The sequence below is a fragment of the Schistocerca piceifrons genome, chromosome 1, assembly GCF_021461385.2.
Source record: "Schistocerca piceifrons isolate TAMUIC-IGC-003096 chromosome 1, iqSchPice1.1, whole genome shotgun sequence".
Taxonomy (NCBI): domain Eukaryota; kingdom Metazoa; phylum Arthropoda; class Insecta; order Orthoptera; family Acrididae; genus Schistocerca; species Schistocerca piceifrons.
The window spans coordinates 917,594,150-918,170,865 of NC_060138.1; the positions used below are offsets into that span (position 1 = coordinate 917,594,150).

Below are 576,716 nucleotides of genomic sequence, written 5' to 3' on the forward strand. Positions count from 1 at the left end.
ACTTTTGAAGTCTGTGGTTCACTCCTTTCACTTGACTCAGTTTTGGGGACAATGCTGCAAATTGTGAGCATCATTGAGACTCCATGCCTAAGGCTGTTCTTCTCAACCTTCTCTACCAGAGGATGGAATGACCCAAGAATGACCTCAGAGCCCATATAACAGGCACCGTTTGCTCCAACATGCACCACAATCTGCAGTTGCTTGCACACTGTTCCCTCAGTGGCAGCCAGAATAGCATCTTCAACATGTTGAATGAGCCCCCACCCATACACAGAGTGCACCTGGTGTCCTTTCCTGTCCCTTGCTGCCATTTCCCTAAGGGGCAACATCTTTGCCATAAGTTTGAACTGCCACCAATTAAGAGACCCCTACTCTTTTGTGTTTGCCTCCTCCTGACACCAGACAAAACAGATTTCCCAAAAACAGGTCACGTGATTCCCACTGACTCAATTTCAGTTTCAGTGAAAGACAGAAACTCAGACTTATTGGTTAGGGTGATTGGTACTACATCCTGAGTCCTCCATGGTCACCAGCCACCCTTTACAAGATGCCTAGATCTACCATTGACATGCCACTCGCAGTCAAGGGCTTGGGAAATGGCAGATCCTGTACTTTATGTAGAGGAGACAGGATCCACAGGAGAAAATAGTATTTGAGGTACCTCTGGTACAGGTATCACAGATACACGACTCTCGAGAGCTGTCCCAACACCAATTCACAGCAGCTGCCAATCGTTGGACAGAAGTCATGGCAATTTCCAGCTGCTTATGAATGTCAACCAACTCATTCCATGTTTGAAAACAGGATTCACAGTGGGGGGAACAGTTTGGCTGGTGCAAGGCTGTGAACAAAGGACTTTAAATTAAAGCTGCTGATTATCTTTTAATCTGTTGCTAAAAAGTAGCTAATTCCGTATAAGAATTGAAGAAGATACACAAAATGAGATTTCTATTAAGACAATGCAAAGTCTGTGGTAAAAATTACTACCTTCCTAAAACATTTTTATGTTATTATGCTATGATAGACATTTTCCTGCATTTGTCTGGGTCCTGTGGCAGTAATCAAAGATACCATATCAGCTATGGACCATCTGCATCCTTTCATGCTTGATGTGTTCCCTGACAATGATGTCATTTTCCAGCAGTACTAATGTACATGTCTTGAAGCCAGAATCAGCTGCAGTGGTTTGAGGAGCATGATAGTGAAATCATGTTAATGTCTTGGCCCCCAAATTCACCTGGTATGAACCTGATGCTGCCCATCTGGGTCGCTATTGAGTGTCATCAACACATACACAAATCAGGAGCCACTTATTTACGAGAATTACATGACTTGTGCATAGACACCTGGTGCCACATAAGCATAATAATGTATACTTTGGCTGAACCGTAAACCACAAACACTGATTTGCTATGAATTAAATTAAGCACCCAAGACACTTGTACTGCTAACTTACAAAAATATACACTGAAGTGCCAAAGAAACTGGTACAGGTATGCATATTCAAATACAGAGATATGTACACAGGCAGAATCTGGTGTTGCAGTCAGCAACACTTATATAAGACAACAAGTGTCTGGCACAGTTGTTAGATAGGTTACTGCTGCAACAATGGCACGTTATCAAGAATTAAGTGAGATTATCAAGATTTTAACACGGTGTTACAGTCGGCGCATGAGTGATGGGACACAGCATCTCCCAGGTAGCGATGAAGGGATTTTTCTGTATGACCATTTCATGAGTGTACCATGAATATCAGGAATTCTGTAAAACACCAAATTTCTGACTTCGCTGCAGCTGGAAAAAGATCCTGCAAGGATGAGACAAGTGATGACTGAAGAGAATCATTCAACATGAGAGAAGTGCAGTCCTTCTACAAATTGCTGCAGATTTCAATGCTGCACCATCGACAAGTGTCAGAGTATGAACCATTCAGCGAAACGTCATCGATATGGGCTTTTGGAGCCTAAGGCCCTTGATGACTGCAGGACACAAAGCTTAATGCCTTGCCAGGGCCCATCAACACTGACATTGTACTGTTGATGACTGAAAACATGTCGCCAGATTGGACCAGTCTCGATTCAAATTGAATCAAGCTTATGGATGTGTACGGATACAGAGACAATCTCAAGAATTGCATGGAACTTGCATGTCAGCAGAGAACTGGAGGCTCTGTAACAGTGTGGGGTGTGTGCAGTTGGAGTGATATGGGACCCTTGATATGTCTAGGTATGACTGTGACAGGTGACATGTTCAGAAGCATCCTATCTGATCACCTGCATCCATTCACATTCATGTCCATTGTGCATTCCAATGGACCTGGGCAATTCCAGCAGGACAATGCGACACCCCACACATCCAGAATTGCTACAGAATGACTCCAGGAATACTCTTCTGAGTTTCTGGGATACCTGGAAATACTGTTTGGAAGACACATGCATCTCCCTCCAATATTTAAACAGTTAAATATTATGCGTTTAGATTAACCAATTTGGAGATAGAAAATCACGGGAACAACTGAAATAGCGCATTGCTTCACTGCAATTTGCATTTATTGTAACACTTGATAACAGACCAAGAAAATGTCATGTGTTACACTTGACAGATAATAGCACTAGAACAATAATAAACACCTGATTCAGTTTTCTGCACTTCAGTTAAAGTTCAACAGGGGAACACACTTTAAGTTCTCCCATAAATATAAATATGTGCGTAGGTGCGTTAAAGAGCTGGTTATGAAACAGTCATTTATAACATTAAGGCAGGCACACTCCATGTAAAGAGAAAATAATTAGCAAGTTTAAACATTGACTAGAACATTAAAATGAATAACAGGAAAGTGCACTGTCCACAACACCTTGCGGTGACAGTTAACCTGTACAATATGACATTAAGTGCAGCTCAATAGTAATAAAAAATTTTAGATTCCACCCATATATATATATATCATTTTCGTAATCTGCCACCACAAAACCACTCCTTTTAATATACTACACGCAGTTTTTTCGAAATTTTCCCGAATTTATCCGTCCTTTAATGTGTTTTGGCGGCAACACAACCACCTAACCTTTATGCACATCGTTGTCTACCAACCCAAGTCCAACATAGCCCAGCTGTAACCAACACCTTTTCGCCTTTTTTCATTCTAGATCTCCAGTTACTTTCCGGTTTACCTTTATCTCTCCCCATATATTTTTATTTTCATTTTCATTTCACCTTATGCTACACTTTCCACCTTCTAATACTGCAACCCTTCCTTCCATCAGTCCCTATACCAGTTCCAAACTGAACAATCCATTGCCCTCACCCACCTAATCCTTCACCTACACATCAACTCAGCCAATGAACACACCCGTCAACTCCTATCCTTAATAAAAGTCCTTAATCTTTCCTCTCCCACATCCACACCGGCTGTTCAGAGCATCCTCCTACAGGCCAACCGTAAATCAGAACAGCATGCCACCCTCCACCTCAAAAAACTATCCAATCTCCTGGTTTCCCACCTCCGGAAAGGCAACTCACTCACCCTTCACAATCTTTCCAGCAAACCTCAACCTCCTCTCATTGCACACAAACCCAGTCTCTCCCATCTACTCAATCTCCCACTTCCAGCTCCACTCCCTCCAAAACCTCAAAATTCCGATCAACACGATCTGGAACCACAACACCCTAATTCAGTACTTAACCTTTCCTCCAAACCTCTCTCCCAATCCGAAACCTCTGTCCTATCCAAAGGCCTCACCTTCAGCCCCACTCCCAGATTCAACCAAACAGCCCTCGTCAAAGATTTACTGTCCTACACTCGTACTCTCTGCTGGAAATATCACTTTGCCACGAAGAAAAATGATCCTAATCCTACTCCTAATGATCCAACTCCCCAAGACACCATCCAAATTGAACCCTGCCTGGAACAGTTCCGTCCTCCGTCACAGCGGGACCCACCTCCTCTTCCTCAAAATCACCCTCTCCAAACCTTCCAGGAATTTCTGACTTCCAGCCTTGCATCTCAATCCTTCTTAAAAAACCTTAATCCTACACCCAACATCACCACTGCTGAAGCCCAGGCTATCCGTGATCTGAAGGCTGACCGATCCATCGTCATTCTTCCGGCGGACAAGGGTTCCACGACCGTGGTACTTGATCATTGGGAGTATGTGGCTGAGGGACTGCGTCAGCTTTCAGACAACACCACATACAAAGTTTGCCAAGGTAACCCCATTCCCGATGTCCAGGCGGAGCTTCAAGGAATCCTCAGAACCTTAGGCCCCCTGCAAAACCTTTCACCTGACTCCATCAACCTCCTGACCCCACCGACACCCCGCACCCCTACCTTCTACCTTCTTCCTAAAATCCACAAACCCAATCATCCCGGCCGCCCCATTGTAGCTGGTTACCAAGCCCCCACAGAACGTATCTCTGCCTACGTAGATCAACACCTTCAACCCATTACATGCAGTCTCCCATCCTTCATCAAAGACACCAACCACTTCCTTGAATGCCTGGAATCCTTACCCAATCTGTTACCCCCGGAAACCATCCTTGTAACCATTGATGCCACTTCCTTATACACAAATATTCCGCACGTCCAGGGCCTCGCTGCGATGGAGCATTTCCTTTCACGCCGATCACCTGCCACCCTACCTAAAACCTCTTTCCTCATTACCTTAGCCAGCTTCATCCTGACCCACAACTTCTTCACTTTTGAAGGCCAGACATACCAACAATTAAAGGGAACAGCCATGGGTACCAGGATGGCCCCCTCGTACGCCAACCTATTCATGGGTCGCTTAGAGGAAGCCTTCTTGGTTACCCAGGCCTGCCAACCCAAAGTTTGGTACAGATTTATTGATGACATCTTCATGATCTGGACTCACAGTGAAGAAGAACTCCAGAATTTCCTCTCCAACCTCAACTCCTTTGGTTCCATCAGATTCACCTGGTCCTACTCCAAATCCCATGCCACTTTCCTTGACGTTGACCTCCACCTGTCCAATGGCCAACTTCACACGTCCGTCCACATCAAACCCACCAACAAGCAACAGTACCTCCATTATGACAACTGCCACCCATTCCACATCTAACGGTCCCTTCCCTACAGCCTAGGTCTTCGTGGCAAACGAATCTGCTCCAGTCCGGAATCCCTGAACCATTACACCAACAACCTGGCAACAGCTTTCGCATCTCGCAACTACCCTCCCGACCTGGTACAGAAGCAAATAACCAGAGCCACTTCCTCATCCTCTCAAACCCAGAACCTCCCACAGAAGAACCACAAAAGTGCCCCACTTGTGACAGGATACTTTCCGGGACTGGATCAGATTCTGAATGTGGCTCTCCAGCAGGGATACGACTTCCTCAAATCCTGCCCTGAAATGAGATCCATCCTTCATGAAATCCTCCCCACTCCACCAAGAGTGTCTTTCCGCCGTCCACCTAACCTTCGTAACCTCTTAGTTCATCCCTATGAAATCCCCAAACCACCTTCTCTACCCTCTGGCTCCTACCCTTGTAACCGCCCCCGGTGTAAAACCTGTCCCATGCACCCTCCCACCACCACCTACTCCAGTCCTGTAACCAGGAAGGTGTACACGATCAAAGGAAGAGCCACGTGTGAAAGCACCCACGTGATCTACCAACTGACCTGCCTACACTGTGATGCATTCTATGTGGGAATGACCAGCAACAAACTGTCCATTCGCATGAATGGACACAGGCAGACAGTGTTTGTTGGTAATGAGGATCACCCTGTGGCTAAACATGCCTTGGTGCACGGCCAGCACATCTTGGCACAGTGTTACACCGTCCGGGTTATCTGGATACTTCCCACTAACACCAACGTATCCGAACTCCGGAGATGGGAACTTGCTCTTCAGTATATCCTCTCTTCCCGTTATCCACCAGGCCTCAATCTCCGCTAATTTCAAGTTGCCGCCACTCATACCTCACCTGTCATTCAACAACATCTTTGCCTCTGCACTTCTGCCTCGACTGACATCTCTGCCCAAACTCTTTGTCTTTAAATATGTCTGCTTGTGTCTGTATATGTGTGGATGGATATGTGTGTGTGTGCGCGAGTGTATACCCGTCCTTTTTTCCCCCTAAAGTAAGTCTTTCCGCTCCCGGGATTGGAATGACTCCTTACCCTCTCCCTTAAAACCCACATCCTTTCGTCTTTCCCTCTCCTTCCCTCTTTCCTGATGAGGCAACAGTTTGTTGCGAAAGCTTGAATTTTGTGTGTATGTTTGTGTTTGTTTGTGTGTCTATCGACCTGCCAGCGCTTTCGTTTGGTAAGTCACATCATCTTTGTTTTTAGATATATTTTTCCCACGTGGAATATTTCCCTCATAAGCACAATTAAAAACTGGTGGAAAAACAATAAATTGGAAATTGACAAATCTATACTCAAAGGAGCTGCACTCCACCTAAACACCCCAAAAATGGCAACTTAATGGCTACCTAGAGTAACAAATTAAGAATATCATACTTATAGATTGACTAGAATAAAGGAATCAGAATGAGATTTTCACTCTGCAGCGAAGTGTGCGCTGATATGAAACTGGTAGAGCTCTTGCCCATGAAAGGCAAAGGTCCCGAGTTCGAGTCTCGGTCCGACACACAGTTTTAATCTGCCAGGAAGTTTCCTATCAGCGCACACTCCACTGCAGAGTGAAAATCGCATTCTGGAAACATCCCCCAGGCTGTGGCTAAGCCATGTCTCTGCAATATCCATTCTTTCAGGAGTGCTAGTTCTGCAGGGTTCGCAGGAGAGCTTCTGTAAAGATGAGATACTGGCAGAAGTAAAGCTGTGAGGACGGGGCATGAGTCGTACTTGGTAGAGCACTTGCCCGCGAAAGGCAAAGATCCCGAGCTAGAGTCTCAGTCCGGCACACAGTTTTAATCTGTCAGGAAGTTTTAGAATAAAGGAATAAATAACACATACACGGCTTCTGATGGCCGACAAACTGTGTTGGGATATTGAGAAGTGATTAATTTAAAATAGCCACAACATATGCTAACCAGGTTAGTGGTGTATTTAAAGACAAGTATCGAGCAAGGACCCCGGTCAGAAGGTAACCAAAATTAGCATGATTCCCTTATACGGCAGACAGGCCAACACGTCCATTCATACCCCAGAATCAACTAGTGCAACATAAATAATTGACACATTTCAGATAATATCTTAAAACAACATACTTAAATACCTTTGTTTACCACAAGCCTTAATTAGTTAGCAGGTTAGGCTCTGTTATTGAAGCCATGCAAATGAAGTAGCAAGTTAAGGTCTACAATTCTACTTTGCCATTTAACACACGTCATGATGAGGAAAGGGAAGAATCCAGCTAATTAATTGAAAGTCACTACTTGGATCCAGTATTTGACGATGTGCTCAAAATCAACAGACAAAGGTGAGAGTCAAGTTTACACTCGCAAACAGCACACGCAGAACACGAGAGTATGATGAACATGAAATAAACTGTTCCTTGTTCAGTCATTTACACACCGACAAAACAAATAATCTTTGCCGAATTACTGTAGACGCTGGAATGCCCAGTTGCTTGCAAATAACGCAAAATAATGGCCGAAGTGTCTTACTTTAAGTCCAACGACATCCGTAGGATAGGAGTTTCAGTGGACAACCAGGCCTCATCCCCTTTGATCCATCTGTGACCAAGACAGTAACATTGGCTGCTATCATGGCCTTAATGATGCATCACACCTGACATCTACATGATATTAGGCAGGTGTATCAGTTTCTTTAGCTCTTCAGTGTAGTTTTGTAAGCTTCTGAAAATTATGAAATTCACCTATTTCTGACGTAATTGTACAATAAAAGTAGACAAAGATTGTTTTGAATGAGGATAGTCTTACTGTCCTCAAAAATTTTAAAAGGACACAATTTAGTTTAAGCTTACAATTGACATTAACAGTACTAGTTTCTTGTCGCACTCACGAAAGTTGGAAATTTCACAATATATCACAATACAAATGGGCGTTAATACAACTGATGAAAGATTACACAGAAGCCGCAACATGAACAGTAAAATACGTGAATCTAGAACTTTAAATTGACACACAATCTTGTACAGCGGCCTCACATGAGAGAAAATTCCTAAGTAAGAAGAACACTGCATCATAAGTTTACCTCAGTCAAAGTTGCTAAAATGTACAGCACCAGCAAAGCACATCTTCTGCCTGTTGCAGCTAACAATTTTCTCATTGGTCTTCTCTGTTTGAATTGCTAACATAAGTTGCTCTCATATTTTTCTTTGTATTAATTAGACTAATAATATTTATTTGAAAGATGGAATGTTTCGAATTAGTATTATCAGTAGTCTTTGTCCAGCCTTTGCTTTTTTAATGTTTTTGCAGCCTCTTTTAACAGTGAACATCAAGTTAAGATAAATGTTGCTAAAATGGTGATGCTATTTGGTCAGATGTCGTTGCTACAGTCTTAAATGCACATCACATGGTCAATAAAAGAACCTGTGTTTACTCTAAATCCACATTATGAAGTCCTATACCTTTTAAAGAAGAACTGCAATACAAAGCAAATCCTGGCATCAAATTATTCTCGTGGTCATCCATCATCCTGTTAGCAATGACCCAACAATCACTGATTACAATGATTCTCACCTCTGCTCCTGTAATTAAGATAATTCTGCTCTCTCTTCTTGCTAGTAATCAAATACTATTGACCTTTAACATTCAACTCAAGAGAAAGAGGAATTATTAAAGGGATTATAGAATTTTCTTGGTCTCATGAATTATTGTATCATTTTCTCAAGTTTTGTTAAAACTTTTCATCTTACTTTCAGGTGAAAGGATTTTATTTTATGAGTGCAATTTTTGCATTACGCCGTTTTCAGTTCTGTCAAATATTATGCTACAGTAACAATACCATTGACAAAATGTTGTAAAAGGGACATCTTTTGAATGGACAATGCAATGTGTGAGACCCCTATGTGGCAGATTGAGAATGTACTAATAACTTCTCCTCTGGTAATATATCCTGATTTTGAAAATGTTATCCTGTGGTGTGTCCAATTTTGCTGTAGGATATATTCTAAGTCAGGAATATAACACTGAGTGAGGTAGCACAGTGGTTAGCACACTGGACTCGTATTCGGGAGGATGACGGTTCAATCCCATGTCCGGCCATCCTGATTTAGGTTTTCCATGATTTCCCTAAATCACTTTAGACAAGTGCCGGGATGGTTCCTTTGAAAGGGCATGGCCGATCTCCTTCCCCACCCTTCCTTCATCCCAGCTTGTGCTCCATCTCTAATGACCTCGTTGTCAACGGGATGTTAAATGTTAATCTCCTTCTCCTCCTCCCTCAACAATAGAACAGCAAAACAAAACCAACTGGTTGTGTCTCTCACCAGCTTAATAAGGTGGAAATTAATCACAGTACCACATACAATGAGTTGCCTTGTTGTTTGGAGTTAATTACTGGAAATACTACCTAGATGGAAAAATTTCACAGTGGTTACTGTCCAAGCAGTCCTTCCAAGTCCGTTAAATTTAAAAGATCAAAGCAGTTGTTTGACACACTGGATGTTAAAATTAAGTGAATATCTTTACAATATACACCATAAACCCAGGAAATTGCACTAGAATGTGGATGTGTTGAACTGAAAAGCCTCATTTCCTTCTCATCTCATCCTGTATGTCTCTCCTGACCTTGGGTTCTGGAGACTTTTCTGGAGTCTTCCTATATTCTACACCTCATTAGACCTTTTCTTCACCCATCTTGTTCCCTTGCAATGCTTTTGTCAGGAGAATGAACCATTGGCTCCAAAAGCTTGCAAATTTAAATACTGATCACTGCCCACTGCAAGGTTGGATGCTTCCTGGTGACGTTGCGGCATGTGACACTGTAAGAAAAGTATGTAAGATGAGCAGATATAGATGAGGGATTACCCTAGTGAAGATACACACTGTAAATGGAGAAATCCAATTGGATAAGTGACTTTGCCAAAGGGCAGATTATTATTACGCAGATACTGTAATCGAGTACCTCAAAATGGTGAAGCTGATCAAATGCTCATATGCTACTGTCATGAGCTTCTATGGAAAATGGAAGAAGGGCGGTGAAATTACCACTAGGTGCTAAGTTGTTGGACATCCAGGAAGCTTCACAGAATGGTGTTTTGAGGTTTTCCTGCCCTGTAAAGTAGAATAGATGGCAATCTGTGGCACCTCTGGTGAGAGAGAACAATGCTGGTGGATGCACATGCATTTTGGAGCACATCATTCAGCACACATTGCTAAACAAGGGACTCTGCAGCAGATGACCTCTGCCTGTTCACATGTTGTCCCAATGACATCATCAACTGCAATTCCAATTGCCTCAGGATCATTCAGATTGGACTGTGTATCACTGGAAATGTGTTTGCTCACCAGATGAATCATGTCTTTGCTGTACCAGGTCAATGGTCATCGCCACAAATGCCGTCTTGCAGGTGAACACCTTCTCCAAATGTGCACTACACCATGGATGCAGGCTGTTCATACCAATATTATGCTATGATAGACATTCTCTAGCACTTGTCTGGGTCCTGTGGTAGCTATCACAGATAGCATGTCAGCTGCGGACCATCTGCATCCCTTCATATTTTGTGTGTTCCCTGTCAATGATATCATCTTTCAGCAGTACAACTGTACATGTCTTGAAGCCAGAATCAGCTGCAGTGGTTTGAGGAGCATGATAGTGAAATCATGTTAATGTCTTGGCCCCCAAATTCACCTGATATGAATCCGATGGTTCCCATCTGGGTCACTATTGAGTGCCATCACCATATACACAAATCAGGGTGGTAGAGCACTTGCCCGCAAGAGGCAAAGGTCCCGAGTTTGAGTCTCGGTCGGGCACACAGTTTTAATCTGCCAGGAAGTTTCTTATCAGCGCATACTCCGCTGCAGAGTGAAAATCTCATTCTGAAATCAGGGGTCAGTTATTTACAAGAATTACTTGACTTGTGCATAGACACCTGGCACCACATAGCTCCACAAATCCACCAATGAACTGTAGAATTGATGATACACAGAATCAGTGATGTATTGCGTTACAAAGGTGACACAACAAGATGTTAACCACGTGGTCATAATGTTTTTGCTCATCAAGTTTATTTGTGTTCTGCTGCCACCTGATGAGTAAATTTTTATGTATCCAGTTACATCATATTTTCAAAAATTGATTAATATTTTTGATATATTTAATAATTTTTGTATTAGTTCCATTATGTGCCAATGTGATTAACATTTGCCAAACAACACAAACAAATACACATTTCTACAAGTGCTTGTAAGACAGTAGAAGATCAGTGCTGATTCTTGGCCATTCTCTAGTCTTTTTATATCAAACTAAGTTTAATGTCACAATGTTAAATTATTAATAGAATTTTTTCAACAAAACAGATTCTATCATATTCATTCCATTTTTGTGATTTTCTCTGTCATGAATTTAGCCTCATTCATTTTAATATTTGAATTCTAGTGCAATTGAATTTTTAAAGGTTAAATAAATTTAAAATTGAAATGTTGGTTAGTGATGAAATAAGGCCCTTTCTAAAACCTATATTTTCATTATATGACGCACTGCAATTAGGGCAAGCCACCTGTTGAAAGGAGAATGTAATGATATGTAAACTTTTGCAAACTGTACGTGTCTCCACTTCTGCAGGAGGAGGAACATACTGTGCAGGTAACCACGTTTGAAAACAATCACAAACATTTTATTGCAAATATTTGATTGGAAACTTTTCTTCCTCTCTGGTCAAGAGTTGTAGTCCTCCCAAGGGTCTGCTGCCATGGCTTAAGCTCAGTTTCCAGCCTATTTTGCAAACCAAGCATACAGCCCACAGATGAGAAGTGATAAGGAAAGATGCTTTTTGAGAACATCACCTGCAGCCCCCAGCCAATGGGAAATTCAGGAGAATGGTTGTGCATGGCTCCAGTGGATAGGAGCAGAGTCAGTCCCTCAAAGGGACATGCTCTTCGTGAGCAGCTCCTGACCTGCCAACATGCCTTACCTTGCATCTACATAATCCACTTTAGCTGTAGTGGCCCCTTCAAACAGTTGGTTTCTTCCATAGATGCACCCATTTTCTGTATTCCTAACCATGAAACACAAACAGATCATTGTCTAACAAAATTCTCTGTTTTTACTCATCAATGTCCTGACTAGATGTTATTTCTTTAGCCTGACTGTTCCCGTCCTGAACAGTGAAAAGGCAATGTTGAGTGCTATTATTGTTACAAGAAAGGTCATTTTCTTGTAACAAGGCTGAGTGCAACAGAATATTCTTCAAGAGAAAGTCAAGAAACTAAACATCATGCTGTAATTGCAGAAATTAGAAGCTTTTTGGCTACTGCTTTTGGTCAAGTTTGGCTCACTGAGAGAGCTGCATCAAAAAACATGATTTCGCAAAAAGAATGGTTTTCAGTGTGTAAACCACTAGTGAAGTTCAAAGTTTCTGTCCAGATCAGAGATAATTCAATATTATATGCTGGAGATATTGGGTTAGCCAAGTTAATTGCACCAGTAAATTGTGCACGGGAACCTCATACATTGGAGGATACATTATATGTACGAGGTCTAAGGAAAAAGCCTGTTTTCAGTTGAAGTCACAGCCAGTAAAGGTTAAAAAAATCACATTTAATTGCAATAAGATTTTTTGTTGTTATGGTGATCCTCTGTCGGAAGACTGGTTTGATGCAGATTTCCATACTACTTGGTCCTGTGCAATCCTATTCATCTCTGAATAACTACTACAACCTACATCCTTCTGAATCTGCTTACCATAATCACTTCTTGGTCTCCCTCTACAATTTTTAGCCCTCCAAACTTCTTTTTATTATTAAATTGGTGATTCCTTGATGTCTCAGAATGTGCCCTATCAACCAATCCCTTTTTCTAGTCAGGTTGTGTGTGTGTGTGATAATTTTTTGCCCCCAGTGCTGTTCATAACCTCCTCATTAGTTACGTGATCTACCCACCTAATCTTCAGCATTCTTCTGTAGCACCGCATTTCAAAAGCTTCTATCGTCTTCTTGTATAAACTGTTTGTTGCCTATGTACCACTGCCATACTGCCATACAGGTACTTTTAGAAATGAGTTCCCAACACTTAAGTCTATGTTAGATCTTAATAAATTCCTTTCCTTCAAAATGCTTTTCTTGCCACTTCCAATCTACATTTTATATCCTCTGTACTTCAGCCATCATCAGTCATTTTGCTGCCCAAATAGCAGAACTTATCTGCTACTTTAAGTGTCTTGTTCCCTAACCTAATACCCTCAATATCACCTGATTTAATTCAGTTACGATCCATTACCCTTGTTCCCCTTGTTCTGCTTTTGCTGGTATTCATCTTAAGCCTTCTTTTTAAGACACTTCCCATTCTATTCAACTGTTCTCTCAAGTCCTTTGCTGTATCTGACAGAATTACAATGCCATTGGTAAACACCAAAGTTTTTATTTCATCTCTCTGGACTTTAATTCCTACTCCAAATTTTCTTTGGTTTCCTTTACTGCTTGCTCAGTGCACAGATTGAATAACATCAAAGGTAGACTACAACCCTGTCTCACACCCCTCTGAACCACTGCTCCCCTTTCACACCCCTTGACTCTTATAACTGCTGTCTGGTTTCTGTACAAAGTTTACCCCTGATACCTCCAGAATTTCAAAGAGGGTATTCCATTTGGCATTGTCAAAAGCTTTCTTGAAGTCTACAAATGATATAAATGTAGGTTTGCCTTTCATTAACCTATCTTCTAAGAGAAGTTGCAGGGTCATTATTGCCTCGCATGCTCCTACATTTCTCTGGAATCGAAACTGCTGTTCCCTGAAGTCGGCTTCTACCAGCTTTTCCATTCTTCTGTAAAGAATTTGTGTTAGTCTTTTGCAGCAATGACTTATTAAACTAATAGTTTGGTAATATTCACACTTGTCAGCACCTGTTTTCTTTGGAATTTGAATTCTTGTATTTTTGATGTCTGAGGGTATTTTACCTCTCTTATCCATTTTGCACACCAGATGTAAGAGTTTTGTCATGGCTGCCTCTCCCAAGGCTGTACAATCAGTTTTGGTGGACAGACCATTATCAGGTATCATCAGATATTTACGACAGCTTATGAGGTGATATCAAGTCAATATCATCAAACAATATAAACTCTATTATTTCTCCCTGTTGTCAAATAGTAATATAAATTACACCAACAATAGTAAAAATGTTACAACTATTTTGTTGTTTTTAAAGATTATTGTCCTTTATACAGATTTGTGTATTTTCTCAAATACGAAAGTGATGTTCCTTCTGTATTGACAGTTGCTGGAAAAGCAGGCAGCAAATAGGGTTAAAGTTATTATTAAGATGATTAAGGATGAAGTAATACTGCCCTCTCATGAAAAGAAGAGCACTGCAGACTCAGCATGAAGAAAAAGAAGAAGAAACATCATCCTGCCCTGTAGAAGAAGACCCATTGCTAATTATACCAGAGGAGAAAGCATTATCATCAGCAGAGAAGCTACCAGCAAACTGGGGAGAGGAGAAAAAGGTACACAAACACCTGAATAACCACAATTTTTTCGTACCTCCAACTGGGAAAAAAGGTGACATAAAACATTTAGACATAATTATTCACAGGTGGACGTTAATACACAAATGGGAATTAAATTGACTGGTATGATGCAACAGTACCAACACAGCTTTAGAACTATGGGAAATAAGCACAATGATTCAGACACAATAGCTTGTATCAATAAATCAGATATGTTAGTTATTACTGAGCACTAGTATCCTGAAGAAAAAATTCTCACTACACACCCATTACCAATAAACCTTTGCTCATCTTTTAGTAGGGAGATCAAGCCTGGTGATGGTGTTATAACATTTGCAAAAAGTTTCAGTAATTACTGTGGAATAAATAGTCCTTTAATTGTTGACAGTTTCATTAACTTTCTGTGATAAAATACAGATGGGAAAGGCAACATATTATACTTGAGGGTATATACGGACAGACCTCCATTTACAAGTACAAAATTTTTTCTAGCTAATCTCTATCTACTGCTTTAGAGGCAAGTAGTGAATACCCTGGGAAAAATGATTGGGTAAATATAATAATAACTGGTGACATCATTATTGACACACTATGCAATAATTCCACTGCAAGAAGATTACAGCTCTTATTGCATAAATTAAATTTAAATTTACTAATTAAGGAACCAACTAAAGAGACAGATGGCACCAGAATCTGTCTGGATAATACTTTCACTAACATGGATAACTACTTCTAAAAAAGCCTTCCTCATGTCTGCTATCTGCGACCATCATACCATTGAATTTCAATGTCTCTCTAATATATTCCCTCCACCTAGTAAAATAAAAAAATATATATCAAAAAGAACAATACATGATGAGAATGTCAGAAACCTCAACCACATGTTACGAAGTGCAGCATGGGCTGAAACAAACAATTACACTTATGACAGTTTTGCCAGTGACCTCTTCTACTATTCTGACATCACATGCCCCATAAAACCCCCAATAATAAAAAATAATAAAAATATGCAGAAAAGGACTTGGATAGATGACAAAGGTATACAAACAAGGAAAAAGTTAATACTGTTCCAGTGCAAAAATTAGAATAGCTGAGAGAATGTTAAGCTGAAAGGAGCATTCAGTAATATCATGGATATTATAAGGACTTGCCATTACACAAAAGAAGCAAAAATGTAGTTCATTCATTAAATATGGAAGCTAGCATTTGGAATTTTATAATAGATTCTGAGCTAGAAATGATAATTTTATTAATGACCTCATTATAAACTATACCGGTACTACAAGAGAATGACAATAGGATTATGCAAATATATTTAATGAATATTTCTCTTCTGTTGGTAAACAATAATAAATACAATAGGCAGTAATACAACTGTAAGGATAGTGCTTTCATGTACACCATTCCTCACCCCAACAGATAGTAATGGAAAAAAAGCATGGTAAAGACATCAGGAAACTCTAAGTCTGTGGGATATTATGGGCTAAATATGAATATCCTAAAATCTTGCATTGACAACATATCTTAACATCTTTCCACTGCAATTAATAACATTTTTTTGACACGTTCCATATCCTTGTGATTGACTCACTAACTGGATCTACGGAACAAGAAATAAATAAATAAATAAATAAATAAATATTAAAATCAGGAAGTTTTCCTGACCCATTGGAAATAGCTGAGGTAGCTCCAGTTTTCAAGGAAGGGGACCAATCGAAAACAATTCTCAAAGATCATAAAAAAGTCAATATATAGGGTGCAGCATGGTAACTTCTGTATTTGATAAAAAATTGTGAAGCAGAAGTTTTGGAGATAGCAATTTGATTCTCTTTTCTTTACACAGAGGTACCATACTTTTATTTAAAGCTATATTTCATTAGGTTTTGAAAATTATCTCTTGAAGGTGGCCTCCACTTTGCTCAACACATTTGGAGAATATAAATTGGAAGTTTTGGTCCCGTTTGTCCAGCATGTCTCTGTCTATGCTGGCAATAACAGCACAAAATATTGTCCCGCAGCTCACCTGTGGTCCATGGACGATTGGTACACTTAAAGTATCTAAGATAGCCACATAAGAAAAAGTCACAGGTGGCTAAATATGGAAAGTGTGCTGACCTCTGAAGATCACCTCTCAAACAGATGAAATGGTTGGGGAAGTATTCGTGCAAGAGAGTCATTGACATTCGTGCCGTGCGAGACATGCCGCTGTCCTGTTGGAACCAGGCATTCCCCACATCCATTTCTTCATGTTTGAGAAGAAAACACTCCTCAGTCATCCGCATATAATGCTCAGAAGTGACTACAATTGCCCTATCATTCATGGGCCAATAATGCCAATTTTGGATAATGCACACCAATCAGTCACATGTTCTGCATACAGGAGCTGCTCATGAAGCTTTCAGGAGTTTGTGCCACTCCAACATTTCACGTTTTGTTTATTCACACATCCAGACAAATGAAAATGTGCCTCTTCACATGAGGATATCAAGACAAGTTTTCGATCATGGCTTCATATGCATTTTTTCGTGAAATAAAATCGCGTGCATTAAGTGTGTGCACCACTGCCAGTTGGTATGAATGATTCTTCTCACTGTGCAAGCAGAAACTGCAAGAGCAGCTGCATGTTTCTGCGCAGATTGCAGGAGGGAATTCAAAATCACCAGCCATACTTTCTTAACTTTTTATGGTGTCCTGTTGGTTCTTGAATGTTCAAATGGCTCTGAGTACTATGGGACTTAACATCTGAGGTAATCAGTCCCCTATAACTTTGAACTACTTAAACCTAACCAACCTAAGGACATCACACACATCCATGCCCGAGGCAGGATTTGAACCTGCGACCGTAGCAGACATGCGGTTCCGGACTGAAGTGCCTAGAACCGCTTGGCCACCACAACCAGCGTTCTTGAAGGTCCTGATTTCTTTTCTGCACACAAGAAGTATCTACAAACATGTTCATCCACATCACAATCAATTTTCAGAAGCATGACTTGCAAGCATGATACTAAATTATTCCCTGGATGCACACTGGTTGCAATGAGTGAACAGCCATTGGAAAAGTAAGTCATCGTGGCAAATAGAAACTCCTCTCTCATCCACTGCATGATTGCTTCTAACCTAACCTAAAAAAAGTTATATCCCAACCTTTAGAATGCACTTACCCCATGCAACAATGAGAAAAGGCCATTGTGTTTTGTATGTTTCAAACCAGTAACTTCCTACACCACACCCTGTACAATAGAATTTTCAAGTTTTTATAAGCTTAATCTAATCTTTGAAAATCAGAGTGCTTACATCAAATTAAATCAAATGTGGCAGATGATTCCGTGATCTATAGAGTTGCTTCATAGATCTATAGAGTTAGTTGATAGCATTTTCCCTTAAGTTTAATAAACACAGCAGACACAGATAACAGAGACTGTAGGCATTGATAATATATTCTCCTTCACTGTTTACAACAGTCTGCAAATGCTAGTGTAACTTTGCAATTCTATGACTGTAGAAATCACTTGGTCTTGAGGCAAAGAATTCATCAAGCCATGTTCAGAGTGCAATTTCATCTGGAAAGGAAGTTCCTTGAAGGTTGTTTTATAGAGAGTGGAAAAGGTGAAAATCTGAGGATGCATGATCAGATAAATGAAGTGGGTACAGAATGACTTCCCAACCAACTCCTGTATAGTGTTTTCTGTCAGTCTAGCAGAATGTGGGTGGTCATTATCTGCATCTGCAAGATGTCTCAGTTGTTGACAATAAATGTCAGCAGTGGTGGTAACACTTGGGGAAGCAATTCATAGAACAATACACCACTGTTGTTCCACAACATGCAAAATATTATCTTTTGTGGATGCACGCAAGTCTTTATATGGGGAACTGCTGCTTTGTTTGGGCTCATCCATTCCTTTCTTTTCCTTATGTTATCATAAAGCCACCATTTATCGTCACCAATAATGATACAGGGTAGGAATGATCAGAGTTGTTCATGAGCCAATTGGTGACGAACAAGCAAAGATGCACATATGGCAACCCACAGATTTTTTTGATTTTGGCTTAGATGATTTTTGAACCCTCCACACTGCATACAGATGTCATATGAAGGTGGACTGATCACAGTTCATCACATTTGCCAGTTCTTGAGTACATTTACATGTATGCATTTAAATGATCCTCCTTAAAATGAGAAAATCATTTTCTTGCCATGCTCTGGAATTATCCACATATACAGTGTAAATGTTTCTGGCTGCCTCCATTGCTGTCAAACCTATACTGAGCTTAGACAGAAGAATATGTCATAAATGTTCAGATTTCTCCACTTGGAACTCTATTTTCTAGCATCCACAGTTCCACTCACTATCATTAAATGACAAAATAACAATTTCTAAACTCCAATAGCAACAATGAACTACAGATAAAAATGACAATTAATAAATAAACCCAAAACAATCAGAATAGCAACATGCATTACAAAAGTGCTGTGAACTTATGCACCAAACAAACTAATATAGAACCCTTTTGACTGTGTAAATATAACAACACTCCTAGAGAAATTATCAAACATTGGGATCAGTGGTATTGTTTACAATGTTATAAATTTGCAGATAACTAAGATAAAGCAATTTGTTTAAAAATGAAACTCCAGGTGGGAACAACAACAATGTAGGAAAAGACAGATTGCTACTTATGATAAAGAAGACACATTAAGTTGCAGACAGGCACAATTAAATGACACTTACATAAGGCATTCGACCAAAGCCTTCATCACTAAAAGAGACACACACACCATTCATACACACAAGCAAGTACACCTCATGCACACATGACTGGTAACTCCAGCATCTTGTGCCAGAATGCAACTTTCATGTGGGATGCAAGCAGCAGTCTGGAGGGGATGGGGAAGGGGAAAGAATAGTAGTGTATGGGTGGGGAGAGAGATGGACGCTGTCTAGTGGGGTGTGAAGTGACTAGAATGCCAACAGGCAGAGCATCAGGAGGATTTTGGGCAGGGACATGGGGAAAAAGGAGTAAAGAAGGAGAGGAATTGGGAGAGACAGGCAGATGCACTGGCAGAGGGTGGCAAATAAACAGGGTGGGAGATGAGAATGGGGAGGAGACGGCAGGACAGATGGGGTGGAAGTTGTTAGGTGGAGGGTGTGGGGACAGTATGTTACTGTAGGTTGAGGCCGGGATAATTACAGAAGTGGAGAGAATGTGTTGTAAGGATAACATCCATCTGCCCAGTTCAGAAAAGCTGAAAGTGGAGGGAAGGATACAGGTTGCCTGGGTAGTGAAGCAGCCATTAAAATTAAGTGTGTTATGTTCAGCTGCATGTTGTGCTACAGGGTGGTCTACATTGCTCTTGGCCTCAATTTGGCGGTGGCCATTTATCCTGGTGGATAGCTGGTTGGTAGTCATACCAATACAAAAATCCGTGCAATGATTGCAGCAGAGCTTGGAAATGACATGGCTGCTTTCACAGGTGGCCCAGTCCCTGAGGGGGTAGGATAAACCTGGGACAGGATGACAGGACTGGAATAGGGAAGTGCTGGGTGGGTGGATTTGGTAGGTTTTGGACCTGGGAAGACCCAGAATGGTGAGTGGCACACAAAGATCTAGCATTACCAATAAAAAAGATGTAGGGTACCCCAGGGCTTGGTACTAGGACCCTGTCTTTTCCCAATTATGTACATGGTATAAAGTACTACTCCCCATATTCAAAGATAATTTTTCTACTGCTTATATCTCTATTATGTGCGGACATAAATATTATGAACAATTAGCGATACTATGCAACTGTATTACAAATGAAATAATTCAGTGTTTCAATGAGTCATTATAGTGTCAGCACCAAGAAAGCCGCAGTAATGGATTTTAACCCCAGAAGTCAGGAAGCTTTTGAAATTCAATTGCGCATTGGAACTGATGTTGCCATTAAAGAAAGCTACATGAGATTCTTGGGAACAACAATACCATATACATCACTCTTGTCTGATTTAAATGCTCTGGAAATTTCCCTAATACGAATGATTCATTTATTATGTTTGTTAAGGGAGCTTGTATACCTGCATCACTTCAGCACACATGCTGCTACGTCATCTAAGCCTGTTTACTTATTAGTTTTTAGGAGTCATACAGGTTTATTGACTCCATGCTGGTTGTCATTGTACTTAGTGCATCATTATTTACAAATGTTATATTTGTTTTTGGCAATTTTTAATTTCTCTGCAGTATTTGAGAAATGCTCATTCACATAGTTGCTAGGTGGTGTGGATCATTTGCTACTTTATTTCCATCCCGTATAAGTATGCTCTTGTTTGTTTCTGTCTGTTTCCTATTTAATGACATCCCAGACTGCTTTGATTGTTTTCTCTATGTTGTATATTATTTTGTTATTAAATTACTTTTTGCAACAGTCAGCACTTTCTTATAAATCTTTTTGTACCTACGATAGGAAATTATGAACTTTGACTCATTATGACCTTTTTTTTTTTTTTTTTTTTTTTTTTTTTTTTTTTTTTTTTTTTTTTTTATGGAACTTGGATACTGGGAGGACATCTGATGCCTGCTGTTATCCATTTGTTTTTGTGAGATACTGATGTGGGTACATTTGGAAATGTGTTTTCAAAGTTCAGTGTAAATATTGTTGAGAATTTCAGTTGTGACACACATTTGCATTTGCATTGGTTTGCTAGTTCTCTTGAAAATCTTGTATTTTGATTTCTGATAAATGTCGTTAGTAGGCCGGCAGTTTAGAGATTTCTGCCATACCTGATTTTGCTGTTATTATGTGGCAGAAATGATCTGAGGGGACAAGATCTTTTACAGCTATACAACACTTCTCCCTGTCCACATTCGTGGCCCTAAGGTTGATTATTGAGGCAGTCATTATAGTAACCCTTGTTGTGGTATTGAACAACAGGGACATGCCAAAACCATAGAGGACATTTATGAGGATGCATACCAGATTCATTTATGATATTTGTGTTTAGGTTTATATCTCCACTCAAAATTATGGTGACTTTTGTAGCAGAGACTTTAATCTATAGGTTCTGTTAATTTGTTGAAAAAAGTGTCCACCTTACCAGTGGGTGATCACTACACATACAAAGTGATTAATTTCTTGTAGATGTCAAGATCTGTAATTCAGTAGCTATTATTTCAAAGTTTTGTCTTAACTTAATGTGGGAAGGTAATGTCTTGGAACCGTGTTCCTATTCTTGTATAAACACATCATTCGGGCCCCTTTGAAGAAGTGCTGCATTAAGGTTCTGTCCTTCACATGATGACAATACTACACATTGGATTTCTGTCTCTCTGCATCAGTAATCAGAGATACAAACTGCTTTGAAGTTCTAAGATTGGAGCTCAATTTCAAATTGCAGTACTTTATTTTTTTCTGAGAAGCCATGGACCTAAGCATTGGTTTGCTGTTATATGTATCCTAAAGTGTCTTAAAAATACAAGAAATGAAGGTTTTTAAATACAGCAGTGCAAGGGTTGCCCAGAAAGTAATGCACCACACTTTTTTTCTTCAACAATTCTTTATTGAACATTATGAAAGTTACACACATGAAATAATGGTGTTATATTTACACACCCTATTTGTCCATGTAACTTATATCCCATTCTATGGGTATCCTACAGTGTGAAACAAGTGAGTGTACGCCCTGTCGGTACCAATCCTTGCCCTGGTGGTGGAGCCAGTGCTTCATTGGCATTGGGATTGGGAATGGTGGCATTCCATTGACTGTTGTTTTGTTTCGGGCTTAAAATGATGAACCCAGGTTTCATCACCAGTCACAACCCAGGACAAGAAGGGGTCCTCCTCAGCTTCAAAGCATTGCAACAAATCAAGACAAACATTTTTTCTGTGCAATTTTTTAGACACCGCAAGACCCGTCTTGCACACCGTTTTGAATATCCAAGAGTGCAGATAATTGCATCCACACTTCCTTTGCTGATTGACAGATGCAGCGCCAATTGCTGAGTCATAATGCTTGTGTCCTTACAAATGACAACATCAGCTCCTGCAACACGTCAGGTGTGATAACCATGGGCGGTCTCCCCGACCGCTGCAAATCATGGAGCTCCGCCAAACCGCCTTCTGATGACCTCACCCTCCTTGCCCGGCAACTAATTGTACTTCTATTGACAGAAGATGCTCCATAGACTTTGCACAATTGTTTGTGAATATTCCCCACAGTTTCTTTCTCTGCAGTGAGAAATTCAATTACGACATGTTGCTTGTAAAATACATCACCTACAGATGCCATTTTGAAACTGTCCTGCAGCTACACTATCTGTCGGAAATGATGGAAACTTGGTGCACTCACTCAGGTGACTTCAAATAATGCATACATATCATTTTGCATTCGTAACATTGTTTTCAGCTGAGAAAAAAATTACTTTCTGGGCAACCGTGTTAGTAATCTTCATGAATATTCAGATTCTGCTTTTGCTGGAGGTAATAATACTCATCATTCAGCAATGGGCTATGTCTTCTGAACATCTCACAGGCAGAAATAAGTTGCTAGATGTATCAGAAAAGCAAAGTATGTTGCAGAATCTGATGGAGATACTGAAATGACCTAGCTTCATACATTCTTAAATGAACTTGGTGTCAACGTTGAGCAACCAATCAACTCTCTGTGGACAACTAGAATGCAATACAAGTAATGAGAAACAATGAACATCACAAAAGAAATAAACATATTTACATAAAGTTTCATTATGTTTGTGAGAAAATAAATGACGATTCCATTTTTGTTTCCTATGTTAGATCAAATCTATTGGCAGATATCTTAACAAAAGCACCTTCCAAATAAAAGTTTCAAACTTACTGCAAATCATTATCAGTTGTATCATTAAAGTCAACAAACAAACATGGGAGTGTTGTGTAGTATCGCTTGTTGTGCTGATTATCTTTGAATGTCTGTGTTAAGGCTGATAATGTTTTAGTGCCTCTCATGTATTTTTTTCTATGGCACTTCTGAATGACACATTGTCTTTTATTCTACTGCATATACTTTTCATTCTATACATTGGTAATTGCTAATGTTCTGTGTCCTGTTTTTCAGTGCCTTCATTTTATTAAAAAAATAAAACTTTTATATCTTGATGACAGTCTGTCTAAAAAGTTGGGCATTCCAAGTGCCCCTTTTTATTAAATAAAATCTTCTCTTAGTTTTGTATGATATTAGGATGCAGTTTGTAATGAAGAATTTAGTAGCAAATAATCTACCTTTTGAAACTTAAGACACAACCTGCTGGAGGCCTGTAAACTCTCAGTACTATAAGACAATGTGTTTTGTGACCGACTAATGTGGCACAGCATTTAAAAAGCTGTTCATCACAATATTTGTTATCCTGAATGGTCTGAGTCTTACTCAAATTTTTGTGTACACTTGGCCGGCCTCTTTATTTTGTCCCAATAAAAGCCAAAAGAACACACTGAAAGTCACTGATACTGCTTTTCTCAGAATGGATTCTCATGGCAATTAGCACTGGAAGTAGTTTCTTACCAGAAGCATTCAGATGCAAACCATGTTGTAATAAATAATTATTACCGCAAAATATACATGAATTGGTTTTTGATTTATTACTCAGTCTTATTTTATCATAATGAACTTTTCCTTCAGATGACTAGGTATTTGCTGTGAAACTTTTGAACAACTCAGATCTCATTGTTATTCTCAGTCAAGATGCTAATGCCATTGGCAAACTTATCTCTGTTGTCATCTAAAAACTTTGCAAGTCATTAATGTAAGCAATATTTAAAAAACAAAATCCAATGAGCCAGTGTCCAAACTATATAAGATAACTGAATAGATAAAAAATTTACTCACCAAGCGGCAGCAGAACACACACACAAAAGAAAGTTGTAATTAGGTAAGCTTTTGGAGCCATTGCTCCTTCTTCAGGCAGAAGGGTTGAAATGGAAGGAAGAGGGGTGAAGGAAAAGTACTGGAGAGGTTCTTGAAAAGGGGCAGATTTCAGGAAAGTCACCCACAATCACAGCTCAATGGAGACTTACCGGACAGGATGAGAAAGTCTGATTGTTGGGGACTGCAGTTGAGATTTGAAAACCTGAGAGCTTAAAGGTGGAAGACAGGGTAATATGCATGACAGAGATTACTGCTGTAACATCGTAAATGAGTTAATAAGTGTGAAAAGCTAAGTGCAGAGGTGGGATTGGGCAGTAAAAAATAGATGGTAAGATGATGAAAGATGTATAAAACTAAAACAGAGTTAAGAAAAGAGTAGTTTCTGTGATGAAACACTGAGACAGAAGAAATTAACGTAAATTAAGGCCAGGTGAGTGGCAATGACCAAAGACATGTTGTAGCACAAGTTCCCACATGCAAAGTTCTGAGAAACTGTTGTCTGGGGGAAGAATCCAGATGGTATGTGTGGTGAAACAGGCACCGAAGTTATGACTGTCATGTTGTAGAGCATGCTCTGCAACACAATATTGTGTGTTGCCAGTATATACCCTCTGCCTATTCCCATTCATCCTAATTGATAATTTGATGGTAGTCATGTTGATGTAAAAGCCCGAACAGTGTTTACATAAAGCTTGTAGATCACATATCATTTCACAGGTGGCTCTCCGTTTGATAGTATATGTTTTCCCAGTTACAGGGTTTGTATAGGTGGTGGTAGGAGAGTGCATAAGTCATAGGTGTAGGACCCACAGAGTAGGAATATGGGTGCAGAAGGAGCATAGTGTCTGACAAGAATATTGCGGTGATAGGGAGGGTGACGAAAAGCTATTCTAGGTGTGGTAGGCAAAATCTCATACAGAATGGATCTCTTTTCAGGGCATGACTTTTGGAAGTCATGGTCTTATTGGAGTAGCTGATTATTACATTCCAGACAAGGATAATACTGAGTGACCAGTGGTGTGCTCCAAAGTTATTTTTGGAGGGATCAGCAGTACCAAGATTGGATGTGATGGCCTCGGAAATCTGCTTTTGAGCTAGGCTGGTGGGATAATTTACAACAGTCTGCAAATGCTAGTGTAACTTTGCAATTCTATGACTGTAGAAATCACTTGGTCTTGAGGCAAAGAATTCATCAAGCCATGTTCAGAGTGCAATTTCATCTGGAAAGGAAGTTCCTTGAAGGTTGTTTTATAGAGAGTGGAAAAGGTGAAAATCTGAGGATGCATGATCAGATAAATGAAGTGGGTACAGAATGACTTCCCAACCAACTCCTGTATAGTGTTTTCTGTCAGTCTAGCAGAATGTGGGTGGTCATTATCTGCATCTGCAAGATGTCTCAGTTGTTGACAATAAATGTCAGCAGTGGTGGTAACACTTGGGGAAGCAATTCATAGAACAATACACCACTGTTGTTCCACAACATGCAAAATATTATCTTTTGTGGATGCACGCAAGTCTTTATATGGGGAACTGCTGCTTTGTTTGGGCTCATCCATTCCTTTCTTTTCCTTATGTTATCATAAAGCCACCATTTATCGTCACCAATAATGATACAGGGTAGGAATGATCAGAGTTGTTCATGAGCCAATTGGTGACGAACAAGCAAAGATGCACATATGGCAACCCACAGATTTTTTTGATTTTGGCTTAGATGATTTTTGAACCCTCCACACTGCATACAGATGTCATATGAAGGTGGACTGATCACAGTTCATCACATTTGCCAGTTCTTGAGTACATTTACATGTATGCATTTAAATGATCCTCCTTAAAATGAGAAAATCATTTTCTTGCCATGCTCTGGAATTATCCACATATACAGTGTAAATGTTTCTGGCTGCCTCCATTGCTGTCAACCCTATACTGAGCTTAGACAGAAGAATATGTCATAAATGTTCAGATTTCTCCACTTGGAACTCTATTTTCTAGCATCCACAGTTCCACTCACTATCATTAAATGACAAAATAACAATTTCTAAACTCCAATAGCAACAATGAACTACAGATAAAAATGACAATTAATAAATAAACCCAAAACAATCAGAATAGCAACATGCATTACAAAAGTGCTGTGAACTTATGCACCAAACAAACTAATATAGAACCCTTTTGACTGTGTAAATATAACAACACTCCTAGAGAAATTATCAAACATTGGGATCAGTGGTATTGTTTACAATGTTATAAATTTGCAGATAACTAAGATAAAGCAATTTGTTTAAAAATGAAACTCCAGGTGGGAACAACAACAATGTAGGAAAAGACAGATTGCTACTTATGATAAAGAAGACACATTAAGTTGCAGACAGGCACAATTAAATGACACTTACATAAGGCATTCGACCAAAGCCTTCATCACTAAAAGAGACACACACACCATTCATACACACAAGCAAGTACACCTCATGCACACATGACTGGTAACTCCAGCATCTTGTGCCAGAATGCAACTTTCATGTGGGATGCAAGCAGCAGTCTGGAGGGGATGGGGAAGGGGAAAGAATAGTAGTGTATGGGTGGGGAGAGAGATGGACGCTGTCTAGTGGGGTGTGAAGTGACTAGAATGCCAACAGGCAGAGCATCAGGAGGATTTTGGGCAGGGACATGGGGAAAAAGGAGTAAAGAAGGAGAGGAATTGGGAGAGACAGGCAGATGCACTGGCAGAGGGTGGCAAATAAACAGGGTGGGAGATGAGAATGGGGAGGAGACGGCAGGACAGATGGGGTGGAAGTTGTTAGGTGGAGGGTGTGGGGACAGTATGTTACTGTAGGTTGAGGCCGGGATAATTACAGAAGTGGAGAGAATGTGTTGTAAGGATAACATCCATCTGCCCAGTTCAGAAAAGCTGAAAGTGGAGGGAAGGATACAGGTTGCCTGGGTAGTGAAGCAGCCATTAAAATTAAGTGTGTTATGTTCAGCTGCATGTTGTGCTACAGGGTGGTCTACATTGCTCTTGGCCTCAATTTGGCGGTGGCCATTTATCCTGGTGGATAGCTGGTTGGTAGTCATACCAATACAAAAATCCGTGCAATGATTGCAGCAGAGCTTGGAAATGACATGGCTGCTTTCACAGGTGGCCCAGTCCCTGAGGGGGTAGGATAAACCTGGGACAGGATGACAGGACTGGAATAGGGAAGTGCTGGGTGGGTGGATTTGGTAGGTTTTGGACCTGGGAAGACCCAGAATGGTGAGTGGCACACAAAGATCTAGCATTACCAATAAAAAAGATGTAGGGTACCCCAGGGCTTGGTACTAGGACCCTGTCTTTTCCCAATTATGTACATGGTATAAAGTACTACTCCCCATATTCAAAGATAATTTTTCTACTGCTTATATCTCTATTATGTGCGGACATAAATATTATGAACAATTAGCGATACTATGCAACTGTATTACAAATGAAATAATTCAGTGTTTCAATGAGTCATTATAGTGTCAGCACCAAGAAAGCCGCAGTAATGGATTTTAACCCCAGAAGTCAGGAAGCTTTTGAAATTCAATTGCGCATTGGAACTGATGTTGCCATTAAAGAAAGCTACATGAGATTCTTGGGAACAACAATACCATATACATCACTCTTGTCTGATTTAAATGCTCTGGAAATTTCCCTAATACGAATGATTCATTTATTATGTTTGTTAAGGGAGCTTGTATACCTGCATCACTTCAGCACACATGCTGCTACGTCATCTAAGCCTGTTTACTTATTAGTTTTTAGGAGTCATACAGGTTTATTGACTCCATGCTGGTTGTCATTGTACTTAGTGCATCATTATTTACAAATGTTATATTTGTTTTTGGCAATTTTTAATTTCTCTGCAGTATTTGAGAAATGCTCATTCACATAGTTGCTAGGTGGTGTGGATCATTTGCTACTTTATTTCCATCCCGTATAAGTATGCTCTTGTTTGTTTCTGTCTGTTTCCTATTTAATGACATCCCAGACTGCTTTGATTGTTTTCTCTATGTTGTATATTATTTTGTTATTAAATTACTTTTTGCAACAGTCAGCACTTTCTTATAAATCTTTTTGTACCTACGATAGGAAATTATGAACTTTGACTCATTATGACTTTTTTTTTTTTTTTTTTTTTTTTTTTTTTTTTTTTTTTTTTATGGAACTTGGATACTGGGAGGACATCTGATGCCTGCTGTTATCCATTTGTTTTTGTGAGATACTGATGTGGGTACATTTGGAAATGTGTTTTCAAAGTTCAGTGTAAATATTGTTGAGAATTTCAGTTGTGACACACATTTGCATTTGCATTGGTTTGCTAGTTCTCTTGAAAATCTTGTATTTTGATTTCTGATAAATGTCGTTAGTAGGCCGGCAGTTTAGAGATTTCTGCCATACCTGATTTTGCTGTTATTATGTGGCAGAAATGATCTGAGGGGACAAGATCTTTTACAGCTATACAACACTTCTCCCTGTCCACATTCGTGGCCCTAAGGTTGATTATTGAGGCAGTCATTATAGTAACCCTTGTTGTGGTATTGAACAACAGGGACATGCCAAAACCATAGAGGACATTTATGAGGATGCATACCAGATTCATTTATGATATTTGTGTTTAGGTTTATATCTCCACTCAAAATTATGGTGACTTTTGTAGCAGAGACTTTAATCTATAGGTTCTGTTAATTTGTTGAAAAAAGTGTCCACCTTACCAGTGGGTGATCACTACACATACAAAGTGATTAATTTCTTGTAGATGTCAAGATCTGTAATTCAGTAGCTATTATTTCAAAGTTTTGTCTTAACTTAATGTGGGAAGGTAATGTCTTGGAACCGTGTTCCTATTCTTGTATAAACACATCATTCGGGCCCCTTTGAAGAAGTGCTGCATTAAGGTTCTGTCCTTCACATGATGACAATACTACACATTGGATTTCTGTCTCTCTGCATCAGTAATCAGAGATACAAACTGCTTTGAAGTTCTAAGATTGGAGCTCAATTTCAAATTGCAGTACTTTATTTTTTTCTGAGAAGCCATGGACCTAAGCATTGGTTTGCTGTTATATGTATCCTAAAGTGTCTTAAAAATACAAGAAATGAAGGTTTTTAAATACAGCAGTGCAAGGGTTGCCCAGAAAGTAATGCACCACACTTTTTTTCTTCAACAATTCTTTATTGAACATTATGAAAGTTACACACATGAAATAATGGTGTTATATTTACACACCCTATTTGTCCATGTAACTTATATCCCATTCTATGGGTATCCTACAGTGTGAAACAAGTGAGTGTACGCCCTGTCGGTACCAATCCTTGCCCTGGTGGTGGAGCCAGTGCTTCATTGGCATTGGGATTGGGAATGGTGGCATTCCATTGACTGTTGTTTTGTTTCGGGCTTAAAATGATGAACCCAGGTTTCATCACCAGTCACAACCCAGGACAAGAAGGGGTCCTCCTCAGCTTCAAAGCATTGCAACAAATCAAGACAAACATTTTTTCTGTGCAATTTTTTAGACACCGCAAGACCCGTCTTGCACACCGTTTTGAATATCCAAGAGTGCAGATAATTGCATCCACACTTCCTTTGCTGATTGACAGATGCAGCGCCAATTGCTGAGTCATAATGCTTGTGTCCTTACAAATGACAACATCAGCTCCTGCAACACGTCAGGTGTGATAACCATGGGCGGTCTCCCCGACCGCTGCAAATCATGGAGCTCCGCCAAACCGCCTTCTGATGACCTCACCCTCCTTGCCCGGCAACTAATTGTACTTCTATTGACAGAAGATGCTCCATAGACTTTGCACAATTGTTTGTGAATATTCCCCACAGTTTCTTTCTCTGCAGTGAGAAATTCAATTACGACATGTTGCTTGTAAAATACATCACCTACAGATGCCATTTTGAAACTGTCCTGCAGCTACACTATCTGTCGGAAATGATGGAAACTTGGTGCACTCACTCAGGTGACTTCAAATAATGCATACATATCATTTTGCATTCGTAACATTGTTTTCAGCTGAGAAAAAAATTACTTTCTGGGCAACCGTGTTAGTAATCTTCATGAATATTCAGATTCTGCTTTTGCTGGAGGTAATAATACTCATCATTCAGCAGTGGGCTATGTCTTCTGAACATCTCACAGGCAGAAATAAGTTGCTAGATGTATCAGAAAAGCAAAGTATGTTGCAGAATCTGATGGAGATACTGAAATGACCTAGCTTCATACATTCTTAAATGAACTTGGTGTCAACGTTGAGCAACCAATCAACTCTCTGTGGACAACTAGAATGCAATACAAGTAATGAGAAACAATGAACATCACAAAAGAAATAAACATATTTACATAAAGTTTCATTATGTTTGTGAGAAAATAAATGACGATTCCATTTTTGTTTCCTATGTTAGATCAAATCTATTGGCAGATATCTTAACAAAAGCACCTTCCAAATAAAAGTTTCAAACTTACTGCAAATCATTATCAGTTGTATCATTAAAGTCAACAAACAAACATGGGAGTGTTGTGTAGTATCGCTTGTTGTGCTGATTATCTTTGAATGTCTGTGTTAAGGCTGATAATGTTTTAGTGCCTCTCATGTATTTTTTTCTATGGCACTTCTGAATGACACATTGTCTTTTATTCTACTGCATATACTTTTCATTCTATACATTGGTAATTGCTAATGTTCTGTGTCCTGTTTTTCAGTGCCTTCATTTTATTAAAAAAATAAAACTTTTATATCTTGATGACAGTCTGTCTAAAAAGTTGGGCATTCCAAGTGCCCCTTTTTATTAAATAAAATCTTCTCTTAGTTTTGTATGATATTAGGATGCAGTTTGTAATGAAGAATTTAGTAGCAAATAATCTACCTTTTGAAACTTAAGACACAACCTGCTGGAGGCCTGTAAACTCTCAGTACTATAAGACAATGTGTTTTGTGACCGACTAATGTGGCACAGCATTTAAAAAGCTGTTCATCACAATATTTGTTATCCTGAATGGTCTGAGTCTTACTCAAATTTTTGTGTACACTTGGCCGGCCTCTTTATTTTGTCCCAATAAAAGCCAAAAGAACACACTGAAAGTCACTGATACTGCTTTTCTCAGAATGGATTCTCATGGCAATTAGCACTGGAAGTAGTTTCTTACCAGAAGCATTCAGATGCAAACCATGTTGTAATAAATAATTATTACCGCAAAATATACATGAATTGGTTTTTGATTTATTACTCAGTCTTATTTTATCATAATGAACTTTTCCTTCAGATGACTAGGTATTTGCTGTGAAACTTTTGAACAACTCAGATCTCATTGTTATTCTCAGTCAAGATGCTAATGCCATTGGCAAACTTATCTCTGTTGTCATCTAAAAACTTTGCAAGTCATTAATGTAAGCAATATTTAAAAAACAAAATCCAATGAGCCAGTGTCCAAACTATATAAGATAACTGAATAGATAAAAAATTTACTCACCAAGCGGCAGCAGAACACACACACAAAAGAAAGTTGTAATTAGGTAAGCTTTTGGAGCCATTGCTCCTTCTTCAGGCAGAAGGGTTGAAATGGAAGGAAGAGGGGTGAAGGAAAAGTACTGGAGAGGTTCTTGAAAAGGGGCAGATTTCAGGAAAGTCACCCACAATCACAGCTCAATGGAGACTTACCGGACAGGATGAGAAAGTCTGATTGTTGGGGACTGCAGTTGAGATTTGAAAACCTGAGAGCTTAAAGGTGGAAGACAGGGTAATATGCATGACAGAGATTACTGCTGTAACATCGTAAATGAGTTAATAAGTGTGAAAAGCTAAGTGCAGAGGTGGGATTGGGCAGTAAAAAATAGATGGTAAGATGATGAAAGATGTATAAAACTAAAACAGAGTTAAGAAAAGAGTAGTTTCTGTGATGAAACACTGAGACAGAAGAAATTAACGTAAATTAAGGCCAGGTGAGTGGCAATGACCAAAGACATGTTGTAGCACAAGTTCCCACATGCAAAGTTCTGAGAAACTGTTGTCTGGGGGAAGAATCCAGATGGTATGTGTGGTGAAACAGGCACCGAAGTTATGACTGTCATGTTGTAGAGCATGCTCTGCAACACAATATTGTGTGTTGCCAGTATATACCCTCTGCCTATTCCCATTCATCCTAATTGATAATTTGATGGTAGTCATGTTGATGTAAAAGCCCGAACAGTGTTTACATAAAGCTTGTAGATCACATATCATTTCACAGGTGGCTCTCCATTTGATAGTATATGTTTTCCCAGTTACAGGGTTTGTATAGGTGGTGGTAGGAGAGTGCATAAGTCATAGGTGTAGGACCCACAGAGTAGGAATATGGGTGCAGAAGGAGCATAGTGTCTGACAAGAATATTGCGGTGATAGGGAGGGTGACGAAAAGCTATTCTAGGTGTGGTAGGCAAAATCTCATACAGAATGGATCTCTTTTCAGGGCATGACTTTTGGAAGTCATGGTCTTATTGGAGTAGCTGATTATTACATTCCAGACAAGGATAATACTGAGTGACCAGTGGTGTGCTCCAAAGTTATTTTTGGAGGGATCAGCAGTACCAAGATTGGATGTGATGGCCTCGGAAATCTGCTTTTGAGCTAGGCTGGTGGGATAATTATGCCCAGTGAAGACTGGTGTGAGAATGGTGGTGTACCGCTGTGAAGAGGGTGCATTCGAACAAATACGTTTGCCTCAAATGCCAATGCTGTACGGGAGGGAACATTCGACATGGAAAGGATGGCAACTGATAAAATGTAAGTACTGTTGTTTGTTAGTATGCTTAATGTGGTCAGAAGTGTGTAGCTGGCCTTCAGTGAGGACAAGATCAATGTCAAGGAAAGTGGCAAGGGATTTGGAATAGGACCATGTGAAATTTAATTACATCTTTACCATGTGGGCTCATGGTAAGGGCTGACCTGTTAAAATTCCTGGAATCTCTGAATACCTTCTCCCAATTAAATGAAATTTAACTGGGAGAAGGTATTCACAGATGAAATTTAATTTCAGAGGTTCCAAAAATTCTAACAGGTCAGGCTCGCCACAAGTCCACGTGGTAAAGATGTAATTAAATTTCACATGGTCCTATTCCAAATCCCTTGGCACTTTCCTTTATGTTGATCGCATCCTCACTGAAGGCCAGGTACACACTTCTGTCCACATTAAGCATACTAACAGATAACAGTACTTACATTTCATCAGTTGTCATCCTTTCCAAGTCAAACTTTCCCTTCCATACTGCCTTGGCATTTGAGGCAAATGTAATTGTTTGGATGCACCCTCTTTACAGCAATACATCACCATTCTCACCTCAGCCTTCACTGGCTGTAATTATCCAACCAGCCTAGTTCTCAAAAGCAGATTTCCTGGGCCATCACATCCAATCCTGGTACTGATGATCCCTCCAAAAAACAACTTTGGCGCACATCACTGGTCACTCAGTATTATCCTGGTCTGGAATGTATTAATCAGCTACTTCAACAACATCACGACTTCCTAAAGTCATGGCCTGAAATGAGATTTTGCCCACCACACCTGGAATAGCTTTTCGTCACCCTCCCAATCTCTGCAATATTCTTGCCACACCCTATGCTCCTTCTGCACCCTTCTCCCTACTCTATGGCTCCTACACCTGTGACTTATGCACCATCCTACCACCACCCATACCAGCCCTGTAACTGGGAAAACATATACTATCAAAGGGGGAGCCCCCTGTGAAATGAGACGTCATATACCAGCTTTATGTAAACACATTCGGGCTTGTACATCGGCATGACTACCACCAAATTATCAATTAGGATGAATGGGCATAGGCACAGTATGACTACCACCAAATTACCAATTAGGATGGATGGGCATAGGCAGAGGTTATATACTGCCAACACACAATATTGTGCCGCAGAGCATGCTCTACAACATGACAGTCATAACCTCGGTGCCTGTTTCACCACACACACACCATCTGGATTCTTCTCCCAGACAACAGTTTCTCAGAACTTTGTGTGTGGGAACTTGTGCTACAACATGACCCTGGTTCTTGCCACTCACCTGACCATAATTTACGTTAATTTCTTCTGTCTCAGCATTTATTCACAGTAACTACTCTTTTCTTCACTCTGTTTTAGTTTTATACATCTTTCATTGTCTTACCCATCTATTTTTCACTGCCCCCTACCATCTCTGCATTTAGCTTTTCACTCTTACTGACTCATTTACAATGTTTCAGCAATAATCTCTGTCATACATATTACCCTGTCTTCCACCTTTAAGCTCTCAGGTTTTCAAATCTTGTCTGATGCAGTCCCCAACAATCAGTGTTTCCTTCTCAACCCATCCGGTAAGTCCTCTGCAAGCTTGCCTAATTATAAGTGTCTTTTGTGTGTGTGCGCTGCCGCCACTTGGTGAATAGATTCTTTATCTATCCAGTTAAATTATTTTGTCAAATATTGATTGTTTTTGTTGTTGAATTATATGACACACTTAAGTATCCTTCATTTGAATTATCTATTACACCACTGTCCATTTTTATTACAGCACCTGACTGCATGCAATGCTTTAGATAAGTGGTGAGTAAGCATCCAGGGGTATATCCATGATGTCACAGAATGTATTAAGATTAAGAATAAGAACACAGACAGGGTAACATAAGATGGCTGTTAGTTTTTTTATGTTATTAAGAATTTTGTTAATGACACTATTCTGATTTTTTCTTTAAAGTATCTGACACAATTGCAAACCTATGAGAGATATAAAAAGCATGGGCCATAAATCTTATGATAAGAAATACTAAAATATTTTGGAATGAATGTGCTGAGATGGAAAGTCTGATAGTTGACATGCTTGTCTCACTTTTCATGGGTGTTCTTACAGGTAAGTATTTTGGCCTGTTGGGAACTCATTTTATTGATTTGCTGCAATGATATTACATCACACTGGTTCTTTTTGTGTATTATTGTAATGGTTTAAACAATATTGCACCTTAGTTGGATATTTAATTATCTGTTTTCTTCAATTTTATAAATATTAATTTAGTTATCTCGTACTCAAACTGGTTGGTCAGCACAACTACTTTAACAGAATTTGTGATCAATCATTTAGTATAATGTTTGAGTCAATTTGATATACAGATACATAAGATATTCATTTAGGTTAATCACTGTTTCCCTCAATTTTGTTTGTGAGTAACTGAATTCATAAAGAAAACATATTTCTGTTGAAAAGGTATTTATTATTAAAAACTTAATTGCACTGCTATCTTATAATACAATTTCATCACATACATAAGAAAATGTAATAACGGCACAGTTTAGTAACAAGAGCCATGTAGCTAAAATTGATGACAAATAATTCCACCAATATTGCTGCCATTAAGCACCAACAGGAAAAAGTAGGTTAACAAACTTTGTAGTTATGGCAACATGTTCTTTACAACTTCATTTCTATATGTAATCAAACCAGAATATCTGCTTATAGGAAGCAGAAAAATGTGAATAATTTAGTGGACAGATCTAGCAGTACACTGTTCAGCATGTTAGATGGCCCAAAGAAAGAAAGAAAGATATGATCCTTACTACAGTGCCAGTATATTTTTTTAGAATTATCTTCCCAAAAGGTGATTTTACATCAAGGGGTAAACTGACAAAACTGTCCAACATGTTCTAGTCCAGGAACTGTGTACATATCACCTAATGTCATGCCTAGGATGGTGTACTCAAATGACAAGAAACCCTCATCATCAAACTGTAGAATGAGGATAGTCATCAAATGCAAACATAATTAATGTCAATTAACATTCATGGCATACATATTAATACACACACTAAAAAGCTATTTTTAATGCCAAAATTAGAATAATTTTGTACAAATTTAAATTTGTGTACAACTTGATTGCTCTACAAATCGTTCAAGTATTCCAAAAAGAAAGTATGAGAATGGTTACTTAAGATTATACTATATAATCTCTTCAATATACCATTCTTAGAGACTTAAATCAAACTGATTAACTTATTACATTTTCATTAAAACAATAAATAACAGTTACTAACCCAGTGTCTTAAATTCATCTAAGACATCCAAGTTTGTACTTCCACTTAATAATATAAGACTGGTATGTTCTTAGAACAAACCATTTAGTACAGGGCATTGCCCATTACAGTTTACATAGCTCAACAAATTTCCAATAATACTCATGTAATTCAAGATGTGCCATTTATTTCTCTTTGTTTATTTCCTTGATTTTACAGCTGTTCATCCTGTCATGAGGCTAAATGTTTATGAAAGTCTGCCAGTTATGGGTGAACACAGAATATGGCCTCACTGGTCAGAAATTTTTTCTCTTAAAATAGAAATTACTGAGGAAAGTATTTTGTACTTTTGAAATTCTAAGAGTTAATGAGCTGTGTCAATGGCTGAATGGCACTTAATTAGGAGAATTTTTAAAAATCTTCACAAACACACATTTTTGTACACAAGACTCATCAACTACTGCAAAACTTGACATTTGCTCATTTTTTTCTTATATTGCAGAATGACATATACATATATAAAAATGTCTGTTGCGTACTATACAAGTCTTTTTCTTTCCAATGACTAAATAGAATATGTACAAATTTTAATAGTATATTTTCTGTGAACAAGCATTCACAATGCAGCAGGACTTGTCACACGTTCAGTATAATTAATATAAGTCTGAACTTATTATATTCCACAAATATTTATCACAAAATAAGTCAATGGGAAAAGGCTTTAACAAATTTTCTTAAAAAAGTAAATGTTGTGTTTAATTTTTCTTCAAATGAAATCATTGCAGTTCAAAAGGAATATTATTCAATTCCCAATAAAATAATTGCCAATTACACAATACAGTCAAATATCTTTAACACATTTTTAAATTTACAGGCACTTATTGAATCAGATTACTTCTGTCTATAAATGATGATGAATGATCTTATTGTGCACAACAATGTTGTCAAGCTGTGGCCATAACATCTTACTGACAAAACAGATATTACATTCTTACGTTTCTTCATAGATTTCATTATCAATGCGGCTGTTCTTCACTCCTGTCTTTCCAGTCCATGGGTAAACCTCAGGGCAAGCCTGGCAGGTACGCATGTATCTAACTCCAGATTTATGCCACAAGTTGCACACCTTTGGGTTGTTGCATTTCTTGGGTCTATCCTGTAACAAATACTTGCTCATTAGTCTTCATATATTCAAGCAGTTGTTAAATAAAATTAACCAGCCAATAACAAACACTAATAGTGTGAACTTAATGAAGAAAAGTGACAAAATGGAGTTGGAATAACAATCATACTTCCAAAAGTATGGATGTTCATTGTTCAATTAATGATAACGTGTAACAGACTACACTCATTATTAAGCTCTTGGACAACATGTTAATTCCTTGGAAGCTTAAGATCAAAGAGAAAACACTGAAGAGTATTACACTCCTTCCCTTTGCAGGACTACAATACCTTATTTTCTCTGAAGTTTCTGACAAAGAAATGCCATGCTCTTAAAAATGGAATTAGGTAACATTTTATATCTTGCAGCAGTGAGTCACTCTCTTAATATAAATGAAAAACAAAATTTAATACTTGAGCTTTCAGAATATTTCCAGTAGTTCCTTAGCAAGGAAAAGTAGATGAAGAAAAAAACAGGAAAGGGCAATGAAATGTGTCCATGGCAAGCAGGGAGGGACTCATCACTCACTGGGTCAGTGGAGAGGAAAAGCAGGTGGAAGTGAACATTGGCTAACATTGTACAGCACTCATCATGAGCTGCAAATAAGCAATGGCTGAAGACCCAGGACTGAAAAGAACGAGAAAAATTAAAGTGATGCAAATAAAAAAATAGGAAAATTAGGATACTGAATAAATGGATGAAAAGCAAAAGAAAAAAGTGATCAAATAGTCCACAGGTGTAATGTTGGTTAATAGTGTCCAGCAGGCACAATATTTTGACAATCTGACTTGTCACCATTGGTCAGGTGCACTGATGAACTGGCCTCCTGGGACCACATGGCCAGCTTATATCCCCCCTTCCTCCCACCCTGTGAGCTGTTCTGTGAACAGTGTGCACCCTAGGGCACATGTCGGTGCCCAAGGAGGTTACCGTGTTGCTGACTGTGGCCGACGATGCTCAGCAGGGCACCTGTGAAGTGGTAACATGGGTGTAGTTACTTTGTTCACCCTCACTGTCAGAAAATTGTGTATGCTGAGTGTCTTCTTAATCACACCCAGTGCTGGTTTCCAAGCTGTGCTGATGCTATAGCCAAAGCGCCAGTTAATGAGATCGCCTCTGGTGTGTATTCCAAAAGCCTCTCTAATGACATTGTTCCAATACTTGGAACTTTGCACTAAAATACTGATAATGTTCATATTCCATTGCATGGGTCTCAAACAAACAGTGCTCTGTGACAACTGACTGATTATGATGCATCAGTCAAGTGTGCCACTAGTTTTCTTCGCAGTGACCTTTGACAGCATGCACTGTTTGTCCAATATATTTCTTGCCACACTGGTACAAGGACAGGAAAAGGGCAGATGACATCCGGTCTGTGACGAAGGTTAATGACATCTTAGAGAGAGTAGGTTCCTTGAAATGGCAGTGGGCTGGCCACGTTGCAAGAAGAAAAGACAACAGATGGACAAAGCTAATACTGGAGTGGAGTCCGAGAGAGCACTGGAGGCCTAGAGGAAGACCACCAGACAGATGGGACAAAGACATCAAGAAGATCGCTGGTGACACCTGGCAGAGAACTGCCCAAGACCGTCCCACTTGGAGAAGACTGCTGAAAGCCTACCTGAATCCACAACTCGAAGAGGCCACATCATCTAATGATTGAATTGGCTGATGATGCTGATGATGACACTGGTACAAAATATGGTAAACACCAGCCTTCTGTAAACCGAGGTCATCTTTGACTCAATAATGACTATGTATTATTGGGCGGGCAAAAGACAGTTCTTACTTGGTGCTTTTGCAGTATGACCTGACAGTGCACAAGTTTATGGTAAAAAGGCAGTGGCTGCCACTTTCTCTGTTACTTCATCTGTCTCCAAAGCACTGTAGTGGAGGGGTGCAGAGTGTGGCTAATCTGTCATTCTGTGAACTATTTCTTTGAAAAACAGTTCTGAGGAATACTCTCTACATCTGATATTGTGCATGCCCTTTATACTAGTGTTTTTAGTACTCCATTCCATGTTTTTAGTACTCCATTCCTCTGCACAGGTTGATGGCAGCTATCTGGTGCAACACGGATCAGTGTGTATTTTTTTTCCAATACACACAATAGCCCTGGGTGCCATCAGCTCTTTTCTTGACATGGCTTTGGTCTCCATACCAAATTTAATGTTGTGATGAATGAAGTTCAGATGTATGAGGAAGCCATGGCATTTGTCCCTTCCACGAGGTCAGATGAATGTGTAATCAGCTTAATGGAAAAAGCAAGTAGGTTTCCATTTGGATGACTTCAGGGTTCCTTGAAGTGCTCCATACACAAATTCACAATCATCGTGACTCCCTCTGTCAGTTCATAGCATTTTCCATTAAACAGAAAATACTTGGAAAAGTTGGTAGTCTTATCATCAAATATCTGACCAATGAGTTCAAGTGATTCACACAGAGGAAACCAGGTGGAAAGCCAGTTCATTCATTTTGGCAGGAAAGAGGAGCAGACTGAATGAAATGGATATATTCCAGCATTAAGTTTAACACTACTCAGTAGCCTGGATTAAGGGATACACATTACAATAGGGGGAGAAGCAAACCAAACAGCGGCTGAGATGTGGAAGAGAGCAAATTTAGAAATTGAGGAATAGAGGAAAACCTGAGAAGCAATTTGAAAATTGAGTAATGGGGGATACAGAGGCTGGAATAAAACAATAGGTGAAACTAAAATGTTTGTCAACTAAGAATGGTGGTGGGAGAACAGTAAGCACTGAAACTTGTATAATTCTGTGACGTGCCTGTGCTGAGAAAAGGAAGAATCCAGATCGCCTTCCTGGCTAAGCAGGACCAAGTCCACAGCTTTTGTGTCCAGTGCATGCTCTGCAACTGAATACTGTTTGTTACTAGAAATAGTCTTTGTTTATATCCTTGATCTATATAGCAGCTTACTGATCATGCATCACAGGAAGATGAATCATAGTGGCACATCAGCTGATATGTAACATGATGTTAACACCAGCTATGGAGATGTAGTACATGAATACAAAAAATTGCAGTTACAAGGGTGGCAGACCATTTGGAGAGCAAATTGCTTAAGAAGGGCAAAAGTTTGGCCAAGATTTTAAGGAGTACAGGAGTGATGAAAAGTTCTTTTTGGTGGTGTATGGGGGAGTAGTGTGTAAAATATGCTTAATTTAATAGTATGTCTTCAGAATATCAAGGCTTTGTCAGAAATGCTGGTTAACATGCTCCAAGTTAAGGTAGTATTGTTTCACAAACGGCACTCCTTAAGGATACTTGTTTACACAAGTTTCATTATAGACAGGCCAGTTTATAACAGCTGAATCATCTTTTTAATGTATATCTTGATTCATTCCACTTTCTTTGTTGTTAATCTACATGATAGAATCTACAAAGTATGATGAATGAACAGGGTTTACTCAATCAAAATCACTAGTTTTGGAGTTGCTTAAGGTAGCAGTTTTAAGCTAATTCTGAATCAGAACCAGACAAGAAGTAATGGTTGTGCTTTGCATTTTTACACTGAAGAAGTACATAAACAGATACTTGAACAGTGACTGCAACAACAGGAAGGAAGAAAGTTTTTCGTGTCATAAGAATGATAACTTTAATAGTGCAAGTATAGTCTTTGTTCTTTGGGTTGCTATATACTGCAATATGGATCTGACAATTGGTGAAAAGAACATCAACACAGAGAAAGGTGACATCAAACTCCAAAAAGGTTACTGAATCTTATCAATTAAGAAGTTCTGATAAATTCCGAAGCAGAATTACATCATGGGTCAAGATGAGGAAAGTGTCTTGAATGTAACTGAATCAGAAGTATGGATGAGTGCTCAGGAAATTCAAAAATCAATCCAAAGTGACATATAAAGTGACTGATAAAAAAGAGAGCCATTCTGTTTACTGCTGGGGACTGATGAAGTCTCGGGTCTGCTTAGAGGAAGGCACTGCCTGAGGAAATTTTTAGCAATAGCTATATCATATATGCAGAAAATTTTGATATACAGGGGAATAGATAAGTGATCTCTAGCAAGGCGTATGAGTGGGAATTAAGGGACACAGATTCTGGATGACCCCATTAATGAATAATAAGTGCAAAAACAAAAAGAATCTTACAATCAATACACCTCAGATAATAACCAAGGTAGAAATATGTTCAATGACAAATCAAAAAGTTTTTTGTGATGAATTTGTTCTATTAAATGTTCTTGGAGCACTTCTCACATTAATTATTTATGACACACTCAGCTTTTGACAATATGCAACAGTTAGAAAAACATTTTACTGTTGAAGAAGTAATGGAATCACAGAGAAGGTCTGTACCTGATGTAACTGTGTCCACTGTGACTAGATATTGCATTGGCACCAATGATGAAATGTCACTCACAGCATCTTTGTTTCCACCACACTGTATAGTAGAGGGCAGACTACCGTGCAAACTCTCAGTACTAATTGCCCACTTCCACACATTGCTGAGTGTGAATCCCATGCAACTAATAAAGTTCTAATTTTCACGATCTCTTTGATAACTGTGTAATCCCTGTCTTCTCAAACACAATTTTGTGCTTGTTCATACGACTGTCTTCCACAACAGCAGATTTTTTTAATTTCTGTACTTGATATGCAATCGGTGTTTGGTACAGCACTGGGAAATGGTTTGAACAGACCATCCCAAGTAGTTACTGCCACAATCACAGGAAATACTGTAAACAACTAGGACTCTGAAATCATGACTATATCCTTTACAGGGCACATCGTCTCTTGGATTTTCCTAGGCAGTCAAAAGACAGTTTTAGTTCCACATCTGTTTAAGATTCACTCTATTTTATTCAATGTTGTTCCACGAGACAGAAGGAACATCATGGATTTTTTTCTCCCAGCCCCAGTATTTTATTGGACATTGAAATGATACAGGCAATCGGTACATACCCCAGAGCCAGCCATCTTGTTCTTTGCACCACACTTGTTGCCCAAACATGACTACAATTTGATGTTTGTACCAACAAAAACAGTACTTTAAAGCAACCAAAAATTACAGACCTTCACACTTCCCGAGGCAGGTACATCAAGTTTATAACAGTGGTGTTAGCCATACTTTGTGTCAATCTTAACGAGTAGGTGTTTTGGCTGACAAGTAACCTTCTCTGTCATATTTCCGACCACAGTTGAACTTATAATTTCTTGTGTTTAAAATGATTTAGCTTGGTGCTGAAGGTAAATTGACTGCTGGTTTTTACATATCAGCGTTTCTCTAGTTCTCTAGTATTAATGTAGTACAGGTGTGTTACTGAAGAGGTATTTTAAAATTTTCAGAAATGCCACTTTGTCGTGGATGTTGATATAAGCCAGACAACCTCTGCTATATCAGTGGGAAGTTCACCTTTGTCAGAAATAGGAAGAAAATTTCAACAGGCATAAAGAAAGCATATAAACATTACTTTGGAGTAGAGATAGGAGACCAAGATAAAGAATGGGCACCACATTTCTGTTGAGATACATGTTACTGCAAACTAATTCAGTGGTGGAAAGGTAAAGAGAATGTGGCGTTGTTCGCTGTGCCCATGGTGTGGAGAGAGCCCAAGCACCACGTTACTGACTGTTATTTCTGTCTAACAAAAATTCAGCATTGTACAAACAAAAAATCAAAGAGGTACATAGTTTACCCAGATCTGCCTTCAGTGAGAATGCCAGTGCAGCATTCTGACAGCCTTCCAGTACCTTCAAGAACTCCAGGTCAAATTCAGAGTGACAGTGAACTAAGTAGTACTGAAGAAATCACAGATGATGATCCTTTATATCACTGCACAAGTGAGTCATCATCACATTTGTTAACACAAGCAGATTTAAATGATTTAGTACGTGATCTAGGACTAAGTAAACAAAAGGTGCAGCTGCTTGGTTCAAGACTCCACCAAAGTCCTAAAATCAGTGTGTTCAGGCACAGAGAACATGCCTTTATTTCCTATTTTGCTACTGACAGAGCACTGACATTTTGCAATAATGTTGCTGGCCTAATGAAAGTGCTGAACTTCACCTATATTTCACAGGAGTGGAGACTTTTCATAGATGTGTCAAAGACAAGTCTCAAGGGTGTTTTGCTCCATAACGGAAATAAAATACTCTCTGTTCCACTAGCTTACGCCAGCTTAACCAAAGAGAATTGCGAATTCATACAAATGATGCTAAATTCATTACAATACAACAAATACAAATGGAAAATATGTGCAGATTTCAAAGTAATTGCTATAGTACTGGGAATGCAATGAGGCTACACAAAGTATGCCTGTTTTCTTTGTAAGTGGGAGAGTCAAGACAGAAATTCTCACTACAAGAAAAAGAAATGGCCTAGGCAGAGATGGAAAGTGAGCGAAAAGAATGTACAACATGGAAGTCTGGTAACTCCTGAAGATATACTACTTCCACCACTTCACATCAAACTTTGCCTAATGAAACAATTCATAAAGGCCATGGATCCAACAGGCAGTGGGTTTGCATATCTAACTACCAGATTCCTCCGTCTTTCAGCTGCAAAAATAAAGGAAGGTGTATTCGTGGGCCCACAAATCAAGGAGCTGCAGAAAGATGCAAATTTTGAAGCATGTTTAACTAACAAAGAAACGACAGCATGGGACTGTTTCAAGATGGTGTCAGAAAACTTCCTCAGAAGAAGAAGAGCTACTAACTACAAAGCAATGGTGGACGACATGATCAAAGCATATCAAGATCTGGGGTGCAATATGTCTTTGAAGGTACATATGATGGACTCTCATTTGGATTACTTCAGAGAGAGTTGTAGTGACATATCGGATGAACATGGCAAAAGATTCCATAAAGACAGTTCTACCATAGAAATACATACCTTCTATGTTAGCAGATTATTGCTAGAATATCATTTGAGAGAAGAAAGATTCACAATACAAGGGAAAAAAGTGATGTGCATTACAATACAATGGCTCATTTTTTTGTCAATTTTCTGTAATTTCTTGTGTCAAATAAATGCTACACAGCATATACACAAAGATTACAGTCATAAAAACATGAATTTGTTTATTGAATTTCACCTCATGTTTGCTGCACCATATCAGAAACCGAGCAGAGAAATAAAATTGCGATTGCTCTTAAACTATCCCTGACAGGAAAAAACTAAAAACAGTTTGAATTCAGCACTCGAAGTACAACTAGGATTACAAAGAATTTTTTTTTCAGAAAGAGAAAAAAAGTTTTTTTGTAGAATAGTGTTATCTACATTATTTATCAAAACGCATAAAGATTTGTCCTGTAACAATAGAAAACATGCATGGCTCATTGAATGGCAGTCCTGATTTTATTTACATGTTAAGGTATATTGGATAATCACTATAGTTCAGTCTTTGTACCAAACGTAAAATGCATCTTACAGAAACCAAAAACCGCCTACATTATTCATAAAGAAATGTGAGCAGTTCCCTATAACATTACAAAAATGGCTCACTTATTGGCACTACTGATCTAATTTACAGTTTAAGACACAGCAGTTGACAACTATAGTTTGGTATTAGTACCAATGTGAAATAGCACTGTAAAGAAATCAAAAATTGTATTATTTCTCAGAATATGAAGAGATGTTGTCATTACTGGTGTAATTTACGGGTCAAGGTACACGTGATACCAAAAACAAACTTTAGTTTCATCTTTGTGCTGAGCTGGGGCAAGGGACAATGGAACCTCAGACTAAGTGCCACAACGTTATTTCCAAGACTAATTGCCTTATTATTAGTTAAAAACTTGAGTTAGTTTGACTAAAACTGAGGCATCACCTGCCAGAGTTTGATGATTAGGTGGCATAGTATGAGGTGATCAGAGCAAAAGTAAAATTACCGATTGCTCTTGGCTGGAAGTAGTGTTATATAGCATTTACACAAGCACTGTGTCCTGTGTTTTAGGGATTCCAATACTGGGCAAGCTGGCTCTGATCACTGGATATGTTATACCATGATCATTGAACTCTGACAGGAGGTACATGAAAACCCACTGTTACACTTTTCAAGAGACTTGAAAAAAATGGTGTAAAATTCAGAAAATAATGTTTTAAGTAATAAAAGTTATGTATAGGATACCCCCTTACATCTGTGCACTTTGTGTATCATAGATATACATAACAGACATCAAAGTACTTGTCAGGAACTTGTTTATTTTCTAATAATGATTTGTTATCTAATAAAAACAGTAGATGTAACTGGAACTGGTAACTGTCTAGGAAGTACAAACATTTGACTTAATTTCATACATCATAATCAGTGTTTTTGGAAAGCCTACAACAGTCATTCATCACATAAATAATGAACCACTGCACCAGTTATGTAGTTTTTCATGGCTAGCATGACACATTTTGAGAATTTATTCTTGTTGTCAAAGCAAATATTTACATATGTATTTTGTGCGATGTTTGTGTATGTGATATTTTGCATATCTTACACAGTAACTGTCTTTTTGAGGTTATCAGGTACTATGCCTCCTCAGATATGTAGGAAACCACATGCATGCAAACTATCACTCACATTAAATTGTTTGTGAAAGATCGCAAAAAATACTTTGTAAATATTTGAACTTGGCAATGAGAATAAATTTTCAAAACACATCTTGCTAAGCATGAAAAAATATGTAACTGGTCCTGTGTTTAAACCAAAAACATTTGAGTAACACAAAGTGACCGAAGGTGACAATTAGCGCTACAAATGGCCAAACAATGAAACACGCTAAATATGGTTTGAATAATGCAAAGGTTTCGAGATGATCACAACAATTATGAAGCTGGTCATGCACAGTACAGGCAGTGTGGAAATGGTTGTGATTGGTGTTGATACCTTTAATTGAACAAACCTAGGTACTTCCATCAGCCACCACACCAAGTAACACTTCACAGCAGGAGGAGATAAAGTACGAATTATTCTGATTTGTATCCATTTACTGGTTCAGATCTGCTGAGTAAAATGCCCTGGTGTCAAGAAACTCCACCAAGTAATGTCTGTAAACACTACTTGATGGCCAACATCATTTCACATCATTTACATCAGTTCTTTTCTCCACAAACATATTTTCATAAAGCATAAATGGTGAGAAAATTGTAAGTTTGTTGATGCAAAATTGGGTGCAAATTAATATTAATGGAAACAATAAAAAAATGTCATAAATGGTGGGAAAACGTTAATTCTGGGTACATAAAAGTGGAGTTATACTTTATTGGTTTTAGCTGAACAGAGATGAGTTTTTGTGAATACTAAAAGGCAATTTATATGTGAAAATAACACAGTGGCACTTAATTTGGTGTCAGTTGTGCCTTGCGTAAAGTGAGTACAGAGATCAAACTACAGGCATTGCAAAGTGTACCTTAACCTGTAAGTTCGATCAGTAGTTGGCAGTAAGTGAGCCATGTGTGTTTTTTACTGTTACAGAACAAATCTTTAAACATTCTGATAAATAATACATGCAATTTTTGGTTTCTTTAACGCGCTTTTTTACTTTGATACAAAGATGGAATGCAATCATCAGGAAGTGTTCATTAACCTGCAAGTAGATCAGTAATGCCAAAAAATGAGTAATTAGAGAACAAATCTTTATGCATTTTGATAAATAATACAGATGTAGTATTGTTTCTCTGAAGTGCCTTTTTAAATTCGTACAAAGGCTTGTGTCTAATTAGCAAACTGAGGGACACTTGGACTGACCCACTGAGACAGACCACAAGCAACTAGTAGTTTTTGAAACAAAGATATTAATCTGAGTATTAAAAATGGAAAATAATCAGAAAAAAGTGAAGGAATAGTGCTACTTTGAAACAGAAATTACAGAGTGTGGACAAACATTGATATTAAGTCATGTGGATCAGTCTTCTCTCTTTCAAAATATTTTTCTACTAATGTCTAATGACAGCAATTGGAAATACTACTCTGCCACATAAAAGATCTATCAAGAGCAATACTGACAATACATTACAACATATTTTAGCCACACTGCTTATAAGTATTTCTGATTTGCTTATTTAATATCTTTGAGACTTGGTCAGCTCCAGAAAGACTTACTGCGTAGTTACACTGGAACGGTGGGAAGTTCTTGATCTCTGAAAGTGGTGTAGGTTGTCGTACCCACTGTATGGCTTGCCAGTTTGTCACCAGCCAGACATCATCCATTGCAACTATTGTGTCAAGGAATGCTTCGAAACCTTCCTTGTGATGAGGCTGTGTGAACCATGCTGCATGATAGAATAATCCAAATGGTGCCCTACAAAATATCAATTTAATATGAGCATTTTGTTATAAATGATCTCCAAACAAAGCATTGTGACACTGGTTTGCTGACTACATCATACATATACTATTTTTGTTGTAGCTTAAATATCTTACATTGTATCAAATACACTATATTTTGCATTAAAATTTGGTTCCAGAGACAAAAATGGTATGCATGAATTTTTATGAACTATCTGAATAACTTGGAAAATAATTTTTTGTGATACATCACTGCAGAAAAGGTATCGAAAGACTTTGAAGAGTAATAGCCATTGTAAATACATTTCAACATCTATTGTCATTACTTACACCATGATTTACATTTACATCACATACTAAGATCTACAGCCCCTGGTGGTGTAAAAAATTGAGCTCCTAAATCAATGCAATCAAAAGATATGGCTATTTATGTCTTACATTCATTTGCTGTCCGACTGTTTGTCTTTCCATCTGTTAAGATACTTTTTTCTGAGGAACGAGTGGACATATCAAGTTTAAATTTATGTCACACACTAACGGTATGGTTTATCGTACCTCAGTAGTGTAAAATGTTAAACGTATAAGTCAATGCAGTCAAAAGATTGCCAATTGTCACATATTTTGATACTTGCAAATTCACTTGTTAAAACCTATAGGGTACTATACCTATAGTCCTGTTGGCCTCAAATCATGAAATTTGTAAAGAAGCAATGTTTTACAGTACAAGTAATGGAAAAAATTCAGAACATTGTTAACTTTTAATCATATAACACAAAAAAATATTTCTTTTGTCAATTGTTATCCAAATCAAAAATTAAAATTAAAACATTCTTGGAAGTCCTGGAACTGATATGTTGTCAGTATCATTGTTGACAGCAGACAAAAATTGTCATGATTCTTTGTGGCTGGTTGCTGTCCTAACACCATTAACATTTGTCTAAAAATCTCTAGCCTAAAAAAGAATTACCTGAAGAACTACATGAAACATGATGTGTTTGATGATAAGTTCAGAACATACTGTAAGTCTTATTGTACTGTCAACAAAAAGAATTCAGCAAGCAAAAATTATATAATGATAAATTAATAAAAAAAATCATATAATGATAAATTAATAACAGAATCCAAAAATAAAAATAAAGGCCTTTGGAAAGTTATGAAAATGGAACATGGTACAAACAAAGCTTTGAAACTGAATCTAAATGATGAGTCAACATAAAACCTAATAAAGAACTGCCATAGAGCCAGTACTCAACACCCAAGAATTGCGGGGAATACATTGTAGAGTCATTAACTCTTATAATTAATGCATCCTTTAATAATGGACTTTTCCCAGGCCTCCTAAGGGTTGCTAAGTTACACCACTCTGCAAGATGGGACCAGGATATCATGTAGCTAATTACAGGCCAGTAGCACAACTCAGCACATTTTCAAAAATATTTGAGAAACTGTTTTACAACAGATTAGAAAGTTTTATTAACAGATTCGCTTTAATATCAGAGCAGCAGCATGGATTTAGAAAAGTTAAAACAACAACCACAGCAGTGTATGAATATTTCACACAACCTTAAAATCATTAGATAACAAAGAAATTACTACCGGTATTTTTTTTTATTTCTCTAAAGCTTTTGACATTATTGACCACACCATAATCCTTAGAAAGTTAGCTAATAAAGGTGTGAGAAGAACTGCAAACCAATGGTTAGAATCATCTCTATCAAACAGAGTGCAAAAAGTTGATATGAAATTTGAAAAAAAGAATACTAATGTCCATCAGTGAACTGTGCACTCCTCTGAGAAAATGCCTGTTAGCTATGGTGTACCACAAGGCTTAATCCTGGGACCCATACTGTTTCTGATACATATTGATGAACATCATTCCAACCCTTCAGTAGCATGGATGTGTGGGTAGGATCATTTTATCCAAGATGGTGCTCCTCTGCACATTGCACAACCAGTGAAGTGGCTGCTGCAGAGACATTTCAGAAAAGCCAAAATTATCACCCATCATTTCCTTACAACCTAGCCGTCCAGATCACCAGATCTTAATCTGTGTGACTTCTGGCTGTGGGGCTTTCTGGAAGATGTCATGTTCAGTGCTCCAATTACAAACATAGATGAACTGATGGCACACATTGCGCAACGCATTCTGGATGTAACCCCAAAGGCACTGTTGTGGCACATGCTGTTTCTCGATTTCAACTTGTGGCAGGAAACAGTGCACACCGTATTTTGAACATATCTTGCGCCTGTCTCATGACAATTAGAAACTGATGTCATTTTGCTTTTCCTGAAATTCTTGGCCTCAGAACACTTAGAAACTGATTTTTCTCATCCATTGTGGTACAACCTTGCAAAACTAACAGTGCCACAACTGTTGACTGCCAAACTTGCTTAGTTCATGCACATTGGACAGTACAGGTGGTGTAATGTACAACACTAACAGACATAGTCTTATTCATTTGTCATTTGTAGCTGACACCATTTACATTGAGATGCTTACAGCAGCATCTGTTACTAAAATTTTTGTTAAATATTTTTCCATAATGTTTCCCCTCGTGTCAATACTATGCTGTTTAAATTTTACATCATTCCGAGCAATGGTCCTCTTTCTACATCAATTTGAAATTGGACCTTTAATTATGGACACTCTGCAGTTTATTCCTCAAATCTGACATGACTGAACTTCCAACATCAAATTCATCATAAAGGTAGTTAAATAGTTTGGCATCTTGAGATCTTCTGTGCTTTCTTAGATCTTGTTTGAAGGTACACTACTATAATCTTTTTCAATGTCAAAAAATGTTATCACAATATTCTTTCCATGTTGCTGGTACTTTTCAGTCAGTATTCTTATCACAAAGATAAGATCCATAGTGCTGTAATTCTTCTTGAACCCATGTAGCTCCTTCTCGAGAAGAGGCACCACTATTTTCCTAAGTCTCATTTTTTTTTTCAGTAACTTTAGAGTATATGTGATAGTGTGACGCCCCTGTAGCTATTGATCATTCTTATGTTCAAACTTCATCCTCTGCCTGATTCTCTTTTTTTATTTATGCTCTCCCATATTTTCATTGGCCAATCCTTCACATCCACTGAATGACATCTGTCGCTGAATGAAATCTTTCTTATTCTTAGTATCCTGTGTCTACCTTTCCTCTTGCCAAAGATGTTTACCTTTTTTCTGTCTTCATGGATTATTTAGAGCATACTATACAAAAACAACTAAGTCTAAAGAGTCAGTGAACAATGTTTCCAGTGCCACTGGCTGGATTTACAATTTTGAATGTTTTCTTTTATCTTTGTAATTCCAATTTACAGTTTAAATAAGGACAAATATTTGCTTGGAATAATTTCATACCAATGGATGATTCAGTTGACGAAAGCCTGCCTCTATCTAAAAATCAACATACAGCATAAATTACGCAATGATTTCTTATGACACAAATATCTGTCAGGACATAAAAAAACAACACAGAAAAGTTGGGAACACAATACCTGTTAGTTGTATAATGTCTCTCAAAATTTTTTATGAGCATTTTATAGACACCATCAGCAGTTGGAGGGTTGCTGCATGCATCACCCATAGAACATCGTCCACCGTTGAGATCCTGCCACATTACCATGGGGACTTCCCAGACACCTGTGAACAATCAGATGTTTGTTTATTCACTTCTCTTTTTGAGAGATACTCTGTGACAATGGCATGGACACTATGTAGAGGGAGAGAGAAGAGCAAACGTGCTAGCAAAGGTACATTCTGTAGAATGAAGCAGGTGAAGAAATCCAAAAGGTCTCTTTTTCTAACTCCATATTCTATAGGACAAAGATGGATCAAAAATGATTTTGGTCTCAAAGTCAGCTTTTCCATCACCATTACCATTACTAAAATTTCAACATAATATCACATGTTTTACTGGACATTAATTAAGGCAAATATTTCCAAAAACAATATCACAGATGAATTATGGTATCACTTACCAGGATAAGATCGTGTTGGACAAGGTGGAATCATACAGTCATGGAATATCTTGTAATCAAGAGTGTAAGGCCAACTGGGTGGGCGGTTTTCATACACAGGCATTGAAGAATCGTATGTGAAGTTTAAGTCATAGAGCATCTTGAACATTTTGTTACCACCAATCTGGAAAGGTGTAAAACAGTTTTAAGCATTTAAATAGATAACTACTCAAAAAATAGGAAATATTATCCTTATTCCACATTGATTATTGTGACAATGTGTATTTCATAATGTGATATGAACAGTACTTTTGCAGACAATTTGATCCATTAACATTATTTTCACTGCAAAATAAGGGTCTGCCAGAAATATGACTAGTCAGTTACCTCTTAAGCCAATCTCAGTGGTCTGTATACATGTGTGACACATTTGAAATCAGACCGTGTGATTTTTAGAAATTTGCTTTACTATGGACAGTGTTTGAGAAAAAAAGGATTGACAGTCTACGGCAACTGAATCACAAGAAACTGGAGAATGACTGAAAGACATAAATTTAAAAAAATGCTGCCACATCTTTTGGCTTTCAAAGGTCTCTTCTTTGGGAAAAAGGGAAAATAGCAACAAATTCAAATCCATTTTTTGCTCACGATACATAATTTCAAGCGCATGGGCAATGTCAACAAAATATTATTACAGCATGCTGTTTCCATGAAAGCTGGTCAGCTGTGTATAAAACCAAAAATTTACCTCTCAAACTGGTCTTTGATAGAATCTCATCATTCACAATATTTTGTCTACTTGGATCACTCAGTTTAAAGTGAATAATACTTGTGTTTTGTATGTTAACTTTTCAGATGTCTCATTTAGGGTGAGCTTTTGCCTTTCAAATTAAGTTTTGAACCTCTTCAATAAGACTGGGCTCAGTGTCTGCACAACAGGCCTGGGCTTTTTCATCAGCATACACAGTTATCAGATTCTTATTATTGAAAGAACTTGGTAAATCATTTTTATAAAATATGAACAGGAATGTACCTAAAATGGAGCCCCAAGGCACAGCAAAGTCTATATTCCTTATTCTTTACCATCTCCACTACAGTACTTTTGCATTGTCATGTATAATTTCTGTACACCATTATCAACCTCTGAAACACTTTTCCAGTGAATGTATGAGCTTTCCAGGGACACCACCCATTGCAATTTTTGATAACAGTGCACCATGATATACTCTGCTGAAAACTTTGGAGAAGTTTTCAAGAGCTCCTGCCACCTGGGTCTTTTAATTTATTTTTCCAAATACATAATGGACAATCTGTTGATGAAACACTAAATGAATGATCAGCTGACATCTGTGACTCTCAACACATCTGCTGTTACTGTGGTGAGAACGAATTTCTAATTCTTTACAAACAGAATAAATATGAAAGAATACCACACAGGAAAAAGTAGCGTAAAGTTCTGTAATTGCAAATGAATAAAATAATATCTAACCTGAGCATAGTGGTTATGATAAAAATCACCACATAAAATGGAAAAATATGTGCAACTACAGCATGGCGGCATTGCTCATTGCATCTCTCTCTCTGGTCAAGCTGATCTTGAGTCATAGCTCAGATCATGGAAACAAGTTTCACTATATGATCTGTTTGCCAAAGAAGAAATTGTTTCTCCTAGGAATACAGAACAGACAAGAGGGGAAAAAACAGGTGTAAATGCAGTGAAGTAGAAGAAGAATTCATTTTGTGTATTGGATCTGAGTTGCTCTTCCAGGATCATACAACAGCACACACAATTTTTGTTATGATGATTATTAGCTGTGGTAATGTTGGCTTCAGGCATACGTTAACTTCACCTTCATCTTTGAACTTCTTAAACTGAATTCTCAAATTTTCCATCTAGAACCTTTGCTGGCTGTAACCACTTAGACCAAACACTATACTGCAAGTACAGTTCCCTCCGTGTTCAACAATAATGCATGACACTCATTGTCAGAGGCTGGTTCCGAAGTTTAACCAGAATATTCAGATAACTCATCAGAAGAATAATGGGAACAAGGCAGTGGAACCCAACCATTTTATGATTACTTACACAATATTAAGAAAAGGACATCTGAAGCCTGCTCTAATGAATGAAGGAAAACTCCAGAACAATTAGAAAAACTCCTGTCCAAATAATTTTGTGTTACGGAGGCTGTACATATCATATCAGAATAAGAATGTGATATTAGAAAATGCTCTCATAAGATAATCAGTTGACACAGGCATACTGATTATGAACATGGAATGAGGTGAAGCTCAAAGACTGTGAAGCTACACACACTACCCAATACATCAATGAAGGTGAAGATGCAAGAAAAAAAGCTACAACCTTACAAATCCCATTACCCAGACACTTTTTCACTAACTATGTGAACAAATGTTTGTGACTCTATGACTCACTTTGACCTGGAATAGCTGTTAAAAAAGTGAGTAAACTGTTATCAAACTGAGAGCAGTACAATACCATCCAGTTGATATTGTATACTATAAATATGAGGACTGTAAATAAATCCTGAGAGACCCAAGAAAATACCTGCAGATGGTTGTTTCCTAAAGTTATACAAAGGTTTCCTTGAAGTTAATATGGTAAAATCAGATCAATTACAAAATTTTTTAGTAGTTCTCCCTAATCACCATCATTGCTTTTCTGACAGGAGTTGCTTATGAATGTGAGAGCAATGTCAGCTTTTATTACTACTTGAATTTTAAAAATCAAGAACATTACAAAGGTAGTAAATCACACAATACACTTTAACAAACAAATCTCATGTAAATAGCATAAATAATAAATAGGGGTAGTGAAGCAGTAGGTGTAATAATGAATTGAAAAATAGGAATTTGAGTAAGCTTCTATGAACAGCATAATGAACACATTATTATAGCCAAGACAGATATGAAGTCAACGCTAACCATGATAAATACATTTATATGCCAATTAGCTGCCCAGATGAGAAGAGACTGAAAGAACATGTTATGACATAAAAGAAATTATGCAGATAGCTAGGAACATGGAAGCTTAATAGTGTTAATGGACTGGAATTCAATAGTAGTAAAATGGAGAGAAGAAAAAGTAATAGGAGAACATGAGCTAAGGGGAAAGGAGTGAAAAAGGAAGCCTCATGGCAGAGTTTTGCACAAAGCATAATTTAATCATCACTGACACTTGGTCAGCCATACAAGATGGCTGGATGCATGGAAAAAATCTGCAGACACTGAATTGTTCCAGATTGATTAAACAATGGTAGGATAAAGATTTCAAAAACAGATTTCAAACTGTAAGACATTCCCATAGCCAGAGATGGACTCTGATCATAATTTATTGATTATGAACTGCAGGTTAAAACTGAAGAAATTATACAAAGGTAGGAAATTAAGGGGATGGGACCTGGATGAGTTGAAAGAACCAATGATTATAATAGAGTAATGAACATAGCAGGAGATGAATAATAGATAATCTTTAGAGGTGAAATAGTGTACGACACAGAGGATCATGCAGAGAAAGAACAAAGCCCAGTGGAAATACTTTTACAGTGCACAATATATTGAACATAACTGACAAAAAATGAAAATGAAGTAGGCAAAAGGGAATAGAGATGTCTAAAACATTAAACAGACAGGAAGTGCAAAATGACAATGCAGTGCTCAACCTATGATTTATCATAGAAAAAAGGTTGAAGAAATGACAGTGGTGACTGGACTATATTCCTTGAAATTCTAAAGACAGCAGGAATAAAATACAGGGAGTGAAAGGTTATTTACAACTTGTATTGCAACTTGACTGCAGTTATAAGAGTCAAAGGACATGAAAACGTAACCATAGTTGAGAAGGGATGGGGCTGTAGCCTATCCCCAACACTATTTAATCTGTACAATGAGCAAGCAGTAAAGGAAACTAAGGAGAAATCTGGAAAGGGAATTATAGTTCAGGATGAAGAGATAAAAACTTTGAGGTTTGCTGATGTCTTTGTAATTCTGTCAGAGATGGTAAAGGATTTTGAAGAGCAGTTGAATGAAATGGACAGTGTCTTGAAAAGTGATAAGATGAACACCAACAAAAGTAAAACAAGGGCAATGGAATGTAGTTGTATTAAATCAGGCAATGCTGAAGGAATTAGACTAAGGAATTAGATAATAAAAGTAGTAAATGAGTTGTGCTTTTTGGGCAGCAAAACAACTGATGATGGACAAAGGAGAGAGGATATAAAATGTAGACTGGCAATGGCAAGAAAGGTATTCCAGAAAAAGATGAGTTTTTTAACATCTGACATAAACATAAGTGCTAGAGAGTCTTTTCCAAAGATTTATCTGGAGTGTAGCCTTATACGTAAGTGAAACATGGGCAATAGGCAGTTCAGACAAGAAGATTTTGAAATGCGGTGCTACAGAAGAATGCTGAATATTAGATGGGTAAACTGAATAACTAATGTAACTAATGAGAAATATTGAATTGATTTGGATAAAAAAAAAAAAAAAAAAGATTCGTGACACAGCTTAACTAAGAGAAAGGATAAGCCGATAAGACAAATCCTGAAGCATCAAGGAATACTCATTTTGGTAACAGAGGTAATTTGAGGTGGGGGTTGGGGGGGGGGGGGGGTAAAAATTCTATAGGGAGACTAGACATGAATACAGTAAGTACGTTCAATTGGATGTAGGTTCTAGTAGTTATTCAGAGAAGAAAAGGCTTAACAGGATGGACTAGCATGGAGAGATGCATCACATCAATCTCTGGATTGAAGACAACAACAAAAAACAATAACATTTTGTTGCAAGTGCATCTGCCATAATCAGGCCATTTGAAGAATGTTTTATTGTTTTGATGTAAACAAAAACTTAATTCTAGTGCTAAAGTGAAAATTTTGTATCTCTTTGAAATGTTTCTCACATTTAAGACAATTTTTTGTCTCTCCTGTAAAAGTCATGTATTGCTACTGATGTGGTATTGTTTTTTCTTGGACGATTGCAGTTGGTTGGTGAAAGCAAACATTGTTCTAAAGCTAGAACTGGAAGGGATATAAGATGCAAGATAGAAGTTGGATCTAATGCTTATGTTCTGGTTCATTTCCTCTGCCTTGTCTCTCCACACCATAAATTTGGAGCAGTTTCTTCTCCTCATTAATACATATACCTCTACCCTTATTGTTCCATTTCCTATACATTTTGTTCACCTAATAACAAGACTTTTTAATGTCCACTACATTAGAGAGATAATTTATTTTCTTTGTGTTTGTCAGTAATAGATGATAATTTAATCTGCTGTTAACAGTGGGATTATTAGAGACAGAGCAATAGCCCTCATGAGTAAGGGCTGACACTGAGTTGTGGAACATGCCCTAGAAACTGATCAAAGATTTAAGGAAATTGTAGAAACTCAAAAAAAGATGGCTGGGCAATTTTCTATAGAAAAGAGGAAGTTAGTTGCAGTAGCCTCATATTTCCTTCACATCATGAGGTAAGCTCAGTAAAGGAGGTTGGATTATTTGAGAAAGAGTTTTGATTTGCTCTAAAGATTTAGTCAAACTTGTTGGCCTTGCGGTTACAATTTATTTTTCTCTCCATGCCACATTCCAACTGTGACGTAGATTCTGTATCTTTCCTAACCTTGTTTTCTGATAACTTAATCTTTTTTCTGATACTTGTAGGTTATCTAAAATCCATTCTTTAGCATACTTGCTTGTTTCCTCACATAGGTCATAAATATGTGCACATACATATAGAAGTCAAAGTGCAGAGAAAGCTGTTTCAGTGATATTAGCTTTGAATTCAGTGGTTGATATCGAAAAGTAAGCATGTCATCTTTGCCATGGGCAGATCCTCAAGAATAGCTGTAATTGAAGTGATTAGCAAGAAATACAGAAGGTGAATTGTATGGAACTATTGTGGTAGTGTTCACATCTACGTGGCAGCCAATGTGGATTGCAGTGCTGTATATATATGTGTTATCAGAGTGGCATGTGATGATTAGTATTTCATTGTGTCCTGCATAAATATCAATAGTCATTAGTTTGTGAGTCTGAGATGTGACAGCCTCATATGTATGTTTAAAAAGAATACATTTTTCTGTATTAACATTCACCGCTAACTTTGACCACAGTAGAACCTCAATTCACTTCAGGATTGGCGTGCAGCCCTGGGATACTCCTGAAATATCACCCTTTCTCTGATGATCTCCCTCGTCCATTAGCCACAGTCACGCACTAACTGTAGGTTGCTCCCTGCTTTTTATCCTGATTTCTCCCATTTTTGTTGTAAATTAATTCAGTTTCTGTTGCTGTAAAGTATGTACTACTTAACAACCAGTAATAGAGTACAGATCAGATTTTTTACTGAATGAGAAGATTATTTATTCTGAACGACAGATTATTTATTCACTTACTGCAAGGAATGGTGCCCGCATGCCTCTGACATCTTCAAGTCTCACACCTCCATACTGTGCTAGGATCTCACGCTGACCACCAATTTCCTTCGACCACTTTTTCTGAGAGAACTGTTCACCAAAACTGTGCCTGGTGAAATAATAAAGACTGTAGTTAACACCATAAGTTTAAAAATATAACAAAATCAATTCATTAATTACACTTTTGTGAAGCTGCATGAACTGCTTCTCAGATGAATCACAATGATAGTAAGTTTAATGATACTGAAATCAGAAGTATGCAGATGGTAAATGGAAGAAAAACTGAAAATGTTGTTCTGTAGAAAGCTCAGTTATTTCCAGGGTTTACAGTGAAAAACTTTACAAATGAAATTTGTGTATGTTTCTTTTCAATTGTACTGCACAAGCTAACTAGCGGTTTTCAAATCACTGCTTGTTTTGTATTCATTTCACTGAGATTAGTTGCCCCCTTAAGATGCTGGAAAAATTATAAAAATCTCAAAACATGGACCATTTCTTGAACTAAAACATTACTGTATATGTGTATTTATTAGTTTCTCCATGATTGGATAGCACTTCTGCTCCACAAATGTGCACTGAATTAATAAATACCCACTGTACTTGTTAAACTGTTCTTTATTTTAGTCCACAACTAGTTTTTGCTTGAAATGGCTTGAAATACTGAAGCAATATTCTAATGGATATTGTGCTGTGGAGAAGCAACATCAAACATTTTAGGAAATCGAATAGATATTGATTAATTTAGTACATTCATCTGGTTATTTGTGTTTGAGGCAAGAAGCAAGATAGCAAAACAAGTGCAACTCATTTGATATTTACAACAAAATCACACAAACATTTTGAAGAATGGTCAGTGAGCTCTGATGAATGATAATATTTAATCCAGTGTCAGTTCTACTGATATTTATCTGATCTAGAGCAATTTTGTTCCTTCACATCTGGCTTTCTCAATCAGTTTGTCAAAATTCCTAAAATTTTAGCATGCATCATTTTCTTAATGTATGGGCAATTCAAATTCAAAATATTTATGCTATTTATGTGGCATTCACTGAAGCAACAGAATCTCTATTTTTATATTTATCATGTAAAAATATTACGTCTCATGGACAATTTATCTGTTTGGATCTCCTGGCACAATCTACACAACTATCATGTATCAATTTGCATGGCATTCTTATGAAATACAATCAGTTTCTGGTTAAACCAAAGGGTTTGGTTTTTAGTCATTCATTAGAATGTTGCTGTTCCAAAACTTTAATTTATTTAATTGCTTTGACTTACACTTAGCTTTATTGTTAACATCTTTGATTATGATTCCTTTAGTAGTTTCATTTTATGTTCTGTAAAATTCTATGTAATGTATATTATCTTCTTATTCTGAAATGAGTCCCACAAACAAACTACCCATAAAGCACTCAGAAAACCCTTAACCCAACTTCTACAAAAGCATGTAATTTATGAAAGTGGACAATTTGCATCTTGTTGACAGATACCCACTGAAAATCACATTTCAGATTTTTCAGTTGTTCATTACCACAGGACCCTGATGAAAATTTTAGGTAAGAAAGCCAGATGAAAATAAAAAGAAGTGAAATTAACTTTTGAGTATACTTTCAGCAATAATGTGTATAGAATCGTTAAAGTACTACCTGGAGGAATGGCTGATGTTGGATTATGATTACCCATGATAATCCGTTCCAGTTGATGCCATCACACTACTATGCATCTAATATAACAGGATAAAATACTTGCTGGGGGAGAGGGGGGGGGGGCACACAATTAATGAGTTCTCATGTTGTACAAGCCTTATCTGGTATCAAACATCACTGTCAAACTGTCATACATTGTTTAGATACTGCTGATCCTGTGAATTGAGATGTAAAAATGCACTGCCACATGTTTCCTAGGATCTGAACCATACACTGCACTACATGTAATGGATCTCTCTTAGACTGCTTGTTTTCATGATATTTTGTTGATTAAAAAATTATGAGAGTGATTCAAATGAAAAACTTAAAAGTGCAATAAAAGTCCTAAAACTGTACTATCAATATGGCACATGCCAGGAGTTATCCTTGTATTTTGACAAATGACCAAAAGTTGGCAGCTGTTGTTGCATCACAGGGAGGGAAGCTGCTTCAGTGTAAAGACGGCCATGCTACTGTCGGCTTGTACTGTGTTGGAGCAGTTATTTGTGATGTGGTTTTTGAGCAGTGAAGTTATTGAGCCTGTGAAAATGCACTGCAGGATGAAAGACAGTGCTGTGATTCATTTGTGTTCCTGTAGCAAGTGTACAAGTGGTGCAGAATTAAAAAGAGATGTATCACATGTGGAATATACCTTATATCCAAGCCATGTAATGTTGAACAAAAACACTGACACAGTGATAGAGGGCTTTTGTAGGAAAACAGACATTACTGTAAACAAAATAGCCACTATTTTGGATATTAGTGTTGGTTCACCACATAATATTGTCCACAACATGCTGTGATTCAAGAAAGAGACTGTAAGATGGATTCTAAGTCAGTTTGTTGAATTGACAGATTGTCACTCTGATACCCGTGAGGAATTTTGGGACTGTTACCAGGTCAAAGGTAATGGATTTCTGGATAGAACTGTTGCAGGAGATGAAACCTGGGTGCATTAACACCTCCGTGAAGTGAAAAAAAACCATTGGCAGGAAAAGTCTTACTCATTCTCTTTAGGGATGCAACAGGGGCAATTTTTTTAGCACTGTGTGTGTCACATCAGTCAACAGTTGAAGTGACAGATTGTCATGTTGAAGCCTGTGAGGAACCTTTGTGTCATCAGTCAACAGTTGAAGTGACAGATTGTCATGTTGAAGCCTGTGAGGAACCTTTGTGTCATTTCTAAGCTGAAGGCAATGGTTTATGGACAGAATTGTTGCAGGAGATGAATCCTGTCTGTACTAACACCAACCTGAATTGAAAATACTGAGCAATAAATTGTACTAACACTATTCAAAACCTAAAAATTCTACATCAATCATTGGTAGGAAAAGTCATACTCACTCTCTTTTGGGATGTAAAAGATGTAATTTTGGAGTGTTACATGAAAAGGGGATGAACAGTGACCAGTAATTCATACAGTGAAGAGTAATTTGGATTTCAGATGTTTTGTTGCAACACAACACTGCTCATTCCTATACTACCCATTCAGCTGTAGCAATAATACGGGATATGAAATCTGAATGTCTATCACAGCAACCTTAAGCACCAAACTTCACTCTGAGTGATTTTTATGTGTTCAGATAGGTCAAAGAAGTGCCGGTAGGAGAAGCGATGAAGAGGAAAAACTGTGGTGCACAAGTGGATGAATTCACAACCAAAATTAATCTTCACATGAGATATTCATCTACATCCAAAGTGATGGAATACATGCATAACACATCATGGGAACTATGATATAAAAAAATGATATATCTGTAACTTTTAATTTTCCTGTATTAGCTCATTTGTATTATAATAAATATTTAAGGTTTTCATTTCAAATGCTCTCATATAAAATACAGTTAATAAGATAGTGGATCCACACTGTCTTTCAGGTACAATTAACTGTGGATTTAGTCTGAAACAAAAATTCTGCAGTACCACAAAAACTCACCAAATGCCTCTTTAATTTTATGCTAATCCACTAATACAAAAGATACAGCCATAAAGATACTGCCAGATAGGAGAATGCAACAGAAATATAGAAAATACTTGAAACAAACTACTTCTTGTGCAACATGTTCATTCAGCGAAATCTGTCTTCCTCTTTATTGGATCAATATTTTTTAGCCTTGGTATCTTCCACTTCACATTTTCTCAAATCATGGTTACCTACATCAGCAGTATACATCTAATGTTGTTCTTATAAATAAAAATTAGAATAGGCATCTACTCTCTTGTAGCTCATTATATCTGAATAGCTGTCTTCCCTAGCTCTGTATACTCCTCTGATGTCTCCATCACAATTACATGTCTAAATTGTATAACAGATTTGAATTCCTTAATTCTGCAGTGAACAAAGAAATGTCCAGTCACAAACAATTCATTTAATGATTTTTACATGCCAACGTGGCATACAATTTTGTAATTCGCGCCGTATGTGGTGCTGCTTTGTATTCTGGTCAGAGATTTTAAGTACATGGCTCCTTTTGGAAAAGATTTTAAAAAGTTCTCCTATTGTTTTGTTTTCTTTTAATACTAATGTTGCTGTTCACTTTGAATGATTTTTATGTGCCAACATGGCATACGACTTTGTAATATGTGGTGCTGCTGTGTATTACTGGTCAGCAATTTTAAGTATTTCATTCTTTTTGGTAAAGATTTTAAAAAGTATTAATTTTATTGTGGAATTGTATGGTTATTGTAAGAATTGTTATGTTCTTGAGAGCTGGAGAACATTTTCATAAATAAAAAAATTTCCTATATCCTGATAAGGCACCCCCTTTCTGAGGTTTCCTTACAACAGTGGAATGATTAAACTGCCAGATATCTGTATGCACTGTAAATGTTCACTGCACATTTTTGACATCTTCCGAAAGGTCATTTTTTACTTTGTTATGTAAGTTTAAACCAATACAACTATATTACACATCAGTGTAAATTTGGTTTTCTGCATTGTAGGATGATTTGAAAATGGGTCTCAGCCTGAAACTAGTCATTGAATGAATAAAAAGTAAAAAATTTGCAACTTGGACTGGATTTTCATTCTAGTGATTAACAAAAGTTGCTGACCCAAACTACTCCAGCATGCTGGAAATTCATAAATTCATGTATGGTTTTGCTAATAGATATAATTCTGTGTAATATGGGTTATGCTTGTTTTACTATCTTGCTTTTTGCTGTAAGTTAACAAACTCTATCTTCCTTCTATGTTAATATAATGAAAAGGATAGATTATGTATTTTATTACTTAAAATCATATTACTTGAGCTTAGTTTAAGTTAATTCACAGAGAAATACAGAATTACATTTAAAATAATGCCTTTAGCTCTTTAGTGAAGAATACCCTTCATGGACATATAGTAGAGAAAATGTAAATTAGAGTTGTAATTTTCAGTTGTAGTAAAAAATAGAAATGTTACAAAGTTGTTAATAACAGGTATGACATATATGATTTTTTTCAGTACATAAAACATGCAAATGAAGAGCACAACACATAATAAATTTACACTGAAAAATTCTGAAAGGCATTAGACCCATCTGCAAACAGAATACATGATGTTTTGATATAATTTGAGTGCCTTCAGACTTGATTTACTATGCTTTTTGAATATTTTCACTCATCCAGGGGTCTGATAAGATTGTATAAGTTTGCTTACTTTCTTGACAATTTAACAGGTATTAATATTGTGTTATTTAGGTTTATTTAAATTTCATTATTGCTATTTACGTTTTAAATGGCCAGTTCTTGGGCATATCACAGATTATTCATTTCTATATATACACTCCTGGAAATGGAAAAAAGAACACATTGACACTGGTGTGTCAGACCCACCATACTTGCTCCGGACACTGCGAGAGGGCTGTACAAGCAATGCTCACACGCACGGCACAGTGGACACACCAGGAACCGCGGTGTTGGCCGTCGAATGGCGCTAGCTGCGCAGCATTTGTGCACCGCCGCCGTCAGTGTCAGCCAGTTTGCCGTGGCATACGGAGCTCCATCGCAGTCTTTAACACTGGTAGCATGCCGCGACAGCGTGGACGTGAACCGTATGTGCAGTTGACGGACTTTGAGCGAGGGCGTATAGTGGGCATGCGGGAGGCCGGGTGGACGTACCGCCGAATTGCTCAACACGTGGGGCGTGAGGTCTCCACAGTACATCGATGTTGTCGCCAGTGGTCGGCGGAAGGTGCACATGCCCGTCGACGTGGGACCGGACCGCAGCGACGCACGGATGCACGCCAAGACCGTAGGATCCTACACAGTGCCGTAGGGGACCGCACCGCCACTTCCCAGCAAATTAGGGACACTGTTGCTCCTGGGGTATCGGCGAGGACCATTCGCAACCGTCTCCATGAAGCTGGGCTATGGTCCCGCACACCGTTAGGCCGTCTTCCGCTCACGCCCCAACATCGTGCAGCCCGCCTCCAGTGGTGTCGCGACAGGCGTGAATGGAGGGACGAATGGAGACGTGTCGTCTTCAGCGATGAGAGTCGCTTCTGCCTTGGTGCCAATGATGGTCGTATACGTGTTTGGCGCCGTGCAGGTGAGCGCCACAATCAGGACTGCATACGACCGAGGCACACAGGGCCAACACCCGGCATCATGGTGTGGGGAGTGATCTCCCACACTGGCCGAACACCACTGGTGATCGTGGAGGGGACACTGAATAGTGCACGGTACATCCAAACCATCATCGAACCCATCGTTATACCATTCCTAGACCGGCAAGGGAACTGACTGTTCCAACAGGACAATGCACGTCCGCATGCATCCCGTGCCACCCAACGTGCTCTAGAAGGTGTATGTCAACTACCCTGGCCAGCAAGATCTCCGGATCTGTCCCCCATTGAGCATGTTTGGGACTGGATGAAGCGTCGTCTCACGCGGTCTGCACGTCCAGCACGAACGCTGGTCCAACTGAGGCGCCAGGTGGAAATGGCATGGCAAGCCGTTCCACAGGACTACATCCAGCATCTCTACGATCGTCTCCATGGGAGAATAGCAGCCTGCATTGCTGCGAAAGGTGGATATACACTGTACTAGTGCCGACATTGTGCATGCTCTGTTGCCTGTGTCTATGTGCCTGTGGTTCCGTCAGTGTGATCATGTGATGTATCTGACCCCAGGAATGTGTCAATAAAGTTTCCCCTTCCTGGGACAATGAATTCACGGTGTTCTTATTTCAATTTCCAGGAGTGTATGTATAGAGTGAGCAAAATAAAAGTGGTCTGGAAAATATTTATAAGACTGATGCAGAACTGACCTTTGCTAATGAATTCACCAATCAGTGCTGTCATATGGCTGTACGTACACAACTCCTGCATGCTCTGTCCTGAATACTTTGCCATGTCATTACATTTGAGTGAGTGAGAGGAGTGTATGTGTTTAGTGACAAGTTGAATGCAACTGCAAATGGTGCTCATGATAAAACAGGTGTGTTCATTGTTGAGTGTTATGTGGTGAAGTGTAATTCATGGGTGACATGTGCAGAACTGTTTTTCCAAGAGTTTAAGACTGGAAGTCTTTAGGCAAATGTAACAATTAGTGGCCAAATTACATGAAATGGACTGTATGGTGAATGAAAACAGTGGCCACTTCCAGCACCTTCTTTGATGTTCATATTTTCAGACCAGTTTTATTCTGCCCACCCTGAATATATAAAGAAAAAAGACATAAGCTGCATTAAAAAAACAACAGTAGTGTTATACATACAAATTAAGCCCATACCCATGCTATGTACAGCTCAAGAATGAATTTTATTGGTCATCTTTGACTTACGAGATGGAATGTGATGCAATTTCATGACCTGAGGCATACAAGTTCTGCACATGGCTATAGTCAGTCCATTCATGGGAAACATAAAAGGTAGCTGCTATAGGGCAGCCATTTGGATTCTTCCTGCCCTTCTCAAACAGGTCACTGTACAGTCCCTTGTTCAAATCATTCGCAGAGTCGTCGAATGTTAGAAGCACAATTTGTGGGACTTGCTCCACTGGCAGATCTCCTGTTTTTGTATTGCAGATGGGATTTTCAGAGATTGGTTCAGGTTAAAGGTTTTGAGGTGATGGGAAAGTGGGTGCCAAAGGACAAGAAAGTTTATGCAAGTGTGTTTTGTTTTAATTTTTTGTAAAGGAAAAGCGCCCATTTTAAGTTAAAAGAAATTTAAAGACATTTCAAAATTCAGTTTTGATTTTTTTTAAATTTGTCATTGGAATACAATATTTGTGATTAAGCAAAATAGGGAAGTCCCAAGCAATAGAGTTTATATTTTGGGTGTTAATAATTATGCGCCACGTCAGAAGTTGATATTTCAATAAAGTAAAAGATTGGACAGTGGAAGGAACAAAAGAAAGGGTGGAGGGATTTAAAAAAAAAAGAAAAGAAAAAAGACCTCTGTTAGTTACATAATAGCAGAAACAGCAGAAAAGAATGAAGAATGAAGCAGACACATAGTGCTCCATCAGCAGCAGCGACAGCCTGAACAGCACCTGCATTTATGAGATACTATTTGACTTCATATCAATGTGCATAATTAGATACTGTATATTAATCAGTAATGACAGAATTTTTGTTGACAAGGCAATCTGAAAACACCTCTGAGATATCTTCCTTTTGTACTGTTTAATTTAAATTACAAGACTGCATAATGCTATAAGCATTTATATTTGAGATTGAAAGGTCTATCAGAAACCAAAGAATCTGTATACACCATTAATGATATATGTTAAGAAGTATATCAACCAGGTCTGATATTATTTCTGTATTGTTTTTATGCATCTATTTCTATGAATATATGTCTGTTTCATAATTGCTGTTCCAGTTGCCCAGTGTTCAAACACATCAGATATTTTGTTGTTTTACTCCAACTTGGGGATCGCTTGGTAGGACATATTCTGAGGCATCAAGGGATCACCAATTTAGTATTGGAAGGAAGTGTGGAGGGTAAAAATCGTAGAGGGAGACCAAGAGATGAATACACTAAACAGATTCAGAAGGATGTAGTTGCATTAGGTATTGGGAGATGATGTAGCTTGCACAGGATAGAGTAGCATGGAGAGCTGCATCAAACCAGTCTCTGGACTGAAGACCACAACAACAAACTCCAACACATCTTTGATGAAGTTTTAAGATTTAATACTATTTCAGTTTCTCTTGGTTTGTGTTACTAATCTAACTCATCAATGATGGTTCATTTTTCCTAAGATTTTGTTAAACTGAGCAACAGAAGTTGTGTATTCTCATTCCTGAAAATCTGTCCATATAGTTGTCAGGCAAATTTTCTCTCATGTTGTGACAAATATTTGCAATTTCGTTTTTGCAATGTGTAGATGGAGTTCACACAGTCAACTACTGCTCATCACATGTTTCGTGTGATGCTCTGTATCAACAAAAGGCATTGGATTGTTTCCCATTACAAATAAATATATATATATATATATATATATATATATATATATATATTTTTTTAAGTGGAATTTTACATTTTTATTCAATGCAGTGGTCCCAAATAATTTTCTATTAGTATGATATTTGTTTTATTAAAATGTATTAAAAGGCCCAGTATAAAATGAAGAATAACCAGATTCCAGTAGTGATACCAGCACTGCTGCTTGGTGGTAGCAGTCTGTGCGGATCAGGGCAGCATGGAAGTTGCTGCTGCAGTACTGGGTGTTCTTCACATTTTACTGTCCTTGTTGATACATATCAACAAAACAAATATCACACTACAATAAGTTTAGTCTATCTATCATTTATTATCTGTTATTTATCTAATTCTATTAATTTTACTTTAAAAATCATTTTCTTTGTATTGGGAAACAAACCAATGTTTCCTGTTGACACAGAGTGTCACGTGAAAGCCTTTATGAGGGGCATTTGTTTTGGTTGGCTCCACCTACCCAGTCCAAATATCTACCAAAACACCAGAGAAAATATGGCTGATGGTATGTACATACAGTGCTTTAGATGGAATAAAATATTTATGAGAACTCACTTCTGTCTTTCAATTGTGTTCTCTACTATCTGTCAGTGCAATCTGCAGGTCCTCCAACAAAAATAGAGTTAACACTTGTGCTGCTACTGTCGCTCTAGTGTAGCTGTAGGTTATAGTCATGAGAAAGCAGGTGTTTCCTTGCACTCAATGAATTTCATGATATTTCTGGAAATGCCATTCCACCCATTCCCACTGACTGAAGCACCGTCTGATGTTTTGTGATATTTCTTGCTAAGTGGTGATATTTTTGTTACCACATTTGAGTGTCTCTAGTCAGACATTTACTTGGCAATTCTATCTTCTGTAATAAAGGAACTCTAGCACCAGAAACAAAACAGTATTCTAACACTGTCAAAATATTGATATTCAATTATTTTCATCATGGCAGCAACAACAGCAACCATTACAAAAATGTCTCGAATGAAAAACAGCCCACAGTTGCACTAAATTATGTTTATTTTAAACCTTGACCATGGTTTCTGCTATAATAATATAGCCTTCTTCAGAAGTCCTAAAAAAATGATTGAAATAACATCTAGACCAGTGACACAATCTACACATAATCTTCAAAATTAGGTAAGTGATAACATATTACTTACATACACACAATTAAATGAAAAATGTCTTAGCCCAGTGGCTGCGTCAAGACCAGTAAAATAACTTCAACAGACATAAGCCTATTTCGAACATAATTAAAATTACATATGGCACCGTATGTCCTCCACCACTACCACTGTTATACTAGGTGTACAGTTGTCAAATGTGCTACACCCTGCGCACCATAGGTGGCGCTCACCACAGTGAGATACATCACACCGTTTATCAGACAACTAGTCAATATGTACAACAATAAATTAATAAACAAGCCTACAAGTGCAACTGATGGACCGTATGCTATTAATACAAATGTCCAACAGATGAAATACTAAAACTTCCTGACAGATTAAAACAGTGTGCCCAACCAAGACTTGAACTCGGGACCTTTGCCTTTCGCGGGCAAGTGCTCTACCATATGAGCTACCGAAGCACGACTCACGCCCGGTCCTCACAGCTTTACTTCTGCCAGTATCTTGTCTCCTACCTTCCAAACTTTACAGAAGCTCTCCTGCGAAGCTTGCAGGCTAAGCCTTGTCTCCGCAGTATCCTTTCTTTCAGGAGTGCTAGTTCTCCAAGGTTCACAGGCTAAGCCATGTCTCCGCAGTATCCTTTCTTTCAGGAGTGCTAGTTCTCCAAGGTTTGCAGGAGAGCTTCTGTAAAGTTTGGAAGGTAGGAGAGGAGATACTGGCAGAAGTAAAGCTGTGAGGACCGGGCGTGAGTCGTGCTTCGGTAGCTCAGATGGTAGAGCACTTGCCTGTGAAAGGCAAAGGTCCCGAGTTCGAGTCTCGGTTGGGCACACAGTTTTAATCTGTCAGGAAGTTTCATATCAGCGCACACTCCGCTGCAGAGTGAAAATCTCATTCTGGAAACATCCCCCAGGCTGTGGCTAAGCCATGTCTCCGCAGTACCCTTTCTTTCAGGAGTGCTAGTTCTGGAAGGTTCGCATGAGAGCTTCTGTAAAGTTTGGAAGGTAAGAGACGAGATACTGGCAGAAGTAAAGCTGTGAGGACTGGGCGTGAGTCGTGCTTCGGTAGCTCAGATGGTAGAGCACTTGCCCGCGAAAGGCAAAGGTCCCGAGTTCGAGTCTCGGTCGGGCACACAGTTTTAAGCTGTCAGGAAGTTTCATATCAGCGCACACTCCGCTGCAGAGTGAAAATCTCATTCTAGATGAAATACTGTTGCGTATGATCATTAGATTGGTAGAGCATTAACAGTTTTATATAACAAAGTTTGTCGTATCACTATTTGATGTATGATTCAGACACGAGACACTCATATGCAAATATAACTTCGGCTTACATTATACGCTCTAATAGCTTATAGGGCTAATTTTATCAGCCGACCATAGTTGTTGTGCATAGCCACGCTAGCAATTATTGACATTATTTCTATGACTAGCCCCTAGTGCATAAGTGTGGTAACATAGTACAAGATGACAAAGGGCACATTAACATATCTGTCTCAACATAAATCACTGTTAACATAAAAGCAGCCCATGTAGGCTTGTTTATTAGTTTATTGCCATACATATTGACAAGTTGCCTGATAAACGGTGTGAGATGTATCTCACTGTGGTGAGCGCCACCTATGGTGTACAGGGTGCAGCACATTTGACAACCATGCACCCAGTATAACAGTGGTAGTGGCGATGGACATACGGTGTCATATGTAATTTTACTTATGTTCGAAACAGGCTTATGTCAGTTGAAGTTATTTTATTGGTCTTGACACAGTCGCTGGGCTAAGACATTTTTCATTTAATTGTGTGTATGTAAGTAATATGTTATCACTTACCCAATTTTTAAGTTTATGTGTAGATTGTATCATTGGTCTAGATGTTAGTTTGATCATTTTTAGGACTTCTGAAGAAGGCTATATTATAATAGCAGAAACCATGGTCAAGGTTTAAAATAAACATAATTTAGTGCAACTGTGGGCTGTTTAATATTAAACTTTGATTAATGATAGATCAAAGCATAATAAAGACATACAGAGACAGGAATTTGAGACTGCAAGTTCAGCCACTATGTTGATTTCACTTTGTTGTACACAGCAAAATGTGGAAGTCATGTCAAGGTTGTTATAACTTCCCTCTGGTCAGCTCCTTCTACAAGCCTGAAGAGCTGTACTCGTGTGTGTGTGTGTGTGTGTGTGTGTGTGTGTGTGTGTGTGTGTGTGTGTGTGTGCGCGCGCGCGCACTTGTGCATGGGTGCAGACACATGTGAGGAATTTGGGACTCTATGCACTCTCGGAATAGATATAAGTTCAATATTTGTTACATATTTATGTGCCTGTCTACTTCTCAGTGATTCTTTTATGCAGTTGGAGGCCTCCTTTTTTCATAGAATTATTTTTATTTTCATATTCTCCCCAGGAGTTATGTTATGATAGTGGCTTTGTTTTCAGATCTGTCTGTGAACTCCACAATGTTTCTACATTTTCCCCACATTAATTTTTCTTTGGGCTTAATGAACAGCTTTCTGGCAGTAAGAACATAAAAAATAACTTCGATGTTTTATTTTTCTGCCAACCTGTACTAAAATCAGCTTGACTAAATTTTAAATATGACATGCTTATGTGTTCAAGTAAAGCTCTAGTATGAATACAAAATTTTTATTGGTTGTCCTTTAAGAAGACTTGCTCTTGTTTGCTTGCTAGGTATAGTGTGACTTATATCCTCATAAATATCATTATGAATCAAACTTTACTTTTGTGATCGTTATGTTCCAGTTTAAAGAAGGTGAAATCTTACTCATCAATGGATTTAGAATTCCACTTCACATTTACAAAAAAATGCATTTTTTACAGATGAGGTCGCAATACAGACATTCTCAGAATATGCACTGTTGTATGAAGTCAAATGTATCTAGAACAAGAAAAGCAAAATATTCACAACATAGGACTTACGATACTGAATGTGTTGCTATTTCATGACCAGCAGCATATAGATCTTGGACTTGACCATAGTCAGTCCATTCATGAGACACATAAAATGTTGCAGCAATATCACAGCCATTTGGATTCCTGCGTCCTTTCTCAAATAGGTCTCTGTACAAATTCTTGTTCAGATCGTTGACAGCATCGTCAAATGTAAGCAGCACAAGTTGAGGCACTTCTTCGGGGCGTAGGTCGCCTGATTCAGTCCATACATTCTCTGTTTAGATACTACATATCTTAATTAGCAACTGTTTTTATTTTCAGTAATATAGATGAGCTAAACAACATTGACATGTGGAATTGTAAAAACTATGGACTTTTTCTTACATTCTGCAGGAAGTAAGTTAGTAATTATTTCCTTTCATTTTACTTGTGTGTTGGGTGAATATAGCTCACAAAATCCTGTTTTGCAGAAATTTATGGCACAACATGACTAAAAGAAATAATAAGTTGGTAAGAGATATCCACAGAATCCACAGATAGTTAAATTGGTAATAGAGGGATGTGTGGGAATGAAAATGGTAAAGGAGGATATGGGCTTGACTGTAAGTTATGAGGTACAAGTTGATGTAAACTGTAGAAGTTATGCAGGGATTAGTGACTCACACAGGGGAAACTAGTGTGGAGAACCACATCAAACCAGTCTTAGGACTGAAGACCGCAACAACATACAAGAATAAGTATTCTTACAATTATAATTGGAGTTATTATTATTGTAATTGTTGTAATTATTGTAGCATCATCAGTATATGAAATAAACTTTCAAAGTAGCAACAGAAACATTTTAGTACATTCATATGCTCAATAGCCATGGGGTCAAGAAAGAAGCATTTAACTGGATGAAGATACCATCACAAGTTGCTGTCTTAAAATGTTACACTGCATAATTTGTGACAACTAATTTGCTTTCTATCTGTGTTTTTCTTGCATGATTCCTCTATCAGAAGATTATTTCTACTAATGATATCTGGTCTTATATCATTACAACTTCTCCTTTGAAATTGTGTGCCCATGCATTCTGTGTTAATTACAAGAAAATATAATTATTTTAATGTTCTGGCACTTAACTAATTGTCGTTTGCCTCCTTTCTTCACAATACAATGTTTTTAATTCTGAATTACAATCACTTAATTTTTTACACTCTTTTAAATCTTCTTTGTTTATGATCGAACACAAGACACATGCACAGCCAAACAGTCATGCCAGTAGTCAAGCAGAATATGGCTACAGCTTCTGCTCCTTATCCATAAGGTACTACTTAATTGCCCATGAGGCTTTTCCAGATCTTTGCTTTACATGAAACGTTACTGGATAATGTCAAATCTTCTTTAAATATGTTATTGATACTGTGTTTCACTGCAAAATATCAAATGTAAGTTTTTCCATTCTGTTTAATGTTTGTGCCCTTTTTGGATACAAAATCTGCTTTTTTGTTACTATCTAACAAGGGGAGTGTCTGATATGTGTCTCACCAGTTCTGATCAAATTTTGCTCTATATTAAAATGGAGAGACATGTGTTTCATTTTTTGCTGAGAAAAGCCATAGTTTTTGAAAGAAAATCAAAGTTTAATGTTTGTGCCCTTCTTGGCTATCTTCTGTGCTGGTGACTGCTGATATTGCTGCTCTGGAATCACAAAATGTGTCTGCTTTGTCGAATGTGAGTAGGTAGTTGTTTATCTGACTCATTGCAATGTTGTTGGCTTCTTCACCTTCAAAATTTTAGTGATGTGAACCTGCAGTTGGATACAGACGATTTTGCTGTATATTCCTACGCCAACATTTCCTACCTTTGCCATTAATGAACCATCTGTGTGAATGTGGAGCAATTAATCTTCAAGTTATTTCAGATTTATTGTTCCCAGTGCTCTATAGCTGTGAATTCAGTTCCTGTTTTTAGTGGTTGAAAAGAAGTCACAGACTCCTTATTGAACTTCACTAACTTTAGATGAATGTCAGTTGGTGACAAAATACGCCAACAAAAGATTTTATGATGATCTGATTGAAATATACACAACATGATTACCTTAAAAAGTTGTATATATTAAAGTGTTCACCATATCAGTTTTGCCACTGACTAAAATTAAAGCAGCAACATATATACACTGAAGAGCCAAAGAAACTAGTACACCTACCTAATATCGTGTAGGGCCCCTGTGAGCACACAGAAGTCCCGCAACATGTTGAGGCATGGACTCGACTAATGTCTGAAGTAGTGCTTGAGGAATTGAAACCCTGAATCCTGCAGGGCTGTCCATAAATCAATACGATTATGAGGGAATGGAGATTTCTCCTGAACAGCACATTGCAAAGCATCCCAGATATGCTCAATAATGTTCATGTCTGGGGAGTTTGGTGACCAGTGGAAGTGTTTAAACTCAGAAGAGTGTTCCTAGAGCTACTCTGTAACAATTCTGGATGTGTGGGGTGTCACATTGTCCTGCTGGAGTTGCTCAAGCCCATCCGGAACGCACAATTGACATGAATTGATGCAAGTGATCAGACAGGATGCTTACATACATATCACCTGTCAGAGTCACATGTAAATGTATCAGGGGTCCCATATCACTCCAACTGCACACGCCCTGCACCATTACGAAGCTTCCAACAGCTTCAATAGTCACCTGCTGATGTGCAGGGTCTGTGGATTCATGAGGTTGTCTCCATGCCCGTTCACGTCCATCCACTAGATACAATTTTAAACGAGACTCGTCCGACCAGGCAACATCTTTCCAGTCATCAACAGACCATTGTCAGTGTTGACGGGCCCAGGAGGGGCATAAAGCTTTGTGTCATGCAGTCATCAAGGGTAAATGTGTGGTCCTTTGGCTCCAAAAGCCCATATCGATGATATTTCATTGAATGGTTTGCTCACTGACATTTGATGGCAGCACTGAAATCTGCAGCAATTTGCAGAAGGATTGCACTTCTGTCACACTGAAAAATTCTCTTCAAGTGTCTTTGGTCCCATTCTTGCAGGATCTTTTCCCAGTCACAATGATGTCAGAGATTTGATGTTTTACTGGATTCCTGATATTCATGGTACACTCGTGAAATGGTCATACAGGAAAATTCCCACTTCATTGCTACCTCGGAGGTGCTGTGTCCCATCACTTGTGCACCGACTATAATACCACATTCAAACTCACTTAAATCTTGATAACCTGCCATTGTAGTAGCAGTAATTGATCTAACAACTGTGTCAGACACTTGTCTTACAGAGGCATTGCCAACCACTGCACCATATTCTGCCTGTTTACATGTCTCTGTATTTGCATATGTCTGCCTATGCCAGTTTCTTTGGCACTTCAGTGTAAAAGTAACATTGCCGTTTTTATGTGAGGCAAACAAATTTTGACCGTGGTCTCACATGCAGTGAAAATGGTCTGCAAAATACATAACTATCTAACTAACCCTCAAACTTTGTTACATTTTTATATAGCTCATTCACAATACTTTCTAGAAATATTACACTCAATAAGAAAACAAGATTAAAATGAATATAATCAATATATGTTTCTTCAAAATCATGTCTCCGTATGGGAAGTGTGAATGCCCTGTTCCAGTTGGTTTTTAGCTGGCTCATGGATGTCGAGAACAGTGTATCATCTTATGTGAAACATCACAACAACAAAAAACATAGTTCTAAAATTATTTAAAAGTTATACAAATTTTATTTCAGTGCCATGTCTTTAAACATACCTGGTATATCCTTACCACCACAGAAGCAATCAGGTAACAAACACACATCCTTACGGCATTTTGCAGCAGTCTTATCAACCTGTGGCTGGGGATAGACTGGTGCAGGCCTAAAAGAAGAATGAAACATAATTATTTTCTCAAAGTACTGGACAAGTAAAATGTAGAGGAAAGTACTTATTGTGAACAACACTCCAAAAATCTTCAGAGGGCCAAAACATACACTTGTTTACAACTCATAATTTGTGTAGACATTAGGTTACTCTAATATGAAATACAATTAAATAAACACCGATTAATTATCACAGTCACAGCTCCCAATTCTACATCCTTCTCTTCCACATCAAATCCTAAAGTTTTTATTTCCTGACTGATTTATTTGTACTTTTATTCTGGTAATATGTTTTATGTACATTTTCTGCTTTCAAAATTAAAATTTTCATTTACAGTATAATTTTGTTAGATAACTGTTCAAAATGTCATACTCTACAGTGAGTAATATTATAATGTTGAAATTTAGTTACTTACTTAGTTTAACAGTTGTTACAGTGTCTAAATGAGAATAAAGTACATGTAAATATAATGACCTGTCAAAAAATCTGAAAAGGTCTTATACATAAGTGAAAATAAAGAAATATAAACAGTATGGAAAGTTCTGGCAGAATGTACATAATTTAGGAATAGAGATAACAGCTCACTAAATAGTAGTGGATAGGTGGCTGATGGTTCAGGGGGTTTGGAGTGGGTGTAGTACAGTGACAGGCTAGGATATTGTGTAGATTTGGTGGGCAGTGGAATATCATTTTACAAGGGGTGGGAAGGATTATGATTAGAATGTTCCTCGTTTGTTTATATGAGGGTTACACACAAAGCAATGCACCTAATTTTTTTTCTTCAACAATTTTTTATTGAACATAATGAGAATTAGATGCACGAAAGAATGGTGTTATATCTACACACCCTAATATTCCCCGTAACCTCCATCCCATTCTATGGCCTTCCTCCAGCACGAAACAAGGGCATGTAATCTGTGTTGGTAGCAATCCTTTTTCTGGTGGCGGAGCCAGTGTTTCACTGTGTGAATCACCTCATCATCATCCTCAAAATATCTTCCACAAATGGCATCCTTCAATGGCCCAAACGATTCGAAGCAGTAACTTTCAATTTTTTCTTCTGTGGGGACTGGGAATGGTGGCATTCCATCAACTATCGTTTTGTTTCGGGCTTAAAATGGTGAACCCAGGTTTCATCACTAGTCACAATCTAAGACAAGGAGGCGTCACCCTCAGCTTCAAAATGTTGCAACAAATCAAGACAAACAGTTTTTCTGTGCAATTTGTGATCCACCGTAAGACACCACAGGACCCATCTTGCACACAGTTTTGAATATCCAAGAGTGCAGATAATTGCATTCACACTTCCTTTGCTGATTGAGAGATGCAGCGCCACTTGCTGAGTCATAATGTGTCTGTCCTCACAAATGATAACAATAGCTCCTGCAACACGTCAGGTGTGACAACTGTGGATCGTCTCCCCAACTCCTGCAAATCGTGGAGCTCTGCCGAACCAGCTTTTGATGACCTCACCCTCCATGCCCAGTGACTAAGTACACTTCTGCTGACAACAGATGCTCCATAGACTTTGCACAAGTGTTTGCAAATATTCTCCACAGTTTCCTTCTCTGCTGTGAGAAATTCAATGACAGCAAGTTGCTTGTAACGTACATCATCTACAGATGTCATTTTGAAACCGTCCTGCAGCTATGCTACCTGTCGGAAGTGACGAAACTTGGCACGCTTACTCAGGAGACTTCAAATATATACATACATAACATTTCCCATTTGTAGCCCTCTTTTGGTTGAGGAAAATAATGATGCATTACTTTCTGGACAAACCTCATAGAATACTTACACTCTCTCACAATACTGTTGTCCAGACTGCCCACTATAAACACATTGTTATTCTTTGTGAAATCTTGGCAATTTCGACCAGTATCCTTTCTCATCTGACCCGACCAGCACAGTAGTAATTTTTATACTAAATCTTACTCCTCTCTAGCATGAAAACTACATATAAACAAAACTAGTTTTTGTTTACTGACTTTTATATTCTCTTGCTTTCTGAATACTTACTGAAAGTTGTTGCATGCTGTCTACACTAACATCTACCTGATCCTCATCTATTTCTAGCTAAGACACACTTCCAACCAATATTCCACATTTATTACCAAACTGTCTGAAAAGTCCTACTTGTTCCTTCTTTTACAATCTGCAAAGGTATCTTGTACTGTGTTTTTGTGTATTTGGTATTATTAGCTATATCAAAGTGCCATAATTTTTTTACAACTTACAGACTAGTATTGAGAACCTTACATTTATTAGTTTCATTACACCTTCATCACCTCCTGAAAGACTGGTACGAAGAAAGATAAAAGAACTCAACATTGTCACTTGAAAGAAAACATGTTTTCATAGGACATTGTCTATAAGTGTCAATTTGTCTCTCTTCTGCAGATGCAACTAACAGAAAAGATATCAAAATCATATACTGCATAAAACTGAATGTTTTAATTTTTCACATTGCTTTATTTTGAATGAAATAATGAGCTGGAAACGATACATATCAACAATATATCATTTAATATTTTCATATTTTCTTCAAGTTATTAGAGAGAATTAACAAAAATGATGGGACATCAAACAGTCAGGTCCAAACAAAATCTGTTTCATAAGACTATGATTTGACATATACCTGTGATTGTTTCTGTAGCTTTCTTATATCTCTTGCAGCATGAGTACTTAAGGTGTCCAGATTCACTATTCAAGTTAGAACCACAATATGTTAATTTATCTACATAAAACTGAAATTATTTTATACTTAAAAGTTAGTAATTACCTGCTCGGAGGGTACTTATAAATGTCAACAAATTCTTGAGCTTTTGACACAAATGCTGTTGATGGTTTTAAGGTTGGTCGTGTCCTGAAAATGAAGAAAAAGTTGTGTTATAATATTTTTTTCAGTTTTGACAGAAAAAATATATTGCATGTGTACCAGTGAAAAAATAATAGAAATCAATTGTCTTTATGCAACATTTCACAGCCACTGAATGAGTACATAAACCAGTTGAGGGAGAAACAATGAGCTCCATTTAGTTACAATATTGTTAGTATGGTTCTTTATACCCCAGAGAGAAACACAACTTACTACAAGCATATTTTGAATTATTAGAAAATTTTTAATATAGAAACCTTAGTCACTGGCTGAAATTAAAAATCATTAATTCTATACTGTAAATGAGTAACATAGCATTTTTGATGTTGCATATGGGAATGGAATGAAACTAATCTACACTACTGGCTATTAAAATTGCTACACCACGAAGATGACGTGCTACAGATGCGAAATTTAACCAACAGGAAGAAGATGCTTTTCAGAGCATTCACACAAGGTTGGCGCTGGTGGCGACACCTACAACGTGCTGACATGAGGAAAGTTTCCAACCGATTTCTCATACACAAACAGCAGTTGACCGGCGTTGCCTAATGAAACGTTGTTGTGATGCCTCGTGTAAGGAGGAGAAATGCGTACCATTACATTTCCGACTTTGATAAAGGTTGGATTGTAGCCTATTGCGATTGTGGTTTATCGTATCTCGACATTGCTGCTCGCATTGGTCGAGATCCAACAACTGTTAGCAGAATATGGAATCAGTGGATTCAGGAGGGTAATACGGAATGCCGTGCTGGATCCCAACGGCCTCGTATCACTAGCAGTCGAGATGACAGGCATCTTATCCGCATGGCTCTAACGGATCGTGCAGCCACATCTCAATCCCTGACTCAACAGATGGGGATGTTTGCAAGACAACAATCTGCATGAACAGTTTGACGACGTTTGCAGCAGCATTGGACTATCAACTCGGAGACCATAGCTGCGGTTACCCTTGACGCTGAATAACAGACAGGAGTGCCTGCGATGGTGTACTCAATGATGAACCTGGGTGCACGAATGGCAAAACATCATTTTTTCGGATGAATCCAGGTTCTGTTTACAGCATCATGATGGTCGCATCCGTGTTTGGTGACATCGCGGTGAACGCACATTGGAGGCATGTATTCGTCACCGCCACACTGGCGTATCACCTGGCATGATGGTATGGGGTGCCATTGGTTACATGTATCTGTCACCTCTTGTTTGCATTGATGGCACTTTGAACAGTGGACATTACATTTCAGATGTGTTACGACCCGTGGCTCTACCCGTCATTCGATCCCTGCGAAACCCTACATTTCAGGAGGATAATGCATGACCGCATGTTGCAGGTCCTGTACGGGCTTTTCTGGATACAGAAAATGTTTGACTACTGCCCTGGCCAGCACATTCTCCAGATATCTCACCAATTGAAAACGTCTGGTCAATGGTGGCTGAGCAGCTGGCTTGTCACAATACACCAGTCACTACTCTTGATGAACTGTGGTATTGTGTTGAAGCTGCATGGGCAGCTGAACCTGTACACACCATCCAAGCTCTGTTTGACTCAATGCCCAGGCGTATCAAGGCTGTTATTACAGCCAGAGGTGGTTGTTCTGGGTGCTGATTGCTCAGGATCTATGCACCCAAACTGCTTTATCTACAACTTACTTTATCTACACTGAGCATATGAGGTCATTCCATTTCGTACCCCATATGAGCTGACTCATTCCAATTGTGACTCATTGATACTGAAGTTATAGAACACATTTCTGTATATTGTGAATTGCATTATTTTACATTTATGGGCAATGAGAGCAATCAATCTTTGAGTCACTTTGAAATCTTACCAAGATCTGGCTGCATATTGCTGCAGCTTTTTTCTCATAGTAACTTAATACCAGGTGTTAGGAAATTCCCATTAAAAATTTCTAGGACTTGTAGAGGGGAGTGAGTAGATAATACTTTGAATTGGAACCCATGTCTGGAAACATACTGTTTCCGTACTACAGTCATTTGAAATCATGTTGGTAAGTCAACTACTTTTGCAAGCAAATGATTAGGTTAGGAATGATGCAGTATGTCACTTGTTTTACACTTCCAATCACTGGTTATAGCAATCTACAGAATTCCTGGATGTGCGGTAACAAAAGTGTTTTTAGCCAAATTCGAATGCCTCCTGGAAAAACTCCAGAAAGAAAGAAAGAAAAAAGTTGTTATAGCAGCAGACTTCAACTTAAATGTCTTAGTTGAAAGCAATGATTCCACAAAATTTTGTGACTTGATTCAGAAATCTGGTTTCAAGCAATGATTCCACAAAATTTTGTGACTTGATTCAGAAATCTGGTTTCAAGCTAAATTTTTCTGAAGGCACTAGGGAAAACAGCAGATCAGTGACCTGTATTGATAATATTATTACTAACTACAAATTTGACAGTGGAAATAAGCACAAATATTGCTTAGACTTGGGTATTTCAGATCACTCAGCTCTGTTTATTGAGCTCCCAAAAGCAAATAACCTAAAGCCTCCTGAAGTGTGTATAAAAAGGGATCTCAGCAAAAGTAAAATGGATTTATTTCGCAGTAAATTAAGTATAATAAGCTGGCCTGTAGACTACAATAGTTCAAGCTCGATAAACTATGACAAATTCTTAAATTGCTTCTTAGAGGTATTTAATGAATCATTTCCTCATAGATAAAAGCAAAAGAAAGTTAATGGTAAACTCAAATGGATTACAACAGGAATAAAAATCTCTAGTGCCAGAAAGAGAGAGCTCCACAATGAGTTAAAATCAAACAGAAATCCGGATTTTGTTATTTATGTCAAACAGTATAAAGCTGTATTTAGGAAAGTTGTAGTGGCAGCTAAAAAAATGGCAAATAATAAATTGATACGAGAACACAGAAATAAGACAAAAGCAGTGTGGTCAGTTGTTCAGTCTTAACTAGGAGCCAAAGTAAAAATTCATGAGATTTTGAAAATTAGACATGAAAATGAAATTATAGTAAACCCTGTTCAGATGTCAAGTTGTTTCAATGAATTCTTCCTAAATGTAGTAAGATCGGATGTGGATATGACATTCTATCGAGGCATCACAAATTTGGAAAACAGCCAGAACACATCTTTTAAACAATTTGAAAAAATCACCCAAAGGGATGTGGAAAAGGAAATATTGTCTCTAAAAAACAAAACCTCACATGGGTGGGATGAAATAACAACATCTGTAATCAAGTATGTGTACGATATTATTTCCCAACCACTGTCAACTGATAAATCAATCTTTTGAACAGGGGTGCTTTCCAGAGGTATTGAAATGTGGTGAGATCAAACCTCTATTCAAGAAAGGATTGACAGAAGATATGGGGAATTACTGCCCTATCTCTCTCTAGCCGGTCTTCTCTAAAGTGTTTGAAAAGATTGCAGCAAAACAATTCAATAACTTTCTTACTGTAAATGATATAATTTTTAAAAACCAGTTCGGATTCCAACAGGGTAAAAGCACTGTGAATGCTATAAATGAGTTTATCCAAAAAATATGCTCCATGTTAGATAAAAGTAGAAAGGTCACAGGTATATTCTGAGATCTGACTAAAGCTTTTGATTCAGTGAATCATGCAGTACTCCTCCACAAATTAGAGATGTATGGAATCAGAGACACTACTTTAAAATGGTTTAGCTCTTACCTATCAGGTAGGAAACAAGAGTAATTTTAACTTCAAATGGAACCAATTATTCATCAGACTGGAGAACAGTTCCCCAAGGAGTCCCACAAGGTTCGATACTGGGTCCCTATGTGTTTCTTTTTTACGTAAATGACCTACCACTTGCTATTGATGTTCATTCAGTCTTATTTGCTGATGATACATCAGTTCTAATTGAAAATGAGGTATCTGAAAATATTCCAGAAAAAGCCAAAAATACTTTAGAAAAACTTGAATCTTGGTTCTATCAAAATGGACTAAAACTAAATGTAACTAAAACCAAAATGATGCAATTTGAAGCTAAATCAGTAGAAAGGAGTGAAAGAAAGATAACTTGCAATGATCAGGATATCACAGAAGCAAAACACGTGAAGTTCTTAGGCCTAAATCTTGACAAAAATTTAAATTGGAAGGTACACATAGATTACTCAGCAAATAAACTGAACAACTTAGCATTTGCAATGTGTATTTTGTCAGGTGCCACAAATATGGATACCAGAAAGATAGTTTATCACTGCTACTTTGAGTCAGTTATTCGCTGTGGCATAATCTGGGGAAATTCAGCAAATGTCACTAGGCTCCTAGTATTACAAAATAAAGTAATTAGAAACATGTGTGTTGCAAAAAAACGGGAATCCTGTCAACCACTGTTAAAAAATTTAAAAATACTATCTATCCCCTCACTTTACATATATGAGATGGTGGTGTTCCTATGTAGAAATCAACATACACTAGACACTTTCCGGTTTGGCCACAACTACAGCACTCACCACAGAGATAACTTCAAACTTCCAACACATCGTTTAAAATTTTATGCCCAAACGCCAGAGTATATGGGGTTAAAAATTTTCAATAAAATAAAAGGCAGTAATATATTTAAAATGGAGATTGGTTCACTGAAAAGATTGCTCTTTATTCTTCTGGTGGAAAAGTGTTATTATTCTGTCGATGAATTCATTGAGGACAGCTTCACAATCTGAACACAGGGATTGTATTACATGTATTATTTTATGTACATGTGTAGCTATAACTTAGAAATGTAAAATATAATGTAAACTTCTGTATTTCTCTTAAAAAAGTGAAAAAAGTTTCTTTTGTAAACCTTGACATGTCTCCTGTACATCAAATCAAATGATTTGAAAATTGTATGTAATGAGATGAATAAACCACATATCACAATAGCCAGAGAAATGGCTTGTGTACTCGTTAACAGGTTCTCTTCAACTTGATGCAGTATAGCCTCTTCCATTTTGGATGTGGTGCATCTGCTAGGAACACCACAGTCAAGCCTTCTGACAGTGAAGATATCCTTTCTCGAAGCTATTGTGTAATAGTAGTGAAATGGGTATGCAACAGACTCAGACGTTGTGGAGAATGATCTTGATACAGGTGACGACAGTTCGTCAATTGCTATGAGCTTCGCCATTCAGCAGCATCTTGTTGGTGCATTCTCTAAACATGTACTTTACTACGTTGATCTGACACTCACAGACATGTGAATGAGGCTCGAATCAGGTCAGAGAGGTAGGATGGACATCAGATTACACCAGCCGATCCAATGTAATCTCCTTCCACCATGACTACCCCACTGCAAATCTACTTAGCAATCATGTTTTCAATTGTCTGCAGTGTGGAAACGGTATGCCATTGCATGGGGTGTATGGGGTGGCAACAGGAAGGGCATCCGGGCACCCTTTGACACTAACATAATCAAATCCAAAGTAACAAGGCTGATCCCGCGTTGAAGTGGGACAGGGGCCCAAAGAAAATGATGATGACTGTCCTCTACAAGTCCTCGAAGTTTGAAACTAGAATTTCTGAACACACTGTATAGATAAATGCATCATCTGCAAAAAGTTTGAGGTTACTACTGATACAATCCAACAGATCATTAACATACATCATCAACTGGAATGCCCCCAACACACTTCCCCAGAGCAAACCTGAAGTTACTTTTATGTCTATGTGTAATTCTCCATCTGAGCTAACATGCTGGGTCCTCCTTATCGAGAAATCATCAGTCCCGTCACCAATTTGATTTGATACCACACGATCATACTTTCACTAACAAATGTTGTGTGGTACTGAGTCAAATATGAAGCCAAAAATAATATATCTATGTGACTGCCTTGTTCCATGACTTTCAGAATATCATGCGAGATAAGCACAAGTTGGGATTCACATAACTGAAGTTTTCAAAACCCATGCCGGTTGGCACGATAGAGGTCATTTACTTCGAGATACTGCATTATACTACAATGTCCTAATATTTGGCTGGTGATTGACTGTATTTGAGCCTGCAGCTGTTCTTGCCTTTTTACTTTGACAAACACTATGATAAAATAGTTTACTGTAGTAATAAATGGATCACACTCTTCATCCGTATTCTGTGCATCTGGATTTTCAGTCAAATATTCTCTACTTAACACTGCTGTAAAATGTCCATGTGATCCATAAAAGCAGAACACACTTAAATCATCTGATGTTACACTAACAACTTCAAGGATGGGCTTTGGTGAGTTTTAGTTCTTTACTGTTTAGTTTGGGGAGAAACTTCCTGGCAGAATAAAACTGTGTGCTGGACTGAGATTCAAACTCAGGACCTTTGCCTTTCACGGGTGAGTGCTCTACCAACTGAGCTACCCAAGCACGACTCACGACCTGTCCTCACAGCTTTAATTCCATCAGTAGCTCATCTCCTACTTTCCAAACTTCACAGAAGCTCTTCTGCGAACCTTGCAGAACTAGCACTCCTGGAAGAAAGGATATTGCAGAGACATGGCTTAGCCGCAGCCTGGGCATGTTTCCATAATGAGATTTTCACTCTGCAGCAGAGTGTGCACTGACATGAAACTTCCTGGCACATAAAAACTGTGTGCCGAGAGCACTTGCCTGCAAAAGGCAAAGGTCCTGAGTTCAATTCTCAGTCCTGCTCACAGTTTTAATCTGACAGGAAGTTTCATATCAGCACACACTCCCTGCAGAGTAAAAATCTCATTCTGTACACATCCCCCAGGCTGTGGCTAAGCCATGTCTTCGCAGTATCCTTTCTTTCAGGAGTGCTGGTTCTGCAAGGTTTGCAAAAGAGCTTCTCTGTAGTTTGGAAGATAGGAGATGAGGTACTGGCGGAATTAAAGCTGTGAGGACAGGTTGTGAGTCGTGCTTGGGTAGCTCAGTTGGTAGAGCACTTGCCCACGAAGGCAAAGCTGCAGAGTTCGAGTTTCTGCCCGGCACACAGTTTTAATCTGCCAGTATGTTTCATATCAGTGCACACTCCTCTGCAGAGTGAAAATCTCATTCTAGTCTGGGGAGGTTCTCCTTTAATTTTAAGGCATACATAAATTCCACCAATTTTATGTTTGAGTCTACCAAACTAACTAGATCAGTTATACCCCTTTATTGTCAGATTACCTTTTTCAGTTTCACCTAGACCATATTCATAACACATAATATTTCTATTTGTTCACTATTTCATTTAAGAGTAAGTCTAATGCATGTTTGGTTATCACTGTTAGCATTCAACCACTATTCTTATACACATATATTAACAACGCGTTTCAAGAGACAATGCTCTCATCATCAGGTTGTAAAGTCTGTGTCATGAAATTAAACGGACTAAAAAGACAAAATACCATCACAAACAGTCGGGAAGTCCATATAGTAAAACAGAATTAAAAGTATATTGGACTGTGAGTCCTCGTCTTACATTGAAGTTGTTGACTTAAGTTGATGGCCGTCCCATAGCTACCAAGTATGCTGTCGCACTGTGCCGGCTCGGGAGCTGTTGTGGATTGATGTGCCTAGGTGTTGTGGCGTGGTTACAGCCATGTGCTTGACAGTAACGCTATGCTATTGGGCACTTTATTTCCTTATTGCATTGGTCTGTATCATTAGCCTCTAGCAACTCCGTCAGTGACATGCTACCAATTTAAAGTCGCATACCTACCCTAAAATAATTCTAAAAACCCACTAAAAAATCTCATTTCTTTAAAATTATCTTGTGCATTTAGAATATTGCTTCGTTTCTTTTCATGGATAGCTATTTCAAATTCCTCTAGTAAATCAAGTTTCCTCCCTTTCTTTTCTACATGCAATATTTCCACGTTATCTTCTATGCTATTAAGGGGATGGCCTGTTTCATATAAATGGTTCGCAACAGCTGATTTGTCATAATTTCCTAACCTGAACGCATCTTTATGTTCTTTATACCAGATCGCGAATGATCTTCCTGTCTGCCCTATATATTTTGCATCACAAGTTCTGCACTGAATCTTATAAACTCCCGATCTTTCAAACTTATTTCTCTTCTCGCCAGTATCGTGCTTAAGGCTATACCTCACTAGGTTATTAGTCTGAAAAGCTATTTTAACATCGTATGGCTTAAAAATATTTGCTATCTTTTGTGAGACTGTTCCGTAGTATGGCATCGTGATAATTTTCTATTTCTCTCCATCAGGTTTTTTTCTTTTTGCGCTTATTACTTTTCCGTAACAGTTTTTTAACCATACCTATTCTGTAACCGTTATTCATCGCTATTTTCTTAACAGTATTAATTTCAGTCTCCCTATCTTTTTCGCTCATAGGTATATGGACTGCCCTATGCACGAGACTACGGAAAACAGCTTCTTTATAAGCCTGCGGATGGCATGAATCATTCGTGATCATGGCATCAGTCGTAGTTTGTTTTCTATAAATGGAGACACATGTTTGTTGCCCTGCTTTTTTATATTCAGGTCCAGGAACTGTAAACAATTGTCAGTTTCATACTCCATGGTAAATTCTATTTTATTATGTGCATCGTTGAACTTTTTTACTATTTCCTCAATGTCCTCACGGGAACCATCGACAAGTAACAGAGTGTCGTCAATATAACGTTTGTAATAAACAATTTTATTCATAATGTTATTGTCAGAATTTAGAACTTTATCTTCAAGGTCGTTGATAAAAATGTCCGCCATTGTTCCTGAAATACTGGACCCCATGGCTAACCCATCGTCCTGAATATAAAATTTTGTTATTAAACATAAAATAATTAAAACTTGTAGTGAACTGTAGGAGTTCAATAAATTCAATTGTCTCTTGCGTTGAAATTTTACCGTATTTAAGGAAATTTCTCTTAATGATTTCTATAGTTTCGTTAACCGGAGCACTGGAGTATAAGTTCTTAACATCCAACGAAACCAAACGGGAAGTGTCAGTGACTGGCGTATCTTTAATTTCACCTATCATGGTCATACTACCACACACCGAATAGTTATTTTTATACACGTAAGTCTTTTTCAGAATTTGGTTCAACAATTTCGTTATTTTATATGCTGGACTATTTCGACCGTTAACGATCGGACGAACCGGATGCAGATATTTATGTATCTTCACTTGTGATCTTAATTTGGGGGCCGTTGGATTCATGATAACACATTTTCTTTTTTCGGCTTCTGTTAACGGTCGAAATAGTCCAGCATATAAAATAATGAAATTGTTGAACCAAACTCTGAAAAAGACTTACGTGTGTAAAAATAACTATTAGGTGCATGGTAGTATCACCATGATAGGTGAAATTAAAGATACGCCAGTCACTGACACTTCCCGTTTGGTTTCGTTGGATGTTAAGAACTTATACTCCAGTGCTCCGGTTAACGAAACTATAGAAATCATTAAGAGAAATTTCCTTAAATACGGTAAAATTTCAACGCAAGAGACAATTGAATTTATTGAACTCCTACAGTTGACTACAAGTTTTAATTATTTTATGTTTAATAACAAAATTTTATATTCAGGACGATGGGTTAGCCATGGGGTCCAGTATTTCAGGAACAATGGCGGACATTTTTATCAACGACCTTGAAGATAAAGTTCTAAATTCTGACAATAACATTATGAATAAAATTGTTTATTACAAACGTTATATTGACGACACTCTGTTACTTGTCGATGGTTCCCGTGAGGACATTGAGGAAATAGTAAAAAAGTTCAACGATGCACATAATAAAATAGAATTTACCGTGGAGTATGAAACTGACAATTCTTTACAGTTCCTGGACCTGAATATAAAAAAGCAGGGCAACAAACATGCATTCTCCGTTTATAGAAAACAAACTACGACTGATGCCATGATCCCGAATGATTCATGCCATCCGCAGGCTTATAAAGAAGCTGCTTTCCATAGTCTCGTGCATAGGGCAGTCAATATACCTATGAGCGAAAAAGATAGGGAGACTGAAATTAATACCGTTAAGAGAATAGCAATGAATAATGGTTACAGAATAGATATGGTTAAAAAACTGTTACGGAAAAGTAATAAGCGCAAAAAGAAAAAACCTGATGGAAAGAAAGAGAAAATTATCACGATGCCATACTACGGAACAGTCTCACAAAAGATAGCAAATATTTTTAAGCCATACGATGTTAAAATAGCTTTTCAGACTAATAACCTAGTGAGGTATAGCCTTAAGCACGATATTGGCGAGAAGAGAAATAAGTTTGAAAGATCGGGAGTTTATAAGATTCAGTGCAGAACTTGTGATGCAAAATATACAGGGCAGACAGGAAGATCATTCGTGATCCGGTATAAAGAACATAAAGATGCGTTCAGGTTAGGAAATTATGACAAATCAGCTGTTGTGAACCATATATATGAAACAGGCCATCCCCTTAATAGCATAGAAGATAACGTGGAAATATTGCATGTAGAAAAGAAAGGGAGGAAACTTGATTTACTAGAGGAATTCGAGATAGCTATCCATGAAAAGAAACGAAGCAATATTCTAAATGCACAAGATAATTTTAAAGAAATGAGATTTTTTAGTGGGTTTTTAGAATTATTTTAGGGTAGGTATGCGACTTTAAGTTGGTAGCATGTCACTGACGGAGTTGCTAGAGGCTAATGATACAGACTAATGCAATAAGGAAATAAGTCGCTCAATAGCATAGCGTTACTGTCAAGCACATGGCTGTAACCACGCCACAACACCTAGGCACGTCTGTCCACAACAGCTCCCGAGCCGGCACAGTGCGACAGCATACTTGGTAGCTATGGGACGGCCATCGACTTGTGTCAACAACTTCAATGTAAGACGAGGACCCACAGTCCAATATGCTTTTAATTCTGTTTTACTATATGGACTTCCCGACTGTTTGTGATGGTATTTTGTCTTTTTAGTCCGTTTAATTTCATGACATAGACTTTACAACCTGATGATGAGAGCATTGTCTCTTGAAATGCATTGTTAATATATGTGTATAAGAATCGCGGTTGAATGCTAACAGTGATAACCAGTATAACGACAACTGCTACCTCGACTCCATAATGGATTATATTAATGCATGTTTATTATTACCAATATTCCGATGCAGTACTTTTTTGTGATTTTCTTTTAGCTGACTTCTTTATTATATATTGTATTCTAAAAACTTGTTATGCAGTTCTTCCTTGTTTGGATTGTGCTTGTATACTGAGGTGACAAAAGTCATAGGGTACCTCCTACTATTGTGTCACACCTCGTTTTGCCCAGCATAGTGCAGCAACTCAAAATGATATGGATTCAACAAGTTGTCGGAAGCCCCTGCAGAAATACTGAGCCATGCTGCATATACAGCTGCCTATAATTGCAAAAGTGTTGCTGGTATACGAGTTTGTACATGAATTTACCCCTCGATTATGTTACATTGGGATTCATGTCAGGTCATCTGGGTGGCCACATCATTCACTCGATCTGTCCAGAATGATCTTGAAATCAGTTGCGAACAACTGTGACGTGGTGACATGGTGTACTGTCATCCATAAAAATTCCATCACTGTGTGGGAATAAAAAGTCCATGAATGGCTGCAAATGGCCTCTAAGTTTCCAAACATAACCATTTCCCATCAACAGTTGGTTCAGTTGGAGCAGAGAACCCAGTCTACTCCATGGAGCTACCACCAACTTGTACAGCACCTTGCTGATAACTTGGACCCATGGCTTCATTCTCGAACCCCATGATCAGCTCTTACCAACTGAAATTGGGACTAATCTGGCCAGGCCATGATTTTCCAGTCATCTAGGGTCCAACCGATATGGTCACGAGCCCATAAGAGGTTCTGCACGCAATGTCATGCTGTTAGAAAAGGCACTTGTGTTGGTCATCTAGTGTCATAGCCCATTAATGCCAAATTTCACCACACAGTTCTCATGGATACATTCGTTGCACATCCCACATTGATTTCTGCAGTTATTTCATGCAGTGTTGCTTGTCTGTTAACACTGACAACTCTACACAAATGCCAGTGCTCTTGATTAAGTGAAGGCCATCAGCCACTGCATTATATGTGGCGAGAGGTAATATGTGAAACCTGATATTCTTGGCAAACTCTTGATACTGTGCATATCAGAATATTGAAATCCCTAATGATTTCTGAAATGGAATGTCCCATGTGTCTAGCTCCAACTACCATTTCCCATTCAAAGTCTGTTAATTCCCATTGTGCGGCCATAATGACGTTGGAAACCTCTTCACTTCAATCACCTGAGTACAAACGACAGCTCTGCCAATGCACTGTCCTTTTATACCTTGCATGCATGATAATACCACCATATGTATATACAGGGCTATTACAAATGATTCAAGCGATTTCATAAATTCACTGTAGCTCCATTCATTGACATATGGTCACGACACACTACAGATACGTAGAAAAACTCATAAAGTTTTGTTCGGCTGAAGCTGCACTTCAGGTTTCTGCCGCCAGAGCGCTCGAGAGCGCAGTGAGACAAAATGGCGACAGGAGCTGAGAAAGCGTATGTTGTGCTTGAAATGCACTCACATCAGTCAGTCATAACAGTGCAACGACACTTTACGACGAAGTTCAACAAAGATCCACCAACTGCTAACTGAGGGAAGAAACGGTTGAACGTGTGCGGGCAAGTTTCACGTGTAGCCCGTGGAAGTCGACGAATAAAGCAAGCAGGGAGCTAAACGTACCACAGCCGACGGTTTGGAAAATCTTACGGAAAAGGCTAAAGCAGAAGCCTTACTGTTTACAATTGCTACAAGCCCTGACACCCGATGACAAAGTCAAATGCTTTGAATTTTCGGTGCGGTTGCAACAGCTCATGGAAGAGGATGCGTTCAGTGTGAAACTTGTTTTCAGTGATGGAGCAACATTTTTTCTTAATGGTGAAGTGAACAGACACAATGTGCGAATCTGGGCGGTAGAGAATCCTCACGCATTCGTGCAGCAAATTCGCAATTCACCAAAAGTTAACGTGTTTTGTGCAATCTCATGGTTTAAAGTTTACGGCCCCTTTTTCTTCTGCGAAAAAAATGTTACAGGACACATGTATCTGGACATGCTGGAAAATTGGCTCATGCCACAACTGGAGACCGACAGTGCCGACTTCATCTTTCAACAGGATGGTACTCCACCGCACTTCCATCATGATGTTCGGCATTTCTTAAACAGGAGATTGGAAAACCGATGGATCGGTCGTGGTGGAGATCATGATCAGCAATTCATGTCATGGCCTCCACACTCTCCCGACTTAACCCCATGCGATTTCTTTCTGTGGGGTTATGTGAAAGATCCAGTGTTTAAACCTCCTCTACCAAGAAACATGCGAGAACTGCGAGCTCGCATCAACGATGCTTTCGAACTCATTGATGGGGACATGCTGCGCCGGGTGTGGGAGGAACTTGATTATCGGCTTGATGTCTGCCGAACTACAGGGGCACATATCGAACATTTGTGAATGCCTAAAAAAACTTTTTGAGTTTTTGTATGTGTGTACAAAGCATTGTGAAAATATCTCAAATAATAAAGTTATTGTAGAGCTGTGAAATCGCTTCAATCATTTGTAATAGCCCTGTATGCATATCACCATCCCATGACTTTATCACCTCAGTGTATTTGGCTTTATTTTCTGATGGGAATCTGATTGCTAATCTCCATCTGGCCATATTTCCTTTGATTTTTAAGATTTTGCAGACATCAGTAAACATACTGCCGAAAGTTAAAGATCTCAACTATTTAAATATGGACTGTCCTTTCGAAGATAGTTTTCACTTGGAAATTTGTTTGTCGACACACACTGACCAAAACTTTATCACATTGTTCTCTCATGGCATGGATTATCTAACATATATATTAATCACTTAATGGTCTTCTTTGTATGACAAGAAAATGAGAGCGGTCAAAGATGTTTGTATATAGTTATCTTCATTAAAGGTGGGCCTCTCTCATCCTGGGGCCTGAGTGATCTACCCTTCCCTTTTAATCTTCCACATCCTATCCTTCTTTTATATGTTTCTCTAGAATGTACTCCACATTTCACCTTCTGTCCACCAATTCGGTTTTATAATTTACATAAATGTGACCTAGGATACAATGCATGAAACACTCTGTCACAACTGTCAAGTCTCTATATAAAGTGGAATGCCAACATAAATCTCGCCAAGGGGGAGGAAGATGCCAGACTAATGTTTATCCTAAGAAAGTACAATTCACCCTCAAAAGACACCATTTATGAATTCCTTGTTTGACTGATTCTTGAATATTGGTTGTTACTCTGAGACATTTGCCATGATGGCTTGACTGAAAACACAGTGAAGATATAAAAATACTTTATCACTAATTACTTCCTCCAAGATACATGTTGCTCATAGCAGTAAAATTAGAGAAATTTGGGCTTTTACAAAGGGATACAGACAATTGTTTTTCAGGTGTTACTTGCACAAATTGAATTCTTAAGGCCATTATGTGGTTTAACAGAGTATGAATGTAGATGTAGACATAGAATCCAGTTCTTAGAGTTAAGTTTGATAGCGATGCTGGTGGACTGAAAGGAGAATGGGTGGATTAATGAATCTTGTTCTCTACTGAGTGCAGGGGCTTGTTTGTGTAGGCATGAAAAGTAGGGTCAGATGCTGGAGTAGGGCCTAAAGCTATGACTGGGTTGACAGTTGGAAGGGAAGTGACTTCTGCTATCATCCTATCTCAATTGTATTTTCATAGTTTCTTTATGCTACTATCGAAGGTTAAATAGCACCTATTTTGGTTACAATATGACACATAAAACAAATATAAAAAAAATTAAGTAACTATTAATATCAGACATTACCTGACAGAAGCAGGAGTTCCTCGGTTAACAGTATCTGTACCAGAATTGGACACATATGGACTGCTACCACGATTCCTGTTGACAGTTGGAGTCCTGTCATACATGCAAGTCTGTATCAGTGTCAAGCATCTTTCACAATAAAGACTCATTTTTTACAAATCTAAAAACATGTGTACAGAGTTATTTGGAACTGGACTAATGAGTGATGTTGATTCTGCATGGTACCATGTGACCTGTAAATTCAGTGACCTTATTTCCACTTAGTATAATTCTATTTACAAAATTATTCTTAAAATTCCTGCTAAAGCATCGCATCGTATACGACAACATTTATGTTCAGGTGAAAAACATAAGGGCACTGGATTACATTGAGGCTCATCACCTTTGACAAAGATATGATATCTAGAAATGAAATGTAAAAGATATGATATAAGTGAAGTTAAGAGTCAATAAGTCCAGCTGCTAGTAATTCTCAAATATTTTAACTTCACAGTCATTTCCAGTTGTCAGATAATCAAAATTCTACATGTGTGTTGCATGCATGAGTATATGAGTGCACATTAACAAGCTCCATCTTAATTACATATTACAGTACATATAAAAATGTTCATCCCAATACCTCCCACTCCACTTTCCATCTATTTTATGGTGTACTTCGCTTGCTTCAGAGGATACACTGTAGCTAATCTTTGAAAGATTTTTCAGTGTAGCAATTGACAGATTTGCATATCTTATTTAGAAAAATATTATATGTCATATTGTAGTCTCCTTTTGAAAATCAATTCATTTGCCAAGAGCACTATGTTAACACAGTTACTGCATTACTAGTTTCAGCAACATGTATTGCCATCCTCAGATCTATGAAAAGAAAATATATTGAGGTCAAGGCTGACGGTCATATAAAAAACATAGTAGGGTATAGACAACATCTCATGACAAAAACTACACACCCATAAAACTAGGCAGTAGTAGTTACATCATACAAGGCTTACACCACTCTGTCATATGACTATGCTGTAGAACAATAACCCTCACAAAATTCTGGTCATATGGATGGATACAATTGAAATTCAATACATAATAATGAAGTTTGGCATTACAATGGCTTGCCAGGTGTGCTATCATAAAATTCGTACAACTTCGAGTACAAATGGCACAAAGAAGACACACATGCTACACAAAGGATAGTAATACACATTGACTGTGACAAAGTTAGTGACGACTGGATCTGGAGTGTAACAGAAGCTAGTCTGGGAAATACTACCAGATGGCCGTCTGCACTGTATGATGTCAATTACAACTAGTGTAACAGGATCACACCTTTGTTTAACATGGGAACTAGCTGAAGGAATGCAACATTAAAGTAATATACACCAAGTAATCAAAACAGCAAAGTTTACACATCTTGTTTATAAAAGAAACAGCATCCTGTAAGTTGTCATGAATGGCTACCTTTGCCATCAGATAAAAATTGGAAGCATTTCATGATGTAATGATGAAATAATATGTTACAAAAATTAACAAAATTTATGCCATACAATATATCTAATAGGATTAATTTAAAGGAAAGCTATACTGTCAACATTTACGGAATTATGAAGTGGGATCTGACCTTATTGGTCAATTTTGCTGCAAGCAAAGGATGACAGTTAACAATTATTAATATGAAATTGTAAAACTAGCCTCTACACAATGTAGGATAGCAATATAAAATACAGTTCATACATAAAACATTTTTTATAAAAACGTGTACCCGTATTAAGCTATATATAAAATACACCATCTATTTTTTTTTTAATTTTCATCTTTACATCAATGTGCCTTCACTGTATCAGTGAAACTGCAGTTGGTTTATAACCTTCAGAACAGCAATTAGCCTAATGAAAAACACTATAACCATTAGACACCATTTCTGAGAATGCATAGGACTATTTATAAGGGATGGTAATGTAAGTTAGACTTATTAGCTGACTATGCAATGTAACTGCAATGATACCTCATTTTCACATCCTGAATCAGTCAGCATGAGCATCAAAACACTTATTTTATATTTAATATTCATTTTTTATCTGTAATGTACTTGTGGTTTTATGAATTATGTGTATACCAGTATCCTGAGTTATAAGTCTTCTGTTATTCTTACCGTCAAAAGTTCTACGACCTATGCAACATAAGAATCTCTTATTGATACTAAAGCATAATATACATCAGAAGATCACCTTCATATAGCATGTTAATGGTTTGATTAAATCGGAGTTATGCTCCTTAGGTCAGTATCTAGGTCACACATCAAATCCCGAGAGCATACTAATGGTAATCCTAAATGTCTATGACAATGGAGAACATTGGTTTTGTACTTTAAGGAACCTGTTATTGTCATCCATAAAATAGTGTTGACTTTCTAAGTAACATGGAAATAATAATAAACAGTACAAAACTGTATGTGCAGCTTAGTAATTTTACACTGGTTCATGTTTTTATAAAAATTATTTTATACATGAATGGTAATTTATATTGCTATCCTAAATTGTGGGGAGGGGGGTGCTTGGTTTACAATTCTATTACATAACTGATAACTGTCATCTTCACGTGCAGGAAAACCGATCAATAAGGTAAGATCTCACTTCACAATTCTGTAAATGTTGACTGTGTTGCTTTCCCCTAGAACTAATTCTGTAACATTTATCATATGACATAAATTTTTTAATGTATGTAATATATAATGTCACTGTTATGTCAATGAAATGCTTCCAATTTTTTTCCAAGGCAATTTACAGCATGATGTTTCTTTTATATACAATTTGCGTAAACTCTGGCATTATGATTACTTGCTATACACTGCTCTGATGTTATATTCCTTCTGTTAATTTCAGTCTTAAACAAAAAAGTGATCACACTACATTCAGTGCAGACCGCCATCTGGCAGTACCTCTGAGCACTAACTTCCATTATATTCCAAATCCAATCATGACATTATATCATGAAGTGGCAAGAAGTGGCATGTCTGTCTTGTTCATGCCACTCATACTGCAAGTTCTACATACTTTATGATAGCACACCTGGAATATCATTGTAATGACTCAATTTTTTTGTGGTACATTTTATTTAAAATTTTACTTATTAGAGATATTCATTATTACACGTTGACATTGAATTGTAACCATCCATATGAGCAGAATTTTATGAGAGTCATTATTTTACAGCTTATCATATAGTCCTCATATGACAGAGTGTTGTAAGCATTGTATGATGTAACTATCACTGTCCAGTTTAATGGATATGTAATTTTTGTCACTGAGCTGTTGTGTATAGCCTACAACATATTTTTATAATAGAGGGAAACATTTCACGTGGGAAAAATATATCTCAAAACAAAGATTCTGTAACTTACCAAACGAAAGCGTTGGTATGTTGATAGAAACAATAACAAACACAAACACACACACAAATTTCAAGCTTTCGCAACCCACGGTTGCTTCATCAGGAAAGAGGGAAGGAGAGGGAAAGAGGAAAGGATGTGGGTTTTAAGGGAAAGGATAAGGAGTCATCCCAATCCCGGGAGTGGAAAGACTTACCTTGGGGGGAAAAAGGGACAGGTATACACTCGCGCGCACACACACACATATCCATCCGCACATAACAGACACAAGCAGACATTGTCATTCGTGTGTCTTTGTAGATCGCTGACTGTTGTATGTGTAAAAATAATGGATCTTCTTTCTGACAATAAATGTGCATTAACTAAATTTTAAACCCAACAGAATTGTCTTTATTATCTAAAATTGTTCTGAGTGCCTATCACTGGACATGAAAAAGAAGCAACTGAAGCAATATAAGTTAGTAATCTTACAATATAGAGAAGGGTAAGGTTATCAACAATGCAGTTGTACTTCCAGAATCCATGCTGATTCAGATTCATTTTCAGATTCTTTATTCATCATGCAGCATTATTACATGCAACAGACTTCATCAGTTCACTTAACTTATTAATTTTATAAAATACATTTTTACATATTTAAAGTGATCAATGAGCTGGCTTGATTATAGCACCAAGGTGGTATAGGTAAAACTGTGACATGTAATATGTAACAGCTGGTCTTTTCTTGGATTAAGGGAAGGAATCAAAGTAGCTTCTTTCTGTGAATCAGGGAACTGCCCTGTGTCTCTGTTTTGGTTAAAAAGTTCAAGGACTGTTATCTTAAATTCTTGGTAAAGTGCTGCAACTTGCCAGAATAGATTTTTCTGAGACTTAGAGCCATGTGATGTGCTACAGAAAATGCCCAATTCAGCTCCAAGAAAGAGAAAGGATTGTTATATACTACATCATGTTGTACAGAAGTCTTAACTGCCCCTGTCACCAATCACTCGGTAGCAACAGAAAGCTAGATCCTGGCTGACTTTGATAGTGATAGGAGTGAAATGCTACTCCTTGATCCGTGCGCAATACTCTCTTGCTGGTAAGGGGAGTCCTTTGCTTTACTGCAGCATTAATAGTACATTTCCCATCTTGCTAAAAATTGTCCTACTGGCTTCCCATACATCTGTCAGCCTAGGGGAATGGTTTATAGAATTCAGACAATGTTGCCGCAGTATTTTTTCATTCTCCTTACTTACACAATGGTGTTTAGCCCTTGTCACCCAAAATGCTGCAGTTCTCATTTAACAGCCTACACTTGAACCTCCACAGAGCTGTTCACCTGTTCCTATTTCAGAACAGCACTTTTCATTCCTAAGGGGCAGGTAGTCCTCGCAGCTGTCCTGAAGACTTGGGCATAGATCCACCAGCAGCATGGTGGATCATCTTAGTGACATAATCCTTCCAAACCTGAGAGTTGGTTATGTAGCATCCAGTCTGCCTTGCTGAGAACCCACTTTAGCAGCTTTATTTTGGGCACTGCTCAGCCTGGTAGAGATCAGAGAAAGAACCTTTAGCAGTACTCAAATGTGTTCTTTGCCCCCCCCCCCCCTCCTCTTGCCCAACACACAGACATTCAGAAGGCACAGACTTCTATGAACAGGATGCTTTCGATAATTTGACCCTGGGGACAGGTAGTAGTGGAACCCCATAGCATCTGGTGCATATCAAAGCCCCATGTAGAGGGAATGTGCAGAGGTGCTGTGTTTCAAAGTTGTGCAGAGTCTCATTGTTTAGAGCTTCATTATGAATCAGACAGCAACTACTTATCATCACTCGAGTCAGCACATGAATGACAGCAGCAACTGTTTGTAAGTTGTAAGTTGACATAAAGCACAGTTTGGTCCACAATGCTGTGCTTAAAAGACTGCACCACAGTATAACTCGAGCTATGATTTTCTTGACACATGAGGCACCTGTTGCTCGAAAACTGGACTAATTTCATATGAGTATAATGCACAGACGTCTCACTACCTGTCCTTTGACAGATGCTGCTGTCTGTTGTCAGTTTCTAGAATTATTTTGAATGAAATATTAGCTAACATAACATCTGCAGTCATGACCGGCTCAGCCAATATGTGATCACATTTATGTACTTTCCTGCATGTATTTGTTAATAAATTTCTATTATTTCACATCTGTGATCACAAACTTGTAGGTCCTCAGACTAACAGTTAGGTCAGCAATGACCACCTTCAGATCTTCTTTAATAACCATTCAATGGCTGATGAAATCAGAGTGTGCTAGTTTGTGACCATAGATACGAAATAAAAGAAATTTATTCTCCTTTTTTGGGTCACTCTTTCATCTGTGACCATTTCAGAACTTGTATTTGTTAAATTTCACAGTTTTCTGTAAGTTTGCTATAAGTATGTCACATTTGTTGAGCGTCCAAGAAATTTTGGAAGCTCAGGAGGAAGAAGTTGTTCCGTAACTCACCTTGGATCTTTTTTTTTTTTTTTTTTTTTTTTTTTTTTTTTTTTTTTTTTTTTTTTTTTTTTTTTTTTTTTTTGAAAGAATAATTATACATTCTGTTTAAAATTTGTTATCTGTCAAAGAACTGAAGTAAATATGAAAAATACTGACAAAGCTTGGCTTTTTTTAGCATGTATTAATCTTGAAGATACATCAGTCACACATGCTTGAGTAACACTTTAAATAACACTGGTTTTCAAGGTTGGACATTCTTCTAAGTGGCTGGTCTACAGGGTGTTAGAGAGGAGATTTGAGTTATAGTAATCATCATTCATAAAGGGTATTGCACCTTTACCTGTCTACCTACTGGGATCATCTTGTTTTGGAGATTATAAAACTTTGTGGAGGGGTGTCATAATTTAAAATAGGTCCCTTGAAGGCAAAGAGACAGTTATCTTTCTCATGCTAAGTGTTTTATTCCGTTTCATGAGTTCTGAACCTATTCATGTTCTACGGGAGTATAGGAGCCATTTCAGCAGTTAAGGTTTTTCTTTTCCTTTTTTCCTCTTCTATGCTGGTGAACTTATAGCAGTTGGAGGTTTGGATGAGAGCTTGTAGATTCCCTTATAAATACTTTGAATTCCATATTCTGATGACAAAATATCATATGACATTTTAGTAAGAATCAAGTCAGCACAATCTGACGATTTCAGTTCAGTTCTTCTGATTCTGTGACTTTTCTTGTTGGGTTTTGGGGTTTAAACTAATAGATGATCTATTTGATACACTTTGGCTTGTTTTTCTGCATGGAAGATGTGATAATCTTTGGTTTACTGCTATCTCAGTCTTTTGCAGATAACCTGATAGGCACAAATGAATTTACCACAACTGTTTGCAGATGGGAATACTAGCAAGTACAGATGCTAGTTGCAGCTTACACCGTTGTGGTTTGGGTAGGGCACTCCCTAGTCTCTACTAACATTTTAGTCATAGTTGAAAATTACACTACAAATATTATTGGTTTTGTAGCCTAATAGGCTATTTCTCTCATGACGTACAGAATTCACTGTGTAGCCTTGATTTCCTTGATTACTCTTCTTCTAAGAATGTTGAGTATTTGAGAATCAAGAGAGCATGATTCCCACTGCAATTTATGTAAAACAGTAGTGATGATCACAGTGCCCCAAGTTCATGTGCTGCTGTACCACATTTGCCACAAATAGCCTGGTCTTTGTCGTGTACCCAAATTGTGTTGGCATTTATAATGCCTCATTGAGTCGGGAAAAAGATCTCACCTTAAAACAAGTAAATCCAGATCTGGTGTATGCAGTAAGACTGGCTTGTTAAAGGTGAGAATAAATATAGCTGGTGTCTCAAGCTCACTAGTTACTTGCTTCATTATGTTTCAAACAACATCATCTTCTCTTCATTCATCCTGCACTCCTTTGTATCCATCACTGTTAGGTCTCTGCATGACACAACTTCATTCTTATTCAAATTCGGCATTGTGGATTTCTATAGACACTGGATACTTGCCAAGCAGTTTTGCCTTTTGTAACTGAGTGGCTTGCAAAGAAGTAGTTGTTCCTACACAAAGTGTTCCATTTCTCAGACACTTCACAAATTTAAGAGTTCCTGTAATATACTGCAATGCTTTTTAAGTATCAAAATATGAAATCTTTTCAAGAGATCTCCCTCTTCAGAAAAACATTCTGCTGCAATTCATTGGTTTCTTAAATGCTGACACTCTTGGAGGGCTATCCTCAGAAGATCTTTTGATTGGCTGGGTGTTACAAATGGCATATCCATCTGGTTTGGAGTGCATTTATTTGGATAATTCGCCATGGTATTCTCATAAGCAGTAGGAAAATAATAGTAAGTTCAGACAGATGCTGCTTGCCTGGGTAAGCTTTATAGGACTAACGTGCAGCAAGTTTCCCTGACTACTGTTCCACTTTCTCACTCCCTTTGACCCACAATTTTCCACTGCCACAATACAAGGTGGTTGCTGAAGCATGAATAAAGCTTGTGGTTACAGATGGCTGGTGGTGCCCAACAACTTAGTAATCGTTGGTCTTGCCCATCTCATAGATAGCTAAGGGAGACTGAGCTCTTAAAGGTGTTGAGGTGATAGACATTTGCCATGACCCTGGAGGCACATGTGGCTTATCAAGTGTCATGAATGTGACAACAATTACCGTCAACTCCTCCCCCCCACCCCTCCTCAATTACACTCAAGAAAATAATTTCTTGCAGAAGATGTTTCAAAATGGACATCTCTGACACAAAAACAGAAAAGGTTTTAGAATATATTTATAGTTACAAAAACTTTGTTATGTTGCTACTAGCTTTGGTTTTGGTCTATACATGGACAATCTTCTGGAATTCACCAAGAAATTCGTTACAGCATTTTGCTTTCAATGTGTTACATATAGTTTCCTCAACATTAAGTTAAATTAGCAAGCATCAGTGTTGTTATTACATATTGCTAACAGACTTTTGCTATCTGGATGCATCTGTAACTTAATTGCAAATGGTAGCAAATGTTTCTTGTAAGACCTACCTCAGTTATTCTTAATATGCTCACATTGGAAACATGGTGAAAACTCTGGTCCTGTGTAGATAAAAAACGTATTTACTGCCTTTTCTTCCCCTGCTACTTGCAATGGTAGTTCATTGCTTTAAGGGGATCAAGGATCCGTTTACTTTGAAGCTTCCTTCTTTCTTGTTAAAACTACTGTTGTATTTGTCTACCTATATGGCTTCACTGGACAAACAGGTGTGATAGCACTTTCCACAGTGAGAACCTGCAATGTTGCAAATTTTATTATGTGGTTGGCCTCACACAGTGCATGCTCCACCATGGCAGATTACTCTATCTGTGCTAACCTACAACACTGTTTTTGTTTTGTGACCCTGGTACTGACAGATCATCCAGTCATCCCAACACAAGCTTTATCACATGTAAACAGAATGAGAATATTCTTGACATCGAAAATAGACCTCTTTTCTCATTCTCTCGTCTGAGACTTTCTTTGATCCTCTTGGACAGTTTGTGGTGGATGCTGTGAGAGAATGGCAACATAATAAAATTCACCAACACCAAATTGCTTACATAGAAAATGGCTATCACACCTGTTTGTTCAGAGGAAGCCATAGAAATTCTCAAACTGGACAATAAGTAGTGTGATAATTGAAACCAACAGCTGTATTGTAATCCAACATTATTTATTCAAAATATGCTACCAGTTTTGATGTCAAAGAGTGTCATCTTCAGCTGTTGGTTTCAGTTACCATTACTGAAGTACTTCATGTCTGGATGATGTTGCACTGTCCTCAATGGATTACCAAGAAGACCACTGTGGGTAGCAAGTGGAGAATCACAGTGGTAATGACTAGAGGAAGTCCTCTGACATTGGCATGGAGGCATATCTTATTTTTGGTCATGGGGCTGACTCCAGTATGCCACCAGCAGTGGACAGTGAACCACTGACAATACCAGCCTCTCAGGACAGCAAAACATCAAGAAAATGGTTAAAAAAACATTCGCCAAAGATGTTGACTAAAGCCAACAGGTAATACATCAACTATTGTTTACAATTATTTGAATAGAGGCATACTGCACTTCAGATCTCATCAATGGTTGTACATTTCTTCTGATTCTATACAGCCACATGTAAATTATTGATTTCAAGTATTTGTTGATTTGAATCTTCCTGGTGGACTGAAATTGTGTAGCAGACTGAGACTTGAACTCGACACCTTTGCTTTTCATGGGCAAGTGCTCCGCTCACTGAGCCATTAAAGCACAACTCACGACCCATCCTCACAGCCCCATTGCCACCAGTACCTCATCTTCTACCTTCAAAACAATGACACAAGGAAGGAGATGAGGTAGAGGTGGAAGTGGGGCTGTGAGGATAAGTCATGAGTTGTGCTTGGGTATCTCACTTGGTAGAGCACTTGTCTGTGAAAGGCAAAGGTCCTATAGTTCGAGTCTCGGTCTGGCACACAGTTTTAATCTGCCAGGAAGTTTCCTATCAGTGAACACTCTGTCCCACAGTGAAAAATTAATTCTGGTATTTGTTGACCATATGAAACTTTTCAAAATTTTTAACAGTCAAATATGAACCTCATATGTAACTTAATGTAATGGATTATGATGGTGTTGCAATTCTTTTTGTGAGTTGTATAATATTTGAACACATCTTTTTGTGCTGTTAAGCATGGAATATATAAACACCCTACAAATTATTAATTATGGCAGATATTTCCTGTTCATAAATGAGAAGGAAGATATTCTGACAGTTCTCTTGCTATGAAAATCAATATCATCAACTCACTTCAAACTGACTAAAAAGTACAAATGGATGAGTCTATAAATTATATGATTAATGGAAAATCTCATATAAAGATGTGAAACAAATACTAACAAAGAGATAGAGGGGCTGGCCAGTACTTACCTCAGCTCAGTACAGCCGATAGATACACATAAAACAGAACTGAAAATTTACGTTCCTAGCTTTCGGAACAAATGTTCCTTCATCGGGGAGGAGAGAGGGGAAAGAAAGGGAAGAAGGGAAAGGAGATTCAGTTACTCACAACCCAGGTTATGAAGCAACAGGGAAAAGAAAATAGGGAGGGTAGCAAGGATGGAGGCATGGTTGTCAGAGGGAAGCCAACATCTTTGGCTTCCCTCTGACAACCATGCCTCCATCCTTGCTACCCTCCCTATTTTCCTTTCCCTGTTGCTTCATAACCTGGGTTGTGAGTAACTGAATCTCCTTTCCCTTCTTCCCTTTCTTTCCCCTCTCTCCTCCCCGATGAAGGAACATTTGTTCCGAAAGCTAGGAACGTAAATTTTCAGTTCTGTTTTATGTGTATCTATCGACTGTACTGAGCTGAGGTAAGTACTGGCCAGCCCCTCTATCTCTTTGTTAGTATCTATAAATTATATGTCTAATACAGGATCAATATTAATTACATTTTTATAGTTCACAGGACAGTGGATTACCACTTAATGATTTCTGTTTCTTACATAACTAAGCAATTAATTCTGAATATATGGTAACTGTTAGTTCCAAAAAGGCAAGCAATTAAAATAAACACAGACAGGGTGTATCAGTGTACCCTACAATACATTAAGTAACATGCTTAAACAGAAGGTGTTATTTTCAAAATAAGATAACAAGCACTGAATTATAGCACATGCAAATGCAGAACTACTGTAACTGAATGGATGCATGAAAGCTGTAAACATCTTCATTTTTCAGTTTTATGTGTTATCCAGAAAAAAGATGTGAATGCATTACACATCAAAAATACTCTTTTGAGGTTAAAAAAAAAACCTAGACTCAAGCAACCATTAACAATAGGCTACAATCTGAATGCAACAATATAACTAGTAAACATTATCCTGAATATAACTTTCACTTTGCAGTAGGGAGTATGCCCCAAGTGAAGTTTTTTTGATAAATAAAAACTGTGTAGTTGACTGGGACACATACCTCTAGCTATTGACAGCCACAGAAAAACAAAAATGCTTTGTTCATTACCAAGTCTGATACATAGTTTTAATCTGTCAGGGAGATTCAAAACAGGAAGCATATGTAAGATGATGGAAAGGCACCCATTCACCTACAGATGACTGACATGTGACACATAGAAACATGCAACAGGAAACAGCATTTACACTAACTTTCCAGCTCTTGCTCTTTCTCTGGTAGAAGTACACATATTCAGACACACAACCACACAACCACCCATATGCACACACAGCTGTGACCGCTGCGAGACTGACTGTTGATGATTGATAAGGTCATTGCACAACATGATGAAAAGAGTTGTAAGAGCAGAGCATATGATATGTAGAGAGACAGAGAGTTGGGGGAAGATATGGAGGTGAGGAAAGCAGAGGAAGGCGGATATGAGGACAGAGGCAGTGAGCAAAGAGAAAAAGGGAGAAGGATGGAAAATGGGGGAAAAGAAGGGGAGAGGAGGGGAGGGGGGGGGGGAGGGAGAAAGAGGATGAGGAGATAGGAAGGGAGTGTGTGTGTGTGTGTGTGTGTGTGTGTGTGTGTGTGTGTGTGTGTGTGTGTGAGAGAGAGAGAGAGAGAGAGAGAGAGAGAGAGAGAGAGAGAGACAGAGAGAGAGAGAGTGTACACAATCTGGACTGGGAAGGAGTGGTGTGAACAGAAGAGAGAAGGGAAAAGGTATGGTGAGGAAGAGGGAAACAGGTTATGGAGGTTTAGGTGATGGGGATTGTGAGAGTTCAGGATAGGGCAGGGAGAAATTCGCACTTGCGTAGTTCAGAGAAAGTGTTGGTGGAAGTGTGTATTCAAATGACTCACATAGTGGAGCAGTGTATTGTGGCGTGCAGCATGTTTGGCAACTGGATTGTCAAGTTTGTGGTTTGCCACTGCTTGGTGATGATCATCCATGTGAGTAGACAGTTAGTCATTTGTCATGCTCACCGATAAGGGGCAGTCAAATAAAAAACTGAACACCAGCCATAACAAACAGTCTGTGCAACAGAGGGCCTCACTGTAGTTACATTTTGATACTGTGGTAGGGGAATGTTATGGTGCCACGTCAGAGGTGCACACAGTTGTTGGGTTACGACCTTGATTGTCAGGAGATGGTCTCGTTTGTTCATTCAGCAGTCTACATGGAGGCAAGCAAAAATGAGCAGAGAGGTGGTGTTCATTTTCTGGTGGCTGAGGGTGCTGGAGTACACAAAATTCATCATTGCATGTCTGCTGTGTACAGTGACCACTGTCTGTCCCTGATGTGTGTGCATGACTGACAGAGGAAATTCCAGGGAGGGCACGCATCAGTACAAGAAGATCTGTACCCACCACAAGCCTATTGAGCCATTACCCCGGGTATGATGGGTGTAGATTGATGACCTTATCTGGGGAGGCTGGTGAATCACAGAGGGTGAACTTCATGTTCAACCCAGCCTTAGCCACGGCTCTATCCATGCCATCTCCAAAGACCACTTGCCCTACTGCAAAATTTGTATGAAGTGGGTGCAGTATCACCTGATGGGCAGACAAACAAAGATGGATGGACAAACAAGGACAGAATGGCATCAAGACTGAGTCATCTGCTGTGGCACCATGAGGAAGTGCATGCACCTCTATGCCATATTGTGACATGGTATGAAACATGGTGCCACCATTTTGAGTCTCAGAGCAAATAGCAAAGCTAACAGTGGAAGCATCTCATATCTTTTCCACCATAGAAATCCAAGTTTTGGTAAGGTCATGATGGCCTTCTTCTTCAATTGCAGGGGCAGTCTGATAGTTTGAGTTACTCAAGCACAGAGCTACAGTCAATGGGCAGCACTGTGAAGACATATTGCAGAAACTGATGTGCCTTAAAAAAACAAAAAAAATAAAAATAAATAAATAAATAAATAAATAATAATGCCGTTGGATGGAATTATCCTCTTACATGGTAAAACATGCCCCCACACTGCCAGTTGGATGAAGATTACACTTCAGCAATTTGGTTAGGGAACATTGCAGCATCCTCTTCAGAGCCTGGATCTTTCACATGTAATTTTCATATCTTTGGCAACCTGAAGACAGACATGTGTAGACGTCTCTTTCAGTCGGATGAGGAGGTGTCAGAGTGGGTGCATTCATGGATCCGTAAGTGACTGGCCACATTCTATGAAACAGAAATTGATTGTTTCCCAGTGGGATAAATATCCTAATGCATGTGGTGATTACTTTTGAAATCCACTGTCCTGTTGTGGTGGATGTTTGGTTTTCATTAGACTGCCCCTCATAGAACGCTGCACAGTAATTGCAGCATAGCTGGTATATAATATGGCTACTTTCACACAAGGCCCTTCTTTTTATAGGGTAGGAAATGCCTGTGATAGGAGCTGGTGGGTGGGTGTATGGGACCGGTCTCGCACCTGAGTCAACCACAAGGGAATCATGGAAGGTGCATGATGGGAAGTTGGATTGGAATAGGGCTGGATAAGGATATTCTGTAGGTTTGGTGGGTGACAGTGCACAGCTCTGGGTGATGTGGGTTGGATTTTGGGTAGACTGTCCCTCACCCCAGGGCACGATGAGAAATAGACAAAGCCCTGTGGAGGATGTGGTTGAGGTTTTTGAGGCCAGGATGATACTGCATGGTCATAGGATTGCTGGCTGATGGCTGGTTAACAGGTTTACTAGTGTCACAGGAGAAAATGGCATAGATATTTGTTTATGGACAAGCTCTGGTAAGGTTTTTGGTATATTTCAACAACTTCTGCTTTCCACTGCAGATGCAACATCCATGGGAGGTGGGGCTGTAAGGAAGAGACTTTTTGACAGTGAACAGGTGACAGCTATCAAAGTGTTGGTGGTTGGTGCACCTGATATGAACAGATGTATTTATGGACTCATCTAAGAAGTAGAGATCGACATGTAGGAAGGAGGCTCATTGAGCTGAGAAGGATGAGGTGAAGCAGATTTTGCAGTAGGTGTTGAGGTTATGGAGGAAAGAACAAAGGTTGGCCCCGCCATGAGTCCACATCCTGAAAATGTCATCAGTGAATCTGAACCAGACAAGGGGTTTTAGATGTTGACTAGATAGAAAGGATTCCTCCAGATGGTTCATAAATAAGTTGACATAGGGTTGCGCTGTGCGAGTACTCATGGTGGTACCAGGAATCTGTTTATAGTTTTGGCCTTCAAAAGAGAGATAATTGCGGTAAAGGATGTAGTTGGCTAGGAGGATTAGGAGAGAGGTGGTGGATTTTATATCAGAAGGACATTGGGAAAGGTAGTGTTCCATGGCTGCAGGGCCATGGGCATGGAGGATGTTGGTGTATAAGGATGTTGCATCCTGAGTGCCCAACAAGGGGTCTGGTGGTAACAGAACAGGTACTGTGGAAAGAAAGTGAGCAATGTCTTGAAGGCGTCAATCCCAAAAAGCAGAGGTTCATTCCATCGGATCATTGTACCCTGCCACAATGGGACAACCTGTAAGGAGACCTGTGAGGTTGGGTTTGTGGATTTTTGGGAGTAGGTAAAAGGTAGGAATGCTTGGGGAGGAGGGGGGGGGGGGGGGGGGGAGCTGATTGCTGCAGAGGTATCAGAAAATTGGCGGGGTCCCTCAGCCACAAAGTCATTATGGTTCATGACCACTGTGGTGAGTCTTTACCTGCAAGAAGGATGATATGATCTGGATTCAAGTTACTGACATCTGTGTTCCATAAGAGTGATGTTAGACTCACTGAGGACAGGTTTAGCAAAGGAAAGTGAGGCCAGGTTAGAAGTAAAGAATTCCTGAAAGGTTACTGGGAAGGAGTGGGTTGAAGGAGAGGATGATCACAGTTGGAGGGAGGTTGGAATTGCTTTAAACAAGGTCCTGTGGTGGGTTTTGGTTAGCTGTTGTCAATGGATTGTGTGGCGAAAAAATGTTTCTATTGTGGGGAATGAGTACAGAAGAGAAGATCCTTTGTAAGTCTCATCAGAGACAAGGGTATCATCAGGAGTGCCCCAGGGAAGTGGGATACAACTGCTCTTATTGTCTATATAAGTAAATAATCTGACAAAGAGGGTGACACTGTGGTGTATGGGAAGGTAGGACACAAGAGGACTGTAGGAGGACACAGGAGGACTTAGCAAAATTTCTAGTTAGTCTGATGGGTGGTAGCTTGCTTCAAGTGCAGAAAAATGTAAGTTAATGCAGATGAGTAGGAAAACAGTCCCATAATGTTCATGTACATCATTAGTAGTGGTCTGCTTGACACAGTCGTGTCACTTAAATATCTGAGTGTAATTGGAATTCCTGAGGAAAGGTGACTTTCTTCTTGTGAGACAATACTGACAAGATTTAGAGAATTGGCATTAGAAACTGACTGCAGAATGATTCTGCTGCCTCCACTGTACATTTCGTGCAATGACCATGGAGAAAAAAGAAACTAGCACTCACATGGAGTTATATCGACAGTTATTTTCCCCCTGCTCCATTTGCGAGTAGAACAGGAAATGGCTAGTAGGCTAGTAGTGGTACCGTATGGTGGTGAGCATGAACATGCTAGAGCAGCACTGTTTCAAAGCCAAGAAATGTTTAATCAGTTTCACATGCCTCTCTAACACTTAGCAATTCTTTTGTTTGATTACAGTAGAGAAGTAGAGATCTGTACTTAAATATGTGCACATTATTTGCCATCATATTGGGCATGAATAAGGAAAGATGTCTCTAGGAAAGATTTACACACAGTGCTTATGTGTTGTGCAAGAAATCAGAAGGGAAATAATCAACATTCAAACTGGTAATATGTGTGGGTTACATAGTATAATGAAGGCTTGGAAGAAATTGAAAGGGGCAGTCAGGTTTTTTCCATCAAGTACCAAAAGTGAAGTCATAAAAATAAATTGTGCGAGCAGCGAATCAATATTCTTGAAAATATGTCTCCTGTAGCATTAGACCACTTTCATCATTTTACCAATCTTCAAAGGCTTCTGCAAGTCAGAAATGACAAGGCTCTTCATGTAGCATGTCATAGCCACTTGAATTGCCTCATTTCCTGAAATGATGCCACTTTAATGCTCCTTTCAATCAAAGAGAACAAAAAGAAATAATGTGCGGCAAATCTAGATTTTAATGTGGTTGGTGCTACATCGTCAAATTGTTTTGGTCAGTGACACCCTCACATTAAACTACACATAACTGGTCCCATTGTCATGAGTGAGCCTCTATGTATTCTCCATCACCTTGGATGTTGAAGATCCTAAACTACAAAAATTCTGCACTCTTGCTTATAATTTAGTATTTATTGTTTGTCCACGAAGCATAATCTCCTTGTGGACCACAACTTTTGTGCCAAAGGAGAATGCTTCCATTCTTGCATTTTTTGGTAAGAACTCTGCGAACATCTGTATTTTGAACCATTTTTATTAAAGCACTATTGGTTTTTTGGCTTATAGCCACATCATCAGGTGCAGCATATCTAAATAACAAGGAATAAACAGTGACAGTGCCTGAACCCCTATGCAGCAAAGTAATGCCAAAGCCTTAAACATCTAATCAAGAGAATAGATAAAAATGCAAGTGTACCTCCAAATACTGAAACATGGTAATTCCAACATGGTGGAGCCCAACTATTTATTCACTGACTATTCTCCCATGGACATTATGGTTTTAATCATTAAGTCACGCCTTCTACATTCTGTGCCATATTGTTTACCATGTTTTAATGTTTGTAAGTACATGTGTGTTTTTATTTATTCTCAAAATTTGGTGGGTATGGCTCTGATATTACTTAAATGTATAGGGGTTCAATCACTATCACTGTTAATTTCTTGTTGTTTAGAAAGCCACAAAACCAGTAGTGTCTTAGTCAAACTGTCTCAAAATACAATTTTTTGTGGTGCTCCTGCCAAAAATTTGTACTGCCACAGATGTGGATGGCCTGGTCATAGAATCATTTGCTTTTGCTCTCGATTTACACAAGTGACCCTATTTTTGTCAAAAAGGAGCGCTTATATGCCACTCAGACTTTGGATTATGCTAAACAAGCAAGCCATGTTTTGTCATAGTTATCGCTCTGCCCAAAAGATTTGGATCAATCCCAAAACATTACAGTAGTTAATTACAAATTGCCACAACATGCTCCTTCTGTTTTGCTGACAAAACCTTCAGTATTAAATTTGTCTGCAGCTGCTGCATTTGTGAATCAACAGATAGAACTAAAAGATATTTGGCTTTTACTAAATTTAATTCCATAGCTATCGAACAAACACCTAGCATGTGGTTAAAGTTAAAAAATTCTTGCATTTTGGCAACATTTCCATTTGTTTGTTGATGTCGGTGTCCAATACATTGCTCATCTTTGATGTCTTTCTAGACAGCTTTAAATTTTGTATGCAGCTCTAAAACAAACACTATAGGGATAACTTCATCCTGTATAAAGTTCACATATCATTGTCGACAGCAGATTTATTCAGTTTAGTACAAAGTATTACAGCACAATACAACTCAGTGATTTGCTGTGCAAGCATTGAACACACTTTCACTTCAGTTATGATCTAAAGACTCCAAAAGATCTAAGGCACCTGGAATGGATCTCCTAAGACATGTTACATGTCTCACTACCTATCGTGCCCATACAGAGCATCCCCATCTCTTCCAACTGGCAGAGAAAAAAAACAGTTCTGATACTTATTGGACACATCACATACAGTAGATGAAAGTGCAAGATGACAGGAACAGGCAAGACCACTATATTGTGAATGGAAGAGATGAAAACAGTCAATGAAGACTGCTGTGTTCCTTACAAAATTATGTTTTGAAAGGTAAATGTGTGAGAGGAAAAAGGAATTATTACATGTGTCATGTTTTAATTTGTAAGTCAGCATCACTTAAATCATTTGCAGTCAATGACACTGATTTTTATTACTGAAGTAACTCTTCATTTGTTTTTCCATCAGTGACCAAATCCTATTGGAGACACTGCCAACCAAAAAACTCTGAAAGGTACAGAAAACTGAAGAGTAAACTTGACGAATAACCATACACAATGTAGGGAATAGCAGAATTATCTGAACTATCTTTTTGCACACTGAAAACTACACAGAATAAATGATGTAATTAACTTAACCCAAAATCAGAAAAAAATATACTCTTCCTAAACAAATTTTAAAAGATACTGCAACTAAGCGAGACAGAGTGCACCATTACCTGAGATACTACGTTAGTGTCTTAGTACTGAGCTGTAAATTTAGTACTGGAAAGGTCCTACAGAGGATGTTATTGACTTTGATAATTTACAATTGTTGCAGTCTGCTTACTTCTTTGAACTTAATGGTTTGTTGCACCTGGGAAAATGGACAATTTCAAACAGTAGTCTATCATAACAGAGCACTTCAATGAATTTGCCAATATAAATAACTATATTTCATAACTTCTGCACTTAAAAAAATTCGATCACTGATAAAGGAGTACAGCACATGATAAAGAACTATTTTGGAAATTACCGCAGTCTGGCATTATGATAAGCACACCCTCAAAAGATTCTCAGCAATGTGGTAGAGGGGAACAGAGGAACTGACAGAATTTAAATGAAATTGTTTATTACTGATTACTTTTAAGCTGCTACCAACTGCAGCTGGCAAGTCAATTAATGATTTCAAACTCAGTTACTCAAAACCTGACAGCAGTCATTAACACTTTGGCAACCAGGCCTGAGCATAACTCAGGCCACAAAGATGTGCTCTGATGACCATGCCCAAGTATAGCTGAGGCTGCAATTTTCTTGGTGTGCAAGCCACCCATCGCTTGAAAACTGGGCTCATTTTGTATGAGAGCAATGAATGGATGTCTTCCTATCTGTCCCTCGACAGGTACGGCCTTTTGTTGTCAATTTCTAGAATAATTTTGAAAGAAAGAGATATGGACTTAAGAACTGTTGTCATGACTGACTGAGCAAATGTGTGCCCACATTGTCATGAGTTTTGTGCATGTATTCATTAGGTTTTGCTGTATCCCATAATCCTTCCATAAATATGTCAGTTATGTTGAGTGACCAAGAAATTTTGGAAACTCAGGGGAAAGAATTCACTGAACCTGGATCAGTGGGAGAAATATGCGAGTCAGAACAGTCTGAAGAAGAGCCATATTCGGGTATGCTGCAATCTGCTACAAATACTGCTGCTGTAATTACAATTTAGTTCTGTTTTACTTATATTAATCTCTTTTTCTTTTACTCAAGAATCTCATGACAAAACAGCATGCAACACAGGACGGGATTCCAAGATTTGGTTTGAGAAGTGAGACAATTTACTGGCAAAATAAGCAGGAAAGGAACAAAGTAGTATTGCCTTCGTTACAACATACCTCCCTGCATGCCAGGATACTTCAGACTTTTCCATACAAAAGCCAATTTCATATGAAATTGCTCTAGAACTTGAATCCATGTGTCACATATGATTTTGTTGATGTAGACACACTACACACAGTAATCTCTACTGCCTGAATTTGACAGTGACCAGAAAACAATCATTATTTCCCTACGTAATTTAATGTCTTCCAACTGTGCAACTCCCATCAACCACCTTGCCAAGAGCATTGTCAGTGTGTATATACAGTGCATTTTATAAAACAAAGTAAGGTTGGTTTGAACACCAAAGTGTTTTAGTTGGCATGGCCTTGTATTTTTCAGCTAAATATTAAATGAAAAATAAAATTACTAAAGGCATAGTACACAGGATATGTTTAAAAGGCTGTACTTGGGATGACAGCCAGATGTAAAATATACAACTGAATGAAATTTTCATTGTTACTGGTTCTCTCTCTCTCTTTTTTTTTTTCAAGGTGCCAAAAAAAAATGTGGAAGATCAACAGCTTATTATAAATCAATGACTGAATTTTGAAGGTCTAGGAGGGTTGGGAAGAGGAGGAAACTTTAAAATCACAGTATTAGGATGCATTACTCTTCTTTAAACCATCTCTCCTCAGTTATATGGTTGGGATAGATATTTGCTGACAGTATCCACCATATGTATAACTTTTTCTTTCCAGGTATGTTATCTACATCCTGAAAATTGCGTGCATAATTTCTTTGCAGCCAGCATTGTTTCTTTTTTAATTCAGAGTTGTAGTTGATCCATCTCTTGCTTTGCAGTATTTGCCATCATCTTGCATTTTTTTCCTCAAACTCACTTTCCCTTTAGCTTCACATTTCGATCAATGTCGTTACATGTAGGTTCTAGTCCAATCGCAACTGTATTTGCCTGTATGGTTTTGCTGTTAATTCCAATTATGAAGTTAGCAATTGTTTCATGAAACACTGAACATGAAAATTTTTGAATACATAGTTGTCCACAGAGATAAATGGACATTCATTGAGTCATGAATAGAACTGTTACCAACAGTATGTCAGGGTTACAGATTTGTCAGTCACTGAGGATAAAGTTTTATTTCTGCTGCTATATAATCATAGGGAAGAGAAATAGAAGTTTGAGCCTAAATATTTTCTGAGAGATTCAGTTATATCACTTCACATTGGTTCTATCATTTCAGATTACAGCTGAGAGCAGTAATATAGAGTCTCAGCATCTTTCTAAGAACAGTGTACATAAGTAGAGATATAACTGAAGGAAACAGAAAGATGCACAATGCAAAATACACAAGTAGAAATTTAGCAAAGCTGAAAAAGCACAGTTACTTCACATGCATGGAGAATAGAAGCATCTACAGGTGACATAGCAATTAAGCTACTGATATTCTTGATAAAGTTGGAAATTAGTGTGTCTTGCTCACTGTGAGCATACATTAAAGCAAGTAACAAGACAAAATATGTCAAAAAGTAATAAAGACAGAGCACAGAAGAAAGAAACAAATAACTCAATAATGTCATTAAAAAGCATTTAGTATAAATATTTTCATGACAGATGTGTAGAAGATGGTTTTTCCCTTGAACAATAGCTGTAGTTGCATTCTCCTACTGTGTCCTGGCAACTGACACTTCATGCCAAACAGTGTGTGAACAAACCCTCTGCAGCAGTCTCAAGCACATGTATTTTTGTCTACTTTGCCCAGCATGTGGACAATGTACAAAAGCCCATAAAATGCAGCCATTCAATGCATTATTTTAGGGTATTACCTTGAAGGTGTAGGGGTGGTCTGACTTTCTGGGGAAGCAGTTGTTGGTCTAATTCTGCTGACCAAGTAGAAAAAGAAACTATTAATATCATGTCCCACTGTTTAAAATAAACTAAAGTTAAGATTCACAGTGTGATACTTTTGATGGTCAAATTAAAATACATATTTTATTCATTTTATGAACATAGATTTTTGTTCACTAAAACCATTATTTATTGTTTCTGTATCCAAGAAACTTCAAACCAAGATAGCTTGAATGTATATTATTTTGTGAAATTACTTGAAACTAATGTTTATCTTGTAATGATTTGAGTTGCACTATAATGGATATTACAACCTACTATGTTCTCAATTAAAACATTTTGAGGTGTCCGTACCTCACTTGCTGTTTCTCGATGCATCCTGTATTTTTATTGGAATCAACATCATCAGAACACTGAGCCTGTTTTGCTGAGCCGCTACCTCTGGACCTTGATCTACTCGTCGTTGAAGGTTCGGATTGAACAATAGAGTTACGGGAGAGGGATTTGGATGGAAAATCTGGGTCTGCAATTTCATCATCATCATTCTGAGTATCATCCATACTGGAAATCAAACGGGCAGGCTGGAAGGATTCAGCAACAACCTTCTGGCTTCGGGGTGTAATAACTGCCTCCACATCAGGACTAGCCTCTGATTTTAATAGCGGTCCTCGACGATTCTCCGAGCTCCCTTGTCGGAAACCTTCAATACTTGTTAATTCAGGATTCTTTGCAGAGCTGCGAGAGCCTTGTGATGTATCAGATGACTCATAATATTTAACTGGTGCTCGTCTTCCACTTGAGGTTTGTTGCTTCTGAGGTACTGCCCTCGAGACAGGAAGACTTGCTGTCTCTGAAAATCTAGATTTTACACCTGGGCTATCAGGTACCGGTGAAGTTCGCCGAGAACTCGCCTGTCCACGACTTGGCGATTTTTGATCTTCAGAAAGGGTGTCCTCAAGAGATGTGGAGGTTCTAGGCGTAGATCTTATAGGTGATCGTCTTCCTTCAGATTCTGTGTTAGATCCCCTAGCCTGAAACTGCTGCTGCCTTGTGGATGCAGTGGGTGGACGGGAAGAGGATCGGGGTGTATCAAAAGCTAGTGAAGAAAGGTTCAGTGAGCCATCAAGCTCCTCAGTTTTGTCATTCTGACTGGGGCCTGCCCGAGCTGTGGCAGCATTTTCTCCTCTACCTCTGCTCTGAGGTCTGCACAAGGAAAGAAAAGAGAGACATTCTAAGCATGAACTATTTAACATTTGTATTCTGAAAATGATTAGAAACAAACAAATTTCTGAATGTTATTATTTCATTTGTTGCTATTAACTGATGCTTGATCTCCACTTTCACCCTACCACTAGCTAGCCAAAATTTTAAAACTCCAGTGCAAGAGCTTCTACACTGGTAAACACCAATGAAAATGCTACGTTTTCTGCTTGGAAACATCTATATATACCATTAAAAATCTGTTGTACAAATCAAAGAAATACGTGAAGGAAAAAAAAAAAGTGGAGCACCCAGAGGACGTGGTTGGACATCAATATAACTTTGTACACGCACACACCACTGGTGAGTATGTAAATGGTCAGAGTTGCAATTCCCTGTGGCTGATAGAACAGACACCAAAGTGCATTATCATTGTTCATGTTTAGTGTTGTTATCAGGCCTGACAATGTATATTAGGAGGTGTGAACATTGTCAGATATTCAGTGATCACTGTGAAGGTCATGGAGACGTCACATATTCGTGTGAGGCTGTGTTATCAGCACCAGGAAGAGTTTGAAACTGATGTCATTTTGAGTCTACATTTTGTCATTTTGAGTTTACATTTGGCTGGCTGGCTGAATCGTGCAATATCCAGATTTACGGGGTATTTTTATGTAACAATGGCTCAGTGTTGGACTGCATGGAAACATGAGGACAGACATACCTGTAGTCAAGGTTATAATCAACCCTGAATGACAACCACGGGGGTGGATCACCATACTGTGCACCAAGCACATCATATCCCCTTGACAGCTGCACCAGCCATCTGAGAACAAGTAATGGACTTCCTGCAACATTCTGCAGTTAACACCACAACACAAATGGCTTTGTTTGGAGTGGTTCTGTGACTGTAAAACACAGACTGCTGATGAATGGTGCTGGAATGTGTTCATCAAGGACTTGTAGCTCTGCACTGCCCTGGATGACAATCACCAGCAAGTACGACAGAAATCTGAGGAGAGTCCCATTATTTCAATGTTTTAAAGAGGCTCCCTAATGTTAATCCTGGTTTCTTGGTGTGAGAAGCCATCAGGTATAATTCAGGTCATGGCAGACAGTCACTGAGGGTACTCTGATGGCACAACAGTGCTTCACAAGCATACTGTATCTTCATACAACAGCACTATGATGCCATTTTTCAACACAACATTGCCTGTCCACACATGCCAGTATATCAAAGACCAGTTAGAACAGTTGTGGGCCAGTTTGCCTCAGGAGAGGACAAAATGGCTTCATGACGTCTTTCACAACAGAACCAACGCATGCATCCGGGCCAGAGGGAGTGCAAAGTCAGGCTGATAAGTGGGCTCACACTATCAAGCATTTTGTAAATTTAACTTGATTTTGTAATCATTGTAATAACATCGTATACCCTCTCAAACTGTGAAGTTTCATTTTGTTTCCACCTCCCTTTCTGGGTGATTCACTTTTTTTTTCAGCAGTCAGTACATTACTGTGGTTTGTTCATCAGTATTCATAAACAGTGTCAGACTGGTTAAACTATCCAGACTGTATAGAAAAGAAAAAATAATTTGATACTGAGACTGGTGAAAACTTTGATTTCAGGCAACTACCTGAAAACAGGCAACAGAATTCCAAGAAAAAAACTTGGAAAATGTTATCAAAAGACTGCAAGCCACAGAGATGAACTAATTTACAGAAGAAATGCACTTTATACTGCAATGTAATGCATGTAGGTCTACAGTTCTGGTACTTTGATGAGTTTATCATTTTAATAACATATGTGGCAGCTGTATCTGCATATCATTTGATGCAGGTAGTCCTGTAATCACTAGAGCCCACAAAAATTAAACTTCATTCTTGCTGAATTAAAAGAGTACAAAGCATTATAGTACAGGTTGTCATTAAACAAATAATATAATTAAACAAGAAGAAGAAGCATTGGTTAAAAACTGAATGATGCAATATATGATGAAACAAAGATTACTACACAAAACTTCAACAATTATTTACAAAATTTATGATAAGCCTATTGAGAAGTATTCTGTGAATAGCTTTTCTGTGAGTAAGTCTTGATGTCCTACCTTGATGGTGTCCTCGATGGCTCCCTGTATTGTTCATCAGAAAGCTGAAAATAAGTGTTATTATTTACACAAAAATGTTTTCCAGATACAAAGTAATATGGATGTTCATATATTCAATATAAAAAATATAAATATGAATTAATATAATGTTCAAGCAAATGTAGAGGAAATGGAGTAGAGCCAACAGGCTATTTGATATACAAAAACAGGAGTCCTGGTTCATAAACATTCTCTTAACAGCTGTGCATATATGTATTTGACAATTTTCTTATTCTAATCAATAAATACGAATATAAAATATGCACAAAAATAATAAATTATAATTACTAGTTTGAGCAAGCTGGTACAATGGTACAGGATCGCCGCTTAAAAAAAAAAAAAAAAAAAAAAAGTTTACTATTTGTGGCTTATGAGATTGAGAAATAGCCAAGCCTGTACCTCAGTGAGTGCAGGACAGTACTTAAAAGCAACAATCAGACTAACCTATGTACCTAGGTGATGTTCATTAATACAATGAATGGAAACGACATAAAACCAAATGGGAAACGACATAAAACCAAAGACATGCTGATTCAATTTGAGTATGTCCCATAACCCTCTTTCATAACCAAATGTGCTGTGGGCTAATATACATGGGGAAGTCAACAATAAAATTTAAATGTGTCCTTTATTCAAAGAGACCAGCAGGAAATATAAATGAAAATATTAAACATATTATATTTGTTCTGTTTCTGCCTGCTGTCAGATTCTGTGGGATTTAGAATATCATATGGATTAGAATCAAATACAGGTAATGCAGGAGTAAGCCTAATAATGAATAAGAAAACAGGATTGCAGGCAAACTTTTAAGAACATCATGACATTGTAGTCACGATAGACACAAAGCCAACACCTAAAACAATAATACAAGTTTATATGCCATTTAACTCTGCAGGTGATGAAGAAACTGAAAGAATGTACAATAACATATAAGACATTATTCAGACAATTTAAGAGAGATGAAACTTTAATTGTGATGGAGAACTGGAATTTGATGGTAGGAAAAGGAAAGGGAGGAAAAGTAGGAGAACATTGACAAGGAGAAAGGAATGAAAAAAAGTTGCCTGGTAGAATTTTGCATGGAGCATAATTTACTCATGGTTAGCACTTGGTGTAAGGTTCATGAACGCAGGTCGTATCTATGAAAGAGGCATGGGGACACAGAAGGTTTCAGAGTGATTACATAATGGCAGGACAGAAGTTTTGAAACGAGATTTTAAAATGCAAAAAAATTCCAGGGGCAGATGTGGACTCTGACCATTATTTATTGGTTATAAACTGGAGATCACAACTGAAGAGATTGCAAAATTATAATAAACTGACAAGATGGTGACTGGACAAACTGAAACAACCACAGGCAGTTGAGAGTTTCAGAAGCAGCATTAAGCAATGATAGGCTGAAACACAAGAAAGAAATACAACAGAAGACAAACAAGTACCTTTGAAAGATGAATTAGGTGAAATATTGAAGGCCACAGAGAATCAAATAGACAAAAGATGAATCCCAGAAGAACTCACAAGATGATGCATGAGATATTGAGTCTAACTGACGAATAGGGAAAATCTAAGAGGATAGCAAATGTTGCAGGCGAAAGGGAATACAGATGTCGAAAAAATGAGATTGACAGGAAGTGCTAAAAAGATAAGCAAATATGTCAGATGAGAAATAAAAGGATATAGATGCATGCATAACTATGGGAAATATACAGAGTGTCCAGTGAAGAAGTCCCCAGTTTCAAAACTAAACATCTCAAAAACTACGGTTAATAGACAAGTGTAACAAAAGGTATGTTTACAGTGTGTGAATTTTATACGGAAGTTTCAAAATAGTTTGGAAAGCTGCTAACATATAGCGCTGTACACTGTGTAACTCATACAGTATCAGCATGCATAACACATCACAATCTTTTCAAAATGACCACTACTCACAGTACAAAGATGGTGCAAATGAACAATGAAAATTCCCATCACACCTTGTAGTGTCTCAATGGAAATGGATTCAGATGTCACACACGTCAGTGATTCAGGCTCATCCACTGTGGTGAGATGGCCTAATAGGCAAGTGTCTTTCAGTGTGCCCCACAAAAAGTAGTCACAAGGAGTCATATCAGGTGAATATGGAGGCCAGCTCATCCCTGCACCAGTTAATTTGCAATAATACATTGCACTGATTCTATTCTCCAAGTACTCATCAAGAAAGTGAAACACCTGTTTGGTGTGATGTAGTCCAGCACCATCCTGCATTAACCATTGGTGTCTAGTTGATCCGTTATATGGTGACAAATTGTTCCAAAATTGCAAAGTAACATTCACTGGCAATCATTTCTCACACGAAAAAAGGGCCAGTCATGCCTCTGTTGCATACTGCAGCCCAAACAGTAGCTTTGAGTGACTACAGTGCTTTTGCTTCACACAAATGGGGATTTTTGGAACCACAAAATTGCCAGTTTTGTTTATTCATGACTCATTCAAGTGGAAGTGTGCTTTACCTGTGTAACAGATGCATCCAACATCAAATCCTTCATTTTCAATCAATGTGAGAATGTGGTTCATTAAGTCAGTTCTGCACTGCACAGCTCATACATGTGGCTTTGGATTTTGAGTACAAACATGTGCAGGCTCTGTCTCAGTATTTTCTGCATGCTGAAATGCTTCAAACCAGTCTTTGCTGCAATTCTTCAGATGGGTTTCCTTGGATTTTGCTGAATAATTCCAGAAACCATGGTGAGATTTTCATGAGTACCTACAGTTTGCCTGGGATCATCATTCCCTGCTACACTATCAGTTACACTATCTGCTGGAGTTTAGTAAAGAGTTTCCAAATGGTTTTCACATCAGGTCCTTTCAGAACATTAAATGTGTTTGAAAATTGCACCTTGTTGCTGAACGATTGTGTTCTAACCAGTGGTATTCCAGTACCAGAAAAACATGTTATTCAATGAAATAAATGCTTTCAATCTCTACCTTCAGTTCACTAACTTCCTTTCACATTTCAACAGGGGAACACATTGCTATGAGCTAGATTATATTATGTTAGATTAGATTAATACTTGTTCCATAGATCATGAATACGACACTTCGTAATGATGTGGAACGTGTCAGGTTAATAAAAGATGTCTGTACAAGATATTACATTACACAAAATATTGCATGACACTAATGTTTAAGTTGGTTTTTTCTCCCCCTCCCTTAATTTATATCTAAAAATTCAGCCAATGAGTAGAAGGAGTTGTCACACGAAAAAATGGCCAGTCATGCCTCTGTTGCATACTGCAGCCCAAACAGTAGCTTTGGGTGACTACAGTATCAGTACTACATACTATTATTACAGCACCATCTGTCAGCAGCTTTCCAAACTATTTTAAAACTTCTGCATAACTTCTGTATAAAGTTTTTAGAGTATTCACAATAAATGTACAGCTTTTGAGGGGTTTCATTTGAAATCAAGGACTCCTTCACTGTATATACCATCTATAGGAAAATTAAAGAAATCTTTAGAGAAATGATAAGCAGTTGTATGAATATCAAGAGCTCAGATGGCAAACCACTTTTATACAAAGAAGAGAAAGATGAAAGGTGGAAGGAACATACAGAGGGGCAATTGCAAGAGGAACAAACTTGAAAACAATACAACAGAAGGAAAAGAGGAAGTAAATGGAGATGAGTTAGGAGATATGATATTGTGATAAGAATGTGACACAGCACTGAAAGAACAATGTTAAAATAAGGCCCCTGGGACACACAATATTTGCTCAGAATTATTGAGGTCCTTGGAAGTGCCAGCCATGACAAAACTATTTCACCTGATGCACAATAAAAAGCAGACTGGTGAAATATCCTCAGACTTAAAGAAGAATGTAATGATTCCAAATCCAAAGAACCCAGGTGCCGAAAGGTGTATATGCCACCAAACCTTTAGTTTCATAACTTATAGTTACAAAATACTCAACAAATTATTTGCAGAAGACTGAAAAAACTAGTAGAAGAGAGGAAGATCAACTTGGATTTGGGAAAAATGTAGGAACACACAGGGTAATACCAATCCTACAACTCATCTCAGCAGAAAGACCAAAGAAAGGCAAATCTATGTTTATAGCTTTTGTGGATCTAGAGAAAGCTTTTGACAATGTACGTTGGATTACATTCTTTGAAATTCTGATGGTAGCAAGGATAAACAACAGGGAGCTGAAGGTTATTTATAGGTTGTAAAGAAACTAGATTGCAGTTACAGAAGTCACTGGACATGAAAGGGGAGCAACAGTTGAGAAGGGGGTGAAACTGATTTGTAGTCTATCCTTGCAGTTATTCAATCTTTACGTGGAGCAAGTAGTAAAAGAAAACAAGGAGAGACATATTTGGAGAAGGCATTAAAGTTCTGGAAGAAGAAATAAAAGCTTTTAGGTTTGCTGTGCTGATGAGAGCGTAATTCTCAGAGGCGGCAAAGGACTTACAAGAACAGTTAAAAGGAACAGATAGTGTCTTGAAAAAGAAGTTACAAGATGAACATCAACAAAAGTAAAACAAGGTCAATGGAATGTAGTTGAATTAAATGACCCAGTGCTGAATGAATTAGATTAGGAAATGAGACACTAAAAATAGTAAGTGAGGTTTGGATAGTAAAATAACAATGATGGACGGAGAAGAAAGGATATAAAATGCAGACTGTTTGCAGCATGATAATTATTTTTAAAATAGAGGGATAAACATCTAATAAAAATTTAATTGTTTGTAAGTCTTTGCTGGAGGAATTTGTCTGGAGTGTAGCCTTGTATTAAGGGGAAATGTGGATGATAAGTGATTCAGACATGAAGAGAATAGAGGCTTTTGAAACATGGTGCTAGAGAAGAATGCTGGAGTTTACTACGGCAGACTCAGTAACTAACAGGGATGTACTGAATCAAAATGGAGACTATCTTACAGACTTCTGCAAAGCTTTTGACTTGAAACTCATGTCCATGCACTCTGCAAGATATCTACATAAAAGGACCACTTGGAAATCACCAAATCAAAAGTGATTATATTGCAGTTTCCACTAAAAAATATTTCTGAAATCCAGAACTTTAGAATTGGGAAAGTAGTTTTAGATGCAGGTCATTACTTAATGCAAATCAAAGCAAAATCCCGGACGAATAGATGCGGACCTAACAGCAAGTGGTTTCCAAGGGTAGATGCAGAATATCTGACAGTCTCCTACAAGACATGCATGTACAAGTTCCAAGAGGCTGGTCTGACCTATGCCAAACACTAAAAACATCAGCTCTGAAATTAGGAAAAATTCCATGAAAATATAAACATAGACAGTATGGCACAAACTCTGACAAAATGATAGAGGCCAGAATCAAAGTTTGGAATCAAAGGAACAGATATAGAACTTCTGAAAGACAGGAGTCTTTCCTAAAGACTTTAGAAATGACCTACAATATGATCTGCAAAGAAAAATGAGATTACAAAAAGAACAGGCTTAAAGAAACAGAAGAAGACTTCCTCAAAAACAACACCAGTGCTTCTATAAGATGATCTATTGAGTGACTGGAACATTATAGGTGAATACTAAAGAGAACTGCAAAGTATTGGCTAACTACTTTGAAGAATTACAAGAATTACTCAACTGTGATGCACCAAAAGAAAGATTTCCCTTTCAACCCCTATGCCAAATCCAGATTCAGAACCCCCACACCATAAAAAAAAAACAGCAGATATCATGACTGTTTAAAAACAACAAAGCCCCAGTGAAGGACAGCATTACTACTGAAATGTGGAAGTTAAGAAAAGGTGAGCTTTTAAAGATAATACACACATGTTTAACAAAGATCTGGGAAACTGAAACGATTCCCCAGAACTGTAAATCTGCATAAGGAAGATGAAAAGGTAGACCTGAACAACTAAGAGGCAAGTCTCTCTTTCCACTCACATACAACACTCTTTCAAAGGCTTCCTTAAAACGTTTGGAACAATAGGCTCACGACCTGATTGATGACTGCTGAGCAGGATTCAGAAAGGGTCGATCATGTGCTGAACAGATATGGAACCTGATGATGATATTAAGGATCCATCAGAAAACAAGCAGAATTCTCACCCTTATTGAGTGTAAGGTGGCCTATGACTCTATCAATGGACATCATTTTTGACACTCTAAGTGAGCTTCGAGTGCACAGTCAGACCAGAGAATTAATCTGCCAAATTCTTAAAATACAACAACTAAAGTAAAAATCCTCAGTGAAGTCTCTGAGTCTTTAGAGACATGTACAAATCTCATTCTGAAAGATAAATAGCTTTTGTCACATGACATTTGAAGTGTATATACTGGAATCATGAAGCCATATTCTGTACTAAAAATATACCCAGAACCATAGCTGTGACACTGAATAAATATTTAGAAATAAACTTTTGCCTTATTCACTCACTGAAAGAAAAAACATATTCTTACTTTTTGCATCTGTTGAAATTGTATACAAAATAAGAACTTGAAAATTTAAACACGTGGTTTTCTCACAGTGTCGTGAAAGACTCCTTGAAAAATTCCTTACTAGGAGTGAAAGTGTTATTTCTGTAACAAAACACTAAAGGTATCATTAATTTTAATATCCAAGCAAATACTTGTTAATACAAACCTGTGTGTTGTAGGAATCTGAATAATCTTGTTGCTGTTGCTGTTGCTGTGGCTGCTGTTGTTGAGTGTAAACGTCTTGTGAACTGTAACTAGGTTGAACGTAGCTGTTGGTTCTCTGAGGTGCTGTCGGTTGAGGTGCTGTTTTATACGTATTTTGGTTGCCCCTGTATGGCTGTTGCTGGTTGTTTTGGCTTCCAGTGTACTGCCCATAATCTTTTTGAAAAAAATTGTAATGCAATTACTAATTACACTATTATAACAAACTATATTAACAAAGATGTATTTTGTATTTGCTAGAAATTTCACCAAACAGAAAATTTAGCTCTACAAAGAATTACAGTGATGTTTGTTATTGTACATCTAGACAACTAGATAATATCACTGTTGTAAACATGTTCTATGAACTGCAGTAACTGTTCAGCAGTTGTTACACCAACAAATGAATGCATTTTATAAGAGGTATGATCAAAAAGTAACGGCATTTTTTAATTTCACTGGCTTTATACACCCAATTTTCAAAACTTTTTTTTCTTGTAGGTACACCTATTACTGCTGTCTGTTTGCATTTTCAGCTGTTTTGAATATTTAGTTTATTGTTGACAATCAAAAAGGTTATACATGTTTTTGAGTGCTCAGCAAATTTTTACTTACAAAATATATGGGTAAAAGAATTTGCATTAAATTTTGCTTGAAAAAAATGGAATAAATTGCAACACCACATTCAAAATGTTGACTGTGGGTTTTGGTGAATCTAATATGAGTAAGACAAGAGTTTATGAATGGCATAAACGTTTCAAAGAGTGTCCAGAAGACATTGAAGACAACAACCACCCTGGGAACCCTTGCACATCAATTACTGGTGACAATGAGCAGGAAGTAAAGAAAATTGTTCTGAAAAATTGCCAAATCACCATCAGAGAGATTGCTGATGATGTTGGCATACTTTTTGGCTCACGCTAAGCAATTTGTTGGATGCCTGGACACGAAACATGTAGCAGCAAAGTTTGTTCAGAAATTATTGAATTTTGACCAAAAACAACATTTCACAGACATTGCTCAGGAACTGCTGAATGAAGTCGACAACAATCCAAAACTTCTAAAGAAGGTTAGAACACGTGACAGAACATGGGTATACATGTATGTTGTTGAAAGCAAGGCCCAATCATTCCAATGAAAACAGTCTGAAGAGCAGAGACCGAAATACTTCTCACTGTATTCTTCAATTACAATGGGACAGTGCTTCATGAATTTTTGCCTTATGGTCAGTAAAGAATACTACATGGAAGTTATGGATCATTTGCATGAGCAATCCAAAGAAAACGATCACGATTGTGGCAAAACCACTCATCGAAATTGCATCATGATACTGATCCCACACACACACATCAATGCTTCTTCGTGATTTCTTGGCAAAAAAAAAAAAAAAAAAAAAAAAAAAAAAAAAAAAAAAAAACACCTGTCATGTCGTCTCAGCCACCATATTCGACAGACATGGCCCCCTGCGACTTCTCTCTATTCCTGAGGCTGGAGAGAACAGTGAAAGGATGTCATTTTACCACCACTGACGATGTAAACATGGAATCGCTGAAGGAGCTGAATACCATAATGAAAAGTGAGATTCAGAAGTGCTTCCAAGAATGGAAAAAGCATTTACACAAGTGCATTATACCTGTGGGGGATTACTTTGAAGGGTCCAAAGTTGATGTTGATGATGAATAAATGAAGATAATTTAAGAAAAACAAAAATTCCTGTTACCTTCTGATCACACCTCATATGTCATCTAAGGTAGTAGAGGATAAATAACATTTAATACACATGCACTCTAAAGTTTGTTACTCATACTGAAATTTTATTGTTGTTGTGATTATTACTTTTTTATTTCTATTGACAGATATTTACAAGCTATGTACTGCCTTGTTCCATATCCAGGCAGCTTGCTTATACATAATCACAGCTGCCAACAATGAGAAGAGGCAAATATGGTGCAGGGTCTCCAGAAAACTCTGAAAACTGGTAGTCTGGTTTAGGTCTTAAAATGTTATATTTCAGGTACTTTCTGACCCCAAATAAAGATTATTTTCCAGGATTAAAAACTATTGTAAATGAAAAAAATCAGGTTAAGTGCAAGAGGCTAAAAATTAGTTTAATAACAAAGGGTGCTTTAGAAACATTTCTATAATTTTCAAATACTGCACAATCAATAAACACATATCTCAAAAATTATTAATGAAAATAAAATAAAAAACTGAAACAAAACCCATTTCCATTGTTAAAGGACAGGCCTGTCTTCAGTGTTTTAAACAAAACTATTTACAACCCTTCCTTGTCCACAGCCTCTTCCTGAATTTGTGTAAACTTGCCTAATACAGAATCTGGATTTTCACTGGTGCTTGAAGGTAATTCTCTTTTGAGCGACAATCTTATTGCACCTGGTCAGAAAAACCACAACAGCTTACAGATAATTACCTTGAACCTTAAGATGTCATTCAGTTCGAAAGCAGTTATATTTCTGTTCATTACGGTGATACATGCAGACTGAAAATTTTTTGTGATGACTCAGCATAACCTCTCTTAGTAACCTATGGTGACAAAATCATTTGTAGACGGTATTACTATGTTCTCAGGAAGGAAATTGTTACTAACTATAAAACATATTAATAGCATATGATTAGCAAAATGTAAACTGTAGCTTTTCCGATTTTTTTAAATCATCATATTTTAAAATTTTTATTTCCGTAATTTTTTAGTACCTCTCAAATTAAAATGATAAATCCATAACATTTATTGTCAATCTGTAGTAATTGGCAGCCATGCATAATGATTCATGAAATATGTACAATATAAATAAATTAAATAAAAATGTCAGACCCATACTTCTATTTAACACTACACTCTTCCCTATTGTACGCTGACACAGATACATGTCTGGTTCAGATACTTTTCACAGCAGACTGGTGTAAATGGAAAACAATCAGAAGACATGATGAAATGTTCTGCCAGTTTAAAACTGCGCACCAAAAACGATCCAAACCTGAACCTTTGTTTTTATAGGCAATGCTCTCAATAGCTGAACCATCTAGGCAGTCTCACTGTAGCTTCAATCTGTCAGTATCTCTCTCCTATATTCCTAACTCCTGTGGGGGCTTTTCTAAATGCCCTTTTGCCTCACTCTTGGAGGGTAAGGATATAGTGGAGTATGCTGTAGACATAGTGTAACCATGAAGAGTATGGTTCTAGTAAAAATTCTTCAGAAAACCTGTTTACAAACAAGACAATAAAGCAAAACTGTAAAATAAGCCTTATTAATTAGTTCTAAAATTATATATTTTGGAACATGGAGACACATGGCCCTGGCAGTCCTATTTAACATAGGTCTGAAATGCCCTCAAGCTTCTTTCAGTATAAAATCTGTATAAAAATGCAAAAGAATAGTAACATATCATTCCCCAACACTAAATAACACCCCAAAAGTGTTTGCAAATAATTGTCAAAATGTGTAGGAGCAGATGTGATAGTTCCTTAAATTCAGTAATATAGAAACTCTGTGAGTGTATGTGTGAGTGAGAGAGAAAGAGAAAGAAAGAGAGAGAGAGAGAGAGAGAGAGAGAGAGAGAGAGAGAGAGAGAGAACATGACATGACATGCATGTGCCAAACTTACCAATGTCTCGATAAAGTTCAACATCTTCATCATAGTTGTTATAATAAGGATCATACTGAGCAGCTGTGTCATATTGCTGTGAGCTATTATAGATGGTTGGATTTGTAGGAACTGCAGATTGTGGCTGTGGCTGGTAACTATTGCTGGGTTCCACCCTGTCACATATAAACATTATACGATTTAGTCTGATTATAGCTGCAGAGAAATATGGTGTCGATTCAGATGCTTCACTGCTACAAGCACAGAAATTTAAATTGGTTCAGGAGTGAGATCATATAAAAGGTCTCTTGCAGTACTGTAATACCATGCCAATAATTTCATAATACTCAAAATCACACCAAGTCTTCTCAAAGAAGATTATATCCTTCACATTTATTCCTTGTTCTAGACACAGAAGACAATGGTAAAACACCATCCAAGTGCACAATTAAGGTATGCCTTGTTTTAGCTTTTAAATTTCCAAGAATTATTTAATTTTTGGGTGTTACATGAACAACGCACAGAGGATAATGTATGTAAGCCTGAACAGAAAAGAATTGTGGAACCAACACAGATATTTGGTTCTTAAGCTGGACACCACTAATTTAGTACAGTTCCTATAAACCTAATAAAACACTCACACACACACACAATAACACTCTCTAAGTAGTCTAATAGAACACAAATAATGGATTTGGCCTTTATCTGTCATTAACTTGTTAACTGTTGACCTACAAGATATACCTGAATCCAAAACTCTGCCTCTCAATGTCTACCATATCCTACTGGCACCAGCCCAGTTATTGTTTAGGCATAAAACAGTCCTATTTCTGATTTTTGATTACTGAAACTGTCTTCCTTATAAAAGTTGTAAATACCTTTGATCCTCATAAATAATCAGTATTTACCCTGCCAGAAAATGTCACCAGGAAATATTGAATTTTCTTGTTAGTAATCCCCCTACACTCTTCATGTTCTTATGGAGCCTAAAAACTATTTGCTTTTTATGTGAACTCGTTTTGAGGACTGTTATCAACTATCTCATTTACTATATTAACGTTTTGGCCCTGTTGGGCTGCTGTATTGGCACAAAGTAGCCATGAAGGTGTACTTCCATGTACACGTGTTTGTTAATTCTGAAGAATGACATAATCCAAAATCTCAGCAATAATTCCACTGTAGGTTATGGGGCAATCAACCACACAGCATTTCAACTATATGCTGAATGTTTATCTTGACTCCTTCCATACCTGTTGCAGTAAGTATTACAAACTAAACATGATTTCACACTGTATCATACCTGAATGATTTAAAAATCTAGAACATACTACTATGAAAATATTTTGATGCTCTGAAAGCAAACAATCATTTAAATGGCAGTGCTGCCATAAAAGTCTAGCAGTAAAACGCACACATTTCTCATCCAAGAAAGAATGTTTGAACTGAGGTTTTAAATGTTTCTAATGATGTGCATGTTGCTAAATCTGGCAAAAATGTTCAACACAGACTCAATCCATTATGAATATATTATCCTGTTTGCTGTTTTCTGTGTGTCTGGTGGTTTTACTGTCAATCCACAGTAGCACATAGTTTTACCATCTGTCCGAAATAGCATGATTGCTGAAAGAGGTTCTGCAATGTGCTACTCCACATGAACAAGTAACAATTTGTACTTTTGCTTATTTATACCTATCTGAATATGCACTGCAGCCAAGATATAGAGGTTCTGTTATCAGTTTTTACATAGCTTTTGTCACAGAACATCAAAAGACATCACAGTGGATGCAAGAAAAGTAAGAGCAGTTATGTGACAATTTCTTTTTCAAAGACTTACAGTGGATCACTGTTACATGGGATGCATGCTTTCTTAGCAAATTCCATGGATGAAATCCTCTCAGGATATCAGCCAAGTGGCAGTGTCATCTTTTAGCAATGTTTCAACAAGGCGCTCACTTGTCATCTTCACCTAAAGATGACAAGTAGGGGACTTGTTGCAACACTGCTTCAAGACAACACTGCGACACAATTGATATCCCGAGAAGATTTCATCAATGGATTGGAATTTTTGCAATGTTTTGTGGAGATTATACTGTATTTGAAGACTCAGGTAGTTTCAATGGCAAATTCAGTTTTGAATCTGTTTCCATTGTGAAATCTATCTTTTAAGCCAAAGAAGAGAATATTGTTGTAACTCAGTAACTACAGGAATATTTGTCTATTTTGGATTTCACACTCTTTGACAGTGGAGCAAATAGCTCATCATGTCTCTTGGAGCAATGAAATGCTTAATTTTTTTTTTTTTTTTTTTTTTTTTTTTTTTTTTTTTTTTTTTTTAAAAAAAAAGTAGCACTTTTATGAAACTGTTAATGGCAATGAAACCTGGATTTATAATTTTGAAGTAGAATTTTTATGCAGAAAAGAGCTTGTTTCAAGTTCTGCAGACTTCATATTTGCTTGTTCATTATGATTTCTCTCCCACACATAGCCAAAAAATTGTTGTGAATACTTAGCTGCTGTTCACTGAAATGTCATTTCTAAGTTTCTCAAAGATGCTGAATGATGCAAACAAAGACAAAATGGTAGGTGAGTGATTTTTGAGAATGAAACATGCAATGAATGTAGCATGTATCATTTTGAAAGAGTAAAAAAATGATCATTCTACACTAAGTAAGCTTTCGGCCAAAAAGGCCTTCATCAAAATTAGACAAAACACACACACACACACACACACACACACATTCTCACGCAGTTGTGTTTGCATGAGTGTATTGTCTAATTACAATGAAAGCTTACTTGTTAGACAGTCTTTTTGTTGTGACTATCTATGACTCAGTAGCCTACTATATGGTGAGCAGCACTCTATCCTTTTCATAATATTGTGATTATTCTAGCCGGCATTTTCCATTGTTTGATTTGACCATCCTACATGATTTTCTTCAGTCCTAACATAAAATTTACCGCTTACAAGTGTTAACTTACCTTATTGTGAACAGCATTTTAGAACAGGCAAAGAAAATCATTGTTTTTAAGACTTACTGATAATATTAAGTACTTAACGGTATCATTCACTGTGTTATGAAATATCTACTTAGAGAGGTACTACAGTCTGTTATGTCAGTCCTCAATCAGTTTTCTAAAGTATTTAACATTTTTAATGTAACCCAATACTCTGCAATGCAATGACATGAAATAGAGTAAGTTTTTACCTGATAGTGTTTTCATTTCCATATTCATCCTTGATCAGCTGACTCCTTGCTGGAAGTGGTCTGTTATATGTTTCTTCGATGTCACTGTCAGAGTCTTTAGGCCTTTTAATAATTCTTGATTGCTCAGCTGTTTCTTTATGTGATGGTCTTTGGCTGTATGGATTTACAGTCAATGATGGTCGAGGTAAGGTAGGCGAGTAGTCAGTATTATTCAGACTGTCATTTGGAAGTGAAGTACTTGTAGGTCTCCTGCTTCTCAGTCTTGTTAATTGGTTTGCAGAAGGTCTCCTTGCAACAGCATGAGTCTTTGAAGTTGTCTGTAGCAACTGAGCACTGGGAATTGTGGTATCAGTGGTTAGGACAGGATAACCAGTGTAGATAGTAGGTGATGTTCTGTTAGAAGAAGACTGTAAATTCAGAGAGACAGGATGCCTTCTATTTTGCCTACCTATTACATTAATTTTATTATTTTCTTGAATATCTGAGATATTGGTGTCGGAAATGTGGGTATGATTTGGATTTCTGGGTAAATAATTAACAACATTTCCTTTAAATGTTGCTTTAATGGTTTCATCATTGTCACTGCTCTCAGTGAAGTCCACTTTCAGTGCAGCTGTGTCAACATATTTCACTGGTATTTCTTTGTTGATGTAACCTGGAGCATTAGTGTCAATGGGTACAGGATGCTGTGCAGATATTTTACCTTCGTTAACCCCTTGCCATTCAGAATCCTGTGTATAAAAATTCTGTCCCTGTTTTAGTAGTTTCCTGTCTGGTGTTGTGTGATGCTTTTGTTCTGTTTCTGTGGGTTCTGAAGATGTGTGACTGCCTCCTTGAAAATAATTCCCTTGCAGATTGTCAGAGTTCTGTCTGTTTGGCAATTTTCTTTTGTTAGATTTTGTTCTTATGGTTGTCGTTTCACTACCATGATTGTATGTATTGTCATATCCTGCTATTGTTGTTTCGTACCTTTCCTCCTGTGCTGCATAATCAGTATACGGCCTCTCCTTATCAGAAGCAGAATGTGTTCTAGAGCTAGTGGTATAATAAGAATCTTCACTGGTTTGTGCATGTTCTTTGACAGTCTGTGGGATTTTTTGAATATTTTTATGAGTTGTGTGATCATAGGTTTGACTGCCTTTGTAATTATTGTACTGCTGAGCAGTAACTGCTTTTCCCTTATCATCAACAGGAGATGTTGGTTCCTCAGCTAACTTGTACTGCCATTCTTTACCCCTTAAAGAAGTAGGTGCTTCAGTCACATGAGTCTTCTGTGTCACTTGATGATTATTTGGTATTCTCACAGTTCCACGCTGTTTAGCCGGTTGCTGCAGTGGTACTGCTGGTAACTTCTTTTGTAAGTCTTGTTGAACATACACTCTCTGCCTCCCTCTGCTCCTATTGATTTTGTGGGTAGCAACTGGAACTGTTTCAGTTTTAGATTTATCAACAGAAGACTGAGAATATTTTGCAGTTTCCTCACTGAAAGATGGTTCTGCATTTCCAGAACCAGAGTCGGTACTTTTCTGTGTTATATCATCCTCTTCCTCTTCAACTGCTGTTCCTTCTTCACTTGTCTCAAGTTCTCCATTATTTTCTAGTTCTGAATCATTCAATTTAGTATTCTTTGTGTTAGTTTCATTTAACTTTTTCTGATTTGGAATCTCACCTCTTAATTTCTCTATGTATGTGTCAAAGTCAAAATTTATGTCAGCAAATGGATTCTCTATGTGGCTAAACTTATTAACACCTTCAAAGAAATCTGGTGGAGGTTGAAAAAAATGATTCTCATCATCCTTTTCATTGACATAATCTTCATCATAGTCTCTCTCATTTTGGTCAGGGTACAGCTTTCCTCCAGATGATTTGTTAGGTCTTTGTCTGGGTTCTGGACTCAGTTGAGTAGCATGATGTTTATTTTGTTGTGTTGCTGTCGCTCTTAGAAGTTTTGCATTTGAATCTTGGGTGTGGCTGTCATAAGCAGACAGTGTGCTCCCAATATTTGGTATTTTCCTTTGTAAATATTCCACTCTTGATGGAATTTCCTTGTGTTTCACATGGTTTTGGGCAATTTGGCCATTTGTATTTCTCTCTTCTGGTGAGTGATGCTTAGTAGACACGTGGGAATAAATGTTAGGCTCATAATAATTTCTAATCCCATCTGTGACACTGGGCTCACTATAGTATGTGATACCATGTTGTTCAAGAGTTGCAGGCACTTTTGCCTGATGCCTTATAGATTCTTGTACAGAAGCAGTAGGGAAGCTAATTTGAATCTGTGAGGCTCCTTGTCTCATTTTTGTCAGTTTTGAAGAACTCTCTGTTAATGCATCTGCATTTCTTGTAGTATCAGGTTCATCAGCCACTCTGAAAAGTGGTTTCCCATTCTCATTATATGGAAGTTCATGCATAGATGTAAGTGGTCTCAGTACCTTAAAGTTGCTTTGTTCTCCATTTCTATTTGCAGAATTTGCATTAACATGCACAGGTGGGTTTACTGGGAAATGATTTTGGTTCTGTACATTAAACTGTTGAGAAGCAGAGGGAGCAGATTGGAAATATGAACCACCAAGATTAAAAAACGAATAATTTTCATCACCAAGTGGTGTGTAGTATATTATACCAGGCAGGTTCTGAGCATATGTTGCTTGGCTACTGTTTCCAAAGGAGACAAAATATTTTGATGGTGTAAGCGCAGTACTGACAGGAGATGACCCTTTCTGGAAAGCTTTGTTGCTACTTGGGACATTAACCCTTGTCTGAGGAGTTGTAAACAATGAGTGTGGACTAAGGGGATGAAAAGTTTTTGCATTATGTGTAGACTGCAAAGATTCTTGGGTTGGCCTCAATTCTAATGACTGAAAATTACGCACAACATCAGGATTAGGAATAGGCCGAAATCCTGAAGAAGAAACTGACTCTGATGGACTGCTACTAAATGACTGTGCTGGGGGCAGCCTGCCAACTGGTGGGGGTTGAGGGGCTGACCAGAAGGGTAGACGCTGGCTCTGGGGTGCAATCTGCTGTGGAAACCTGTGTCACCAATAAGGAAATAAATCAATAGTCAGTTTTCCAAATTTTCACATACTGACTAAGTGCTTGTGCAAAAGTAATAGTTTTTGTGAATTTCATTACATAAATTACTCTTTCCAATAGTTAATTATATGTCGAGTATCTGTGAAAATTGCATATTTGTTTGAAGTATGTACATTATTTACAAACCGTACACGCAGGCTTTTGAAAAATGACAATGAATGAAAATGCTGACATTAATCATGAATCTGTGAGTGAAATTTATGAGTCATTGATTTGAATTCTATCAAGTAAATGATTTTACATCTTTTCCTCTCCCAAAGCAGGGACATTCACATTTATGCAGAAAGTTTGGACTCTATTCTGGAGGAATCATAATGATTACAATATAAGCAGTTTACTGACCTACAGGAAGCTATACAGCCATTAAGTCACCAGAAAACCTATATAAAGCCATGCACAGATTGAACTTAATTACTTATGTACTTCATTTTAACAATAAATCTAACAAGCAGATTCAGTGCTGCGCTGTACAAAAGGATGAAATTGCCCCGGGCATCTTAAGGTCCATATTGAACTTGACAGAGGATGAAAGATACCAAACAGCCAGCAGAGGCTTAGATAAAGGCCAGATACTATAGTGGGAAGGGTAGGAGAAATATGTCCAGTCAGAAGAGTGAGTGTATTACCTGAGATGTATCTGCCGCTTCGCCCTCCTTTGAGGTGTCTCAAAGGTCAGGTAGTTGTCTTGAGTCAGCAGGTCAGAACTAATTTGTTGAAAATGAGCAATCAAAATTACTTACGTGAACTGCAGATAAATATTTATAAAGCTTTATGGTATATATTTTTATGAAATAGTAATAAATGGGCATAATTAGTTTAGTTGTACTAAAATATTTCATCTAAAATGATAAGTTAGAGTTGGCATCCAAAACTGTGATAAGAGTTACAACCACCATGAATTAACAAAACTGAAATGGGGTAATGGAGACTTTTAATCACTAGCATAAAAAAGTGAAGTCATTTCATTCATGTTAGTATCCAAATTGCAGTTAAAACATTTCTTCTTTAGGGCCATAAGGATAATATATATCTGATAATGACATGATTATTAGAATAGAGGCAAAAATGTTGAGCATGTTTAGACTGATGTGACATCCATATTACATCATTAGTGGACTGACTTATAACTGTCACTATTTTAATAAGGTAGTAAATCATGTAATATATTGAAAATAAAATGTTAATCATGGTGTGACAGTAGTTTGACAGATCCACTGTTATGATGCTACATAGTGTTGTAAGAGTTGAACTGTCAAACTACTGTCACACCATAATTACCATTTTATTTTCAATATATTACATCATTTACCACCTTATTAAAACAGTGACAGTTATATGACAGTTCACTAATGACGTAATATGGATGACACATCAGTCTAGACATACTTAACAATGGTGATAAATGCCACAACAGTCTGTCATAAATAAAGATTTGTTATTACAAGCAGCTATTTTGGTGCATCTATTCTATCAATTAAAATATCTTTGTTTTCTTTGAATAATTACATAAGGGATAATAATCAGATTTATGTTGCAGCAGCAGTTTCTTGGCTAATACACTATGAATAAGAGCAAGTTTTCATACAACAAGGGAAAGATTTTTAACTTAATGTCAGAAAGTATCCATCACATAATCCTTAAATAAGGTATCACTGGTATGAAGATACTTGCTTCACCAATAGGTCTTGGAAGCTTATTGTTTCTGAATTAAATAGCCTCCACCTTCCTTTCTATATCATAATCTTGTATATGTAGTCATTGTACAAGATAATTTATTAGGGTACATTTCTGTTTTGGTTTGCAACTATTAATCGAATTTGCTACCATTATTAATTCAGATATTCTGAGGAAGAATAAAAAAGGTAAAGAAACCTAATGAATAAAAAATATAACAAATGAACTATACTCTCAAAATATTTTGGGTTTTCAGCACAAAAATAACCACAGTTTGAATATCTACATTGGCACGCACCACGATAGTGTCAAACTTCATGGAAATTTTATGGGAAGACTTAGAATAAACACTATAAACAGAAAATCTACCAGAAGTTAAGCAATGTTTATATCTCTTTAGTTATGTTTCATTGTTAATATTACTTTTAATACAACTACCAACGACATTTACTGAGGAGATAAAAGAGGACAGAATTAATGAAACACTACTGTAAATCATTAATCAGCAATGAATGAAATTTCTGAATATCACCAACAAAATGGCAGGAAGAGCCAAAAACTGAAGCAAGAACTCCAAAAAGAATTGCATATCCTACTCATACTATAGTCTGAAACTGTACTTCCACAGTCACAAGCTAGTTTCACTTGATAGATGGCTTTCTGTTTACCACCCACATGGACTTTCCTGTTTTGGGTGTTGTATGTGTTTAGACACAGTAAGATGGATACTGGCCCATAATCACCATCTTCATTCATTTAGAGAAATTCATGGACAGTTTTGATCATACATTTCTCAAGCTACCAGTATCTTCCACAGGTCTTTGCTGTTAACTTTATTCCCAATATTCCTGCAGTTCCCTCAGTACAAATATGCTTCTTTTGCATGCAATTATGACCTTTGTATTAAATTAGACATGAAAAAAATCTTACTTTTTTCATTTGATTTTACTAGTACAAGGAGGACCTACCATTGACAAGGTGGAATCCCAACAATATTATAAGTTTTAAACATAAAGCCCCATTAGAAGCAAAATGTTGTTAAATCCCAGTTTTTATGGAGTGCATCTGATAACTATTTAGCACGATACTGTTCATTTTTATGAAGTTGGAGTATAGGACCACAGCAAATATTCTCCTAGATAATAACCACCGTAACAATATTTTTGTATACATTAGCAGCAGTTACACTGTCTATTATACCTCAGTACCTTCCTGGGTGGTACAGACTGATAATAGTGCTCTACAGGCTGTACAAAGCTGTTTTTCCATATTTTTTGTCCAAGTTGTTACCATGAGTAAATCTTGAAGAAAAGAACTCAAACTGTAACATTTACTTTGGATAATTGGAGCCATTAAAACTGGAATGCACAAGGGTCAAACAGTTAGTTCTCATACCATTGATCTTAGAAACAAATGAGTCACTGAGCTCTCAGTAGTGTAAAATATGAAATTCTTTGAAATTTAATTTCTTTCCATTTTTCTTCAAGCCAAATGTATAATAACTTACATTTTTCAGTGAGGAATGGGTGAAGAAGTAATTATGATGGCACATATATGATGAGAGTCTATTAACTGTCGTGGTATCCCCATGTTCACACAACATAGCAATTTTGGTGTGTTTTGGATCAAAGTTTGAATTTTCAACCATGTTTCTGACAGTATTACAAACACAAATATCTAAACTGGTTGGAAATATTTATAAGATTAATCATATTCTCTGCCATAACAATATTTCAAGTTATTGGGTTCCATATTCGACTTAAAAAAAGGATATTTTATTACATTACAAACTTGTAAGGCCAGATCAGTGTACATTCAAACAGAGAGTGGTGGAATACCCCATTCTTTGAAGTATTTATTTGCAACTGTAAATGCTGAACATACTTAAATAACATGTAAAACATACCTGTATTGTGCTGGCTGCACCTGCTGTTGTGTTCCAAATGATATAACTGCAATTTTATCCCCAGAGGATGCCCTCCCAGTTGGTGCCTAAAGGAATTGTAAACAGAAGAACTTCTTAGTTTATCTAAGTTATATTAGTTTCAGTATATCTTTGTTTTCAATGCAAATGTTGTTAGAGACTGGGGGTGTACAAAATAAAAAAAAAAAAAAACAACAAGCAAGATATATTTTCATTATATTGTGTCAACAACATTAGGAAAAGTGTGCTTGCTTGTGTGAATCAATGTTTGTGTGTGTGTTTCCTGTTTTGAAGAAGGCTTAGGCTGAAAGCTAAACGTGTAACAGTCTTTTCATTACGTCTGTCTGCCACTCAATGTGTCATCTTTATGGTGAGTAGCAATTTATTTTTTTTCTTATATTGTTGATATCCCAACCTGAAATTTCCATTGTTTAACTGGAAAGGTAATTTGTTGAAAAGTAGGCTGCCCATATTTTTCTCCCCATTCTGACTTCTGCCTGATATTCGCCTCACCAAATGAATGTTCATATTTGTTGTAAACAAATCAAGTTGGCTTCTTTTTTCACACACACACACACACACACACACACACACACACACACACATGTGCTCCATATGTGAATGGAATGGGGAAGATCTAATAACTCGTACAATGCAGAGTTCTGCAATAAAATTTAATTACATTTTTGGAAGTAATATGTAAAAGTGTGAATCTAAGAAGAACTAATGGGAATTTTGGGTCAAATGCAGAGATTAGAGTAAATAGATGTGAAAAGTATACAAAAAGTTTGTGTAACAAGGAAGAAGTGACCAGCAATGTCATAGAAGGAAAGAGAGAATTTGATATGGAAGAAGTGAGTGAGTCAATATGAAACCCAGCTCCTGCAGAACTCTGAATGGGATGCTTTCAGGTAAGTTAGTAGGAGTTGAAGAGATACTTTTGTAGTTACTACTTCCAGTGAGAGATAAAGAAAGTGCAGTGCTGATGCCAAAAAGGCAATTCCAACCAGGTGTTAAGTAACCAGAATGTTAGGAATTTGAGAATGCCAAGAAAATCTTTGATGATATAAGACAGAATAAAATATTAAAAATAATAAAAATAGCTGGGATTCAGTACAATGGCAGCTGCAGAGCCTAAAATTGACAGAAAGCAAAGGGGGATCAGAAATTAATTTGTCCATTCATTCACACATCATTGCAAAGGAGAGTCTTCAGGGACATGGGACAAGGTTAGTTACATATTAACTGGCGGAACTGCTGTTACAGGTTACTTTTGCAAAATGTAGGAACAGCTCATAACAACTAATGATAATATTCTTAGAGTAAAAGTTATGGAATTTACTTCCAGTTTACTTTATTGCTATAAAGATGCTACTTTGTGGGATAAAAAGAAAAAAACTGCTGTTCCTTTTCCATTACTCCGCTCCTCTATTTATCAAATATTTTAAACTAAATATATATCTAATTTTACACATAAATATGAGCTGTCTACATAATGGTAAAGTTAAAGGCTGTTTAATGTGAACATTAATGTTGTATGGAATTTACATCTCTCAAACCCCAAAAATCTGATAAATTACAGAAGGCATGACTAGCCTTTTTGTTGTGCCTGTCTGTGACTAAACTTCTCCCCTATACAATGAGCAGCAATTTATTCTTTTCATAATACTGTACTGTCATTATTCTATTCTGGATTTTCCAATGTTTAATAAATTACTCTTTTACTTTAGTTTTGAGTAGTTGGGAATTTCCAGTTTTCTGCCTCATGTATTGTGGTAAGCTATTACAGTGTCTTGCACTAGAATATATAGTCCTTTCCTGAATCTTAGACAGGGATGAACAGGCTTTATGGAAATTATATGTACTTCCAAGCTGTTTTGAATTTCACACTCTTATCATTAGCCATGAAAAATATTGGGGAATAAACGTATTGGTACATTAGTGTAAGAATTCTGAGGAGGGATACACACGATATTCTGTTGTCAACAGTACATTATATTCTCACTGTACACTTCTGTGTAACAAATACTTTTTTACTTTGGCTTCACTGCTCCAGAAGATTGTGCATAGGGCAGAACTGAGAGAAAGTATCAATGTATGCCAATAATCCCATCTGCAAGTCAACACTGTGAGAGAGACTTAAATGTGCAAAGCATGCAAAACTGAGCTTATGCTTTAATTTTTCCACATTTTGGTGGCACCACAATTTTTTACCATTGGGATGCTTAGAAATTTCACAGATTTTTTGTTCACTGTGTACCTGTTGTCCTCTTTTTCTAGTATGTGTGAGACATGTTTACTTTTTTGAAAATGTGTAAGATCAGTTTTGTAAAATTTAAAAGGTAAGCTGTTTTCTGTGGACCAGTTGTATGCTTGTCTCACTATTCACCTGACTGTCACACTTGTGTCATATGCAGAATCCTCCAATATCTTAGGTACCGGTAAATCATTTATGCAGCTCAAGAACAGCGGTGGTCAAATCACTAAACCTTGTGAGATTCCGTATTTAATATTTCCCTGGATTTAAAATTTCTTTTATTAATGTGGTAGCATTTACTAATGTGTTTCTCTATTTTCAGTTGTTAAGATATCTATGAATGTAAAGTGAATATTTTTAATGCAATAACATTTTCATTTCCATAGCTGATGTTATAAGATGGTATCCAAAAGTTACCAGCTTTTGAATTTTTGGTCCAAATAATTACTACTACATTGAAATTTCCTGAATCAGTGTGGCATCTCGCTGCAAGCTAAGTGATTTGGTTAGTTGTTAGTGAGCATATTTCCATTGTTATGTTTCCATTAGTTTGCAGTTTTGTGATGGTTGACCTAAAAAAGCAGCAGGTCTGTGTACAGTTTTGTTTTAAACTCGGTAAATCCACTGCAGAAATGCTCCATATGTTGCAGTAAGGTTTAGGGGCAATGATTTAGGTCTGACACAGACATACAAGTGTTATAAGCATTTACAAACAGACTAGCATGTATCTTTCTATGTATATCTGTTCAACTTATGTGATATCAAATGATGTTATATTATGTTATGTCTAACACATTTTGTAGGAATAGCCTTGGATTTATTGATTGTCTGTAGTGGTATGAGAATCTCATCTTTCTTATGTAACAGAATTTTTATGTTTTGATGAAAAACTTCAGATACATTTTGGTTTTTGTACTTAATGCCAAGATAGTATTTTTTTGTTCCTCTAATTCTTGCAATTGGTGAATTTGTGAATAATGAAAGACAAGTTCATGGTAGAATGTGTTAGAGTTAAGTCTGCATCTTAATATTGCTGGTACTGCTGAATAGCTTGTATGTTGCAGATACACTGAAAGGAATGAAAGAATAGTTCTGAACATTGGATAGATGTAATTCTAATGGTTGCCACTATTAAATGGATTACTCCTGCTTAAAGAATGAAAGACTTTCAGGAAATGTTGTATGGAAAAAATGCAAATAGGCCTATAACAATTAAGGAAAGTAGCAGAAAAGAGATAAAAGATGAAATTGCAACACCAAGAAGGAGTTGTGTGGCATAAACAGAAGTTGGTAGGTGTACTTCTACAACTGAAAGATGATATCTATTCAAATTCTGCACCACAATGAGGATGTAAATCAAGTTTGCTTTAAAGAAATGCTGTAATGGTCATAAGCATTAGTTAACTCTGAGGACCGTGATGAGCTTATGTTAGTCAAGAATGACTTTAAGCAGACAAATATCACATTATCAACACCTCAGTGAGTTTGAATGAGGATGTGTAATAGGACTACGAGAAGCTAGATGTTCCTCTTGCGATACTGCAGAAAGACTTCGCAGGCATGCAGCCACTGTACATGATTGCTGGAAGTGGTGGTCATGAGAATGTATGGCAACACGAAGACAGAGCTCCGGACTGCCACGTGGCATTACTGAAAGGGAAGACCAGTGTGTTCGGCATATGGCTCTGGTGCAGCAGCAATACGAGCAGCAGTTAGCACCATGGTGACACAACAAATTGTTACAAATTGGTTACTTCAAGGACAGCTCTGAGCCAGATGCCCTGAACTGTGCATTCCACTAGTCCTAAATGACCGACATTTGCAACTTCAGTGATGTCAAGCAAGAGATCATTGAAAGGCAGGGTGGAGCTCTGTTTTGTTTTCTGATGAAGGTTGGTTCTGTCTTGGTGGCAGTGATGGCCATGTGTCGTTTAGGAGGAGGCCAGCTGAGGGCCTGTAAAGATCCTGTCAGTGTGCTAGACACACTGGACGTCCAGCCAGAGATGTGGTCTGGGGTGTGATTTTGTACAACAGCAGAAGCCCTCTCGTGGTTATTCCATGCATCCTGACTGCAAATCTGTATGTCAATCTGGTGATTCTACCTGCCGTGCTGCCATTCATGAACAGCATTCCAAGGGAGGGGGGAAGAGGGGCTTCCAACAGGATAACGCTTGCCCACATACCACTGTTGTAACCCAACATGCTCTACAGAGTGTCAACATGTTGCCTTGGCCTGCTCGATTGCCAGGTTTGTCCCCAGTCAAGTACATACAGGACATCATAGGATGACAACTCAAGTGTCGTCTACAGACAGCATTAAACATCCCAGTATTGATTGACCAAATGCAACTGACTTGGAACTCCATCAAACAAACTGACATCCAACACCTGTATAACACAACGCATGCACATTTGCATGCCTCCATTCAACATTCTGGCAGTGACACTGGTTTTTAATGTACCAGCATCTCGCATTTGCAATGGCTTATGTTGCACCCACATTAACTTGTGATCTTGCACTGTTAATCACTTAAATACGTTACCTAGACAAATGTATTCCTGAAATTTCATTACTCTACATTATTTATTTTTTGGTGTTGTGATTTTTTTTTGACAGTCTATTTGCTGAACACCAAAACTGTTCTTAACATACGGCTATGTCTAGAATCATAATTATTCTACTAAAGAAGTAAAAAACAAGAGGAAAATAGGAACAGGGTTGATAAGGAGAAATATCCTTTTCCCATGAAATGGAAACTAATGGTATACAAAAACTGGCCTAAAATTGAGAGTAAATTTTTCTCAACATTATTTTTCAATAATTTCTTCTGAAGCACAGCATTGTTTGCCAGTGACCATGACATATAACACAAAAGAAAATTAATGAAATTACAAATGCAGCTGAAGTGATTGTAACACTCATATAATAGCAAATGAAACATAGAAAGTCACCACCAATCACCATAATGATCATCACCGTCATTATCAGCAGTTTGATATCCATTGCCGTGTGAAGGTATCCTCAAGACCTCTTCATGAATTTCAGTCTTTAGCTACATGCATCAGTCGTTGCTTCTGCATGTTTTCTTATGCCATTACCCATAGGGAAAGTGCCCGCTCAGAAAACCCTGAACGTAACTGATGAATATATTCAAAAAGATAACTACTATTTTTTCAAAGTTAAGATAATGATCAAACAATAGAAAGTCCAGGATGGAATGTAGCAATTATTATGAAACAATTATTATGTGGAGCTTCACACACACACACGCACACACACACACACACACACACACACACACACACACACACACACACACACACAGAGTTCTCTCTCTCTCTCTCTCTCTCTCTCTCTCTCTCTCTGTGTGTGTGTGTGTGTGTGTGTGTGTGTGTGTGTGTTGTCTGTTTTTGACAAAGGCCTTGTTGGCTGAGTAATTTCTTATGGTAATGTTCATGTTGCATAGTTATTATTTCATTCTACAATCACATCCTTTGCTGCCCATGCTTCAAGTTCACAGAGGGCAATAGCAAGATAAATAGTTGGCTTTACACCATGACTTACTGGTATGACATTGTTGACTGGTTGGTGACGTAATCCATCCCTGTCCCTTTGTACTTGTCCTAAGGTAGATGGCTGACCCCTGTACACTCTCTGCTGTCTATCAATCTCAACTTCTTCGGCTGGGCCTACATCTTCTGCATATAGCTGGTGCTGTGAAAAATATGTGCAAGTATTTTGCAAATGCTCTATTTATAAGACTTTAAAAACAAGTACAAAAATGATAATATTTTTTTTATATCTCAGTTGGCTTACTCAAGTTTACTTTCCTCTTATCAGAAGCACAAGTTATACACATTGAAATTTTTATTGTAGGAAATGATACACGACAAACCAATAAACAAACTAAGCTTCTTTTCAGAAGTAAAAATATAACTGTTCTCAATATGAATAATCCAAAATACTTATATTTTTCCACTATTTCTGATTAGTCTAGCAGATGGCAATCAAAAGCATGTACAAATGTTACTAGTCACTAAAAACATTTAAACATCTTTCTCAAATTATCGCTGTAAAATTCACTAATAAACTGGTCAAGACTGGTAATTTCAAAGGCATATAATAGTTTTGTCTATGATATGTTTGTCAGTCAACGTATTAGTGAAATATGATGAATACATTTTCCCCCCATAGCGACACTTTGTTATATGGTGCGACAATTTATTATTTCCCATAACTAGTTTCAGCCTGAGACCGTTCCTAAGTGGTAAATACAAAATGAGCATGTGTTACACGAATATTAACAATATAATGTCTGTGACACGGAAATTCATTATCACCAATGTGCATTTGCAGCTATGAAAAAACTGAAGTTGTTTACCATGTAGTGGCAGAAGATCCAAAGAGCCACTGTAATAAACAAAATTCCACCTTACGCCTGATGTATATGCAGAAATGTAAACCACACTTCATGTTTTGCACCTGGTATAAACAAGGCTTTTCTAATCCATACTTCATTATGATACCATGTGTTGAATAGAGTTTTGTGTGTAATTACATGTGTAATAAGGTGAAGCTAATACACATCACTGTGTCAACAATGAACCACAAACAATGCCAAAGAAATGACATTTAAAACTTTCCCAGCATATAGAGTATTCCATGAATGCCTGGATGTCAGCAACTTCCTGTCACCATAGTTCAGCTCAAGATCTTTAGGACATGTTCAAATGTACACTGGCAGAAGTATAGCGTTTGGCAAAACAGACTAGCTGGACTGGAGGAGACAAGTACGTTCCTGTTGCTCTGTGATACACTCCTGATAATGCATGTGGTTCAATACATAATTTCACTGCTCCTGATTAGTCTGAAAGAGAGCAATCAAAAGCTAGCACAAAAACATTTTGTTGTGCTCGTCTGCAACTCGGCATCTCCGCTATATGGTGAGTAGCAATCTGTCCTTTTCATAATACTGTCATTATTCCATCTTGGATTTTCCATTGTAAAGTACCAGAAGCATACTCATCTCCTCCAAGCTAGCACATCTGCTGTTACTGAACAGTGTATTTCTACTGGTCATTTAATGGACTATAATAGAACAAAAATTGATGCTCATACTTGAGCTTTTGGGACTATGTCATTAAGCAATCAGTGACAACACAACTGTTTGAGGACCTTTAACAATGGAAAGTTCAGGATGGAATGTAACAATATAATGAAAAGGAAAGTTGCCACTCACCATATAGTGGAGATGCTGAGTCGCAGATAGGCAAAACAAAAAGACTCATAAATGAAGCTTTCGGCCATTAAGGGCTTCATCAACAATAGACACACACACACACACACACACACACACACACACACACACACACACGACTGCAGTCTCAGGCAAGTGAAACCACACTGTGCGTGTGTGTCTACATCTATTGTTGACGAAGGCCTTAATGGCTGGTTGCTTTATTTGTGACAATCTTTTTGTTCTGCCTCTCTGCAACTCAGCATCTTCACTATATGGTGAGTAGCAACTTTCCTTTCATAATATTGTTTGAGGAACTCATCGGCTGAGACATTGGTCTACATCTGGTTGCTGAAAAGAATCCTGTAATTGATAATCCTTGTGCTTTGTGTAGCCAACATGCTGTTGCAATTTTGCAGAACAAAGGAAATCAATTTGACATCGATAAAGTGAATTTCTTCCATACAAGGTGCTAGGAGCAATGTACATTCTTGCAGTAGAGATGCATGCGCTCAAGTACAAGACTTAAGAATACACCATGCTTGTGCCAGTGGGGTTTTTAATACTGGAGCTAGATATACATTTGCCAGTATACACCTGAAGATGGCCAGGACTGCACCAATATACTGTGGCAGAAAGTAGGTGACACATGACAGTTCTCCCAAAATTTAGTAGAACTAAGTCAAAGAAGGTTAAGTCACCCTAAAAATAAAATCATAAGAATCGAGATAAAATCAGCTTTGTCAATCAAGGCTAGAAGCAAGGTGGCTACTGGAGGTTTATTCATCATTTTCCGCAACATGCTATTCAGTAGCACTAACGTAATTTGGAGACCACTTATGGTGTTCATACAAAACATCAAAGTGAAGTAAAAACAAAGATTATTCTGGAATTGCTGAGGTCAATGCTAGTAATAATGTATCCCCCTTTCTCTGCCCACATGAGGAAAAAAGATGAAAGAAATATCCATCAAAGCAGGAAAAATATTTTCATAGATTCAAGTTCTTAACAATTTGAAAAGACTATCATAGATATGTTAAAGGAAAGGATATGGAAGCATGAGTAGTGAGATTAAATTTCATTTAAAACAGGAAAACCAAGACAATAAGTTATCTGAACATATAATGATTTTATGACACTGTTCTACACTACATTACATTGACATTAAATAAAACAAACAGAGAATTTTTAAAAAGAAAAACATATTTAATCCTATGATCAAATCTAAGATTCTTTTAATACCTTAACAATTTCTTCTTGTTGTTGGCGTTGTTGCTCCTGTTGTCCTCTAGAGATGGCAACTGGAGCCCTGCATCAAAATACAAATGTCACTTATAACAAGAATTTTGAAAGTTTTATTACTGCAAAAATATGTTTAATAACTGAGGAGCAACTACCGTAACTCTCTGAAGCAGATCCATAAAGATCATTCTCCCCTGTAGTGAAAACTGGCATATACAGCAACAGCAAGAGAAGTACTGTGAAATTTTGAGTTGCAAAAATTAGACGAATGATCCAGAGGAATGATGCAACAGTGATTTCTCAGATTACATTCAATTTCTGATGTGTACTTCAGTATCTTTTCTGTTCCAAGATTGTAATTATTTACTATCCAAGTTGACATCTATTACGTATATCCTTATCCTTCAGTATCATAATAATTGTTTTAGTCTGCATGGTATTTCAAGGAGTGCTTCTTCTGAGATTCACAAATGAAATGCACAGGAGAGCTTCTGTACAGTTTGGAAAGTAGGAGACGAGGTACTGGCAGAAGTAAAGCTGTGAGGACGGGGCGTGAGTCGTGCTTGGGTAGCTCAGATGGTAGAGCACTTGCCCGCAAAAGGCAAAGGTCCCGAGTTCAAGTCTCGGTCTGGCACACAGTTTTAATCTGCCAGGAAATTTCATATCAGTGCACACTCTGCTGCAGAGTGAAAATCTCAGTCTGGAAACATCCCCAAGGCTGTGGCTAAGCCATGTCTCCGCAATATCCTTTCTTTCAGAAGTGCTAGTTCTGCAAGGTTCGCAGGAGAGCTTCTGTAGAGTTTGGAAAGTAGGAGACAAGGTACTGGCAGAAGTAAAGCTGTGAAGACGGGGCATGAGTCGTGCTTGGGTAGCTCAGATGGTAGAGCACTTGCCCGTGAAAGGCAAAGGTCCCGAGTTTGACTCTCGGTCCGGCACACAGTTTTAATCTGCCAGGAAGTTTCAAAGTGCAGCATTTTTAAATAACGTGTGGAGTAATTTCATTTTCATATATTATGTGGCTTGGAAGTTTCATTTTCTTCAGTCTTCACTTCTGGGCTTGTTATATCTACTTTGCAGCTTCAAGATAATTTGTCTTATCTAATTTTGGAATATATTTGATAGTGCTAGGGAAGATGATATTTGTGCAGCTTTTTTTATAAAAGTTTACAGTGAATCTGAATACCGACAGCAACCAGAAAACAATAGAGAGATACTGCGTTCTCAAATCAACAATATTTAAAATAAAATTAAAAAACCACTATCTTGCTATTTTGCAACAAGATTGTGTTTCCTTCCCTGTTTTTATTGCCACGTTCTGCCTAGCACCTACAATGTAGTCAGTTAATATAACATTTAAAATTTCTTGCCACTAACACAGATCATTAAACAAGAACAAGAAAAGAGGTATTAAGTGGGATAACGAATGTGCAAAAAAACATATCACATTTGAAGATCCAGCTGTAGCACAGAATTATGTTTCCCACCAATTATTCAATACACATCACATGCATTACAAGTAGACATTTTAGAGTAATGCTGCAACAGTGGAAATTCCAGATTTGAACACACACACACACAAACGCGTGCATGGACACGCGCGTGCCCACACATACACACACACACACACACACACACACACACACACACACGCACACTATTTAAATGATACAAATACAAAAGCAAAACATCAGACTCATAATTTTTACTTTCATTGCTTTTATGTACTTCTCCAGAGAGAATAATAGTGCAAGTTACAGATTTTCTTACAAGAAGCTATCTTACATCTTTCCAATGAATGCATTTATTCATTCGTTGTGTTCTGTAGAATAACTTCAAGGATGTGGACTGACTGCCAATCTATTCAGCTCTATGTACTTATAGCATCCAGTATAATGGGAATGTGACTACACTTTGTGTGATTCATAAAACACATTGCACTTATGTACAGACTCTACTAGGGGCATTTGGATATGATGTACAACTTCAAGGTTATACAAATATCATTAAAACTATTTACGATGTACTGATTATGAGTATAGTACACCAGGCAGATGCTAGATGACAGCTGTGAACACCGTGTATAGTGACAGGACGGCACTTATTTGTTGTTAAACAGAGAAAACTAGGGTCAAGATGGAAGGTGACTATCAAGGATAAAAATAGACTGCAAGATTTTTGTGAAATTCATAAATGTTTAACTGTGAAGTATGGTCAAGAAGCTCCTACATAAAAGACTATTTAAAACTGGTTCACTAGTTGAAGGGAATCTGCATGCAAGTACGTGAGCACTGGTCATCTGTCACCATCACTGTCTCCATGAAACATTGAGTTTGTCTCAACAGTGGGCTGTACTATGATACCCCTATATGAGTTAAAAGCAAAATTCAGCAAAGAAGGCAGGGAAAGTAGTTGAATGAAGTGCTCCTCCAGGGCAACAATGCACAGCCCCACACCAACAATGCCATAACTGGAAAGTTGACATCACTAGGGTTCACTGTTGTGCCAAACCAGAATATTTACTCGGTCTTGCGCCACTTGATTATACTTTATTTGATAACATGATGGATAGGCTGTGAGCTAAGACCTCCAGACAAAAGTCCAGAAGTAGGTGCATAGTACCCACATATAATGGTGATGCAATAATGAAGTTGCCAAGAAGGTGACAGCAGTGCACTGATGACAGTGGGGAGTAGACTGAGAGGTCCCATGTATATTGACTCATTTTCATTGATACACAAGGTTCAAAAAACTGCTACCGTAAATCATTTCTGAATGCTCATCATTTTTAAAATTAAAGTAATTAAAAAAAGAAATAAAAAACTTATCACTACAGTATCAAGCAGTAATGCACAGCAGCTGACAGCGAAAGATGCTAACAGAAGGTATACCTGGAGGGCGGCAGTGCAGATGGAGTGGTCTGTCGCGTCCGTGGGTCCGTCACTCGCACGGTACTGACAGTAGCACCCTCCCCAGCACCACAGCCGACGTTGCGCGGCCAGTCACATGTCTGCAGCTCGTGACTGTTCACGACAATACCGTATTTCAGAATGTCATAAAATAAGCAAATGATACTTACATCGTACCAAAAATAACTTGTTTATTTATTGATTGGTGACGACTTTGTGAAATCCGATCTATTGTGAGGCACCCAACAATTATCTACAATGGGAAAAAAGGGACCAGATGATTTGCCTGGGAAAAGTATTTTTGTTTACCTTTACAATTTAAGTTTTTTTATAAAGTCGTTAATTGATTTGACTAATTTAATGTTGTCCTCCATGTTCTTCTACCTTGGATTAATAATTTCACATCTAGAAACATACTGCACCAAAAATTATACTACCTGCTTTACAAATTCTAATCTTTCCATTTCCATCAACTTTTTAACTCTATTGTTTACTCTGATACCAAGCTAATTATTAGTGAATACTGTGCACATTCTTTGACATCAATTTGCTTTTGTTTGATCCAATTTCCTTCTATCCTGCTATTAACTATCCAAACATATTTAATAGAAAATACACGTAGAAATAAATGCTAAAAGAATTTCATCAGCCCACACACCCTTCCATCAGAGTGTAGCAGCTAGTGCAGTGAATAAACATATAGGTGCACTATTCTTACAGCCAGATCCTTTTAGAGGATCAATACTACAGAAAATTAATATAATTTTCATTATGGCTCTGAGCACTATGGGACTCAACTGCTGAGGTCATTAGTCCCCTAGAACTTAGAACTAGTTAAACCTAACTAACCTAAGGACATCACACACATCCATGCCCGAGGCAGGATTCGAACCTGCGACCGTAGCGGTCTCGCGGTTCCAGACTGCAGCGCCAGAACCGCGCGGCCACTTCGGCCGACAATTTTCATTATAAGAAAAAGGAAATCGAATACTAACCAAATATAGTATGTTAACTGGGCTCACTATAAAAATATGTTTCAAAAGTTATGAATCCCCATGTGTAAGTACACCCAAAAACCCACATTCTATATTTCTCTCCTTGATCATCAAACGTGAACTGAACAGAAGTTGTAGAAAAAACATATTTTCCATGTGGAAATGAAATTATTTAAAATTCACTTAATTCCTTTTTACACTGCTTTTTGACACATAATTTATGAAAGGCGTTCCAGTTGAAAAGAAATGAGAACAGATTACCGCCAAATCTGCACACTTCAAGCACAATTTTATGAACAAAGAGTACAATGCAATGTTGACAAGTGAAATGGTCTATTTCAAACTTGGTACATGGTCGCTTTGCATGTCCAGAATAGGTCACAACCTTTATTAGCCTTTCAGTATGCTTTCCATGCCGTTGAGTTTGTCAGTGAAAGTTTTAGATTTATATAAATACATTTACACAAAAATACATACTTTAACAAGTACTTATCATTACATATAAATATATCTAAAAACAAAGAAGATGTGACTTACCAAATGAAAGCACTGGCAGGTCGATAGACACACAAACAAACACAAACATACACACAAAAATCTAGCAGATGTCCATCTCTGCCCAAACTCTTTGCCTTTACAAATGTCTACCTGTCCTTTTTTCCCCCTAAGGTAAGTCTTTCCACTCCCGGGATTGGAATGACTCCTTACCCTCTCCCTTAAAACCCACATCCTTTCGTCTTTCCCTCTCCTTCCCTCTTTCCTGATGAAGCAACCGTTGGTTGCGAAAGCTAGAATTTTGTGTGTATGTTTGTGTTTGTTTGTGTGTCTATCGACCTGCCAGTGCTTTCGTTTGGTAAGTCACATCTTCTTTGTTTTTAGATATATTTTTCCCACGTGGAATGCTTCCCTCTATTATATTCAATGCTCTATTATTTTTGACATGATTGGCACATTTGATATAGACTTGTAATTATCTAGTAGATGTGTGTCTCTGTCTCCCTTTCTGTATTGCAAATGTAACTATAATTTTAAGGCATTCCAGTAAACCAGCATCATCAAGATTTCCACTGCAAAGATGTTTTTTACTACTAGAGGTACAGTATTTACTTATGTATTATGTATTTGCTTATTTTTAAGTCGGGAAGATATCTCCTTGGGGAAAATTGTGCCCTACTGGATAAAGTGAAGAAGATATTGCAAAACAAGGATTAAAGTTACATGTGAGTATTGACTTTTAATTACATATTGAACTACAATGTTGTTGGCCTCTAGTTATATTCTTAGTAAATGTCAATAAATGCTCAATTTTTCCAGAAGAATATCCAAGAAAAAGCAAAATAAATCAATGTTACACTTATGTGAGATGCATGAGTTCAGCTAATGGCAACTGAAGATAAAATTTCTGTTTATAATTCAGAAACACAGGACATTGTGAATGTCTGAAAGGCTTCTTACCAAATTGACTTATACTTAAGACCACAATGGAGACATGAAGCCTAACACATATATACCCAAACAATGACTGTCACTAAATATAGTTCTGCCAATCTTGTAGAATATACTCCTGCCAATCTTGTACTTCACTTCCATCTTTATTTATTTATAAACCAGCTTGTGATGCACCTCCATATGGAACAGATCCAAGTAGGTCCTACATATTTAGTTTGTGGATAAATAACAGGAGGAGTGTGACAAATGCTCATGAAAGGTGCAAAATTGCCAGCAGCCACTGCACCATGGCAATCTGTTTGTTTCATTTCAAAGCAGGCTTATTTATCAAAAATGTAAGAAGATGCATGAGTGAGGAAGCAAACAATGCCCAGTAAGTGCACAGGGAGAGGATCAGAGTGGGAGAAACATCTTTACCTCAGGAGTGACTCCAAATCTGAGCCAGAGGAGTGGCAATTCATAATTGGGTTTTGTGATTTAATAGCTTTGAGATTTAATGGCAAAAAGTTTCGGATGCAGTTGCTTGTAATCAGTCTCCATTACATGCGCCACCTTTCTTCAGATTGATTCTAAATTGATAAGTCTGACCATGTGGTGGTGCAGAATGCAAGTTTGGTTTGTGAAGTTTCTTTCCAGGAGGAGGGGATGCAGTGGTGTTGATGCAGCTGCCCTATCAGCAGTGCATGCAGTACTTGTATGAAGTAACGAAACTTGACATTTTCACATTTAATAATGTCATTAGATGTTACAAATTATTTATCAGGAGCAGCTTCAATGATGTTGTTAATTGCTTTCCACAGTTCACTCAGTGTTCTAACACAGTTTCTCCCAGGAAGTATAGCTATCACATGATCAAACATTTTGTGCAATCAAGCTCAACATCACAACATGAGATTCACAGTCTACTATAACAGGTATTGTTACAAAAAGTTAACTGTAAGTTGGGTGACTGCCAGAGGGGGTAACAGGGAGCAAAGCAAGCAAGGCCAGTCCCCACATAGAGTGCAGAGTGTAATGGAACTTGTAAATGACCCTATTTCCACCACAACTGGAATACACAATACACACAAATAATCAGAGTTCCTGCTACACACAAATACTCAGAGTACTTGATACACGGGGACGACCAAACTACCAAGTACACAAAAGTACCTCAGAAATTGTATAAACTTTGGTTTTCTTTGGTATGATTAAATAAATTATTGAAAATTATTTCACTGAGGCACAAACTTACTACAACACATAATAACAAAATACATAAAAATGTGAAAAGTTCTGTTCTCTTCAACTATGAGAGAAAGATTTGAATTGATTCAAATTTGTCATTATTACAACTTAAATAAATATTAACTACAATTTGAATAGCTTCTGCAGTGTAAATGTCATAAAATATTACTGACTTATAAATTTTATTTGTCAATGTAATCAATCGATATGTACTTGTAGCACCTTCGAACTGCAATGCAACATGAGCATCACTAGTCACATTGTATCCGAGTTAATTTTCACGCACATTTCTCTCGATCAGAAGTCTGAACTCTGTTCTGGTCTGTAGTAAGAAGTATCACATTCTTGTTTTACTTGTGAATTATGATTGGAAATATACAGGTGGGGCTTTTAATCCAAATACACTCCTGGAAATGGAAAAAAGAACACATTGACACCGGTGTGTCAGACCCACCATACTTGCTCCGAACACTGCGAGAGGGCTGTACAAGCAATGATCACACGCACGGCACAGCGGACACACCAGGAACCGTGGTGTTGGCCGTCGAATGGCGCTAGCTGCGCAGCATTTGTGCACCGCCGCCGTCAGTGTCAGCCAGTTTGCCGTGGCATACGGAGCTCCATCGCAGTCTTTAACACTGGTAGCATGCCGCGACAGCGTGGATGTGAATCATATGTGGAGTTGACGGACTTTGAGCGAGGGCGTATAGTGGGCATGCGGGAGGCCGGGTGGACGTACCGCCGAATTGCTCAACACGTGGGGCGTGAGGTCTCCACAGTACATCGATGTTGTCGCCAGTGGTCGGTGGAAGGTGCACGTGCCCGTCGACCTGGGACCGGACCGCAGCGACGCACGGATGCACGCCAAGACCGTAGGATCCTACGCAGTGCCGTAGGGGACCGCACCGCCACTTCCCAGCAAATTAGGGACACTGTTGCTCCTGGGGTATCGGCGAGGACCATTCGCAACCGTCTCCATGAAGCTGGGCTACGGTCCCGCACACCGTTAGGCCGTCTTCCGCTCACGCCCCAACATCGTGCAGCCCGCCTCCAGTGGTGTCGCGACAGGCGTGAATGGACGGATGAATGGAGACGTGTCGTCTTCAGCGATGAGAGTCGCTTCTGCCTTGGTGCCAATTATGGTCGTATGCGTGTTTGGCGCCGTGCAGGTGAGCGCCACAATCAGGACTGCATACGACCGAGCCACACAGGGCCAACACCCGGCATCATGGTGTGGGGAGCGATCTCCTACACTGGCCGTACACCACTGGTGATCGTCGAGGGGACACTGAATAGTGCATGGTACATCCAAACCGTCATCGAACCCATCGTTCTACCATTCCTAGACTGGCAAGGGAACTTGCTGTTCCAACAGGACAATGCACGTCCACATGTATCCCGTCCCACCCAACGTGCTCTAGAAGGTGTACGTCAACTACCCTGGCCAGCAAGATCTCCGGATCTGTCCCCCATTGAGCATGTTTGGGACTGGATGAAGCGTCGTCTCACGCGGTCTGCACGTCCAGCACGAACGCTGGTCCAACTGAGGCGCCAGGTGGAAATGGCATGGCAAGTCGTTCCACAGGACTACATCCAGCATCTCTACGATCGTCTCCATGGGAGAATAGCAGCCTGCATTGCTGCGAAAGGTGGATATACACTGTACTAGTGCCGACATTGTGCATGCTCTGTTGCCTGTGTCTATGTGCCTGTGGTTCTGTCAGTGTGATCATGTGATGTATCTGACCCCAGGAATGTGTCAATAAAGTTTCCCCTTCCTGGGACAATGAATTCACGGTGTTCTTATTTCAATTTCCAGGAGTGTATTAACATTCAGCACAGGAGGTAAACCTGTTTATCCTACTACAACCAACCATAAGGAATTATATCTCTTAAGCCATCGAGCCTACTTGAAGAAGAAACTACTATGTAATATGACATAAAAGTTAAGTTGATATTAACAGACTCAAGAGTTATTATCCCACTGCTACTTAAACACTAATGTTCCCCCATTTGTGCTCCAGAGGCAGTGTTGACTGAAACCATGAATGGATACTACCATCCAAAGCCAACCACTTCACACATTGAAGAGCCAAAGAAACTGGTACGCCTGCCTAATATCTTGTAGTGCCGCCGCGAATGCGCAGAAGTGCCGCAACACGACCTGGCATGGACTCGACTAATGTCTGAAGTAGTGCTGGAGGCAATTGACACCATGAGCCCTGCAGGGCTATCCATAAATCCGTAAGAGTACAAGGGGGGTTGAGATCTCTTCTCAATAGTACGTTGTAAGGTATCCCAGATATGCTCAATAATGCTCATTGCTGGGGAGTTTGGTGGACAGCAGAAATGTTTAAACTCAGAAGATTGTTCCTGGAGCCACTCTGTGTGGCCGTGTGGGGTGTCGTATTGTTCTGCTGGAACTGCCCAAGTCCGTCGGAATGCAAAATGGGCAGGAATGGATGCAGGTGATCAGACAGGATGCTTATGTGCATGTCACTAGTCAGAGACGTATCTAGACTTATCAAGGGTTCCATAACACTCCAACTGCACACACCCCACACCATTACAGAGTTTCCACCAGCTTGAACAGTCCCCTGCTGACATACAAGGTAAATGGATTCACGAGGTTTTCTCCACAGCCATGCACACCCATCAGCTCGATACAAAATGAAACGACACTCGTCCAACCAGGCAACATGTACCCAGTCGTCAACAGTGCAATGTCGGTGCTGACGGGCTCAGGCAAGGCGTAAAGCTTTGTGTCGCCGATTCTTTTCAGTCGTCGCTGGTCTCATTCTTGCAGGACCTTTTTCCTGCCACAGAGATGTCGGAGATTTGATGTTTTACCGTATTTCTGATATTCACAGTACACTCGTGAAATGGTCGTAAGGGAAGCCGACCGCAGCATCATATTCTGCCCGTTTACACATCTCTGTATTTGAATACGCATGCCTATACCAGTTTCTTTGGCGTTTCAGTGTGTCTGGGGAGCCAATCGGCCAGATTATTATCAACAAGGGTATCAACACTCTCTCATAAAAAAAAAAAAAAAAAAAAAAAAAAAAAACATGTCTAGTGTGGCTGCCATCTGGTGGTAGAACAAGTGCAAGAGTTGGGCAACACGATTCTTTTTCCCGATTCGATTCCTACGATTCAATCTCACATTGCGAATCGATTACTACGATTCGTTCACGATTCATTCTAGTCTTCGATGGCACGATGCTTACGGAATGCAAAAAGTTCTACATCTTACTCACAGATGGCAGGACATGTCTAAAATTGTCAATGGGGTTAGAATCAAACTGTGTCATGATAAGATATGCCACAAATAGTTTATTTATGAGTAAACATGCAAATGACGTTGCAAGTGTGATTCTCGATTTATACGTGTAACGCCTGAATTGTTGAAAGGTCACGTTTGATTTGATTGCATCTATTGTTTTATTTCAGCATGCCAGAAAAGAGGAGTCGATTTGTGCGGAAGGTGGTGCAGAATTACGTGGTATGCCAGTTTGGTTGTGTGGCTTGAACGTATTTAGCTACAGGCGTCTGTTTTATAGTAACAAAATCTAGCAGTGAGGCAGACATGGTTTGCCTCATATGATCCTAGGTTTTCCTGTGCTAAATGTCTTTCCAAGTCCACATCACCCTTGTAATTCATAACGCAGCTGACAGCCCTCCCACACAGCAAATTTAGCTTAACTTTCATTTCTTCTAAATACAAAGCATAGGTATTTTGCTTTTTATTTGTCTGAGAACTTGCCGCTGTCACTGCTATTTACATAAGAAGACGACATACTTCTCAACAATAGGATTCAATCGTATACCGCTACATTACTTCACTAACATTTAATATGAATTTGAACTCGAATTTTAAAGACGGTATTACACGGCGATCCGTCAAGAAAGGTATTGGTTAGAGAGCCTACATTCGCTCTGTAATATTGGTCTAGTGCGACAGCCATTTAGTGGCGGCACTGGTTGAACTAACAGAATTAGCAAATTAGCAGTGAAGTAATGTCGCTGTATACGAATGTATCCCACACTTTAGAAGTATGTCATCTTCTCACATAAACAATAGTGGCAGAAGCTAGTTCTCAGACAAATTAAAAGCAAAATACCTTTGCTTTGTATTTCGACGAAACAAAAGTTAAGCTACATTTGCAGTGTGTGAGGGCTGACAGTTGCTTTATTGTGAAATATAAGGTGCTGTGGAATTGGAAAGAGCACAGAAAAACGTAGGATGATATGAATCCGCCCTTGTGCACTATATAGGGATAGTAAATGGGAAATGCCTTTACGCTCGTTCCCGTCAGCCACCGCCAAATGTCAGCTTGGTTTTCACGAGTAATATTACGGCCCACGAACTTCGTTTGTTCGTTCCGAGCTTCCTTTGTTCACACGCATCCTCCACTTGACTGCCACCTGGCGGTCGTAATCATTCGGCACGATTCGGCATGATTCGGTAGTTGCCATCGAAGCATAGCGTACTAAGAATTGATGAATCGTTGGAACTTGGAATCGTCACGACTCGGAAACACGCAATCGTTCTTACGATTCTTTTGAACGACGATTCATCCGTATCACGATTCGATTCTTACGACTCTTTATTTAGAGTCGTTCAAATGAACGACTCATTCACGAATCACCACAACTCTTAAGTGCAACTATGAGAATCACCAGACCAGACACATTATCGGCATGTGGAAGTAGACAGCAGTTCTAAACGGCTCTGTAAAAATTCCAATTTGTTTGTCATATTTGTTCTTTGCATTTGAAATATTTGTCAAACAACCAGGCAGATGTATCAATCAAGATCGTCAAATTTAATATCATTTCTGAAGCAGCTGTCACGCTGTGCATACCATGGCACGAAGTATTTTGACACAAGTGCGAATGACTACCAATGCAGCAAAGCATTTCTTGCTTTGGCTTTAGCACTGTTTATAAAAAAATAAAAAGTAAACAAGACACTGATTCATGAAACAGTTGAAACCGAGAGATTATTATACCCAAATTTGTTAAAGAAAAAATTACACTCAGAACCTGACGATTATGTCAAATTTCTCTGAGTCGAGAGTCAGACTTACAGTAACCTGTTAAAATTATTTCGCACTCACGTTGAAAAGAAGACACAGTTCCTTGACATTGTATCCCTGTTCCTCAGAGATTATCGATAAAGCGGCCCTTACACGTTCAATAATATTGTGAAACTATCAGTATATTGACCGCCTGAGGGCGCCTATTGACGTATTTTCAATACTAGAAGTACTGAAGAGCAGTACTAATGGACCTCAAATTATTCTCAGTATTATCAATACATACTGAACGTGTGAGGTCAAGCATAGATGGGTTGATAATATTCTCCATTCAGATGTTGACAGAGATTCAGGAACCAGCTACATGGCGTTAGTGTGCACTGCTAATTCTTCAATATACCGCCGTGTTCTCAGATTTAGTTTTTAAGCAGTCTTTTTATCTACAAATATTTTAATAAGCCTGTGCAAGGATAATCATTGTGTATACTGCTTTAGGATGATTAACGAAGGATTCCCTACGACACTGCTTATTTCATTAATTTGAAAATATAGTATGGATTGGAGTATTACATGGCAATTTGGAAAAAACGCTTCCAGTTAGAAAAATACGTCATACATCTGCAATGGCTAGTAAGAGATCTGCGAAATATACGTAAATTTCACCAAATTATAGCAAAGCATAAAAAACTTTTACGTTAATTGCCTGAACAGGTCCTTGCCAGGTAGATATAATTGCTTCACAGGTTTCCACAGAATTTTACGAACTGCGCTAGCCGATATTACAGAACTAAACTTCGGGCACTAGAATGACCTGCCTGTCGTCAGAAATCTCTTAAGTTACTCCCAATCTCTGGTCGACTGCGATTGCCTCTCTTAAGTAGTTTGCTTCTCTATTCTATCTTGTATCAACGCTAATACTTGACGTACGATGCAGGGCTCATCGGTAAACAATTTATGAAATCTTTCGTGTCCATGGTTCTGACTTCAGTCATTAAATTAACATGTGAGCAGTCGCTTCTTTTTTTCCAAGTATTCTGACTCATTTCGTCTTTTTCGTTGTTTTCTGTTGTCTCAAAGCTGTAACTAATATAACCGCAGCACAAGCTTTCTTTTGTATGTTCGACATCTTACCATTGTAATATCTCATTGTCAACTGACAATTTTTGTCAATGTTATTGATAGCGTGAGGTTGCTTCAATATATTGAAGGGTTGACAAACTAGAATTGTCAATAAATACTATATGTGTGCAGGCCCTTTATCTTTGGGATATCTAGCAACGGAGAACGTGTGAAGCAAAGAATGAGGTATTAAAAGACTATATTAATTAGTTGCACTATGTGTCTGTGGTTGCACTCCGGGCGTGCATAGACTTTTGATTTTCTTCTGTACGTCTCGCTGTGTAATATTTGGATGGGAAAGTTGCAAGACTTCTACCATTTCGGTAACGGACTGTGATCTTTGTTTCTGTCGCTGTAATCCTTTGATTTCAATATACACAGGTCGGCCGAAGTGGCCGAGCGGATCTAGGTGCTACAGTCTGGAACTGCGCGACCGCTACGGTCGTAGGTTCGAATCCTGCCTCGGGCATGGATGTGTGTGATGTCCTTAGGTTAGTTAGGTTTAAGTAGTTCTAAGTTCTAGGGGACTGATGACCTCAGAAGTTAGTGCTCGGAGCCATTTGAACCATTTCAATATACACAAATGCGGAAACCGATGATACAAGAGATAAACAACAACAAAAATAAACACCAGTATTCGCACGGTCTCTCATATTCAAAGTCGGGCAAGCAACTGATCTTTTTTGAAAAACACAAGTGTACACTGTCAAACTTGTTTTTCACATAGGCGGTCAATCAAAGTTTCTCTCAAACACTTCAGTTACACTGTACGTTTCATAAACACGCCAAACAAAGCAGCTCACACTCAAATGATTTGCCAAACACGATATGTTTGACAAATTGTTTGAACGTTCGAAGGATCCATACATGGTCAAACTTGTTTGTAAGATTTGCTCTTTCCTATCCACGGGCTTGTCAAACGAATCTATACATTTAAAATGGACACAAACAATCTCGACCGCAAACGGTTTGACGGTAACCAGTTTCGGTCAGTTTTTGACCACCCTCAGACCATCACACCATGATGGTAGGTGGTGGCAGATTGTAGCGGGTGTTGTAGCTCCATCCACTGCCAGTGCCTACCATCTGAGGACGGCCAAAAATTGATTGAAACCGGTTACCATCAAAATAGATGTTTTCGTCGTCGAGACTGTTTGCGCCCATTCTTAAAGTGCTTCTTGCCAGACCACTGCGCTCCACGAGATATGTTCTCAAAGATTACTCAAAAATGAAAATGTGCCAACAATTTTATCAATTTAACTTCTGAAAAAGACGCAGTTAGTGTTGTGAAGTATTTACACACTTAATTGGGATGGTTCAAATGGCTCTGAGCACTATGGGACTTAACACCCGAGGTCATCAGGGACTTAACATCTGAGGTCATCAGTCCCCTAGACTTGGAACTACTTAAACCTAACTAACCTAAGGACATCACACACCCATGCCTCAGGCAGGATTCGAACCTGCGACCGTAGCGATCGCGCGGTTCCAGACTGTAGCGCCTAGAACCGCTCGGCCACCGCAGCCAGCTGGTATCCATCACTCGAACATAATACGGCTGTATTTTTCTGGCCAGCCAATTGTTTTTCATTACAAATGAACAACTTTTGTTTCTGAACGACAACTTTTTGACACGTACGAAGATTTTATGGCCCTAAACACAAAATTCCACCTCTTCAAGCTGGCAACACTGATAACAATAATGGTTTAAAGGAACAGGTAGATTTAAGATACTTGGGGATAAGCTGCCGAAATGGTATACTGGGGATTTTTCTTATCTACTATGGGGGGATTTGGAAATCTCAATCTGGAAATGCTGGGTTCTGTGGATGTATACCTTAAGGCCCTCGTAAACGATTACACTTGTTTGTCAAATTCGCTCTTATCCAGCCACAAATTTGTCAAACAAGCCTGTACATATACCGTACCATAAAGTTTGTCAAACGAACCTCATATTTAAAGCAGATGCTGTTTGTGCATGCCGTGTCTTGAGAATTGTGGGAATGGCCACAAATTCAAATAAAACATTTCTAGCATTGACTTTGGCACTGTGTTTAAAGAAGAAGAAGTAGAAGAAGAAGAAGAAGAAGAAGAAGAAGAAAGAAACAGGATAGTGGCGCGGGAAATGAATGAAAATGAGAGAGAAATATACACATGAAAATCTGCTCAAGGAAATGTTACATACAGAAACTGACAATGAAACTTTTAATAACTGGTTAGAGTTATTTCGCCCTCACTCTGAAAAAGAAGACACAAGTATGCGAATATTTATTCTCTTTTGCTTGATCCTCAAAAGACAGTTTATTAAAATACTACAACGTGGAAACATATCTATCTGCAAATGGAACAGGAAGGGAAACGACTAGTAGTGGTACAAGTTACCCTCTGCCACGCACCGTACGGTGTCTTGCAGATAGAGTTATCGTCCGTCTCGTTATATCGGAACTATCACCGTTAAAGACCGTCGCCGATGCAAGCACCTTCTAGATCTAGCGCCATCATTCGAGAAAATACCAGACTTCTCCAGTAGTACGAGGCTGGAACTACATTATGTGATCAAAAGTATCCGAACACCCCAAAAACATATGTTTTTTATATTAGGTGCATTGTGCTGCCACCTACTGCCAGGTACTCCATATCAGCGACCTCAGTACTCATTAGACTTCTTGAGAGAGCAGAAGGGGGCGCTTCGCAGAACACACTGACTTCGAACGTGGGCAAGTGGTTGGGTGTCACTTGTGTCATACGTCTGTACGCGAGATTTCCACACTCCTAAACATCCCTAGGTCCACTGTTTTCGATGCGTTAGTTAAGAGAAAACATGAAGGGACACGTACAGCGCAAAAGCGTACAGGCCGACCTCGTCTGTTGACTGACAGGGACCGCCGACAGTTGAAGAGGATCGTAATGTGTAACAGGCAGACATCTATCCAGACCATCACAAGGAATTCCAAACTGCAGCAGGATCCATTGCAAGTACTATGACAGTTAGGCGGAAGGTGAGAAAACTATGATTTCATTGTCGAGCGGTTGCTCGTTTAAGCCACACATCACGCCGGTAAATGCCAAACGAGGCCTTGCTTGGTGTAAGGAGCGTTAACATTGGACAACAGAACAGTGGAAAACGTTGTGTGCAGTGACGAATCACGGTACACAATGTGACGATCCGATGGCAGGGTGTGGGTATGGCGAATGCGCGGTGAACGTCATATGCCAGCGTGTGTATTGCCAAGAGTAAAATTCTGAGGCGATGGCCTTGTGGTGTGGTCGTATTTTTCATGGAGAGGGCTTGCACCCCTTGTTGTTTTGCGTGGCACTATCACAGGACAAGTCTACGTTGATGTTTTAACCACCTTCTTGCTTCCCACTGCTGAAGAGCAATGCAGGGATGGCGACTGCATCTTTTAACACGATCGAGCACCTGTTCATAATTCACAGTCTGTGGCGGAGTGGTCACACGACAATAACATCCCTGTAATGGACTGGCCTGCATAGAGTCCTATAGCACACCTTTGAGATGTTTTGGAACGCCGACCTTGTGCCAGGCCTCACCGACCGACATCGATGCCGCTCCTCAGTGCAGCACTCTGTGAAGAATGGGCTGCCATCCGCCAAGAAACCGTCCAGCAACTGATTGTATGTATGCCTGCGAGAGTGGAAGCTGTCATCAAGGCTAAGGGTGGGCCAACACCATATTGAATTTCAGCATTACCGATAGAGGACGCAACGAACTTGTAAGTCATTTTCAGCCACGTGTCCGGATACTTTTGATCACGTAGTGTATTTAAGCAGAGCCACGCGGAAGAATGGGGCAGTTTCCATTTGAATAGCGATTGATAAGACGAGTCTTTCGAAACGTAATACAATCAACGACAGCAAGTTGGTAATGTTTGAAGTGTTTACTGCGGATATACACGGCATGAAGTGTACAGCGACGTGCACTTCGATGACTAAACGTGTTAGCCGGCCAGGGTGGCCGAGCGGTTCTAGGCGCTACAGTCTGGAACCGCGCGACCGCTACGGTCGCAGGTTCGAATCCTGCCTCGGGCATGGATGTGTGTGATGTCATTAGGTTAGTTACGTTTAAGTAGTTCTTAGTTCTAGGGACTGATGACCTCAGAAGTTAAGTCCCACAGTGCTCAGAGCCATTATTGACTAAACGTGTTATTGTCGACTGTTTACCCTCTAATAAACTTATATTATCATAGTTTACGAAAATGCCTTAGGATGGAAAGAGAAAATGCCAACTTCCGGAAGGCTGCACAAAAGAGTGGTCTTCTGTCAAGAAAGGACGTACGGATCAAGAAGCATTGTGTAAGATTTGTAGCTGTTTCGTCTCAGTAACTCACGGAGGTAAGGCAGATGTGAGGCATCACATCTCTACGAAGAATCATACAAACAGATTAGAGATAGCATCGACACCAAGAACTATTTCTACATTCATGATTACCAAAGCTACAGAGATTGTTAAAAATATTTTAGCACTACACTCCGTTTCATTTTACGGCATAGGCACCGATGCATCGAACTACAAAGCTGAAAATGTGTTTCCTTTAGTTGTTCAGTACTTCACTGAAACGGTCGGAACGCAACAGAAGCTGTTGAATTTTGATTCGTTGAATAAGGAAACATCGGAGACAATTGCAAAGTTTTGTCTAGACACTTTAAGACTACTCCATTAGATAAATTAATTGCTTTTTGTGGAGACAATACCAACTTCGGAGGTCTTCACCGTTGCGGCCAGCGGAACATATTTCACCAAATTAAGGAACTAGGAAAAAATGCAGAATGAATTGATGTCCTGCCCATATTCTCCACATTACTGTATCAAGCGCTGATGGAGTTTTAACTGTCGACATTGAAATGATCGTCATAAAATATTTAATTATTCTTCAACATATACGAAAGGGCAGAGATGCTGAAAAAGTTCTACTTATACGTTGATGTCAGTCATCAGATTCTTCGGCCTCACTTAAAAAAAAATAAAAATAAAAAAAAAATAAAAAAAAATTGCTGTCGTTAATGTCTGCAGTTGAGAAAATTCTTAAGCTTTGGATTCCACTGAAACGATTTTTTGACGTCGAAGAAAGCCCACCTAAAATAATTTCGGGTTTTTTTCAGTAGTCCGATCAGCGAAATTTACATCATGTTTCTGCAGTCAAACTTGGCTCTGTTTCAAAAACAAAAATATGAAAAGCGTGGAGAAGAATAAAAACTCGATAACTGAAATAAGAAATATATTAATCGACATGAATGAAAGGAAGACTTGACAATTTTATTAGCATGCAAATCATGGTGAATCTGAACAAATTTAAGAACGAGAACCCTAACCAAGAAATAATTAATTTGATTTCGAAATTTGAGGGACGGACAATGGCTTTCTATACCACAGCATTTGATTACTTAGAGAAATGGGCTACTTCTTGTAAAAAATATCAAATATTTGATAGGATTATGCTATCTAAAACACCAGATTGGGTGATGATTGAAAACACTATTAAATACCTGACTAAAAATAGTGTGAAGATTTCAGGCGACAATTGTTTCCATGTATCTGACGAGCTTTTTAGAAAGTATGCGTGAGTCGGAAGAATGGAAGTCTAAACACTCCGTGGGAGGAGGGTGGATTTACTTACTTAACCCTTAACTACTATGGTCATTCACAGGAACACAATTACTGTAGAGGGGTCTCACAGACCACATTTTTCTATTTTATGTATCAAACCAAAATTTTGCTGAATTATATAGTTTCTTGACTTCCAGTCATTCTTTACACTTCTTAGAGGTGGCTTTTGTAGAAATTTGATTTTTTTAAACACTGCGGTATTTTAAACACTTCGACAATTAAAACAAAGCGAAATCTGGAGTATATTTTTATTTTATGGGTTACGAAAATTACAGCAAATAGTTAGCTCTCTACTCACAGACGGATTTTCATCAGAGAGATTATATTATAAACTGGCAATATAACTAGGTGGAAAAATCCGACATGACTTACGATAAATTGTGTGCGAAGTCAGCTTTCAGTTTACGACTCACTTTGCAATGTTGAGCGAATATTTCAGTCCATAAGTCTATGAATGGAGAAGCTTTGCCACCATTTTACTTCTAAAATTACAAGTAAAAACTAAATACTTGTTCTCATGTGCCACTGAATCACACTTTAATCAATTTCCACCTGCAAACACTACACTCAGACCTTCCTGGAACACTCCAAACAAATCGGAACACCACGCTGTTGACATGGATACCTTGGTTTCCTCTTCAGATGAGGAGGGCAAAAGGTGCACGTTTTTCGATTTTCGAATTCTTCTTTCGGTGTCTGAGGCTCATCTTGCAAGTGAAGACATCTGTCTCACATAACACACGTTGCACTTAAGACCCAGCTTTCCACGCCATGGAGAAACAGTAGCATGCAATAAAAACGCGGCACGCAAAACACTATGGTACGTCTGTGAGACCTCTCAAGGCTAATAATTACCAAAAATTTCATAGAGTGGCTGAGATACTAGTTACAGCGCTCCTAGCGGCAACCAACGCTAACTCGGCCGCCATGTTCTCCTTAGTCAAAACATTAGGAAAGCGTTACTGTTGCCTGTGTTGGAAGTGTGTCAGCTGTTGTGATATTACAGCAATATTTAACTTTTCTAGTTGACTTTTTTGTTACAAAATATAAAGTCAACATGCCTGCAGTGTGTTCAGCGTTCAACAGCACAAATCGCGGCGATAAAACAACAAATATTTCATATTATAAGTAAGTATATTAGTACCGAAATACGACACACATTTTTTAATGTTTATTAAAGAGTCATTTGCATTGGAACTGTAATTATGCTTAAGACAAATGCAGGAAGTAATTTATTTATCGTTGATTACAGATTTCCTTTAAAAGATAAGGAAATTACAAAAAGATGGGTTATAAATATGAAGCGAGAAAACTGGTTTCCTACTACAGCCAGTTACCTCTGTTCAGCTCATTTTGAAGAGAAATATATGTACCACACAAATGTCCAGAGACGCCTTTTGTCAAAACCAGTACCTACTATCTTTAACTTTCCACCACATTTACAAAAGCAAGATAAAGTATTACGACCACAACCCAGAAAGCGATCTTTCGACAATTTGCAAGATAGTGCTATTACAGTGACATCATCAGCACAAAGTAAGTCAATAATTTAATTTTACTCCGTGTTCTTATTACTTTGAATTACATACTTTCGATTATAATCTTATGGTGTAACTCTGTTATAAACTTATGATGTAACTACATTCTTTCAGTGCCTGTCGGACCCACATCTGTTTCTGCTGACCACAATTACTGTCTACCAAGCCCTAAGAAGTTGAAAACACAATATAACAGAGTACAAGCAGAGAACGTGCGATTAAAGAAGCGGATAAAGCAAATGAAGCAACTTAGTGTACCACACGAAAGAAGAATAGTGCAGTTACAGACTTTAGTTGCTGGTTTGAGAAGAAGGCTATGTAGTTCAGTTTCTGATATGTTAAACAGTGAACATGTAGTTGGTTTGTTGAAGGAGCTATTGGAACTTCAGTGCAGTGCTAAAGTATGCCATTATTCTCAGCAAATAAGGAAATTTGCCCTGACCCTACACTTTTATTCTGCCAAGGCATACAGCTACTTACGAAAATTTGTGAAATTACCCCACCCAAGAACGCTTCGACTTTGTTATTGAATTACTATGCTTGTGTTAACTACTTCACATATTTCAAATAAATTCTCGTTCACAGTGTACTGGTTTTTGAGGCTTTGACTGTTTACTTTGAAATAGCGACAAAAATATCGCATTTCTGCGCCCGTTACTGTTTCTAATAGTTAACCACAGCATGTTTAGAAGTTTCACCGTAATATTCTGGTGGTACCTGCTCTAATTGCATTAATTTATGGGCAACAAGTAACGTTATAGTGGATGGACAGACTTATTTGAGTTGTCTTGTAGTGTTATCTACATCGAAAAGTTTAGCCATATTTCGACAAAAACATCCGTTTTTGCTGTCAGTGTACACTGAAATCACTGCTGTCTATTGCTTGTTTTAGAAAAAATAAAGCTAGTATGGGCTATTTCAAGTAAGTCAAACGCAGTTACAAGGGGGCGGGACACAACAGACGAATGCCTTGACTAAAGAAAACATGGCGGCCAGAACTTCAATTTGCTTCAAACATGGCGGATCTATAGCCACTCTATGAAATTTTAACTCGTTGATAATTACGAAACAAAGAGTAGGCCGGTATTACACTATCAAATTTCTTTGTTAAAGATTTGATCAAGGATGTGATCAAATATTCCGTCAAATATATATGACAAAGATCTTTGACGTAGCGCTAGAAGGGGTATTAGGGCCTGTCCACACGCAACGATCTGTCTGCGCACATCACATCTGCGCAGACAGATCGTTGCGTGTGGACAGAAGATTTGCACCAACCTGAGGTGTGTGCAAACCTGGAAGTTGGAGTTGGAAGTTTGAGCGAAACCTCTCAAATCTGTGGGTTCAAACCACATCTGCGCAGACAAGTTGGAGAGTGTAGACAGGAGATCGCCGCAAATCTGGCGCGAAACAGCTGTTTGCTCAGTCTAGTGTTTGTATTTGTGCGCGCAGGGCATTAAAATTTGTAAGTGAATTCATTGAAATATATAGAAACCACCCACGTTTGTGGAAGATTAAAGTAAAGAATATAGTGACCGAGACAAAAAGAGAGCAGCATACAATGCTCTAATTGAAAAATTGCGGGTATCATTTCACTCAACTCTTGTTTAGATATTGCAGTTGAAAATTCCAAATCCTTGTACCGTAGCTCCTTCCTGTTGCTAGGAATCTTAATGTTACCGCCAGACGTTCATGAGGAGAAATTGCACTTCTCTATACAAGTATTTTTTCTTATAATATGAGGGTTGGTTCAAATGGCTCTGAGCACTATGGGACTCAACTGCTGAGGTCATTAGTCCCCTAGAACTTAGAACTAGTTAAACCTAACTAACCTAAGCACATCACAAACATCCATGCCCGAGGCAGGATTCGAACCTGCGACCGTAGCGGTCTTGCGGTTCCAGACTGCAGCGCCTTTAACCGCACGGCCACTTCGGCCGGCTTATAATATGAGGGGTTACAAGCTTTAAGTATAAGTTTCGACATCCATCCCAAAATAATTTCGCCAGTCGTTAGGTTCGCCCTGCAACTCTCGCGGTAAATTTACGTGAGAAAACTGCTTTCGCTTTAGCAGCCACTGTCTACACCATTTTGACCGCTTTCTCTGTTTCCTGCGGTTGGTCTGAATGTTTTTTTGCAACACTAGTTGTGAACACAGACCACAACAGAACTTCCTCCATTTATATATTTCAAAATAACTGAATTAAATTTTTGACGTTTACGGGGAGTGTAGTCGCTTGCCACTGATATTTCTTTTGTACACCGACAGATGGCGGGCGAGTAATAGATTGGGGTTTGTGTCGTGTGAACACACCACATTTGCAGCGATCTTTTGCATGTGCAGATGTCTGCGCAGACAGATCGTTGCGTGTGGACCGGGCTTTACACTGTCATCAAATTTTTCGTCAAAGTTCAAGATGGCTGACAACAACTTGTTATTAACCGCAGCAGTTGCACGTACCGCAATTGCATCGCGTGCACATGCGGAAAAGAAGTGGGGGAAAAAAAGGAACCATACATACAAGGTTGACAGTCTTAAATTCCTGGGATTACAACTTGATAACAAATTTAGTTGGGAGGAGCACACCACAGAACTGCAGAAACGCCTTAACAAATCTGTATTTGCAATTCGAGTGTTAGCAGACATAGGCAACATAAAAATGAAAAAGCTTACATACTTTCATTCCATAATGTCATACTGTATAATATTTTGGGGTAAATCTTAAAGTGAAACAAAAGTTTTCAGAGTCCAAAAGCGTGTAATACGTATTATTTGTGGAGTAAATTCACGGACGTCCTGCAGAAACCTCTTCAAAGAACTGGATATACTAACTACTGCCTCTCAGTATATTTACTCCTTAATGAAATTTGTCCTAAATAATATATCTCTTTTTCCAACAAACAACTCAGTTCATACTTACAATACCAGGAACAAAAATGATCTGCACAAGGACTTCAAAGCACTTACTTTAGTTCAAAAAAGGGTCCACTACTCAGGAACACTCATCTTAAATAATTTGCCAGCAAACATAAAAAATTTAGTTACAAATAAAGATCAGTTTAAAAGAAACCTGAAAGACTTACTACTGGCCAACTCCTTCTACTACATTGACGAAATTTTTAATAGAAACAAATGATGTATTTATTCATACTATAAGTATTGTTATTTCAGCTTAAAAAAATTGACATGTTCCACATCCACGAGGATCTCCTCAGCACGGATCTATGGAACGAAAAACTAATCTAATCTGTGTGAAGCCGTGGGTTTTTACGACGACACGATAAAAGCATTCAACAAAACTTGTTAGGTGGACTTACAGTGGAAGACGTCAAGTTGTACATCAATTACTTAAGAATGGATGAGCATACACTTCTGTATGTGCTCTGTGAGGTGTATCCTCATATCACAAAGCACAATATTCACTTAAGAACTGCTACATCTTCAGAAGACAGGCTCACTGTAACACTCCGATTCCTTGCTACAGAAGTGGGTATGTTAGGTTAGGTCAGGTCAGGTCTCCAATCTTCTTAATCTATTTTTGTATTCAGGGTGCCTCACGTTGTAAAGTGCCTCATCAGCTTCATACATCTCTATTAATTTTGTAGTTGTCGGCACACACCAATTGTATTTACCAGCAGTGTTTATAAAAATACTACAGACGACAGAATGCAGCGATGCTAGCGTTCCATGTGGTAACATGTCACATTGCAGTGAACAGAAGACAGGCGATTTCTTTGATCAAATCTACAGCGAGGTCCTAGATTTGATCAAATATTGGACGACATTTGACAAAGTCCCTATTACATCATCAAATATCTTTGACAAAGATATTGGACAAAGAAATTTCATAGTGTAATACCGGCCGTAGCAACAATGCAAGAATGCTGGCACGTGTAGCTTGACAGCCAATAGGAAGGTACATGGAAGAGTCCATTTGGCTTTGCAGGGTTGTGAGAAATATCTCGACAGAAAAATTAGTAGCGGTCTGAGAGACGGTCGATAGTAGTTAAGGGTTAAGGAAACCGAAAATCCTCAACGCAAATGCAAACTGCTAAAATGATGCGAGTATTTGGGGAAAGAGTATTTTTACTGATATCGGCCCAGCGGACTAATGAAAGAAATAGACTCCTAGCAAGCATTGTGGAGTCAATCTTGCAGTGCATTTAACTACAAGTTGACTTGTACGGAGTTTTACGAATACGTAAAAGGGAAAAAAGACGTGAAAAAGGTGGTGCACCAACTATTTCTTCTGCAACAAGTTCAATGTAACTGCATTATAAACGACGTAGTAAACTCTGACAAATTGTTTGATAGTTTACGGGAGAGTTTAGGTTACACTTTTTCTTTAAACCACAGAACCCAACAATTACGAAAAGTTCAACAAATATGTATAGTACGTTTCCCAGTTTCTGAATCTTCCTCACTGGTAGCAAAACATGAGACACAGAATGCACATTTACGTGGATTAATGCCATATTCACTAACATGCCTTCCAACACTCTGTATAATTCTACAAAATTATTGGTCACTTGAACTAATGATTCAGTACAACTTGCAGTGTTGGACACTATATTGTTACAACTGCTTTCTGTATCCAAGCGTTTCAAATATTCCAAAATAACTGCCATCGCTAGTACCATCTAGCTGACAAATCTTGAACTACTGCAGAAAAAAAACAGTAACGTTTATATGAGAAGTAGAAGAAAATTAATTATTAACATATCGCATTCACTGAGATTCCAGTCTAGAAATATGTACATATAAACGGCATCGTCTTGGTGACATGGCTATCATGTTCTGCTGACAATCACTAACGCACCTAGCTAGTCTAAATCTCTTTGTGCCTAGTGCCTACGTACCTGTACATGAGGCCACCTGTGCAGGATTCGACTAGAGCGCCGCCAAACACGCAGACGTAGTACTGCGTGCAGTCGGTAGGGTGGGGGTAATAACCAAACTCCTCCGGGCAGTCGAAGTCGGCGGCCGCGTTCGACGCAGAAGACGATGGCGCCCCGCTGGCCAGCCGGCTGCCGCGCCGCTGCGCCGACACCTCGCCTGCAACGCACGTCACGCCCTGTTCGGTAACGATTCTGGCACATTTTTGGTAGAAACAGGCTAATAACCTAAAAAAGTAGCAGCCTCCTTCAGGAACAGAACTATACAAGAAAGTGTTCAAGTTGATTACAGAAACATCTGAAACAGAACATTTCATTTATTAGCCTCAAAGTTGCACATACTGCGCGGTATTACTCAACAGCTAGGAGAGGTCGCTAGAGCTTGTGGGGATACCTTTTGGCGCAGACCACATTAACCGTCCAACACACGCCCACTTTCCACGCTGACAATAACACTGCTGACGTTTTGTCGTTACGACTCCGTTAATCGTGTTGCGCATGCGCACGGAACACTTTCCACTTACCATTGTCCCTCGCCATACTTTGACTGTATCTCAAGGCGAGAACGTAGTAAATGACTGTAATCTTAATGATGAATTTCGTTCTTCACAAATTAAAATTCCTTTTGGGTTACCTTGAGACCACGAGAAGTAACTTAGCGATAGGACTTTCCCTGCCGTCATTATGGGTGTGTTCGTTGTTTGCAACCTTCTCTCCGTTATTATGGTAAGTTACTCTCACTACTTTCTGGAAGACTTGCATCTCGATTATTTAGTTCGTTATTCGCATGTTCCATGGAACACACTCGCGACCTTTCGCTATGATAGAGAGGAAAAAGTTAGCTTAAGACAAATAAAATACCGTTTTGCCATTGGTCAACATTTTACGTTTTACATTTGCAAATTTTATGCGAATCACCGAAATCTGCCGATAGTGTGAAAATAAATGACTGTGACAATAATGCAGCCAAGGTGGAAAATTGAATTGTCTTTCAGTATTATTTAGGTTCAGCAAATAATCGTTGAAATCCTTCAACGGAATGAGAGTTCAGCAATTGCAAACAAATGAAGACCACAACGCTATGTCATCTGAGAGAGAAGAGACGCGACGACCCGAAAACAACGTTTTTATTAGCTACTAGATTTAAAGATTTCTGCGTTATAAAACAAGCCTCCCACGGCAAAGTTTTCGTAGCAACAATTATTGAGGAACAGTGTTAATCGTAAAATGGCAGCAGTCCCCTATAAAACGCACGAATTTAGTCTCTCACAGCTAAGATTCTAACTGAGGGACGATGGCTTCCCTTATTTTCTGCATATTACCATCCCCGAACTTCCATCTGACAGGACTAGGGCACACTTATACAGAATATAATGTGCAGAGGCTTCAATGTAAAAAAAAAATATAGATTTGTGTAAGATCTTATGGGACCAAACTGCTTAGGTCATCGGTCCCTAAGCTTACACACTACTTAAACTAAATTATGCTATGGACAACAAACACACCCATGCCTGAGGGAGGACTCGAACCTCCGACGGGGGGGAGCCGCGCGGAGCGTGACATGGCGCCTAGACCGCGCGGCAGGCTTCAATGTTCACACCGCATGCTGAGGTGATAATAGTCACGGGATAGCGATATGCACATATACATTGATATATTATCACGTACACACCGCATACTGAGGAAATAATAGTCACGGTATAGCGATATGCACATATACATTGATATATTATCGCGTACACAAGGTGTAAAATGGCACTATACTGAAGGAGCTGTCTTTTGCACTCAGATGATTCGTGTGAAAAAGTTTCCGACGTCATTATGGCCGCACGACGGGAATCAACCGAATTTGAACGCGGGATAGTAGTTGGAGCTAAACGCCTAGCGCATTTCATTTAAGATATCGTTAGGGAATTCACCATCCCATGATCCACAGTGTCAAGAGCGTGCCAAGAATATCAAGTGTCGGGCATTACCTCCTACCACGGCCTTCACCTAACGACCGAGAACAGCGGCGTTTACGTTGAATTGTCAGTGCTAACAGGCAAGCAACACTGCCTGCAATAGTCGCAGAAATCAAGGTGGGACGTGTGCGTTACGACAGTGCAGTGAGATTGGCGTTAATGGGCTACACAGTACACGACCGATGCGAGTGCCTACAGCGTCTGCAGCGCCTCTCCTGTGCTCGTGACCGTATCGGTTAAATCCTCGACGACTGGAAAATCCTGGCCTTGACAGATGAGTCTCGGTCTCAGCTGGAACGAGCTGATGGCAGGGTTCGAGTGTGGCGCAGATCCCACGAAGCAGTGGAAGACAAACTGAGACACCATTGGAAGAATATAATCATTTTTACCGAACACCGGAAAATCGACATTAATGACAAATCTGTTCCTCCAGTCTGCGGCTGTAGATGTTAGGGGGGTATTGTATAGTATTGGTATGTTAACCGGTGACCTAGAAACGACGGAGAGGCTCCGTCCCCGCCGCAGCCGCAGTGGTCCACAACCCCATGACGACTACCGCAGTCCTCCTCAGCCCTACATCTACATCTACATTTCTACTCCGCAAGCCACCCAACGGTGTGCGGCGGAGGGCACTTTACCTGCCATTGTCATTACCTCTCTTTCCTGTTCCAGTCGCGTATGGTTCGAGGGAAGAACGACTGCCAGAAAGCCTCCGTGCGCGCTCGAATCTCTCTAATTTTACATTCGTGATCTCCTCGGGAGGTATAAGTAGGGGGAAGCAATATATTCGATACCTCATCCAGAAACGCACCCTCTCGAAACCTGGACAACAAGCTACACCGCGATGCAGAGCGCCTCTCTTGCAGAGTCTGCCACTTGAGTTTGCTAAACATCTCCGTAACGCTATCACGCTTACCAAATAACCCTGTGACGAAACGCGCCGCTCTTCTTTGGATCTTCTCTATCTCCTCTGCCAACCCGACCTGGTACGGATTCCTCACTGATGAGCAATACTCAAGTGTAGGTCAAAAGAGTGTTTTGTAAGCCACCTCCTTTGTTGATGGACTATATTTTCTAAGTACTCTCCCAATGGATCTCAACCTGGCACCCGCCTTACCAACAATTAATTTTATATGATCATTCCACTTCAAATCGTTCCGTACGCATACTCTCAGATATTTTACAGAAGTAACTGCTACCAGTGTTTGTTCCGCTATCATATAATAATACAATAAACTATCCTTCTTTCTATGTATTCGCAATACATTACATTTGTCTATGTTAAGGGTCAGTTATCACTCCCTGCGCCAAGTGCCTATCCGCTGCAGATCTTCCTGCATTTCGCTGCAATTTTCTAATGCTGCAACTTCTCTGTATACTACAGCATCATCCGTGAAAAGCAACATGGAACTTCCGACACTATCTGTCTCCTCCGTCGCCCCACCCACATTCGCGGAGGCAGGTGGAAAGCCACCTGAAAACCATCCACAGACTGGCCGACTCACCGGACCTCGACACAAGTCCGCCGGGCGGATTCGTGCCGGGGACTAGACGCTCTTTCCCAATCCAGAAAGCCGTGCGTCAGACCGCACAGCTAACCGAGCGGGTGTGTTAGGGGGGTAGTCTGGAAGAATTAACTATTACCTCGAAACACAGGCAGCACATTAGGAAAAAAAGCCGCCAATGGGTTTGCTTCAAGTCGTGAAGCACGGAAAAAAAAGGAAGGGTTGCTTATTGGAGGAAGTAGTGGGTCTCTAGTCTCGTATCGGGAAAGTGAAGTCTCGGAAGTTGGTGTGGGTATCTCCGCGACGCGCGATAGCTTTCTTGCAGCATCTCTCACTGAGATACTGGCTGAGCCAGCCAATGACGTCCTTAACTAGAATGAATAAACTCGTCGCGAATGGCGCAGTTGTTTTCTGTATCGCCTAAATTTAGCTTGGAAAGTGCTCCACATCGAAGAACTGGTCGAAATTTGTAAATGACTTTTTCTCAAGATTCTTTCCGATAAATCTTGTCGGCTACCTGCGTTCCGCACAGAGATGTTAGTGGGGGCATTCCATCTTAAATCTTTACATGTACCTTGAGATTCTAACCAATCGTCAAAATCGAGAGTTTTCGTCTATTCATGCGTAGATAAAAGCTGTGGAAAAAGGGAGTAAGTTATATTCAGAAACGACGTACACATCGACGTCAAAAGAAATGTTCCATCTGACAACCGCGAGAGCTGAGTCTGATATCTCGCTTTTGAAGACATCTCTCCGTTCCGCCAGCCGACAGGACGATGGCCTGTCCAGTGATTCCCGTCCTGGGTCGGGGTAAACGGCCTGGCCGTGTTAATGAACTTGCGCGGGGCAGTGCGCCGCGGTACGCAAATGCGTCCCGCGCCTTACAAGGAGCTGGCCCCAGTCTGATCGGAGGCCGCGTCTTCTGCGGTATCCGGACGCAGCCGTCCCCACACTGGTGAAGGTGATTGACTTATAGTCTCCATATGTTTCCGCTAACTACACATGTTGGTAACTGATACCTCATTCAAACAAGAAACAGTAACAGTCTACACTGCTGGATATTAAAACTACAGCTCTAAAAAGAATAGCATGTAACTAAATTTGTGCGTATACAATAAAGTACAAAGAACACACGATTAAGTTTGTAAAAGATTTGGAGATCTGCAGGACGTGAAATTTAGTGCACGGAACTGTCGCCTCTGGCAGCAATAATGGTTCTGGAGCCCAGACTTTCTTGTCTCAACTTATTACTCGAGACAAATGAGTCTACTGCGGAACCCCTGACATTTTGTTCCTTTGCTGAGCGTCGTCTGTCTCGAATGGTCATTTTCGTTCGCAGGTCAGCGCCAAAGTTGCTTGTGTTGTGAGAGCTATCTGCTGTGCAATTTGGCACCTGAACTGTGAAAGATTATGAGGGACTATCCTTATTACGAAAAAATCGGAATATGGTAACAAAAAATGTAGGAACAAGCAATGATAATAGAGGTTATTCATGAACAACGCAAAATTCCTAGTGGATGTTCTTGTCACAGATCGTTCGATAAAATCTCCACGTTCCTGAGAACTGAAACAATAGAAAAAATGTCGTCTAAACATTTCAAAACCTATACATTTATTTCCACGAGAAAATATATACTTTCAAACACATCACACAATGTCTAGAACGCAGTGAATAGCGCCTTTTGCTTAATCATTCGTATCTCTTCGCTAACGAGGAGAACACGAAGTGCCACAATCCGATTTCCCAGAACTTCGCTCAATGGAAGAGGGGTAAAAATAAGAGAAATGTGTCTCTGCTTAGCCGTAGATATTCGTCCGTTTCTGAGAAAACGAGGGTCAAAGTCTTGGAGGTGCTTTATATCCCTCTTGAGCGAGTTATTAGTTTAACAGAAGTGGTGGCTCAGTGGCTAGCGTCGCGGATTCACACTTCCGCGCCCCGTAGTCAAAATTCAATTATTATTTATATTTATCATTTACCTATTGATGTCCGTAGAAGATAACTACACGAATATTTTCCAATGTGAATTGAACTAACGTTGTCCTTATTCGTCTATTAATTGTATGTGCGGTGAATGAATTTAAAAAGAAAATGAATGGAAAAAATATTTGAAATTGTTTTTGGTGAAATTCCTGTAATGTATCTTGATTCATATTCAACTGCAAGCTCCAGTTTTCGGAAAATTGATCTCTTTTTCTTGGTCTGTCGCGAAATTATTTCCAATGCGTGAACTCTTCAGCAGTGTTAACGACGTTTCTTTCCCGAGCGAGATTCATACGAAGAAACTTCGCTGTGGCAAACCTGACTTCGCGCAATGGTTGTGGTGTTGGGAATTTCTATGTTTCGAATGTTTCTACGAACAGTAAAATCCAAGGGAATGCACCAAATTTGCATGAAGAACAAACATAAGAATAAAATATAAGGATTAAGAATTGATATAAGCATGAGATAAGAGAATATGAGAATTTAAGAAGATTGTAAACCTGAAAATACCATACACACATATAGTACAGTAAATGAAGGGCACTTACTGTGAAACCCAGTTGTAATTTTGCAATTAATATAACGTCCTTGTATCCCCTGACTTAATAAGAAACATTCGTTTAGTAACTTTCTATGGTTACGAGTAGTTGAAAGAAGAAAAGAAGAAAAAAAACAACAACCAGGTTTCTAACACAGGACGCTAAACTGAATAGCCGCTACAATAGCGGGCTACCAAGTTCCGAAAAAATAAACCGTAGTCACAACAGATCACCGTCGACGTCGGATTCCGACAGGTACTGGTAGTATTGCCTTCTTCTTACTTGAGACATAACACAGCCTTCTAGCAAACAGTCAACGTTAAAATGAGATTTCTGAATGAGAAACGAGCTGGGTAATCTTTTATTATATGCAGGATGTAGGTGACGTTACTCTTACCTACTTCGCGTGATCTCTCCAATCATTTACACATCCAAGCACTTGACAAACTGACAGTTGTTGCGTACCATGATTTTGCTGTTGTAGTGGCCAGCAGCGTACGTTTAACCCGGCATTTGTTTAAGGTTCGATATCAGCGAAGACACTAGAAATGAAACGTCGCGTAACGTGGGCGTGAGAACGTAAAGGATCGATACGTGACATATCTGAACGGAACATCCTGACGTGTCCGGAATTATTGTGGAAAATTTAAATCAGGATGGTAACACAGATGTTAAAACTGGCCTCAAGGCCACAGTCTACATCTATACACCGCAAACCACCGTATCGTGTCTGACAGAGGCTACGCCTGGTACAATCTCTTTTTACTGTTACATTCGCGAGCGACGCTCGAGAAAAGGACAGCCGATGAGTCTTCCAAGGAGTTATACTTGATCTAATTTCCTAGCCTTGGTATTTTGCGAGACGTATGTGGGAAAGATCTTTGCCTAACTCTTTTTGGAACGTGTGTTGTCGAGATGTCAACAGCGAACCTCTTCATAATGTCTCTCTTGTGGTATCTGCCACTGGAGTTTGTTGAGTACCGGTATCTCCGTAATGCTGCACTTACTAATCAGTCCTACGACGAGAGGCGCTGTTCTTCGTTGGATCTTCCTTATCTCTTCTATTATTCCTAGCTGCTAAAGATCCCAGAGAGATGAGAAATACTCAAGAATCGAACAAGTTAATTTGCAAGCCACTTTAATAAGATCTCTGTTTGTAGAATCCTTGGTTTGAGTTTAAAACGACATTGTAACTTGCAAATATTTAAAAATGTTTCATAACATTTTCTTCAGGGTGGTCGCTTGGAACGGCCCTGTTCCGCGGAAAAGGATTTATACACCGGACCACAAACACCAAAATGGGATCGACGACGCAGAGCTTAATCCACAAAAGAGCTATCGTCCAAGGAAGCTAATTTATATTTCCCATAATAATTTATTTCAGATGAATGCTGTAATCTATTTACTTATTGGGATCATTATTTTCTCGGACTTGTCCAGCTGGCTTCATTAGACTTCAGCAGGGTACTGAACCCCAAAAGATAAGCAAGAGAAGTAAACCGAGCCGAACAGCGATAGATGGATACTATGAACTCCTACTATACTCTCGAAAATGGCGCTGTCCTTGTGGATATGCGGTAGCTTCGATAGATGATTCCTAACTGGGAATTGTTGAATCCTGGAGGGGCTGTTTAACAAACCAGTGAAATAGCCACACTAGGATGCAGAGTAAGGTATGGGGAGCCTCTAGAACTCACTTCGTGCTTTGCGAGTTCTGCTTCACAGTACTTGTTCTCACGCTCTGGAGAACGTAACGCGATAGTGTCCTTGTCAGGCTGGGTCTCATTACCAAGCACCGGAGGTGGTGGGAATGGGCCGCATCTGACCTCTGACCTCGTGGCGGCCTTCGCCGACCGACTAGCGGGAACCGCTAACGGCAAATGTTCTCTTCTGAGCTTCAGACGTCAATGCCACGTCGTTAAAGCCGTGAACGCCTCACCACTTGTTCTCTGTTCTAGAGACACGTTTAGCTTAACCACAGGATGTTTCTAACAACCATTACATTCACGTACATCAGTCGCACAATCATTCAAAGACAGCATGAATTCGATAATACGATAGTAGTAGGGAGTGAGTAATTTGTCCAATATCAACTAGGAAAATTACTTTTCCGTTACAAGCTACTGTTTACTAGAGTAAACCGTTTTGCAAAATAATACTGAACCTATTATCAGACAACTGCCTCGACTAATTAGTCAGACAGACCAAACTACTGGGAAATGTTGTAGACCTCCTCGTTACAGACCCTAATTTTTTGAGTGTCACGGAAGAACCAAGGATTGGCGGTCATGGTGTATCACAGCGATGATGCTCACCAAAGCCAAAAAGTTCATGTGTTTGTTTCATAGAACTGAAATACAACTTCTAATATCCGACTTGAAAGACAAAGCGAGAACATTCCAGTTTTATCCGAGAATGAGAAACTGAAAGCACTAATAAAACGATAAATGGATCTTCAGACAATATGGAAGAATACACTGCTTTAAAGTAGAGTTATTAAATTTTTCAGTCTGAAGACGACGGAGGGATCATAGCGATGCTGACTTACCGATGTATTACCTTTGTGCAGTGGTACTGAAGATGCATATCGTTATCACTAGGTTCACTGACTTGCTAATGCCGACTTTCGAAACCAAAGGTGTTGACTCTTTATCCGTTAGGCCTTTGTTGCTTGGGTGACACCGAGTGAACTTTGCTGGAAAAACCCTTGGCCATAATGGCATCCAGACATACTAATCATTCAGAAGCAGATCAAATAAAGGTATCTTTTGTATGATTCTACTAGATGGTGACATGTTTAAACAGTTAAGACTGTACAGCATCAGTCGATACTTATCTTTCTCTGTCTGGTTTTCATACGTAATTTTGAGTAGAAAGGTGGGCTTGGAAATCTACGCTGACGGGAAAAAAATCGCAGCGTCGAGAAGGAGTTGTGCGACATAAACGAAAGTTGATAGGCGTGTTTCTACATCTGAAAGATGAATGCTATTCAGATTTCGCGCCAGTCGCATAACAGTGGCGCTAGTAGCCACGAGGAGAAAAAAAAATCAGGTTTGCCTTAAATAGACGCTGTACGGGCGTGAGCGTTAGTTACCTTTGACAATGGACATGGTGAGCTGATGTTAGTTAAGAAAGCCTGTAAGGCTACAAAGACGCCCTTATCAATACTCACTGAATTTGAACGACGTCATGTAATAGGGCTGCGAAAGCCGGATGTTTTGCGATATTACACAAAGACTTAGCAGGAGCGTAGCCACTGCACGTGATTGCTGGCAGCGGTAGTCACGAGAATACACAGTCGAAGAAGACTGGACTCGTGCCACTACCGAGAGGGCAGACGGCCTATGGTTCTGCCGCATCGTGTTACATCTGCTGCAACAATCTGAACAGCAGTTGGCACCACAGTGACACAATGGTTCAGACGCCCAATAGCGCGCATTCCACTGACCCGAACCTCTGCTATTTGCGATTTCAGTGGTGTGAGTTGAGAGGTCGTTGGATGGCAGAGTGGAGGTCTGTTGTGTTTTCTGATGAAAGCTGGTCCTACCTCGGTGCCAGTGGTGGCCGTGTGTTGGTTAGAAGGAGGCAGCCGGGGGCCTGCAATCAACATGTCTCCGTGCTAGACACGCTGGAGTTATGGTCTGCGATACGATTTCGTATGACAGCAGGAGCACTCTCGTGGTTATGCCACGCACATTGACTGCAAATTTGTACTTCAGTGTGGTGATTCGACCTGTTGTGTTGCCATTCATGAACAGCATTCCACGGAGTGTTGTCTAACAAGGGATACAAACTTTAAGGTAACACATGCTGTTCCATAATATCTTTTCAAAAAAATGGTTCAAATGGCTCAAATGGGACTTTACATCTGAGGTCGTCAGTTCCCTAGACTTAGACCTACTTAAACCTAACTAACCTAAGGACATCACACTCATCCATGCCCGAGGCAGGATTCGAACCTGCGACCGTAGCAGCAGCGCGGTTCCGGACGGAAGCGGCTAGAACTGCTCGGCTACAGCGGCCGGCTAATATCTTTTCTGCTGCAATAGTAATTCTAGGTGCCATATTAACGCTGCAAGAATTTCGTTTCTGAAACGAAAATTCGATGGCAACACCGTCTTTTCACTTACAGCTTTCATTGTCTACCAGGACGTTGCTGCTAACCAGATCTTTTTACTTGTGGCCGCTTTTAAAGTCCATCGTTCAGCCTCTCTCCTCAGGTCCGTGTGAAGGGACGTTGTTCCCAAGGTATATGAAAGGTTGTTGCTACGTCTCGTTGCAAGTGCCTGATGCTGTATCGTCGCGGAGGAATTGACTAAGACGTGTGGACGGAGTGGAATGTTGAAATAAGGCACCATTATTCGTCGTTGCACAAGGCAACGTTCTGGCTTTCGCCCAGCGACGCGTGACGGGTTGACCCGGGAGGGTAAGACCGTCCCAGTGAAAGCGCCTTCGGCCATGCACTAAATGCCCACAGTCTCTCTTACTCGTACATCAATAGCAACACCGTAACTCTTATCTCTCCGACAGTTTGACTCGGAGACATTCGAAAATGCTAGCACGTAACATTTGAGGTGAAGTGTAGTTAATGCCATTGTTGTATTCAGGGCGACGCGCTATTTAACCGTTCTTTATTCACATCGATATTCAGATGGAGATTGCAAAAAGTTTAGTGAAAGCCACCGAATGTTTACGCCAAGTCACACGGCCTTGATGTAGCTACACATTTGCTATACATTTAAAGTGCACGTAATGTAGTGGAAATATAAGAAGTCTTAGGAATATGACTGAAAGAAAAATGAAATGATCGTATGGCATTGTTGGCCGGGAGGCCCCATGCGGGGTTTTTCGGCCGCCGTATCACAAGTTCCTTTAGTTGACGCCACTGCGGCGACTTGCGAGTCAACGACGTTGATGAAATGAAGATGACTGACACACAACACCCAGTCATCACGAGGCAGAGAAAATCCCCGATCCCGCCGGGAATCGAACCCGAGCCCCCCTGCTCGGGAAGTGAGAACGCTACCGCGGCACCACGAGCTGCGGACGGAATATGACTATAACCGGTAAACGAAGAACTTTTTTATGATGCTATTGGAGGATTCCTGTCGCGCAGTATGTACACGACTCCTAGTAACGAATGGCGAAATGAACGCCATCTTCTTGTGAGACGATTCTAATGAAGGGCGTGGATGAACGAAGAATAAGGCATCTATATGACGCTCAGAGATCAAAATTAATACTTGTAGAGCACCACAAGCGTGCGAGGTATGACGCCGAGATCCATCTGTGCCGGTAATCGCAGGTGAGTTGGAGAAAATACGAGGGTGAGTCAAATGAAAACATTAAATATTTTTTAAATATTATTTATCGCGCATAAGTGGTACAAAGCTGTATCACTTTTCAACATAATCTCTCCCACGCTCAATGCAAGTCCTCCAGCGCTTACTAAGTGCATAAATTCCTTCAGAAAAAAATTCTTTTGGTAGTCCGCGCAACCACTCATTCACCGCGTGGCGTACCTCTTCATCAGAACGGAACTCTTTCCTCCCATTGCGTCTTTGTGTGGTCCAAACATATGGAAATCACTTGGGGCAAGGACTGGTGAGTATGGTGGATGAGGAGGTGGTTGGTGGAAGTGAACCCAGGTTTCGTCCCCAGTAACGATTCTTTCAAGGAACCCATCACCTTCTCATTCAAAGCGCCGAAGTTCTTCACAAGCATCAACACGTCGTTCTCTCATTTCTGGAGTTAGCTGCCGTGGCACCCATCTTGCAGACACTTTGTGTAACTGGAGCACATCAAGCACAAGGTGGTGTGCTGACCCGTGACTAATATGTAAACATGCTGCAATCTCATTCAGTCTCACTCGGCGGTTTTCCTTCACTACGGCTTCAACTGCTGCAATGTTCTGTGGATTCACAACTCCCTGTGCCTGGCCTAGACGAGCATCTTCCAATGCAGTCACACCATTTGCGAACTTCCTACTCCATTCGTAGACCTGCTGCTGTGACAAACATGCATCACCGTACTGAACCTTCAATCGTCGATGAATTTCAATAGGTTTCATACCTTCACTACGCAAAAACCGAATAACAGAACGCTGTTCTTCCCTGGTACAAGTCGCTAGTGGGGCGGCCATCTTTATACTGATACTGCGACGGTATGTCTGCATCTGCACTACGCTACCACCTACAGGCCATTCTGCACGCTGTTTGTAGCAGTCTTACCAACTTACAGGATAACGGCGAGATATTTCGCTTTGTTATTACAAATTTAAGGATTTCATTTGACTCACCCTCGTAGCGCCCACCTGCTGTGGTATTATCTTCAGCAACAAAAACAGTCTTCTAGGAATCGATGCAACAAGTCTTTAAGGGGATAAATGATATTTTATCTAATTCTCCGGAATAGGTCGTTCAAATTCCTTGACAGACATAAGGCCAGGGTAATAAAACTCCATGATGTTGAAACCAAAGTTCTGGTTGCTGGCCAAGAGGATGAGCAGTTCGACTGGCAAACAATAGTAGCTAAACGTGCATCGCATGAGAGGAGATATGGTATGGGAGCCACGGGAGCGGGTCTGAGAGGATCGGTCCAGGAGAGGCGAGGCTAGGCGGGTGTGGCCACGGGAGGCGGCCCACGCGCCACGGATCCGGCTGTCCCGGGTTCAAGGCCCCTTCTGCCCATCAAGGACGTCTCAGCCCTTCCTACCCACGCCACCAGCTCTAATTCGATTGCTCTCCGCCAGGGCGTTTTCCTGTCGCGAGAGTCGCTTGGCTACGACAAAGACACTGTAACGTATCTATTTTGTATGCAGTTTAGGTCCTCCGCACGTACCCTGCTGGCTATAAAAATTGTCACCGTACCTATATAACGTAGTATAAAAAATACGTGATTACCATTGTAGGTGCTTTGGGAATATACAGCTTGCGGTGTTTGGTTTGTTGTAACAAATAATGGCAATAAGCCGGCCGAGGATCGAGTCGAACAGAGCTTAGATGACAGATACCGGTAAAGCATTCATTGCTGTTTCAACTCTATGGCAGTGTTCGTCAATCATAGTGGCTGGAAAGTACTGGCGTCATAGCCTTTTGGCAAACAGTGACCAGAAGTGAGAGATGGATGAGAGATGTGGCTGCTGACCGGGACAACGGTCGAATACTCTCTGCACCGAGATTGCGCAGCAAGAGCAGCACGAGACTTGTTTTTTCTTTTTCAAAGATAACGGTACATAGACCTCACCAAGGAAAGAAACGCCTTTTGTTCAAGTTATACATCTACATCTACATTTATACTCCGCAAGCCACCCAGCGGTGTGTGGCGGAGGGCACTTTACGTGCCACTGTCATTACCTCCCTTTCCTGTACCAGTCGCGTATGGTTCGCGGGAAGAACGACTGCCGGAAAGCCTCCGTGCGCGCTCGAATCTCTCTAATTTTACATTCGTGATCTCCTCGGGAGGTATAAGTAGGGGGCCGGACGTGGTGGCCGAGCGGTTCTAGGCGCTACAGTCTGGAACCGCGCGACCGTTACGGTCGCAGGTTCGAATCCTGCCTCGGGCATGGATGTGTGTGATGTCCTTAGGTTGGTTAGGTTTAAGTAGTTCTAAGTTTTAGGGGACTGATGACCTTAGAAGTTAAGTCCCATAGTGCTTAGAGCCATTTGAACCATTTTTTATAAGTAGGGGGAAGCAATATATTCGATACCTCATCCAGAAACGCACCCTCTCGAAACCTGGACAGCAAGCTACACCGTGATGCAGAGCGCCTCTCTTACAGAGTCTGCCACTTGAGTTTGCTAAACATCTCCGTAACGCTATCACGCTTACCAGATAACCCTGTAACGAAACGCGCCGCTCTTCTTTGGATCTTCTCTATCTCCTCTGCCAACCCGACCTGGTACGGATCCCACATTGAAGAGCAATACTTAAGTATAGGTGGAACGAGTGTTTTGCAAGCCACCTCCTTTGTTGATGGACTACCTTTTCTGAGGACTCTCCCAATGAATCTTAACCTGGCACCCGCCTTACCAACAATTAATTTTATATGATCATTCCACTTCAAATCGTTCCGCACGCATACTCCCAGATATTTTACAGAAGTAACTGCTACCAGTGTTTGTTCCGCTATCATATAATCGTACAATAAATGATCCTTATTTCTATGTATTCGCAATACATTACATTTGTCTATGTAAAGGATCAGTTGCCACTCCCTGCACCAAGTGCCTATCCGCTGCAGATCTTCCTGCATTTCGCTACAATTTTCTAATGCTGCAACTTCTCTGTATACTACAGCATCATCCGCGAAAATCCGCGTGGAACTTCCGACACTATCTACTAGGTCATTTATATATATTGTGAAAAGCAATGGTCCCATAACACTCCCCTGTGGCACGCCAGAGGTTACTTTAACGTCTGTAGACGTCTCTCCATTGAGAACAACATGCTGTGTTCTGTTTGCTAAAAACTCTTCAATCCAGCCACACAGCTGGTCTGATATTCCGTAGGCTCTTACTTTGTTTATCAGGTGACAGTGCGGAACTGTATCGAACGCCTTCCGGAAATCAAGGAAAATGGCATCCACCTGGGAGCCCGTATCTAATATTTTCTGGGTCTCATGAACAAATAAAGCGAGTTGGGTCTCACACGATCGCCTTTTCCGGAATCCATGTTGATTCCTACAAAGTAGATTCTGGGTTCCAGTAATGACATGATACGTCAGCAAAAAACATGTTCTAAAATTCTCCAACAGATCGATGTCAGAGATATAGGCCTATAGTTTTGCGCATCTGCTCGACGACCCTTCTTGAAAACTGGAACTACCTGTGCTCTTTTCCAATCATCTAGAGACTTGCGGTACACGGCTGTTAGAAGGGGGGCAAGTTCTTTCGCGTACTCTGTGTAGAATCGAATTGGTATCCCGTCAGGTCCAGTGGACTTTCCTCTGTTGAGTGATTTCAGTTGCTTTTCTATTCCTTTGACACTTATTTCGATGTGCAGAGGTGATAGTGTGATGTACCTACTGGCGCCCTGATCTATCAGGACAGATCTTGGGTCTGTATGCCGAAGATAAATGCAATCTGGAAACATTCGTTCTCCTCAATGTCTCCAAACACGCATATCCACACCGTGAGACTATTCAGAAAGGGGACTCGACTGAAAAGGCGAGGCGGTACGAATCCAGTGTCGCAGTGCTGGCGGGCCCCTCTCTCTTATCACGCGAAGCAAACTGCAACAATGGTCGTCGGTGTGACAATCCGTGGAGCTCCGTAGCACGTGTAGATACTTATTCTGGTTCAAGGTACGATCCTGCACAGCATGGCGAACAATATGTCTGTCTTACCGAACGTTGGCTGCATTGTGTTGTTGGGGTCCCGCAGGCCGATGAGCGGTTCCATATTCGCACGACAGTCAGAATACTTACCAACGTCAGCAGCAGTATCGATAGCTTCGAACTCCGACACATGCTGGTAGACGTACCTCCCTCTGACGAGAGCCGTAACGAGATTTTCTCGCAAAGAACAAACATTCAGATTAATTGTCTATCCTTTTTATGCAGGGATTCGAATAACTGTTTCTATGCTAAATACGTTTCTTTTTACATTTCCTCTACTCATCTGCCTCAATGTTGTCGAATCATCCAATAAAACATGTTTTGGTGCATTTTTAACCATCAGATGTTAGTTTTAAAAACCTATATGGCTATAGTTTTCCGTTATGGACCATCTTGGAGAATCATCATCTTCATGGACCACATCAGGGGAGCGATGGATCATCTTCACAGGATGTCTGCCGACACAGAAACTGAAGACTTATAATGTACACAAAAATAACATAACGTTTTAAGAATGTAAGTATAATATTCGTAGATGAAAGACAATCGTCTATAGCGTGCCACCAGAGATGGTAATGTCAGTAATACGTCTCCTGGGGGTAACAGAGTAACTTTTAAAAGTTACTGTTAAAAGTTATGCTATTACCGCCAGAAGATGCATTACAGATGTTACCATTTCCGATGGTACGTTGTAGATGGTTGTATTTGCTTGTTTCATGTATATGTTCCTCCTTGCTTTTTCGTTCCTGTGACATTAATCACTGTAAAGCGTGTTCCTTACTGTTTTAAGTGCTATATTTAACTATTGATTGTGGATTGTCATTATGACAGCTTTGAGGTATTATCAACGAAAAGGAACATAAAATATGCTCTTACTTACGAATGTTATACTTTCATTTTGCCACGTTATATTAGTTTTGTTTACGTTATACGTCTTCACTTTCGCTTTTGACAGACGTCCTCCGAATGTGGTCCATGACTGAAACATGCAGGCGTATATGTTTTTAAAATAAACAGCTGATGATTAAAATGCATTTTTTCAACCATTCAGTAAAACGTTCTTTAATTTCTTCATAGTTTCCAGACTGAGTTCCGCCTAGGAAATTTTTCAGCCTGGAGAAATGAGAATCTCTCGGTTGTAGATTCAAATTTAAGGCGGGTCTTCCAGGATTTTTTAAAAATAGTGCTTGCCTCATGTAATAGAAGGCGAACTAGCTCTGAAAACAATGAAAATTGGTTCAGTAGCCAATAACAAACCTTGTTTGGTGTTTTGGATAGTATGTCGAAGCTGTTTAAGACGCTGACAGCAGCCATTTTCGATTTTGTCTCTCTTTCTTGCACAGAATTTACAGAAAGGACAGTTTTTTGGTTTCCAAAACTCTGCTCGCGTTCCCTGTGCCTCTTGTCTTTCTTGTTTCTATTTTGATGGCGGTCAGACATGATGACATTCTATAGAATGGTTACCGTCTTCAAGTATCTGTTATGAAATGCACTGCCATCGCGAACAGAGTGATGCGGAAGTATGCGCAGTCTTCTCTGTCAGGTCTGCACAGCCCGCCAGTTTAAGCCACTGCGCTTAGTACTTGTCGTCCAATGAGTAAGGGGCAGGAAATTAGGCGCCGCCCCTGTTCTCCAACCAGCGATGGAGGGCAGCGCGCGAGACTGCGGTATGCCTGCGGGGCTTGCGACGTCCTCATTACCAAGTACAATATTAACGGCGGCGTCCCTGTGACACATATCTCGTCGTCGTGCGCCGCGTGACGCAACGCGAGTAGCAGCTGCCGGTGTCCGGGGCGCGGCTGCCACACCAGTTCCGCCACTGTTCCGTAACAGCCCCCACTTCATTACAAACAAATGGTCTATTTTGAGCTCTGTACGGTGGAGCGAGATTCAGCACTTCTGCACTTCTTCAGAAGGAGCAAAGTTCTAATACACACTAGAAGGTCTTGATCTATATTTTCTGCGTTTCCTCATGCTAAGTGAAGTGGATGACAGGGTAGTTCATTCGAAAATGTCACATTCGATTCGTTATACACAGCCAAATTACATTAGAGTGACACCGCCTATGTTCGATGTCAACATGCAATAAACACTCACAGACGTCCTCCGAATGTGGTCCATGACTGAAACATGCAGGCGTATATGTTTTTAAAATAAACAGCTGATGATTAAAATGCATTTTTTCAACCATTCAGTAAAACGTTCTTTAATTTCTTCATAGTTTCCAGACTGAGTTCCGCCTAGGAAATTTTTCAGCCTGGAGAAATGAGAATCTCTCGGTTGTAGATTCAAATTTAAGGCGGGTCTTCCAGGATTTTTTAAAAATAGTGCTTGCCTCATGTAATAGAAGGCGAACTAGCTCTGAAAACAATGAAAATTGGTTCAGTAGCCAATAACAAACCTTGTTTGGTGTTTTGGATAGTATGTCGAAGCTGTTTAAGACGCTGACAGCAGCCATTTTCGATTTTGTCTCTCTTTCTTGCACAGAATTTACAGAAAGGACAGTTTTTTGGTTTCCAAAACTCTGCTCGCGTTCCCTGTGCCTCTTGTCTTTCTTGTTTCTATTTTGATGGCGGTCAGACATGATGACATTCTATAGAATGGTTACCGTCTTCAAGTATCTGTTATGAAATGCACTGCCATCGCGAACAGAGTGATGCGGAAGTATGCGCAGTCTTCTCTGTCAGGTCTGCACAGCCCGCCAGTTTAAGCCACTGCGCTTAGTACTTGTCGTCCAATGAGTAAGGGGCAGGAAATTAGGCGCCGCCCCTGTTCTCCAACCAGCGATGGAGGGCAGCGCGCGAGACTGCGGTATGCCTGCGGGGCTTGCGACGTCCTCATTACCAAGTACAATATTAACGGCGGCGTCCCTGTGACACATATCTCGTCGTCGTGCGCCGCGTGACGCAACGCGAGTAGCAGCTGCCGGTGTCCGGGGCGCGGCTGCCACACCAGTTCCGCCACTGTTCCGTAACAGCCCCCACTTCATTACAAACAAATGGTCTATTTTGAGCTCTGTACGGTGGAGCGAGATTCAGCACTTCTGCACTTCTTCAGAAGGAGCAAAGTTCTAATACACACTAGAAGGTCTTGATCTATATTTTCTGCGTTTCCTCATGCTAAGTGAAGTGGATGACAGGGTAGTTCATTCGAAAATGTCACATTCGATTCGTTATACACGGCCAAATTACATTAGAGTGACACCGCCTATGTTCGATGTCAACATGCAATAAACACTCACAGACGGCAGGTGGCAGCAGTATACACTACTGGCCATTAAAATTGCTACACCCCCAAGATGACGTGCTACAGACGCGAAATTTAACCGACAGGAAGAAGATGCTGTGATATGTAAATGATTAGCTTTCAAGAGCATTCACACAAGGTTGGTACCGGTAGCGACACCTACAACGTGCTGACATGGGGAAAGTTTCCAACCGATTTCTCATACACAAACAGCAGTTGACCGGCGTTGCCTGGTGAAACGTTGTTGTGATGCCTCGTGTAAGGAGGAGAAATGCGCACCATCACCTTTCCGACTTTGATGTAGCTCGGATTGTAGCCTATCGCGAATGCGGTTTACCGTATCGCGACATTGCTGCTCGCATTGGTCGAGATCCAGTGACTGTTAGCAGAATATGGAATCGGTGGGTTCAGGAGGGTAATGCGGAACGCCGTGCTAGATCCCAACGGCCTCGTATCACTAGCAGTCGAGATAACAGGCATCTTATCCGCATGGCACTAACGGATCGTGCAGCCACGTCTCGATCCCTGAGTCAACAGATGGGGACGTTTGCAAGACAACAACCATCTGCACGAACAGTTCGACGACGTTTGCAGGAGCATGGACTATCAGCTCGGAGACCATGGCTGCGGTTACCCTTAACACTGCATCACAGACAGGAGCGCCTGCGATGGTGTACTCAATGACGAACCTGGGTGCACGAGTCGCAAAATGTAATTTTTTCGGATGAATCCAGGTTCCGTTTACAGCATCATGATGGTCGCATCCGTGTTTGGCGACATCGCGGTGAACGCACATTGGAAGCGTGTATTCGTCATCGCCATACTGGCGTATCACCCGGCGTGATGGTATGAGGTGCAATTGGTTACACTTCTCGGTCACCTCTCGTTCGCATTGACGACACTTTGAACAGTGGACGTTACATTTCAGATGAGTTACGACCCGTGGCTCTACCCTTCTTTCGATCCTTGCGAAACCCTACATTTCAGCAGGATAATGCACGACCGCATGTTGCAGGTCCTGTACAGGCCCTTCTGGATACAGAAAATGTTTGACTGCTGCCCTGGCCAGCACATTCTCCAGATATCTCACCAATTGAAAACGTCTGGTCAATGGTGGCCGAGCAACTGGCTCGTCACAATACGCCCGTCACTACTCTTGATGAACTGTGGTATCTTGTTGAAGCTGAATGTTTAGCTGTACCTGTACACGCCATTCATGCTCTGCTTGACTCAATGCCCAGGCGTGTCAAGGCCGTTATTACGGCCAGAGTTGGTTGTTCTGGGTACTGATATCCCAGGATCTATGCACCCAAATTACGTGAAAATGTAATCACATGTCAGTTCTAGTATAATATATTTGTCCATTGTATATCCGTTTATCATCTCCATTTCTTCTTGGTGTAACAATTTTAATGGCCAGTAGTGTATTATATTCCAAAAGACAAGGGTGGAAGCGTTTCCGAAACGGACCGGAGTCGAGACCACTGGCCGTACTTGACAGGGGTAACTGACGGCTGCAGAGATGTGTACAGGCGAGTGGACTTGCATCTGTTGAGCAACTGACAGTCCAGGCGAACCGCGGAGGCACCAACGGTGTCTCCTCATCGACCCTTCAGCGAACTTTGCTGCATAAGCGCCTCAGTAGCAGGTGCTTGTTTCATGCACCCATGCTGACCGGTGTTTACCGGCGACGAAGGCTGGAATTTGCACACCAGTATCGTAGCTGGACGTCCGCCGAGCGGCGAGAGGTGGTCTTTTCATATGACAGATGGCCATTGGCGTACACGGCGTGAAACGCCTGAAAGCAGACATCGTGCAACAATCGTCGGAAGGATCCAGGCCGCTGAAGGGGGCATTATGGTCTGGGGAGTGTTTTCGTGGCATTCCTGGGAGATCTCGTCACTCTGGAAGTCACAATGGATCGACACAAGTATGCATCTGTCTTTCGAGGCCATGCACACACTCACATGCAGTTTGTTTTCCCTCAGCACGATGGCATGTGCCAGCAGGACAATGCAACGTGTCACAAAGTTCGCAGTGCGTGGTTCGAAGAGCACCAGGATGAGTTTGGCGTACTCTCCAGGCCACGAAACTTCCCGATTGAAACCCTATCGAGGTTCTATGAGACTACCTCCATCGGTCTCTTCGCGCCATTGATCCTCAACCGGGAAACCACCTAGCGCAGTTGGCCACAGCACTGAAGTCGGCATGACTCCACATCCATGTCACACCTTCCACAACCGCAGTAACACTCTCTTCCTGCAAGCCTCGCAGGTGGTTATTCAGGTTTTTGATAGGCTATGACATTACTGTGACTGGTCAGCACCGTATTCATCTGTGTAGTTGTAAACATTAGACACTAATACTTCCTGACAACTGAGTAAGTCCCATTTGTTCGGAATGGATAGAGTAAGGTACATGGGACGAAATCTGTCTCCAATCGGCCCTGAGAATCCATCAGCGCAGTTAATAAACTCAGTAGCAGCCTGGAAGTTGGCGTTTGTACGAAAGACTCAGTCTGAAATTACACTGAACATTTCGAGAGAAATGTTTCTTCGACCTCGTCTCGGAATCTCTGTGCATTCGCCTGAAGTACCGGTCGCAGTCGTGGCCAGAATGCACGCAATCTTAGAGATATACGCTGCGCAACACAAATTGCGCCTCGTGTTGCTCCACAGATTCACTTCAGAAACGTTTTTAGGGAGACAAGGATAATCCTCAAAGTTGCTACACTGCTACAGTCGAAATAAGTATTCCCACCTCGCTTTGACTCGCAAGTGAAGTTTTTACCCTTCAGCAAGCCAACTACTTTCAGAAGACCCTCGGATTCGACCACTAGATTGGAAAACGAACGCCTCCAACAGTCATTAGCAACCCCCGCTGGTAATCTCCCCATAAACGAAATAGGATAACAGTTTAAGATTCATAAAGGAAAAGGATGCAGACAAAAATATCGCACTTCAAATTTCCATTGGAACTAACGGAATTACTTTCTTCTTTTAGATCTCATGGCAGTTGTATGGAATTTGCAAAATATAGGCAATACGTGTACACTAAGGCATCGATGTCTTGAACCTCGTTCCAATACCGCCTTCGGAATACGGCTGAAGTCAATAAGAGACTCTCAACAAACGGTGCGGCCTTGTCTTGAGCCCAGTGACCGCAAGAGCGAGTGGTGTTTTTGCCGGACGGCTCAAGCAGTCCAGAGCGTTTCACGCCTCAGAGCTACACCGCTTTTGTCGCCCTTCTGGTGGAGGCTTTTTTTCGAGTTTCCATTAGAAAGCGTGCTCTATAGACAGCGCTTGTGGAATTGACAAATCCAAGAGGCAGTTGCCAACACCAACATCCCCTCAGTTTCTCCCGTCAGACCGGCGATTGCAATTACATCGCTCCATGAACAGCGCAGTTCTTCCAAACGACATTGGTACGTAGCTAAATTGCGAATCAGGCGTAGTCTCCTCACTGTTGTTGTGGGTAAAGGAAACGAGCGAGGAGAAGAAGTGGTTAAGGCACTGAACGTCTATATGCATCGGCTGGAGTTTACGTACCATGTCTAGCTATATTACATACCATGTCTAACTATACAGATATGATTTTCTCTAGTTTTCCTAAATCACATAACACAAATTGCGAGATGGTATGCTAAATGGGATATGACGGATTTCCTTCCCTGCAGTTGTCGAGGTCAGTAATGGCCACGCCATCATCTTCCTTCCTTTTACTACAAAGTAAGTTCAGATACCGAATAAATGTTTGTTTTAAGATTTGGCGTAGGAAAAAGTGAGCGGACAACTTTTCATTTTAAGAGTTCAATATACTTGACGTATGTTTATATATTTAGTATTTGCAAATCGAGTTGTGCTAAGAAAACACTGAGGTTATACTGAGATCGCGTGAGACATTACCATGGAGTGCAGTGTCAAGAAAGAGAAGGAAGTAGGTCTGAGATAATAGTATGAGGTACATTGATACAAAATCACACACGCTGGCAGTCTGAGTCTCAGAACGAGGTGATTGCCAAAAGAAGTTGAAAGTAGATTTCTTATTAGCGAACAACTTTTGTTTCGAATAGCAATGGTTCAAAGCATTTAGAAATTTAATCTGAGCCCTTTCGGGGTAGGCAAAAAAGTTATGGTAAAGCAAAATATATCAATACTCACCTTCGAAACAATTATATTTCGGTGTCATTACAATTATATAGCTAACATCCCTTGTTAAGTGAACATCGGACTACACGTCTGTAGCTGCAGTGTAAATTTGGACTTTAAAACACAAGGAAAGTAAAAGGTTCAAAATGGTTCAAATGGCTCTGAGCACTATGGGACTTAACATCTGAGGTCATCAGTCCCCTAGAACTTAGAACTACTTCAACCTAACTAACCTAAGGACATCACACACATCCATGCCCGAGGCAGGATTCGAACCTGCGACCGGTGCGGTCGCGCGGCGAAAGTAAAAGGAAAAAAACGTTCAATCAACACTCGACCTCTCTTGAACTATACAAGAAAAAAATAAAATGAAGTAATTATGAAATTTCCTTTCATGATTACTCATCGACCCGGAAGCGATAGTTATGAAACTCTTTAGGTCAATTTTAAAAATAATATTGCAACAGCCGTTATTTTTACACCTTCTTATTTAGGCTACCAGTTTCGGCTCCACAACAAAGTAATCTTCAGGCCATGTAGCATGAACGACAAACAGCACCCAGTCGCATACGTATATAACAATGAGCCTATATTTGCGCCTGGTTTCCATTGAAGACTTCATGAACGAAATGAGTGAAGAGATAATCAAATGGTGGCTTTGCAGATAGTAAATGAGGTACCGCTAATAGTAAATTTCGCGTAATTTTAGAATCAGAAAAGTACTTATTCCAGTTTTCCAAGAAACTCTTTGCAGATCGAGTGTCTATCACAGCTAATAGTCAAATGGACACAAAACAATAAACTGATGAACATGCTGATGCCTTTATTTTTCTAAATGAGTTGAAAATAGGTTGTGCAAGTTATCTAGATACAAGTGCATACTGAAACAATCTACATACTCTCTGTGTTTCGTTACAAGCTATAACCGAAAGACGCTATCTTGTTGATTTTATCACAAACGCATTCTGCTACAACTCTCAGTATTTAATAATAAAAATGATCGCAATACCAAACTTATTTAGACGAGAAATGTTGTAATGTTTCAACTCGTTGTCGATAGGGTACCGAACGCTGGTAGTGAAGACATGTACGCCATACAAGGAAATGTTGCAGAAAGAGAACCAATGGAAAGTTTTCGAACAACAAGAAGTTGTGACCGTTATTCACTACGAGACCGCCGTGACAGTGCCGCGTCCGTGACTTGCTTTTTACTGGGGGGTCCACCTTGGCTTAACTGGACCGGTTCTATGGAGTGGCCTCCACTGTTCATTGCCTGATCATCCTCGCCAACGGCAGAGTACGTCCTTGCCAAGGAATGTAGAACGAAGGCAGCTACAATATTTCTCCCAACTTTCAATAACTGTTCTTGAACTTTTATGCACCACTAACATTCCTATTCCGTTCACCGACATAGAAATTGATCGGTGCTTCGAAAATGATTCTTATAACAAGAGAGTTTTCGCAGATGGTCTGGATTCCGATTATGAAGCACGAGTAATAAGGAGCATGAGACCCCGTATTCAGATTTCGTAATCCAATTCAAGGAAGTGTCAAGAAATAATTAGGATTGTGAATGATAAATATCTAGCGCTACAGGACGACATTTTTATAGCGACAATCACCTTTATACGTGGTGAACCCGAACTTCACAGACAAAATTGCGGAAGTTGGTCAGAGATATTTTCTATGTACTTTGGTATCAGTTGCCCATGGTCTTCGGTGGCACGTTCCAGAGTAATTGCATTTCGTTTGTTTTCTTATCCCATTTGTCTTCGTATGTGTATTATTCTGTAAATACCCACATAGTGGTGCAAATATCAACGGAATTCGTTATGTGTGTTATTTGGAAACACATGTGCTCAATTCACTCACGGTATTTGCGGTTGACAACAAGAAGGCCCAGTTTACTCTTCTCCCTCAAACCTATACGCAGTGCTACTCGGTCATGTTTTTCCGGCAGTATTAATTGGACGTTAGCGGTGAAAGACAGCAGTAAGAATCAAAAGTTGGCCGATATACACCTCGTGTGTGAATTCACTGAAGAACGGCACAATGAGGCTCTGCCGAGCTGTTTCCGCAGTGCAGTGCCGGTAACGACACCACAGTACTTTTGCATCTGTGGGTTGTTGCATTATCTGTGTTTTACTTCGTACGATTTGTTGCTGTATTACGGATTCATTTGATACCGTGAAGGTATTTTTTCAGGAACCAAGGCAACCTGGATAACAAATCGTATAAATAATTATTACTCTGTAATGGAGTTGCGCTCTGCCATTACTACGGTTCAGTAGCTACAATACATAAATGACGAAGCAAACAGTAGCATTTCCGTTAGTATTGGTAGCACTGGCAGGGAAGAAACATAGATGAATGTGTGAGAGATAAGCTGGGAGCCGACGGCTTCTCTTTGTTTTGTTTTGTTTCTTTTTGTCTGTTTTGCACATAATTACATAGAACAGCACTTCATCCAGTGTTAATCCATTGTATATTTTATATCGTTACAGAATATAAATTGCATTTTACAAGTAATACAAATTTGTTGATCACGTAACTTCTCCGCTTTTATGTAACCAAAGGAGTTACTTTTGATGCAAGTACGGTTTACACGCATAGAAAATTATTGTTGTTATTTGTTACTTAATACAAGGTTCTTCATCATGATCAAAGACAAGAGTTTCCTGCTAGTACTGATAAGTGAGAAAGTTGTTTATGATTAGCAGAAACATATTTATATGAATTCCGCGAAGTATTAAAGTGATGTTTGTTATATTTTTGGTTTGCAGTTTTTTATTTTCACTTTTTTGTTGAGGAAATTGGGTTTTCTAGCGCTATGTGACAAATCTGTATTGTTTTCTTTATTTTTGCTACAACATCCCTCTGTTTCACGTTACAAATGAACAATTTGCAAATAAAACCTGAGTTAAACATGGACAATTTAAATTTTGCTATTTATACTGTTTATTTTTAAGTAAGAGTGGGAGGATAACAATGTAGAATAAAAATGTTCCGTAGGTTACCAAGCCCTTTCTATAGCTTCATTCATTTTGTAGACAGTTTACCACCTCCATTTTTTAGGGGAACGTAGTTATACACTGATCATATAGCCTACGTAAGGAAAGCGATCGTTACGAGGTTGCGCCTGATAGGTATGCAACACACCAAAATTGTAGGTAATGTGGGTACGACTTTAAATGACCAAAGCTACTAAGAAAAATATCGTAATCGCTACTTATGATAGTCTATGGTAGCCTATGATAGTTTTACAACTCTACTCTGCAGCGACCCCTCGGAGACCATGAGCTCCTGACACCAAAATACGCAGAAAATGTCCCTAAACAATATCTGAAATTTTGTCAGTGGAGTTCGGATTCCCCTGTACTAGCTTTACACTGGTATACTTTACTTTTGTCCGTCTTTAACATCACGGTCTACTACCGTACTGCCTTGTTAGAGAACATGTGAAAATATGAGAATCAGGACCCTAAAAATGCTAAAAAGTCGATCTGTGGTGGCACATACGGGAGAAATATGCAAAATTAAGCAATGTGATACGTCTCTGCGCGCGGTTGTGTGTGTGTGTGTGTGTGTGTGTGTGTGTGTGTGTGTGTCAGAAAGAGTGTGGTGAAGGGACGAAATTATTGTGAATATATACTGTAAACGATAATGGTAATGTTACATTATGTGAGACGGGTGTATGGTTGTCAAATGAATGCAAAACAAGTAGTAGCTCAGCTCATCGTATTGTTGTTCCCGAAGGACACTGCTATCTAAGCGCCAGTCTCTGTACAGTATTATAGACGTCAACCATCTGAGACATGCGAGAATGGGGAACATGGAGGTTCACAGAGCTGGTGTTGTGGTGCATATGGCTGAAGTAGGGTCAACTTGTGTGGGCTTGTCGGAAGCGTTTTGGAAAGCGGCAGTGACTGCGATTACTCTTGGCGGCGGGGGAGGGCGAGGGGGCGGGGGTGGGTTTCGCAAGAGGCGCGCCTCGGCCCAGTTCGTGACTCCGCGGCGCCGCAGCCGGCGTTTCTTGCATAACGCCCTTCAGCTGGCTGCCGGCTGCCGCGACACAGCAGCCGCTGGAGCTGGAGCTGCCGCCACAGACAGCAGTCGGTGCATTCTGCGTTCTGTAACGGCAAGGAAACTCTTCGATGACGAGGGACAGAGGCTGACGATCCTACATGTTGTAACATATCCACTCATGATTGTGAAGACCGTAACAAGCAGGTACAATGACCAGAAGGAATTCAGACTCGGCGGTATGTAAGATACCGTACCAGCAGTAATGGCTGAGGCTGCGGGGATACCACATGTAGCAGGATGCGGCAGTGTCTTCTCTTGTGTGACCGGAATGACCAATTTTACGACCTTGAAGAGCCGTAAAACGTAGTTTAATCAATGAAGAAAGTGTCTGAATGCCTCAAAGAAAGCCATATGAATATATGTATCTGAATGACGCTGAAACAACTGCCTACGGCAAACAAGATCGACATAGTGCAATATTTCGCCTTGTGCGTGACGGTAAGTTAACCGGGACAGTGATGCGTGTTTGTCACTAGTGGATAGAAGACGTACGAAGGGATGAACGGAGACCTGTAACACACAGTTGACCCATATTTTTTTTGCGTGGCGGTAATGGATATACAACTCGGTTCACTTCGTTAGCTCGACTCTGGAACGAGTGTGGCTCTGTCTATAACCGCAGTTTGGCAGCCCACGTGCAAAATGCAGTATCGCCTCGGTCATAATGAGAGCACTTTGAACACCAATCGCTGTATCAGGGGGAGGGTGGGGGGTCGTATGTTGCCCGGCCTTCAGGCAAGTCTACTTCCAACACTTGGTGCAGACTTAATCATGTGAGGACTAACCAAGGCAGGTTAAGGCCATTCACGACAAATGGGCCGTGCGTTTCTAGGCGCTACAGTCTGGAACCGCGTGACCGCTACGGTCTCAGGTTCGAATCCTGCCTCGGGCATGGATGTGTGTGATGTCCTTAGGTTAGTTAGGTTTAAGTAGTTCTAAGTTCTAGGGGACTGATGACCACAGATGTTAAGTCTCATTGTGCTCAGAGCCATTTGAACCATTTGAACAAATGGAAACTCACTGATGACCCACGATGCGACTCTGGTGCAGAAGTACAAACAATCCCTCACCTGATCTTCGTATGTCCTGCGAGGAGGTTTGAAGGAGAAGGGAGGGATATCATGCATGCTACTCCACATGCTGTTCAGTAAGTGACCTGCTTAGATGTGGACTTGTAATAGCTGCAGTGGCTGTCTCCCTAATCTTTCGCATATTTTTGTTTGCAATGAATCATTTAAAAATATTTGAAATTCGTTTATTACATTAATTAATAGTATGTATGCAATTTTACTCTGTAGAAGCCATACGCTAATAAATAAATAAAAGCATGACTACGTCGAGACGCATATCATCGTGAATGAGAAGGTCTTACTGGAGAATGATACATACTTCTGCTACCCTGTTCTGTACCTGCGTCCACTACATTATCAATCAAAATGACTGGAATACTTTTGGACAGCAGCTTACTCCTCACTATCCTCAAATGGCCGCTATTGATTTTCTGTGGACCCGCAACGGCGTAGGGAACACATCCAGACCTAATTCGATTCCATGTCTCGAGGCATAAAGGTTCTAATTACTATATTCTCAAACTCAGAGAACAAGGAAAGTTACGAAAAATTAATACGAGTAAATTGTTTATAGTGATTTCCGTAATCTGTAGGATAAAGTTCATTGAGTCTCATGCGCCTTTTTCGTGACATAAATCGCACAAATATCAGCATTAATTTGAAAGACTTAGCCGTTTTGCTGTGTTGTTGAATATTAATATTATGAAATGTAGCTGTATGTGAGAGCAAGCTATTTTCATTTAATTAAGATACCAACCAGCCGTAATGGTTTTCTCTATTATTCAAACCAAAGTTTCGAACCGGAAAAGACCTTCATCAGGTAGCAGAACATGTTTTGTACGAATCGCTTCCACGTTCTATTGTTTGTTGCTCATATCGACGATAATAAGTTTCATTTCTAGACACTAAAGCCACTACGGCAGTCTGTTGAACAGACAGGAAACAAAAGTGTTACGTTTGTCTATACCTTCCAAGTAGTGACGCCAGACTTACGGTACCTATTTGCAGCTTGAGACTGGATCTGAACGTGTCGGTGGACTCCTGCTAACCTGTCGGCGCCTGGGGCAAAGGAAGTCCACATATCACTGTGATAAGATCATAGCTTTGAATCGTCCATTTAACAGACCGCTTCCTGTTCAGCGAAGGAGATAATATATGCGAGAGGCTAACGTTTAGCATACTTTTGTGTATCAGCCACGGCTCTGTCGCCGCCGGGAACGGGAAGGAAAGGTACAACGATCGGCCAGCCGGAGCCTTGACACGCCCTCCGCCGAAGGACACATCTGCGGTGTCTGCGGGCTGCTCCAGTCCGCGCTGGAACCGCTGGAGAAACACAAGACGTCACCAAAGACACTTGGGCAAACAGTATGGTAATGCAGGAAGTCTCGTGTTGCCAAGGGCACACAGTATCTGCAGTCCTCTATGTTTTTAGAAAAATTATTCCAGCATTCTCCACGGCAAGGCCACGAGCAAAAGGGATAAATAATCTCTGACTACAAAACTCACTAGCTTCTTTCGTGACAGCCTTTGCGGAGCTACGGCTGTCGTTGATCTCAGCACTTTTGCTTATGTTTAACAAAGCAAAACCGACCTAGGTGGCGCACTGTTGTAGGCAATGCAATCGCATTCGGGAGGAGGAGGAGATTAGTGTTTAATGTCCCGTCGACAACGAGGTCATTAGAGACGGAGCGCAAGCTCGGGTGAGGGAAGGATGGGGAAGGAAATCTGCCGTGCTCTTTCAAAGGATCCATCCCGGCATTTGCCAATCGCATTCGGCAGGAATGGGGTTCACATCCCCGTCTGCTCATCTTGATTAACGTTTCCGTGAGTTGCTTAATGAAAATACCACGTTGGTGCCTTTGATAAGGTCACGACCGACTTTCTGCCCTATCTTCTTCAGTTAGGTTGTCTGCTGGTCATAAATCCTAATCTTTCTTTCTTCACAGTGAAAGACACTTAATATGGTTTGTGGTGCTATACAAATGTCTTGTACGAGGAAAGAAATGACTAATCGTAACCAAACTACAAATTTCTTATGAAAAATGGACCAAGATAGTAGAACGAAAAAAAAGGAAAAACTTTGACGAACTGTTAACGAAGTATTTAGCAGCTAGATATAGAGGGTTACAGTTCACTTTATCTGTCGAAAATTCACTTATTTAGAGATTGTATTAGATATCCTACTAGACAATCACTGGTCTACATTAATTTTGAACGTCTCTACTTTTCTTTAAAAAAAAGGTTAGACATATCAACATTCTTCTCATCAGATGTTAACACAGATGCAGAGGATCGGGGAAGAACAGACCTTAATCTTGCTGCAGCAACAGTTCCATTTAAAAGTGGGTGTAACACGGCCCACAGTTCTAAGTACGTTTCAAGTATCATTATGAAATGACTATTGACACGTATCTCTGATCGTTACGAATATGTAACGCAGTTGTCTTTATCAAACGATATTTATCCCGAGGAAAGAACAACAGAAATTTTATATAAGAGGTTTACGGCATAGAGTTGGGCTGTTGCTTTTATACAGTTGGCGCCGCAGATCTTTGAATGGCAGCGAATTCTGTCACTCAGGCTGTAATGTTCATTAAGAGCAGTTGTTGGTCACATCACACACAGAGGTTTTTTTATTATCTTTTATTTAGGTGTGCCAATATGTGCATACATCTCTGAAACTGATCTAACTTCAGTTTAGTTGTTTGAACAGCATTTCTTCATAGCGCAGCTATTTCCCATATTGAGTGTACCGAACGTTCGTAAACCGTCACGAAAGGTAGGATATCGTGTTTGTTCACTGCTGTCTCCTCGTCTGCGGCACCTCGCTGTTGGATGACATTGTTGCCGTTATTTTACTTTCGCACTACTGTGATCCCGTTTCGTGTCAGTAACGTCATGTATTTTTTATACAGGTCCACTATTGTGTGCTGTAGCAACTATGCATAACAGTTACTCATTACTTTTGTCGCCAATATTACCATTGAATTTGTAAGTACAAATACTAGTCCGTCTTCAGGTGACTTCAACTTCTGTTCTTTCAGAATATACACTGAGGTGACAAACATCATGGGATTCCTCCTAATATCATGTCGGACATCCTTTCCGACCGCCGAAGTGCATCAACTCGATGTGGCATGGACTCAACAAGTCGCTGGAGGTCCCATTCAGAAATATCGAGCCATGCTGCCTCTATAGCCGTCCCCAGCTGCGAAAGTGTTGCCGGTGCAGGATTTTGTCCACGAACTGACTTCTCGATTATGTCCCATAAATGTTCGCTGGGATTTGTGTCGGGCGATCTGGGTGGCCGGATCGTTCGCTCTATTTGTCCAGTCTGTCCTTCAACCAATTCGCGACCAATTGTGGCCCATGTGACATGGCGCATTGTCATCCATAAAAATTCCAGCGTTGTTTGGGAAGTCTATGAGTGGCTTCAAACGGTCTCCAAGTACTCAAACATAACCATTTCAAGTCAATGATCGGTTCAGTTGATCCAGAGGACCAAGTCGATTCCATGAAAACACAGCCAACACTAGTACAGATCCACTTGGGACCATGGCTTAGTGAGGTTTGCGCCACACTCGAACCATGCCATCAGCTCTTAGCAGCTGAAATCGGAACCCTTCTGACCAGGCCACTGCTTTCCAATCATCTACGGTCCAACTGTTATCGTCACGAGCACAGGAGAGGCGCTGTAGGCGATGTCGTGTTGTTAGCAAAGGCATTCGCATCGGTCGTCTGCTGTCATAGCCCAATAACGCCAAATTTCGCCGGATGTCCTAAAGGATTCGTTTGTCGTACGTACTACAATGAAGTGTGAGGTTATTTCAAGCACTGTTGCTTGTGTGCTAGCTCTGCTCTCGGTCGTTAAGTGAAGGCCATAGGCCGCTCTGTTGTCCGTGGTGAGAGGTAATTTGGTATTCTCAGCACAGGCTTGACACTGTGGATCTCGGAATATTGAATTCACTAACGATTTCCGGATTGGAATGTCCCATGCATCTTGCTCCATCTACCATTCCGGGTTCGAAGTCTGTTAATTCCAATTGTGCGGCCGTAATCACGTTGGAAATTTTGTCACATGGATCACCTGAGTACAAATGACGGATCCGCCAATGCACTGCCCTTTTATACCTTGTGTATACGATACTATCGTCATCTGCATATGAACATATCACTGCCCCATGAGTTTTGTCACCTCAGTGTACTTAAAATGGGACAGACATGGTATTATTACAACTTGTCATTAACGACGTTCTTATCAGTTTTTAAAGTAAACTCTTGAAAATTGCTTTATAAGCAGAAACTTGTTGTGTCTATGAAATGACCAAGAAGTGGTCTTTATATATATATATATATATATATATATATATATATATATATATATATATATATATAGGGTGAGTCACCTAACATTACCGCTGGATGTATTTCGTAAACCACGTCAAATACTGACGAATCGATTCCACAGACCGAACGTGAGGAGAGGGGCTAGTGTAATTGGTTAATACAAACCATAAAAAAATGCACGGAAGTATGTTTCTTAACACAAACCTACGTTTTTTTAAATGGAACCCCGTTAGTTTTGTTAGCACATCTGAACATATAAACAAATACCTAATCAGTGCCGTTTGTTGCATTGTTAAATGTTAATTACATCCGGAGATATTGTAACCTAAAGTTGACGCTTGAGTAACACTCCTCCGCTTTCGATCGTGTGTATCGGAGAGCACCGAATTACGTAGGGATCCGAAGGGAACGGTGATGGACCTTAGGTACAGAAGAGACTGGAACAGCACATTACGTCCACATGCTAACACCTTTTTATTGGTGTTTTTCACTGACGCACATGTAGCTTACCATGAGGGGTAAGGTACACGTACACACGTGGTTTCCGTTTTCAATTACGGAGTGGAATAGAGTGTGTCCCGACATGTCAGGCCAATAGATGTTCAATGTGGTGGCCATCATTTGCTGCACACAATTGCAATCTCTGGCGTAATGAATGTCGTACACGCCGCAGTACATCTGGTGTAATGTCGCCGCAGGCTGCCAAAATACGTTGTTTCATATCCTCTGGGGTTGTAGGCACATCACGGTACACATTCTCCTTTAACGTACCCCACAAAAAGAAGTCCAGAGGTGTAAGATCAGGAGAACGGGCTGGCCAATTTATGCGTCCTCCACGTCCTATGAAACGCCCGTCGAACATCCTGTCAAGGGTCAGCCTAGTGTTAATTGAGGAATGTGCAGGTGCACCATCATGCTGATACCACATACGTCGATGCGTTTCCAGTGGGACACACTCTATTCCACTTCGTAATTGAAAGCGGAAACCACGTGTGTACGTTTACCTCACCCCTCATGGTAATGTACATGTGCGTCAGTGAAAAACACCAATAAAAAGGTGTTAGCATGTGGACGTAATGTGCTGTTCCAGTCTCTTCTGTACCTAAGGTCCATCACCGTTCCCTTTGGATCCCTACGTAATTCGGTGCTCTCCGATATACACGATCGAACAGCGGAGGAGTGGTACTCAAGCGTCAAATTTAGGTTACAATATCTCCGGATGTAATTAACATTTAACAATGCAACAAACGGCGCTGATTAGGTATTTGTTTATATTTTCAGATGTGCTAACAAAACTAACGGGGTTCCATTTAAAAAAACGTAGGTTTGTGTTAAGAAACATACTTCCGTGCATTTTTTTATGGTTTGTATTAACCAATTACACTAGCCCCTCTCCTCACGTTCGGTCTGTGGAATCGATTCGTCAGTATTTGATGTGGTTTACGAAATATATCCAGCGGTAACGTTAGGTGACTCACCCTGTATGTATATACATACATACATATATATATATATATATATATATATATATATATATATAGTGTCATAGGCCCTCAATTGCTCCTGAACTATATTAACGGCATAGGAGACAATCTGAGTAGCTGTCTTAGATTGTTTGCAGATGATGCTGTCATTTACCGTCTTGTAAGTCATCCCAGGAAGATCCGTACCTAAAGACTGGAAAATTGCTCAAGTCACACCAATACCCAAAATGGGAAGTAGGAGTAATCCGCTGAATTACAGGCCTATATCACTAACGTCGATTTGCAGTAGGGTTTTAGAACATATGCTGTATTCGAACATTGTGGAGTACCTCGAAGAAAAGGATTTATTGACTTATAGTCAGCACGGATTCAGAAAATACCGTTCTTGTGAAACACAACTAGCTCTTTAAACTCATGAAGTAACAAGTGCTATCGACAGGGGATGTCGAATTGATTCCATATTTTTAGATTCGAGAAGGCTTTCGACACCGTTCCTCACAAGCGTCTTCTAATCAAACTGCGTGCCTACGGAGCATCGCCTCACTTCTGTGACTGGATTCGTGATTTCCCGTCGGAAAGGTCACAGTTCGTAGTACTAGACGGAAAGTCATCGAGTAAAACAGAAGTAATATCCGGCGTTCCCCAAGGAAGTGCCATAGGCCCTCTATTGCTCCTGAACTATATTAACGACATAGGAGACAATCTAAGTAGCCGTCTTAGATTGTTTGCAGATGATGCTGTCATTTACCGTCTTGTAAAGTCATCAGATGATCAAAACGACTTGCAAAATGATTTAGATAAGATATCTGTATGGTGCGAAAAGTGGCAATTGACCTTGAATAAAGAAAAGTGCGAAGTTAATCACATAAGTACTAAAATAAATCACTAAATTTCGATTACGCGATAAGTCTCACAAATCTGAGGGCTTTAAATTCAACCAAATACTTAGGGACTACAATTACAAATAACCTAAATTGGCCGGCCGGAGTGGCCGAGCGGTTCTAGGCGCTACAGTCTGGACCCGCGAGACCGCTACGGTCGCAGGTAGAATCCTGCCTCGGGCATGGATGTGTGTGCTGTCTTTAGGTTAGTTAGGTTTAAGTAGTTCTAAGTTCTAGAGGACTGATGACCTCAGAAGTTAAGTCCCATAGTGGTCAGAGCCATTTGAACCATTTAACCTAAATTGGAACGATCACATAGATAATATTGTGGGTAGAGCAAACCAAAGACTGCGATTTATTGGGAGAACACTTAGAAGGTGCAACAGGTGTACCAAAGAGACTGCTTACACTACGCTTGTCCGCGCTATTCTGGAGTACTTCTGTGCGGTGTGGGTTCCGCATCAGGTGGGATTGACGGATGACATCGAAAAAGTACAAAGAAGGGCAGCTCGTTTTGTATTATCGCGAAATAGGGGAGATAGTGTCACAGACATGATACGTGAATTGGAGTGGCAATCATTAAAGCAAAGGCGTTTTTCGTTGCGATGAGATCTTTTCATGAAATTTCAATCACCAGTTTTCTCCTCCGATTGCGGAAACATTCTGTTGGCACGCACCTACGTAGGGAGAAATGATCATCACGATAAAATAAGAGAAATCAGGGCTCGCACCGAAAAATTTAAGTGCTCATTTTTCCCGCGTGCCGTTCGAGAGTGGAACGGTAGAGAGACAGCATGAAGGTGGTTCATTGAACCCTCTGCCAGGCACTTTATTGTGAATATCAGAGTAATCACGTAGATGTAGATGTCGATTTCAATAGCTGCAGCAGACGACTCCACGGAACATTTTCGCTGGACACTGCATGCAGGTTGACGACAAACACGTTACAGGATTGCATTCTTGCAGCGTGTTGCGCTGCTAACGAGCCGTAACGCATGTCGCAGGCTGCGAGCTCGCCCTGCCTGTTTGGGTGGAACGGGGAGAGACGCGGCAGCGGGCAGGTCCGGACCGCGACCTGCTGGTGTCGCAAGTCGGCCCAGATCTGGACCCGCGCAACGCGTCTGGGCCGCAAACGCCGGCGCAGTACGCAACCAGCGGACCACCAAGCGAGGCCAACATTCTCGGCGAAAAGTAAACAAATTTGCGATAGGAATAACATCCCCTGCAGTCAGAAGTCACTGCACTGTATGACGTACTTGAACCAAGGGAGTGTACCTTGATACCGTTGACTTAAGGGACCGACCATATCATTCATTTTCGTTTGTCACATTTACTCAACCTCAATTGCTGTTATACTGTGTCGTATTGAGCCTGCGTGATTTTTTATCTATTATTTAAGAACCCTTCCGTTTCTTCTTGGCAGAACAATTTCATATTTAAGGTTTTTCTTTATTTCTAACTAGTCTTCGGCTTATTGGGCCATCTCAGGAGACACTAGCGTTCGCAAGGGATACTAGTTCTTAGGCAAACAAACATTATAAACAAAGGTACAATCCACTTGCACGGAATGTTGTGCACCGAACTTCTTTTTTAACGTTGTAACTTACACTTTACGCAATGCTGGCTGGAGTGGCCGAGCGGTTCTAGGCGCTACAGTCTGGAACCGCACGACCGCTACGGTCGCAAGTTCGAATCCTGCCTCCGGCACGGATGTGTGTGATGTCCTTAGGTTGGTTAGGTTTAAGTAGTTCTAAGTTCTAGGGGACTGATGACCTCAGAAGTTAAGTCCCATAGTGCTCAGAGCCATTTGAACCATTTGAACTTTACGCAATGGACAAAATTAAACACAATAAATAGTCAAACTACACAATATTAGAATTTTACGTGTTATAGGGTTACAACGCTAAAGTTTGCGAGGTCGTAAGATTGGTTGAGAAACCGTCAAACTGAACACTCTTCAGGCCGGCCTGAGTGGCCGAGCGGTTCTAGGCGCTACAGTCTGGAACCGCGCAGATTTGAATCCTGCCTCGGGCAGGGATGTGTGTGATGTCCTTAGGTTAGTTAGGTTTAAGTAGTTCTAAGTTCTAGGGAACTGATGACCTCAGAAGTTAAGTCCCATAGCGCTCAGAGCCATTTGAACCATTTTTTGAACACTCTTCATTTACTTTGTGCATCAAAGACGTTTTTTAACATTGTAAATTACACTTTACGTAGTGGACACTATTAATATAAACAATTAAAATACACAACATTAAAGTATTACAGGTTACGTATACAGTTATGATGCTATAGTTCGTGAGGCCTGTTACTGGTTGAGAACTCTTAGCGTTCGCGTAAGATTACAGAGGCGCTATGAACGCATAACTTTCAACTCTCTGCCGTCTTTCTGTTCTGTTCGCTGACTGATAGAAATTATAAAAGAACATTACGGCCATTTTTAAGCTCCATCTTGTCTTGTTCTTCTCCTTGCCCGATGATAGTAAAAAGGTACTTGTATTGTTTTAAAAGAAATAGCTGAGATACTTAATTCAAATTCGCAGATTGTAGTTTTTTCGAAATACGCTTAATGGCAGTTGTAAATGAGAGTATACTTTTTTTGTATTGCTCACTTGTATGAGCTTTTCTAAGCATTTCTCTCATAGAGTCCAGCATATACGTGTATCGAAAAACAACGACAGAAATGACAGGAAGGTTATGGAGTGGGAACAGAATTCGGACTGAGAAGATATTAATCATAACCGGCGCTGATGACATTGCTATCCAGTGAAAGCGAGGAAGAATTACAGGAACTATTGAACTGAATGAAGAGTTTAATGACTACACACAATGGACTGCGAGTAAAACTTCAGAAAGACGAAAATAGTGAGCAGTGGCAGAAATCAGATTGGCGATTAACTTAGCATGAAAATTGAGAACCACGTAATAGAAGGGTGGGGGGAATTCTGTTACCTTGGAAGCAAATTAACGCATGATAGATGAAGCAAGGAGAATATTTGGCTTAGCATATGTCCGCGGTTAGCCCGAACATTCCTGGTTTTTTAGTGATGTCCGGGATAGTGTCCGTGGCTGCAAAAATGTCTGCGGTTTGAGAATTTTATGACCAGCAAGGACACTTTTTTATAAATTTTAGAGCCATTTGTCCGACATTGCTTTTTTAAACATTTTTTACGGCTGTCCGTCTCCCAGCCGGCCTTGGAGCAACCGCTGACGCCGATGGGAAGGCGTGGCTACTGGCTCCGCCACAGTCAGTCATTTGGCAACGGAATAGGGAGAATGCGTTCATATTGTTTTCGTGTGTGAAGTAACTCCTCTACATGTCTCTGACAGCTTTATCTCTATTCGTTTTGTTTCTCATCGTTTAGCAGTGGACAAAAGAAAGTGCGCGTTTAATGCCAGTCTGCAACAGGAAACAAATTTTTGAAAGTGTCTAATGAGAGTTAAGAATGAACTTGTTTAATCCACAATGTATGCGGAGAACTTTCTGTTGAACATAAAGAAAAAGGTTCTATTAAAGGGGTGAAATTTTGGAAATTCGTGGGAAGATCCTATGGGACCGAACTCCTGATGTCATCGGTCCCTAAGCTTACACACTGCTTAATCTAACTTAAACTAACGCTAAGGACAATACACGCACCGATGCCCGTGGTAAGAATAGAACCTCCGACGGAGGGAGCCGCGCCATACGGCTACCCCGCGCGACAAAGGGGTGAAATCAGGTGAACATAGGAGTACTATTAATGCTACTGCTTCATCAAACATAAAGGAATTTTAAGATAAAGTATGGGAATAAAATTGGTCTGGAGCGTGCTGTTAAAGAGGCTACGTTTCATGGCAGATTGCTAGATACGAATTCAGTTTCAAAACACGAGACTGCATACATGGTTAAAAAGTTATGTGACACTAAATTTTCATTTGCTTGAATTAAAATCTAAGCTGTTATTGCTAACGTTACTTAGCCATTTGCATTTTATATTGTATTTCGTTCTTTAAAAACATTAATTATGTAACAGTACCGACGGATAGCTCAAACAGAAGCGAAGTAAAAGTTGTTCCGATTGGTTTAAGAAATTTCAGTCTGGAGGGGCGAATTCAAGTTAAACTTTTCATTTCTGACAAAATGTCAGATGGAACTGCCCAGATTTTGACTCAGTATCGTTTGCTGTCTGTAAAAAAATGCAAAATGAAAGAAAAGTTTGTTTGTTACACTGCCGATAAGAGCTCTGGGGAACATTTAGGTCTGCAGGAAGGGATATACTTTCAGTAAGTTCAGTTAAACAGATGCTAAATGTTACAATTAATTTAGAACTTTCTTGTTGTGAATTTTATGATGTAATTAAAACAAAAAACATTTCTGAAAATAGTCACGTCTGTTGAAAAATACGACTGAATGATTAAAGTATGTCTCAATAAATTGTTGAGATTTTTGAGTAATTTCAAAAAATGTGTCCTTAGTTGGATCCAAAAAATATAGTAATATGTCCTGAATTGGATCCAGAAATACACTGACGGAAAAAAAATCGCAACATCACCAAATAGTTAAAGTAAAGTAATCATATTTCTGGAATAGATTTGTCTAGGTAACATCATTAAGTAATTAACACTGCAAGATCACATAGAAATGTAAGCGGGAGATAAGCCATTGCAAATGAGACAATGCTGGTGCGTTAATAACCGATGTAACCACCAGGATGTTGACTGAAAGTAGGCCGATATGCATGCATTGTATTGTGCAGGTGCCGGATGTCAGTTTGTGCGGTGGAGTTTCATGGCAGTTGCCCTTGGTTGGACAGTACAGGGGTGGATAATGCTTGTCGTGGATGACGCTGGAGTTGTCGTCTGATTATGTCCCATGTATACTCGATTGGAGACAGATCTGGTGAATGAGCAGGCCAAGGCGACATGTCGACATTCAGTAGAGCATGATGGGTTACAACAGCGGTTTGTGGCCAGCCGGGGTGGCCGAGCGGTTCTAGACGCTACAGTCTGGAACCGCGCAATCGCTACGGTCGCAGGATCGAATCCTGCCTCGGGCATGGATGTGTGTGATGTCCTTAGTTAGGTTAGGTTTAAGTAGTTCTAAGTTCTAGGGGACTGATGACCTCAGACGTTAACTCCCATAGTGCTCAGAGCCATTTGAACCATTTTGAATCCTCATAGTGGGGCTCCCAACACCACTCTCACGCGACTTGCGTGATATCTGAATAGACATCATCTTTCAGATGCAGAAACATGCCTACCAACTTTCTTTTATGTTGCACATCTCCTTCTTGGTGTTGCAATTTCTTTTCGGGCAGCGTATATGGTAGGCCCGACCTGTCTCAAACATAGGCCTTAATCTGAGAAAGGTATTTCTGGTAAGGTATGTCTGGAGTGTGGTATTGTATGGACTTGATTCAAAGAGTGTGAGAAAATTGGAAAATTAAGTGGACAGGTAAAATAAAAAATGATGTGGTCCTCGCATAGGAATTCTGAGTAGAAAGAAGGGACTGGATTGTAGAAGATGTGTTGTGGGGAAGGCGAGCCAAAGGTTGCGTTTCATTGGCAGGACACTTAGAAGATGCAACAAGTCCACTAAAGAGACAGCTTACACTACACTCGTTCGTCCTCTGTTAGAATACCACTGCGCGGTGTGGGATCCTTAGCAGGTGGGACTGACGGAGGACATCGAAAGGGTGCAAAAAAGGGCAGCTCGTTTTGTATTATCACGTAATAGGGGAGAGAGTGTGGCAGATATGATACGCTAGTTGGGATGGAAGTCATTAAATCAAAGACGTTTTTCGTTGCGGCGAGATCTATTTACGAAATTTCAGTCAGCAACTTTGTCTTCCGAATGCAAAAATATTTTGTTGAGTCCAACCTACATAGGTAGGAATGATCATCAAAATAAAATAAGAGAAATCAGAGCTCGAACAGAAAGGTTTAGGTGTTCGTCTTTCCTGCGCGCTGTTCGGGAGTGGAATGGTAGAGAGATAGTATGATTGTGGTTCGATGAACCCTCTGCCAAGCACTTAAATGTGAATTGCAGAGTAATCATGTAGATGTAGATGTAGATGTAGATGTAGAAGACATCTGGGGCTAATTTCCATGGTACCAGAAGGAGCCGTGACGGGTGAAAAGTGTAGAGGAAGACGGAGACTACAATATATTCTACAAACTGTCTAGATCCTTGGATATAGGTGTTACTCTGGGTTGAAAAGATTGGCACTGGAGAGAAAGTCGTGAAGAACCACGTCAAACCAGTCAGAAGACTGATGATACGTTCATCCCCCACCCCCCACCCCCCCCAAAAAAAAGAAAAAATTTTTTTTATTCGTCGTCTTCATTTGTATACCAATGATAGCACTTAATGAAACCAGTAACTGCCACCACTATAAATGCTAAACGGTAAAAGAGGCAGCCACTATCTTTCGAATCTCTGTTCTGTATAATTTCGTAGTGTAGAAACTGCAACTTAACAGGAAGTAGCCCAGGCGTCAAAGATAATGCGTGATTATGATCTGGTCGGACACGTGTTTAAATGCATGTTGCCTGGGTGTAGGCGTTCTAATTGTCGACCGTGATGTGTCTCGTGGAAAGAACTGGCGCAACCGAAAGTCGCCGAACCGGTGTGTGGCCGATTTACTGGTCCGCTCCACATATCGCTACAGGGATCAGTTCGAAGGGAGCAGGGTTACATAAGCCTCTCACCAGTATTGCTTCTGTGTTTACAGGTTAAGTCTGGAGAAACGAAAGGAGGACAGATGCTGCGCCGTTTAAGTTATCGAGTAGTAGTCATCGGTAATGGGAAATTAGGCAGTAGCAGTTTCGGTAAAGGGTAATACTGCTGCGATATGTGACAGAAACAAAACCTCACGTTCTGCACTCTACATGAAGTCTTAAGAAATGGTCAGAATATCAACTTCCCGTCGTTTACTACTACCGTTAACTTGTGCAAATGGCAGTTCTATAAAGTATCATAAAGTGTTTCTCAATGTGTATTTTGTTTATCATTATTGAAAGCTGTTGACACGCTGTAAACGTCTTTCTGTTCTGACCGCTGTTTCCGATGTTCAGTGTACTAGTGTGGCATACAAGGCCCCTATGTTGCATTTTTAGTTTTGGCTTCTGGATGAGAAGTATATTTGAAAATTATTTTTAAAATATCTGCTGTGTGGCAAAGGGGTGACATCAGCATGACAGGCAACGTACTAATCATCTCTTATAAACTATCTTAATGGAAAGTATCACAACAAAGTCGAAACAATACCCCTGGAGTAGACGAACCTCGTCGGAATTACTGATAGCCTTGGGAAAACCAGCTAGCCATGCCAAAAATTATAATTGGTGTGCAAGACGTATGAGACAGGCGAAATACCCTTACAGTTTAAGAATAAGTAATAATTCCAATTATACAGAAAGAAGGTGCTGACAAGTGTCAATAATACCGAAATACCAATTTAATAAGTCATGCTTGCAAAATACTAACACGAATTATTTACAGAAGAATGGAAAAAGTGGTAGAAGCCGACTCCGGGAAAGACCAGTTTGGTTTCCGGAGAAATGCAGGAACGCGTGAGGCAATACTGACCCTACGACTTCTCTTAGAAGACGAGGAAGATAGGTTAAGGAAAGACATATGTCTATAGCATTTGTAGACTTAGAGAAAGATTTTGACTGTTTTGATTCTGCGACTTCTCTTAAGAGAGAGAGAAGATATGTTAAGGAAAGACATACGTCTATAGCATTTGTAGACTTAGAGAGAGCTTTTGTGTGGACTGGAATACTGTCTTTGAAATTCTGGAGGTGGGAGCGAAAGGCTATTTACAGGTTGTACAGTAATCAGGCGGCAGTTATAACAATCGAGGGGCATGAAAGGATAACACAGTGTTGTAGCCTATACCTTATGTTATTCAATATGCACATTGAGAAAGCAGTAAAGGAAACCAAAGAAAAATCTGGAGTAGGAATTAAAGTTCAAGAAGAAGAAATAAAAACTTTGTTGTTTGCCGATGCCATTGTAATAGTATCAGAGACAGCATAGAACTTCGAAGAGCCGTTGAACGGTATGGACGGCGTCTTGAAATGATATTAGATGGATATAAACAAAAGCGAAACAAGGATAATGGAATGTAGTCAAATTAAATCAGGTGATACTGAGGGAATTAGAAAGCGTGTCCGAAGAAGAATGATTTTTTAACATCGAATCTAAGTTTTCAGTGTTAGGAACTCTTTTCCGACGGTATTTGTCTGGAGTGTTGTCATGTATGTAAGTGAAACATGGACGATAAACAGTTTAGACTAGAAGATAATACAGCTTTTGAAATGTGGTGCTACAGAAAAATGCTGAAGATTAGATGGATAGATCGCGTAACTAATGAAGAGGAACTCAAGTGGCGAGTCGAGAAATTTGTGGCATAAGAACTGGGGAGTCAAGAAATTTGTGGTACAACTTGGTTGAAGGGATCAGTCGATAGCGCACGTTCTGAGACAGTAAGTGATCACCAATTTAGAATTGGAGGGAAGTATATGTGTGTGTGTGTGAGTGGGGGGGGGGGGGGGGAGGGGGTCAGAGGGTCAAACCACTAGATTAATAAATAGATTCAGAAGGATGCAGGTCGCAGTCGTTATTTGGAGATGGAGAGGCTTGAACGGGATAGAGTAGCATGGAGAAGTGCGTCAAACCAGTCTTCGCACTGAAGACCACAGCAGCAACATCAACAAACAATCACAGAGCTTTATTACCGTATGTGCCATAACGCTCACATCAGTGTTAGGTACGCGACTAGAATAAGAATCGATACTAGACAATCTTTACCCACGGCCATTAGAATGAGAGAATGTGATTCCTTTTTCTGAAACAATACATCTTCCTTCGAGAGCTTAAAATAACCTACACAGCGTTGCGGTTGGGTTGACGTATTGTCTGTCTTGTGATTTAAAGCTAATTTCAGCATTGTTCCGTTTTCCAAAAAATCAAAAATGGTTCAAATGGCTCTGAGCACTATGGGACTTAACATCTGTGGTCATCAGTCCCCTAGATCTTAGAGCTACTTAAACCTAACTAACCTAAGGACATCACACACATCCATGCCCAAAGCAGGATTCGAACCTGCGACCGTAGCGGTCACGCGGTTCCAGACTGAAGCGCCTAGAACCGCACGGCCACACCGGCCGGCTCCAAAAAATCAATGAGAGAAATCCTCAACAAGCGAAAGAAGTTCACTTTTTGTCAGAAATAATTCAAACGACCGCAGTACTTTTTCTGGTTCTATTTGAGCTCCTTTTTGGTCCTTTTCGGATTGGGCTTATCTTAAAGTCTTATCTTTTGCTGCCGACTACCGTGGCCTGACGAACTTCAGATCAAAGAGATATGCATTATTCCCTTGGGTCATTCACCTTCAGCTTCCGGAACACTGAACAAGTAAATCTTTTTATGTGTGGCCGCTGTTCTCTCTGACATTTCTAATGATTCCACAGTCGTATACATACATGACGAAATTGAAGTTCAGAAATTAGCCGCATATGGGCAATGAAACAAATTCATGGCGATAAGTGAAAATTTGTGCCCGACTGGGACTCGATCCCGGATTTCCCCCTTTACGTGAGCAGTCGCGTCAACAACTTTGGCTGTCGGGATATGCTTCCCGTTCAACCCAAATTTCCAACTTGTCGCACACTACAGACATAGTGCCCCTGTCCATTAACCTCATTGCTGGCAGCCTCTGTCCGAAAGAACAGAAACGATATTCACTGAAGAGCCAAAGAAACTGGTACACCTGCCTAATATCGTGCAGGTTCCCCGCGAGCACGCAGAAGTACCTCACACAACGTGGCATGGACTACACTAATGTCTGAAGTAGTGCTGGAAGGTACTGACACCATGAATCCGGCACGGCTGTCCATAAATCCGTAAGAGTACGAGGGGGTGGAGGTCTCTTCTGAACAGCACGTTGCAAGGCACTCCAGGTAGGCTCAATAGTGTTCATGTCTGGGGAGTTTCCTGGACTGCGGAAGTGTTCAAACTCAGAAGATAGTTCCTGGAGCCTCTTTGTAGCTATTCTGGGCGTGTGTGGTGTCACATTGTCCAGCTGGAATTGCCCAAGTCCGACGGAATGCACAATGGACATGAATGGATGCATGTGATCTGACAGAATGCTTACGTGCGTCTCACTTGTCAGAGTCGTATGTAGATGTATCAGGTGTCCCATATTACTCCAACTGCACACGTCCCACATCATCACAGTGCCTCCACCACCTTGAACAGTCCCCTGCTGACATGCAAGGTCCATGGATTGATGAGGTTGTCTCCATATCCGTATACGTCCATCCGCTCGATACTATTTGAAGCGAGACTCATTCGACCAGGCAACATGTATCCAGTCATAAATTGTCCAATATCGGATCTAGGCGAGGCGCAAAGCTTTGTGTCGTGCAGTCGTCAAGGGTACACGATTGGACCTTCGGCTCCGAAGGCCCATACCGATGATGTTTCGTTGAATGATTCGCACGTTGACACGTGTTGATGGCCCAGAATTGAAATCTGCAGCAATTTGCGGAATGGTTGCACTTCCGTCACGTTGAACGATTCTCTTCAGTCGACGTTGGTCCCGTTCTTGCAAGATGTTTTTTCAGCCGCAGCGATGTCGGAGATTTGACGTTTCAACGGATTCCTTATATTCGGGTACACTCGTAAAATTGCCGCACGGAAAAATTCCCACTTCATCGCTACTTCGGAGTTACAATGTCCCATTGCTCGTCCGCCGACTGTAACACCACTTTCAAACTCACTTAACTCTTGATAACCAGCCATTGTAACAACAGTAACCGATCTAACAACTGCGCCAGAAACTTGTTGTCTTATATAGGTTTTGCCGATCGCAGAGCCGTATTCTACCTGTTTACATATCTCCGTATTTGAATACGCATGCCTATACCACTTCCTCTGGCGCTTCAGTGTTAATAGATGTGCCTTTAGTCAATTAATGATCATTTATTGGAGATGCACTCTCCTTCCGAGCTCTTGCAGGAATCGGCTTAAATGACGAAGTCCACGTTCGAGTTCCATCCGTCAGAAATTTTCACTTGAATGTCCGATTGTGACTAAGGTTGGAATTTCAATTTCGTCAAGTAAATCTTATTCGTTGTAAATGCTTGGTACAACTTTCTCCTCCAAAGTTGTACCTGGCACTACATAATTCCACCAATAAATTAAGAAAAAAAACTGTACATTCGCTCTATTCAGATTCACATCGAATGCTAATCGGCCGTGCAAGTACGAGAGATATGGCGTATCATGTTAACAAAAATGGCTCTGAGCACAATGGGACTTAACAGCTGTGGTCATCAGTCCCCTAGAACTTAGAACTACTTAAACCTAACTAACCTAAGGACATCACACACATCCATGCCCGAGGCAGGATTCGAACCTGCGACCGTAGCAGTCGCGCGGTTCCAGACTGCGCGCCTAGAACCGCGAGACCACCGCGGCCGGCTTATCATGTTAACATCTATCCGACAACGTCGTTATTGGAATCAAAGTGAAACAGTGAAATCACCAGTAACAGCGTCAGATATTTTGCGGAAATGAAGAGCAGCTTTCTCCAGCCTCGACACTCGGGCGCCATCAGCGATTTCATGCGTGGCGGCGCGCGCTGTTCGCTGCTCGGCCACGATTGCTCGGCCGCTAGCGAGCGGTCGCCGCTCTTCGCCCGCCGCCATAAAACGAGCCAACCGGTCTGCTCTCATTTAAATAGACGCAGGGCATCAGTGCGGCTTTCTCCTCTGGTGGTGCTGCGAGGCGTCGATGAGTAAACTAATGAAAATACACATTTTCGGTTCAACTGCCAAACAGATTAACTACCTAGCAGCTAACGCCGGGATTTTTTGTGAAGTGCGTTGCCAGAGATGATAATTTACTAACGATGCAGACGCAAATGTGTCGACCATTTTCTCGACAGACTATCTGTCACACAACTGTATTAACGGCGGAATGGAACTATTAACCCCCCCCCCCCCCCCCCCGATCCCCTCCTTCCAGATCTATCCCATTACCCCATTACCATCGAAAGTTGAACATATTAGGAGAAATGGTTACGAAAGATGTGTATGTCATGAGAAATATCAATCTGTTTGGTATATTCGACAGTTTATTTGGGATCTTTACCACTTTAAGCATCTTTGCATGTCGAACATGTGAGTGATACGTATTCTTTGGCTACCAGAGGTTGTACTCGTATTATTGCGTAGAACTCGGGCGAGTGAGGGTGTCGGAAACTATTGTCGCCCAGAGAGGGAGGGAGAACTACATCATGGCAGAGTGGGGGAGCTCGGATGGTAGAGGTATCGCACAGAAAGAAAATTTGAGATTCTCCCTGATGTGATTCTAGATAGAAAATGATTTTGACGTGGTTTTATATGGAGACAACATTTCTGGAAGAAAGTAACATGTATCAAGTTTTGTTTGCTGCGAGCGCTGATCGCGAAATATGGTAGTATAAGGATTTCACTGGGCCTAACAATATCGACGCGCTGGTTTCCAGGGTGAATTATCAGTCATGTGTTCGGTATTCTAATTAGTTTTCTCCCACCATTGTTTGTTACAAGTATCTATTAGGAACACTACAAATGTAGGTTGTGGACAGTTGGGAATGTGGGTCTCACGGGAAGCGAGCAAGGGATAAGTCCCTGCAGTCGCGCTGTCCTCTGGGCCCTCGGTCGCTCAGATGGATAGAGCGTTTGCTATGTACGCAGGAGATCCCGGATTCGAGTCCTGGTCGGGGCACACATTTTCAGCTGTCCCCATTGATGTATATCAGCACCTGTCGGCAGCTAAGGGTTTCGATTTAATTACCATTATATCAATGGAGCAAGTTGAAAATTTGTGCCGTATTGGGATTCAGATTTGAGTCTCCTACTGAGTAGGCAGATGTGCTGACCACTGCATCATATGGACGCAGTGAGCACCGCAACTTGCACGGGCGCCTTCTGTCAGACCCAAACTGTCAACTTATAGTGCACACTACAAGACTTCGAGCTTAGTGTGCATCTGCGCTGAAGGGGTCATTGGCCGTCATAGCCTTAATTATGTATGTGGTGTTCTTCTTACGGACATGTCCGAAATAACACACAGCATTTTGATCCTGCACCCACTGTGAATCCAGATCCAAAGGAGTTAAAGACATTAGCTGCCAGTGGGCATTAATTTATATCAATGTGGCAAGTTGGAAGTTTGTCCCGGATCGGGATTCGAGCCCATATGTCCTGGTTATTAAGCAGGTGCGCTGATCACTACACCATCCGGACGCTGAAGTCATCACAACTGCACAGACTACCGTAGCACACCTGCCCTCTCCCCCCCCCCCCCTTTCACACCAAAATCCTCGACTTATACCATACACAAATTTTCAACTTGCCCCATTGACATAAATCAATGCTCACTGGCAACAAATATCGTTAATTCCTTTGCGTCTTGATTCATAGTGGCTGCATAATCAAAATGGCGTCTGTTGTTCCTGACAAGTCGAAAGAATAGACACCATATATAGAATCGGAATTATTGCCCTCAGGTTACTTTACACGATAAATATCAAATTTATATCTTGGCTTGTTATCTCGGCATGATAGTGAACGTATTTCTTATCATTAAAAAATGACGTGATTATTGCTCGTTTCCTTATTGAAGAAACACCTGTGGGAAGGAAAGGTGGAACTGTTGGTTTCCGTTGGTGGCATGTTTTGTGAGTTGACACTGCCAGTATCTTCGCAAAAACGAATGCTGGTCATCTGCTTTACTTGCCCAAGCCAGGTAGCTTCAGGAAGCAACATTTCGCCGTGTTCTGTTGAGACTGTTGGCCGTAAACCGTCGACGTAACAGCCAAGACTGCTGCCAAGTTGTATTTTATGGCGCGGCAGCGGAAAACGGCAGTGGAACGGTTTGTAACGTAAAAACTCGCACGGAGATCGTAGCTGTCTGCCACTACCGACTGTGTAGAGTTATAAGAAATCCATTCCAAGCTGGTTACCTAGCTGTGTTATACCTCATGCTTACGCTGTTGAAAAAAATCGCATCGCAGTACTCACTGACACCATTAGAAGATAGAAAAAAATAATGAATAACGTACCACAGGACAGGATCATAATTACATTACATACGAGGGGCGTTCAGCACATTTTCTCGGCCAGTTTCGGTTGAAAAAACGAGAAATTTGTTGTGGTTCATCGTGGAATATTCACGTTTCTACCTCTATAGTTTCATGAAGTTCCGCTAGGAGGCAGCGCTATACATATCGTTCACGGAGGTGCCTTGCAAGCAGAGTGCTGTCACTGAGTTCCCTTTGGCGGAAAACCAGAACGTCGCAAATAGTCATAGGCGCATGAAGAATGTCTACGGAGACCTGGCAGTGAACAAAAGTGCGGGTCTTCCGTCATAACAGCAACAAGGTCGCACAAATCTGTCCGATTTCCCGTGTGCCAGCCAGCCCGTCGCACATCAGCTGTGCTCCCCTCAGGATATTAAAGAAACGACTTCAACGTGTTCGTCGCCACAAAAATGCAAACGAACTTGTCCTTCTCCACGTAACGCAAGGCCTCACACAAGTCTGCTCACCGAAGAGGAGTTCACAAGACTTCATTGGACTGTTCTTCCTCATCCATCCTGCAGTCCGCATCTTGTGCCTTCCGACTTCCTTTGTTTGGTCCAATGGCGGATGCACTCCGCGGGAAGCAGTAGGTGGATGACGCGAGGGTTACTAATGCAGAAGCCGCTGGCTCCTACGCCGACCAGTAGAGCGACACCATGTGAGCATACAGGCCCTCCCAGTAAGGTGGCGTAAGGCCGTCACAGTGAACGGAAATAACTTTGAAAATAGGGTTTCGTAGGCAAAAGAGTGGTAAATAATACCGTGTACTGGAATCCTGAATAAAGCCAAGCTGCATTCAGAAAAAAAGAGTGTTGCATTACTTATTGAATGATCCTCGTAATTATAGGTATGATCCTTGTTGGAAGAAAAATTGTAGTACACATCTTTACAACAGATTACAAATTTTGTCAAAGTGAGTGGGAACATTGTGCGGAATCCGAATTTAGTTTGCTGAGTACGTCAACCACATATTTCCTGTGACGAACAATTTGGATTTGAATGACTTTCAGTTCCACTTTCAGCAAAAACCGTTACAGTAGCACAACTCAATAAATATAACAGCATTATAGCCTGTATGTACGCATTAATCTTTCAGTGCTCAAATCTTACGACTATTTCCTTCTTGAGCTAATAAATAAGTGGTCACAGTTTTCTTTTTTCTCTGTTAATCTCTCTGTTTGTTCGAAAATGAGGCTGTAATGTCATGCTCATCTATTACTCTTCAGTTTTTCTTCCATCAATGGTAATGCCTGCACAGGAAGAATATAATAACAGTTTTAAGAATATACAGTCATAATCTCGCTGTCGTGGATTCTACCAAGCGAGATGGTACAGCGGTCAACACACTGGACTCATACTTAGGGAGGAGTGGTGTCCAAATCCACTTTGGCCACCATGCTTCAGGTTTTTCGTTATCATTTCGGGAAAATTTCAGAATGAATCCTTAAGGATACAGGGCACTTATAAACGGTGGAAAAATCGATTTTTTATGGCTTTATTAAATTTTATTTTTCCTGTTACATTGATATATACATTATAGGGTTTCGAATAAAAAAATTACCTTTATATACCAAATTTGGTAACAGTGCTGGTTTCTAGCGTCTGTAAATGATTATCTTTGCTGGTATTTACTTTTGTTTCGCTGAAGCAGTTTGTTCACATGTTACTGAATGTTTGTTGCCCAAGTGTTCAGATATTTGTGGAAGTACATATGCTTTAGTGTGCAATAAATACGAAATATGCCACGCATCAAGAAATTCAGGAAGAGGAAATTCCATAGTAACCAGTTCAGAAACAAAGCAAGCCAGACTGTATCTGTTCTTCAGGGCAAAAACTCCCACATGGCACGCCTCCTGGTGATTCAAATTTTTGTGATAACAATGACTATGTTTGTAGTGGATTTGTTGTTGTTGATGTGGGCATGTTATCTTCTTTGATATAGGAAGTGGTGAAATTTAAACAATGTGATGGCGTAGGCTGTCTGGAAATAACTGAACAACAAAGTAGCAGGAAGGGTTTGTGTTGCTACCAAGTCTTCGAATGAAGCACTTGTGAAACGGTTTGAATTTACGGACCCCACGGGTCTATGGCACAGTCTGACATTATCGTTTTATTTTGAGAGATGCATATGGGGCCTGAAGATGGCATAGTGGAATGCCGAAATTGACTGTCGTCAAAATAAAATAAAATAACATCTTAGTTACACGGCTGTTGGAGAATTTGATTGATACTGACAATTTTGCTCTCGTCGTCGCCGTACTTGTTTCCTTCATCTTCGCCATCTTTACTGGAGACACTGAGACCGATTTCTGGCACAGCCTCGACTTCATATCGATAGAGGTCTCCTACTCCTTCACCTTCATTAGAATTTTTCAGTCCTTGAAGCGTAAGTTTACTGATAGAAATAATAGCAATAAAAAGATCCGAAAATCAGTTACATCGTAAACTGGATATTTTAAGAGAATGTAATAGTCAGGTTAAACTGGAGACAAAAGAACCGGTACATCTGAAAACCAATTGTTTTAGTTAGAAGCGCCACTCCTAATCTATACGTCTTGCGATGATTTACTTGGCAGAGGATGACACGGCGGTCGTTCGGACACGGTTGACCCATCTAGGGTCAGGACGCAGAATTTCTCTAAATCCAGAAACGCTATAAACGTAGGTTTGCTTTTATTCGACCTATCTCTCGAAGTCGTAAGCATCATAAGCAACGAATTTGGAAGGAACACCTCAGAACTGAGCAACCGTCAGAAGTAAGTAGACGGGTGAAGACTGGAGAGGTCGGCAGGGTTTCCCGGGCCGTGGCTTTTCTGGTTAGCGGCCAGAATGGCGCGTGTGTCACGTGAGCGCAAGTCGGTCGCGCTTGCAGGCGGGCGGCGAAAGCCCTCGGGCGGCGCCGCGTCTTGTTGCGTAACCTAGCGTGGCGCAGCGTAGCGGCCGCCGGTGAAAGTCGCGTTCTGGCTCTGGCGAAAGTGACCGCCCCGGCCGGCCCCTGGCCTCACGCTATACAGCGACGCCGCATTTTGGCAAGGGTGCGCCTGCCGTGCCGTCTCACCCGCTTATCGGGACCTGTTCGTGCTACTGGCTTGGTACGATCCTCGTTTGGCTGGGCGCCTTTTTCCTCGCGTAGGCACGGAGTTAGTGGATTCTGTCTAGTTACGGTACGGATCCCACATTTTTTACTTGCCCCCTCTGCGATCGTTGCAAGTCGGCTGACTTCGTGCCGCTCCGGATTGTTTACGCTCGTTTCCAGCCTTAGCCCTGTAACAATACAGTAGTACTGGTCGTAAGTAAAATCTATGAAGGCTACAAATAATTCAATATCTTCTCTTGCTGACAGTACGGGCTATGTAACTGATGATGATAAACAGAAGACCGAAATTCTAAACCTAGCTTTCAAAAACTAGTTTACGATAGAGGACTGCAGCACCATTCTCTCTATCGAACAAAGGAAAGGATAGCTGACATAGTGTTTAGTGTATCTGGGATTGTAAAACAGTTAAGATCCTTAGACGCCAGAAAGGCATCTGGCCCACACGGTATCCCCGTAAGATTTTATGTTGAATATGCTACAAATATAGCTCCATTCTTATCCATCTTCTATCAAAGATCATTGGAACGGCGGAAAGTTACACGGGACCTGAAGAAGGCACGGGTCCTAGCAATCTATACAAAGGGTAGAAAATCGGATGCACATAATTACCGCCCAATTTCACTGACATCGATTTGTTGTAGAATCATGGAACGTATTTTGTGTTCAGACATAATGACCTTTCTAGACGCTGAGAAGCTCATTTGCAGAAATCAACACGGCTTTAGGAAACAGCGGTCATGCGAGACACAGATGGCCCTCTTTGTGCATGATATAAAACAGGCTCTAGATACCGGCTCCCAGGTTGATGCTATATTTCTCGACTTTCGAAAGGCGTTCGACTCAGTTCCGCACTGTCGCTTGCTATAAAAAGTGCGCGCTTACGGTCTATCCAATGACATATGCGGTTGGGTAGAAAGTTTTCTAACAGACAGAGAGCAGTATGTCGTCCTGAACGGGGTAACTTCAACAGAAACAAGAGTAACTTCAGGCGTGCCCCAGGGCAGCGTAATAGGTCCTCTGCTTTTTGCGATTCACATAAACGATCTGATTGATGGTATTGACAGCGGCCTTAGACTGTTTGCCGATAATGCTGTAGTCTACAGGAAAGTAGTATCACACGAAAGTTGTGAACAAAATCAATGAGGATTTGCAGAAAATAAATGCGGGGTGTAATGACTGGCAGTTATCTCTCAATATTAGTAAGTGTAACCTACTGCGTATAACAAGGCGAAAATCCCCATTAATGTATGAGTACAAAATAAACGATCAGTCTTTGGAAGCGGCAACATCAGTCAAGTATCTTGGTGTGACTATTCGAAATGATCTCAAATGGGATGAACAGATTACACAAGTAACGGGAAAGGCGAACTCTAGATTGCGGTTTATTGGTAGAATCCTGAAGCGATGCAGTCCTTCAACAAAGGAAATAGCTTACAATACGTTAGTTCGTCCAGTCTTATTGTTCGTCTGTATGGGACCCTTACCAGTTGGGTCTGATTGAAGAGATTTAGAAGGTCCAAAGAAGAGCGGCAAGATTCGTGACTGGTACATTTAGCCATCGTGACTGCGTTACAAATCTGATAGAAAGTTTGAAGTGCGACACACTTGCAGATATACGACGCGCTAAACAGAAGGGGCTGCTCACTAAATTCCGAAATCCAATCTTTACCGAGGATGTAGAGCATATATCATTACCACCAACTTTCAAATCGCGTAATGATAATCATTCATTCAAAGATAAGGGAAATAAGAGCTCGTACTGAGGCGTTCAGACACTCGTTTTTCCTCCCGCGATCCGCGAGTGGAACAGGGGGGGGGGGGGGGGGAATATGACTTTGGCGCGAATTGTGCCCTCCGCCACACACCGCTTGGTGGCTAGCAGAGTATACACGTAGATGTAGATGTAGAAATCAGTATAAAGGCATGGATATTTGTTGGAAAAAGATTGTCGGTTGGAATAGTTGTGCACCGAGTATATCGATCATATTCCCATACGGGTGCGTGTACACGATGCACAAATGCAGTCAAATGGTATCGCATTTGATGTCAGTAGTACAATATAAACCATTACATCAACGACTCAGGTGTTTGTGGGTGGGACTCGGTATAAAGGTAGTCGGCTCTGCGTGATGTTAGAGAGTGCGTTCAAATGGTTCAAATGGCTCTGAGCACTATGCGACTTAACTTCTGAGGTCATCAGTCGCCTAGAACTTAGAACTAATTAAACCTAACTAACCTAAGGACATCACACACATCCATGCCCGAGGCAGGATTCGAACCTACGACCGTAGCGTTCACGCGGTTCCAGACTGAAGCGCCTTTAACCGCACGGCCACACCGGCCGGCAGAGAGTGCGTAAGTGTCTTCACTGCAGATAGGAAAAAGACACCGTTAGTGACAGTGCGTGTTGTATACATAAATGGCAGCAGTGACAATTCCAGGCAGAAAACAATTATCATGTGATGAAAATGCCAAAAATCGGGTGCATAGAAGGAAATGAGACACTCTAATCGTCAAATCGCCAAGAGGTTCAACATCACACAGAGCCGACTACCTTTATACCGTGTTCACGCTATGTTCACAACGACTACTTATAGAAGTGGAAATCAGTATAGAGGCACGGTTCCTACGAAAATAGTGGTACAATGTCTGAAACATACATGTAGCTAACTCATGATGAAACTATCAGATACATGTAAGACATAAACAGTCATGACAGAATTACATAGTTACTTTCATAACACGAGTAAGAAAATAAGGCGTTTTCATTTCCTGGATGGAAACTGGTATGAAGGCACTCACTATCCTGTCGTGTTATTGATGCACTCGAGTGCAGCGATTGAGTATTTCGTTAGATTGGACCCGCGATATAGGCAGAATGGAAAATATGGACAAAGTAGAAAATTATCCGAGACATCGAAACGGTCACTTTTGCGTAATGGACCGTTATTTTTCTCAGCTACTTGCTGGTTTACAGTTGCCAGTAACTGCCAGACATATACGACAAATTTTCTCAAGTGACAAACATCTTTCATTTAAGAAACGACTGCACGAACCTACTCTAAAATCAAACATAAATATGCTAGATTGGAGTTTGCTGAAAATACATATGTCGTGGATTTCATAATGGTACCAAGTGATCTTCAGTGATGACGAGATGTCTAATTTAGATGGGCCGGATGGATTTCAGTGTTATTAGCATGATCTCAGAAAAGAGCAGAAGGTAAGAATGAGCAGAAATTATGGTGGTGGAAGTGTTATGATTTGGGCACCCTTCTGCGCTGAAGGTAAATAACACATTTCACACATTGCTTGGCTGAACACTAGAACGTACTCTTAACAAGTACACAGAGGTGCCAGGACAGAGATGATTAGACTTTATGAGGACCTAGGGGGCGAAGTCTGAAGTTTCAATAATATAATGCACCTGTTCATGTTTTTGCTACAACCAAAAATTGGTTTTAAGATAAAAATATCGATGTCTTGCCCTGTCCTGCACTTAGCCCGGATTTGAACCTCGTGGAAAACCTTTAGGGAATACCTGCAAGGCGTGTTTATCCGAAGGCAACTTGAGCCCGTATGTGAACTGAAAAGAGGAATACGAGAAGAGTGGGTGACATTTTAAGTGCAAGAACTATAAATCCCAACAAAACCCATGCCGAAGAGAAGTTTTGAGATAATTAGGAAGGATGGAAGTTGGACAAAGTAATACCGTTGCAATAACACAAAATACGTTCATACGTTTCCATCCAGAAAATAAAAACGCCTTATTTTGTAACTCGTGTTATGAAAGTAACTATGTAATTCTGTCATGACTGTTTATGTCTTACATGTATCCGATAGTTTCATCATAAGTTAGATACATGTATGTTTCAGACATTGTACCATTATTTTCGTAGGAACCATGCCTCTATACTGATTTCCACTACTATAAATAGTCGTTGTGAACATGGTGTTGAGGCACGTGCCGTGTTGTGCGTAGTGATCGTTAATATCATTTACAAAACTGAGTGAATAGGCTGCACCTGGTCCTTTTAGCAACTCGCCGTAAGCTTTTGTGTCACTTGGGCGACGCATTAATCCTAATGTTCGTGTCTTTTAAACGCTAGATGCACTGCTCTGAAAAAAGGAAGCGGGGCTTGTCTCAGCAATCAGTGTGCCACAAGACAATCGCAAGCTTCCGCTCCCAGTACCCTTCGCTCAGGAGTAAAGTAAAAGTGTGAGAACAGTGCTTCCAACCTAAGAGTTCGACAGCACTTGCGTAGATTTCCAGTCTCCTTGTGATGTGACAAGAGGACGACGGTTGAAATCCTTGTCCTGTCAACCTGATTTAGTTTTCCGTGATTTTCCTAAATTACTTTAGGCGAATGCCAGGAAGGTTCCTTTGAAAGGGCACGGCCAATATCCATCCCCATCCTTCCTTAATCCGAGTTTGTGCTCCGTCTCTGATAACCTCGATGTCGAAAATAAGTTACGCACTGATCTCCCTCCTCTTGCTGTTTTAGAGCGATACTGGCTCACCACGAAATCTGCGTTGTAGCGACAGACTAAAGTGTAGCATTGGCCAGAGATCTGGTTAGCCAACGGATGAGAAGACCAACTGAAAGTTACGGTATCAGATTGATCTGTATACAGGATGATTCAGCTGCTCTTATCTATGAGTTTTACGCAACCCACTACGCCTTCAAATATCACGTGCGTGACTTTCATATTTTCTCGCTTGCTACACCCACCAGACCATTAGTCATACACTAGAGACTAGACTATTAGTCGTACACAAAAAATGAATCGAACCATTTCGTAGGAAATATAACGTAGTTCGATTTTGCACCGGGATACGTCTCCGCTAGAGGCCGTATTTCTCTACTAACTATTCAAGAAAAACGTACGAAAGTGACCTTCAAACTCGTTTTTCCTGCAAAAGTAGATAACAATGGCCTCTAGCGAAAACGTGTCCCGTTACAAAATTTAACTACATTAAATTCCCACGAAAAGGTCCTGTTCATCTTTTCTATAGGACTAATACTTTTGCGCGTAGCGAGCGAGAGAATATTGAAATCTCGTGTGTGATTTTTGAAGACATTGCAGGATGCATAAAACCTATAGTTAGGGGCAGCTAAATCACCGTGTATATCGTACATCAACTACAATTTTGATAACATGATGCCAAACTTGTCGAACTGCAACGAATTCGAGTTTGAAAAAAAAAAAATAAAGAAGGAAGACTGAGATACCATTATTGACAGAATTATCAATCCTCTTCAGCCTTTAACAAAGTGCAGTCAACGCGTGCAAAAGTAGGGTACCGTCAGCATAACGGCATTACTAACATCTGAATGTTCCGCGGTCAGACCTATTGTACAAAGCGCTCCCCACCGACTGTTGTGACATCCACTGCAATTTCGCCACTAAACATTGTACTCGGAATGGTACTACTCTTCCACCGTTAAACTTGTCTTCCCAAAACCATGGCCGTCACAGGCAGCTCCTAAATTCACTCTTGAAAGTCATTACGACCATTTACAGTCCTTATGCTTTGGAGCTACCTGGAATCGAACCCAATTATTCACATGCACGCTCAGCGCTCAGCTACTCAGGCTCAGTTGTTAGCATTAAGTTTTCGGAACAGCTCAGTGACCGTCTGAGATGAATATAAACGACATGGTCGTGTATTACTGTCAGTTCTGGTGTGACAGCCATCATCTACACGGACATCAGATTGCCCTCGGCGCTAGTTTAGGCAGATCGAAACTGCTTCAGATTTTTTACACCAAACATTTCTTCTACTCAAGTTCTCAAAATATGTTTTCTGTAGTTTTAGTGGGAAATTCACTCGGGGAACACATAAGCTACTAAAATAAATTTTTACAGCCTGTGACGTTTAGGATTAGTGGCTGACGGAATTCCAAGTATAACATTAGTTCTCATTTACGACAGTACTGTTTTAGAAAATTACAGTGTTAGTTAGCAGGAAACGAGTGGACTAAATGTTCCAACGAATGTAGCCACAAAACGTTTAGTTTGCAAATATCTCATTTCGCCCACTTTTCTTCACCATTTCTTCAACGCATTCCCATCCTCCGTCAGACGTATGACCTATGTACTTCATTATACGCTGATAGTTAAACGATATTGTCAGTTAAGCCACAAAAGGAACAATTCGTCATGAAACAGAGAGTATCACTCTTAACACTAAGTTTCTCAATACCGAGTAAGACGGTGCAGCAAATAATTAGCACTGAACTGTTATTCGAGCGTTGTTCCCGCAGATAGATTAAGGCCAAAACCTTGGTGGTTCTTGTGAAAGTGGTCTAACCGGATACCTTTCCTATCCTGGTCCCCTCCTAAATTAGCTGCACCCCTCGCCGAGGGGACGTTAATCCTAACTTCCGTAACTAGATTTATTTTATCCTAGAGGTAATAATTTTTTTTGCTAGAATGTTTGGGTTGCAACATTGACTGATTCATAACTTTTTACTCTTTCTTGGAGCACAGTATATCTGAATTTCTGGAACGAGACAATGCTGGTGAAGATAGTGTCAACACCAAATTGCAGTCTTTACATTAAGGCTTGTCAGAAGCGTTGATAAGTTTTTCTTTTTTTCTTGTTTACCATTTCGTCTCTCGTGAAACCCAAAAACAGTATGTTTTGATAATCAGGTATGAGCGAATTAGTCGGTTGAACTGTGTTTAAAAATGCATTCGATTGCTGTTGAAGTTTATAGGGAAACTGCGGAAAACTTGTACTCTGTTAAAGAAAATAGTTTTAAGACTGAAAAACAATTTTTTCATTAGTGTCAGAACTAATTATGTATACATATTCTGTAAACTGACTCGTTGCACATAATTTCGATAAAAAAAGTCTTTCAAACGGTATATGGAGTAAGTAACTAACTTGAATCAGGTGGAATGTAACTGAGAGATGAATGCTGTAGCTTCCATTAGTAGTCCAAAGTAATCGTCTCCCTGCCTCGGTCTCTTTGTGGTCTTCAGCCATTAAATCGCAGTCAGGGAATCACCTGCAGGCACCGTTTTATTCCGCCAAAGAAATGTCCTACAATGAATCACGCTTCTTGCTTTTAGAATTTCAAGATCCACATTTCATACTAACAATTCGGTAAGAACACATGTTCTGCTGTAAGTCGATCTGTATGGTTAGAAATGAAGAACACACTTCGTACGCCGCGATCGTAGTGTAGACAGCTTTATTATTCCGCGATTCTGGTTTCAACACTCTTACGCTGCATCATCTGATATAAGGGTAAAACATGAAGACAGTGAGTGGGGAGGAGGATAACAATTAATTTCACTCATTATATAAAATACAAAATTCCATGTATCTTATAGAACTTGTTGTAAAATTGTCATTCAAATCATAAAAGGCACTCCACATGTATACGTGGCTTGTTAAAAAGCCAGTTGATAAAAATCACAGTTAATAACATGTACTCGTACCATGTCTAGATACAGGCCGCGAACATGACTCTATCCAGGCTTGCTGCACAGCACTACGCTGCCGGAAGAGTGTTAACATAGCGGCGGCAGACTCGCTGCAGAGTTCCCTATCTCGCAGCTGGATGGCGTGTGTTGTACAAATCACATGCCGTGGTTACAAGTGTACGCCCCTCCCCTCCCCCCCCCCCCCCCCCCCTATTCGTGGATGGTAGTGTACGGGACCTCTCCAGGTCTAGCCGGTTTAGCTTTCGCGCTCGCACCAGAACAGTTTCCTTTTTACGTCACGGTGCTTCTTTTATTAAAGATATCGGTTATTTTTTTAAATTTCTATTTACTGTTGTTTACTCTGTTTCAATAAGCACGTAGTATGTAATTACTACAGACTTAATACGGAGCACAAGCTCTTGGTAATTGGCGGGGGGCATTCTTAATTGTCATATCGGGCACTTTTAAAAATCCATCTTTGGTTCTGGTGCACCGCTATTCATCGCTTGTAACTACAGTATGTGATCATGTAGCTTGTACGACACACGCCATCAAGCAGCAAGATAGATAACTTAGTAGCGGGTCTGCTGCCTCTATGTTAACACTCTGCCGGCAACGTAGTGCTGTGCGACAAGTTTGGGAGAGACATCTTCGCCGCCAATATGCATGGATGGTACGAGGGTTTTATCAACTGTGTGCATTTTATCAACTGAATTTTTGTCATGATATGTATACGTGTGGAGTGTATTTTATGGCCGGCCGCTGTGGCCGAGCGGTTCTAGACGCTTCAGTCTGGATCCGCGCTGCTGCTACGGTCGCAGGTTCGAATCCTGCCTCGGGCATGGATATGTGTGATGTCCTTAGGTTGGTTAGGTTTAAGTAGTTCTAAGTCCAGGTGACTGATGACCACAGAAGTCCCATAGTGCTCTGAGCCGGTTTGTATTTTATACTTTGACTTCATGTAATGTAACATGGCAAGTTCATAACAAGTGCCACACGGTACGTGGAATTCTGTGTTTTACATAATCTGTTATATTGTGTTTTATGCAATCTCCCCGCCCCCTCATTATCTTCATGTTTTCCACTTATATCAGATGATGGCACGTAAGACAGTTGAAACCAGTCATCGTGGAACAATAAAAGAGTATACACTGTGATCGCAGTGTACGAAGTGTGTTCTTCATTTCGAATCATACTAGCAGTGGTTGGGAAGGGAGTGAGACAGGGTTGTAGCCTCTCTCCGATGTTATTCACTCTGTGTATTGTGCAAGCAGTAAAGTAATCAAAAGAAAAATTTGAAGTAGGAATTAAAATCCATGGAGAAGAAATAAAAACTTTGAGGTTCGCCGATGACATTGTAATTCTGTCAGAGACAGCAAAGGACCTGGAAGAGCAGCTGAACGGAATGGACATGGTCTTGAAAGGAGGATATAAGATGAACATCAACAAAAGCAAAACGAGAATAATGGAGTGTAGTCGAATTAAATCAGGTGATGCTTCGGGAATTAGATTAGGAAATGAGACGCTTAAAGCAGTAAATGAGTATTGCTATTTGGGGAGCAGTCCCCTAGAACTGAGAACTACTTAAACCTAACTAACCTAAGGACATCACACAACACCCAGTCATCACGAGGCAGAGAAAATCCCTGACCCCGCCGGGAATCGAACCCGGGAACCCGGGCGCGGGAAGCGAGAACGCTACCGCGCGACCACGAGCTGCGGACGCAAAATAACTGATGATGGTCGAAGTAGAGAGGATATAAAATGTAGACTGGCAATGGCAAGGAAAGCATTTCTGAAGAAGAGAAATTTGTTAACATCGAGTATAGATTTAAGTGTCAGGAAGTCGTTTCTGAAAGTATTTGTATGGAGTGTAGCCATGGTTGGAAGTGAAACATGGACGATAAATAGTTTGGACAAGAAGAGAATAGAACCTTTCGAAATGTGGTGCTACAGAAGAATGTTGAAGATTAGATGGGTAGATCACATAACTAATGAGGAGGTACTGAATAGAATTGGGGAGAAGAGGAGTTTGCGGCACAACTTGACAAGAAGAAGGGATCGGTTGGTAGGACATGTTCTGAGGCATCAAGGGATCACCAATTTAGTATTGGAGGGCAGTGTGGAGGGTAAAAATCGCAGAGGGAGACCAAGAGATGAATACACTAAGCAAATTCAGAAGGATGTAGGTTGCAGTAGGTACTGGGAGATGAAGAAGCTTGCACAGGATAGAGTAGCATGGAGAGCTGCATCAAACCAGTCTCTGGACTGAAGACCACAACAACAACTAGCAAGGTTCGCCCTGATGAAGAATTTGTCCTCCGCCTTTTGGCGCTGTGAGTCGCTACAAGTGGGCTGTGACATTTGGCCCGGACCTGGCGCACGCCGCCGCCGCAGCCGCCGCCCCGCCTGTTGGCCGGGCCCCAGCAGCCGCTGCCGCTGCCGCTGCCGCCGCCACACACCGGTTCCGGCTGCCGGCTAACTCCGAGCCCCGTCGTGGCCTCGGCGGGGCGTGCGCCATTCCCGGTAATCGCCAGCGCCTCAGCCAGCTCGTTCAGTAACTTTCTTACGGCACAGGAAAGTGGCAAACGGCACACGCCACGGGGACACAGTTCGTTCTTTCTCGGCCACAGCCAGCTTACACTAATTTACGTAAGCAATCTTCATATTGCGAGTAATACCGTACTACTTTTGATAGCATACTGTGAGGGAAGTTCGTTATCTTTAGAAACATTTGCCAAAAGACAATGTAATTTCCACGAAAAGATGAAATACACACTGTAAGACAAAACAAAACGAATCACCATGAAGTAATTAATCGAATGAGACGGAAATCGCTAGATGTGATGTGTGTTCATGTACAAACCACCACATGATTGTAATTTGAGAAAAATTGAATGATGTATTCAAAATAAAGAGCTTCACAAATTGAGCAAGTCAGTAACGCGATTGCCCACCTCTGGCCCTTGTAACATTGCGTATGTCCTATATAGTCGGATCTACTTTGCGTCACGTGAGTGTAGGGGAGTCGAAACCAGTAGTGACCCATGACGTCATATCAACTTGAGATTTTTTTTTATACATGTAATTCATTTCTAAATTTTATTGATTATTTATTGAGTAAAGAATTTAGTATGTACAACATTTAATAGGTAATGAGTTTTAATGAGATAGATATAAATATGTTTTGACATAGCAAATAACCTTGTTGCATTATGCATGATATGTTTTCTCTTCGTAAGAACAAAAAACTTCCCTCCGTGTTGCTCGAGTACGCGATCAAGTAGTCGTCGAGTGCGGATCTTCTGTAACTTTCATGAATGGGCATAGAATTGTTAATTTACAACCCGGAGTTGATTTAAAAATTATTCTAGGGAACCGCTGTCCGACTTTGGTGCAAACAAATCGTGCGCGAATACTCAAATATCGACGAGGAGTTTAAGATAGGCGGCTGGATATCGGCCGTTATCGTCGCATATGTGATTCAATAACATTAACCGCAATTTACGGACATTAGCTTGATAATAACTATCAAAGACTTATATGAGCAGCATAGTAATCGTCTTGATGCTTAAAGCAAGCGAGAAGCGATTTACTGTCGGGATACGACAAATATTAATCATTGAATAATCAGCTTGTTGATGCGTTGCGTAGCAACTCATAAACGGACAGTGATAGAATTACTGAAACGATCTTTTAAGTATCAATGACCACTACGCACACTTCAGAAACTAATTACTCTAACTGTGAGTGACTTCTGGATTGGATGAGTTTTTTTATTTCAGCTAATTGGTATTAATAAACTTCTTTCGAGGTTGAAACTTCATCAATGCTGTCGCGCTCATTCAGTTTAGAAGAATGATAGATAGTACTAGCTACGCTACTGTTTATTGTTTTAAAAGAAAAGAGAGCACATACCTGTTTTTCTTTTGAGAAAAGTTGGTATTTCTGTCATCAGTCTTCACAAATCAGAGGCATAAGTGGCGCTCCCTTACAGCACTATGATATCGTGAACCATCACAAACGTGCGCCCCTTTCTCACTACATTTCTGCAATGAAAACCCTGAGATATAGCCGCGGTACGAAGAGGAATAAAGATCAGCGAAAGAAACGGAGCAAAAAGAGACGGGGAGGTCACACCCTTTTGAAAGCAGTTATTCGACTTGCGGTTGATAGATAGAGGTTTCGGATGTCCTCCTGAGGAGTATCGTGCCAAATTCTGTCCAAATGGCGCGACAGATCGTCAAAATCCCGAACTCGTTGGAGGGTCGTGCCCATAATGCTCCAATTATTCTCAACTGGAATGAGATCCGGCGACGTTGCTGGCCAAGGTAGGGTTTAGCAAGAAGGAAGACAAGCAGTAGAAACTTTACCCGTGTGCAGGTGGCCATTATCTTGCTGAGATGCAAGCCCAGGACGGCTTGTCATGTAGGGTAACAAAACGGAGCATAGAATACCGTCGACATACCGCTGTGCTGTAAAGGTGCTGCAGATGACAACCAAGTGGGTCCTACTATGAAAAGAAATGGCACGGCATACCATCACTCGTAGTTATCGGGACGTATGGGGGGGCCACAGTTAGGTTGATATCGCACCGCTGTCCAGGGTGGTCATTGGGGCTCAGTCCGAACTTGGACTCGTCACTGAAGACATTTCTATTTCATTCAATGTCATTACAGGCCGAATTTCTCCGACAACAGTGCAAACGGGTTTGTTGGTGTACAGAGGTCAATGGCAGTCTGCGCTAGGGGCGCCGTGAGTTCGGCCCCCTTTCCGTGAGCCACCTTTTAATGGTCTTTGTGCTCTCAGAAAAACTAGTTGCATGTCAGATCGATGACAGTGATGAATTCGGGGCTCTGCGTGAGCCTCTGACGATTGCTCGGTCCTCATGCTCTCTTGTCCCTCTAGGTCGACTCTCTCTAGGTCGACCGCTTGCTTCTTGACTGTGTTCGGCTATGATTCACCCATTCCTGCCAATATCGTCGAATAATGGCATTGCTCCTTTTCAAAATATTGGCCGATTCGTCGATTACTCCAACCGGATTCTTTGAGTCCAACTACACATCCTTTCTAAAATGCTGACATCTGCGTGTGTTGTTCACGCACCTGTCTGCGAGGAATAGTTATTGTCAAAATGAATGTACGGAGTGACTTTATGGCCTGAAGTCGACATGCTCTCTGTTTACTATCCCTGACAGTTGTTCAGGGGGTAATAGCACGCTACAACGTCACACATTCATCTGTCGGCCGCTAAAGTTTACAGTTTTGCATTTTTCATCGATACCTGTATGCATTTCGATTTGTGATCGATTTGCATAACTCGTTCGTGGTGCGTAGTCTTGTTGTGCCTTAGATTAAAAAAATGGGAATACTCATTATTTCAAGGAGCTTCAGAAATCAGTCAGAGTCTTAAATACGCGCGTGAAAGGTTGCAGACCCAATATTTACCAAAGAAGCGCCACAAAAAATGTGCATTCGAGGATCTGTATCTAAGAGGACTATTTTTTTTTTTCAACCTGCGACTGGTGACGGAATAATCTCTCACGAGGTTGCAGGATGGACATCTAGTTTTGAAAACTTGCAAAAGAGTAGCAACGACAGAAACAAGAAAAGTTGTAAGAGCACAGCGCAAGAAATGCTGGGACATAACTATCTGGAAAGTAAGTAGGCCTCAGCAACATCAATATGAAATTTATTTATTGTAAGCGAAGAACTGTTTTTTGCACAAAGCAGTTTTGCTTCATCAAAAATCAGTCTGTAACAACAAGTGATAGAAGTATGTACCTGGAACGAAGCGTCATTTGGAGGAGATTCTTATTCAGAGGTGTTAGCTAAGTAAAGCAGTGTTAGGCAGAAGGATCTAAAAAGTAAGTGGACGGCTGAATAAAGGAAAAAGTATTAAAAAGAAAGATTAGTTTACCAAAAATTGTACACTAAGAAAAAAACAATGTTAAGAAGTCGCTAAGGAGAACCAGGCTATTCACAACAGAAGGCGAAAACTGAAGGAAAGGGAAAGAGTGAAACAATAAGCACACATCGTCGGACGTATCGGGTATAGCAGTAATTGTACAAGATAGACATCCGGGAACATAATAGACAAGGCAAAAGACTATTCACTACAGCACGTAAACGGACGTATCGGGTATAGCAGTAATTGTACAAGATAGACATCCGGGAACATCATAGACAAGGCAAAAGACTATTCACTACAGCACGTTAACGAAGCGTATTAACATAATAAAACATGATGTCAATGTTTCGAAAATGTGTTCTTCGGGTCCACTCCTGTTATGTTGTTGGTATTTGGTTAGACATCTATACATCTATTAATTTGTTCGTTACATTTCCGATTATGCCGTGCAAATGCCTCATTTTAAAATGCTACATTTTAATATGTGACTCGTAATAAATAAGTTCCTATAATTTAACAAACATTTACTTCTGAAGAGACTGCATCAACCTTCAACAAACTTAGTGCCGATGTGTGGTGATAGATCTGGGATTTGTAAGTACAGTAGTTCCTGGAAGACACCAGTTATTCCTTAAAGGCTTTGACGCAGAGATAGTACTGGAATCGCTGAAGGTATTCACTTAAAGAGAAGTTAGTTTCAGATAGGCAGGTAGAGAAGTCATAGATGGAGATGTGCACGTGGATGAGCGTCTCTCTCTCTCTCTCTCTCTCTCTCTCTCTCTCTCTCTCTCACACACACACACACACACACACACACACACACACACTTTGTGTACGAAAGAAATATCAGAGCTATAGTAATGAACTCACTTGAAAGAAGATGACCTTTGCCTGGCATCCAGATAATGATGCTATCAATCATTCTTACGATGAAGATCACCAGACATATTCAGGGAACACGTTACATAATTAACTAGTATTTCAGAGTAAATGTCGATGACTCAGGTTACATTAATCGCACAGGAAGCACGTGAGATCTTGGTTGTTTAAATAATGGCATTTACATTTGAAGCAAACGCCAACTAAAATTACTATTCATTTTTATTTTGAGTGCTGCTCAACTGTGACTGCAACCTTCAATTACGTTTTTCGATCGTAAATTACTCGTATGTCTCATTACAAAGCGAGATGTAATTTACTCAACGTATCTAGCGCTATAGCGTGTGATACGGTCCTGTAACTATGTCACAGATTTCATTCAAGTGTAAAGTTTTAATAATAGTTCCATTAAAGAACTGTCAAAGTCTTTTCTTTAGTACATCGACTAACTCCCATTACAGCTTTTCATGATGTCAGGCCCGCTAAAGGTATCATCCCATGTTCCTTTGCCGTTCCCATATTTCTCCATGTAAATACTCGTCGTGTGGTTAGCTTAGGAAAGTCATTGATAGAACTAATTGAATGTCTTTGAGATATATGGATATATGATGTGTACCAGAAATTCTACTTGTAAGACTTCCTCGATTTTCACAGGAGAGAGACACTTTACTCGCCGTACTTCTAACGATCATAGTCTACTTTCCCTTTCTTTAAAATTTCTGTCACTGTCATTTCAACCTTATCTCCTCTGGTATATTTACTCGTATTCATTTGTCACTAACGTGGCTGCAAGAGTGTTTATCTTTTTGATTTGTTATTATTATTACTATTATTATTCGTGGTATGATTGTAGCTATAGTTATAACTATTTCTGTGTTAAGCGCAGAATTTAACAATCTCAAATATGTATGAGAAAAGGAGGTGGGATAAAATACATTTGTAGCGTTTGATATATGTTGTTCCTGGTCAGAGGTAAAGTTTGATCTGCTGGCCAAACTAACCAAAACGATAAAAAAAAAGTAGAATGAGTTGCATAAAACCAGAAGAAGGATAGTGAATATTTCGGACTTCTGTATAATGGGTCTCGGAAAGTAACAATTCCCCAAGTGCTGTGTGCTTTGGGAGTTTCAGTGCAGTGCAGCGAACAAGGGCACCGCATCCTAAAGGTTCCAGCGCAGATCCGAGAGTAGCTGCAGTTACAATGCAAAAATTGGTATAAACGAGATTTTCAGACACTTCTTACGCATTCCGTGCTCATTCTCTACTCGCAGACACCCGTAGCCCATTACTGCTAATATCAAGGAGAAAGTGTTTTTCCTTATGCAATGCTATCAAACGCGCTTGATGCAATGCCTTCTGTAATCCGCCACTGGAGACATCAAGGCAGGTTAACAAGGAATTACGGTAAGTTGTCTCACTTCGTTTCAAAATCCGCCTTTAATCTTTATTTCGTACTTCATTCAAAGGATAATGTTCCGCGTTTGCACTGCACAATTTGAAATGGCTCAGGCGAGGCAAATGGCTCCGTCTTTAGGCACTTTGCAAGGATGCAGAACAACTTTACATCGCCAACAAAGGTCATTTTCATGAATCAACAAATCTAAATGCATCTCAACTGACTAGCATAATAAAGGTTGGTATTGCATGTAAGTTCAAGTGTTTGAATTCTATTATGGTCCTCCAACTACAGATTTTCCCTGGTATTCTTAAACGTTTGGAGGCGGTAAACGGATTTTTGGCTATTGAAACGTGATAGATGTCAAAGTATTTGTGACGTCAGAGTAAATACCAATATCAAATTTGAACTAGGCCGAAATGGGGATCACAAACAGGATATATATGAAATCGTTAGAATAACTTCTCAACAAATGGTCTTTGCATTTTTTGACATACAATTGGTTTTAAAAAATGGTGATTTTATGATTATTTATTATATTTAACTGATGAACTACACTTCCCCAGAAATTGGTGTAAAAATTAACTTAATTTGAGCGCTCTTAGGAGACACTACGAGTCACTATTGATATCAGGATTCAACTGACTTCTGTGTTCACTATAAAGGTACCGCAGTATATAGGTTTTCTCTAAAAAGACTACGTTTAATATTATTCTCTAATAACGTGCAACATTGTAATTTTTCAACTAGCATACCACATAAATTGCAACACTCGCATTAATTCGCGAACCAGTTGATGTTCTCTTGCATTTTTGCGTATTGTTTTTGGCATGAGGTGAACAGTCATGAAAGAGTAAACATTAAAAGGAGATACCTTAGACAAAAACTTAGGTACCTATCTCAATATGATTTCTGTTCTTCCAGGTGTAACGGGTCAAATAACTAAATTTTATCAGTGAAATACTTTTTGGGAAACCGAGTCATGATCGCAACAAAAACACCTCTCAGAGTTGTAGGACGGGCTTAAGTGATCATTCATGTCAGCTTTGATGTTATTAAATAAACCAACTGTGCCACATTTCCACTTGTATATTTCTGTTCAAGTTAAAATGGCTCCCTGAAAAATGATATGTTTTTAGGTATATCTCTATTGCTCAGGACAGAGATCTACAAGGATAAGAAAAATACTATCCGCATCCAAAAATCCCCTATCACCCACAAGATCCTTATTTATATCCGCAAGTCTTTTATCCGCATCCACAGGTATTAAAATGTTGTAAACCGCTTTAATCGCTTTAGTGAGCCGGAGCTCTACCGGTAGACCTGCGCTTGGCTGGAATTTTCGACTAATGAAGTCGGACCTTGTAATTAAAATTCCGTTGATAAGAACATATAAGCCTATTATGACCACATTTAATACTGTATAGCTTCTCATATTCTTAATAGGTTCCATAATATTATTTATTCGAATATGCGAATTTTTCAGCGGATATTTCCGTACCATTGGGATATCAAATGAAGTATGGTTTGGCGCCCCATACAGCGGACTGTGAGGCTCAAAATGACTCTGAGCACTATGGGACTTAACATCTGTGGTCATCAGTCCCCTAGAACTTAGAACTACTTAAACCTAACTAACCTAAGGACATTACACACATCCATGCCCGAGGCAGGATTCGAACCTGCGACCGTAGCGGTCACGCGGTTCCAAACTGAAGCGCCTAGAACCGCACAGCCACACCGGCCGGCTGACTGTGAGGTATTTGCAGTGCAGTTGGTTTATCAAATGTACATTAATTCGCCATAATATTAATTATATTAACATGCCACATTATCAATGTAATAAACATTGCACTACGTAGTTTTAAATATATTTATCAAAACATGTCGAGAGATTCACTTATTTTATACCATGCATTATTTACGATGTATGTGAAACACGACATGGATCGGACGTTCCAAAGGATTGCGCGTTCTATACTACAATTGTAGCCAGTTTGTGCAGCTTTCAGTAACAGCTCAGAGCTCAGAAGACAAACGTTAATACTAACAGGTTGTTACTGGTATTTCGGAAAAAGAACTTTTGTAAGAATAGCATGTTGCCATCTTTAGCTGCTGCAGGTAGAATCATCCCGAGGACAGTCTGCATTCCATCCAATATACTAGCACTCTATCCTGTATTGGTGATAATACTGACTTAAAACAATAATAATCACTTCTTTTCTTTTTCTGGTGCTTTTGTCCCGTAACTAAGCAGGATCGGCACGGTCATTAACGAGTTTGGCACGGTTAAGTCACGGGGTGGCCGAATGCCCATCCTGTCTCTGCCCCATTACTCTCCTGGACGGAATGTGTTTACCCACTTTAGCAGTCTGCATGTGGTGTTATTCACGTTAAAGTGTGGGAAAGTTTTCTAAATGTTTGCTAATTGCGTAACTGAGGTGGAAATTGGGTACCAGCCTGGTATTCACCTAGTGAGCTGTGGAAAACCACCTGAAAACCATATCCTGGCTGACTGGCCCACAGACCCTCCTCGTTAATCCGCCAGCCAAATTCGATCGGGGAGCGGCGCATGTCCCAGGCCCGGAAGCAGTGCTTAACACGCAAGGCTAGCCGGGCGAGTGATAGTTGTAACTATCGATAATATGTAAATATTGAAATAATTCTAATTTTTAAGCACGAAGCCTTATGATTGCGAATATTCGCAGATACACCGGCCGATATCTGTGTCGGTGTGGCCTTTTGTCTGCAAAGCAATTTCTGGTGCGGATATCGACATGTGCTGCCAGCGTCCTGACCGGCGCGGGCGAGGAGCCGCGGACCGCTAGAATGTGCGCCAGTGCGGACGTCTGCGCATGCGCCGGCCGCCGGCCGGTATTCCCGTTGTGCAGCGTCACGCCAAGGCCGGCGGGCTCCCGACCTTGGTCGCCGGCTCTGCCGCCCACTGACCTTTCGGCGGCCGCTGATCGCCGCACTCTTCCGCACCTCTCCACTCTCCCCACCGCTCCACTGTGCTCTGATCTGCCAGCCGTCCTCGTAATTCCTCGCTCCTCCAAGATGACGTACTTTGGATACCACCGTATTTAAATGTCGTGTTCCCAACGCACATGTCGCACTTCGAGTTGAGGACTACCTTAAAATTACAATATTCGATAAAAAACACCTCTCAGAATTCACTACCTAACAAGCTTTGCCAATCGAGCACAGTCCCCGCATCCGTCCCCACAGCTATAAATTTTGGAACACATATTATGTTCGAGTGTAATGACTTTTCTGGAGACTAGAAATCTACTCTGTAGGAATCAGCATGGGTTTCGAAAAAGACGATCGTGTGAAACTCAGCTCACACTATCCGTCCACGAGACTCAGAGGGCCATAGACACGGGTTCCCAGGTAGATGCCGTGTTTCTTGACTTCCGCAAGGCGTTCGATACAGTTCCCTACAGTCGTTTGATGAACAAAGTAAGAGCATATGGACTATCAGACCAATTGTGTGATTGGTTTGAAGAGGTCCTAGATAACAGAACGCAACATGTCATTCTCAATGGAGAGAAGTCTTCCGAAGTAAGAGTGATTTCAGGTGTGCCGCAGGGGAGTGTCGTAGGACCGTTGCTATTCACAATATACATAAGTGACCTTGTGGATAACATCGAAGTCACTGAGGCTTTTTGCGGATGATGCTGTAGTATATCGAGAGGTTGTAACAATGGAAAATTGTACTGAAATGCAGGAGGATCTGCAACGAACTGACGCATGATGGAAGGAATGACAATTGAATCTCAATGTAGACAAGTGCAATGTGCTGCGAAGACATAGAAAGAAAGATCCTTTATCATTTAGCTACAATATAGCAGGTTAGCAACTGGAAGCAGTTGATTCCATAAATTATCTGGGAGTACGCATTAGGAGTGATTTAAAATGGAATGATCATATAAAGTTGATCGTCGGTAAAGCAGATGCCAGACTGAGATTCATTGGAAGAATCCTAAGGAAATGCAATCCGAAAACAAAGGAAGTAGGTTACAGTACACTTGTTTGCCCACTGCTTGAATATTGCTCAGCAGTGTGGGATCCGTACCAGATAGGGTTGGTAGAAGAGATAGAGAAGATCCAACGGAGAGCAGCGCGCTTCGTTACAGGATCATTTAGTAATCGCAAAAGCGTTACGGAGATGATAGATAGACTCCAGTGGAAGACTCTGCAAGAGAGACGCTCAGTAGCTCGGAACGGGCTTTTGTTGAAGTTTCGAGAACATACCTTCACCGAGGAGTCAAGCAGTACATTGCTCCCTCCTACGTATATCTCGCGGAGAGCCCATGAGAATAAAATCAGAGAGATTAGAGCCCACACAGAGGCATACCGACAATCTTTCTTTCCACGAACAATACGAGACTGGAATAGAAGGGAGAACCGATAGAGGTACTCAAAGTACCCTCCGCCACACACCGTCAGGTGGCTTGCGAAGTATGGATGTAGATGTAGATGTAGAACTAAGGCTATAGGAGAGAAACGGCTTGTCAACAGCAGCTCAGAAAGCGATGCAGGAGAAATTCTGAGGCTTTTTTAAGACAAAACAGAGCAACTGGCTGAGTATAGAGTGGACGATTGTGTCGATATTGGAGGTCCGGTCGAGACTCCAGTTTTAATCTGTCAAAAAGGTGCGCAACTACCTGCACTGTTCTAAAGTTTGAAAGATATATCCCACATAAATTACTGTCACTTGTAACTAAAGCTGATATTTCAGTTAAATCTTCAGTTCGATGAAACAATATAGTTGCCATGATTTTTGAGTTAATATAGATGTACAAAGCAGCCACTTATCTGTCTTTCTATTCAGCCAGTGTCCTGTATGTGGATAGTACTGCCTGTGAAATTGTTTGGATCTAAGTGTTTTCTGGAGCCACTAATTCTACGTGGCTCCGAACGCCTAGATGCCAGAGCAGTAATCATGTTCGCTTTTAACTGTCTGAATGTCTGTCTGTTAGGTAGGCTCAGGGAAGATTACGCACGCGGTAGTGTAAGGAATACTAACATATCACGGTAGCCTCGGACTGCCAGATGTTTCTTTATGGCAGTTTCTCACATGTAGCTTTTGTTGCAGAGATCATCATCGTCAAGGAAGACTATGATACTAAGGGAAAATGGCGGCTGAACTCTTGCCATTTGTCGAGTAATAACTCCAAAATACATTTTGTGTTTGTATACTATCCTAACCAAAGTACGGTGAATATTACAGAACGTGCTCTGGGCACAACTAGCACGCTACTGGCTGGGTCAGGGGCCCACTGCATCTTCAGGGCAACGGTTCAGTCTTATGTTACCGAGAACCAAGTATCCACCATCAGGATATCAACAAATTGTGGTGGTACCTGTGGTAATCACTACCACCAAACAGTGGCTGTAAACTTCAAATCGTTCCCTTTCCTCTGCTTGCTACTTGTATTAATTTTTAACAAGAGGAATTTCAAACTACATCATTTTCGCTTGCTCGATAGTGTCTGATTGGGATACCATGATAACTTCACCCTTGTAATACTTCGTCGACAGTCTATAACGCTTGCTTTCTACGATTTATTGAATGAACAAACTCTAAAAAATTCTGGCTTTCAGTAAATGACTAGCTCAGAAACACATCAACTTAGTCTTTGATTCGATATAGCGTCTTGTAAAACTGTTGATTTCATTCACGGTAGCTTCAAAAATATTCTGTTTGGGGAAGTAATTTCGTCCGCTTAATCAACGTTGAACATTTACTTACGCCATCTTAGTCATATGATATCAGTTTCATGCACACATTATGATTCTTTCGGAATACCATTTTTTTTTTGTCAGGCAGTATGATGTAGTAACAAAAATTTCTACGTCCGACAACTGTGAAATATGTGTTCCTGCCACTGAATCTTGTTTTGTTTTGCAGAATACGATTTAGCGCGAGCTGTGTTCAGGAACAAAATCTAGCACAATTCGTTTCGCCTGTACACTAAAGACAGTGATGGCTGTAAAAATGATTGTTGCCGGGTTTACTTTATTTGGTTGGTTTGTATGCGCGCTTGTGTGTGTGTGTGTGTGTGTGTATGTGTGTGTGTGTGTGTGCGTGTGTGTGATCATTCTTTGTCCGGAATGGCTTCCAGTAGTAGGTGGATGGTCGACCTATAGTTTAAACGCGGCGTCTCACAGACGCTAGTCACCTGGGCTATGCCGCATTCTAGTCTTACATTACATAAGGGGCAATCAAAAGTCTGTTAAGTGTTCGAGCGATGTGAAAATATACTGTAATGCAGAGGCAAAGCATGAGGACTGAGTGTTGTTGATCTTAACAATGATTCGTATTGCCTCACCTATTCACCTCCCTAATTCGATCAAATTACATTTTCTACCCAAAATTTTAGCAAATACTGCCCTTTTTTGGCAGTGACATATTATCAGTCAATGTTAACATTTGGAAAAAAATCTTATTTAAGCGAGTAAATTTTGCGATGTCCGTTTTAATGCCTCAAAGCTGTACGCAGTTGGACTAGTAGATAATCAATCGGTAAACGGTGACAATAAAAGATCCGTAAGATCCAGGGTGTAACGAAGTATATACTATGCCTTTTACAGGTACGCGACTTAGGTGAAGAGCTCTGTAACCATTTCTTTTCCTTTTAAGTTTGTACGATGGTGGATATAGATATTCCAAGAGACATAGAAGTAGTATTTATGCAGTTACGTTAAACACTTGTATCTGCAATGAGTGGACAAAATTTATAAGACCATCACTTAAGAAGGACCACGTCACTGAAAGCTGTCTTACTAATCCGTGTACGTTACCGCTACTGGTAGAAGTTAGTTGCAGGTAGGTAGGTACAGTACGTAGTAACTATGCAGCTGCCAGTGTGTACCAGTGACGACATTGCGCACAGTTGCTGAAACCATACAGCTAGCTGCGGGGTGGGGCATGCACCTTCAACGACGCTGGCCAGCACTGCTGGTTACAGCGGGAACGTGAACTGGATGCGAGGATGGGCACACTCGCTGTTACCATGACAACATCTGCTTGCAGCAGCGCTTGACGTTTCGAACTTAGGATTGCAACGTTTGCAGCAGGTTGAGCTTCTGTGTGCCAAGCGTCACGCTCGAGACGGCATAAACACCATCTCTCTGTCTTCATATCCTACAATCAGATCATAGCTCTTAATGTAAGTTTCTACTGTAGGAGATGCGCTTTATGTATCATGAAAGAACCAATCAAAGATTGTATGAAATACAGAGTCCGCAAGAAAAATGTATACACTCTTTGTCAGGCTCTACCGAGATGTCGATATTGTCGTTCGATTTGAGTTACGAGTGTGTTGTAGTATGATCTTTGGCTCAACAGATCTTAGTACTTTCATCACGGTACTGAGAAAACAAGATAGCTGGAGCATGCTTGACATTCGAGCAACGATAATGTATTGTGAAGTGATTTTTCAATTTTGATAATGCCATTGAAGTGCAATGTCAGTGGAGGTGGGAGTTTTAAACAGAACAGCCAATCCACATAATAATTAAACGCATCACTGACAAATTCGAATTGCTTGGAACGATTTGTGATATTCACAAAGGAAGATCAGGAAGATCAAGTCCTGCTTCGTCGGCTCTCGTGTTGGAAACGTTTGTTAATTCTCCACACAAGTCTACTTCGCAATGTGCACGTGAAGTGGGGGTTAGCAGAACAGTTGTACGAGGAATTATGAAAGCTACAAAGTGGAAAGTTTATATTCCACTATTACAGCACGTGATTAATGATGACGATCCTGATCACCGAATGGAATTTTGCAAATAATAACTGATGACGAACAATTTGTGACGAAGGTAGTGTGGAGTGACGAAGCACAATTTAAATTTAATGGAACTGTGAAACGGCATAACAGCGTGTACTGGGAACCGGAAAATTCGCATGGTTATGTGGATAAATAGGTCAATCTACCAGGGGTTCATGTATGGTGTGGACTATCATCTAGGGGCTTAGTAGGACCCTTTCTCTTTGATGCTACTGTCACTGGAGAAGTGTATCTGGAAATGTTACGCACATCAATTTTGCCAGGTATACGTCAGTTTTATGGAGCTGATGAAAAGGCCGTCTACTAACAGGACGGGTGCCACCACACTACCACCTAGCCGTACGAGCTTTCGTGGATGACAAGTTTCAGGGGCATTGGGTTGGACGAAGAGGGCCCATTGAGTTCCTTTCACGGTCGCCAGATCTAACACCTATGGGCATTTACTTGTGGGGGAACTGTGAAAGATAACGTCTATCGACGTAAGCCATGTACGCTGGAGGAACCTCGTCAGGAGGTTACTGCGACATGTGCAGCGATCTCCACTGTAACATTGACTGACGTAGTTGCGGCGACCGCTCGTCGTTATGTTATGCCGCCACCGGTGAACATTTAAAGTAACCATGTGCTAAACTGAAGGTTGTACAACATGTGTGATCAATTATAACATGTAAAATAAACACATAAGTAACACTTTTCGTTCCTTAAAGTGTGTATACATTTTTCTGGAGGACTCTGTATGTTCGTCAGTTTTGTTTCTGTTGCTGCGCGGGGTAGCCGCTCGGTCTAGGGCACCGTGCCACGGTTTGCGCGGCTCGCCCGTCCGAGGTTCGAGTCCTCCCTCTGGCATGTGTGTGTGTGTATTGTTCTTACAGTAACTTAGTTTAAGTTAGATTAAGTAGTGTGTAAGCCTACGGTCCGATGACCTCAGCAGTTTGATCCCACTGGAACTTACCACAAATTTCCAAATTTTCCTAATGTTGTTTCTGTTATACTCATTTATTCTTTGCTTCTTCATCATGAAACCACGTACAGGTTATTTTAGTAACTATATAATGTATAGAATGTCAATAATAGATAAAACTAAAACGGCAATTGAGCTAAAAACTTTGGTCAACTCCTTAATGAAGCAGATAGTGGAGTTTTGATGCAGTTCAAAATTCATTACTCACCGTAAATGCCATGAATATTATAGACGCCAAGTATACCAGCTACAACATCCACAGTCGAATCCAGAAACTTGCTTTTCGCGGGCTACACTCTTACTGGCTGAGCTATTCAGGCACAATCGAAGATCCTGTTCTTCTTTATTTTAAACTTGCCTTTGAATAAGCTCCAAGGCCTATGTAAAACTGCAAAGGATGCCACACACTTGTCGCTATGTCGGTAAGTAGAAAACAGCCTAACTAGGATCCCGATAGTGATGTTAGGAACAAATACAGAATATAGAAGGCGATGTGTCTGAGACTAAGAATCAAAGAATACCAGGTTAGTGGTAAGGTTCTGATAGTGAAACTGTGCCTCCAGTATTGTAATGGATAAGGACTGTAATGAGTAAAGATCTGACTTCTCCCTACCACTCTCAGACGCGTTTCGTCAGTGTGTCGAGACAACCCCAGCAGCTCGCTGCGGTCGTTTGGCCAACGCGTGGGAGTTTCTCAAGACGGCCCTGACTAGCAGCCAAGTGACTTGCGCAGAAGTCGGCGACACGCCGTTGCATTCGCGAGTACGAGACTAAAATCTCTGAACGACAACTCAACAGACTACGGATGTGTAGTTCCGACGAAGACACTAGATACACAATAATAGGAACCTGTCGAGAATCCCCCACTAGAAACCTGTTCCTACAACAAGCACAATTTTCGAAACCGCAGTTTCATATAATCTTTCATTTCAGCTGTGGGGCACAAAAAGAAACCTCAGTCGACGATTTCATTGAAAACTTTTGTTCCTGATACAACTTAACAAAGGAGCCTCGGGAGAGAAGTAGAGGATGGGGGGAATTCAACAGGGAAGGAAGGAAGATTAAGATTTTATTTCCGTCGAGAGTCGGAGTAATAAGTTCAAATTGGAAAATGATGAACAGGAAAAATAGCGGAACCTTTCAGAGAAGCAATCCAGAAATTCTCTTGTAATGATTTAATGAGACCATGGAAAACCTACATTGGGCTACAAGAATAAACATTCGAAAGCCACTCCAACTAAAACGACCTTAGTGTCTCTAAAACAGCGTCGTCTCAGTCGCTGTCAATTTAGAGACGTAGGAGTTTTTGTTCCACCATTGTGTCGAAGGTAACCTACAGCGGGAAACATTTTTGTTTTCGTGAACCCTTTTCCATAATGAACGGGCATCTATGAAAGCACTCCTACTCCGCTCGTTCAAAAGGTCATTAAAGTGTTACATAACATTACGTGACAAGAACGCGATCTACTTTTACTGGAAGCCGTAACTTCCTTCGAAGGACATTTATAGGCCTGGACGACACATTCTTTCTTTTTTTTTGTCCCTTTCCAGAGAGCATACACAGTATTTTACTCCAGCTGCTGACCTTGCGCCAACTTCTGGAGCGGCCTCCAGAAAAATACCTGCTGGATACGCGCTAATTTTAGCCGCTGTTCGGACAGCGACTGCTAGCCGGCCGTCCTTGGCGTGGTCGTTTCTTTGACGCAGTTCCCGCAACGCCTTGAGACGATCGTGTGAATTCCTGTGGGATTCTGTTTCACCAAAACAGAGCCGATTTTAGCAGTTGTTAGGGCACTCCATATTCTAGAAAGATCCAGTAGCCTTACAGTAACGCTGTTTAGATTTTGGACGTCGTTAGTATATATGGGCATGTGGCAGGTTCGCTTTTAAACTCGTCCTCCAATTCATATAATGCTCTATCTGCAGTGACCTGCGCGTCGACGACACGTTTGAGTGTAACAGTATTTTATTTCATTCCGTGTGATAACTGAAGACACAGTAAAGGAGTTACAGAGAAATTAAACTTCAGTCACATTACTACATACCGAGTTGTTGCTTCGAAAAATATCGATTTCCGTGACGTCAAAAACTTCCACAAGTTACGAAACTATCCACGAATACGTAAAAATTGCGTAAGTGAAATCAGATTTGATTGAACGCACAATGACCGAGTTAGACAGCAGAAAATGTGTTCCTTTCATGACCCAGTGCTGAGCAATATTCATACAACATTCATCCCTATCTCAAAAAAACCGAATGTTGGTCTTCAAGGAAACGTGTAGACGTACGAGAATGTCCTGATTTACCTGATCTGTAACCTATGTTACTGGAATTCAATGGATCAAATGAATCGGACAGAATAACCTTGGGTTCTTTCGATTGAACCTTTTGTGTTCATCGTGAAGTAATTGTACGTGGAGGTCGTTCATTATCGTTACGTCTACTTACCTATTTACATCCATACTCCGCAAGCCATTGTGAAGTGCGTGGCAAGAAGATATTTCACATTGTACCTGTTACTAGGGCTTCCTCCCCTTTCATTTGCGTATGGAACGCGGGAATGTTGGTTTCTTAAATACCTCTGTGAGCACAGTAATTGGTCTATTCCTGCCTTCCCGGAAACTGCGAGAGCTATGCTAAGGGGATTGTGTTATATTCTTAGATTCCTCGCGTAGTGCTGGTTTTTGAAACTTTATAAGGAGACTTTAGCAGGAGAATTAGAATCTGTCTTCAAGGAGTTAGCAATTCAGTTTTTTCATCATCTCCACAACGCTCTCTGTTGGGTCAACCAAACGTGTGGCCATACGTGCTATCTTCTTTCAATGTCCCATGACAGTCCTATTTGATATGGACACTCGAGCAGTGTTCTAGAATGGGTCGCATGAGTATTTTATCAGCAATCTCGTTTATACTAGTGACTTCACTTTCCCAGTATCCTACCAATGAAAAGGATTATGCCACTTGCATTTCTTACCACCGAACCTATGTAATAATTCCATTTCATATCCTTAAAATTTTTACACCTCAGCGTTTTTATGAGTTGACTAATTCGAGTTGTGACTTTGAAGTCACTGGATACTACGTTATTTTCGTACTCTAAAGTGCTCAATTTTATATTTACGGAAATTTAAAGGTAGTTGCCAGTTTCTGAACTACTTTGAAATCTTATCAGGACCTGACTGGATCTTTTCGGAGCATTTTCCAGACAGTATTTCATCATAGATAATTACATCACCAGTGAAAAATCTGGCTTACTTTGTCGCACTTAGGGGGAGTCCGAATTTAGTTATGGCCTTTGGGCAAAGAAAATTGCTGGCCGCTAAGTTTTATCTTAGGAGCGATAAAAAAGTTCCGTTTGAGGGTGTTGTTGCAGGGTTGTGCAACCCAGGGTGACTCCGATGCCGGTATATAAGCACCGACTTTTAGGCAAGGGTTTATCATGGCCTTCAAAGGGAGACTTTTTTAATCGCCTCTTATAAACAACATTTTGATCGCCTCTTATAAGTTTCAGGGTTTTTTTCTTGAAGCGATTGTTGATAATTTACAAGTATAATTTGTGTAAACAGAAGGTAGTGGATGAGGTATAAAGAAAAGGTAGCGGATGGTGAGGGTTGTCGGGATGAACGCTGTCACCTAACAGGAAGCATTCAGTAAGTGTAAGAGGACCAGAGTGTTTGAAGAAAACCTCATTCACAAGCGGAAAACCGCAGGAAACAGCCCACAGCTGGTTGGAAATCTTGACGCCGCCCGCGATACAACTTGCTGTCGGTGCCTTTCTCTGTGTCATAAGATCCAGACAGATACGTGTAGCGGACGCCGGGCGTCGGGCGCCTACTGGTAGGCATTGCGCAAACTGCAGGGCGTTGGCGCTGCGCGGGCAGCCGGCCGGGCTCCCACAGGCGTTGCGTAAGCGGCCGCCGGTCCCATTCCCTGCCACTGCGAGCTGGACCGTAGCGTACTGTGGCACTGCTTTGCTCAGTAGTGCGTGGTATATATATGCTGTGTCAAGATTAATGAACGGAGATTTTGTAAAGTCTTAAGTTGACATACGCATTACGAGTGATTCCAAGATCTACATTTACATCTACATTTATACTCCGCAAGCCACCCAACGGTGTGTGGCGGAGGGCACTTTACGTGCCACTGTCATTACCTCCCTTCCCTGTTCCACTCGCGTATGGTTCGCGGGAAGAACGACTGCCGGAAAGCCTCCGTGCGCCCTCGAATCTCTCTTATTTTACATTTGTGATCTCCTCGGGAGGTATAAGTAGGGGGAAGCAATATGTTCGATACCTCATCCAGAAACGCACCCTCTCGAAACCTGGACAGCAAGCTACACCGCGATGCAGAGCACCTCTCTTGCAGAGCCTGCCACTTGAGTTTGCTAAACATCTCCGTAACGCTATCACTCTTACCAAATAACCTTGTGACGAAACGCGCCGCTCTTCTTTGGATCTTCTCTATCTGCTCTGTCAACCAGACTTGGTACGGATCCCACACTGATGAGCAATACTCAAGTATAGGCCGAACAAGTGTTTTGTAAGCCACCTCCTTTGTTGATGGACTACATTTTCTAATGAATCTCATCCTGGCACCCGCCTTACCAACAATAAAATTTTATATGATCATTCAACTTCAAATCGTTCCGTATGCATAGTCCCAGATATTTTATAGAAGTAACTGCTACCAGTGTTTGTTCCGCTATCATATAATCATACAATAAAGGATCCTTCTTTCTATGTATTCGCATGTATTCGCAATACGTTACATTTGTCTATGTTAAGGGTCACTTACCACTCCCTGCACCAAGTGCCTATCCGCTGCAGATCTTCCTGCATTTCGCTGCAATTTTCTAATGGTGCAACTTCTCTGTATACTACAGCATCATCCACGAAAAATCGCATGGATCTTCGGACACTATCTACTCGGTCATTTATACACTCCTGGAAATGGAAAAAAGAACACATTGACACCGGTGTGTCAGACCCACCATACTTGCTCCGAACACTGCGAGAGGGCTGTACAAGCAATGATCACACGCACGGCACAGCGGACACACCAGGAACCGCGGCGTTGGCCGTCGAATGGCGGTAGCTGCGCAGCATTTGTGCACCGCCGCCGTCAGTGTCAGCCAGTTTGCCGTGGCATACGGAGCTCCATCGCAGTCTTTAACACTGGTAGCATGCCGCGACAGCGTGGACGTGAACCGTATGTGCAGTTGACGGACTTTGAGCGAGGGCGTATAGTGGGCATGCGGGAGGCCGGGTGGACGTACCGCCGAATTGCTCAACACGTGGGGCGTGAGGTCTCCACAGTACATCGATGTTGTCGCCAGTGGTCGGCGGAAGGTGCACGTGCCCGTCGACCTGGGACCGGACCGCAGCGACGCACGGATGCACGCCAAGACCGTAGGATCCTACGCAGTGCCGTAGGGGACCGCACCGCCACTTCCCAGCAAATTAGGGACACTGTTGCTCCTGGGGTATCGGCGAGGACCATTCGCAACCGTCTCCATGAAGCTGGCCTACGGTCCCGCACACCGTTAGGCCGTCTTCCGCTCACGCCCCAACATCGTGCAGCCCGCCTCCAGTGGTGTCGCGACAGGCGTGAATGGAGGCACGAATGGAGACGTGTCGTCTTCAGCGATGAGAGTCGCTTCTGCCTTGGTGCCAATGATGGTCGTATGCGTGTTTGGCGCCGTGCAGGTGAGCGCCACAATCAGGACTGCATACGACCTAGGCACACAGGGCCAACATCCGGAATCATGGTGTGGGGAGCGATCTCCTACACTGGCCGTACACCACTGGTGATCGTCGAGGGGATACTGAATAGTGCACGGTACATCCAAACCGTCATCGAACCCATCGTTCTACCATTCCTAGACCGGCAAGGGAACTTGCTGTTCCAACAGGACAATGCACGTCCGCATGTATCCCGTGCCACCCAACGTGCTCTAGAAGGTGTAAGTCAACTACCCTGGCCAGCAAGATCGCCGGATCTGTCCCCCATTGAGCATGTTTGGGACTGGATGAAGCGTCGTCTCACGCGGTCTGCACGTTCAGCACGAACGCTGGTCCAACTGAGGCGCCAGGTGGAAATGGCATGGCAAGCCGTTCCACAGGACTACATCCAGTATCTCTACGATCGTCTCCATGGGAGAATAGCAGCCTGCATTGCTGCGAAAGGTGGATATACACTGTACTAGTGCCGACATTGTGCATGCTCTGTTGCCTGTGTCTATGTGCCTGTGGTTCTGTCAGTGTGATCATGTGATGTATCTGACCCCAGGAATGTGTCAACAAAGTTTCCCCTTTCTGGGACAATGAATTCACGGTGTTCTTATTTCTATTTCCAGGAGTGTATATATTGTGAAAAGCAATGGTCTCATAACACTCTCCTGTGGTACGCCAGAGGTTACTTTAACGTCTGTAGACGTCTCTCCATTGATAACAACATGCTGTGTTCTGTTTGGTAAAAACTCTTCAATCCAGCCACACACCTCGTCTGATATTCCGTAGGCTCTTACTTTGTTTATCAGGCGACAGTGCGGAACTGTATCGAACGTCTTCCAGAAGTAAAGGAAAATGGCATCTACCTGGGAGCCTGTATCTAATGTTTTCTGGGTCTCATGAACAAAGAAAGCGAGTTGGGTCTCACACGATCGCTGTTTCCGGAATCCATGTTGGTTCCTACAGAGTAGTTTCTGGGTTTCCAGAAATGACATGATACGCGAGATCTGGGGGTAAGGATGATAGAGAGCAAGATAAATAGGGCTAGATGTTGTCCATAACATTGTAAATTTTCAGGTAATTTAATTTGTTTCAATCGACCTGGAACTTCAATTACCTTTATTTGTGAAGCGTTACTGACGCATTATGGATCAGCACTCTGTGCTACAGCGGGAAACAGACGGAGTTTAGAAATTTGGAAACGAAAACAGCCCACTCTGGAGCGGTTTCTGAAAAACAGCTGTTTGGAGCTATCATTAACAGCAATGGTGTTAGTGGTAATAAAGTAACCGCTAACTGTTTGGTGACTTAATTCAGAAAAATGCTACTCTCAACTGCAGCCCGTGTAGACACAAGGGGATGTGTGTGTCTGAGCTACTGTGTACTTTGTGCTACAAATTAGGCATTTAAAAGATGTGCAAGCAATGCCTCCCATGTACTCAGTTACCATCTGAAGCCTAGCAGTTAATCGAGGGTGCGATCAATAACATGCCACAGAAAGGACAGGTCATGTTTGTGACCAATCAACAATACAGCCGCAGATGATTTAATGGACAGGATGAGCTGCACACCTGTATCGTGCTGCAGAAGGCGAGTTATTAAGTTAGTGTCATGTTCCATGATTCATTTGTACGAATAATCATAATGATGTGAAAAGACTTATTTTACATTCACATTACACATTCATATGTTAGTATGGCTATATGCCATAACACAGTGTTTAACATTTTTTTACAGTTTTTAATGCAACTGAGAGTTGGTAACTGCTATACAACACCTTTCCTACTGTATAAAAATAGAAATTATTTTATGGAATAGGATTAGCTGTGAAGGAGAATTTTAAAATTTAATTTTGCTATCTGTCAGAGATTTCCTATTATTGGGTAAGTGATCAAAAACTTTTGTGGCAGTATTGTGCACCCCTTTTCGTGCTAAGGATAACCTTAATGTGGAATCTTGAATGTCATTTTTTTCGTTCGGTATTGCAATTCTGTACAGGATTGTCGCTTTTGAACTGTATTGGATTAATTACAACAAACTTCAAGTGAGGCAGTATTCAAAATGCTTAACTCCTTAAACGGATGTCTATTAGATGAGGGCGGGTGAGCACAGCACATTCGTGAGTACTGAACACTTTCTTTCTTAAATATGAGTTATCTCAGAACACTATCGCTTATACCATTATTGAATGAAAATAAGAAAAATGTGTCAACTTACTGATTTGTCTCCGCCAAAGAATTGCAGTGATTCGAAGTGCAAACGTGGCTGAATTAAAGTGTTTCAAGAGTTCCACAATGTGTGTTTCCAACTTAAATTTTCATGGAGGGACTCGATCCATTATAAGTACATTCCATTCCGTGGCACCCACGGTGCATTCCATAAGTACACCGATTAAATGTTTTGCTCTTAATTTCGGTGGACAATTTGGCAATGCTATGAGTTTTAAACAGTTAGATCTCGGAAGTATTGAAAATATTTACCATTCAGAATGGCCCGCACTGTCATCTGTTAAAGCTAGTGGTTGTTCTACTGGAACTTCCTGTGCATTGAGCGGTCTACATTCACGTACCCTAAACACCATTTTCTAAGTATATTTTGAGAACGCTTGGGAAGAGAGTAATTCGACTCTACAATGTAATTATCTTTTCTTGGCAGTACGGATTGTGCAGTTTGAATTTGAAAAACAGAAGCAAAAATACCAGGGTTGGAACTTTAATAGTGGCAAATGTTTATTTACAACTTATATAAAATAGAGAAATGTTTCAAAGTTTTACCGTCCTTCAGAGTAGTCACCAGAATTGTGTATATCCAGTTGTCAGTGATATGGAACTCGTGGGATAGCTTTAGCAGCGCCAGTTGTGTTGATAGTTCGAGAGGAGCGGTCTATTTCCCGAATCTCTGTAACAGTTCTGAAATGAATGCCAAGAAGTCCTTCCTTCATCTTGGGAATCAAGTTGAAATCACAAGGGCTTAAGTCCTGGGACTGTGGTGGATTGCAGGCTGTGTTCCAAAAATGAACAACTTAGAGAAAGAAGCGGTGACGCTTTCTGCAGGATCCACCCATCATTTTGTAGGACAATGCCCGGTCTCGTGTGGCACCAACTTGCGACTGATTTGGTCGGTCAATGGGGCTTGATTCCTGCGATGAAGGAACCACTTCATGACATTCGTTTCAGAACTGTTACAGAGATTCGTCAGGCAGTAGACCGCTCCACTCCATGTATCAACACATCTGGCTCTGCTAAATGTGTCCTACGACTTCCACATTGCTGGAAAAGGGGTTATACACAATGCTGGTGACTACTCTCAAGGACAGGAAAACTTTGAAGCATGTGTCTGCTTTGTGTAAGTTGTAAATAAATATTTGCCACTATTAAAGTTCCAACCATCGTATATCAATCTTTTGTTTATTTTCTTTATACAATCGTCTGTTAAATTAATAATAAATTCGCAGAAACTTTTAGAAAACATGATGGTGAAAAATACATTTGAGAAAGATGTATACGAACTGGCAACCTTTTAGCTCATAATTCGCTGCTCTATACAGTGGAGTTGACAGATGTTAAATGAGTGGGTGTCTTTCATCTCAGTGTCTGATATTCAATTATAACAAATCGTACCAAATACGACAGCCGGCCGGAGTGGCCGAGCGGTTCTAGATGCTACAGTCTGGAACCGCGCGACCGTAGTGGCGGCAGATTCGAATCCTGCCTCGGGCATGGATGTGTGTGAAGTCCTTCGGTTAGTTAGGTTTGAGTAGTTCTAAGTTCTAGGGGACTGATGACCTCAGAAGTTAAGTTCCATAGTGCTCAGAGCCATTTGAACCAAACACGACACATTTTTGATAATCTTCAATGTGCCAGTGCCTTGAAAATGCATTCTGTCATAGCACACAAGTTATAATACAAGTACGAAGTATGAAAAGTCGTCAACCAGCGATACATCATTTCTCGTCATTTTATTACAATTAATCGTGCCTAAAATGGCACGTCTTCGGGGATTCTCAGTTTTCCAGTGCTTTGAAACAGCTTATACACTCCTGGAAATTGAAATAAGAACACCGTGAATTCATTGTCCCAGGAAGGGGAAACTTTATTGACACAATTCTGGGGTCAGATACATCACATGATCACACTGACAGAACCACAGGCACATAGACACAGGCAACAGAGCATGCACAATGCCGGCACTAGTACAGTATATATCCACCTTTCGCAGCAGTGCAGGCTGCTATTCTCCCATGGAGACGATCGTAGAGATGCTGGATGTAGTCCTGTGGAACGGCTTGCCATGCCATTTCCACCTGGCGCCTCAGTTGGACCAGCGTACGTGCTGGACGTGCAGACCGCGTGAGACGACGCTTCATCCAGTCTCAAACATGCTCAATGGGGGACAGATCCGGAGATCTTGCTGGCCAGGGTAGTTGACTTACACCTTCTAGAGCACGTTGGGTGGCACGGGATACATGCGGACGTGCATTGTCCTGTTGGAACAGCAAGTTCCCTTGCCGGTCTAGGAATGGTAGAACGATGGGTTCGATGACGGTTTGGATGTACCGTGCACTATTCAGTGTCCCCTCGACGATCACCAGTGGAGTACGGCCAGTGTAGGAGATCGCTCCCCACACCACGATGCCGGGTGTTGGCCCTGTGTGCCGCGGTCGTATGCAGCCCTGATTGTGGCGCTCACCTGCACGGCGCCAAACACGCATACGACCATCATTGGCACCAAGGCAGAAGCGACTCTCATCGCTGAAGACGACACGTCTCCATTCGTCCCTCCATTCACGCCTGTCGCGACACCACTGGAGGCGGGCTGCACGATGTTGGAGCGTGAGCGGAAGACGGCCTAACGGTGTGCGGGACCATAGCCCAGCTTCATGGAGACGGTTGCGAATGGTCCTCGCCGATACCCCAGGAGCAACAGTGTCCCTAATTTGCTGGGAAGTGGCGGTGCGGTCCCCTACGGCACTGCGTAGGATCCTACGGTCTTGGCGTGCATCCGTGCGTCGCTGCGGTCCGGTCCCAGGTCGACAGGCACGTGCACCTTCCGCCGACCACTGGCGACAACATCGATGTACTGTGGAGACCTCACGCCCCACGTGTTGAGCAATTCGGCAGTACGTCCACCCGGCCTCCCGCATGCCCACTATACGCCCTCGCTCAAAGTCCGTCAACTGCACATACGGTTCACGTCCACACTGTCGCGGCATGCTACCAGTGTTAAAGACTGCGATGGAGCTCCGCATGCCACGGCAAACTGGCTGACACTGACGGCGGCGGTGCACAAATGCTGCGCAGCTAGCGCCATTCGACGGCCAACACCGCGGTTCCTGGTGTGTCCGCTGTGCCGTGCGTGTGATCATTGCTTGTTCAGCCCTCTCGCAGTGTCCGGAGCAAGTATGGTGGGTCTGACACACCGGTGTCAATGTGTTCTTTTTTCCATTTCCAGGAGTGTATTTATAGCACATAAGTTATACCGTAAAAAGCACCAAACGTTGTAATCTAGTCAACTAGTATGGAAAAATCTGATTGTGACGTAGAAATCGATCTCATTAGCGACAGTCCTTTCCATGCTCCAAAACACTTCCTCTTCTGATCCTGTCTTTCACTCTCGGAAATGTTCCGCATCGTGGAATTCCAATTTATGACATCACAAAACTTGTACAGCTCAACGTCCACTTTCACTTTCATGTGCTGTAAGAAGACGGCTCTAGCTGAACACAGATTGAAAATTTAACGAACGTCGTGTAATTGTGACTCATTTTACGCGACACGCTTTCGAAGACGACTGCGCATTCTAGTCTAGGGCTCTTCGGCGACGCTTTCTCGCTGCTGCTGCGACACAGCGGCTTTGTCATTCAGAAGAGGCCCAGCGCGTTGCGGCCGCTCTTGCGTATTCTCTCGCGGCACACAGGCGCAAGAACGCTGTATGCGCATCTCCGCCGTCGCGGCAGAGAATAGTCGGTGACCCGCGGGCCATGCGAAAGGGGCGCCAGCAGATGGCGCACAGACGTGTGCCTGTCTGCCGACACCGGCTAAGCAGGCTTTCACGCGTCTATCATTCAGCCGCGGGGTGTCCCGAGGAGTCCCTTGAGTAACGAGCGACACGCTTCTTTCTACATCGCTGACACTTGTTCATCCGTCTTCGGGGGAGACTCAACACGTTCTGATAGCCTGTCGGGCCACAGACCGCGTCATTACAAGCTCTTGGGTTTGCAGCATCCGAAGTCACGAAAACATTTTCAAATACTCAGAGGTAATATTTCGCGTTCTTTCGTGGATTAGAATTGCACAAGTCTTTTTTTTCTCTTTTTTTTTTTTTTTTTTTTTTTTTTTTTAGCTATGTCCAGACTCTATACACGTGGAATTTGTTTTTGACTTATAAAGTCTCACGATCTTCACTCAAAGGTCTTTGAGACCTCTGAGACCGCATAGTCTTCAATCTATTAGGCGTTCTGGTGTATTCAGAAAGATTCAACCACTTTCGAGCCATTTTTATTCCTACACAAAACAAAATCAAAATGTTATGAATCGGCATCCAAATCACAAAGCAAACCCAGTAAATTCGTTTTTCCTAGCAAATATTATAAATACAGCCTATCGAAAGAAGCAAAGCAGTGTCGCTAAGTTTTTAAACCACAAAACTAAATCATTAAATCCCTGTAGCCAAGTAAATTCGCTGTTGGTTTGTACCCGTAAAGATAAAATGGCGGCGCGTAATTCTGTCACTGACGAAACTTTTGAAAATACATGTCACTGTGTTAAAAAAAACTAGCAAGCACCATCTATTGGTTCTTAGGTGTACTGTGCTGTGAATATCAAATATCAGGACTACCAAACTGAGGCGATTTTTGATAAAAATTTAAATCACGATATGTTTTTTCCGTGATCCGATCTGAGTTACTTTTTTAATAATTAACTACACTGAAGCGCCAAAGAAACTGGCATGGGCATGCGTATTCAAATACAGAGATATATAAGCAAGCAGAATACGGCGCTGCGGTCGACAAAGTTTATATAAGACAACAACTGTCTGACGCAGTTGTTAGATCGGTTACTGCTGCTACAATGGCAGGTTATCAAGATTTAAGTGAGTTTGAACGTGGTGTTATAGTCGGTGCACGAGCGACGGGATACAGCATCTCCGAGTTAGCGATGAAGTGGGCATTTTCCCGTACAACCATTTCACGAGTATACCGTGAATATCAGGAATCGGGCAAAACATCAAATCTCCGACATCACTGCGGCCGGAAAAAGATCCTGCAAGAACGGGACCAACGACGACTGAAGAGAATCGTTCAACGTGACAGAGAGGCAACCCTTCCGCAGATTGCTGCAGATTTCGATGCTGGGTCATCAACACATGTCAGAGTGCGAACCATTCAACGAAACATCAACGGTATGGGTGTTCGGTGCCGAAGGTCCACTCGTGACTCTTGACGACAGCACGACACAAAGCTTTACGCCTCGCCTGGGCCCGTCAACACCGACATTGGATCGTTGATGATAGGCTACACGTTGCCTGGTCGGACGAGTCTCGTTTCAAATTGCATCGAGTAGATGGACGTGTACGGGTGTGGAGACAACCTCATGAATCCATGGACCCTGCATGTTAGCAGGGGACTGTTCAAACTGGTAGAGGCTCTGTAATGGTGTGGGGCGTGTGCAGTTGGAGTGATATGATATCTGTGATACGCCTGTAAGCAGCTAAAGGTCTGATTTCATTGTAATTTCATTCTTCGAGAGCTGCAAGATCACCAACGGTGTCTGTACAGATACCAGCTTCATATAGATAAGACTTCCCGGCCAATGATCGTCTCCCGTGCGGATGCACACAAATTGCCCAAACTATTACGGGAATCGGTAGATTGATTGCTGCGAGTAATGAGTATGGTGGACAGGGACACTATAAATATAGTGTGTGGACAGAAAGTTGAAAAGTGTGGGTCGCACGGGGAGCGTGCCAGAGATAAGTCCCTGCAGTGGCCTATCGTCTGTGTCCTTGATGCCTCAGTCGGTTATACCCTCTGCAGACGGTCCCGGGTTCGAGTACCGGTCGGGGCACACATTTTTCAAATGTCCCCGTTGATATTTATCAACGCCTTTAAGCAGCTAAAGGTCCGATTTCATTGTAATTTCATGCATCCATTCATGTCCATTGTGCATTCCCACGGCAATTCCAGCAGGACAATGCGACACCCCACACGTCCAGAATAGCTACGAGTGGCACCAAGAACACTTTTATGAGTTTAAACATTTCCGCTGGCCACCATATTCCCCAGACATGAACATCATTGAGCATATCTGGGATGCCTTGCAACGTGCTGTTCAGAATATATCTCCACCCCCTCGTACTCCTACGGATTCATGTACAGCTCTACAGGATTCATGGTGTCAGTCTCCAAACTCTTCAGTGTATATTGTCACATAGTCTCGCAAATTCATTTTTTGACAAAATATTTATTCTTTCAGTTTGAATTCTGAGGTCTGTTCTCTCTTGAACAGTGAAAGCGTTGTTAGGTGTCTCGAGAGAACCGTGAACGTTCCCGAGCCGTACCTCCGCCACGGCTGTCTGTCTCTGGGCGACATCTCGAGCCGCCGCCGACTGCCGCCGCCAAGGCCAACGTCTCAGACGCCTGGCGAGAGCCTCACGTTTCGCTGCCGAAGAGTACGTAATATGGAAACCGCTCAGCTCATTAATCTCACTGATACGATCACGTCTATTATGCCCACTACGTTCCGTTTTATTGTAATGAACTACGAGTCAATATGTATGTTTCGAATTCCTTCCTGTGATGTTATTTTGCTGCGTGCAATACCGTCGGGCGTGAAGAACCTTCGCAAATTTAGAAACTACAAGGACATTTACTCATACCGTCAGTAGCAACGCTCCTGCCACATGTTTCGGAGATGAATCCGACATAAACCTCGCTTCTGTCAAGGCCTCACGATAGCGACGCACTGTGATCTATGAGCTGCTACACGTGCGGTCGCCAAGCACGTATTTCTTTAGCTAAGCGACAGTACGATAACGGTAGGAGAGAATACAGTACCTTGGTACACTTTTCAGATTTCACTTGAAGTTTAACATGTTTTATTAAGTTTAATATATTTTCTTATTCCATTTCTTATGATGGCATTCACTTGTTAATGTGCTTCAGCCTTTCTCTGAAATTATAAAGATCACTTCGGAAAACTAAGGTGACATTTAAAAGCGTTGCAGTCTAGAAAATCTTGTCAGTACTATATTGACTAGTCTATGTCTCACATTATTGCATTCCTGCATGCCAATACTCAGTAAGTGAAATCAAATTAGGCACAAGTATTGTCAAGTTAAACAGATTTTGGAATAGAAGCTAAAGAAAACTAAGTCACGTTTATATTTTCAAGACATGTAGAATTGTTAAGACATTAAAGACACTCAGTTCACTTGCAAGTACCATATTTTCATGGTAAAAGACCATCTTCTGTTACAAGGTACAACATGGTGGACGACCCACGAAGTATGTCTTACCAAATGTTATATAAATAGTTTTAAAAATACGTAGCATATTACTAACCATCAAATTGGGTTGGGTTGGGTTGTTTGGGGTAAGAGACCAAACATCGAGGCCATCGATATCATCGGAGTAGGGAAGGACGGGGAAGGAAGTCGGCCGTGCCCTTTCAAAGGAACCATCCCAGCATTTGCCTGGAGCTATTTAGGGAAATTTCGGACAACCTAAATCAGGATGGCTGGACGCGGGATTGATCCATAAAATGCTGTAGTTTTATAGTAAGCGGTATATTGCAAATAGCTTTGATATATTATACAGCACTTCAACGTGTAAAACGCGAAATATTTACAAAAAGCAGCGTGAAACAGCCCTCTCCAACAACAACAACAACAACAACAACAAACGTAGAAAACTCCTTGCGGTGACATGACATGATTCTAAAATCGGTCACTTGTCTGAAGGGCCGGCCAGAACACACTGTGTGTGCCTAGGTTCGCACACTATCCTCTACGTAAGACACTTTCTCCTACGTCATGTTACAAGGCATCTACATGAATATCAGAACCTGCAGCTTTATAGAGTTTAGGAAACAACGGGGCCGCCTTGATCTCGCACTAGATATGCTTCCACAATCTTCACTGCTTTCTACAGTCGTCGGACACTATTAATTGTCCGCTCCAGTACTTATAGGAAAAAGCGCAGTGCAATAGAGTACTTGTTACAAAACTAACAGATCTGCTGACCGTACATTTATCAATATTTAATTGTGGCACGACTGTGGTATTCGTCTTGCCTCTTCGTACCAGGGGACTTCAAAAAATAAGTTACGCCATATTGTGGCAGGCTAGTAACTTTTATTGAAGGCTGCTCTACACTTCAAAGTGAAACAAAAACATGACACTATTTTTAACACAGTGAGCAAGTCTCTGCAAACAACGGTCTGAATAGTTTACCAATAGTTCACTTCCTCGCCAACAGACACCCGCTCCTTGGTCTCGCCGACATTTGATAATCGCTGTGTGGAAGTCCTTAACGTTGGAAAATGTCATCCTCCCCATATGATCTTTCATCTTGCCGAAAAGATGGCAGTCGCATGGTGCAAGTTCTCGACTTACCGATCTACATCATTCGCGTCTGAACGGCCTTGGTCAAACAGTTTGTAACATTTCTTTGCGGTTGGACACCACAAGGCATTTGGTCCATATACCGCCAGAATTTCACGGAGAATCTGACTGCAACTCACACGTTTTGTCCCCGAAAATTTTACTGTCCCGCGTGCTTCAGCATTCGAGTACATATCTAATTGCCGCGCCATTTCAGTCGCATACTGTGTGATACACCTGTCACACATATCGCAGCAGAACTGTCTCTGCAGGAAACCCGGAACATGTACTCTCTTCTGCAGTGCACCTCGCTCGCTGTGCAGTGTGCAGAGGTCTTTGCGTGGGACGACAGGCATAATTCACAGACGTCTCTTCGTGTATACAAGTATTCCATTCAGGATACGTGAATTTGTTACCTCTATCTGGCTTCACATAGTTTCTCATGTCTAACAATACATATTTGTCCCTTATTATTGTCGCCGGCCGGAGTGGCCGAGCGGTTCTAGATGCTACAGTCTGGAACCGCGCGACTGCTGCGGTCGCAGGTTCGAATCCTGGCTCGGGCATGGATGTGTGTGTTGTCCTTAGGTTAGTTAGTTTTAAGTAGTTCTAAGTTTAGGGGACTGATGACCTCAGAAGTTAAGTCCCGTAGTGCTCAGAGCCATTTGAACCATTTTTGAACCTTATTATTGTGAACAGCATGAGAATAATTTTAGATCTTACGGATATGACTTTTCAATATATTCATAAACACTTCACGTATATACCCTGGCGTATAACTTGACAACATTACTTTCACGCTAGTATGCAATATAATCCTCCCACTGCCCCTATTTATTTTAAATGAAATCTACAGGACGAAACTGCCATACCATGTGCTCATAAATTTTCTATGAATTCCCGAACTTGATGTACGTTTGAAAGAACAGTAAGTTAATATCTGTTGATGCGTTGATTGAATCCTTACAGCTTTTGCATATACTAGTTTCACAATTCTTGGCTGCTTATTCCCAAAATGAGTGTCTAGAATACCAGAGAGGGAACCCATAACTGACCACTTTGTATGTAAACCAAAGGGAGTGGGCGGGGGTAGGGGCATCAGCATGATGCGCAGTTGCACCTTACGTTAGAGGAGATTGATGTTTATATTCATTTTAAGGAATTTCCTCTGTAACGTTTTTTCATTGATTGACGAATGCGCTCACTATTTGAGAGGTGTGCAGGGCAATATTTTGATGAAACTTAGTCGGGGAATAGAAGCCAAGCTAGCAGAACTATTAACCATCGTCAAAATCACGCTCAGAGGGTGTATTTATACCATGAAGAATGTGAAGTATTTTGAAAGTTGTATATTTTTCAGTATTTGTAAAAGGCGATAATTGTGTTTTGGTCAATTGTCTTATTGCAAGAGAGAAAGGCGTTTGCTTTCTAAATGGAACTATCGAATCAGATCGAACACCTCCTAGGCAGAGATTGCACAATGAAATATTTAGGTGAAATTGTGCAGCGATTAGCCGGTTTTCAATTCCAGAACTTATCTCGGTAGCTACTGAATCCTTTTGCTGTTTTTCTGTCAAGTTAGTGAAATTAGTCAGACCAGCAGATGCCAGTTGTAGACGCTTGGACATATGTTGCTTATTAGAACTCCAGCGGTGGCATCAAGGAAATCTTTGTAGTAGTTACTTCTGCTGACTATGTCAAAATGAGAAGATAACGTTAGCTTGAATTTTTAAGGTATATTTTATCGCTGAGAATAAATTATCTGGTCGAAATCAGTTTCACAGCTGTGATTGTACTTTACTCATTTATTGATTATCATTTTCCGTAAGTGCAACCATCCTCCTCTTCATAACGTTTGCATAGTGGCAAAAACACAGCAAATAATGTAATATTAAATTAATATCGAAAGAGTAAGACTCGCTGGTTTATTAGAAAGATTCCATTTAAAGATGCGTTTTGAAATAACAGACACCAAATAAACTTTAAACCACGATTTCCTAGTACTGTCTGATATTATTGTGAATTGTTACTTTACTTTTACTTGGTTGCTAAGAGAACTGAGATTTTCAAATTAAATCACCTCCACAAGAAGCGTATTACGGCAGTTTCAGTCAAATTTCAAGGAAAGAAGAAATATAAGATGTCCCACAGCATGTTCATATTTGAAACCCCTTTACATTTTGATATCAGCGTGCAGCCATGTGCAGGAGACCACCTCATCCCTACATGCTTGTAGCAAACCAAGGGATTGACATTATATGTCATCCTGTACTACTGTAAAGTGTATCACAGGATGGCGTCTGCCACTTTAGGTTCTGCGACCGATTACAATCGATAGAATGGAGCCCGAAAAAGTCTGGAGTCTTGTGAAACTCCCGAAATTCAGCATGTTCTGCAGTTATCTTGGGAAAGAACTTTGAGTGGCACAGAAGAGTTTCCTGCGACAGCATCTGCGTGGCGACCGTGACAGGACAGGGTGCGTGCGGGCTGGCGCTTTCACCGTCGGCCACCAGGCCGCGCGCGGGTATCGGGGTCTAGGACGAGCAGGGCCGCATCTTCGCGTTCGTTCTCCGCTTACGCAACAGGCAGGCAGTCTGCGGGCGGCCACGTGCCCTGCGCATCTCCGTTTTATTTATTAGGCTCTGTGGCATCACACGAGCCAAAATTACGAGTCGGTACATTCCAGAATGCTGATGGCAAAATTTATCAACAAATGAATTAACAAAACACGAAAGACATAGTGGCAGAGGAACCGAATAAAGCGTGCAATACAGAGGATAGTTCTCAATACTGCAAGAAACATCTGCACAGAATAGAAGGAATGTGCCAAGGAAAACCTGTCAGCTTATGTTGGCGTTTATCACTAATTTTCCTCAGTTCTGCTGTAAAGTTAATAAAAACGGAACCTCCTGAGTGAGACCCCCATTACTTTGCTTAATCGGTTTTTCGTCTAGTATTCACTGAATAAGAGTTGCATTCTTTCTAAATGAGTCACTACCGCAACACTAAATCCCATGATGGAATGCACCTGCAGTGATGGCATAGTCAGAGTTCCGGATCTTCTGACGTGAATTTCGCAAACTGACACCGCAGATCTGCCTGACCGCTCTTTTCTCGGCTAACAATATTCTTGGTGAGTGCATAGTTGCCCCAAAGTATGATAACAAAGCAAGTCATGAACTGTAAGTTATCCTTCGCGTTTCAGTATCAGAGACAGTGGAAATTATTCTCATAGTTACCCTTACGATTTCTGCACAAAATCTTGAACATGATATTTCGAAAAGAGTTTTTCACTTACCATCGGTAATAGAATTTATAATGGTCGACTTCACTGACTGTTTTCTCACCATAGGAATTTAAAAATTATGCTTTTACAAGAGTTCCGTGTCATAAACAGTATTCATAGCCTTTGTAGTAGTTAAGCGATATTCTGTTCGCTGAAAGCCACCTGCTTATATTACCGATTACCCTATTAGCTAAATCGTTTACGTTGTATACCACGTCTTTCACAATACTACTTGTGTTCGCTGCAAAGCTAAAGTTTTTTGAACCATCTGTCACGTTTAAAGGCAGACAATTGATATATACCAAGAAAACCAACTGACCCAGAACAGAACCCTGTACATTCTACCCCCACTTCACACGATCCCCATCAAATTCAAATCTTTTCCCTTTTTGTTGACTTTGAAGAAGACAAATTTCTGCTTCACACTTACCAGAACTGAAGTAAACATTATTCAGCTTATTTCCTAACTCCGTAATGTTCCAACTGATGCAAAAGTATTGCATTATCCACACGATTATATAATTTTTTAAAATCAAAATAGCTGCTGTTTCAACCTATAATTTAACTCTACAAGCGCTTCACACAAAAAGAAGAATAAATTGTATTTTCTGTGGATGGTCCTTTTCTGAAGCCAAATTGTGAGTTTAACAACAAATTATGTGTACTTTGATGTGCTACTGCCCACGTAACACATTGCTTTCTCTGGAGGGTACTTGCACGAAAGTTCAGTTCTTCGGTTCAACGGGCGATACGCGGAATCCTCCGAACTTCGAATAATCTGAATGTGTAAGCTTTATGTGGAAACAACCTTTTTTGTGTCTTGTGGTGTACAATCGGCAGCAGTTTCTGTCTTACGACATACGTGTCTTACGCTCATTTCCAAGAAGGAACGTCATAAGCGATTTAGAAATACTGTTTATACTCTGAATGCGAAACATACAATTCTATAAAACACTTATATTCAAGCTATTGCTACACTGGTAGTATGCACTACATAAGCTATAATATTTAAATTATTCCGTGTGCTACACTATTATCTTTTCTTGTTTCCTCTTTTCTAGATTTTGATTGATTTCAGTGTACTTATTTTAGAGTGCAACCTGTAATTTTGTCTAAAACTGAACCCTAGGAGACATTAGATTCGTATTATAGCAGAACTGTATTGTTTGCTGGATAAAAGAACAGTCTGTCATTACACGGTAAGATGTCAGATATTTTAGTAGATAATACATGCAAACAGAACGCACTACGTTGAAACGTATGTAGAGAATTAATTTCGAGTTCTTTATTCGAGAACGGAATCCAATGATACTGTTCTTGATGGCCTCAGGAATCTATCATCTCCAGAAAATGTATGTAATAACTGGTAAGTACTGTAGATGACGATGCTGCTAATGAAGCAAATGATTATAAAATGTTCCTAATATTAGCAGTCTGTTCCATACAAACGGATCATACTTTCATGATTACGATTTATGAGTTAAGGAATCTGAGAATCTATTTCCTCCTCTGTCTTTCTTTTCAGTTATTTGCTGAAGTGCATCAATGTAAGAGAACGATGATCAGAGACAAAATTCTCCCCCAGTATGATGTGGGGAAAAGAGGATCTGGCTTGGTACCGTATAAGAACTTGTAGCAGTAATGCCTGATATGATCCACGTTGAAAATCGAACGTAGAATAGCTTAACGAGTGTAGGACCCATGTATCTAATGATATGCAGTCTAGCAATTCAAGGAGGGGTCACTATAATTAACGTAATAAGAGCTTTTACCGCCCAAAATAGAGACAACATGAGAAGCCTAATATGTACAACTGTACTCTCAACATTCACTTAAGGAAATTTGTGATTAATTTGTCCTTCCCTGAATTTACACAATTCACTTGACACTAGGAAATTAGAGTTCTTGTCATGTTCTGAGCTGAGGGAGTCGCTGCATGAATAAAGATCTATTGTACCTGTTGTTTGCACACTGTTCTGCGAACAAAGCGAGAATTCTGAGCATGTTAACTAGCGATCAGTGCATTCCCAACTCAAGTGTGGCTTCATAGGATTCATGCGAGGCAGGAGCCAAATGTCTTTCCGTGGCATTTCCGTGTTAGACAAAGTCCGAAAGTATGGCCTCATCTCAGACTTTTCCACACTGTCAGATTGCTCCGACAGTTCAGGAATAACGATACCACACTTTAGAGATAAGTTTGTCGGTCGAATTTATGAATAATGCTAGCGTGATGGAGGAAAAAATGTAATAAATTTACCTCAACAATACGTTTGTTCACTCTGCTCACGCCCTTCGTAGTGCACCTGCTGGCTATGATTCTGACGTAGCTATCTTGCAGTACAAACGAGAGTATGTTAATTCTTGTGCAGAAATCTCTGATGCCTGACACCAACTGACACGCCATCACGTCAGTTTAATTTTCCTTGAATGCTGGACTCTGGAAGCTACAAGTTGCTGTGCCTTCTCTTGAGTTTAGTTTTACGACTGTGAAGTGTCGCTGGAGGAAAAAAAGCTGAGGTCTCGTCGTCGTGTGAGACGAACCATAATTTTGTTTTCACCCAATTACGTTCAAGTCAGTGTGAAATACCAGCTATCTTTATTGTATGAATATATTCGAGGACTGAGAAGTAAAAGTAGTGGTGCAGGGTACCCTTCGCCACGCACCGTACGGTGCCTTGCAGAGCATCGCGTGGATCTTGATGTAAAAGTAAAGAACTACTTATTTGCATTGATGAATTAGCGTCACAAAATCCAATTAAAATAATATGCCTCTCTGAACATCACGTGACTACTGGTACAGATATGTTAAGTGTTATAGAATTTAGATTAGCATCTCAGTTTTGCGGAGCAGAAATGGACAAACGAGGAGTTATCACGTTACCAGGTACTGTCATACATTTAAGAACATAGAAACTCACCGAGCGAGGCGGCGCAGTGGTTAGCACACTGGACTCGCATTCGGAAGGACGACGGTTCAAACCCGCGTCCGTGATTTCCCTAAACCGCTTCAGGCAATTGCTGTGATGGTTCCTTTGAAAGGGCAGGGCTTCCGTAGAGCAGCATACAAAAGAATTTGTGCTTCTTTAAAATTCATGGTTTTACAAATAAACATTTGATTATCATGTTGTTAACTAAAAGGTTTTTGAAAAATAAAGGCATTTCAAGGTTAATTGTGTGGAAGATACATAAAAACTTAGTCATCATTCAGTGCTGTTGATTTTGGACAAATACTGGAATTTATACCTTCTGACCATACAGTTCCCTTTCTGTTGTTTAGCAGTAAAAACACAGTACAGTATTTTGATCGAATTTTGAAACTTGAATAGGTTCGTATTTTGTTAACTCTTTTGTTGGGTTCTGCATCAATATATAGCCTGTCAGGTGCCACTGTACTTACCGTTGCATTTAGCAACTTGCAAATAATGTCCTAAGGCGCAGGCTTCGGCGATAAAGAGGTGAAACATTCCGATTAATCCGAAAAAAAAATAAAGTGGCTTGTGGGAAGCAAGAGGGGAAGAAAGGAAATTCGGCATTTACAAAAGCATTCATCACTTAATGCATCAACTAAAATATTCTGATAGCTCTATAATGAGATACATTATTCTTTAAGTATTTTCTTATAATACAATACGATATTAAAAATATTCTTGAGCCACTCTATGGCTGAGTCGGAGAGTCTGAATAAGTCCTTCAGATCACTCTGATAGCCATCCACTTCACACACGAGTAAATGGCCAATAGATTGGATTTCTCCCCACTCACTTTTAGGACTGCAATAAAGGGAGATTAGTGTTTAACGGCCTGTCGACGGCCAGTAGGTCTTTCAATAAGCATCCATCAAAATTCCAGGTGTGTTCCGTATTGGAATTAAAATGAACTGTTAAATTTCATATAGTCTTCACGTAAGTGTTATTTTGGGAAATGAAGAAATCGTTTTATCAACATATTTTTACTCAGTGAAGTCTTATGATTTCATTTGTTGGGGTGACTAATGATTTAGGAAAAAATTGTTCATTGCGCAGAAGAAAAGGATAGTAATGTTCACCGTTGCAGCACTAGGCAAAAATAAACTACGGTACACATTAATAGCCGGCCGGAGTGGCCGAGCGGTTAAAGGCGCTACAGTCTGGAACCGCACGACCGCTACGGTCGCAGGTTCGAATCCTGTCTCGGGCATGGATGTGTGTGATGTCCTTAGGTTAGTTAGGTTTAAGTAGTTCTAAGTTCTAGGGGACTTATGACCACAGCAGTTGAGTCCCATAGTACTCAGTGCCATTTGAACCATTTTTTACACATTAATAAGAAAGTAAGATACGAATTCAGTGTGCAGCCACACAATTATTTTATCATTTGGCTACTATATAATGTCTGGTAGATAGTAAAGCAAATTTTAAATCTAACTTTGAAGCATTTCTGTTGGTCAAATCCCTATATTCTATAGGCGATTATTTAATGAAGCACTGCCAGCATGTTTAGTATAGTTGCAAAATATATTTACTTTGTTGTTAAATCTGTGTTTAACATGAAGCGAGTTATGACAAAGGCTGCTCATTTATAATAAACTGATGCCACTGTGTTATTTACCACATTCCCAATGAGCAGCCTGTAGACACACACGCTTGGAAAGCAATTTTAAAATCCCACCTAATAGGAGGAAGAGTAGGAAGACCGCCTTCTTGACGTTCGAATCTCACGCTGCAAACCCCGTCCATGCTTTTCTCGTCCTCACGTCCAACGGTTCTCACGGCGCTGCCCTACCTAAAACTTTTTTCTTTCTCCGTTCACACGAGACCGACTAATGGTCACCAGGAGCTAATGAGTTTCCCGCCTCAATTTTCGTGATGAAGGCGTGACGTTGTGAAATCCTTGTCAGGCAGCTGGCACACTCTGGCTACGTTAAGAAAACACAGTCGCACGGTGGTTCAGTGAGAGACACTGTAAGGTCAGTTTGTAAATCTCGTCACAGTAACGCCAAACACAAGTTAACTGACCTGTGAAAGATGACATAGAACTCAGTTTACTGGCGCCAGTTCGCGCCATATTTATAGCCAATCTGTTACGATACAGTCGTTCACTTATTGGCGCTACGAATAATGTACAATGAGAGGCAAAGAGATTGGCCGGCCCGAATAATTTAGAGTCCAAGAGCAGAGCATCGCGCATGCCCAAGTTCAGAGGTGCCTGTGTTCACAACTCTAGCGGCCTGTGCAACTTCAGCTTGGTGTTTGCAGCATCGAATAGAAGCATTATAATAGGATACAGTATATGTCGAGATTCTTGCAGTTTAACACATCGTATCATTATTCGAGCACGCATAAACAGGTGAAATGTAAGACCTCCATGTTGATAGAATTACTACAACGACGAGCGTTTGACCTCCATTTCACTGGCTTAATGGATAGGCTAACGGTTTACGAATGTAACAGTACAGTTTAACAATGGTCAGTGTTGTTCAAGAACCAATTGATGACGAGCAAGCAGAGATGCACATATGGCCACTCACTGATTTTGGTGATTTTGGCTTAGAACTTGCACCCGATATTTGAACCTTCCTCATTGCATGCAAATGTCGCACGGTGGTAGAATGATCAAAGTTCATCATATTTGCCAGATCTCGACTGCGCTGACGTGGAACATTGTGGATTGATGCGTTTAAACGATCTTCAACAAATCCGAAGGTCTTCCTGAACGTGGAGAGTCACTGAGATCAAAACGATCCTCCATAAAATGAGAAAACAATTTTCCTGCCGTGCTCTATCCAATGACACGATTGCCATATACGGCGCAAATGTTTCTGGGTGCCTCCGCAGCTCTTACCCCTCTATTGGACTCAAACAGAAGAATACGTCGAAAATATTCCGATTTCTCCACTTGGTACTCCATTTCTAGCGTGCACAGTTCTACTAAGTATCTCCAAATGACAAAATGACAACATGTAAACACAAACAGCAACAGTGAACTACAAATACAGTGTGTTTATAAATGGATATCAGGGTTTTAACGCTTTATAATATTTATTACATTTAACTTACAGTTATAAATGATATGTCAAATGAAAGAGCAACTCAAACAGTTTTACCAAGAACCTTATAAATGTTCAATGTGAGCACCATTTGTCACACGGCACACATCAAGTCTATAGCCCAAGCGCTGGATAGGCCGCAAACGGCCCAGTGACACGGCTTGCCCCGACCTAACGCCATGCGATTTTTTCCTTTAGGTCTTCAAGGATCTTTTGTACGTGCCTGAGCTATCAGCAGACCTCCCTGAATTGAACATTTATACGGTTTTTTGGAAAACTGTATGAGTTGCTCTTTCATTTGAATTATCGTTTATAACTCTAAGTTTAATGTAATAAATATTATAAAGCGTTAAAACGCCGATATTCATCTATAAACACCCTGTATAAATTGACAATCGGCATAGAAGCACTTGCAAAACAAAAAAGCTAGAAGCTTATGCACCAACCTTCTATAAAAGTCTCAAGATCCAATATATCGGATCAATGATTTCGAAAAGTGATAGAGAACAAAGCAGGCGAATATTTTGACCTTCTAATATTACTGATAACTGTTTTCGTCGACCAACGCACTAAAGCAACAACAGCATTCTAACTCTCTGGAGATGATGAGGTCCCATACTTCGAGGAGCGTAGGGGACGATGTGGGAGACACGCACCGCCGACTAGGCAAGGTCCTAGAGGAGGTGGTTTGCCATTGCCTTCCTCCGACCGTAATGGGGATGAATGATGAGGATGAAGACGACACAACACAATCATCTCGAAGTAGGGCAAATCCCTGACCCCGCTGGGTTCAAATGACTCTGAGCACTATGGGACTTAACATCTGAGGTCATCAGTCTCCTAGAACTTACACTACTTAAACCTAACTAACCTAAGGACATCACACACATCCATGCCCGAGGCAGGATTCGAACCTGCGACCGTAGCAGCAGCGCGGTTCCAGACTGACGCGCCTAGAACCGCTCGGCCACTTCGGCCGGCGACCCCACTGGGAATCGAATTGGGGACCCCGTGTGCGGGAAGCGAGAACGCTACCGCTAGACCACGAGCTGCGGAAAACGCTCTGGGGAAGATGCCTACAAACGTGATAATGTGCAGTGAAGCGTTTAGCAAAACGAGGTGGAAAATTTGCTGAACTGGGGTGACTCGAGAGAGAGAGAGAGAGAGAGAGAGAGAGAGAGCAGAGGTTTCAAGTCGTTATTCATCGTTTACATGATAAAACAGATGAAACAACGCTGTCTTCATATCGTCTATCTTTCTGCGCGTCATATCGCTTTCGTCACGGTAACGGTAACGTCAACTCCTCGTGTACTCTCGACGCTACTTTCCTTTCTGACGATGACACCACGTTGATAACGACATGCTGCCATCTGTTACGTTGGCAAGTTTTCATTCCGCTCTTGTGCCTAATCTTGTATTTCGCAATGCCGCATTTTACTCACTGGATGGCAACGCGTCGTTAGCAGAGAAATCTCGAACATCAGGGAGAGAGACGACCTGGGAAGTCGGTGGTTACGCAAGGGGCAGGGTTGGCACGAGAGACGGGGAAACAGAGCGGGGAGCAGACGAGCAGGTAGTGGGTAGCAGGTAGCGTCCACTGGCGGCGGAAGTGTCGGCCGTCGCGTGGGCAGAGGCGGTTCCGGCACGCGCCTAGCGGCACCCCTTGTCTCTCCGCGCCGCGCCGCCACACCCACCAGCCGGAACCGACGCCGCATTCGCGAGTGACACTGCTGCCGCCCGTGTGTAGCGCTCCTTACCAGAGTTGCGGCCGCTCGTATCACCACGACTCACAGTTCCTTCGTTCTTTGCTGATACCTTTCTGCAACAGCCTCAGTTTCTTCCCACATACGAGGTGTGGCTTTAAGGCTCGATGCACGCGCGCAAGTATCAGCGCGCGTGCTCGCAGCGAGTTCACGGCGTTAGAAATCTTCTCAGTGCACACACGGCGGCAGCGCAGCGATAATAGCGCAGCAGTAGCAGTGGAAGCGAACCAGTATGCCCGTAGGCAGAAGAAAGCAGGCAGTGTTTGCTTATTTCGTTTGCCAGTATATTAAGAGCTGCAGGAGGTTGTGGACTTAACCGAAGTTTAGATCACAGCTGCTGAAAGATCTACATCTACATCTCCATCTACATACATACTCCGCAATCAACCTCGTACGACAACTAGCTTCTTCTCTCCCTGTTCCACTGCCAAACAGAACGAAGGAAAAATGACTGCCTATATGCCTCTGTACGAGCCCTAATCTCTCTTATCTTTGTGGTCTTTCCGCGAAATATAAGTTGGCGGTAGTAAAAATGTACTGCAGTCAGCCTCAAATGCTGGTTCTCTAAATTTCCTCAGTAGCGATTCACGAAAAGAACGCATCCTTTCCTCCAGAGACTCCCACCCGAATTCCTGAAGCATTTCCGTAACACTCGCGTAATGATCAAACCTACTAGTAACAAATCTAGCAGCCCGCATCTGAATTGCTTATATGTCCTCCCTCAATCCGACTTGATAGGGATCCCAAACGCTCGAGCAGTACTCCAGAATAGGCCGTATTAGTGTTTTATAAGTGGTCTCCTTTACAGATGAACCACATCTTCCCAAAATTCTACCGATGGACCGAAGACGACTATCCGCCTTCCCCACAATTGCCATTACATGCTTGTCCCACTTCATATCGCTCTGCAATGTTACGCCCAAATATTTAATCGACGTGACTGTGTCAAACGCTACACTACTAATGGAGTTGTTGTTGTTGTTGTGGTCTTCAGTCCTGAGACTGGTTTGATGCAGCTCTCCATGCTAATCTATCCTGTGCAAGGTCCTTCATCTCCCAGTACCTGCTGCAACCTACATCCTTCTGAATCTGCTTAGTGTATTCATCTCTTGGTCTTCCTCTACGATTTTTACCCTCCACGCTGCCCTCCAGTGCTAAATTTGTGATCCCTTGATGCCTCAGGACATGTCCTACCAACCGATCCCTTCTTCTAGTCAAGTTGTGCCACAAACTTCTCTTCTCCCCAATCCTATTCAATACCTCCTCATTAGTTACGTGATCTACCCACCTAATCTTCAACATTCTTCTGTAGCACCACATTTCGAAAGCTTCTATTCTCTTCTTGTCCAAACTATTTATTGTCCGTGTTTCACTTCCATACATGGCTACACTCCATACAAATACTTTCAGAAACGACTTCCTGACTCTTAAATCTATACTCGATGTTAACAAATTTCTCTTCTTCAGAAACGCTTTCCTTGCCATTGCCATTTATATCCTCTCTACTTCGACCATCATCAGTTATTTTTCTCCCCAAATAGCAAAACTCCTTTACTACTTTAAGTGTCTCATTTCCTAATCTAATTCCCTCAGCATCCCTTTTTAAGTTTTCTAACCTACCTGCCCGATTAAGGGATCTGACATTCCATGCTCCGATCCGTAGAATGCCAGTTTTCTTGCTCCTGATAACGACGTCCTCTTGAGTAGTCCCCGCCCGGAGATCCGAATAGGGGACTATTTTACCTCCGGAATATTTTACCCAAGAGGACGCCATCATCATTTAACCATACAGTAAAGCTGCATGCCCTCGTGAAAAATTACGGCTGTAGTTTCCCCTTGCTTTCAGCCGTTCGCAGTACCACAACATCAAGGCCGTTTTGGTTAATGTTACAAGGCCAGATCAGTCAATCAACCAGACTGTTGCCCCTGCAGCTACTGAAAAGGCTGCTGCCCCTCTTCAGGAACCACACGTTTGTCTGGCCTCTCAACAGATACCCCTCCGTCGTGGTTGCACCTACGGTACGGAGTATTCAAACATTACGGGATTCTTTTTCCTATTCATCTACATTAATTACATTTATCTATATTTAGAGCTAGCTGCCATCCTTTACACCAATCACAAGTCCTGTCCAAGTCATCTTGTATCCTCCTACAGTCACTCAACGACGACACCTTCCCGTACACCACAGCATCATCAGCAAACAGCCGCTCTGTCCCTTGCGTAACCACCAACTTCCCAGGTAGTCTCTCTCCCTGATGTTCAACGGAGAGCAGCGCGCTACGTTACAGGATCATTCAGTAATCGCGAAAGCGTTACGGAGATGATAGATAAACTCCAGTGGAAGACTATGCAGGAGAGACGCTCAGTAGCTCGGTACGGGCTTTTGTTGAAGTTTCGGGAACATATCTTCACCGAGGAGTCAAGCAGTATATTGCTCCCTCCTACGTATATCTCGCGAAGAGACCATGAGGATAAAATCAGAGAGATTAGAGCTCACACAGAGGCATACCGACAATCTTTCTTTCCACGAACAATACGAGACTGAAATACAAGGGAGAACCGATAGAGGTACTCAAAGTACCCTCCACCACACACCGTCAGGTGGCTTGCAGAGTATGGATGTAGATGTAGATGTAGAAGGAGCGTTTGTGACACAGCTGTCCGCTGTGGTCGAGTGGTTCTAGGCGCTTCAGTCCGGAACCGCGCTGCTGCTACGGTCGCAGGTTCGAATCCTGCCCGCGTTGCTGCTACGGTCGCAGGTTCGAATCCTGCCTCGGGCATGGATGTATGTGATGTCCTTAGGTTAGTTAGGTTTAAGTAGTTCTAAGTCTATGGGACTGATGACCTACAACGACTGCTTCGTGGCGGTCGGCGAGATCGCTGCTTTGCAGCAACAGACAGCGACCACAATTCTCTCACCTCGAGAACGCAAATTTCGCAGCATCAGTGCCGCAGTGTGCGCGGCTTCATTGTTTCACACGCACTGCTGAAACGCGCCAGAAAATTACACTGCCAAATCGCGATAGTAAATCATTCGAGTGCGTGGAGGTTCAGATAACGTAACTGATGCTGTCAGAGAATAAGTACGCATGCCCCAAAGATAAACGACCAATAGCTGTGAAGCGTGAAGCCTTCTCAGTCAAATGCAGAATATCTGTTGTCTGTAGACAAATTAATGTGACAGTGGTCATTGTTTGTGTAAGAGCTGTTATTTTGTAATAATAGAGCAACGAATTGTTTCACACGAAATTAACAAATATATCTCTTACCTGTTGAACATGAAATTTTCAACACTTAGGCGTCATAACTATTAAAATAATATATTCACCTACAGAACCACATAGATGAAAGGTCGGAAAGATACATGCATGGAATCGACATCGAACTTTGGAAAGTACCATGAAGAAAGGCTTTAGATTGGCAGTTATTAACGGCTTACTTTACCAAAGTATCACCAAGGGGCGTCGCTGTAAAACATCGTTTACTTCAGAAGGCGACTGCAGCGTTTGTTCCGCACACTTACCTGAAACACACAAATAAACAAATGGTCAGCACTCTGCTTAAGTTCAAAAATAAATATCAAGCGGTCAACAGCTGCAGAGACTTGCTAAATAAAAAAGATAGATTATCAGTCTACATCTAGGAATTTGCACAGGGCTGTTCAAATATAATTCCAGCATTCAGTGACCCTCGACATCATCAGTTTCGTTCCCACACTAATTACCACTATTTCTTTATTTTGTGTGCATTTCGTTAGCCCGCATCTCGTGGTCGTGCGGTAGCGTTCTCGCTTCCCACGCCCGGGTTCCCGGGTTCGATTCTCGGCGGGGTCAGGGATTTTCTCTGCCTCGTGATGGCTGGGTGTTGTGTGCTGTCCTTAGGTTAGTTAGGTTTGAGTAGTTCTAAGTTCTAGGGGACTTATGACCACAGTAGTTGAGTCCCATAGTGCTCAGAGCCATTTGAACCATTTTTGCATTTCGTTAAAGGCTATAGCTTATTGTACAAGATGATAGAGTACTCTAACGTGTTTTCACAGGGAAGTACGGAACAGTGTTCAAGCAATCGAACTGTCGGGTTCTTAGTGAAATAAATCGCATGCCCGAAATATAACCGCACATTTTATTTGTTTATGACAAGTGTTAATTAATTCACCATTTTGCTGGACATGCCTTATGATTCACGAATATACGAGGGCTGTTTTTTTTGTCAACTTTTGATCGGTCGCGAAATTAAAACCACAGTGAAAATCCGATGAAGCTTTGCACACTTGTGTTGCGCAGTTCGTCTAGTATGCCCGTCGATCGCGCCGTATCGAAGTTTCAATTCTGAGCGTACAATGAACACGTAAAGATGCTTAGAACAGTAGAGTCTCCCATAAAGTGTGAAGTCTGCCGGGGTATTCCGCCTGATTTCATGCAGCCAACATAAGTAACTGTCATGAGTTTCCTCCTTAATCACAACGCTAGGTCGCACACTGTAGGTGCAGCGTTTTTGACGAAAAGTGTTTGATAATCCGGACGTGGCCAACTCTGATTTCCATTTCTTCGCTCACTTGAACCGCTGACTACAAGAACAGCGTTTTGAAACAAAGAGCGAGCTGCAGACCAGCGTAGAGAGGGTACTGAAAAGTTTATATCAAGCTATGACAACGGTCTAAGTGAGAGCGGCGACTATGGAGAGAAGTATCTGGAACATGTAAATAATTGTTGCATGTAACGCATTGACACTGTAGTTTCCATTTCGCGACAGGTCGGAGATTGAAGAAAAATCTCGTAAACAGACTGATGCTGCTGTTGACGCCCAACAACATAGAGTTTCCTTCTCTTGCCCGCACAAATTCACTATTTCTGCTCGTAATTGCTAATAAAGAAAGTGTCTTGTAGTGGAATGGTAACTTAGCTTCACGCTATCCAACGTCTGTATAGTAAGCTATTACTGCATTTGTCTTATGAGCCGGCCGGAGTGGCCGAGCGGTTCTGGGCGCTTCAGTCAGGAACCACGCGACCGCTACGGTCGCAGGTTCGAATCCTGCCTCGGGCATGGATGTGTGTGATGTCCTTAGGTTAGTTAGGTTTAAGTTGTTCTAAGTTCTAGGGGACTGATGACCTCAGAAGTTAAATCACATAGTGCTCAGAGCCATTTCGTCTTATGAAATAAAAGGACAGTTGGTTGTCATTTCATGCCTGGAGTCAGTTTATCATAATCATTTTCTGTAAACAGGATTTAGAGTTTTACAAAACCATGTATGTATGCTCACATTCCAGTTTACGCCAAATAAATGTGATCATAATACGAAACTCCTAAATAGCTCCAGTTAATCTTTAGCGACAGTCAATGATTTTGCAACCCACTTTACAAAGAGATAAATGTGCGTGGAACTTTCCATTTACACTCTAGCACCTATTGTTTCGGCACGAGATCGATATTTTCCCCTAATTTTCCTCTCGTTTCTTGGTTTTGCAGATGCTTTATTGTAACTGACTGGAAGTGCCTACTGCTTTGATACCTCTGACCGCTTCTCTTCCATAGAAATGGAAATGAACGTTGGGCGTCATTGGCAGGGAGGCCCCCTACGGGGCAGGTCTGGCCGCCTTGGGGTCTTATCACATTCGACACCCCATTGTGCGACCTGCGTGCCGGATGGAGATGAAATGATGATGAAGACAACACATCACCCAGTCCCTGAGCGGAGAAAATCCCCGACCCAGCCGGGAATCGAACCCGGGCCCGTAGGACGGCAATCCGTCACGCTGACCACTCAGCTATTGGGGCGGACTTCTCATCCATGATAATGATTCGGTATTTTTCGTCCAATGTTTTTTCGCATACTACAACTTTAGCGGTTCTGCGGTTCTTGTGGACACGATTCGCATGTCCTTTGACGTCGTATTGTCTTCTACGGCCGCTGTAGAAAAAGGTTCACTTCTCCCCATTATTCCCTATGACAGTGATATCGGAACGGTGGGGTCTGGCGCGCACGCTCTCCCCGGCCACGCCGAAGCGGTAAGAATGTAGGCTGCCCGGATCGGCGCAGCCCGTAACCGGACAGAACGCTGTTTCCGCGGTTGTCGCACAAGAAACAGCCACTGCGCCGCCTCGGCTGTTTGCATTTTGCGCTGAGGCAACCCCGGCCCGGCCCGGAGAAAGTTCGCTCGGATACAGTTCGCTAACCCCGGCACCGCAGTAAGTCATAACCCGTTACGGACTCCCCAGCCCCGGCTCAGCGACTCATTGCGCTCGCGGCAAGGTAAGCGCAACTTACGTAACGGCAATCAACGCCAGGATGGAGGAAACGGCGTGCGGTAACGTTCGTGCGAACGCTCATTTGGCGCAATCTCTCAAATCTCCCAGAACATGTCATCGAGCACTAGCCAAGAGGAAACACAACCAGAAATAAACATAGCTGTTCATATCCATTTACTGGAAGAATGTCTCGATGGTATATTAATGAAAATTTATCCTTTTACTTTCTGGTGATTTTGTTCACAATGCAGTGTCCAAAGAAGCCGCACAAATGTTAACACCTTCTGCAACGAGAGAAGCGTTATCAGTAGTATAATACTAATGCCAAAAGCAAACAAAATTAATTTGTATTTAATAACAGAGAGCATTAACTTTTCATTCCATAATGATAGTGTCGTGAATTCGTGAAAAAATTACAAGAATTTCGAATAATTTAAGATACGACGCGACTCTGATCACGCCTTACTTGCCGCAAGTGAAGGCGTGTGCACGTACTGTGTGGCCCAGATCGCACTGCGCTCGAACACGCTTGTAGTAGACTCGGTCCTCCATTAGCTTTCTCCAACTAGTGCACGTTACTTGTCTCATTTAGAATTATACACCGTTAAGGACTAATGCGCGGTCATGCAGTGCTCGAAACCGACCAAGCTGGCCGCAAAACACATGGGTCTCCATAAATGGTATACAGTGCCTTTTTTCTATGTAGCACGATAAAATGTACTGGAATCTATTTTGTAACATTCGTGTTCCATTTGATGAACAGGCAGTACACTAATCGTCTTTCATTACTTTCTCATTCAAATCTAGATTATTAAATTTTATTCCAGCACTGGGTATAGAGCAGCGTCCTTAGTATCTTGTTTCGTTTTTATAAACTTCACACACATACATATGGAGTGCCTAATCCTCATTTGTATATTGCATTATAACACAGAATTTTCTCCAGACAAATTACTTGATCACCGCTGAAGCGCATAAACGTTTTTATGAATTTACAGATGGACAATCTTTTTGCCTTCAAACAGGATGTGATTTGCACCTTCTTCTTCGTCACAGGAACCATGTGGCGTTTTCACCACACCTGTTCGAATCAAAAGAGTCTTATTGTGTCATTAATTAAGTTTCAGTATAGAACCAGTTACAGAAAACTTTCTGGAATATTTAGTTGCCGAGTAGTATTGCTGTCACCAAATCCTTGATTGTAAGTATCTCTAGAGCTGTCCTTTATCTAAATTATGTGATTCCCATTCTTATTATCAATTTTATTTTAAGTATTGTTTTAAGTGTCACGTAAAGTTCAGTACAGCATTTTATGCTCATACTCTAGGTGTTCACTCACTGCTTGCTCTGCTTGTTAGTCTGCCTTCTTACTTGTTTGAAGGCTGAGGTGTGCCTTCCCAAACATTGCTCTCGCTTGTTACACATAAAGATTGGAGAAGGCACAGATGAAAATCGCAGTAGGGAGCAAGGTCTCGCAATAGGGCTGAAGCAAGGGGAAGTGGATGCAGAACGATCGAGGATGTAGCTTCTCAGATTGTATGTATGGAGCTCATGACACTAAATGTGGATGGTAGTAAAACTGACAAAGAAACTATCACAGCGAGAAAAGAGGCGATACAGGAGGATGTTAAAAGTGAAGTGGACATACAGAGTAAGCAAACTTTGTCCACAAGCCCTGGTGAGCCCATCGGTGCCGACCGACCGCCGTGTCATCCTGCGCCAATTGCGTCATTGGATGCTGTATGGAGGGGCGTGGGGTGCACACACCGCTCCCCAAGCCGTTGTCACTTTGCGCTACCTGCAGCCGCTACTACTCAAGTGGCATCACGAGGCTGAGTGAATCCTTTTCCAGTCCTCCCTCCAGGGAAAAATCCGTGGCAGTAACGCGAATAGAAGCTGGATCCTTCACACTGCAGTCACGCTTGCCTCTCAGATACGTAGGCAGACAGGACGGATACAGTACTAGCCGAAAATGTATCAGAAGGAATAGACGCGAAATGATGACTATAGACAAACATACCTAGAAGAACAGATTACTGTGACAAACGATAGTTGTGCCGTGCGCGGAATCCTTCCGAAAGTTATTTTGTATTTTCCCGACTTTTTGTCCATCTGGTGGAATCGGTATAGATTCTCTTTGCCAGAGAGTAACTTGTCGTGTGAGCGTGGTCCGCTAGGCGGCGCATGCGGGTCAGTGAAGAGGTTTTGTATCAACCGCGGCACGAGGGAGGTGGCGTACCGTGCCCGTGCTGGCAACAGACGCGTGTTTGTGCCGAAACGTCTTGTCTGGACCGGCCTCTTTGGGGTTGAGAGCCATTTGTTTGAAAAGAACCACCATTTCTAGATTCAAGTGTTTTCTGGTCACACTGTACTTGTGTTCGGTGACGCGTTGACAGCGAAGGGAGGCTATACTTTCGGACCCTGTATCGGTTGCCTTGGCCGAGCGGTTCTAGGCGCTACAGTCTGGAATGCGCGACGCTACGGTCGCAGGTTCGAATCCTGCCTCGGGCATGGATGTGTGTGATGTCCTTAGGTTAGTTAGGTTTAATTAGTTCTAAGTTCTAGGCGACTGATGACTCAGAAGTTAAGTCCCATAGTGCTCAGAGCCATTTTAACCATTTCGATTGTCTTCAAGAGACTGTCGATCAAATAAAACGTTGAAGGTCTGTGCACTCATCACTACACTGTCGCTGCACCCTGGTTGCATTTATGGGCGAGTACTTGTTCACTCTATGTGAAGCTGTGTAGTTCTGCTATTCAATAGCTGGTGATCTGTTTACTTTATCTTTTCGTGTTGTAAACATTGTCATTGAGTCTGTCCTTTCAGGCGCCATTTGTGTTGTGTGTACGTGTAGGGTCGGTGGTAAATGATTTATGTTCCAGGTTTTATCATGCCAATTTAATGATGTTTATAATGTATCGCCAAGAAGTGTACTCAGGACCACAGTGTGAAATAAAATGTGATTGCAAGTTTACGCTACTGCATACCCACTGAGATAGCCGTGGATGAATTCAAACGTTGCAGATCAATCTTTGAGATAAGTAATCATCTTTTGTAATTGAACAACTCACGTCTCCTTATTTGGCGTTCATCTGAATGTGCTTTGTGCCTAAGCTTTTTTGTGAAATTGTTTGCCACTTCCGTACAGCACCTGAGTAAATATCAGACTGTGGTACGAGTAAAATGTATGTGAGTAAAACTTGTGAGTATGGATCTCCATGTAACTGTTATTGTGGGTTTTAAGTTCTGTTGCTAAATTGATTTTATCTGATGATTGTTTTGAAATTTGATGTTAATGTACTATTATAAATTGTGTTTAAGGGTTTACTATATGTCTTTTTAATAGAAGTTGGAGATTTAAATTTTAATGTCAAATAGTTACCCAGTTTCAGCCGAAACATTCTATTGGAGTCGTTGTAATTGTCTTCAGCTTAAATTTGACGTCATTGTATCACCGCTATTTGCTATCAATATTGGATCAGGGTCAATAATTCATTAAGGGTATTGTAAAGCTCTTTTTTTTAAAAAAAAGAAACAGGGGTTGGGCTACGTCTCATTTTTATAAATGTTGTGTAGGAGTTTCTTATTAATAAATTTGTTTTAAAAACATATCTAAATTAACGTTAGCGCGGCGCCTTACCACTTCCTACAGTTCGTGTCATACCATTTGTGAGTCCGAGAATAATTATATCGGCACTGGTATGAGCAGCGAAATGGAGAAATTGTAGGGTTAGACGAAGATTATAATTTGTCCGACACTTCACCGATGATGCACGTAGATGTGGGAAGCAGTGTGTGTTGAAACACATGTAATTTATTGAAACAAAAAACTTGATATAGTACATAATATGGGGTCGGCAGAAGAAAGTGTTAACCCACAGGAGCGTATTTTTAGTTATTGCATGTTGTATAGTTGGTTAAATTTAACATATATACAATAAAGCAAAACAGTTTATATAGACAATGCTTTGTAGCGGTACATATCAAATTACTTGTTACTAGCATGTGGTACGTTGGCGTAGACAAGAGATAACGTCATCGAAAGAATTCTTACTGAATTGGGGGTTAGCACTTCCTTCCGCCACGTCTTCATAAGATAAAAAGACTATTTAAATTTGCAATTCTAGCTAATTAAATAATAAGCATTGTGTGTCGAACTTGTGCAATACTGTGGTATTATTACTGAAAATACTGCTCTATCTGGAAATAGGTGCACCGTATTGTGGCAGCGGTTTCGTGTCACGTACAGCGTTTCTTGGCTCTAAATAACAGCTAGCCAGGAACTGTCAATTCCCAAGTAGCTTCACGAAATAAACTAAAGCGTCAACAAGTGCTGTATTCTTGCATTTAAGAGATTGTTACATACATGTACATCTCTGTTACCAATGATCCTGTTAAGAAAATGTTAAGGAATCGATTACCCTGTCTTTCGACATTTGTTACGTAACTACGATTAGGATAATGGTTATGGCTGCGTAAACAAGCAATCAAGAACAGTTAGAGAGGAGCATTGATGTGTGTTTTCTCCACTCGTAACGAGCAGATGCAGTTGTGTGTACAGTAACGATTTGGGGCATTCATGCGCTCCAGCCAACAGTCATCGCCTGCTGTGGATGCCCTTAGCGGACACAGGTATTCCCCCAGCTGAAGATAGCTGCTCTCACAGAACGACACAATCGGCCTCTCATGTCTTGTCTGAAGTCTTCTATTTTTGCAGCCTTGGATGGTCCCCGCTCATCCTCGGAATGTTCTGCGTGGAATGGGTACAGTGGACATGCTCCATGCATCACTACTTGACGTGTTTCTTTTTTGTGTGCTGCACAGTGTTAACGTTGCGGCAAATACACTTGAAATAAATATTCTCCTCTTAATGAGGCCCTTAGTATGCTACTTGCACGCACGACCAGCACGGGGTAGTCACTGCGGGCGTTATGCAAATACGAAATACAGAGTACTGTTTTTGTATTCGAAAAGCGCCAGTTTGGATCCCATCGTGACTGTTGATTTTTTAAATTTTTTATCAAAGATTCGTTCCAACTTTGTCGAGTTCGTATTCAGAAACCATATGCTACCGTAATAACGAACTGAAGATTGGAAACATATTTATTAAATTACATTAACTATACTATAAAGAATTGGTTTAATTAAACTTTGTAAGACTGCGTAACTTGTACTTGCATAAAAATTATGCAGAATGCTACACCAAGTAATTGGCTAATAAAATTAAAGTAGCTTCACTTTTACAGTGAAAAATTCTCGTCGAAAGTGCTATGGAAAAAGAGTGGAAGTTTTTTATGTGGTCGGACCACATTTGAAGAGTGTTATTACGAAATTTGGAGTATGTCAGTTCATATGTGGTTGTAAGCTTTTTATTTAAAGGCTGTATTGTCGAAGAATGGACATTAAAAAAATTGTTGTCTGAAGGTCATGTATTGTGAGAACATCATAAAGATCATTTTTGTTTTCAATATGTTGTGTATCAAAATTGTGGGTGCATGTCCGCGTTTATCGAAGTGATTACGTTGGTCATTTTCTGTCTCAAGTGTCACGTTAAAAGAAAATGTTTGATTGGGATGAGATTTAAAAGACAGTTGTGAAACAATATAGCTTTTTCTTACTCTTTGTGTGTGTGTTATCTTAATCAAGGAAAAATTTTTCCTCAGGATGAAGACAAATTTTCTGGAACGATGTAGGAGAGAGAAAATGGTTATGTTGGTCCGATCGTAGACTAAAATACATTTCACATTTCCGCACTGGAATGATGCAACATTTGGAAACTAACAACAAAAAATTAATTATTTTTTCGACGCCATTCTTAATGCAGTCATCCCGAAAGTACCACGGCTGACATGAGGCGGACATGTAGCATCACATTTCATCATTTATCCAGTGAATGGAGCGACGTGATCACGAAGTCTGCTCGCCCTGTGAGAATCTAATCGGAATTCCTCGTTCTCCAGGGAATTCTGAGAGACAATTATTTTATAAATTCTCTGTTAACTTACAACTATGTTCACTTTAACAGATGTTCTCCAGATATTCACCCCTGACCAACAGAGCGCGCAAATATCATGGTTTCCGAGCCTAGTCCATAGGTCAGCGCCTGCGCCCGGCTAATGCGAAGGAGGCGTGCCTCGAATGTTCATTACAAAGGAGTGGACGTTATGCAAGCGGAACGTCGAAAGGTCGTCTCAGATGCCTTTCTCCTGAGGTCATTCCAGCATCAGCTGTTCGGTTGCGGTGGAGTGTTGGGGGGGGGGGGGGGGGGGAGGGCGAGGGGAGTCTGGAGAGGACATAATCTTGTGCGTGCTCAAGAACTGGCTAATGGTATTTTTTTCATTATTGATACCAAGTTAAAGATCAAGTACAGGGACTAGTAGTAAAAAATAATTTTGCGAAAGAGAACGGCAACAATAACACTGGAACAGTGCTAGGTAGAGGAAGAGGAAGTTACGTGCGAAGGTAGACGGACTGCTGCTTGGTATTACTGGTCTACCCTTTAATTATAGAGCTGGGAAATGTGAAATACACTGCGTGACAGAAATCGTGAAGCACGTAGAAGACGAGGAGGGACGAAATGAAACTTCACAGGTTGATGGGGCGTCTGATGTTATTTTAATGATTACAATATCAAATCAAATTCTCAAAGAATTCGGCAGTATGAGATCACATATCAGTATGACATTGAATTCCCTCTGTCCGGCACTGATTTCTTTGGAAAGTGTGTCATACAGCCGTTGTATCCTCTCTTGAGGTAAGCTGGCACACAACTTCTGTAACTGGTCGTTGATATCCGGGATATTGTCGGTGGGACGGGGTTGACGTCCGAGCTGGTCCCACATGTGTGCTTTCGGGCACTCGACATCGTACAGATAGTTCACAGAGACATCGTTCATGTGTGGACGAGCATTGACTTGTTGAAAAATGGCACCACGATGCCGTCGCAGCATGAGGAAGCTGAATGTCCTTGACGTACCGTTGTGTCGTCAGAGTTCACTCAGTCATCATCGGCCTGACCTGAAGTTGTACCCGGTGGCTCCCCTCGTCATGACGCTACGAGTTACATCGCAGTGCGCCTGCAAAACATTGGAAGAATAAGACCTCAAGTTACCGCCGTACTCGCCGACGAGCGTCAAATGGGTTAGTGTACAGCCGCGATTCGTTGCTGAATACAGTGCGACGCTTTTCATCAGCAGTTCATGCTTTCCGGTCACGGAACCACTCAATACGCAGCCGTTTGTGTTGTGCTGTTAACGGCAACCTATGCATGCGACGGTCATTCCCTAGGCCAGATGCTTTTAGACTCCTACCAGTAGTGCAGGATGACACAGAATCTTGCAGGAAATATGTCATTTGTTCTCGGGTGACAGGCGCAGATGTGAAGGGGTTAAGGTGCCGATAACGCTGTCCAACACGAGTACCTTCACAGTTGTCGCTCAACATCTGATGCTGTCCACGCCTTTTACATCACTACTACACTCCAGTGTCTGTTTTACTTGCCGTAGAGAATTAAAGCTCAAATTATTTACACACACGCCGCTGGTGTGGACATTTACGATGTTACGCTGACGTTCAACCGCGTCTTTTAGGTGCCTCACTTTTTTTTCCTCAGGCGGTGTATTTGTATGTCTAATGATTCCTTACTGTTGGACGCGGAATGGGTTAGTGCTTGTTGTCACAAACGGTGTGGCCTTTGAGAAAATGGGACCGATGGTAAAACCTGCTGCAAAGCGTTGTTGACACTGACAAATATCAGTACGTCGCTTATATCGCTATAATCCTTATAATTCACCTCGGTTGATAAACTTAAATTATGTAGTAATAATCCTGTTCTATACCGATCCCAGCAGTACAGCAAGCTTTATCAAACGATTTCAGGGCATGGAAGGATTCTCATGCTCATTTCTCATTGCGTTCAACGCAGCAACCAATCACACGCATTATACTTGCTGAATCATCAGAGCTATAATTCAAGAGTCATGTAGTTACCGATACTGGTTACAATAGTCAAATTCTATTTATGAGCTTTTTATATGTTTCCATGGAGATAACTTCCTTGCCATTTAGCACAACAAACTCGAGAAGGCCGTTGTTTGGGACCGTTTGCTTTGGCCTTCGTTTTGGGCGCTATTTGTAATAAACTAATACCATTATACGAAAATGCTTATGGTTTTTCTTCAGTGCCATTTCTATCGTGCAATTCTGTCGAAACTGAGGAATACCACTAACTTAAAGTGTGATTTTTCACAATCTTTAGTTGGGAATAGACTTTAAAATACCGAAAAAGTTTTCTCTTTCTTCAAGATTTTAACCTGTTGCCAGAAACCTGAATGCTGTCAGTACTGAAGTATAGACCTTCCCTTATTGTATTCAAAGCCACTGACAAATTTACAAATATTTTCAAATAATTTATTTGAACCCACAGTGTGAAACGTTCAAGTAGTTTTTGCAAGGTATCACTTGTTGACTTTTGGTAATGAGGTGGAATAAACGCCAATTACGTGCCAAAATAAATGTAACACAGTATTGCCAATTGGTTGAGTGATAAATCAAGAAGCACTGAAGGAAGTGGAAGTTTCAGAACGGGGACAAAACTGCACGAAGAACTGATACCAGTGGAAAGTTTGGCTGCCGATATAGCTCTTCTGGACGTTCTATTGTTCAATCATAAACTGTTAAGTCTGTTCAGAAATGCAAGTGGATTAATAATTCTCAAACGGAAGTAACGAAAGGAACTAGCATTGATGCCTCTGGATCGCGGGGTCCCAGCTTCGATTCCCGGCTGGGTTGGGGATTTTCTCTACCCGGGGACTGGGTGTTTGTGTAGTCATCATCATTTCATCATCATCATCATTCGTGACAGTGGCTAGATTGGACTGTGTAAAACTTGGACTGTGTAAAAACTGGGACTTTGTACGGGCGCTGATGACCCTGCAGTTGAGCGCCCCACAAACCAAACATCATCATCATCAACGAAGGGAAGCTGAAAGGAGATCGGCGATTCTGGAAACGTAGAGCTTAAGAAAGACACGGAAGTCAAATGGTATTCTTCTCTATTGAGCAAGCTTGTGTAATTTTATCACATAAAATTAGATTTCAGAAGCAAATTGGTGTTGTCGAAGAATGCACTCATCAAGAAAACTGTTCAGTTATTAACAATTACTAACAGTGAATTGGCGATGTCGTGCCTTAAGATGGACAACTGGAATACGATGCTGTTTATCGTATCGTTTTTACAGTTATGTTAAGCGAAAAAAGCAACAGAGTGCCGGCCGGAGTGGCCGAGCGGTTAAAGGCGCTGCAGTCTGGAACCGCACAACCGCTACGGTCGCAGGTTCGAATCCTGCCTCGGCCATGGATGTGAGTGATGTCCTTAGGTTAGTTAGGTTTAAGTAGTTCTAAGTTCTAGGGGACTTATGACCACAGCAGTTGAGTCCCATAGTGCTCAGAGCCATTTGAACCATTTTGAGCAACAGAACGCCGATAGAAAAATATTAACAAGATTTTCCAAAATGAAGAGACAACACACAAAACGATAATCTCACATTCCAATAATAAGTTTGATGGTTCACCACCCCATACCACAGTCGTACTGGAAGGAGATTTGTTTTTGCCCCTTCAGAAGCTAGAACTATAATTTCTGATGTCTCGATGTTATTCTGTTAGTGCTATGGTACGTACACAGTAGAAAAACAAAAGAAGTAACCGGAAGGTATTTATTTATTGGATAGTTGATGTGTAACTTGGAAAGATACTGCAAAGAACTGGTGGATAAAGAAGTCTACGGCAAACTAAGGAAGAGAGTAGACACTACAAAGCAGAGGAAAATCGGAAAATGCAAAATATTTCTACAAAGCTGTTGACTGAGGCAGCCGGAATATAATGTTTGGAGATGGAGGACTATGTCAAACCACTCGATAGACTGACGACTTTAAAAAAATAAAATAATGTGATGGAACTTTCTGCTACAGTCTTTCACTGGTAGTATCATTATAATGTCTTACGCAACTACTGGTCTATTGCTGCTACTAGGAGCACGTAAATCTGACGGATGTCAAAGAAACAAAGACTCCTTCAGACCGTGGTGACTTAAGATTGAGGTTAGAGGTCACATAATTTTTGGCAAGAGTACCTGTTAGCTCTCCAGTGACTATTCGAAAATGACAGGAGAAATGGCGCCCAAAAATGTGGTTGTATTCACGTGGCAAGAGCGGTGACATTTAAAGGGACGGCGCGCGGCACAACTTTCCAGCGGCTGCGGCAGCGGCAGCGGCGGTTTATCCCGCGGGTGTCGTAACCAGAAAGCAAGTCGCGCCGTGCCACAGACACAGCCGTTTCACTGAGAGAGAGAGACAGACAGAGAGAGAGAGAGAGAGAGAGAGAGAGAGAGAGAGAGAGCACACTGCAGCTACCCCCTGAGACTTCTGAACGTATGAAGTCTATAATTACATTTATACTGTGCAAATCACATAAAATACGTGGCAGACGGTACATCCCAGGGTCGCTACTTGCATTTTTAAGGGTTGAGACAAGTGGGTTCCCTGAAAGACGACAATTTCCTCATCCGATCTTAAAATGCAGTAAACGAGTGAGGGTGCGGGGCAGAGGAGGGAGGTGTGCAAATCCCAGTTTAACCGTTATAATATGATGGTAATGACGATATTTCTAAGTCTGTAATGCTCCCAGGACGGAAATCACTGTTGTGCAGTTCCACCTCATGTAGTCTTGTGCACATCGGTTCATTTCTGCAAATCTGCTGCTCTGAGCGCTGTCGAAAAATTATTTTACATATTATAAACTTGATTTGCACCTACACTTACCGCCTTTTCCTTTTATTTCTAGCAACTAATTACCCAGTTAGAGGATACCATACTTAAGCTACACTTGTCGAGTGGTGACGTGATTTTTAAGTACTTCTTATAACATGAAAGAAACTTTGCAGAAACTGTACAAATAGCTGTAACATAGATTCCATGGAGACAAAGTTAAAATGCTGTCGTATATATTGCTTATGTAATACTCAGGCAGTAATTAACAAATAATTACTACGTGAAAATAAAGAGTCGGCCAGAGTGGCCGAGCGGTTCTAGGCGCTACAGTCTGGCACCGCGCGACCGCTACGGTCGCAGGTTCGAATCCTGCCTCGGGCATGGATGTGTGTGATGTCCTTAGGTTAGTTAGGTTTAAGTAGTTCTAAGTTCTAGGGGACTGATGACCTCAGCAGTTAAGTCCCATAGTGCTCATAGCCATTTGAAAATAAAGATTGTTGCAGTTCCTCCAACCTTTCACACGCACTTGAAGAAGGTAATTCTAAATGAAGCCCCTAAATTTAAGTAATACGAAATTTAAGTAATAAGAAACAAATGTCTTCCATAAAGAAGAAATGTCTTCCACAAGAAACAAATAAAAGTTTCGTTATTCGGTACTATTATTACAGGGAATGAGAAAGAGGTTACATATGCTAAGCATGTTTTTTTCTGCAATTTTCTGCACAGTAATATCTCAATGGACAATAATAAGCATAAGTACATAACAAAAATGGTCACTACCGCTATTCACTTGATTTAAATTCTTTTCGTTTTGTCGGAGGTTTCCTAAATACTTCAGAGTTTTATATTCTTCAGTTCACTTAATAAGGTCGATGTAGCGCAGCACCTTTAAGAAAGTGTATATATCGTTTTTCTTGGCACTAATGTGTCCATCAAGAAATCTGCACGCTCAATAAGTTCAGCCAGATTTCCGTAAATTTATTCTAAATGAGAGCTAAGCTAAACACGCTCATGTACGGCAAAATATTCCACGTTTCACATAATCCATGTTAGTAATATATAAATTTTATTAGTTGGTTTCAGTAACAGTTTTTCGTCTGTGTTGTTAGAGCATCAGATTTGTACTATCGTTCTGATCCCAAAATAATGAGACAAAATGAGCATACTTCAGTAGAACGGATGTGCTGCAAATGGGGACTCTGAAGAAAGATTTGTAATTTTTTTGTCGTTTCCACTGGTGCTTTGGCTGCAAATCTATTGGTGGATGTAAGTCACGCACGGGATTCTTGATTATCTTACCTGTACACGGCGAGATTAGTAACGCGGCCTTCCAGGCGATACAGAAGTAGGCAATGTAATTTTCACGGTGTTTCATTCCAGGAGCCCTTTGTCCAACTAACATGTATTGTTCTCTTTATCCTATCGAATTTCATTACAACCGTACAATACGTTGTTGCGTTACTGTCTGACACAGCAGTTCTGCAGCAACTGTACGCATGAGCTGAGAATTTTTTTGCGGGAGAAAACTAAAGAAAAAGTGGGAGATTAAAGAGTAAACATTCAATTTCCTGGTAACGTAATTGAAAATGTTACTACCTAGTGCTCAGAAGCACGTATCTTTTGCAGACAAAATAACTGTGAGAAAGTTGTGCCATTTCGAATAAGAATTATTCATCGAACTAATGAGTATCTCGTTGCGTAAATTAGACATAAGGCACCGCAGACCTTCCTTAATGACCTCGATGCTGAAGTGCTCGGAAAAACTAGCTGTCCCGTTGAACTCTTTGTTAACCTGTTGGAAAGGATACATTAGACGTCCGTAATCCTCGCCGGCTCAATTTACGAGAAAACGCGTCCTCTTTGTGGTTCAATGTCAGCCTCTCTCTTCCCGCTGGCAGCGGTCAAGGTTCGCGCAAAGCCCATCATCAGATGCTCATTACGTTCTTTCGTTCTACTTATATCCAGTCATCTCTCGAAACGACCTTCTTGAGGGAAGGGAATTCATCATTTACTACAGACTCAATCTGCTGTTAAAAACCAACTATATAAATGACACGTACTTCTAGAATGATCCTGCCACGTATTTCATTTTGGTGGAGCACGGATAGTGACATTAATAGAATTTAACATTAAATGGCACTTGGAACAGCAGATTTGAGCATAGAAGGTGAAATTTAACAAGCAGGAGGATAGAACGTAAACCGGTCGTTCGGGGAGAACCCTGATCAACTTTTTCCGCAAAAGATCTCTTCCTAAAAATGTGTTAAGGGCTGCACTTTGACGCATCTTTTCTCAATTACGATAGTCTGTCGATGAGATGGACTACAGAACTATGTCATGCAAAATTACTTTTCTATTTTGTTTACTGAATCTACCGGACACGCCACTTTTTGTTTAAAAGTTTTTGTTAATCACTGATAGAATGATTTAAGCGGAGATATTAGCTTAAGATTAATTTCAATGTTTAAACTTTTCTTTTCAAGTGTAATACAAGTACATGACACTCTTGTTTTGGAAACACAAAACAGTTTGTTGTTGGTGACGGTTTTCAGTGTTGTCACAGGGCAGACTCGTTGTGAAACTCTTGATAAACTACAGTATGCGAAATTCATCGAAGCGCCCACCCATCTAAAGATAGCTCTACTATAATTTGCATTTAACTCGTGATGCAACAAAATGTAGTTATATTTTAAAAAAATGGTCAGGTGCGAGTATGACCCGCGCACTGATGGTTCGGTACAAACTTTAGACCGTTGACGATTTTTGTCTATTATCGACATTGATATTGGTAAGACGTCGGTCCCGTGAATTTCGTGACTTACGAGAATGTTTTAGCTTTAATTTTGAAGTCGGATAACTAACGACAAAACAAATATTTCTGCATGTGATGCGTTTACTGATTAACAAGTTTCTCATTTTTTCCTTTACTTGTACTGTGAAACTTCGCATCTTGCCAGATTTCATTATTCTAGGTCAACGGGAAGTACAGTATAAGTTTTAATGAGTAAACTTGCATGTATCAAATTACGAGACAAAAATGGCTGTATCACCCGACTGCTTTGACTTAAAAGCGTAACTTTTTTACACGACCAAGGAGCTATAGACCTCAGTATGTGACACAAGTGTCAACTTGATACGTCCTCCCGTTCCTTAAAAGACGGACGGACAAGCAGACAGTCGCATAACAAATGACTAAAAAGTTTTTTCCATGGGATCTAATTACCAAGTTTCGAATTTTGTCCATTACTTTTGCTGTGAAACCTTGCTTCTTGCGAAATTTCGATGTTCTTGGCCAGCCAGAAGTACCCTATAGGTTTTGACGAGGGAGTTCACGAGTATCAAAATATGGCATAAATGGCCGTATCTTTTGACTGCATTGACTTAGAAGCTTCAATTTTTTACACCGATCTACTCGTTCCTGATAAAATGGGTTTTTAACTGTCGGGCGAACAGACAGACAGACAACAAAGTTATCCCATAAGTGTTCCGATTTTACCGATTGAGGTACGGAACCCGAAAAATCTGAAACTTCGTGTTTTCACAGCACTAGATGTCCAGCATCGAGTGGAAAAAATGTGAACTCGATCTCACTGGGAAGAGTTCGTGTTGGTACCGTGCATTGAGATCACCAGCTGAACGCGGCGTGTGCAGCTGCACATGAGAGTATTCAAGTTGGTCGGCAGTGGGTCAGCGGGACAAAGCGGCGAGCCAGCCACCTGTTCCGGACCTGTCGGTTCGCTCTCACTTCACCACATCCACTCCTCTGGTCAGACACTCTCTGGTGTTGGGTATTACTTTGCTTTGCGTTTTATTGTTCAAGGCTCAGTGTGATGGTTGTAATTCAAAAGCTCTTCATTACGTTACGATAAATAAACATTCACACAGCAAGCATGAAATGTGTGGTAAATGACAGGATTTTATTAAGTTTTGTTGTGTCTTTATCTAGTAAAAGCATGTTTGGCTGCTGCAATAAAAATGCTTTGCCCATTCCTTGGATTAGTTTGTCCAAAGGTATTCGTCAGATTGGGAAATTGAAAGAAAATATTGAGATACTAAAGGATTTATGCTGTTGTTAGAAACAATGCAAATGGCTAGCCACCTCTGAAACAAAACACTTACGATTCTTCTAAAATAAGACGGAAAGTTGTTACAAATACGTGGTTACTACTTGCTAGAAGAAATTAGTCATCAGTTAAAGCTACAGTAATTTTTCTTGGCTCGTACGGCTACTCAAGTGTGATATTTATAACCGCAGTATCGTGAAAGAAAGTAGGAAGTTTCAAAGCAAAGATATAACGTGTTACAGAGAGATACAGCAGATGTTTAAAAGTTGTAGCTGTTTATTTATTAGTAACAGTTGCAATGTAATATTGTTAATTACCGGTTTCGACTGTCATGAGTGATCTTGAAATTTCTTTAGCAAGCTCGACCCAGGGGCAACCGTTGTGAAATTCTTCACTTCTCTTTATTGATAGGTCGTTGCGTTGCAGCATTGACAAGTTCACGGAAATGCCAGCCTTTGGTTTAAATAACGCGGGCACATTCACTACCGACACTGTTTGGACTGTTTATTCAAGCAACCGACGAACGGTCACCCGGCTCAAACCCAGTGGTTAAATCGAATTCATTCATTTAATTGGAAGTGACATCTAAATGATGGGACAGAGACAAGTAAAAATGAGGTGATCTTTATATTCCACTTAAATGTGAAAAACAACTTCAACAATGGGTGGTTACTGTGTTTTCTTCTTCTTCTTCTTGCCGGCCGCGGTAGTCTAGTGGTTCTAGGCGCGCAGTCCGGAGCCGAGGGACTGCTACGGTCGTAGGTTCGAATCCTGCCTCGGGCATGGATGTGTGTGATGTCCTTAGGTTAGTTAGGTTTAAGTAGTTCTAAGTTCTAGGGGACTGATGACCACAGATGTTAAGTCCCATAGTGCTCAGAGCCAGCCATTTCTTCTTCTTCTTCTTCTTCTTCTTCTTCTTCTTCTTTAAGTGCCTCTTCCTCCAAGAAAATTGGCAATTAGTAGCATCTGTTGTTTGGTCCAAGACCTTTCTGAAAAGCGATTCTGTTCTCGGTACAAATCACTAAGTTCTCTAGCCACGATAACTTTCTGCGTCCTAAACCACGTCTGCCATCATTCTTTGCTTGAAGTTTCAGTTGCAACAGGCTCTACTTATTACTGCGCATTATATGGCCGAAGGTTTCGAGTTTTGTTCTCTTCATGGCACTGAGAATTTCTAAATCTTTGTTCGTACTCTTCAGTTCTGGGACATTTGTGACATTTTCTGTCCGTGGTATCCTTAACCCTAGAACACTAAAGTGGGGAAAATTTTACATTGCTACTACACCATCGTGCCAAATTAAGTACGAAATATCCTGTTTTATATCCTTCTGCAATAATAAATTTTACGAGGGTTTAGTAATCTAGGGCTAATATCCTTCGATACGCTCACATTTCAATTTCTTACGTAATAATGCGGTAGTTGTCCATGACTCAACTCCATAATGGATGATACTGAATATGTAGCATCGAAATACTTGCGTCATAGCTTAAGTTTTCCAGTCAAGCTAAAGATTTTCGTAAGGAATAAGTACGAGATGGTTTACCGTTGCCTTCCTCGCGCAGTTCTGAAACCTCTATCGACATTGTGGCTTCGCTCCAAAATGTGTGTCACACCACAATATCAGTCGACATCTAGACTGGCGCCGAAGCGCTGCCCTCCGGCTTTATGGATTCTAGTGTCATTTCGTCCATTGGGGACCATATTCGTCCCTAAAGGCTAATCAGACCGAAGCCGTTGATCTTGTGGGGTTTTCAGGTTATTTCTTGCCGCCCAACACTGCATGAATACGCTGATTGTACATACTCCACAACCGTAGCAGGATGTACAGTGAGATGACAAAAGTAATGGGATAGCGATATACACATATTCAGGTGGCGGTAATATCGCTTACATAAGGTATCAAACGGCAAAGCATTTGCGGAGTTTTCATTTGTACTCAGGTGATTCTTATGAAAATGTTTACGACGTGATTATGGCGGGTCGACAGGAATTAACAGATTTTGAACGCGAAATGTTAGTTGGAGCTGGACTCATGGTACATTCCATTTCGGAAATCTTTAGGGAATTCACTATTCCGAGGTCAACAGTGGTAAGAGTGTGCTGAAGATACCTAATTTCAGGCATTGCCTCTCACTGCGGACAACACAGTGCCCGACGGCCTTGACGGCGTTTGTGAAGTCAGTGCTAACAGACAAGAAACACTGCGTACAATAAGAGCAGAAATCAATGTGAGATGTTTGACGAAAGTACCCGTTAGGACAATGCGGCGAAATTTGTCGTAATTGGCTATAGTAGCAGACAACTGACTCAAGTGCCTTTGCTAACAGCACGACATCGCCTGCAGCGTCTCTCCTGGACTTGTGACCAGCTCGGTTGGACACTAGACTACGGGGAAACCGTGTCCTGGCCAGATGTGCCCGGATGATTTTAGCTGATGAGAGCTGATGATAGGGCTCGAGTGTGGCGCGGACCCCACGAACCCATGGGCCCAGGTGTCAACAAGATACTGTGCAAGCTAGTGGTGGCTAAATAATATTGTGGACTGTGTTCACTTGAAATGGACTGGGTCCTGTGGTCCATCTGAACCAATCATTGACTGGAAATGATTATGTTCGGTGCCCTGTCACTGGGCCACAAATATTCGCGATTGGTTTAAGGAACATTATGAAGAACTGGAGCGAATGATTTGGCGATCCAGATCGCCGACATGAATCCCATCGAACATTCATCGCATCTAATCGAGAGTTCAGGTTGCGCACAAAATCCTGCACCGGCAACACTTTCGCAAGTGTAGACGCCTATAGAAGCAATATGGCTCAGTATTTCAGCAGGGGACTTCCAACGACTTGTTGAGTCCATGCCATGTTGAGTTGCTGCACTACGCCGGGAAAAATGCGGTCCGACGCGATATTGGGAGGTATCACGTGACTTTAGTCATCTCAGTGGTTAAATGTTACGAATCTACGATCACATAACAGCGCTGCCCTTCACGGTTGCGTTCAACCACGAGGGGGCTATACAACAATGATTTCCCCGCTAGAGCCCGGATCTTCCGGGAATCTTGTGCCACGGTTGGCGGGAAGCGTGAATGTTGCGGCGTCTCACGCCGACTCCTCATCAGCGGCTTCCGCGTCTCTGTGTCCGCCATTGCGCAGCGGCTCGCATTTTCACAGACGATCTTCCCCGGTGACGATCTCTTCCCTGGCAGATTGCGCCGAAGCTAGTGTAGCCACGGCAAGAGCCTCCGTTGCGAAACTCTGCAGCTGCCTGCTCAGGCTGCTGGTGCCGCTGCGCCTCCAACCGCACTTATTGTGAAACTCTGTGAGAAGCACTCGACGCACGTGTCGTAACGTGCCCACGTGTGCCCCTACTAGAAATCCATTTCCGATGGTCCTCGAAAGCAAGTTTCGTTTGTGAGATTACACATGCAACACACCGACTTTAAACCAAGCTCAGTGCGGTAGATTCTTTTATGTGTTTGTTTATTTTTTGTTTGTCTGTTGTCGATGTATAATGCTCGCAGTAAAAGGTCGGAACAACGTGATAAATTGTCTCTGATAGTGCTGTTAAAAGAATTACTGTTTGTTGCGCGTATGAAGAGTCATGGGAGAGACGGCTGGATATTTTTAGCAACTATTCACACATGAGATTGCAGGTTCGAGTGCTGTTGTCCACGTCTCTTCCCGTACACGTCGTATTCAATCTGAATCAATTCTGCTATTTCAATACTTCCAAAAATTCTAATAAAGGTCGTGACGCTCACCTTTGGTCTCATGAAATAATAACGGTATATTGTGTCTCTTGTACAATTCTCGACATAACATCAAAAGAAGCGAACAGAAAACTCTAGTTACCCTTAGTTACAAGTAAACCACAGAGAGAGTAATATTCCGAGTCAACGATATAATTATCATAGAGTCTCTCACATAACGTCTTTGCCAGTTAGCTTTCTCACAGTCGATTCAGTACATTACATATTTATTACACTACATCAGTTAGCCTAAATCTGCCTGCTGATGTGGCCGAGCGGTTCCAGCCGCTAAGTCTGGAACCGCGTGACCACTACGGTCGCAGGCCCGAATCCTGCCTCGGGCATGGATGTGTGTGTTGCCCTTAGGTTCGTTAGGTTTAAGTAGTTGTAAGTTCTAGGTGACTGATGATCACATATGTTAAGTCCCATAGTGCTTAGAGCCAATTTAGCCTAAATCTGCCCTGAACTAAAGAATCCGTAATTGCTGCTCTCGCTGCAGGAAGTAAGCTAGCAATCAATCACATTGTGAAATGACCCTGACCCACATCGTACCAACCTCGTACTATACCATAGCCGGATAAAAGCAACCGTTTGCCTCCTTGAGCGGTTCTTCACGAAGTGAGCGAGCTTCGGACGCTACGTACAAGACCAACATTCAGCCTAGTTATGTGACGTTCGTTCAGAATTCGATAACAGTGGACGCTGATTCGCACGGAAATCGCGCTTGGATCGTTCGAGCCCAGAGGAGGACTGGGGCCCCTTTACGCCTCGAAGTTCTTTGCCTCGGCGGTGTGTGAGAGGGATAGCTTTGGTGCCAAAAGCGGCATGACCTTTTCCGGCCAGCCTGTGGCGTTTGAAAACTGTGGCGTTTCCCTACCACTGTGCAGAGTCTTACTCTTGCAATGCAGTTAATAAATTATTCGGACACTCATAACCCTGTTGCTTGCCTCCCGTAGATTGCTGGCCTGCTTTCTGACTCACCCTCGGCACATCATCTCGTCCTCTGCTCAGTCCAGGTTTCAGCTGCGTCAATTAATTCTACTTAATACGCCTTCCCTCTCACGTTGCAGTTGCGGTGACAATAGAATCATGTTTAGTAACATTGTAAAAATTATTTTCTGCATACCACTGTACGGCATCAAGCGATAAGTGGATTTAAACGGATTTAGACAAAAAACCACCTGCGCGTTCATAGATTGCTGTCGCACGCTTTATCTGCTGAGACAAATTCTGGCGTTGGTTTGCTACTTCTTACAGAAGAACTGACTATGTGCTTTAGATTGTAATAACAAAGTGTACCTGTACGACAAGTGGGACAGCTATGTTGCTGCTAGGTCTTATCCATTACACTTTTGTGAATAGTTTTTAAATACCAAATGGATGACTGTGACTGTGATTACGTATGGTTTGTGGAAAACTTATATACATTTATCTGTTCTTCTATGGCTACTTCCTCTGCGTTACTCGAAGATCAATTGAATTTACTGAATTGTAGGAATGATAAGGTCTCCTTAGGGACAAAGTTGAACGCCTTCTTGGACAGTTAGCAAATACGCGCGCGTGTGTGCGCAGCATGAGTGGTTTTTGATCACGAGGTGGCAAATCGCATTAAGCGCCATATCTGATCATCTTGCTCCATGTCATGCTGTTTGCTCCATTTCATTAACTTCTTATAGGGACAGAGAGGGGCGGAAAAGACAATTAGTAGGGAGAAGGAAGTATTCGATCTCTTTCACTTCTTCTTTTTCCTGGCCTTATCCACATCTCTCGGAGTCGGCGGCATGTTACTCTGTATGTGACAATTTTAGTGGTAGAAGGTGGCTGGATGCCCTTCCTGTCGCCAACAATCTCCTCTCCCCACCCCCCACCCACCCGGTCCTCCCTCGGGATAAGCAGTTTGTGTACCCCATCTGTAACTTAGGCCGGGGGTGTGTATCAGCCCGTTCTGCACCTGCAAACCACATCCAGGCTGGCCGGGATGCCAGCCCTCATCGTTAATCTGCCGGGCGGATTCAATATGGGGCCGGCACGCCCCTGAATCCCGGAAATGGCAAGCTAACGCGGGCGGCTATGGATTCGATCACTGTCGCAGTGATGCGGCTTTCACGTAAATCCATGCCAGAAGTTACATCTAAAACTATAGTTATATCTTTGATGTTTCTAAGGAATTTGTTTTCCTTTCGCTAAAAAAATAGTATAAGGACTCATGAATTTCATGTAAAATCTTTTAAAACTTTTTCTGGAAGAATTTCTTCATTTTGGAAAAAAATATTTTTAAAAGCAAAAGATCTTAAGCAATTTATATAATTCAAGTTTCTGGAGCCCGAGTAAGGATTACCGCAACGGTTCTGCAGAGATACTCTAGCAGCGGCTTTCGCGTCGCGAGAAGTGACGATTGTGTCATGTTATGTTCGTCGTTCGCTGTTGCGGTTTACTTTCTCCACTAGGTCACGCCGGTAGCATTACTTTACATCACTTGATGCTTTTGTACGCTCAACCTCCACCAAAGAACGCTCGCAATTAAAGTTAACGTCATGGTGTCACGGTCTTAATGGCAAGCGGTGTGAAGAAATGAGGTAATGGTATTTCAGCTACAGGAACAGTGCACGGTTTCTTTTCTTATCGTTAACATTACTTTGTTTAAGAGTGAATGGAAGAGAGGGTTACATCTACGTGTGGATTATGAAATGAAAACTGTAGCGTATAAGACATTCGACTACTGTATATCGTGCCAACGGCCTTGCTGCAGTGGTAACACAGGTTCCCGTCAGATCACTGAAGTTCAGCGCTGTCACGCTGGGCTAGCACTTGGATGGGTGACCATCCGGTCCGCCGAGCGCTGTTGGCAAGCGCGGTGTACTCAGCCCTTGTGAGGCAAACTGAGGAGCTACTTGACTGAGCAGTAGCGGCTCCGGTCTCGCTCGGGAGAGCGGTGTGCTGACCACATTCACCTTCATATCCGCCATCCAGTAACGCCTGTGGGATGAGGATGACATGGCGGCCGGTCGGTACCGTTGGGCCTTCCAAGACCTGTTCGGACGGAGCTACTATATATATCGTAGCTGTCAATTAGTTCGCGGGCCTGCCACCAGAGGCGCTCTATATTCGGTACCGGCGGCTGACGCTATATGGAACTTAACAGTGAGAACTTCTTTGCCTTAATGAAGACATATGTCGCCTTGCGTTAGTTAATTTTGAAGACATAAATTCTGAAGACAACTTTCTTCTACGCCGCGTCCAGATATCTTTTGTGGTGAGCAAAGAACTGCTTACGCGCTCTTCATTTGGTCTGTTCCGATGAAAGCTGACTACCACTGCAATTTACAAGACTCAGTGACTTGCTTTCCATCAAAGTGTATTTTGTAAATAAATGTTGTGTTATTCAGAGTTCTACGAGTGCTAATAAGTTCGCGTGCTATAGCGGCCGATTTACCTGAACACACGCATGTACGTAGTTCGGACGGTTACTGTCATTGTTGCACCGACAAAGGAAAGCATGGTACTTGAGATTTTCAAACACTAACTGAACGTCTGTATGGCTAAATTTCCAAATGCCGTAATATTTTTTCCTTTTTTAATTGATCCTTCATTGAATACAGTCAATAATTCCTGTCTCACTACAGTATTAGCCCCATGTCATTCCATGACGCTTGGTTTCTCAGCTGTAAGACAAATATTCCATTTTATTAGGTAACAAAATTAGCCATTATCTTAAGTTAAAAGCAAAGTGTCTTTTGGTTCTAGATCAGATGCACGGGTAGTGCATGGTATACAACGTCACAAGAATTTTCTGATTGTATGTATAGATTACAATGCTTTCAATTTTAACTCAGTAGGGCAAAAAGAGTATTTTAGGTCATAAACACGCCCTCTATTCTCTATCTTCCATTCAAGATCATTCACCATTATCTGGGTTCGTTCAAACTATATAGTGACGGCTGAGAACATGTTCTGGAACATCGAGGCTCACCAGGATTGACTGCTTTCCTGTTTTAAATTCATTAAAATTGGCAACGTCAACTTTCAGAAGCTTTCTTCCTTCGGATGACATCTGTTATTTTTACTTCGAGATTGAATTCCTTAGTTTACTAAGAAGATATTTGAAATGTTGGATAGCACTGCTCTTTGGACTACAATCTTTTAATCGATTTTTAGCTGTACCTTCATTTTTTGTTGTTTTTTGTAATTACCATTATTCAGACTTCCATCATTATTGAATGACAAATGAGCTGCAGTAGACTAGAAGATAACAAAATTTAACAGTCCTGTTACATACGTAATTTGTAAGCAAGATGTCAGCGAAGTTTCTATGGAGAAACGGCACATCTCTTTTCCGTAAATACAGTGATCTCAAAAATTCCTTCAACCACTGTTAGTGAATAAATAATACAGGATTGTGCATTCGCGTGCGTATCAGTGATCAGTATATTTGCTGGGCAGTGTCAGTCAAAAAATGGTTCAAATGGCTCTGAGCACTATGGGACTCAACTGCTGAGGTCATTAGTCCCCTAGAACTTAGAACTAGTTAAACCTAACTAACCTAAGGACATCACAAACATCCATGCCCGAGGCAGGATTCGAACCTGCGACCGTAGCGGTCTTGCGGTTCCAGACTGCAGCGCCTTTAACCGCACGGCCACTTCGACCGGCTGTGTCAGTCATTTCACTATCATATTAGCTCATATGAATACTGTGGATTGAGCATTTACGACAGTAGATTACTCAATGGACTGTTACACTTGAACGGAAAACATGTGTAACTTGCGTGATATACACATGAATAAGCTCACTGTGGATGTAATGAAACAAAATAAGTTTAAAAAGATTAGGACTCGTCTTTCAAGAAAATTTTATGTTTGATTTCCAGAGTTATTGTGTTCCTCATATTCATGTTACTCAGAATTAATCATCATGATTTTCTCAATATTTAGTGATATGTTTCCATTAACTGGTGCTTCATTCCTCGAACGGTATCTATCACACCAGTTCTTTGAGACACAAGTTATGTTGCACGTTCATACCATCAGATACAAATTCGTGCAACCATGTACGCTCTGTTTTAACGCATGGCCAAGGAAACAAAAGGTGATTAAAAAAGGAAAAAAACCAAACGTAGATTAGTGCTGCTACGACTCATCTAACAACTCCTTCATTGCGGATGGCCTTAAGTAAAGCGGTAAGGTGAGCTCGGTACCGGAACAGAGCCAGCTTTATAGTTTATGATGGAATCACTGGTTAACTTTCTGTGAAGCGTGACATATCCTTATGTGTGACCTAAAATATTAAAAAAATATTTTGTACAGTAGACAGCTGTGGATATTTATAATAAATTTCAGCAAAACGAGGCATACTTGTCAACGAGGAGTTATCTGTAGTCCTAATTTCTAGAAATTACAGTAATTTTGAGTGCCTGAAACCTGTAATCCCGAGATAAAAATAACAGTGATCTAAAACCAAATTTAGCTCTTAATTATCTGTTTTAATAAAACAGACGAGGGGCTGTTAATAACGGTTTCGAAATATATCCGTTTCGGAAGATTAATAAACAGCAGCTTATCAGTGTTTTCACGCCACTGATATTTTTTCCCGATGTCTGGTGGCTTCCAACGTATCGTTCTTGTTCTTAGAATTATTGGAAGGTTCCCTCGGAGCAAAACAAGCTGGACAAACAAACGGGAGTGTAGCCGAGGCTAGGGAGGCGCTCGCCACCGCAGCCGGCGCGCGTCCTTGGCATTCGCGACGGCATTGCGAGGCGCCTCACGCACGTCGCAACGGCCCACGCACGAGCGTATCCGCAGCCAGGCAAGGACGTGCCGGAAAGTGGCCGCGCTTGTGTCAACAGAGAAAGCCGCGTGGCCTATCGGCGAGCGAGTGCGCTACGTGGGACGATATCGCTCTTCCGAGACAAAACGTTACAAGACCATGGAGCCGTTTAGAGGGATCATTTTTCCAGTGTTCGCTTGCTCCACTGTTAACCCTGTACTGACCTCTCGCTGGAGAAATAGCAGCCAAGTGACACGGCGCACAAAATTTTGATAGTCTTACAGTACAGAAAAATAGATGGAAAAAGAAGTCGAGAATGACATGTATATTAGGAATAGGTTAACATTACTTAAGCCACAGGTATTCAGATGCTCGCTACTGTAGATGTAAAGTGAATACAGTAGAATCATTTTCGTAGCACTGTGGTTGGACTATCGGTCACAGAATTACAGCGTGTACTGCAATACGAAGTACTTCTTCCTTCGTTTTGTGAAGGAATGATTGGCGCAACCTGATTATGAGGGTACTGTCTGTATGCTAAGCAGCATGAAAATTTTCATTCTCTAGGAAACAGAACGTGGCTGCCTCTCAAATAGTTTCTGTCGACTGAGTTAAATCGTTGTTGTCAGCGGAAGATCACAATAAGTGGTATAGCACGTAATCTCCGATCGTTCTAGATACCGCCCGCAGATTCGCGAAAGGAAAGCGGAAAGATCGCTGAGGTCTGACCGACCTGGGTAGTAGAGCGCGGAGGGGATATCACGAATTCACTTTCTTAGGCCACAATGTGTTAGAAGACGTTCTTTTCTTTTTTGAGTCTTTGATCGAATGTTTCTTTCTTTTCGAAGGTGGCAAAAATACATGAAAGTCCCTTCGGGCATACATTTGACTACTAGTTTCCAGGATGGTAATCTTTCTTGAATGTGCCGCTTGGGAAAATTACATTTTTACATACGGAAGCTCAAAGCAAATACAGTGAGGTAACATGTAGATAAAAAGGACTTTATATTTTACTAAGTATAGCCAATATTTGATAAAGATAATTTTTCTGATTGGTATGTCTTCAGTTATACTGGTTAATATAAAATAAAACAGTTCTTGAGTATTTGTATCTTTTGTGCTGAAAGAAAACTAAACACCTAATATGAACGTGGGAGAACGAAGAACTGTTAAAAAAAGTCACATTCACAGTAAATTCCTACTGATCTTTCTCTCGAAGGCAGAGCTCAGTTTACCAACATCGAAGTGATGATATTTAGATCGCTTATAGGCAACAAACTAGGTGTAGATGACGAACAGACCGACTCTCTATGTTTCTCTGAGCTATCTTTGTCGATGAACATGGATAACACGTAAATGTGAGGAGTCACAATTTCGTAACGTCGTCTTAGCTGAGTAGCTAAGTGGTTTGGCGGCTGCTGTTCTTGAGAGTGAGATGGTGTTCACAATTCGTGCTCCCTCTTCTAAATTACTCGTCGTTAAGCAGGTACTAAGTGTGACTACTCCTAGACATGATTGTGGTTGAATCAAATGGGGGTACGCAGTAACTGGCCTTGTTTGCTACTCGTGCTCTACACAATGAATCTTTCACTCCGTAGCGGGGTACACGCTGTTTCGAAAGTTACTGAGGACCATTTAACTTGTGATTCATGGGAGCTAAATTAGCATATTTGTTTTTCTTTGTTAATATTTATTGTGTATTCTTGTTTCTCTATTATCTTCTACGTACAGGAGGCCCTCTTCTCAGTGGGTCTATAGGAACAAAAAATAGATATAGTTTAATCTAATTTAAACTTGATGGATTAAAACTGTGTGCCGTACCAGAACTCGAACACGGAACCTTGTCTTTCATGATAATTGTTCTTATTGACTTAAGTTTCCAGGAACGACGCACCACCCTCCCTCAGCTTACAGCTTAACTTCTGCTCACTATCTCTCACCTACCTTACGAACTTGAGAGTCTTCCTTGCATACCTTGCTGGACTACGAAATACGTCCAGAGCCTTGAGGACTGCTTCCAGAATGAATCTTTCACACTTAGCGGTGTGTACGCTATTTCGAAACTTCCCGGCATACTAAAAATGTCTTCCATTACAGAAAATTCCAACTGGTTTTCCCAGCGGAAGATGAAAATTCTTATTAGGAGTATGAGCAGCTGCATTCGCTATGGGCCGAGCAGGCAGCGGCGGCGGCCACGCAGCCAGGGGTGCGTGCCTCAAGGCCGTGGCTGTCTTTTACCTCAGCTGTCGGCCGCATTCGTTGGCTTTCGCTCCCGCGGACCGAGAAAAACGCCTCTCTCTGTTTCGTTAGAATCGCAGATCAGACAGCGAAGCTCGTGACTTGCTGATGTAGATACTGCCGAGAGACTACAGAGCGGCGTCTCCGAGATATGCCGTGCAGCTGCCTGTTTCTCAACCTGACCTGAAGCTCCGTTTTGGCAGCACGACGGTGCTGTACCCCGCCTCCGCCTTATTACGACGTCTCTGTAGCTTGAGTGTACGCGACAAGAGATACGGAGAGTAATACGAGCTTATATTTAAAATGAAAGTCAGAAGCAATTATTTTTCACGGAGGCCGTGGTTGTACCAAAAATCTGTCTTAAATCTGACAGGCTCTGAATTTGAACTTTCGGACAGCTACATTTACTAGTGAAGTTCCTGCCTTATTCTCTCACCGAGTTAACTGATTCTCTACCAGATAGTTACGCCAGTGCAAACAAGCTCGACAGAAGCAGAATTACATCACTGTACTGGATCCGTATTACTATTTCCAAAGCATCTCCAATCCATGTGAAGCGAAATTAAGAATCATTCCTTCAAAACGGCGAGTCAGTTTCTCTTCTTTACTCTTTAACTGAAGCATGTAATGTAATCAAGCCGATAATACATTAGGATTCCTACGATACCAGCGGGTATCGATATTCGATATCTTCGTTTATGTAAAGAAAAATCCTTATAAAAACCGTGTCCATAAAAACAATTATTTCAAGTCTAAGTAATTACATCCCATGTACTTAAAACAACTTTGCGTTGTGTATATAGAGGGCTGATGTTATCATAAATTCGTAAGTGCAGTGTTCATTCATAACTGGACTTCATATATGTCACCTATCTTAAAGCAGGCGATTAATTTTGTTAAATCAGTTCCATTAATTGTGCTAAATATGTACCAGAGATATTTCTGACGAAGATATAAACTCTTTGCTTGGCATAGTATCTCTACTCCTCTTCTTTGCGTGGAGACTTACTGGGAAATCGTGATAAATGGAAGTCATATCGTTTTGTGAGGTTATAGAAAGCAGATGTATTTTTAGTTTTGCTTGTTCAAATTATGCCGTCATAACATGTGAAATATTGCAGAACACCGACATTTAAAAGTTCAGTTCTTTTACTTCATTTAGTTTTTCGAGAATTACCCGATTTTCACAATCCTTCCATCGGTTAATTATTTTCTGTACTAAAAGAAAGCCTGTGGACATTATCGTGTCTCCAAAGACAACTAAGAACCCAAGACAATCAGCTAAGCAAGGCTTTATATCTCAGTAAGTGGACATGCCCTACGACGTACCGCACTTCAAGACAAGTCATTGACTATTGCAGCATTGAAGGGACAGATTACAAGCAGCAGAGCATTTACGTGATCGGTGTAACGAAGTGCAGTTGATGTCCATATTGCCCTATCTTCTTTATTAAAAACCAAACAAGACTACAACTGAACAGACATTACAACGAACTGAAATTTAATTTTGTGCATATATTATTAATGTTTCTGTGAATGTCGATCACGATTTTTAACCGCAAGAGATAGAAAAACTAGTTTTCACTAGTATAATGAGCGTAATGAAAACATAAAAAAATCGTGCTAGAAATCAGAATTAAATTCCTCTAGAGCAGTGTTTTGTTTCCTTAGGTAGTGTTAAGTGGAAATTTCGTAATGTAGGGGCAAACAAGAGATTAATTTTAACTGTATAGTTCTGATTACAAAGACGTTTCTTCTGCAAATTATGTCAATCAATTGTCTAAAATACAGTGTGTGTTTTTGTTAGTGAAAATTGCGTTACTGAAACCTTAGCAATTGATGTTCTTATTATCCGAGTGTTTGAAAGAATTTCTAAAGTTATCTACTCACACGACAAGAGTGTGGAATCAACGGTTTTAACTTCCTCGAAGCAAATTTTTGTGCTTAATTTTGACCGAGGCAAGAAATCGGCGTATGTCCTTCGCAGAATGCAATTTACGTTGCGTTGTGTATGTAGAGGGCTGATGTTATCATAAATTCGTAAGTACAGCGTTCATTCATATCTGGAGTTTATATATGTCGTCTATCTTACAGCAGGCGATTAATTGCGTCCTAACTGCAGTATATCCTTATTCCCATTCAATATTGAAACAGTTTAACAACGTATCGTTAATCACCATTCAGCCAACTCGTGATATATCAGAACTCGTTTGAATGCATGCTGCACGTGAAATACAGGGTGGTCAGAAACAGTCTGAAAAGCTTGTAAGCGTGTTGCAGCGTAGGTTGTGCTGAGAAATAATTGTTAAGAAAAAAAATTCGATACGTTGCGCCAATCCCGAGTTCATTAGCATTGAAGTTAGCCAATCAGGCCGAGGCGCGCGCAAATTGAAGTGGCCTCCCAGACACAATAGTGTCAGTTGTTCTCATAACGTAGATGATGGCTCAAAGGACTTCCAAGCCTTTTCTTCGGGTTAGAACTTTACTACCGTCCCATGCACAGCTTTTGTATCGCTTTCTTGTTCGGGCTTTAGGAACCAACGTAGATGATGGCTCAAAGGACTTCCAAGCCTTTTCTTCGGGTTAGAACTTTACTACCGTCCCATGCACAGCTTTTGTATCGCTTTCTTGTTCGGGCTTTAGGAACCAAACGAAGAACACGTTTGGCGACACCAGCTCTGGCAGACCGCTTGAATTTGAGCGCGCAGCGGCCTGATTGGCTAATTTCAGTTGTAATACTCGGAAACGGCGCAACGTATCGAATTCTTTTTTAACAATTATTTCTTAGCACCATCAATACTGAAATATCCTCACAGGCTTTTCAGACTGTTTCAGACCACCCTGCGTACACGAGCTCCTGTGTCGCTAATCGTTCATGCATTATTGTTGGAGGCTTCATGTTCTAACGAATCAAACAGAAATGCACGGCCACAGAGATAGTGATAAACTGCTGGACGGCAAACAGCCTGCACCGCATTGGAGCGCCGTGCTGCGACTGCGGCGTGGGACAGGTCCGGGTTTCTCTGGGCGCCAGCGGCCGCCAGCCCTGCGGCCATCGCTGGCACACTGGGACACTTTTGAGGCGGCGCGACGCTACCACCACACTGGAGCTGCTGAAACATGCACTCCTTGTGTGTCTGCTATTGTGACGAAGTCAGTGTACGATTTCAAGAAACTACGTGTTCTGTAACTACCAGCATTGCTGAATAACATCGTTGCGGACTCCGTTGTCGAGGCCCGAAAATTCTCTACGGTCACCCTTTGCGCAGAATTACTGTGCAGCGATCTCAGTAGCAAACAAGCTAAACAAGTGAAGAGGGAAAAATGGTTCAAATGGCTCTGAACACTGTGGGACTTAACATCTGAGGCCATCAGTCCTCTAGAACTTAGAACTACTTAAACCTAACTAACCTAAGGACAGCACACAAATCCATGAAGTGGCAGGATTCGAACCTGCGACCGTAGCAGTCGCGCGGTTCCAGACTGAAGCGCCTAGAACCGCTCGGCCACAACGGCCGGCCGAAGAGGGAAGAGTAGGAAACAGCGGAACAGCGACAGTAGATATTAGAACAGAAGGAACGAAAAAATTCGCCCGTCCATGCTGGATTATAACATGGACGAAGTAAACAATGTCACAAATAAGAGACGTACACGAAGAAAGGCTTTTAGGAAAAAGAGAGCTATACTGGTGTCAAATTTTGGCTCGGAGCTGGGAAAGAATCACGTGAAAACATACATCTGAATGTAATCCACGCACATAAGAAAAGCTAAAGAACGATCGTAATGTTGCGCTAAAGAACAAGAACAGTAATTAAATTAACAGACTATTACTGTGTTAGTAGTTAGTTTTATCGCAGCAACATGTAAGGGAGAGAAAAACACAAAAACATTCCAGAACTTTTAGAGTTGTACACACTGTACGAACAAGTGTTGGAGACATGTAATGTCTTCTAAACCCCAAGGATATGGCTGCTGTGATATTTGGCAGTGTGGATGCGAGACTGAGACATGTGTTACGTCCTGTTTCTGTGTCGCAGCTGATGCAGCCTGCTGCTTCTTGGTGTCGCCCCTAAGGCCGAAACTAGCAGGTCGTGATTACAGGTCGGGGTTGGCGGGAGGGGGGGAGCGGACGATGTCCGACGGCTTCCATCTTTAATAAGTTCGTTGAGGTTGTGGAGCCAGTAGCACAGAAGTTAATATGAGCATCCCTTTATATAATGTAAAAGCAGTTATCTAAGTGCATTCTATAATGTTTTCGAACTGAAACACCACATTAATGTTTACCGAAATAGGTGAGTGTTTGGCTCTATGTTAACTAAGGTTCAAATGGTTCAGATGGCTCTGAGCACTATGGGACTTAACTTCTGAGGTCATCAGTCCCCTAGAACTTAGAACTACTTAAACCTAAATAACCTAAGGACATCACACACATCCATGCCCGAGGCAGGATTCGAACCTGCGACCGTAGCGGTCACGCGGTTCCAGATTGTAGCGCCTAGAACCGCACGGCCACTTCGGCCGGCCGTTGACTAAGGACTCTGAGGGTAATGAACATTCGCTCGCCAGGCGGTGCCTCTATTAATTACTGAATACGTATTCGTGATCTTCAACTACCGTTGTAAAATATTTCTACCAAGGGACGAATATATTATATTCGATCATTTTATAATGCATGATGACGGTCAAACACGTAAGGTACTGTAACTAGAGTGCATTCTGTAAAATAAAATATGTAGTTGTATAGAGTAATTATAAGAATATAGTATGGCTCAACGGCCTTTTGCAAGTTTTTTCACTGGACACCGCTTCGGCGACTTGCGAGTCCGTGAGCCAACAGCAACCGGTGTTTCCAAACGCTCACACGTCCATGCACTGACTGGGCCCTACATTGTTTAACTTCGGTGATCGGGGGAGAACTGGTGAATCCAACTTGGTAAAGCCGCTGGCATTTATGTAGAGAAAATACTAAACAGGACTAGATGCACGAGACAGAATTTCTCAATAGATTGCTAAGTTAAATAATGAAAAGAGAAACAGAAGAAACCTGTGGATCTCGAATCTGGGGGAAAAAATATGAACGTAGAAGCACAATCAACAGTAAGATATTTATTCATCTTGTGCAATGCTGTTTAGCTTTGTGAAAATGTGGTATTAGAATCTCGCCAATGCAGGCCAATTCCGCAGTGTACACGCTTTTCTTTCATTTAAAAACAAAACAGTGTGCTACCTGCCATCTTGTTTCAGTCGTATCGACTTCCGTATGTTAATTTCAGAAACTAGTTTTGTTCTTACAAATGAAATTCTTAGCACTGAGACATTAATATGACTATTTCTTGGTAACTCAGAGAAGTTCGTGTCTAATCCACCCAAATGAAATCAGTCACAACATCTTCTATCCATATATGCCATTAGTTTCTACAATATATGACCAATACGACGCCCCCTGTTGGGACATCAGTATTTGCGGGAGAAGAACGAAATCTAGGTCATTTTCCTTCTGTTAAAAGCTTTATAATGTCCTATGAACCGTCGCATGGAAAATAGTAACCAAATCTGTTCCTTCGGAGCAGACACAAGCATCTTCACCTCTCCACTGCCAACTTCTTTTGAGCGAAACTAAACGGGCTGCATGCCCGAAATTTAATTGACTAAACGTAACTACTGTCGAATGACTCAGACGCTATCGATTCTTTAGGCATTGCCTTGTTGTCTTCAGCCCTACCGATTTGCATGTATTCATTTTTGACAATGTTTCAGACTTGAGTGCAGATAACGCTACGTCGCACAATGGAATTACTAACGACCGTACCATATGTTATGTGCAAGAAGTTTATAATTTACTTCTGATGTTGTATAATACTTTATAAGGTATAATGGTTGCAGCTTTAGATGCAGATGTAAATCAGTAAGCAAACAATATCCGAGAATACCGTTTCTCTGCCTGATTAAATTTAGTAAAATTCTTGTAGGTGTGAAACTGCATCATGATGCAAAATAATATAACATTTCATCCAGTCTTGCAAAAAGTGCTCATAAGAGTGAGTGTCGTAGTGTCAGACCAGTATTCATAGTATGTGCCATGTGCTGTAGTTGGCAGCACTGTGAGGCAGGACTAGCTGCGATGTGTAATACTGCGCGGACTGCCGCAGGCTGTGACAGCAGTCAGCGAGGATGTATGTCAGAGACGTGGGACAGCCCCCTCTGTATGCAGCAGTCGGCGCGGCGCGGTCGAAGTTTTCGTTTTTTTGGTGGCGTCCCGTGACTCGCGACATCCTCCTGGACACGTGGTGCCTACGGCAACGCACTCTGCCAGGGACTCTCCCACGCAGCGACGGCGTGCCAAGTGGTCCATCACGCGCTCCGCCCCGCGCCAGACTCTGTGGCGAAAACACTGGCTCCATATGGCGGTGGCTGGCCAACCGGCCAAAATCCGTTGGCTTCTTATTTCCACTTTCCGGCATCGATGCTTATCAGGTGCTAAAAAAGTGTTCTGCACAGACTGCGTATCTGCGAAAGTCGGCTTGCATTCAAAGGCAGCAGAGAATGAAAGAATGAGCCATAAGTAAACCAGTAACCGGAAATAAAGGCAGTCGTTCGAAAGCAAACATCTTCACACAATTATGAAATGAAAATCTGCTGTAGGATATTGTGTTATTTCATCTCGTGCGCGCTTGGATCTTTCTTAGAATGCTGTTGAGTAGGTATCGCAACTTCCTTTGATAAAACACTGCATATTTCAATAGGTTCCAAACGAGCTAAATAGAGTTCATGTCAGCATGTACCGCAGTTCATTCCATTCTCTCGATTAATGCCTCCCCGACGAATGAATATGTTCCTGAGGAGGATGCAGTGTAATCGTATTCTATTGCCTCGAAAGAAGAACCCATCGCCAAAACATTGTAGAGCTGGACCACAGGTTGGTGGGATTATAAGCACGCGACATGCATTAGTAATTGTCTGCCTCCACACTCTTTTAACGACTACCATCACTTTTTAGATAAATCGTTGGTAAAGAGAATGCGATGCGATTCATCCAAGTCCCACTCCAGACATTCCCTTGCCTACCTTCGTCACGCATCATCCGGGAAGGATGACAGGGTATGGGGTTTGTACTGTTGTTCGCAATCGACAATCGACACCTAGAGGCCATACTGATGCGTGCGATCAATTGCGTACTGTCTGAGTCGACACAGCTCTCGCAATTCGCTGACCTGTCGCATTCTTCTCGGAATCCATACCTATTACGTATGTACCGAACTGATTTCAGCCATATGAGGTGCACACATCCCTTACCGTTATGTATTTCGCTATGTAGGTAAGACCCACCGGCCTATTATAGTTCAGGAGATGTGACGTCACAAACAATGAGATCCGTGAAAAACTATCGCACCGTACCTGACGTTTAAACTTATTACTTCTGTGCTGCTAGCTCTATTCGCAATAAATTTCGCAGAAAATATCGACATATGCCGCTAAATGCATCTACAAAATTATATCACGGTACCCCAAGTAGTTCAGTATATATGACGTCATAAACTGTGAGACGCGTGAAAAACTGCAGCATTGCGTATGACGTTTAAATTTACTATTTCTTTGCTACTAATTCTGTTCACAACACTTTCGCAGACTGTATGCACGTAATCCGTCAAATTTACTTACAAGGTTATATCGTTGTATGACAGTTCAAGAAATATGACACCAAAAACACTGAGATGTGTGCCGAACTGCCGCATCATGCATGACGTTTAAACTTATTACTTTTTTATTACTTACTCTATTCGCAACACATTTTGCAGACAGCATGCATACGTACCACTGAGTGTACTTACAAAATTATATCGTTGTATGACGCATAGTTCAAGATAAATGACATTGTAAACACTGAGATGCGTGATAAGCAGCCACATCTTGCGTGTAGTTTTAATACATTATTTCGCTACTGAGACGCTCCTACTGTCGAGTCATCTTATGGCCTGGCACAAGCCAGCACTTTTGACGGCTTTCAACTGTGAAACGCAGATGGCTGTAGACGAGAGCGTTAGCCCTTTATAGAGCTATGAAGAGGCGTCGCCGTAGAGACGTTTAGAAAATCGCGCAGTAGACAGGCGAAGCAGCTGTACTCATACATTTGTACGTTATGCATATTTTCGTACGACTATTTCATGATTACAAAGGTGTTTTCGCGAATACATGGAAATGAATTTTTATGTATATCATACCAAAAACACAGATCGTTTTCTGTTTTTGTTCTATAGAAATTTGGCCAAATGAGTACCCTCGCAACGCCGACTTTGTCAGCTAGTCTTGAATACTTTGTGCCATAAAGTACAGTTTTAGAATGACGTTACTGCCACTTACTCCGATCCGGCCGTAAAGTGACAACTCACAAAGGATATTGATGAGATTTCACTCTGGAATGAAACGATTTCTAAGAGTTTATGGTGAGACAAGATTAGACTCTAAATTGGGTGTTCTAAAAGCGTCCGCAAGAAGCTATCTGCCTTACAAAGACAGTTTTTAAATATACCGAGCGCGTTGTAGGAGAGTTGTCTAGAACATCTTGTAAAGACCAAATTTCATATTTCCGCAACTGACTCACGATACATATTATACTGATTAACATCCACTGTCATTACCAATATTTCTACCACGTAATAGTACAAAGTATGAAGAAAATACTAGGCCCAAAAACAACCCGTACAACGACTTCAAGGGTTTAACATTTGTACAGAAAGGAGTCAAATGCACGGATACACACGAATTCCACAACTGGCAAAGCAATAGTAAATGTCTTATGGGAGAAGGACTCTCTCGTAGTGACGCTGATGCCTGTAGCTTTGGACTTGTTGGCCTTTGCCACAAGGCTTGGTAATAAGCGCACCTGGAGTAGATTTGTCGTCTTTAGAAATCTTGCGTTGATTAACTGTTCCGTCGGATCACGGTAGAATATTTTACACATTATGGATGAAAACACTCACAACACTAGTGTAGCATTCTACAATATTTGTTATTTATTTCAAAATCCGGTTTTCGGCTGTTACGCCATGATTAGATACAAAGATAAGTACGTGGTGCAGTGAAATGTTTTGGATCAAAGACCCTAAACTAGTGCATCTACAGAGTATTTCCATTTACAGAGAAAAGTTAACTTTAATGGACATATGGTTATTAAGGTCCATCAACCGAAACTTCGTAATGAATGACCAGGAATTTTTTTCTTATTCATCACTTCTGACTGCAGATACTATTCATAATCCCAATCTCGCCATACTGTGAATTACCCCTCCTACTCTCAGGACCCATTTTCTTTTATTTCAATTGCTGCAATTACTATTGTAATAAAAAATTTTGCTTTGTAAATCAACAGCTGCTTAATCTCACTTGTTTGCATTATCTGATCGTAACTTAGGACCTATTAAAGACAAGATTATTTTGTGCAGACACACCTTTGCAACATGGCACAAAAGTTTATTGTTCAATTTATTTCCTTCTAAGAACAACTGTTGAAATTTGTATGTAGTTCATCAGTTAATGTGCCACATATTTTATCTTAGTTAAATAATATTACATCGCATTTACACTGAAATAATCCGTCCTGTTTTATTCCTAAACTTAGCGTTAACATTTCTCTGGAAACGGAGGTGCTCTGTAGATGCACTGCTTGAAAATCTTTGATACAATAAAATGTCACTGCACCACATGCTTATCTTTGTACCTGATGAGGGCGTAACACCCGAAAACCGGTTTGTGAAACAAATAATAAGTACTGTAGACTTTTACACTAATGTTGCGTGTGTTTTCGTTCTTAATGCATTAGGAATATTATCAAACTGAAAATAAATTAACACTACGAAGTTATCTGAAGTTAACTATCGGCCCACTGAGACATCTGTACGGCCTACATACTAGTCACTGATCAGAAAATCGAGCTGCCAACTCATTGGCAAGAAACGACATTCCTTAGAGTACCACTTCTTTTAGGTTACCCAATTTCACTGTAAAATCGGCAGAACACGCACATAAGAAGTCCTCTGAGACGGCTGCTGCGTTATTTCCTCGAACGGAAGGTCCTTGGCCCGAGCATCGCTTCTCTGGAACAGCGCTGCGTCCGCATGGGACAAAGTGGTGGCCAGTGGCGGCGGCAGGCGCGGAAAAACGTGACCACGTGGAGCGTGCCGAGGTCGCCCTGTTCCTGGGCGAGCCGGCGCGCCACCGCCTTCTGTACCCCTTCCTCCCTGCGGATTCGCAGTCTGCGACTCTGGTACTGCTGGTGCGTAAATGCCAATGTTGTCGTAGTGCGAAGATTGGACTAATACCAACGCTTTCTACAGCAGCACTTATGTAGCCCATCATCTCCAGGCTGAATGATTTGCCAGCTTTTCGAGACTAAAGATGGAAAATTAAGGGAACACTTCTACAGCTAGTAAGACTTTCAATCCTTGATAAAGAACACTTTTTTTTCGTACTGACGACGCTGCGTACAGCCACGATAACGATGCTGCAGATGATTCCACAATATATTACGCGGCAAAAGAATTTAATTTAGAACATAAACTGATGGAAAAAATCGCAACACGGAGAAAGAGTTGTGTGACATAAGCAGAAGTTGGTAGGCGTCTTTCTACATCTGAGAGATAAGGTCTATTCAGTTTCACGCCAGTCGCATAAGAGGGGCGCTAGTAGCGCTACTATGAGGATGCAGATCACAATAGCTTTCAGTGCACGCTGTAACGGTCGTGAGAGTTAGTTACCTTTGAGATGGGATGTGGTGCAAGAATGTTAGTGAAGAATGTCTCCGAGCCGACAAAGAAACCATTGTCAACATCTCTCTGAGTTTGAACGAGATTGTGTAATTGGGCTACGAGAAGCTGTATGTTCCTTCTGCGATGTTGCAGGAAGACTTGGCAGGAATGTAGCCACTGTACATGATTGCTGGCAGCGGCGGTCACGAGACTGTACGGTCACAAGAAGACCGGTCTCCGGACGACCAGGGGGCACTACCGAGAGCGAAGACCATCGGTTCGGCGTATGGCTCTGGTGCATCGTACTGCACCTGCGGCAGCAATTTGAGCAGTAGTTGGCACCACACTGACACAACGAACAGTTACAATCGGTTAGTTTAGCACAGCTTCGAACCAGACGCTTGCATTCCACTGACCCAAAACCACTGTCATTTGCGACTTCAATGGTGTCAAGCGAGAGCTGACTGGAGGGCGCGTTGGAGGTCTGTTGTGTTTTCTGATGGCAGCTGGTTCTGGCTTATGCCAATGACGGTCATGTGTTGGTTAGAAGGAGGTCAGCTGAGAGCCTGCAACCAATCTGTCTGCGTGTTAGACACACTGAACCTGCACTTGGAGATACGGTCAGTGCTGCGATTTCGTATGACAAGCAGCAGTACTGTCGTGGTTTTCCCATGCAACCTGAATGCAAATTTACTGGTTAGTCTGGTGATTCGACCTGTTGTGCTGCCATTCATGAGCAGCATTCCTGGGTGCGTTTTCCAACAGGATAACGATCGCTCACATACCGCTGTTGTAGCCCAACGCGCTCTACAGAGTGTCTGCATGTTGCCCTGGCCTGCTCGATCACCGTATCTGTCTCCAACCGAGAACATATGGGACATCATCGGACGACAACTGAAGCGTCATCCGCAACGAGCATTAACCGTCCTTGTATTGACCGACTAAGTGCAACAAACTTGAAACTCCATTCCATAAACTGACATCCGGCACCTGTATAACACAACTCAGGCACGTTTACATGCTTTCATTCAACATTCTGGCGGTTACACCGATAATTAATGTACCAGCATTTCACATTTGCAATAGTTCCCGCGCTTGCAACCTGTGACTTTGCAGTGTTAATCAGTTATATATGTTACCTAGATTCCCAAAATTTCACTACTCTACATAAATGTTTTTGGTGTTGCGATTTTACCCGTGTATATGCTGCTCCGTTCTGGCACAGGCCAATCAGGACCGACCGACCTCCGTGTCATCCTCAGCCAACAGCTCCTTATTTCGTATCACGAGTCTGAGTGGGCTCCGTTCCAGTCCTCATGCCAAGAAAAAATCCCTGGCCATATCGGGAATTAAACAAGTTTCCACCTAATGGCAGTCAGTTAGTACGGAAGTATATGGTATTTTAAATGGGTAAGAATACTGATATATCACTGACTGATTAACCGCCTATTTGCAGTGTCTGAAAGTCTACTGAAAAACTGTATGGCTTACCTGGTAGTCCGTGCTGATAGTTGGCTCAAATCAGAGACTGATAGTAAGGTGAAGCTAAGAGTTCAAAATGGTTCAAATGTCTCTGAGCACTATGGGACTCAACTGCTGAGGTCATTAGTCCCCTAGAACTTAGAACTAGTTAAACCTAACTACCCTAAGGACACCACAAACATCCATGCCCGAGGCAGGATTCGAACCTGCGATCGAAGCGGTCTTGCGGTTCCAGACTGCAGCGCCTTTAACCGCACGGCCACTTCGGCCGGCGCTAAGAGTTCACCGAACCGTCATATGAAAAGATGTGGAAGAGGGAGAGAGAATTTGTAACAGCAGACGATCGTAAATCAGTCGATATAGGAATTGAACGTGCGTGGTAAATGTGATGGACAAGAAGAACTATCAAAGATACTTAACTGGTTCTTTCATCGCTTCTTGGTAGAACAACTTCATTATTATAAACGGAAAGCATAATATTGTGTGCGTTCATTTATTTTTGTTAACTGGTTTACGCATTACAAGGCCATCATCATCAAAGATGGTACAGTATTTGTGAACGACTTTGAAAAAGGTGTTACACATCAAGAATGAGGCACGAGCGTAGAGTAAATGTCATCTTTAACAATATTCTGCACTTCGATTTATTAGTACTATACAGGGAAAATACACTATGGTTACTTACTATGCATTTCTACACCCATCGATACGCTCAACTGTGTCAGCTATATATCGGGAAGAAGTCATAGTGTAACAATGAGCGCGTACAGACAAGGAAGGTGCGAATGGTTACAGGTAGGTGTTGACTGTATAGTGAAGCATACATGATGGACTATGATAAATAGCATACATTCGAAGGAGGGCGTCGTAGGGTTTGTATCTCACGGAAAACTTTAGACTATTACAGCAACAAGTTTTCTGTGAGCAGTCTACCCCCTAGTAAAATTCATATGGTTCCTGTAAAAACGGAAAAGATGAAATTAAAATAATAAGAGCTCTCACAGGAGTATGTAAATAGTCCCACACTCCGCCAGTGAATGATTTTGAAGGAAAGTTGAGTGTTAGAAATAGAAGTACGCTCCTCCACGCGCTGCATAGCGTTTCGTGGCACGTGTAAGCAGGTGTATAAACAAGCACATTCTTAGAAGAAATCAGTGAATGTGGGTTCGAATTGATGTCTACGTCGTTTAAAAAGTCTTATGGGTTACACTTCTCGTAGAAATGTTTAAATTAAAATAATTTGCGAACCATCGATACTGTTTGTCTCTATCCTCACAAGATTCGTAATGTGTAGGAACCACCTCTGTAACATTGCTGCATTTTTAGACCACATAGTTATTAAGGTTGGTTCATAGTTTGACAGCAGTTCAAGGAGAAAATTCAGTAGTATACTCCATTTTTTCAGAGGCAAAGATCAACACGTTTACTGTGAATATACATCGTCCTTCTTTTCACGAATATTTCTGCGAACCATTAGATTGGTCTTCCCTGGAATTAACTGTACAGGCTCAATGAGTCCAACGTATTTGCTACGCGGACCTTATACAACCAGTGTTGTACGTATAATAGAAAGTACTTTCGCGTCTGTACGCTCTGTGACAACTAGAAGTTTGTTGTGTGAGACGATCACTTTCAATCTCTCTCGAATAATATTTCACTTATACTTTGAGTACTGGTTGTAATACTTGTTTACTGTACTGCTCATCTCTTACAGAGGAAAGCCTGCTACATGAACAGAGAAATTTCACATCGCTACTACCGGTCGCTATCGGCAAAGTACCGCTCTCGTAAAGGAACATGGTACGTATAACAACGTAAAGTGGATGAGGTTCGACGCATGCGCTTGTACTTAGTCATTGCTGCAAAGCGGTTGTAGCAGGGACTGCTCGGGGCAGCGGTGGAGGAAAGCGCCAGGTAGCGCGCGGCAGGGTCGGGTGCGCAGAAATGCCAGCGAGAAATGCCACGGACGCAGGCGCGGAGCCGTGCATGGCTGCAAGCCGCCAGCCTACAGGCCAGCCCTGCTGGCAACCACTCTCCTCGTCAAGCTGCACATTTTCTCGCCATTTTCACGCTCTGCTGTTTCTGCAGCTTGGTAGCTAACGTTTCGTTTACTTGTCTGGCGTTCTCATTTGTCGAAGTTACAACAGGAGGCTTTGTGAGAGAATATCGTGTCTCTGCTGTTTTAGCAATCTATCAGGACTTGCATTAATACCTGGTTAGTTACCTAACCGTCTATGCTACACTGTACCACTCACTCTCAACTACACTACTGGCCATTAAAATTGCTACACCTAGAAGCAATGCAGATGATAAACGGGTATTCATTGGACTAATGTGCCCGCATCTCGTGGTCGTGCGGTAGCGTTCTCGCTTCCCACGCCCGGGTTCCCGGGTTCGATTCCCGGCGGGGTCAGGGAATTTCTCTGTCTCGTGATGGCTGGGTGTTGTGTGCTGTCCTTAGGTTAGTTAGGTTTAAGTAGTTCTAAGTTCTAGGGGACTGATGACCGTAGCAGTTAAGTCCCATAGTGCTCAGAGCCATTTGAACCATTTTTTTGGACTAATATATTATACTAGAACTGACATGTGATTACATTTTCACGCAATTTGGGTGCATAGAGCCTGAGAAATCAGTACCCAGAACAACCAACTCTGGCCGTAATAACGGCCTTGATACGCCTGGGCATTGAGTCAAACAGAACTTGGATGGCGTGTACAGGTACAGCTGCGCATGCAGCTTCAACACGATACCACAGTTCATAAAGAGTAGTGACTGGCGTATTGTGACGAACCAGTTGCTCGGCCGCCATTGACCAGACGTTTTCAGTTGGTGGGAGATCTGGAGAATGTGCTGGCCAGGGCAGCAGTCGAACGTTTGCTATATCCAGAAAGGTCTGTACACGACCTGCAACATGCGGTCATGCATTATCCTGCTGAAATGTATGGTTTCGCAGGGATCGAATGAAGGGTAGAGCCACGGGTCGTAACACAACTGAAATGTAAAGTCCACTGTTCAAAGTGCCGTCAATGCGAACAAGAGGTGACCGAGAAGTGTTACCCATGGCACCCCATACCATCACGCCGGGTGATACGCCATTATGGCGATGACGAATACACGCTTCCAATGTGCGTTCACCGCGATGTCGCCAAACACGGATTCGACCATCATCATGCTGTAAACAGAACCTAGATTCATCAGAAAAAATGACGTTTTGCCATTCGCGCACCCAGGTTAGTCGTTGAGTACACCATCGCAGGCGCTCTTGTATGTGATGCAGCGTCAAGGGTAACCGCAGCCTTGGTCTCCGAGGTAATAGTCCATGCTGCTGCAAACGTCGTCGAACTGTTCGTGCAGATGGTTGTTGTCTTGCAAACGTCCCCATCTGTTGACTCAGGGATCGAGACGTGGCTGTACGATTCGTTACAGCCATGCGGATAAGATGCCAGTCATCTCGACTGCTAGTGATATGAGGCCGTTGGGATCCAGCACGGCGTTCCGTTTTACCCTCCTGAACCCACCGATTCCATATTCTGCTAACAGTCATGGGATCTCGACCAACGCGAACAGCAATGTCGCGATACGGTAAACCGCAATCGTGATAGGCTACAATCTGACCTTTATCAAAGTCGGAAACGCAATGGTACGCATTTCCCGTCCTTACACGAGGCATCACAACAACGTGTCACCAGGCAACGCCTGTCAACTGCTGTTTGTGTATGAGAAATCGGTTGGAAACTTTCCTCATGTCAGCACGATGTAGATGCCGCCACCGGCGCCAACCATGTGTGATTGCTCTGAAAAGCTAATGATATGCATATCACTGTATCTTCTTCCTGTCGGTTAAATTTCGCGTCTGTAGCCCGTCGTCTTCGTGGTGTAGCAATTTTAATGGCCAGTAGTGTAAGAAAATATGTTCATTCGTGTTGTAGTCGAAGGGAGTTGTAAGGCGGTAAATACAACCCCAGTTCATTGCTGATGCGGATCGAAGACTACTGTAACTGGACACATCAATGATAAATTTGGTGTATTAGTATTTAACTATTTTACATCTTCTTTCTACCACCGCGCCGAGATCGTTATTGTTCCCTAATGTGTAGGTTCTGCATACCGAGACACCCGATTCGAAAACTTATGGTGGAGGATATATTCAGAAATTTACTGTGCAATTTCCGGTTATCGGACTGTGCGCCACTGTACTGGGTTAGGTCCTATGTATATTCAGAGAATTTCCCATTTAGTGTGGATGAGTGAGACACTTGACAGGTCCCCCCTGTGCTATTCGAGGAGAGTGACAAGCCATGACGCTGCATCGTGCATGATGATCACATCACCCTCACAGTTTCTTTCTATCAAAATACACAGATATATTTTTTCTAGCATTAGTGCACACGTAGCACCGTCAACGGCACCATAAATAATATTCGATATTAAAAATATGCCACAATGTGGAGTCACAGAAGGACAAAATTAAAGTTTTTTCGTTCAAGGACCCCTTTAAAGACTAAGATAATGAATAATCGGAACTTGTCTGCTAGATGGGGACCAAAACTGTTCACCAATGTTCGCATTACGCCAGTCGTATTCCGCAGATAGATGTGGAAAGAAGGATGAATATTTTATTTAACCGCAGTACAATAAAATGACTTAACTTCGTGAAATATTATTGTACTACAGTGATAGTATGATTGCAGTATAACCTAAAATACCAATTGCAATGTTACTTAAAATACCAATTTTTAGAGCTTTTCATTGGGGTATAAGGAGTTCCCAATGAAAGATTTTTTTTAACCTGTCTTAACTTCGGAACAACACATCTATTCTAGTTGCGCGCATTTCCAGGCCCTGTGGTAAAGACTAGCAAGTCCAAAGCCTACAGATATCAGTGTCACTACGATAAAGTCCTTCTTCCAAGGGAACAACAGCGATTATGGGAAATAAAAATGTAAAAACGCAGGAGACCGTACATTCTGCCGCAGCTTTGAAACATGTACATTTTAAGTTCCGTGTTACTACAGTTCAGTGTAATAATGCACAAGATATTTAATGCTGATTGTACTGGTGATATGTTACGTGTAAACACTGGATGAATCACAGCCTGTTTAACGTCAAAAGTTGAACTCGGTTACCTTCCAACTTGGGCTGTCACAAACTTACTCCCACTATCACAAGCACACGACAGGGTGATTCATAGAAGTTCAGATGTATACAGTCGTTTAAGCTATCTGCGTTCCCCACATTGCGAACTCTAAACAGTGTTGGGGAACTCAGCGGAGCGCCTACATGATCTGAGTAACTGGGAAGGAACTGATACTGTACTGTGTCAGTTCGATGATGCACGCCATCACAGTGAGTTCCTCTTTATTTCATGTTAGCGTCCAGGTAATCTCCTTTCCTGCCATGTTTTCAGTTTTGAAAAACTCTGTTTATTACGGGAAATGTGATCTTCAAACTGTCACAAAATTATTGCAACTTTCTTGGGACCATTCTTCGTTTGAATATTTTAGCTTTTACCACAAAATTTTTTAAGAATTCTCTTTGGCATCTAAATATTATCCTCTTCTTGGTCGATATACTGTTGGTGGTGTACACTGGCAAAGTTTTCGCTGTAGGTGTTCATATTGTGATTGCCAGATACTACAACAAAAAGCACTGTAACAGAAATAGGCGCTTTTTTATTTTATTATTGTATGAAATCATTATTTCATTAAGAAAATAAAAAAGAATTTTTTTCAAGATTACTGTTTTCAACTTTCTGTAGTGTCTATAACTATATATGTAACAACAGCGCATTTATGGGTGAATTTTCTTTGCATGAATTTGCCGTAGGTAACAAATAATGCTAGAATAATTCAGAAATGTTTCGACGAATTGTTAAGAACCGATAGCTAATATAAGTGAATTACGAGATCAATCTGTAACGTAATCTCCGTTACTAGATAGCATGGCAAATACTGGGTAAGTGGCACATTCAATAAACTGTCTGTCAGTAATAGGCTAGTGTGGTCAGAGTTACGATAGCGATAACGCCACATTGCTTCTTGTACTTTTGCAGTAACCGTACAGAATGAGCGTTGCAACTGAAAACCTAAAAGTAACATTCGTTCAGTAACGTTGTTTTCAGTCACAAAAAAAATCTCAGAGATATTGCCATTGGTCATGACATTTGTGCTGCATATGAACTGAAAGCGATGAATGAAGATATTATGCGGTACTGATTTGTTGAAGAGTGAAAGAACGAATGTTCATGATCACAGAAGTGTCTGTCAGTCCGCATGAGCAACGAAGTGTTACAGAAAATCGATAATTTTACGATTTTTCGATAGTCGTACAAGGTCTCGCTTACTCCTTGAATTGTTTTTTTGATACTGTGCCCAAAAAATTTGGGTGCCACAACTTCTGTTCGCATAGGCTTACAAACCTCTTACGTGACTGAGCTTCACGCAGAGTGAATTTGTTGCATCCTCATCTACATGATTACTCTGCAATTCCCAATTAAGTATTCATCGAACCGCCTTCAAGCTTTATCTCTACCGTTCCAATCTTGAACAGCGCGCGAGAAAAACGAACGCTTAAATCTTTGCATGCGAGCTCTGATTTCTCTTATTTTATTATGATGATCATTTCTCGCGCCAATAAAATATTTTCGCCTTCAGAGGAGAATATTGGTGATTGGAATTTCATGAGAAGATTCTACCGCAATGAAAACGCCTTTGTTTTAATGACTGCCACATCAATTCGCGTATCATATCAGTGACACTCTCTCCCCTTTTTCGCGATAATTCAAACCGAGCTGCCCTTCTTTGAAATATTTCGATGTTCTCCGTCAGTCCTGTCTGATTCGAATCCCATTACTCCAGAACGGGACAGGTAAGCAGAGTGTAGGCAGTATCTTTAGTAAACCTGTTGCATTTTCTAAATGTTCTGCCAATAAATCGCAGTCTCTGCTTCGCCTTCCCCACAACATTACAGTGTGATCGTTCCAGTATTCGTAATCCCTAAGTACGTAGTTGCATCGCCAGCCTTTAAAATAGCTCTGAGCACTATGGGACTTAACATGTGAGGTCATCAGTCCCCTAGAACGTAGAACTACTTAAAGCTAACCAATCTAAGGACATCACACACATCCATGCCCTAGGTAGGATTCGAACCTGCGACCGTAGCAGTTGCGCGGTCCCGGACTGAAGCACCTAGAACCTCTCGGCCGCCGCGGCAGGCGACAGCCTTTAGATTTGTATGATTTATCGTCTGATCGAAATTTAGCAGATTCCTTTTAGTGCTCGTGTGGATGGCTCCACGTTTTTCATTATTTGGCCTCAAATGTCACTTTTAGCACCATAGAGATACATTACTCGCTAGATATATGAAAACATGCTTAGATATAAAAGGTGATTATCCAGAAAGGTAATACATACACTTTGAAGATTTTCAAATACATTTTTCACTATTCCAGTATTTTACTAATTTCCAGGGGATCTTTAATACCACATCTGCGATACAGAGCGTCTGCGAGGCTTTGAACGGCAAGTGGCGCTGGCGACAGTGTTGGTAGGCCAGTGTGTGGGGTGGAGAGGTGCCAGCGGAGTCGACTGCAGCCGCAGGGCGTGAAGGTGCACGGAGCCGCCGTGTGTGGTGTTGCGGCAGTCCGCGTCAGATGTTGTATGCAGATTGGGCAGCGTAGGCTGCAAGCCGCCGGAAGCTCTTCTCCTTGGCGGGTGTGCCCAGCCTCCGCCGCACGCAACGTCCACCGCACACCCTGCACGGTACTCTGTACTGTACTCACTGCTGGCCGCTACTCAGTAAGCCGACCCTGACACACATCTCCCTATCCCACACTCATCTCCTCAGTAGCCGTCGCTCCGGAGCCTCCGCACGCTGCTGCAGCTCTGACTACTACTGTGATTCATTATCCACTGTGCTAAAACTATGTCGACAGAAGTACCAGAGGATTTCTATTAAGTATTGGCCAACCAAAAAAACTAGATTTCATAAAGGTTTACTGCAGCAGCTCCATTTAAATATATTAGGTTGCTGCATAAGTTCGTAGCGTTTTTGTTTTGCGTGTTGCTATTCTGGCTATCATCAGTTTATTTACCGACTGTCATTTTTTATTTGAAATCACTGTTGCCACTTGAGTGACACATTTTCATTTTGTCATTTGGATATAGTGAATTGAGCTGTGGAAATTAGTAAATGGAGTGCCAAGCGGAGATATCGCCACATTTCCGACATAATCTTCTGTTTGAGTACAATAGAGGAGTGACTGCAGCGGAGGCAACCATAAACATTTGCGCCGTGTAAGGGGATAATGCCGCTGGACAGAACACGGCAAGAAAATTGTTTTCTCTTCCTAAGGATGATAGTTTTGACATTAGTGACACTCCACGCTCAGGAAGACTTTCGGTTTTTGATCAAGATCGTTTAAACGTATTTATCCACAATGATCCACGTCAGTGTACAGGCAAATGTGATGAACAGTGTTCATTCCACCATCGTGCAAAATTTGCATGCAACAGAGGAGGTTCAAAAATTAGGTGTGTGGGTGGCCATATTTGCATCCGTGGTTACTCGTCATCAGTTGACTCGTGAACAAAACCGACCATTCCTATGCGGTATCGTTACTGGCGACGAGAAATGATGTCTTCACGCTAATATAAGGAAAACAAATGAATGGTTCTGCCCAAACAAAGCAGCAACACCCCATACAAAGACTTGTGCCCATCCACATAAAATGTTATGCGCCTGGCGGAGCGGCGACGGTGTAGCTTCCCGAGGTGTAACCATCACCGCTTACATTTACTGCCGCGTGGGGTAGCCGCGCGGTTTCGGGCGCCTTGTCACGGTCCGCGCGGCTCCCTCCGTCGCAGAGGTTCGAGTCCTCCCTCGGACATGGGTATGTGTGTTGCCCTTAGCGTAAGTAAGTTTAAGTTAGCTTAAGTAGTGCGTAAGCTTAGGGACCGATGGCCTCAGCAGTTTGGTCTCGTAAGACCTTACCACAAATTTCCAAAAAATTACATTTACTGTTAACAATTGCAGGTGCAATGCAATGACTATGGCCAGGAAGACTGCGTGAAGTGATGCTGCTCCACAGTAATGCCCGCCTGCATTCTTCAAAAATGGTTCAAATGGCTCTGAGCACTATGGGACTTAACTTCTGTGGTCATCAGTCCCCTAGAACTTAGAACTACTTAAACCTAACTAACCTAAGGACACCACACACGTCCATTCCCGAGGCAGGATTCGAACCTGCGACCGTAGCACCGCCTGCATTCTGCTAGACTGACAAAAAACATTATAAGAAATTGGTTTGGGAAATCATTTCGCAGCTACGTTATTCATCCGATCTTGCGTCCTCAGATTTTCACATTTTCCGCTCTCAATAGAACAACCTTGAACTTCCTTTCCGGATGAAAATGCGCTCCAAACATGGCTTGACGATTTCTTCGTCTCAGAACCACGTGATGTCTACAGTCCGGGAATCGACAAGTTAGCGTAGCGTTGACAGACTGTGGTAAATAATGAAGCAGGATATATTACTGATGACTAAAATCTCTGTAACGTGTTTATTAAACTTAAGGGAAAACGCTACAAACATACGCACCAACTCAATAATCAGGATATATGGTAGGTAGGCACATAAGATGTAGCAAATAGGTGTTCCTTAATATGATATTACCATGCTACTAGTACCTTATCTTTACGATAAACCATGCTAGTACACCTAGCGAGGACTAGAGGGACGTGGAGGAGAAGTGGGGGAAGGAGAGAGAGAATTTTCCCTCTATATGGTAAAAGCTAAGGCACCATCTAATAGATATCACTGGTATAACGAATAATGTAAGCCGCTGGCAGTTTGAGAACAATGAGAATATTGACCAAACTGACGAGTCTATGGTACGCTAGCATGCGACGTTCTTAAAAATGAAACCTCACACGGAACTGGAGCCGACCGCGGTGGCCACGCGGTTCTAGGCGCTGCAGTCCGGAACCGCGCGACTGCTACGGTCGCAGGTTCGAATGCTGCCTCGGGCATGGATGTGTGTGATGTCCTTAGGTTAGTTAGGTTTAAGTAGTTCTAAGTTCTAGGGGTCTGATGACCTCAGATGTTAAGTCCAATAGTGCTCAGAGCCATTTGAGCCATTTGAACGGAACTGGATCTACAAGATCTTTCTCACATGCTGGATACTTCTGCTTTTCTCAAGTGCTGGATATTTGCTCTAGGGGGTGTCTTCAAAACATTGGGTGAAATAAGCTTATATCGGTAAGTGATGTGTTAATAAGACCGAAAACTATATGAGGAAGATTAAAATTCTACGTCGCATCGTCATAAATGCAATAATGGGCTATTAGTTCAGACATGAAAGGTCAAATTTTACTTTGGAAGGCAAATGTTTGTGTCTCCAGCCAGGCTGAAGATTAAAATTTAAGCAGGAAATTTCGGCGGCTGACTTATTTCTCTTTGTTGCGAGCAATGGTCTCAGATTTGCTCTGTCTTTCTGTTCCAAGGAAAGGCAGCGAAAATTTACAGGCAAAGATACTTAAGTCAGCTGTAGAAATACTGTAAATAAAAGTGAATTCGTGAAAGTGGGTAGACACTTGAAAACATATCTATCCTCAGACCCGTAAAATCTGATAAGTAATATCATTATTTCGACTGTCGGCATTCAGCAAAAACATTGTATAGTCCAGCAATCGGCAGAACAGAACTAAACTTTCTGTAGAGACACCTCAACGATTCAATAAATAATGAAACACACTTTTTTCTGAAAACGGGTTGGTTTTATTCAGAATTCCAATATGCCATATTATTCCCCATTCTTTTGGCTACGAAATTCTATTTTTCAAAACATAATCTCCGTTATAAGAGTCAAGGGACATGAAAGGGAAGCAGTAGTTGGGAAGGGAGTGGGACAGGGTTGTAGCCTATCCCCGATGTTATTCAATCTATATATTGAGCAAGCAATAAAGGAAACAAAAGAAAAAAATCGGAGTAGGAATTAAAATCAATGGAGAAGAAATAAAAACTTTGAGGTTCGCCGATGACATTGTAATTCTGTCAGAGACAGCAAAGTACCTGGAAGAGCAGCTGAACGGAATGGATAGTGTCTTGAAAGAAGGATATAAGATGAACATCAACAAAAGCAAAACGAGGATAATGGAATGTAGTCAAATTAAATTGGGTGTTGCTGAGGGAATTAGATTAGGAAATGAGACGCTTAAAGTAGTAAATGAGTTTTGCTATTTGGGGAGCAAAATAACTGATGATGGTCGAAGTAGAGAGGATATAAAATGTGGACTGGCAATGGCAAGGAAAGTGTTTCTGAAGAAGAGAAATTTGTTAACATCGAGTATAGATTTAAGTGTCAAGAAAGTCGTTTCTGAAAGTATTTGTACGGAGTATAGCCATCTATGGTAGTGAAACGTCGAAGATAAATAGTTTAGACAAGAAGGGAATAGAAGCTTTCGAAATGTGGTGCTACAGAAGTGTGCTTAAGATAGATGGGTAGATCACATAACTAATGAGGAGGTATTGAATAGAACTTGGGAGAAGAGAAATTTGTGACACAACTTGACTAGAAGAAGGGCTCGGCTTGTAGGACATATTCTGAGGCATCTAGGGATCACCAATTTAGTAATGGAGATCAGCGTGGAGGGTAAAAATCGTAGAGGGAGACCAAGAGATGAATACACAAAACAGCTTCAAAAGGATGTAGGTTGCAGTAGTTACTGGGAGATGAAGAAGCTTGCACAGGATAGGGTAGCATGGAGAGCTGCATCAAACCAGTGTCTGGACTGAAGACCACAACAACAACAACAACAACAACAACAACAATCTCCGCGCAATGCGACGGCCTTACACAATCTTACTGGGAGCGCCTGTGTGCCCGCATGGTACCGCTCTGCTGGTCGACGTCGGAGCCAATGTTTTGCTGGGTCAATAATGTCCCGATCACCCACGTACTGCTTCCTGCGGAGTGCATCCTTCATTGGGCCAAACAGATGGAAGTCGGAAGGTGTGAGATGGTTGTAGGGTGGATGAGGAAGAACAGCCCATTGAAGTTTCGTGAGCTGCTCTCGAGTGCACAGACTTGCTTGAAGCCTTGTGTTGTCATAGAGAAGGACAAATTCGTTTGCATTTTTGTGGCGACGAATACGCTGAAGTAGTTTCTTCCATTTCCTGAGGAGTGCCCAGTACACTTGAGAGTTGCTCGTTGCACGACATCAAACAGAATAACTCCTTCAGAGTCCCAGAAGACCGTCGCCATGACTCTACCGGCTGAGCGTGAGGCTTTGAACATTTTCTTTGGAGGAGAGGCGGTGTAACACAACTCCACGCACGGCCGTTTTGTTTCCGGTTCGAAGTGATGAACCCATGTTTCATCGCCTGTGACGATGTTCGACAAAAAGTTGTCACGATCACCCCCATAATCCGCAAGAAATCCAGCAGAGAAATTTTTTGCCGCACGGAGTGGCCGCTTGGTTTGTGGCGTCATGTTGCGGACTGCGCGGCCCCTCCCGCCGGAGGTTCGAGTCGTCCCTCGGGCATGGGTGTGTGTGTTGTTGTTCTTAGCATAAGTTAGTTTAAGTTAACTTAAGTAGTGTGTAAGTCTAAGGACCGATTACCTAAGCAGTTTGGTCCCTTAGGAATTCACACACACAGACACACAGATGTCCTTAGTTGCTCTTTATAGTCTTTTGATAAGGACGAGATAACCAGTTAGACACACGGTTTTGAGTGTACCCCAGCTGGTGGACGAGAGTGTCAGCACTATCAACAGAGACGTCCAGTTGAGCAGGAAGGTCTCTGATTGTGACCCATAGATCATCTCTGATGAGAGTGTCAGCAAGTTCCAACATTGCAGGAGTCAGCCGGCCGGCCGCACGCTGGAGGGTGAAAACATTTGCGCGACCTTGTGGCTCACCGTGCTTTTGTTCACTGCCAGGTCTGTGTAGACATTCTGCGATGCTCTGATATTCCGCCAAAAGAAACTCACTGCTCCGTTACCGACGCCATTTTGAAGTACACATAGCACTGCCACCAGCAGGAACTTCGTGAAACTATAGGGGATGAAGCTGGAATATTACACGATATCCAACAACAAATTCCGCATTTTTTCATTAGCATTTGACTGAACAAAAAAGTGTTGCATTACTTACTGAACGTCCCTCGTAGATACTCATAATCGATGTATTTTTAAATTGCGAGGTAATATCATCGAATACTCTATTTAATTTCTTAGTACTCTTCGTGGGTTTATGAGGGGTAAAGTACAGGAATCGAAGGGTTATTTGAAACTTGTGTCTAAACCAGACTCAAGTTCTGAAAGTTGAAAGACTGAAAGGAAGGCAGTGATTTAGAAGTAAATGGGACACAGTTGTAGCCTATTTCCTATTCTGTTCAATTTGCATGTACAGGAAGTAGTACAGGCAAATAAAGAGAAACTTGGGTAGTTAATTAACATTGTGAGAGAGAAGAAATTTAAGAATAACTAAGATTTTTGTCAGAGTCAGCAAAGGACTTGAAACATCAGGTTTACAGAATGGATGCTGTCTTGAGAAGCGGTTATAAGATAAATGTAAATAGAAATAAAACAAGAGCAACGACGTGTAGTTGAAATAAGGCAGGTGATGGTGAGGGAGCCGGCCACTGTGGCCGAGCGGTTCTAGGCTCTTCAGTCCGGAACCGCGCTGCTGTTACGGTCGCAGGTTCGAATCCTGCCTTGAGCATGAATGTGTGTGATGTCCTTAGGTCAGTTAGGTTTAAGTAGTTCTAAGTGTAGGGGACTGGTGACCTTAGCTGTTAAACTTGATGTTTCAGTTGTATTATGGGGATTCAATTGGCAGATCGAGTAACTAATGAAGAGATACTGAATCTAAATGGCGAGAAAAGTGTTTTATAGCATGAATTGACTACAAGGGAATGGATTGCTAGGGTAATAAATGAATAGTTTGTAATTGAGAGAAGTATAGACGATAAAATTGCTGAGGGAGACCAAGGGCTGTATGCGGCGAGGAGGTTCGAATGTTTGTAAGTTGCAGTAACTATGAGGCTCTGAAAAAATTTGCACAAGATAAACTAATGTGGTGAGCCCGTCGACGTTCAGTCACGGAAGTTCGCAGCTCGCACGCTAACCGAATCGCTTTGACACAAGGACGGATGTTTGAAAGCCTTAGTGAAATGTTCTTTCGCTGCCGAAGGATAGCAAATCCTTGGCGGGGCGCTGCGAGCAGCCGGAAGCGGTATCGGTCGCCCTTGGCGGGTGTGTTTCTCGGAGGCGGGATTTGCCCCTAGCAGCCAGGCAGCCCGCGCTGCCAAGGCCGGGGCTCAGCCCGGCTCAACTCGACTCGGCTCCGCGTGTCCCGTTAGGGGCGGCCACGCCCGCGACCTCGCACCGCGACTCACTACTGGCTGCGATCGCCACTCCAATCCACTCCACTCCGGCAGTAGGCTCCCCAACACCACCCACTGGGCAGCGCGTCATCACCGGGGAATCCCACTGGCACAGACACGTCTGGCTTCGTTCCCGCAAACATGGCAGCATCGAGATCGCCAGTCAGGACGCTGTGGAACCGTGTGTAGTCTTACAGCAGTACGACTTACATTAGTTGAAATTTGACAGCTGAGGGGCTGGACGGCTCCAGTTGTCGGTACACCGAAGGAAGCTGTATCAGCATCGTCTGCTCCCACTGTGCTGTACTTCCACTACTCAAAGCATCCCGCCTGCCAGTACTCGGTGAACCGTTGCAGTAGGCGATTCGTGCAATCATTAAGTCTTACACTGACTGATCCGTACAGTTCTAGTTAATACGGTAGTGACCACTGGGGAGGCCGACACGTCAGCATAAAAGTTCGACGTTATTGTTTTAATTATGCTTCCATTTACGTCTACACATAACCAATGATATCATTCAAAGGAAGCAACCGGCAGGGATGTTAATTTCGGCCTTGAAGTCTGCTGGTCCAGCGCCCCTGGAGACAGGCCACAGTGGTGGGGCGAGAGCTTCTCTGCTCTACGCTCGGCCGCCTTCTCGCAGCGTCCGTCACGCTTGAGGCGCCCGGTTTCCCCGCTAATTTCTGCAACTGCAGCAGCCGCCGGCCATTCGGAAGCTTTGCTTCCTGCCATTGTGGGCGCCACTCAATAGCTAGCCGGCATCACGGTTCTACTTGGAACATTTTCTCTCTGCACAGACTCGGTATTGTTCACCCCGTGGTTCTCTTTCCGAGATTCTTTCACGTATTATCCTTTCGTTTTGTTGTTGGTGTTTAGTGAAAACGTGTGCCTACAATAAAATGGCAGTTTTTATGATATGAAAGGTGTCCCAGGACGAATGAACAATATTTAGGATGTGATATGAATGATCATTCGAAGCTAAAATGTCTAGTAAGCACGAGCTCTAAAACACTTACTTTAAGAGCTTTGAGCGCCTGTTCATCTTCCCTTCTGTGAAATATTTTATATCTCTAAAGGTATGCCCATGTATACCGGACATTTATTTTTTTGGTTTGCTAAATACTATTTCTTCCAAAACATGGAAAACAAAGAGTGTAAGAGATATGTTTCACAGTATCGAAGATGAGAAAGTTCTCATGGCTCTTAAGGTATGTATCTTAGAGCCCATGTTTACCAGACTTTTTTGCTTCGAATGATCGTTCCTGTTATATCCCTGAATATAGGCCGTCCCTCCTGGGACACCATGTGTTTGCGTTAAGCCAAAACTCTACGTTTCTTTACAAGTGTTGTAATCTTTCCGACACCTCTGAAAATACTACATCTCATTTTCATATGTTACTTATAGAGAACAAACTTAACGGAATATGCGGTAATGATTAATGACTCAAAATTGTTTTATAGAGGAGCAAGATGCAGCGAGCAGGAAAAAATTTTCTTTGAACTTCATTTGCTGACCATTTACAGAAGCTTTTGCTTGCATTATGTTGGATGACGTGCCCCGCTGATCTCACAGTACACGCAAGAGTCAAATGGTTCAAATGGCTCTGAGCACTATGCGACATAACTTCTGAAGTCATCAGTCGCCTAGAACGTAGAAGTAATTAAACCTAACTAACCTAAGGACATCACACACATCCATGCCCGAGGCAGGATTCGAACCTGCGACCGGAGCAGTCGCTTGGTTCCAGAATGTAGCGCCTAGAACCGCACGGCCACTCGGGCCGGCACACGCAAGAGTCACCGTTAAAAAATCTCGAAACCGCCCCATGGTGCTATGGACGCCCAGCCAGGCTGCGAAAGCAATGCAACAGATCTCAGACATGTTTGGAACACTTATCTGCGAATAAAATGAGAAGAAAAGTTGTAGCTGTTCGGTGGAGTTTCTTCTCCTTCGAAATGGATTACGCAGCTGCGGACCCAGTCCAAGAATCCACAACGTGTATATCAGCAAGATCCAAAATTAAGTTCAGACAGACGGTTTAAGCTAATCGTATGTACTGTAACAAAAGTCTCTATTATTTTAATTCTTAACTTCGGTTCGATTAAGGCTCAAATGGCTCTGAGCACTATGGGACTTAACATCTATGGTCATCAGTCCCCTAGAACTTAGAACTACTTAAACCTAACTAACCTAAGAACATCACACACATCCATGCCCGAGGCAGGATTCGGACCTGCCACCGTAGCGGTTCGATTAAGGATTTTATTTTCGTAGCTATTGCTCTACTGAGAGATTGCTTTATTTATGTCTCTGAGATGAAAATAATTCTTCTTTTATCGGATTGGTAAATGTCAGTGGTGTTTTCCAGGACAGTTATAATAGATTTGTAGGCAGTTTTGTGAAATTGTGATGTTCCTCTAAGTGCTTGCCGTAATATTATACGAAATTGATTCTTTCCATTATGAGCTAAAGTTAGCGGTAAATGACTAATTCGTTAAGTACTTTTTCTCCTGTAGTAACTTCCCTGCCATAAGCAATCTATTATCTAATTTTCGATGACAAGAGTATAAGCGTTTGTAGGCCGTTTTTCGAAACTGTTGCTCTAAGTGGAGAGAGGAGCTGGGTTGCTACTCCACAGATAACTCGGTCGAATAGTAACAGCGAAGAGCTGTGATGCGTAGATCTGGGTTTCTACGTCATGCTGTTCGTAACAGCGAAGAGCTGTGATGCGTAGATCTGGGTTTCTACGTCATGCTGTTCGTAACTTGTACATAACTGCTGCATGGTGTGATAAATTAAGGGAACCCCTGCAAGATTTGGAGATAGATATTATAGTAATGGCAAACTTTGGATTTTCAAAGTAAACTGTATATAATTCTTGACATATAAACGTGTATAAGTTAGGAGTTCCGCAATCCCCAAGCAATAACAGCCCTAAAACAGCTACACATGTCACTGAATTGAGGAGGTTGTCGGCAATTTACGGCAAATTGAGGAGTTAGTTCAATGGTCACGCAGTGCTCAGCTGGGAGAAGAATATTATGAATAATTTATCTAGTTGCCTAATGTGCTTCGTATCTTCCGCGCTGACTGTTTATTTCATATCTTGGACTTGTACTTCCTATGAGCTGCCCTGTAGAGATTACAGGAACATTTGCTAAGTTATTGATTCGGCACGGTCCTGTGTTTATCAGTACTGAAATGTAGCATTTCGGTGAGATGGAAGATGCTGATATCACGTATGAACACCAGTGTTTTCGCTGTGTAGGTGTGTAAGCATTGTTGCGACAACAGTGGCCATAATTACGGCTGCCTTTGGCATTGTGTCCGTGTTAGCATTGTATGAGGAGGACGTTAATAGTGAATGGCTGAAGAGGCTGCCAGCATCGACCTTGGATAGGGCAGCGCCACTCACCAATGGGCCAGCAAGGAGCACGAGATGCTAGCTACCTGATATGGTAGCATCCGCTTGGTGGCCGCAACCACCTTCCCGCAAACAATACAACGCTCCCGGACGCTTGACTGCGTCGCTCCGTTCCACTTCTTGGCGGGACCGCAAAAAGGAACCGACGAGCGGCTTTCCGAACGGATAAGCCAGAGACGACTCTCTAAAGGCCTGCACCGACAGTGTTTGAAGGCTTCACCTCATTTCACACTGCTTCCCACTGGTTAAAACGCTTAGGCAATTATTTCTTCTTGAACTAAAACCACACTTCAATTCGTTGTGAAAAATCGTCTCAGAAGGAATGACAGTTTTGTTAGTTTGAAATATACTTTAATTCAAACAGATTCATCAGATTTCACAGGACTATATCTCCTATTTGGATTAAAACAGATATTGACGTACGCAGAGGACTACAAAGTTTTTGTTTGCAAAGAACCATCCGATCGTACAAGGTATATCTATTCAATGCATTCTCATACAATCGTGCGGTATTTGTTACAGTTACATTTTATTACCTTTCACAAATGTTCAATGTGCCCTCCACCAGACACACTACAAACGTCCAGAAAATAATCAAACCGGTCCCACACTTTTGCGAGCCTGTCTCGAGTTACTACGCTGACAATAGCTGCCATGCACCATTTCAATTCGCCTACAGGTGTTGAAAGCACATTCGTGACTCCTTCACAAGCCCCTCCTCCCCCCCGCCCCCAAATAAAAAGAAAGAAAACAAATCTGTGAGACCGCGCGACTGCTACGGTCGCAGGTTCGAATCCTGCCTCGGGCATGGATGTGTGTGATGTCCTTAGATTAGTTAGGTTTAAGTAGTTCTAAGTTATAGGGGACTGATGACCACAGAAATTAAATCCCATAGTGCTCAGAGCCATTTTTTTGAATCTGTGAGATCAAGCGATCTTGGAGGCCTATACGAAATCCGTACGCCAATAATGCTATAGGAGGTGCAGTGGAGCATATCCGCCAAAAATACGCTACTCTACCTGAAGTACATCGTTGATGCAGAGACAGCAGTGGGTAATGAACGAGAGGGCTTGTGAGCTGCATCAGGGAGGACTCTACCGGCAGCCACATGAACCGGAAACTTATGAATGGCGTCGGCAACTTATAACTGGCGCCCAGAGTGAACTTCCAGTTACAAATGCGTAAGTTAAAATTTCACCCTAGCTTTCTGTCTATATTCATTTAGGAGATGCAATCGTGTGAAATAGAATTAATCTTTTTGAAACACTCTGCATTTGAGACACTGTGGACTAGTGAAACGTATTATTTTGTCTTATGCAAACCATAGTCAAAGCAACGTTTGATCCCGTATTTATAGCAGTTCTGTAACTGAATAACTGTACTTTTTGCTGTGCCCTTGTAAAAATAAGCTCTTCTTCTGCTGCTGCTGCCACTGCTACTGTTGTTGTTGTTGCTGCTGCTTATTCCATAAAGCAGTGTACATAAAGGTATGGCTTCAACTGTGCTTCTATTAAATATCTCTGTCTTTTCCATTAACTTATCTTGCAGCTCCAGCGCGGTGATGGAGTACCTACTGTTGTTCCTATTATCTGAAATGTTTTCTTCTAAGGTCTAGGTCTATAGCTGTTGCCGTATTTACAAACTGATGGTTTTCTCTCTTTTATTTAGAACTGGTCACAAAAATCTCTTTTACGTAGTATATTTAAAAAATTCATTACATATATTTCTTTTTTTCCCTTAACATTTATCTTAGGATCCTGCTGATGCAGTTTGAATTGTATGTCTCATGGGGAATGTATAATTCCTAGATGAATAATATGAATAAACTCAGAAGCTAGACTTCTTCCTGATAGTCGTCCTGAGCATTATATTGTTATGATGTATTGACATTAAAAATATATTTTTTTGGTTCAAAGAGAAACACATAGAACCTTGGAACATCGTGTAAGTTGGAGGACCCAAAATTTCATCTCCATTATCTGACTTGACAACCAAGAGGTCGATAACCATTTGGTAGACGAGACGGTAGCATCCAGCCTACATTTCTTCTTACGACAGCTGCCGAAGTAGCGCCAGCTTGAATGGCTTGAAACACGCTGTGAGCCGCGAGGTGTTTTTGATAAAGCTGGCGTGACACTATCCTCGAAGCTAAACGAGAGAGAGCGCGATCACGTGACTGTAGCCACCTACGAGTGAAACCAGAAAGCTATTTGTTAGTAGTAGCGGATCCGGCGGTATGTGCAAAATACTGCGTAGAATGGACCGTACGGAACATAGTGGAATATCTGTTTGGATTATTTCCTTGTAGATAATGGCATTTTCTCTGAGGTACGACATGGAACTCCGAAGCGAGTTCCTGAGAAACGTTGGGGACAGTGAGAAATGTGCGAGGTATAAAAGCAGGTACCAGAGGCTTTCTCCACAGAGACTAAACAGGTCCATATGGACGACTGAGTGTTGCGTTACTCATCAGCATTCAGGGGTCAGTTGCAAGCCATTTTAGATGCAAACGATCAGTCCACAGCGTGGAAGTCGAATTTGGAGACATCTTTGTATTACAATACCAGCGTCGCCGCCACGTTTGTAGAAGTATTCACCCCAAGTGGAAGTTCGGCGACTACTTGCCATCATTATACACTAGGTTGTTATTTTAATGCCGTTGCGCAAGTAAAGGTGACCATTTCTGCTGTCCTAAGTTTTTACACCTGCAATGAAATACTTCCAATAAATAAATAACTGTTTTCTGACCCATTAGAGTTGGTCTATGAGCCGTGAAAAATGTTCGTTAGCATTATTCTTTTGTTGTGAGAAGCCGCCCGCGGTGGCCTTGCGGTTCTGGCGCTGCAGTCCGGAACCGCGGGGCTGCTACGGTCGCAGGTTCGAATCCTGCCTCGGGCATGGGTGTGTGTGACGTTCTTAGGTTAGTTAGGTTTAAGTAGTTCTAAGTTCTAGGGGACTTACGACCTAAGATGTTAAGTCCCATAGTGCTCAGAGCCAACAACTAACTTGTTGTGAGAATTTGTCTTTTTACGATATCACTCATGCTTTCCTGCGTGATGCTTTAACTTCACCAATCGCTTTCAACGGCTTAGCTAGTATGTATTACGTACATCTGTACCTGCTGCTAGAATGCTTCCCATGTACTACTGTTTTTATTGCCAAGGTGGCTGTTTTGGGTGCCGTACCGGAAGTGCTATTGATGTTACGTCTTCCGGTAAGGTCCTGACAAATACACAGCTGACCATTAAATTTGCAACGCTGTGAAGACAGCCTGCAACAGATGCGAAACTGACATGAGCTACATGCATTGATATGCAAATGATTAGCATATCAGTGCAACGGCACGACGTAGGTAGGAGTGTCCTAGAAGCTTCAGCGCATTCTCTGGGGGGGGGGGGGGGGGGTAGGGGTGTAACTAAATTCCCTTAACAGACTTTGAGGCAGAATTCTTATACCAAAACAAGAAAATACATGTCCAGTAAGCGTGGCCTCTAAATTGCTCACATTAAGACGTACTATGAAACTATGAAGCATATCTGTTCTATTGTAAGCTCTTTGATTTCCATATTTTGGGAAATGGTATTATGGACCAAAATAAGAAAAAAAATCCATTAAATTTGGGTTATCAAATGCATATCCTAAGAGGTATGAGCACTTATTCAGTAGAAGAGAGTTGTTTCACAGTACACGATCTTCTCAAAAACAAGAAACACTAACTGAGAAAGGTGTTGTACAATATTTTCTCATTTACCGTGTGCGATTGTACTGAAATGCTAATCAGTTACATATGCAGGCCTGGAGTTCACTTCACGTCGGTTTATCGTCTCTGCTTGCCGTCTTCAGGGTGTTGTAATTTTAATGGGCAAAAGTATACTTCTTTGCTCGTATCTGACTCTGCATTTCGCACTTCAACTGTGTACATAAATTGAAACATTGTCAGGTAGCACCACATTCCATATGTTTCCGGTAATTTCTTTTTCCAGTTTTCCCAAGCTGCACGTCGTTGTTGTTGTTGTGGTCTTCAGTCCTGAGACTGGTTTGATGCACTGATGCAGCTCTCCATGCTACTCTATCCTGTGCAAGCTTCTTCATCTCCCAGTACCTACTGCAGACGACATCCTTCTGAATCTGCTTCGTGTATTCATCTCTTGGTCTCCCTCTACAATTTTTAGCCTCCACGCTGCCCTCCAGTACCAAATTGGTGATCCCTTGATGCCTCAGAACATGTCATACCAACCGATCCCTTCTTCTAGTCAAGTTGTGCCACAAACTCCTCTTCTCCCCAATTCTATTCACTACCTCCTCGTTAGTTGTATGATCTACCCATCTAATCTTCAGCATTCTTCTGTAGCGCCACATTTCTAAAGCTTCTATTCTGTTCTTGTCTAAACTATTTATCGTCCGTGTTTCACTTCCATACATGGCTACATTCCATACAAATACTTTCAGAAACGACTTCCTGACACTTAAATCAATACTCGATGTTAACAAATTTCTCTTCTTCAGAAACGCTTTCCTTGCCATTGCCAATCTACATTTTATATCCTCTCTACTTCGACCATCATCAGTTATTTTGCTCCCCAAATAGCAAAACTCCTTTACTACTTTAAGTGTCTCATTTCCTAATGTAATTCCCTCAGCATCACCCGATTTAATTCGACTACATTCCATTATCCTCGTTTTATTTTCATTCAATTGTGATTTTCAGACAAGCAAATCAGTGCAACATCCTTTCTAATTTGACGCCTTTGACTGATACTGTTAGGGCTATTTTGCAGAAAATTTACTTCTCTGCATCAATTTTCGTCTGATATTTGGGTGTCCCTCGTCATCCTTCATGTTTTGGTATTGTTTATAGGGTTACCTAAAATCGGAAATGGGGGCGTAATGCAGAACGTCGCCGGCTGCGATGGACAGCAGAGAGCAGATCGCACAGTGCGGCCGGGCAGGTGGGAGCCGCTGCCGCTGCCGGCACCGGCCACACTTTCACTTGCGGTCCGCCGCGGCGAGCTCGAGTTTCGCCAGCCGCTCCCTATCCTTAGCCTGCCTTCATTAGCGGCGCGCGGTGGACCTAAGTAGCACCGGAAACATCCGTGCCATACGACCCCAAGCTGGGTTTTGTACTTTTATTTTTACAAGCGCGAGTGTGTCTGTCCTCACATGATACACGATTTATTCTCGCATCGTACCAACAGTCGTTAGTGTTAACTGGTAATATCCATAATACCGTACTCTTTAATTAACAGTTATGGCTTTTTTAGTTAACCGTAACTTAAAATAAGAACGGTAATTAGTACACACTTCGGATCTTCTCCTGATTGGCTCTGTCTGCAGGGAAAAACAGTATGGGATTTGTGGGTCCACCTTGATGAAATTACTTTGTTTATTTTCCTCAAGCTACACTACTGGCCATTAAAATTGCTACACCAAGAAGCAATGCAGATGATAAACTGGTATTCATTGGACAAATATATTATACTAGAACTCACATGTTATTACATTTTCACGCAATTTCGGTGCATAGATCCTGAGAAATCAGAACCCAGAACAACCACCTCTGGCCGTAATAACGGTCGTGATACGCCTAGGAATTGAGTCAAACAGAGCTTGGATGGCGTGTACAGGTACAGCTGCTCATGCAGCTTCAACACGATACCACAGTTCATCAAGAGTGGTGACTGGCGTATTGTGACGAGCCAGTTGCTCGGCCACCATTGACCAGGCGTTTTGAGTTGGTGAGAGATCTGGAGAATGTGCTGGCCAGGGCAGCAGTCGAACATTTTCTGTATCCAGAAAGGACCGTACAGGACCTGCAACATGCGGTCGTGCATTATCCTGCTGAAATGTAGGGTTTCGCAGGGGTCGAATGAAGGGTAGAGCCACGGGTCGTAACACATCTGAAATGTAACGACCACTGTTCAAAGTGCCGTCAATGCGAACAAGAGGTGACCCAGACGTGTAACCAATGTCACCCCATACCATCACGCCGGGTGATACACCAGTATAGCGATGACGAATACACGCTTCCAGTGTGCGTTCAGCGCGATGTCGCCAAACATGGATGCGACCATCATGATGCTGTTAACAGAACCTGGATTCATCTGAAAAAGTGGCGTTTTTCCATTCGTGCACTCAGGTTCGTCGTTGAGTACACCATCGCAGGCGCTCCTGTCTGTGACGTAGCGTCATGGGTAACCGCAGCCATGGTCTCCGAGCTGATAGTCCATGCTGCTGCAAACGTCGTCGGACTGTTCGTGCAGATGGTTGTTGTCTTGCAAAGGTCTTCATCTGTTGACTCAGGGATCGAGACGTGACTGCACGATCCGTTAGAGCCATGCGGATAAGATGCCTGTCATCTCGACTGCTAGTGATACGAGGCCGTTGGGATCCAGCACGGCGTTCCGTATTACCATCCTCAACCCACCGATTCCATATACTGCTAACTGTTATTGGATCTCGACCAACGCGAGCAGCAATGTCGCGAAACGATGAACTGCAATCGCTATAGGCTACAATCCGACTCGACCTTTATCAAAGTCGGAAACATGATAGTACGCATTTCTCCTCCTTACACGAGGCATCACACAATGTTTTACCAGGCAATTCCGGTCAACTGCTGTTTGTGTATGCGAAATCGGTTGGAAACTTTCCTCATGTCAGCACGTTGTAGGTGTCGCCACCGGCGCCAACCTTGTGTGAATGCTCTGAAAAGCTAATCATTTGCATATCACAGCATCTTCTTCCTGTCGGTTAAATTTCGCGTCTGTAGCACGTCATCTTCGTGGTGTAGCAATTTTAATGGACAGTAGTGTACTTTGAAAGGCAGCCAACGGCATTGCCACAGTGGAAACACCCGATCCCGTCAGAACAGCGAAGTTAAGCTCTGCCGGGCTTGTCTAGAATTTGGTTGGGTCACTGGCTGAGTCTGCCGAGAGCTGTTGGCAAGCGGGGTGCCCTCAGCCATTGTGCGTTCAATCTAGAAGCTAACTGATTGAAAGATAGGGGCTCCGGTCACGAAAACTGACAGTGGCTGGGAGACAGGTGTGCTGAGCACATGACCCTCCTTGTGCGTATCCAGTTATGGCTATCGGCTGAGGATGACAGGGCGATAGGTCGGTACCATAGAGCCCTTCAAGATCTGTTCGGACGGAGTCTACTTTCAGAAATAGCTCTCTTTCATCAGTGGGTTTCTTGTTTTAAAACACATCACAAAGAGACTGTTAAATACTGAAACATTAATTTTTAAATGTTTTTTTTCAATACAAAAAGGGAGGTTCGTGTAAGCGTATGCATGGCCCGCCCTGTTAGCCGTGCGGTCTAACGCACTGCTTTTCTGGCGGAAGTCGTGCCGGTCCGCGGCACGAATCCTCCCGGCGGACTAGTGTCGAGGTCCGGCGTGCCTACTAGTCTGTGGATGGTTTTTAAGGCGGTTTTCCATCTGCCTCGGCGAATGCGGGCTGGTTCCCCTTATTCCGCGTCAGTTACACTATGTCGGAGATTGCTGCGCAAACACTTTCTCCACGTACGCGTACAAAATCATTAATCTACCACGCAAACATCGGGCTTACACTCGTCTGGTGTGAGACGTTCCAGGGGGTGGGGGGGGGGGGGTCTACTGGGGGCCTAACCGCACAATAACCCTGGGTTCGGTGTGGGCTGTGGGCGTCGGTGGGATGGGATCGGTGAACTGCTGTAGCTGTTGTGGGGTTGTGTAGCACTGAGGGCTACGGCGGGGATGAAGCCACTCCGTCGTGTCCCCAGTTCCTTATAATACAATACAGTACAAGAGTATGCATGTAAGGATGTCTACTTAATGTCTCGTTAATATTTTATTAACTTTTTGTACACCAATCTGTCATTTTCAGCTCCTTTTAAGATTAGGTGCATTTTTGCTCTTAAGGCAAACATAGTAAGAGCGAGAGTACAAATTTGTTAACAGCCATCCATTACTTTTGTAACACTGTATCTAGCCATCTTCAAAATCACGTCCGAACCGTGAGCAAATACATTTTTTCTGGAATTTGTATTCTGAGGAGCTATGAGCACTTTCTATTTTACAGAACGAGGCTTTTCTGTTCTACAAGACACTGTTTTCTTTTCCTCTCTTTCCTTCGGCTTTCTTTCTCCTCCTTAATTAGTTTATGTTGAACAGTTTCTTTCGCCTATATTGAGAGGATTTCCGATTTTTGGGCCCTCTGATTTTAGCTGATGACAATTTTGGCAGAGGGAAGATGTCAAAAAAACTTCTAGCATTCCCCTATGACTTTGTGCTTATGTTTCCCTTACTGGACCGATGTCTATAGACGTGTAGCTTTCCTCGATGATTTGACCTACAGTTTCGTCTCTTGCCGTTACACGAGCGGAAGGAAAACGCTCCGCTGATTGAACATTATGACTGTATGGGTATATTCTCGTTAACTGTAACGCTTTTGCTACCATATCCAATGTAGATGCTCGGCAGGAGGTAATTCTGAATAAACCGCCGCAGTTTTCAGTACTTTGCTCGAGAGTTGATTCGCTGACAAATATATTGTTAGATCCAACCACATAACGGAAACGTAACTGCTGTGGCGTGGACAAGGGAGAAATATAATGTAGACTTAACACCTATTGCACTATATCAAACTGAAGTGACTGGTTAAAACCGCTTCAATTACGAGATGCGTATGTTAATTTGGACCCTTAAAAATTCTTTCGTATCTGTATACCAACAAAGAATAGAGGAGCAACAGGAAGCGTCTAGTCACTATGCATTGTAGTAGTGGCTAGGCTGCCAAGTTCAGCGAACATAGGAAACTGAAAGTGCATACCCATGACCGATTATCCCTTACCTTTCGCTATAGGTTATCCAAATAATGAAATCTATGAAATATAAAGAGATATATTTACTGTATTGAACACAAGCAAAAAATGTAATCGAAGCAGCATTTGAAAACTAACGTGTAACAAAATATAGCACCCTATGTGTTTTGGAATGGCAAGACCAATGGCAGTAGCAAATTATCCTGAAAATCTTTGCTTCAAGACGGAGACAAAAATATGATATTGTTAAAACAAGTAAGTATACTGAGAAACATAAGGTTTTGTTTGCAGAAATTATTGTGTAATAAGAAAAGACGGATAGTAGGTGTTAAAGGTCTAGACGTTAAAGTTACTTGCAGTCAAATGTGCGGTCTGTTCTCTGTAGGATACGACATACGAGTGCCTGTGGCACGCTACAAGCTCAGACGTAGTGTGGGCGAACCGGGTCACTGCGGGAGCGAAGCCGGTGCGCCGAGCGTAAGGCGACACCGGCCAATCAGAGCGTGCCAACGCTGGAGTAGAGAGTTAGTTAGAAGAGCGGTCTGGACCCGGCTCCAGCGGGCACGCGCCACCTCTGGACGAAAGCTATGCGCCTCTGGGTTTGGACTTTGGCGTCGCATGCCCCGCCACCGGCGAGTCTTCTCCGCGAAGGTCCGAGGAAACTTGATGGCGCATCGAGGGGTGGATTTTAAAATGTAACCAACAGGATGGCAGAGCGTATTCTTAACTCGAACATGATGTTATTACTGTGAGGAAGGCGGCTACTCTAAGAGAATTAGCACAGGCTCAGAAACACCTCATAGTAAGACACATATTGCTTTTTCACACTACGGTTGATGCAACAGCACATGCAGCTGGAGTGGTGGATTCCGTGCTCCTAGCTTTATGAATGGTGTAATACGATGATGACTGATAATGTATATGCGATTACTCGAGCTTCATAGATAATCGGCTGACTCAAGGGTTGGAGTTGGGTTGGTTGTGGGAAGAGACCAGACTGCGAGGTCATCGGTCTCTTCGGATCAGGGAAGGACGGGGAAGGAAGTCGGCCGTGCCCTTTCAAAGGAACCATCCCGGCATTTTCCTTGAGCGATTTAGGGAAATCACGGAAAACCTAAATCAGGATGGCCGGAGTGAACCATCGTCCTGCCGAATGCGAGTCCAGTGTGCCTGACTCCAGGATTTTCTTATTGGTAAGACCAATAGATTACAATGCTTAAAGCTGAGCAAAAACTAAAGCAATATCATGTTAGTTCCAGGGACTTCTGTTCTCAACATACGTAAACTATTTTCCAGATATGGTCAGCGACTCCCTCTAATCGTTCGCCAAGTAGTGCATGATAAGGCCGTAAACAAGAGAGGGTATCCGATAGCGCCTAACAATATTGGCGGTAAACTTTTGGAGCCTTTAGTATCAAATACTTAGCAGTAATCCAACGAAGAGATGCTAAACGTAACAATGCTTGAAATCTAAGAATCTAAGACGAACATTCGTTGTAAGAATTCGGCAAGGCTGCTTTTCTCCTCTTAAGAGAATCGTGTACAAGACTCTTATGCCAACTGTCCTATAGTACTTGACCAGTGTTTGAGATTCTTACCAATACGAGATTCTTACCAAATGGCTTAACAACAGACGACCAAGAATTCAAGAGAATTTGGTAGAGCATGCACGAAGGGAACGTAAATGGAAATTGTTGGAAGGAATCGTGGTGCGTAAGTTGAGGCAATAGATAGTCGAGGACTGATTAGGCAATAATTCCATTCACCTCAATGCATGTTTCGCAGTACACTACGAGAATGAGATTTCAGCACATGTGGAGATACAGAGACACCAATTTTTCCTTTGTTGCATGCGCGATCAGGGTGGTTACTGACTAATAAATGTACTAAGTCCTTTCTGTCGTGCGCTGTTCATTGGGTTACGTATTTTTTGTCTGTGCAGAAGTGGAACAACTTCGTTAATAGAGGTGTAGTCTCCTGGATCTGTTTTCTTGTTTCAACTGTTTGTGTATTGTGTTTCTGAAGCTGATATGGGGAGGCACTTTGCCTAGACGGCTATAATATGTGTATTACTAAATGGCTAAAACGGCGCCCGGACCTAGTTGCAAGCTGCCTACCCAAAGGCTTCAGGGGGCATCGAATCAAAAACTTTTAAGTGCTGTCATTATCTACTAATCAAGAGCTATAAACTTAAAGGTTTAATACAATGACTCAAGCATTACAGTTAGGTACTGCATCCAGTTCAATATCATATTCATCCAGTATTTGAGAATGAGAGTATTTCCTACAAACTTCACACATAATTTCAAACCTTTACGAAACTTATCTTCGCTGACAACCCCCCCCCCCCCCCCACACACACACAAATTAAATTAATAAAAAGAAAAATGTTTATGGCGTTCTACATTTTTGATATTTATGCAGGAAAACTTCAGCATCGGGCATGATATTTTAATTTATTGCTTGTTTACTACAAAACCGATGCCGTATTATTTGTATGAAATTATATTGTTAAACTGCAAGTTCATGAGTTTGCTTTTGTAACTTATTTTTGCTATGATCACACCTAAAATAAACTTATGTGTGAATAATCCGAAACTAATAAAACCAGCATATTTAGGGTTTTACTTCATCAACCATTAAGGTTTTTACTTATTTACGTCAAATATTAAACGTATTAACTCATTTGTAGTCATACCTTTGCTGTTTTAGAGATAGGAGTTCAATTCTTTAAAGAATCGGTGGGCTGCTGGTGCAGTCAGACCAGTGGCCGTTAATCCGACACGAGGATTCGTTTCGGGTCTGTGTCAGCTGCCAGCCACACATAGTAGCGCTCTGAACCTTACGTTGTACGGGAAGGAATCTGGTATTGCATTTCCCTCCTTGATAGCATCAAAAGAAACGAAAGTTTATGGGCTATCCACTTTAAATACCCTAGAAGATTGATGCCGTATACCGAAACGGTTTTTCCAGATGCGTTTCTGGTACGAGTATGCCAATATCCGAACGACAGAACTATAGTAAGAATGGACTACAACTTCTCCGCTGAGAGGAATGGAGTTCAAGTTCTCTCCCGGAAAGCATGCAGGTTTGGAATGCAAGGGGGCGAGAACGCAGCTTTCACTTGATAGACGAATCTGGTCGGACATTCACTAGCCGCAATCACCCGTAAACAAGGCGCGTGCGTTTTACGTTTTAACGTTCACATCATCTGAGAAACATTCCGACTGCGATGTAGCAGAAAAAAAATATCTAGCTCTGCAATGCCAGTAGCCTACAGGTACCATGAACTTGAAATGCTTCTATCTTGACACACATATGTATATATATGCGACCGACGTTTGCTACAGAGATTCTCGGGCGCTAGACAATGTGCAAACGACGTAGAAAAATAGACTCTAGCAAAAGATAAAAAGGAAAAGAAAAACCATTGAAACCAAGGACACAACCTGTTACAGGTGACGCAGTAGCTCGTCTAGGAAGCCTTGGAATCCATTCGAGTGTGCTGCATCACTCCTAAGTACACCTGGACACGCCGCTTTTAACCAAAGCTTCTGCTTACTTCTCTCGGTAGTAGAATATCTAAAGGAATGTTCTCATCGTATGAAACATGTACGCCATGCTTTTTTAGGATCAAGACCCAGTAAATCTGAAGAAGATCACATTTGCTTTAACTATTTTCCTGAAGCAACATCAGGCTCAAGCATGACCATAACAGGCAGGTCTAGTTCGTGATTTTAGATTTAAAAAGTTTCATACTCAAATAAAACATTGTATACATCGTATTCAGTTAAAATAACTTCATTGTTAATGTTCGCAATGTATTTCGGAGGGAAACCTCCTTTTCCACAGGATACATTACGATCACTTCGTAGTGTATCATTTGAAAATGGAGATACCATTGAAAACCAAACTCAGTAGCGAATTTTTTCAGTGCGTTATTTATACGGGTAAGGTTATCTACAACCTCATTTTTTGTACATAAAACCCTAGATAGATTGGCTGTATTGCGTTACCGATCAGGATTCAGTGGATGCATGGAAACAGAACGCTCGGTGGAGTGAATCCCGGTCGGACCACGAAATATTTCATTCTGCCTATAGCCTTGCCTTTATCTCCCAGTGATGTGAAGATTCGCTAGAAACGACATGTGATTCGGATTCCATGTTAAGCTGTAGGTCCCTCTTCCCCGATACGATTGCTGGTGTAGGTTACGGATATGCAAGCTGCGAAGATGGCATCCAATGAAAGACTTCCATCAGGCCACTGAGCCACGCGAAGCTATTATTATTCTTAGCGGGTTTCAGAAAAAATTATTTGTCAAAGATACGTTGTAACGAACTTTCTCTTTTCTGCACAAAGCCATTCTCATAAGAAGCCTTTCCTTTGCAGACATTCGGTTGCCACCGGCCAACTCACTCCAGTTTCCTTTATAGGCACCAGTGATTCGACCACTTCTGAACTGTCCTCCAGAATCTATTCATCTGCACATGCTCCATAGATCCAATGTTATCAGTTGCTTGTGTTTCAGTAATTCATAAAAAAATATTGTTTGCGACTTTCTCAATGGCCATATTCGTTAGGCCTAAATCGCTGCAAATCTCGCCAACCTGTATTTTCTTCTCCAGACCTTTGCGAGAACGTTGCAGATAACTGTCGTTTTGCATTGAATCTACTAGTCTGGTCTTAATGCCTTCTAAATTTCAGCGGCAAACGAACTTTTACAAACGAACTATTCATATTGCGTTAAAACGTTTCGGTGACTTTTGAGACACCAAGTTATGTTGTCGTGGCACGTCTTAGAGCTTACTCCATTTACTTGTTCATGTGTACACTACAGGTTAATACGGAAGTGCCTGCTTGAGATTTTCCTCGCGAGATTCACCTTTGGATAACTGATTCACAGGGCCCAATCATTTCTAATGGTCACCCTGACTGTTGACCTTTAAATACCAATAACATAGCCATTTAAGAAATTACAGAAAACTGCTGTTTGTTCGCCGTAGGCAACCTAGATAATCTTTGATTTCGTGAGTGATTTCTAATGGACTGAAATTAATGTTATCGCTATCATTATCACAGAATATCAAGGACTCTCTACAGCTGACAGCTGACAAACTCTTACACACTACGAGAAAGAAAATAACGTTGCTTCCCTATTCTCTCCAGGACTGTTACCTACAACGCAGTCTTTGATAGTATTTATGTCATAAACTGACTGAAAGCTACACATTGCTGATCAATAAATCGCCTACTGGTTTCTTGTTATGCAGGGAAATGTAGCAAATGGCATTGCCCCTGCACTTGTGAAGCGAAGTAGAACGCCAAGACCAGTAATTCCTAAAAATGCCGGCCGGCCGGGGTAGCCGAACGGTTCTAGGCGCTACAGTCTGGAACTGCGCGACCTCTACGGTCGCAGGTTCCAATCCTGCCTCGGGCATGGATGTATGTGATGTCCTTAGGTAGGCTAGGTTTAAGTAGTTCTAAGTTCTAGGGGACTGATGACCTTAGAAGTTAAGTCCCATAGTGCTCAGAGCCATTTTTTTTAACCTAAAAATGCCATTTACCGTCTCGAGTGACTTACTTCCCGGCATTAATTAAAAGGCAAATATACACGAATACATTTTTTTAATGTTAAGTTCTGTTGTTAGAACAATTTATAATAAATAGCTTACGAGGATTATATTCTTAGGGAAAGAAACTTCCTGGCAGATTAAAACTGTGTGCCGGACCGAGACTCGAACTTTCAGGAGTGCTAGTTCTGCAAGGTTCGCAGAAGAGTTTCTGTAAAGTTTGGAAGGTAGGAGACGAGGTATTGGCAGAAGTAAATCTGTGAGGACGGGGCGTGAGTCGTGCTTGGGTAGCTCAGTTGGTATGCCGGCACGGTAACTCAGCGTGTTCGGTCAGAGGATTAGCTGCCCTCTGTAATAAAAAAACTGAGTTAATGGATCAACGACGAACTGAAACGGGTGTCTTGCGACGTCCGCACCGAGCAGATGCAACGAACGAAAACGAACAAAATGAGACTGGGAAAAAAAAGTTGGTAGAGCACTTGCCCGCGAAAGACAAAGGTCCCGAGTTCGAGTCTCGGTCCGGCACACAGTTTTAATCTGCCAGGAAGTTTCATAACAGCGCACACTCCGCTGCAGAGTGAAAATCTCATTCTGGATTCTTAGGGAAAGTTTTGCTGCTAGTCGAATCAACTAGGAAGAAATTAAATATTTCACACATGTAAAAATATGCTTTACAGAATGACAGTCACGTATTATATCAATTTTGCAATGAATTCCTTGAAAGTCATGAAAGTTTAACTTACTAGTACTGACAGTGGGGCTCCATTTAACTCTATTCCCTTCCAAGTAAGGGGGATCATTGTGGAAAACGAACTGTTTGTGTTACAGAACTTCTTAAAATCTACATACACAGGGTTTGAATGATTTGGAGTCCTTATACGATGACTGCTCGAATGGAAGACAGAAACGGGTATGCTCTCCTCTCTAGGCCGCGAAGGCCTGTTTGCCGACCGCCGTGTCATCCCGTGCCTTGCGACGTCATCCTGTAGCGATGTGGAGGGGCAAGTGGTCAGCACGCCGCTCTTGCGGCCGTTTTGCAGACTTTTCAGACCGTGGATCCGCTACTTCTCGGTCAAGTGGCTGCTCAGTTGGCATCACGAGGCTGAGTGCACCCCGTACCACTCCTCCCACCAAGGAAAAATCATTGACTACACCAGAATCGAACGGGCATCCTCAGCGTGGCAGTCCTTTACGGTGACCCCTCAACTACGGAAACTGACACAAAGGGATACCCTGGTCCTGATGTCTAACGTCGTCTATAACGGTTACAAGAGATTTCGTAAGATCTTAGGGATGTTGAAGAAGTACATACGCATGGTAACACTCTCACAAGGGAAAGAAATTGAGATTATCACTCCCGGACTGCGGATAGAGATTAAGACTACTCAGGACGAGTAAGGCACTAGATCTGGACGAAACTTTTATCAGATTTTAGATTTATCAAAACCAAGATTCATCAAACTGTTCGCTGAAGAGTGAGCTGTCTGCAGGAAAGTGTCATCGCTGGGTGGTCGCTAGAAAATGGGAGACCGAGTTACATTTTCCTCTAGGTGTAATGGATAGCAGCTCTATTTAAATGTGAACAAATGCTAGATAATGCCTATAATAAAGAACTCAGCACTATCCTATTACAAGATTAGCAGTGAAAATGTTTCAAATGGCTCTGAGCACTATGGGACTCAACTGCTGAGGTCATTAGTCCCCTAGAACTTAGAACTAGTTAAACCTAACTAACCTAAGGACATCACAAACATCCATGCCCGAGGCAGGATTCGAACCTGCGACCGTAGCGGTACTGCGGTTCCAGACTGCAGCGCCTTTAACCGCACGGCCACTTCGGCCGGCGATTAGCAGTGAAGTCATGACTCCATTCACAGCGTTTAAATATGCGTGCTTAACGCTATGAAGCGATTTAAATTGTGGTCGAACACGTAAAATCGATACTAGGGACTACGAATGTATGACTTAAATTGGTCGGATGTGTAGTGGAAAACGCGGTGCTTGTGGAAAGAAAACGGCATACAAAACGGCATTATAACCTGTTTTGGAACACTACTCCGTTTCGAGCCCCTACGTACTAAATTTGACGCGATTTCAAAGACGCTCTGCTAGCGTCATAGCAGGTGAGTGTCGGCCATATGAAAGTGTTGCGGATAGGAACGAAAATGAGAAACTTTGGGACAAAAATGACATGAAGCCTTGTTAATGAATTTAGAGAGCCCACGTTCTTGCAAGACTACGTGACTATTCCGCTGCCTCCCAAGCGTATCTCGCCCGGGAATTGTGGCAGTAAGAGACATTTGCGTACCGACAAATACAGACAACTTCGCACTCGCTCCATACACGGAAGGAGTAGCAGAGAGAATCGTTTACTGTATAGTGGCTTGCGGACTATGTATGCGAATGTTGATCACTAACATCAGTTTACTTGGTGAAAAAAGGCAAACCCAAATCGGAAGGGATCCCGCTCCTCGAGATTTGATTCCTATGTGCGCTTTGACTACGAGGTTTGATACAAAATAAGATGTTTATCTGGCTTTCTTATCGGCTCCTAGCGAGCCGCTAGCTGGGGACTATGTGTAACACCATCTTGAAAATGATTGACCCACCCACCGCCCCTTCCCCCAAGCCCCCTCCCCACCAAAGCTCCACTCATACGGAGGGGACTGGCTAAAACCGTTTTCGTGCACTGGCAAAGAAAAACCGTGGCCTAGGTTCGAGTTTTTTACCGCAACATACTTTCAGCTTATCACATACGATACATGGAGCTTTTACACAGCCAGGAGCAAATATAAATAGCGTACGTCATCGTATTGAAACTACTGTACAAGACAAGTGCCTTCGTGACCAGCTTAAATCCATGAAATATCTATACAGTTGGTGAAAGAACAAAACGACGTTGATAGTACTGTCTATGAAATATTGCACTCAAACTATATATGGCCGGCCGGAGTGGCCGTGCGGTTCTTGGCGCTTCAGTCTGGAAGCGTGTGACCACTGCGGTCGCAGGTTCGAATCCTGCCTCGGACATGGATGTGTGTGTGATGTCCTTAGGTTAGTTAGGTTTAAGTAGTTCTAAGTTCTAGGGGACTGATGACCACAGCAGTTAAGTCCCATAGTGCTCAGAGCCATTTCAAACTATATAAAAGTCCGCCTACGTCATTGTTTTACATCATATTACATACATTCAAAAAAATGGCTCTGAGCACTATGGGACTCAACTGCTGAGGTCATTAGTCCCCTAGAACTTAGAACTAGTTAAACCTAACTAACCTAAGGACATCACACACATCCATGCCCGAGGCAGGATTCGAACCTGCGACCGTAGCGTTCTCGCGGTTCCAGACTGCAGCGCCAGAACCGCGCGGCCACTTCGGCCGACACATACATTCACACAGACTGCTGAGTTGTTATGGTAACAGCGTATTTTACATTGGATCTGCAGCTCGTGGTCTTGCGGCGGTGTTCTCGCTACCCGCGCACGGGCTCCCGGGTTCGATTCCCGGCGGGGTCATGGATTTTCCTTCCCTCGAGATGACTAGGTGTTGTTGTGTCGTCTTCATCATCATCATTCATCCCCATTACGGTCGGAGGAAGGCAATGGCAAACCACCTCCGCTATGACCTTGCCTAGTCGGCGGTGCGGGTCTGCCGCAGCGTTCCCTACGCTCCTCGGAGTGTGGGACCACATCATCATCATCATCATCATCATCATCATCTGTAGCTATTGCACAGGATACGAAACTTATGATTGCAGCTTATCCGAAATATGAAGACATTCGCAAAATTTGAAACTTCCTGGCAGATTAAAACTGTGTGCCCGACCGGGACTCGAACTCGGAACCTTTGCGTCCCGAGTTGGAGTCTCGGTCGGGCACACAGTTTTAATCTGCCAGGAAGTTTCATATCAGCGCACACTCCGCTACAGAGTGAAAATCTCATTCTATTCGCAAAATTTGTTTGCATGGATGTGTTGGAAAGCTTGGCAAAGATGTAATAATTGTCTGTTCCTGTCATCCTGAAGCACCATTCGCGTAGAAACCTATCGAGATGGCGCAATAGTAAAACAATGCACTCCCATTCTAGAGGGCGGGGTGTTCATTCCACGTCCGGCCCTCCAAATTCTGGTTTTCCGTGACTTTTCTAAATCGCCAAGATGTATGTCGGGACGATTCCTTTCAAAGGCCAAAGCCGATTTCCATCCCCGTCCTTCCTCTATCAGAGCTGTTGCTCGGTCTCTAATGACCTCGTCGTCGACGTGATTTCAATCCGTAATCTTCCTTCCTTCGGATACAAATACCGTACGATTAACAACCGGAGGAGGAGCTTTCGCTAGTGAGTCACAGTAGACGGATTAAAGCTTGTTGGAGAGCAAATACAGTTGCAGCAAAGGTCTTCCGACACGGAGCTGGCAAAGTGCACGCAGGCGGTCCGCTGTTCCCTTTGCCATTACGGACTAGCTGGCTATCGCGCGCTAGGATTAGACACGGCGGCTGCGGCGGGCGCGCATAGCCCCGGCGACCTTCCGCTAAGACCACTTTCTATTCCGAAGGCGACCTTGGACCGCCGGCGCTCGTGCAACGAGTGTTAAGCCAAACGACATATCGGCGGCGCTGATAGCCTAGCAACAGCTCCGGCAGCCGGCAGCCGCCACCACTACCCCCGCCGCCCGCCTTCCTGGAGCAGCTCGGCTCACAGTAACGGTTCTCATACTCCGGAGAGTTTTGCACTGCCCGGCCCAGCTTTCTTCGTAATGCCGAGGCACGCTATTCGCATTCCAGAACATCAAGCTATTCAGCTCTCAAATTCACTCACGCTTGTCCACTGTGAAAATCATTTCCAAGTGATTGTAACTAACGGTTCCTGGTGATCTGTGTTAATTAGAGAGCGCTATTAATTGAGAATGTTTTAATTGGTGACTTCATTGGATATCCTACGATTGCTGTTCCGTATTTACCTTCATTCATTTGCTACTACAACAAATACATGAAAAACATATACAAGATACGCCCAAAAAATAACGTGAATTCGTTATTTGCTTTTTTCGAAAAAAATTATCTTCATTCGTCTACGTTAATTTTTATTCCTTCAAAATAGTCCCATATATACACTACTGGCAATTAAAATTGTTCCACCACGAAGATGACGTGCTACAGACGCGAAGTTGAACCGACAGGAAGAAGATACTGTGATATGCAAATGATTAGCTTTTCAGAGCATTCACACAAGGTTGGAGCCGGTGGCGACACATACAACGTGATGACATGAGGAAAGTTTCCAACCGATTTCTCATAAACAAACAGCAGTTTACCGGCGTTGCCTGGTGAAACGTTGTTGTGATTCCTCGTGGAAGGAGGAGAAATGCGTACCATCACGTTTCCGACTTTGATAAAGGTCTGATTGTAGCCTATTGCGATTTCGGTTTATCGTATCGCGACATTGCTGCTCGCGTTGGTTGAGATCCAATGATTGTTAGCAGAATATGAAATCGGTGGGTTCAGGAGGTAATACGAAACGCCGTGCTTGATCCCAACGGCCTCGTATCACTAGCAGTCGAGATGGCAGGCATCTTATCCGCATGGCTGTAACGGATCGTACAGCCAGGTATCGATCCCTGAGTCAACAGATGGGTACGTTTGCAAGACAACAACCATCTGCACGACCAGTTCGGCGACGTTTGCAGCAGCATGGACTATCAGCTCGGAGACCACGGCTGCAGTTACCCTTGACGCTGCAACACAGACAGGAGCGCCTGCGATGGTGTACTCAACGACGAACCTGGTTGCACGAATGGCAAAACGTCATTTTTTCGGAAGAATCCAGGTTCTGTTTACAGCATCATGATGGTCGCATCCATGTTTGGCGAAATCGCGGTGAACGCACGTTAGAAGCGTGTATTCGTTATCGCGATACTGACGTATCACCCGGCGTGATGGTATGGGGTGACATTGGTTACACGTCTCGGTCACCTCTTGTTCGCACTGACGACACTCTGAACAGTGGACGTTACATTTCAGATGTTTTACGACCCGTGGCCTACCGCTCATTCGATCCCTGCGAAACCCTACATTTCAGCAAGATAATGCACGACGGCATGTTGCAGGTCCTGTACGGGTCTTTCTGGATACAGAAAATGTTCGGCTGCTGCACTGGCCAGCACATTCTCCAGATGTCTCACCAACTGAAAATGTGTGGTCAGTGGTGGCCGAGCAACTGGCTCGTCACAACACGCCAGTCACTACTCTTGATGAACTGTGGTATCGTGTTGAAGCTGCATGGGCAGCTGTACCTGTACACGCCATCCAAGCTCTGTTTGACTCAATGCCCAGGCGTATCAAGGCCAACGGCCAGAGGTGGTTGTTCTGGGTACTGATTTCTCAGGATCTAGAACCGCTCGGTCACAGCGGCCGGCAGTGTATGTCTTTGCGCGAGGTACCGTTACATCACAGAGGTATTGTAGGGAGATTAGATACGTCTGTTTAGGGGTGCGGCAGGTCCAGAATTTTTGATTATAGACTACAGTTCACGCCTACACAGGACGGCAGAGTGTCGAACACACTGGAATATGAACGTATTGAAAATAATGAAAGGCCTGTGTATTCCCCGTAACTCTGCAGAGCATGCCTGGGTTGGTCTTGGCAGACATATTTCTCAATCAACACTTCTTCCCCGAAACGTGCAATAATAAAAACCGTCTTGAGAACGGAGCGGGACAATATCTTCCAAGAGCTGATCAACAGTTCGACAGCCAGCATAAATAACAGATGAAAAATGTGCATTAGTGCCCGAGGAGAGTCCGATATCGATCATTATTTTGGAATTCTGACGTGTGTCAAACACGAAAGTTATTTTTGTCTGTTATTCTGTTTTCCAATATGGTGAAATGTGTACCGTTTATCGTTATAAATATACCACTATGTGCTATGTACACTACGTTTTATGCCGTTCATTATTGCCTGTTATTAGTCCTGTCCAACAATGTCTCTGTACCTTAGTAATTGAAGAGCAGTGTATTTCACGAGAATGAAATTTTCACTCTGCAGTGGAGTGTACGCTGATATGAAACTTCCTGGCGGATTAAAACTGTGTGCCGGGCCGAGACTCGAAACCGGGACGTTTGCCTTTCGCGGGCAAGTGCTCTATCAACTGAGTTACCCAAGCACGACTCAACGCCCCGTCCTCACAGCTTTAATTCCGCCAGTACCTCGTCTCCTACCTTCCAAACTTCGCAGAAGCTCTTCTGCATACCTGGAAGGTAGGAGACGAGGTACTGGCGGAATTAAAGCTGTGAGGACGGGGCGTGAGTCATACTTGGGTAGCTCAGTTGGTAGAGCACTAGCTCGCGAAAGGCAAAGGTCCCGAGTTCGAGTCTCGGCCCGGCACACAGTTTTAATCCGCCAGGAAGTTTCAGTGTATTTCACGCTTCACGGAAATGCTTGTAGAACATTCTCCTCTGTTCAGTAACTCGCAATGACTGGGGATCGAACATGAGAGCCATACGCAGTAGGCAAGCATTGTAAAACAGAGCCGCGCTGCCTATCACGAAAAATCGATCCTATTTTAGAGTATTGGTCGGAAAATTTCGAAGTCGATCTTCTTTAGAATTTTTGAGTGTTGCTTCGTTCCGCTTCGGATGGTTGATATTTGAGTTCTGAACTTCGCGTAACATGAATATAAAAAAGTTACAAAAATCCTGTTGCCGTGTCGCCTGCTGGTCAGTAAGTAGCGCCCCCGTGGCGCCGGCCGCCGCCTGCCGGGCTGCGGTGTCGCAGCGACGCTGTCCAGCAGCGGCGAGCGGCCGACCTAGATGCGGTGTGGCGCGGCGAGCCTGCCCTGTAGCCGTGGCCGCCGCTCTTACTTTCCTCGCTCTCTCGCCGGCCGGCCGCTGCTCTCGCGCCAGGCGACCACTTCGCGAACCGACGGCAAGGCACTCCGGAGTCAGTCTCTCACTCAACACCCACACATTAGAAGCACTGCTTCTCGCTATAAAACGGCCCCTTCATTAAATGTGTGTATAAGCGTAGCTGACGTGCCTCCGGCCTTTCGGATGAATACCAGGTGTACCGGTATGAAATGAGCGTTAAGATACAAATGTGTCGATAGGGAACATTTGTTGTGAACGAGCCTTTTTTTTGTTTGGTTGGTATGTCATCTGTCAAAGATCTTTAATATATATCATAAATATATGTTTTCATCGTGTTAACAATGTCGAATTTTGTACCAGAAAGTGATGATTTGCGGAAAGCATTAATTTTTTGTTTTCATTTGAAAAAAAAAAAAAAGTGCTGCAGAGTCGCATCGAATGCTAGTCGAGGCATATGTTGATCATGCTCTTTCAGAAGCAACATGCAAAAGATGTTTTCAACGGTTCAGGAATAATTATTTTGATGTAAGAAATGAAGAACGGGAAAGACCACCAAAAAAGTTCAAAGACGCCGAATTGCAAGCAATATTGGATGAAGGTGATACTCTGAGTCATAAGCAAATGGCAGCAATGCTAAATGTTGCACAACAAACAATTTCTGACCGTTTGAAAGCTATGGGAAGGATCCAAAAGTGTGGAAAACGGGTGCCACATGAATTGAATGAGACAGATGGAAAACCGAAAAACCATTTGTCAAATTTTTCTTCAAAGACATGAAAGAAAATCAATTTTGCATCGAATTGTTACTGGCGATGAAAAATGGATTTATTTTAAGAATGCTAAACGGGAAAAATCATGGGTTAATCTGGGACAAGCATCAACATCGACTGCAAAACCAGATCCATTCGGCAAGAAGACAATGCTCTGTGTTTGGTGGGATCAGAAAGATGTGGCGTATCATGAGCTTCTAAAACCAGGTGAAACTGAATACTAATCGCTACAGACAACAAATGATCAATTTGAACTACACATTGATCTAAAAAAGACCAGAATGGGCCAGAAGACATGGCAAAGTAATTTTTTTACACGAAAATGCACCTGCACACAAAGCAAAACTGGTTCAGGATACAATCAAAACACTTGGCTGGGAGCTGCTACCCCAACCGCTGTATGCACCAGACTTGGCCCCTTCCGACTACCATTTGTTTTCATCAATGGGCTGAGGAACACTTCGATTCCTACGAAGAAGTCGAAAACTGGGTATCTAATTGGTTCGCTTCAAAAGACGAACATTTGTATGGGCGTAGTGTCCACAAATTGCCAGCAAGGTGGTCAAAATGTATAGAAGGCAATGGTCAATACTTTGAATAAAGTGTTTTTACTTTTCAATTCAAAATTAGTGTTTCATTTTCACAAAAAAAAAACGCTCATTTCACACCGGGACACCTGGTATTTTACGGTTGAAGTTCTCGGAGGCTGTAGATACTGCAACAGTAAATATCTGAGTACGCAAGCTCAGTTGAAGAGGAATAGACATCTTTGAAACGGCAATTCCAGAAGTTGGAGTGAAAAACGTAAGTTCCTTAGAAGAAATACTTCAGCTGAGAGACGACAACAGGGTGTACAAAAACGTTCAGGAAACTTCAAGATTACAGAAACACATGTAACTTAGGGACGAAATAAAAAGGAAATGCGGGGAAGCTAAGGCGAAACGGTAGCATGAAAAACGTGAAGAAATAAAAAAAGTGATGATTGCGGGAAGGAAGACACAGCATATAGGAAAGTTAAAACAATCTTCGGTGAAACTAAAAAGCAAGGGGGGTGAAGTTAAGTGTGCAACAGGGATTCCACTGTTAAGTGCCAAGGAGAGAGTGGATAGGTGGAATGTACATTGAAGGCCTCTGTGAGGGGGAGGACTTCACATGATAGAAGAAGAAACAGGAGTTGACAGGGAAGCGGTAGAGCATCCGGTACTACAGAATTTAAAAGCGCTTTGGACGACTTATGATCAAATGAGGTGAAATTTATAGATAACATTCCACTTGAACTTCTAAATTCACTATCACGTTGGTGTCTAGAATGCTAGAAGGTGATGACGTACCATCCGACTTTCGGAGAAACATCCACAACAACAGCCGACGAGTGCGTGAATTATCGCACAGTCAGCTTAACAGCTCATGCATCCAAGTTTCTGACAAGAATAGTATATAGAAGAATGGAAAAGAAAACTGAGGACCAGTTTTGCTTTAGGAAAGGTAAAAAGGTACCAGAAAGGCAGTTCTGAGGTTTTCAATTATACTTTTTAATCCGATATACAACTTGCAAACACTTGGGTAGGCTGGGTTAGGAATCTGCAATGGGTTAGGGATAATCAATTTATACTGTTTGGTCCGATATACAACGTGCCAATACTTGCGGTTGATAGTGGAAGCAAGACCGAAGGAAAATCAAGAGAAGTTCACAGAATTTGTCGATCTGGAAAAAGCGTTCGACAATGTCAAATGGTGAAAGATGCTCGAAATTCTGAGAAAAATTGGTGTAAGCTACAGGCAAAGACGGGTAATATATAGTATCTACACGAACTAACAGCGAACAGTAAGACTGAAAGACCAACAACAAAGTGCTCAGATTGAAAAGGATGTAACACAGGGATGTAGTCTTTTCCCGTACTGTTCAGTCTCTACATCAGAGAAGCAATGACGGGAATAAAAGAAAGTTTCAAGAGTAAATTAAAATTCAGGGTGAAAGGATATCAGTGACAAGATTTGCTGACACCATTGCTATCCTCAGTGATAGTGAACAAGAATTACAGGATCTGCTCAATGGAATGAACAGTCTAATAAGTACAGGATATGGACTGAGAGCAAATCCAAAAGAGACGAAGGTAATGAGAAGTAGAAGAAATGGAAACAGCGAGAAACTTAACATCAGGATTGATGGTGACGAAATAGATGAACTTAAGGCGTTCTTCTACCTAGGCAGCAAAATAACCAATGATAGACGGAGCAACGAGGACATCAAAATAAGACTAGCACTGGCAAAAAGAGCATTCCTGGCCAAGAGACGTCTACTAGTATCAAACATAGGCCTTAATTTAAGGAAGAAATTTCTGAGAATGTATTGTTGGAGCACAGCATTGAATGATAGTGAATCATGGACTGCAGAAAAACCGGAACAGGAGAGAATCGAAGCATTTGAGACTTGGCGATGTAGAAGAATGTTGAAAACATGTAGAAGAATGTTGAAAACAGGTGAACTGATAAGGTAAAGAGTGAGGAAGTCCTCTGCAGAAGCGGTGAGGAGAGGAATGAATGGAAATAGAAGAGACAGCATGGTAAGACATCTGTTAAGACATCAGGGAATAACTTCCGATGTACTAGAGGGAACTGTAGAGGCTATAACTGTAGGGCAAGCCAGACACTAGAATACATCCAGCAAATAATTCAGGACGTATTTTCTAATTGCTACTCTGAGATGAAAAGCTTGGTACAGGAGAAGAATTTGTGGCGGGCCGCATCAAACCAGTGATAGCACTAAATTATTGATCAATTAGCTTGACAGCTGAAACATCCAAGCCTGTAGGCAAGAGATGAACGTCGCATGTGGCCCAAAGCGGCCGAAGAAATGATCATCTAATACACGACCAGAAAAAAAAATCCACAAAATTCCGTTTATGTAAAGTTGTGACAAGCTGTTTGTTTTCAGCCTGAAACTCCCGCCACATGATCCTGTTCTCACATCGGTCCACAGCTTTTTCATTTTATTTTTTCCCGCCTCGTAGTTTTAAGTATGTTACGTGCGGCCGGCCCAAAAATACTCGTCTTCTTCCATTGTGGCCCATGTAAGCTAAAAGGTTGGACACCCCTGCTCTAGACATGTCTCCACACCTCATATCGCAGTGCACATATACACATCATCGGAAAACCACACAAATTCAGTCTTGACTCGCCACGAGAGATGAGGAACCTTGCCTCAGTATTACCTGTAAATTAGTGAATGATTCGTACTAATAGATCGGCGAATCCGTAATACTACAAAATGCAATTTATTAGGAACCCTTATGTGATTAAATCTTGAAGACCCAATTTCACACGGCTCTTTCACGTTCATAATTACAATCCACTAATATTGTTAGTAGACTATAAACATAAAGTGCAGTTTTAGAATTACCATCACCTCGGGCATGCGACCTTAGCAGAAGGAAACAAATTTTTGTTTACATGAATAATTTGCTCTAACGCGGCGTTTCTTTGATGTTGTTGAAATATCGTTTTCATTTACGCAGTTATTCGGACAGTTCAAGATTTTTTAAGATGATTAATGCATATATATATTATTGCTGATTCGATCACGGTGTGGATGCAGATTAACAACTTAGTAATGGCTCATTTAAAACCCATATTAATTCCCGATGTGAGACTCGAATCCACGGTCTCCGTTTTATGAGGTTGCAGCTTTATCCTAAGACCATTGAGGCCGGTGAAATATTAAGGTCAAGTGTTTCATCTTCACTGTCGTCTGTTGTCGACAAAGTCGCGGATTAAATCGGAATTATACCTCAAAACGCTCAACATTTGATCGCTTGTTCCACCTACTGATTTGTTGGTAAGCAGAGACCAAGGCCTTTTTGGGGCACGAGAGGTTACTCGTGCGGTGATTTGATGGGCTTGCACATGAGAGTGTGAGGAAAAGTCATTGCTGTGCTCATCTGAAGTCAAGGATCAACTTGGGCCTCCACAAGCGATATCGACATGACACAGAGTAACAAGAAGGCCAACTAAACATCTGCAACATTGAAGGCCGTTGGTAGTAAGTATGTGTTAGCGCTTTTGGCCGCCCGCGCGCCCACGTTTGTGTGTGTGTGTGTGTGTGTGTGTGTGTGTGTGTGTGTGTGTGTGTGTGTGTATGTTTTAGCTGTTAGCTGCCGAGAAGAGCGATGTCATGAGTGAAGCGACTTACCTACTGCAGTATTATATGAGATAACGTGAAATATTTTCCATTCCGAGTGGTAATCGCGTGGAGCCTTGTACTCAGGGATTACTGTTTGTATAAATTTCATTAAATTATCAGAGAACAGTATACCAATGGTAGAAAATCGGAAATTTTGCCTGTGATGGCAGCTATATATGAAGAAGTATTTGCCGCAGAGATAATTTTAATGAGCCTTATACCATAGCGGTAGAGTGAAGTTTTCCATTTGGAGAAAGAAATCACAACACCTTCCGGAGATCAATGGTTTATTTTTATTGTCTCTGCGGCTTCAAATATGAGTTTAATTATCATTTATGCTTGACGGAAGTGATGCTTATTCATGAAACTTCTGAACCTGGGCAATGGGGACGGAAGTGCTATGAAGGGGATAATTGAAACTTTCCAGTGAGCAGCGTTGTTTTTATGCAGCTGTAAAAGCTTAACTAAGAGTCTGAGTTAATGCATTTTGATGCCATTGCTGCACATCTGAGGTCATCAGTCCCCTAGAACATAGAACTACTTAAACCTAACTAACCTAAGGACATCACACAGCCGGCCGGGGTGGCCGAGCGGTTCTAGGCGCTACAGTCTGGAACCGCGCGACCGCTATGGTCGCAGGTTCGAATCCTGCCTCGGGCATGGATGTGTGTGATGTCCTTAGGTTAGTTAGGTTTAACTAGTTCTAAGTTCTAGGGGACTGATGACCTCAGAAGTTAAGTCCCATAGTGCTCAGAACCACTTGACATCACACACATCTATGCCCGAGGCGGGATTTGAACCTGCGACCGTAGCAGCCACGTGGTTCCGGACTGAAGCGCCTAGAACCGCTCGGCCACCACGGCCGGCAAATAAGTGAATCGTGTTACTCGAAATTTGGAGCTGATGGTGGTCGGTATAAGGGCAGTCGTTTCTCGTTCGTTGAGATCAAATTGCTGATATATGTACTCAGTTATCTGCAGATCTGTATATCCATATTTGCATTGTGTCATTCAAGACGAAATTAGTATTAGACCGCTGTAAAACTTGAGTCATCAGATCCTCGCACACAGTTCATTACATATGGTTTCAAGTAAGAGAATAAAGAGAGTAGCGTCTATACATTTATCTAATATCTGATCAAACAAGCGCCATCGCTAAAATTAAACTCACCACATTGAAGCAAAAAAATGTTTTACCAATCCGTGAGGATGCTAACAAAATTTGGCAGGCATTTCGCAGTTAGTTCGTTAATCACTTGTAATTCAACTGCGGCCTAGTACATTTTGATGACTACTCTTTCATATTTACAGTTTTGGATAAACAGAACTTATTTCTTACGTAGAAGGCAACTACTACCATCCTTAGAATACAGTGAAATGCTTTTGGTGTCCACTGCCGGTGCTGTTCCATGGAATTTCGGTAAACTGCCGGATGTCAGTAACTTTCTGCCAAGACGTTTCGGCGCCGAGTCTTCTGCCCAGGTTCAGGTGTGTATTGGAACGTACACCGAGATTCCCTATTGAATCTACAAGCCGGGAAATATCCCTTTGTTTAAACTGCTCAAAACGTCGACACAATAAGTAATGTGGAAGTAATCGTCAGTATTTGCACGTGAAAGCTCATCTGGAATTCTGCTTACTTGTTTTAGAGAAACACTAGTTCTTTCACTTCAACACGAAAATGCCACTACCACTTTTGCTAATGGTGCACTATAACAATACCATATAATTCTGGTGCGAGTTAAATTTACTGTACTTCTCTATATCATTGTCATCAGCTTACGACATGCATTACAGAATAAAATCTGCTTCTAATCTTTTCCCTGCATCATGGTCTTCAGCTATGTCTTTCTAACATTTATACCAATATCATCCATTCCTCTTTTATACAGTGGCCGTCTCCTTCTTTTCATAACTCTTGGAATGCACTGAGCAACTTATTTGGATCAGTTATCGTCCATTTGCTTGACTACATATTCCACTCATCTGCATTTCAATTACACACCTAATTTGATTTCCATTACAGTCTACTCGCTGATATGTTTATTAAAAATGGTTCAAAAGCTCTGAGCACTATGGGACTTAACATCTGAGGTCATCAGTCCCCTAGAACTTAGAAATACTTAAACCTAACTAACCTAAGGACATCACACACATCCATGCCCGAGGCAGGATTCGAACCTGCGACCGTAGCAGTCGCGCGGTTCCGGACTGAAGCGCCTAGAACCGCACGGCCAGCGCGGCCGGCATATGTTTATTACTCTTCCAGTATCTCCTAATAGTTACCACCATGCATCTTTCCATGTCTCCTTAAGCAATGCTCAGGTGTTTCAAAAATGGTTTTCGCATTTAAATTCCATGTCTCCTGCTACAAGTCAAAACTGGTGACACGCACTGATTTCCATTTCTCACAAATGCCAAACTTGCTTCTAACAGACTATTTACAAAAAGCACAGCAGTCCTTTTTGTCGTTATGTTTACTCCTTTTCACGTGACATTGTGTCAGCCCTGCAGAGTCACTGACTCCTGTTTCTCACGACGGGAAGCCCCCCACTGGCAGAGCAAGTTTCACTTTCGTGCAGGGCTGACTCCTAGACTGCTGGACGCACACGCTTCCCGCCGCTGCTCTCTCTCTGCCACTACTATTCTCTGTTGCAAAAGACTCCCCCGGGTTCCGGCATCCGTTGCACCTACGACCGCACGTACGGCCTCCTCATGCTACCACGCCTGCACAGGAATGTGCGGCTTGGACGCTCTTATAGTCTTCCCCTGCAGTAACAGTGAGAGATTCAGCCAAACGTGTTCATACGTCTCTGTTCTTCTTGGAACTGATCCAGATCATATGGCAGTTTATACTGTTCCAAGATTACCGTTTTCAAATAAGCTAATGTTTTTAGATCGTTTTCTGAATTCTTGTACCCTTGTTTGCAAGTCAGTTTCGTGCACGATGTTACTATCCCACACATAGATCGCAATTCCAAGATGACTTAGACACTGGATTTGCTTTCGGCAGAAGAGGCGTGCAAATTGCAGTCCGGTCATCGGGATTTAAGATTTGTGTTGTTGCCCTAAACTGCTTCAGGAGGATGATTTCTTTGAGAAAGGTCTTTCCGATTTGCATCCGAGCCTATACTCCGTCTCTGATTACTTCTCTGGGACTGAATATCAAACCATAATCTTTCTTTTCCATGCCGTATTTATCACAGAATCGTAAGTACAACCTGTACCTGTAAATTGCACTGGTGATGCCAGTCGATTGACTACAATTGAATTTACGCTTTGTAGAGTAACAGAAACGGACATTGTTTTGTTCTCAGTTCGTATTATGTAGTGGGTGGCCGACAGCTGTGATTTTTCGAACTTAGCAATTAACAGGCTACAGAAATATAATTACTATTCATTATGCGATAGTGTTTGATGCAGATGTTCAGTGCTGTAAGAATGGTTGGTAAATGAAGCAGTGGATTTTAGCGAGAATTCAAATACTTTAAAGTACCTACATAGCTTAAGAATACTTGTAAGTTAAACGTATATGACAGCAGTAGATCACAATAGAATAAATCAATGTCGAGAAACGCTCTGCTTTTAGAACACGGACCACAGCTTGGAAGAGATGGAAGAGAATTCTTTGAAAATAGAAAGAATACGTGCTAAGAGCTATCGCTGATCACGGCAGAGATCTGCAGACGACCCAGCTTCTACATCTACGCGTATATATGCAAATCATATTTAAGTGCCTGGCAGAGGGCTCATCGAACCACCTTCACGATTCTCTGTTATTCCAATCTCGCATAGCGCGCGGAAAGAATGAACACCTGTATCTTTCCGTATGAGCTCTGATTTCCCTTATTTTATCGTGGTGGTCGTTTCTCCCTATGTAGGTCGGTGTCAATAACATATTTTCGCATTCTGAGGAGAAAGTTGGTGATTGGAATTTAGCGAGAAGATTCCGTCGCAGCGAAAACGCCTTTCTTTTAATGATGTCCAGCCCAAATCCTGTATCATTTCTGTGACACTCTATCCCATATTTCGCGATAATACAAATCGTGCTGCTCTTTTTGAACTTTTTCGATATACTCCGTCAGTCCTATTTGGTAAGGATCCCACGCCGCGCAGCAGTATTCTAAAAGAGGACGGACAAGCGTAGCGTAGGCAGTCTCCTTATCTATAACATTTTCGATGTGTCCTGCCAATAAAACGCATTCATTTGTTAGCCTGCCCCACAACATTTTCTATGTGTTCCTTCCAATTTAAGTTTTTCTTAATTGTAATTCATAGGTATTTAGTTGAATTTACGGTTTTTAGATTTGACTGATTTATCGCGTAACCGAAGTTTAACGGATTCCTTTTTAGCACTCATGAGAATGAACTCACACTTTTCGTTATTTACAGTCAATTGCCAATTTTCGCACCATTCAGATATCTTTTCTAAATCCTTTTGAATTTGTTTTGATCTTCTGATTACTTTATTGGTCGATAAACTACAGCGTCATCTGCAAACAACTTTAAGACGGCTGCTCAGATTGTCTCCCAAATAGTTTATATAGATAAGGAACCTTGAGGTACGCCAGAAATCACTTCTGTTTTACTCGTTGACTTTCTGTCTATTATTACGAACTGTGACTTCTCTGACAGGAAATCAGAAATCCAGTCACATAACTGAGACGATATTCCATAAGCACGCAATTTCACTGCAAGCCGCTTGTGTGGTACAGTGTCAAAAGCCTTCCGGAAATCCAGAAATACGGAATCGATCTGAAATCCATTGTCAAAAGCACTCAACACTTCGCTATATCTCTGTATCGTGTGGTACGATAGTTCTCCTCAAAGATCGAACACTTATAAAATGAATAAGAAATAGTGGTGTCGCATGTAACTAGATTGTAGATCAGATGGACGAATGACTAATTTGGACAAACAGAACGGTTATTTAAGTCTGACTTTGCGCTCCCACTTGCATGCAGCAATACACTCCACGTGTCCAGCTTCTCGATTACACAACGTCCTCACCTATAGGCGACTTAATTTTCTGTTCGTACCAATAAATCTGAACCCCAGAGAAGCTCTCAACGTTAACAACAGTGTAAAGCAAGATGTAGACAACTGAAAATATGAGGGTGAAATGAGTGGGAGCACAAGTAGACAGCAAGGTTCAGCACCTTATATACTATCGGTCCTAAAACTAAACAGAATTTCCTCAACATATAGTTATATGCGCATTTTTTCGGGAGGGAGAAAAAGACAGGGGAATAAGGCAGAGTGTGATGTTCACATCAATCTACAGGTTACATTTCTACAACAATAACATCGATTGATAAGAAATAGAAAAGTAGATAGCGTTTTTCGCAGAGAATCATTAGGGAGAATTTGATGGAATGATTCATAAAAATGCGGAAAAGCCAGATCAGTCATCAGAGGCTATCCTTGACTGTCCCTCATATTACTCAACTGCAGCTGTAGTGAAGTTGTCTTACGAAAACAAGAAGGAGATAACCACGGGTACAACACTCAACGTGCACCTAAGTAAATGAGGTATACTGAGGCGTTGTAACTGACACCAATGCAACAGTCAAAGGCATCTCGTGTTAGTTGTATCTGTACAGCAGTTCCTTCCGCTGTGATGGACCCTGATTGTATTTCAAGTGAAAATAAATACCCTGTGTTGTCAGTGTAAGTAATCCTAGTCACGGGACAATTTAAAGGACCACTAAGGGTCGTTATGATGTACAAATTATATTTTGTGTGTAAATTGCGTTACCTCAAAATATCTTTATTAGTTAACTATGGATCTACATCTACATCTACATTTATACTCCGCAAGCCACCCAACGGGGTGTGGCGGAGGGCGCTTTACGTGCCACTGTCATTACCTCCCTTTCCTGTTCCAGTCGCGTATGGTAAGGCGGGTGCCAGGTTGAGATTCATTGGGAGAGTCCTTAGAAAATGTAGTCCATCAACAAAGGAGGTGGCTTACAAAACACTCGTTCGACCTATACTTGTGTATTGCTCATCAGTGTGGGATCCGTACCAGGTCGGGTTGACAGAGGAAATAGAGAAGATCCAAACAAGAGCGGCGCGTTTCGTCACAGGGTTATTTGGTATGCGTGATAGCGTTACGGAGATGTTTAGCAAACTCAAGTGGCAGACTCTGTAAGAGAGGCGCTCTGCATCGCGGTGTAGCTTGCTGTCCAGGTTTCGAGAGGGTGCGTTTCTGGATGAGGTATCGAAAATATTGCTTCCCCCTACTTATGTCTCCCGAGGAGATTACGAATGTAAAATTAGAGAGATTCTAGCTCGTACGGAGGCTTTCCGGCAGTCGTTCTTCCCGCGAACCATACGCGACTGGAACAAGAAAGGGAGGTAATGACAGTAGCACTTAAAGTGCCCTCCGCCACACACCGTTGGGTGGCTTGCGGAGTATAAATGTAGATGTAGATGTAGATGAACACGAAGAAATGCAGCAGTATCCCGAGCAATATGCGGGTTGCGAACCGAGCCGCTTGGAGATGAGTCAGACACGGTACAGGTGTTTGGGGAAGCTGCAGTCGCGCAGTGAGAGCGAGTCGCATCGGCGGACGCGCCGTGCAAACGCGCGAGAGTGTGACGGCTCCGGGCAGATGCTGAGCCTCGAGGCGCGCTCCTTCCTTGCACTAGGCGGCCAACCTGTCTCGTGGAACCCACTCTACGACCGGGTTTTCTGTGGGCGCCGCCTAGTAAGTAACGCGTCCGGCGTAACGCGTCATCACGTCGACAGTGACAAAGCAATGAAGGTGTTTTCCGACAGAACGCAGTGCGTAGTGCGGCAGCGTTTTCCGTCGGGCGAGATAGGCCAACTGGTCTGGACCACTCTAAAGCTTTGTACACTGCGTTCTAGTGAAGAGTTCGTGTTCAAAATGGCTACAAAGTACTCTAAGAAGCTACAAGTGCGATTCAGTGTCTAGGAGATACACCACTCACCATTAAAATTGCTACACCAAGAAGAAAGGCAGATGATAAACGGGTATTCATTGGACAAATATATTATACTAGAACTGACATGTGATTACATTTTCACGCAACTTGGGTGCATAGATCCTGAGAAATCAGTAAACAGGACAACCACCTCTGGCCGTAGTAACGGCCTTGATACACCTGGACATTGAGTCAAACAAAATGTGGATGGCGTGATCAGTTACAGCTGCCCATGCAGCTTCAACACGATACTACAGTTCATCAAGAGTAGTGACTGGCGTATTGTGCCGAGCCAGTTGCTCGGCCACCATTGACCAGACGTTTTCAGTTGGTGAGAGATCTGGCGAATGTGCTGGGCATGGCAGCAGTCGAACATTTTCTGTATCCAGAAAGGCCCGTACAGGACCAGCAACATGCTGTCGTCCATTATCCTGCTGAAATGTAGGGTTTCGCAGGGATCGAACGAAAGGTAGAGCCACGGGTCGTAACACATCTGAAATGTAACGTCCACTGTTCAAACTGCCGTCAATGCGAAGAGAGGTGACCGAGACGTGTAACCAATGGCACCTCATACCATCACGGCAGGTGATACGCCAGTAAGGCGATGACGAATACGCGCTTCCAGGCGCGTTCACAGCGATGTCGCCAAACACGGATGCGACCATCATGATGCTGTAAACAGAACCTGGATTCATCCGAAAAACTGACGTTTTGCCATTCGTGCACCCAGGTTCGTCGTTGAGTACACCATCGCAGGCGCTCCTATCTGCGATGCAGCGTCAAGGGTAACTGCAGCCATGGTCTCCGAGCTGACAGTCCGTGCTGCTGCAAACGTCGTCGAACTGTTCGTGCAGATGATTGTTGTCTTGCAAACGTCCCCATCTGTTAACTCAGAGATCGAGACGTGGATGCACGATCCGTTACAGCCATGCGGATAAGATGCCTGTCATCTCGACTGCTAGTGATACGAGGCCTTTGGGATCCTGCGCGACGTTCCGTATTATATTCCTGAACCCACCGATTCCATGTTGTACTAACAGTCATTGGATCTCGACCAACGCAAGCAGCAATGTCCCGGTACGATAAACCGCAATCGCGTTAGGCTACAGTCCGACCTTTATCAACGTGATGGTACGCATTTCTCCTCCTTTGACGAGGCATCACAACAACGTTTCACCAGGCAACGCCGGTCAACTGCTGTTTGTGTATGAGAAATCGGTTGGAAACTTTCCTCATGTCAGCACGTTGTAGGTATCGCCACCGGCGCCAACCTTGTGTGAATGCTCTGAAAAGCTAATCATTTGCATATCACAGCATCTTCTTCCTGTCGGTTAAATTTCGCGTCTGTAGCACGTCATCTTCGTGGTGTAGCAATTTTAATGGCCAGTAGTGTAAACATATAAAGCTATGTTCTGCGTTTCGCATATCTCTGGTGCATATAATTCTCTTCTTCATCACACATTATTTGTATGGCTATCAGCAAATCCAGGAGTTTCCCTCTGGTTCTCTCGTGTGATTCATCAATACTGTACAGTACATTAGCACTTTTGTTAAAGTAAAAACACTTTCTTTGACCGCTCTTTCCAGGCAGCACATATGATTTTCTGGGAAAAGACAAATGTGTAATGCAGTTAAGATATGCGACCACTCCAACTCAAATTCCTGCTTCTAGGAAAACCCGGCTTAATGCTAAGTAAGGAACTGCTGGCAAATTGAGTGCACACGGAATACTGTGGTGTCCACTTCCGTAAACGAGAGGTCAGCCACCTGACTGCCATGCGGAGGACTCAAGTTCTGCCGCGCGGAGTGGCCGTGCTGTTAGAGGAGCCATTTCACGGACTGTTCGGCCCTTCCCGCTGGAGGTTCGAGTCCTCCCTCGGGAATGGGCGTGTGTGTTGTTCTCAGCATAAGCTAGTTTAAGTTAGTTTAAATAGTGTGTAAGTCTAGGACCTATGACCTCAGCTGTTTGGTCCCTTAGGAATTCACACACATTTAAACATTTCGACTCAAGTTCAGTTACCGCTAGTGTCAGGGATTTTTCGTTGGTGGGATAACTGAAACGGAGTGCACTGAGTTTCACGAAGCCACTTTAGGAGAAACTTGAACGAAAAGTAGCGGGTGAAAGACCACGAAAGTTGACAGTGGGCGGGAAAGCTATGTGCTGGTCCCTTGTCCCTCCACAGCGCACTCACATGGCACCAAAGGCAGAGCATGACACGGCCACCGGTCAGCAATGGACGATGACCTGTAGTAGTATTGCTGTGAAAGCCTTGTAGAGACGAGATATGCTTAATTCTCTGTTTAGTCAATTTTCAGAATAGCCTAAATTACAGCTCGACGCTGCTAAGTCGCGTTCCAATCAGTCACCCTCAACAAGACTGCGTTTTGCGCTAAAAATGGTTCTCAAGTAACGACTGTAATTTATGACTAACATCTCATTCACCCGTGTATATAATTTTCTTCCTACAAGCTCATATTTTCTAGTCACCACTATGGCTTAACACTTCCAGGACACTGAGGGATGTGCAGTTGCACGATGGGGATCCCGTACGTTTCACTGCGTTTGTTGGAGCAGTCCTAGTACACTGGAAGAGGTGAATCAGTGTCACGTGCCTTAAGCCCCATGGACTTTTTTCTGTGTGGCGACATGGAAATGTAGTAAACGATCTATTCTTGGATGAACTGAGGAAAGATGTGGAACGGTGGGCACCTTACCAGATGTATCGGACGTTGTTCACAATCCAGTGTGACGGCGAGGTGAAACCTGTGTTTGTAGGTAAGACGGGCACTTTGAACATTTTTTGTGCACCATTAGCTCATGTAGACAGTAATGAACAGTTTCTTGAAATCACATACTATACGAGACAGCGAAAGAAGTAATAAATTAAACAATTGACGATCGACGTTGATAAAACCTTTTCTTGTTATTGTTACTAGAGATATACGATTTATAAGCATTTCCCACTGCATTCGGAACCCCTATTGCAGAGAGTCAATACTCGTGTGAATCACTTTTGAATACATTGTGGGAGTAACCAGTCATCAGTGTTATTACTAATATTTAGTCGGCCAAGTGGCCCTGCGGTTCTAGGCGCTGCAGTCTGGAAGCGCGAGACCGCTACGGTCGCAGGTTCGAATCCTGCCTCGGGCATGGATGTGTGTGATGTCCTTAGGGTAATTAGGTTTAACTAGTTCTAAGTTCTAGGGGACTAATGACCTCAGAAGTTGAGTCCCATAGTGCTCAGAGCCATTTGAACCATTTTGAGCTAATATTTACTATCAAAAACAGTCTTGATCACAAATTATTTATTCCGGTGACCGGTTTCGACCACAACTGTGGTCATCTTCAGACCAATGTGCAAGGATATTCTTGCTCATTGGTCTGAAGATGGTCATAGTTGTGGTCCAAACCGGTCACCAGAATAAATAATTTGTGATCAAGACTGTTTTTGATAGTAAATGTTACCCATGTGAGTGATTCCGAACTGCAGCTTATAGCACTTGCAGACACAGTTTTTCCTTGCAATAAAGTCAAACAAACGGGTTATATTGTGCTGACCTCATTTCTGTAGCAGAATGATACTTTTTCACACACACACACACACACCCACACACACACACACACACACACACACACACACACACACACACACACACACACACACACACACGTACATGCGCCTTCCAGAGCTCAATGCATTAGGCAGATGGAACGGTCACCCTGGAGCGGAGACTGCGCTGTTCTGAAACTTCTTAGCTGATTAAAAGTGTGTGCCAGATAACAACTCGAACACGAAGCCTTGCCCTTCGCGGGCCATGCTGTTATCAACTGAGCTGTTCACATATTATCTGCGACCCACTATTACAGCTTGAATTCTGTACGTCTCTCCTAATTCCCAAATTTCGCAGAAACTCTCCAGGAATAGAGCTCCGGCAACAAAGAAGCTGTGACATCAGGTCGTGAGTCCTTTAAGGATAGCTCAGTTGGTAGAAACGTTGCCCACGAAAGGCAAGGTTCCCGGTTGCACCAGAAAACAGTTTTAATCAAGCAGCTTCATAATCCTGAGGGATTTGATTGATTTAGTTAGTGCTCTAAAACACTACGTGTTTATGTGGAGTCCGGTTCATTCTTATGTCATCTCATATATAACAAAATTCATTGCAGCAGAAATATTTTTAAAAAAAAATCGCTATGTCATTTCTAACTGAACACTGTATTCGGCCCCACCCTTGGCCACAGCTCAGTCGAGGCGAGCCTTCAGCCTCCCGCACCCAAAAGCGTTATTCGGCATTGAGATTTTGCAAAGTGACAGTCTGTGGGCACAGCCATTGTCGCCGCAGTGCAAGGACGGCTGGCGCAAGTCCGATCACACGTATCGTGTAAAAGGAAAGAGAAACGTTCTCGGCCGAATAGCGTCGCCTTGAGGTTTCTCGCTGGACTGTAACAGTAAGCGGACTTTCACGCGGCCCGTTCTGCAGCGGTCGCTGTCGCTTTGTTCCGCGGTCATTACGCTAAACGCCGCCTCCCACAGGAAACCCCAGCGTGCTGGCAGCCCTTTTCCCATATTCCCCTTCATTAAAGTGACTTTTCAGGAAGTATCAGTACCGAATTGTAAGTTCCAAGACTTAAAGAAATGACAAAATGCCAAAGAAGTCCCCAATTCATTGCCTAGGGTCATGGAAACAAAATATACAATAATTTCTCGGTTGACGCACTTGATTGGTCAGAATACATTTAGGACACTCGTCTCCTCTGTTTTTACAGACTACGGTTAGTAGAGCCTTAGTTAGTCCCGTGGGCAATGCTAGCAGCAGGTACTTCAAGAATAAACTGTTTAGTTTCATAGAAAACATAAACGGAATGACGACTGTAAATGGACATTTGACCAACATACAGGGCACTCGAACGAAAGAAAGGAGGAGGATTTGATGTTCCATCGACTGTGGGTTTGTTACAGATGGAGTTAGTTCGGACTGAACAAGTGAAAATTAGCGTTCCCTGGTTCGTAGAAAAGTTATTGTTAGTGGAAGAAAAAAAACAAGTGCAGATGAGAAATTTGTAATAATATACTAACAGTGTAGGTTTGATTCTCGCTGATTTGACTGTTAAAATGAAGCCCACGACAAAATTGGCGCCATTCTTTCTCCGAGGAAATTTAAATATGATTTGTAAACATCAACAGGGCGTGGTTGTCTTATGACTGAATTAAGGAGTAAATGAAGGACTTTGACTCCAACAGATAAGCAGCAGCGGTTCTATTATAAGTGAATGCAGCAGCGGATAATCTGAAGTCATTTACTTAAGCACTGATGTTCGAACGGGGATTATTCCTCCATTCTGCCCGTAAACGAATCACCGTCTTTACCATCGCTCCATCTCAGTCTGAAGATATGTTTAATGGTAGTTAGTCCTCGTATGTACTTTACAAATTTTTCAAGACTGGTGATGTTTATTAACATCATCTCTCACTATCTCCAAAACGCCCGAACAGTAGGAGGCTGGCCATTTTACCCCGGTACTTGGTACTAGACTGTTACCGGGAAATAGTGTTTTACAAATGAATGCAACATTTCTTTTTTTATAACTTACTGAGATACGACGTAAGTTCCCAGAAAATAACTCATCCTACAGCCGTACTTTATTTCTTCACTCGGTCACAACTAGTTCCTAGGCCGGAGGATCTTAACAAGCGCTAAAGCCCGCTGAAGCCAGACAAAGGCTTTCATCATACTGCACGGCACACATATGATTCACGTCACAGGTAGCACATCTTTCCCTCCTGTCAACTTTCAGATAGACATTAAGATAGCGTCAGCTAAGGGCGCGAAACAAAAGATTTCTTTAAAACATGCAGAAGATACGAAGAACACACTATATTTTCACTCTGAAAGATGTAACATTTCTCTCCATTTCAGTAAGCGTGTTCTCAAATTTCGTGACATCTCTTCTTCCCTGAACACATGATGTCGTTCTCTGGGAGTAATGCTAAGCATACAGGGACCTTTCATGTTATATAGCAGTTTTAAGCTGTTGCTAAATTCCAGAGCTTCAGCTTTTAATAGGTCCAACAACGGAGGTAGTTTTGCATACAGCTTTGGTTTCCTTTGAGGAGACCTGTTTTCTGCAGAATGCTGACCATAAATCTAACTCTTGAGCAAAGTTTACGTGCAAGCAGTATTTAGATACTTTAATGCCGGAAAAGAAGTTTATACATCGCTGTTGGATAAAGTATATTTGACTTATTGGTGGATGAAAGGAATCATCCGCCTTTAGTTTAACGTTACTGAGCTTTTCTTACACCACAGCTATTACTAAAAATGCAGCTGTACGTACACCTGTAGCTGCAATTCATCATACACGTTATGTGTGCACCAGGATCATCTAAGGCACTCCTCTTTTATTCACGTCTGGGACCCACGCGAATGTCAGAAGTTGCTTAACTGAAGCGATGTGATCCTAGCGTTTTCTGTAATATTACAGATTCAAGCGTTGCTCTGTTGCGTTCAGATTCAACAGCTTACGAGAGGCCCCTCAGTAATGCATGGTGCAGTGCTTGTGGTGTCAGCAGGTGGAGTCTGTCGAGCATCTCTGCGACACATTTGTTGTTCAGAGAACTACGCAGCTACCGTGTGGGTCTTATCAAACAGTGTAGGCATCTTAATTTAGTAATACCACCAGATAGGCAAGCAGTACTGAAAATTGCCTTTTTGGGCTATGCTAAGGCAGTTACAGATAGCCGCAGTTCCTCACTAAGCCCCTCTTTCGAAACACCAATATTGTTGTTGTTGTGGTCTTCAGCCCTGAGACTGGTTTGATGCAGCTCTCCATGCTACTCCATCCTGTGCAAGCTTCTTCATCTCCCAGTACCTACTGCAGCCTACATCCTTCTGAATCTGCTTAGTGTATTCATCTCTTGGTCTCCCTCTGCGATTTTTACCCTCCACGCTGCCCTCCAGTACTAAATTCGTGATCTCTCGATGTCTCAGAACATGTCCTACCACCCGATCCCTTCTTCTAGTCACGTTGTGCCACAAGCTCCTCTTCTCCCCAACTCTATTCAATACCTCCTTATTAGTTATGTGATCTACCCATCTAAGTGTCTCATTTCCTAATATAATTCCCTCAGCATCACCCGACTTAATTCGACTACATTCCATTATCCTCGTTTTGTTGATGTTCATCTTATACCCTCTTTTCAAGACACTGTCCATTCCGTTCAACTGCTCTTCCAAGTCCCTTGCTGTCTCTGACAGAATTACAATGTCATCAGCGAACCTCAAAGTTTTTATTTCTTCTCCATGGATTTTAATACCTACTCCGATCTTTTCTTTCGTTTCCTATACTGCTTGCTCAATATACAGATTGAATAACATCGGGGAGAGGCTACAACCCTGTCTCACTCCCTTCCCAACCACTGCTTCCCTTTCATACCCCTCGACTCTTATAACTGCCATCTGCTTTCTGTACAAATTGTAAATAGCCTTTCGCTACCTGTATTTTACACCTGCCACCTTCAGAATTTGAAAGAGAGTATTCCAGTCAACATTGTCAAAAGCTTTCTCTAAGTCTACAAATGCTAGAAACGTAGGTTTGCCTTTTCTTAATCTTTCTTCTAAGATAAGTCGTAGGTTCAGTATTGCCTCACGTGTTCCAACATTTCTACGGAATCCAAACTGATCTTCCCCGAGGTCGGCTTCTACCAGTTTTTCAATTCGTCTGTAAAGAATTCGCGTAAGTATTTTGCCGCTGTGACTTATTATACTGATAGTTCGGTAATTTTCACATCTGTCAACTCCTGCTTTCTTTGGGATTGGTATTATGATTCTACAATTGCTTCGCGTTTTCTGTGGTTTTCTCCATCACTTCACGGGAATATGAACTGACATCTCGAACAAAGGCAGTGCAAAACTCGTTTTCTGTCCGCAATATTCTTCAGCTGAGGAGACGATAAAACGAAGAAAGATAGAGTACATTTTCGCTGTGTCTGATACGTGCTGCTGGAACGGTGCGAATCGGCGGAGAGCAGAGCAGAAGAGAGTCGGGCGCACTCACCGGTGAGGGCGGCCAGCAGAGTGGCGACGGCGACGGCGGCGGCGGCTGCGGCGGCGGCGCTGCGGCTGAGGGGTGCTGCCATGGTGGTGACCGGCGTCGGCGACCACTCAACACTCACTGGCGGGCGGCGCGCGCGGCCGCCGGCGCTCAGCTGCTCGCGCCCCGCCCCCCACCAGGCCACCAGGATGCAGGCGGCTCCCCGCTACCTCGTGACGAGCCGCCGTCTCTCACCTGGCCGTGTAGGAACTGCGGCCGACACCGGATCATTGCCAGCTGGGCAATTCTGCGGTTGGCATTTCATAGTTTCGGCTTTTGAGATTGTACCTGTTTCGAGCAACAGGTCCAATGAGAGTGCACACCTATAGGGTAATTATTATTACGTTCAAAAGCCCCCAAAAGTGACATACACTACTGCCCATTAAAATTGCTACACCACGAAGATGACGTGCTACAGACGCGAAATTTAACCGACAGGAAGAAGATGCTGTGATATGCAAATGCTTAGCTTTTCAGAGCATTCACACAAGATAGCGCCGGTGGCGACACCTACAACGTGCTAACATGAGGAAAGTTTCCAACCGATTACTCATTCACAAACAGCAGTTGACCGGCGTTGCCTGGTGTAACGTTGTTGTGATGTCTCGTGTAAGGATGAGAAATGCGTACCATCACGTTTCCGACTTTGATAAAGGTCGGATTGTAGCCTATCACGATTGCGGTTTATCGTATCGCGACATTGCTGCTCGCGTTGGTCGAGAGCCAATGACTGTTAGCAGAATATGGAATCGGTGGGTTCAGGAGGGTAATACGGAACGCCGTGCTGGATCCCAACGGCCTCGTATCACTAGCAGTCGAGATGACAGGCATTTTATCCGTATGGCTGTAACGGATCGTGCAGTCACGTCTCGATCCCTGAGTCAACACATGGGGACGTTTGAAAGACAACAACCATCTGCTCGAACAGTTCGACGACGTTTGCAGCAGCATGGAATATCAGCTCGGAGACAACGACTGCGGTTACCCATGACGCTGCATCACAGACACGAGCGCCTGCGATGGTGTACTCAACGACGAACCTGGGTGCACAAATGGCAAAACGTCATTTTTCGGATGAATCCAGGTTCTGTTTACAGCATCATGATGGTCGCATCCGTGTTTGGCGACATCGCTGTGAACGAACATTGGAAGCGTGTATTCGTCATCGGCATACTGGCGTATCACCCGGCGTGATGGTATGGGGTGGCATTGGTTACACGTCTGGGTCACCTCTTGTTCGCATTGACGGCACTTGGAACAGTGGGCGTTACATTTCAGATGTGTTACGACCCGTCGCTCTACCCTTCGTTCGATCCCCGCGAAACCCTATAGGATAATGCACGACTGCATGTTGCAGGTCCTGTACGGGCCTTTCAGCACACAGAAAATGTTCGGCCGCTGCCCTGGCCAGCACATTCTCCAGATCTCCCACCAACTGAAAACGTCTGGTCAATAAGGGCCGAGCAATTGGCTCGTCACAATACGCCAATCACTACTCTTGATGAACTGTGGTATCGTGTTTAAGCTGCATGCGCAGCTGTACCTGTACACGCCATCGAAGCCCTGTTTGACTCTTTGCCCAGGCGTATGAAGGCCTTTATTACGGCCAGAGGTGGTTGTTCTGGGTACTGATTTCTCAGGATCTATGCACCCAAATTGCGTGAAAATGTAATCACATGTCAGTTCTAGTACAATATATTTGTCCAATGAATACCCGTTTATCATCTGCATTTCTTCTTGGTGTAGCAACTTTAATGGCCCAAGTGTAGATGACGTTGAGACAAGTAAAGTAAAATAGAACGCATTGGGCCGAAAATGCCGGGAAGTAGCCCAATAGTGGATGACAGATGTTGAACACATTACCTCACCAGATAACGTATCTCGCCGCACGTGCAGAGGATGGGCTTGTCGTCCTACTCTCGCAGGTACCAGCCAGTGTTCCACATCTCTCCCCTTGGCTACTCTGTTTTCCTCAAAGTAAACCAATTCATCATAGCGTTGTTTTACCACAACCGCGAGCACTGCCGCATCACATCGGGTAATGCAAGAACTAATACAGAGCAGCCTAGCGGAGCGATGTGTAGCACTGCCCCCTGCCAACGAGGGTAGATCGACAAGCCCAACCGCTGAACGTGAGGTGAGGTACGTCATCTGGTGACGTGACATGTTAAATATTTGTCATACAGAATGAAATTTTCACTCTGCATCGTAGCGCGCGCTGATACCAAACTTCCTGGCAGATTAAAACAGAGCGCCGGACCGAGACTCGAACTCGGGACCTATGCCTATCGCGTCATGTGCTCTAGTGCTATACAGCACTTGCCCGCGAAAGGCAAAGGTCCCGAGTTCGAGTCTCGCTCCGAAGCACGGTTTTAAACTGCCATGAAGTTTCATTAGCCATTCACTTTTAGGACATTTCCCGACATTTGCTGCCCGATGTGTCTAATATTAAATTACAGGTTATCTGCGTTGCTTCAGCGGTTTTTATATATTAATAAGAATCACTCGATATAAATACGAGAGCGTTTTTTTCAAGCTCCGATCGATCGCGAAATGAAAACCACAATGAAAAATCCGATGAAACATTGCGGAAATGTGTTGTGCAGTGTCTCTAGTACCCTTTTGATCGCGTCACATCGCACTTTTCCGAATAAGGGCACAGTGAGCACATAAAAATTTCTAGAACAATAAAGTCTTCCGCCAAGTGCAAAGTGCGTGCTGTCTTTCGATATGCAGCCCACACAACGTAACTGTCATGAGTGACAGCAAAGTGCGCCAATGGTGCAGAAGCTTTGAAGCAGAACGTACAGATGTTCACTGTGTAGGCGATCAGGGAAGGAAGCGAGTCTCCATCGATGATCTTGCTCAGTGAGTGGTACAAGCGACTCGAGAAAATCGTCTTCGGAGGGCAGTTCACAACAAGCGAAGAGGAATTTGCAATCAGGCATTGTCTTTCTTCATGACAATGCTCTACCGCTTATTGCATCTACGACAAAGACGACCCTACAGCGTATTCGACGAGAAGAGTTTGATCATCCACTATACAGGTCGCACATGTTTCCCTTTGATTTTTATCTCTTTGCTCACATAAAACGCTGACTAAGACGACAACACTTTTTGGCTCAGACGACGGGCTACGGACCAGCATAGAGAACTGGCGGAAAAGCACAGGCGGCTGCGACGAGGTTATTGGAAACGTGGTACCACACTACGACGAATGTGTAAGACGTATCGGCGACTATGTGTAAGGAGTACTCAAATAAGGGCCGAACACCCGTCACAGCGCGACCATGGAAGGGTTCCATTCAAAAGGAATCGATACACGAAGACATTTATCCCATAGGGAGCCGAGACGATCAATATCCCTGTTTCGTAGAACGCGATCGGCTGCTCACGGATCCACTACCGCACCCACTATTGCACTTCCTCGTCCGACGGAAACAGACGTGCATGCATGTCTTCCTTCAAATCGCCAAAGATGTGAAAATCACACGATGAAAGGTCTGGACTTTACGGACGATGCTGCAATGTTTCCCAACCAAATCAGTGCAGCGTAGCCTTCGTCCGATTATCGTGCTACAGAATGCTTCCTCCGCTCGTCGAGTGGAACCACAATGCAGAAACTGGAACGAGCCATAAAGTCAAAACGCCCAGGTGTGCTGTCGGACGGAATCGTCCTGTTGCACGATAGCGCTCTCTCCCCACACTGCTTCAGTGATTTGGTTGGGAATCATTGCGACATCCTCCGTACAGTCAGGATCTTCCATCGTTTGATTTTAACAACTTTGGCGACCTGAAGAAAGACATGCTTGGATGTCGATTTCAGTCGGACGAGGAAATGCAAGAGTAGGTGCCGTTGTGGATCCGTTCACTGGCTGCCCGCGTTCTGCTAAACAGAAATTGATAGTCTCGTCTCCCAGTGGGATAAATTACTTTTTAATCGAACCATTCCATGGTCCCTATGTGGTGGATGTTCGGTTTCCATTTTACTGCCCCTCATACACTGGTGTCCAAAATTAAAGCAACAAAAGGAAATTTTGCTAGGTTGCGTTTATTTTGCGACAAAACAGTATAACAGGTCATAGTAAAGTAGAAACAATGTAAAGAATACAGAACGTAATCAGTTCCAATATGCGTGACGGTAGACAAAAATATTCTTCGTTTTTTTCCAACGCACGCATTCTGACATAAGGTTAATGTGCTCAGTAACTCACTATGGGGTGTGACGACCTCTGGCATGAAAGCAATGGGACATGCTGTGAATGATGTCATCAATATCATGTTGAGGCAATAACGCCCATTGTTCCTGCAGAGCTGCTCACAAGTTTTGGAGAGTGATTGTTGGATGCTAACGTGATGCATTATCGTCCATCAATACGACTGCTGGACCCACATCACCTCGCAACAAACGCGCATGACGTCTCAAGATCTCCTCATGGTACCTGACAGCAGTTAAATCTTGTTGATTCAAACATACAGTTTCATGAAGAAGTGTTCGAGTGGTCAACATAACCTCTATAAGGATCCTCCTCTGTATGGGTCTCTTTGCACAATGTTTGGGTCCCGAAATCGTGTTCCGCGTGCTCTCCAGATGCGAATCCGCCGAGAATCACTCTCTAGACCAAATCGGGACTCAAATGTTAAAAGAACATTGGCCCACCGTTCGACCGTCCAGGTGGCATGTTGACGGCTCCACTATAGACGTTCCCTTCTGTGAAGACACGACAAAGGTCCCCAACTATGAAGGGCACTCTGCCAAAGCCTTCCGTACAATGTTTGCCTCGATACAACACGTTCGAGGGATGCTGCGACGTCACATGCCAGTTGCAGCGCAGTACTAAGGCGTTACCGTCGTGACCTTACAGCCAAATAACGGTCCACCCTCTCTGATGTCACACGTAGTCGGCCCTGTTCTGGTCTCCGAGGTACAGTTTTGGTCTCTATAAACTGTCGCTTCGTCCGAGAAACAAATGGACGATTCACATTAAGCCAGTGGGTCACATCAGTTTGCGACTCCGCTGCTTTCATTTTTCCTAGGGCCTCCCACAGCAGAGAGTCTGTAGGCATCTTCTCTGTGCCATACTGCACCGTCTGTGGATGTGGGACTGCCCTGTGAACACTACCCCGCCTGATAGGTGCCCTGACGTCATTGCTGGCGTGTGTGTCCTCTGATCGGAATGCCTTTTTCCGTACAGAACACGATCGTAACGACATCTGTTGACAGCTCGTATGATTATGTCGTGTATTAGACACAGGACGGGGAAATAGCAATTTGTTGCTTTAATTTTGAACACCAATGTAGATAAGTAGCTGGAAAGTGTAGCTAAATGTTATCCATAAAACAATTTTGACTTTCATTGGGGCTTCCATTTCGCGACCAATCTGACCTTGAAACAAAATACCCCACGTACATTTATATTTACGCCAAACATAATTTTCTGTGGTATTTTCTATGAAGGCTGTCGAAACCAGTCAATCGTGTGTCAAATACAAGACGATCGCTAGCGTTAAGGAGATCCTGGACATTGCTGAGGTCATTAGTACCTTTTGGAAGGTTCGGGAGCAGATGGAAGCAATCTTAGCAACGAAAGAACTTTTCATCGCCGTACTTAAAAGATGAGGGAAAAATTCGTGGTCTGTCTGACAGACAGTGAAATCTCTAGAGGGAGAGAGTTCCAGTGCAGGTGGATAAATAAGGCAGAAAGAATAGACTAACGTCCGTCATTTTCATCACTAGATTTTTGTTGTGTGTGGGGGGGGGGGGGAGGGGAGGGGAGAGGTGATCGGTAGGTCATAAGTTTTTAAACAGACATTGCTCCTTCGTATCCTGATGAATTGACTGACGGCAGCAATGATTTCTTGTTAGTTGGGGGTGTGACCTCGAAATTGCTAGCAAAGCACGCGAAAATATCAAATAAAAAACGGTGTGTTGCTGTGAAACGCCTATTTCCAAAACAAAAATGCTACCATATCACCGAAAGGACAACTCCAGATTTCGCCTACTTTCTTCAGTCGTCACATGTGTAGAGGGACAGTTCTCATTTGGGTAAATATCTAAACCAAGGGAAGGCTAAATAAAACACTCTGACTGGAATGCGATTTCTCCACCATCCGAATGTGAATCTCTTGTATCTAATGCTCGATAGGGGCATCATAGTGAGAAGCATTAGTGCCATAACGCTTCAAATTGCTGGATTGTATATTAAAGCTCTGGGCTTATTTAAAAATCCCTCTGTTTGTTTCATAGGGTGTGTAGCCTTAAGAAGCTATTGATGACTCGAACTAAGTGAACTATTCTTTCATTACATGTCCATTCACATTAACTTGGATACAACATTACATTGCACACTGTGGCACTTCTCCCGTCGTGAGTTGTATATAGTCACCAGTGCAGTGTTCTGGCTGACATGAGGTGATGAAAATGTATTTCAGAACTGATGCGTTCACACACTCCTGATCCTGGACGCTCAAAGAACATCAAATTCCGATCCAGGCGAAAAAACCCGCAAAAAGTGCCTAACATAATATCCCCAAAGTCACGCGCATTGGTTTGTTAGACTGATGGTCCTAACTGAAGTGATATGATTGAGTTGTGGTTAAAGGTCTTTTCTGCATGCGAAATCTAAAGTTACGGTTTTCTTGGAAATTCTAGGTTTTCCAGAGAGTAAATATTTTCTTTCTCTTTGTATTTATTTTTCCACGTCAATAAAACAGTTCAGTGCCGTAAACTCTAGTTCAGAAATCACACAGAAATACTCAATTGAAGCTCAAGAACAAATACTGTGACACATCTTAAGTATATTTTCAAATACATGCTCAGCTCCTTGTATATCCCTGACTATCTTTAAATATTTCAAATTACTTCAAGATTCAGTTCAATAAAAGTCTTGGCCTGGCGCCACAGAGAAGTGTTACATTAGTCAATCAATTATATAAATGCAAGACTGGCATTTTACTATATTTGATATATATTCTATATTTAATTTTATTTCATGTTAAACAGCAGAGACCTTGCGACGCTGCCTGGTGGCAGGGTATTGTCACCCTACTGTCGCACATGACGCAGTAACGATCAGATACTAACTAGAGTTCGCCAGCGCTTCTCGGTACTGCATGTCGTCGTAATACTTTTTCTTTCTATAACAATTTCATGACAAATTAGCTCAAAATAAATTTCCTAGTTGTGACTGCGTCTGGCTGCTTGACAATATTGTTCAATTATTTATCCAGTCTTAATGATTTGTACGATGACTAAAATTAGGCGAATCGTCACAACACCTGTCAGTCACGTTTATCGCTAATCTACGAAACTGCACTGAAATATCGGTAGCAATTTTCGCTGTTGATTTCCAGGATAGACCACTACACAATGCATTTTTCTCGGTTTTCCATAGCCAAGTAAAGAGCGATAAACACATAAATGGGACATCAAACTGACCAGCGACAGGTCTAGTTTTACAAAGAATATTTAATTGCTTGAAAGTTATCAGGGTAGTTAAGAAAAACTTAGTCATTTGAGGGAAAATTAGGTATTGGAGTTTTCTCCAAGATAACTAATTGGCAACGTAAGGGCTAGTTTTGCAAAACAGGTGAAATTGCTTGTAAGTAATCGTGTTAATTAACAAAACTTGATTAGTGGTTTGGGGAAAAATTACACCAACACCTGCTACCAACAATGTAAATGGACACCTAGCTATGGCTTGAAAGTTACATTGGTGTAGAAATTGTTGCCTTCTTTCTTTCATATTAAAAATTAAAATAAATGTCAAATTATAGCTTGTATTAAAACATCTAATTTCTCTTGATCTATACGCTATTAATAATAATACGATACCGGCCACTGTTTCAATATATTTCATGCTTTGTGAACAAAAATTGAAAACAGAAAACATTAAGAAAAGAAACTGTTAAATGTAAAAAAGAAACGGTCAAATATTTTGTGAAATGATTTGTCTTAAAATAAGAAATAAAATAAGTTAGAGAAACATTTAACACGTCTCATTTAGTGTATACGATGTCGAGCATCACTGAAATCCGCGTAAAATGTTTCTCTAACATACTTTGTATCTTACTTCATTGTAGTTTTTTTCAAAACTTTTTTTGTTTTTACTCTCGCAGCCCCCTTTAGTACCATGGAAATTATTCCTTGATGTCTTAATTGATGTCCTATCATCTTGTTCCTTCTTTTTGTCAATATTTTCCAGATGATCTTCTTCTCGCTGGTCTGCGAAGAACCTCCTCATTTCTTATCTTTTCAGTCGACTTAATTCTCAACATCTATTTCAATCGCTTCGCTTCTCGACTGTCTCAGTTTTCCTATAGCAAAAGATTCACTACCATACAATGCAGAGCTCTAGACGAACATTCTCAAATATTGATTCCTCAAATTAAGGCCTATGTTTGATACTAATAGACTTGTCCCGGCCAGGAAAGCCATCTTTGCTTCCGCCAGTCGACTTTTTACGTCCTCCTTGCTTCCTACGTCATGATTTTGCTTCCACGCTAGCAGAATGCCTTCACGTTGTCCACTTCGAGGTCCCCAGTTTTGATATTCAGTTTCTCGGTATTTTCAGTCGTGCTACTTCTCATTATTTTCAAGTTTATTACATTTATCCTCAACCCATATTCTGTACTCATCAGACTGTTCATTCCATTCAACAGATGCTGTAATTCTTTTTCGTTTTCACTGAGGATAGCAACAGCGTCAGCGAATGTTATCATTGATATCCTTTCATCATGAGTCTGAATCTCACTGGTGAACCTTTTTTTTTGTTTCCGTCATTGCTTCTTCAATGTACAGACTGAACAGTAGGGACGAGAGGCTACAGCCCTGTGTTACACCCTTGCTAAACCGAGCACTTCATTCTTCATTTTCCAGTCTTATTATTCCCTCTTGTTTGTTGTACACACTGTACATTAGCCGACTTCCCCCATGCCTTAGTACTATTTTCCTGAAAATTGCGAACGTCTTGCGCCATTTTACATTGACGAACGCGTTTTATAGGTCGGCAGATCCTGAGAATGTGTCTTGATTTTCTTAAGTCTTGCTTTCATTACCAAGTGTAACGTCAGAACTGCCCCTATGGTGCCTTTACCTTTCCTAATGCTACACTTATCGCCATCTCACAGCTCCTCAATTTTCTTGTCCATTCCTTTGTGTGTTATTCTTGTCAATCACTTGAATGCACGTGTTGTTAACTTGATCGTCCGATAGTTCTGTCATTTATCTGACCTTGCTTCGGTATTGTGTGCTTGACAATTTTCGAAAACTGATGGTATGTCTCCAGACTCATATTACGCAAACCAGTTTGAACAGTCGTTTGGTTGCCACTTCATTCATCGAATTTAGAAATTCCAGAGGAAGGTTATCCATTCTTTTGGCCTAATTTGGTTTTAAGTCTTCCAAAGCTCCGTTAAACTCTTAACTGCGTTCTGGATTTCCTATGTCTTCCATATCAGTGCCCATTTTTTTCTTATATCTCGCCATCAGCAGTTCCTCCTCTCGTATAAGCCTCCAGCGTACTCTTCCCACATATCCGATCCGTCGTCTGCTTTTTTTTCCATCAGTCTTCTGACTGGTTTGATGTGGCCCACCACGAATTCCTCTTCTGTGCTAACCTTTTCATCTCAGAGTAGCACTTGCAACCTACGTTCTCAATTATTTGCTGGATGTGTTCCAATCTGTGTCTTTTTCTACAGTTTTTGCCCTCTACAGCTCGGTCTAGTACCATGGAAGTCATTCCCTCATTCCTTAACAAATGTTCTATCATCCTGTCCTTTCTCCTTATCAGTGTTTTCCACATAGTCCTTTCCTCTCCGATTCTGCGTAGAACCTCCTCATTCCTTATCTTATAAGTCCACCAAATTTTCAACCTTCATCTGTAGCACCACATCTCAAATGCTTCGATTCTCTTCTGTTCCGGTTTTCCCACAATCCATGTTTCACTACCAAGACATGCTGTACTCCGGGGGTACATTCTTAGAAATTTCTTTCTCAAATTTATGCCGATATTTGATATTAGTAGACTTATCTTGGCCAGGAATGCCTTTTTTTACCATAGCTAGTCTGCTTTTGATGTCCTCCTTGCTCAGTCCGTCATTGGTTATTTTATTGCTTAAGTAGCAGAATTCCTTAACTTCATCTACTTCGTTACCATCAATCCTGATGTTAAGTTTCTCGCTGTTTCCAGATGGTTTGAAACGTCCCCTTAGAAAAATTATACATGACTGTGCTTAAACTGACACACAATATTTTTTTAGCGCAACGCAATCTGACTTTCTATAATCCCTACAAGAGAATGGCCCTGACTAAATTAACCTACACGTTTCACAAATCACTTACCTCACAAAAATCTTCGTTACTCGAACTACTCAATACAGCGACCGCTACTACTGCCAGCTAAATAAAAGATTCAAACTACTAAGGCACTAACTACTGATAGGCATAGTTAGCAAAAGGAAGATTTTGATAGAAAACAAACAATGTATTTACCTTAATAGTGTTCAAGAGTCATAATATATATATCAGTCCGTGATATCCAATACTACAAATTTACTCTTTCTGATGGACACACGTCCAGATCGTCCGCTCTCAAAATTCCGCCATCTCTCTCCCCACATCCACCACTGCTGGCGGCTTACCTCCAACTGCGCAACGCTACGCGCTGTTAACAGCCAACTGCCCAACACTACAATAGCGATTATTGCAACAATGCTGACCAGCCTCAGACTGCACACAGCACAGTCAGTGATTTTCATATAGAGCGCTACGTGGCGTTACCAATATAAAAACCTAAACAGCCTACTTACATAGCCCCCATGGTCCCCACAAAAAATTTTACAAATTGTTTTGGGCAGTGGCCAATACAGATTTGAAAAAAAATCTTCATAGTTACAATAACAAAGATATCAAATGCACACACTTATTGATACACTGTTGGTCAAAAGCAAAAATTGTTCTCATAAAGACAGTCCTGATCATTTATCACAATAGTAATTACAGTTTTTTTTCACAAAGTCTCATTAGTAAAAGAAATTGCACACAGAAGTAGTGGATTTTCATGCAGTCTTGAAGAAGTAGTATTGTTCTTCCAACAGAAAGAGAGTGCTGACTCTTGACATGCAGACAGGTAATGGGCCACAACAGAGCAAACCCACAGCAGAGTCAGTCGAAGTTGAAGAATATTGGTAGGTAGGTCATCACAGAGCAGACCACTGTAGTCTTGTTAGAGATTACGGTACTGGTGGGCCAGCAGAGGTGCAGACCCACTGCAGTCCTTGTAGAAATAATGGTATTGGTGGGCCATCAAAGACGCAGACCCATTGTAGTCCTTGTAGTGCTTTTTCCAGGTCGACAAATCCTATGAATGTGTCTTGATTTTTCTTTAGTCTTGCTTCCATTATTAACCGCAACGTCAGAGTTGCCTCTCTCGTGCCTTTGCTTTTCCTAAAGCCAAAGTGATCGTCATCTAGCGCATCCTCAGTTTTATTTTCCATTCTTCTGTGTATTATTCTTGTAAGCAACTTGGATGCATGAGCTGTTAAGCTGATTATGCGATAATTCTCGCACTTGTCAGCTCTTGCCGTCTACGGAATTGTGTGGATGATGCTTTTCCGAAAGTCACCACATTCATACATTCTACACACCAACGTGAATAGTCGTTTTGTTTACCCTTCCCCCAATGATTTTAGAAATTCTGATCTATCCCTTCTGCCTTATTTGATTAAGTCCTCCATAGCACTTTTAATTTCTGGTTCTAATACTGGATCTCCTATCTCTTCTAAATAGACTCCCGTTTCTTCTTCTGTCAGATCAGATAAACCTGTCCCTCACAGAGGCTTTCAACGTAATCTTTCCACCTTTCCGCTCTCTCCCTTGCATTTAACAGTGGAATTCCCGTTGCACTCTTAATGTTACCACCCTTGCTTTTAATGTGGACGAAGGCTGTTTTGACTTTCCTGTATGCTGAGTCTGTCCTTCCGACAATCATTTCTGTTTCGATGTCTTCACATTTTTGCTGCAGCTATTTCGTCTTAGCTTCCCTGCACTTCCTATTTATTTCATTCCTCAGCGACTTGTATTGCTGTATTTCTCGGAACATTTTTGTACTGCCTCCTTTCATCGATTAGTTGAAGTATTTCTTCTGTTACCCATGGTTTCTTCGCAGTTACCTTCGTTGTACCTGAGTTTTCCTTCCCAACTTCTGTGATGACCCTCTTTGGAGATGTCCATTCCTCTTCAACTGTACTGCCTAGTGGGCTATTCCTTATTGCTGTATCTATAGCCTTAGAGAACTTCAAGCGTATCTCGTCATTCCTTAGTAATTCCGTATCCCACTTCTTCTCTCTCATTCCTAGTCCCAAGCCCATATTCTCCTGTAACCTTTTCTTCCACTCCTTCCCCTATAATTCCATTCCAATTCCCATGACTATTAGATTTTCATCTCCCTTTATTTTCTGTATTACCCTTTCAATATCCTCATATTCATCCTCTATCTCTTCATCTTCAGCTTGCGACGTCGGTATATATACCTGAGTTATCGTTGTTAGTGTTGGTTTGCTGTCGATTCTGATAATAAAAACCGTTCCACTGAACTGTTCACAGTAACACACCCTCTGCCCTCCCTTCCTATTCACAACTAACCCTACTCCCGTTATATGATTTTCTGCTGCTGTTGATATAACCCTATACTCATCTGACCATAAATCCTTGTCTTCTTTCCACTTCACTTCGCCGACCCCTATTATATCTAGATTGAGCCTTTGGATTTCTCTTTTCAGATTTTCTAGTTTCTCTACCACGTTCAAGCTTCCGACTCGTAGAACGTTATCCTTCCACTAATTATTCAATGTTTTTCTAATGGTAACCTCCCCCTTGGCAGTCCTCTCCAAGAGATCCGAATGTGGGACTATTCCGGAATCTTTGGCAATGGAGAGATCATCACGACACTTCTTCAATTACAGGTCACATGTCCTGTGGATACACGTTACGTGTCTTTAATGCAGTGGTTTCATTGCCTTCTGCATCCTCATGTCGTTGATCATTGCTGATTCTTCCGCCTTTAGGGGCAATTTCCCACCCCTAGGACAAGAGAGTGCCCTGAACCTCTATCCGCTCCTCCGCCCTCTTTGACAAGGCCGTTGGCAGAATAAGGCTGACTTCTTATGCCGGAAGTCTTTGGCCATCAATGCTGATTATTAATAAAAATTAAAGCAGCAGTGGGATTCAAACCCGGGATCGAAAACCTTTTGAGTATCGATCAACGACGCTAACCCTAGACTCCGGGTCCAAGTCTGCTTCTATCAGTGGAATTTCTCTTGTTTTCTTAATTTGAAGCTTTCGCTCTTAATTTCACCGAAGATTGTTTCATCTTTTCTGTATGCTGAATCAACCCTTCTGGCCATCATTTCTTTTCCCTTTCCAATGTATTTTCCCTGCAGCCATTTCTTCCTGTCTTCCCTGCACTACATATTCATTTAATTTCTAAGTATCTTATATTGATGTATTTCTTCCATTACTCAAGGTCTCACTGCAGTTACTTTCCTTTTACCTATTTATGTCTGTCCAACTTCTGTGATGGCCATTCTTAGGGATGTCTGCTCTTCTTCAACTGAAATTTCTGTTGCGATATGCACTATCGCAGTATCTATCGCCTTAGAGAACTTCGAACGCACCGCATCTTTGGTTGCTTTTTTTGACATTGATGCTTGTCGACCATTCTCTTATTCTCTGTATACGTAAGTGATCTGAGGGACAGAGCGATCACCAGTATGCGACTGTTTTCTGGTGATGCTGTTTGTGTACGTGAAGGTGTCGCTGTTTAGTGATTGTAGAAGGACACAAGATGACTTATACCAAATTTCTAGTTGGTGTGGTCAATGGCAGCTTGCTGTAAATGCAGAAAAATGTAAGTTAATGTAGATGAGTGGGAAAAGCACTCCCATAATGTTCGAATACAGCACTAGTGGTGTGCCGCTTTACACAGTCGCGTCTGTTGAATATCTAGGCGTAACGTTGCGAAGCGATGTGAAATGGAGCGAGCAGGTAGGGATTGTAGTAGGGAAGGTGCATGGTCGACTTCGGTTTATTGGGAGACTGTAAGGAATGTGTGATTCATCTGTGGAGTCCGCATATGCAACACTTCGACACATTCTTGAGTACTGTTCGAGTGTTCGGAATTCCTTCTAGGTCGGATTAAAGGAAGACATCGAAGCAATTCAGAGGTGGGATGCTAAGTTTGTTACCGATAGGTTCGATCAGCACTGAGTATCGCGGAGGTGATTTGTGAACTCAAATGGAAATCTCTGAAGAGAAAACGACACACTTTTCGCAGAACGCTGTTGACAAAATTTAGAGAACCGCCATTTGAAGCTAGGCAACAGCCTTGCCGCAGTGGATACACCGGTTCCCGTGAGATCACCGAAGTTAAGCGCTGCCGGGCGTGGTCGGCACTTGGATAGGTGACCATCCAGGCCGCCATGCGCTGTTGCCAATTTTCGGGGTGCACTCAGCCTCGCGATGCCAATTGAGGAGCTACTCGACCGAATAGTAGCGGCTTCGGTCAAGAATACCATCATAACGATCGGGAGAGCGGTGTGCTGACCCCATGCACCTCCTATCTGCATCCTCCTTGAGGATGACACGACGGTCAGATGGTCCCGATAAGGTATGAGAAATCAGGGCTCGTGTGGAGGCATATAGAGCAGACAGTCGTTTCAGCTTTGCGACTGCTACGTTGAGGCATGGATGTGTGTTATGTCCTTAGATTAGTTAGGTTTAAGTAGTTCTAAGTTCTAGGGGACTGATGACCTCAGATGTTAAGCCCCATAGTGCTCACAGAATTTTTTTTCTTCGTTTCATCCTCGCGAATGGGACAGACAAGGAAATTACTAGTAGTGGTACGCCGTACCCTCTGCCACGCATCTTTCGGTAACTTGCGGAGTGCGCAAGTAGCTGTTGAAAGGCATAGAAAAAAACGAATCCAAGCCTGCTTAATAGCTTTTAACATGCAATATATGGATTAATGGACGGATGTGAACTCAACGTAATTGCATAAATAAAAATAAAGATTTTATATTATCTACAACACGTTACCATCGAGTCCTCTCGGACCTCTACACCTCGGAATTAATTCCTAGTGATTTCGTTCATTTGGTAGCAATGAAAAGTCAGCTACTAGTTGACAAGCAACTCTCTTCATTGTACTCTCCACATTATTCACCGCAAATTTAACCTACGGTCTATTAGGGTGCAAAGTGCAGATATTTCTGATGGTGACAGAGGACGGTGTACTGAACAATATTACATCAGTATTTATGTCATTTGGAAATTAATTATTATAGCCATTACAAGTCGTATGTTTTTAGGTTAGTTAGTAATTTCAAGAACATGTGAAAAGAGCAAGTCATGTTTATCTTTCCCTCGGCAGCGGGTCAGGTGTTGAAACGTGGACTCGTGAACGCAGGCTGACAGGAGCAGTGCACTTAGTGACGCAGTTATGGCGATGCAGAAAACATCAGTTCGTAAAGTTCGTGATGTGTTTGTTCGAAGACTGTTCGACGCATAGAGAAAACCACCAACAAACGGATGTGTGTGCATGTTCAAATATCACGTACAAAAATATGTGCGCTTATACCCGTTACACCCTGTATATTCTTCTCAGACTCGAAAATGCAACTGAGTAGAATCAATTGGACTAGAGAAATTAATAGCTGCGGAAGCCAAACTCAAGACAAATGTGGTATTACATCACTCAGCCCAACAAGATAGGGAAATCTCGTGTTGAGCAGTGTATCACATCAAGCTACTCCTACTTTGATTAAATAGTCAAAACGCATATGCCGTTGATTGTAAATTTGTTGTTGGCTTACTTTATGTGTGGAAGCGAGGATGTACATTTTTAATTGCAAATTTTCACCATTAGATCATCTAGTTCTACTACACGCTCTGATGTATCGACGTAAGGTCCAGGGAGTATTGCGTGACGTCAATGGAATTTTGTACTAGTCTGTGTATGCAGGTTTAGTTTAGTGAGGGCAACATATCTTTAACATTAAGTTCCGGGAGGCAACGCTAGTAGAAAAGACGTTTTCTAATTTTCACGAACTTGTGACTGGAAGGAAAGATGTCACTGGAAATGGAACTACTGCTTAGCAGAACTCAAGTCAAGAAGTCAACGTATGATTATTTTATTTTATTTTTGTATTTCTTTCAGTCAGCTAGTCCTTAATACAGTGCAGGCTGTTACAGAACTTCTTTGTTTCCAGAGAAATATCCCAGCAGACTGGGAGTGGAAAGGAGGTATATCGACTGGCAGTATGTAGAGAGGAGAGAGAGTCTCAGTCGCATCTTAAACTTACAGCAAGAGGAAAGCACTACGAGTAATCTTGTGACGCTGACCTGAGATTTCTTGAAAGTCGTTTTGGTTGAACAAGAGCACGTGTTAGTGTCCAGAACTTGCGATCAATAGATGTTGAGATCTGATGAGTAAATACAGCAATATTAAGGAATCGGAGTGGGGCCACATTGAAGTACTTAATCTGCTTCAATGGTTTGTGTGGCTTGATTAATGTTGTATAACCTTCTACCATTTTTATTTACATTTGAACGGGGGTACGAGAGAATTCACAGAGCACAGCGATATGAGAAATGCAGACCCAGAGTACGAAGTTAGTAATTTTCTTGAAGAGTTAGGATAAAATTTGTGTGAGAGTAAGTACTAGGATTACCAGCTTTGGCAAGTCAAATGTCGGGACACTTCAAACGAAAGGTAGTCCTTACTACATAAAATGTGCATTTCTTACTAACGTTCGTCAGTTCTTATCTTCTCACCGAAACTAAACTACAGATACCATACTTGAAGCTTAAAATATTTAAAAGTTAGCGGTGTTTACCTTATGGATTGGTGAAACTAATGGGGTTGGGCATGGAACCAATAAACCTATTTGTTGTCTGATGAAGCAGCTTTTAGAAATTCTTCTGATGTAGCACATTCTGATACAACTCTGAATAACTCTTACGGAACTGCGAAAGTGCGAAACATGTCAATACTCCTTCTCTCGGTCAATACATAAATAAAACTGCCTCTTAAACACCAAACCATTATGAAAAGGAGGTAGCAAAACAACTGACTTTTGAAACAATTGTTTTGTTGCTCTCTCGTGTATTTTACACAAATTGTTTCGGCTAAAAAGAATAAGATGATAAACTTAAGCTTATGAAATTAAAAATTATATAATATGACATAAAAATGAAAAGTATAAAAATAAACCAGAAAAATAGGCACCAGTTAGGAACACGGGACAGTTCTAGAGAAGTAGGAACGATCCCTAAAAAATCGACACAGGTGGTCATCTTATTAAATCCTCTGTCTCGTGGAGAATATCAATGGCGACCTTAATTAAAATATTTTGCGAACAGTGTCATCGTCTCGACGAAGAGATGGAGCAGGTATTGTAGCCTGTTGACCAGACGCAGCGGTCGTATCCTACTATCTACCCCTGCCTGCATATATCAGAAGTCATACTCGGTTACCTTTGATCGGTAACTTTTCCGTCCCATATTTACCTTTCTGCCTTTTCTCTGTGCAATTAGAAGAGTTCCTCCTAAGAACATGACTGAGGACAAAATGGATATTCTCACTGTCATTATAGAATAAGCAAGTGATTTTTCCACACTGTGGCTCTTTAGCCCGTTGTCAAAAGCCAAGCATCTGACGACTACCACGGTAGAAGTCGTCGTGTGACTAGCGCCTCCCGTCGGGTAGACCGTTCGCCGGGTGCAAGTCTTTCGATTTGACACCACTTCGGCGACTTGCGCGTCGATGGGGATGAAATGGTGATGATTAGGGCAACATAACACCCAGTCCCTGAGCGGAGAAAATATCCGAACCAGCCTGGAATCGAACCCGGGCCCTTAGGATTGATATTCTGTCGCGCTGACCACTCAGCTACTGGGGGCGGACCTCTACCTCGGTATTCTTCACTTTATTGAATAATGCGATTAATGTTAGAGTTGACGATTTAGGCACTAACAGGGTCTCAAAGTACATAATGGTACACGAAAAGAGTGGTGTCTGTATGAACTTGTACATACAGTCCCTCAACGGCGTGGCCTCACCGTTCTGGCTGTGTATAATTCACCGAGGCCTTCTATCCTGACCCTCCTACGGACAGCTTCAGACGTTCAGTTCAAAGCCTAACGCTATAAGACTTACGTGCCACGATGTACTCGTACTATTCCATTAGCTGAAGCGAAAACTCAGTAATCTTTGGTTCAGCTGGTTACCACTGTAGTTTTCTCTCGCATCTATTCAATATTAGGCTTTTTAATGAATTGTGTAGTGGCAGCAGTTTAATGTTAACGTTAATCATCTGCTCCCTGAAGGTAAGATCGCATCCACGCTCATACATGACTCACCTTCGCGGAGTCTGGCATGTTAAACTGTTCAGAAAGTAAACCTGTTTCAAGATACATTGCTACCAACGTGAATTCGAACAATTAGGAAGTCTAATCATAACTTGCGGAAATTGACTCTTGTGAGATTTGTACTGAGCGTCCGCCCATTATGTGAAAAGATAGGAGAAATGCAGAACGACCAATTTGAATATATAGGAAAGAGTGTGTTAAAATACTGTCTACGTGGACTGCCGAGAATGGTACAAGGAAATAAACAGAAAAATGCGTTCATAAAACTGACAAATTTTCTTTTAAATTTAACGACGACTGAGTTCTTCAGTTTATTTAAATCACTCTGTTCTTACATTGACTTAATAGCTACTTGATACGAAAGTTTAATAACTTGCTCTATTGATCAGGCAAAAGGATTATAGACTGTGCTCTTCGAAGCAATGGTTTCGGAAAATGGAAGCTTGGGAGAGCACTACATTTTCCTACAGAAATGAAATGAATTGAACATGTGGCATTATTGGCCGAGGGACCCTGTTAGAGAAATTTTTGCTAGATGATAACACGAGAATTCGTAAACTTCCATTCATAGAAACACAGTTTTATTATGATCAGACTTCATTATCTGTACTATCTCCACAAGGACGGGTTGCATGTTGACACTTAGGTATCTCATGAAGTATTGTGTAACTGTATGCTGTAGGTACGGCAGCGCAAGACCGCCTTTGGACGCAAGAAATGATCGTCTTACCGAAGCGCTGCGATTAAGAGCGTTTTGCGATTTCGCGCTGGTAATAAATCGAGCCAACAGAGCTGCGTGAAAGGGCAGCCTCGGCTGATCAACACGATCTGGAAATCTCCGCTGAGAACTGTCTGCGTCAGTTATGACACCCGGATGTCGATAAGGCACACAACGTGTAAAACAGAACGAGGGCCAGCTAACTGTCCGGAAACCCGCAGTTCAAGAGTTGGAAGCCGTGGAACTTGAAATGTTAAGTGCGTCCTACTGACTTCGCACCGAAATTTAAGAAGCGATTGAACTGTTGTCCGCCATATAAACTGCTTTTTGTGTGCGCTCCGTCAGAAAATAACATCGATTTCATTAAGGTAGTTATGTGGTCTTCAGTCCTAAGACTGGTTTCATGCATCTCTATACTCTAATCAGACTTTGCCCTTTCATTATCAAATTGAGAGTTCTTTGATCCCTCAACGTGTGTATCAACCGAACCCTTCTTACCGTCAAGACGCACCACAATTTTCTTCCACCAACAAGATTCAGTACATCTTCGTTAGGTATTCGATCTACCCATTTAATCTTCAGCATTTTTCTGTAGCACCTTTCGTGTGAACTCTTTATCATCCAAGTTTCACTTCTATACAAAGTCACTCTCTACAAACACCTTCAGAAAATTGTTCCCAACAAATTTATATTCCATGTTAAAATTTTCTCTCTTTCAGAAACACCTTTCCTGATATTGCCAGCCTGCATTTTATACGCTCTCTACTTTGACCATCGTCAGTTATTCCTTTGCCCACCATCGAGGAGAATTTGTAACGTCTTACTCCTTCCTCAACTACTGCTTCTTTTTCAGGTTCTTAAACTCTTGTATGTTCAGTCTAGTTTCTGTACAACTTATAGATAACGTTTTGCTCTCTGTACTTTATTCTTGCTAACTTCAGAATTCCGAGGAGCGAGTAAACTTTGTCAAAAGCTTTCTGTAAATCTACAAACGCTGTAAAAATTGGGTCGCCTTTCTGTAGCATAGCTTCCAAGACAAGTTCTAGGGCTAGATTGCTTCGCGTATTTCTACGTTTCTCTGAAACCCATCTGATCTTCCCCGGCGACGCCTTCTACTAGTTATTTCACTCTTCTGTAAATAATTTTAGTCAGTATTTTGCAACCATGGCTTATTAAACTGATTCTTCTGTAATATGAACACCTCTCAGCACCTGCCATCTTTGAAATAGGAATCATTGCAGGGGGCGTTCAAAAGGTTCCCGTTCGGAGGCTTTACAGTGCAGGACCGGTTTGCCAGTCAGGCTAAATCACCGTGAGCAATGAGGCAATCATTCCACAGACGCATCAGGTTGAAGTTATCTGTTTGGTAAAACACTGTGTCCTGCTGTACGGAGGAGTCCGTAGCTGCCTGCTGCTCATACTCGTCCGACAGGAGTTGTCGACCTTCAAGGGCTTTTTTAAGGGCCCAGAGACGTCGTAAACGCATGGGGAAGGTTCAGAAATATAGGGCGGGTGCCCGACTGTCATGCCACCCATCTCAGTTGGCGTAACTTCTACGTCACGACATTTGTGAAGGTGAGACCTACATTATGATGAAGCAGCACCGTCCTATGGCGCACCATTCCACAGCGGTGGTTTTCGAGGAACATACTGCGCGATATATATTTTTCATTCTCCGAGGAATGTCTACCAGTGTTTATCCTTCGACAGCCAAGAAAAGTACACTACTGGCCATTAAAATTGCTACACCAAGAATAAAGGCAGATGATAAACGGGTATTCATTGGACAAATATATTATACTAGAACTGACATGTGATTACATTTTCATCCAATTTGGGTGCATAGATCCTGAGAAATCAGTACCCGGAACAACCACCTCTGCCCGTAATAACGGTCTTGATACGTCTGGGCATTGAGTCAAACAGAGCTTGGACGGCGTGTACAGGTACAACTGCCCATGCAGCTTCAACACGATACCACAGTTCATCAAGAGTAGTGACTGGAGTATTGTGACGAGCCAGTTGATCGGCCATCATTGACCAGACGTTTTCAGTTGGTGAGAGATCTGGAGAATGTGCTGGCCAGGGCAGCAGTCGAACATTTTCTGTATCCAGAAAGGCCCGTACAGGACCTGCAACATGCGGTCGTGCATTATCCTGCTGAAATGTAGGGTTTCGCAGGGATTGAATAAACGGTAGAGCGACGGGTCGTATCACATCTGAAATGTAACGTCCACTGCTCAAAGTGCCGTCAATGCGAACAAGAAGTGACCGAGACGTGTAACCAATGGCATCCCATACCATCACGCGATGTGATGCGCCAGTATGGCGATGACGAATGCACGCTTCCAATGTGCGTTCACCGCGATGTCGCCAACACGGATGCGACCATTATGGTGCTGTAAACAGAACCAAGAATTCATCCGAAAAAATGACTTTTTGCCATTCGTGCACCCAGGTTCGTTGTTGAGTACACCATCGCAAGCGCTCCTGTCTGGGATGCAGCGTCAAGGGTAACAGCAGCCATGGTCTCCGAGCTGATAGTCCATCTGTTGACTCAGGGATCGAGACGTGGATGCACGATCCGTTACAGCCATGCGGATAAGATGCCTGTCATCTCGACTGCTAGTGATACGAGGCCGTTGGTATCCAGCACGGCGTTCCGTATTACCCTCCTGAACCCACCGATTCCATATTCTGCTAAGAGTCATTGGATCTCGACCAACGCGAGCAGCAATGTCGCGATACGATAAACCGCAATCGCGATAGGCTACAATCCGACTCTTATCAAAGTCGGAAACGTGATGTTACGCATCTCTCCTCCCTATACGAGGCATCACAACAACGTTTCACCAGACAACGCCGGTCAGCTGCTGTTTGTGTGTGAGAAATCGGTTGGAAATTTTTCTCATGTCAGCACGTTATAGGTGTCGCCACCGGCACCAACCTTGTGTGAATACTCTGAAAAGCTAATCATTTGTATATGACAGTATCGTTTTCTTGTCGTTTAAATTTCGCGTCTGTAGCACTTTATCTTCGTGGTGTAGCAATTTTTATGGCCGTTAGTGTATAACAATATGGTCCTTTTTGTTATAGTTTCCGCATTTACGGCACAAACGTCGGAAAGACACGAATGTCACACTAAACCCTTGCCCACACCCATCGGAATAGCGCAGCGTTGCATACGTGCTGCAGCAACGTCCCAATACGCATAACTTTTAGGTAACCCCTTATGCATTCTTCTTGAAGACTAAGGGTATTTCGTTGGTTTTACATGTCTTGGAGACCAGGTGGATCAGTGACGTCATGGCTGGCTGCTGCAGGCCTCTTACTAAACTAAAGGTCGACAATTACTCACACAAGTACGTAACAAGGCTAGAAACTAGGAACATTTTACCGTGCAAAGCTGCAGGAGTATGACTTAAAAGATGCGTTTGTGTATGTTTAGATTGATCGGAGCTGCATTTGGCCACATGATCGATATCTTCCCAGCTGGTTTGGTGGAGCAATTGGTTAATCAACGCAAATCGTGAGAGTGGAAGTTTCGACAATATGCGTCTACTTCTAGGAAAAGACTGTAGCCACAGATGTTCCATACTGATAACTCTATAGAATAGGATATTCAGCCTCGAGACTTCTCCCAATTAGATCGACATTCTTAATCGGTTTCTCAAGAAAATAGATCACTATTCAAAAAAAAAAAACTGCAAAATATTCAAATGTGCGACACCTTGCAGTGGTAAATGCATTTGGTGGTTGTTTGAAGATGGGAGTTCACCTGCCGCAGTTCGTAAATGCTCATCTTTTAAGAAGAGATTAGCTATTGAGTTTCGGAACACGTGGTTGTTGATCTGCAAATGGTGTGCACTGGAATTTTGGAGGTGATCCAATGACTTCTTCGTGCCACAATGCTAGTACTGATAAAATAATCCACTCAAGATGAAGGGTTGACATTTAGTCCAATGGCACAAAGACGCTGTAGTACTTCTGTCGAATATTTATAGTGATTATGTAGCTATTGTTTGGCTTCAGACTTCTTGGTTGGTCTTCCGTCGTCCTGATCATACTCTATGTAACTTAACGTTGTTTCTCCAGGTGAAAACTTGTATGACTCGGTCGTGTTTGTTGACTGGTCGGTTTGGAGGGAGGGGACGAAACAGCGAGGTTATCGGTCCCATTGGATTAGGGAAGGATGGGGAAGGAAATTGTTCGTGCCCTTTCAAAGGAACCATCCCGGCATTTACCTGATGCGATTTAGAGAAATCAAGAAAAACCTAAATAATGATGTCCGGGCGCTGATTCGTGTTTGTTACAGGCGAAGAACTCTTGTAGCCGTGACACGATCAGTTGACCAGATGCAGTTAGATATTTTATACGCTGTTTGGTTTAAATATGCGAAGAGAGAAATTGCATCGAACAGAAATTGCGTCAAAGGGTAAAACAAAGCCCAATGAGTGACTTAAAGTGGAATAGCTGGATGAAAATAATAGCAGGCGAGGCACTCTGAGCTTAATTGAGGTTAACTGGACGGAGCCTCTGCATGTGTAGTCCACCCACGGAGTAGGTAGCATACAAAACCCTAGTTCGACTGATACTTGAATATTGGCCGTCAGTCTGGAAACAGTACCGAACAGAAATGACGGAGGGAATTGAAGAGATGTCAAGATATCGCGATCGCCCCTGATTCGTTTAGTAAGTGCAACAGCGCCACAGATATGCACACCCAACTACAGTATTCTTTTTCTTGTCAGCAGCTGATGTTGTCATTTCGACGTCTTCTATTGTTTTATATATGGTCTGTCTTGCACGACGACGGTATCTTCTGTAAGGCATCTTGGCAGCGTTCAATGCAGTTGCCTGTGCAGCAGCAGCAGCGCGAATGATCCGCTTCGCGGGCTGCGCTCGCTTTTATAGACGCGCGTGAGCGCGTCAGCAGATAAGGGACTTAGAATTTCACAGTGCCAGCGGCGCGTTATCCCGGACGGGCGCACTAGCCGTACTAGGTGCGCCCGCCGGCTGTTTGTCGCCCACTCCGCGGCTCGCGCGCTGCCAAGATTGCGTAGCATCGCCTTATCGGCGGGGTCAAAGGTCAAGCGCTCAGAGAGCTGACGTAACATGCTGTTGCATACTCTATGTCGACAGATTCTAGATGTACGTATCACCGAATGACTTACCGATAAATTTCTGAGAGCGAACGTTCCTAGACATAGAGGCCAAACAACAGTTGTTCTTCTCAGGCACGGGGGATGTGTCAGTGGTGCGCAGAATACCTTCCGCCGCACACCATAAGTGGCTTACAGAGTGTAAATGTTAATGTATATCCAGTTAAGAAAAATCAGCGCGGTATCCGTGATAGAGTAAAAGACACTAAAATTTCTTTTCATAAGTAGACTAGCGAAAACAGACCTTTTATATTTACTTAAAATGTCTTTGCTTGCTAATTACACTACCGGCCATTAAAATCGTTACACCACGAAGATGACGTACTACAGACGCGAAATTTAACCGACAGGAAGAAGATGCTGTGATATGCAAATGATTAGCTTTTCAGAGCATTCAAATAAGATTTGCGCCGGTGCCGACACCTACAACGTGCTGACACGAGGAAAATTTCCAACCGATTTCTCATACACAAACAGCAGCTGACCGGCGTTGCCTGGTGAAACGTTGTTGTGATGCCTCGTATAGGGAGGAGAAATGCGTACCATCACGTTTCCGACTTTGATAAAGGTCGGATTGTAGCCTATCGCGTTTGCGGTTTATCGTATCGCGACATTGCTGCTCGCGTTGGTCGAGATCCAATGACTGTTAGCTGAATATGGAGTCGGTGGGTTCAGGAGGGTAACACGGAACGCCGTGCTGGATCCCAACGGCCTCGTATCACTAGCAGTCGAGATAACAGGCATCTTACCCGCATGACTGTAACGGATCGTGCATCCACGTCTCGAACCCTGAGTCAACAGATGGGGATGTTTGCAAGACAACAACCATCTGCACGAACAGTTCGTCGACGTTTTTAGCAGCATGGACTATCAGCTCGGAGACCATGGCTGTGGTTACCCTTGACGCTGCATCCCAGACAGGAGCGCCTGCGATGGTATACTCAACGACGAACCTGGGTGCACGAATGGCAAAACGTCACTTTTTCAGATGAATCTAGGTTCTGTTAACAGCATCATGATGGTCGTATCCGTGTTTGGCGACATCGCGCTGAACGCACACTGGAAGCGTGTATTCGTCATCGCTATACTGGTGTATCACCTGGCGTGATGGTATGGAGTGACATTGGTTACACGTCTCTGTCACTTCTTGTTCGCACTGACGGCACTTTAAACAGTGGACGTTGCATTTCAGATGTGTTACGACCCGTGGCTCTACCCTTCATTCGATCCCTGCGAAACCCTACATTTCAGCAGGATGATGCACGACCGCATGTTGGAGGTCCTGTACGGGCCTTTCGGATACAGAAAATGTTCGACTGCTGCCCTGGCCAGCTCATTCACCAGATCTCTCACCAATTGAAAACGTCTGGTCAATGGTGGCCGAGCAACTGTTTCGTCACAATACTCCAGTCACTACTCTTGATGAACTGTGGTATCGTGTTGTAGCTTCATGGGCAGCTGTACCTGTACACGCCATCCGGGCTCTGTTTGACTCAATGCCGAGGCGTATCAAGGCCATTATTACGGCCAGAGGTGGTAGTTCGGGGTACTGATTTCTCAGGATCTATGCACCAAAATTGCGTGAAAATGTAATCACATGTCAATTCTAGTAAAATATATTTCTCCGATGATTACCCGTTTATCATCTGCATTTATTCTTGGTGTAGCAATTTTAATGGTCAGTAGTGTATTATGGTGCGTTTACTGTGCTATTATCTTCAGATAATGTAACCGTCTTATCACACTAAGTTATCCCAAATTCTTTCAGCAAGTGTTAATTAGAGGGTGCTCATTGACAGCAAAAATTGAATGTCATGTAGTGGACTATGTAATCTATCTTAAAACACTGTAATCTACAGCGCTTAACCTACTTCATTACTGACTGCGTTCCTGAGAAACATTGACAAGAAAAGATGTAAATTACAAAGAACTGAATGCCTGTGATACCTCACAACAAGGATTGGGATAATTTTAAGGAAAGACACATACAAAGTGCCAAAAGAATAACGACGCTCACAATAATTTAAAGAACTTGAACAGGATCAATTCATTAAAAACAAACTTTAACAATTTGTACCATTAACAACAAGGCTTGATACCAGGAATACACATAAGCCGCAAATACCGTATAAGTAAGAAGTTACACCAACAAGACGTGATTGCAAGCTGACTCAACAAACTGAGTTTTGGAATGAATTACAAATTACTGTCGCAAAAAGGTACTAATAATTTTCAAGCATGCATAACACCTTAAACAAACAGACAACGCCCACCCAAAATACAGAAAGGATAACAAGTCGCACCACTGATTGTGGCTGTTGGAAAGCCCTTAACAATCTATAAACCTTAATAAAACCCTTAACCAATAAAGTACCCAATCCTCCAAAATATAAGAAAAGCTGGGAAAGTATATAAATTAAATGCGTCTCCCGGCTGGTAACACCAACAGAAACATTGACAATGACCCTTAAATAAATATACAATCCACGAAAATAAAAGATAGGCTGGAAGACATGAAATTTAAATATGACTCCCAACTGCTACACAAAAGCACATACATTAACAATGACCATTAAATAAGTATGCAGTCTTCCTAAATAAAAGAAAAGGTGGCCAATTACAGTAGTCGGCTATAACAGCCAACAGACAACAAGCAAACAAGTTTTACAATGAATGGAGTTAGGTAATGATTGTGGATAAAAGAAAGAAGAACTCGACAGTTCATACTCATAAGTAAAGGGCTTTAAAAATTAACTGGCTCCAGAACTAGCAAATAGGGTGCAAGGTTTAAACAAGTAGTTAAAGAACAAGTATAGTGACAAGGAACTTCGGACTTACAGAACGAGCTTGAAAGCTTATGTGCTTGCTGAATTCACTATATTGTATAGACCAAGAGTTCTGGGATTAAATGGCGACACTCCACCGTGGCACGTATCAAAGATCAAATTTACTTAACGTAAGCCAGCACGAGACGGCTGGTAGAGGCGTCAGATTGCAGGCCAATCTACACGTTGTGTGACGACGGAAGCGTCGGCACAGCAGAAAGAAAACACACCTCTACCTAGGAAACAGGAACGTGTCGTCCGTTGCCAGAACAGACCTGCCAACACACATTAGAAGGAAACTGTTATCTGCCCAAGTAGGGCTACAAACGAGAATATGTAGGATGTAGGCAATATTAACTTATTCCAGAAGCAAGTACACACGCTCCTTAAATTACTTAAAAATTGACAAGGTGAAATATCAGCGCCTGCAAGTCCAATCACTAGGGCATACTGATCTATAAATAGTGCCTTGTCTTCGACGAAGACTATGCTACAATTTCAGTTTCATCAATTCCATTTACAACAGAGAATTCTCATACACTTGTACGGAATATGGCCTGGAACAACAAATATTTATCAGTTACACTGGCCGATGACCACCCACACAGTCGGAATCACATTAATACGACAGGTCTAATTCTACATCAACACAGACGTGGCTTTGCGATAACAAGTACCAATGGAAAAACAGCGCTTAGCTCCGCTCAGGTGTGAAGGAGCCGTGACTTCCAAGATTCCAAGCATGGGTGTTCTTACCTCCAATCCTTAAAGGTGATCTTCCAGGTGCCATGAAATCTAAGCTTGCAGTATTGCCGGCCGATGTGGCCGAGCGGTTCTAGGCGCTACAGTCTGGAACCGCGTGACCGCAACGGTGGCAGGTTAGAATCCTGCCTCGGGCATGGATGTGTGTGATGTCCTTAGGTTAGTTAGGTTTAAGTAGTTCTAAGTTCTAGGAGACTGATGACCTCAGAAGTTAAGTCCCATAGTGCTCAGAGCCATTTGAACCTTGCAATGTTGGCCGGGAACTTGCTGACCAGCTTGCACGCGGCGTCCGCTGCTCTTCCCGCAGCTCGCCGCAATCAATCCTTAATCTAGCCGGCAAAACGTGCTTCCGACCGTTTTAGTGACTCGTGGCTTCTCGAGGCCCGTACCGGACAGCCGGAGTCCCCCGAAACCGACAACTTGCCAGCCACGTGCCCTCCAGCTAACTGTCAGTACTAGGGACCGTCAAAAACTAACAACATATCCCTCGACCAGAGACCCTAACTACCGACATTTGATCAGGATAGAGGCACCGCACGTAGTTGCGTCAGCGAAGTGCTTGTCCGCCAAAGTTAAAGCCGCCACCGCTCAACCTTAGTCAACACTGCAGCTAACTGTGACACGTAATATTAAAACGGCAACATTACCATGAGAACAAAGTTCACATTTGCCATTTAATTGCCAGAGAGCAGCAGCGAACATATTTTCAACACTACAATTTATTTCAGTCAAACGTTTGCGTAATTTTTTAATGGCTTTACCTGTTTCGACTGACTAGTCATTATTAATAGCCCATAAACACTTTTTGGCCGATGAGGAAACGTTCCACATCGAAAATCACATGCCAGCTTAGAAGCACATATCCTCAATGTAGCGAAGCAGCACAAAGCGTTTAATAAAGGCAAGTCTTAACGGTCCAGGTACATAGCAGTAAGGCTACTTTCAGAGTATGCTGATGCAATAGCCCCATATGTAGCAATCGCATACGACCGCTCGCTCGATGGAAGATTCGTATCAAAAGACTGGATAGCTGCACAGGTCACACCAATACTCAAGAAAGAAAATAGGAGTAATCCACTGAATTACAAACCCATATCACTAATGTCGATTTGTAGCACCATTTTCGAACATATCGTGTGGTCGAACATTATGAATTACCTCGAAGGTAAAGGTCTATTGACACACAGTCAACAAGAATTCAGAAAATATCGTTCTTGTGAAACAGAACTAGTTCTGCTTCTACATTCTCACGAAGTAATGAGTGCTATCGACAGATGATCTCAAATTGGTTAGATATTTCTGAATTTGCAGAAGGCTTTTGATATGGTTTCTTACAAACGCTTCCAATAAAATCACTTGCCTACGGAGTATCATCTTAGTTGTGCGACTGTATTCGTGATTTCCTGCCAGAAAGGTCACAGATTGTACTAACCGTCGCAAAGTCATCAAGTAATAAGGAAGTATTGTTGGCTTTCTGCTGTTCCTAATCTACATAAACGATTTAGGAGACAATCTGAGCAGCCCTCTTAGATTGTTTGCGGATGATGTTGTCATTTACCGTCTACTAAAGCTCTCAGAAGATCGAAACAAATTGCAAAATATCTTAGGCACGATATGTGAGAGGTGCGAAAAGTAGCAATTATCTCTCAGTAAGGGACAGTGTAAGGTCACCCACAAGGGTCCTGTTAAATTTCGGTTACACGATAAATCACACAAACCTAAAGGCTGTCAATTCGACTAAATGCCTAGCAAGTACAATTAGGAACAGCTTAAGTTGGAAGATCACATAGCTGATCTTTGTTGTTGCTGTGGTCTTCAGTCCCGTGACTGGTTTGATGCAGCTCTCCATGCTACTCTATTCTGTGCAAGCTTCTTCATCTCCCAGTACCTACTGCAACCTAAAGCCTTCTGAATCTGCTTGGTGTATTCATCTCTTGGTCTCCCTCTACGATTTTTACCCTCCACGCTGCCCTCCAATACTAAATTAGTGATCCCTTGATGCCTCAGAACACGTCCTACCAACCGATCCCTTCTTCTAGTCAAGTTGTGCCACAAACTTCGCTTCTCCCCAATCCTCTTCAACACCTCCTCATTAGTTATGTGATCTACCCATTTAATCTTCAGCATTCTTCTGTAGCACCACATTTCTAAAGCTTCTATTCTCTTCTTGTCTAAACTATTTATCGTCCACGTTTCACTTCCATTCATGGCTACACTCCATACAAATACTTTCAGAAACGAATTCCTGACACTTAAATCTATACTCGTTGTTAACAAATTTCTCTTCTTTAGAAACGCTTTCCTTGCCATTGCCAGTCTACATTTTATATCCTCTCTACTTCGACCGTCATCAGTTATTTTGCTCCCCAAATAGCAAAACTCCTTCACTACTTTAAGTGTCTCATTTCCCAACCTAATACCCTCAGCATCACCCGACTTAATTCGAATACATTCCATTATCCTCGTTTTGCTTTTGTTGATGTTCATCTTATATCCTACCTTCAAGACACTGTCCATTCCGTTCAGCTGTTCGTAAGGTCCTTTGCTGTCTCTGACAGAATTACAATGTCATCGGCGAACCTCAAAGTTTTTATTTCTTCTCCATGGACTTTAATACCTACACCAAATTTTTCTTTTAATTCCTTCACTGCTTGCTCAATATACAGATTGAATAACATCGGGGAGAGGCTACAACCATGTCTCACTCCCTTCCCAACCACTACTTCCCTTTCATGCCCCTCAACTCTTATAACTGCCATTTGGTTTCTATACAAATTGTAAATAGCCTTTCGCTCCCTATATTTTACCCATGCCACCTTCAGAATTTGAAAGAGAGTATTCCAGTCAACATTGTCAAAAGCTTTCTCTAAGTCTACAAATGCTAATCTTGTGACAGGCAAAACGAAGACTAAGCAGAAAAAAATTCAACAGATCTGCGTACACTATGCTTGTTACGATATTGCAATGCCTGTGTTATTCTGACTGGGATGCAGAGTTCCTTTGGACATGCATGTATGTAATCAGAATCAGACAAACACGGGCATTGCAATATTGTATTTTACTTGAATATACGTAATGGATGTACAAGTACAGTTCGCAGACGCATGGTTGACGAAATATGGAAGTTTGGGCCTGGCTGTGAGTCGTGAGCAGATAGCCAAATGATAAGACGACCGCTCGCGATAAGCGGGAAAGATTGGCTCGAGTCCCGGTCCGGCACAAATTTTCACTGTCGTCATTCTGTTCTAAACCTGATGGTTATCCTAATTCGCGAATTCATTTAACTATGCTTGTTCGTCTTCTTTTAGAATATTGCTGTGTTGTATGAGATCCTTGCCAGGTAGGATTGACGGAGGACATCGAGAAAGTTCAAAGAAGAGCAGCTCATTTTAATTTATTGCGAAATAGGGGAGAGAGTGTCACGGATATGATAAGCGAGTTGGGATGGCAATCATTAGAATAGAGGAGTTCATCGCTGCTGCGGCATCTTCTCAGCAAATTTCAATTGCCAAATTTCTCCTCTGTGAAAATTTTCGCTGTCGCCAAATTACTACACCAAAAAGAAATGCAGATGATAAACGGGTATTCATTGGACAAATGTATTATACTACAACTGATATGTGATAACATTTTCACTCAATTTGGGTGCATAGATCCTGAGAAATTAGTATCCAGAACAACGGCCTCTGGCCGTAGTAACGACCTTGATACGCCTGGGCATTGAGTCAAACAGAGCTTGGATGGTGTGTACAGGTACAGCTGCCCATGAAGCTTCAACACGATACCACAGTTCATCCAGAGTAGTGACTGGCGTATTGTGACGAGCCAGTTGCTCGGCCACCATTGACCAGACGTTTTCAATTGGTGAGAGATCTGGCGAATGTGCTGGCCAGGGCAGCAGTCTTAACATTTCTGTATCCAGAGAGGCCTGTACGGGACCTGCAACATGCGGTCGTGTTTATCCTACTGAAATGTAGGGTTTCGCAGGAATCGAATGAAGGGTACAGCCACGGGTCGCAACACATCTGAAATGTAATGTCCACTGTTCAACGTGCCGTCAATGCGAACAAGAAGTGACCGAGACGTGTAACCAATGGAACCCCATAACATCACGGCGGGTGATACGCCAGTATGGCGATGACTAATAGACGCTTCCAATGTGCGTTCACCGCGATGTCGCCAAACACGGATGCGACCATCATGATGCTGTAAACAGAACCTGGATTCATCTGAAAAAATGACGTTTTGCCATTCGTGCACCCAGGTTCGTCGTTGAGTACACCATCGCAGGCGCTCCTGTTTGTGATGCAGTGTCAAGTGTAACCGCAGCAATTGTCTCCGAGCTGATAGTTCATGCTGCTAAAAACGTCGTCGAACTGTTCGTGCAGATGGTTGTTGTCTTGCAAACGTCCCCATCTGTTGACTCAGGGATCGAGACGTGGCTGCACGATCCGTTACAGCCATGCGGATAAGAAGCTAGTGATACGAGGTCGTTGGGATCCAGCACGGTGTTGCGTATTACCCTCCTGAACCCACCGATTCCATATTCTGCTAAGAGTCATTGGATCTCGGCCAATGCGAGCAGCATTGTCGCGATACGATAAACCGCAATCGCGATAGACTACAATCCGCCCTTTATCAATGTCGGAAACGTGATGGTACGTATTTCTCCTCCTTACATAAGGCATCACAACAACGTTTCACCAGGCTACGCCGGTCAACTGCTGTTTGTGTATGAGAAATCGATTGGAAACTTTCCTCATGGTGCACGTTGTAGGTGTCGCCACCGTCACCAACCTTGTGTGAATGCTCTGAAAAGCTAATCATTTGCATATCACAGCATCTTCTTCCAGTCGGTTAAATTTCGCGTCTGTAGAACGTCATCTTCGAGGTGTAGCAATTTTAATGGCCAGTAATGTGTAATAAAATACGTCATAAGAGTTCGCACAGAAAGGTTTAAGTGTTCATTTTTTACCATGTGTTGTTAGGGAGCGAAAAGATACGGAAGTAGTCTGAAGGTTGTCGCGTTATTCGTATATAGGTGAGTGATTTGGTGGCCTGGGGTTGGTATGAGGGACAGTGATGTTCTTGTGAGGCTGAGGACTAGGTGTGCGGTTTCAGAGCCAAGGGCGCATACAGGTTACCGGCCAGCTAGCGGCAGAGAGGAGCAGCGACTCCGGAAATGGGTAAATCCTAAAGCTGAGAATTTCGACGACAGCTGCTTCGCTTAGCAGAATGTGGAATGATCAGTGCTGGCGGGATTTGAGACAAACTGATAGATGGTTTCTTACAGGTCTTCGAGGATCTATAGTAAATTACAGTCAAGTATTAAAGCAAATCAGAAGACATCTGAAATCTCGGAAAAATGAGGTACATCCAAAGACACAACAACATTTTCAATATCTTTAAAACTACAGAAGTTAATACTTCATATTGTAAACATAAACACATCAAAAAAAGTTTTCCATTACCTCGGTTCCCAGAAGTCCTGAAGAAAGACGTTGACTGCGGATATTGTATCACAGGCACAGTCCGTTTGACTGTTCAGAGATGTCACTAAACCCGCACAAAGATGTAAACAAACATGCATAAGCAGCGCCTATTAGACGGAGGGGGTCCAGCAACCGATCAGTTCCAGTCATTCCACCAGGAAGGAGATACATGACTCGTCTTGTCTGTAGTTCAACCATGCCTAGACGGTCAATACCGCGGTTCGATCGCGTCCGCATTGTTACTTTGTGCCAGGAAGGGCTCTCAACAAGGGAAGTGTCCAGGCGTCTCGGAGTGAACCAAAGCGATGTTGATCGGACGTAGAGGAGATACGGAGTGACAGGAACTGTCGATGACATGCCTCGCTCAGGCCGCCCAAGGGCTATCATTGCAGTGGATGATCGCTACCTACGGATTATGGTTTGGAGGACCGCGACAGCAACGCCACCATGTTGAATAATGATTTTCGTGCAGGCACAGGACGTCTTGTTACGATCCAAACTGTGCGCAATAGGTTGCATGATGCGCGACTTCACTCCCGACGTCAGTGGCGAGGTCCATCTTTGCAACCACGACACCATGCAGCTCGGTACAGATGGGCCCAACAACATGCCGAATGGACGGCTCAGGATTGGAACACGATCTGTTCACCAAAGAGTGTCGCATATGCCTTCAACCAGACAGTCGTTGGAGACGTATTTGGAGGCAACCTGGTCAGGCTGGACGCCTTAGACACACTGCCCAACAAGTGCAGCATTGTGGAGATTCCCTGCTGTTTTGGGGTGGCATTACGTGGGGCGGACGTCCGCCGCTGATGGTCATAGCAGGCGGCGCACAAGCTGCACGATACGTGAATGGCATCCTCCGGCAGCAATATCGGCGAGACAATTCACGCCCCCATCGTGCACATCTTGTGAATGACTTCCTACTCGATAACAACATCGATAGGCTAGAGTGGCCAGCATGTTATCCAGACATGAACCCTACCGAACATGCCTGGGATAGATTGAAAAGGGCTATTAATGAACGACGTGACCCACGAACCACTCCGAGGATCTACGCCGAATCGCCATTCAGGAGTGGGATAATCCGGACCAACAGTGTCTTGATGAACTTGTGGACAGTATGCCACGACGAATGCAGGCATGTGTTACTGGGTATTAGAGGTACTGGCGTGTACAGAAATCTGGACCACCAGCTCTGAAGGTCTCGCTGTATGGTGGTACAACATCCAAAGTGTGGTTTTCATGAGCAATAAAAAGGGCGGAAATGATGTTTATGTTGAACTGTATTCCAATTTTCTGTACAGGTTCCGGAACTCTCGGAACCGAGGTGATGCAAACCTTTTTTTTGATGTGTGTATTTTCACAGTGAATCTCTGAATTAACGACTTTTAAATGCTTCATGCGATTTCAACAAACAATATCTCAGATGACAGCATTGCGTGTTAGGTGTCATCCCAGAAATCCACTCATGTGTATCTGTTTTATTTATTGACTTATGACATGTTTTATACATTTTTATTACGCAAATGTTTGTCAGAACACTGTATCCCCCACAGTTACAAAGAAGATGAATACAGCAGGAATACTTCATGTTTTGTCATACTGTGTATATATTTAATGAACAGTTTACTATTTTGCAAGTAATTTTGTTTGAATATTAATTAAAACTGATAAAATAAAATCAAGTTAATTTAGGGAGTAGTCAGTTGCATGTTTTACCTGAACCACCTATGTAAAAGAGTGCCAAAAGACCTTCCTGACAAGCAGGCCTAAATAATTGTTAAAATAACATTTAGCGACAATCTCTGGTCATTTATCATGTGCGCATTTGTGTAAGAGTATTGGCTTATTTATTTATGGAACCCCGTTATTTATATTTATTATGAATGATCTGAGTGTGATCGAATCTTTATAATATTTCTTTATTTGAATATTGTCAATCTGAGTGCGTGGGGCTGGACTTCAGCCAGTGGAAAAGCAGATAGTAATGGAGGAGTCCAGGAGTCAAGTGGATACTGGAGATTTTCGAATGCAGAGCTCATTGGAGCGGTTCTGGACACTTCTACGTTAGTTCTGGAAGGAGGCAGACCTACCTGTGGTAAGTTTTATTCGGTAGTGGGGGTGTTTGATTCTGGGCGGTGAACGGCTGCCGCCATACTTTTACTTCAGAAGGGACTTTATACGCTGAGAGGTCTCAATGCGCTCCAGAGTTGGACTAACTTTTTCGCTTGTATTACGAAACTGAATATAGACAGAGCATGAGTTACTATTTTTGTTTTGCGTGTGATAATTCATAATGCATCATATTGAACTCCGAACTGAGGTGGTGAATATTTCGTATAATGTGATTATGAAATGGACGTAGATTTCGCAAATCTTTGATTACAGTTTAGATTGGGAATTTTGCTACCATGGCTGCGAAAATAAAGCTGGGTATTCCCTGGTTAAGTAACGTGGCTTGTAGTCAGTTGCAGTGCATTTGGAGGTGTGACTCCAGAACTATTATAGTGACACTCAGTTATATTGCATCGAGTCCACTTCCGCAGCTGTGTAGTCAGTGCAGATGGCTGCCGTGTGGAGGACCCGTTTTCGACTGCCAGTACTACCAAGGATTTGTACTTGGCGAGAGAACTGGTACAAGGCAAACTCAGCCTCGTGATGCCAATTGAGGAGCTATTTGACCGAGCAGTAGGGACTTCACGGTCTGGAAAGTTTGCGAAACCGCCGGGAGAGCGATGTGCTGAACACATGCCCCTCCATACCTCATCTGTATGCTGCCGCAAGGCAGAGGATTGCACGGTCATCAGTGCATCCCTTGGGCCTCCATGGCGTGGGCGAGAAGCTCGCTTATAGTGCATCGAACACATATACTTCCCGTAAACAAGGCACTGCGACTCTACCACGTGCGTTAACCGAAACCTGCCATTTTGGCTGAAAAGAATACAGACAGCTGGAGGGCTAATTCATAGTAATTGACGCTTTTTGATGTGAATTCCAGTAATAAGCTAGTAAAACGTTACCGGTTGCTGAAGGTAAATGGTACTTTCCGCATCGTGCAGTCGTATACTGAAGGCAGAGTAAGTGTCACCGGAATTCATCTAAATAGAACCAAGACAGGCCACCAGAATTGAAGTGAGAGGGTAAATGAACGTAAAGCAAGTAACTCATGTACTACTGGTCCACAAGAAACAAGTGGCAACAAAGTTCCAATTCGTAAAAAGATCAGAAAAACTAAGTTCTCTGTAAGTTGCAAAGCACTTACAAAGATAAGATGATAGGGAGAGTGACTACATTGATTGTATAACGGTTCGGATGAATTGATAGTAACCAAATTCTGTACCAAGCCGCGAAGTGAAATCGCCTCACAAAGAAACAAAGAACCGATGTCCCAATATGGGACATGTGGCCAGCATTGAAAGTTATAGCAATTTCGAGGTGCGGATCAAGAGAATAATTAAGAATGAAGTTCGTCGTTAGTGATTAACAAGATCATTTAGAAAGTGTGCATATTCTGTATGTAGCCTAGCCTCATCTAAACCCTCACGGAACAGCGTCCAAAGAACTGTGGCATTAGACAGCAAACACTTCATTTCTCGGCCCGGCAGATTACAAGAGTCTCTTCAGAACTAAAGGCTAACGTTACTAGCGCGGCAGATAGTGACCTGATTCGTGCGTCCACCCGTAACTCAAATCATACTTTCTGTACACTACTGGCCATTAAAACTGCTACACCAAGAAGAAATGCAGATGATAAACGGGCATTCATTGGACAAATATATTATACTAGAACTGACATGTGATTATATTTTCACGCAATTTGGGTGCATAGATCCTGAGAAATCAGTACCCAGAATAACCACCTCTGGCTGTAATAACGGCCTTGATACGCCTGGGCATTCACTCAAACAGAGCTTTGATGGCTTGTTCAGGTACAGCTGCCCATGCAGCTTCAACAGGATATCACAGTTCATCAAGAGTACTGACTGGCGTATTGTGACGAGCCAGTTGCTCGGCCACCATTGACCAGACGTTTCCAATTCGTGATAGATCTGGAGAATGTGCTGGCAAGGGCAGCAGTCGAACATTTTCTGTATCCAGAAAGGCCCGTACAGGACCTGCAACATGCGGTCGTGCATTATCCTGCTGAAATGTAGGGTTTCGAGGGGATCGAATGAAGGGTAGAGCCACGGGTCGTAACATATCTGAAATGTAACGTCCACTGTTCAAAGTGCCGTCAATGCCAACAAGAGGTGACCGAGACGTGTAACCAATGGCACCCCATACCATCAAGCCGGGTGATACGCCAGTATGTGCGTTCGCCGCGATGTAGCCAACCACGGATGCGACCATCATGATGCTGTAAACAGCACATGGATTCATCCGAAAAAATGATGTTTTGCCATTCGTGCATCCAGGTTCGTCGTTGAGTACACTATCGCTAGCGCTCCTGTCTGTGATGCAGCGTCAAGGGTAACCGTAGCCATGGTCTCCGAGCTGATAGTCCATGCTGCTGCAAACGTCGTCGATCTGTTCGTGCAGATGGTTATTGTCTTGCAAACGTCCCCATCCGTTGACTCAGGGATCGAGACGTGGCTGCACGATCCGTTACAGCCATGCGGATAAGATGCCTGTCATCTCGACTGCTAGTAATACGAGGCCGTTGGGATCCAGCACGGCGTTCCGTATTACCCTCCTGAACCCACCGATTCCATATTCTGCTAACAGTCATGGGATCTCGACCAACGCGAGCAGCAATGTCGCGATACGATAAACCGCAATCGCGATGGGCTACAATCCGACCTTTATCAAAATCGGAAACGTGATGGTACGCATTTATCCTCCTTACATGAGGCATCACAACAGTGTTTCACCAGGCTACGCCGCTCAACTGCCGTTTGTGTATGCGAAATCGGTTGGAAACTTTCCTCATGTCAGCATGTTGTAGGTGTGGCCACCGGCGCCAACCTTGTGTGAATGCACTGAAAAGCTAATCATTTGCATATGACAGCATCTCCTTCCTATCGGTTAAATTTCGCGTTTGTAGCACGTCTCTTCGTGGTGTAGCAATTTTAATGGCCAGTAGTGTAAATCTCAGAGACTGCCCCTCCCCCTCCCCCAGATAACGAGTTATGCGCTATCGATAGTAGGTACAGAATATTATCATTGCAACAAGTCTCCAAATACTAGTACGTGAAATAATTGATATTATATAATACCAAACTGAAAAATGAAAGTTGCAATGTAACGGCAACTTTCAAACCTAATATCAACCTATCGCAACCTGCAGTTTTCACAGTCACAGCTCGAAATTTGAGTGTCGTGGAAATGAGCGAGGAAAGATCTTGTTTTCGTCTTTTTGCAGATAAATAAGCAATCAGCAAGTTTTGGCATTGAAACAATTGAAGCGATGTGCGCATATTTAGCATGGAACAATTTAGAAAAACGATTACAGTGTAAACTGTATTTATTGGAAAAAAGAAAAGAACGACGCCCGGCCACATGCTTACTCAGGATTACACTGGTGCGCGCAATGCCACTTAGCAGCAACCGGAAATTAAAAATTTATGCGGTAGGTTAAACTTCTTTTAGTGCGACGGGCGCGCACATTTTCTCTGCTTGAGGGGAGCTTTCCAACCTTTTTCCGGCTGCAGTAAGAGCATTTCATCGCTGCCAGCGACGTCAGACTTGCGGAAAGACGGGCGGCGGTTTCACGGCTGGGACCGGCGGTGCGGCAGCGAGCACCAGAACGAAACCACACCGCCGCCGCCCGCCCACGGCTCACGGAGTCGGTCGGAGCAGCGGCCGGGAGCACCGCCGACGATCGTACTGCCTGCGGTCATTCGCCATTTCGCGACTTTCCGATGCCCGACGTAAACATCCCAACGACTTACCAATCCGACACGAAGATTGGTGAACGGTGGAAAGTGACTGCGGCCACAATGACTAAATGATAGTGCATGGGCTGCGGTTTCCGGGGTAGCCGGCTCGAACCAGCGTACGGCCATGAGACGGGCAACCCGCACAACTCAAGGGAAAATTCGACTATATGCTTCTCCCAGTGACGTGCACAACGAGAAAAGCGGCCTGGTGAGATTATTCGAGAATTGAGGTAAATAGCCTACTTTATATTAACGACTCCAGTGAAAAATAGCTTAACATGTCCGGGTAAATTTTTATTTTAACTATATATTGGAAAGGATTATGCGTTGAGGAAACTCAGTTCTCTTCTTTGTTCAGCGAAGTTTCACCATCAGAGGGTTCACTTTATTTTTCTGTCGAATGACGCCCAAAATGTTGCTTGATAAAATGTATGGTTTTGGGTTAGTGGTCATTGCATTCAAAACTTTTTAATAACATACAAGTGCGTGCTGAAAAGTAATGCCTAAAAGTCTTTTTATGTGAAACTCTTCGATTTTTTAAATAAAATAAAAATCAACATTCTACTTTTTATTCTTCTTGTCAACACAGTTATTCCCAAACATAGTCGCCGACCGGGGTGGCGGAGCGGTTCTAGGCGCTACAGTCTGGAACCGCGCGACCGCTGCGGTCACAGGTTCGAGTTCTGCCTCTGGTTTAATTAGTTCTAAGTTCTAGGGGACTGATGACCTCAGAAGTTAAGTCCCTTAGTGCTCAGAACCATTTGAACCATTTTTGAACCAAACATAGTCATCGTGGCGACTATCACATTTCTCCAAACGAGAGACCAGTTTGTTGACAGCGTCACTATGGAATATTTGTCGACGGAACCATAACCTTATCTCTACTTGCAGACTTAGTGAAGTCCTTGAAGGTTTTCTTTAGGTTTTGGAAAAAGCACTTAGACTCAAAACATACAATAATTCACTTTACAGTGGAGATGGGAAGCTCTTCCACTTATATAAATTTCCTGGACCTTAATATAGATACGTGTACAGGAAAACACATATTTAGCATTTACAGAAAATAGCTACTGATACAGAAGTTGACGACATATGGAAGTTCGGGTCAGGCTATGAGTCGTGAGCAAATAGCCAAATGACAAGGCGACCGCTCGCGACAAGAGGAAAGCCGGGCTCGAATCCCGGTCCGGCACAAATTTTCACTGTCGTCATTCTGTTCTAAACCTGATGGTTATCGTAATTCGCGAATTCATTTAACTATGCTTGTTCGTCTTCTTTTACAATATTGCTGTGTTGTATGAGACCCTTGCCAGGTAGGATTGACGGAGGACATCGAGAAAGTTCAAAGAAGAGCACCTCATTTTAATTTATTGCGAAATAGGGGAGAGAGTGTCACGTATATGATAAGCGAGTTGGGACGGCAATCATTAGAATAGAGGCGTTTATCGTTGCTGCGGTATCTTCTCAGCAAATTTCAATTGCCAACTTTCTCCTCTGAGAAAATTTTCGCTGTCATCAACTTAAACAGGGAGAAATGATCATACACTACTGGCCATTAAAATTGCTACACCAAGAAGAAATGCAAATGATAAACGGGTATTCATTGGACAAATATATTATAATAGAACTGACATGTGATTACATTTTCACGCAATTTGGGTGCATAGATCCTGAGAAATCAGTACCCAGAACAACCATCTCTGGCCGTAATAACGGCCTTGATACGCCTGGGCATTGAGTTAAACAGAGCTTTGATGGCGTGTACAGGTACAGCTGCCCATGCAGCTTCAACACTATACCACAGTTCATCAAGAGTAGTGACTGGCGTATTGTGACGAGCCAGTTACTCTACTACCATTGACTAGACGTTTTCAGTTGGTGAGAGATCTGTAGAATGTGTTGGCCACGACAGCAGTCGAACATTTTCTGTGTCCAGAAATGCCAGTACAGGACCTGCAACATGCGGTCGTGCATTATCCTGCTGAAATGTAGGGTTTCGCAGGGATCGAATGAAGGGTAGAGCCACGGGTCGTAACACATCTGAAATGTAACGTCCACTGTTCAAAGTGCCATCAATGCGAACAAGAGGTGACCGAGACGTGTAACCAATGGCACCCCATACCGTCACGCCGGGTGATACGCCAGTATGCCGATGACGAATACATGCTTCCAATGTGCGTTCACCGCGATGTCGCCAAACACGGATGCGACCATCATGATGCTGTAATCAGAAACTAGATTCATCCGAAAAAATGACGTTTTGCCATTCGTGCACCCAGGTGCGTTGTTGAGTACACCATCACCTGTCTGTGATGCAGCGTCAAGGGTAACCGCAGCCATGGTCTCCGAGCTGATAGTCCATGCTGCTGCAAACGTCGTCGAACTGTTCGAGCAGATGGTTGTTGTCTTGCAAACGTCCCCATCTGTTGACTCAGGGATCGAGACGTGGCTGCACGATCCGTTACAGCCATACGGATAAGATGCCCATGCCGGCCGCGGTGGTCTAGCGGTTCTAGGCGCTCAGTCCGGAACCGCGCGACTGCTACGGTCACAGGTTCGAATCCTGCCTCGGGCATGGATGTTTGTGATGTCCTTAGGTTAGTTAGGTTTAAGTAGTTTTAAGTTCTAGGGGACTGATGACCACAGATGTTAAGTCCCATAGTGCTCAGAGCTATTTGAACCATTTTTTTGATAAGATGCCTGTCATCTCGACTGCTAGTGATACGAGGCCGTTGGGATCCAGCACGGTGTTCCGCATTACCCTCCTGAACCCACCGATTCCATATTCTGCTAAGAGTCATTGGATCTCGACCAACGCGAGCAGCAATGTCGCGACACGACAAACCGCAATCGCGATAGGCTACAATCCGACCTTTATCAAAGTCGGAAACGTGATGGTACGCATTTCTCTTCCTTACACGAGGCATCACAACAACGTTTCATCAGTCAACGCCGGTCAACTGTTGTTTGTGTATGAGAAATCGGTTGGAAACTTTCCTTATGTCAGCGCGTTGTAGGTGTCGCCACCGGTGCCAACCTTGTGTGAATGCTTTGAAAAGCTAGTCATTTGCATATCACAGCATCTTCTTTCTGTCGGTTAAATTTCGCGTCTGTAGCACGTCATCTTCGTGGTGTAGCAATTTTAATGGCCGGTAGTGTCTGACTTTAATGTTATTTGTAAAGGTGACGTGAATGGAACAAATAGAAATAATATAATGCTGTCTTCATGAATTGTTTAAAAACAGTGATAAAAATGTGGACAGATAACACAGTTAAAAACACTTGAAAAACACTGAATACGACAGAAGATACACTGAACACCAAAAAAAGAGCACCATGCACGTTTACTAAACTGGAGAAGAACCTGCCCTGAGACGATAGACTGTAGAAACAAAGAAGAGTGGGTATGGAGAGAGATAGGAGACTAGTGGTGATGACGACTGAGGACTGGTAAGAAGTGGTGACGGATCAGAGGTGACTATGGGAGACAAAAAGAGAAGGGTAACTAGTATTGTGATCTATAGATTGGAGAGGGAAAGGTGGCGGAGATTGGGTGATAGGGAAGGGGAAAAGGAGGGGGCGTGGTAGGGGGGGGGGGGGGGGGGGGAAGAGGAGCTTGGTGCCCATTCGCCTTTGCGCCGCGTAGTTACCTTCCTTACCGCGACACGTGCCCGAACTATCACCAGGCGGCACTGAATCTTGCGTCAGGGACTGGTCGTAATATTTTAGATTATCAGATCTATACTTTCATAGAACATACTGTTGTTCACGTAGCTGTCTGTCATCTGCAGTAAAATTGATATTTCGGTAGATTTTGATATTGGTAACGAATAACAATTGAATTATTGTACGTTGCTTATCTGACACTAAGAATTTAGATCATCGACAACAAGATCATTAGAGGGGGGTAATAAGCTAGGACTGGAGGATAATGGGGGAAGGAAATCGTCCTTGTCCGTTTCAAAGGAACCATCTGGATGTCTTAGAGATCCGTAAATCTGGATGAGATTTGAACCACTACGTCATCTGGGTCATTATTAATGAATAGCCTCTAAGCTTTTGTTTTAATCCTTTAGTGTAAAGTAATGATCAGCTACGTTCCTGAGTTGATAGACTCTCCTATATATACTTCTCTTTGAAGGTGCTCTGCTCGCAGCATTGTGCAAGACGCCTGTAATGTCCGGAAGGAAATGGAAGCTCCTGATGATTTATAGCTTTTCGTCCGTCCCTAAGGCGTGTTCGTAAGGCTCAACTGGTAGCAAATTGACTACGACGGCCAGGGATCTGGATTTGAATTGTGGTACGACGCTTTCTTTTTTTTCAGTTGTCGCGTAAAGTTAGCGACACAAATACCTTACTATGCACAGAGTAGATAAAAATCTTTTCCACTCAAAAAACCAGAAAGTCTTGTGCTTGCTGCGAGGATTAATTCGTGTCGTAGTTACTTGATAGGATTCGCAGCAGTTTCTGTAGCAGGGTAAATTCAGTATTTTACCTATATACCGTTGTAGGTTAATTCTTGAAACATGCACGAGTGAAAGACAACGTAGCTGCTAATGAGATGTATTGTGACTTGTAGCACAAGCTTAATTGTGGTAGGGAACAAAGGTTTCAAAGTAGACATCTATGCCATCATATGCTCTATCCTGGCTTCGTAAAGTAAAAAGGAAAATGCCAATTGCTATAGATCAAGGGAGGATAATGAGCTAACTTAATTAATGATTTACGTGATCTAAAACGAGTCGGAAGATAATCTTACAGTTAGTTTCCACCTTAGGTTCCCGTAATGCTCTCCGACGCAAGCTCTATAATGGATCGGCCTTTAAACATAGCGCTTTACCGCTTGTAATAGCGCTACCTTCCTTGTTTAGGATTTATTATCTCCTAATGAAATGTGATACTGAATATTGTAATTATTATCACGAGGTGTGAGTTCAGTCTTCGTGATGATGACTTCGGATGTAAGCAGAAACCACTTTTACTTGACTAATAAAAATCATGGGAATAAAACCTGGTTTTGTAATGCAACTATCATTACTTCTATTACGAACAACATGTTATAGTAGTGGCAAGTCATCATAATCAAGAGTTTCGTTACTCGATATACAGCATTATTCATTTGCAACTACTTACCTTTCATAAGTACATATTGTTATAATCTCGGATTCTTAAAAATGATTGTAATTTCATCTTTTATTTTACAAAATTCCTGTAGAGAATAATAAGTAAAATCGATGTTTCGTCATAAATATCCGGAAATTAAACAAAAAATGACTACAGGGAGATCGGTGTGTACCATCTGGATGAAAGATGATGCTTTGCGTTACTTGATGCTCTTTCTGAGTTATAATCTAATAGAATTCGCAGAAGTCTTCGTTTATTACTATAGGACGACGTATCTGGGAGCTATGACGCTGTAATTTTGTATTTGGAGAAAATAAGCTTTTTATCTTTTAAAAACTGTATAGAATTCATTTCAATGTAAAAATTCTGCATGCGAACCTAAATGTTGAAAGCGAAATAAATATATATTTTACTATTCATCGTCCTGTAGAGACATTGACTCATAAAACCACTGTTACAATAATTAAAAGTGAGAAAAATTTCGAAGATAATTTCATCGCTGACGATTTATTTGTTACTAGCGACTGTAACAAATTAATATGTCCCGCTATGTCAGAGATCAAATTTTAATCTGTATCGTTAACATCGCTTCCGTGATGCCGTATTCCCTATTTTTCAAAACAACGTAACTCTTTTGTCATCCACCTGTCTTCATGTAAGGAATTTATTTCTTAGTTCAATGTAATTTGGCATAAATAATAAGCTAATTTAACTCAAACATATTTGTCTTTACTATTAAAGTGGTCAATAGGCTTTCCAATCGTGCATAAAAGCTCTTTTTTGTTTCGGCTAGTTAATATTGGAACACGTGAGGCAGTACTGACCCTACGACTTATCTTAGAAGAAAGATTAAGGAAAGGCAAACCTACGTTTCTAGCATTTGTAGACTTAGAGAAAGCTTTTGACAATGTTGATTGGAATACTCTCTTTCAAATTCTGAAGGTGGCAGGGGTAAAATACAGGGAGCGAAAGGCTATTTACAATTTGTACAGAAACCAGATGGCAGTTATAAGAGTCGAGGGACATGAAAGGGAAGCTGTGGTTGGGAAGGGAGTGAGACAGGGTTGTAACCTCTCCCCGATGTTATTCAATCTGCATATTGAGCAAGCAGTAAAGGAAACAAAAGAAAAATTCGGAGTAGGTATTTAAATCCATAGAGAAGAAATAAAAACTTGGCACTGTAATTCTGTCAGTGACAGCAAAGGACTTCGAAGAGCAGTTGAACGGAATGGACAGTGTCTTGAAAGGAGGATATAAGATGAACATAACAAAAGCAAAACGTAGATAATGGAATGTAGTCGAATTAAGCCAGGTTTGCTGAGGGAATTTTATTAGGAAATGGTGCACTTAAAGTAGTAAAGGAGTTTTGCTATTTGGGGAGCAAAATAACTGATGATGGTCGAAGTAGAGAGGATATAAAATGTAGACTGGCAACGGCAAGGAAAGCGTTTCTGAAGAAGAGAAATTTGTTAACGTCGAATGTAGATTTAAGTGTCAGGAAGTCGTTTCTGAAAGTATTTGTATGGAGTGTAGCCATGTATGGAAGTGAAACATGGACGATAAATAGGTTGGACAAGAAGAGAATAGAAGCTTTCGAAATGTGGTGCTACAGAAGAATGCTGAAGATTAGATGGGTAGATCACATAACTAATGAGGAGTTATTGAATAGAATTGGGGAGAAGAGGAGTTAATGCCACAACTTGACTAGAAGAAGGGATCGGTTGGTAGTACACATTCTGAGGCATTATGAGATCACCAGTTTAGTACTGGAGGGCAGCGTGGAGGGTAAAAATCGTAGAGGGAGACTAAGAGATGGATACACTAAGCAGATTCAGAAGGGTGTAGGCTGCAGTACGTATTGGGAGATGAAGCAGCTTGCACAGAATGGAGTAGCATGGAGAGCCGCATCAAATCAGTCTCAGGACTAAAGACCACAACAACAATAGCATGTGCATTTTTATAATATATGTAGATTTAACACTGAAATTATAATTATTCATGTTTTTAATGTGCTTCTGCAGCGGTCATTGTGACCTGTCCCACCCGCTAAAAACTAGCTTACGGAGGATTAAAGCTAAAGCTTTTTCTTACGCATTAATGTTTTTGTTGGGATAAACAACACGAGCCGCCCTGGTTCCGCGTGTAGCAGGATGTATCTACAGGCAGACGACTGGTTTGGCGTACCGGTAATAGGTTATATACACGAAACTTGCTCGTCACTCAGTCTATGCATTAGTAAAAACTGTACCAAAATCCCTGCAGTGGTTTTCGATATCAGCCTTCTCATACAGACAGAAAAACGCAGCAGGTGGACTTAAGTAAAATATATGGACACGAGATGGGGAAAACAACCTGATAATAAGGTGAGAGCAGGGAAAGAGGCATCGACTCAAGCGAAATTCTTCCCAGAACCATTGGTCTAACATGCACTGTTGTGGTGCTACTGCCATAAAACGACAGCCAATCAGCAACCAGGGAGCTGAAATTTGTGCTCCAATCGAACTGTTTGGGTACGTCTATCACAACTGTTTCGCAACGTGCTAGAAATTAGCGAGAAGATGCATCTATTATTTCTTGGGCGATGTTGGAAGCAGGAAATTTCAACATTTTTTGAAAAAAAAAAAACGTGATTTTAGAATTGTTGTTGTGGTTTTCAATCCGAAGACTGATTTGATGCAGCTCTGCATGCTACTCTGTCCTGTTCAATAGTCTTCATCTCCGAACAACTGCTGCAACCTACATCTTTCTGAATCTGTTTATTGTATTTATCTCTTTGGCTACAATTTTTGACTCCTCCCCCTCCGCCCCGCGCTTTCCTCTAATACTGGATTGGTGGTCCCTTGATGTCTTGGAATGTGTCCTACCAACCGATCCCTTTTAGTCACGTTGTGCTGCAAATTTCTTTTCTCCCCATTTCTATTCAGTAAGTCCTCGTTAGTTGCTTGAGCTACCCCGCTAATCTCAGTATTCTTCTGTAGCACCACATTACAGGAGATTTTCTTGTCTAAACTGTTTATCGCCTTCATCTACGCCTACATACAATTTCCGCAAGCCACTATATGGTGCGTGGTGGGGGGTACCCTGTACCGCTACTAGTCTTTTGCTCTACTTTTGAATGCATTGTGGGAACAGCAGTGATCAATGTCTTGTAAATAATTACTATTAAAAACAGTCTTGATCACGATTTATTTTACAAGGTGACCGGTTTCGACCACTACTGTGGTCATCTTCAGACCTACAAGATGTATACAAAGCATTAATTAGAGGACTACATGCATTAATGAAAATACATAGAGTTATACGGCTATAAAGCTATAAAACGTTGAATTACCATTGAGTGGGAACCCCTTTCTGTTGGAGAATCACAACTGGAGAAATCAGTGCACGTCTTACTTTATATAATGGAGGCTCCACCCACTTCTGACTGCATGATGTCATTATTAACCAATGAGTTAAAAGTCGAATTACAATTTAAAATTTCTTTTAAAGACAATGTTCTTTTAACTAAGAAATTTTAAATTGTAATTCGACTTTTAACTCATTGGTTAATAATGACATCATGCAGTCAGAAGTGGGTGGAGCCTCCATTATATAAAGTAAGACGTGCACTGGTTTCTCCAGTTGTGATTCTCCAACAGAAAGGGGTTCCCACTCAATGGTAATTCAACGTTTTATAGCTTTATAGCCGTATAACTCTATGTATTTTCATTAATGCATGTAGTCCTCTAATTAATGCTTTGTATACATCTTGTAGGTCTGAAGATGACCACAGTAGTGGTCGAAACCGGTCACCTTGTAAAATAAATCGTGATCAAGACTGTTTTTAATAGTAATTATTTTCCTCTACTGTTCCACTCGCAAATAGAGCGAAGGAAAAACTATTGTCTATAAGCCTCCGTACGAGCCTTAATCCTCCTACTCTTATTTTCATGTCCCTTAAGCGATATGTACATTGGTGATAGCAGAATCGTTCTGTAGTAGCCTCAAATGCCAGTTCCTTATACGTCCTCAATAATGCTACTCGAAAAATGGTCGCCTTCCTTCCAGTGAGTCCCATTTGGGTTTCCGAAGCACCTCCGTAATATTTGTTGTTTCACTTCTATACAGAGCAAAACTCCACACACATACTTTCAAAAAAGACTTCCTAACTCTTAAATCTAAATTCAATGTTAACATATTTCTCTTCTCCAGTCTGTATTTTATGTCCTCTCTACTTCGGCCATTATCAGTTACTTTGGTGCCCAAATAACAAAACTCATCTACTACTTTAATTCCCTCAGCATCACCTGATTTAATTCGACTACATTCCTTTACCCTTGTTTTGTTTTTGTTGATGTTCGTCTTATATCCTCATTTCAAGATACTGTCCATTTCGTTCAGCAGCTCTTCCAAGTCCATTGCTGTCTCTGACAGAATTACAGTTTCATCAGCAAACTTCAAAGTTTTTATTTCTTCTTACCGAACTTCAATGCCTACTTCAAATTTTTCTTTGGTTTCCTTTACTGTTTGCGCAATGTTTGTTAGAAAAGAAGGTTCATTGATGCTCTCTGTGACATTAGCAGAAATTAAAACATGTGGCCCTGAGATAACATTACATCTTAAGAGTACCACAAAACGATTATCTTTCTGCACTGCTGCTTCTGAAGAACAAAATTAATGGACTTGCGGTATTTTTACGGTAGCTAATCCAAGAATCAAGATGTACCCAATTAACAACGCAGAAAATTCGTGTATTAATGCCATCAACCACGGACAGGAATACCTGTGACTGTGCAGTTAAAACCTTTATCCTCAGCTAATTTAATTACTAACTGAGCGGCAAGATAATTTATTTCTACTCACATCCGCATGCTCGTTGCTGATTTTCCGTCGTTTTTTGGCTGAGGCTTCACAACAGTACATTTCCGATCTGTGGTTCCTTGCAAAATGTCGCTCGATTCCATGTACCCTAATCTACTACGCCCTCATTATCAAGTTATTTCTCTCTACTCTATATTTCTCTATCCATGTGGTTACTTAATAAAGAGCGCCACCATTTGCAGTTCATAAAGTATTCGTCGCATCTCAAGTCGTTATAGTACAAATCAATCTAAAAGGATAGCAGCACATAATAATTCAAACATTTCCTAGATACAGTTGTTTTAAACTTACAGCGATTCTCATATGGATCCTTTACGCGTAGCGTGTTCATCACAGATCTCTCTCTCTCTCTCTCTCTCTCTTTGTACCGGTATATGTGTGTGTGTTTATATAGAATTATAGGGAGAGAGCGTGTGTAGGTGATGAGGCTTACTGTCTACGTCGTCTGAGTTCCAAAGGTCGAGTAATTTACTAATGTAATTCGTATTCTGTACTGTGTCGCCACGGGTATTTAGACATGCAGAGTAGGGGAACATGACGAATGTTCACGACCGTTGCAATGGAAATGCGGAGTCTTCTTGAATAACAACAACAGTTTCCTCGCTAAGAAAAGCACACGGAACTGGGTTTTCAAGGACCTAAGACTGGCTGCATGTCTGGATTCTCTTCCCAGTACCTGGATTGTTTCGGAGGGGCACGACCGACAAGATGGAAATGAGGGAAAATATCCGAATCATTGTGCCCGTGTTCAGTGCCAGGAAGAAGTAGACAGTGGCTGGTGGCAGGAAATGCCTTATTCTGTTAACGCATATCTGCAACTGAATGAATTACAATAATTTCACAGAATAGTGACCACAAATCCAATCCCTGTTGTGTACAGTTATTTTCAGTATTCTCGTTCAATTATTGTAAGTACTCGTATTAGTCGTAATGGTAGATTAAATGGGATAACTATGTACAATTAGCTCAACAATTCATGCGCTCAAGTTACTAACAAGAATAGTAAACAGACAAAATTGATCAGCTCTGCTTTATGGAAGACAAATACATCAGAGTAACAGTTCTGACGCTGATCTTGATAATGGTGCCAAGACTTAAGAAAGACACAGTCATAGAGCTGTTTGACCTAGAAAAGTCACTCGAAACGAAAAACGGTGCGAAATGTTTGAGATTCTCAGAAAAAAGTGTAAGATACAGGGAAAGACAGATAATGTATAATATGTACAAGGTATAAGAAGCAACAATAAGAATATGAGACGAAGACAAAAGTGCTCAGATTAAAATGTGTGTAAGGCAAGGGTGCAGTCTTTCTCCCCTACTGTTCAACCTGTGATGGAATTAAAAGAAAAGTGTACGAATGCGATTAAAAGTCAGGTGATAAGATTTGCTCGTGAAATTGCCGTACTCAGTAAAACTGGGGGAGAACTGGGGGAGCTTTTGAATAGAATGAACAGTATAATGAGGACATAATGCAGACAGAGTAAAGCAAAGAAAGGCAATAGTAATGAGAAGTCCAGAAGTGAGATTAACTATAAACTTTTCAAAATTGGGACCACGTATTAGACCAGATGGAGGAAATATACCACCTTGAAATTAAAAGAACGCATACTAGAAGAACCAAGGAGGATATAAGAAGCAGGCAAGCAAAGAAAAAAGGACATTCCTTTCACTTTGAAGGTCACCCATTAATGACCTCGAGAGTTTTTTCAACTGGTGTCTCGGTAATGGTGCTTCTTCAGTAGCCAATGCTGTTCAGTTATGGTGTCGATATAAGATAATGGGATACTGGTCTATGAAACGTATACTGGAACATAAAGTTTACAGGCTGTAATAGCAGCAAGTAATGATTTAATCTCACGATTTTAGACATGTAAATTCCTTTGTATCACTGTAGCTACAGATCCCGAGTGAGGTGACTACTGGATTTTCACTCTGGTGAAACGGGATTCAAGTCCACATCTGGTCATCAATATTGAAGTTGTCCGTGGTTTCCCTGAATAGTTTAAACTAAGGTACCTCTTTTGAAAAGGACATAGTAGATTTTGTTCTAACGAGCGAGGTGACACTGTAGTAAGACGTAGGGCTCGTAATCGGGAAGACGGTGATTCAAATACACTGTGAAGCAACCAGATTTAGTTGCTCAGTGATTTTAGTAAATATCTTAAGGTGAATGCCACCATCTTCCTTTGTAAGGTTCAAATGGTTCAAATGGCCCTGAGCACTATGGGACTTAATTTCTGAGGTCATCAGTCCCCTAGAACTTAGAACTACTTAAACCTATCTAACCTAAGGACAGCACCCACATCCATGACCGAGGCAGGATTCGAACCTGCGACCGTAGCGGTCGCGTGGTTCCAGACTGTAGGAAAGGCGCTTGTTTTCTTGCTGTCAACCAACGCGTGTGATGCTTGCTCGTAGCATGCGATGCAGGTAAAACACCCGGCGGAAAGGACGGTAAGACAGTGTGTGTGTCAAATGGTTTTAGTGAAGGGAGCGACAACGGATGACATGACAATACGTGAAAAGTATTGAGAAAATTAATATTTGAAATAAAATGTCGAGGGTGCAAGAAAGATTCGCGTATTAAAGGTAAAATAGTGAGTGACACAAGTACAGAAGTGGTGTCATGGTTCGACGAAAGGTCTAACACAATTAATCAAGGTTTCGTCTTTTACAGGGTGGACAGAAACGGTCTGAAAAGCTTTTAAGGGTATTGCAGAGTAGGCTGGGCTGACAAGTAACTGTTAAGGAAGAAACTGGATACATTACAGCGTTTCCTAGTTAATTAGCACTGTTCCGACACTGACAATGTTGAGTGTTTATGGAAAAAGTTCAAGGCAATCGTAAAATGCGTTTTAGACAGGTACGTGCCGAGTAAAACTGTGAGGGACGTGAAAAACCCACCGTGGTACAACAACAAAGTTAGGAAACTACTGCGAAAGCAAAGAGAGCTTCACTGCAAATTTAAACGCAGCCTAAACCTCTCAGACAAACAGAAGCTAAACGATGTCAAAGTTAGCGTAAGGAGGGCTATGTGTGAAGCATTCATTGAATTCGAAAGTGAAATTCTATGTACCGACTTGACAGAAAATCCTAGGAAGTTCTGGTCTTACGTTAAATCAGTAAGTGGCTCGAAACAGCATATCCAGACACTACGGGATGATGATGGCATTGAAACAGAGGATGACACGCGTAAAGCTGAAATACTAAACACCTTTTTCCAAAGCTGTTTCACAGAGGAAGACCGCACTGCAGTTCCTTCTCTAAATCCTCGCACAAACGAAATAATGGCTGACATCGAAATAAGTGTCCAAGGAATAGAAAAGCAACTGGAATCACTCAATAGAGGAAAGTCCACTGGACCTGACGGGATACCAATTCGATTCTACACAGAGTACGCGAAAGAACTTGCCCCCCTTCTAACAGCCGTGTACCGCAAGTCTCTAGAGGAACGGAGGGTTCCAAATGATTGGAAAAGAGCACAGATAGTCCCAGTCTTCAAGAAGGGTCGTCGAGCAGATGCGCAAAACTATAGACCTATATCTCTTACGTCGATCTCTTGTAGAATTTTAGAACATGTTTTTTGCCCGCGTATCATGTCATTTCTGGAAACCCAGAATCTACTATGTAGGAATCAACATGGATTCCGGAAACAGCGATCGTGTGAGACCCAACTCGCCTTATTTGTTCATGAGACCCAGAAAATATTAGATACAGGCTCCCAGGTAGATGCTATTTTTCTTGACTTCCGGAAGGCGTTCGATACAGTTCCGCACTGTCGCCTGATAAACAAAGTAAGAGCCTACGGAATATCAGACCAGCTGTGTGGCTGGATTGAAGAGTTTTTAGCAAACAGAACACAGCATGTTGTTATCAATGGAGAGACGTCTACAGAAGTTAAAGTAACCTCTGGCGTGCCACAGGGGAGTGTTATGGGACCATTGCTTTTCACAATATATATAAATGACTTAGTAGATAGTGTCGGAAGTTCCATGCGGCTTTTCGCGGATGATGCTGTAGTATACAGAGAAGTTGCAGCATTAGAAAATTGTAGCGAAATGCAGGAAGATCTGCAGCGGATAGGCACTTGGTGCAGGGAGTGGCAACTGACCCTTAACATAGACAAATGTAATGTATTGCGAATACATAGAAATAAGGATCATTTATTGTATGATTATATGATAGCGGAACAAACACTGGTAGCAGTTACTTCTGTAAAATATCTGGGAGTATGCGTGCGGAACGATTTGAAGTGGAATGATCATATAAAATTAATTGTTGGTAAGGCGGGTACCAGGTTGAGATTCATTGGGAGAGTGCTTAGAAAATGTAGTCCATCAGCAAAGGAGGTGGCTTACCAAACACTCGTTCGACCTATACTTGAGTATTGCTCATCAGTGTGGGATCCGTACCAGATCGGTCTGACGGAGGAGACAGAGAAGATCCAAAGAAGAGCGGCGCGTTTCGTCACAGGGTTATTTGGTAACCGTGATAGCGTTACGGAGATGTTTAATAAACTCAAGTGGCAGACTCTGCAAGAGAGGCGCTCTGCATCGCGGTGTAGCTTGCTCGCCAGGTTTCGAGAGGGTGCGTTTCTGGATGAGGTATCGAATATATTGCTTCCCCCTACTTATACCTCCCGAGGAAATCACGAATGTAAAATTAGGAAGATTAGAGCGCGCACGGAGGCTTTCAGACAGTCGTTCTTCCCGCGAACCATACGCGACTGGAACAGGAAAGGGAGGTAATGACAGTGGCACGTAAAGTGCCCTCCGCCTCACACCGTTGGGTGGCTTGCGGAGTATCAATGTAGATGTAGATGTAGAAGTTAGCCAAGCAGGCTGTTGCACGCGCAGTTTCATGCGGCCCGCCAGAGACGGTGTTGCCAAGCGTGTACTTGGTTTGATTCCCTGAAACTAAACAAAACAGCGGTAGAAAAATTGGGCAAGGCAAGGCTGAGCATCTCGTGAGCTATCATCTACGCTATAAGAACGACTGATACTAACTGTATCTGGCGGGCCGCTTGAACTTGCGCGTTCAACTGCCTGATTGGCAAACGTCAGTGCTAATAACACTGACTCTGCGCAACGTATCGAATTTTTTTCTTAACATTTCTTTCTCATTCAGCATACCTTGCAACACTCTTACAAATTTTTCAGAATGTTTCTGGCGACTCTGCATACACTGACGGAAAAAAATCGCACCACAAACAAGGAGTTGTGCAATGTAAACGAAAGTTGCTAGGCATGCTCCTGCATCTGAAAGATGATTTCAATTGAAATTTGGCGCCAGTAGTATAAGGGTGGCGCTAGTAGCGCCACTACGACGATGCAAATCAATTTGCCTTAAATAGACGCTGCAACGGTCGTGAGCGTTAGTTACGTTTGAGATTGGACGTGTGAACTGATGTTGGAAAAGAACGCCTCTAAGGGGACAAAGACGCCATTATCAACACCTCACAGAGTTTGAACGAGGTCGTATAACAGGGTCAGGAGAAGCTGGATTTTGCTTCTGCGATAATACAGAAAGACTCGGCAGGAATGTAGCCTGCTGGCAGTGGTGGTCACAAGAATGTATGGTCGCAGGAGGACCGGGCTCCAGAGGGCCACGTGGCTCCACCGAGAGGGAAGAGCATCTTATTCGGCTTATGGCTCTGGCGTATCGTAACTGCATTTCCAGCAGCAGTTTTATCAGAAGTTGTCACCACAGTGGCACACCGAACTGTTACAAATATGTTACTTCAAGGACAGCTCCGGGCTAGAAGCCCTGTATCGAGCATTCCACTGACTCCAAACCACTGCCATTTACGACTTCAGCGGTGTCAAATGAGAACTCGTTGACGGTAGGGCGGTGGTCTCTTGTTTTTTCTGATGAAAGCCGGTTCTGCCTCGGGCCAGTGATGGCCGTGTGTTGGTTACAAGAAGGCCAGTTCAGGCTCTACAACCAACCTGTCTGAATGCTAGACAGACTGGACCTACATCTGGAGTTATGGTCAGGGGTGTGTTTTGGTATGATAGCAGGAGCACTCTTGTGGTTATCCCATGCACTCTGACTGCAAATTTGTACAGCAATCTAATGATTCGACCTGTTGTGCTGTCATTCATGAACAGCAATCCAGGAGATGTTTTCCAAGAGGTTATCGTTCGCCCACTTACCGCCGTTGTAACCTAACACGTTCTACAGAATGTCGACATTTTGCCTAGGCCTGCTCGATCAGCAGTTCTATCTCCTATCGAGCACATATAGGAACATTATCGGACGACAATTCCAGCTTGATCCACAAAGAGCATACTTCCCTTGCAGGTTGACGGCGTCAATTAACTTCAAGTGGCAGTTATGATTACGTGGACATGGGTGGTCGTCAAAGTTGCATTGCTGGAGAAGTTGTTAACCTTCACCTTAAGGGCTGTACGTCGGGCAGAGCAACGCGACATGATCTAGGCTGCTGTAAAGGCACGGAGAGACGGCCTGCTGCGGAGTAGAATAGTTGTTACTGCGCGGGGCCAGGAAACAGTTTCGCTTTCTTCTCTCAGGCGGGCGCCGTAAAAACGTTGCGACCAGCCGAGCGCTGGCTGCCCGGAACTGCCGTCAGGCCGTTACGATGGACGCCTGGGCACTGAGCGACCGCCAGTCTGCAGTCGACACAGCATAATCCGGAGACCCGGTAGGCTGAGGGCCCGCTGGCGGCACGGCGACTGACGCACGCGGATTAGCACGCACTTATTTACTGACACCTTTTGCGAATTTGGGTATCTCCACATCTCCAAGACAGCAGTTTTTCAAGGCGACCTTAGAACAAAAAAAAAAAAAAAATCTCTAGGTCTAGAGACGGTTGTCACATTGTGGTTGATAATGGAAGCAAAATTGTTCAAATGTGTGTGAAATCTTATGGGACTTAACTGCTAAGGTCATCAGTCCCTAAGCTTACACACTACTTAACCTAAATTATCCTAAGGGCAAACACACACACACACACACGCATGACCGAGGGCGGACTCGAACCTCCGCCGGGACCAGCCGCACAGTCCATGACTGCAGCGCCCTAGACCGTTCGGCTAATCCCGCGCGGCTGATAATGGAAGCAAGACTAAACAAAAATCAAGACACTTTCATAGGATTTGTCGATCTGGAAATAGCGTTTGACAATGTACAATGAAGCGAGATGTTCGAAATTCTGTGGAAAATGTGGGTACGCTATAGAGAAAGACGTGTAATGTATAATATGTACAAGAACCAAGAAGGAACCAATAAGAGTGGAAGCCCAAGAACGAAGTGCTCGAAATAAACAGAGTGAGACAGGGACGTAACCTTTCGCTCCTCTTGTTCAGTCTATACAGCGAAGAAGCAATGATGACATTGCAAATGTCGTGTGACTAGGGCCTCCCGTCGGGTAGACCGTTTGCCGGGCGCAACTCTTTCGATTTGACACCACTTCGGCGACTTGCGCGTCGATGGGGATGAAACGACAATGATTAGGACAACACATCACTCAGTCCCTGAGCGGAGAAAATCTCCGACCAAGCCGGGAATCGAACACGGGCCCTTAGGATTGACAGTCTGTCGCACTGACCACTGTTTTTTTGTTTTATTGCATTTTGTTCTTTGTTGATCGTTGTGTTTGGTCGTTGCGGACGTCACATGACATCCATTCAAGTTCGTCGTTGATCCTTTCACTCAGTTTTTTATTACAGAGGCCACCCAGCTCTCTGGCCGAACACACTGAGCTACCGTGCCGGATTCCACTCGGCTACCAGGGGCGGACAATGATGACAATAAAAGAAATGAGTGAGATTAAAACTGAAGGTGAATGAATATCAGTGATAAGATTCGCGGATGAAATTGCTATCCTCCGTGAAAGCGGAGAAGAATTACGGGATCTGTTGAATGGAATAACAGTCTAATGAGTGCGGAATATGGTTTGGGAGTAAATGGAACAAAAACTGAAGTAATGAGGAGTAGCAGAAATGAGAAAAGTGAGAAACTTAACAATTGGTGATAACGAAGCAGATTAGGTTCAGAATTCTGCTACATAGGCAGCAAAACAACGCATGAGGGACGGAGGAAAGAGGAAAGAAAAGGAGACTAGCACTGACAAAAAGGGTATTCCTGGCAAACAGATATATACTGGTACCAAACATAGGTCTTAATTTGAGTAAGTAATTTCTGAGAATGTTGGTTGGGTCCAGCAATGTATGATAGTGAGACATGGACTGTGGAGAAACCGTAATAAAAGATAATCGAAGTGTTTGTGATGTGGTGCTACGGAAGAATGTTGAAAGTTAGATGGACTGATAAGGTACGGAATGAAGAGGTTCTCTGCAGTATCAGCGAGGATACAAATATATGGCAAAAACACTAACAGGAAGAAGGGGTGGGATGGTAGGACATGTGTTACATCAGGGAGTAACTTACATAGTTCTAGATGGTGCTGTAAAGGGAAAAGCTGTAGAGGAAGACAGAGATTGGAACAGATCGAGCATACAATTGAGGACGTAGGTTGCAATTGCTCCTCTGAGATGCAAAGCGTGACACAAGAGAGGAATTCGTGGCGGGCCGCATTAAACCAGTCAAAAGGCTGATGAACATTCGAGGTCGTATGAGCATTCTACAATTTGTCGAGAATGTTGATTCCCTAAGAGACCTCGAAAGCCTTTCGCAAGACACTCTTCTTATTTTTTCGAATAGTTCCGATACAATCCCACGGAAAATTTCCATAGCACTCTCGTACTTGTCGAACTGACCAATAACAAACCTAGCAGCAGGCGTGTAAATTGTTTCGAAGGCTCTTCTTCACACAACCTCTTGGGTCCCAAACTGGACAGTGTTAACAAGTGAAGGGCACAAGAGTTCAGTATGTGGTATCCTTCATAGGTGCGTCCCACTTTCCCAGAACACTTCCAATAAACCTAGCCACCAATTCGTTTTCCCAGCAACTGACCTTATGAGTTCGCTCGATTTCACGTCATGGTGCATCGCTACGCCTGCTTTGTTAAGCGACGCGACTGAGTCAAAAAGGAAAGCTTTCAAACTATTAGCCTGGTGCATATGTTAGTAGCGCTTCTGTTTTGCGTATTGATATTGTGGTTGCTGTGGGTTCATTTATCGCTTATTTTTTATTTGTACTTCGCTGTTGCTATATGAGCTTAGGTATTGCATTTTGTCATCCGGAGGTAGTGAGTAGAGTTGAGGATTCAAGAAAAGGAAGTGACAAGTTGAGAAATCGGAACATTTCCGAGGTATTCTTCCGTTTGAGTTCAATAGAAGTGTGATTGCAGCGGAGGCAACCATAAACATTTGTGCCTTTTACAGGGATAACGACACTTAACGGAGCGCTATAATAAAATGGTTTTCTCGTTTTTGGGAGGATATTTTTGACATTAGTGACTGTCCACGTTCAGGAAGACCTTCGGGTTTCATTGGAATCGTCTAAACGCCTTAATCTCTAATGGCCCATATCACTGAAATCGAGAACTGGCATATGTAATGAACTGTGGTCATTATACCGTCGTGTGACTTTTTCATGCAGTGGGGAAGATTCTAAAACCGGGTCTATGGGTACGGCATGCTCTAAGGGAAAATGAGCTGGTGGCTATATGTGCATCTCTGCTTGCTCGTCAACAATTGGCTCGCGAACAACACAGTCCATTCCTATCGTGTGTCGTTACTCGAACTAGAAATAGTGTTTTATGCTGACATAAGGAAACGAAAGAAACTGTGGAGCCCAAACAAAGCCGCAACTCTCCGTTCAAAGACCTGCGCGCATCCACAAAGGATAATGTTACAATTTTACGCATCTGATGGAACAGCGAGGGTGTGGCGTACTATGAATTGCTTCCACGAGAAGTAACCATCACTGCTGACCTTTGTCAACAACTGAGACCGCTTGCAGACGCAATCCAAGAACAACGACCAGGAAGACTGCTTGAAGTAATGCTGGTCCACAGTAACGCCCGCCCGCGCTCTGCTAGACAACCGAAAAACACTGTACAGGAGTTGGGTTGGGAGTCATTCCACAGGCACGTTATTTCCCTGATCTTGCGCCCTCAGATTTTCACCTTTTCCACACTCTATCAAACAATCTTCAGGGAAATTCCTAAATGCGCGCCGATCATGGCTCGACTAGTTCTTCACTTCAAAACGACGTGATTTTCGTAATCGCGGAATCGAAAAGTTACCCCAGCGTTGGCACACTGTTGTAAATAGTGAAAGAGAATGTACTCGTATGATTGGTAACTAAAGTTTCTATTATATATATATATATATATATATATATATATATATATATATATATATATATATATATATATATTTTTTTTTAACTTGTGGAAAAGTGTTACGAACTTACCCACCAAACCAATACATTTAAGGCTAACTCTCAATCATTGTACCTAACTGAAGTTCTGTCCAAGCCATTCTGCATCTCTTACAGTGATTCAGTGACGTCACTTTCACATACACAACAGCTTCATCAACAAAAGCTCTTTGAATCGATAAGTAATAATAAAATATTAAATTATAATGTACCCATACTCTCTGACGTATAAATGGTTTTGTGATACGTGTACCTAAGCTTCCGAAGTTAATAGAAACATGGCACCAATTCGAAGAAAAATGTTTAACGAAAGAACACAGGTAGCTATATCCTGGTCGTTACCGCATACGATTTTGCTAAATACAACTATCGAAATATAGAAATGACAATAAGTTACTGATTCACGAAGATAGCAATAATGTTGAATAATTAAATAGTTGAATAAATTTAGACTACAGAATAATTTCGGTTGCCAGCTCAAAACGAGCAAATGAAATTTGGTTAATGACTGACGTGACTTTGAAATCATATAATAACAGTGCTTAATAATACCCCAACAACTGAAAAAAAATGTACTCGCGCAAGCTTAGATGTTAAAAACACGTGTACCATGAACAAAATGATATTAATTTGGAATACACTGATATTATTTGGAGTTACGAACACCAGCGATAGGTAATGACCAGCAAGACTTTATGAAACCTGTATTGTATTATACAACTCACGGTAATGTTGGCTGTTTTAAAATTTGCGAAATCATGACTAAAACTTTTCCTTAACGGTTACTTCTGAAGTCAGTGTCGTCAATGGTTTCACTTATAACAACAAATACTTGTCTATGCCAGTGTCACGAGGATATAAGCACATCATATTATTAGTAAAATACAATATAAAATCACAAAATTACTTTCGCGGCAACAGCGTCAACATACTTTTGTCGTTGAAATATAAGTTACTTCCAAATAACTTTTGGTTTGACTGATTGTAATGATACTGCAGCACTTAAGAAGAACAATAATTACTACTGCCTCTGATTCCAATAATTATTTGAATTAAAGTTAAAATTAATTGGATTTACTTTCTTTCAATTATTTCTCTTACTTGTGACTTTCTCGGAAGTCTTTGTGAGAATATGGGATCCTGTTGATTGTTAATGACTTGGGGCAATTACTTTAGCTCACTAAATTTATCATTTGGCTAAACAACTCTATAATGTTCAAAAAAATTAACTATTACCCTGACATCCCTTGTGCATAGCTACAAAATAAGTGGCTTGCCCTTACTTTCCGACGAGTTACTTGCGTGACCTGATGCTTCTTATGGTACTCAGTACTGGCAACAGGCTCTTCTCGGTCAGCGAGCAGCTTGAATAACTTTGGGACATACAATAATCTTGGTTAATTGCCAAAACTTCTTATAACGACGCATTGTGCCCATAACCGTGCTCGCTTATTTTTATATTTTGCATTGCCAAATATTACAAAACCAATACCAGAACAATCTCCATTTAGCATCAGCGCGGCAATACTTCACGTCCGCATCTCACCACAGATGGATCGCAACTCCCTACTTTGCCTCCACTACGCCGGCCGGTGTGGCCGAGCGGTTCTAGGCGCTTCAGTCTGGAACCGCGTGACCGCTATGGTCGCAGGTTCGAATCGTGCCTCGCTCATGGATGTGTGTGATGTCCTGAGGTTAGTTAGGTTTAAGTAGTTCTAAGTTCTAAGGGACTGATGACCTTAGATGTTAAGTCCCATAGTGCTCAGAGCCATTTGAACCATTTGAACTTCCACTACTACGACTACGCGCGCTCGCGCCAACGACGTTTTGTTACATAAAAAGATATTCTTTGGGCGCCGTAGAGTATGTGTTCCATGACACTGACAGCATGTTTACTCCAAAGCTTTGGCACAATCATTTCTTACTTGTTCTTCTAGCATTATATTACAGTTTCTTCAACACTAATTATTGACGGAACTTATAAGGAGATATAATTATATAAATACACTCCTGGAAATGGAAAAAAGAACACATTGACACCGGTGTGTCAGACCCACCATACTTGCTCCGGACACTGCGAGAGGGCTGTACAAGCAATGATCACACGCACGGCACAGCGGGCACACCAGGAACCGCGGTGTTGGCCGTCGAATGGCGCTAGCTGCGCAGCATTTGTGCACCGCCGCCGTCAGTGTCAGCGAGTTTGCCGTGGCATACGGAGCTCCATCGCAGTCTTTAACACTAGTAGCATGCCGCGACAGCGTGGACGTGAACCGTATGTGCAGTTGACGGACTTTGAGCGAGGGCGTATAGTGGGCATGCGGGAGGCCGGGTGGACGTACCGCCGAATTGCTCAACACGTGGGGCGTGAGGTCTCCACAGTACATCGATGTTGTCGCCAGTGGTCGGCGGAAGGTGCACGTGCCCGTCGACCTGGGACCGGACCGCAGCGACGCACGGATGCACGCCAAGACCGTAGGATCCTACGCAGTGCCGTAGGGGACCGCACCGCCACTTCCCAGCAAATTAGGGACACTGTTGCTCCTGGGGTATCGGCGAGGACCATTCGCAACCGTCTCCATGAAGCTGGGCTACGGTCCCGCACACCGTTAGGCCGTCTTCCGCTCACGCCCCAACATCGTGCAGCCCGCCTCCAGTGGTGTCGCGACAGGCGTGAATGGAGGGACGAATGGAGACGTGTCGTCTTCAGCGATGAGAGTCGCTTCTGCCTTGGTGCCAATGATGGTCGTATGCGTGTTTGGCGCCGTGCAGGTGAGCGCCACAATCAGGACTGCATACGACCGAGGCACACAGGGCCAACACCCGGCATCATGGTGTGGGGAGCGATCTCCTACACTGGCCGTACACCACTGGTGATCGTCGAGGGGACACTGAATAGTGCACGGTACATCCAAACCGCCATCGAACCCATCGTTCTACCATTCCTAGACCGGCAAGGGAACTTGCTGTTCCAACAGGACAATGCACGCCCGCATGTATCCCGTGCCACCCAACGTGCTCTAGAAGGTGTAAGTCAACTACCCTGGCCAGCAAGATCTCCGGATCTGTCCCCCATTGAGCATGTTTGGGACTGGATGAAGCGTCGTCTCACGCGGTCTGCACGTCCAGCACGAACGCTGGTCCAACTGAGGCGCCAGGTGGAAATGGCATGGCAAGCCGTTCCACAGGACTACATCCAGCATCTCTACGATCGTCTCCATGGGAGAATAGCAGCCTGCATTGCTGCGAAAGTTGGATATACACTGTACTAGTGCCGACATTGTGCATGCTCTGTTGCCTGTGTCTATGTGCCTGTGGTTCTGTCAGTGTGATCATGTGATGTATCTGACCCCAGGAATGTGTCAATGAAGTTTCCCCTTCCTCGGACAATGAATTCACGGTGTTCTTATTTCAATTTCCAGGAGTGTAGTTTTAAAATCATAGAATCAAGCAACTATAAAACACGTAAGACACTGTTTTGCAGTTTTTCAGACTTGTCGAGAGTATTCGAACCTTTTTATATTGCTCACGCAGATTGCCACGAGTGTCACTATTTCATCTATAGAGTTAAATAACTGCAAGACCAAGACTGGTTATCACACTACAGAACATACCGTTAATGAAATCGTTCGTATTTTTCTCGTTATCTTTCACCTAATGAATTAGTACCCCCTACTGCTGAAAGTGAGAATAGATACAACGACGGCGACGCGTCTGGGGAAACAGTGGTGTAGTAGCTTGGCCTCCAAGGTCCTGTCGCAGCGGCTTCTTACTAATGAAGTTCGCTGTTACGTAGTCGATGCCTTTAGGAGTGGCTGCCTTGAACATCCCAGGAAATACCAGGATGCAGCTGGCTTTAAATTCAAGAGTCACTAGGAATTAGGAGCGTCGCTGTGGGGCGGTCCCTCGTTGCGCAATGCTCTTGCGACGAGGAAGCGCCATGGCACGAAGTCTGCAAAGCTCGTGACGTAACCTGAGGTGCGTGGGATGCAGCACGTTTGCTGGAGAGCGGCTGTCACTACTCAATACTACTTGTCTCTCGCGACCTTTCCCAGTGCGCCCACTGCAAGTGATGAGTGCTGTACCTATACAGCTGCCACCGGCACAACCACTTCCGTGTCCAGGGAGGCACGCTTTGGTGTCTCCATCAACTTTCGTATAATAACTCTGCCACATGCTGCCCTTGTATCCGCCCAGTGCTGTCTTCTTAATGTGTCGTAACACGCGAGGTTTCGCTGCATGCCATTCTTCTGAATGTAAAATATATTCCATTCTGCTTAATGAAATTTACATTCTTTTCAAAATTTAGGGAAAGTGACTATATAAAAATACTTGCCAAGTTTTTCCAGATTAACAGAATACTTGAGTCGACGGACGATAAAAGATGTGACACTAGTCTGACCATCGCAGGGAATTCCCAAGAGTGTATTTTATCAGTATCATTGTTTAGTTTTTGTGCAAAGTGCTTTCCTACAAATGTGAGACTAGCACAGATTGTGGATAGTGTAATATTTCTAATTAGTGGGAAACGCTGCAACGCAACCACAAACAGGCTTCAAGAACAATTAAACATGTCTCCTGGTGCAGAGGAAACAAAATCGAGTTAAAACATCGAAAGACAGCGGATATTTCACGAAAAGAAATCATGCACTCGAAGACCCACGAGTCATAATGTAAGACGTGTAACCTAACAGTGAAATATTTTGGTGTAAGTTTGGACCTTCAGTTAATATGCATCAACGGCGAAGAGATGGTGAACGTTAAACTACAGGAATGGCCAGAAAAATACTTCCACTTTGTAAATTAAGAGTTAAATGACACTAGGACAATGCTTTACTAAGCAACTTTGTCACCAAAGTTAAAGAAAGTGTAGGCGGTACAAAATCTGAAATTGCAATGGAGTCTACGCCGTAGATACCTGTAGATTAAGGATTTACGCATTGACTCCGAAATCGATGCAGGTAAAGAAATAGTAAGAGGTAGGAGAACAAAAATACACAACATACTAAATACACATACAACAATGTCAAGGAAATCGAACCTGGATTTGCTGGTTTTCATGAATAATCACCTTTACCAAGATATACAAGCACATCTCTAGAACTTAACCACATCTTTAACGCCACTTGATGATTCTTTCATAACTTCCTAAATATTAAGGGCCGTCACCAGCATATCTTTTATAACTGCTGGCTGAAATCGCTTTGTGCCACTCCGGCGTGCTACGAAATTTCTTAATTTGATTTCTTTCCAGGTTCGAGATTTACCACTATATGTGTATCGGAAAGATGGACAGAAATGAACGAGTGCAATTGTTTTTAATAAGACACGGAAGGCGATTCCAAATTTAAACAGATACACTGAAAGTGAGATTAAAACTGTGGCATTCAACTCCAGCAAACGTTTGGCATCTACGTGAGAACAGCACTGCTCCGAGCTGAAGTAACATTTTTTTCTATCCTAGCTAGCGCGAGATAGGTTCTCGGTACAGCTCGAGCGAGAATTTCACACGGTTTTGACAGACAAATAGGGCTGATCATGGTTTGCCATACTAAGAACATAATTTACGACCTCACTACAGACTCCAACAAAGCCTAGCTACAACGATATTCGAAGTACACTACATATGTATGACATTACGTAGAATTTGACGAGAATATAAGACTTCCAGAAGGTAAGTGGTACTTACAAGATCGATGAATTTTTGTAAGTTGACCAACAACCAAATAAAACAGTAAACAAATATACACCTTTTTGTGACATCACAAGGTAGGTTTCTGACGTTATGAGAGATATCATTACGAAATCGAATCTCTCCTGGCCAGAAAGAATTTTACGAATTGTTGAATTCGTTAACAAAAGAAAGTGGTTTTACATTACTAATGTCAAGATAAATAAAAAGGAACGCAATTGCTTAGAGGACAATTGAACATATAGGACGTAGGGAAGAGCCGATATTCATTTTCTAACCAGTCGGAATACTAGGATTTAGGGCGAAGTAAAACATTCGAAGACACGAACGTACCAATTCACAAATGATTTTTAACGGCGTCAGTAGTGAACATTTCTGTGTAGAACTTATTAAACAAGCCATCCTAGTTTCAATAAATTGGTTGTTAGTGGAAAAGTGTACACGTTACTTTCCGAAATCCAAAGCGACGAATTTTCTCTTTTTCTATATAGTAGACGATATTGCTTTCTTACGACGTGTAGTGACAGTTATGTTCAGGCGCTCATTTTGGTATTATGCTTATGTTCTTTGAAGATAATTGGATTTTTATTTGCGAAGCAGCATATCGTTAGCTCTTGCGTAAGGAACAGAACCGCAAGTGAAATAAAATTACAACTCTTGTAACGAAGTACTGCTTGAAACCGAAAGAGTTATAAATTAATGTTCTTTGCATTGAAAAATTATCTTTCAAGCAGAGAGATTTCGTAAGAAGTATTCTGTCTCGCTGAGCAACGATATAAGGACTTGAGAATTAATGCAGAATTAATCCGGTGTAGGGCCTAATAAAAATTCGAAGGAATATCTCAAGAAATTGTTCTTCTGACAGTAAATTGTCGGGAACATGTCATTTAACTTCTAAGCCAAATTTATTCGGACGGAAATTAATCAGCAAAGAGAAAGCTCTGAGAATACTCCCCGTCTTTGCATCATAATGAGCACGGTAGTTGGAAGAGAATGGCCTTACCGGAAATTAGAGACAGGCGGGGAGAACGCAACCGCACAACACGCCGACACTGGATAGACAGCCCTGAGTAAATCAACCATTCTAAATGAGATCCTTACCACGGTGGGCCAGCCGGAGTGGCCGAGCTGTTCTAGGCGCTTCAGTCTGGATCTGCGCGGCGGCCGTTACGGTCGCAGATTCGAATCCTGCCTCGGGCATGGATGTGTGTGATGTCCTTGGGTTAGTTAGGTTTAAGTAGTTCTAAGTTCTATGGGACTGATGACCTCAGAAGTTAAGTCCCATAGTTCTCAGAGCAATTTGAACCTTGATGTTCCTATCAGATCAAGGCCCCCGGCTATTGTCTTCAAATAGAAATGATTATTTGAAATGTTGTCCTCTTTTGTGAGCAGGCATACCACATTACCGTCTCATTTGCAATCCTGTTCTCTCCATTTACTTCGTGCAGCCACTACACAAAAACCTACGCTTTATTTTTCAGAGGACTGAGGTATATAAACTAATTAATAAAATATATTTCATTTACCGATCTACCTTTCTGCACGCACGTAAGAAAAAAAAAGATCGTTGACCATCGATATTACGCAAAAATATTCAACAATCAGCAATACCACGCAATCAGATTTAGTATTACGGGAAAAAAGTGAATCTATAGTTTTTGTGATGTGACGAAAAGTGTTTAAGAGACTGAATGTACGAGGACAAGAGAAGTTGTACACCGAGTACACATTTTATAGGTAATATATATCGTCGGGTAAACCGTAAAACTATGGTTTCGCCGGTCTGTAAACTTTCGAGAAAAACTGAGGCTTATTAACACATCAGGATCGGCTATTTTGGGTTTGAAGCCGTTTTCAACTCAAGCCTAAAAACACGAGGAATGTTCAAAGAACAGGAGTACTAATCAACTTTTTAGAAGACTTCACAATCAGAAATTTAAGAGTTAACTAGTAGAAATTCACAATTTAAAAACTAACTACGGCGGCTACGGTGAATCGATATCACCTTTCATCTATGCGGCGATTGGTTCCGAAGTTCTGAATAGTAATCGTGATTTCCCAGTAGCGTTAAGTGGCCCCCAGACGGCCAATAACATTGCATAACATTTTTGTGCAATATTTTTGATCTCCTCCCTAGACCGCTGCTGCGATAATTGGTCAACTTTGTTACAAGCAAGGAGGTGTTTGCAAGCAGAAAAAGAAGTGAAAGAAAACTTGGGTCAAGGAGCGTCAAAGATCACACGAAAAAATGTTAAGAGAAGTGAGGTTGAACGAAAAAAAGTAGTGCAGATTAAGGAGCCAGGGTACCTAGAAGAGAACCATACATCAGCAAGATGAAGAAGAAACTGAGACTTGAATTTTTCTCGAGAGCATGTTTCTGGGACAAGGAACCGTTCACAGATGAAACCAAATTTAACATATTTGTAAATGTTGCTGTGGAGACGATCAAAAATTTAGCCTGATCCCTAAAACATTGAACATACACTAACGTAATGGTGGTGGAGGATTTATGGTATGGGATCATATGGCTACATCAGGTGTTGGGTAGCTTGTTTTTGTTGAAGTTAACATGGATAGATTTCAGTATTGAAATATCCCAAAGGAAAATCTACAAAAAAGTGTTGATAGCCTGGGCTTAGGCACAGATTACTACGGTATCTTCAACAATACAATGACCCTAAGCATAGTGCAGAAATTATTCGTTTGTGATTGTTGTATCATAATCCCCATGTCCTCTAGTTTCCAGCACAGAACGCATATCTTAATCCAAGCGAATTTATTTGGAGTACGCTTGAAAGAATGATCAAGAAACATGAAATACGAAACAACACTGCTCTGAAACAATGTCTGCAACAAGAATTGCAAAATATTACCTCAGAAACTGCCAGAAAACCGGTTCATTTCATGATAAATAGATTAACAGAAGTGATACATAGAAGAGGAGTCCCTAGAAAGTATTAACGTTGTCATTATATTTGTGACCATTGTATTTTCCGTTGTATGAATACTCTTTTCCCCACTGTGTGAAGCCAGCAGGTACAGAATTGAGTTTCACTTTTTGCAGAAGGTTAATTTAGTTTAGATTATATGTACAGATTAAGAAAGAAGCCCCATACTATTATTTTACCAAATAATATCTCTGGTTGTGATCTTCAGTTCTAATAAATAAAGTTATTCTACGTGACGAACGATGTATGAATACTTATTTCTATGGCTTCATTTCGATGCACTCTAATCATTAAACTCTGTAGTTTTGTTTTGGACTCATTTTCAACACCACACAACAACAAACAGTGAAAACAATGATAGGCATTTACAGCACCCGAAAGACTGGTAAGGATATTGCCAATACTGTCCACAGACCTCACAGATTTTTCGGCATCGCAGTATACATAAAAAGATTTTGATGTTCACAATATTATTGCGCAATCTCTCAATATCACGCCTCGACGTTCAGTGTTATTGAGCTTCAAGAGCTGTACAACATTATTGCTCTTCTAGGGGCCGCCTTAGTCTTGAGGAAACAAATTCTCATTGGTGACGACAGCAGTATTATAGCACAGTCTAATACATACAGTTGCGACAGTCTTTGATGCGAAAGCTGTTTCTGTTTGACATCTGGAGCGTCACCAGCTCTCCAAGAGCTGAGAAAGCGTAATGTTTGTTTCTAATTATTTTCTACTTAATTACCGAAATAGTTGTTATATTTTTACGTTGCATGTGTCAATAATTTATCAAGACACATGAAGTGTCATCATATACGTATGAACACAACTACGCTAATTCAGTGACATAAGCTGTAACTTACTCATGAACAAATTATTTCTAATTTGTGTATTTGTATCTTCCTCCACTGAAAGCTAGAGGATGTAAACACATATTTCATATATATATGTCTTTTGTTATTATCATATGCACTTCCCAATTTTATGGAGTTTATATGGATTCGTCCTTTAACACACTTCACTCGACTTTCTAATACACGAACTTTTTTTATAAATGTAAATATTTCTGCTTCAAAGGCGAATTTGTTGAAGATTCTTACCTTTCGTGGCTCGTATTTAGCAACAATCGTCGAATTGGTTTCTCCTGTGTTGGAAAACATTTTTATTGCATTTGACGATTTATATCATTCTTTGTGGGTTTCTCTTAAGCTAGAGGTGTGGTGACTTATTGGTACGTTAAATAATGTAGATATAACGTTCCATATAGGTTTGCTACGGTCCACATCCACTGATTTGGCTGAAAGTGTAGCGAATAAAAACAAACATACCACGTATTTCTGGAGAAAGGCCAAGTCTTCTGCAGTTTACCAGCACTGTCTTATTATTAATCGAAAACGAGATTGTTCAGTAAACATCTGTACATTATAAGAGAATAGTAAATAAACTGCCCTGCAATGTACCGTTTCGTACCTCTCAAGGTGCTTAGGAATACAAATGTGGTGTCATTGTTTAGTTGTTGTCTATTTTTATGGCTCTACACCAACTTCCTCTTGCACAAACTATGTTGAAAATCAATGTAAACGTTAGTATTCGCACTCATCCGGTATCGAAACTGTCGCTTGCTGACGGCTTGGGGAGCTGCTATCGCTGTTGGAAAAAAAATAAAATAAAATAAAAACAAGACGCAGTGTCACGATATTGTGTTAGACTGTGATTCTAGTCACTGAGAAAAAGAAGAGAACTCCTTGCATAGAACGCAGATGAAATCGTAAATGAAGTTTACCATTAGTCAATATACAGTGAAGCTACACTGAACATAAAGAAAACAAATATTATGTCTTTGATGTCTTTCAGTTTGAAGAGGGAAAATGACGCTTAAATTAAATGAAGGTGGTTTATTCCAAGTGACGGCATGAGAAACCGAAATTTCTATGAACGAATGTTGATTCTTGTTTGAAGTGATACGAACACACGAAGATACAAACAGAATGTCACAAGCGTGTTTTGATGTTAGTGTCCTGCTATCAGTGTCTTTTACCTACACATTGTTCATGTGAACAACCAGATCGTAGCTATGGAATTCTTTTCTTGGGAACAAATGCACAAAATATGAAGACAGTTTTCAAACTGCAGAAAAGGCCCATAAGAATAGTAGCCGAAAACGGTAGTCGGGTTAATTGTAAAGATCTCTACAAAACGTTGGGGACTTTTACTTCGCCATGTCAGTACATTTATCAATCCGCTATGCGCGAGCAGCTCTGAACTTAACATTTGCGATGAGAGAATAAATATAAGACTTTAACACAATTTTTGCCAAGGAATAAAATAATCCAATAATATGTGCAAGGAAATTAAACGGACTCTTCTTTCTTTTCTTTCGCTACTGCCTTTATCCCGCATTGTGCGCATGGTCGGTAGGGTTAAGTACTGATTTTTAATGGTTAAGTTAAGGGGTGGCCGGATGCCCTTCCTGCCCCCCCCCCCCAAGGAAATTAAACGGATTATTAAAAAATATTTAAAAATGCAATTACAATGAACATTTATGTAATCGTTCTGTATTGTGAAGTTTTACTTAGATAGCACAGTGCAGAGGTTTGGTAACAAATTTAACAGCAGCAAATCATGAATGACCTCTATTACCTTCCACATTTCCGCATTATAAGGGTTCTTCCTTTTCTAGAAAACATTAATCCCAAAGCTCAGCAATGTGTGTAAAAAAAAAAAAAAAAAAACCCACCGTCGCTACGGTCTGATAGTCAGGGTTGTATTAAATCCATACATCCAGACATATTATAAAATGTGTGTGTGAGTGTATCACATGTCCTCCTACAGTACTGGATCGATTTCAACGAAACTTAGTACACACTCGAAGTTGCGAAGTTGGGGTAAGAACCACCTACATTCATAGTTCAAAAGATATGACGTCATAAACATTGAGATGTATGAAAAATGCCTCATCAAGCATGAAGCTTTAATTAATTTATTCTTTACTATTAAGAGACTCCAGCTGTAGAGTCAACTTAAGGAGTACTCTGACATCTGGCAGCGGTTTTGACAGCTTTCAACTGCGAAGCGCAAATAACTGTAGGCGAAATAGATAATCGGATGCAGAGATATGAAGATATTGCCACAGAGATGTTTACAAAATTGTGTTGCAGACACACGAAGCAGCTGCCCCAGAGAGCACAGAAACTGTCCCGGATCATGTTTCTTAATTTGGATTTTACACATCTGTAGATTATGCTCATTTTTTTACCACTGTTTCATAATTTCAAAGGTGTTTTCACGAATTCATGGAAAAGAAATTTTTTCGATACTTCACTACAAACGCAGTTCGCTTTTTGTTTTTTTCTAATAGAAAATTGGTAAAATGAATACCCGGGCAATGCTGGGTTTGTCAGGAATGAAATAATATGTGTGCAGTGTGTGTTGTGTGTCCACTAACTGGTAGTAAGAAATGAATGGACAGTGTAGCTCTAGCGTTTTACGCTGTTAAATAACTTTTACGTAAGAGAGTATTGTACCTTACGGGTGAACCGAGTGAAGTGACGCTATGTGAAGCAGGGATGGATGGAGGCTGCAGTGTTCATTCGACCCTCTTGATTTTGCTTTCTCTAAATTATTTCAGGCTACTTCTGGGATGACTTCTACTGAGGTAACTGCATGTGTGTAACTACGAACCACCAGTAACTTCAGTATGAATTATTATCATGCCTAGTACATTTTGGCTAGAGATCACCGCAACTGTTTTCGTAAGTTACACTGAAAGAAATACTGCAACGAGCCACAAGTTTTTTGAAATGCTTTTATTGTACTATTACAAGTTTCGTGTCTGAGCCTATCGTCAGATGGTAGCAAGTTTCACATTTGTGTCTTGATAAAAGCCCTCCTTTACATATTACAAGACAAAGGTTTGATTGTCTTTCACAATACAAACTGATCAGTGATCTGCACTAAATGTTGTATTTAGTTCATTTCATTGAAAAAGAAAATCAAGCGTCTGCCTTATAATGTGTAAAGCAGGGCTTTTCATCAAAACACAAATGTAAAATGTACAAAGAAGTCGACGTTACCATCTGACGATGGGCTCAGACGCAGTATTTCCTACAGTGTAACTTAGTTCATAAATGTTTGAAATGTTTCTTTGGTCTTAATTCCCCGCCTTACTGGGCTCAAATTTTATACTTGGCCCACTTTAGTACAAAATACAATACTACTTAATATGCTTTCCTTTAGCAGTAAATAAAATGTAATAACAATTACAAACAATCCTTTTTATATAACTAGTTGAAGGCCGAAAATTTAAATTCGATTTAAAAAAATAGTCTTTTATTAATAGAATTAAAATCCGCTTCAGTTGCAAGTAATTTCTTAATTTATTGCTCGATCGTTTTCGAAGCATAAAACTTCAAGCGTCAGCAAATGGTTTTGTGAACATAAATGTGTAGCTGTCGGGCCAGACAATCTTTGGAGAGTCCCACGAAAGTCAAACAAAGGCATGGGAGCGTAGGAGCAGCAACCACAGCGCCCTCCTGGACAGAACGACACGTTCTCGAAGCCATAAATTTACGTTTGGTGGCACCAGAAGATAAATCTTTATGTTTCGAAACCGGTAGTGCAGCAAATTAAGAAATTACTAGTAAGTGGAGCGCGTTTTTATTCTTCAAATGTTTTCCTGATCAAATATTTAGTTAAAGAAAGACACCCAGTATACAGCCGACATCTATAGTCGGCGCCACAGCTTGACATGAACACCTTCGTAACAGCTCTTATGTAATTATTTCCGACTGAATTATGATATTTATTTGGAATTGGATGGAGTCTTGTCCAAGCTAAATTTGGAAGGTACTTTGAAACAGAAAACAATATTTTAAATGTTTGCGTGAATTAATTAAGCGTGCTGAAGTCAGTAAAATAAGGCTAAAAGAAGTGCGGAAGACAGCTTAATGGTCTCGCTCAAGCCGTTGGGCGCTACGTTTCGAGTGCCTGATTAAGGTTACGAGGCGCTACGCCAGTATTTCATCGAGACAGCTCGTACTGTCCTTGGAGACAACCTTCACATGGAACTGTTAACGTCTTCAAAAAATTTCTCGGCAAATAAATGACCGAGACACGGGACTGGAGCATAGCGGGAGCCCATCAACTCGCCCCCCCTTCCCCCCCCTTCCCGCTGACAGGCTAGCAGAAGGGGCAGCAGGGGCACGCATCTGAGGTCCGAGGGGGCAGCGGCCAGCCTTGTGCAACATGGGGCGCTGCTCCCACGACTCTGGCCTTGTCCAGCCTTGGTGCGCGCGTGTCCAATCATTGCCGCACTCACTTTCCCAGGGCCTCCCAACTTTGTTCTGCCACAACTCGGTTACCTTCATTTCGACACTCGTCCATCCAGGTGAGCACGAAAAGGAAGTGAGTAGGTCGCGTATTGCAAACCTTAACCGCATTACAGAAATCCAAAGTTTGCTGCGAAACCTAGTTTTCGGCGGCAATGGCTTTACATTACGTAATTTAAATTGCACTTTCAAAACGTCATGATCTCCTCCTCCCATCAGTCTCCTAAAAAAATTACGACGACTTTGGTTTCAAAGCTAATCACACATCTGTCCTACTTTCGGTTAGTAAATTAGGGCTCTCGACCTGGATGTGGCTGGCTTAATCCCTGATAGAGGTGAATATTTTCATCAAGAGTATTTGGTCGTCGAGTGAAGCAGTTTCTGAGTACGAGATTATGTGCAAGTGTCCTGGGTTAAATCACAAGCCTGCACACTGGCTCTCACGTAACGACGCTATGTGAGACCTTTGCTGGTGATCCGTCCGGCACGTGGAGACGTTAAGTTCGGTGATTCTTTTGCTTCATTTCGAGGCAACAATGCTATGAAGGGCATCACGTTTACCCTCCCTCTTCCTTGTATTCCATACTCAACCACAGCTACACAAAAAGTAACAACACAGTATTCAATCGCTCATCACAGAAACACAATTGGCATTGGTTTACAGATCGAAACAACGACGGTGCCACGTTGTCTCCAGCATTTACGAAAATGGGTTGATTTTGGGCGTGGTATACGAGGTGTGACAATAAAGTAATGAGACGGATGTGAAAAAAATGTTGCTAATCGTTTTAGTAGAGTTTAGTGTTGTCTCCTTCAAAGTAGATCCCGTCTGCTTGCACACAATTTTCCAGGGCTTGTGTCATTGATGGTAACATTTCTGGAACTCATCTTCTGTAATATCCTCCAAGACCCTCGTCACAGCTTTTTGGACATCTTGTGTTGTTTGAAAATGGTGTCCCTTGACCGCCGTTTTGGCTCTTGGAAAAAGAAAAAAGTCGCGCAAAGCGATATCTGGCGAATAAGGTGGCTGTGGTAGCACTGAAATTTGTTTTGGGGTTAAAAATTGCAGTACTGACAGAGTTGTGGTGTGAGATATTTGGAGACAATTTTTGCACAAATCTTTCTCATACCAAGATCTTCAGTTATTATTAGACGAACCGTTTCTCGATTCATGTTCAGTTCATCTGCAATCTTTTCAAGAATAATCTTCGATCAGTTCGTACGAGTTCACGCACCCTGGCCAAGTTGACATCCGCCTGTGACGTTGATGGTCGTCCACTGCGGTTTTCATCTTCAACATTCGTTCTGCCTTCACTAAACATTTTAGCCAACGAAAAACCTGAGCTATTAACATAGCCTCATCTCCAAAAACCTTCTGAAGCTTACCGTAAGTTGTCGTCGCGTTTTCACCCAGTTCAACGCAAAAAGAAATGGCATACCGTTGCGCAATATTATGCGGTTTCATTTCCGTGACGAGAGACACAAACACGTATTAACTTATTACAGCACAGCTCATGACTGAGCAGTTGCATCGATGTGCCACTTGGACTAGAAGCAGCTTATAGACCAAGGTCAAAGGTATTGTGCCTACGCAAGCATGCAGGGTTGCCACATCTTACAAAGGAAATCAGTCTCATTATTTTATTGTCGCACCTCGTATATGGGTTGCCCTGAAAGTAACGCCTTCTACTTCTTCTGTTGACTTTAAGTGTCTGAGTCGAATTATGTTGACGTAGTACTGATTTTTGAAAAGTCCCGTTAACGTCCTGTAGATTTCCTTGTTCTACAACACATAATACCAGCAGGGGTGCGTTACAAATTGGCATCTGACATCGAGTTGCGTATAAAACAGGGATGTGTGATTGAATTCCTCACTGCGGAATAAATTTCGTCACTTGAAATTAATCGAGACTTGATAAAAGTATGTGGAGACTTTACAGAAGATGTGAGCAGTATGAGTTGGTGAGTACAGCGTTTCAGAAGTGGCGGAAGAGATTTACACAAGCCACGCTCCGGTTGACCCTGGTCAGTTGCCGTCTCTCATCCGTGACGACAGGCGGATTACAACCTACGAATTATGTGCACAACTGAATGCCGACAATAATAGGTTAATTAAGATGTTACAAAATCTTGTTTATCACAAAGCATGTCTAAGATGGGTCCTGCGTACACTTGGATAAGACCAAAAAAAATCATCAACATGAAATGGTCGGCACGTGCAGGACCAATACGAGGCTGAAGGTGAAAATATTCTGAACGCCATTGTCATCAGCGATGAAACACGATATCACTACTGAACTGGAATTCGAAAGATAGTCCGTGGAGCGTGACATACGAATTCGCCTATAAAAAGGAAGACACTGCAGTCTGCAGGCTAAGTGATTTTTACGGTCTTCTGGGATATGCAGGGTGCGATTCCTATCGATGTCTTAGAGCTTAAGTCGACTGTCACCCTGGACGCTACAAAATGACAATGACTAGGCTGAAAGAACTTCCAGAGTCAGGCCAGATATCAACTTCATCTAGCAACACGATGACGCTACATCCCACAACAGTTTTGTAACTGTGGTACCCACTGCCAGATTTGACTGAAATGTCTTATCACATTCACCATAAGGTTTTGTTGTAGCACTTTTAGACTTTAATCTTTTTGTGCCTCTGTAAGATCGTGACCAACATTTTTCAGATTCAAATTTTGTTGTAAAAAGTTGTAAGACTATTGCTAACACCAGCTTGTTCAGGTTTTTACGAGCGCGACATCCAGGCTCTTGTCCATCGTTGGCAAAAGTCATACGAATGGCTGTGACTATTGGGGAAAATGACAATGTCTAGCTGAAATCGTGCTCTACTTAACTGCGCTATTCTGCTTTCTGTGTCTGTTGTAGTTTCCATGAAAATAAATCGGAAAAATTAGTTTGAGAATGTCCTTCCTGTTTTAATTACTATTCCTGTCTCCATCAGTAATTCAGAGAGTAAATAGTCCGTTCGCCGCATTTTCGCGGTGACAGGTAATTTACGATGTTTTCGATTAAGGAGTATTACACTAAATTGGAGCAAGTCATTCGATTGATGATGATTCTACCGCGGAGGATGCCATATCACGTTGTTTGGACGAGATGCCACAGTGAAAGTTTCTAACTGTCCTCTCGGATTCAACAACCGTGGACGTGAAGTACAAATGGAAGAAAAATCTCACAAGCATCGTTCATTACAAGTATGTTCTGAGAAAGGTCTTAAATGTCAGGAAAGCAAAGCCCATCGCGGTTTCAAAGCTGTGTTAGAAACAGCTACATAAACAAAGATTCATCACACCTTTAAGAGAAGTCAAAACTGAACGAAACGAAAATGAGCGTAAGGGGAAAATGAGAGAAGCTTTCTGTGAATTGACAACACAATTTTGCAAACAAATCTCACAAAAAACCCTAAGTGGTCTTTCTCTTACGTAAAAACAGTAAGCGTTGCAAAATCATCTATCCAGTAATTAAGTGACCATACTGGCACCGAAACTGAACACGACAGAGAAAAGATCTAAGTTCTGAATTTGTTCGTACGAAACAGTTTCACTGCAGAAGATCTTAAGGGAACGAGATCGACAGATATAAAGGTAATTTCAGGAGTACTCCCAGGAAGCATGATAGGACCGTTACTGTTTGCGAAATGGAAAAGTGCTCCTTTCAATTATCGTTCGAACGCCGAAATCGCAGGTATTGAGATAAGTGATCTAGTAGAAAACGTCAGAAGCTCTGACATGAGAGCGTTACAAAGGTACTCAAGTAAAATACACTGGCAAACGCGACGAGAGAGGCGTTATGCATCGTGGAGAGTAAGTTCCGGGAAGAGTGGACAACATATTACTTCCTTCCACATGCCTCTCGCGAAGTGACCACAACGAAAAAGTTTCAGCAATCAGAGCTAATACAGAGGCTTACCGACCATCATAGAACCGACGCGCCATTCGCGAGTGGAACAAGGAAGGAGTGACCAGTTAGTTATACTGTAAGTACCCTCCGTCACATACTGTTAGATGGCTTGGGGAATATAGATGTAGATGCAGACCTCCTGCTTTCGCCATACGTGCCGCCTGTTTCTTCATTCGCTGAAGCAATGGCAGTTTGTTAGACAGAAAGTGTACTCTGATGATGGAACTACAATATTTCGAAATTGATTACACTGTGAAGCGAAAGCTTCGAATAATGTGCGGCTGAGAGGAAAAGGACTTGTTGATGCACATAATATTATATTTTTTTGGCTACGTTTATAGCAAATTCCATTGGTGTCATACTCTTAAGCCCAACTTCCTAACAATGGTATCAATAAATTTCATATTAATCAATAAAATATTTACCTCCAAATTTACCTTTGACTAATCTCATTTTCTGCTTCAACAGTGAAACATGTTCTTAATCACTGCGGAATACAGGAGGTGTAATCTTTTGCATATACAAATTTTTTATCGTTCATTTAATTAATTTTGTACTGTTAATGTTCAGTATTCTTGATTTCCTAATGACGCACAGGGTGTCCATAATTAATGTTCAAATTTCAAAACGCTGCAGAAAGGGAACTACTGCTCAAAATGACGTCAAATTTGAATAGCATATTACTGACGCAGGCGTGAAGGTCGTGGAAAAAAATTAACGAAAATTTTAGGAACAGATGGCGTTTTAAGCGTCTTAACGTAAATGTAGTCGGCTACAAATGACAGATAAATCGAAATACCACGGCTACGGTTTGAGCTGCACTTTACACCATCCATAATGTTCAATGTGCACGATTGCACAAGTTCGGTAGCCAACAGTTGTGGCACTGTTAGTTAGGTAAGCCCGTCCATCACGGCAAGGTCGTAGCATAATCGTTGGGAAAATCGGTTTTTAATTGTCCTGAGGCAAAAACCGCATGAAAAACAAAATGACATTTTTTTAAACTTTCCTGAGGCCAAAAACCACATAAAAAGCAAAATCACATCGGTTTCTAACTGTCGTAAGACTGGCACACGACACGTTCAATATGCTGTCCATTCTCTTCTGCTACAAGTTGAAATCGAGTAAGAGCGTGTTCCACAACAGATCAGATGATCTCGGCGATTATGTTCACCCTTTAACTCAGCTACGTTCGTAATTGGACCGATGAACAAAAAATAGTTCAGATAACCCCACAGCCAAAAGTCACATGGATTAAGATCAGGCAATGTGGACGGCCAAGGTGTAGGATAACGACTGCTGATATTTCTAGCATTTCCGAAATGCCTCTGCATTACTATATTGCAGTACCTGTGTTGTTAAGAAGTACTGTGCCATGTTCCTTCGGCCATGCGAGCATGTTCCGTGGAACAGGCACTGTGGTGACTACAACCGTCTTGAAATACATGAAATGCATTCGCAGTTGCAAATACGGGCAACCATCAACTGTATAGTGAAATGATGACAATGAAAATTTGTGCCGGTCCGGGATTCGAACCCGGATTTTCCACTTTACGTGAGCGATCGCTTTAACCGATTTGGCTATCCGTGTACGGCTCACGGCCAGATCCCAGCTTTCATATTTCATAGTTCATGCGTCACAACCTGCGCTCGAACACATTACGCAATTCTCATACAGGATAAGAACATTTTAATTGAAATTCCATGCCTGGTAGCGGCAGACCTGCATACAAAAGAACAACGGGTTGACAGGGATTGTGATGCTACTTCATTGGTAACGCAGTTGAGTCAATTTACAAAGAACTTGACAATTTTGGCCTACTTATCAATCTGATGTTCCCAAATTAAGACTCACAATGAGGACCCTGTGTAACTCTTGTCAGGTGCTGTCTCATATGAGAACGCCGCATCTCCAAATGATTCACAGAGATCACTCAACATCTGTTACTGTTCATGTCCTTTACATGTTGTACCAGTCCTGGTGACTCGCCGCCTCCTAACCACCCCTCCTGCTTGGTCAGGCTCAACTTTCAAATGGGAAACCCGCATTTTTCTTGCATGCTAGTCGGGTATCCAACATTGCCCAGTTATGTATTTATTCCAGTCTTCTGTTAGTCGATCTCCTCCTTCCCCTTCTCCCTGTCCATCTCCTCCTGCCCCTCTCCCTGTCTATCTCCTCCTCCTCCCCTCTCTGTTCATCTCCTCCATCTCCTACTCTCTGTCCACCTCATCAAACCCCACACTCTCTGTCCATCTCCTTCTGGTGACTGGCTACATGCCAATCATCTCTCCTGTGTGGGTGGGGCCAACTTTCTATTTTCAAATGGGAATCCCCCAACTTCATTGCATCTAGCTAAGTACCTGATATTGTCTTCTACTAGTCTATCTCTTCCTTCCCCCTGTCGCTGTCCATCTCCTCCTCCCGCCTGTCTGTCCACATCATCCACCTCCTTTCTCTGTCTACCTCATCTAGCCCCCCCCACCCCCCCACTGTCCTTCTATCTCCTCCTGCCCCTCTCTCTGTCATCCGATATCTCTCCCTGTCTCCTTCTCACTCTTTGTGTCTGTCTGCTCCTCCCCTTCTGTCCATCTGCTCCTTCTCCGTTTGTCCATCTCCTTTCCTCCCCCTCTAATCACATCTTCTCCCCTCCCCTCTCGTTGTTCATCTCCTCCTCCTCCTTCTCTCTTTGTCCGTCTCCTTACTTCCCCTCTCCCTGTTCTCGCTTCTTGAGCACACGGTCCCGGATTCGATTCCCGGCGGGGTCCGGTATTTTCACCTGCCTCGAGATAACTGGGTCTTTGTGTTGTCCTCATCATTTCATCATCATTCATGAAAGTGGCGATATTGCACTGAGAAAATGTTGGGAATTTGTACGGGCGCTGACAACGGTGCAGTTGAGTGCCCCAAACACCAAACATCATCATCATCATCATCGACCCTCTCGTTGTCCATCTGCTCTTGTCTTTCGCTGTTTATCTCTTCACCTCCCCTCTTATTATCCATCTCCTTCATTTTCTGTGTATATTTCTGACTCCACATCCCTCTGCCCATCTCTTCCTCTTGCCTGTCTTTTGTCCATCGTCTCCTCTTTCCGCACACTATCTCCTCCTCTTTCCTTACCCTTTCTCTGTCCATCTCCTTTTCCCTGTGTCCATCTTCTCCTTCCTCCTCTCTGTCTGTAAATCTCCTCCCAACTTCTTCTCTCTTCACGTTATCACCCCCGCCCAGTAGGAGGCTGGTGTTTTTTACCCCCACAGTATTTCTTTCCAGATCGAAATTGTGCACTACAGTTGTTTGAAATCTTCCCAGGTGTTAAGGATGAGCTTTTTACCCATGGCTTTGGCCGCGTACGCAGATGCCAAAAATGTCTCACACGTATTCAACACATTTCACACGTATTTGTCTAGCGAATTTAGCACTACAGTTTCATTTTCATGCCGCTAAATGTTTATGATGACATATCTCCTGAAATATGAGTCGTACAATGATATAATTCTGGAGGTACATCTAGTGGTATACCTAGTTACTGACGGCGATATACCGGTATATTGTGAATATCGTTAGTAAAGAAGTAATAAATTAAATCGTCATGTACGATGCTGCAGTTTTTCACTCATCTCAATGTTTATGATGTCATATCTTCTGAACTGTGTCGTAAAATGGTATAATTTTGCTGGTACTTTCAGTAATATATGTGAATACTCTCTGCAAAATGTGTCGCGATTACAGTTAGGTGGAAGGAAGTAATACAGGACTATTACAAATGATTGAAGCGATTTCATAAATTCACTGTAGCTCCATTCATTGACATATGGTCACGACACACTACAGATACGTAGAAAAACTCATAAAGTTTTGTTCGGCTGAAGCCGCACTTCAGGTTTCTGCCGCCAGTGGGCTCGGGAGCGCAGTGAGACAAAATGGCGACAGGAGCCGAGAAAGCGTACGTCGTGCTTCAAATGCACTCACATCAGTCAGTCATAACAGTGCAACAACACTTCAGGACGAAGTTCAACAAAGATCCACCAACTGCTAACTGCATTCGGCGATGGTATGCGCAGTTTAAAGCTTCTGGATGCCTCTGTAAGGGGAAATCAACGGGTCGGCCTGCAGTGAGCGAAGACACGGTTGAACGCGTGCGGGCAAGTTTCACGCGTAGCCCGCGGAAGTCGACGAATAAAGCAAGCAGGGAACTAAACGTACCACAGCCGACGGTTTGGAAAATCTTACGGAAAAGGCTAAAGCAGAAGCCTTATCGTTTACAATTGCTACAAGCCCTGACACCCGATGACAAAAAAAACGCTTTGAATTTTCGGCGCGGTGGAGATCATGATCAGCAATTCGTGTCATGGCCTCCACGCTCTCCCGACTTAACCCCATGCGATTTCTTTCTGTGGGGTTATGTGAAAGATTCAGTGTTTAAACCTCCTCTACCAAGAAACGTGCCAGAACTGCGAGCTCGCATCAACGATGCTTTCGAACTCATTGATGGGGACATGCTGCGCCGAGTGTGGGAGAAACTTGATTATCGGCTTGATGTCTGCCGAATCACTAAAGGGGCACATATCGAACATTTGTGAATGCCTAAAAAACTTTTTGAGTTTTTGTATGTGTGTGCAAAGCATTGTGAAAATATCTCAAATAATAAAGTTATTGTAGAGCTGTGAAATCGCTTCAATCATTTGTAATAACCCTGTACATTAAAACGTGATGCCTCACGTGGCAGTGTTACTGCATGAACAGGGAAAATGTAGTAAGCCACAAACTTTTTTTATCTATTTGTGGGCGTTGTCTGCGAGAAATGGCCTACACGGTATGTCTGAAGCATTGCGTAACCTCCCTGCTCATAAAGCGAGGTAAGGTTAGTTTGTTTTAGATTTGGTAAATTCACTGTTCTCCAAAGGGGCTGGTGAAGTTGTCATCATTCAGGAAACGAAGAAAGTTTTTTGATACGGAGTTTGGATGCAGAACAATAATTTGACTAATCAAAAGACTTCAAGTACACCCTTCTTATAAACGCATGGGGTTAGCTATTTGCTGTCCGTGATGGTACATAGTACACCGTTCGTTGACAGACGTACCGCGCGCCCGAACTCGACGGGAGTCACAATACAAATAAAATACCTGGGGTTACTGAGTTCCGAAGGGTTGTGAATGTCATCCGAACGCAGTTTATGAAAGTCATTCACCTTTGCAGCGATTCACAGTTCAACCACACGCCATACCACTACCGTACAGCACTTGCAATTCCAGTACACAATACAGGCAGAGGGCGTGTCAAATAATGTTTCACAAGTCACGAATGAACTTGCGCATCTTCTGAAACTGCAACATTCAGCTTAACCATTTACACCTCATACGTTCATACAAAAATTGATTTGTTAGTGGCAAGAGCAGACTATGACAGGACATTATTGGATTCATCGTGGGGTGCGTAAACGATTAGAACTGCAATTCTCTGTCAGAGGTAGAGCTGCCACCAGAGTGCGTTAGTGTTGTTAGAAAGAAATTGACAATATGAACCTGATTATATCTGTCACTATTCACGCCCCTTTCAAACTTTCTCTTCACAATGCACGGTATTGGTTAGATGAAAACCATCACTAGTTATTTCAGTAAGACAACCAGTACATGTTCAGTATCACTACCTGGTCTGGACCCATCCAAGATACAGTTATTGCACTCAAATTTTATTAAAAATTAAGTGGTTAGTAGTATTATGAATTTCTCTAACACACACTGGCTGAGAGCTCCACCAGCAAGGCGATTGTTAATGCAGCTCAGCAGGAGGAGTGTCCAGCAAATTTTTCCATAGTGTCCAGACTTGCTATTGCCTGGTCGAGAGAAGGGTGACGCTCCCCACAACCTTAACACCCCCCCCCCCCCCGCCCCCCCCATTTCCCCTAGAACTGAATCCTCGATCAGCACCTATCTCGCACTTTCCTCTACTTCCTCCCACTCTCAAACATAAAGGTGTCTGTAACGTGCAGTAGATGATGATTTACATAATAAAACATTGCAGCAATAACAGGTTTTCATGTGTAGCACGACGCGTTCCAGAAAATTATTCCCATTTTAAACCCCAAATATTTACATTAGTAGGTACTGTTTGTGATGTCTGCTTCTGTATTGTTGTGAATATTTTTTCTTGCCCTGCTGACGTTTTTTATGGCTTTACTATAATCAATCGGAAAATGCGTCTTGGAATTTATTTGAGGCTATTGTTACAAAATAGCACTTGATTTGTTATTACTAAGACATATGTGCCTCTTTCATTGTGTAGACATTCACACATGCGCATACTATTGTTAGGCGGGAAGATTTTGACACCGTACATTTAAAATTCTTGTTTGTTTATACGAGTATTTGCATTAGATGGTTCAAATGGTTCAAATGGCTCTGAGCACTATGGGACTTAACATCTATGGTCATCAGTCCCCTAGAACTTAGAACTACTTAAACCTAACTAACCTAAGGACATCACACACATCCATGCCCGAGGCAGGATTCGAACCTGCGACCGTAGCAGTCGCGCGGCTCCGGACTGAGCGCCTAGAACCGCTAGACCGGCTTTGCATTAGATCATATTTACATTAGATCATATGCAAAATCGGATTAATATGTCCATTAACTGTTACTGGCTAGTACCATGCACTAACAGTTACAGAGATACTGCATGCCTAGGACTTAATTATGCTGAGCACTGACAGAAAGGGCCAACTGGCCTCGTGATCCTCAGAAACCACTGTCGGCTAGGGAGGGGCTGGGAAGCATCTTGTAGTATTCTGCAGGGGTGGACATCTATAGCTCTGATAGAGAACAGTGCATGGTGGCGGTGGATGACGATGCTACAGGCCGCAAATCCCCTGTAGGGAGCAGAGTGGGCAGGAGGTGCTGTCGGGGGAGACGAAAATTACGTGTTTGAAAAAAGAGTGTCTGGGATGAAAGAATGCAAAAGTACTTCGTTTTAGTGCAAAGGAATGCGCGAAGTCACAAACGATGCTCGTGAGCTGAGCTTTGTGGAATCTTCTCAAGAGCATCGCCGGAGCATGCCTCCAGCCAAAAAAGCAGAGAAGCGTTAAGGAAAGGAAATGGAGCCTTCCAGAAATTCTTCTGAAAGAGCATTGTGAGCTTCTGGTGACTGGCTGTCAGATTTTTGACCCATGTAGTAGAAGGTAATGTTTTTGTAACCGCCACTGGGATTCGTCGCCTGGAGCGCAAACATCGACACCATGTGTCCAGTTAGCAGCGGTGTATGATGGGAAAAAGTGACTTTCTTGCCGGCACGATCGAGAGAACTTGCCTCTGAAGATCGCTAGGAAGGACTTCACTGGCTATAGCCATAGTCGAGGGATTGGTGGTCAAATTTTAAAAAGTGTTGCTTTCGACACGGGGAGCGCATGAGTCGTTTCTCTGAGACAAAGTTGTTATTCTGTTTACTCGATTCTTTCGCTTTCTGTTGGGTCTGACAAACATTGAAGCACTTCTTTACGTAAGAATACTTGAGTCGAATTTCTGTTCCTGGCTTGTGAACATACAGAAATCTTAACTCGCGCTCTGTCTTGTATCGAGGTAATTTCAGCCCAAGGAGTTTGCGGACGGCATATTGCGTCCACTGAGCAGGCAGAGAATTGCAGGTATGCCACGTACATCATCTACACAGCGGCCAAAGTCCCAACGAGCAGATCATCGTTGCACTACAACTGCTTTCCGTACTTTCGTAGGTGATACGTCCAATACTGTTCTACGTATAGGGAAACAATTATAGTAAATGTGTTGAGTTCCATTTACTTGTCCAGAGAACTTTTTTCTCATTGCTTATCAGTATCAACCAACTTAGGGTCCCTCTCAATAATGGGGGACGTGTTATAAAGTGAAATATATGTTCTTATGTTCTGCCAATCTCGAAATTGTATATGGGGTAGAATACGATAAGGCGTATTTCATATTTGTGTAATATTTGCATTCTAAATGTTTTGAACATGCCAACGGCCTAGGCGCTGTGGTAAAACCGTGTCCCGTCAGATCACGGAAGTTAAGGGCTGTCGGGCTTGCTAGTCCTTGGATGGGTGACCGTCCGGTCTGCCGAGCGCTGTGGGCAGAACGGGGCACACTCAACCCTTTTGAGGCCAACTGAGGAGCCACTTGATTGAGAAGTAGCAGGTCCGGTCACGAAAACTGAACATGTCCGGGAGAGCGGTGTGCTAACCACGTGCCCCTCAATATCTGCATCCAGTGACGCCTGTCGTCTGAGGATGACACGGCAGTCGGTCGGTACCGCTGGGCCTTCCGAGGTCTGTTCGGACGGAGTTAGTTAGTACATTTTTTAAATAATAAACAAGTTATACTATCTTGTTTCAATTCATTCTATTTGTCTTCCAATAACAGTGATTGGTTTGATGTGCTAAACCGAGGTGAAGTAAAAGCACATCCCGATGGTTCGTCTAATGGAAATCCCTATGTGAAGGCTGTCAATGGCAGGGTCAGCCTAAAAATTTATAGGCGTGAGAATTCCACTGCGCAGACAGAACTAGGCAGACCCGCCAGGGTCGCCGAGCGCGCTAACGCCCTGCTTCCTGGACTCGGGTAGGCGCGCCGGCCCCGGCTCGAATCCGCCAGGCGGATTAACGACGAGGGTCTGTGGTTTATAGGCGGTTTTCCACATCCTGCAAGGTGAATACCGGGCTGGTCCCCACGTTCCGCCTCAGTTACACGCGTCGCAGACATTTGACACATGTCTGCACTCTTTCAGAGTTTACACTAGTCGCAGACAGTTGGGACACACTGATTCCGTCATGGAGGGGGGGGGGGGGGGGGGTACGGGGTGGCGGCAGGAAGGGCCTCCGGCCATCCCTAACACTAACACTGCCAAATCGGTTGCAACCACGCCGACCCTGCGATCGCTGCGAGACTATGGCGTAAGCGAAAGAAAGAAAGAAAGAAAGACAATATTAGGCAGTCACACGTACACACACTATACGTTAACACCCCGGGGGCTTACTTTGTCATTTGCACTGCTTGTTTACGTAAAAATGAAACATGGTACAAATGTATTAGGGTAGTATCAGTTCATATTACCTTTTGTCCTGTTCTCACTATCCGCCTCTGTAGCCGGAGTCCTCCAGCACGCCCGTGCGGTCGCGCAATAGTCGGCGTTTGAGTCCTGATGATAGATGAAACTTTCACTGCCAGTATCTGACAGGCAAGGAGAGGGAGAACGATGTTGGCGTAAAATTCCCGATCACCAGTCTTTGCGCCATTGTCCTGGGTTAAACTCCAAACCTCTCCTCAGTGTCTCATGAAGTGACAGCAACCAACCTGTGTGTGTGCTAGACAACCTTGGTCTACAACTGGAGTTACGGTCTGGAGCACGATTTCTTATGACAGCAGCAGCACTCTCGTGGTTATCACACGCACCTTGACTGCAAACTCGTACGCCGTGCAGGTGATTCGATCGGTTGTGTTGCCATTCATGAACAGCATTCTACAGATTATTACAAGAATATTGGCCTGTTACACTGCGGCTTATACTCGTAGTTTGCGAGAAATAGCCTACGGTAAACAAATTAGCTGTCGTAGCCCACATTTTTCGGATATACGTGCCTTGAAATGACACGCTGTAAGGCGAAAAAGAGGCCCAAAACATAATGAAATTGCATGTCTTCGTAAGATATGTCCTAGAATGAAACGAGGTACTGGCGGAATTAAAGCTTAGAGGACGGGGCGTGAGTCGTGCTTGGGTAGCTCAGCACGGTAGCTCAGCGTGTTCGGTCAGAGGGTTAGCTCCCTCTGTAATAAAAAAAACTGAGTTAATAGATCAACAATGAACTTAAACGGATGTCTAACGACGTCCGCCCCGAGCAGATGCAACGAACAAAATCGAACAAAATGAGATTAAAAAAAAAAAAAAAAGTTGCCCGCGAAAGTCAAAGGTCCCGAATTCGAGTCTCGGTCCGGCACACAGTTTTAATCTGCCAGGAAGTTTCAGTTTCAAGGTATGTCCCATGTGGATGGTATTAACTCGTCGAACAAGTGAAATTTGATGTTTTCATGTTGGAGCGCACGTTCTATTTTCGAAAACTACGGTTGTTATTCACCACTTTATTGCATTTTGCGTGAGTTACGACACTTTGCCGTTTTAAACTCTCATGCCGTTTCATTACAAGCAGCGACATGTCATCTAGCACCCATCGTGGTCGCTTGAAATCAACTTTTCGCGCAAAACTCTGATTCGTCGACATCAGCTTAGCGGTGACAATCATTCGCCCTTCGCGGCTGCCAGAGGCGGGGAGGCGACGGCGTCTTCGGGGCGCCCGGCGCGTCTGCTGACCGCACCGAGGTCGGTGGCGGTGCCGTACCGTGGCGAGGCGAGGGGTGGGCCGCTCTGCGGGCTGCTTCTGGTTCGGGATCGGAGCTGAGCGCTGCGGCGTGGCGGACGTCTGGCTATGCGTGTCAAGGTTGGGCACTTTTACTCTCGGTGGCGACCTTCCTCTTCTCTGCTCTCCAACGGGAGCGAGCCGCAGCCACGACCGCCGGGAAATGCCGGGCGGGCTGGCGTGGCGCGTGCCGGCGCTCATTCGGGGGAGCGGCCTCACCCTTCGCTCCAACGCATTCCGGCTCAAAATGTGGGTTGGTTCAAATGACTCTGAGCGCTATGGGACGTAACAGCTGAGGTCATCAGTCCCCTAGAACTTAGAACTACTTAAGCCTAACTAACCTAATGACATCACATACATCCATGCCCGAGGCTGGATTCGAACCTGCGACCGAAGCAGTCGCGCGGTTCCGGGCTGAAGCGCCTAGAACCGCTCGGCCACACCGGCCGGCCAAAATGTGGGTGACACCTTAGAGAAGGCCTTAGTTCGTAACTTGTAAACTTCGCAAATAGTGTGTACAAATACAGTGATGAGAATGGCAACTGTTATACACTGAACCATTTTATCGTCCGCCCCCGGTAGCTGAGTGATCAGCGCGACAGGCTGTCAATCCTAAGGGCCCGGGTTCGATTCCCGGCGCTGTCGGAGATTTTCTCCGCTCAGGGACTGGGTGTTGTGTTGTCCTAATCATCATCATTTCATCCCCATCGACACGCAAGTCGCCGAAGTGGCGTCAAATCGAAAGACTTGCACCTGGCGAACGGGAGGCCCTAGTCACACGACATTTCTTACCAATTTATCGAACTCTACTGAATTGATATTGTGGTGTTTCCACGACTGTGAGATACGTAGGTTAAATCGAAGTCCTTGTGTTAGCTCTTTTTTTATTACTTTCAGCACAATTTGGTAATGCCCGTCAGTACGTGGCAAGAATGGTAAACACACTTGTCACACCCTTCATGACCAACGTACCAAACGACGTATTATAGCAGCACAGAACCTCACACAACATTGCACATAAGAAACGCTTTAAGAAAGGCACGGAACTTAGACTAGCCTCCCCAGTCACCTCATTTAACACCCATAAAACATGTCTGGTGTTCGATGGGAAGCCATATACTCTCACTCCAGCCACCAGCCAGATATATTTATGGCCTGACACAGTACGTGTTTCAGGCATGGTTAGAGATTTCTGAAGATGACATTCGAAGGCTGTTTGTTTGCATTCTGCAACCAATACAGAGCCTATTTGTGCCCTGAAGTGTCAGACCCCATACTGATGTTGAACACGAACATCATTTCCGTATGAAATGTAAGTTTAATAATTTAATACCTGTTTCCTCATGAACCACAAACTTTGTTAAATATTGGACTGGTGCTTCATTGCGCAATCCATGTAAGGAAACGACGCACCACGAAGGAATTATCCAAATGGGACGGGAATTGGTAGATGTGAAATACATGTACAGACAAACAAATGCCTCCAATTTCAAGAACATTGGAACATTTATTCATGATGAAGAGCGTCACAAATTGAGCAAGTCAATAACACATTGGTCCATCTCTGGCCTTTAAGAAAGCAGCTATTTTGCATGGATTTGACTGACAGGGTTGCTGGATCTCTTCCTGAGGGGTATCGTAGCAGATTCTGTCCAACTGGTGCGTTAGATCGTCGAGATCCCGAGGTAGTTGGAGAACCATGCCCATATCGGTCCAAAAGTTCTCAGTGAGAGAGATCCGGCGACCTTTCTGGCCAAGGCAGGTTTTGGCAAGCACGAAGACAAGCAATGGAAAGTCTCGTCGTGTGCGGGCGGGCATTGTCTTGCTGAAATTTAGCCCATGATGCCTTGGCATGAAGGTTCACAAAACGAGGCGTAGAATATCATCTACGTACCGCTGTGCTGTAAAGAAGCCGTCGATGATAACCAAAGGGGCTCTGCTATGGAATGGAATGGCACTCCAGACCGTCATTCCCGGCTGCCGGGCCATATGGAAGGCAAAAGTCAGGTTGGTATCCCGGTTCTGTTGCCCTTCATGGCAAGCCATCCTGGACTTAGATTTCAGTATGAGAATGACCGCCCGCTTTTCTTTGTGCTTGCCAAACCCTACCTTGGCCAGCAAGATCGCCGGACGGAATGTTTGGAGTGTTATGGTCAGAGCCCTCCAAACATCTCGGGATTTTGACGATCTAACGCGCCAATCGATCGGAATTGGTCACGATATTCCTCAGAACATTCAACAACTCCGTCACTAGTGCCAAGTCGAATAACTTCCTGTACACGGGCCAGAGGTGGACCAACGCGTTACTGACTTTCTCAATTTGTGAAGCTCTTTCTCTTGAATAAATGATCCAATTTTTCTGAAATTATAATCATTTATTTGTCTATACATGGAAATCATGTCTACCGATTTTCGTCATATTCGAAAAACTCCTTGGTCGTGTGTCCGATTTTTGTCTTAGTGTGCACTTCCGATATCCATCCGTCAGTGTATTTCTTCTACTGATTCTCACACCTACAGTGGGCCACATTGAGGAAGATTGTCTTTCATTTATGGACATTAAACTCGACAACCAAAAGAGTATATTAGAAGAAACTAAACTCTCGCTACTGAACGACATTGCGAAAACACAGGTAAGGTTTAAAGATTTTCTTCTTCGATTGTTCCCGGAAGATTTGTTTTTATTTCAGTCCAGAGTCGTAATTGTATTGAAGTACTGTAAGGGATACTGAAAGGCTGTCTAATGGTCGAGCACTGTACACTTCCGGAAAGGGGCAAATTTAAAATTCACTGTCCAGCCGAAGTGTCACACCACTAAATAAAGCAACGAGATGTGTTCGGTCAGTTTGCAGATACATAATATACTCAGAGGCACAAAGACTAAACTCAAGACGTTGGTGAAAATGGAAGCAGCAGTCAGAATACCACTACTAAACATTCATTCTATTCAAATTAATATAGCTGGTTAAAATAACGAAAGTCGATACCTGCAGTATTCTAGATTTCCACCACATATTTACGATAAACAAAAAGTATGTAAAAAAGACACTACCGACAATAAATTATGATAAAAAAAGTCTTCTGATACGTCTGTTCAACGTTACAGTTTCCATTGCTTTGTTTCATACCCTTCCTTTTTAAAACGAAACTAAACAGGCCATGAAGGCCCAATGGCACTGACCGGCCCCCGTGTCATCCTCAGACCACAGGCGTCACTGGATGTGGATTGGAGGGGCATGCGGTCAGCATACTGATCTCCAAGCCGTATGTCAGTTTACGAGACCGGAGCCGCTACTTCTCAATTGTATAGCTCCTCTGTGTGCCTCACAAGGGCTGAGTGGACCCCGCTTGCCAACAGCACTCGGCCGACCGGATGGTCACCCATCCAAGTGCTAGCCCAGCCCGACAGCGCTTAACTTCGGTGATCTGACGGGAACCGGTGTTATCACTGCGGCAAGGCCGTTGGCCAAGAATGTATAAGGGGTGATCTAAAAGTTTTGCGTTTGGGGACGTTGCTGCAGCGCATATGCAACGCCGCGCTATTCCGATGCGGGTGGGCTAGGGATTAGTGCGGCATTCGTGTCTTTCCGACGTGTGTGCGGTAAATGCGGAAACTAGAACAAAAAGGACCACATTGTTATACTTTTCTTGGCTGTCGAATGACAAACACTAAGACAGAACTAAACTTCGGTGATCTGACGGGAAGCGGTGCTACCACTGCGTCTACGCCTTGGCACCTTTCCTTTTCAGATGTATAATAAACAATGAAAAGTTCATCAAAACTGAAGGCCTATAAACTCAAAAATACTTAAATAATTAGTAGCAATATTTTTGTTGACATGTGAGAGTTGTTATGCTGAAATAGTCTCGTTCGCTGCCAGGAATGAAGCTACAACATGCAAGTAACAGACACTGTTTGGACAGTGAAGTACAGCATGGCAACCATTTATTAAACTTCTCACATTCTCCACTGTAGGGTACGCTGCTGGACCTAGTTTGAAATAATACAAACACGTTTCTAATAGTTATCTATAACATTTTAAGTGATGGTATGAAGTTCATTCAAAAGAATTGTATAATATTATCTAGGCTTGTAAGTACTAAGTGGCTACCAACTTTGTATTATTAATTTTCATAATCCTTCACAACACCGCATTATTTCACGTAATTCAAACAATTTCCTTGACGTCTTAATAGGTGTCCATTCATACTGTCCTTTCTTCTTGTCGTTGTTTTCCACATGTTCTTTTGTTCGCCCATTCTGTGGAGAACCTCTTCATTCCTTATCAGTCCATCTAATTTTCGACACCCTTCTATAGCCGCACATCAAAACGTTTTGATTTTCTTATTTTACGGTTTCTCCGCCGACGGTGATAGACACATGCTGTGCTTCAAACGTACAGTATCACAAATTTATTCTTCAAATTATCGCTGATATTTGATATTAATGGACTCGTTAGACTTGTGGTGCCCCAGATTTCAATGAGAAGCACCGTCCACAGTTCCCGCTTGAGTTCAAGTAGGCAAGAAAAATGTTTTATTTAATAATGTATTTTGCTTATAATGTTTGTAGCAAAATGTTTTTTCTGTTGTTTCATGTCGCACAGGGAACGTGCTGGCAAGGTGATCCAACTGTGCACTATCGGCGCAGCAATCGGTACAGCGTGTCACTGAATAAAGTGGCGCCGACGAGCGGGGTGCGCGGTGGTAAGCACAGTGGACTCGTATTCGGGAGGACGACGGGTCAAGTCCACGTCTAGCCATCCAGATTTAAATCACCCTTAATCACTCCAGGCAAATTCCCTGACGGTTCCTTTGAAAGGGCACAGCCGATTTTAGAGACGGAACATAAAACCCAGTCTCCCTTACTTCCTTCGTTTTAAAAGGGCGCCGACGGCTCGCGACGGCGAGAACATCGTTCCGTCATTGTCAAATCTTGTCTGCAAATTCTTATTAAATTGGTGCTTGAAGCTGATTTATGTATGATGTGTTAGTTCCAAAGAGGTCTTGAATATGTAATCAAAAGTGTGTCAATTTAAGTATGTGTCGACTACGCATATTGAGTAGCAAGGAAGATATTTTTCAATTTTAATGATTTTAGAGCAACAGTGAAAAACCTATGAAGAATAACAGAACCTACATTCTCTTAGGAAATATGAATTGACATTTTTGCAGAAAAGCAGTTTAAAGAGATATACTTAAATATTAGACAGCAGCACACTCAAATAGTATCTGCGGCTGGCCGAATTCTATTGCGCGACGCGTCGTTGTTCTGTGAAACAGCGAAGACAGTTTCTTGGACTAAGGCGACGATTTACATGAAGTTTCAGAAGCAGTCTCTTCTCGGTTAGGCATATTAAACGGTGCTGCTGTATATAAGAAGACAGGACTCCATTTTCCGTTAAGAAGAATGTAAAGTAAATACAAAGAAATATTCTTATATTCTGTATTAAATTAATTTTTGTCGTTTGATGAAGTACTGTTCAGAGATATATTAGCCTTGACCTCAATGTATTAGAGTTGAGCTATTTAATTCTTTTTTTATGAAAAAAAGGAAGTGTCTTACAGTCCTACTTACTTTCCACTCCTTCTTCAGTCTAGATGCATGTAAGAACGCCGTACTTATGTCTTTAAGTTAATTATTAATAATAATCTTGATATTGAGTAAAAATGACTCACTATTTATTAAATATGTACCATATATATCACTAACTCTCTGTACGAGCTTGTTACATGTTTCAGGAACTTAATTCCGCTGGGAAGCGAATGTTCGGTGACGTGACGATTGCACCATCAGCGTTCTACTGTATGCATATCTGCATCGTTTCTCTTAGAACCTAGAGTCCAACTCGTTTGTTATTCGATGTCCGATTATTTTTGTTGTGCACTGCGACATATTTCACTGCATTGTACTTTATTACATGGTGAACTATCGCCCAACGTATCACTATCAGCGACGTTTGCCCCTGGTTTCATCCTAACACGAAAAATAATAGTAACAAGCGCAGAATCAGACTCAGTGGCAGTTGTTCATATCGTATCTTAATTGAAAGCTAAGCAAAATCACTCTCACTCTCACTGCAGCTTTCGTGATTTTCCCACTTCAGAGCAATTAGTGATCTGAGGTACAATGCAATCTTGACATTCCATATGGAAATATCACAAGTCTCTCCGGTTAACACGGTCACTTGTATCTCCGAAAGAAACTAGCGAAGCATAGTAGCCACTGTCAAATACGTGCGAAGGAAGAATACAGCGCCTATTTATGTCCAAGGGAAACCGGTTCACCTCATCGGAATTAATGCAGTGACGGGTGTTCAATTCCTTTGGACGCTGAAGATAGGAAAGCATATAATTATCCATATTACGCCAAGTAGGAGAGGACGCATCCGGTGGAGTAAGTCATCGAGGACTATATGGGGACGAGACGCCGTAGGCTGATGAGAAGCTAGTCTCATCTTATAAACGGAGTACTTAATGTTGCAAATGAAGTTCCTGGAAAGAGTTGAGTGTGAGATGGTTGACGATTTTGTCGGCTGTAGACTAGAAACAGCTGAAATAGGAAATTAAAAAATACCTGTATTTGATAAAAATCAAATTGCTGCAGACTGTGCACTGCGGAGCCAAAACGACATTCAAAGTAATAGGTTCGTGAAGTATAATCGCGCTTTCCGTTTAGTAAGCTGTTAATACTGTTTGAAGTAAAATCCAGAAAAGAATTTTTGCTGAAAAATATTAAAAATTATTAAATGAGGACAAGGAATAAATTAAATAATACAAATAATCATATTATTGCAGTTCACATTATCTAAATTATGACCGTAAGACACAACCTTTTATTTCATCCGTTCACTGAGCTGCTAAGGGAGAAGAGAGAGAGTACAAGTCAGTACAGAGACATTAGCATTTTTCATGAAACAAAATCACGTTGTGAATAAGTCGCATAACATAAGTCACAGAACATCTCTAAGATCGGGGAGCCACGATACTAACTATGGATTATACAGCCTTCTTGAAGGGCGTTGGCACAATTCTTCGCAATGAATTTGACACCACCATCCAACAAGTCACTACGTAATGTGTATTCATTCCTTCTTTCGCTTGAACTCACATTTTGTAACTCGCACAAATGGACGGCGCGAGACGAGTCTCACCGATTTGGCTCAAACTGTGTGAGTGAAAGCAAGTATATTATCCTTTGATGTTTCTAAAATATTTCGTCTGAGTGGGCCGTAGGAAAAGAGAAAACGCTCTCGAAATGTTTTGATTATTGTGAGCAATGCTTGAATGAAAATCGCACAGTTAGTGACGTGACGCAGTCGGTAAGCGTATGGAGTGACAATTCCTGCTGCTTTCCAATTTTTTTTTTCATTCGTTCTATTTTATTCCTCGCAGTGTTAAACTGTCAGTCATAAAATTTAAATATAGTTTAACAGTTCAATTTATGTACTTAAAATTAATGTATACTATCCGTATTTACAATTAGTTACTATTACTTTAATTTGAATATTGAATGTAGAGAAATAGAGATTGTTTCTAAACGATTCTTCCCTGACTGTTCGTGATTTCAAATATTTTCCGAGGTAATGTAATGGTTGTTACAGCTGTGAACAGCATTTCGCTAAGTGTTTGCGGTGAATACTTATTTTATTGGAAGATGAAAATAGAGCAAGAATTTTCTACCAGAGAAGTGACTAGTGAAACATTGTAATTGTGAAAAAAAACTTCACCAGTGCTCCTCGTTACGATTATTTAGTTTATAAAGAAAAAGTGATATCCTACAATCCTCCCGCGTCTGTGGGTCCTGCAGCAATAGCTATAGGTCAAGCAATTGCGAAGCAGGTTATTAAAATTGTGACTGGTAATTTATTGGCAAACGGTGAAGATTTAATATTATAGACCGAGCCTGATGAACAAAATCTATATGAAGAAGTATGTTGATTTTCTCATTCTCTCTTTCTTTCTGTGCCCACATACACTTCTGCTGTATGCAGTCCTATGTTATTTGTAACCTGTTCCTTCAACAAGGGCAGACGCGAACGATGGTGATTACCATCCAGACGAATATTCTTCTCGTACATTGGTGCCCCTGGCTGATCAGAAGAAAGTGATCAGTTTTTCTGTGCTCATCAAAAATCCTATCACTAAAATCACTCTTTCCAATCTTGCAAAAAAAAAAAAAAAATCTTCATTTTCGGAGGAAAGAAATAGAACAAGGTGGCACTAGAAATTGTAAAACGTAATTCATGAGCTGTGAAACATAAGAAAGATTTGAGGATGCACGAGGCTGTTATCAACAAGTGACGACGGGAACATTACAACAATGGGCAATGGCAATCGCATTCCCATATTTATGAGAAAAGTTTCAGTTTAATGCCAGTGATACGTGGGTAAAACCCATCAAATCTAAACATTTTAGAGAAGTTTAGTATACAGACGAGACTTATAATTCTAAACTTCAAACCTGATTATGTAATTGACACTGACCAGACTGGATGCCAATATGCATCAACGTATAACAGCACATTGGATTACAAGAATGCGAAGACCATTTCAGTGAAAAAACTCAGTCCTTTCAAAACCAGCCACCCTTTCACTGCGCAGTACAGTTTAATCACTCAGGCAAACAGTTACTCCTTGCGTTTTTACGTACACAATAGCTTCGCAATAAATGTAATGCTTGAGTTACTGGTACCGTAAAGAGATTAGAAGAAGAATTTTAGAATGTCGCCGTTATTTGCACCAAGTCAGAGAAACTAACAAAAGAGCATTGCGCAAATTTTTGGAAACTACATTGAAACCATACTTTACTAACAACAAATGCCTTCTGTTGATGGATACGTAGGGAGGCCAAACAGATTTGACAGTATATGATGAGAATTTCAGCAGCGACGAAGGCTGTACTGTGAAAATAATTTCACCCAAATGTACTGCTCTTGCTGAACCCTGTGATGTGTGTATCTATCGCCAAGTCAAAAATCTAATTAAAGGATTATAAAGTCCCCCTGATTTGCCACAACAACAGCGAGAATTATCGTCAAGGGAAGATGCAATTAAAATGCATTCGGTCGTCACCCCAATGATTCGATATGCTTGGTATGAATCAAAAGTGACAGAGTAAAGACCTTCATTTAAAAATGTAAATTGAGTATGCTTTCCATCTTCACCATCAAAATTTCTGCTCATTCTTACGCGCTGCTCTGTTCTCAGATCATGCCAATTGTATTGAAATCCGTCCCTCCTTTCTATGTTAAACTTCCTCTCATCACTGTAGATCACTTTATCCCATTCTTATCCCAAGTCTATGAAATACGTTTTCCAGCAAACTACAATACAACATATATATGTTGTGTCAGGGCAGGTTTCTGCAGTCCTTTCTTGATTTGCAAGATGTTATCATTTGACATAATTTGTCGTACACTTGTGGTAGTTACTGGCAACTGTAAATCAGCAACAAGGCGAGAAGAATAACGGTTTGTGACTCTTGTAACCTTTTCTGTGCCTCATTTAATACTGTCGATATCGTGCGCCCACTCTAATCACTGTACTTGAACAGTTGAACATCTTGGCAATTTGACGATCAGAGAGTTCCATTTCCTTGTACGTACCGATTTTTCCATTTTAACCACATGGTGATGTTTTCCATATGCATTGTCACAATCGTACACAACATGCTCTGTAGCTAATGGTGTCTGTTTCCTGTCTGCAGTTAAAGCATGTACACCCTCACTAACGTCGCACAGAGCCGACCTTTTATACAGAGCTCCACACTCTTATCACCTGAACTGTTGATGTCTTGTAGTATACTGTACGACTGTCATCAAATGCGACATCAGTTGACTGCATTTGTCGGTGTGCTAGATTTCTGCTATTGCATGTCATTGTGCACAACTATTCCAACAGAGAAAGTTAATTTTTCCTGCAAATATCTATATTTTAATACTGATTTCCAGTAACGTATTTTATCACAATACACAAACCAACAGATGTACTGATTTCGTTTAAATAGGTAAAAATTGTTCATACAGGTAGAGAAATGTTTTCTTCCTTTTGAGTGGATAGTTTTTCATGTCTTATTACATCTCAGTATTTAAGTATATTAGATTAACACGGTCTGTTTTACCACTGATCGATGGAAACGTAGACCATATGCCCAAGCAAGTCAGATGACAGGAGCCGACGGAGGTTAGAGTTCTGTTCCACTTAGGGGAGCGGGATCCAGGAGACGAGTTTCTCGTCCGTACTGTTCCTGGATGCTACGACTCGACCAGGACGTCATTTAGGTAGTCGTCAAATCTTCCACATAGGCCGCGATCATGGAACAACAACAATGCTTTTGTACAACTCAAGACGGTTGTGCTAAAATAAACGCTTTAGAGTGCAAAGGGTACAAGGTCTCTTCTCTATTCCTAAAACAACATGAGAATATGTGCACACACACTTATATATATTTTTATAAATTCTAAGCGATGTAAGAGATTCTGTGCTATCCTAGGAGATGTGCTGAGTTTAATTGAGGGACGCGAATTTCTTTTTAATCGCACAGCACAATAAATGCTTGGATAATGTAACATGTAACGAAAATTTGCATTAGGCGCAGTTCGTGTCTATATGAAGTTTGCACTTGGTATTCATTTTATTTACATGTTTTGAATTTTCATTAAGTCGCCGCGTAGTTAACAGTCTGTCTCGACAATGAAGCCGCGCGTTCTAAGGCGTCTTGTCACGGTCCGCGCGGCTCCCCCCGTCGGAGGTTCGAGTCCTCCCTCGAGCATGGGTGGCTGTGTTGTCCTTAGCGCAAAGTAGTTTAAGTAGTGCGTAAGCTTAGGGGCCGATGACATCCACCGTTTTGTCGCATAAGATCTTACCATAAATTTCCAAATTTCGATAATGAAGTCCGTGTAGCACAGCTGGGATTGTCGTAGGGTTTGCCTGGCGCAGGCGCGACAAACAGTTCCTCAGTACCGGCGTAAAAAGGAAAACGTGTTCGCGTGATCGCGTTAATGTGAAATGCGTTGCAGGGTCTTCCAAGGTCATCCCCATTCCAACCGTTAAACCGCAGCCAGCCAGATGCTCACAGGATCAAGTCCAGGTAATTTAAGTGTTCACCTCCATTTTATACGTCCGTGTCGGCGAAGTGTTCAGGTTACACACAGTAACACTTGCCAAACACAGGATTCGACTTACAATATATGTCTCTCACTGGTTCTCCACCTCTGTCACACACACTTAACGGTTCATTTTTTAACATGTTTTAACTTACTGTAACTTAAATGAAAAGTTTCTAATTCAGAGCTTTGTCATTTACATTACACAGTTTAAGTTCCCGTCCCAGAGGATCCCGCTATTACTCGTGAAATCAAAAATGATTTAGTCGTATTTACATAAAAAAGTCAGTATTTTAAATTTATTTCTCAGTCTTTTCCTTGTTCCGTAGAAGAAGACGTACATTGGACTTCCAGTTTAATGAGCAAATGTTCAAGTGAAGTCAAGCCGATTTTGCTTTAAAGTTTTCGACGAAGCGGGTTCATCACTATTTACGGTTTGGGTAACAGGCATTTCCTGTACCAAGAAGTAGAAAATATGCACATAGCAGACAAAAGGCAGGTGGTGCGCAGAAATACAAGTAAAGCAAACAGAAAATAGAGAACAGCTGAAACTAAGGATCATTGCTTTTTAGCATATGTACGACTACAACCTCATGGTTAAATATTCGTCTATCCCTCATCCCCCTCGTACAACTACGTATCTACTTAAAACTAATGAATCACGGATTTCATTTTTCAACAACAGATTGGCAGAACATAGTGCATCTACATATTAAGATGTTGATTCCACCAACAATCTCTACATTTCACTGTTAGTGCTATTTTCGAGCTCATACTAGTTTCAATCAGCTCAAGGTCGTAGTTAAGTGACCATTCGTTTGCAAAATAGAACTTAAAGACTAATATAGACACCTACTTTCACTAATTGTCCACTAATGAATAAGTAGCAACTAAGTAAAAATTGAGGACTACTGATTAGATTTTTCCTGAAGGGAACAAGAGTCCAAGAGTCCATTCGTAAATACACTTTCTAGCTTGACACTTCAACGCTTTTCATCGCAGTTTTTTGTTAATTCTACATTTAAGCACACTACCTACAGTAAGAAAAATGGTAAATTAATTTTTTTGCAAACAGTTTTTTATGTAATGATTCACAGGAGCTTTGGTCCCACAGTAATTTGTTCAGTAAGAAGAATGGTAAAGAAATTTTTTTGCAAACAGTTTTTTATGTAATGATTCACAGGAGCTTTGGTCCCACAGTAATTTGTTCAGTAAATAAAAACAGTATTCGCCGAAGTCAACAAAATCTGTACTTGTTTCAGCAGCTGACGATGTCATAAGTGTATATTACAGCAGGCTTACTTAAGCAGTGATCTATTCCTTTTCACTTTTGTTACACATATGTGCTTAATCAAAAATTCACAGTATAAAAGCGTAGGTTTCGTTGTTTGTTTACTTCAGTTTTCACTCATGTCATCTGTAAAAGAAGTTAATTTATCGAATGCTTTCTCAAATCAGAGAACAAATTCATTATGCTAATATATGAAGATATCTTCACAGATCCTGGTTACAAAATCCATTAATTTTACCAGATTTAGGAAAGTAAAAAAGACAACTACCTCAGTGTCACATGTTGCCTATTCAATAGGGCCTTGTATAGAGTAATTGCCATTTGCTACTTCTGTTCCGTAATGCAGACGATTTCGCGCGAGATTTAGGTAGTATTGGTTTTTCCAGCTAAATGAACATGACCTAACCTTTTGTCGTACGTGTTTTTTTTCTAATTCTGAAATGATCAGCCAGTGCCTAACGTCTTCTTCTAGAGTAGGTCCTTCTTTAGGGAGATGTGGCAAGGGGTTTATCCATTCTTTGGTTTCCTTATGGCTACTACGTAATTCAGCACCTGTGTACGGTGTTGTGTAAATAGGTAAAATATTTGCAATATATCTCAAGTGGTTCCATAAATTCTATTCATCATATGTGTTGTGTACTAGCATAAGTTCTTATTAACAGATGGAATTCTCTGAAAATACGTTCAGCCAGGTTACTTTGAGGGTGGTACTGGGATACCAAAATGTGCTTAAAACTACTGTCTTCTAGAGAAGTTTTCCGTTTCTTGCACGTAAAATTCGATGCATTGTTTTTGAAGAATGTGACAGGCTTCCCAACTGTTTTTATATATTGTTTGAAGATACTCCTAATAATAGTAGATGGTGACGTCGATCTTGTAACATACAGCCAGACATATTTCGAAAAGAGGTCGTACGCAGCTACTAAATAATTCCGTTTAGAGCAGAGCCTGCCACGGCGTGCCGAACTCCACGCGTGCAGCGAGCAGCGAGTGCGAGTCGCGTGCGGGCCAAGGTACGGCCTCTCACTCTGCTTTACTCGGTCCTTCTCGGAAGTACGCAGAACAGCGCGACATTTCATTTAGCATTGCGGTGCGCCATTTTTATCTCGATACAACTCTCCGACTTCAGCACAATCGTGCTGTCAACGCCGTTTAACCTTCGCTGTTTGTTCGTGGTATGAAGGGCGTTCACAGGTCCAGTGGCTATTTGCACAAAAACAGGCAGTGCAGCCTTCTGTCGTCGCAATCCTTTAAAATGAATGGGAATAACAGAAGAGAGGGATAAGATTTCTCAGTTCACATAAGCGACAGGTACTGCACATTTGCTATGAAACGACATTACAGTACCATGCAGAAAGAATTTATAGATTTAGTCGACAACGAAAGATCAAAAACGATCGACAGACGGGGTTTATTGTTCTGTACTTCGAGGAGCGGAAAGCTAAATTTGCAGACCTGGAGCAAGTGAAGAAATTGACGGTAGGAATAGTAAAATTTCTGAAGTCGCACGCATTATTCCGTTGTCAGTTGCAACAGTTTTCAGTAGAACTCATTGAGGGTATGGAGACTTCATATATTACCACTAAGTACATTCACTATTGCTGAATTTCTTAAGGAAAAAGAAGTGCAGGAAGGAAAGTTAGAACATTCGGAATAGAGTGCAGATTTCTCATTTTAAGTGGGTTGGGCTACATACTGCCCACAGTAAGAAATGGCAAGGTAACTTTTTTCTGATATGTTGGGGATGCATTTACAAAGAAAACTGCATTGTAGAAGGGGCCACCTGACAAAGACAGTCAGTTCCCTAAGCTCACTGGCGTTAAAGAAAAAGCGAGGTTTGAAGAATTCACTGTAAGATTGAAAGAATTACAAGGATAGTTTTATAAAGATTTTGAGGACATTGTAAATCTTACCTATTTCCGAGACAGTTTGCTGTTTTACTTGAAAGCGCCCCTCTACATGTGCAGATGTAACTAACAGACCTGCAAAAGTGGTACAATATTTCGAGCGACACATTTGTGTGAAAGATGTTTTTTTCGATTATGGGACTAAATAAGTCACAATTACGTGGCAACTTGAGTGTGAAACTTTGTGAAATTGCATCTGTCTGTATGCCGACAGTTTGTATCAGGTAAAAATTATATTATGTATTCAGTGCGGCCGGCCGCTGTGACCGAGCCGTTCTAGACGCTTCAGTCTGGAACCGCGCGACCGCTATGGTCCCAGGTTCGAATCCTGCCTCGGGCATGGATGTGTGTGATGCCCTTAGATTAGTTAGATTTGAGTATTTCTAAGTTCTAGGGGACTAATGACCTCAGATGTTAAGTCCCATAGTGTTCAGAGCCATTAGAACCATTTGATCTTCAGTGCGCCAAAAATAATTAGATAATGTTGAAAATTGTTTTTTTTTATGACCTATATTGTGGAGAAACGTGAAATATAAAAACAAGTAGCATGCAGTATGTCGGCATTGCCATTTAAATGCGGCGCATTCGCAGTTGTCCCCTCTTCCCCCTCTTCACCCGCAGGGTGGTGTGGTGGTGGGGGAAATTTGAAGCGAGGGTGAGCACTTTGGCACTCGTGATCTGCCGAAATCCAATGCAGCGGCTCTTATTGGTGGGCTTTGCTTTTCGAAACAGTAGACAAGTTTTTAACAGCTGTTACGCTTCGTATATTCGCAAAGTAGCAATATAAATTCACTTTCCTTAAACTTTTTGTGGGACCATAATGACCTGAAACATAATGACTATGACAAACTAACGTTGCTCTACAAGTATCTGGAATCCACGGACATCAGTTGTCGATAGAAACATTAAGTCTATGGAATAAAATATTGTTTTGCGATTTGTAATGCTGTAAAATTTTCTCAGGTGGTTTTTGTGTAAGTACAGATGTTATTTCAAGCCACTTCGGGTATGCATCTTCCTATGTCGCCCGTTGTTCCGCATATCTATATAGCATTGTTTGTAGTGGTGTCTTTTATTAACAATTTTCTGTAATAAGTTATTTATCGTGTTAAATCCGAAAGATCAGTTAGTCCTTGCAGTAGACATGACAAAAAGTCAGCCACAACATTATTCTTACCTTTTACATGCGTTTTTTCGGAACTGTATTCCTGAAGAAAATCTGTTTACGTTGTAATCCCAGGATGTAGTAGCTTACATGCCAATAAAAAGCTCAGCGCATGGTGGTCACGAAATTCATTAATGTCATTTCCGCAAGTGTAATAACTGACCTTTGTAAACGCCCATATTACAGCCAGAGTTTCTAACTCAGTACCAGAATATCCACCTTCACATTCTGAAAGCGTTCTGTTAGTAAAACTAATCATCTGTTATTTACAGGCATTTAAAATAGATGTGCACCAATTATTGGAAAGGGCGCACCTGTGGCAATGCAAAAATCTGAACTCATATGGGGATGACATAAGATCTCAAAAATTTACTAAAGCATTTATTACTGCATCGAAATCTGCTCGGCAGTTCTCTGGCCAGTGCTATACGACATTCTTTCTTAACACACTCAACAGCGTTAGACCCTTAACATACTGTACAGGTACAAAATGATGAAAGAGGAACAAAGGCCTGGAAAAGCTTTCAACTGTCGTTTTGTGTTTGGAGCGGGAAATTTTCACTGCACTAATATGGGTCACGTGTTATTCTTGGAGGAGATATGACATGAATCATAATTTTATTTCCTCTCGACCAAACGTTGATTTTTGCAAGTTAACTGTGACTACAGCTTGTGAAAATTTACTTAACATTCAGTCTAATAATTCGAGTTTTTCCTATGCAGCAGTTGCAGTCAGGATGTCATTGACATGTAGTGTTACTTCGTCTAGGAGATCTGGTCCGAGAGCTATAGCTAGTACCGTAATAAATACATCAGAACATAACGTTAAGTCCAAACGATAAAATACAAATCTGATAACTTCTCCTAGCATGAGCAAAATCTGTGGATTTAATAGACTCATTTGACTATAAGACCTGCCATTAGGAATATCAGAGATCTAGGCTAGTCAAATACCATACTACATGAAACTTTCGTAGCTGCTCTTCTAGATTTTCTCATTGCATGCGGACTGTTATTATTATTTTATTAATACCACGTGCATCCAAAAGGGGACTTACTTTGCCATTAGGTATATTTACTGCTAAAAATGGGCTACAGTGCAGTGGATGTGAGTGTTCAGTTACTTTCCATTGAAGCATTCGTATTATTTATCGATCAACATCCTGTCGTTCCGTCCAGGGAATGGAGTAAGATTTACAGCAAAATTTGTCATGTGACATCACGTCCATGTGGTACACATACATATTTATTAAGCTAGGTTTTACTTTAAGGGCGCATAAGTAATTCAAAAGTATGTTTCTTAAATCTAATTACTGTTCTGTTTTCAATAAGAAGATTCCATTGCCTTATCTTGTATACTGTATACACTGTATGCTCTGTTATTGTCATTTCTACCATAATGGGTTGAGAACCAATTTTCAGATATACTCTTTATCTTTAAAAATTGTAGTTGAATTCCTTGGTAACACTTACCATGTTCCACTGGGCTTTGTATTAAATCTACTTCAGTATCGTTGCCCTCGATGTTTAAGTATCACTTTCCCAAAGAAAATCCTAGCTATACGTCCTCTTCTCGGAAAAACTCCATACCAAAGAACCAGTCGACAACAAGATTTTTTTAGAATCAGGAACGGGCATAAGGTCAGTCCATTTCCAGCGAAAATGTTTACTTGTGTCTGCCATTTGGCAAGTTGCGACTTAGTATCTAAAGCTACAACAATACAACAGTTTTGTACTGGGTAGGTCAGTACTTTGTCTACTTCTTTAAACCTTTTAAACAAGTTTTGCGATAAAACATTAATACAGATACCTGTGCTTAATAATATTATGGTAGGATTTTTTTCCGAATGTGGCATGTATTAAGACTTGCGCTAAAACTTGTGTTCGTGTAGTGTGCAAAAGATGATCCATAGTCAACTCATCTCTGATATCAGTACCCTCATTATACCCCACCCCATGATACGACCGCCATCGGAGGGGTTAATGAGATTTAAACGAATTTGACACAACTTGTTTTTTTTATGAGTCATTAGTCTTCGGACTGATCTGATGTGATCTGCCACGAATTCCTCTCCTGTGTCAATCTTTTCATCTCAGATTAGCACTTCCAACCTACATTCTGAATTATCTGCTGGTTGTATTTCAGTCATTGTCATGCTTTACAGTTTTTACCATCTGTAGCTCCATCTAGTAACATGGAAGTTATTCCGAGACTCTTAACAGATGTCTTACCATTCTGTCCCTTCTTCTTGTCTGTGTTTTCCATACTTCATTTCCTCGCCGATTCTCCGGAGAACTTCCTCATTCCCTAACTTATTAGTCCACCTAATTTTCAACATTCTTCTGTAGCACCAATGCTTCGATTTTCTTCGTTTCCAGTTTCCCCACATTCCATGGCTCTGAGCACTATGGGACTTATGCGGCGAAGGCAACTACACTGAAGAACCAAAGAAACTGGCACATCTGCCTAATATCGTTTAGGACCCCCGCGTGCACACAGATGTGCCGCAACACGACACGGCATGGATCGACTAATTTCTGAAATAGTGCTGGAGGGAACTGTCACCATGAATCCTGCAGGACTATCCATAAATCCGAAAGAGTATGAGGGGGTGGAGAACTCATCTCAAAAGCATGTTGCAAGGCATCCAACATATGCTCAATAATGTTCAAGTCTGAGGAATTTGGTGGCCAGCGGTGGTGTCCAAAATCAGAAGAGTGTTCCTGGAGCCACTCTGTAGCAATTCTGGATGTGTGCGGTGTTGCATTTCCTGCTGGAAGTGCCCAAGTCCGTCGCAATGCTCAATGAAAATGAATGGATGCAGGTAATCAGATAGAATGCTTACGTACGTGTCACCTATCAGAGTAGTATCTAGTCCCATATAACTTCAGCTGCACACATCCCACAGCTTTACAGTCTCCAAAAACTTGATCAGTCCCCTGCTGACATACAGGATCCATAGATTCGTGAGATTTTCTCCATACCAGTTCAGGCCATCGGCTCGATACAATGTGAAACGAGACTCGTCCGACAAGGTATCATGTTTCCAGACATCAACAGTCCAATGTCAGTGTTGAAGGCCCAGGCGAGGCGTAAAGCTTTGTGTCATGAAGTCATCAAGGATAAACGAGTGGGCCTTAGGCTCCGAAAGCCCATATCGATTACGTTTCGTTGAATGATTCGCACTCTGATACTTGTTGATGCCCCAGCATTGAAATCTGCAGCGATTTCCGGAAGGGTTGCACTTGTGTCACGTTGAACGATTATTTTCAGTCGTCGTTGGTTCCGTTCTTGCAGGATCTTTTCCCAGCTGCAGCGATGTCGGAGAGTTTATGTTTTACCGGTTTCCTGATATTCACGGTACCCTCGTGAAATGGTAGTACGGGAAAATCTCCACTTCATCGCTACCTCAGAGATGGTGTGTCCCATCGCTCGTGCGCCAGTTATAACACTACGCTCAAATGTAGCAGCAGTAACCGATCTGACAACTGCGCCAGACACTTGTTTCCTTATATAGGCGTTGTCGACCTCAGCGCCGTGTTTTGCCTATTTACATCTTTCTTTATTTGAATACGCGTGCCTATACTAGTTCCTTTGGCCAGGAATGCCATTTTACCAATGCTAATCTGCTCGTTGTGTCCTCCTTGCTCCGTCCGTCATTGATTATTTTACTGACTAGGTAGCAGAATTTCCTTACTTTATCTACTTCGTAATCACCAAATATAATGTTAAGTTTCTCGTAGTTCTAATTTCTGCTGCTTTTCATTATCTTCGTCTTTCGACGACTATTCTGTACTCATTAGACTACTCGTTGCATTCAACAGGTGCTGTAATTCTTCTTCACTTTGTGTGTGTGTGTGTGTGTGTGTGTGTGTGTGTGTGTATTCCTAAAGGACCAAACTGCTGAGATCATCGGTCCCTAGACTTTCACACTACTTAAAGCAACTTATGCTAAGAACAACACACACACACACACACACACACACATATATATATATACACACACACACACACACACACACACACACACACACACACACACACACACACCAATGACCGAGGGAGGACTCGAACCTCCGGCGGGAGGGGACGCGCAATCCGTGATATGGCGCCTCAAACCATGCTGTCACTCCGCGCGGATCACCTTCGCTTTGACTCAGGACAGCAACGTCATCAGTGAATCTTATCACTGATATCCTTTGACCTTGCATTTTAATCCCACTTTTGAACCTTCTTCTATTTGAGTTGTTGCTTCGTCGTGTAATGATTCAACAGCAAGGTGAAAGACGACAACCCTGTCTTACACCCTTCGCCCTTCGTTCTTTGGAAAGTCTTATTGTTCCTTCTTTATTGTTGTATATACTGTAGATTGCCCGTCTTTCTCTAAGGGTTAACGTATTTTTTGAGAATTTCTAACATCTTGCGCCATTTGACATTGTCGATCGCATTTTCCAGGCGACAAATCCTATGTACGTGTCTTGATTTTTCTTTAGTCTTGCTTCCATTGTCAGCTGCAACGTTAGAGCTGCCTCTGTGATGCCTTGACCTTTCATAAACCCAAATTGGTAAGGAATTAACACATCTTCCATTTTCTTTTCAGTCTATATATTATTATTGTCAGCAACTTGGATGCATGAACTGTTAAGCTGATTGTGCGATAGTTCTCGCATTTGTCGACTCTTGCAATCTTCGGGATTGTGTGGATGATGTTTTACCGAAAGTCTAATAATATATAGCCGGACATACCAACATGAATAGTCGTTTTGCTGCCACTTCCTCCAAAGATTTTAGAAATTCTAATGGAATGTTATCTATCCATATTACCTTCATCGATCTTAAGACCTCCAAAGCTCTTTTAAATTCTAATATGGAAACCCCTACCTTTTCTATATCGACTGCTGTTTCTTCTCCGATCACGTCTTTAGTCAAATCTTCCGCCACATAGAGGCCTCCAATGTACTCTTACCACCTCTCCGTTCTCTCCTCTGCATTTAACTGTGGAATTCTCATTGCACTCTTAATGTTACCACCCTTGTTTTTAATTTCATAGAAGGTTGTTTCGACTTTTCTGTATGCTGAGTCAGTCTTTTCGACAATCTTTTCTTTCTCGATTTCATCACATTTTTCATGCAGCCATTTCACCAGAACATCCCTGTACTTCCCATCTATTTCATTGCTAAGTGACTTGTATTTCTGTATTCCTGAATTTCCCTGAACATTTTTGCACGTCTTTCTTCTATCGATCAACTGAAGTATTTCTTCAGCTATACATGGTTTCTTCGCAGTTACCTTCTTTGCTCATTCATTCTTCCTTCTTCAGCCTAATCTTCATCATTACCAAATTGTAATCTGAGCCTATATCTGCGGCTGGGTACGCCTTAGGATCCACTATATGATTACTGAATGTCTGCTTGACCATGATGTAATCTAACTGAAATCTTCCCGTATCTCCCCGTCTTTTCCAGGTACACCTCCTCCTCTTGTGTTCCTTGAACAGAGTATTCCCTATTAACATCTGAAATTTATTGCAGAACTCAGTCTTTCTCCTCATCCATTCCTAATACCAAGCCCATATTCTTCGTTTCTTCTACGTTTACCCCTACAATCACATTCCAATGCCCCATCACTATTAGATTTTCATCTCCTTTTACGTACTGTATTACCAGTTTAGTATTCTCATATACTTCATCTTCGCCTTGCAACGTCGGCACGTATACCTAAACTATCGTTGTCGGTGTTGGTTTGCTTTCCACTGAACTGCTCACAGTAATATATTCTCTGCTCTACCTTCCTATTCCTAACTAATCCAACTCCTCTTATATCATATCCTGCCGCTGTTGATATTACCCTATACTCATCTGACCAGAAATCCTTGTCTTCTGTCTACTTCACTTCACTGACACCTATACCTGGAGTGAGCCTTAGCATTTCCCTTTTCAGTTTTTTTAGCTTCCCTACCACGTTTAGACTTGTGACATTGCACGCCAGACTTGTAGAACGTTGGAGTTTTATAGGCCGGCTAGAACTTGTTGTGTGACTTGCTGCAGTAGGACTGGCGTAATACTCACATACTTTATTAAAAGTCGGTGGGGTGCTTTGAACCATGCCCTTGACTTACATAATTCCTGTTGTTGCTTTGCACCTTGTGCGTTTATTTGCTCACGCCACTCTGGTAAATCGTCATTTACTGTGACATTGATTTGACTTAATTCTGATCTTATAGATTTGCCGGAATTGTCTCGCTCGGACACAGTGGTAGTGAGTATTTCATCTACGACTTGCTCTATTACTGAACTTAGTTTGTCATTTACTTCTATATCCTTTTGCGGAAGCCACAGTGAAAAGTTAGCAGGCAATTTTTCTGTCTTACTAGATCGTATTCGTAATTCTTTGGTTAGCTTTTGTATTTCTTTGGACTGTTTTTCAAATTGCGTGGTTATGTCGTACCTCATTACCCTAAGCTCTTGCAAGAATGAAGGAAGGCGATCAGTTGGTATTTGTGTGTTCATGTGTTCATTTCACTGAAATATCGTCCATCGGAACATTTGTTTCACGTAAAAGACTATCATGATTGGTGAATTGTACTACGTGCAATATCACCTAATTGCCGGCCGCCGCGGTGGCCGAGCTGTTCTAGGCGCTTCATTTCGGAACCGCGCAGGTCGAATCCTGCCTCGGACGTGGATGTGTGTGATGTCCTTAGGTTAGTTAGGTTTAAGTAGTTCTAAGTTCTAGGGGACTGATGACCTCAGATGTGAAGTCCCATAGTGCTCAGAGTCATTTGAACCATGTTAGATCACCTAATTGAGCATCATTTTCACACAATAAGTAAACTGTGATAATATCTGCTTCAGTTTCAGAGTGCGATTCCAGATCGGATCTGCATGTTAGCAAACTCGTTCTGTTCAGCGTCAAGCTCTGTGTTGTTATCTTCCTGTGTGGTAATTTTAGAAATCTTGCCTATTTTCATCATAAAAATTATGTAAATTAAATATTTATGCAAAAATTTTGAGTGAATATGATCTGAAAGAACATCTAATAGATAACAATATCCTATTCAGAAATGCTGGTGCAGCAGTGAAATGCCGCACACTCCATTACTGATAACGTAATAGTCAGCCATCTTGTGACTTACATTCACAATGCCAAAATTTAACATAGATAATATTGGTGCAGCAGTGAAATGCCGCACACTCCATTACTGATAACGTAATAGTCAGCCATCTTATGACTTACATTCACAATGCCAAAATTTAACATAGATAATATTGTTATTGAATGAGATGGATGAAAATTTCAATACTTAATGCCGTACGCAGCGTTAGAGACTAAAATTACGCGTCGCAGTGTCCTTAACCTCAAATAGTGATGCGTTGACGTTCTCAAAATGATTTCTGGGTTTGATGAATGGATTTCTCTGATACTTTCCTTTCTTTTTTACCTCTGGTTTTCTTTATAAATATCAGTTCTCAATTGAGATGTTGTACATGCAACATAGAAAAACAAACAAGTTTAGATGATTATAATTCCTTCCGTGGTTACTCCACTTATAATCGCTCTTTCTGTTTAGTAAGCCGTTAATATTGTTTGAAGTAAGACTAAAAGCCGGAAGAGAGAGAAGAGCGATTATAATGAGATGAATGACGAAAATCGGCGAAGCCTGTGTTGTAGGCCCATCTTTAACACGATGATGCGTGACAGTGGAAAGATGATTAATCAGTTATGTGCATCAGAATTAACTTTGGAGTAAACTATCGCTTATAAATTGGCATCGGACGTCGTTACGATGTAATTAAATGAAGTTAGATTCGTTTTCTGGAAAATTCTGTGAGCACTGAATGCTGCAAATGGCGGCCGATCCATTGCATCGCCATATTAAGACGACCAACAACGAATATTTGCTGAAAAGCATTAAAAATTATTAAGTGAGGTCAAAGAGTAAATTAAATAACACACATGAGTAAAGCGAATATTCACATTATTCCAGTTCAGCTTATCTAAATTAGCATCGTAAGACAAAACCTTTTGTTATACCCGTTGACTGAGACGGTTGCGAGAGAAGAGAGAGAGTACAAGACAGCATTGAGACATTAGCATTTTTCATAAAACAAAATGGTATCGTAAATAAGTCACAGAGCATCTCTGATATCTGGAGGCTGTGATTCTAAATGTGGGACTGCAGAAGACGAAACGTCACCGAGTGCGTTTGAGGACATTTTTGTCGGCGGGAAAATTGACGGCACTACATTTTGGGATTCGCCATGTTCGACTATTTGTGAAAAATAAAAAGCATAAATAGGCTTTTAATTAGTATTAACGATCGAATCTTTCGTGACTTGACTTTAAACAACATAAATCACGATTAGTTTATGCTGTTGCACAAGAGAAATTCACGTGCTCACACAGTCCCGCCCTTTCTTTCCATTCCATCTTATTCTCTACGTTTTATCTCATGTGGTTTTCTTATGTTTCCGAACTTAAAAAGGACTTGAAAACATGAAAATTTCTTTGATTGACGAGGTCATTTTTCCCGTAAACATATTGTTTTCCGAGGGAATAAAAAGTTGAAACATCTGTTGACCAAAAAAAGCACAGTGGAGATTAGGTCAAACAGTAAATACTTGTCTTTGCAAAAGGGGTTACTTGATATATTCCTTTTGCAACAGTTCACTCTCATATATTCCAGTTTTGAGACATATTTTATATAAAATATCCTCGAAGAAGACAAGATCACAGTAAGCTCAACATAACAGGAAGCGAATTGGTTACCATCTAGCTTACGAATTTCTCCTGGCGTTGGCAGAAGCTTCAAGGCAGTGTAGTACTACAAGGACGGTATTTGGAAATCCGGATATGAATTACACAGTCCAGGGCGTTTCTCAAGGTAATCTTTTAATGCCGCACGTCCTAGAGGTGTGCGCAGGAGCGCTGCTGGAAAAGCGGAGAACTACCTGGAAAGCGAAAGCCCATACGAAACTCGGCATTACGCAGCACAGGCAAGCTTGTTATAAAACCGGCCCAACCCGAGTTTCCCTATCGGAATCTGTCCTTCGCTTTTTGCCCGGCCTTGCCCCGCCCAGCAGCTTGCCGTTGTAATTGGTCATTGTTTCCAGAGAAGTTGAGAGAAAAAGAAGAAAAGGAAAGATTCAGACTGTACGGAACTCACCAATAAAAATAAGAATTTGATGTGACTGACCGGTGCGCTAGTTCTTTTCTGACTGTGAAGTGGCGAAGAAGTAGTCCTGGTTGTAGGATTTTAATTATTATTTATTTACCATTTACGCGTTTCGCCTGATTCAGGCAACCTCAGTCAGACCTACACAAATTTTTTTTTTAGAAGTGGCATGACCCCATCCTGCAAATTTGATGTTACTAGCAAGACATTGTAGCTCAACTTACTGATATTACATGGCGTTAGGCACATGGGATACCGAGGATAAAAACGTTGCAGCACGTAATTGCCCTCGTCAAATATTCGAAAACAATACGCGGTGTCCTATAAATAAACAGAACGGAATGTAGCCGAAAAGTGATCAAACCCGGTGACCGGCTTTGGCATAAAAACATATATTTCACATCACAAAAAAAGCAACAAATTACCTTGTTGTGGCATGCAAAGTTGTCCAATGATGAATACCAAACCGGGACAGACTCACTTAAATCCCTCAATATGTAAACATGTTGGAGATGTAGTTGCTCATATTCGGGCTGCGCTAATGGTACGCAGCATTGGAACACAAAAAACCGAGCGCCAAGTGTACGTAGCTCATAACAGATCACGTTATTGAGCTGAGTTACGAAGAATTACTTAAGTGCCGAATAAAGACAAGGGCTAAATAGCAAAAGATGAGAGTTATTGTAAGTAATCTATAAAACAGATACGAAACCAATTGTACTAAAGAGTTGGAAAAGTTTTCTGTGTTTGGTGTGAACAACAGTTCTCGTGCAGTTTCTAACTGAAAATGTCATCATTTAAACACAGCAACTGTTCTTTCCTTAGTGGACACATTTCTGTTGTAATATCGCCAAAAGTAATAACGTAAATTGTGGGAATGGGAACACCTGAGTCGCATGGAGTTCACGTATAATTCTATGAAAGATATGTGATAAATAGCAGGTCTGTAGCGACATCACTCGGTCGTCTTTTTATGTAATGAGAACTTTGACAGTAGGGCAGTCTTGCAGGTGTGACGGAGTATAAGAGAGACAATATGGCCCGGTTGATGTTCATATCGGCATGAGCTGTACGAAAAGGGCAAAATCATATTGCGTCCGTCAAACTCGAGCTCCTCTCTCATTTTGCTGAGCAAGTGCCCAGTAAGCAGCTGCAAGTAGGGGCTCTGAATGGAAGAGTCTACAGGACTTTTAGTACAAGGTAATGGGTTAATAATGGAAGCAAGGCTAAAGAAAAATCAAGCCACTTTCATTGGATTTGTCGTCATGGAAAAAGCGTTTGACAATGTAAAATGGTGCAAGATGTTCGAAATTCTGAGAAAAATAGGGGTAAGCTACAGGGAGAGACGGGTCATATTCAGTATGTACAACAGCCAGAGGGAATAATAAGAGTGGACGATCAAGAAAGAAGTGCTCGTATTAAAAAGGGTGTAAGACAAGGACGCAGTCTTTCGCTCCTACTGTTCAATCTGTACATCGAGGAAGCGGTGATGGAAATAAAAGAAAGGTTCAGGAGTGGAATTAAAATTCAAGGTGAAAAGGTATCAATGATACAATTGGCTGATGACATTGCTATTCTGAGTGAAAGTGAAGAAGAATTGCATGATCTGCTGAATAGAATGAACAGTCTACTGAGTACAGAGTATGGATTGAGAGTAAATCGAAGAAAGATGAAGGTAATGAGAAGTAGGAGAAATTATAACAGCGAGAAACTTAATATCAGGATCGTTGGTCACGAAGTAGATGAAGTTAAGGAATTCTGCTACCTAGGCAATAAAATAACGAATGACAGACGGAGCAAGGAGGACATCAAAAGCAGGCTACCAATGGAGAAAAGGGCATTTGTGGCCAGGATAAGTCTACTAATATCAATTTGAGGAAGAAATTTCTTAGAATGTACCTCTGGAGTACAGCATTGTATGGTAGTGAAACATGGACTGTGGGAAAACCAGAACAGAAGAGAATCGAAGCATTTGAGATGTGGTGCTACAGACGAATGTTGAAAATTAGGCGGACTGATAAGGTAAAGAATGAGGAGGTTCTGTGCAGAATCAGAGAGGAGAGAAATATGTGGAAAACACTGATAAGGAGAAGGGACAGGATGATAGGACATCTGTTAAGACATGAGGGGGTGACTTCCATGGTACTAAAGGGAGCTGTAGAAGGCAAAAACTGTAGAGGAAGACAGAGATTGGCATACATCCAGCAAATAACTGAGGACGTATGTTGCAAGTTCTACTCTGACGTGAAGAGGTTAGCACAGGAGAGGAATTCGTGGCGGGCAGCATCAAACCAGTCAGAAGACAGATGAACCCCCTCCCCCCCCCCCCCAAAAAAAAGGCGGACGTACATTATATGCACTGTCTGACCAAAAGTATCTGGACCCCTCTTAGCAGACATTAATATGGTGTATGTCCACCGTTAGCTTTTATGGCTGAAACTCCGCTGGGAACATTTTCAATGAGGTGTCTGAATATCTGTGGAGGAATGGGAGCCCATTCATAACTAAGAAGCGAAACCAGAGGAGGTAGTTATGTCGGACACTGGAGCCCGGAGCGACTGCGACGTTCTGCCTCATCCAAACGGTGTTCCATTGGCTTCAGGTCGGGACAATAGGCAGGCCTTAAGGTGACCACACCATTACATCGAAAAACACATCCATACTGTAACACCACCTCCTCCATACTTCCAAACATCCTCCAAAGCCAAACTCTTCCAGTGGATTGCCGCAGGGTATAACGTGATTCATCACCCCAAATCACTTAGTTGCAGTCATCCACTGTCCAACGGTGTCGCTCTTTACACTACAGAAATGTGTGGCTTATGATGAGCTGCTTGATCACTGGACCGCATTATGCTAGCTGGATTGCTGGCACCGCTTTAGAACTTGAGAGTGATTCCTTTCACTTATTTAATGCGATTTTTTAGTCACACTCCCCAATATTCTGTTCATCAATATACGAGATCTGCATGTTATTCATTGTCTGTGATTGTTCCTTCACGTTTCCGCTTTACAGTCAGATCACCAACAGTCGATTTGAGCAGCTTTAGAAGGGTTAAAGTGTTCCCGATGTATTTGTTACTCAACTGGCATCCAGTGACTGGTCCACATTCAAAGTCGGCGAGATCTCCTGACCGACCTGTTCTGCACTACTGCTTCTCTACAGGAAACACAATACTCCGTTTCGAAAAATGGCTCTGAGCACTATGGGACTTAACTTCTGAGGTTATCAGTCCCCTAGAACTTGGAGCTACTTAAACCTAACTAACCTAAGGACAGCACACACATCTATACCCGAGGCAATATTCGAACCTGCGACCATAGCGGTCGCGCGGTTCCAGACTGTACCGCCTAGAGCCGCTCGGCCACCCGGCCGGCGTGGATCCTTTTCTCGCCACACACAGTGGTCAGTTCCGCGTCACGTAGGGGTGTCCGGACACTTTCGATGAGACACTGTAGTCTGGGTTTCTGAAGCGCACAGCTATAGGCAGTCATAACTTTCCGCGAAGGAGCTAGTCCTGTGGAGCAATGTTCCGTTGTCTGACTATTGTACAAACCAGAATTTTTCGGTCAATTACCCCGTTGAAGACGCCAGCTGCGAACCTTGTCAGCGATTCCTTTGAGTCCCACGAGACAGTTTCCTCGGTTTTTGCTATAATATCGTCGAGTTAATCAAACGAATGTCTGTCAACTAACGTGATCTGCCCCTCATATAGAGTACTGTTCTAGAAATAGCCGGAGTGAAATCTGAGAATTACTTGGGTCTGGATGTCCGTCTTAGCAGTTGCTCAGTTGCTGTATGGTACATGCTTACTTCTGTCAAAGTGCAACGACAATGTGGCAACATCTTGAGAGTTTTATTGAGACTAGCGTTGAAGGTAATAGTGCGTAAAATTGCATCTACCGTCATTAGTGTCAATCGAAAACTTGACTAATGTCGCAGAAACTGCTGTGAGACAACTCTATAACTAATCATGAATGTTTATACAAGTAGTATGTTCCTTCATTCGTTTTAGGTTTAGAATCTTGGAATTCTAAGAGCTCCCCAAAGTGCTTCCGTCTTTATTCTAGACATTGCAGTTTGAATTACTGTGACAGCCAGGTGCTAACTAAAAAAGATCAGACTAATCTTTGACTGTTCTCTGCCTCTTCCTTTAATCTGACTTGTTAGGGATTCGTAACCAACGAACAGTACTCAAGAGATAGCTTGATCATGACTGAATTTTCAGCCTTTAGTCTTTGCACCAACCGCTGATTTCCTTGCATTCCGTAACAGTTTTTCAATTGCAGCCGTCGGATCTTTCGACCTTGAGTAAGCCTTACTCTACGTTCGAGGCTGAAATTGAAAACGATATATCGATATATTATGTTTGCTAGGAACCAAGCGTCTGTGATGAAATTCATAATAAGAAAATTCAGGATTACAATCACATCTTCTGTTACAAATAATAACGGGAACACATTTTAGGGAGGCAAACCGGGGCTGCGTGCTTTGCATGCAGTTCTCAGCGGAATCAGTATTTAGAGTCCTGAAACAGAATTGCACTTGACGATAATTCTGAACCCCGAACATTATTTTTCATTATGATTATTGAAAATGTGCTGACAGGCACGGTAGCTCAGCGTGTTCGGTCAGAGGGTTAGCTGCCCTCTGTAACAAAAAGAAAAAAAAACGGAAGTCTTACTACGTCCTCCCCGAGCAGGTGCAACGAACAAAAGCGAACAAAATGAGATAAAAAAAGTGGTTAACGCGACTGAATGTCAATCCTAAGGGCCCGGGTTCGATTCCCGGCTGGGTCGGAGATTTTTTCCACTCGGGGGCTGGGTGTTGTGTTGTCCTAATCATCATCATTTCATTCCCATCGACACACAAGTCGCCGAAGTGGCGTCAAATCGGAAGACTTGCACCCGGCGAATGGTCTACCCGATGGCAGGCCCTAGTCACACCACATTTACATTTAACAGCAGCATTGAAATTAGAATAAATGTCCAACGAAGCCTCTTCGCTACATGCGGGAGCCGATGAAAGACCAAAAAATTGAAGGATGTCTCCACCCTAATGGTGGGAAAAACATCTAAATTAGAGAAATGGTTTTGAATTGCTGACTACATGACTCCTTAGGTAACTAATATCCAAAATGTGTTAATCAGAAAGTGGGACTTAACATCTGAGGTCGTCAGTCCCCTAGACTTAGAACTACTTAAACCTAAGTAACCTAAGGACATCACATCCTGCCCGAGGCAGGATTCGAATTTGCGACCGTAGCAGCCGCGTGGTTCCGGACTGAAGCGCCTAGAACTACTCGGCCACCGCGGTCGGCTAAGTGTTAATCGCCTATTAATTCACCATAAATGTCAATGTGAATAATTTACGAGAATGACATTAAGGCATACCTTGATTGTACAATGTGTGTTGCTAATGAATGAAATCTCATACACGTTGAATCCATCGAAGATGGCAGTGCTCAGAAATGTATAGACAGCAAGAAGAATATCAGGAACCAATACTGACGATAAATGTCACCATCCTTGCTGAATTCAAGGAAGCTGAAAATTCCAATACTGCTCTCTGCCAAAGAAATCTTGCGATAGCTACATTTCCAGGACACAATCGTCACAAACCCGTTCGTGTTCAAGCGCTGATCTTTAAGATGCTTTCTTCGAAAGCGGTTAAGAAGCAAAATAACTGTTTTCCTTGACTTTAATGAGTTTCATATGTATGGTTCCCGGTACCGAGTTTCTTTTAGCCGCGATGTTGAAAGTCAAAAGGTTTGCATTACTACGCGCCGTTGGCAGGAAAGCCGTATGCATAGGAACGTTTGTATAGAGGCCAGATGCGCATGCGCCGTTAGGCAACGGAAATATGGCGCTGGATTGCGGCAGCTGATTACACATCTCCATCTGCCGCTGACCGGAGGCTTCGCAACCGCAGGCTGCGGGCCGCGTCGCAACTGGCGGCTGGCGGCCTCGACCGCGGGCGCCGGCATCGCTCGACGCTGCGCCAGCTGACGGGGCGGCCAGGTCACGCCCACACCTCGCCCTGGTCCACTCAACGGGAACTGGGACTTGTATCAGGGACGGCTCCTGATAGATTTTCTTCCCATACGGGAAGTACCGAGTGGCTACAGTTAAAGTGCCGTTACTCACAGTGGACCAGTGTGGGCTGCAATTATCGTATGGCAGCGAAACTTTGTAGATAAGTTAATGCATTAATGCGGAACCGATTTAAGGTGGGAAAAAAATTAGTTCTAATTTTGGCCACCAGGCGCAAATCTGGCGCTGTGGAAGCAAGAAAGACGCACAGACAGGTTCTCATATGTAATGGATCAGGAATGGCACGTGGGCAGAAAGGCAAAACATGTGAGAAAGGCATTATGTTGATTTTATTACTAACCGCCGCTTGCATAGTTCATTCAATATGAGCACCGGAGACGTCGACGAGATTCTGCATCTGTAAAACGACGTGATCAACATTTGCTCGCAGCGGTTCCGGTGGAATCTGAGCAACGTGCTCCTGTATGTTGGCCTTCAGATCAGGTAGAGACCGAATGTATCTCTCGTAAACGCATTCTTTTACATATCCCCAGAGGCAAATGCTACATGGATTCAGATCAGGTGATCTTGCGGGCCATGCGTCTGGAAAACCTCTGGAGATAACACGTTCGTGAAAGTTTGTATTAAGTAGATGTTTCACTGGGCTAGAAACATGAGATGTTGCTTCATCTTGCATGAAAATACTAGATTCCACACAGTTGCGCTTTTCCAAAGCAGGGATCACATGCTAAACAAGGAAGTCTCGATAACGTGCAGACGTTACTGTGCACCTGCCAGGCCCTCTGGATGTATTCTCATCAAAGAAAAACGGACCGAGAATAAAGGTACTTGTGAATTCACACCACACAGTCACACATGGCGAGAGCAAGAGGTTACCGGGCACAACACGCGGTTTAACAGGACCTCAAATTCGGCAATTATGGGTGTTCGCTGTACCCTGCAGTGTGAAACGTGCCTTGTCACTCCACAAAATATTGTCCAGCGACATTTCATCAACTTCGGTCCGTGTCAGAAACCGAAGAGCAAATTCAAAACGTAGCTGCGATTAATAAGGTTTCAGTTGGTACACCATCTTGATCTTGTTTGGGTACCATGTAAAGTAGACCACAAAACTTCGTTCTGTTGACCATCGGATGGACGATTCTCGTGACACTCCACGAGAAACTAGCACTAGCCGTGTCATGTGCTGAATGATCAGTTACTGTAATAGCAACCTCGTCAATAACTTCCAATGGGATATGATGCCTTCCTCTTCCAGGTGCCACATCAAGCTCACCCATGTTTTAGAATTTTATTATCAGCTTCTTTAATCCATTTAATCGCTTCGAGACCCTCCTCAGACCGGTTAGTCGACGAGACTTTCTCAATGCAGCACTACAAGCTGCCGTTCACATAAAACAGTTTCACTACCAGCGCACGGTCTCTCTTTTCGATAGCCATACTGTTCACGCACGTTTTGGTTTTTTCTCCAGCGTAAATCGATTCCGCATTAGAATATCTACCAAGTTCCGTTGCTCTACAGTAATTGCAGCCAATACTGGACCTCCGTGAGCAGCTGCATTTTAAATAAAACCACTCGGTGTATCCTGAAAATCAACCTGATTTCTTTTCGTGGTTTATTAATGCGTTCAAAGATTTGTAGAAATGACTTGTACGTATGAAATTAGGATCTTAAAGTTGAGAATACAATTTAGGTTTGCAGTTTCAAAGCCGCAAGTGCGCTTTACAGTTTCAGTCCTTAGTGAACAACAAAAACAAGTTGTAGTTACCTAAAGGAGAAGAAGTATTATTCGAACAGTGCACTGCTCTTAACTGTTTTCCATTTATTGCCATATAAATATTGCTTGTTCACTTAAGTCAATAAACTCTTTTAAACGATTCTCGTATTTATTGAAATAAAGACACACCAAGAAGTCAGGCTGGAATGTGTTCGACAAGTTCTTAGCTTTTCTAATTTCATAAAAATACTCGTCATTTTGCATTTGCAAAACAACGATTTACTATCAATGACTTTGACACACTCACACATATCATCATTTCGTCTCTGGAAGTAATCCTGAGTGTATTTCCGCATTGTCTCTCCAGCAGTTCATGTATACATTTCAGTGTTATGTAGGTAGTGTTTGGTGGAGAATATATCATGTAGTCAAATTTCAAAAGAACTGGCAGTTATACCATACAATGTTGTCAATGTCGCATAACGCAAGTTCTATAGAGTGCTTCATTTCTACGTAGATGCAGTTCAATTTATTTGGCGAAAACATTTATGTCATGGCTATAACTGTCTTTAGCCGTTTTGTAACAAACCTGTGACACTGATCGCATAAGGTACCTAGTAACAGTCAATTGCGATTCCATGTTTTTGGCAGTTTGAACGAGTCGTTGCAAGAACCATGTTTACCAATAGCTACTTTACTTAATACGATGTCCTTCTATTTCGTACAAATGTAATAAACGTATCACTTCCTTCTAGTATTACAATACACTGCATGGTCATCAGAAGCAGAGAACAAGAAAAACGCATTAGATTACGCCAGACCTCTTGACTCTTAGCTCTTCTCAAATTAACAAAAGGTTTCCTACGTGCTCTCTGCAGTAACTTCCTTGCCAGAAAGATCCATTATTAACTACAGCCTAGACGATATTTACGAAGTGAATCTTTCGCTCTGCAACGGATTGTAAGGGAATAAAATTTTACTCCACAGTATAACCTTGCACCAGATAGAGACATTGTAGAAAGTGTTGCTTCTCTTTCCTTCGAAGTGACGTTAGCCAACTGAGTACGTCTCAAGTCCAAACTGGAAATTTTAATCTGCACTACGGAGTACAGTGTCCGTCTTGAATAATCTCACTTGCAAGTTTTCTGCTGCACCTTCCTGTAGGCTGGTTGTGAATATACAAATTCACACTTTTTCGTAATACAGACTTTAAGCTTGTTCACAGTGGGGAAATTACAATAGCAGGTTAACTGCAAATTATTTGAATTGCCACATTTGACTTAGAGAGGTGTACGAAAAGGACAGGAATAAACTATGGAAAAAAATCGAGAGAGAGAGAAGTAAGAATTGAATCTCTAATACTGTACATCGTTCTTCACCTGTTATTAAAAGAACGTGGTACAGTGTGTTTGGTACAGTCGTTCCATAAAAACTGATAACCTGTGACTCCAAGTCAAATTAAATTTTCTAAATTTCTTCTGATTTTAGGTACGCATAAATTTTAAACTTCGGGCGGTGGCACTTTTCTTAAGACTTCAGAACGGTGACGAATGGTTTCGAATATTTGCAGTACTGTCTCCATTACACTCTATGTTTCGGATGTCCGATGCAAAGCCTAATTCTTTCACAGTTAAAAATGCAAATGACTGAATTCGAGCAAATATGCTGTGTATGGAACTGATTCTTGACCTGTGATAGCAAATATTATAAAAGAACGTGAATGAGATGTATTAAGACATATCAAGAGTAAACTACATGAATTTTCTTAATGGCAGCAAAGTATTTTGAAGAAGATCTGGAAGATTTCATCATCACTTCCACTTTCATCCATAAAAACGGTTCTTGGATTCATCCACGTGACTGTTTTCGGTGACTGACCGCTGACAATGTCAGAAGAGTTTGGGCTTGTTTTGTGCACTACATCGGTGTTTTTTTGCGGATAAGCTGTCAGTCTTTATACAAAGCTCAAATCTTCTTCATGTCATACTTTTTTGAGATATCAGTCTTCTGACTGGTTTGACGCGGCCAGCCAAAAATTCTTCTGTTGTGCCGATCACTTCTCCTCAGAGTATCACTTGCAATTACTTGATTGATATTCTCCAATCTCTGTTGTTAGCCTCTAGTACCATGCAAGTTATTCGCTAATGTGTTAACACTAGTCCTGTCATCCTCTCTCTTCAACTTGTCAGTGTTTTCCATATTTTTCTTTCTTCACAGATTCTGCGGAGAACCTCTTCGTACCTGGTCATATCAGTCTACCTAATTTTTCCTTCTATAGGAATAGGTCTCAGACACTTCGAGTCTCTCCTATTCCGGTTTTCCCCCTATGTTTTACTACCATAAAGCTCGTCCTCATATTAAGGCCTACTTTTGATACTAATAGAGGCCTTTTAGCCATGAATGCAATCGTCCTCTATGTTAGTCTACTATTGAAGTATTCTTGGGCTCGTCTGTCGTGTGTCATTTGGCTTCCAACGTAGCAAAATTCTTTAACTTCGTCTACTTCATGGTCACCAGCGTTGATGTTAATCGTACCGCTAGTCACTTTTCAGCTCCTTCTCATTGATTCCGTCTTTCTTCGGTTTACTCTCAATTCATATTCTGTTTTCAATTGATGTTCATTTCAGTCAACAGATCTTGTAATTCTTCTTCACTTTCACTGAGGACATCATCAGCAAATCTTATCATTGATATCCTTTCACCCTCAATTTTAATCTCACTCTTAACCTATCTTTTTTTTGTCGTTGTAGGCTATAGATTGAATAATAGGGGCGGGGCGAAAGACTTGATCCCCGCCCTACACCCTTTCTAATTCGACCAGTTCGCACTTGGTCTTTCATTCATATTGCTGTTGTGTACTATCTGTTTTTCCCTTTAGCTTTCCCCTATTTTCCTCAATTTGTTTAAAAGTCTTGTTTTCATTACCAAGCGCAATATCATAATTGCCTCTCTCGTTCTCTCACCTTTTCGAAAACCGAAAACCAAACTGATCGTCAACTAACAGATTCTCCAATTTCTTCCCCATTCCTCTATATATTATTCTTACCAACAACTTGGATGCATGAGCCGTTGAGCTAGTTACGCAACAGTTCTCTCACTTACCTGCCTTTACTATCTTCGTGATAGTGTGCATTATATTTTTCCGAAAATCTGGTGATATATCTCTAATCTCATACATTCTACAAATGACATTTAGTAGTCGTTTAGTTCCACTTCCACCAACGATTTTAGAAATTCCGATGGAGTGTTATCTACCCCTTCTGCCTTATTTGATCGAAAGTATTCCAAAGTTCTGTTGAACTCTGACTCTAATACTGATCCCCTCTGTTTTCCATATCGATTCTCATTTCTTTATCTGTCATATCACCAAACAGTTCCTCTCCCTTCTCCCTCGCCGATTTCTTTAGTTTCTATTTACCCGCTAATTTCTATGCGTGTAACAGTACAATTCATCTTGCATTCTTAATGTTGACGCGCTTGCAAAATTTCGTCGAAGAACGAGTCCTTCAAATGACCATTTCACTTTCGACATGTTCTAGGTCCTCTTCTACCTAGAGACTTCTGAAATTCCACGCCCCGACTCGTAGAACGTCACCTTTTCGTTGGTTATTCAATCTTTTCTCAGGGGCACCTCCCACATGGTAGCCCTCAGGGGCTCAGCGTTCGTTTGCTGAGCACGGGCTTGGCGACCCTGGGGTTCCTGAGCTGGGGACTGGTAAGCGCCGCCAGTGTCCTGCTGTCATCGTAAGCTCTGGGCATGCTTCAGCGACCATTGTGCGGCGCGACGGTGGAACGTTGTGTGTCTCAGGGAATGGGGATCTTGGCTTGACGGCCCGGATCGCGAGGACACAATAAACCTCTATAAACAACCTCTCAATCTCAAGGTGTGCTGCACGCTGAGAAGATACATGGCTGTTGTGGTGGAACAGTCGTTAGCGGGCAACCCCTGGCGAACCTGCCGCACCTCAGTTGTATAAGGCTTACTCAGGCACGCGTGGCTCTGTCTGAGTGGATCCTTATTTCCCTAGCCGCTCGTGGGACCGAAATGGATCCCCCGAAATTTCTTTTCCTCCTCCCAGTGGAATGAGTGGGCTGCTGGAAGGTAACTAACACCCCAACTAATAAGAGGGCTCGGGTAGCCAGCCCTGCAGACGCAAGAGTAAGGCAGCATGCAGCAGTAAAGAGAAACAGAACACAGGATAGTAATCAGAATTTGTTTTTAGTAATAAAAAGCAAATAAGGTAGTTTCGAGAAGGTCTCGCCTTTTTACATCCAGAAGGGCTTGGAAGGAGTTGCTGGGAGTTTAAAATCTGTAAAGCAGTTGCGAAGTGGGACGTTGTTGCTTGAAACATCCAGTTCCCAACAAGCTGTTTACCTACAGAGCGCCTGGGCGACTATGCCATCGATAAAGAGCTCCAAAGCACTTTGAACTGCAACAAAGGTGTTGTATCATGTAAGGGCCTCGTTGATCTACCAATTGAAGAACTGAAGAGTGAGTGGGCTCCGGAGGCAATTGTAGATGTTCAGAACGTTATGAAAAGGATGGAAATCTAGTGAAATCTGACTCCTTCATTCTTATCTTCAACGCCCCCAGACTCCCAGAGCACGTCAAGGCAGGCTTTCTTCGCCTAAACGTACGGCGTTATGTCCCAAACCCAATGCGCTGTTTTGAACCAGCGTTTTGGGCACACAATTCTCGGATGTAAAGGAGAAGCGACTTGTGGCAACTGCAGTAAGGCCACTCATGCAGGAGTTAGTTGCTCATCTCCAGCTAAATATATCAATTGCTCTGGAAAACACCCAGTTTGGAGTAGGGACTGCAGAATGTTTCTAGAGAAACGCAAAGTAAAGGAAATAAAAACAACTATGGTGAGGCCAAAAAAATTTACAAGTCAATGCAGCCTCCCACATTCGTTACGTCTTTTGCGTCCATTCTTCAGAAGCCTACTCCGCAGTCTGATGCCTCTACGCAAACGGAGGTGGCTAGTGTTGGCACAAACACCTGCAAATGTCAGTGCACTTGCAAGGCAGCAAGAGTTTCAACGCCTGTAGCCCCCCAACAACAGCAAAGGTACAGTCGCCAACTTGAGCGAGCCCCAGTCACCTCCGACGGCTGAGGCTGTTTAGAAGCCCAGAAAGGTCATTACCACTCCTGCTCCGGCTCAAGCAAAGCCCACAAAACCGCAAAAAGCTACTGCAAAGCAGCAACAGCAGCTAAAGTCAACTGGTAAACCATCCGACCATGTCGGTCTGATCCTGCCTGACGTTTCGTCAGACTCTTCCCCAGAGATGATTGAGTATGAGGTAAGTGTGGGGCAATCATCTAAACCCATGACTGCTCCTCCACCTGCTCGAGTCTCCCAACCCTGGCAGTGAGACAGATGAAGGTGCTATCCCCGTGATACATGGTTCCCACACTTCAGTGGAATTTGCAGGGGTTCAGGATACACGTGGAGGAACTTTGTCTACTTACTCAGGTTAGACCACTGTGTCTGTGTCTCCAGGAGACTCTTTTCCATCAATCATACACCCCTGAGCTCAGGGTCTATGTCCTCCACAAGAAGGACGAACTGAGTGAAGAGAGAGCCAAAGGGGGAGTCAGTATTTTTGACAGTACCGACTACCACTGCTCGCCTCTCTCCCTTACGACGAATTTACAAGCAGTTGCCATATCGGTGCACTTGCGTCAGTCATTGACAACACGTTGCCTTTACCTGCTGCCACGTGATGCGTTCGACGAAGAGGCTCTCAGCGACCTTCCTACACAGCTCCCCCACTCTTTCATCCCAAGTGGTGGGGCTCTGCAACTACCTGTCCCCGGAGCAGAGGAGTTGAGAGGTTCTCATGTCATCGTGTGCGTACCGCTAAATATAGGACAGATCACGCACTTTTGCACTGTAACTGGGTCCCCCACTCCTTCATCCCATCTGGTGGAGCTCTGCAACTACCTGTCCCTGGGGCAGGGGAGTTGAGAGGTTCTCATCTCATCGTGTGCGTACTGCTAAATACGGGACAGATGACGCACTTTTGCACTGTAACTGGATCCCCCACTCCTTCATCTCATGTGGTGGAGCTCTGCAACTACCTGTCCCCAGGGCAGAGGAGTTGAGAGGTTCTCATGTCATCGTGTGTGTACTGCTAAATATGGGACAGATCACACACTTTTGCACTGTAACTAGGTCCCTCACTCCTTCAACCCATGTGGTGGAGCTCTGCAACTACCTGTCCATGGGGCAGAGGAGCTGAGAGGTTCTGATGTCATCGTGTGCGTACTGCTAAATACGGGACAGATAACGCACTTTTACACTGTACCTGGATCCCCCACTCCTTCATCCCATGTGGTGGGGCTCTGCAACTACCTGTCCCTGGGGCAGAGGAGTTGAGAGGTTCTCATGTCATCGTGTGTGTACTGCTAAATATGGGACAGATCACGCACTTTTGCACTGTTACTCGGTCCCCCACTCCTTCATCCCATGTGGTGGGGCTCTGCAACTACCTGTCCCTGGGGCAGAGAAGTTGAGAGGTTCTCATGTCATCATGTGCGTACTGCTAAATATGGGACAGATCACGCACTTTTACACTGTAACTGGGTCCCCCACTCCCTCATCCCATGTGGTGGAGCTCTGCAACTGCCTGTCCATGGGGCTGAGGACCTGAGAGGTTCTCATCTCATCGTGTGCGTACTGCTAAATACGGGACAGATGACGCACTTTTGCACTGTAACTGGATCCCCCACTCCTTCATCTCATGTGGTGGAGCTCTGCAACTACCTGTCCCCAGGGCAGAGGAGTTGAGAGGTTCTCATGTCATCGTGTGCGTACTGCTAAATACGGGACAGATGACGCACTTTTGCACTGTAACTGGGTCCCCCACTCCTTCATCCCATGTGGTGGAGCTCTGCAACTACCTGTCCCTGGGGCAGAGGAGTTGAGAGGTTCTCATGTCATCGTGTGTGTACTGCTAAATATGGGACAGATCACGCACTTTTGCACTGTTACTCGGTCCCCCACTCCTTCATCCCATGTGGTGGGGCTCTGCAACTACCTGTCCCTGGGGCAGAGAAGTTGAGAGGTTCTCATGTCATCATGTGCGTACTGCTAAATATGGGACAGATCACGCACTTTTACACTGTAACTGGGTCCCCCACTCCCTCATCCCATGTGGTGGAGCTCTGCAACTGCCTGTCCATGGGGCTGAGGACCTGAGAGGTTCTCATGCCATCGTGTGCGTACTACTAAATACGGGACAGATCACGCACTTTTACACTGTAACTGGATCCCCACTCCTTCATCCCATGTGGTGGGGCACTGCAACTACCTGTCCCCGGGGCAGAGGAGCAGAGGAGTTGAGACGTTCTCATTTCATTGTGTGCGTACTGCTAAATACGGGACAGTAACTGGGTCCCCACTCCTTCATCCCATGTGGTGGAGCTCTGCAACTACCTGTCCCCGGGGCAGAGGAGTTGAGAGGTTCTCATGTCATCGTGTGCGTACTGCTAAATACGGGACAGATGACGCACTTTTGCACTGTAACTGGGTCCCCCACTCCTTCATCCCATGTGGTGGAGCTCTGCAACTACCTGTCCACGAGGCAGAGGAGCTGAGAGGTTCACATGTCATCATGTGCGTACTGCTAAATATGGGACAGATCACGCTCTTTTGCACTGTAACTGGGTCCCCACTCCTTCATCCCATGTGGTGGGGCTCTGCAACTACCTGTCCCCGGGGCAGAGGAGTTGAGAGGTTCTCATGTCGTCCTGTGTGTACTGTTAAATACGGGACAGATCACGCACTTTTGCACTGTAACTGGCTCCCCCACTCCTTCATCCCATGTGGTGGAGCTCTGCAACTACCTGTCCACAGGGCAGAGGAGGTGAGAGGTTCTCATGTCATCGTGTGCGTACTGCTAAATACAGGACAGATCACGCACTGTTGCACTGTAACTGGGTCGTTCTCGGCCATCGATCTCTTGATTTGCTCTCCAGCCCTTGCTCACATGGCACAATGGGAAGTGGTTGCCGACTTGCATGGCAGTGATCACCTCCCAATCTGGATCCACTTGCCAGACGGGTTGGAACCCGAAAGGAAGCTGCCACGATGGGTGCTCCATAGAACAGATTGGACACTTTACGAGCAGCTAGCCCAGTCTCTACACTGTGCCGATTTTGAGGAATGGGTGAATCATATTACCCAAATGATCCACCACGTTGCTGCAGCATGCATTCCACAGTCCACGGAACAACAGAACAGGCACCTTGATGGAGTGACGAATGCCGCTCTGCAATCAGAACTATGTGTCTATATGTGTGGCTCTGCGTAGGTTCAAGTGGAGGCCAGCTGAGGACTATCTTGCAGCCTTTCGGGTGGCGAGGGCGAAATGTCGCCGGGTTATTCGAGAGATCAAGTAGACGTCGTGGCAACAGTTCCTTAACACCGTTACTCGTTCCACATAGAGTTCTGTTGTGTGGGAGGCCTTCAGGGGAATTTCTGGGAGAGGCGGGAGATGCCCCAAGGCTTCTGTAATCGGGGACAGCACTCTCAAAACCAATCGGCTATACATTGTCCAGAGGACGGCGGCCTATTTTGCCACAATTACTGCAACCGTCAGTCAGTATACAGGTTTCAGCAACAAAGAGCGGTTGCTGAGAGGAGCAATTTGGACCTCAGGTCCACGTCTGATGAAGATTACAACTGCCCATTTTCCATGTAGGACCTGGATTCTGCATTGTCTGCGGGTTGTGACACATCTCCTGGTCACGTAAAAATCCATTACAGTATGCTGCCACACCTCACCAACCGAAACAGAAGTGCCCTCCTCGCACTTTTAATGTCATTTGGGCATTATGTCACTATCCCGACTCGTGGCGTGAGGCCGTTTTGATTCCTCTTTTAAAATCTGGGAAGGGCCGTACGGGCTCGAATATTTATCGCAGTGTTTCCCTCACTAGCTGCTTAGGAAAGACCTTGGAGCGGATGGTCAACCGCCGCCTGGTCTGGATGTTAGAAGCCAGGCAATTCCTTAGTTGCTTTCAGTCTGGATTCAGGAGTATGGCTCCACCTTTGATAACCTGGTCCTCCTGGAGGCGGCTGTACAACGGGCTTTCCTGCGCCGTCATCACCTTTTAGGTTTATTTTTTGACATCGAGAAGGCCTACAATACTGCTTGGAGGCATCTTATTCTCTAGCAGCTTCACAACTGGGGTTTTCGTGGTTGTTTTCCCATTGTCAATCGGTCCTTTCTCTCGCCACGGTATTCTCGATACCGAGTCGGTGATGTCCTGTCTGATCGCTTTTAGCAGGAGAACGGTGTCCCCCAAGGTAGTGTTTTAAGTGTGACTGTCTTTGCCATAGCTATTAATAGTATTACGACAGCAGTGCAGAGTACTGTCCAGTGTTCTTTGTTTGTGGATGACCTCTCTATGTTTTTCTCTTCTTCCAGCCTTGCATGACAACACGTCAGTTGCAACTCACTCTTCAACGTTTGGATGAATGGGCACAGAAAAGTGGTTTTAAATTTTTAACGGAGAAGTCTGTGAGTGTTCTTTTTAACCGTTGTTGTTCCACTTTAAACTTTCCTGAGTTGAGGATGAGGGACACTGTCCTTAATTTTACAGGCACAGTGAGGTTTCTGGGTCTCATATTTGACAGAGAACTTACAAGGTTGCCACATCTTAAGGACCTGAAGAAACGATCACTTAAGGCTCTCATTATTTTAAAATGTCTTAGTCACACTACGCGGGGAGCGGACAGGACTTGTCTGCTCCGGTTTTATAGGAAATTTATGCGATCTCGGTTCGATTATGGGGGCTCGGTGTACGGGACTACGAGATCTTCTTATTTGAAAATGTTGGACACGGGGCATCGTGAAGGCATTCGATTGGCCACTGGAGCATTCAGAACAAGCCCGATACCAAGTCTCTGTGCAGAGGATGATGAACCGCCACTTCACATCAGACGACGGTTGTGCTCCAGATATATATAACACTGCCCACAGCATACACAAGTGCATATCATACCGTTGCTTGGCTTCCACTGGCATGGCTTCTTCATACCCGGCACCATGCAACGAGGCCTTGAGGGATTCGCGCACAGGATTGCCTTTTAGAGATGAACGTGGCTGGTCTTAACGTGTTACGAGGAGTCTGGAGCAGATTTTCACATTGGCTCCTCCAGAGACCCCAAATTATTTTAGATTTGAGTAATTTTAAGATGAGTGTTGCTAGGGTTTTAAAGTTTTGTGATGTGTCTGGACTCTGGCCTAAACTTTTAGGCTGGAGGTTTTAGTGTGTTGCAGCGTGGCTAACTCCTCCTTTATTTTCCTTGCGGTCAGACAGCCACATCCATCTGCTATATTGTTTTAGCTCCTTCTACCACTTTCTTGCCGGCCGGAATGGCCGAGCTGTTCTAGACGCTACAGTCTGGAACCACGCGACCGCTACGGTCGCAGGTTCGAATCCTGCCTCGGGCATGGGTGTGTGCGATGTCCTTAGGTTGGTTAGGTTTAAGTAGTTCTAAGTTCTAGAGGACTGATGACCTCAGAAGTTAGGTCCCATAGTGCTCAGAGCCATTTGAACCACTTTCTTCCTGTATCGTTCATGTTTTACGACTGGCGCCATGCTTCATTCCCTGCCTCGGTGTGGGTCCACTCATAGTTTTTCAACCTTTGTTACATGTGTTTTACTCGCTGTTTTGCCTTTCTGCAGTGAGTATTTTACTGACACTCGCCTAAATCTGTTTTTGCGCGGGCGCTAAAAACTTTGCCGTCGTGCGCCCATACCACCATCTCCATCCATCCATCCCATTTGGTAGTCCCCTCCCAGAGATCCGAATGGGGGACTAGTCCGGAATCTTTTGCCAATGGAGAAATCATCACAACAGTTTTTCCAATTGTAGGATACAAGTCCTGTAAATAAACCTTACGTGTCCTTTATGTAGTTTGTTTCCATTACCTTCTGTATCTCCATGCCGTTGACTACTGATGATTGTTTCGCTTTTTAGGGATAGTTTCCCATCGCAAGGGCAGAGAGTGTCCTGTACCTAAGTCTTCTCCTCCCCGTCTTTGACAATGTTGTTGCTATAACGGGGGTGACTGTTTATATTGTAAGTTTTCAGCTGCCGTTGCTGATGTTTTTTATTCAAAATATAAACTGTTGCGGGTGTCGAAATCGGGATCCAATACGTTTTGATTACTACTCAAAGATGCTATCACTTTTGTTTTATTTTTTTCTGTCTGTTTCTTTCTCGTTTCTCTTCTAGAGTTCTGCGTGGATGTCACATGACTTCTCCCATGTTTGAACGATATGAACTTTAGTCAGACTGCTGGTAGAGAGCGTGGCCATTTCCCTGACTGAGCACGAGCTACCATGCCAAGTGCGCTAGAGCGTGAGTGCGCAGTCGTCTTGCATTACGAAAACATCATAGAAATAAGAATGTTCCAAGTGTTTCACCTGCGAACAGCCTCAGAGGGCTATGAGCATTTCTACCATCTCATTTACGTGTATCACGAGCAGTAGTGGTCCTGCCATACCGAAGCCCCATTTCTGTTGCTGTCTCTTGACTAATGACGACAAAGTAGGTTCACTTCACCGTTGATTTTTGTTGTTATTTTAATGTAAGGAACTTATCTCAATGTTTGTAACTATTTGTTGTAGATCCAGTATGTGTGGTTATCACTAATTTCTTTTGATCTATCCCTGAGTCCATTTCAAAATCGACGTTTCAAAAGCTCATGTGTTCAGCATATTGTAGTTAGAAACGTGCGGTGCGAATCTCCTTAGGTAGGCATTAGCTGACTTCAAGATTCGTAAAAACACCACCAATTTAGATCTGCTTGGAGCAAATATTGCTTCGGTAACTGGGGCAGCATGATACTAGATGATCCTCTTTTACGGTTACACCATACTGATTTGTAAATCAAACCAGGAAGGAATGAAGCGTAAAACGATAGGTGTAGATTAGAGCAGCCATGGGTCCAGTGTAACCCGTTATTGAAATTAGCGGTTCCGTGAGTTACGGAGCGCGCTGCGAAAGTTCCAGGGGGCGAAAGCGCACGCGCTGAGTTACGTTACGTCACGTCAGTAGGCCACGTGCCTCTCGGCGGAACCTCTGCGTGAGCAACTTTTCGCTCTGGCTGCTGTATCTGCGTAACCTTACCCCTGTATGTGCACGAAAACGTGACGCATGAGGACTATGCTACACCTACACGAAAACTGAACTAGTGTTAGAAGTAATAATTCTAACAATCTGGGTTATTACGTTACATCAGACCTACTCCTTGGACAATATATTTGTTTACGGATTTCTTCCACCTGGCAAGATGAGGATCTGTAGGCCTTCCCTAGCATGTAACCTGCTCATCAACATGACAATACGCTTAGTATATAAGTACTATATGATAATAATAATAAATATAGTAATGAGTATAAGGAATTCAAGAAATATCATTTTGGTAATCAATTGCTTTCTTTCGCGTGTAAGCAATGACATCTAACACAAATGTCAAGCAGCTCTTATTTTCGGTTTAGTTAATGAGTAAATAATCGTGACACCTGTAAACACTATCGCTTCCGTTATTTCTCCTTATCTAAATGTACGTTCAATAAGCGACATGTTTGCTGCATTTCCAGGAGTCGTCAGGCAGGTTTTTATGTTGTCCGCAAAGATATTGCTGGTCGTATATTTTCAAATTCATATTTTCAAAGGAATTTCACAGACTGATGTATCGCAATGTCATACCCTTGCCCCCTCCCCATCCCTCCCCCACCCCCTCACGATCACGCCACGGGAGGGCTGACAGAGCAACTTTGTTGCTTCGGATCCCATTCAGATGTCGTCAGATGGTTTCGAAAAGTCGGTAGTGGATCCAACCCGTACAATAGTGGAAAAATTTCCGTTGCGCTACACTCCAAAGCGGTCAGATCACATTCAGTGAGGTTGCAGCTCTGCAATGTCCTTAGAGCAACACTGAATCGTCTAGGGCCGTCAGCAGTGACAGAGGTTGTCAAAAATGTCGTTCTGTTGTCACATTGCAATGTAAATTGTTGGTTTTGACCGCAAAATTAGTGTTAATGGACGCCCAAATGGAAGGGATGGTTTCATTGACGTCATTTTTACCATCTCCGGATGTCGTTCTTAACGGCGTTTGTGTGAAATGTTTTTTGTCAGCCACCCATACGGAAACTGCGTAATATCAATGCTGGTCTTCGCGGTTCTGACTTCGATGGCAGAGGCGTCAAAGGAAGGAATGAGATGGGGTCAAGGAGGAAGCGGGGATCTTCCTATCATGTGACACCTCCACCGTGGCGTTGAGAAGAATAACGGTGAAATTTGATGGCAAAGAGACACCATTAATGCACCTCACACGTCAGATGAACTTCTGAGCTCTGGCGTTTATTTCCGTATATGTCGACACCTTGTTGTCTGAAGCGTCGCCAAGTCCGTGTATTACGAGACAGGGCCCGTTTCATAGCAGAGGAAGGTTGTAGGCACCTTTGAGCCACATTTTACAATGGGGGCAGATGATGGGGTTTCAAAAAATTACCCATTAATTCTTTTGCACAGTGTATTTCGATCGGTATATCACACCGAGAGTAACAAACTGAAGTGTTATGTAAAGATATACACGAAGAGGAGTGAATGGATACAGACGATCAGGATTTGTGAGTAAAAAGTGTGATACTGTGTAAATGTTTACATCTACTTCTTGTCACGTTTGCTTTTCCTGTTAAATGTAAATGAATAACAGCGCTGCAAATGGGCGCACCTATCCGTTTGGCTACACCATATCTTTGACTTTCTTCAGACAACTGTTGAAAACAGACATTCAAATTAGGAACATTATTGGAAAATTGTTGATACACTTTCCATCTCTCAACCAGTTAAATGAAATGAGGAGAAGTTGACTGGTCAGAAGAAGAAGAAAGAGGGATAATACGGTAAAGCTGACAGATTTGAGAGAATGAAGAAAACAGATATAAATATGCATGATCAAATCATGCATAATGTTGCTAATGTGACAGACGTATTATTGAACAAGCGGATAACAGATGGGTTAAGCCGATAGGTATATTGTACAAATGATTACAGATAAAGCTTTAATTTAGTCTCGAATGCAGAGTGCTTTTGGGTAAGACGCAGATTGTAAGGTAGTTTATTCCAGTCTTATGGCTAATATGGAAAAGGAGGTTGAAAATGATTTATGTTATGCAAAAGTACAGTGAAGATGCTGGGCTTATCGTATCTGGTATTGCTGTCAAGTAGCTGATGATAGTTACTTGATATGTAACAAAAGCTGCTGACTAAGAAACTGATGAAGTAAACAGAGCGTGCGAAAATCACGCGTTCTGTTCATGTCACATCCATCCTAACTGATCATAGGAATGCTGACATGGTCAAACAACCTGCTGCTACACATACGTTCATTATTTGCGCCATATTGAATTACATCACTGGATTGATATTTGTTTAATTTGCCGGCCGGTGTGGCCAAGCGGTTCTAGGCGCTTAAGTATGGAACCGCGCGACAGCTACGGTCGCAGGTTCGAATCCTACCTCGGGCATGGATGTGTGTGACGTCCTTAGGTTAGTTTAAGTATTTCTAAGTTCTAGGGGACTGATGACCTCAGATGTTAAGTCCCATAGTGCTCAGAGCCATTTGAACAATTTTTTCTTTAATTTGAGATGGGAGTACTTATCCAAGTTTTTGGATTGAATGTAGGAAGGAAAGAACTGCCAGGATGGAGCTACAGTTTGTTCTTCCCAGTTTAAACGCACGTCAAAAACAATGCCGAGACACTTTACTGTTTTTGATAGTTTAAATGAACACCATTAAGGAGTTTTGGAGGAACTGTTTCACGAAAATATCAGCTAATCAAATTTCGGAATGATGTAACGATGAATAATTGAGCTCTGCAATAAATATCAGCTAGTAATAGCCTGGAGATGAGGGATGATTCTGGATGGATTACATCATGGCCAGCAGAGATTCGGAAATCAGATATTGGATTATAAGTTGTACCCACGAGCAGACACAGACCACATTTTAATAATGATGTCGAGTGGGTTACGGTTTAAGCCTTGGGTAATAGAAGAACAATTCATCAACAAAAGAATGAAGTACCAAAATTTTCAGAGAAATTAAGGAGTACAGAAGTATAAGTCACTTAGGAACGAAATAAATAGGAAGCACAGCAAAGATAAAGCTTAGTAGCTAGAGGAAAAATGTGGAAAAATCGACAAAGAAAAGCTCACCGGAAGGACTGATTCAGGATACAGAAAATACAAAACATTCTTCGCTGAAGTTAAAAGCAATTGCGGTAACGTTAAGAGTGCATTGGGTATTCCCTGTTAAACGTAGAGGAGTGAAGGCCTCTCCGAGGGCAAGGAACGGTCTGAAGACGAGATTGAGGAAGAAATGGTGGTCAGTATAGACATCATAGGAATCCAGTATTAGAGTCCGCGCATAATAGGGCTGTGGAAGATTTGCTAGCAAATAAAGGACAAGATGTAGACAACTTCACTTACGAGTTTCTAAAATCATTTGGGAAATAGTGGAAATCAAATGAATATTCAAACTAGCGATTAGAATCTATGAGATTACCCTCTGCCAGTCACTTAAGTATGATATGCAGAGTATCCATGTAGATGTAGACCAGACACATACCATCCGACATTCGGAAAAACATCATCCACGCTGTTGCGAAGATAGCAAGGGCAGATAAGTGCCAAGACTGTCGCTCAGTCAGCTTAACGACTCATGCATCCAATTTGTTGAAACTGATACACAGAAATTTGAGAATCTGTTAAGTGACGATCATTTTGGTTTCGGAAAGGTGAGGACACCAGAAAGGTAATTATGATATAGCGTTTGTTTATGGACGCAAGACCTTTTTTTTTCATTTGTCGACCTGAAAAAAAAGTGTTTGCTAATATTAACCAGTACAAGTTGTTCGAAATTCTGAGGAAAATAGGAGTAAACTATAGGGAAAGACAGATACTATAGCCTACAGTAGCGATAAGAATGGAAGACCAAGGACGAATTGCTCTGATTAAAATGGGTGTAAGGCGGGGACGCAGTCTTTCGTCGTACTGTTCAATCTACGGGCTACAATGAAGAAACAATGACGGAAATAAAGTTTCAGTAGCGGTACTAAAATTCGGGGTGAACGGATACCAGTGATAAGATTCGCTGATAGCATTTCTATCCTAATTGAAAGTAAAAAAGAATTATAGAACCTACTAATTGAAATGAACGGTCTAATGAACGCAGTACATGGACTGATTGTGAGTATAAACCGCTACTGTGGAAGCAAAGTAACACATGGCGGACAAAGCGAGGTGGACATAAAATGCAGATCACCACAGACAAAGAGACGTTACTGGCCAAGAGAAGTCGACTAGTATCAAACATCGGGCTGAAGCTGAGAAAGAAATTCTGGATTATGTTCGTTTGGAGCACAGCATTGTATTTTGGTGAGTCATAGACTGTGGGAAAACCGAAAATGAAGACAAGCGTTTTAAAGTTTAATAGAGGGGTATTGAAAATTGGGTTAACTGATAAGAATTCTTTAGATATCACGCAGACCGGCGAAGGAAGGATCACTGACAAGAGGAAGGGACGGGGTGACAGGACTTGTGTTAAGATATTAGTGAATAAAATGTCGAATCAAAACACCTTCAGCGGTCTAAATTTCCAGTTTTTATTTTGTTAATCAGTTTCAGCGCTGCATGTCGACAAATAATGATCGAAGGGATCACTGTGTTAAGAAGAAGTCTACGGATACAAGCCACTGAATGCTGGCCCCTACCTAGACTGGACCAGAGATGGGGTTCTTCCTACACGTCGGCAGGGGGACTGAAGATGGCGTAATATAGCGCTGAAACTGGATAATAAAATAACAACTGGAAATTTAGACGGCTGATGGTGTTTTGATTCGACATTTTATATCGAATAGCCGAGGTCCTGCAACCATCTGCACAAAGATGGGCTTACAGCGTTTAGGAAAAAATTACCACGGTACTAGAGGTAGCTGTGGAGGGTAAAAATTATAGAGGAAGGCAGAGATTTGATTACCTCCGACAAATAATCGAGGATGTAGAGTGGAAGTGCTGCTCTAAGATGAAGTATGAGAAGGGTGGCAGGAGTGAGGAACTAGTGACGAGGCTGCACTGAACCAGTTAGGAGAGATAGAGAGAGTGTGTGAGAGAGAGAGAGAGAGAGAGAGAGAGAGAGAGAGAGAGACAGAGACTTCTTAACGTTTAGTTTAAGAATCAGGCTTTGTATAATGTGATAATGCCAGATGTGATAGCTGCAATGTTCTTAGGGTTAATGTTCATCAGATTCCACTGAATGACGTCAGTGGTAGTTAGAAGATTAATGCTCCGCAATCGACCAAGAATTGAATCCTGTGGGTCAACAGATATGATAACAACTTCGGACCATAGGTGACTCGTTGATATTTGCTTTTGAGGTATCTGTCGAGCCAGATTCAACTGTTTCATTTCGGTGCATACCAACAATGAAACAGTAAAACCGACGTGTATGTCTGTTTGTCCATTTGAACAGGCTAATTTACAAAACTGCTGGCTGAATCTTCGCGGGGATTTAATAGGTAACTTGAACATAGCTTGTTGGAAAATATAGACTTTATTTCATCAAAGTCGGATGACGAAAAAAAAAAAAATTCGTAGTACACTAAAAAATCAATATATGGCAAGTTAGTGACCGAAGTGTTTTCGGAAGTTTCCCTCAGCGACAAAATTAGGCGCCGCAACCTTATTTTTTCAAACACGAACCAACAATGAGTTTACTTGGGTAGGATATATGGATTTACTGATTTCGCTTTGTGTAACAAAAATTTAATGAAATTACTTTGCTTCTTTCAATAGATTTCACTTATAGTTGACTTCTTAGTTATGAAAAACGAATTTATTGCCAAACTGATCTTATAGGAGTTACGGAACCCTAAAAAGCGACAGTATAAAGGCCCTTCTTTGATTTACAGAACCTGCAGAAGCCAAGTTGTATTACAATAGTCGCTTCACGCTTGTCCATAGTATGTTTGATAACAGCTCTGCACTGAGGTAAGTTCAAAGAATATTTCTTACACAGACCTAATATATGATCAGTCGAGAACATCTTGATCAGTATTTCTCCTGCTAATGACATAGTGCGCGATCACCATTCCAGGACTTGGAGCTTTTTCGCCTCTCTTCAGAGGATCACCTGCCACCTGGATCGGTCATTGCAGGAAAAGTATGCCAAGGATTGTAACTTTTCTAGTAATGAAGTAAAACGTGTTTTCTTTTCCAATAATTAAATAATATTTATAACCTTTTTCTCAGAGTCAATATAGCGAAAGAGAACGTTAACTGTGCATGTCTGAAGTCTGACATACCAAACATTTTTCCAGAACATATTTTAAGCGAAGCTTGACTTATCCCCTTTCTGCAATAAAGTATTGGATATGCAATGAGAATGTGTTGAAATTAGTGTGTTTTTATCAATTATTGTCGATAAAGTCTAAATTACAATATAAAGTAGACAAATGACGTTATCTTACATTTCACACTGTTCTGCAAATTATAAATCTGGTTTCTCCTGCGTGTGGAGTAGAATTTATGTCCCTGTCCAGTAAAATAAAAATAATATTTATATAAATTAATTATTTATTGTAATTATTTATATTAATTAGTATAAATATTTATGTAAACATAAAACATTATTATATTAATTAATTTATATAAATTTATTTAAAAATATTTATATAAATTAATAAACCGCCAAATCCAAGTTAAGCAAAGGTACTGTAGGATGAAACAGCTGAACGTTAAAGAAACAAAAAGACTTGCTTTGAGTAACCATTGTTACAGCTTAATAAAGAGTTATTTTAGTCTTACAGTAAATATTTCAAAGTGAACCTCCGAAGTTAATGGTGAAACACTGGATACATACAGCGTCATATTGTCAGTCCTAATCGTCAGCATATTCCTTTCCACAAGATGACCAGTTAAGTATATCTTCATAGAAGGAACTATGTTCTGTTGAAAAGTTACTGTTTCACTTTTTGACTGTCTTGCAATTATTTCGTATTAATGGAAGTTTTCTCCTGTATACCTCTTGTGTCGGCGATCTTACGCATACAGTGCCAGGTTCTCGCAAAAGAATATGTGATGAGCAACTTAGTAGCTAATGTGAACACTAGCACTTACAAACCCAGGTCTATCGTTTGAGTAAGAAAATTAACAATACTGTGATACAGAACTATACTGTGCTACAGCAAACCTTAGTTCCTGTTTCCTTTTACTCCAATTGTGGCTACTGAGCAGAAGGTTCTTTTGTGAATTTCTGACAGTCAAAGTTAAGAACATCTTCCGAGAGATTTAATTTACAGTTTGACTGCGCCATTATATTATTATGGCACGTACATCCTGTCTGATGTTCTGATTTTGCATTTGACTTCACCGAGCTCACTGTCAAGTGGAAGAAATGAATGTCCTCGTTGTGGAAATAGTGAACAATGTTACGAAACATTCCGAACTGAGTCAGTGGAAGGAGTGTCGGATAATAACCTGATTTTTAATTTTGCCCCCGCCGTTTGAAAAAATATATACAGTTCTGTCACCGATGAGAGTAAATTTTTCTGAATGTAATGGAGTACAGATTAACATACCTCATTTGGAGATTCACTGCCAGTGCCTTCATGACATTAATAGAAATTATGAATATTAGAATATATTAACCCGCAGTTGTCTATGTAAAACATTTCGTGCTTCGGTATATTGTGTTTGGCAAAGGAAGGTTATGCTTAAAATCGAAAAATTTTCGAGCTACATCATTTCATTCTTTACATCTCCTAGACTTTTTGCATTTTGAAATAAAATATCTTACTTCTTTATTTATGAACACAAATTCTCAAACGGCTGCTCTCGTGGCAGATTCAGCTTTCAAAATTGTGTTTTAACCACTAGTTCCTCGCTCTTACTTCACTCTTTACTTGTAATCGGCCAAAGCGCAGTGGAAAATTTTCAGGAATTCAGTTTAGATTAAGCTCGTATTTTACGTCACTATAAATGCATTTGTGAATAAAGAGGTCCCACATCATTTTTACTTTGAGACGAATATCCAAGTACTTTACAGTTTTTCTGCGGTAACGTGTGTCTTTAGTTGTGAAAGACTGAATACGTTCCTGGTTTATATGCAGTATTTCTCCTGGTATGACACTCCATGTTTCATTTGAACCCCTTCTGTCTTTCGGGGATTCTTTCTGATACCGCAAATTAGACAATCGCTCATATTTTTTCTTCCCTGTACGGAACAGACTAGCAATTGCTTCCTTACACACTTCTGCCATTGATGAATGCTTCTCGGGTTATCAGCCAAGTGGTGGCGTCGTCTTGTCGCAACGTTTCACTGAGTTTCGTACCCATCTTCGACAGAAGATGATGGGTACGAAACTCATTGAAACGTTGCGACAAGACGACGCCACCACTCGGCTGATAACCCGAGAAGAATTCATCAGTGGAATACACCGAGAAAGACTGCAATCGCATACTTCTGCTATTGTTAAGTCATTATAAATTCCTTCGTATTCATAAGAAATTTTCCTTAAGATTATACTCCGTGACATCTTTATTTTATTTGTTAGAGATCTGTTAGTCTTTGTATGTGAATATGTTGTTCATTTTTATTAGCGAACGAGTTCCCTTTCTTATTGTTTCTGTTACATTTCTTGACACTGTGATGTATTTCACATTTTATGTTTTGATTTCGAGGAGCTTAGTGTTTAATGAACCGGGTATTTCCCTTATAATTCTTATGTCCCATATTCCTTGTTTATCCAACTTGTAATTCAGTGTTAGGCACTCACTGGCATATAGAATTTGGAAGTTATTTTTATTTTAAAGTTATGATTATATTGCCTTTTTGTCGCTGCAGACCTCATTCACCCTAATGTAGCACGTATTAGCGCGCAGAATGGGTAGATGCATATTGCATGAAAATAGATGGCAGCGTTCCAAGGTAAGTGATGCATAGATGCGTAGACTGATACCTGCGCAAAGTTCAGCTTAGCCAGATATTCGTGTGTTACGATTTGAGAGAAGGAAACACTTTAAGGAGATATACCCCGTGTTCTTTTGTTTCCTTAATCTGCTGCCATTAATTGTTGAAAAAATTTGTTTCTCGTGAATGTAACTATATGCCTCAGTGTACGCATAACGGCCGAGTGATCTATCGAGAAACATATGGAGTTCATGGAGGCATAATTTTGCATTACCTTGCATGTGGTAGCATATTACGTCGCCTATAAATGCGGACTGAAAAGAAATGACTGTTTACAATTACTGAACTGTAAGTACGGGGTGTCCATAGTCCATAATTAAAATTACAGTTTCAAAACGCCGTAGAAAGAGTACCAGTTACCAGAATGATGTCAAGTTTGGACAGCACAATACTGACGCAGGGGAAAACGCCACCGAAAAAACAAAATTAACGAAAATTTGAGAAATAGATACCGCTGTAAGTGCCCTAACGTAAATGGGGTCGACTGCAAATGACAGATGAATCTCAATACGATGGCTATCGCTTTTATTGTATACTATACCATCGGTAGTGTTCAATGTGCACAAATTCGGCAGTCAACTGTTGTGGCGCTAATAGTTAGGTAAGCTCATCCACCACGGCAAGGTCGTACCACATCGAACGGAAAAAAATCGTTTTTCATCCGTCCTGAGGTCAAAAACGGCATCAAAGCCAAAATGAGATCTTTTTTAATTGTCCTGGGGCCAAAAACCGCATATAAAGCAAAAATGACATCGATTTCTAAATTGACGTGAAACTGGTACAAGACATGTTCTATATGCTGCCCACCGTTTTCTGCCACAAGTTGTAATTGAGAAACAGCGTGTTCCACGACAGATCGGAGTGTCTCGTTGCTCACGTTCAGAACACGTTGCGCAAAGCGAGCTTACAGTTCAGCCACATTCGTAACTGGAGCACTGAACACAAAATCTTTCAGATAATCCCACAGCTAGAAGTCACGTGGATTAAGATGAGGTGATCTGGACGGCCGGGCTGTAGGGCAATGACGATTGTCAATTCAAGCTTTTCAAAAAAGGTTCAAATGGCTCTAAGCACTATGAGACTTAACATCTGAGATCATCAGTCCCCTAGACTTAGAACTACTTAAACCTAACTAACCTAAGGACATCACACACATCCATGCCCGAGGCAGGATTTGAACCTGCGACCGCAGGAGCAGCGCGGTTCCGGACTGAAGAGCCTAGAACCGTTCGGACACAGATGCCAGCTACATTTGTCTTGCTGGCAGGTCAACTGGAAGCAACTCCTCAACATGGGTGTTTGGGCTATGCAGGATGGTTGGCAATATTTTATGCACCGTGGTCGCAGGCATGTCGAACGTTCGGGCAGTTCTCCGTGCATTGCATGCTTGCACACCACCGCTCAACTCCTACTTCAGTGCTGTGGTCACATCTTCGACAGAGATCAGATCACCTGCTTTCCTCCCTCAGCCACATTGCAATTCAAGAGACCGTGACTTTTAGATTTTGTATCGCTTTCTCCAGACCCCTAGCAGACATCGGACCAATGCCTTTTTTCATACCCTTTGGTGTCCGGAACACCTGCAGTGTTACTGTGGTACACTCACAGTTCTTGTAAAAGAGCGTTATCAGCAGTGTGCTATACTCAGTGGAGACAGTTAGGTTGGACGTCTCGGACGCAAACTGATGATCAGCCGTGTGTTGCGCATCTGTCGGTGTGCATGTTCTGACGCCCACAGTTCCGCCTATTGCTCAAGTTTTCGTTGATTTTTTTCCATTGCGTTTTTCCTTGCGACAATAATGCGCTGTTCAAGTTCGACGTCATGCTGACCAATAGTTCTCCTCCCATAGCGTTTTGGAGCTGGAACTTTAATTGTGGACAGCTTGCATAACTAGGAATCAAAGAAGACAACTCTGAACAAAACACAACGTCTCTGTTTATACGTTTCAGCTTTAGTCTGTATTAACTTATTTTCAGTTGTGTATGGGGAGTACAATTACCTACCATCCTGGCAACACTGACGAACCTCGAACCCTCATGAAGGCACACGCGTGGTTCAAAACTATATCAGTTGCACCGCAAATTAGGGTGACCTAGATCCACGGGCAGGTCAATAACGTCACAATCCAGGCTGCTGGAATCCAGAACGTCACAGAGGGGGGAAATTAACAACTACCTACACTGGTGGAACGAGCCAGTTGTCTAAGATTAAAATATCATTTTATCAGCCATTCAAATGAAACAGCCAATCACAGCTTAGTATCTTACCAACCGTTGTAATGAAACAACCAATCAGTATGTCGCCCCAGAGGCGTTGAAAAGTAACTGAACAACCTGTAGTATTTATGAAAAGTACCTAAAGATATTGACAAATTGGATGCAACTTACAATATTTGCATATCATTTGTATTATTTATCAAAAATACATTAGCTTCGTCAGTAACACACACATACACACCCATACACACACACACATACACACACACACACACACACACACAAAACACACCGTACCGTGGTGCTGCCGGTTGCGTAACTATCTTCCTTGCTCTGTACCTGCTACTTGGCAACAATCTAAGACCGATATTTGTATCACACTTAGGACAATACACAATGGACACTAAAATGAAATATTTCCTTTTCTCAAATGTCTGTATTATTTGTCAAAACACACTTGACACTGCTGGCGTACTTGGCAACACGTTAAGTTCGATATTTGTAGTACACTTGGTGCCAGGCACTACGAAATTCTGAAATTAAATATTTCCACATTGAAATTGATTTTATTATTGTTCTCTAACTGTAAACAACGCATAGTAGCTAAAACAACGTCTGTGCTGCTGGACGAGAGCAATTGTTGTGTAACTTGGAGGTTAAGATACAATTTATGCCTAAAACATGACTATGGACTCTCAGATTAAGTACCACAATGCGTTTTCCGCGTCTACATTATCTGCATTATTGTTCTGTAGCAGTAAAAAACATATCTGGCTAAAATGACATGCTGAGCAGACAATACAGTAGTAGCTCACACTGCATCGTAGTCCTAAATGAGAGTATGTTTTGGTAGCGCAATAACGGACTGGTTAGGCACCATTTTAGGGAGGAGAGAAGATGCTGCATCAAGAAAAAGATAATTAACGTTTTTGGCTGGCTAATATACCTCTTATTACTTTAGACCTTGGACTCGCCTGTAGTGGTCTTCCACTAATACGTTTATCTCACACTTTCTGACACTTTAGTACACAAACCATACCACAAATGATGCGTTTTGACAAGATAATCCACTGTATCACTGTTTCATAATACGCAAGTATAACTTCCAAAAGCATCGGATACAATATGTAAAACACTGCACGCTTTGCTTAGGTCAAAGATAACGATGGCTAAGCTACTACAGAGGAGAAAGTTCGAGCTATCGAAAATACTCTCTTCGAACCAAAATAAAATGGTCTGCATTATTTATTAAAATATAAAACTACAAAACACACGTGGCACTATCGACGAAAATAAAAAAAATACACTTATTCGTATTGGCACTACAGATACAACATACAATTTACAGATTAAGCTGCAATTGGCAATGAGCAAGTTTGATTATTGTATCAAATTTTAAAGAAACCAAAAATTGTCTATATTGTTTATCAAAATGTGTGGTCCTACTGATCTCAGAGGTTAAAGAACATTTGGCGAGGGTTGCCTTATGCTGCAGACACTGGAAGCTGCATGAAATTTTGATGAAATAGCATACTGAATAATAGTAATAAATATTCGCATTGGTAAGAAACGAGGATTGTAATGCTTTCAACGACCACTCTCAGCTACTTCTGAAAGTCACCCAAAAATAATAGCAATCTATGATTTTGTACACATATTGTGCATTAAACTATACACTTTCAACATTACGGCAACTGCATGCTAGGGTGAAAACTTTATCTTCCAGCACAAAACGTTTGTCATCTTCTGCTGATAATACTAACTTACGCTGTTACACAGTGGAGACTGTATGACTCTTTGATGAAACAACATAGTGAACAATATTTTTAACACTTGAATTTAATACACATTCGGTGTCTACATTTGGCTCACATTCACTGTTACATCATATTTATGTCTACAAAATGCGAGTATACAACCAGTAGGTTACAATCACATTTTCATAAATATGCCTACAACATACGATTTACAAAATCGGTCTTTCCTCTTCTATTACTCTATTTAAAGGGTTCCCAAATTTTTCGTCTGGCGGAATAATTTGGTCATTCAGGTATTTTGATGGAAAACCTTGCTTATTTTGAAAGTCAATAAAATATTAGAAAATGAAAAAAATGTGTTTTATTCACTGATTACTTGAATTTTAAATCATAACTGATAACAGATCAACATAATAATATTTTTAAAAATAGTTAGTATCGTCTGAAGTGTCTAAAAATTGCAGGACTACATAGTTATTAATAATTCTTTGCAAAACACTTAGTCACTTCCTGCAGAACACCAGTGTTCCATGGAATACAGGTTGGGAAGTCCTGGTCTACTGAATACAAATACAGTCTTTAAAATTATTAAGATAATGCTCATTATTTAAATCATTATGCTTGCTTATAACTAGAAAACAGTATGCATTTCCACTCCTAGTTCATTCACACATTTAGAGAAAAACATTAAAAACAATATCAAGGATCACTTGATTGCTGATTACATGCCTAAAAGTTTGAAGTTCGTCTTGAGGAAAGTATTAGTTACGTTAGCTTTGCCTGTCATAAGCTCTCCCGGATTTTACTGTATGCTTGACAAAAGCTGTCTACACCATAATAGCAACCCGTAGAAAACTAGAGATTCATTTGAATATTCTTATCACTAGCAATGTCCCAAAAGAAAAGTATTGCTGAAGAGATATTAAACGTTTATCTATTTTCTTAAATTTGAGACCATTTCCAAGAAGAAGGTTGACAATCATATTTATTTTTCTACAGTAGAGAGGACCAGAAATAATGTTTGCTGTTGCATCTGGAATAGATAGCCATGTTTATGATTTTGTGGTTGTAGACTATTTTCATCATAAACAGGTCCGCCCCCGGTAGGTGAGTGGTCAGCGCGACAGAATGTCAATCCTAAGGGTCCGGGTTCGATTCCCGGGCTGATCGGAGATTTTCTCCGCTCAGGGAATGGGTGTTATGTTGTCCTAATCATCATCATTTCATCCCCATCGACGCGCCAGTCGCCGAAGTGGCGTCAAATCGAAAGACTTGCACCCGGCGAATGGTCTACCCGACGAGAGACCCTAGTCACACGACATTTTTTAAATCATAAACAGGACTTGTGGGAGTCTGAAGAGTATGGCACTTGAATTGCGTCTTCAAACGCTCTGTAGCTTCAGGTGTTTTAACATGGTCAAGCTTCTTTCTTGAGCTCCAGAGCGTTTGTTTCAGTCTTTAATCTGATTTACTGTGTGCTAAACAGTATTTTAATATTTTCAGCAGCCTTTGTAATCAATAAACCCTTAGCACAATTTCTTTTTTCCAAATCTTTAGCTTTGACTGTCTATCTTCTCTAGTTTTTAGCTACCTGAACACACAAAAATAATATAACAGGGGTATGTTTGGGATAATGGGGTATGTTGGAATGGGGCTGCCATTACTGTTAACCATGGTGACTACTACTATTCCAAACGCATGGTGAACATTAGTGGGATTAATGAGGGTTAGTTGACATGGTGACTGCCATTATCACCGCCTCATGGAAACTACTATTATCTTGAATACATGGTGGATACCATTGGAGTCAGCTGACATGGCAGTTGCAGTTACACTTATCATGGTGACAACCGTTACCATAAAAGCAGGGTTATATCCAATAATTAAGAAAAAATAAAATGCTTCAAATTCTTAATAAAGATTTACGTGATTAAAAAGGGGGCTTACCTAGATGCTGTGCACTCACTAGTGTACCAGCAGAAATGATGAGACAGCCAGTTAATTGTGATCCATACTATGGCTTCACTTACAACAAAAATGAAAAAAACACTCTATCCCACTAAACACCCATGACTAGTGCAACCCAATAGCTTTCTAAATTTAGGAGGCATTGTGTGAAGTGACACTATTAGTGTGATCAGAAATGCAGGCGTCTTGGTAGTTTTCATTTATATGTTGAGCAAGCTACAGTGGTTTTCCGTTGTTTGTTGTCAGTACCGATCAACTGCCCATTTCACTGCTTCTGCTGACATACTAATGATTTCACAGCACCTAGGTAAGTCTTACATGCGTATCATATAGTTGTTTATTAAGTATATTAAGCACATTATGCCTTTAATTGTTGAATGAAGCCATGTGTTCAGAATAATGATGGTCGCTATATTCAGGAATAATGACAGTCACTATATCAACTAATCCTCATTACCACCGATACTGTCCACCACGCACTGGGAATTATAGTAGTCCGCATGATCAGCAGTCACCATGTCAACTGTTCCTCATCATCCCTCAGTAGTACCCACCATGAGTTGTTTTGGGTATTGGTAGTCACCAAGCTATCATGATTAGAGGTAATGACATGTACCATTTCAACTGACTCTCATCTAGCCCCCCTCCCCCCCCCCCCCTCTCTCGCCCCAAATAGTATCCGCTGTGTATTCGTGGTAATGACAGTCACTATGGTTGAGGTACTGGGGTACTGTCAGTTACCATGTCATCTCGTTACCTCAGTGATATCCACTTTTATATTGTTTTTTATGTTTCAGATGGTTAGAAAAATATAAGGAAGACGAGTAAAACTAAATGAAGTACAGAAGATTGAGAAAAGTTGAGCAAGTTGTTGCTTAAAGTCTAGCAATTAGAAAGGTTTTGAAAATTTTAAAATATATTTTAGCAAGCTGCAATTCAGATCAAAGTGTGGAACTGAATTTGACCCGAGCTCAGGAAAGAAATGTGACTTTCCTCCTGCTCACAAAGAAATTACAGATTACAGTGTGAAATCACCTGATGCTGCAGTGTGTCTGCAGATGCGATTCAGGAAGCATGCACTTCAACTCCCCATCAGCCCTACTACTGATGGAAGTTCATTACAATTACAAAGTCACAAGCATGGCTATCTATTTCCTGACACTACTAGATGAATTATATCCGATCCTTCCAACCGTAGGAAAACGAATGTGAATGTTAACCTTCTACCTTATGACAAAGGTTTCAAATATACGTGTATAAATATTCCAAATTTCTTCAGCAGTATACAGTAAATTCCTATAACACTTGTCTGCAAACGTGATTATCGGATATTTCAAATTTTCAAGTGAGGAGGATGTAATATCACATGATGAAGCACTACTATTTTCGATTTTTACTTTTGATGACATTGTGATGTATATTCACATCATTGCTTATTTTTCTATGTTTCATCATAATAGAGTAATCAGCGTTTATCGATGCCAAACTTATAGCAAAAATCTGGAACAGTTAATTAGATAAAATGTTAATGTAATTATTATCTTCAAACGAGACGAACATTATTTGAGGTGTATCGCGATTTAGCGAACGACGGCACATCTGATATCCTGGCCCGCTTGACAGTTGGTGCCAGCACTTATAATTTCTTCCCGTCGGGCCAGAGAGTACACTAAACATCAAAGTAGCCAACCCACAAGGCCACTGCAAGGTGACGAACGGCAACGAATGACAGCTGGGAGAAGTCAGAAGTGTGGTAACGAGGCGGCCATAACTTCGAGACAGCGCCGGGGACCGCAGGCGGAAGCTGCAGAACAGGACTTCGAGAGCGACGGTTCATGCGGCGCGTGCCGTTATGGTTTATGTCCCTATGTCGTTGGTTCCAAGAGCTGGCCGACATACAACGGCGCTGCATATTCACGGGCGGATGTCTGGGGACAAGAGTCGTGGCAGTAAGCTGTTCTCACAATCGAGTGACTTTGTACGGACAGAGCATTGGCTGGCGGGTGTTGTTTGGTAGTGTGGCAGTTGGTAGCACGTCAGCAAAGCCATAGAGTCTGGTAGGGCATGCTTGAGAAGACGAGAGACTGCAGGCAGCCAGTGACAGCGGTCCTGTGTGTAAGGAGGATGGAATGGCTGCTATTTTCACGGGAACTGGAACTGAGTGTTTTGTTGAAGTAAGTCTGTCTGTGGAGAGCTACCGAGGAGGCACAAAAAGAAAGCAACTGATATGGATGTAACCAATACAGACGTAACTGCAGGTTCACGTGGCCAGCAATGAGGCAATGACACTCCTGCAAGCTGTGCGAGCAGTTGGAGGGTTCAGTGGTTTCCTGTTTCTTATTGCCATAACGGTGGGGCTGCTGCAAGGCGTAAGTTGTTTGTTAAAGATTATGCGAACTACACCCTGGTGGAGTACTCTTATGTTTCTGTTTTTTGTCTATATACCAGCATAGTGTAGATCCTTTTATATGTGGTTTTAGTATTCTGTTTCGAGGTGCCTTTAGCTGATTGGAAAATATGATATTAACTTGAGTGTTTTTGTGCCAGTTCTCAGATGTATTTTATTTGTGAACAGCTTGTACAATTAATCAGTTTTAGACTTTTTGATTTACCTCCTTTTCTTTTAGAGTCCATTTATTTTAAGGGCCAGGAACATTACCTGCTTGGTGTTTTATGTCAGATATTAGGTTCATGTGTATTTGCTGAATTTGAGTTCAAGTAATATTACCTTATGTTTTTATTATGCTCATACATTCAGATTTGCTGAATTTTGTTATTAATAGATGTTTTAAAGTTATCACACATTTATGTCCCCACAGCCTGCAGCCACTTACCAATCCCATAGTTTCTTGCTCCTCAGACGTGTGTATTCAGCGATTAGGTTAGTCCTATGACTTACAATGCGTTCCTCCAAATGTGGAAAAGAACAAAGATAATCGTTTAAATAATGAGTGATAAAATATAAATTTTGATAACTATATTTAAATTTAATAGAGTAATGAGAGAAGAAAGACTCAAGGTCTAAACTGTATTATGTAGATCTGTTATGCAAACATGATTACAATTTAGTGTTTGTATATGTTGTAGATGTACAAAATATGTAAACTGTGAATGTAAGCTAAATGTTATCATTGAATGTGTATTAAATTCAGATGTTAAAACTACTGTTCAGTGTGTTATTTCGTCGAAGGAAAATGTAGTCTCCACTGTCCTACAGAATAAGTTACCATCATCATCAAATGATGAGAAACGTTTTGCGCTACATCATGAAGGTTTTACCTTAGCATGGAGTCGCTATAATGTTTGGCTGACTTTAAAAAGTGGTTGATAATGGGTTGTTGAAAGCAGGCAGCGATACAAAGTCATGGAGCCGGATTAATGAGTCAGTGGCTCTGAAAAGTAGTTAAGAGAAATGCAACCCTCGTTTCATACCTAGACCAGTGTGTATTACTACAGTTCAGTATGCTATTTCATCAAATGTCATGTACATTCCATTTTCTGACGGCATAAGCCAGTACTTGCCAAGTGTGTTTTAACATCTTACTTAGATTGGGAGCGTCATGTGTGTTTTGATAAAGAATACAGAAATTTTTTTGTTCAAATGAAGTGTGGTACGAAGATAAAACTATTCTAAAACACGAAGGAGGTCTTCTTCATACTTTTAAAAAGTAGCTGCAGATATTTTATTTCTTATTGTTTTTACACAGGCACACTACTAGATCGTTTCGGGATTCGTGCTATTTTCAAGTGTTCCTGTTGATACTACATTTATAAAGCGTTTGAAACTTAAGAAATCATAAAATTTATACGGATCACTCTATTACAAAATCACTTGAGATTCGATAAGAAAATATAAATACAGGAAGATGAGTTAGCGATGGGAAACTGTATATCAGGTACTATCGCACACATATTTTTCAATGCTCTAGAAGAAAAAATTTTTCCACCTCAGACTCTCCAATCCTCAACAAAATTATCTACTACTAGCGGTATGAAGACGATACATTACCACGAATAAATGGAGACTGCAAGGATATACAAACAATTCACCAGCAATCAAACAATCTGCATCCAAAAATAAAATCTACAGTAGAAATAAAAAGCAATAAATCCATCAGATTCTTAGTCCTAAAAATGAGCAGTGATGAAAAGCAAATCAAATAAGAAATTTACAGAAAACCTACAACTACAGATATCATATCAACAAAAATTAATGCCACTCCAGGTCACATAAGTATGCATACTTTAAATCAGTGATTTACCGCTTGAAGAACAAACAATAAAAAATGAAATTACAGCACTGCAATATATAGGTACTTAAATTTCTCTATGCTATCAAAATTGTGACCATCTATATTGAAAGTGGTAGGGAAATCCTGTCTGCTTGAGATGATAATATATTTGGTTATCTCGTCGTTGACAATTAATCTCACTTTGCTTGCCTCTTTCATGAACCTAGTGTAGTAGTAGTAGTAGTAGTAGTAGTAGCTTTATTCATCTGTAGATATCTTTTTACAAGGATATAGAACATGTAAAAGTATTTACAAATTTAGATCAATTTAAAATAAGCTAAATTGTATACACATATATTTACAGACTTCTAGTTAGAGACAATCATTAGATTTACTCCTGGTATACAACACTTTTTTTACAAATAACTTATTAAATAATCTAATGCCACATTGTTCACTCATATCTCACTATCAGTCACTGCATACACTATACACACATTGTTTCATAACACTTCACTCACTACACACACACACACACACACACACACACACACACACACACACACACACACACCACACACACTGGTGATTTCTGGGCCGTTTCTGTACCACAACGTCCCATTTGCTATCCTGAAAAACTGAGTCAGCATCCCTCCATAATGAGTGAGATGTTGAGCTCAGAAAGAGGAAGAGGTGTTAGTATTGTGCTATGCATAGCTTGATGGTAAGTATTTCTAGAAAGGAAAAAAAGAAGGAAAAACATAAAGCGAAGGTGTTATGTGGAATGTTGGATACTTTATAATCATTATTATTTATTTGTATAACATTTTTATCAAACTAGTACTCTGTTTTAGCCAAGTAATCCTTCAATGTAAAAAATGTATTGCAGAACAGGTACTTTTTAGCTGCCTTTTTAAATAAGTGTATTTTTGCAATTTCATTAATCTCTTTTGGTAATTTATTGTACAGTTTTATTCCTTGGTAGAAAATGCTGTTTTGAGTTTTATGTTTATTTTTTCTTAGTGTCAGACACTATCTGTTTAAGTGAGTCTTCCATAATCACCACGTCATCGGCAAAGGCAAAGATTGTATCAGTTCCACTCATATCCCCTTCTCCCTGTCATCACCAATTTCACGTCGCACCTTTTCCAACGGAATGGTGAATAGCACTGGGGACAAAAGATCGCCTTGTCTCAAACCGTTTTGAACAGTGAAAGGCTCTGACATTTTGTTTCCAAACCATACTTGATTTGGACTTCAGACATAAAAATGATCTATTATCAATATAATAAACAAAGAAAAGGGATGAACACAATAGGATAAACAAAAAACACTAGACAAAATTTAGATCGCACATCTACATAACGCAAAATTTTCCGCACTAAAAATGTCTAAGATCTAGTTAACTTGTAAAAATAATGCATCAATGAAACGATCATTTGATGACTTTCAAAAATTAACACGATGTTTCTGTAGAAGGTAAGCACATAACCTATGTTAGCAACGCAGCAAAATTAAAGAAATTACGGTTCAAGATGTTTTAGTGCGTTACTCCATCTAGACGTAAGTATAATATAAGATAAAAATCTCATAGTTCTGTTCCATAAACGTAGAAAAAATGCTTTATAAATGCAATGTCAACAGTAGCACATGAAAATGGCGCAACTACCGAAACAAGCTTGTCGCGAACCTATGCAAAAACAACAAGGAATAAAATATTTGTAGCTAATTTTGTAAAAGTGTAAAGAAGGTGCCTTATGATGCCCTTATGTAAGAAGACAAAGGAAGTCTACATTGCTCGCGATTCAGTTTGTAACTTATTTCAGACCTACATTTCATGTACAGAATAGCTACCATCAATACGTATGAAGTGAAGTGAGTTCATGTAGGCTTAACAAGCAGTTGTTATTACACGACGTTATCACGTATATAGCCTAATTTGAATTAAGCATGCTAAAATCGTGTAATAACATGTGCTTTTACAGGCTTGTTAGGTGTACATAATGCACTGATGACAGCTACAGTGTAGCCGAAACCTACACTCCTGGAAATTGAAATAAGAACACCGTGAATTCATTGTCCAAGGAAGGGGAAACTTTATTGACACATTCCTGGTGTCAGATACATCACATGATCACACTGACAGAACCACAGGCACATAGACACAGGCAACAGAGCATGCACAATGTCGGCACTAGTACAGTGTATATCCACCTTTCGCAGCAATGCAGGCTACTATTCTCCCATGGAGACGATCGTAGAGATGCTGGATGTAGTCCTGTGGAACGGCTTGCCATGCCATTTCCACCTGGCGCCTCAGTTGGACCAGCGTTCGTGCTGGACGTGCAGACCGCGTGAGACGACGCTTCATCCAGTCCCAAACATGCTCAATGGGGGACAGATCCGGAGATCTTGCTGGCCAGGGTAGTTGACTTACACCTTCTAGAGCACGTTGGGTGGCACGGGATACATGCGGACGTGCATTGTCCTGTTGGAATAGCAAGTTCCCTTGCCGGTCTAGGAATGGTAGAACGATGGGTTCGATGTAGGTTTGGATGTACCGTGCACTATTCAGTGTCCCCTCGACGATCACCAGTGGTGTACGGCCAGTGTAGGAGATCGCTCCCCACACCATGATGCCGGGTGTTGGCCCTGTGTGCCTCGGTCGTATGCAGTCCTGATTGTGGCGCTCACCTGCACGGCGCCAAACACGCATACGACCATCATTGGCACCAAGGCAGAAGCGACTCTCATCGCTGAAGACGACACGTCTCCATTCGTCCCTACATTCACGCCTGTCGCGACACCACTGGAGGCGGGCTGCACGATGTTGGGGCGTGAGCGGAAGACGGCCTAACGGTGTGCGGGACCGTAGCCCAGCTTCATGGAGACGGTTGCGAATGGTCCTCGCCGATACCCCAGGAGCAACAGTGTCCCTAATTTGCTGGGAAGTGGCGGTGCGGTCCCCTACGGCACTGCGTAGGATCCTACGGTCTTGGCGTGCATCCGTGCGTCGCTGCGGTCCGGTCCCAGGTCGACGGGCACGTGCACCTTCCGCCGACCACTGGCGACAACATCGATGTACTGTGGAGACCTCACGCCCCACGTGTTGAGCAATTCGGCGGTACGTCCACCCGGCCTCCCGCATGCCCACTACACGCCCTCGCTCAAAGTCCGTCAACTGCACATACGGTTCACGTCCACGCTGTCGCGGCATGCTACCAGTGTTAAAGACTGCGATGGAGCTCCGTATGCCACGGCAAACTGGCTGACACTGACGGCGGCGGTGCACAAATGCTGCGCAGCTGGCGCCATTCAACGGCAAACACCGCGGTTCCTGGTGTGTCCGCTGTGCCGTGCGTGTGATCATTGCTTGTACAGCCCTCTCGCAGTGTCCGGAGCAAGTATGGTGGGTCTGACACACCGGTGTCAATGTGTTCTTTTTTCCATTTCCAGGAGTGTAGATCTACAATAAAGTACACACTGATTGGTAACTTCTTCCCGGTTTGGATTACATCACAGTCGTTGTCACAAGGGTTTCAATGGAATCCAGCCTGATGAATACTATCTTCGTCGGCAAGTGCACTTTACCCTGCCAGTTAGATAAGTAGTTTACATGTTTGCTTTGAATGTTATAGAAGAAATTCTTTACGCATGTTGACGTTCACTGAAAAAAGAAAAGAAGAAAATAACGCACCACAAAGCAGTTATCCTTTCCGAATGGGACAGAAATTGGGAGATGTGATGTACATGTACAGGCAAACAAATTAATTAAAAGGCAGTTCTGGCCCTTGTGCAAGCAGTTGTTCGGTTTGGCATTGATTTATGGAGTTGTTTGATATCCTCCTGAGGGTTATAGTGTCAAATTCTGTCAAATTGGTGTGTTAGGTCGTCAAAATCACGAGCTGTTTGGAGACGCCTGCCCATAACGCACCAAATGCTCTCAAATTGGAAGAGATCAAGCGACCTTGTTGGCCAATATAGGGTTTGGCAAGCACGAAAGCAAGCAGTAGAAACACCGGTGTGTGTTGTCGGGCATTATCTTGCTGTTATGTAAACCGTCGATAGCATGTCGAGAAGGGGTGTAGAATATCGTCGACGTACAGCTGTGCTGTGGGAGTACTGCGGATGACAACCGGAGGGGTACTGCTACGAAAGAAACAGCATCCCAGGACATCACTACTGGTTGTCGGGCGGTACGGCGATACTTCGGTTGGTATTCCACCGCTGTCCGGGGTGTCTGGACACCTCTTCGCTGGTCATTGTGGTTCAGTTCGAAGCAGGAATCATCGCTGAAGACAGCTCAACTCCAGTCATTGAAATTCCAGCCCGAATGTGCTCGACAACTCTGCAAACGGACTTGTTGGAGTACAGCGGTGAATGGTAGTCGGCGCAAGGAGCACCATGAGCTCAGCCCCCTTTCCGTGAGCCGTCTACTAATGTCGGCTCGATGATAATGATGAATCCGGGGCTATGAGTCCGGGGCTCTGAGTGCCACTCTGGCAATTGCTCTGTATTCATGTTCTGTCGTCTCTCTAGGTCGACCGCTCCCTTCTTGACTCTGTGATCGGTCATGGCTCACCAGTTGCTGCAAACATCGTCAAATAGTAGCTTCGCTCCTATTCAAATGTCGAGCGATTCGTCAATTACTCCAGCCGGCTTCTCTGTGTCTAACTACACGTCCTCTCTCAAATGCTGACGTCTGAGTGTATTGTTCATACGTTGCCTGCGAAATATAGTTAGTGTCCCAGTGAGTACACGGAATGAAATTCGCCAAGACTTTATGCCCTGGTTTCGATATGTCCCCTGTTTACCATTCTTGCCAGATGTGCAGTGAAAGTGTACTGCAGCGTCACGCATGCATCCATCGGCCGCCAAATTTTACAAATTTTCCATCGATATTTGTGATGATGATGAAGAAGTCCCATACTCCTTGACAGAGCGTAGTGGACGATGCGGGAGACCCGCACTGCCGTACTAGGCAAGGTACTAGTGGAGGTGGTTTGCCATTGCCTTTCTCCGACCGTAATGATGATGAATGATGATGATGGAGACGACACAATAACACCCAGTCATCTCGAGGCAGGTGAAAATCCCTGATCCCGCCGCGAATTGAAGCCGTGACCCCGTGCTCGAGAAGCGAGAACGCTACCGCGAGACCACGAGCTGCGGACATGAGTAACAATTTCCGACCAATTTACTTGATTCCTTCATGGTGCGCTGTTTATTTTTGGTTCCTTTAAAATATTATACAATAATATGACTTTGCTCATTGCCAACAGCAGCTTAACTTGTAATTGTATCAATAGTGCAAATACGCGAGGCAAGGTTATTTCTTTTAATGTTATAGATCAATTAACGTACGACAGTAGAGGCACGTATGACTCGCAGACATTTGAAACACATTCACACTATTTCCCGATTTACACTAGACGCAGACAGCTGGGGTACACTAATTCCGTCCCGGGGGGTTTGGGGTGGCGGGGGAAGGGCGTCCGGCCACCCCTTACAATTAACCATGCCAAATCCGTACTTAACCCTGCCGACCCTGCGCACAATGCGGGATAAAGGCGGTCTCGAAAAAGAAGTAGACGCACGTATGATTGTACTGTCACAGAAGATATGTTTACGTATTTTGATAAATAATGCAGACAATTTTATTTCGATGCAAAGAACGAGGTTTCGAGAGATTTAACTTATCTCTCGATAGCCCCTTAGCCATCACTGTCTTTGGCATAGGCAATGTGTCAAGTGAAACTTCCTGGCAGATTACAACTGTGTGCCCGACCGAGACTCGAACTCGGGACCTTTGCCTTTCGCGGGCAAGTGCTCTACCATCTGAGCTACCGAAGCACGACTCACGGCCGGTCCTCACAGTTTTACTTCCGCCAGTATCTCGTCTCCTTCCTTCCAAACTTTACAGAAGCTCTCCTGCGAACCTTGCAGAACTAGCACTCCTGAAAGAAAGGATATTGCGGAGACATGGCTTAGCCACAGCCTGGGGGATGTTTCCAGAATGAGATTTTGACTCTGCAGCGGAGAGTGCGCTGATATGAAACTTCCTGGCAGATTAAAACTGTGTCCCCGACCGAGACTCGAACTCGGGACCTTTGTGTTTCGCGGGCAAGTGCTCTACCATCTGAGCTACCGAATCACACTCACGGCCGGTCCTCACAGCTGTACTTCTGCCAGTATCTCGTCTCCTACCTTCCAAACTTTACAGAAGCTCTCCTGCGAACCTTGCAGAACTAGCACTCCGCTGCAGAGTGAAAATCTCATTCTGGAAACATCCCCCAGGCTGTGGCTAAGCCATGTCTCCGCAATATCCTTTCTTTCAGGAGTGCTAGTTCTGCAAGTTTCGCAGGAGAGCTTCTGTAAAGTTTGGAAGGTAGGAGACGAGATACTGGCAGAATTAAAGCTTTGAGAACCGGCCCTGAGTCGTGATTCGGTAGCTCAGATGGTAGAGCACTTGCCCGCGAAAGGCAAAGGTCCCGAGTTCGAGTCTCGGTCGGGCACACAGTTTTAATCTACCAGGAAGTTTCATATCAGCGCACACTCCGCTGCAGAGTGAAAATCTCATTCTGGAAACATCCCCCAGGCTGTGGCTAAGCCATGTCTCCGCAATATCCTTTCATTCAGGAGTGCTACGAGGTGAATTCAAGTTCTAAGGCCTCCGATTTTTTTCTCCGGACTGGAAAGAGATAGAAACGTGCGCGTTGTTTTAAAATGAGGCGGCGTTCATTGTCAATACGTCCCAGAGATGGCAGCACCGTACAGCAGATGGAATTTTACCGCCAGCGGCGAGAATGAGAACTGTTTTAAATACTTAAAATGGCGACGTTTTCCTTACTTGAACAGCGTGCAATCATTCGTTTTCTGAATTTGCGTGGTGTGAAACCAATTGAAATTCATCGACAGTTGAAGGCGTCATGTGGTGATGGAGTTATGGATGTGTCGGAAGTGCGTTAGTGGGTGCGACAGTTTAATGAAGGCAGAACATCGTGTGACAACAAACCGAAACAACCTCGGACTCGCACAAACTGGTCTGACGACATGATCGAGAAAGTGGAGAGAATTGTTTTGGGGGATCGCCGAATGACTGTTGAACAGGTCGCCTCCAGAGTTGGCATTTCTGTGGGTTCTGTGCACACAATCCTGCATGACGACCTGAAAATGCGAAAAGTGTCATCCAGGTGGGTGCCACGAATGCTGACAGACGACCACATGGCTGCCAGTGTGGCATGTTGCCAAGCAATGTTGACGCGCTACGACAGCATGAATGGGACTTTCTTTTCGTCAGTTGTGACAATGGATGAGACGTGGATACCATTTTTCAATCCAGATACAAAGCGCCAGTCAGCTCAATGGAAGCACACAGATTCACCGCCACCAAAAAAATTTCGGGTAACCGCCAGTGCTGAAAAAATGATGGTGTCCACATTCTGGGATAGCGAGGGCATAATCCTTACCCATTGCGTTCCAAAGGGCACTACGGTAACAGATGCGTCCTACGAAAATGTTTTGAGGAACAAATTCCTTCCTGCACTGCAACAAAAACGTCCGGGAAGGGCTGCGCGTGTGCTGTTCCACCAAGACAACGCACCTGCACATCGAGCTAACGTTACGCAACAGTTTCTTCGTGATAACAACTTTGAAGTGATTCCTCATGCTCCCTACTCACCTGACCTGGCTCCTAGTGACTTTTGGCTTTTTCCAACAATGAAAGACATTCTCCGTGGCCGCACATTCACCAGCCGTGCTGCTATTGCCTCAGCGATTTTCCAGTGGTCAAAACAGACTCCTAAAGAAGCCTTCGCCGCTGCCATGGAATCATGGCGTCAGCGTTGTGAAAAATGTGTACGTCTGCAGGGCGATTACGTCGAGAAGTAACGCCAGTTTCATCTATTTCGGGTGAGTAGTTAAGTAGAAAAAAAATCGGAGGCCTTAGAACTTGAATGCACCTCGTAGTTCTGCAAGGTTAGTAGGAGAGCTTCTGTAAAGTTTGGACGGTAGGAGACGAGACACTGGCAGAAGTAAAGCTGTGAGGACCGGCCGTGAGTCGTGATTCGGTAGCTCAGATGGTAGAGCACTTGCCCACGAAAGGCAAAGGTCCCGAGTTCGAGTCTCGGTCGGGCACACAGTTTTAATCTGCCAGGAAGTTTCATATCTGTGCACACTCCGCTGCAGAGTGAAAATCTCATTCTGGAAACATCCCCCAGGCTGTGGCTAAGCCATGTCTCCGCAATATCCTTTCTTTCAGGAGTGCTAGTTCTGCAAGGTTCGCAGGAGAGCTTCTGTAAAGTTTGGAAGGAAGGAGACGAGATACTGGCGGAAGTAAAACTGTGAGGACCGGCCGTGAGTCGTGATTCGGTAGCTCAGATGGTAGAGCACTTGCCCGCGAAAGGCAAAGGTCCCGAGTCCGAGTCTCGGTCGGGCACACAGTTTTAATCTGCAGAGTGAAAATCTCATTCTGAATGCGTCAAGTGTTTCGAAGTTATAGTTGCGTATTATGAAAATAAACAGTTTTAAGTAATGCAACAGATTAAAGATCTCGTCAAAACATACCATATTTAGTATGGCATGTCGTTCTCAAGAGTCATAAAATGTGACGTTGGTGGATAAACATGTAATGGAACATAACCACAGGCAGATGCAAGATTGAAAGTAATAAACAAAGACATTTTGTTAAGGCAACATTTTTCTTGATGCATTATCTTTCGCCTTTCGTCTCTCTAAAATGATGATTGGTCAGTTAGTTTTAGTTTAGTTTTAGTTATGTCATGTTCCGTAGATCATTTTCCCGATCATTTTATCGATATGATGTGGAAAAAGTCAGATTACAAGATATATATACACACACATGAATAGTGCTAATATTAATGTTTATGAAATTTTTAGTTCTACACATGCAATTAAATTTAGAGGCACATTTTTTTACCATTTCGGAAACAGAAACTCGTCCATGGAGTAGAAGGAGTTGCCCAAAAGAACTGATTTTAAGCTAGATTTAAAACTCGATCTGCTACCTGCCAGACACTTTATGTTGTTGGGCAAATGATCAAAGATTTTTGCTGATGAATAATGTACTCCTTTTTGAAAAACTGACAGCTTCAATAACGGATAGGAAAGGTACTGCCAGTTAACTCAGCAATTTGTTTTAGCGACATATACTTTGTGCTGTTAGAGAATAATAATGCAGCCAGTTTAGACGCAGAAATAGTCATTTGGCATTCAATTTGAGAGTGTAGAGTCATGATTCAAGTGTCAAATATATTTTAACCATGAGTTACACAATAATTGGACTGTTCAAACAGCTGGCATATTATTGAGCTAATATGTGCTTTGTACAGTTAGAGAGCAATAATAAATCAATTTAGAGATTGGGAAAATTTAATCTCGGGACTTCAGTGAACCTTGGAACAAACGTGGTAGTGTGTGTGTGTGTGTGTGTGTGTGTGTGTGTGTGTGTGTGTGTGTGTGTGTGTGTGTGTGTATGTGTGGTGAAGAAACATGTTTTTGAAACATAACGTATGTCGTTCGGCTTCTTTTGAAGAAGGCAACGTATTTCAGATCGTTTGGCTTCTTTGAACATGGCCAATATGGTGACTCTGTAGCTACGTAGTCATTGGTTGTTTCGTTTCAATATCTAATGAGATACTGGGCTGTGATTGACTGTTTTCTTATAATACTATCTTAAATATAGGACACTAGGGTTAGTTCTGCCATCTTGGATATTTTCAACCACCACAGACATGGGTTCCAGTTTGGAATGTGACATCACTGCTGTCCACATACACCTAGGCAGCCGAAGCGTGTGACGTCATGGATGAAGTACTGACATCCAAAGCTCCAGATCGGTACCAAACGTTGTATGTCGATAGTGTATCAACCAAAACTCCGATTTAGTTCTGTTATGTGCTCCCGTCCAGTAGAAGATGTGTAAGCGGTAATTAAAATCTAACTATGGAGCAGAGAAAAAGCGTATCTGTGAGTGATTGTTTCGAAAATGTCGCGAATGTGAACTGATAGAGAATGAGGTCATCGTACCACTGATGAAAATGCCTTTTTTACCCATTCGCGCGTGGAACCGTTGTATGGGACGACGTTTTCCTGACACATAAAAGTATTTTTCGGAGTTTGTAGCACTGTTGTTTTGGCAGTCTGCTTTCGCTTCGTTAGTTGAAAGTAACAAACCTATAGAGTACATTTGTATAGATAGATATGGTGTTCTGTCGGACAGAAGATCATTTCTTAATCCCGGATTTACAATGAATAATAAAATAACTTATTCATAACTGTCCACAATTCATACTGCGAATAATGTTATGACCATTAGCACTGTAGGACCGTGAACACAGGGTAAAATAAACGTCAATTTTGCGTGAAGTGTATTACTTGCATTCGTGTAAAAATGAATGTTATTTAAACATAAAGTGGTTTAGAGTGATGACAACCACATTCCGTGAAGAACGAAGATTGCTTCTCACTCAGAAATCGTACGGGAAGTTGTTTGGATGTGAGATATCGCGTAATGAATCGTGTAAGATGGAGAAACGTCTACCAATCCTTGTCAGATTTCTACAGCACCAGGATCGACGCCTATCGATATTGCGGTTTACAGTCCGATGATATTGCTGCTCGAGCTGTTGGGATCCCATGACTGCCTTATAAATGTGTCACTGATGGGTACAGGTGGGTCATATTAAATGCCACGCAAGATCTCAACACTACCACGGAACTAGCACTTTGTTGCCTCTCCTAAGCAGGATCGTAGAGCTACGTCGTCCACCTTGAGTCAGGAAATGGTCTTATTTTTTCAGCAGCGCATGCATCCACAAAGAGAAGGGCGCCGCAGGATGGATTGTTAGCACGGATTCTTTTGACACGGCAGCTGAGAGAGACGCCCAACGTCAACAATGGACACAGAAGTGGCCACTCGTCGTCTTTACAGAAGAGTTTTTGTTATGCGAACAGCATCACAAAGGACGTATTCGCGTGTGGAGACTCCGAGGAGAACGAGCGATGCTAGTTTGCATTCGTTATCGGCACAGGGGCCTACTGCCTGGCGTGATGGGTGGAGTACTATTGGTTACCATACACCCGCATCTCTTCTTCACAAAGCCGGTAATCTGGACACCAGCAATTAAATTCCTGACGTAGCCGGCGGCTGCGATCTTCCGTTGAGGTCTCTGTGATGTTATCTGTCAATAAGATAGCTCAAGATTACATGCTGTCCCGATCTACCTCGATAGTGTTCGACTGGTTTCTTGGTCAACACGTTCTCCATATCCTTCACCCATTCAAAAACCTCTGGAGCGCCACCACACGCAAGGCAACACTATCGATGAACTTTGTTACACAGCTGAAGCAGTATGGAATGAGGTACCCATTTCTGTCATTCAAGACCATTTAGAATTGACGCACTTGCTGATTCCGGCGGCAGCTCTTTGTACTAAATTTCGCACCCTGTACGCCTGAAAACCAGCCACAAATTTAACCATCCATTGCTCCTACATAAGTACTCGTAAAATTTTCTTATTTTGTACTCTTCCTTATGTTGCAGTTTTAATGGTCAGCGATATGTAGATGCAGATCAAACTGTAGCAAAAATGAGCACATTTACTTTGTTCCTTATACTCTGTATTATTCACTGAATTGTATTACTAATTCCCGCATATAGTGTTACCAGGGACCTCACAACGCGTGACGCATTTTATTTCCTTTAGAACAAAGAAAAACGACATGGTGTTTTCTTCTTGAATTCAGTGGTTTTATCATTTCCTTCGACAATATTTAGCAACGTTTGTGGTCTAGAGAGTAATTTTCCACATTTTACAAAGTTACAATAGAAATATTTGCCATTTTACAACAGTACATAAACGCCGTGTTCAGTTTTTTGTTGCAGTTGCTTATACCTCTGAGCCAACATGGTATTTATTTCCTGACAGATAAACATATACCAAACACAAGCGCCTAAAAATGTTCACGAAAAAGTAGAGCCGTGTTTCGTCAGTGAGATAAATTAAAGTCCACAATGGTATCCAAGTCAAGTTCGGATTCATAGCCAACAATCGTCATACAGAAATCAGTAACAGTCCAAGTATGACAACCATAAACGAATCTTTAATCAGCAACAACACGTGGAATCAATTACTAGTAGTCACTAAAGGTGATTGACCTTTGCAGCGGGCGGTGTCGGTGCCGTTTTGATGCCACAGCGTTGACCAGAGACTCATCTCCCATATTTCTCTCCGTATACATAAGCTCTTGTGTGGCGTCGCCTACAGGAAGTTCTCCATGCGCCTCGGCATACCGTCCGCGTCGATTTCGGGCCACGACATGACACTTCTTCTCGTCGGCCTTGGCGCTTACGACCACCTATAAGTTTTGTTGCTCGTGACTGTACGCCAATTTTAGCATTTGTGGCTGTTGTTAAATGTTGTGGGAACTGTATACTCGCGGTTTATACCGCACTCTATGCCTCTACCAAGAATGTTGTTGAAGAATTGTTCTGCACATCGTGCATTGTGTTTGGGATTTAGACGTCACCTAAATTTTACATATTCGTTTTGTACATACACGAAATGTTCTGTAGGTTTCATAGGTGTAGCTTGTGATAATATTTGTCTGATGAAGTGAATTAATTTGGCAGTAATGACTGCTATTTTACTAAGCGATTTGACTTGCAAATAATGAACATTCCTAACAATCCTCTTCGTCATAAAATGCATATATTCAAGAAACATACATCTATACAGTTCGGTCTTGTAGCACTGATCCTCTCACACACCTTAATTTACTGTTAGCTATGCAGTGCTGTATCTATTATGCTGAAAATTTTTATCCATAATGTAGTTCGAAGGTGTAAATATTTCGTTATTCATATTTGATAGTTCACTTTAACTTCTATAAGATTACGAAAACACTGTTCAAATAGTTATAGCGAAAAGAGCTCGATAGAATTGCCAAAATAAGCTGAAACGTATGCACTGCGTCCTACGTCTTTAGAACTTATTTCATTGCCCGTCTAGATTGCATATATTGCATAGATTGTATAGTCTGCCAAGAATTTAAGTTGCTTCCTATAATTTTGAAGCTGATTACGTCGATAAAAAGCTAAATAATTGTTCCAGACTATTAATGCATTATCTACTCTTTGTTGGACCTTCTTTTTGTCTCTTCTCGGAAGCATTCTCCTTGTAGCGTAGGATGACAGGGCGAGTAGAGAGTGGTTGGGGGTTGTGTAGACAAAGGCTATTAATCCAATGCAAATCAGCTTTATTCAGAAATTTGAACATTATAATAAATCAGAGCGTTTTCATGAGAAAGCACAAACCAGGAACAAACGGTCAGTTTATCCAGTGACCTTGATGGTTCAAATGGCTCTGAGCACTATGGGACTCAACATCTGAGGTCATCAGTCCCCTAGAACTTAGAACTACTTAAACCTAACCAACCTAAGGACATCACACACATCCATGCCCGAGGCAGGATTCGAACCTGTGACCATAACGGTCACGCGGTTCCAGACTGAAGCGCCTAGAACCGCTCGGCCACACTGGCCGGCCCAGTGACCTTGACAGCTGATACAATAAAATAATATACTACAATTGTTGTTTCATGGAAATTATCAGCTTTATAATGGCCCACAAACAAACATACAAAATTAAAAGGCATGAACCTAACATGGAACATCAAATACAAATATTTAGCCCCTCTGAGATAAAACTTTACAATAACGGGGGGCCACGAATAACCGCATAAAATAACAACTCACTTATCAACACTCCGAGGGAGGTGGCGCAGTGGTTAGCACACTGGACTCGCATTCGGGAGGACGACGGGTCCGGCCATCCTGATACCGTTTTTCCGTGATTCCCCTTAATCGCCCCAGGCAAATGCCGGAATGGTTCCTTTGAAAGACCACGGCCGACTTCCTTCCCCGTCATTCCCTAATCCAATGAGACCGATGACCTCGCTGTCTGGTCTCCTCCTCCAAAACAACTCAACCCAACCCAACTTATCAACAGGAAAATATAAGGAGACCGAACCAAGGATCTTGTTCCAGTACCAAATCATAAGACGCTCTCAGACAAGACAGACACCTTCAGCAAACACCAGATAGACAACACAAGCAGACACAATGTGCAATAACACGTGAATCAAATGTACAATCAAAAGTAAGAACACAAAGAAAAGCAACATCAGTAACAGGCAAATTTGTCCCTAAAGCACAATTCAACCACATTGCCCACTGATCTACAAATTCCAGGCCGAAATGCGGCCTGTTTCACCAGCACAGGTTTAACCATTTGCACGAAAAAGTGGCACAAGTCACCACAAAACATTGCCTTCTACTTGTCATGACACAACCGCAGTTGAGCTAGCACTTCGTCACTCCAAGCTTTGCCGTGTCCGCTGGACATAAGGCTACTTCAGCATGAACGATGCCTCGTACTGACAGCAAGCCACACTCATCCTCGGCCACCCATCAGACCAACTGTATAGCTTATCTGCCGTGATTCCAGCTCCACCTCCAGGTGGCCACTCTCGATCTCTAGCTTGCTGGTTGTTTCCGCTTTCTCTGATTCCAATTCTCCTTTGCTACACCGCAGCTGCCTCCCCGATGGCGATCGCTGCCGCCCTTCCTGCGTTTATATTGAACCACGCTGACGCCGGCATTTTCTGGGCATGCCCCGCTGATATTCGAAAAAGCTCTGTCGTCACACCTTTCTTGACCCCGGTGATGCACCGAAGACTTTTCAGCTTCCGTCCATGGCTGCCCGCTGCTCAGAGTTGAAGTTAGCGCTTCCGTCAGTATGTCAGATTCTACTTCGCTCAAGCCTGTCCTCCATCTACACTGAATCGCTCGGCTGCCCCCTTGGCCGTCTATAATGGTACAAAACAAGTTCGGTCACACCAACGACTTGTGTGCCATTGACAGCGGCCCCCAGATGCTTGCTGCCTGAATCTGTTGAGGTAGCTGCTGATTCCATTCAGGTCGTCAGGCTACCGTCCGCTCTGCGCGATCGCCGCATCTCGCCTCGCCACGACGCTGTTCTTGTCAAACTCGCCGAAATACAAATGGTTCAAATGGCTCTGAACACTATGGGACTTAACTTCTGAGGTCATCAGTCCCCTAGAACTTAGAACTACTTAAACCTAACTAACCTAAGGACATCACACACATCCATGCCCGAAGCAGGATTCGAACTTACGACCGTTGCGGTCGCCCGGTTCCAGACTGAAGCGCCTAGAACCGCTCGGCCGGCTAGCCGAAATGCATCCCCTCTGCCACCACAAGAGCGCGTTAGCCACTCTGGCGTCTACACCCGGGCGCGGCGGGAATTCAAACGTGCCGCAAAATTGCTAAATCACGACGAACTGTAAACTTATCGAACAGCCTATACACCAGGAAGGGGTTTTTGCTCTGACGGTAGTCTGTCATTAATCTTCCACTGATATAAGGTGACGATAATTCCTGGGATGGGTTGTTATTTAAGCGCAATAACAAAAACATGGTCATAAATCCGACCGTTTCTTGTTAATAACTGTTTTGATTTTCGGTTCAATCAACGAATAAATGTTCCACATTATCGCTTCAGTTATTTCGGCTGCAACTTGAACCAAGTAAATTTTCAGTGAAATTCTCTCCCTCCACCCCTCTCCTCTCCCCTCCCCGTCCATATTAATATAGTTAAATATATCACACCGGCTTGAAAGAACCAAACTGCAGTATAATTATATAGGAGAAAAAGAGGTGAAACAACTGACATAACCTTTCGAGATTTGCGAACAAGTGTGACATTGTGTAAAGATTCAAATTCGTTGCTTATCATGTTTGCTTTTTCTGCTAAAAGTAAATAAATAAAAGTGTTACGTATGGTAGCACTTGTAGCTACTCCAGCGCTGTAGTTTTTCTACCAGTAGTTGTTGAGGACAGACGTTGAAGCTCGACACATTGTTAGGAAAGTGATGAGACCTCACCGTCTCCTCCGACTAAATGTACGAATCGCACAGGGTTACTTCGCGATGGGGTAGCACGACTGCAATGTTTGAGTCGTATGACTATAATTTTGACAACGAATGGATAAATGATTCTTGTAGAATATAGAATTCGTTTTATGAACCCATGAAGGTAAGGCACTATTTACAGCATGTTCTAGTCTGTCATGTCAACTATTTGATTATAATTAGTCATGCATTTACTCATCTTTTCTAAAAACAAAAAAAAAGGATTGGAGATAATTTATAAACGGTAATTGTGCTTAAACTAACTTTGCATATCTTTAAGAAGTATAACATAAACAGAGAGACTGTTTTAAGTTGACATTTTAACTCTGTATTGAAATATGGTTAACATGACGTTCCACGGACTATACACTTTTCAGCCAGATTTCCTTCAGGATCTCAATAATTACCAGGCTTAAAGTAAAGGTAATCCACAAAAAGAAGGAATAGAAATTCGAAGTCAATTCCTGCTACTTTTCTTAGAATTCACTGCGATTGTATTGGTTACCGAACGAGCTACGTTCAGTACCGCATTGCCTAAAAATGCACTGCCATTATCGTTTGTTCAATGAAAACTTTCTCAGAAGGCCATTTCTCTTGTTGTAATTCACCTCATTTACAACACACCCGAGCTTTTGCTGCATGCCCGTACTCCATTTATGGAACATGTTGTTTGCCACAAGTCAGCATTACACAATCTGTCCTTTGTTGTAATCGTTGTGTATTTCTCACGACCACGTCCTTCAGAGAAACCCTTTCACCTTCATATGACACAGCGTTATTATGTGTATGCCGGAGACCTGTGGACTTATTGAATTGAAGTAACTTTTCATTTGAATTGCTCAGTTACTGCAATTAAAAGAAAACGAGCTGCGAAATTGACATAGGAAGAGGTAGACCGCAGGTAGCTCTTAGAAAAACGGAATGGTTATGTAATACGGTGTCTAGAACAACAACACAATACTGGTAAGTTTGATTTTCTTTCCTGTTTCACTGCCTGGAAGACAAGTGAAATTTTCTTTTCTAGCTGGAATAAATATAAGAATGCAATAAATCGGGAGGCGGAACGAAAAGGACAGTGATAGCTGGCAAAGAGTTTATGCAGTATTTGAAAAAAATTATGGTTTGGTAAAACAGCTGTGTGACACTTCCGTATTAAAGCACAACTAGTTTCGGTTAAACAACAGGAACTTCTCAGGCATATACATGCAACGAAAACACTACAGTTATTAACAATGTGTTCAATATTGACAAAGCAAAAACAACTACACGACTACAAAACATTCGTTGCGTAACATATACTTACTAAGACCATTAATTTCAGTTCATGCTTTCAAATGTGATGATCTGTGTCGAGATCATTTTTATCCATCAGTTAAACCAAAATTACAAAGTATAGTGAAGCACTAGAGTTACATAAGAGCAGTATATTGTCAAAGCAATGTTTGAGACCAGCCTGAAGAAGCGTATTGTGCCACAAAAACTCTCTCAAAGAATACAGAAGCTGAATAAACTCCCTATGGATAAATCAATATTCACTCACGGTGTGTCCCTGGTCTCAACATAAATAAAAAAAGAAGCCAGAACTGGAGATGAGAAACACATGGAAAAGGAAGAACAGACAAATGTTGAGGATTATGTACACTAGTTGTTACTGGCTATCTGTTTATTGTAAAGTGATGTGAACACAAAATAACTTTTTACAAAGTGTGGTACAGTTACGTGTTGACATGTAATATATGTAAATCTATAGCTTGAGGAGCATCAAAATGAAACGTACACTATGTCATCTTTAAAATAAGATCAATCAGCTAACGTTTAGTTCGCTAATATCTACAAAATCTCTTGTCCTGTTAAGTCGTCCACTTGTAGGGTCTTTCTGTTGTACTTTTATCTTCTTGACCTACAGCCAAAAGCATTTGACCATTTGGACGTGAGATGGCGGTTGGAGATTCCAAAGAATGAGGCTGTCCAGCGAATTCGGCTTTTCCCTCTGTCTGTGTGGTGCGGCCTTGGAGCCCTTCACACACTAGCAACGCAACGAAACAATGTGTCAGTCATTGCGCGTTTACTGTATCAGCTACTATGTACGTGAAACTTCCTGGCAGATTAAAACTGTGTGCCGGACCCGAGTTCGAGTCTCGGTCCGGCATACAGTTTTAATCTGCCAGGAAGTTTCATATCAACGCACACTCCACTATAGAGTGAAAATCTCACTCTGGATACTATGTATGTGTTTCAAATATTAACAACGCGTTGAGTGAAATATAATTATATAGAGTGAAAATTATTTAAATCGACAAACTCTGGGCCGACCGCTGTGGCCGAGTGGTTCTAGGAGCAACAGTCCGGAACCGCGCTGCTGCTACGGTCGCAGGTTCGAATCCTGCTTCGGGCATGGATGTGTGTGATGGCCTTAGGTTTAGTTAGGTTTAAGTAGTTCTAAGCCTAGAGGACTGATGACCTCATATGTTAAGTCCCATAGTGCTTAGAGCCATTTGAACCATTTGACAAACTCAGGGATATGTAAAGGTTTTTTAAATTACCGCTATCACTCACAAACTTTGTTAACTACTGTATTATTTATTTATTTTGCTACATGTTTCGAGGGAGTACCTCATCTTCAGGCTAAATGGCATTACAAAAACAATTTCACGATAAGATTATACCGATGTTACATAGTCTTTTCATAAATGCTGTGGTTATCCTGTGGAAGAAGAGGAAACTTAGTAAGAGGCGATGTCACTTTGGAAGCTGGACTGATGTTTGCATAAGTTACGTTAGCGAACATTTGTGAACAGTGATCAAGAAAGCCAAGAGAGCCACGGAAATGGAAAAACCACAGCTCATCACAACGAGATTGCCACGCCAGAAGGACAAAGTGGGTGACTACTACAGAACGTTTTCATGCAAACATCAGTCCAGCTTCCAACGTGACATCACCTCTTACTAAGTTTCCTTTTCATCCTCAGGATAACCACAGCATTTGTGAAAAGACTTTGTAACACCAGTATAATCTTATCGTGAAATTGTTTTTGTAATTTCATTTAGCCTGAAGATGAGGTATTCCCTTTAACATGTAGCAAAATAAATAAATAATACAATAGTTAACAAAGTTTGTGACTGGTAGCGGTAATTTAAAAAAAAACCTTTACGTATTTCTTGAGACAGTCAGGGTCGAAAAATTGTCCAAATGACGTCAAACTCTGGGATGTTACACCGGACACCAAAATAAAAATTTTCCTGTAGTGTCATATTTTCGTATGAGAGTTGGGGGGCGGGGTGGGGGGGGGGGGGAGAGGGGGGGTGGTAGAGGGAGTTTTTCTGGATAAAAATTAATTAAACCATCAAACTGTGAGAAGTTGTATGGGACCCCGAAAACACTTTTTCTAATGTATTTTCCTGTGAAGCACCACTTTACGAGGACAGAAAAATTTTCTTGCAGTAGACAAAATGTAAACAAACAATTTTTAATACTTTGTTACCAGGAGACAACAACATTAACGCAACACAATTACTTCAATTTCAGTAGAGGTTCAAAAATGCCTACGTTGACTTATAAACGTAGGCTAGATCCGGGGGGGGGGGGGGTCATGTTGTCAAGTTCTGTCTAGCATAGTCAAAGACTGCAGGAGGAATGTCCTCAATTTCACCTGCTGATGCTATTATCCGGGCAACCAGACTCTCTTCGGAATTAACAGGGCTTTTGTAAACTAGGTTGCACATCCCCCCTCCCCCCGCCCCTCGTACCATCTCCCCCCCCCCCCCCACAAACACACACACTCACAAAAGTCCAGAGGTATCAAATCAGTGGATCGAGCAGGCCATGGTGGAGGAGTACCTCTGCCAATCCACTACAATGGAAACTGTCCTTTCAAGATGCGACACGCAGAATGTCCGAGATGTGCCAGCGCCTCGTCATGCCGGAAACACATGCGCCGTCTTGTAGCGTGTAGCACATCATCCAGCAATTCTATCAATTCTCTGGCGAGGAAACTGTAATAACTCCTGCCATTTTATGGCCTAGGTACGAGATATGGCCCATTTACACTGTCACCAACAAAGTCTGCCCACCCATTCAAGTTGAACCTCAATTTATGAGCGAGAGTAAATGTGGCATGTGGATTAAACTCACTCGAAACTTGCGAATTGTAGATGCTGAAGACATCATCACGTCCGACGTCGCGTAATCTGTAAACATCACAAAGGATGGAAATGCAGGACGCATTTGACACTGTTCTGGGCATCACTCGGAAAACCGTGCTCTGAGTGGATAATCGTCTAGTTCCAAGTTATCCACATCCCGAAAGTGAAAAGGATGAAACAATTGTTCGTAAAGGGCGGTTCTTACATCCATCTGATTCGTCGCCATTGTGCGCGCTGTACCAAGAGTGCTGAATGAAGTATCTTGCTTCGCATGATGCAGGACAGCTTCCTCAAATTGCACAGTTTGTACTGCGCGGTCTTGTCCTTGTCCATGTAATCGGGTAAATGACGCGGCCCATACAGTCGCTGATACACAGCAGTAGACTTCGAATGATGCGGGGTACGGCGATTGGGGTACTGTTGTTGATTAACCCGCTGTGCTGCTCGTCCATTGTGGTTCGCTATGTAGTAAGCACTAACCATATCACTGTAGTCAATCCATCTCCCCTTTAGTGAACAAGTACAGAGTTGGGACAAGACGTACAGCTAAATGTGAATGTGAAATGGCTATTATAACTGAAAAGCCAAGTATGCCCTCTACCGCCACAACAGGAACCGTAACAACAACAAATCAGTCATTACAAGAGGCCCTCTACTGGATTAAATAATGGTCACAGGATATTATGACGGTAGAGGAAAATATTTATTCTGGGATGTCGTTCAACGTCACAGAGTTTGTCGATTTAACTAATTTTCATTTTGTATTTGCTCAGATGAGGATCGTGAAAATGGAAGAATTCGTTTCGTTAATAAAAATGAGGTTTCTGTACGAATGAGCATGAATTCATTTGTACGACCTATACAGGAATGCTGCTCAAGTAGGTGCGATAGATATGTCTACTAACAAAAGTTATTGAACGTGCATAAATAAGGCACTGTAAACACGCAGAAACTCCAGAAACGACGAGAAACCTTCCGTGACAAACTATTTAAGAAATTCTAAAGATAAAATTGCAGCGTCAGCATTTTTTAAGTCCCACACATTTAGATAAATGAGTCATAGTTCAGAGACAGATTGACATGAATTGGACATGGCTCTGAATTGGACATATAAAGCACTTGTTGAGTCGGTGAGGGCAGTAGTTCGACATCCTCAAAATCGGCGCTGGTCATCGGCGTAAAGATCGAGTGTAGAATGAGTAATTGGTGTCGAATAAACAAAATTGCTTGTAGGTAGGTTGTGGGTGCACCACGAATGAGATACAGTCGATTGACTTTTCACGGGCCACCGTACTAAGGGTGTACCTCGACTACTTCGACGCATGGAAAACAGCCACGGCAAAAGCTAGTCAACAATAAAAGAAAAAAACAAGAAATAATCACAGGGTTTGTCGTCAGCTGTCTAATTGTAACGCCGGCCGGGGTGGAAGAGCGGTTCTAGGCGCTACAGTCTGGAACCGCGCATCCGCTACGGTCGCAGGTTCGAATCCTGCCTCGGGCATGGATGTGTGTGATGTCCTTAGGTTAGTTAGGTTTAAGTAGTTCTAAGTTCTAGGGGACTGATGACCTCAGATGTTAAGTCCCATAGCGCTCAGAGCCATTTGAACCATTTGATCTAATTGTAACAGTAAATAAACGATTCACAGTGCAGCAAGTCAATTATCATTTCAAAGATGAATTACAAAACCAGTAAGACATACCATCAAAACCATCATCTCGTTATGGAGTGCAAGATCTGCAACAAGTATTGTACTTCTCATCGCAAGCAACAGGGCTAATAGATTAGCATGGCAGCACTAACACCACCATCGAAGTAGATTACCAGGATTGACGATGTTACATGAATGTGGGTGTACGAAAATGTTGTACGAGTGCGGCAGTATACGAAATTCACATGAAGCGATATGTCCACTAGGAAGCACGGCATTGTTCATGCTGGTGGTGGTGGTGGTGGTGGTGGCGGCGGCGGCATTCTGGTGTGTGTGTGAGGGGGACGAAGGGAGGAGGGAGAAGGATGTTTGTGGGCTGGAATGGGGTCCTTGATGCGTCTGCCACCTTCTCTTGCCAGTGAACAACACAGGAACATGCTGTCCGATCACGTGTATTCCTTTGTTTGTCTATTGCACACGGCAGACAAAGCTCCAGCTCTATGCTTCTGTACTTAGCATAATATTACAAGGACCTATGGCTGTTTCTATCCACCCTCTCTTTCACCGTATCCAAGTGCACTACGGTCTCATTGAGCACATTTTTCATTCCAGCCGAGCACGTCTACACGTCTTAATTTTGCTCCGACCAAGGGAAGTGCCAAAGGCAACTCACCACTATTGTATCTGTAATTTATTTGTTCCTCAGCGTATATCTGAGGCTTTCTTTGAAAATCACTCTTAGATCTACCAAGCATGAAAAACAGCACCATGGTGGGAAATAATGCGGACTCTCTCGATGTCACATTTTACTTGCCAACTATAAGAGAGTGCCAGATTGCAAGTCCAAAGTGTTTCATTCCCCGTTGGTTTTAAGTTTTTTACTGGCACTTAATGTCACGTTAGGGTATTCCAGAGCCTCTATATATGAAAATAACCAAGTTGCGTCTCGTTCGTATTTCATATTCGATTTAATACGTCCTTATATCTCACAGAACGAGCCGGTTCTCGGATTAGGGGGAAGGCAAGCCCAGGCGTCCTCGAATAGAACCTTGTCTAGTAAAGGCCTTCGAATTAATACTGTCTTCACGTTTGAGATAGTCTGAAGGTTTCTATCACACATTTTCTTTCTCGCAATCCCATAAATTCTTCACAGAGGAGCTCTGATTGAATATTTCTATGATTCTTTAATCAGTTGCTTCATTTTATCATTTTAAGTGAAAACTCTCGTTGACAGGAGAATCTATACGCTCGATATCAGTTTACTCATTACTCTGAATAGGCAACGTCTACATTTTCGGTTCACACCTAGATGACCGCGCTCAGTGCTGCGCAGCGTGCCCTTGCACCACTGATGTACTCATCCTGAGGCGTCGTGGAAATGTACTCAGTCGGCCTGGCGGTGTAGATTACACCGCCAGGCACGTGGCCATGCAGGCGTTTGTTTTGATTAGAAAGAAACTACGAGCACTGTTTACGTTTGTGCTTTGGCTTGGAGAAGCCGAAAAAAAAAATGTTGGAGTTTTATGCGCAATAAGGATCTGACGCCATTTCAAGATCCGCGTAATTTTTCTATTCTCCTCAGCTATGCAGCAATCTCGTGTCTATATTTGAGTATGATGCAGGCAGGCTGAACAAAACAAGCAGCGTCTTCCGCAGAAGACAAGGGCGAAAAAGACACCGATGCTCGATGCGGAACACGCAATCTCAGCGTGATACGTTATAAACATCCGAAATCAACCAACGTTTGTTATTGGCAGCCAAAGAAGTCGCTCTCCTCATCTCCTCTATATGCGTATGGAAGGGCCAGCACCAGCATGTACGGGAAAACGCGCATGTATATACATAAAGCCACAAGTAATAAGTACATATCTGTGAAGACATCTACTCATCCTCCATTACGTCATTCCCCTCGTGTTTTCTTATGTTCAAGAATCAAGCAAGAAACTTCCTTGGTCCATCAACCTTCACACCTACGACCAGTTCATTTTCCTTAGTGTCATAATTACGTCTTCGACAGCATTCTGCTCCCTGATCCTTTTGTTAGTTTTGCTGTCTCTTTTCTTCAAGTAAATGGCCACACTGATTGTTATATTGCTTGCTGAGTAACCCGAAGTTTTTGAATGACATTAAAGCTCTATATCTCAAAGTCTACAACTGGTATTTCACACATATTGTAAACATTTCGATCCAGACAAATTGGTATTTGAAAGCAATGTAATTTACTCTATTCCAGTTTTACTCTTTTGTACATTCCTTTTCCTGTTCATTGTCGTTCTATCAAGTTCCCTAACTTATCAAACAATTCTATGATTGATTCTTAGTCTGTTTAATCAGCATTCAGTGTGTTCAGTTACATCATTTTAGTCTTGTAATAATTGATTTTCGTACACTAAAACTTGTGTTTTAAGTTTCACCATTTGTTGTTCAGGTTTATCTACACTACAGCAAAACAGCAAAGATCAATAAGGTAAATGAAAGTAGTTCAGATATGTGGCTTCAGCTAGTACATATTCTTAGTTTTCTCAGTTTGAGGACCTGAAAACTTCCATTACAACCGCTGGGAATAGTTCTGATTATAGATAGTTAGTTACTGGAATTCTCTTTCCTCCTAAATATCACACTACCACGGAGAAGTCGAACGTAAGTTGTTTCATTGATGTAATATGTTTAAGTATATTAACATTGGTTGAATGATGCCTTGTTTCTTCAGGACTGTCAGTACAGATTTTTCTGAAACTGGGTCAAAAAATTTCTCACAATCTATCTTAGAAAAAATAGTTATGTTTACTCATTGGTCCTTTCTGTGACTTCGTTCACAACTCGTCAATGAACGTCTGTACTATATCCTGTGCCTTAGTCACACCTAAAAAATTAGTGGTAATTTTGGTGTGTCTTAAAAATGTATTAAAAACAGTCATGAGCTCAGTAAAATATTTGTTGGCAATGGTAACCGGTTTTCGTCAAAAACTGACTTTCTCTAGACTATATTACACTGAAGTATAAGTGCAGAATGGATTTAGAGGGAAATCTGATAACAGTAGTAAAATATAAAACTCATAAAATAAACCAAAGTGAAAAGAACGAAATTCTGCCCATGGTGGCAGGCGGTGGCGAGAACGGAGCAGGTATCGTTGATCCACGAACGTCACCTGCTGGAGAGAGTAACGAAATTGTTGCAAGCAACTGCTGAAGAGAATAACGAAGTTATCGACGTCTGTGACTCCAGAATACTTGCTCAGTTCACCGCCACAGCCTGCCATCATGGACATTATTTCTTTCTTTTACCTTTGATGCTGGCCGATGTGGCCGAGCGGTTCTCGGCGCTTCAGTCTGGAACCGCGTGAACGCTACGGTCGCAGGTTCGAATCTTGCCTCGCGCATGGCTGTATGTGACGTCCTTAGGTTAGTTAGGTTTAAGTAGTTCTAAGTTCTAGAGGACTGATGACCTCAGATGTTAAGTCCCATAGTGCTCACAGCCATTTGAACAATTATTTTTACCTTCGGTCATTTTTCTGTTTTACTATCATTACCAGATTGCCCTCTACATCCATTCTATATTTATTTATTGGCGCAAAAAATCGCAACACAAAAAAATTTATTGTAGGGTAAAGAAATTTCGGGAATATACGTGTCTAGGTAACACATTTAAGTGCAAGATCACAGGTTAATGTAAGCGCGAGATAAGCCATTCCAAATGTGAAATGCTGGTACATAAATAACAGATGTAACTGCTAGAATGTTGACTGCAAGCAAGCAAACGTGCATGCTTCGACGGTACTGGGCACTACACATTGAAGTTTAAATAGTTTGGCTCGAGCCCCCACGTGCTATGGCACGAAAAAATGTATACTTGTTACACTCAGCTTAATTGGATGGCCCAGAGATGTTGCTGGTCTCAATATTTAGCTACGTTTTCGTCATAGGGTGCCAGCTCACACCTGCCGTAAACTGAATTTTTAAGCTGAAATAAAATATAACAAAACAATGCCGGCAGGTATTGCGGTCAGTTTAAAATATTGAGTCAGTCACGCTGATTTACAATTTGAACAAGTACTTTATTTTTCTTCAATATATTCGCTAAACACTCAAAATGCTGTCTGAGGGCTTTTACGTAAGGGCGCCGTTAATAAATGGTTTAAATGGCTCTGAGCGCTATGCGACTTAATTCCTGAGGTCATCAGTCGCCTAGAACTTAGAACTAATTAAACCTAACTAACCTAAGGACATTACACACATCCCTGCCCGAGGCAGGATTTGAACCTGCGACCGTAGCGGTCGCTCGGCTCCAGACTATAGCGCCTAGAACCGTACGGCCACTCCGGCCGGCCGTTAATAACTGACGCTACAACACTTCACTGTAAAATTCATATGTCCTGACACACTCTTGTCTGCTGTCCTAAACCACTATATTGCGCTCCACTTGATCGCTTTCGAACATCGCTACATACTTACTTGTCCCCGAACGTGGCTACCAACCCACTACCACCCCCAGACGGGTGGAACGTCAGGCACTTAGCCTCGCTCAAATTCAACGGTCCCTAATCCAGCGATGGCCGCCATATCCAACCCTCGAAACGACTGCCTAACTAAAAACAATGTTTGATAAAAATTACGAATACTTTAAAACTAAACACAAAACACATATGATATATTGAAAAATATTGAATTTTTCTGGGTAATAACAATCAAAGGCCAATTATTTGTATGTGCCACCGTTTTTTCACAAATAATGTTCTTGTGGCGTGATTTTGCTTTTCCCGGATTTTTTTATACAAAACATAAGTAAACAAATAAAAATACATACTTAATTACTCATCTACCTCTTTAAACTTTAGAATGCTGCCGCTAGTTTCGTCTCTTTAAATTTATTTATTGCCAAAAACACAGTTTCTCTCTGTCGAATCTCGTATTCCGACCTCTCATTCAAAAATGGTACATGGTTTGCTAAATCGGCTATGATTTCTCGATGCAGCTCTTCTAGCTTCATCCGTAGACACTTTGTTTATATTAATCGGCCACGAGATATTAGCTTTGGAACTTTCATAAATTTAAATTTTTTTAGAATACAATAACCTTTAAACTATTACATACTTTTGTGTCACTCTTAGTTCTGTTTTTATCAATTTTTTTGTGGCATATAAATTTCTCTAAGAGCGCAAACACGGCCATATGCGCCCCTACCAAGCGTCCACTCTGGTTTTTCAACGCCGCGTACACGCTAACCGCTCGCCACGGCCCTGCAGCAACCGCCAACCACGTGCTCTGCGGCGGGAAACTGCCGCTCTAATATCCTGCCACAGCTCGTACGCTCAAAACGCATTGTTTTGTAGAGGTGACGGATGACAGTTTGTGGGGTGGAATTCCATGTCTGTTGCACTTGGGCCGTCAGTACGGGGAGGGTTAATGCTGTTTGTGGATGACGCTGGAGCTGTCCGATGATGTCGCATATGTGCTCTGTTGGAGGCAGATCTGGTGATCGAGTAGGCCTAGGCAACATGTCGACACCTTGTAGAGCATGTCGGGTTACAAGAGTGACATAAAGGCGAGCGTTGTCCAGTTGGAAAACACCCCCCGAGAATGCTGTTCATGAAAGGCAGCACAAGAGGTCGAATCACCAGACTGACGAACAAATTTGAGTCAGGGATAATCACAAGATTGCTCCTGCTGTCATACGAAATCGCATACCAGACCACAACTTCAGGTGTTGGTCCATTGTGTCTAGCACGCCGACAGGTTGGTTGCGGGCCCTCAACTGGTCTCCTATCCAACACGCTGCCATCACTGGCACCGAGGCACAACCAGCTTTCATCAGAAAACACAAGACCCCCACCCTGCCCTGCAATGTGTTTTCTCTTGATACCACTGAAGTCGTAAATGGTGGTGGTTTGTGGTCAGTGGAATGCACGCCACAGGGCCTCTGGCTCGGAGCTGTTCTTGAAGTAACCGATTTGTAACAGTTCATTGTGTCACTGTGGTGCTAACTGCTGCTCAGATTGCTACAGCAGATGCAGTACGACGCGCCAGAGCTATACGCCGAACACCATGGTCTTTCGGTAGTGGTACGTGGCCGTCCAGAGCCTGGTCATCACGGGACCGTGCATTATCGTGTTGGCAATCTCGTACAGTGGCTGCATTCCAGCCCAATCTTTGTGCAGTGTCGCAGAAGGAACATCCAGTTTCTCGGAGCCGTATACACGACCTCCTTCAAACTCAACGAGGTATTTATAATGGCATTTTTGTCGCCTTAAAGGCATTCTTGACTAACATCAGCTCACCACATCCAATCTCAAACGTAACTAATACTCGCGACTGTTACAACATGTATTGCAAGTAAAACTGATTTGCCTCCTCATAGTGGCGCTACGAGCGTAACTCATATGCGAGTAGTGCGAAATTTGAATAGACCATCTTTCAGATGTAAAAATACGCCTACCAGCTTTCGTTTATGTTGCACCACACCTTTATGGTGTTTCAGCTTCTTTTTCGTATTTCAGTGTGATGTGGTCTGGGGTGGTCACATTTTGACCAGAAGTGATTTTAGTTTGCAATAAGAATGTTTTTAATTAATTTTTTAAGTATTTGCAATGCGGTAGGGAGATGGCTTTGAGCGGGAGGATATGCTCATCACAATTTCTTGCAGATCGAAAAGTAAGTTGAGAACCGCTCGACCAAGGGCTGCAACGAAGTAGGTGTTATGACGACTTTGCTAAGAATCAGAAAGCAACAGATGCTATTCACCAGATGCCCTTGGTCTCGGTTCTTGAATCTGGCAGACAGGAACCCAAGCCAGCAACACAGTAGACACAGGCTTCTTGCAAATTTGATGCTGAGAACAAGTCAGGTTCCAAGCACCGCGCAGAGATAGCCTTTTCGGCGAGCAGTCTTCACTCCACACTCAATCCTATCGAATTCGTAATGACCAGAAACGCAACTATTAGCAGTGGGCCAAGGATGCTGTCGGCCACGACGTCACGGTGTTTTCTCTAGCCGCTGTCAAACACACCGCTCCACCACCCGTCACGTCGAGAGCGCTTAAATGCTGGCCATCAGACCTGCCGTCTGCAGGCGACAAAATCCTCGAGAAGCTTTTGTGGCCAGAGAGGCTAATAGCGAGCGGGAACTATCGATATGCCGGCCGGTGTGGCCGTGCGGTTCTAGGCGCTTCAGTCTGGAACCTCGTGACCGCTACGGTCGCAGGTTCGAACCCTGCTTCGGGCATGGATGAGTGTGATGTCCTTAGGTTAGTTAGTTTTATGTAGTTATAAGTTCTAGGGGCCTGATGACCACAGATGTTAAGTCCCATAGTGCTCAGAGCCATTTGAACCATTTGAACTACCGATATCAAACCGTGCCCGCACGAAATAATATTTTATCGATACCGCTGATAATCTTCATGAGGAATGTTCTCAAAAATTACTATTTCGCTAATGTGTTGAACTTAGTGGAGTAAAAGCTGATACAGCTGTATGGCATTTTATGCGTCTGCCTCCTATCTTGTGAGGCAGAATAATTTCTTTATTGGTCTGTTTTTGGAGAGTCGACAAGTGTGGCATTTATTTTGGTATTACTTTATTCCAGCTTTGACCACTTTTATTCAAGCACCTCTATCTCGAGGCGCCTTTACTCTTTTCATATCTCTGATACCTGTACACATCTCACCCGACTTTGTTACGTTTTCATTATGTTTGCGATTCACCTGTGCATCTTGGTACCCGCTTCCGGGGCGGTGACGCACGTCTGTCTGGTGGCGTATAATTCAGATATGTCGATGCGAACACTGCTGGTGTCTGGTTGGCATTAGAAGGGGATGTGATGGCTTTGCTTCGTTGACCTGGAATAAATTTCAAACCTCCCGCAGCGTCTCGTAAGTGAGGGCATACTGTGACACTCTGTGATGGTCATCCATTCGTTGTATGGGACATCAAGCCCTGCAACCTCATGAGCATTATTCGAAAGGACCAGGCTATGTGCCAGCCCATTCGTATGACGCTCTGTGCTCTGTGATTATTTCCTTTGTTGTAGCATAAGCTTGAGGCAGGTGTTTGTAACCAGCCAAGGTATATGCGGGCCAGCTACCGACGAAATTCTGCAACTGGATGCTGTAAGAGTGCTGGCACCGTAACCTGCGAGGCGGCGTTCTACCTTCTGCGAGTGACTGGGTTGCTGAATGGTGTAGCGCAACATGGCGTTTCCTCAGGCGACAAAGTGACGGGAGCCTGCCTCCTGTCATAACACACCGGGCCAGAGTGAGTGTAACTGTTCCCAGCTCAGCCGGTAGCAGCAAGCCTTCGGAGTCGTGCGTTGGACTGCCGCCAGGCATCGATCGAATGTATGGGTAAGCCAGTCCAGCTTCATCGAGCAGCATCGACAGCTAGGGAGAGACTGTTGATGTGCGAGCCCTATACTGGATCCGATGAGGCGAGGCCTTCTAGTGGGTGGCATCGCCTGACTCTGCAACCAGTCTCCGAAGGTTCAGCTGGAGGCACCTGCACATTTCTGGCAGTCAACAAGGACCGTGGACGATGCAAGAGGGCCCAGACGCTTAGCCTCGCTGCGTACGATGCTGACACGCGACGAGTTACTCCTTTATTTCCTGCATTTACTCTTCAATATTCAAAGTAGAGAGGCTGGACAAAAATTTGTAAACACCAAAGATACAATATAACATCGTGACAAATAAGACATAGGAAACCTGATGGCATCCAAAACAGCTTCCAGTCGTCTTGAAATGGATAAATACAGATTCCATATGGTTTTCAGGTGAATCTTATGCCATTCTTCCTGCGAAATAGTGCAACCTCAGGTAACGATGACGAAAGTTGATAGCGAACCTTTATCATTCTCTCCAAAGTAGATCACAGATGCTGAATAGCACTGATGTCTGGTGACTGTGCTGGCAAGGGGAGTTGCGAAAGTTCATTTTAGAGCTCATAAAACCAGTTCCGGACGATGTGAGGTGTGTGAATAGGGGTTCTGCCGTCTTGGAGCACAGAGTAGCCATTGAGCAACAAACGTGGTACCGTGGGTTGGGCCGGATCAGCTAAAATGGTGACATACACCTTGGCAATGATGCGAAATTGAGATTAACCATGGGGCTGATGCAATACCACATTATAAAAGCCCAAGTCGTCGTCGAACTCCCGCCAAGTTTCATTCTAAGCAAGTAAACTCTGCCAAAAGTCGAAAACTATGAAACAAAGCTCATCCGAGCATTTGAAATTCTTCCTTTGCCCCATAGTCCAGGTGTTATGGCTTTGGCACCACAAGTTTCCTTTATGGGTATTTGGATCACTGATGAGTGGTTTTAGAATTCCAGTTTGCCCTAGTTTGCCCTGCAATTCCCTGCTTATGTAGCACCCTTCGTGTTGTTTTTGTGTTCATACTGTTCGAGAGTGCGACATTCAGTCCCAGGCCTCTTCAATGACCGTCAGTCACAACCATTATACACACACGCTTTCGTCCGCGTTGTCACTTAGCGGATGGTGATTTCCTGCTTTCGCCACATGTATAAATCTTCGATATGGCGCCTCTTGAAACACCAAACACATCGGCTACCGTGGTTCTTGGTTACAGAAGCACCAACAATTTTCCCACATTCGAATGCACTGAACTCCGGCATAATTCATTCGCAGCTGCACAGAACACTGTCCTGGCCACGACTGACTCTTGTAACTTACTGAGGCCATTTTATAGATGTAATTCGTGGTCAAATGCAACAGAGCAACATGCAGGCTTGGACAGCATCTGCATTTATGTTCAAGCATGCATTACTCACGGTGTTTCCATATTTTTGTCCAGCCCCTGCAAATGTCAGTGGTGGTAACAAGGAACACTGTGTAATATCTTTCCTGCTTTTGTCCTCTTGCGCCACATAACCACTGACTTTTCTAGTCTGATTTACATAAAGAGAACATACTACTGTAGTGGCTCTTGGCTCTGACTTTACCGTGGCTGTGCAAGGCAAAGATTCCCATTTTCTTCTTCATTATTAGACCTACTTTTTCTATTGGACACTTCTTCAGTTTCACTGTCATCCGAAACTGCGATTAGCACGTGTAGAGTGAATAAATCTGTCATCCCCACTTCAAAATTCATTTTCTGCTTTCCGTCGTATTGTTCTTTAAAACAACTTCGTACATCCATTCATTATTATCACAAGATGTTTTAATTACCTACTCTGCATCAGTGTTGTCATATTTCACGAACACACCATAGTTATCACACTTTTTTCCTAGAGCTTCTCCAGAGTAGTTCCTACCAGGAGACTATTTTCCTTTCGAAATGTTTTATCAAATAGGAAGCCATCTTGACATTTTTCTAAGTTTACTTCATGTACTAGGGAAGGATAAAGTGCTGATTTCTCGTTCCCTTCCATATTTGTGTTTGGAGTCGTTAAATTTGTCCGTACCTAGCCCATTCACATTCAGCCTGTGTTAACTCTGGCAAGAGGCTCTTCCAAGGTGTGGTGTCACCGCCAGACATCACACTTGCTAGGTGGTAGCCTTTAAATCGGCCGCGGTCCATTAGTATACGTCGGACCCGCGTGTCGCCACTATCAGTGATTGCAGACCGAGCGCCGCCACACGGCAGGTCTAGAGAGACTTCATAGCACTCGCCCCAGTTGGACAGCCGCCTTTGCTAGCGATGGTTCACTGACAAAATACGTTCTCATTTGCCGAGACGATAGTTAGCATAGCCTTCAGCTACGTCATTTGCTACGACATAGCAAGGCGCCATTATCAGTTGCTATTGATATTGTAAAGAATGTACAGACAAGAGCTACGTTCAACATTAATGGATTAAAGTTAAGTATTCCACCATCTGCGTCCGTTTTTCTAAGTTCTCATTTCCTTGTCCTGTTCCAGACCTCACGCCAGCCTGCGTGAGCTTAAACGCGTGCCTTTCGGCTTCCTCTCAATTTAGTGGGTTGGTCGCACAACACAAGGTACTTCCTGCCGAGCCAGCAGGATCTTTTCTAAAATCCTTCGTCGTCCCCCCCCCCCACCCCCCCGCCCCCTTTACCCTAACTTGTACCAAGCAGAATTTGTCATCCCAAGAGAGACGACGAGAAATCCTGACTTACACAATACATTTGACGAAATGTATGAATAATTTTAATCGCTTGTTTATTACAGACTGATTTTAACTGATGGCTTCTAATTTTCATCTAAAGTAAGTTTTTATTTTTCTTTCATACCCATACTGTAAGCTATAGGGAAAACGGCTAATATACAGTATGTACAAGAATCAAGAAGAAGAACAGCAGTGTTGGACAAAGAATGATGTGCTCGGATTAATAAAAGGGTGTAAGACCGGAATGCACTCTTTCGCTCCTATTGTTCAATCTATACACTGAAGGAGCAATGACAGAACTAAAAGATAGGTTCGTGAGGAGGATTCGCTGATGACATTCCTGATTCACTGATGACATAACTATGCACGTTGAGAGCTAATAATAATTACAGGGCGTACTGAATGGAATGAACAGTCTACTGAGCACAGAATATTGATTGGGAGTAAACCGAAGGAAGACGAAAGTAATGAGAAGTATCATAAATGAAATCAGTGAGAAATTTAACATCCACATGGGTGATAACGAAGTAGAGGAGGTTAACGCATTTTGCTATCTTGAAGCAAAATAACTTATGATGGACGAAGCAAGTAGATCATAAAAAGTAGACCAGCATAGGCAAACAGGGCTTTTCAGTCCAAAAGAAGTCTACTAACGTTAAATATCATCCTTAATATGAGGAAGAATGTTTTTGAAAATGTGTGTCTCCAATACAACACTGCATGGAAAAGAGATGAACTCAAGCTTTTGAATTCATTTGTTTCTCTTACCATAGTTTCAGTTTACTTTCGCCCTTAACCTCCAGGAATTTTTGAATAATTTTATTTAGTGTGGCATGTGCTTTCACTATCCTCGTAGCATCTGAAAGTCTCGCCTTCTCTTTACTAGTCGAGTTGTTACATTTCAGATTTCATTTTCATTCAGTTTCTTCGTACATGCAACATATTTTACTGTTTTGTCTCTTCTGTATCTGCACTTCCCCTTTTGTACTCATCCTTGTACCTCCATTTTTCTAAGATGCTGAATACGCTGCTTAATTTAATTTGACGTACCTCCAATTCTTCCGCCACTTTTCCTCGAACTGAGCTATGTCCGTACTGTGGTACTGGCAGCGCACTTGACAACCACGAAGGAGATCTATGGTTTCCTTCAGCAGCACAGATCACCGAATGTGGTTGAGGGGAAGCATCCCCAAGTCGACTGGCGTGCCATTTGGCGAACGGTGTACGCTCCTTATTTTGACACTGACGTCCAGTATTCATGGTAACTTACCGTCAATGGGATGCAAGTATGCCGATCATGCCTTCGCAGGATTCACCTCGCAGACACCCTGTTGTGTGCCACCTGTGATGTTTTGGACACAGACGAGAACCGCCTGGTGTGCAGATTGGCAAGAGGTTTCTGGATCTTGATACGACAGGTGTCCCTAATTACCCGTACGACTCCTCATCAGATACCTACTCTAATGCTCCTCTTTCCGTACGCTGGATACTTCCCGCACGCGAAGACGAACTCTGTGAAGTAGATTTGTGGGCATGCAGCTCACTAAAGTTCGCGTCATGTAAGAAGCTGGTCCAATTTTCAGCCGTTCTGCACATCCCCCTCCACTAGCCACTGGCGGCCGATAATATTCATTCTCTGTCCGAGCGGTTAGCAGAGTGTTACAGCTAGAGAGCGAGAATCTCTCTCCTATATGCTGCACTGTTGCCGTACTTCGCGACAACCCAATTAGTCATTCAACTATCAGTTTTTCTGTTTTCTTTTTTTTCTCGCAGCGGTATAGCTATGAATATGTATCTTGTAAATGTTTAAGTGCGATTAAAAGAAAAGTCAGGTGATGGCAATAAATGTGAGATGCTTCACAAGCAGGCGAGGCGGATTATTTACCGCATTTATAACTTTTTCAAACGTGAACTTAAAAGCTGTTCTTCTACTGCTGATACTGGAAAACAAAAGAGCGGACTCCAGAACCATGTGGTGTAGGCAAGAGAACTGTAAAGAGAATTCTAAGCGAAAGTGTCAGAGCTGTAGGAACCGTAGAAACAGTTGGTTTCGTGTCGCCTGGAAAGCATCGAAATTGCAAGGGACCTGTAACACAAATGGATTATTTTAACAACGATGTTTTAAAGTGCTCCATTGAACGATGAATTCCTCACATAACAAAAACGTGTTACAGTTATGCAGGCTTCAGTGGTAAGAGCTTCGTCAAGGTAAAGAATATTAAAAGACGTTGGTCCAGATATGGTAAGAAGAGAGTTTTTAGTTTACAAAAGTGACATAGGTGCAGCACGAACTATATCTCATATAAAGATTCATGATACAAGAGAAGGAGGTAGCTCAACAGTGTATTGCCTTGATGAAACATGGGAAAGTTCTCATAGGGATAGGTTCTCCGATAATTATTCTGCATGATGACTCTTCTTCTGGTTTTATTTCTGAGAATAAACTTGTATTTACGTGTAAGAAAAACAGCAGTGATTACCGTTCGGCAATGAACACTGTTAATTTCGTGGGGTGATTCATAATTCTTGTCATACTTTGCTTCGAAGTCGGTCGTTGCCGGTTATAATGCAACTGTTATAGAGAAAACATGATGTACAAACACTAGAAAAGTGGATATTTTTCCCCGGCTTAAAAATAAAAATATTAAGCACTGGAAAAACCAGACTCGTGCCGATCTCCTGCAGCTCGCTAATTTATACAAGTCACGCGACAGAACGCACAAACTTGACTTCGTTGCACGTGAATGAGATAACATAGTTGCGTTTACCCACGTATCACTGTCATTGTAGCCCCATGGAATTAATTTGGGCAACGTGTTTTTGGGCTACGTGAGAGAAAAAAACTAAACATTCAGGATAATATACAGTGAATCGTTTGTGCATGAGGCAATATACAATGAGGTAACTGACAACAACCCATATGTAGCGTGGGCACAGTCTGTGTGGCACGCTGAGAAGCTTCAAATGGTTCAAATGGCTCTGAGCACTATGGAACTTACTTATAAGGTCATCAGTCACCTAGAACTTAGAACGACTTAAACCTAACTAACCTAAGGACATCACACACATCCATGACTGCGGCAGGATTCGAAACTGCGACCGTAGCGGTCTCGCGGTTCCAGATGTAGCGCCTAGAACCGCTCGGTGACTCCGACCGGCTGAGAAGCTTCACAAAGGAGAATTTGACAGTCAGATTGTTCGGAAACAGACTAATATAGAAGTGACGATGTTATTACGATGTAGACTTTGGAACAAAGTAATGATATTTCTCAGTTTTAAAGACTCTTGGTTTAAAAAATGTGTTTGGCAACATATTAGTTGCATACATAATAATGAGAACTTCCCAGCCTTTTTAATTAGGACTTTTTATCCTTTTCATTATGCATACTATAATGTTCAACATATTTCCCAAGGAGATGTTAAGCTTCTCCCACCATGTTGTAAACCTCTGTCATTTTCAATGCACGAACTGAATAAGACCCTAAAATGACAGTAACTGTTAACTTGTCGAGATATCGGTGGTTTTCGATCTATCGGTCAGATTCCCTGTAGTTATTCGCAGATGATGGTTAATTGTTTGCTTGTTCAATAGATTATAAATGCAGTCTCTCTCTGTAATATCGAAGGTGTTAGTTTATACTCATAATGCCCGTTAACAACGAAAAATATGACAGCTTACTGACCATTTTTACGATAGTCTTTTACATTAATCTTTTCTATCACTAATTGTTTTTTACATGCAGTGATTACACTTAACTATAGTGAAACACGTCCTCACACACACACTCACACACACATACACACACCTTGCACATTTAAAAAAATTATATTTTGCGGAAACAGTTGTCAAGCAAATATAATGATTTTGATTTGTGCTTGAAGTTAATTTTGGTTTGTATTAAATTTTTACTTATAATGCAGTTCAAATCGCAATAAATGTAATTATTGCAAGCAGTTTCAATTACCTTGTCGTTGACAATTGTCATTCTAAGAAAAATTGTACTTCACATCTTCACAAAGCTGTGTCAGCCATGCTCGCCTCCCGACGTCACGCAGAGTAAATCTGCGGAGCAGTGGACGCAACGTTGTCAGGACGTGAATTTATATTTCTCCCATGACGAGTGATCGATATGGGCTATAATACTTATTATTCCCCTTGTAGATTTGAACTTATAATACAATGAACTGTAGGCAAACGAGCATGATTGTTGTCCGCAGCGTTGTGATTTGGCAAGGTGGACGTTGTATGCCCGCTCTCTGTTGACTCGCATGCGCAGTTCTCATCTCCTCACACTTCCTTTCCGCTCCGGGCGTGGAAGCACCGTGCTAGGTGACGCGGGCTTTAGTTGTTTGCTCATGGCGAGAAAAGTATCCTTGAGTTTTGGAGGTTCCTTAATGAACGCCATTGTGCAGCTGTCCGTAATCCAAAATACAATTTTTCTCAAATTTCCTCTGCAGTGTCTTCCTTAAACCACCCCAGAACTGGGGTGCCCCTGTCATGAGTAGTTGATCCTCACGTCTTTCTCACTAAGAACCGATATATTCCCTGGTCGTCGGAAACACTATATATCGAAAGTCTCAATGAGTCTGACGTCTTGCTGCGCCCCTCTCCTCGCGACGTCGGTTTCCTTCTATTCTTGGTGGTATAATGTACAAAAATAAAAGAAAGGAAAATGAATAAATAACCAAAATTCATTGTACCTCTACTTTTACACGTTTTCGCTCTTCGCCGCTGATTCCGCTTAATGTCCCATTGCAGCTAACAGCAATGATCCACCTTCCATTTACATATAGTGTTTCACTGCTGCGTGATCTGCGTGGTGTCTATTCTTTTGAAGGAACATACACCACGCATTCATAAAACTTGTTGAGTGCATGCCACGTCAAGTTTCTGTAGTACTCCAGACTAAAGGAGGTCCAACACGCTATTAGGAGGTATCCCATGACTTTTGTTAGCTCAGTGTACAGTCCCATACACTCGCCGCTATTTTAGATAGGTTCTTTTTGAAAACTTGTCTTTAGTAGAATGCCATACATTGTTTGGATGATTAATGATGCGAATGTGTTTCCACAGCCCTTTAACAAAGTTTGTTACAGTAGAATGGTCTTTCCCCTCTGTCTGCGTGTATGTTAGGAACAAAGGAATCTGTGAATCACCTAGCACATGTACAGCTGTTTTAACCATGTATGGTAATGTTAGTCGGCTGTTCGTTTGTTTTTACGCATTGTTACTTGAACAAAGCTACTTATATTTGAAGAAAAGTTGTTTGCACGTAATAAAAGGTTCTTCTCCAGCTTGAAAGTTGAATTTATAAAATTTTGTGGACTCTGTTGGAGTTAAGTTAGCGCCTCTCGCTACACGACAGCCGCACTCTATTCTCATATTCCAGGATACAGCACCGTTAACTGTTTTGTCAATGTAGCGTACGAATTAACTTTTTCGCGTTTTTAGTTTCATTATCTGCTACGTTAAATGGAGTTTTCGTATCTAGTTACAATGACATCCATAAGTTGTTCACAGGGGGGCGATCAGTCGTTAAATTCATTGATGTCTGCTAACGTAGTACGCTTCCTTACGTGTGTGTATGTCAGTATCTGAATACGAGTGTCGCCTCTCATATTCCAGTCTCATTATCAGCCTATTGTCCTGTGGTTTGCTTTACAGAACTATGCAGATTGTAATTGTATCTAGTATTAAATTTTTCGGTTACAAACAATATTTCAGGTCAAGAGGTGTTCAAATACATTTTTATCAAGATAATTACGGGTATCAGTACAATAAACTGCCAACGATTCCCTAGGTATCTTGGTATTTTTTCCCTTCTGTCTAACATATCACTCAGTAATACGAGTATGAAACATGCAAAGGTAAGATATCAGCAGACAATATCTGATAAAGCGTAATATACAAACGGAAAGTGCGCTCGAATGTTACTTAGAGGAAATAGTTTATTGCTTAATGACTTCAGCAAGTGACTGCAACAAGCTGGTATCGGGCTACATCTTGGCTTTTCGTTGCATTGAATTACATTCTTTTTAATCTGTATGTGTTCCCAGATTTTTGCAACATCTTCGTGACATAGATGGTTCCTGTCACTGCGATTAATGCCCTTCAGAGCAATGCTATAGTTCTATATACTAATTGGCCTATGCACATACAATACTAGTACCGTAAGTACTGATAACATTTTAAATTTAACTATACAGAAATACTAGTATCTTGCCGATAAATTTCCAGCATCAAAGTGTGCATCTGATTAAACTACCAAAATGTACGTGAGTTCAAATTTGAAACTTTTCTGGCATTGGAATGTGATTTCTTAATTTAAAAATTATATCCTGCCTAGAGCAAACTTATTCGTGGATTTGTCTATAACTGTCCTCCATCCACTCTATAAACAAGTACTATTCTTCTTAGATATTCATGTCTCCAGGAATAAAAATGAGATTTTAAATTGTGATTGCTGTATTTGCATCTATTACCATACGTACCTTCTTCCTATTTACACCAATGGCCATGGGGGCGTTCGAAAAGAAACGAGCCATTGTCTGGAATGCAGAAACCAGTGACAGGAGGGTAATATCGTGGCGTATGTAACGAGGTGTGGTTCCGACCAGAGCGTGGAAATTCTCAGCCTGTCGCTAGAGGACACGAGTGCACGTCACGTGACTATACAGGGCTGGCAGCAGCAAACATCAATCGTCCAACGCTTCCAGTCGCATTGCAAACAGTGACATGGAGGCGTCAAAAGACGAGCAAAGAGGTGTTGTTGGTTTTCTGACAGTGGAAGGAGTAGGAGGAACGGATATTCATCGACGAATGTCCCTTGCAAGGGTCAAAGTGTAGCACAAGCGCTTCCGGGAAAGATGGGTGTCGTTAGCCAATGAGGCACAGTCTGGAGCACCACACTGCATTACCAATGACATCGTCCAGCTGGTGGATGCACTCACTACCCAGGACCGCCGAGAGACAGTGAAAGCCATAGCCACCGTAGTCGAATTGAGCTTCGGAAGTGTTCGCACCATAATGAAGGAACGACTGCACATGCACAAAGTGTGTGCCTAATGGGTGCTCCACTTTCTTCAATCACAACAGGAAGCATGTCGAATAGCCCACTGTCTTGCACATCTGCAGTGCTATGCTCGGAAAGGGAATGCGTTCCTGGCACGAGTGGTGAGTGCAGATGAGTCACTTCGAACCAGAATCAAAACGACAGAGTCTCCAGTGGAAGCATACAGCGTCACCGCCACCAACAAAAGCCAAGGCCATCCACGCGAGTGCAGGAAAGGTTATGTTGATGTTCTTGTTTGACCAAGATGGCTCTCTTCTGAATCTGTCGTAGCGGCCCCTTATTGTTAGAGGGCCTGCACAACCGACTCATAAGATGAGTTGCTGACCCCTTTTCAGGAGCGCGGAGAGAAACATAGCCAGTGGACAGAAACAGTAACAGACTTTCCAAATAAACATGGAACTACATCGCCAGACAACAGGTGACAGTGTTCCATCAGTCGGAACGCATATGACTCACGTAGCACTCCGCCGACCTGGCTGTATAAGCAAGCCTAGTCCGTCAGATCGGCAGTGTTTACCAACCGCTAGGAACAGCTACGGCCAGTACTTACGCCGGCCCTAGCATTGTATTCACTCGCCGTAGCGTTGGAGTAGCACATTGTATTTTGTATTTTGTAGTGTAGATTTTGGTCAGTATTTTCTTCTATTACCGTTTTTCCTTATCTGGTATTCCACCACAAGAGTTGTGTTTTTTTTTCTGTTTGTTCTTGCGTTTAACACTTAGTGTACGCCAAGAAGGCGTTTTTCTTTAATGATAATAAAGTGTGTTCAAATTGACTGTTAGTTCTTTCCTGCCGACCGCAGAATACTACAGTTATTGGCGACGAGGAAAAAACTTTCATTTTCGAACGGAATGGCCTCCTCCGAGAGTTTCTTCAGTCCTTGGTGGAAACTCTGCAGCAGATTCAGGCAACACTCCCGCGTTCAGAAATTTGCTCTCACTCGCCAGCGTTGCAAAAGGTAACTCATAGAGTTGATTCCATAGCAGGTAAATTGAACACTTTGCACGTGGCTCCATTAATGTTTCTGGCTTTCGATAGGTCAGTCGAACCACGGTCAGATTGGGTCGAATGGTTGGAACAACATTTACTGGCACATGGGATCCACGACGAAAATCGAAGTCGGGATTTTTTTTCTTTTTTTCTTTTTTTTTTTATCAAAAGACGCTCCACAGGTGTATCGTTTAATTCAACAATTGAACTCTGAGCAATCCCCTAGAGATCTCTCATTTACTCACATTAAGGGCTGCCTTTTTTTTTGCACTTTGACGCACAAATACACTTCACCTCCTCCCCTCAGACTTTCTTTTCTTGTCGGAAGTCCCCAGGTAAGACTTATCGGGAATGGATTATGACGCTCCAGGGTCTCTCCCGCGATTGTAAATTACGGTGCGCCAACGTTGCTTGCAAGCGGTCTTATGCCTCTTCGTTGATTCCCGATATGGTGGTGTTTCAAGCACCAGACGAGGGTCTTCGGGCCGATATTTTGAAGTTACATCGGTCTGCCAATCATTTGTGCATTTGAACAGTCTCACCAGCTACAGCCACTGCGTCTTGATCCAGCTGTTTTCGCGGCTCGCCAGTTCCCTAGCACAGAGCAGGAGCCTCGTCGATCCATTGGTCCACCCCGTAAAAGTTTCACCCGGCTTCCATCCTGTCTGGACTGTTACAGCACTCACCAACGGTCAGAGCGCCCCCACCGGCGAGCGAAATTTACGGCTTGCAGCCGAGCGGGCCATATCACTGTGATTTGTCAAGCTACGCAGAAACATCGCGTAGATGTCACACTTCCTGCGGATGCACAGACTCGTCACGAATCGTCACCTCAGGGCCTGAAAGCCTTGCATTTCATTGACGGGCAAGTATTCTCAATCATTCCCCAGTCGGGTGCCCGTTTTCTCCTTACTTTGGAGGTCGCGCATAACAAGTGGTCTTCCAAACTGACACAGCATCATCCGTTTCTATTGTGGTGGTGGCACATACCAATGTTTGGGCTCGCCGGCTTTATCCCTTTATGCTAGCACCTTGCGCAAACTATATCAGTCGACGGCGTTTGTTCCACACCAGTCTCTTACAATGGTCGTTCCTTCACCACTCAGTTTTTGGTGGTCGGATCCCCCAGCTCTACTAACCCTCTGGGTGTGGACATTTTTGGTCGTCTGGGTTTATCAGTGCAGGCGCGATGCAGGCGGTATCAATTCCCTCATCGGATACCCTCCTCGCCCTATAGCTCAGCAAATACGAAACATTGTTCTAATCCTCCACACCACTGTCCATGTTCAGCTCCTTCCCTCTGCTGTTCCTGGTTTTTTTTAATTCCCGCCCGGTCCCCTTTGCTCTCTGAGACAGGCTCCAGCTGGAACTTCACCTCTTACAAGATGAAGGCATCCTCTCTCCCGTCTCGCACAGTCGCTGGGCGATGCCTATTCTGATTATCGAGAAGCCGAATGGTGCTTTATACATGTGGCGATTTTAAGGTCATGGTCAATTCTCAGTCTGTCAAAGATGCCTATCATGTCCCATCGGTGGATGTTATACTCACACCCCTTGCGAGCTCGACCGTTTTCGCCAAAATTGATGTCCGCGATGAACATTTGTAGCAACCATTGGACGAGGAATCACAGCAGGTCTTAGTCATCAATACCACGTGTGGCCTTTTCGGTTACAACCGCCTCCCATTTGGCATTGACAGCGCCCCCGTCTTTTTCTAATGTTATTTGGAACACCTCACAAGCCAGGTGCCTGGGGCGGCCAATTACCTGGACGATGTCATTGTCGGTGGCTTGTCCGCGATGGACCTCGCGGATAAGCTGGATCGGCTGTTTCGGGTTTTTCTGAGGGTAACCTGCGTTTCTGGAAAGAAAAGTGACTTTTTGTGCGAGAGGTCAGCTATTCGGCTTCACGATTGATGCTCGCTGCCTAAACGCCTCTAAGGAGTATGTCCTCCCACCAATACGAAGCAACTGCAATCCGTCCTCGGTCAAATTAACTGTTGTTGTTGCGGTCTTCAGTCCTGAGACTGGTTTGATGCAAACAAATGAACTATTATCGAGATTTCAGCGCACCTGACCTGGTTATTGTGCAAGGGTGCGCGTTGGGTTTGTGACACGGCAGGTGAGCAGGCTTTCACATGTCTCAAGTCATCTCTCTCCCACCCTCCTTGTCTGGCTGTTTACGATCCTTCCTTGCTCCTCATCGTCACTGCCGATGCCTCGGACTATGACCTGGGTGCGGTCCTCTCGCAAGTGGTAGACGGCGTTGAGAGGCTGGTAGCTTTCGCATCCAAAAAATTGACCGATGCTCAAACCAAATATAATCAAATTGGAAAAGAAGCTTTGGCGCTGGTTTTCGCCCTGACGAAATTCTACGATTTTGTGTATGGTCGTCATTTCATGCTGTAGGCCGACCACAAAACTTTGGTTTCTCTGTTTCACCCGTGTTCTGCTGTGTCCACCTAGATAGCGCGCCGCCTCCTGCGTTGGACGCTCTTCCTGGCGACGTTCGGCTTTGATATTGTCTACTGCACCTCTGAACAGCACGCAAAGGCCGATTTTCTGCCCCAGCTGCCTGCTAGGGTGGACCATGAAGTTGACGCCTCACCCTTGGTTTGTTTCCATGTGGAAACATTCTGGAACTCAGTACAGCACTCGTGGCTGCCGCATCACGGTCGCGAAATGGAGCCGAGGCTGTTTCAGATAAGTTTTTACAGTCTGACGATAATTTATGGATTTGTAGTTTTAGCTTAACGCTGGACAAACGGTAGTTACTTTATTCTGAAGAAGGTTGGGTTATCCCGACTGAAACCTAGGTAAATTCTAGGTAAACGGTGCAACTGAGGTTGTTGGTTATTAAAATTAAAATCAATATTTATACAGTTGCTGACAGGGCCGCGAAATGTTGAAAATATTTAAGTTCATGGGAAGAATCTTAAGGAAATGAAACTCACCCACGAAGGAAGTGGCTTACAAGGCACTTGTTCAATAGATTCTTGAGTATTGTTCATCAGTCTTGGATCCTTACCAGGTAGGACTGATAGAAGAGATAGCGAAGATCCAGTAAAGAGTGGAGCGAGAGTATTACACAGATGCTCAATACATTTCTGTGTCAGACGCTACGAGAGACGCGTTGGGCATCACGGAGAGGTTTGCTATTGAAGTCTCGAGAGAGTACTTTCCGGAGGGTCTCAGACAACATATTACTTCCTCCCACATAGATATCGCGAAATTATTATAATAAAAAAATTCGAGCAATTAGGGCTAATACAGAGGCTTACCGACAATCGTTCTTACCATGCGCTATTTGTGAGTGGAACAGGGAAGAGGGGATCAGTTAGTAGCATCAGAAGTAACCTCCACCACACACCGTTAGGTGGCTTGCGGAATATGATGTGGATGTAGACAATAAATTTCGTTTTCTGTCTTCCGTTATGAGAGAAAAAGCTTCGAAACAAAGACCTCAATGTATCACGGCTCTCAGCATAGAACCGCATTTAATGCGGTGGTGTTGACATGGAGGTTGATTATTGCTGTGTGGTCATGAAAATCCGACAAGGGTGGGCATATAATTTCCTTGTTGAATAATAAGCGAGATGACGCTGACTGTATTGTTTGATGAACTAAATTCAGAGTGGTATTCGCGAGGAACTTGGCTCAAATGTCGTTGCATCCTTGGTTGTTTATGTATTCTTTGGTTTCGCTAAATATCTGGACGTGAATGGCAGGTTGGTTCCATAAACGAAGTATCACATATTACCTTCAGAATTCTTATCTAATCAGATGTTGTGATCCCCCATCTCCTTTATGTTGATGGGACGTTAAATTCGTTAAATTCTGACCTTCCTACCATTAAATTCTGTTTTAGATTGGTATGTAATCTTTCAAAACGATTTCGAAGCTGTCTCACCAATTTCTAGAACTAAGCACTCGACATTTACTACAGCTTTACGAGAAACTAACAATAACTGACCTTGACCCACGTCATAAACATCTCCTTTTTTAGGCAATGTAGCAACAAAAAGTTTGTTTTCACAGTTTTTTGGGAAGTAAATTACTGTTGTTAATTTTTTTTGTATACCTGCCAGCGATTTTATTTAAGCTATACGCGTAAACGCTAATAGAGAGTGATGTAGTACAAAATT

At 41.7% G+C, this 576,716-nt stretch overlaps 1 protein-coding gene and 2 pseudogenes across 11 annotated transcripts; 1 reads left to right on the plus strand and 2 right to left on the minus strand.

Moving 5' to 3' along the window:
* Positions 1 to 35,673: 35,673 nt before the first annotated feature.
* On the minus strand, positions 35,674 to 380,216 carry LOC124717168. Of its 11 annotated transcripts, none has more exons than XM_047243972.1 (20): positions 380,116 to 380,216; positions 171,428 to 171,623; positions 149,554 to 149,685; positions 146,666 to 146,732; positions 143,752 to 143,901; positions 137,912 to 137,997; positions 128,051 to 128,205; positions 124,392 to 124,603; positions 117,742 to 117,785; positions 114,791 to 115,639; positions 114,415 to 114,468; positions 92,966 to 93,040; positions 78,096 to 78,179; positions 75,204 to 75,310; positions 65,754 to 65,979; positions 58,278 to 58,407; positions 51,887 to 52,049; positions 51,404 to 51,548; positions 47,723 to 47,921; positions 35,674 to 37,646 (listed from the first exon to the last, which is right to left on the minus strand). In XM_047243972.1, the coding sequence occupies exons 1-20, from the start codon at positions 380,195 to 380,197 to the stop codon at positions 37,482 to 37,484; spliced, it is 3,321 nt and encodes a 1,106-aa protein (XP_047099928.1). In that variant the 5' UTR covers positions 380,198 to 380,216; the 3' UTR covers positions 35,674 to 37,481. The 11 variants fall into 11 exon arrangements, with proteins under 11 accessions (XP_047099928.1, XP_047099914.1, XP_047099921.1 ...); XM_047243958.1 differs by having other exon boundaries at positions 92,966 to 93,058; XM_047243965.1 differs by having other exon boundaries at positions 114,415 to 114,471.
* A 14,309-nt stretch (positions 380,217 to 394,525) lies between these two features.
* LOC124720046 lies at positions 394,526 to 394,643 on the plus strand (annotated as a pseudogene).
* A 76,682-nt stretch (positions 394,644 to 471,325) lies between these two features.
* On the minus strand, positions 471,326 to 471,443 carry LOC124726101 (annotated as a pseudogene).
* Positions 471,444 to 576,716: the final 105,273 nt, after the last annotated feature.

Coding starts and splice junctions, on each gene's coding strand:
- LOC124717168 (XM_047243942.1), bottom strand. CDS start 380,197: ATGGCAGCACCCCTCAGCCGCAGCGCCGCCGCCGCAGCCGCCGCCGCC. Junction 137,998..143,751: donor CAGTCAACAATGTCATACCA/GTAAGTCATGGT, acceptor CAATTCCTTTAG/GCACCAACTGGGAGGGCATC. Junction 47,922..51,403: donor AGACATTATACAACTAACAG/GTATTGTGTTCC, acceptor GATATTTTGTAG/GGCACCATTTGGATTATTCT.